The sequence below is a fragment of the Oryctolagus cuniculus genome, chromosome 6, assembly GCF_051225735.1.
Source record: "Oryctolagus cuniculus isolate XC-2025 breed Fujian yellow rabbit chromosome 6, ASM5122573v1, whole genome shotgun sequence".
Taxonomy (NCBI): Eukaryota; Metazoa; Chordata; class Mammalia; order Lagomorpha; family Leporidae; genus Oryctolagus; species Oryctolagus cuniculus.
In genome coordinates this window covers 32,900,923-33,477,638 of record NC_142872.1, presented here as the reverse complement: position 1 = coordinate 33,477,638, position 576,716 = coordinate 32,900,923, and the positions used below count along the sequence as shown (strand labels likewise).

The 576,716-nt window shown below is 40.6% G+C and overlaps 1 protein-coding gene and 1 non-coding gene across 7 annotated transcripts; both read right to left on the bottom strand.

The window, feature by feature from the left end:
- Positions 1–223,466: 223,466 nt before the first annotated feature.
- Positions 223,467–540,379, bottom strand: KCTD16 (potassium channel tetramerization domain containing 16). 6 transcript variants are annotated; one of them, XM_089336024.1, is made up of 4 exons: positions 539,740–540,379; positions 538,450–538,534; positions 536,981–538,126; positions 223,467–233,729 (listed from the first exon to the last, which is right to left on the bottom strand). In XM_089336024.1, exons 3-4 carry the CDS (start codon positions 537,810–537,812, stop codon positions 233,275–233,277), a joined length of 1,287 nt encoding a protein of 428 aa, XP_089192150.1. In that variant the 5' UTR covers positions 537,813–538,126; positions 538,450–538,534; positions 539,740–540,379; the 3' UTR covers positions 223,467–233,274. The 6 variants fall into 6 exon arrangements, with proteins under 6 accessions (XP_089192150.1, XP_089192151.1, XP_089192149.1 ...); XM_089336025.1 differs by lacking the exon at positions 539,740–540,379 and adding an exon at positions 538,926–539,726; XM_089336023.1 differs by lacking the exon at positions 538,450–538,534.
- On the bottom strand, positions 441,758–442,056 carry LOC149126094 (signal recognition particle RNA). Its single transcript, XR_016236672.1, has one exon.
- Positions 540,380–576,716: the final 36,337 nt, after the last annotated feature.

Here is a 576,716-nt window from a genome sequence, read left to right as displayed (position 1 = left end):
AAATACTATTATAAAATACATATGGCACAACAAAGGGACCATTAATATTCAAATCAGTCTTAAGAAGAATTGGAGACGACACTTCCTGATTCCAAATATATTACAAAGCTCCAATAATTTAAAAAGTATGACACTGGCATAAACCAAATACATTAAACTAAGTAGTAGAGTAGAGATTCAGCAAACATATCCACACGGGTACAGTCAACTGATCTCAAAGAGTGTCAGAAATATACAACAAGGAAAGGATACTCTTTTCAATAAATGGTGCAGGAAAAACTAAATAAGTTTACTTAAAATAATAAAATCGGCCTGTACACCATACATAAAAATCAAATCAAAAACGATTAAAGAATTAAAAGACTTGAAACAATAAAAGCCCCAGAAGAAAACATGGAAAAAGTTTCATCATATTGGTCCTAGGACTTTGTTTACTGTGACACTAAAGCACAAGCAGCAAAAGCAAAAACAAACCAATGTGACTCTATCAAATTATAAAGCTACTTCACAGTACAGCAACAGTAACAAAGTAAAAATACAACCTGTGGGATTTTCAAAAATATCTGCTAACCATACATTTGATAAAGGATTAATTCAAAAGTAAATAAGGAAGCCCTACAACTTAATAATCATGTAACAAAAACATTCATAACCAGATGGTTAAAAGTGGTCGAAGGACTTGAATATATATTTCTCTAAAGAAGTCTTATAAATGACCATCTGGGGAGTGAACCAGTGGGTGGAAAAATCGCTCGTCCCCTGTCTTTCCCTCTCTTTCTATAATCTGACTTTCAAGCAAGTAAATCAATCAATCTTTTTTTTTTTAAAGTGGTTTTCTTATAGGTGACATATTGTCATTTTTGTTTTTTAAGTTTTTATTTATTTACTTGAAAGGCAGCCATAAGGAAAGAGACAGAGCAAGACCTTCCATCCCAAATGCCCTTAAAATGCAGGGCAGTGCCATGCTGCATCTGCGTGTGGGTGGCAGGAACCCAAGTACTTGAGCCACCATCTGTTCCCTCACGGGAACAAGGCAGGAAGCTGGATGGGAAGTGGAGCAGCCAGAACTCAAATCAGCATTCCAGAGTAGTTAACCCCAGGCAGTGGATGCACCACAACACCCATACCACCTCTCTTTTCACTGGAGCTTTTATACCACTGACAGTCAAAATGATTCCTGGTAGGAAGGGTATTCAAAAAGTTCACGAAATATGTGTATTATGCATGGATCTTACAAATAATATATAAAAATAAATCTTTTAATTCCATTTTTCAGACTTTTGAAGTTCCCTCATATAGTTAGATTCATACGTGCTGCTTTCTACCTACTGCCCTTACTTTTTTTATTTTGCTGTCCATTTTTTTTGCCTTTATAACAATATCTATCAAGTATTTTATATGATTATGCTTTCTTTATCAGCATATTGGTTATAATTTAGTTTATATATTTATTATATTTTGGTTATATTCTTTTTAAACATTTCCAAAGTTTGCCAAAGTATTTCCAATATACACTTAGAATTATTTCAAGCCTATGTGCAAATAACACTTCACCACTTCATGGGTGGTCCAAGCACTTCATAACAACAAAATCACCCTACTGCTTCCCTTCCATCCTACATATCACTGCAGTTACTAATTTCACTTGTACAATACCACATACACAAGTGTAATCAAAGGATTGTTACTATTTTGAAACTTTACATGTTAGATCAATTAAGAGAAAGAAAAAATAAAGGATCTTATTTCCTAAGAATGAAGAGGAATGAGACAGCTCCTGGCTGTGGTGGCTCTTTAGGAATTGAACCACCAGATGGAAGATAACTCTCCCTCTCTCTCTCTCCCACTCACAGGCTGCCTCTCTCAAAAAGCTAAAAAAGTGTCCTTTCTCCTTCACTTTTAAAGAGTAATTTGTAGAATTCCAGGTGGGTAGTTTGTTCTCTCACAGTTTACATCTTTTGCTCTCACCCTTTTCTTCCTCTTCCAATATTCTTTTTTATTTTATCTTTGCTCTATTTTTTAAGGTACACAAATTTCATATATTTCTTACACACAGATTCAGGAACACAGTGATACTTTTCACCCTACCCTCACTCCCACACTTCTTCCTCTTCCCTCTCCAATTCCCATTGCTATTTTTTACAGAGTTCTATTTTCAGTTAACTTTATACTCACTCCCCTCTCTTACTGCTTGCATGGTTTCTACAGACAAGGTGAAAGTGATTCTTAGCTTTGCTGTTTTTTCCCCTCTGGTTTCTTTCAAGATTTTTCTTTACCTTTCTGCAACTTAAAAATCATACATGTAGGTATAGATTTTTTGCTTTTGTTTTTTTTTTTTTTCCATCTATTCTGCCTAGTTGCTGTTCTTTGAACTTTATGCATCTCCTGTTTGATGTCTGTGATAATTTGAGAAAATGTCATTATTGGTTTAATTATTTCTTCTACTCTTTTTCTCTCTTCTCTATCTGGTCTTCCCATTAAGTATTTATAGTTATTGTAACTGCCCACATTCCTTGGATATTCTTTTCATATGTTTCTATTACCCTTGGTTTTTAAATTTTTACCATTTTTACTGAGATAGTGTTAGAGTCCGAAAAAGCCCACCGCCCAAGGAACGACTCCAAGACACCTTTCTCTCATGCAACCAGCAAAGGGTTAAAGATTTATTGATTATCCAGCATGCTGGGGCTGTCTGATCATACATGAGCAGAGCAGCCCCAAATAACCAAAGGTTAGGGTTTATAAAGGACACAGTTGCTAAAATCAAGAGAGTACATAAAATCAAAAGAGAGTATATGGTTACTGGGGTCAACATAACCTAAAACCTAAGTGAAATTAATATTTATCATAATCTTGACAATACCAGTTACAATATTACAATTAGCAATTAGGACTTGACATTAATGTAAGACACAGACAAATCACATCTTTATTATTAGCCCAGGTAACCCAGGTGCAACCTTTCTACTTTTAAGCTTGAGCAATCATGCTAGGGGGTTTTTGTGCTCTGCCAAGGGTGATGTAGTGCACTGCTATTGTCCGACTATTTGAGATCATAGTTTCAGACCAGAGTCTCACGGTGGGGGGTGCTTTCCCAGCATGGAGTCTCAAGTGCTCCAAAATGGAGTCCCTACTGTCAAGGTGCTACTTCACTCTGTCTTATTTTTACAGCTGTACCAGGAAGGTTTAAACCTGTAAGCTTAAGCTTAACTTTTTACACCCGCACATATACAATTTTAACTCTTCAATAGCGTCAGTGTCAGAGCTTCCTTTTTAAGCTGTATCTAGTTACTTATAAACCCATCAAAAGCATTCTTCATTTCTGTTACAATATTTTTGACCTCTAGCATTTCTGCATGACTTTTTTTGAATTTCCTCCACATTGTATGTCTGTTCTTGCATGGTGTTTTTATTCAGCATATCATTGATAAGCCCTCAGCATATCAATCAAAGTTGTCATAAATTCCTGTTGATGATTTCAGTATCACTGTAATATCTGACTAGGATTCTGCTGCTGTCTGCCTTTTTAAACAGTATTTTTCCTTTTTAGCACATCTCATAGTTTTTTTTCTAGGCAGTTGAGCATATCACACTACATAAAGAGAACTGCCGGGCAGAACTTGCTTAGAAAAACAGAAAGCTCTGATGTATTTCAAAATGGTTTATTTACCCCTCCCTATACCAGAAGCACAAAGGAATTCTTCTATTATTTGCAGTGAGGACTTGTGAATCTCTAAGAAGTAAAACTTACAGATGCGTTCCTCTTCCCTTCTCTCTGGGTGACTGGGATGCCTTGGGGTTTTTAACCCTCAGTCTTGTCTACACTGAACCTCTGGCAACCCTTCAATTACAGTTCAAGTTTCCCTACCTTGGCATTGGTTCCCAAGAGTTTCTAGGTACCTGCTCTGGCAAAGTGCAATTCTCAGACCTCATCCATCAGTTATCTGAGTGCCTTGCCCTGGGACTTCACTTGCCTCATGGATCTGAGAAGTGTTGTTGATTTTTAAGTTTGTTTGACTTTCTAATGGTTACTGGAACACAGTGGTGACTTTTAAGCTTCTCACAGGCTGAGCCAGAAACCCAGAGTACTTGGTATATAATATTTAAAAATTAGAGGCCGGCGCCGCGGCTCACTAGGCTAATCCTCTGCCTTGCGGCGCCAGCACACCGGGTTCTAGTCCCGGTCGGGGAGCCGGATTCTATCCCGGTTGCCCCTCTTCCAGGCCAGCTCTCTGCTGTGGCCAGGGAGTGCAGTGGAGAATGGCCCAAGTACTTGGGCCCTGCACCCCATGGGAGACCAGAATAAGCACCTGGCTCCTGCCTACGGATTAGCGCGGTGCGCCGGCCACAGTGCACCGGCCGCGGCGGCCATTGGAGGGTGAACCAATGGCAAAGGAAGACCTTTCTCTCTGTCTCTCTCTGTCACTGTCCACTCTGCCTGTCAAAAAAAATTAGAATAATATCCTTCATGAAAACACAGATTAAGGTTAATCAAAGTTCATGAAATATGGCAAGATGAAATAGGTAACAACAAGCATAAAGATTGCTGTAAATAATTAACGGATGGGGCCGGCACTGTGGCGCAGTGAGTTAATGCCCTGGCCTGAAGGTCTGGTCCCATATGGGTGCCGGTTCGAGACCCAACTGCTCCACTTTTGATCTAGCACTCTGCTATGGCCTGGGAAAGCAGTAGAAGATGGCCCAGGTCCTTGGGTCCCTGCACCCATGTGCGAGGCTTGGAAGAAGCTCCTGGCTCCTGGCTTCGGATTGACGCAGCTCTGGCCGTTGCAGCCAATTGTGGAGTGAACCATCAGATGGGAGACCTCTCTCTCTCTCTCTGCCTCTCCTCTCTCTGTGTAACTCTTTCAAATAAAAATAAATAAATCCTTAAAAATAATAATAATTACTGGTATGGAAGGTTTCAATATTATTTAAATGGAAAACAAGACTATAAAACTGCATTTATAGATATTTTTAACTTTTAAAAGAAAAGATACTGTATATGGAAACATACGTATATTATGTGTGAAATATGGGATTACATACATGAAGATATTAACTCTAGCTTTCTTTAGAAGATGTAAGATGAACGCATTTTTTAAAAGATTTTATTTATTTACTTGAGACGTATAGTTCCAGAAAGAGAGACAGAGAGTGACAAACACAGAGAAAGGTCTTCCACCACTGGTTCACTCCCCAAATGGTCCCAACAGCCTGAGCTGGGCTGATCTGAAGCCAGGAGATTCTTTCAGGTCTCCCACATGGGTTCAGGGGCCGAAGCATTTGGTCCATCTTCCACTGCTTTCCCAGGCCATCAGCAGAGAGCTGAATCACAAGAGGATCAGCTGGGACACGAACTTGTGTCCAAATGGAATGACAGTGATGCAGGTGGAAGCTTAGCCTATTACACCATCACGCCAGCCGCTAGGTAAACACTTTTTGAATTTTTGTTCATTGTGGTTTTCTGTATTTTTTTCACTCGTTGCAATCAACATACATTGCTTTCAAATGCAGACTTGCATTGTTTGGAGAAGAGAGAACAACATTGCTGCATAAATTAATAGTCACAGTCTCACATGAATAAAATTATAATTCCCAAAAGTCTTGGAAATGGAGGAAGATTATTATTTTTTTTCCTATAGAGAAAAGTCATCTTGAAATTCTGTCTTGTTTCCTTATTTTCATCTTTATCTCCCACTCCCCTTTCTCTCTACAGATGCCCACCAGGGAGTCCTGAGAACTCTAGTTCCTAAAACCGTAGCCCTTAAAGTTTGTAGGTCTCATCCATCCACATCCATAATCTGTTACTTTGAAGAATCAGCTACCTCTTAAGTGCCTAAGTGTGCATCTTTAACTGTTTCATAAACTCTTTATGGATAGGAATTCATGCTTTGCACTATGTATACATTTGAAAATGTCTAAATAGCAAATAGGAGTAAGAACTAAAAGTGAGCACGGAGAGACTGATCCCAGATACTGTTCTATAGACATTTATTAACCCAGTTTACTCTCCTGATAATTCCAAGGTTGGTATGATTGTTCCCACTTTACAGCTGAGGAAACACAATCTTCAAGATATTAAATAACTTTACTGGAGTCACAAAGTAAGCTGTGGAAACTGTATCTGTCACATCATTCATTACAGAGCTTTATACATTAGCAGAAACTTAGCCAATAATGTTTAGTGCAATGTTTGATAGGCATGTTCTACTTCGGGGCTGATGGAGAGGGATTCTGTTTAAAATTTCCTGACTCTCTTCCCCTCTACATGGCCTATGCAAGTACTAGCTTCCGATAGTCCAAGTGCTATCCCAAGTATTCAGCCAATCTCTCCCATGAATAACAGAATCCTAGGTGTGTATGACATTTGGTTCTGGCAAAAGGACAAGTTGTTCAAGAAGGGTAAGCAGAACTAATTGAGGTGTACTCTGTTGATTTAGAATTTTCAGTATTACTCATTTTCTTCATCCTGACCCTACAAGTTTAATTCATCCAATTGTTCTCTGTTCTTGAACCAGTCATTGGACTTGTAAACATCCATGGCTAGACTCTTGTTGTTACCTGATTTTACAAACTCATGTCTATTTCCCTCGTCAACCTAAAAGGATTTTATGGAGCTTAAAAACCCACCTCAAAAACTACATTTTCTTTATAACTTTCCCAAGCATCCCGCCACTGCAGTCATCTCTGCTAAATTTGTGTAGCCTCTGTCACGATGCATTATCAGTATTTCTTTGGGTGTGCATATTTTCCACTGGACTGGTAGGTCTTGGTGGGTACTTTCTGTCAAACTTAACACTCCATGCCTTCCATACAGCAAGTCCTTAATATATGTCAAACTGAATGCAGGTAAAATGGTACAACGACTCTAGCAGAGCTCAGAGAGCCATGTGTCGGGTGAGTAATTTGCCTCTATGATGTGCTTCTTCCTACCAATGAACTGAAAGATGAAATTGTTCTGAGTGTAGAGACTCCAAGGGGGAACATTCTAGTTCTTAGTTTCTTTTCCATGTATAGTGACTCTCGGTCTGAACTGACAGGATACCACGAACCCCCTTGTTAAAATCTCTATATCAAAATTTGCCCCAATGCCAACATTATTCTTGAGAATTCTATTTTAAATGCATCACCCTCTTCCATTACGAGAGATAACGGAAAAACTGAAGCCAACCAAAATGACATTTAAAGCACACGCAGATGATTTAGAGGGGGAAAAAAATAAGCCATGAACTGAGCTGCCAGTGGGTATCCTAATAACTATCATTTTCCCAAGATATATTTATTAAATGTCTGTGAATTGCTAAGTGCTGTCAAAAGTGTTCTAGAAAGAAGCACGATGCGGTCCTCTCCCTCGTGGGACACACTATGCCAGTAGCAATGTTGCTCCTGTCATTAGCGTGTGGTGAGAAACGCTGTGAACCCTCTCTGAGAGGTTACAGGAAAGTCGCCCCACGCCTGGAAGAGTCCTCATCCTCATTACTGGAGATGCCAGGCAGGGAAGGAAGTGGGTCAGGGCGTCCCTCACTCTCCTCGAGACCACACTCGGAGCAGTCTGGCCCTTGTCATTCACTGACTGTTTAACCTCACTCATTCTGTTTTGAGCCGCATGTTCTAAGTAAGTGGTATGTTAACAGAGGAGAAAGCATTCTTAACTTCTTTATCATTAATCTCTATAAAAAATAATGCCTCCTCCCTCGGCCTGCATTTTGGTCCTGTCCTCTAATTGAATTTTCTGAGCAAAAATCCGATTAGCAGCTATTTTGGCTGCTTTGTGTCTTTGTTTTTACCCCTAGACAAAATGCAGTAAAGTGTCAGCAGATTCTGTTATGGTACAGGAAACTGATTATTTTCATTTAAAATTATTTATGCATTTATTTTAATTTTATTTTAAAGGCAGAGAGAGATAGACAGACAGACAAAGACAGTGAAACAAATATTTCTCATCTGTCCTTTTACTGCCCAAATGCCCACAACAGAAGGCTTGGCCAGGCCTAAGGCAGAAGTCCAGAACTCAGTGGGGGTCTCCCACATGGGTGAAAGGGACACAGTTACTTGAGCCATCATTTGTTGGCTTCCAGGACTTGCATTAGCAGGAGGCTGTGCCTGGAAGTGGAGCTGTGACTCGAAGGTGGGCACTCCTTTTTGTGGGATGTGGAAGTCCCAAGTGGCATTTTTTTTTTTTTGACTGGCAGAGTGGACAGTGAGAGAGAGAGAGAGAGACAGAGAGAAAGGTCTTCCTTTTCCATTGGTTCACCCCCCAATGGCCACTCCGAAGCCAGGAGCCAGGTGCTTCTTCCTTGTCTCCCATGCGGGTGCAGGGACCAAGCACTTGGGCCATCCTCCTCTGTGCTCCCGGGCCACAGCAGAGAGCAGGACTGGAAGAGGAGCAACTGGGACAGAATCCGGCGCCACGACCGGGACTAGAACCTGGTGTGCTGGTGCCGCAGGCAGAGGATTAGCCTAGTGAGCTGTGGCGCTGGCCCCAAGTGGCATTTTAACCGATGCACCAAACGCCCACCCCAGGAAACTGATTGTTGAAACCTTCATCTACTTCAGGACCTGGGTAACTTCTTTCATGGTGTTCACCTTTTTAAAACATTGTAGCCCCTACCCCAGCCTTCACCTGAAGAATTTATCTTAGAACTAAAGCATTCTATCCAGAGGCTTTTCCAAAACTAATGGCTAGTCAGAAGATAAAATGATTCCTTTTCAGGCAATCACAGCACCTTAGAATTTCAGGGCTGGAAGGCAAGTGAGAAAAGACTGAGTCTTTGATTTCAAAGATGAAGGAGGTCCAATTGGACAGAGTAAGTGACTTCCCTACCAACACACTGCTAGTGACTGTACTCAGGCTAGAATTCAAGCCTCCTAACTCTGAGCAGTGGTTACGTGGTTAATTAGGATTTGGGGCCAAAATGTAGAAAAAACTTCTATTGAGTTAATGAGAGGCAGAATCCCATTTGATTTTAATCTGCCAATGCAGATAAAATAATCACATACTATCAACAAAGAATAAACAATCTAGTTTCCAAAGAAATACTTGTTCTAAGTTCAGAATGTTAATATGCTATGTTTTGATTAAATGATTCATTACATTTGATTCAATTTATTACATATATAATATCAAATCAAAATAAACACTGAATGCTGTTAATCTGGACAAATCAGTGAACAATTCCAAATAGATCCACTTGAAAGGATTAAATGTAAGATATAACTAGAAATAGAAATTAAAACAGCAAACAAAAAATGGGAGCATAGCACAAGAATACTACCCTGGGAAAATGCAGACACAACAGAAGAAAGGAAGCCACTGAGAGATATGTTAAGATCTGTTTTGGACGGCTGGCGCCGCGGCTCACTAGGCTAATCCTCTGCCTGCAGCGCCGGCACCCCCGGTTCTAGTCCTGGTTGTTCCTCTTCCAGTCCAGCTCTCTGCTGTGTCCGGGGAAGGCAGTGGAGGATGGCCCAAGTACTTGGGTCCTGCATCTGCATGGGAGACCAGGAGGAGGCACCTGGCTCCTGGCTTTGGATCAGCGAAGTCCAGCCGTAGCAGCCACTGGGGGGTGAACCAATGGAAGGAAGACCTTTCTCTCTCTCTCTCTCTCTCTCTAACTCTGCCTGTAAAAAAAAAAAAAAAAGATCTGCTTTGGAGTGCATCTGTTGAACCATGCACCTTTAATTGTCCCAATCCACTAATGTGGGTTCTTGGGCATGTATGCTTATAGACCTTGACCGAGTTCCCTAGATAGATCAGAGTATACCAGATACCAGATCAGGTCCCCTGAACCAAGCTTACACACTGCTCCTGGAACTGAATTTGGAACTGAGACAAGAATAGTCAGCTTCACAGTGTGACCCTTAAAAGTAGCAAGAGATGGGAACATGTGTTCTTTTAATATGAACTTTAGTAGCAAGGATTGTAGAATAGGAAGCTGGAATATATGCAAAGATAATTTATGGTCACACTATCTACTATAGAAATAAACCATATCCTATGATAGAGTAGAATACAGTGAGGACAGCTCTAAGAATGACTCAAGGTTTACACTGACCCAGGGGATGAGGAGTCAGTCATGAAAACAACCAGCACAAAATCTACTGCAGGTCATGTGTATAGTCTGTGTAAAGGCCTTCATGGGGGAAAGCTTCATGCATTCAAGGGTCTGAAAAGGAGCAGACAGAGAGGTGGCGAGTAGGCTTTGAAACTAACTTTTTAGTGAAGGTGACCATGTCTCCTTCTTTGACCAGAGCAGCATGGGTCTGAGTCTGTGGCCCAAGCATAATTACTTCTAACATTCCTTTTATTTAAAAATATCCAGTGAACTCAGTGGTCATCCTATTCAAAGGTAAGAAATTTATATTTTCTCCCTCTTGCCAGGGCAAACAAGTGAACATTTTGAACTCAGAAAAATTCTATCAGATCTATTGTTTGGAAGATCACTGTGGTAAAGAGTATGGATTAGAAAGCAGAAAGGACAAACCATGAGCTGGTAATGGTTTCCTTCCTATTCTGACTTTCTTCTTGCCTTCATGGGCAGGAAATGATGACCAGATTTGTGAAGAGGTGTGTGACAGGTTCGGAGCACAAGACGCACTGTCAACAAATATGAAACAGGATGTGTCTGCGAGCCTCGCTTACCCAGACAAGTGTCTCAGTTCTCCTGTGGGCACATCCTCCAGATAATTACATAAGAACATTCACCTACAAATATGTAATGCTGTGCTTTAAAGATAATTCATCTGAAAAATAAAATGCAGGCACAATCCCAAAGCCAAGTCAGAGATGAAAGAAAAGATTAGATGAGAAGCCAGGAGATAACTTCACATACAGCTGTGAGTGCTGCCTAAGATCAAAGATAATTTTGAAATACCTGAAACAGGGGTGCCTTTAAACAGGAAGGTTGCCAGGCACTCATCAGTTCCGACAAATAAACATAGTTATGAGGCAGGAGAGAACACCAATTTTAAAAATATTGCTGGCTTTCGTTCACACCAGATGTTGTGAATTAAGACCAATGAAGTTGGCTACTTTTTTAAAATGAGAGACTCCTCTCCATGCTACCTACTCGTCTCAGGTAGTTATGAAGAGCGATGAGGGATTGCTTTGGCAGATAAGCGTGATGGAGAGCTCTGTGGAGCTATCTTTAAAGAAGTAAGAAGGTCAAATCAAGTTGGATGGCTATTTACACAGTAGAAAAAGCCTAATAGCATGGTGGCTAGTAAAGGCATCTCCAGATTCCATGGTGTTCCAAAGTGTGGTCTATTTTCCTAACTTTGATTTATAGGTACGGATTATTTATGATATTCATTCTCCCCCTAGCTCATTCTTTCCAATCTTATATTCTTTATATCCCAACTTCCAACAAAAGGGAAAAAATTATTGCTTCCTCAAAGATATTACCCTATTCATTTTATCAGGAGAAATTTTATTTTTAAAATGTAGCATAGTCCTAAGGGATGTGACCAAGAGAAATGGTAGAATTTCTGCAGTATAAGCACCATTAAAAGTGATACATATGTATTTATACATCTGTATTTATATACTCAACCAGGAAAAAAATAGTGATCTAGAATTGTGAGATTATACAAATATTGCTTGGTTCAATCAAATAAATGTGTACTGAGATATCATTTATGTGTCCTGAATTGGGCTTGGCTCCACAAACAACATGGGAGAAATAAAAAATGCTCTATACTTTTGAAAATATGGTACATTTGGGAAAGGATCTGCATAGAGCAAAAAGGGGTGGGTGGGAAATACAGTTGCAAGAGTCAAAGAAAAAGTCTAAAAAACACATAGAAATTAAAGCCGTGTTTGACTCAAGGAGATCCAAAGGTCAGAATCGGCTGGGTTGGATCCTCAGGTCCCTTTATAAACCCAACAAACCAGAATCTCTGGGGACGAAACAGTCACCTAAACAGTGCCTTGGATGTGGATGCTAGATACCACTGTTAACAGGGGTGACTAGACAAGACGTCCTTGTCTTCAAGCAAAGAATTTTTGAAGTGAGAAGCAGAGTGGTAGTAAGCAAAGTAGCCAAGTTGAATGAGGTAGCAAATCTGAGAGGGAAGATGGGCACCTTTTCAGCTGAGTCTCAGGAAGTGTGTCCATTCTACATTTAGACTGGGGTTTATTATGGGTGCAGGGTCTACTTCATCCTGCTTTTTCTTTTTCTCACTTTCTTCTTCTGGGGAAAGAGCTTTTTGGGTGAAATTCGAAAAATTCTTCACAAGGTTTTATCATCAAATATTATCTGACTAGGTAGATTTTCCCGGGATGTCTCCAGGGTAGAATGCTGGGAGTACCAGGTTACAGGGGCACGCAGCCCTGACAGGACTTTGATGTGTCAATGTATAAATGCTTGGCTGTTTCCAAGGCTTCCTTCTAAGGCTGCTATAGCCCTTTTAGCAGAATGAAGGGGTGGAGGGAGAGAGGGAGAGGGGGAGAGAGGGAGGGAGGGAGGGAGGGGGGGAGAGAGGGAGGGAGGAAGAGGTGTGTGTGTGTGGGTGTGTGTGTCTTTTCCTTTCAGCCCCTTTCACACGTATCGGCTAATGTCTACCTTCTCATCTAACACCATCAGGCCCCAGTCTTCTAGCCTCTCTCCCTTAGCTGCCCTTCCTTTCAACAGCAATAAAAGTCAGTCACTGGACTGAAGGAGTGGCACAGCTGTCCCTGACTTATTCTTCATGTGTCCTCACCACCATCACCACTTTCGACATCACTAATCTATTTTATTTTCTTTGTAATATTTTATTAGTTTTCTATCAAGGCTCTAACAAATTACCACAGATGAGTAGCTTAAGACAACGTAAGTAGATTATCTGACAATTTTGGAGGTCAGCAGTCCATGTCTTACTGGAATCAGATCAATGGCTTAGCAAGGCTGCATTTCTTTATGGTGACTAGGAGAAAGCCCTTTCTCTTCTTTACTGTTGATTCTTCGGGCTAACCAAAAACTTTAGCTCCTGTACCCTTTCCTCCACTGCAAAAACCCATAACTGTTTTGCATCTCTCTAAACCTTATCCAGTAGTCATACCTCTTTCCACAGCATGGAACTTTCAAATACGCAGATGGGGATCACCAAGTCAAAGCATGATAACCTCCTTGTTTTAAGGTTCTTAACCCTAGTGTTATCTGTAAGTCCTGTTTGTCATAAAAGGCAGCATATTCATATATTGTAGGCAGTAGGACATGCATATCTTTGAGGGTCACTAGACAACCCTTTAAATAAATTTTATCACATTGTGCATTGTATATGTGCTTGTACTTAAAATGTTTCTCTAGGTAAAAGGCAAGGACCTGAAATAGGAATTTAGAACTTACCTCTCCCACAGCACTTTCACTTGACCCTCAGGATGCTGGCCTCTTGACCTTGCATCAGCTCTCAAACCTACTGAACTGGCTATCCATTGTCAAAAAACCTGGACCTCAGTTCAACCAGTACCAATGAAATAATCCCATTTCCACCACATGGATGAAGCACCTAGTTTATTTGTAATATATTTTAGAAATGATGCAGTCTTGTTTTTTATTGACTTTTTTGTCTTGATAATTTTTCTTGTTATTCCTTGTAATTTTTTTACATATTCATAGAAAAATGGAGAGATTTCCCTTCCAAAGGTGCAAAATAAAGTGATTATAGAGAGGCATACAGATGATGAGAATGAATGAATCCCGAAGGGTGAAAGACAGTATAGATTGGTGAGGATGACATGTTTTGGAAAATGCATGCTTAGTGGAAAGAAATATAGATTCAGTGTTGCCATAGCTTGCTATCTGTCAAGAAAAAAAGACAACAAACTTGTACATGCAACGTAACAATGGCGAAAGTAGCATTCAACTAAAAATTATTTTGCTTCAAGTTCCAATAGAGTAGCTGCCTCACTGACACCAACTAAAAATCCTCTCTCTCTCTCTCTCTCTCTCTCTCTCTCACACACACACACACACACACATTTTTAGAAATATAATAAAAATGATTTTGTAACTCGGATTTGTGAAGTCAATGTTTTAGAAAATAGAAGATCATAGATGGAACTTGAACATCCTAAACACCACTTCCCAGCTGTGGGAGATTGACAATTTTTTAAAGATATTATTTGTTTGAGAAATAGAGTGATGAAGGGTTGGGATGAGAAAAAGAAATCTTCCATCTGCTAGTTCACTTCCCAAATGACCACAATGATGAGGCCAAAGCCAGGAGCCAGGAACTCCATCCAGGTCTCCCATTTAGGTGGCAGGGATCCAAGTATTTGATCCATATTCCACTGCTTTCCTAGCCACATTAGCAGGGAGCTGGATTTGGGTGCAGCGCAGCTAGGATTGGAACCAGTGCTCTGATATGGGAGGCAAGTGTCACAGGCAGGTGCTTAACCCGTTGCACCATAATGCAACCCTGGATTTTGCCAATTTTTGGCAAAAGAGGAGAGGCCGAGAAGGCAAAAGACATAAGACATCAGGCAGCTGTAAAAAGGTAGAAAAGTCAGTAGAGTGTTTTGACAATTCCACAGACTGTACCTATGCCAAAGCTTTTAGTACCAGTTGGGTCAGGATTCCCAGGACAGGGTGGGGGACGATGGAGGCTATGGTAGAGCCCCAAATCTAAATCTCAAGAGGTCTCAAGTAGTTGTCAGTCCTTGAGCTGTACCTTACTGTATGTCTAACACAAATCCCTTTTATAACACAAAAGTCTCTTCCTTGGTTGTGTCAGAACAACAGAGACTATCCTTTTGTCCTACCTGGTTTCAGGAGACAGAGAAAATGCTGACAAATAGGAAGAATGCTGGTGGTGAAAATGAGTGAGGCTAGCTGGGTGCCAAGCAACAGGGAGTGGTAAGGCCTGTTCAGCGTGACTGACATATTTAGAGAAAGCAATCATGATTACTGAACAATTTTTGTTTTTAGAAATAAGAACCCTATGTGTACGAAACAGCTCAGATTTTTTTATCATTTCAAAAGTAAGGTACTGAAAATCTGGAGTTCTGGATCCAGCCAGGGGGAGGACTCATAGTAAGCACTATCTGCTCTCCGTAGGGAACTCTGGGGACCTGCATCACGTGAAAACCAAATTCCATTGAACTTTAAAGAATCTTTCTCCTTGGTTGTATCCAGCGCATATGATTTACTCTACCTAACAGGCAGATGAAAAGAAAACAAATCTCTTGAGGAATATGGCATTATCCAGAAACCTAGTAATTTTCCCTAGAGTTAATCAAACATTACCAAATGTAACAACAAAAGTGATAAAGACCAAAAAGGCAATAAAAACAAGCCTACAAGTCATTCATATATGTGAGATATCAGGGACAGACTTTAATACAATTATATTTGTACGAAAAAATAGGTGATAAGACAGAGACTTCACAAGAGAACTGAACTCTATAAAATAAAATCAATATTACAAAACCAAAAAATACAGTAACTAATAATAGTGAACCAGAAAGCAGCTAAAGGAAAAAAATCAGATTGAAATAGAGATAAAAGATTTTTACAGAACTGAGAAGAGGGCATATGAAATATATGAATGATGTCCAACACACATGTAATTGGATCTGCAGGAGGGAAACCCAATGAGATAGAAGTAATGCCTGAAGTCAAATGGCTAGAATTTCCTAAAATTGATTTCCAAAATTAACTCACAGTCTCAGGAAGGTCAGAAAAGTATGAAGTAAGAAAACTACAAGGAAGTCATACCTAGAAACATCATAGATAAAGTATAAAAAACAAACAAAAATAAATTTTAAATGAACAGAGAAAATAGACATTAGCCACCAAGCAGTAACAACAAAAGTGAATATGGACAATTCAAGATGTCTTACATTTCATTTCTCAGATTATACAAAGAACAAACAATGCATTTATGCCACAGTGACCACAGGAGCACACTATAATCAAAGGATGGCAGAAGCATAACTCAGAATGGCTTCAAAGAGAAAGGAAAGAAACACCTCTACCATTCCAATCCACAGCTGGGATGAGTTTGGACACAGAAGGACTCCTCTCTCAGGAGGAGTAGGCAGGGGACACAGGTAAGCCGCAGATCCCCATCCCCCACTGCCACTGCTATGGAAACCTGCAATCTTCACCACTGGAAAACTGTGCAGTTTTCAGACCCAACGCCCAGGTTAGGGAACTGCCTGGAGTCCACATAGCCACAGTATTCAAAGGAATCAGTTAGTGTTGTACCTTGTCCCTACTCCCTCATGGTTCAAGCTGCTAGGGTACCACACCATCCTATCCCGGTCAAAGGCCAGCAGCCACCACATCTTTCGTTCCTGAGGCTCTGTTATTGAAATATGCTCATACGTAGTAGCATGCAATTTCCCACTTTTCTGCAGCTCCCTATCACTGGAACAAGCAGCCTAGGAGGTACTTCATCTCCTCCTCCCTCCTAGCTGCTACTCTATGTTGCCCCAGATCCATGGAGCTGATGCCCAGTGGAATATCTGTATTCTCTCTGTCCACAAATGAACCTAGTACACTGGCCTCAGGGAATTACAGCTTCATCCCTGGGGAATGGCCTGAATCACAATGGCCACACCCAGATGGTACCCTGCCCCCTCAGGACCAGTCTACCTGACAGAGAAACCTTGCTGAACCTGGTACAGCAGCTGTGCCCTCTCAGCACCAGAAGCAATCTGATTTCCCCACTCCTCAAAATCAGAACTTCAATGCAGGAGAGCACATCTTTAGTCCACTTGGAACCTGGTCACCAGTGAAACAATTTCAGCAAGGGGCTAGGCAGCTATTGTGCAATTCCCAGGCTCCCTGAGCAGTTGGGATTTTTAGCTGCTTCTGTCACTGAAAAAGTAAACATGTGGGAGAGTAGATATATTAATCTGCTCTATTATGGCAGTCATTTATATAACAACAGGTTTTAAAATTCAAATACATACCATAAAATTTATTTTTAATGAACAATAAAACTGGGGCCAGCTCTGTGGAACAGTGGTCTAAGCCACTGCCTGGGACACCGACATCCCATATGTGTGCTGGTTTGAGTCCTGGCTGCTCCACTTCCAACCCAGATCCCTACTAATATGATTGCGGAGGCAGTAGAAGATTGCCCAAGTGCTTAGGCCCCCACCACCCAGGTGGGAGACCTGCATGGAGTTCCTCATTTCTGGCTTCAGCTTGGCCCAGCCCTGGCCATTTGCAGCCATTTGTGGAGTAAAGAAGTAGATTGAAACCAAACTCCTATGATGTAAAAGAAGGACCCAGCCTGCTGTCTGTCTCTTAGCCCAAGATGTTCTTCTCCATCCTTTATCAAAAGGAATTCACTGACTTGAGAGAGTGATACAGCTGGCCTGATAAGGTTCTAATCACTGGACTCAAGAAGTCATTTGCTTCTCCAATAGATATTAACCTTGATGGCCAATACTGTCCTATAAGATTTGTTCAGGGGAATTCCTGGTCCATTCATGTAGAATGTAACTGTCACCTTCATGTAACCCCCAGACCAATTGGAGACCACCTGGCCATCGTAGATTCTCTAAAGAGCATGGCATCATTGACTAATCAAAGGAAGGACACGAGTATCACCAAACAACCAGGAACTTTGTCATGAGCTGATCACATACCTCTCAGCTCCCATTTCAATTTATAAGAACCCTTACCCCAACTGCTCAGGGAGCCTGGGAAATGCACAGTAGCTGCCCAGCCCCTTGCTCTGCACTTTGCAATAAATACCTGGTTTATTTCACAACTGGGTTGTCAATGATTGACTTTCTGTGCATTGGGTGAGTGGATCGAGTTTGGGGGTCCTACACCAACATCTCCAACTAGTTTAGGGAGTTGCTCAGCAATAGGACAGAAGAGCACTCTCGCTCTCTCTCACTCTGCCTTTCAAAAACAAATCTTTACATATAATGGAATAATGGTTTTCCTACTTTCTACTTGTTGAATTTTTTATTTACTGCAAGAATAAACCTGTGAATATTAAGCAATTTTAAGTATGATATCGCAAAAATTAAAATAAAAAAAGCAAGAAGGAGGTATGGAGGGAGAATGGAAAGTATTATGGGCTTAAAATTGCACACATGAATATATAAAATCTGTTCTATTTATATAAATAAAATAAAGAACAATAAAACTATGGGGTGAGTCTTAGCTTACTCCACTTCTGATAAAACTTCCTGTTATTGAATATCCCCAAAAGTAGCAAATAATGGCTGAAGTATTTGAGTCCCTTCTATACATGTGGAGAATCTGGATTGAGTTCTGGGCCCTGATTGCAGCTCTGGCCCAGCCCTGACTGTTCTGGGGACTGAACTAGCAGGTTTAAGATCTCCCTTCTATCTCTGTCTCTGATTCTGTTTCTCTGCACCTGAAATAAAATAAAAACCAAAAATAAATTTAAAATAAAGAATCAAATAGTTTGCTACTTAATCAAAGTATTGTCAACAAAAAGGTAATGGAACAGCATTCTTTACCAGCTAAAAGAAAATAAATGAACAACATCATCAAGTAAAAATGCTAAATTAGAATTTAATACCCAGTAAAATAACCTTTAAGAATTGGGGTTAAAAAAATTTCTAGTAAAACAACAACTGAGAGAGGCCATCATTCATAGGCCCACAAGGACACACAATGTCATTAGGATTTGATCTTGCTATAACTCATGGTCCTACCTTTCCTTCTCTGACTTCTGTCTCAGGTGGTTCATTACTAGTGACAGCCTCAGGCAGTTTCAAGCTGATATTTTCATAGTTCTGAGTTGAATCAATAAAAAGGGATTTCTTGTAGCAAGACAAACTAGAACTGGGTTCCACTTTACACAAATCATGTGATTATGCTGGCAGTGTCCTTATGCAACATTCAGCTCCGCGTCAAGTTGGCCTACCAAATCACATGGAAGAGACGTTTCTCCAAAAGCAAACACGAATTCTATTACTCAAAGCATGGCGCAAGGTGGAAAAAGTAAGGAGAGTAGATGACCACTCTCCTCACTTGTGACACAGTAGCAGGTTCTTCAAAGTCTCATTTTCTTGTGTACATCAGTAGTTCTAGAAAGGTTAATAGATTCATTAATACATCACAATACCATCAAGATTCAAATTAACAGAAGACATCTAAGCTTAGTTTTACCTACTTTGTACAAAATTTGCACATGGCCAACCACGGATCAGTAATGACCTGGTGTTTTGCTCAGACTTCCTCTTTCCTCCCATCCCACCTTCCCTTCCTTTATTTCTATTAACCATCTTCCTCTTTTCTAATTTTTTTGCTTATCATTTCTAGTTTTCTATCCTGATTTTATTTGGCCAAAATAGAGCTCTCTGAACACAAGATTTTCTTCCAAAAACATGTAAGGAAAATACAGTATTTTCCATTTCTATCAGTTGATATTTTAACTTGGATGTCCAGGCTTCTGGAATTTTTAGCGGTTAATGACAACTCCTGTGAGTTTTCATTATGTTAATTTTCTACTCAGGTAGTATATTCTTTCTCTACTAGAAACATGCTTCCTCAACTCATGAAGATTATCCTAGCAGCCACAAATCTCCTTCAAAGTTCAGATAAAACTTCCATTTCTTGGAGAAAAGTATTCTGAAAGCCCTTGATAATCAGGTTTTAAGGACAATTCTCATTTAACTCAGAAAGAAGTGCAATTCAATGAAATGATTTCCCTTCTCTAACTTTTAATTACCTCAGTGATAAAAGACTCAAAATAACCATTGTATTTTCGGTGCCTGCCAAAGTGACTAGGACACATTTTATGTTCTACATATGTCTGTTGCGACACACAGAAATGGAATGAAAAAATAATTCTAACCTAACTGTAGGAAGCAAAAATTATTTTTCTAGATCTTTGACATTTTTTAATCTCCCTTCAAGTCTCCCCTCCCATTAGAACTGCTTTATGAATTTTCTGGGAATATAAATTTCTAAAAGAGAGTAACTCAATAAGTTTTTTCTATCAGATCATTAAACTATTTAAAAAGTAATTATATGAACTCACAGTATTATTAGTTATGTTCACAGAATTGGCATTTCCATTATGAATCCATTTTTAATTACATTGGACACATTTCATCAATATTTTTCACTAAGAGGAGAATACATAATGCACTTGCAAAAACATATACAAGATTGAAAGGAAACTTTCCATACCTGTACAGTCATCCCAGCTATGAATGGAAATCTGATAAATACTCTGAGAAACATCATCAACTTAAGCGTGGTCTACACTAAGAAATAAAACAGAAAATTTAGTGATAGTCTTGATTTTTAAGAGTCAAAACAAATCAAGACTATATATAAACAAATGAGCAATGAGAGTAAGGCTGAAATTTCCAAGTTCAAGTCCTATTGCTATTAACTGCAAAAGGGCAAGAGAAAACTATAAAGCATGTTGCCTTGGCAGTAAAGAATGTTTCCATCAGTCAAACTTCTGGTTCCAGGTTTCAGAAGTACAATTCAAGTGGCTTAAGAAGAACAAAGGGGATTTGTTAGCTCTAGTACATGAAAATCAAGGGGTACATTTCCCTGGGTGTAGGAGCTATAACTAAACAAATCCTGATTTTGAATTGTACTGTAGTCCAGATGGTACCAAACTCAACTAGATAATAAATACACTTTAAAGACCTCATCAGGGGGCCAGCACTGTGGCTCAGTGAGTTACAGCCATGATCTGCAACACCAACATCCCCTGTGGACACCAGTGTATGTCCCAGCTGCTCTTCTTCTGATGTAGCTCCCCGCTAATGGCCTGAGAAAGCAGAAAAGGATAAGCCAAGTCCGTGGGCCCATTCACCTACGTGGGAGACCTGCAAGAAGCTCCTGGCTCCAGCTTGGGCCTTTGTGGCCATTTAGATAGTGGACCAACAGGTAGATAATCTCTGTCTCTCCTTCCCTCTCTGTAATTCTGCCTCTCAAATAAATGAATAAATAAATCTTTAAAAGTAAAAAAAAAGAAATCATAAGATTTTGGGGTTTTGTTATTGTTTGTTTTAATTGTAGGAGTATAAAGTTAACTGAAAATAGATCTTAGTCAAAAATAAGAGTGGGAATAAGAGAGAAAGGAAAAGAGGGTTGTAAGTGTAGGTAGGAAGGTGGGCACAGTGTATAGAATCACCACATTGCTAAGGCTGTAATTATAAAGTGTATGAAGTTTGTAATGTAAAGCTTTATGGTTCTGCACACTTTCTTAAAGACTTAATTCTAAGAATACAGTTTAAAAGCTTCCCATGGGATGCCAAACCCCCTTAAGCTGGGTGGTAAGAAGAGCATTTAAGTGTTGAAGTGATCATATGGATAGGATTAAGTGTCTGTTAATAATAATTGATAGAATTAAAAAAGAAGTGCATGCTCCAACATGGGAAGCAGCCCCTACAGCAGACTCATAGAATGACAATTGCTTTAAGTATCACCCTAACCTCAGAATCAGCCCTTAAGGCATTCTCATCTGGCTGAGAAGCCATCAAGAGCATTTCAGGCATGGAAAGCCAAGACACTAAGGCAAAAAATGTCCTACATCAAACACCTCAGTGAGTGAGACCCTAGTGGAAGATGTGGTAATCAAAGAAGGAGGTACTTTTCTCTGAAGGGAGGAGTGAACATCCAATTTGCTTATGGCTTTATCTAAATACTGATGGAGTTTGTAGACTCAAAAGGCTTCCATAGCTTAAGCAACTCATGCAAAGAGCCTTGGGTGATCACTAACATCATACATAAGAGTGTTAATTGTTAAATTAACAGCAAGAGTCACTGTGCACTAACTTCTGTGCACTAACTTCCCATGCAGGACCATCCTCAAAGAGTTGTATTATGAGAGTTAACAGTAAAACTTGTGCTCAAAGATTTATTTAATTTTAGTGTATTAACTGGGGGATATTCTTACGTGTCCTAAGTTTTAATATGCCTACATGTCCAACTCCATTGCTTGTCATCTTAGGTGCTTCCCTAATGATAAAACTTGTTCTCAAAAACTTACTTTCTTGGGCCAGCGCCGTGGCTCAACAGGCTAATCCTCCGCCTTGGGGTTTCAGCACACCAGGTTCTAGTCCTGGTCGGTTGAGCGCCAGATTCTGTCCCAGTTGCCCCTCTTCCACGCCAGCTCTCTGCTGTGGCCCGGGAAGGCAGTGGAGGATGGCCCAAGTGCTTGGGCCCTGCACCCCATGGGAGACCAGGGGAAGCACCTGGCTCCTGCCTTCAGATCAGCGTGGTGTGCCGGCCGCAGCGCGCCGGCCACGGCAGCCATTGGAGGGTGAACCAACGGCAAAGGAAGACCTTTCTCTCTGCCTCTCTCTCACTGTCCACTCTGCCTGTCAAAAAAAAAAAAAAAGACTTACTTTCTTTTAATGTATTAAATGAAGGATATTCTTATGTCTCATAAAAATAATTAATTAAGCAACCAGGAATATTGAGATGTCAAAGAAACCTTGAAGAAGTAACGATTCCAAAAAGTAGACATAGTTTTTCCTTTGTGCAGAGTAATAAAAAAATAGTAACACTCAAAAAAATATAAAATCAACCTTATATCTTAAATCTCACAAACAGGCTTGAAAATGAATTTTATCTGCACTTTTTGCTTGATGATCCCATCCCTGATAAACCATAGTCCATACTCAAAATGTCACCTTTTCCAATAATACTTTTATAACCATCTTCCAGGTGTTGGAATAAATTCAAAATAATACATTATATTTAGTTATAACATTTGTTTATTTTAAAGTCAACAATATTTACCTTTTAAAAAGTTTGATTATTGGCCAGTGCCACGGCTCACTAGGCTAATCCTCCACCTAGAGGCGCCGGCACACTGCGTTCTAGTCCCGCTCGGGGCGCCAGATTCTGTCCCGGTTGCCCCTCTTCCAGGCCAGCTCTCTGCTATGGCCAGGAAATGCAGTGGAGGATGGTCCAAGTCCACCCCATGGGAGACCAGGATAAGTACCTGGCTCCTGGCATCAGATCAGCACAGTGCGCCGGCGCAGTGCACCGGCCGCAGCGGCCATTGGATGGTGAACCAACGGCAAAGGAAGACCTTTCTCTCTGTCTCTCTCTCTCACTGTCCACTCTGCCTGTCAAAACAAAAAAGTTTGTTTATTTATTCATTTATGTGAGAGACAAAGAGAGAGAGAGAAAGAGCTCCCATCTACTGGCTTATTCCCCAACTACCCACATACTGTAGACCAGGAGCCAGGAACTCATTCCAGGCCTTATACATGGGTGGCAGGAACCCAAATCACTTAAGACATACTGCTTCCTCCCAGGGCCTGAAGTAGGAGGAAGCTGGCTAGAGAAAGGAGTTGGAGGGTGGTGTGAGACCCAGGTATTCCTGTGTACACAGCGGGTTCTCAACTTATGTCTTTACTGTTAGACAAAATGCTTACCAAAGCTTTACTTTTTCTTTATATTAGTATGTTTAGAGTATATCTGTTAATTCATATAATATTCCTCCTTTGTGAATGTGTGGAGATTATGAACCGGGATGTTAAAAAAAAAAAAAAAACTGAGGGTGTATGAGAGAACTTACGGTGTGGCTGAGACGTGAGTAGTCTCGTTGGGAGATGCCACAAACACGGGTGGCTTTGGCTATGGGGTAACAGACACTGCAGGAGAATCTGAGCTTACACTAAGGACTGCACAGATTCTTTTTGTGGTACTTGGGTCAGAGCAGACAAATATACCCACTGGGGCTAGTGCTCAGGCACTGATTGCCATCAAGGAGAAGAGCTCAGCTGAGCGGAATTACTTCCCTTCTGAAAAAAAAAAAAAAAAAAAAAAACACAGGGAGAGAAGATTTACCATGCCAAAACTGGGTGTGTCACCTTTGGCACACCCTTAACCCTGAAGAAATGAACACAGCTCTCTGGCCACACCTACCAAAAGTCTCTAAGATTCACCAAAAGCAGACAGTCCACTTAATCTAGAGTCATAGTATAACGAGAAAAGCCACCAGAGCGAGAAAAAAAAAAAAAAAAGAAGAAGAAGAAGAAACCAAAGAATATCTCCACAATGCCAAACAACAACACAGAAACCAAGGAAACGAGAACAAGGAAGACCTCATGATGCTCCCAAATGAACATGACACTCCAATACAAGATTATGAAGATGATGAGATAGAAGAAATGCAAGATACAGATTTCAAAAAATTTATGATAATAACATTTAGAAGTTAACAAAAACAAATGCATGAACTACAAAAATCCATACAGGGCAGGACAGGACAATCTCTCTCATGAAAATGAAATCTTAAGGAGGAATCAAAATGAAATGAGGAATTCAGTAGAACATGAAATTGAGATATTGAAGAGAAATCCAAATGAAATGAATAATTTAACAGAACAAATGAAAAACACATCCCGGTTAGAATGGTTTACATACAGAAATCAACTAATAACAGTTGCTGGCGAGGATGTGGGGAAAAGAGACACTAACCAATTGTTGGTGGGAATGAAAACTGGTAAAAGCACTATGGAAGTCAGTTTGGAGATTCCTCAGAAACCTACCATACAACCCAGCCATTCCACTCCTTGGAATTTACCCAAAGGAAATTAAATTGGCAAATAAAAGAGCTGTCTGCACCTCAGTGCTTATTGCAGCTCAAATCACAATTGCTAAGACATGGAATTAAACTAAATGCCCATCTACAGAAGACTGGATAAAGAAATTATGGATGTACTCTATAGAATACTATACAGCAGCAAAAAAAATGAAATATGGTCATTTGCAACAAAATGGAGGAATCTTGAAAACATCATTCTGAGTGAACTCAGCAAGTCTCAAAGGGACAAATATCATATGTTCTCCCTGATCGGTGACAATTAACCGAGCACCTAAAAGGAAACCTGTTGAAGTGAAATGGACACTATGAGAAACAATGACTTCATCAGCCCTTGTCCTGACTGTCAAGAAACAATTTACTACTTTATTCCTTCTATTTTTTTTTTTTGTTCTACTTAATACTATTGGTTGAGCTCTGTAATTAACACACAATTATTCTTAGGTGTTTAAATTTAACTGAAAAGTGGGAATAAGAGTGGGAATAAGAGAGGGAAGAGATGTACATTTTGGCACATGCTCAATCAGACTTACCCCTAAAGGTAGAGTTAGAAACGTGCCATGGGATTCCAATCCAATCCCATCAAAGTGGCATGTAGCAATGCCATCTCACTAGTCCAAGTGATCAGTTTCAGTTCATCATTCATCATAATGATAGGATTAAGAGTCAAAGGGATCACATAAACAAGACAAGTGCCTGCTAATACTAACTGATAGAATTAAAAAGGAGAGAACAATCCAACATGGGAAGTGGGATACACAGCAGTCTTATAGAATGGCAGATTTCCAAAACAGTGCTCTGGCCTCAGAATCAGCCCTTAAGGCATATAGATCTGGCAAAAAAAAAAAAAAAAAAAAAAAAAAAAAAAAAAAAAAAAAAAAAAAACACCAAACAACAAACCATGAGAGTATTTCAGGCATGAAAAGCCAAGACACTGTGGGGAAAAAAAAATAATAACCTAAATGAAAGATCTGTGTGAATGAGATCCCAGTGGAAAGAATGGGCCATCAAAGAAGGAGGTACCTTTCTCTGAAGGGAGGAGAGAACTACTTTGACTATGGCCTTGTCTAAATAAGATAGGAGTTGGCGAACTCAAGAGGCTTTCATAGCCTTGGCAGCTTATGATAAGAGCCTTGGGTGATTACTGACATCATAAATAAGAGTGTCAATTGTTAAATCAACAACAGGAGTCACTATGCACTTACTCTCCATGTAGGATCTCTGTCCTTAATGTGTTGTACTATGTGAATTAATGGTATAACTAGTACTCAAACAATACTTTATACTTTGTGTTTCTGTGTGTGTGTAAACTGTTGAAATCTTTACTTAGTATATACTAAATCGATCTTCTGTATATAAAGATAATTAAAAATGAATCGTAATGTGAATGGGAGAGGGAGTGGGAGATGGGATGGTTGTGGGTGTGAGTGAGATTATGGGGGGAAAATCCGCTATAATCCAAAAGTTTTATTTGGAAATTTACATTTATTAAATAAAAGTTAAAAAAGGAAAACAAAGAGATATATCTGTTAATTCATAAGATATTCCTCAATTGTTGTTTGCTTAATATTTCTTCATAATTAAAATTAAAACTACACATTTTGCATGGAATATCAACTAAATAACATTGTATCATTTCCAGTGCATTTTAACAGAATGATACACTAGTTCTGATTACTTGATTCTGGTGTTATCTACCAGGGCTCTTCACTATGACATTAACACAATTCCCTTTGTAATCAAAAAGTAATTTGTGGACAAACTTTCTTTCTCTTTCTTTTCTTCTTTTTTTTTTCTTTCAATAATAATTTCAGTATAAGCTGTAATTTATATAGAATTTATACAGTAATTCTTATTTTAATCAAAAGCTTCTAATTATTTGATATCATGATTTATTTTAATGCTCACTATATTCCACATTTGATCACTGGGAGCCCGGGAAACTAGCTACCATATCCTTTAAACATATCTCTTCCTTACTTTCTGATAAAAAGAGACATGTCTGATTTATCATATACTCTTCTAGTCCTAATCTTGGAATCAAACATTTCTCTAAGAAACTTTTTTGGTTCTTTTCAGTACAGAATATATGTAACTTATCTAGCAAATCCAACCACTATATTGTCAATGAAGTCCACAGGGTACAGAAATAAGACTCTTTGTCTCTTCCAACCATGCTGGTGTACCAGGAGAAACCTAACCAGGTGTTTGAACATCTAGAAGCTTCAGAGCATTAATGACACATGGCTTAACTAAATAAAGTGTCAAGAAGGCAGATTTGGGAGCCTAGACTTCCAACCCCATCTGATAATAACAGATGAAGCTCCACCCCTCAGCATCAAAGGAGCCTGCATAAGGCAGAAGACAGAAATTAGTATTGTAATAATATATGCCCAACATGTCTAGGATTTGATGGAAAAACACCCACTTTAATCAGAACTAATCAAATCTCAACTTCAAATAGGAGAAGTCATAAGCAAACATAAACACTGAGAGGAAAAAGATGCTGGAATTATGTAATAAGAATTCTCAAATAACCAATCAAAAAAAACTGTCAATGAATGATCATGAACATGCTTGAAAAGAAAAAGTCTCAGAAAAAGATACATAAAATATAAAACTGAAATGAAAACCTTAGACTTTACAAGTAAAATAAGCAATTTAAAACTACACAGATAAGTTGAACAGTGGAACGGAGAGGACAGAGAAACCTTTAGTAAACTGCAAAGCAGAACAATTCAAATCATGCCATCAAAACAAAAGAGAAATAGACTAAAAATACATTAAACAGCTTCAGAGAAATATAGGATTATAACAAAATATCTAAAATGTGTTACACTGGAGCTTTTAAAAAAGAAAAATGGTAGGGCTGAAATAATACTTAAAGAAATAATACCTGGCTATTTCGAAGATATGGCAAAAGACATATGGAAATAGGAAGGTGAGCCAATCCACAGTGGGTAATAAATAAAATATAATTAGATGACACATACACAAACAAGTTTAACAAAATGTTAGTAGGTATGTTAATGACCTATATGTAGAGGGGCTATGTTCGGTTATCATGTCCACAAGGTGCCTTTAGTTCCAAAATCAACAATTGGGGTCTAGGTCAGAGGACATCTTGGTTCAACCTACATAGACTTACTCGTAAGAAACTCCCTGGGGCTTTGTTACCAGGGGCTATTCAGGCTCTTAGAGTATCATGCTTATTACATATGTTTATTATTCAACTATCGTAGTAAACTCAGTTTTCAGATAATCAATGTCATAAAGCTGAAAAAACTTTGGCAGGTTACTTAAAATAATCCTTCTTATTCCGAGGCTCTGACATTGTTTGACTTATGAATGATCCTCTTTGTGGGGTTAATTAACAGACTGATACCCAATGTGATAGGCTTCCCATTAATTTAAAAATGGATGTCCAAGGAGATAAGGACAAGGGTGTACATAAGCTACTCTCTGGTAAAATGTTGAGAATGGAAGGAAACAGAACAACAGTTAGGACAGTAGCTACAATAGAAGGAGCGCTTATGTGAGCTATTAAAAGAAATTAGTCATCCCTTGTTTGCAAAACGTTTCAGTCTGTGCTCCTATACATTTTATTTAAAGATTTTATTTATTTGAGAGGTAGTTACAGACAATGAGAGGCAGAGACAGAGAGAACGGCCCTCCTTTCGTTGATTCACTCCCCAGAGGGCGGCAACGGCTGCAACTGCGCTGATCTGAAGCCAGGGCTTCCTCCCAGCCTCCCATGCGGGTGCAGGAGCCCAAGGACTTGGGCCATCTTCTACTGCTTTCCCAGGCCATAGCAGAAAGCTGGATCCGAAGAGGGGCAGACAGGACTAGAACCAGCGCCCACATGGGATGCTGGTGCACCAGGCTGAGGATTAACCTATTGCACCACAGCACCAGCCTCTCCTATGCCATTTTGTAGGTGGGTGGATTTCAGTCGAGAAAGAACTAAGATAATCACTAACAGCATTCACTATTCCTTTGAGAGCCATAAGAAAGATTAGCGTTTGTGCAATGAGGAGAGGTATAGTAAAGGGAGAGACCTGGGGCAGCCTCTCATCTCTGCACTGTCCTTGAGAAGAAATGCATGGGGTATTCTCAATAGTGAACTTAATGTCAGGCACACTGAAGATGTTAGTACAGGGGAAAATCACTTTCCACAAGGGAATTCTTTCATCTATCAATTCAGCAGAACTCCAAGAGAAAACTGTGAGAAAGAATATTATTGCCTAAGTTGAAGCTGTTCAATTTCCTTGCCAATTAAGCATATGCCTTTTTGTCATTAGACAAACTTTTTTTTTACCAGAAATACATAGAAACCTTTGATTTCATGCATTTCATATATACAAATTTAGAAACATAGTGCTTCTTCCCACCCTATCCTCCTACCCACACTCCCACCCTTCTCTCTCCTCCTTCTCCTATTCCCATTCTTATTGTTTTTAAAAAAGATCAATTTTCAGTTAACTTGTATACTCAAAAGATTAACCCTACACTATATAAACAGTTCAACAAACAGTATGAAGAAAAAAAAAACTGTTCAACAGTCAAAACATGGGCTGCTCAAAATCAAAAGTGTCAATTTCACTTCTATTGATTACCTTTTAGGTACTTTATTAGTTACCACAGATCAGGGAGAATGTATGGTATTTGTCTTTCGGAGACTGGCTTATTAAAGAAACCTCTAATAGATAGAAGGTACATTACTCTTTTATGGAAGGCTGTGTCTTTAAAATTCTCCCATTATAAAAATATAATATAGCTCTCTGTACATGCTAAGGGATTTCATCATGGACAGTGCTAAAAGCTTTACATTTAATATTTCAATCACTATAATAACATTTGATGAAATAATTAATATTGTTTTCCTCAATTTACAAATGAGGACACTAGCTATATAGGTCATAAATTGTAAGGCAGGATTAGAATCTGACTCCATTGTCCGTACTCTGTGAAAACCTTGACTTCATAGCTAGCCTTTTAAGGTTAGGGCCCTGGTCAAGATGGCTTTGAATACAATACAGAGTCACACCTTATTTCCCAAACATTTGCAAATCTTTAAAGGTTTACAACAAAGATATGACATTATTAAAATGATATTCTAGGAAGATTAATTCAAGTGCAGCATACAAAATAGACTGAATGGGGAAGAACAGATAATCAAACATTATTAAGTCTACCATGTACTCAATAGCTATCACGTACCAGACACACGTTATTTAATTTAATGAAATATGAGACCAGGAATAGTGCAAACTAAGTGGGAATCAAGATACATGGACAAACATAGAGAATATATAGTAAGTTTAATGAGCAGGGTTAGCAATTAATTAGCAATGGGAATTAGAATGTGACACACAGAATATTCTCAAATAAGCTTATGAAACCTCATTTCTGTTACCTAGAACAAGAAAAACTGTGATTGTAACAAGATGGAAAGGTACTGGGAAAATAGGACACCAAGCTGTGGAATAATCAGTTTTATATCCTGACAAGTGGCATCATGATAAGTAATTAGTTCTGTGGGTCAGCCTTGTCCAGACATATTATACATTTTTAATCTACTTCAAGCACAACATGTGGTTATAGCCTACACGTCATTGGTCAGTAAATAGCATTTATTGTATAATGCCCACAGTCCAAAACCTGCTGCTGCATATCTATTCTAATAGAATATCCAGAAACTAGCAAGTAGCATATCTCTATTGGGGAAAATGTATATATTTAATTATTTATATAGCACTATGAGAATATCTATATAAAACTTCAGAGATCACCTCAAATTCCCTCAAAGAGATTCTTTTTTCTTGGATCTGCACATGAATTTCACAACAGTACGGCTTTGAACAAAAATGTTCAAAATTCCAAAACTTCAGGAGTAACTTTGATGTAAAAGATTTTTGAAGCCCACTGAGCTGAACCTATTAAAAGATTCTATTTAGCACATTCATTTTAGCATTGACTCTAATTTACTAGAAATAATGGCATGATGCCAAGTCTCTGGAAATTAAAATAAATTCTCTACTGATTGTTTTTGTTGTCCAGCAGATCTCACATACCAATTATTCCCATGGTATTGCATCCTGTTACATCCTCAACTTTTTCCAAAGAGTGAAAGAACAGAAAGCCAGATACATTTTAAATGTGAAATTTAAATGTGAACTAAGGCTTGGAAAGAAGAGATCTCTTATATGAGCAATGAGGAGTCTGATCAGTTATGGGAGAAAGTGACTGTGATAAAAAATATCCTACATGAAGGATCTCGGAGGGTGAGACCCTGGTAGGAAGAAGTGGTCATCAAAGAAGGAGGTACTTTTCTCTGAAGGGAGGAGAGTACTTCCACTTTGCTTATGGTCTTGTCTATATACTGATGGAGTTTGTGGATTCAAACGTTTTCCATAGCTGAGGCAGCTCATGTCAAGAGCCTCAAGGTGATCACTGACATTATACATAGAAGTGTTAATTGTTAAATTAACAACAGGAGTCTCTGTGCACTAACTTCCCATGTGAGACATCTGTCCTCAGAGAGTTGTATTATAATTATGTCTGAATGTTCACAAAAGATGCATCATTCTTGGGTGCTTCTTTAAAGTTAAGTTTATAAAAAAATTAACTTCAAGATGCAATGATTTTTGAACAGCCTCTGACTCTGACTCGATTGTAGAGGAACAGTTTTTGTGGGTTTTTTTTTTTTTTTGCAAATTGTTGAGCTCTTAGTATAGAATTGGTCCTCTGTGTATAATATTAATTGAAAATGGATCTTAGTGGAGAATGGGACTGAGACTGGGAATGGGAGACGGAGACAGAGGAGGAGGAGGAGGGTGGGAGTGTGGGTGGGAGAGTGGGTATGGTGGCAAAAATCATTATATTTCTAAAGTTGTACTTATGAAATGCATGAAGTTTGTCTTCTTTAAATAAAAGGTTTTTGGGGGAAAAATAAAATAAAAAGAAAAAACAGTTCAAAAATATAATGCCCACCTTATATAAATAAAAAAACTTAAAAATATGTCATTTCTGAGTTTAAATAAGGTAATTAGTTGTAAATGTTTATTTATTATTTGAAAGGCAAAACGAGAGAGAGACAGACAGACAGACACGTTAAGGAGTGACAGAGTTCTTTATCCACTGGTTCACTCTCCAAATGACAGCAACAGCCTAGGATATGCCAGGTCAAAACCAAGAATTCTATTCTAGTCTCCCAGAAGGATAGCAAATCTTCCACTGCCTTCCCAGATGCCTAAGCAGGGAGCTGGATAATAAGATGATTAGAAGAGACTCAAACCAGCACTCTCCATGCTGGCATCTCAAGCAGCAGCTTAACCCACTGTAGCACAATACTGGCCTCAGTATCTAATTTCAAATATGCCTAATGTCAGAAAGAAAACACTTATATATGGAGTATAGATGTGTTAAATGAATGAGTTCTGACAGTTAATAAGAAATCTAAGTGTGTCCTGTGTTTCATCTATCATCCACTACGAGCATGTAGGAAAAGCTGCAGATGTACCAGGTACTGGATATAAAAATTTCAATAAGGTAAAAGTTCCTTCAAAATAAAGAGGCACATGATTTTATGAATAGGAAAGAAACTTCTTCAGTATGGTGTTGTAAAAAGAGGTATACAGATGGCGCTACAAGCACACACAGAATGGATACAAAATCACACTGGGGGAAATGTGGACGCTTCTCAGAAGAGATAATGCTTGGTCTGAGTTTTACAGACCATGGTAACCAAACAGTTGGGAACAGCCATGTAACCCATAGGGAGCTTCAAGAATTTGATGCCTATTGACATCCTGGAATAAAATTAATCCAACTATTTCAAGGCTTACTAAACTCCAAAACTTAAAATGAATTTCCTTTTGATTTTTTTCATAGATCCCCAAACTTCAAGAGATTTCCAATATGCTTCCAAGAAAAATCAACTGTTATACAGAGGAACTCTCCTCACTACTTGGTCTAAAGGAGACACACATCATACTCACTCTCTATTAGCTTTTTCCATTTTATCTCCTTTATAGAATTTTCACATTCTGTATATCACTTGTGTATAGCCCAAGTATGCAAACAACAGCGCAAGTACAAAGAACTAAGAATCTACTCTACCTTGTTCATCTCTACATCCCCAATGCCCTAAACTGTTGCCGCTATATGGCAGATGCTCATAGATACCTATCAGGCGAAGGAAAGATTGCCAGATTGCCTTCTGTGCCAACTAGAAGAAATGTTAGGAACATCTGGTATACTTCTTCCCTGACATTTTAACACCACATTAATAGACTGCATTTCTGGATTTTTGGTATAAATAGCGAGTCATAAAACAAAATCGAACCATCTATTCTGACACACTAAAATTTTATTGTAGTACTGGTATTTGACACAAGATAATCATTGTAACTGTGTTAAATAATTCTGTGGTAGAAATCTACAAAAATTAAGCAAGGATTATGAGTTTTAAATAATGAGGTTTGCACTACACATTTTAAATGCTTACTTACATTTTACAAAAAAATACCTCATACAAAATAAATACCAGAATAATCAATGTAGTTTATTAATTATCTACGGGTATTTGTTACAAGACAAAGTTCTTGAGCAGATCAAGTCTTTAGTAATAATGATTGTATGATTTAAATGATATATATGAAGTCAGGCTGCATCTTTTTAGAAGGGTCATGAGTAATATGCCTTCAACGTGTAAACCCACCTCAAGGTACAAGAATGAGTTTGAATTCCTTTGAAATAGTGTTTTAACAGTAGGAGATGGCCCAAGCACTTGGGCCCCTGCACCCGCATGGGAGACCAGAAAGGGACACCTGGGTCCTGGCTTCGGATTGGCACAGCTCTACCTGTTGCAGGTATTTGGGGAGTGAACCAATGAAGGAAGACCCTTCTCTTTGTCTCTCCCTCTTACTGTCTACAACTCTACCTCTCAAATAAATAAATAAAAGAGTTAAAAAAGTATAGAGTGCTTTGAATTGTCCAAAGGTAGTTCCATGATCCTATGTGTTATTCCAGTGGTAAAATAGTGGTCAAACTCATTAAAATTATGAAATTTTATCAAGACCCATAAGTCCAGGCTTTGTGTGGAGCCTTCATCCCTAGAGTTGTCATCACAACCTCATTTTGCTGAGAAGAATGAGGTTTAGAAAACTGTGTTTTGAAATATCACAGAGCTACCAGCATTGGGGTTTGTAACTATCTTTCCACAGAAGCAAAGCTTCTCATCATTACACTATTAGACCTAACATACCAACATATTTCTTTTCAAATAAGCAGTCAACTCATTTAGTTCTTAATGAGTTGCTTTATAATGCACATTAATTTTTGTTAATGCAAACAGCATTATCTTGTTTATCATAGGCTTAAACACAAAAAGAACCAATACTACATTCATTTTGTATTGAACTATAATCTTATTTTCACTGACAACATACAGTGAAAATAAAAATGATCAGACATAATAGAGTATGTTTGTATCTCACAGCAATTAAAGATCATAAGTTTTACTCATAACTCTTTTATGATTTTTTCTTTATTTTTTTTTAAGATTTATTTATTTGAAAGGCAGAGTTAGAGAGAGAGAGAGAAGGAGAGATAGATATAGAGATCTTCCACCTCTGGTTCACTCCCCAGATGGCTGCTACAGCTGGAGCTGATCGAGCCTAAAGCCAGGAGCTTCTTCTGGGACCCGGGGTGGATGCAGGGCCTAGAGGCCTTGGGCCATCCTCCACTGATTTCCCACGCAGATTAGCAGGGAGCTGGATTGGAAGTAGAGCAGCCAAGTCTTGAACTGGTGCCCTTATGGGATGCTGGCACCATAGGCAGCATCTTTATCAGGTATACCACAACACCAGCCCCTCTTTGTGATTTTTCTTAACAAATTATTAGTATTTTATATTTAATGAATAAGTTAATTTGAGGTAGTAAAATTTATCTTCTGCCAACTATTAAATATATCTTCTCAGATAAGGTTAAACATGTTGTTAATCTGCTTAATACATTTTCTCATTTGCCTTCCTCCCAGGTTTCAGTGATGCCTCACACAAATAATGACTGAAAAGTGATAGATCTTTTTTTTAACTTTTATTTAATGAATATAAATTTCCTAAGTACAGCTTATGGATTACAATGGCTTCCCCCCCATAACTTCCCTCCCACCCGCAACCCTCCCCTTTCCCTCTCCCTCTCCCTTTCCATTCACATCAAGACTCATTTTCAATTCTCTTTATATACAGAAGATCAGTTTAGCATATATTAAGTAAAGATTTCAACAGTTTGAACCCACATAGTAACACAAAGTGAAAAATACTGTTTGAGTATTAGTTATAGCATTAAATCACAATGCACAGCACATTAAGGACAGAGATCCTACATGAGGAGTAAGTGCACAGTGACTCCTGTTGTTGACTTAACAAATTGACACTCTCGTTTATGGCATCAGTAATAACCCTAGGCACTTGTCATGAGTTGCTAAGGCTATGGAAGCCCCCTGAGTTCACCGACTCTTATCTTATTTAGACAAGGTCATAGTCAAAGTGGAAGTTCTCCTCCATTCAGAGAAAGGTACCTCCTTCTTTGATGACCGATTCTTTCCACTGGGATCTCACTCGCAGAGATCTTTCATGTAGGGTTTTTTTTTTTTTTTTTTTTTTTTTTCCCCAGAGTGTCTTGGCTTTCCATGCCTGAAATACTCTCATGGGCTTTTCAGCCAGATCCGCATGCCTTAAGGGCTGATTCTGAGGCCAGAGTACTGTTTAGGACATCTGCCATTCTATGGGTCTGCTGTGTATTTCACTTCCCATGTTGGATCGTTCTCTCCCTTTTTTATTCTATCAGCTAGTATTTGTAGACACTAGTCTTGTTTATGTGGTCCCTTTGGTTCTTAGTCCTATCATTATGGTCAATTGTGAACAGAAATTGATCACTGGGACTAGTGAGATGGCATTGGTACATGCCACCTTGATGGGATTGAATTGGAATCCCCTGGTATGTTTCTAACTCTACTGTTTGAGGTAAGTCAGCTTGAGGATGTCCCGAATTGCACATCTCTTCCCTCTCTTATTCCCACTCTTATATTTAACAGCAATCACTTTTCAGTTAAGTTTCAGCACTTAAGAAGTATTGTGTATTGATTACAGTATTCAACCAAAAGTATTAAGTAGAACAAACAAAAAATACTAAGAGGGATAACATATTAAGTTGCTCATCAACAGTCAGGGTGAGGGCTGATCAAGTCACCATTTCTCCTAGTGTTCATTTCACTTTAACAGGTTTCCTTTTTGGTGCTCAGTTAGTTGTCACCTATCAGGGAGAACAAGTGGTATTTGTCCCTTTGGGATTGGCTTATTTCACTCAGCATAATGTTTTCCAAATTCCTAACAGGGATCACTTTTCAGTTAAAATTTAAACACCTAAGAATAATTGTGTGGTAATTACAGAGTTCAACCAATGGTACTAGAACAAAAAAAATACTATAATGGATAAAGTATTACATTGTACATCAAAGATATTTTCTGATATATGTTTTGAACTTCCTGTGATCTTTTGGTGTGAGGTTTCCTTCATTTACCTTCTTTCATATTGATGACTGTGTTTCTGTGTTTCTGTATGTAACACGTCTTTTAGCATCTTTTGCAGGGCTGGATGAGTGGTGACAAATTCTTTCAATTTCTGTTTGTTGTGAAAGGTCTTTATTTCACCTTCATTCACAAATGAGAGCTTAGCAGGATATAATATTCTAGGCTGGCAATTTTTCTCTCTTAGCACCTGTGCTATGTCTCGCCATTCCCTCCTAGCTTGTAGGGTTTCTGATGAGAAGTCAGCTGTGAGTCTGATTGGAGATCCTCTGAGAGTAATCTGACGTTTCTCTCTTGCACATTTTAAGATCTTTCCTTTATGTTTCACTGTGGTGAGTTCAATTACAACGTGTCGTGGTGAGGATCTCTTTTGGTCATGTTTACTAGGGGTTCTATGAGCTTCCTGTACTAGGATGTCTCTGTCCTTCTCCAAACCTGGGAAATTTTCTGCTAATATCTCACTAAAAAGGCCTTCTAATCCTTTCTCTCTCTCCATGCCTTCAGGAACTCCTAGAACCCGAATGTTGTTTTTTTTAATAGTATCCTGTAGATTCCTGACAATATTTTGTTAGATTTCTAATTTCCTCTTCTTTTCTTTGGTTTGATTGTATATTTTCCTGTGCTCTGTCTTCTAAGTCTAATATTCTCTCTTCTGCTTCACCCATTCTGTTTGTAAGGCTCTCTAATGTGTTTGTCATTTGATCTATTGAATTCTTCATTTCATTATGATTTCTCGTCACTATCGCAGTTTCATTTTCTACTAGTTGTTTCATTTCATTTTGATTCCTCCTTAATATTTCATTTTCACGAGAGAAATTTTCTATCTTGTCCATTAAGGATTTCTGTAGTTCGAGAATTTGTTTTTGAGAACTTCTTAATGTTCTTATCAATTTTTTGAGATCTTCTTCTTGCATTTCTTCTATCTCATCATCTTCATAATCTTGAATTGGGGTGTCTATTTCATTTGGGGGCGTCATAGTGTCTTCCTTGTTCTTATTACCTCGGCTTTTGCATTTGTTTGGCATATTGGAGGTATTCTTTGTTTTTTTCTCGTTGTACTGTGACTCTAGATTAAGTGGACTGTCTGCTTTTGATGGATCCTTAGAGGCTGTGATGGGTATGGACAGAGAGCTCTGTTTGGTTCTTCAGAGTTAAGTGTGTGCCAAAGGTGATTCACCCTGATTGTTCTCTTGCCTGCTCTTGCTCTCTCTCTCTCTCTCTCTCGTTTTTTTTTTGTTTGTTTGTTTCTTTTTTTTTGTTTGTTTTTGACTCAGTTGGGACATAATTCCACACAGCTGAGTGGAATTGAGAGTAGTTGATGTATGAAATCTGGCCCCTGTGGGTATTCGTTTGCTTACCAGAGTCAGGTTTTTCTGCTTGGCTAATGAGGGGCACCCGCTTTACATATGCAAAATGGCATGCCCTGCTTTACATAAAATGGCACCTAACCTTTGTCTTACTCGGCTTTGTAAGGTGAGTGGAGAGAGAGACTAAATGTCGGTGCCAGTTCCCCTTATTTATTCGATTTTTTTCTCTCCTCCAGCCAGCCTGGTGAACTTTCCCCAGTGGGGTTTTAGGCCTCGTTCTCTGCAGGCTCTTTTTGCCTTTCCCTGCCAATGTCTTGGGTTACTGAGAGGTTTTTGTCTCACCTCCCCTTCCAGCGCTGGCACACAGATTCTGCAGCTCCGGCAGCTCCAGCGGCTCTGGCGGCTCTGGCGGCTCAGCTTCCACGCAGTGGGCGACCTTGCTCTCCCTGTAGGGCCTCCAAGTCACAGCCACTAGATCCGGAAGAGTTTCCTCTGCAATTTTTTCCTGAGCCTTTTCCTGAGGCTACTGTAACTCCACTTTTATTAAACTATCTTTTCCCGGACTATCGGTGCGCACCCTCACTATTCCGCCATCTTGGCTTTGCCCCTGAAAAGTGATAGATCTACAATGCCTGGCTGATCTGACTTTGAGCTCAAACCTGCTTATTAAAGGAGCCATTTACAAGTAGTGAAAAGCTCAGCCCTATACGGACGTCAGTCCAAATGCTGACTCTGGCTCTTACCTCTCACAGAAAACTGTTTATTCTTCTACCAAGTTTCCTGTTCTACCAAAAGAAAAAAAATATTTACACCTACTTATCAAGGCATTTTTTAAGAAATCAGGCAGGCACAATGTTGCACATGAAATATGTGCTCAATAAATAATAACACATCCTGATGACATAGTAAAGAAGAGCCTCAGGGTGAATGATTATGGTAAAGTTTTCCTATCAACTCCAAACCTGGGATTAGCCCATCTGATCTACTATAGGGTAAGAGTAAGAAAGGTGAGGCCAGCGCCGTGGCTCAATAGACTAATCCTCCACCTTGCAGCGCCAGCACACCAGGTTCTAGTCCTGGTCGGTCGGGGCGCCGGATTCTGTCCCGGTTGCCCCTCTTCCAGGCCAGCTCTCTGCTGTGGCCCGGGAGTGCAGTGGAGGATGGCCCAGGTGCTTGGGCCCTGCACCCCATGGGAGACCAGGAGAAGCACCTGGCTCCTGCCTTCTGATCAGTGCGGTGCGCCGCCCGCAGCACGCCGGCCACGGCGGCCATTGGAAGGTGAACCAACGGCAAAAGGAAGACCTTTCTCTCTGTCTCTCTCTCTCACTGTCCACTATGCCTGTCAAAAAAAAAAAAAAAAAAAAAAGAAAGAAAGAAAAAGAAAAAAAGAAAAAGAAAAAGAAAGAAAAAGAAAAAAGAGTAAGAAAGGTGAATACTCAGTTTTGTTTGCTGGTTTTTTTCCTGGCAGATCCAGATCCCTTAGCTACATAGAACAATTGCCCCAATCTACAAGATTCAGTCATTTAGTCTCTCTTCTCCTGCCTCCTGTTGTCCAGGCACATATTTGTCTGGAGAATAAAATAAGAGAGCCATTCAGGAAAAATCTCTTTTGAACCACTTACTAGTTAATCTATTCATTATTTGAAATGATGATCTAAGAAATCTAAATACACCAATATTGATGAAGGACAGTCGAACAAGTTCAGTATCTGTGCACTGTGTCCAGCAAATACCTAACGATTAAGTAGAAGGTACTATGAGAAATGAGCTCCAAATGCCTGAACTCCCATGTTTCCCCATAGGTAAACCTTAATCGAGAACTACAAAGTACTGGTAAATTGTTTTCTTAGAGGAGAACTGAATTATTACACTATATATATATATATATATATATATAAAATATTCTTTCTGTTAATAAATAGAAACTATTTGGTTGCATGAAGTCCCTTTATTAAAACCTAACTTTGAAAAAATAGTAATGAGAGCTTATTTGAAGAAAAGAATAAAAGATTTCTCTAAAAGCATAGTCCATATGAGAACAATCTGGAAAGAAATCTTAAAATATGTAAATCAGCTTTAATTCATGTCCATTTCTTTTAACCACTATTCTTGTTTCAAACAAAAATTACCCAAAAGTTCTATCTCCACTGAAGCAGAGTACATTATCTGGTTTTGCAGCCTGTAATGCATTTAGCAAAGCCCATGCATGATAAAGAGGTTAATGACAGGGCCTTATTTACATATGGAAATATAAGGATATCTTTGGGTTCTCCCACATGCTTAGTTTCAAGGTCTCCACTTCTGTTCTCAGATTCAAAAATGCTGCATGGATGTTTCATCAAAACCCTAAAGTTCAAGAGACCAGAAAACCAGATAACCAAGCCATACTATAGTCAGGTATTTTATCAAGCAAAGCAACATCAGTTATTATATTAAGCAGTGACAACTCTTTTTCTCCAAAGTCAGATTAATCTTGTTAGTTGCTTACTCCTTAGTAGTTGCCTTTTAATGGGCCAAATAACTCATTTAAAACTTTATGTTTTATTCATTTCTGCATTTTTAGTCCAAGTAAAATCTCGCAAAAAAAGTGTTTCCACAAAATGCATACAATCATATCAAAACCTTCTTGAATTAATGTCAACTGCAGAGAATACCCAAAAAGTAGATCATCATCATTCCAAGTGCATTAATTCATATGTTTTTTTTTTTCAAAGCTTTAGCTGTTCCTGAAAGCCTTCTTTGGATCTCTCAAGCTGACCCCCCTTCTCTGTGTACTCGTACAAATATCATTTATAAGTTTAAATGTCTGAAGAATTATTACAAATGGGAGAACTGAAAGGGCCAACCCTATGCTAAAGTGATGCTTGTCGGCTAAAATGCTTCACTGTATTTTAAACCACATAGATCCTTCAGACAGAAATTTCACGAAAACCACTTTAACGCTATTTTCCAGTAAAACAATGAACTTTAGTAGGTTGACCTATTAAAATATTTGAATTGATCTTCTTTGTATTGCTATTATTCAACAATCTGCCTGAAATACAGATGTTTATGTTATGCTAGTTGAATGCATGAACAACTGTTAATCTTAAGAATTTTTAATGATTTAGGTACATAGTACATTAATTTATTTAAAATTAAAACACAAATACTTTAAATCACCAATTCAACACAAAGATATGGCAACTTAATATGTTTAGTACGGAATAAAAATGATAAAATACTATGGGCCAGTCACTTCACTATGTCTTCTTGCCTGTGCCCGGGCTTTGGCCACTGCCACTCTCTGCTTTGAAGGATGTTCCTCCTGCTTGTCCTCTCTGGCCTAACTCAAAGTCCACCTTCTCCACATTTGCTCTGCCTAGCCCAGCTTCTGTTGGGCTTTCTCATCTCAGAAATCTGCTCCCATGAGCACGAATTGTCGTTCTACCCCTATGGATCTTTTGAGTTCAAAACTTGCTAGCATAGGGTCTGCTTCACTCTTCTCCAACACAGGAACAGTTGTTTCAGTAATGACATCAGTAAAAGCAAACAAAAGGAGTGTAAGCAAGAAAAGACCAGAGGGAGGACAGACAAAGGTAATGTAACCTATGTTTTATTTTTAAACAGGTACCCTGCAGCTGTTTAATAAAACCATCTACTTACAGTGATAAATTATTTGCAAATTTTATAAACCCGGAATTGCTTCCCAAAGTTTCTAGCTGCTGATGGCAGCAATGTTTTATGAAGATTTAAACAAGGTGATTTGGCAAAGCAGCACCAACTCACACATGTACACCTTGAAGTGGCTGTTGTGGTGGCCACGAATGGGTGAGAAAAAAGGTAAAGACTCAAATATGCAATTTGTCACTTTGGGTATTTGTGCTGCCTGACTTGGCTTCAACACAAATATTTGATGGTCAAAGATATTTAACCTTCGTTACTGCTTGGGAGAGCATTTTCCTATATTATTCTGTGCTAAAGAAAAATACACGTTTATGCAGGTGGCTTGTGGCTGTAGTTTTCAACAGGCTTTTGCTGTTGCTTAATGTCATGCAGAAGCACTCTAGAGACAAAGCAGAAATGAGAAGTGAATAACGGAGTCTCTTCTCTCCCTCTCTCTTTCACACACACCATGCACACATGCATGCCAGCATGCACACATGCACAAACACAGGTCTTTTTTTCCAGAATGACAGCTTAATAAAAATTCAAATGCTTGACTTCAGCTGAATTGAAGTTGAACTGCAAGAACATGACATTTTTGTTTTAAAGTAATATGCAGTCACTCTGTCAGTTAAATTTAAGAATTATTATACTCAGAATTCAAATACAACAATGCTTATTAGCTTCCTGACCCAGGTCTGTCTGGCACTGTTCCTCCCATTTAAAAAAGTCTTGGGCTGTGACTCAGGCGAAGACATTGAGCTTCAGTTGCTTGATTCTGAACCCTGCAAGGACACACATTTACCTATTTACAAATCCTTATCAGAAAAACATTTCCAACATTTTAGATTTATTGGAATCCCTATAAGGCTAAGGGTTACTTTCATCAGAAACTGCCTGGCTCAGGCCCAGAAGAGGCAGCTTTTCATGTTTGGGCATCTGGTATGAAGACAGATAGATAATCCCCTAGAGGAAGCACCTGCCTGTTAATACAGTAAAGACTCCCAGGTAGCAGCTTTATAAGTTAAAACACAAATGCTGATTGTGAGGAAGATTGGTACAACTGACAGAGCTTTGCAGAAATCCAGCAGAAATCTCAAAGGTGTCCAGAATTCATAGATGTATGTTGCAAATTACTTACTGTCATTGATCCACTGTGTGTCATCGTTCATTTATCCACTTAATAAATATTTCACAGTACCTATTAATGCCACTCACTTTGTGAGTCACTCTACTAACAGAGTAGGTTATCAAAAAGACAATTTCTGCTCTTAAACTTAAGTTCTGGGGATAGGAAATCAAATCACTGTATACTATTACAAATACTAAGGATAAGACAAACAGGAAATGCTGCATCCTATGTGGTGGACAGACAGAATATAAAAAATAGACTCACCCAAGATATAGTTTATGATGCTCTGAAGGGTGTACATTTAAACATTAAACCTGGGAGTATGCATTGGATACAGTGACTAAGTTGTTCCTTGGCATGGCCACCTGCCATATTGGAGTACCTGGGTTCAAATCCTGACAGTGCTTCTGATTCCAGTTTCCTGCTAAGATGCATCGTGGAAGACAGTAGGTGATGGCTTAATTGATTTAGTTCCTGCCACCTATGTGGGAGACTCCAAAACAGTTCCAGACTCCCAGCTTCTACTTGGCTCAACCCCAGTAGTTGTAGGCATTTGGGGAGTAAACCAGCAGATGGAAGTTACCTGTCTCGGGTCTCCCTTTCCCTCTCCCCCTCACTCTCCCTCTCTCTCCCTCTCTCTTTACTCCTCACCCCTCTATTTCAAATAAAAATAAATTAACAAACAAACAAACAAAAAAACAGTAACTTCAAGAATAAGAAGTCACCATACATCCAGACATAAAAATCAGGATAGGAAGTAATTAGCATTGGGCTTGTCTGATACAAGAGCATATGCACAGATTTAAGAACACTATACATTGGCTGGTGCCGCGGCTCACTAGGCTAATCCTCCGCCTGTGGCGCCAGCACCCAGGGTTCTAGTCCCAGTCTGGGCACTGGATTCAGGCCCCGTTGCTCCTTTTCCAGTCCAGCTCTCTGCTGTGGCCCGGGAAGGCAGTGGAGGATGGCCCAGGTCCTTGGGCCTTGCACCCGCATGGGAGACCAGGAGGAAGTACCTGGCTCCTGGCTTCGGATCACCACAGAGCGCCGGCCAAAGCACTCCAGCCGCAGCAGCCATTGAGGAGTGAACCAACGAAAAAGGAAGACCTTTCTCTCTCTCTCTCTCTCTCTGTCTACTCTGCCTGTCAAGAAAAAAAAAAAAAAGATAATAAAAAAAGAACACTATGCAAGTCCTGGAGAGAGGAACATGGGATAGAATTACAGAGAAAGGACCCTTACAGATATGGTCCATACAGTCCATGTTAATAACCCTAGAATTATTTTTCCATAAGAGTTCTGACAAACAATTAGCTTTTAATTTACAATTTACTGGTGACTAATGACTGAACACTTGTTCAATGTACTTATTACTGAATCATATACATTCTTCTATATGTTTGACATTGATTATTTTTATTGCTTACTTTTGTCATTTTATTTATGTGCAATCTATTTTCATGTATTCTGGACAGGAGTCTCTTACTCAATATAATATTTTGAGTATTTCATATTTGATTCAATTCAGTAGCTTAAAAATTCATTTTCGTAATGTCTTCTGATGAATATTTTTATTTTGATGATAACCAATTTATCAATTTGTATTTTGTGATGAGTGAATTTTGTTCTATCTTAAACATTTTTAGATACTTTGATGTCACAAAGATATTCTCCACTGCTTGTTTCTAGGTTTTCAGCTTCCATCTATCATCCACCTTAGATTCATTTTTCTAATGAAATGAAACAGAGCTCAGGCATTTGTCTCTTCTTTCTACATTCCTGTGGTCCAGTTTCAATGGTGCTGTTTAAAAGCTGCCTAGCACCACTGCATTGGCTGGTGCACTGGTCAAAATTAATCACATGTTGTCACTCTTTCTGTTATTTTAATATGTTTGCCTAACTTAAGATAGTAGGTTTAAGTTCTACAACTTCTTTCCGCTTTTGTAACATTCTTTTAGCTATTAGCTATATATTTCATTTCTATATACATCTTCTAGTCAGTTAACTGGGTCAATTTCTAAATAAAAACTCAAAAGAATTTGCATTGTATTAAACTGATACCATACATCAATATAGGAATGATAAACATCTCAGCAACAGTGAATCTTTCAACATATCTCTTGAATTATTAAATCTGTTTTAATTTCTCTCAGTCATGTTTGCAGTCTCAAACATCTTTTATTGTTATTAGACTGATTGACTGTTCTCCTCTGGGCTCTCTTGTTCATTTTTCTTTCATTCTTTTTTTTTTCCTTTGTGCTTCCATTTGCAGTATCTTCAAACGTTCTAATCCATTGATTAGATGCCCACTCACTCTTCTGTCAAGATCATTAACCCAATTCTTCATTTGTCCCATCAAATATCTTACTTTTACCATTCCCATGTGGTTTTAGAATCCATTACTCTGCCAACATTCTCCATCTACTCACACATTTTGTGCACATTTTCTCTAATATATTTATTACAATTATTTTAAAGTCCTGTAATTCTCAGATCAATCATTTCTGTGTCTCTTAGCTTTCTTGTTTATGTTTTACATTTTCTAGTTTTGTTTGTGTGTGTGCGTGTGTGTTTCCTATGTTTTCTGTTAGTTGAATGTTGGGTATTATGTATAGTAGAACAATAAAAGTGAAGCCCAATTACATTCAGAAAAAGAGGCATGCTCCTTCTGTTGCCAGGTTGCTAATCTTTGATTGATACAGGTCTGGTTTTTATTGTAGTTTTATTAATTAAGTATAACACTGGACTTATTTGTTTAGAAAACAATAGGATTTCTCTTTTGTCAGGGCTTGGAATACATGTTCTGATGAACTTCCCAGAAATCTTCACATATCACACAGTGCATCTTCCAGTGTTGAGTACTTCTAAGCAGTTCTCAGTATTCTCTAGTCTTTCCTCCTTGTTTATGTACCTGGAAAAATCTAACCACACACTGATGCCTAGTGCTAGACCACTAGCAACCACTTCCCCTGCATATGATAGAACAGTGTCCTTAAAGGTCACCTTTTAATTTACCTCAAGTAAAGAAAGAGAGAGTTCAGCAAAGCACATTGAGAGATTCTAGGCAATTGCCCCAAGTTCTCCAGTGTTGATTTCTGCCCTTCAAGGGGAAATGAAAATGAGGAAAATCCATTTCATTTCTTAATATGCAGATGATTTTTTTTATCCAGTGCACAACAGCAAGTGCTTTGTGGCCAGTGAATACTCTGCATGACTTTGTTTATTCCAGTTGAGTGCCAAAGTAACTGGAATTAATGACTACAAAGTCAGCAGCTGTCAGATCTCATCTGTTTACACTACAGCACAATTAGAGGAGCACAAGCAGACAATGCATCCAGCAAGGGAGCACAGGTGAACCCACACCTCATAGTTCTCCCTAGTATAAAAGTCTCTTCCATATTTTAAAATAAACAACTATCAAATGTTCTCTAGGGTCTGAAGCTAAAAATAGCAATATGTAGTCTTTTCCATTATAAGCATTCTTCATTTTGATACGGAGATGGAGGTCAACAGGCTAATTGAAACATAAAATATGCTGATATGAACATCAAAGGAATCTGAAGATATAATAACTTTATTAACTCTTGATCTTTTGTATTTGAGAGGAACCTAATTTACAATTCTTCCTATGTCAATATTAGTAGATGCATGAAACGTACTTTGAATTCTCTTCAAAAAACTGTAACACAAGTATATCATCCTCATTTCTATTTGAAAAGTAGCCATTAAAATAGAAGGTACAAAAGATTCATGAGGGGTGATGCTTCAATGCAGAGTCTTAAGTGTCCATTCCAACAGATTTTTGATTCAGAAGATTCTAGGTGAGCCTCAGGATCTGAATATAAATGAAGAGGCAAAGTTCACTTGAAAACATGCCTTATTATAAAGTCCAGAATTTTAACATGAAACACCTTTACTCTTTGGTAAATGATTGTCATGGCTCTTAGGCAGCCCAACCAAAAGTCTCTCTAGACAGAAAAATACTAGCTAATAAATTTAGAGGGATGAAAAAAAAAATGTTTTCCTAATGCATAGACTATATGAGGACCCTCCCACTCTAATTAGACATCTCCATTAAAACTTAGACTTCTTCACAGCCAATTATACTACTGATCCTATGAATTCGTATTTTGTAGACATTAATTAGATCATTGCCTTTCCCACTAGAAGTATGACACTGTAAACATTGATCTTGCCATTAACATTGACCAAGCTACATAGCGCCTATCTCAACTCTTAGTACAAAGCAGGCACTTACTATCTATTCTTGGATTGTCTGACTTCTCACATACACAAACAGCAGCAATGTCAAGCACCATCACTGACCTTCCTTTAGGAACAGATCCTCCCCAGCTTGGCTCCATCCACATGGTCACTCACAGTGGTAAACTGTTAATTAATTCTAATAACCTCTCCTCCTAACCAGAGAAGATTGGTTGAAAAGGGGGCAATTCCAGTTCTTACACAAAAATTCTACAAATGAAGAATTAAGTTTCTCATCAAGTAATTGATGTATTAGGTAAAACACTCAAGAACTCTCAGCAACCACTGCTCAGATACAATAATTGGAAGACAGATAAAGTCAATCTCCAGAGATAAAAATTAAGTAGACATGCAAGGAAGTGCACAGGAATATGTTCCTGTTTACAGTGTAGGCTTTGGTCATTCCTAAAGCCCAACTATGTTCCTGCACTGGGCTTCCTGAAGCAGTTCTGTAGATCAGAAGTCTGATACTGTCCACTAGACTGAAATCAAACCACCCGTAGCTCTGCCTGACTCTCTGTGGGCTCCAGGAGAGAATTAAGGCCCTTATAGGCTATCTAATTCCTTTATTTGTGGCTATGTTCACCATTTCCCAAGTCAGCAAGTCATCCCTCTCTCTAACCTGAGAAAGGTTTCTGCCTTTAAGGACTCATGTAATTACTCTGGACCCATCTCAAGAACACTGGCTAATCTCCTGCTTTCAAGGTATTCACCAAAATTGTATCTATATAGTCCCTTTTGTCACAGAAGAGGATATATTCATATTCACAGGTTCTTGGGATAAGGACATTAATATCTGTAGGAGACCATTATTCTGCCTACAACCCTCAGTGTCACTGAAACAAATTCCCCTGTGTGCATAAACTAGGTCAAGCTGAATCTCTGTAACAAAAGTGACCCCTCAAAAACCTCTGTGGTATTTTCTGTCTAGATTAGTAGTAATCAAATTCCTAGATTAGAAACACAGCGCTTTCTTTAATGTCTTTTGTTCCCAGCAAACACATTTATTCACTGAGTCCTGCATAATTTACTTTTAAGATGGCTTCACTTAACCTGTTCATTTGTTTTCCCCATCTTTTTCTTTTTTCTTTTTTGTCAGTATCCTAGTTCACAGTTTAAATCATTTTTCACCTGCATTACAGGAACTTTTTACTTGGATTTTAAATCCATAATTTCTTTCCTTTCTCAGTTGCTCTTTTCACGAGTAATCATTTTTTCCTATTGATCACATTATCACATAACACTACTTATTTTCTAATTTAAAAAATAATGCCTTTGAAACATTGAAATTAAATCTCATTTAACCTATGGTATATCTAATTTTGTCTTTATTCTTATCCTTCTGACACTCTGAGTTACTAGAAGTACTTAATAAATATTCGTGGCATAAAATGCTTGCCTCGTCCATCATCCATTCATCTTTGTAGTACATCATGTATTATAAAATGTGAAAATAACTAAAAGTACAATCTAGGAAAATTAGTGGAAAAGTTACGATTTGAAAGCTATTTGAAAAATGAGAAAGAAACAGAGGACAGAGGCAGGGTATTCCAGATTGGAGAAAAGCCTGGTAACAGTCACATAAAATTACTTTTACAGAAACATATTCATTCCTTAATTGAAAATTTAAAAATATTTGCTATTCATTGTTCTTTGAAGAAACAGTAGTAAACAGTCCTTATCCTCATAGAGTTTATATTCTAGTGGAGAAAACAGACTATTAACAATAAAATATATTCATGGTATGTCGCTCCCCCTCTTCATGGAGGAACGACACTAAACCCTGCCTAGGCTTCATATCCAAGTCACGGCACCATTATGTCGCTCCCCGTCTTCGTGGAGGAACGACACAGGACCCTGCGCTATTCTTTTGTCTGCTCGGCCCTCCCCGGGTTTGCTGCTGGTTCTTCCCGGGTTGGCTACCGTCCCTTCCACCTCCGTGGAAGGGCGGTTCCCCCTGCCACTTTCCCCACTTCCGCGGGGGAGCGGCACACCGCCGGCTGGCTCTCTCGGGGGCTGCACAGGTGTTCCTTCAGATAGATGTTCCTGGTGCATGTTGTCTCTCTCCTCCTTTATAGTCCTCTTCACCAATCCCAACTCTGCTACCCACACGCCGAGTACACTGCTCTCCTCCAATCAGGAGCAGGTCCTGCAGTTTATTGGTTGAACTGGAGGCAGCTGTGTAGAAGCTGTTTCCTCCTCTCCCAGCGCCATATTGTGGGAGAGCAGATGCATAGAATAAGTCTTAATTCCAGTAACTTAGTCTAGTCCAAGTTGCTCCCCACAATGGTACACACACATTGGGATAGAAGTACTGTACTGAGAAATAAAACAGGGTAAGGGGTTAGAATATGGCTGAAAGCCCTTTCAGGTTGGGTTTTAGTGATAATCATGAAAGAAGTGACATTTACAACAAACCGAATGATGAGAAATGTTCCCTGTGTGAAAATCTCAGAGAGGAGAACATGAAGGCAGGAGAGAGCTGTGCAAGTGCTCATCATTTGGAAATAACTTTAGAATATTGGAGAAAGAGCAGAAAGTTCAGTGCAATCAGAACTGAAGAAGTAAAGACGAAGGCAGAGAAAAATGAAGTGAGAGAGAAAACAAAGTGCAATAATGCTGTTTGGCATTTAGTGGAGTCTGAATTCCATTCCAAGTGCAACAGACAGAGGATTTTAATCAAGAAGTTTACAATCCCATTTAAGATGTTTCTTTTGGCTATCATGGAGGGATTGGATAATAGGTGAGCCAGGAAACAGAGAGATCAAAAAAGAGGCCATATCAGGAGTTCAGGAAAATAGATTACAGTAGTCTGAATGAGGAAGATGGCAGGGGATGTAGTGAGATGTCAATGGATTTGGAATGTACATTGAAGATTACACAGACAGGACTTAAAGACAGAGTGTGAAGGCTGAAAAAAAGATGTCTAAAGATGGAGACCAGAGACACATGCTGATTCTTAAAACTTGAGACAGACGAAAAATTCAGCAAAGGAGACTGGTAAAATAGAGCCACTGAGTCTGCCAAGAGAAAATAAGTCTAAGTACCAGAAGTCAAGTAAAGACCAAGTTTCAACAAACAAGGATGAATCTATCATATCAAAGAAGGTTTCCAGGATAAGGAGAAGAAAACACAGTCAGAGGTAATGGTCAGCCTTAATAGCAGTCATGTTACTATGAAAAAAAAGCCCTACAGAAGTAGGGAGAAAGGTGAGTAGGAATAGGAAATCAGCAGATACTGTTTACACTTGCAAGGACTTGTGATGGGAATGAGAGTTGAACAATAAAGTAGTGGGTCAGAGTGGACCCAGAGTCAATTCCTTGCTTTAAGAAAACCGAGATGAGGCTGGCGCTGTGGCTCAATAGGCTAATCCTCCGCCTTACGACGGCGCCAGCACACCAGGTTCTAGTCCCAGTCGGGGTGCCGGATTCTGTCCCGGTTGCCCCTCTTTCAGGCCAGCTCTCTGCTGTGGCCAGGGAGTGCAGTGGAGGATGGCCCAAGTGCTTGGGCCCTGCACCCCATGGGAGACCAGGAGAAGCACCTGGCTCCTGGCTTTGGATCAGCGCCATGCGCTGGCTGCAGCGCGCCGGCCACGGCGGCCATTGGAGGGTGAACCAACGGCAAAGGAAGACCTTTCTCTCTGTCTCTCTCTCTCACTGTCCACTCTGCCTGTCAAAAAAAAAAGGAAAGATAAAAAGAAAACTGAGATGAAGATGTTTGTGTGCCTTTGGGATTTCTGATAAAAACAAGCTTTTCTTTAATATAGTGAGTGTGACTGTACTTCAAAGTCAGTGACATCCTAATAGGGAGCAAACTTTCTAATAAAAAAAATTAAGGCTAAAATAGGAATTCTGACGCTGCTATTGGTAAACAGGTGAGCTTGCATAAATTAATTAAACCATACTTTCCTTATCCATAAAATTGGAATGATAATGGTGGGCTTTCTTGAGAAGGCACTATGCTAATACACATAAAACAACTACAGCAGTGCCTTCTAGTACTAAGCATTTAATAACTGAGAGGAAATGTCACCATTACTATTCAGTGCTTGACTGTTCTTACCTTCCACAGTCAGTGGTACAGCCTATGAGGATATCAGCTTAGCAAAGGGAACAATTTCTCTCTAGACCTCATCTTCCCTCATGTGGCTCGTGTTCCAGGCCAGACCCTCATGCCCTTTTCCTCTTCAAAGCACTCCAGGGAATATAGCCAGCAGGGTAGAACAGCTGTGCTGCCAGGCCCCACACAGAAACCTACTGAGTTCATGTCATTTTAAACATAGTTTCCTAATGTATAAATTAGCCTGCAGATTTTCAAGCCTCCTACCACTAATTACTAGATTAGCTGGTTACCCTGCCGGGAAAGCAGCGCTGAAGACGACAAACAAGGCGTTCTTATGTGAATACTCAATTGCATAGTTCATACAACTGCAGGCCTCCAGTTAGACAACCTCCTGCTCCTTCTGGTTATAACTAATATGGCATTTACAGTTTTACCCAAGAATATTGGGCAACAAATTAGCCCAAACCTACCATTAATCATGATCCAGAGTCACTCCAAGAGAGCAGAGAACCAAACAAAAATTTCTTAACATTTGGTTCTCCTCTTGATCCATACAAGTTGAAAAGGTAATTTCCTAATTCAGGAAAAGGTATTTGAAATTTTGATAAGGAAGTTGTGACAAGCAATTTCTGATATGTAGTCACTTGAAGTGTGTACACAACCTCAAATCCCAGTATCTCCTAAACTCCAGGCTGAATAAATCGATTAGCCAGGACAATCTTCAGTGCAAGAGCAAGAGCCCAATTCAAACAAGGTCAGCAAATACGCCGCCACCCTTGAAGGGAAAAGCTGAGGACAAAAGGACTTTAGGCACAATTTCCTCCAAAGCCTCAAAGTGGCTGCTTTCTCTTTGTCTCCTGGTTCTATTTTCTTCACTGTGTATCATCTTTACTGCTGGCAGTACAAGTAGAGAAAAACCAGGTTCTCTCCTTCAGAACAGCTGGAAGGCATCTCTCAAAAAAAGTCACATGTCCAGCTCTGAACCCATCACCGTGGCCTGTGTTGTGAGGCTGCCAGGGTCAGATGCCTGCCACTGAAGAGTGAAGTGGAGTCACCTTCACCACCCCACCCCACCGCACCCCACACCACACAGAGGCTGCTCATGATACTGTTCCTCCAGGGACCATCAGGATTAGTCACAGAACGCAGTGTGAGTTGAGGCTAAGAAGAAAAACCCAACAGATGCTCACTACTGAAACTGTTCCAGGTTTCAGTTCCCCTTTTGTACAAACAATCATTTAGTTACAAATTTTTTACATCTTTTTTTTTTACAAATTTTCTTTCAACTTAATCTATTTCTTTGCAATTTTTTAATCTTTATTTATAAATTTAAATTTCTAAAGAAATAAACTAAAGATGTAAATAAGAATTACAGAGTCAGTTTTGTTACCCTAGTCAGTTTTGTACTGCTATAATAAAATATCACTGAGGATATAATTTATTAAAAATAAACATTTATTTCTCACTGGAGGCTTGGATTCCCAAGGCCTAAACATCAGTATGTGGTGAGGGCTTTCAACTGGAGAGAACAAATCCACAGGTCTTTTAAAAGCAGTAATAACTCAGCCATGAGGGTAGACCCCTCCTGATCTAAACTACTACTCTACCCTCCTATCAATACTATCACACAGAGACAATGAGACAAAGAACTCTGATCTGCTGGTTTACTCCTCAAATAACTGCAATGGCGAGGGCAAAGCCAGACTGAAGGCAAGAACTCAACCCAGGTCTCCCACATTCATAGAAGGAACTCAGTTACTGAGTTACCACTGTTGTCCCCCAGGACCTGCAATAATAGAAGGCAGGGGTCTGGTAATGAACCCAGGCACTCTGAGATGAGATCAGGGCATCTTAACCAGGAGGCTGAATGACCATCCAGGAAGGGGTGAAGTTCAGCACACGAACTGCGTGGCAAATATTCATAACACTAGTTCATTGATAAGAACATTTGAAAAATTAAGGACTAAATAAATGATTGTGCGTATTATCATTGTTTTCCTAAAATTATTGTCTATCTGCATTTCTACTAGCCGTAATGAATGTTTTACTATACCATTTCACCGCTATGATTACATTATGTGTTATCAATTAAACATGCTTTTTTGTGTTTGTTTGACAGGTAGAGTTATAGACAGGGAGAGGGAGAGACAGAGAGAAAGGTCTTCCTTCCGTTGATTCACTCCCCAAATGGCTGCTATGGCCGGAGCTATGCTGATGCGAAGGCAGAAGCCAGGAGCTTCTTCCTGGTCTCCCATGGGGTGCAGGGCCCAAGCACCTTGGCCATACTCCACTGCCCTCCCAGGCCACAGCAGAGAACTGGACTGGAAGAGGAGCAACTGGGACTAGAACCCTGCGCACATATGGGATGCCGGCGCCTCAAGCAGAGGATTAACCAAGTGAGACATGGAGTCGGCCCCTTAATCATGCTATCTTATTTAGCAAGTGGATTTTTCAAGGATAGAAAGGGAAGCAATTTCCCAAGCCATACATAATGCAGGCTAGGGTTAGTCATCCATTCACCCAACCCCAGAGTACCTTGAAAGGCCTCAGGTGAGTTGAAGGGATTTTGCTGGATTTAGGGAGGTCAAACATCAGGAACACCTTCTGTAAAATCCATGATGATACCCTTCCAAAGACTGCAAAATATATATATATATATATATATATATATATATATACATACAGTTTACTGGTACTCCTGGTCAGTCATTTGTTCAGTAGCATTTTACCTTAAAATTTAGCAAATTATTGCAAGATATACTTAGGTTATAACTTGTCTTGGTTTTTGTAAATGTCACCTTAGGAGCTTTATTAAATATCATTCTAACTCACATATTCTTCCTACCAGTCTATATTATATTAATAGAGTGGAAAGTATCATATATATTATTTTGTTTCCAAATGCTCAGTGAGTATTTCATCTAAGCAAACAGTAAAACTTCCTGAAGATCTTCTCTGAACCAGTTGGGATGGTATTGTTTGAAAGGAGCAGAAGGGGCCAGTTTTGTGCTATAGCAGATAAGACTGCCACCTGTGACTCCAGCATCCCATATGAGCACAGTTCATGTCCCGGCTGCTCCACTTCCAATCAAGCTCTATACTAATAGCCTGCAAAAAGCAGCGGACGAAGGCCTCTGGCTTTGGCTTGGCTCAGCCCTGGCTGTTTTGGCCATCTGGGGAGTGAAACAGAGAATGGAAGATCTTTCTGATTCTGTGTAACTCTTTCAAATAAATAAGTTAATTTAAAAAAGAAACGAGCAGAAAATATAACTCATAGTAGCATAACTAATTAAGGCAATGCACTGAATGTAACTGGGTACTATGGAGGTAAAATAACATTAAGGGTCAGTTGGAACGGGTCCTTGTATCATGTCTCCACAAATGAATCCATTCTTCTTTGCCCCATTTTCCATATCCTCACCTAACCAGCTTTTCTCGTGGTAGGAAAATAATACTTGCCCAAGTTTTAGGTCTCACATGCACACATTAACCAAACAGAAGAGAGGATCAAGAGCCCCAGTGACCTAGAGGGTAAAATCAAGGAAATTTTGTTATCAGAATGGCTCTACAGAAAAAATAAGCAATATTATTTTTGAGTATCCTTGGACTGAAAAGGAATATGTATTCATACCATGTAAAAGGCATAGGCTAAATGGTTTAAATCATTCACCACTCATCTGCAATGGTGCTCTGGAAGAACACCATCTAAATAGCCAAGAGATTAATATCTATAAAATCAGGACATGGTGATGGGATAAAGAGAGGGGATTATATAGTATTTATTTCACTACAAACAAAAAGCCCAGCTTTCCACTAAGAGCCTCAAGAAAATAAAAAGGTGCATCCAATTCACAACTACTTAGGATTACTAAGCTATCACTAAATGATATACATAATATATTATGGTTCACAAGTCAATTTTACAAGCACACTCTAGCTTATTTTATTTTTAAATGATATTCAATTTATATGCTATAAAATTCTTTTAGGCAACATATAGTTTTATGATATTTAGCAAACGCATGACTCAGAACATTGCCATCACTACAAACCATTTCCTTTAACTCCCCCCCCCTTTTTATATAAAACCTTCCTCCTACCCATAACTCATAGCAATCACTGATCTTTTCTCCACCACAGAGATCTGCCTTATCTAGAATGGTATATAAATGAAATCACAGAATACATAACCATTTGAGATCTTCTTCCCAGTTAAGCAAAATGCATTTAAGATTTATCTCCTACATTGTTGTTTGTATCAGATTTCCTTTTATTTCTGAGAAGTACTTGGTTGTAGGGTATTTGAAATGGTTTCAGCTTTTAGATGTCATTAATAATGATTCAATAAACATGTTTTGTGCATGCATTTTCATTTCTTTAGAAGTGGGATTGTTGGATCATATGTTAAGTGCAGACATAACTTTATAACAATCGCTGTTTTCTAAATTAGCCATTCTGCGTTGCATTTGTATCAGCAGTGCATGTTTCCAGTTTCTCTCCTTCCTAATTGCGACATAACTTTGTCAGTATTTTGTTGTTGTTGTTGTTGTTGCTATTGTTTTTCTCATTCTTGTCCTGAATATAATCCGCTTTAATAGGTAAGTAGGGGATAACTCATTGTGGTATTAATTTACATTTCCCTAATGACACTGAACATTTTTCATGTGCATACTTGCTATTCAAATTTTCTTTGGTGAAATGTCTAATCCCATTGTTGGCCTTTTACTAAATTTTTTTAGATCCAATCTTTTTGCTGAATTTTTAGAGGTTTTATTTAGTTTGGCTATAGGATTTGGGGGAACGTACAATTTAAAAAATAGTTAATCACTTGGAATAGTGAGATGGCATTGGTACATGCCACCTTGATGGGATTGAATTGGAATCCCCTGGTATGTTTCTAACTCTACCATTTGGGGCAAGTCAGCTTGAGCATGTCCCAAATTATACATCTCTTCCCTCTCTTATTCCCACTCTTATGTTTAACAGGGATCACATTTCAGTTAATTTTCAACACTTAAGAATAACTGTGTATTAATTACAGAATTAAACCAGTCATATTAAGTAGAACAGACAAAAAAACTACTAAGAGGGATAATGTATTAAGTTGTTCATTAACAGTCAGGGCTATGCTGATCAAGTCACCGTTTCCCATAGTGTCCATTTCACTTCAACAGGTTTCCTTTTTGGTGTTCAGTCAGTTGTCACCGATCAAGGAGAACATATGGTATTTGTCCCCTTGGGACTGGCTTATTTCACTCAGCATGATGTGTTCCAGATTCCCCCATTTTGTTGCAAATGACTGGATTTCATTGTTTCTTACTGCGGTATAGTATTCTAAAGAGTACATATCCCATAATTTCTTTATCCAGTCTACCGTTGATGGGCATTTAGGTTGGTTGCAGGTCTTAGCTATTGTAAATTGAGCTGCAATAAACATTAGGGTGCAGACCACTTTTTTGTTTGCCAATTTAAATTTTTTTGGGTAAATTCCAAGGAGTGGGATGGCTGGGTCGAACGGTAGGGTTATCTTCAGGTTTCTGAGGACTCTCCAGACTGACTTCCATAGTGGCTTGACCAGTTTGCATTCCCACCAACAGTGGGTTAGTGTCCCTTTTTCCCCACATCCTCGCCAGCATCTGTACCAATGCCATCTCACTAGTCCAAGTGATCAATTTCAGTTCACAATTGATCATAATGAAAGGACTAAGAGTCAAAGGGAGCACATAAACAAGTCTAGTACCTGCTAACACTAACCGATAGAATAAATAAAGGGGAGAGTGATCCAACATGGGAAGTGAGATACACAGCAGACCCATAGAATGGCAGATGTCCTAAATAGCACTCTGGCCTCAGAATCAGCCCTAAAGGCATTCGGATCTGGCTGAAAAGCCCATGAGAGTATTTCAGGCATGGAAAGCCAAGACACTCTGGCAAAAGATCTCTGTGAGTGAGATCCCAGTGGAAAGAACAGGTCATCAAAGAAGGAGGTACCTTTCTCTGAAGGGAGGAGAGAACCTCCACTTTGACTATGATCTTGTCTAAACAAGATAAGAATCGGATAACTCAGAGGGCTTCCATAGCCTTGGAAACTCATGACTGGTGCATAGGGAGATTACTGATGCCATAGACAGGAGTGTCAATTGGTAAAGTCAACAACAGGAGTCACTGTGCACTTACTCCTCATGTGGGATCTCTGTCCTTAATGTGCTGTGCATTGAGATTTAATGCTATAACGAGTACTCAAACAATATATTTCACTTTGTGTTTCTATGGGGGTGCAAACTGTTGAAATCTTTACTTAATGCATACTAAACTGATCTTCTGTAAAAAAAAAAAAAAAAAGAAATGATCAATTCCCAACTTGACTCTCACTGGGATTAAACATGACAATAGGTCTGATCTGATTTCATCATCATTTAAAAAAAACATCTATTATTTTTCACTTTATGTTTCTGTGTGGGAGCAAACTGTTGAAATCCTTACTTAATGTATACTAAGCTGATCTTCTGTATATTAAGATAATCGAAAATGAATCTTGATGTGAATGGAAGGGGAGAGGGAGTGGGAAAGGGGAGGGTTGTGGGTGGGAGGGACGGTATGGGGGGAAGCCATTGTAATCCATAAGTCGTACTTTGGAAATTTATATTCATTAAATAAAAGTTAAAAAAATAGTTAATCACAATCTATTCTCATCTCATTCTTTAAGCAATGACTTTTGCAGATAAGAGAACTGAACTCTGTTTAAATAAAACGTATTTTTGTATTTCATGATTCATGATGCTTATTACATCTAAGAACTCTTTGTTTAACCTAAGATCATAAAGACTTTCTGTTAAGGATTTGATATTTTTATGTTTACATTTAAACTTAGAATCCATTTTTATTTTATCTTTATTTAATATTAAAATTAGTATTATCAAAATTTCATCTTAACTTATTATCACAATTTAAATTTACCATTTTAAAATGTACAATCCAGTGGAATTTAGTACATTCACAATGTTCACAATGTTGAACAGCTACATCTATTTAGTTAAAAGTATTTTTTTCCATTAAGCAATTTCTTTCCATAGCTAGTTCCCTCCCAACCAATGGCAATCATCGATCTTCATTTAGTCTCTATTGATATATCTGTTCTAGATATTTCATGCAAATGGAATGATAAAATATCTAACCTTTTGATTCTGGCTTCTTTCATTTAAAATGAAGTGATGAAAGTTCTTTCATTTTGTAGCACTTTTTATGGGTGAACAATTCCATTCTTTCATGCCTAACAATTTTTTAAGCCATTCATCTACTGATATATATATATATATATATGTAAGGCTATTTTCACTTTTAATTATAGTAGATATCACTACTATAAACATGTATGCTCATATACTTATCAAAATACAACTTTTTAATTATTTACGGTACTTAGCTAGAAGTGGAACCACTCAGTGGCTAATTCTGTGCTTAATTTTTTGAAGAACTACCAAAATCTTCCATACATTAATAAACTGTTTTATATTACCACCAGTATTAAGTGTTCCAATGTCTCCATCATTGTCAGACTTGCTATTTTGTGTTTTGATAAGAGCTCTGATAAGGGGCCAATGCCATGGCTCACTTGGTTAATCCTCTGCCTGCAGCACTGGCATCCCATATGTGCGCCGGGTTCTAGTCCTGGCTGCTCCTCTTCCAGTCCAGCTCTCTGCTGTAGCCCAGGAGGGCAGCGGAGGATGGCCCAAGTGTTCGGGCGCCTGCACCCACATGGGAGACCAGGAAGAAGCACCTGGCTCCTGGCTTTGGATAGGCGTAGCTCTAGCCAGAGTGGCCATTTGGGGGCTGAACCAATGGAAGGAAGACCTTTCTCTCTGTCTCTCTCTCTCTCTCACTGTCTAACTCTATCTGTAAAAAAAAAAAAAAAAAAAAAAAAAAAAAACAGCTCTGATAAGAGGTGGAAGTGGTATGTCCCTGTGGTTTGGATGTGTGCTTCCCTAAGCACTAATGCTGTTAAACATGTTTTCATGTGCTTGTTCATTATCTGCTTCTCTTTATAGGGAAACTGTATATGGAGGCACTTTGCTAATTTTTGAGTTGTCATTTTAAATTGTATGTTGCCTTATATATTCTGGATAATAGAGCAAATATAGGATCAGATATATAATTTGCTAACATTTTTTTTCCTGTTCTGTAGGTTCTCCTCACTTTGATCATTTTTTCTTGCTCAAACTTTTATCTCTATATGGCCAAATTTATCTCTTTATTTTTGTTGATCATGCTTTTGATGTCGTATGTTAAAATCCACTGATAGATCCACGATCAGGAAGATTTGCCCCATCTTTTCTTCTACATGCTTCATGGCTTTAGCATTTGTATTAGGTCACAGCCATTTTCAGTTAGTTTTTATATAAGGTATCAGGCAGAGATCCAATCCCATTCTTTTGCATATGAATATGCAGTCATGACAGCACCTTTTGTTGAGAGAGTATTCTTTCCCCATCCAGTGATCTTGATTCCCTTCACAAAAATTACTTGACCTGGTTCCCTTAAAAAAATAGACATACAGGTTTATTTCTGGGCTGGTAACCCTATTCCTTTAGGCTACACATCTAACCTTGCACCATTATCATACCCTTTCACATACTATAGTACTAAGATTTAAAATCAAGAATTTCAAGTACAAATCTGTTTCTATTTTCAAAAACTGTCTTGGCTATTTATAATCCACTAATATTCTACAAGATTTTGAAAATCAACTAGCCCTTTCTTTACAGAAAGACTTAAAATTTTGAAAGATATTGTACGGATACTATAGATTGTCTTAGTGTTCAATGTTAGCAAAGAATTTTAACTCATGAACATTAAATGACATTGCATTTTTTTAGTTCTCTTTAAACTTTTTTCAGTACACTATTTGCTATGTTGATCCCAGTCAGACACATGGATGAAAAGCCTATCAACTTCATAAACAGATTTAAAGGTTATCTTTCGGGCCAGTGCCATGGCTCATCAGGCTAATCCTCCGCCTTGCGGCGCCGGCACACCGGGTTCTAGTCCCGGTCGGGGCACCGGATTCTGTCCTGGTTTCCCCTCTTCCAGGCCAGCTCTCTGCTGTGTCCCGGGAGTGCAGTGGAGGATGGTCCAAGTCCTTGGGCCCTGCACCCCATGGGAGACCAGGAGAAGCGCCTGGCTCCTGCCTTCGGATTAGCGCGGTGCGCCAGCCACAGCGCGCCAGCTGCGGCAGCCATTGGAGGGTGAACCAATGTCAAAGGAAGACCTTTCTCTCTGTCTCTCTCTCTCACTGTCCACTCTGCCTGTCAAAAAAAAAAGGTTGTCTTTCTCTACCTCTATCTTCAGGATGTCCCATAACTGTCAATATCTACAATAGTTACTTTCTTTAGTATCCTAACTAAAGAGTTGAGTTTTTATTTTTTTATTTTTATTTTTTTTGACAGGCAGGGTTAGACAGTGAGAGAGAGAGAAAGAAAGGTCTTCCTTCCGTTGGTTCACCCCCCCAAGACTGCTGTTAAGTCCAGCACACTGCGCCGATCCAAAGCCAGGAGCCTCGGTGGTTTTTTGTTTGTTTGTTTGTTTTGTTTGTTTGTTTGTTTGTTTTGCCACAGTGTCTTGGCTTTCCATGCCTGAAATACTCATGGACTTTTTAGCCAGATCTGAATGCCTTAAGGGCTGATTCTGAGGCCAGAGCACTGTTTAGGACATCTGCCATTCTATGAGTCTGCTGTGTATCCTGCTTCCCATGTTGGATCATTCTCTCCTTTTTAATTCTATCAGTTAGGATTAGTGGACACTAGTCTTATTTTTGTGATCCCTTTGATTCTTAATCCTATCATTATGATGAATGATGAACTGAAACTGGTCACTTGGACTAGTGAGATGGCATTGGTACATGCCACCTTGATGGGATTGAATTGGAATCCCCTGGCATGTTTCTAACTCTACCATTGGGGGTAAGTCTGATTGAGCATGTGCCGAACTGTGCATCTCCTCCCTCTCTTATTCCCACCAGTAATTTTCATGTATTTCTGTAGGCTGAGTGCTAACAAGCTTACAAATGACAATTTCCTTAAAGCTATCATCATAGGGAGCTCCTCTACTTTTTTGAATTTTCTATCAACAAATCCCATGAGGTTTTCCATGACAGTATCTGAGAAAGATCTTTTGGTGACCTTAGCAGAAGGAAGGAAAGTTATCTTGAAGCTCTGACTCTTCTCTGTAACAGACGATTGGTTTCCAAGATGAAGAATTCATCAGTAACCAACTCTAAATTCCATCCCTCTCTAGCATGCTACAGTCTTCCAGATTCACTTAAGGATGAAACAAAATACCTATCTAAAGGGCTTCAGAAAATGGTTGCTGATGTTATAGCAAAGGAAGACAACAGGAGCCAGAGAGAGAAATTAGCTGTACTCCTACAGTAAGGATGTAAACATTTTGAAAGTGGAATGTCAGGGACAAGGACTTAATAAGTGGTGGGTGCTTCACACAGCAGTTATGATACCACTTGGGATGCCTACACCCCACATCAGAGTGCCTGTGTTCAAGTCCTGGCTACACACCTGATTCCAACTTTCTACTAACAGACACTGTGGGAGCTGGCAGGGGATCCCTCAAGTAGTTGGATCCCTGTCACCTATATGGGAGACCTGGATTGAGTCGCTGGCTTATAGAATGTACTAGCAGATAGAAGGTTATGCTGTGTGTGTTTGTGTGTGTGTGTGTGTGCGCACCCACACGCACACACATGTGGGTCTCAATTACAATTTTTTAAAATTTATTTAAAAAGAAAGTATTATGGAATGCTACCCTCCCTCCCATACTCTTCAACCATACCAATCAGTATCACAGTGGCTTAAAAATCAAAGCTTCAATACACAGTTTTCATTTGGAGCACTGCAAAATAAAGACTCAAAGATGGGAAGGAACACAAAAATAAAGAAGTTGGAGAAAATTGAAGACTCTGGTATCTATATATACAACAAAAAAATGAAGCACAGTCTACACTGCATCCAGTCAAAATCCTTATTCTAAAGACTTACTTCTCTTTGTACGTATTATGAAGAAACAGAGGTCAAGATTTCGCACAAAATTAAAAACACAATACAAATTAAAAAGTAGTCTAAAGAGACAGAGGAAAACTCAGAACCAGACTCAAATATGACACTTTTATTAGAGTTACAGACAGAGCATTTAAAATAACTATGATAATGCATTAAAGTTTTTTTTTAAGATTTTATTTATTTATTTGAAATGCAGAGTTACAGACAGTGAGAAGGAGAGACAGAGAAAGGTCTTCCATCCACTGGTTAACTCCCCAAATGGCCACAATGGCCAGAGCTGCGCCGATCTGAAGCCAGGAGAAGCCAGGTGCTTCCTCCTTGTCTCCCATGTGGGTGCAGGGCCCCAAGCACTTGGGCCATCCTCCACTGCCTTCCTGGGTCACAGCAGAGAGCTGGAGTGGAAGAGGAGCAGGTGGGACAAGAACTGGAGCCCATATGGGATGCCAGCGCCGCCAGGTGGAGGATTAACCTACTGCGCCACAGAGCAGGCCCCAACATTAAAGGTTTTAATGTAAATATACAATAGGCAAAACCAACTGGGTATGTTAGCTGAGAGACACAAACTATATAAATAATCAAAAGAAATGCTAGAAATCAAGACAGCAACAGAAATGACAAACGACTTCAACAAATTTGTCAGCAACTCAGCACATCTTTACAAAGAATCCATGAACCTGAAGGTAGGTCAATACCAACTTAATAAACAGAACCTTTAAGAAATATGAGGCAACTGCAAAAGGTAAAGCATAACCATAATTGTAACAGCAAAAGAGGAAGAAAACAGAACCAAGAAAAGTGAATATTCAAAGCAGTAATACTTGAGAGCATTCCAAAAATTACTGGTAGACATAAATCATAGACTCTGAAAGCTGACAGATGCAAGCAGGCTCAACATCATTTCTTGAAACAAACACACTTAACAAATCTAGGAATGGTAAGAAAATACCTAAACCTAACACATTCAAACTCAGAAAGTTGAATTAAAGAGAAAATCTTGAAGAACCCCAGAGAAGAGAATACCTTACCTACATAGGAACAAATTCAACTGCAGAAGACTTCTCATCAGAAACCATGCAAGCCAAAGAGAGCAGAGATTACAAGTCACCAAAGAACTCACTGCCATGTATGTTATTCCACATGTGTTAACTTTCCTTTCCACCTGGCCTGACAACATTTACTTTTTAAAAGTTTTTTAAAGATTTTATTTATTTGACAAGTAGAGCTAGACAGAGAGAGGGAGAGACATAGAAAAAGATCTTGTATCTGCTGGTTTACTCCCTAAATGGCCACAGTGGCCAGAATTTGAGCAGAACCAAAGCCAGGAGCCAGGAACCTCCCCCAGGTCTCTCACATGGGTACAGGGCCTAAGACTTGGGCCATCCTCCACTCCTTTCCCAGGCCATAGCAGAGAGCTGGATCAAAAGAGGAGCAGCTGGGACTAGAACCAGCGCCCATATGGAATGTCAGTGCCACTTATGTGGCCTATGTGGGGCCTCCTATGGCACAGCATGAGCCCTATTTTTTTCTTTTGTATAACCAATTGATTTATGTGTTTTTCTAGAATTTTTAGTTGTAATCTATGGGAAAAACAGGGTAGTACATGCTTACTGTATTATTTAACCCAATACCAGATATTCTAATGTCTTTCCCATAATTCTCCTGTAGGGTAGGTATAGTTTTATTACATTTGTGTAAACTGAGATTTAGGTGAAGTGCCTCACCTTAGGTGTGTCAGCTTGTTAAAGGCCGGGCGAGGTATTCCATTAGGAGATAAAAACAATTCTTTACAATCTCCTTACAAATGCCTGTGTGTGTGTGTGTGTGTGTGTGCACATACACTAACATCAGAAGGTCAAATATTTCAAGTTACTTTAGCAAACTACCTCCTCTGGGAATAACAGACATAGGTAACAGAACTACTGTTAAATCAACCTAAAGAGTAAAGTATTTTGAGAATTATTTTAAAAATCTTTCCATTTTCCTGTTCTTGAGTCTTTACCATAAATTCCACTGACTTTCTTTGCTCCCTCTTTGACAGATAGCTAAAGAGAAACTCAAAAGACAAAATAGGAGATAATGACATTTTAAATTAACTGTCATCATTAATTTTAAAATATTTTTGATACATTTCAGATATTGTCAGCTCTGTATTATATAAAAGTACTTAACTCACAGGAATAGTTGTTTGTATTTGATAAGGTCAAAGAGTCCTGTGTATCTATTTTCATTATATTTTAATGGTTACAATAGTACATACATTTAATTAATATTTATTCTTCTTCGCTAGATTGTTACCTTAATGAGGGCAAACATTGTGCCTGTACTGGCTCACAATGATTTCAGCAATGCTTGGCATATTCTCAGCAGAAAATTTTAATAATTACATATTAAATCAAAGCTATCTATTTTAAACATGCTTAGCTATAATGAGAATCTCAGGCAGCCCAACAAGTGCGCACACTCACACACACACACACACACACACCCCCAAAGGAAAATTGTTTTATTTGTCTAGAAGCCTAAAGAACCTAGGGTTTAATATTTAAGAAAGTGAGTGGGTAAAGGAATTAATTAGTGGACTAACAAGTCATGTTCTTTATTTTCTTTTTTTTTTTTTTTTTTTTTTGACAGGCAGAGTGGACAGTGAGAGAGAGACAGAGAGAGAGAAAGGTCTTCCTTTGCCGTTGGTTCACCCTCCAATGGCCGCCGCTGCAGCCGGCGCACCGCGCTGATCCGATGGCAGGAGCCAGGAGCCAGGTGCTTTTCCTGGTCTCCCATGGGGTGCAGGGCCCAAGCACCTGGGCCATCCTCCACTGCACTCCCTGGCCATAGCAGAGAGCTGGCCTGGAAGAGGGGCAACCGGGACAGAATCTGGCGCCCCGACCGGGACTAGAACCCGGTGTGCCGGCGCCGCAAGGTGGAGGATTAGCCTATTGAGCCACGGCGCCAGCTTATGTTCTTTATTTTCATAAGTTAGGGTTGAAAGACACATGTACTTAAACTTCAGCTCTCTGCCATGACCTGGGAAAGCAGTAGATGACCAAGACCCTTGGGCTCCAGAACCCATGTGGGAGACCTGGAAGAAGCTGCTGGCTTTGGATCAGCACAGCTCTGACCCTTGTGGCCATTTGGGGAGTGAACCAACGATGGAATACCTGTCTTTCCCTCTCACTGTCTGTAACTCGACTTCTCAAATAAATATAATCTTTAAAAAAATACTCAGAGATCTCAGAATAACAAAGATCCTAAATAAACTAAATTATAGAAAGTTGCAAGTCATTCATAGGAAAGTAGAGGTAGACAGAAACTTAAAATATCTAAAATACATGTTCAAAGTGAAAATGCTGGCATCAGAAATGAAGGATTCATTTATAATGGGCTTAACAACAGATTACACAGAAGAAAACAAAACTGGAAAATTGGTCAGAAGAAAAATATCTAAATGGAAAAAGGGGTGGGAGGCGGGAGGGAGTAAAAATCATATATTTACATCATAGTATAATTTGGCTTAATGCACATGTAATCTGAGTCCAAGAAAAGGAAACTGACATGAAAATATTTGTAGAGATAATCATCAAGGACTTTCAAACTTGACAGAAGACATCACCGCACACCTGCGTGAAGCTCAGTGATTATGAAAGGGAATAGACACAAAGAGCTTCACTTGCACACATGCCACTGAAAAAGCAGTGGAAAGCACATGGAGTGTGCAAACTGGAAATACAGTGAGAGAAAGATCTTCAAAAAAAGTCAGCCAAGAAATTAATTCACATACATAAAGCTCACTAATTTCTGACAAAAGTACCCAGAACATACATTGGAGAAAGGATAGTTTTGTTAACAATTGGGACTGGCAAAATCGGACATTTATATGTAAATGAAAAAAAAAAAACTAATTCCTACCTCTCACCATCTACAAAAATTAACTTAAGGTGGATCAAGTTAGAGTTGGGAACATCCAGCTCACAGGCAGCATAATATCTGCAAAATCATTTATTAAGTATCTACAAATGTAACTGTAAATTCAATAAATCTGTAGCAGGCTAATTTTTAAGTTGGTAATTTTGTGCAGCCCATGGATCACATCGTAAATATCCAAATGGCCTCTGGCAAACAAAAGCTTCAGTACCCCTGACTCAATTTAAGACTGGAAAATATGAATTTGCTCTAAGAAAATGTAGGGACACTCTTCAAGACACTGACATAGGTCATGACTTCTTGAGTAAGATCTCTGAAGTGCAGAGAACAAAAGCAGAACTAGACAAATAGGATTATATCAAACTCAGAAGCTGCCAATACCTTCACTTTTAGTGAGACCCACATGAAAATTCTGGTCACTGAATTATAAATTTTAAATCTGCTCCATTTTTAAGACACTAAGTATAAGGTAATTTTTATAGCAGTCGGAGAATATTAACAGACTTATTTTACTAGTTAGAAAAAGAAATTGAAGATTCAAGTGCTCACTTTTTAGCATGAAAAGAAAAACATTTTTGAAGAGTTTCAAGTCCTTAAAATTCCTTTGTGAATTAGTTTCCCAGAAACTAATTATCTTAAATTATTAAAATTATTATCAATTTTAAATAAGTATTAAAAATTATCTTAAAATGTAAATTTTAGATATATCCCTAGTCATTTATCACTGATTTAGAAGTGGTGAGGTCTAAAATAATGAGGTTTCCTTGTACTACCAAAATAAGCCATCTTGAAGCATCAAATGCTTCTAAAAGCTTTCTATCAGAGCGTCTGCAAGAAGAGGGGCCAGTGAGAAGGTGGATAATGCCTCCAATGTTGCTGTGGCATAGCTCCTCTGTTCATCGAAGAAACTCCTACGTCAGAACCTAGTTTCTGCTTGTGCTCTGTTCCCAGAGGAAGAGCAGCATACTGCCAGGAGCGAGGCAAAGCTGCTATTCTTTTGATAATCTCTGCGTCTCACTTACAACCTTGCACTGTGCCAATACATCATGAATGCTGCTATTGTCTTCCTTTGAGTCCCCAGTGTTTCTGATTGCCACTCACTGGATATTATCACCAATTCTCCACCCGACCTCACTCCCCATTCCCTGCCTCTCAAGTTTTCCCTTCAGATGGCATTGGAGAATAGGAGACAAGTGAGCTCATACTGTAAGCACATCTTTGTTTTCTCATAGCTGTAAGCTATATCCTTTTTTATTAAATTCAAAATTGTACCTAGGGGAACAAATGTAGCATCACAGATGGATGAAGGGAATGGTAGTATCTTTACACATAATAGGAAACAAAACCATTACAAACAAGTCATCTTTATATAAATATTTTTTAAGAAAACCTAGAACCACCTCAAAATTATAACTGCAGGCCAGGCCCAAGAAAGTTACCAAATACGTACTTAAATTTTAAAATTCGAAAGGGTGAATAGGAGGACAAGGAGGGTTCATTCTTTAAGGAAGGTAATCAGGATTAAAAGGAACAATAATGGGGTACCCAAGACAAGATTCTCAGGTGTCCCAGGAGAAGTGCATTCCTCTCCTCTCCGGCTGAGGCAGGAAGGAGTTAGAGAGCTTGAGTGCAGGAAGAGCATCCTGAAGAGCTAATAAAAGCTGCCAGGAAAGAAAAACTATGGTGGGGTTCACATTCAAAGCTACAGAGATGCAGCCACCGAAGCTTTCTTGTATTTTGGGTTTTTTTGTTTGTTTGTTTTGTTTTGTTTTGCAGAAAGGACTCATTTACTCTATCTTCATGCTTGGGGTTCTCAATATGTTTTACATCCTTGATGAAGAAAAGACTGATATCCAGTTTCATAATAATGTTGTGAAATGTAAATGATTGCCAAAATACCTAAATATAACGCCTACACCACATTAAGTGCTCTATGTTTGGAAGCTTCAAGGGGTGTTTCTTTGAGGCATCTTGCAAATATCAGAACACTGAATCTAATGGATATTCTTAGGACCATAAAGAAATAATGAGGGGTAGATATTCTAGTATCTCACAGAAAGAGTATAACTGGGCAGAAAAGGAAAAAAAAATATTTGCAAATAAACCACTCCCCAATAATTAGCAACATACAAGCAAACAGCATTATTTCCTTACTTCTCTGTGATTCCGTCACGTGATAAGCTGTAGGTGAGGCAGCGAAAACACAAAAGTCTGAGACTGGAATTCACAAGGCTCCAGACTACAAGCAGAATGAACTCTGACAAATGGCTCGGCCTGAGACTGCTTCCTCCCCCGCTGCATAATGAATAAGAACTATAATAATTACTATAATAGTTCTGTAGTTTCTACAGAACTCCAGCTCCTCCTCCCAGAACTACTATCTGCACAGCCTTGCCTTTCTCAGGATGACAGCCCTGTTGACATCCTCCACTCCTCATCAGGCATCAACAAATCCTGAAACCTACCCAGGAGTTGACTTTTTGTCACCATCACCACCACGACCACCAGATCTAAGCTGTCTCTTGGATGTAGGAAAAATCTGCTAGCAGACTTTCCTTCTTCTGCCTTTGTCACCTACAGTCTAACCTCAGAGTGAGTCTTCAGAAAACCAAGGCCATTCTCAACTCACAATCTTATTTCAATCAAAATAAAGCTCCATCCACATTCTTAAAGTTGCCTGCAAATCTGTGTAAGCTTTCTTTCTGAAAACTCTCCAGCCTCATCTCCTTCTGGTCTGTCTCTCCTCACTTGGCTTCTACCGCATCGTTCATGTTGCTAATTCTGCAGTTACTAGGCACCTGTGGCCTCTATACCAGCCATCTCTTTGCCTGGAATGTTCTCCTACCTGCACACTTGCCATTCTGTCACTGCATTCTCAAGTCTTTATTTGCATTTCTCCTTCTCAAGGACACTTACATTCACCATGCCATCCGATTTGACATCCAGTCTCATGAGCCCTTGTTGATTTCCCATTTTATGACTTGACTTGTTTTCTTTTGAAATATGTATAACAAACCACTTTACTGTAGACTGTTTACACCTGTTTTTACCTGTTCCCCCTGCAAGAATAAAAGGGTTTTTGTTTTGTTTTGTTGTTTTACTAATGCAATATATGTGTTCAATGCATATGTATCATTATGTATTACTATTACTACTATAGATACTGCCATCACATAGCTGTCACACACAGTGGTCTCAGGTAATCTGCCCTATCTTCCTCAGTGACACCAGAGACAGGAAGTGCTGGCCTCTGCGTACCAGGAATTCTGTCCATGGAGGGTGGAGATTTACTCCTCCCTGCTATGTGAAAATCAAGCAGTTGTCTTTGATGCATACCCTTGGGGCTTTAGACACAGCACCAATCAAGGAGCCATGGAGACTCCAGCTAATGGAATCAAATCACATATCAGCATCAAAGCCATTTCTGGCAAGAGAAATAAACAAGGAGGAAAACATCAAACTTTTGACATCAGGGGAGAAATCTAATAAAGAGAAACCAGTGAAAACCTCAGGGCAAAATAAGAACCAGAACAGCTCCCACTTTCTCTGTAAGTCAAAAAACATTTTATAGCATTTCTTTCCACAGATCTTATCACGTGCATGTTTGATGGAATGAGACTTCTGTATGGTGATCCCTTTTGGGCAGATAAATTGGGGGCCCCAAATCTCACAGGAATGAGAATTACAAATGTTGTGTTTCTAATGCTCCTGTGATCAGTGGAGGGATCAGGAGCACAGGTTATTGGGATAGAATCCCTGAGATATTTGGGGAAATTACACTTTCCCCATTAGTCAAACAGGGACAGGGTTCTTTGTAGAATAAAAAGATTTAATAATCATGAAGCTCTTAGCACAGTGTTTACCACAGCAAAATTTCAATTCTGGTCTGTGTCATGTTTTTTTTTTTTTTTTTTTTTTTTTTTTTTTTTTTTTTTTTTGACAGGCAGAGTGGATAGTGAGAGAGAGAGACAAAAAGAAAGGTCTTCCTTTTAGGTACCTTTCTCTGAAGGGAGGAGAGAACTTCCACTTTGACTATGACCCTGTCGGAATAAGATTGAAGTCAGTGAACTCAAAAGGCTTCAGTAGCCTTGGCAACTCATGACTAGAGCCTAGGGAGATTACTGATGCCATAAACAAGAATGTCAAATTGTTAAGTAAACAACAGGAGTCACTGTGTACTTACTTCTCATGTGGGATCTGTCCTTAGTGTGTTGTCCAATGTGAAGTAATACTATAACTAGTACTGAAATAGTATTTTACACTTTGTGTTTCTGTGTGGGTGCAAACTGATGAAATCTTTACTTAATATATACTGAATTGATCTTCGGTATATAAAGATAATTGAAAATGAATCTTGATGTGAATGGAATGGGAGAGGGAGCGGGAGATGGGAGGGGTGTGAGTGGGAGGGAAATTATGGGGGGGGAGCCATTGTAATCCATTAACTATACTTTGAAAATTTATATTTACTAAATAAAAAATTAAAAAATAAAGAAAGGTCTTCCTTTTGCCGTTGGTTCACCCTCCAATGGCCACCACAGCTGGTGTGCTGCAGCTGGCACACTGCACTGATCCGATGGCAGGAACCAGGTGCTTCTCCTGGTTTCCCATGGGGTGCAGGGCCCAAGCACTTGGGCCATCCTCCACTGCACTCCCGGGCTAGAACAGAGAGCTGGCCTGGAAGAGGGGCAACCGGGAAAGAATCCGGCACACTGACCGGGACTAGAACCCGGTGTGCCGGCGCCACTAGGTGGAGGATTAGCCTAGTGAGCCTCGGCGCCGGCCTGGTGTCATGTTTTCTAAAGAGAAGGCTCACATTCTTAGGTCACATAGTGTCAACACACTGCATTCTGTGGTCCCAAGGAGCCTTCTGCAATAAAAGTATGGAGAACAGGCTGAGTAATCCGATACCGTGGTCATGAGCAAGCAAGGTGGTCATAATGAGCTTCCTCTCAAATTAAATAAGGAACAATTAAGTGCACTTCAGCAGAGTTTATACTGGAGATGATACACAAGAGTGTGCCTGGAACATGGGAAACACTTAGCAAATGCACTTTACTTTTACTGTGATGATAACAGAATATGCTTTGTGACTCTCTGCCCACCTGCTCCTAAATATAGATCTCTCACTGTTCCTCCTTTCACCTCTTGTAGCTGTGAGTAAGCTTCTACTCCTTTTGACTCATTCCCTGCTCCTCTCCCTTTGCTGGTAAAGGAATGATTTGCCATTCTTGTCCCCTCACCAGTGCAAACAAACAAACAAAAAGCTGGCAGAACCCCCAGCACTTATCCAAACCCCACTGTTAACTCAACTTTCACTTAAAGGCCTTGTGCTCTTAATTTTACATCTTCCTAAACTGGCCAAGCCTAAACGTCAAAAATCGTAGAATGACATGGGCCTCTTTTCCTGTAAGGAAATACTTAATTTTTTTGTCCATATGAAGATTCATTATTAGCATTCCCAGAAAACATCTGTCACACTTGCCTGTCAGTCACTCATTTTCATTTCTTTTGGTAATAGATTTTCTTGGCAAACCACCCTTTGCTTACTCCCAAGCTTGAGGTGTCAAGAAAGGCTATGTCAGTGCTTTAATACCCACATGTAAAAGCTTGAGAAAAGAGCCAGGCAGGTGGAAAGAAAGAGTTGGAAGACAGAGAGAACAAAAGAGCCTGTGATGATGTCATTTCCTGAGCCCCTAGGTGAAGCCAGACCTGAGGCTGACCTACGCCTTGTTTTATCGGTTATATCACTGTGCTTAATCCACCTTAAAGTGAATAGTCTGTCATTTGCAAATGCACTGCAATTCTCCAGGTATATACAATTCTTTTTTTCTATGTTTGCTGTAGCATTTAAGCTCTCATGGGATCCCAGGCTCATTTTAGATGGTAAAAGAAGCGGTAAATCCCTCCTTATAGACAGAAAGAACATAATACAAAAATTCAGTTGCTGCAAATATTTTCAGGTTGTTCAAGAATTCCTGGAAACCTAGATGTGGAACCTCAACTCCACAGGTATAAGGACTAAAGGAGATAGCTCAATGTATCTTGTGAGTAAGAAGTATTTCTTAATTATTTTGTTATTGGATGGGTTGAGGATATATAATCAATGTAACATTCACTATCATTATGCCAATGGTTCTTTCCATTAAATATGCTAGGTTCACATATCAAATAGATAAATTAATTCTGCTGCCACTGCCAAATGGGATGAATTTGTGACATGGCTAAATTTAGCTTTAATCCTCTAGGCCACTGTTTCACAAACTGTGTGCTACACAAATATAATTTTAGGACATCAGCAGGTGCATCTCAAAATCAAATAGTTTTGTACCATACATTACAAACAAAATTTTATGCTCATGTTAGTATATGAGAGGCTCTAAGAAGCCTGCCATGAAGGAACCTATTCACTTCTGTTTGTCTGCACTTAACCCAGTGTTTCCAAATTCACCAAAACATAGGGTAGCTTCCTTCCTGTAGCTCTTATTAACTAAAAGCATGGAAAAGAGTGTCTGGGAGCACCAGTTTGGGAAAATAATCCACATGAACACCCACATGAATACTCACTGTGACTGACAGCCCAGCAGGCTGATTTGTCTGCTGCTCTTTACCCATGAAGCTCTGGTACTTGTACTTCCAATCACCCATAAAGCTGTTTCCCAGCACCAGCGAAGGACACACACCTATCACACTGCTTACACTGGGCTCTCACTTTTAAGTGAGGAATCACTGACATGAGCTTCACTTACATGATTACTGTTTATCTTGTACACTATTCATTCACGTCCTATCTGAGTATCAGTCAGGAGTATGTCAGTATGCGACCAGGCACTGATGGGATTACACAGTCTCCTTGCCCTGAAGCCGTCTGCAGTCCAAATGATGAAGTACAGATGTCATTCTTTTATTCTCCTAATATGCATGAATGCATTGAATTAACAGAAATATACACTAAGAAAAAAAAATCCCTAAACCCACTCTACATTCAAAATGACTTTAATATTTAAATAAAAACTGGTGTTTATCCTGGTGGAATGATCCATTCAAGTATTTTTTTTTTATGAATGAGATTGTTTGCTTTATGTTTGTGTAAATATGTCTCGGATTTTTCCAAAGATTTTATGAGTATTTTCACAACATGTCATATAGATCCTAAGTGTTCTATTGAGCCTAATGAAGGGAATGTATCTCCTCACTGAATTACAAAAACAAAAAATAAATCCTTAAATTCCTCTGCTATCAACCAACAGGACCAGAAACAACCAAGCTTAAAAAAAATGGAGGAGGGTGAGGAGTATATTTGAAGTGCTCCTTAAAATTTAATAATGTTTTCCGACTGATCTATGGCACCAATTATGGAAAAAATGGGAAGCAGGGGAATTTGGCATTCAAAAACCTAGGTAAATCCCATATGTCACTTCAGACATTTCACTTCCTTCTTCTGTATTTCTGACTTTAGTTATAAAGTTGATAAAACTTAAAACTGTTTTAATAAAAATTGCAGTTCAGCAGTATTTTTCTATATAGACACTTGCTAGGACAGACTAAATCTTCAGTGGTCTCAAAATAATAATGTTATTAGAGCAGTAATAGAGTTATTCTGCATTCAATCTAATTCTACTGGTGCAGGATTCTACTTAAATTACCTACTTTATGAATTCTCTCTGAATGAAGCATTTCACTGGCGACAGAGGCTTCTTGATTTTTAATTGAAATTTAAATGCTTCATCCCCTAAGTTAAAAGATGATAGTAAAATCTGGTTGTAAAATAAAATAGTAATTGGTTTCAAGATAGACAGTCTTCTCATCAGCCAAATGTTTGCTACAGTGTCAGAAGATAAAAACTCATAATCAAACAGTTTAATTTTTATTGTAATGTAGTATACACCAGGTAATCATGCCTTAAATGTCTGAATAATATGAATCTAACTGGAATGAATACTGATGCACATCATACCTTCATAAGATAAGTTCTGAGAAATTTTGAAAATTTTCCTTTCTGTTTTCCAAATAGGAGAGACAATGTTTAAGATGTAGGGGGATTCAGGATTAACAGAGCTGTTACAAAATGTGAAAAACCTCTTTATAAGGAAAAAATGTCTACTTTTATTCTTAAAGATTCTCATTTCCCTCCTGTAATAAGTGTACAGTATAAAATTCTGACTTAAACACCTGTTCTGGTAGATACAGCTTTGCAATGCAGACAGGATCATAAAAGCTTTAACCTTCACCGAGGAAAGGACATGGAGCAAAGGGAGATATATTTGCTGAAGCCTTACTGTGCATCACAGTGGGCCGTAGGTTTTATCCCACTCTGTTTCAAGTTCACTTCTATATATACATTGCATACGGAGCTAGTAAGATAAATAACATGGCAATTTCTTTTTGGACCCCAGGATATAAGTCTTAGCAATAAAATATGCACTGAAAAATAGTAATAATATTTTATGATTCTTTCTTAAGTTCACAGCATTTCATAGAGAAATTTCAAATGATTTGCAAGATAGTGTGAGAAAGTAAACTAGCACATATGTTTGAAAAACAGAAAAGTCCAATGTGATACCACTTTACTTTAAGAACAGGAACATAACAGTAAAATTCTTAAAGACTCATTATAGTCCAAACGTCTCCAGAAAAAACGTAAATCACTACGTGCTAGGGAAAATTACATGTAAGGAAAGATCAGCATCTGTTTTCCAGGCCCTCTCCCCGCCAAAAGGATTAGACAGAAACTGGGGTGACTTCTTCACAAAGGCCACACTCCATTTTCCATCTCTACTTTTGAAACAGATCCAAAATCTGGTTATAGAGGAGGGTGTTCAGCCACTGACAAGATAAGTAAGTCCATCCTTTATTGCCTCACCACAGTTGTTGGTCCAGTGCCAACCAAACACCTTGCCCATGTGTTGATCAAGTTCAAGCTAGTGATGGGAAAAATTCTCCCTAAACTGATGGGAGCATGATGCATGGACAAAGTCGCTTCAACAATACACATCTGTATCAGGGTTAAAAAAAAAAAAAAAAAAAAAAAAACAAAGTGCAGAGACCATCAGAGAAAGGAGAGAGAGGACAAAGACTGTTGATAAAATCCTCCTTATCCTTGGTATCAATCCCCCTAAAAAGACCTAATTCTTCTTTGGTTTCAGTCACTTCCATCTAGTACTATCCAATATGATCTTCAGAACTAGTTGTTAATATTGGCTAACTAAAGTATATGTTTGAAGTAATAGATTTTTCATAAAAATCTGGTACTTGATTGCTTGTCAGTAGTAATTAAATTTACATGCAAAGCAGGCAAGTTGCTACTCTTCTTCCAGAGCTAATTCAAACAACTGCATCTGAAACACTCCTGTCCTTACGTATGTACTTTTGCTTTTCTGTTACATTTACAAGTGCATGTATTATTGCAGTCCTTCTTATAATCTAAATAGGCTGAGTTTTAAGGTGTTGTCCATACTCTGATCTATATTCCTGTCAGGCAATTAATAAAATAATTCACATTAATCCCATTTTTAGCAGCTAATCTGAGCATTCACTATGAGCAAGGCATTGTGCCATGCTATTTTATCCTCTTCTTGACTGTCTGAAGACCATTATAAGCCAGCTCTGACTAAAATATCATCTCATAAAAACACTGAGGCGCTGGCGCCGTGGCTCACTAGGCTAATCCTCCGCCTAGCAGCGCCGGCACACCGGGTTCTAGTCCCGGTCAGGGCGCCGGATTCTGTCCCGGTTGCCCCTCTTCCAGGCCAGCTCTCTGCTGTGGCCCGGGAGTGCAGTGGAGGATGGCCCAAGTACTTGGGCCCTGCACCCCATGGGAGACCAGGATAAGTACCTGGCTCCTGCCATCGGATCAGCGCAGTGCGCCTGCCACAGCGCGCCGGGCGTGGCGGCCATTGGAGGGTGAACCAACATCAAAGGAAGACCTTTCTCTCTGTCTCTGTCTCTCTCTCTCACTGTCCACTCTGCCTGTCAAAAAAAAAAAAAAAAAAAAACTGAGGCACAGAGAATGTAAGTGATGGATCCAAACTCACAAAGCTAGCAATAGTGAAGAAGCTTAGTTAAGCCAAGCAATCTGACTTCAGAGTTAAAGAAGGCATATTCAGACATAAAGCAGTGCTTTAGAGGACTGATGGTTTCTGAAGTAACGAAGTAGCACAAAACTGTATCAAGTGAAGTGGGAAGTGGGGTGTAAGAAGGAAGGCTATACTGCCATTCCCAGTAGAACTGTGAAAATCCTTTTTGTAGTTTAAAATCATTTTCATTTCAGAAACAGTTTCCTCCTTTTAATAATACCCCTATTGCCTAAAATAGTATCTAGAACACAGTAATCACTTAGTAAAATTAAATGAATGGGGCAATTATTGATGTCATACATAAGAGTTTTATTTGTTTCATAAACAACAGGAGTCACTGTGCACAAACTTCCCATGCAAGACCTCTGTCCTCAAAGAGTTGCACCATGCAACTTGATAGTAAAACTTGTCCTCAAGAATCATGTCCTTTTAGTACAGTAAAAGGAGGATATTACTATGTCTCATAAGTTATAGTTATGTTCAGGAGCTCACAAAAGAAGGAACATCCTTGGGTTTTTCTTTAAAGACAATTAAGTTTCTAAAAGGAAAGAAGGGGGAAGAAGGACGGGAAAAGAGGAAGAGGGAAAAAAGTAAAATTGCCTTTGAGCAGCAATAACACAGATCAGTCCTTGTATAGAGAGTTCAAGAACACGTCTCTTAGGTTTTTTCACTCCATTGGTTCTTTTTTTTTCTTTTTCTTTCTTTTTATTTCTCTTTCTTGGATAAAACAAGAGAGAGAGAGCAGGAAGGGGAGGAGAATGGGTGGGAGAGTGGTTTAGGTGGGAAGAATTACTATGTATATAATGTTGTATTTATGAAACACGTGCAAATTAAAAACAAATATAAAAAACCAAATGAGTGGAAGAGTCATTAAATGAAGGAATCCAGAGAAATTAGAGTGGGAGACAAAAGGCTTATTTCAAGAAAATTAAGCCCTTTTCGAAGAATGGAGAATACAATGGCATTCCACCCTGCCCTGACTCCCCACTCCAAGCACACAGCTGGGTTATTTTCCATCCTCTTTGGGATGCTGATGGGCTTCAAGCACATCAGATTCTCTCTCCATCCTTCCTTGCCCCAAGCACTTCTGTAGGCAGCAATAATTATATAGATTAGGTGCCTGTTTTAGAGACTGCTCTATGTATTTGGAGCTTCAAGCTTCCTCAAACTAGCCTGTTTCCTGAACATTTAATGAAGCCCCCAGGCAAGCGGAAAACAACACAGAAAGGAGGTCAGTCCAAGATCTGTCCTCTCCCCAACCCCGCACAACCTGCTTTTGCATGGTGTTTTAACTGCAATTGCTAATAGGTAAGTCAAGCTGAAGGCTTGGGATTCTCTCCTATTCTGCTTCTTAACTTGGTCAAGAGAGCCTGAGTGTTACCCTTGAGGATCTGTCCACAGCTAAAACTCTGGTTCTGCTTCACTTGCCATGGCTGCAACTGGGTATTGGCTGGGGGCAGAGCGGGTAGGACTTTAATCCATCATTAATTTCACAAGACCTGTCTTATCTTGAATTCCATCATGCAGTAGAATTCTGTGTAAGCTAAAGTAACCCTTGATTTCCCTGCCTTCTGTATATTAATCTGAGAGCCAGGTGATTTTAATCTTCTAGGTAAGAACTCATATTCTTGCCCTGTATATTCAATTTAGCATGCAGATATATTTCATTTTCCTGGAATAACCTTTAAAAACATTGAACCAACATTTTCAAAATGAAACGTTTCACATAAACATTCAAACTTCTAAGTTTCCTTAAAAACCCAGTCTTTTTCTGTTGAAGAAGTCTAACAATATTTGGTCCATATTCCCACAAAGAAATCATCATTAGGTGCTGAAAGGTGGCTGTTCCAGTCCACAAAAACTAGGCCTAGAGCCAACTTGCCATTTGTTATTACATTTACATGGTCATTTATTTTTAGAGTACAGCAACATATCAATGTCTCTATCGAAAGAAAACCAGGAGCCAGCGTTATTGCACAGCATGTTAAAGCTGCTGCCTGTGACACCAGTACCCTATATGAAAGCCACTGGGAGTTCTGGTGGTATATACTTCCAATCCAGAGCAGAGCAAGGTGCCCCAAGTACTTGATCACCTGACACCCACATGAGATATCTAAACGGAGTTCAGGGCTCCTGGGTTCATCCTGGCCAAATGCCTGGCTGTAGTGAGCATTCAGGAATGAACTAGTGGATGGAAGATTATGTAACTATGCATTTCAAATAATAAATATTTTTTAAAAAGAAAAGCAAGACTATAAAGGAGAGGGAGGGAGGAAGTCACCTCTTACGCCTTCCCATTTTTCCCTTATTTATTACCTTCTGTTCTTATAGATGTTTGAGTTCATATGCCTAAAATATAGATGGCAAAATGATGCCTTTTCATGGAGGAAATGTTGTAGTAGTTACAATAATATTAATAACACTAATATTTGATAGAACACTTACTCTGGACTAAATTCTTGTACGATATAAAATACACATAATTTTTACAATGAAGAAATAGATTACAGAAACATTATTTAATTTCTCAAGAACACTGAACTCATTTGTAGCTAAAAGAGAATCAAATTCAGGTTTCTCTGATAGCAAAGGCCATATTTTCAATCAGTATATTTGCTAACTCCATAATATATATAAAATGTTCAATTTATTTTTATTATTTAACATGTATTTATTTGAAATTAATAGTTACAAGGGCAGAGAGAGAGAGAGAGAGAGAGAGAGATCTTCCACCTGCTGTTCATTCCCCAAGTGGCCACAACACCCAAGGATGAGCCAGGTCAAGCCAGGAGCCAGGAGCCAGGAGCTTCATCTGAATCTCCCAGGTGCATGGCTTTCCCAGGCCATTAGCAGAGAGCTAGATCCTAAGTGGAGCAGCCGGGGCACAAACCAGTGCCCAGATGGGATGCCAGCTTCATAGGTGGCAGCTTTACCTGCTGCACCACAGTGGAGGCCCCCAAATGTTCAATTTAATGAACAAAATATTAGTGTTCTTCATAATCTTTGATTAATGATTCCTGGGACCCTTTCCAATAAACATTGAGAGTAACAGTTATTCAAAGTCCAACAGAGATGAAAAACATGCACATTCAACACATTTGTAGCATTGTCTTTTAGGATGATTGTTTACTGGTTTGATTATCTTCATTAGGATGTGTTTTATTGGAATATCAACAACTTCAGGCTGAATTCTAATGGACAGTTTCCAGTGGGCTCTCAATTCTGGAATATTATCTTTTTTTTTTTTTTTTTGACAGGCAGAGTGGACAGTGAGAGAGAGAGAGACAGAGCGAAAGGTCTTCCTTTTGCCGTTGGTTCACCCTCCAATGGCCGCCGCAGCCGGCACGCTGCAGCCGGCTCATCGCGCTGATCCAAAGCCAGGAGCCAGGTGCTTTTCCTGGTCTCCCATGTGGGTGCAGGGCCCAAGCACTTGGGCCATCCTCCACTGCACTCCCAGGCCACAGCAGAGAGCTGGCCTGGAAGAGGGGCAATCAGGACAGAATCCAGCACCCCGACCGGGACTAGAACCCGGTGTGCTGGCACCGCAAGGTGGAGGATTAGCCTATTGAGCCACGGCACCAGCCTGGAATATTATCTTATATGGAGTCAGCTTTCTTGGGTCAGACTCTAGTACGTGAGTGTTTGAATACTAAAAGCTTAGATGACAAGTGAGAAATTATGGAAATAGATACTTCTCTATCATTCAGGATCCTAGGAAGAAACAGATGGTACATACAAATTGGGTAACTTAAGAAGAACCATGCCTTTAGGCACGGTATTGGGAAAGCATGTGGTTCTGCATTATTAACATTATTAAATTTCAAAGGACGAGGTAAAAGATCAGTTACCAGAACCTAGAGATATAGAGGTATGTGCAAATGGTCATCTTGAAACACTACAGGCTGTGATTCATGAGAGCAGTCAGGCCAACATGACAGAACCAGGAAAATTTTTACCACCACCTTGTTCTTCAGATCCACAATCTGTTACTAATTCTTGGGAAAAGGACCCAACTGATATGATCTACACAAACCATCCTTTCTAATTCAGAGTAACATGGTAAAGAATGTAGTCTCTCAGATGTTCAACACACTTATTCTGGCTAACATGACTAGGGTGCCCAGCCCGACATGTTTATTTTCATGTGTAAGTCAGGGAAAATCATTAAACAATCTGCATTAAACTATGGAAAACTCCAATAATGCAAAAGGCTCTCAGAGAATTTTATTGTAGGAAGTAAGTATAGATTTCTAGTTTAACTCCTTGTCTGAAGCACAAATCAGTGCGCTAACAATACCCCAAGGAATGGTCTCATTCCTCCTTAGATTAAGCTTCTATAATAATGAAGAGCTTGCTTGGTCCCAAATCAGCCAAGATTCCTTCAGCTGTGAATAACAGAGGCCCAACTAAGACCATTGGCCTAAATGGGGATTCCAGGCATGGCACTGCATTCAAGCAAAGCCAAATGCAAGGACTCAACTAGTATCATCAGGGACTGTGATTTCTCTGTGTCGGGTTCACTCTCCAGCAGGCTGTTCTTGAATGCTGGCAACCTTGTTAGTAATTCCGGTCTTCAACACTACTCACTGTAGTTGCATAACTTCAGTAAAATCCAGGATTTGAATCTCCTTGCTAATAAACACTACATTTTCATTCCTAATCCACTAACAGTGTTGAAAAAGATAAAATAATTAACTAGTCATGCCTTATTAAAGTGCCCTACCTAGAGATGGTTGAGGGAAGAGGGAAGAGTTAATCCAACCTAGACCACCAAGATTTAGAGTCAGAAGCAGTATTAAAAAAAAATCAGAGTGCTATTGCTGCCAGCAAGAGGAGAAATGGGCACTGGCAGGGTAAACAGGTGGTGACCACACTCACATTATCAGACAATTCTTTCAAAATATGCTTCTTGTTCACGTGTATATTTCTGAGCTCTGTAGGGTAGTGTGGATTACCTACTCCTTCTTCCAAACAAATCCCTTCATATATTTGAAAGTATCACTCATTGCTATGTGTCATTCTAAGTCTTTACTGCTGTATTCACATTAGCTTTTATCTGCTCTTCATGGAACATATTTTCTACACTTCTCGCCAACTTGGACACTTTTCTGTAGTCTATGCAGTTTAGCAAAAACCTTCTCAAAGATCAGTGCTCAGAGAAAACAAATGGATAACTCACAGAAGAGCAACAAGTTAACTTATGATATACATTTTCTATTTTCTCAGCCCTGTTGCAAAAATGTTATATAGTTAAATACATTTAATTTCCACATTAATCTTTCAGAGTAGTTGCTATTGCTATTTTATAAGGTACAGAGATGCTAAGTACTCATCTGAGGTTACTCTGCTACTTAATGGAATACAAACAATTTTACCTCTCAAATTTGTTCTACAATCTACTACAAGAACTAAAAGCCATAGTGATATATACATATATATAGAGAGAGAGAGAGGAAAAAAATTTCATTAATGACAATAAGTAAAGAAATGGAAATTATTCTAATGTAAAACCACTATTAACTATCAAATTTTCATTTTTACCAATAATGACAGCCAAAATTGGTCCATGGAAAAATCCAAAGTCTTTTAGGCTGCTGGTGGAACTTGTATAACATTTCTGCAAAGTAATTAGTAATATGTAACAAGAGTTCAAGCAACATATATTTTTGGAAATATGTAACTTACAGATGTATTTAAATCTATAACCACAAGGAAGTGTAATAGTATGAACAGTAAAAATCTGTAACAACCTAAATGTTAAACAATTTGGTATTTGTTAAATAAGTTTTGAGACATCCACCAATAAAATGTGAAGCAATCATTAGACATTAATTGATGTGTAATGGTTATTAATGCACAAATATGTCTATTCTACTTGTATTTCATTGAATAGATTTTTAAAAGTAAATGAGAAACCAGAATGTAAGAGGAGAAGCTAACTATCTCTCAAGATTCTTCATATACTGTCGCTCCCCCTCTCGCGGAGGCATGACACCAGACTCTGCGCTGTTCTATTTGCCTGGCCCTTTCCCGGGTTAGCTGCCAGCTGGACCCTGCCCCTGGGTTTGCTGCCGGCCCCTCCCCCACCGCGGAGGAGCAGCACACCACCGGCCGGCTCTCTCGGGGGCTGCTCAGATGTTCCTCAGATGTTCCCCGGTGCATGTTGTCTCTCTCCTCCTTTATAGTCCTCTTCCACCAATCCCAACTCTGCTACCCACATGCTGAGCACACTGCTCTCCTCCAATCAGGAGCAGGATTAGCTCCTGCAGCTTATCAGTCAAATTGGCGAGGCAGTTGCGTAGAAGTTGTTTACTCCTCCCCAGCACCATATTGTGGGAGATCAGATGCATAGAATTAGTCCTAGTTCCAGTAATTTAGTCTAGTCTCAGTTGCTCCCAACAATATACCAAGCTCTTTTAACAATACAGCTTGCAGAAAGTAAGATTCTTCAACCACTTTGAGGATCCTATAAAATAGAGAATAGGTGTATCTGAACAAAATGGGAACTTATCTGTACCTCCACTGCATGTTAGCCAATGGCCATCATTTATCAGAATGTGTGTGGTGCTGACCAGCACGCATTCGCTGCCTCATTTCACCAGTTTTTCTTCTAAATTTATTTATTTTGAAAAATCAGAGTTACAGAGAGGAAAGGAGAGACACAGAGAGAGATCATCCACCCACTGGTTCACTGATGGCCAAAAAGGCCGCAAGGGCCAAGGCTGAGCCAGACCCAGAACAAGTGCTTCATACAAGTCACTGACATTGGCAGCAGGGATCCAATCTTGGGCCATCTTCCACAGCTTTGTCCAAGCTATTAGCAGGGACCTGGATCATAAGCAGAGCAGCTGGGACAAGATTCAGTGCCCAAATGGGATGCCAGGGGAGTAGGTGGCAGCTTTACCTGCTCTGCTACAATGAGGGCATCTATTTCACTAGTTTTGAGAGAAAAAAAATCCTCTGTTGGGTCCTTACATGCCCCCGAACACTGCTTCTAACTATTTCACTTCCAGTACTTTTAGAAAAAGATGCGTGGGGTCCTAAAGCAAATAATTTGTGTCTCCCCTCCAATGAGATTTCTTATTTTCTCCCTGATTTTAACTGAAAAAGTCTCAACCATTCATGTGGATACTTTAGCCTTCTGTGTTGTACTAGTCAAGCCACATACTATAGTGATAATACTTTCATATACAAATGTAATACCATTTTTACTGAAGATATAAAAATGAGAAACCTTTAAAAAAATCATCCACAATCCTACCATGAGGAGTAGCATTTTTAATAGTCTTTGTATTTCCAGAACCTTCTGATTGTACTCACTTTACTTCTACATAAAATCACACTACATATTCTATGCTGTGTCCCTTTTATGTTTATTAAAATAGCATACCTTTGCCTAGTTTTGCATATTCAAAAGCAGGAAATGTGCCATAGAGATATTTTATTTAAAAAAGCTAAGGGTTCTCAAGGAAAAAAAGAAGGCAAGACTTCTAGGGTGTGTTTGGTATGAGTTAATATTGCCATCTAAAGCAATCAAAGTTAAGCAATATAGAAGGAACAAGAAGGGATCTGACATTTATTATTAGCAAGACCTTTTACTAAGTACTTTATATTCATTGACTCATCTCAATCATAACCCCTTGAGGCAGGAATGCTTATTTCCAACTCCCTTCAAGAAAACAATTCAAGCACTGGAAGGTTATGTGACTTGACCAAGGTTATGTTACTATAAAATAAGAAATCAGGACAAATCTTTCTGTCTGACAACAATCCTGTTACTATGAAACAGAACAAGTATATAAACTTGGTTATGTCTTACTTCAAAATCTTCATGAGACTTAATTTTATCACTCTCTTGTAGAAATATCTTATATATCAACTTCATCTGTGGTGTGGGCAGGGGAACGTCAAAAATATTTAACACCTATTTTGTGGGCACTGGGTTAAGAATTCTACGTGTGAAATCAAGCAAATCATAAAAGGTCCCTTCTTGAAGGGAAGATACTACAGGGGAAGTTATGGACAGGCAAGTAAACACACAAGCAACTCACTCAACAAATAGATCCTCATATCCCAGTGCTACTTCAAACTGCGCTTTCCTCAAAGGGAGTCTCTGAGTTGGATAACTAAGTCCTGAATTTGTTCAATATCATTGTGGCCTCCAAGACTTTCACATCGAAAGATCTGTTCCTAGCTCAGCTCCTGATCCATAGAAGTTAATACCAGAAGACATCCCCAGTACAGCTCATACCATGGACGTTTCCTTTCCAAATCAATGACCACAGCACTCTACAATGAAGAGTAGGAAAACACAGAGTTTATATTGTGAAAGTGTATTGTACAGCATTCAAGACCACGAATTTTGAAATCAGACTGTGTGGTTTCAAAGCCTTCACCATTGGTTAGCCGTGAGCACCTGCTTAAGCTACTGAGCTGCTCTGAACCTGCATGTTTTCCATATGTAAAATGGAAATAAGAGAAACTATCTTAGAGGTTACTGTGAGCATTAAGTGAATTAAAATATGGAAAGAGCAATGAACAGTTCCATGTACATAACAATACGTTTTAAATGCTGTTGTCACAGCATCATCATATGATAGTTGTGGGGCACAGGACGATGGAGGCTCACCTGACCATAATGAACACTGCAGTGTCATTACCAGCGTACATCCTGGTATGCACCTGGGCCCTACCACTCATTACCTGTGTAACATGAAACATGTTACTTGACTCTAAATCTCGTGTTTCTCATCCTTAAAAATTTAAATTTTTAAGATTTAAATATTACTTTAGGAGACTGTTTTGAAAATGAAATAATATGAAAAAGGACTGCGGTTAGATTATAGTCACAGAATACTTTGGAAAGTCACTTTCCTGCCAACTGACCCATGAGACTCTGAGCTTGTCCTTTTAAGGAGACATCAGAGTCTCTGGACTGTAGTTCACCATTCAGCCTTGCTCAGGACAAAAATGTATCACCTTGCTCAGGACAAAAATGTATCATCTTGGATCACACAGATTACCTACTCTAATAAGTTCAATAGGGAAGTCAAGGCCGGGGAACAGTGAGTGTCCATGTGTGTGCACATGTGTGCAAGTATGTTTATGTGCATGTTAAGCAAAGGCATAATCATCATAATCTGAGAGTGTACTTTTCTGACTGTGGGTTCACCGTGGACTTTCCTTACATCAGGCTCTCCAGTATCACCATTTTCTGCAGCATATCAGAATTATTTTCACCCTGTGATACTCAGGGACTTCTCTGGAATGAAGAAAACTACCAAGTTCTGCCATGAGATTTGCTGTAGTGCATTTCTGGAATTTGTGCAACCCGGTGTTATTCTAACACAGATAACATATTAGTTGTCATAGGCCAACCTCTCTTGAATGCAGTCAGAAATGTTGCTTCTTTTGCTGTCCTGTTATGTCAGGAATACACTTTTCTTTAGAGTAGTATGTGGTCTGAGAATGCAACAAATTCCACAACCTATTTTTCCCTTTTGTTATTTCTATGTCCAGGATCTGAATCTCAGGTATGGATCCAACTGAAATACGAGAAACTTGTGGGCCTTGGAGGAACCTCCTCACATGGTATTTATTTCCATTTCATTATGCATCTGGATTTAAACAAGGTTTACTGTTGAAAGCTTACTAAGAGCAGTATACTAGACTATCAACTTTGAAGAAGATAGCTAAGTTCCCACCTTACCGATTGATTGCACATCCTAGTGGGGGATAGAGATAATGCATTAATACATGAATTTGAAAATGATTTCCAGAATGCCAAGTTACATGGAGCAAACAGAGTCGTTGACTGTGCAGTCAGGAAAGACCTCAGGGCAGAGGTAATTTGTTATCAAAAACCTGCACACAACAGAGACAACAAAATCAAGTCTAGAGAAAAGTGACCAACAGGTAACATGTGTCATGTCCTGGATGTAGTGGTAAGTTTGCATACTGAGGAATAAAAAGAAGAGTACCCTGACTGGAACATGGTCAGAACCAGGCCGAGATGAAGGACAGGGAGTCAGAGAAGTAGGCCAGTGATCTACTTTTTCTCATGTGGTAACTTTCCAGTGAAGTAGTTGGAGGTGGATAGTTCTGAAGATGCATACTTATCCTGCCACTCCTACTTAAATCATGCAATGCCATTTTCTACAACTTTGTGACATGTGCATAGATCAATTCAGATCGGAATCTGCACTCAAAATCTCATGTTATGATATTCAAAAGCAGAATAGTGTAAATCAACACTTCAATGGGATTCCTCTAAGCCTTAGGTTCATCATCTGCAAAATGGGGGTCATAATAACAGCATAGCAGTGTAAGCACATAATGTCCACAGCATCAAGCTGCAACATGGTGATAAACACATTAAAATCTGCATTTCTGAGATAGCACAGCATTAATCTTTATTTTGGTTTCTGCCCTTATACAGCAGCTGGGAAAACAGCCTTCCTAAAAACACAGTGCTGTGGTCACAGACATGAATAACTGCACAATTCATTTTTCAGGCATAAATTATGTTCTCTTTACCTTTTGATGCTTCATAATGATGCTAATAACTCAAAGGTCACCCATTTCCTGGCTGTTTACAAGTCAGCAGGGTTAATTTTTTCGACTGGTCAGAAAATGTCAAGCCCATCGGTAGCATTACTCACTTCATTAGCTAATGTAGTACAATTTAACGTTTAGGGGATCAAAGAAAAGACACATTTTGAGAATACCTTAGAATAAACAGAGAATATTGCACAAAAAGAGAAATTTTCAATTACCATCATCACTATAGCTGATTATATTTTCTCAGAAAATGATCCCCTATGTCTTTATGTCAAATGACTGTATCTATTATTTTCCAAATAGCCCAAAGCCATGCTTAAAAAATACTGTTAGCCCCATTATATAATCATTATAACAGAAAATATTTATTAAGCTCTTAATGTATGCAATTCTCTGAGATGAGTGTTTTAAATCAGCCACCACACTGAATTTTCAACTGTTGCTCTCCTATTTTAAAAAATGACAAAATGGGTACTTCAGCAAGTCTAGGTGGGGTGAGGTTATCATGTCTTTGAGGAATCAGTGATTGAGGCCTTTGAGTGGTGTATGGGTACTGGATTGTTTTCACTCTTGTGTACAGTGTGAAAGCAAGAGCAGTAAGGCTGCAAGGTGTAAAATGTTGTGAAAGCGAGGTGTTTGGCAATGCGGTTAAGATGCCACCGGGGACACTCACATCCCTTCATTTGAATCACGGCTGCACTCTGAATCCCAACTTCCTGCTGATGCTCACCCAGGGTGGCAGCAGGCAGTGCTCTAGGACTTGAGCACCTACCACCCACACGGGAGACCAGGGTGGATTTCTTGGCTCCTGGCTTTGGCCTCTCCCAGCCCTAGCTCTTCCATGCATTTGGAAAGCGAACCAGTAGATAGGAGATCTTTCTCCCTCCCCTCCCACTCCTTCAAATAAATAAAACTGGTAGTGAAAGAACTTGATATCACTGTGTTTTTGAGTGCAGCTCTAAACCAGCTTTGCCCCAAGTTTTCCTCTCTTCACACAAATGTCCTTTATCATAATGGTAACCATTCAGAAAATAAAAAAGACACTGCCCCAGGATCTCCCTACCAAAACCCCCAACATCTTTGGCTTCCGGTAGGAATGTGTTTCCTGCTACCTTACTCTTTCTACATCTTGTTCCATCCCCCTATTCTGTCCGTGACATGTGTTCCAATCTAGCATGCAGCAGGCACACAGTAAAACTATTTAAGGCATAATTAAATCCTACAGCAGAAAAAGTTAGCATGGATAGCTGCTTTGGATTCTCTAATTGAAACCTAGTTTTCGTAACTATTTTCATCCTTCCTTGAACATCACATCCAGGTGATATAAATTAATGGAAAGGTAAATGAAGGGACAGCATTTGCTGTGACTGAAGCAGAGACTGTCAGCTGACAATCTAGTCAACAGTGAACAAAGTAATAGAGCTTAGAATAAATAGGAAACAGACCTGCAGGTCAGGAAGCCTCCCATTCAGCATAAAACAAACTTTAGCTTCCTCAAAAAATAAAGATCATCTTTAGCTACTTTTACATAACATTTCCAGAATATCAAAACAGGGGAAAATTTTTCTGATAATTCCCATGAGAAAAGTAACTAAAAATAAAATATAATGGTTTAGAGAATAATACCATTTTCAAGATTCTTTAAATAGCTTAGGTGAGTATTCCAGCACCATTCGTCCCATTTTTCCACTAATTATTTTCTTTCTGCTGAGAAAATGTTCTGCTCTAACCTGTTGAAAAATAACTCTGTTGTGTTTTTAAATCAATGTTATTTTTAACCAGGTAAATCGAATATCCCAAAACTAACAATGAAAAAAAGACAAAGTTTAACTCCTGTTTTCACATTCCAGAGCTGTGGGGAGAGGTAGAATATTCAGTAAGTGCCTAGATGTGGTAAACCCCACGAGATGTGAAGGACAGCAGGTGGCATTGTGTGTACAAGGAGATACAGGATGAGAAACTCTGATCAATTTACAATTCTGTCAAGAGTTAGCACTTTGGAGAATAGACTAAAAACAAGGAGGTGGGAGGAGGAGGAGGGAGAGGAGGAGGACAAAAGCGAGCAAGGAAAGCAGGTTGGGTTGGAGGGAAGAAAGCAAATCTTGCTATGACGGTTTGCGCAAGATACTGGGAATCAGTAGACCTGAATTCTAGATGGCTCTGTTACCTACCAGGTGTGAAGCTAGGAACACAGACCTGTCCTCCAGGCCTCACCTTTCTCCTCTATAAAATGCAAGAGTAACAATGTCTATCTCAAACACATTTTAGTGACAGACAAAAAAAAAATGCTACTTAGCAAGAGAGTGTTTCACAGAGTAAAAAACCAAATCATTGCTCAACCAAACAGTTCTTGGGGCAGTTAAGACACACTGGAATTACTCTGGTTCTGGTGCAAATCTCACTGGTGAGCTGAACGTATTTCACTAGTGACTCCTGCTGAAGAACTCAAGGTTTCTTGCTGTAAAATGGGAACAGTGGCAGCACCAGTTTGTGCTATTTTGTGCTTGGCCCTCCCTGTCACTCTCCATGCATTCTTGCTCCTGCTCTCTGCCCTGGAGATCAGGTCTGTGGAGCTGACCAACATGCTGTCTTGCCATCTGGCGTCCAGCTGGCTTTGGCCAACGGGAAGCAGAGAACACAGGCAGCTGAAGAGTAATACATGCTTTTTCTTCTGGATCCCTTCCTGTCAGGTTTCAAAGGTTTGCCTGCAACTATGTTCTCAAGGCAGTGATCCAATAAAATGGTTGTATTCAACTACTTTTAGTTGGAACAACAAAATACCTAAAATCTGGTAGTTTGCCAAGAGGAGAGGCTGTGAAGTTCACAGTTTTCACGGTTTAGGAACACGGTGCCCACACCTGCTCAGTTCTGTGAGGCCCTTCTTCATTGCATCGCATGGTGGATGGCATCACAAGACAAGGGTGGGAGCCCATAGGGAAAGAACAGATCACACGGTGAGACAGGGAGCCAGAGAGCAGGGTGTGGTCAGGCTCACGCTTCCAACAACTCATTCAGGAGAACTAGCCAGCTTCTTAGGAGAGATGTTGATTCTTCCTAAGGGCAGCAACTTCAATGGCCTACTTCATTACACTAGACTCCACCACTTCGAAGTCACACTGGTCACCAAGCTTCCAAAACATGAACCTCTGGGGGACAAACCAATCCAAATGAGAGCAGTAGCCTTCTCTTACAAGCACAGCCATTGTCTCTGGATTCTCTAGCAACTCCATTCCCCTGATCTTTCAAGCCTAGAGATGACAGCAATCTAACAGCAGACATTAGGGTGATTCACCATCAGTGACCTCACAGCTAAGATCACAGCTTCGTAAATACTCCTTTAAATCTCTCAAAATACTCCATGAGTGCCTCATTAGTTTCTTGACATGACCATCAGAAAACAAGGTGTGACAAGCCCTTAATATGGAATTCTAAGGTTAGGATCCTCATACATTTGAGAAGGGCAAAGATATTCTCCTTGTAGGAAATAAAATGGGACACAGGTATTCTGTAAGATATATGGCATTAGAATTATTTGAATTATCACCGAGGACGGGCTGTTCAGAGGCAGGGAACATGCAGCCCATGGGTCATTTAAGGCCCAGGAAATCATTTTGGCTTGTCTCTAACAAGGCAATCACAGTAGGATCTCCCTGCTAATGCCTTGGGAGAGCAGCAGAAGACAGCGCAAACACCTATCCCCTGCCACCCACACTGGAGACCCAGGAGCAGTCTTGGCCTGCCCAGCTCCAGCTATTGCAACTACTCCACTTCTGATCAAGTTTCCTGCTAATCTGCCTGGAAAATGAAATGACAGCCCAAGTACATCATGCCCTGCCACCCATGTGGGAATAGGAATACCAGATGGTGTTCCTAGCTCCTAGCTTCAGCTTACCCTAGCCTTGATTACAATTTCATATTAGTTCTTTCTCATAAAATCAGAGCTCATTTGTCTGTGAGGGAACCCAGTGCCTAACTGTAAGTGGTGCTGAGTTCAGGTATCAATTAAATGCTCCAATCTACCTGAAAATTTACACAATGACACTGATGGAGAGGGATTAAAATCCGAGGAAGGGGGGCAGCGCTATGGCATAGCAGGTAAAGCTGCCAGCAGCAGGGCCGGCATCCCATATGAGCACCGGTTCAAGTTCTGGCTGCCTCACTTCTTATCCAGCTCTCTGCTATGCCCTGGGAAAGCAGCAGAAGATGGCCCAAGTCCTTGGGCCCCTGCCCACATGGGAGACCCAGAAGAAGCTCCTGGCTCTGGATCAGCCCAGCTCCAGCCATTGCAGCCAACTGGAAAGTGAAGCAGAGAATGGAGGACCACTTTCTCTCTCTCTGCCTCTCCTTCTCTGTGTAACTCTGCCTTTCAAATAAACAAATAAATATTAAAAAGAAAAACAAGAGAGCTGCATTTGGGCAGGACATAGATGAGGCTGTGAACTTTGCATTCCTAAATATCCCTAACAGAAGTAGGTATGCTGAAAACACACACACACACACACACACACCATAAATCCTAGCATAACCAACACATAAAATTTTGAAGCTTGACTTGATAGAAACTAATACATATCTAAAAGAGCTGCAGGACATTGCCAACCTATATCAGAAAGACAGAGTTGGGAAGACAGAGTTGGGGTAGCAGGCAAGGTAGTAGACCTAGAAACAGAATATTGATTACTAGAGGTTCTGACGGATGGCAGAGATGGGCTGTAAAGTATATGGGAACTCTTTGTATTACAACTTCAAAAATTGTGTGTTGTAAATTTAAAATATTTCTGAAAAAATGTTCAAAAAATAATGATGTGTAAATAAAAATGCATTCTCAAGAACTTTTAGAGATACCATATGAATCAAATTTGTTGATACAGGGTCATTCCCCTCACCAGAAGTGAAATCAATGACTGCTTGTTCAGCTAACTAATTTGAAGTCTTTAAATGAGATTGAAATATCAGAATTTTCCTGGTATAATTACAGAAGGAGTCAGATGACAGAAGAAGAGCAGAGTACTAGAAAAGACCCCATATGTGTGGCTTGTTAGCCATTCTTGAACCACCATAGCCCCAGGAGAACCAAAAAGACAGGACCATTACCAAAATTATTTTTCACAAAGAATGAAGTAGTGAGGAGGACATTTGCCTCTTTTGAAAATACAACATTGGGTATCCAACTAGGCTGGGTATCGCTGAAGGTGTCACAAAGGAAGTTTTTATCCTCATCACCTTGTCAGGTATAGAATTCTGTTCAATCTATAGGCAGAAGGTCAGAATGTACAGGATGGTAAAATAAAGAAGCTACAATTATGAACATAGACATCATAACCAGTTACAAAAGGTGGAAATGAAACTGCCAGATTTATTTATAAGTACATGTTCTCCTTCTGCCTCTTATTCAGAACAATGGTAGTTCATTATTCTAAGGATGCATTTCCAGTTAAATGATTCCCTGCCATATCTGTGTTCACTCTGTTTTATAAAACTGCTCCAGTCTGTACCTCATGAGCCTCATGGTGGCAATGGTCTCCTGTTGTTCTTCACCTACCCCTGCGGCTTTTTCTTAATACTTTCCATACTTTTATAAACTGTCTTATAAAACTCCTTTTTGTCCCTTTTGAATGTAGTATCTGTTTTCTTCTGGAATCTTCCCTGCTGTATTATCTCATTCAGTTGTTATAAAGATCAAATGATTAATCACTATAAAGTCCTTAGGACAGTATGTGACACACGCAATTTACTAAATAATTATTAATCCTTATTATTACATTGCCACTTGGTTATTACAATTATTATTACAGCTGAAGGAGTTATAGAGTTCAGTGAAGAGAGTTTACTAAAGAATGGAGGGTTAATGAAGTGCCTGACAAACAGAAACACTCAATACACAGCTTTTTATTACATCAAAATCGTATTGTCCAATAATGGGTCCACTGAGTGACCGAAATAAGGAGCCTCCCTCCCATAAAAACCTCCATTTTACTGATCAGTTTTTTTTTTTTTTTATAAATGTTTCCTCTCCTTCAACAGCAGCCCATCTAACACGCAAGTTTAAGATGAACTCTTCGTGCTTCAGCTCTGACACTGCATCCCAGTTTCCCTTGGACTTCACGGCATAGGCAAATTTGGTGGTGCCATAACCACATTTGCTTAGACATTGTGACTTAGAAAGACATGCAAACTGACAATTATACTTAAAATTCCCATGCATGTGTAAATGCCATACCATACAACCACAGTAGCAGCAATAAAAATCATATAAAATTTCTCTGACTTTTCCATTTGATCGCCAAAGGGCCATATCTTGGGTCAGTACAGAAAGAAAAAAACAATCTGCATGTTGAAGAGGGACTGCAACTACTGACAGTAAAGAAGAAAACTTGTAAAACGTTTCCAAGAAGTGTTCAAAGGACAGTTGTGACAAGGGTCAACAAAACAACACCCCCTCTACTATGCTAAGCTGAACGGCCATCATCAAAGGACGATCTCAATAGAAAACCATTCCCATGATCTGATTTAGTCCCTAATATTAAACAGAAAATTTAAGTAAGAGAGTAAGACTTCAATAGACTAAATGACACTTCACATAATTTTACAGAATTTTTTTTGTATTTTTCCCCACAAAACTCTTAGGAATCCTGACATTTGGGATCTATCAATTTTACATAAGATGACCCATCCATGCTTAAAACAGAACATTTCAGTAGTAAATGAGAACCTATAAATGTCTTCTCCTGGCTCTGCGACCTTTATTAGCAAATTTTCTCTATTACCACATAGCAATTAGACCCACATTTATTCTCTCAGATTTTTCAATCTGCAAAATAGATTGATGACTTTTTCAGCTAATATTTGGAATCAGTGTACAGGTTTCCATTTCCTGGCCTTCACATTCCTGGAGGACTCTGCCTCAGGACACTGCTCCCTTGGTCTCCCCACCCAAGTCAGAGAGGCTCAGAACAGTTATGTGTTCCTGGTTAAGTTGTGGTTTCCAGTTAGTTTGCTGGGAATGAACCCCAAAATCAGCTCAAACATCTCTGGAAAGCACATGCCCTGTTAGATAATCTATGATAAATCTCAGGTGTACAAAGAGTAACAAAGGATGGCTTTGTAGCTAGGAGGTAAACAGAATATAAACATGAGCTACAGCTTCCAAGGTTATAAATTAATAGGACTTTTAGCAATCAAGCCATTGATCTAGTGGCTGAAAGGCATAAAAGGTTAAAGTCTCAAGTGAATGTTCAAAAAGAATTTGGGTCAAAATTCTCAAGGCAGGTAAATCCTCAAATGTTGTAGTACACAGTTTTAAAACATTGGGTCCAAGTCCAATGAGAAATAAGGAGAAGAGAGAAATAAATAATTTATATAAAGAAAAGATGGTACCCAGTCAGGGCAGAACAAACACTCATCTTCTTAGCCACCGTATCTACCATGAATGTCTGGCATGGTGCTTGATGTAGGTGTTTAATGCAACTCATGTGAATGCATGTGTAGTCAGCAGAGAAAGATGTAGGCTAAGTGTTTTTTAAAGACAATGCTCACCTACATTATTAACCATCTCCCAACAGGCTGTTTTTTTTTAACTTTTATTTAATGAATAAAAAATTCCAAAGTACAGCTTATAGATTACAATGGCTTCCCCCCCATAACTTCCCTCCCACCCGCAACCCTCCCCTTTCCCTCTCCCTCCCCCCTTCCATTCACATCAAGATTCATTTTCAATTCTCTTTATATACAGAAGATTTGTTTAGCATATATTAAGTAAAGATTTCAACAGTTTGAACCCACATAGAAACACAAAGTGAAAAATACTGTTTGAGTAGTAGTTATAGCATTAAATCACAATTACAGCACATTAAGGACAGAGATCCTACATGAGGAGTAAGTGCACAGTGACTCCTGTTGTTGACTTAACAAATTGACACTCTTGTTTATGGTATCAGTAATCACCCTAGGCTCTTGTCATGAGTTGCCAAGGCTATGGAAGCCTTTTGAGTTCACCAACTCTGATCATATTTAGACAAGGTCATAGTCAAAGTGGAAGTTCTCTTCTCCCTTCAGAGAAAGGTACCTCCTTCTTTGATGACCTGTTCTTTCCACTGGGATCTCACTCGCGGAGATCTTTCATGTAGGGTTTTGTTTGTTTGTTTGTTTGTTTTGCCAGAGTGTCTTGGCTTTCCATGCCTGAAATACTCTCATGGGCTTTTCAGCCAGATCCACATGCCTTAGGGGCTGATTCTGAGGCCAGAGTGCTGTTTAGGACATCTGCCATTCTATGGGTCTGCTGTGTATCTCGCTTCCCATGTTGGATCGTTCTCTCCATTTTTTATTCTATCAGCTAGTATTTGCAGACACTAGTCTTGTTTATGTACTCCCTTTGGCTCTTAGTCCTATCATTATGATCAATTGTGAACAGAAATTGATCAGCGGGACTAGTGAGATGGCATTGGTACATGCCACCTCGATGGGATTGAATTCGAATCCCCTGGTATGTTTCTAACTCTACCGTTTGAGGTAAGTCAGCTTGAGCATGTCCCGAATTGCACATCTCTTCCCTCTCTTACTTCCACTCTTATATTTAACAGCAATCACTTTTCAGTTAAGTTTCAACACTTAAGAATAACTGTGTATTGATTACAGTATTCAACCAAAAATATTAAGTAGAACAAATAAACAAACAAAAAATACTAAGAGGGATAACGCATTAAGTTGTTCATCAACAGTCAGGGCAAGGGCTGATCAAGTCACCGTTTCTCCTAGTGTTCATTTCACTTTAACAGGTTTCCTTTTTGGTGCTCAGTTAGCCATCATCACATGCTTCCTCTTGAAAAGTACAGCTTGTCCAGAACTGTCACTATTCTGCTTATAACACAAACATAAACAAGACAGCTATGGAAGATCAATCACTATCTTTGATAAGCTACATTAACATCATTGTGCCCCACAGCATCCACTCCAGGAATTAACCCAGGTGGGTTGTCTGTTTCTGTAATTTATCAAGGTACTTCTAAAAAATTTTTTGTGAAAAATGGAATTGAAAGCTAAATTTATTACAAAACATTTTTGAAATCCATGCAGAGCTTTTTGATAACAGGGATTTCCATGAACTTTTTAAAGACCTGTGAAATGCATATATTCCAGAAAATTTTGCACCAAAATAATCCTATTTTTTATTTCCATATTCAATGAACTTTTGATGTAACCTAGTATTCTTAAACCTTTCAGAAAAAAACCTTGAGGAAATAAATATATATTATTGAGTGTTTCAACTGTAATATTTGGTACATTCAAACAATTTAACTTCTCTCATATTTTTCTTAATGACCCTTTCTGTCCTTTAACTTCACCAAATCCAGGCTTCTCAACTCATTTCTTTCATTTCTCTGTTCCTGTATTTGTATTAAAGCATTTCCTATCTCTTCTTCTTCTTTGATTTAAATATCATTCACATTTCCTTGATGTGACAATTTAATTACTCATCTTGGAAAGGCTGTATCTAATCTTAATCTCTCCCCCTTCCTCATAATTGGATAATTGCACATTTGGCAGCTTAATCAGTTAATTGTACATGTGCAAAAATGTTCTAATATTTTGAAGACACTGCTTTATTTTGTTGTTAGTAAAAGAGATTAATGTTTTGGTTTAGAGGATTTGTGAGTAGATTACTTTACAGCTTTCACATACTATTAATGACACTGGGGGCAAAACATGACTTCTATGTTTAATGAGGGAATTAGTTCTTATATAAAGACTTTGAAAACCTACAAACAACTGAATAGGACATATTTTTCAAAGTTCCATTTATTTATTTATGTGGAAAGCAGAGTGACAGAGGGGAAGCAGGAAGAAGAGATGAGTGGGATGGGGGAGACAGGGTGGGCAGGGAAGGAGAGGGAAAAGTAGGGAGACAAGTGGTGTAAGCACACCTCTCTTCATCCAAACCCCCCTGCTCCAGAGAATGAAATTTGATTACATCAAACTGATAGGCTTCTTCACCGCAAAACAGTCAGCAAAGTGAAGTGACAACCAGCAGAATGGGAGAAATGATTTGCAAACTATACAACTGATAAAGGATTAACAACCAGAAAATATAGAGATCAAGAAACTCAACAACAGAACAAACCATATGGATAAGAAATGGACAAAGGACCTAAAGAGACATTTTTCATAAGAAGAAATCCAAATGGCCAACAGCCCCATGAAAAAATGCTCAGGATCGCTAGCCATCAGAGAAATGCAGATCAAAAGCACAATGAGGTTCCACATCACCCCAGTTTGAATGGCTCTCATACAGAAGTTAACAAACAACGAATGCTGATGAGAACTTGGAGAAAGACGTACACTAATCCACTGTTGGTGGGAATGTATATTGGTAAAGCCACTATGGAAGACAGTATAGAGTTACATCAGAGATCTGAATATAGACCTACCATATGACCCAGCCATCCCATTCCTGGGAACCTACCCAAGGGAAATGAAATCAGCAAATAAAAGAGTTATCTACACCCCTATATTTATTGCAGCTCAATTCACTATAGCTAAGGCATGGAATCAACCTAAATGCTCATTAGTGGAAGACTGGATAAAGAAATTATTGGATATATACTCTATGGAATAATACACAGCATTATTAAAAAAATGAAATCTGGTTATTTGCAACAAAATGGATGAATCTGGAAAACATTATACGTATCAAAATAAGCCAGTCCCAAAGAGACAAATTTTATGTTCTCCTTGACATGTGATAACCAATAGAGCATCTAAAAGACAGCATATAGAAAGACACTTTGAGAAGCAATGATTATCAAAACCCCTTCATTGACCTTTGAGGAATAACTTCTTCTATATTTTTGTTTATCTTTTCCTTTATAATATTTCCTTATCTTTTTCTCTTCTGTACGATTCATTGAATGCTATACATAACATACTTAATTATGTATAAATCTAATTGAAATAAATTTTAATAAAGAATAAGAAAGAGAATAAGAGAGGGAAGAGGGAGAGGGGTAGGAATGAGGGTGAGACGGTGGATACAGTGGGAAGAATCACCAAGATCATAAATGTGTAATTGCGAAAGCAATCTGATCCTGGGTTTTCATTGTTGGGAGGGTCTTTATTACTGATTCGAGTTCTGTCTTGGTGATTGGTCTGTTAGGTTTTCTTTGACTTCAGGACTCAATTTAGGTACGTCATATGTGCCCAGGAATCTATTTCTTCTAAGTTTCCTGTTTTGTTCGTGTACAGCTCCTGTAATAATTTCTGATGATTCTTTTTATTTCTGTGGTGTCTGTTGTTAATTTCCTTTGTGTCTTCCAGGGTGGAGCAAGTATCCAAGGTAAGGCCGCCATGCAGCTTTGCAGCTCTCCTCTGGATATCTGTATGGGGGAGGGTGTTCACCTCTGTTGGTGTGGCCCACCCTTCTCACAGCTGCAGGACACACTAGTTCACACTTCGTAATGAACTGCTCCTTTGATTTGTGGAAACTTTCCTGTGAGCACAGCTCCATCTGTGGAGAGCTGCTATAGGTCTGTGGGCTGTGTGTGTGTGCACTGAGCCCCCGCGTCTGCTGGGGCCCAGTTCACTTATCAGTGCTGCTGGGCAGGCACAATAGGCAGGGCTTCCCCTTGCCATACTGCTTGCATGGTGGGGGAAGGTATTCTTCTGAATTGTTGTATTCCTCGCTGTTTGGGTGGAAGGTGAAGCAACTCCTACTATTGCTGGGCATGGGCATGAGAGGCAGGAGCAGCTGCCACCTGCTTTTTTTCCAAAAATAGGAAAAAGAAAATAAGGAGCAGAATGGCTTCTTCTGGCACCTGCTGGTCCCTTCAAGGCGTGGGGAGGGGTTGGGATGTGTACCACCTCCCTATTTGTTCATTTATTTTTCCCCCACATGGAACTTCAGAAGCAGTTCGCCAAGCAGTCCCTCCTACTGCTATCCACAGCTCCGCAGGCCCACAGATTCCCCTCTAACCTGGTCCACTGGGGCTGGCACTCAATCTCCTCTCCAGGTCAGAACCGCCACTATTTTGTTTTGTTTTTTCTTATCCATTCTTTTGGCACGAACTTGGACCATTTCTGCTGTTCTCACTGGGTTTCCCACTGCGAATTCTCGACAGCTTTATCTCAGGCATGCAGTTCCAACTCTTTAAAATATTAATTTTGCCCCATGTGATTTGGACTATCCTGTCTCTATTCCATCTTGGAAAACCAGGAGAGTATCTTTACTTACATAACTGAAGTCCCGGGTGTCGCTCCCCCTCTTCGTGGAGGAACGACACAGGACCCTGCGCTGTTCTTTCGTCTGCTTGGCCCTCCCCGGGTTTGCTGCTGGTTCTTCCCGGGTTGGCTACTGTCCCTTCCACCTCCGTGGAAGGGCAGTACCCCCTGGCCACATTCCCCACTTCCACAGGGGAGCGGCACACCACCGGCCGGCTCTCTTGGGGGCTGCACAGGTGTTCCCCTTAGATGTTCCCCTTAGATGTTCCTTGTGCATGCCGTCTCTCTCCTCCTTTATAGTCCTCCTCCGCCAATCCTAACTCGGCTGCCCACACGCCGAGTACACTGCTCTCCTCCAATCAGGAGCAAGTCCTACAGTCTATTGGCTGAACTGGAGGCAGCTGCGTAGAAGCTGTTTTCTCCTCTCCCAGCGCCGTATTGTGGGAGAGCAGATGCATAGAGTAAGTCTTAGTTCCAGTAACTTAGTCTAGTCCGGATTGCTCCCCACAGATCCCCCTTTCTTTTTATTTTTGGCGTTGATACGCGCCTGTCTTCAGTGCCCCGTGGCACACACTCTGCTCTGCTTGCTAGAGTTGCCACAGGTTCTTACAAGTCCTATCAATCAGGCAAACCGAATCCGGGTCCTCTCTTCGCCATGTTGTGAGGTGGTTTTTAGGCGCTGATGCGTGCCTGTCTTCGGTGACCTGCGGCTCATACTCTGGTCGAGCCGCCTGCTGGTGCTTACCGCCTTAATCAGGCAGACCGAATCCAAGCTCTCTCATTGCCATGTTGTGGGGTGAATTATTGGTGTTGATTCGTGCCTATCTTCGGTGACCTGCAGCTCATACTCTGGTCGAGCTGCCTACTGGTGCTTACCGCCTTACTAATTAGGCAGACCGAATCCAAGCCTTCTCATTGCAGTATTGTGGGGAGGCCTTATTGATGTTAATTCGTGCCTGTCTTCGGTGACCTGCGGCGCATAAGCTGCTAGCCCCCCGCAGGTGCTCATCGCCTCACTAATCAGGCAGACCGAATCCAAGCTCTCACATTGCTGTGTTGTGGGGAGGCCTTTCTATTTCTCTATTTCTCTATCTCCGGGCATTCCTATTTCTCCCATTTTACTTCTATCTTCCAGCATTCCTATTTCTCTCATTTTACTTCTAAACTTCTGTTTCTCTTATCCCTGCGGCTTCCTGGTGCCCGCCCCGAGGCTGCTTCTCGGCGGCTTTCCGGCTCTGAGCCGATTCAGCCCGCGCCTCTCTCATCTGCGTGGCTTCGCACTAGCCCAGCGTTCCCTATCTACTTGAGCCCCGCACGCTCTGTCTGCGCGCGGCAGCCTCCGTGAGTCACACAGCGTAGCTTACGTCTCCGCCACTAGCATTCAATCTAAGTTCCCCGGGCTAACCTGGCGAATTCAACCCAGCTCACGTCTCCGCCCCACAATTTGGCTTCCCGTCCTTTGCTCCCCGGGCTAATCAGACGGATCACAATCTGGCTTACGTTTCCGCTTCTGGTTTCAACTTTTCGCCCCCTATTCCCGGGCTAACTTGAGAATCCCAAAGTGGCTTTCGTCTCCGCCTTGGCCTGCCCCCCGCGGCTTCAATTTCCCTAACATTTTTCTCTACCCGGTATGTTTCCCCAAGCTTTCCTCCAACAATACTCCTCCCTCATTTCTCCTGGCCTCTCCCCACAGTCCGCATCCGAGTCTGTTTGTTCTAGCTTTCACTTTCGCTTTCGACCTTAGAGATTTCTCCCAGCTTCCCCCCGTAGTCCGTATCCGAGTCTATGCCTAGGCTTTCAATAGCTTCTTCCGGCACCTTTTTCGTCCGGCTTTTCCCTAGGCTGTTTGCTAGTCTCTCTCTCCGAAATTTTCCCATTTCTTCCCGTTTCTTCCCTCCTAGGTTTCCTATCCGTCCTAGGTTTCCTATCTGAGTCACGGCACCATTATGTCGCTCCCCCTCTTCGTGGAGGAACGACACAGGACCCTGCGCTGTTCTTTCGTCTGCTCGGCCCTCCCCGGGTTTGCTGCTGGTTCTTCCCGGGTTGGCTACTGTCCCTTCCACCTCCGTGGAAGGGCAGTTCCCCCTGGCCACATTCCCCACTTCCGCAGGGGAGCGGCACACCACCGGCCGGCTCTCTCAGGGGCTGCACAGGTGTTCCCCTTAGATGTTCCCCTTAGATGTTCCTTGTGCATGCCGTCTCTCTCCTCCTTTATAGTCCTCCTCCACCAATCCTAACTCGGCTGCCCACACGCCGAGTACGCTGCTCTCCTCCAATCAGGAGCAAGTCCTACAGTTTATTGGCTGAACTGGAGGCAGCTGCGTAGAAGCTGTTTTCTCCTCTCCCAGCGCCGTATTGTGGGAGAGCAGATGCATAGAGTAAGTCTTAATTCCAGTAACTTAGTCTAGTCCGGATTGCTCCCCACACCGGGGAGAACAAGGCTGGCCCAACAAATAAATTCAGAATAGCTTGGGAGAGCAATGAAACGTGACCAGCTCAGAGTGAGTGAGTCACTAACAAGTGAGAAGCTAGCATTGTAAACTCACAACTTTGCAGGGCAGGGGAGATTCTATATGCTTCCACAGGTAACCATAACAACAGCCCACTTTAAAGTAATACTGAATCATTACTAAAGAAAAAATCAGGGTGCACAGCATTGGTAATGATCATTGTAAGGATGCAAAGAAGTCAACATTCCTAAGGAACTGGAATTAACAACAGAGGCATGGAGAAAATGATATACATTGGATTCAATTACTCCAACCACACCTATTGAATCAAGCTCTATGCCAAGCATTGTGGATATAAAGTTAGATAAAATACACAGTTGCTTCTGAAGCAAGCCAAAGTCCAGCAAATGACTGAACAAATTACACAACTGTAATACAATTACCTTATAGTATAAGTTATTGTATGGTATCAAGTTCTTGTAGAATAGCTCAGGGGAATGACTGACTGATTCTGTCATTCATATGTTGGGAAGGTTTATCTTTGAGAAAAAAAGGTACAAGTCCATGACACTGAGAGACTGGAGTCATATTTTTATTTTTTTTATTTTTGTATTTATTTATGTATTTTTTTTGACAGGCAGAGTGGACAGTGAGAGAGAGAGAGAGACAGAGAGAAAGGTCTTCCTTTGCCATTGGTTCACCCTCCAATGGCCGCCAAGGCCGGCGCGCTGCGGCCAGCGCACCACACTGATCCGATGGCAGGAGCCAGGTGCTTCTCCTGGTCTCCCATGGGGTGCAGGGCCCAAGCACTTGGGCCATCCTCCACTGCACTCCCGGGCCACAGCAGAGAGCTGGCCTAGAAGAGGGGCAACTGGGACAGAATCCGGCACCCTGACCGGGACTAGAACCGGGTGTGCCGGCGCCGCAAGGCGGAGGATTAGCCTAGTGAGCCGCGGCACCGGCCTGAGACTGGAGTCATGACAAGCATCTGCAGGGCCCAGAGGTTGCTCTGTTCACTCAGGCAACCCTTCACGAGGGCCCCTTTCAGCCCCTAGGATACACCTAAGCCTAAGAATAGGCAAGAGAAAAGTCATCATCTTTCTCCCAAGCCAGGAAGATTTTAATGGACACTTTAGAACCTTAATAAAGAAAGGCTGGCATTTTGGTGCAGCACATTAAGCTGCCACCTGCCATGTACGAATTCCATAGGAGCCCCAGTTCAAGTATTGGTTGCTCTACTTCATATCCAGCTCACTGGCAGCATCTGGGAAAGCAGAACAAGATGGTCCAAGTTCTTGGGCCTTTGCCACTCAAGTCAGAGGCCTAGCTGGAGTTCCAGGCTTCTATTAGCCTGCTCCAGTCCTGGCTGTTGCAGCCATTTGGGAAGTAAAGCAGTGGATAGAAGACTGGTCTCTCCACACCCTTTCCCACATTGAAAATATCATGGAATTTAGCAGGTATATTAAAAGCTATTTCTTAAAATCTCTAAAACTAAAAATCTAACACACGTCTATTTGTGTGTCCTTACCATGTTATTCATTCCATGAAATGCTCTTTATCTCTAAAGATGGTAAAAAGAAAACTGACTCAGATACTGTTCTAAAGTTGTTCTATTTTGTTCTAAGATCTTTAAAATATATTCTTACAGATTGCTATTTTATTATCTTGCTCACCAACCACCTCCGATCCTGTAATAGTGTATTGTAATATACAATGACATGCAAAGAAAGAAGGCTCAAAACAACTTCCCCCACTCACACAAATACACCATGATGAAAAGAATGTGAACAGGCAAATGAATCTTAGCTACCTGTCTTGAAATTCAAAGCATATAAAATAATGAGAAATGATAGCTATGAAAAGGCAAATATATTAAACGTCTTACTCTAGTACCACGAATCTGACAATAATGGCCTCTGAATTGAGGCAGAAAGAAATCCAGCCAAGGAATCAAAGCTAAGACCCTTTGAACATCTCATTATTTATAAGCAAAGAACAAAGATCAAGGGAAATAAGTGCTCATTGAGCTGAACACTAATTGGTCTCAATCATTCAAGTTCTGCCTAGGGCTTAGAAGCCTCTTCACTAACTGCACTAAAGAAAAGGGGCTGGTGGCTCTTTTTCTCCAACTCTCTCCTCTCTGTTACCACACTGCTCCCAATTCAAACAAGGGAGGAATCACTGACAGGTCCTCAGTGGGCAGTGCTGTTTGAGTCTTTAGCTACACGACCAAGTGACTGGATGATCTGCACCATCAGTGTATGGACAGCATTAAAAGTGTGGGCAGGAGAGAGTGTTGGGTGGGAAGTATCACTGTGATCCTAAATCTGCATATAAGAAATACATGAAATTTCTTCACCTCATATAAATAGAAAAATAAAAAGTAACATTTGCTGAAAATAAAGTAGATCCGCAATGTAGCAAAAACAATTTAGTAGAAGACAGTGTTTTAATAAATGCTATGTAGATATTGAACATCCACAGGTCACACACACAGAAAAAATCAATCGGTAAAGAGGTGTGACACTTCACACCAAAAGTACAACATGTAAGGAAAAAAAACTACTGGACCTCATCAAAATTAAAACTTCTTGCTCTTTGAAGGACTCTGGCGACAAAATCCAAAGACAACTTACAGACTGGGAGAAAATACTTGCAGATCACATACATGATAACATTCTTTTACCTAAAATATATATTTAAAAAAACTCTCAAATCATCATTAAAGAAATAAAAGTTCCCTTGGGACAGCCATTGGACCTAACAGTTAAGACACTGGTTGGGACACCTGTGTCCCATGTCAGAGCACCTTGCCTAGATACCCAGCTTCAGCTTCTGACTCCATTCCTGTCAATGCAGCCTCTAGGAGGCAACAGTGATAGCGCAAATAGTTTCCTTCCTATCAAGCTGGATGCAGTTCCCAGTCTCTGGTTTCTTAAATGTGGGTACTTGAGTGGGGAACCAGGAGACCACCCTCTTTCCTTCCCATCTCTCCCACCAGACTCCATGCATGTGAAGCACACTAAGTAGTAAAAATGTGGGTCCAACATTGTGGCATACTACAATGCCAGCATCCCATAGGGCATTGGTTCATGTCCCAGTTGATCCACTTCCCATTCAGCTCCCTGCTGATGACCTAGAAAAGTCAGCAGAAGATGGCTCAGATGTTCAAGTCCCTGCCACCCACATGTGAGACCCACATGAACCTCCTGGTTTTGTCCAGGCCAACACAGACTGTTGCAGTCATCTGGGGAGTGAACCAGTGGATGGAATTTACTCTTTCTGGAATTGCAACGTTACAAAATGACAAAGTCCCGGAGATTTGCCATACAACAATATGAATGTACTTAACACTGCTGTACCCACACATTTTTAAAGGATTAAGATGATAAAATTTAACATCATGACTCAAAGAAGCCAACATGAGAAGGCTACATGCTCTGTCAGAGTACTCTGAAAGGTCTGTGGGAAATGGAATAAAAAGTAAATTTACTCTGCAGCAAAACTGTTTTAAAATATATCCATAGTTGTTGTATAACACGCATTATCCATGAACCTTCTGAGATTCCGTAATACAATTCCACCATATAACTTTCTGGAAAAGGCAGAATTATGGAGACAATACAAAGAACAATGGTTTACAGAGCTAATGAGAACAAAGGATGAATAGGTAGAGCATAGATAATTCTTAGTGAAACCTCTTTATGATGTTACAGAGGGCAAAGCAATGTCAAAAGTATGCCCAAATCCAGAGATTCTACAACACCCTGACTATACTCTTCATCAACATATCCATACCTCCCCTCCCATTCCTAATGCACAGCAGTCACTGATCTGTTCTTGATCTTCTTAATCCTGTTACTTTACAAATGTGATATAAATTAAATCAAGCAACATGCCTCCTTGGGAAAATGGAATGGATTTTTTCACTTAATTTAAATTTCTCAAAAAGTTTCTAAAGACAGAGTTGTTGTGTTTTATGTTCATCATATAGTTAATTAGGACACAAAATTGCCAAGCCAAACACATACACACACATATCACATATACACAGATGAGTATATACAAGCACTCATGTGTTACTTGTAATAGCTGAATAAGCTCTATGATCTTTACCAGTGTCAAATTCCTGGTTTGGATAACAAGATGTTAATATTGGGAGAGAGAGTAAAATACAGACATCCCTGTACATTTCTTTGAAATTATTATAGATTGCAAATTGTAGTTGCAAACTAAAATGTTATTTTTTTAAAAGTTAATTGTGCCGGCGCCGCGGCTCACTAGGCTAATCCTCCGCCTAGCGGCGCCGGCACACCGGGTTCTAGTCCCGGTCGGGGCGCCGGATTCTGTCCCGGTTGCCCCTCTTCCAGGCCAGCCCTCTGCTGTGGCCAGGGAGTGCAGTGGAGGATGGCCCAGGTGCTTGGGCCCTGCACCCCATGGGAGACCAGGAAAAGCACCTGGCTCCTGGCTCCTGCCATCGGATCAGCGCGGTGTGCCGGCCGCAGCGCGCTGGCCGCGGCGGCCATTGGAGGGTGAACCAACGGCAAGGGAAGACCTTTCTCTCTCTGTCTCTCTCACTGTCCACTCTGCCTGTCAAAAAATAAAAAAAAAAAATATATATAAAAGTTAATTGTAACTTTGAGGAAAATGAAGACCTGCTTCTACCCTGCTCTTCCTGCAGGTTACCACCATAAACCCAGAGACAGTGTGATAGACACCTGAACTGCAAGTCTGAAGGAAATGACTGGGACTGCGACTCTACAGGGCAGGGCATTTGGGTTCCCCGATCCAAAAGAAGAGCAGAGCTAGGGCTCCCTGAACACTTCCTGTGTGGACTACTTCTGCCCCATGAGAAAAAGCATGAGAATCTCTCTGATAACATCAAGCAAAATCAACCAAAATGGCAAGAACTGATCCATCAAGAGCCTCACCTAAAACAGGCATCCGGGCGAAAGCACTCTCCTTCTCTGCTGTTTGTCCCAACAGACACCCTAGTGGGCAAGTGGAGCTTCCAAGAGAGATGCGGAAGCTTCAGGCTAAAGAGCCACTTACAGCAATCCCAAAACTTTCCTCCCTCACCCAAATGAGGATAGTGGGCAGCAGTGACAAGGAAGATCCAGCTACAGCAAGTACTCTGGTCTGGAAAGCCTCTCAGGAAATAAAACTAAAACAAAAACAAAACATTTAACAATGACAAAAATAATTTGTCAGTTATAGAAACAATATTATTAGAAAAGGATATAGGCATGAAGCAATATTTTACTAGACAGGACATACAATGGCAAATAAACTCATGAAAGGATGGTCAGCATCATTAGCCATTGGGGAAAAAGGAAAATAAAAACAGAGTAAGACTTCACTAAACCTATCTCAGAATGGCTAAAAAAAAAAAGTAGTAACACCATCAAATGTGAGCCAAGATCCATAGAAATCAGGTCCTTCACATATTGCTGGTGGGAATGTAAAATGACAGAGCCACAGGGGAAGACTATTTTAGACACTATTATAAGACTAAGCATGCAACCACCACAGGTCTCAGCGAATGCATCCTTGGGTACTGATTCCAGAGAAATTCAAGATTATGTTCACATAAAAACACATACATGGGGGCTGTCACTGTGGCATAGCAGGTAAAGTTTCCGCTTACAATGCCTGCATCCCACATGGTCACAAGTTCACATCTCAGCTGCTCCACTTCCAATCCACTCCCTGAGAATGGCCTGGGAAAAGCAGGGAAGATAGCTCAAGTGTTGGGCCCCTACCACCTGAGAGATCTGAATGAACCTCCTGGCTTTGGCCTGGCCCAGACCTAGCCCTTGAGGCCACCTGACAAGTAAGCCCAAAGAAACAAGATTTCTCTCTCTGCCTTTCTACATATTCCCCCCAAAACCTTCTTCTTCTCCCTACTCCCCTCCCTATCTTTCAAATAAAATAAATATTTTTAAAAAATAAACATGGTCATAGTAACGTCATTCACAAAAGCCCCAAAATCGAGTCAACCCCAAAAATCATTCATTGGTTAGAATTATGATACAGCCACAACAGGGGATATACTACCTAGCAAAATGTACTACTTATCAAGGCAACAATTTGGGTGCATTTCCAGATAATTATGGAAAGTGACAAAAGAGAGTCAATCCCAAAGGTCATGCAATGTAGGACTAAATTTTGCAACTTGGGACACGTTAGTGAGTTATAAGGGTTTAGGGCCAGGCCAGGGTTAAGGAGGGGGATGGGTATGGTTATAAAAGGCTAACAAAGGGGATTCCTGTGTTGAAACTGTTCAATACCTTGATGAATACATTAACCTAAACACATGGTAACAGTATGTAGAGTTTATATACACACAAATATATATACACACTCACTCTTTTAATGTAAAAATGGAGAAATGTAAGTAAGATCAGTGGATTATATCACTGCCAATATCCTAGTTGTGTTACACTATCATTGCTCAAAACTTGCTGTCAAGGAAAATGAACCAAGTGTCCAAGAAATTTTTCTGAACTATTTCTTAAGGATGTATGTGAATCTGTAAGCCTTGCAGTAAAAAATTTCAACTACAAAAAAGTAAATCAAAGACTTACTAAAATATAACTGGAAATGAATTCAGATGGAAATTTTCAAATCTACTACCTCTGTATCAACGGCTCATAAGCTCTGGCCTGTCTGCTGGCTCGTTCTGCTCTAACGACCGCCACCATTTTCCATTTTTAACGACTGCCACCATTTTCCATTTTCCACGTCTCTGAAAACATGAGTACCTTCCTACCCTGTGCTGTTTTTTTGTTTTGTTTTGTTTTGTTTTTTTTTTGTTTTTTGTACAGGCAGAGTGGACAGTGAGAGAGAGAGAGAGACAGAGAGGAAGGTCTTCCTTTTGCCATTGGTTCACCCTCCAACAGCCGCCGCGCTGCAGCTGGCGCACCGCACTGATCCGATGGCAGAAGCCAGGTGCTTCTCCTGGTCTCCCATGGGGTGCAGGGCCCAAGCACTTGGGCCATCCTCCACCGCACTCCCTGGCCACAGCAGAGAGCTGGCCTGGAAGAGGAGCAACTGGGACAGAATCCGGCGCCCCGACCGGGACTAGAACCCCATGTGCAGGTGCCGCAAGGCGGAGGATTAGCCTAGTGAGCCGTGGCGCCAGCCCCTGTGCTGTTTCTTGACCTGGAGTCCTCTTCCCTCAGCCACCTGCACACCTTGCTCCCTTATTCCCTGCCTATCTGTGCTCAAAAGTCATCTTTTTAGAGAGAGGCTTTCCCTAACTCTGCTAAATCAGAGTACCAGTTGTCCCCAGCAACCTGCTCTGCTTCACTTCACCACGTCCACGTCAGGCAGACTACACACATGTACTGCTTTCTCTCGATGATGTGTGTTCCTGAAGCTAGAGATGGTGCCAGGCACAGAGCTGGCACTGCTAGATTCATATTTAATAAACTGTTGAGTAAATAACACTACTTTCTCCTTAACAGGACCTAACAGATGTGAGTGGTTCATCATCAGACTGCAGTTTGTACTCTGACACCTAACTCCTCACTCCTCCTGTATTCAATCTTTCTTTCACACCTTTGCAATGCAAGATCAGTTTTCCTTCCTCTTTTCCTTTATAAAACTACAAAAGGAAAGAAAACTGATGCCACCTGCCTTCTAACTCACTATTTAACATCCCTTCCCCTTTCTAATTTTGTATCAACTCAAAATAATTAAAGGGTACAGCTGTTATATTGGATAGCTTGCCTCTACTCCCGACACTTCTTGCTTCCTGCAAAGACTACCACTACTCCAGTCTCTGCTGCTTTCTACAGAAAATATCACTTTAACTTCTTCAGCCTTCTGCTCCAGGCGATTTTTATGGATGTTACTGAGTTATCAGATGCCAATTACGTGAAAGGTGAAGAAAATGTATTGATGTCTCTGGGTTAATATGTACATGTCCCCTGGGTAAGATTTTTCTTATCAAATTGCTTCTCTTGTGTCTTCAAAGGACAAATGAAATGAATTGAAGCAATTATTCAGAAGCTTCAAACTTTAAGAGCAACACCTGCTGATGATAATAAAGTAGGATTTTGTTCTGAACTATGTCACCATTAATTACATTTGCAAGTAAGTTCTTGACCCTCTACTTGGCCTTGGAGGAAGAGACACTGAGTGGGACTCCAGAGATGGGAAGGAAGACCAGAGTTAATTCACTTACTTAACAAATTAATTGAAATTGCTTTTGGATTTTATCCCTGAATATATCAATTGTAATTGGTAACACGGAAATTCAGTTCTGTGATAGTTAAACCTGAATGATTAGACTGATAAATTGTCTACCTTATCTTGATAATTTTAAACTCTATGTATACAATTAAAAGGAAAATTAAAGACATTTTTGAAGCAGTTCTCACCTGGGCTAATTAGTGATTCCAGTAAAAATGGTTTCGGGAATCTAGAATTGTTGCCTTCCTACATTTCCCATGATCACGAATGATGAGCATGTGAACCCCATCTCAGTCAAGTGGCATCCTGCAGCACGAAGCGGCTCTGTGCCAATGACTGTATGTGTTGCTTCCGTAAAAGGTGAACTCAAGTAGCTGCCAGCATGAAAATTATAGCTTAGAACCACTCACGTACCAGCAACTTGCTGACACGACCCGTGTGTCTGCATCAGGAGAAACCGCTGCAACTACAAAGTGCCCAACCAAAATCAGGCCAGGGTGGGTGAGCTCAGCCCCTAATAAACTTTACTCCTTCGTGCAAAGATGAGAGACAGGATGGATTCAGGACGAAAGTATTGAAAATACTTAAATTACTATTTACAGTTCCAGTACAAAAAGATAATAAAAGAAAATATAGGGGTTCCACTTAACTATGTTTACCTTAAAACCATGAGGAGGGACTACAGACAAGTAGTATCAGACTTCACCAAAAATTTCCATGAGAAACTATTAAACACTTGTTATTACTTTAGGAACTGCTGATAGAGCCAGCAACAATGCACCCAAGGTCTTTGTTGCATGCATCTCTTATTCAGTTGCTGAGAAAAAAAAATACACTAGTCAATATATATAAATAAGAAAATTTCAGATAATGATAAATAACAAAAGACAAAACAAGAGAGTGATGTAACTGAGAATCAAATGAGGCAGGCAACAGAAAAGAGAAGACACAGGAAAGGAAGAAGGAGACATCCAAGGGGGATGCCCCTAGGAGAATCCAGGAGATTCTTAATAAAGAGAACAGCACATGTGAACACCTAGAGTGTAAACACACTGGGTGCAGAGAAGATGGGAATTGCCAGGACGGTTTAGAGAGCACTGCCAAAGCAAGCACTACACCAGAATCAAACAGGCAAGGAAATCCTCATTCGGAACTGTTAGAGAAGGGGAGAGAGACTAAAAGGTAGTCCGAAGACAGGTCCATAAAACAAAGGCCAAGAGAATTTTTAAAATTTGCTGTGGGGAAGTTGGTGGGCCACTTATGCATGCTCAGAGCCTTACCCAGAGCAAAACTATGCTTCCTCATAGTTCCACGGCAGGAGACGGTTTTACAACCTGGAGAAGATGGCCTGGCCCTGCAAGGGAAGAGGCCAGGAGGGGCACTATCCTCCTCCGTTCATTGCAAAGGCGTGGCTCACAGGTCCTCAGCACAGGCAGTCCTGGGTTGTAAAAGTGCCAAGAAGCTTTGAAAACCACTTATACCTCAAAGGATCAAACAAAGAATTCACAATACGAAGAGTGGTTTTAAGGAAAATATTCTAAGAAATATTCTAAGAAAAGTAAAGGCCCAAGAGTCGGGAAGAAGACCTTACCATGTTAGGTCACTTTGAGGAGATTTTTACAAAATTATTATGGCCTTTTTCTTCTTTTATTTATATAAACAGATTTTGCATACAATTTCAAATCCATAATGATACTTCTCAACCTTCCTCCCCACTTCCTCATATGCATTTTTTGTACTCTATATATTAGATACAAATCAGAGAAAACATATGCTATCTCTGTATTGGGCACTGGTTTATTTCACTACGCATAGTGGTCTCCAGTTGCATCTATTTTGTTGCAACAGTCAGGATTTCGTTTTTTATGGCTCGGTAGTATTCCATCACATTTATGCACCATATTTTCTTTATTCGATTATCAGTCAACAGACATCTAGGTTGATTTCGTATCTTGGCTATTGTGTTAAGATACCGCTTTTTTTTTTTATCTATTCATCTGCTGCTGGATACTTAAGTTCATTCCATAACTTGACTATTATGAATAGTAGTTCAATAAACATGAAACTGCAGACATCTCTCCAATATGTTGATTTCAAATCTTTTGGTTAGATAACCAGAAATGGCATTGGGGGATCTTACAGTAATTTTATTTCCCAGAATGCCTGTATTAACTTATATTCCCAGGACTAAAAGAGTCCCTTTTATCCACATCCTCCTTACACTTGTGATCTTTTTTCTTCTTACTAATGTCGATTATGACAGAGGTGACATGAGATATCCTTGGTTTTAATTTGCATTTTGTTAATGTTTAGTGATGTTGAGCTTCTTTTCATCTATATACGGATCACTTGTATGTTTCTTATTAGAAAAGTCTATTAAAGCCCCTTGCTTTTTAAATTGGGTCAGTGACTTTCTTTCCATGGAGAGGTTTGAGTTCCTTATAAATTTTAGGTAATAACTTCTCATCAGATGTATAATTGCAAATATATTCTCAAAATCCATAGGTTTCCCTTTGATGTGTGGAAGATTTTTAGCTTGATGTAATCCCGTTTGTTTTTGCTTTTGTTGCCTATGCTTTTGACACAAGTCCAAAAATGTATGGCCTGGAATATTGTGGCATAGTTTTTTCCTTAATTTTTTTTCTAGTAGTTTTACAGTTTTAGGTCCTGTGACATGCAGTTCTTAATTCAAAGGCACGGCTCTTTGGGGGTTTTACTCCTAAATCCAAGTGTTTGCTCCTCTATTTTACTTTAATAAAGACAATATGCCTAGCACCAGAGAATCACTGAATTTTCAGTTCTTTCTTGCTTTCTAGTTTTGAACTCCTTGAATTTTCCTCCCATGCAAGTACTCGAGGAATACCTCAAGGTTTGACATACGTATAGAACATATATACAGTCTGGACTTTCTACCTTTTGTGGTTTTCCTTTCTCAATTCCCAGCCATACCTGCAACTGGGGATAAATCATTTAAATGTGAATTATAACTACACTCTTTCCCCTTTTAAAATAATTTTATTCCTTCAAGTTTCTGCTTGCTTGTGTCACTCTCCTATGCCCACAAGTAACTATATATCTTGTTTGACATTTATAATTGCTAATAGCAGAAACGTTAGTTTAATGCAATCTGAGCTACCATGAGTCAAAGCAAGAAGTCCCTAGGGAAACTTTTAAAATAAGTGCCTGAAATATAAAACTTAAGCAAAAATAAAAAAGCACGCACACCACAAATGAAGAGATCTTCACTTTAGTCAATCCTTTCTATTCACCTACAAGCTTATAGAGCAAACAAAAAATACATATATAAACCAAACCATGTGACAATAGGTAAATTAGAATCTGCAACATTCTATAGGACTGGTGATGTAAGTGCTGCAAAGAATCGATGAGATAAGGGAATGAGAACATAGAATTAAAACAGACTAAGGATACATAACCAGGTATTGTATCAATGTGTCATTGTATATTGTGTCAATGAATGACTTTTTTTTTTTTGCTAAAGATTTTGTTTATTTATTTGACAGGGAGTTACAAAGAGATTAAAAAAAAAAAAGGAGAGAGAGAGAAGCTGGATGGGGGCAGGGAGAGAAAATGAATCTTCCATCCCATGGTTTACTCTCCAAATGGCCGCAACACCCAGGAGCTTCATCCAGGTCTCCCACATGGATTCAGGGGCCCAAGGATTTGGGCCATATTCTGTTTCCTTTCCAGGTATAACACTAGGGAGCTGGGTTGGAAGCAGAACAGCCAGGACTCTAACCAGCCCCCATATGGGATGTTGGCACTGCAGGCGGTAGCTCCACCCATTATACCACAACTCCAGCCCCCCTATAGTTTGATTCTTTAAAGCAAGTAGGAAAGGGTATTTTGCAATAACCAAAGAAATTAAAACATGGGCTGAGAATCAGATAACATTAAAGAATTGGTATTTTTATATGAAACAATGGCAATCTTAGGCCGGCGCCGCAGCTCAATAGGCTAATCCTCCACTTTGCGGCGCCGGCACACCGGGTTCTAGTCCCGTTCGGGGCACCAGATTCTGTCCTGGTTGCCGCTCTTGCAGGCCAGCTCTCTGCTATGGCCCGCAAGTGCAGTGCAGGATGGCCCAAGTGCTTGGGCCCTGCACCCCATGGGAGACCAGGATAAGCACCTGGCTCCTGCCTTCAGATCAGCGCGGTGCGCCGGCCGCAGTGCGCCAGCCGGCCGCAGCGGCCATTGGAGGGTGAACCAATGGCAAAGGAAGACCTTTCTCTCTGTCTCTCTCTCTCTCACTGTCCACTCTGCCTGTCAAAAAAAAAAAAACAAAAAAAAACAAAAAAAACAAAAACAAACAAACAACAAAAAAAAACAATGGCAATCTTGTGATGTTAGCATTTCATCAGTTAGAGCTAAGTCTTGAAAATTTGCCAGTGGGGCCAGCACTGTGACACAGTGGGTTAACACCCTGGCCTGAAGAGCCAGCATCCCATTTGGACGCCGGTTCGAGACCCGGCTGCTCTGCTTCCTGTCCAGCTCTCTGCTATGGCCTGGGAAAGCAGTGGAAGATGGCCCAAGTCCTTGGGCCCCTGCACCCACGTGGGAGACCCGGAAGAAGCTCCTGGCTCCTGGCTTGGGATCAGTGCAGCTCCGGCCATTGCAGCCATCTGGGGAGTGAACCAACGGATGGAAGACATCTCTCTCTCTCTCTCTGCCTCTCCTCTCTCAGTTTAACTATGACTTTCAAATAAGTAAATATTTAAAAAAGAAAAGAAAAGAAAAATTTGCCAGTAAAATGTTACAACATCTGGAATATGTTTTAACATTCAACAGCAAAAATATGTGGGGAATGGAAATATAAAACAGTGTTGGCAAAGTACTGAAGCTCAATGAAAGGTAAATAATGTTAACATATTTTCAACTTTTAAATATTTTTAACATTTCACACTCAATATACTTCAAAATACTAACCGCATAAGCATGTACTGCTTATGCCAAATTGTGCTCTGTGCACCATCACTTCTGCCTTCGTGCCTATGGAAGACACTGTTCTATGAAAAAGGCACTCTTCCCAATTAACAAAGCCAACTTTCTCAGCCAAGGCTCCCTGGACAACCACCATCCACCAATGAATAACTGAAGCTAGTATGAATGGCGAAATATTTCTTCAACTGTCCTTTTGTTTCATTCACTTTATCTTTCTCTCTTTATGAGCCAGCACATTCTCCATTTTTCCTATGAGTTCTTTGCTATGTACTCCGCCAAGAATCTACTGAGAAAGCGGCTGTGGAGGACAGTTCTAGAATTATCCAATACTCACTTCCCATTTCTAGTTACACACAATGGTCATCTGGTTTTGAGCTGCTGGCAACAAAAATCTCCAGGCAGCTTGTATATCCCAGTGACAGTACAGTGGACAACCAGCCTGAGAAGTGATTTGAAACCACATATGTCTATTCATTAATGAGGAACAACAATTAATTGTGTTTCACCACTGATATTTCAAAGAAATTTGTTGTAACCCACCTATATGTAAGCCTAGACTAACTTTATTAATAGGGATGTAAAACCTACACTAAGTCGTTTTAAGTATGGAATGATCAAAAATAGGGAGTATTTGAAAACTGTTTATTATGGTGTATTTTAGTAATGGAAGTTGTGTAAGAGCTATTACTTTGGTGATACTATATGATAAAAACCCCATTTTGCATTTTACAAGAATTTCTTATAATTATTACATGAACAAGGAGCTTTCACAGTCTATTTACAAAAAAAAATGAAGCTCATAAAATAATTATCTTCTCATATCCAGACAGCTAGGAAACAAAACAAGGCAGAATTTGAAGCTAGGTGGATGGAACTCTGGAGCCCGAGCTCTTACCTCTGGACTGTAGGCTCCCTGAGCATAGACTCCAGTACACTTGGTTAAAATGCTGTATCTCTATTTTTATTCAGCACAAGCTGAGTACAATGGATAAATGCATTTTAATGTAGAAAGTTAAAAGACAGTCTTAGGAAATCGGTTGGGTGGGAGAATTCCACTAACTGTGAAAACTTGTCACTCTGCCCTATTCAAGTCATTCACAACTAGGTGGATGTTTATTATACTGTCACACTGCTATCTTTAGAAATCTTTTTTTTAAAGATTTATTTATATGAAAGCCAGAGTTACAAGAGAGGGAGAGAGAGAAGAAGAGAGGGAGAGATAGAGAGACAGAGGGAGGGAGGGAGAGATAGAAAGAGGTCCTTCATCTTCTGGTTCACTCCCCCAGATGACCGCAGTGGCCAGAGCTGCGCTGACCCAAAGCTGGGAGCCAGGAGGTTCCTCTGGGTCTCCCACGCAGGTGCAGGGGCCCCATGACTTGGGCCATCTTCTCCTGCTTTCCCAGAACTCAGCAGAGAGCTGCATTGGAAGTGAAGCAGTGGAGACTTGAACTGGCGCCCATATGGGATGCCAGCACTGCAGGTGGCACCTTTACCCACTACTCCTCAGCACTGGCCCCTCAAGCCTTGTTTAAGCAAGTTGTGTGAATGTGAAGGTGAAAAGAGTAATGGGAACACTAGGCAGAGATTCTACTTACCCACATCAGGCTGTTCACAAATACTTGTTAAGTATGACAAGTATGAGAGTGATAGTCCTGGTTATGATTTATGGAGCACCTGATGAAGAATTAATTACTAATATAAACATTTTTCCTGTATTACCGCATTTAAAGCTTAAGCAGCAATACGAGGCCAGAACTAGCATTATCCACATTTTATACAGAGAAACATGAGACTGATAAAGACTGAATGACTTTCCAAGGTAGCAGATGAGTTAAGTGGCCCAAACACTGAACCCAGACCATAAATTGTTAGCTGCTGCACACTGTGCCTTAGCACCTCTCTGTTTCTCTCTACCATCTATTTCAACAGCCAAGAACTTTGTTGAAAACAGAATGGCTTATGGTAGAGGTTAGAATCCTGGTGAAAACCACCAGACTTCTTGATTTATTCCTATTCAGAAAGTTTTCCCTTTCTTGAATTGATAAGGTCACTCCCTGGCATTTTCTTAGGCAAAATATGTGGCTTCTGTAATACTAAAAACCGTGGCTAAATTCTAGGAGCATATTAATGGACATGAACAAGTTTTAATAGCTACAGTTCCTAGAGAACTTCAAAAAGATTTGGGGCTCCTCTTACAACCAGATATCCAAGATCAAGGCAAAAATTCACACCAACATCACTTTTCCATTCAACTTGAGTTACCAACACCATTTTCTAGCTTTAGTTGTCCAATTCTGACCTTTGGAAACATTAGTGAAAACAAGAATAAAAGATTTATATAATAACAATGGATCAGAATGTCTTAGAGCACACTTATACTATAACAATGACCTCAGTCTAAAATGAGAGGAAGGGTCCTGTGATGAAAATCTCATAATGAACCCATTCTTAGCAACAGAGGGCAGCACAACAGGTAGCCAGCTTCCATTTAAACCAAGGGTGAGAAGGTAAATCCTCTTAAGGTTAGTTACATAAGGAAATGAAAAATTCAACCAGTTATGGAGTTGTTTTCTCTTTAAGTCTTCACAAGTGACAAACAATAAGGAAATATACACGTCGTCATGAAGCTTATATTTTCATCAGAGAGAAAGCTGAAAGTTCACAAATCAACAAGATGAATCAAACTGGCATTTTATAAAAGACATACCAGGGTGATATGGGGGTAGGAAAATGGGAGATTCCAGAAAGAACAGCAGTGCCAAGGCTGACCAGGATACACACGAAATAGGGCTTTATCATCAGCTAAGCCATAACATGCGTTTTCCTCTGCAATTATCATGGCAGCCTTACTCTACTCTTTCAATATCCACACAATTACCAAGTTAAGTTTGTAAACTCTGCTTCCCGCTCCAATGTTTTTCATGCTTTCACACGGATATCCGTCTGGTGTAAGTTAAAATCTTTAAGGAGGTTCTAATCTTTTAATAATCAGTAGAGGTATTCCCTGCACACATTTAATTCCATGACAGCTATGTTGGTTAAACTAATTTTGGACTCAGGCAAAGAGCCAACATCTCTGCGTATGCTGACAGATGGAAAAGAAATGGGTAATTCCCTATCCCACAGTCAGTCTCTTCAGTAATTCCTGACCATCAGACCCAGGGGACCACAGATGAAGAACTTCATGGTTTCGGTGCTATGATGATAGAACACACTGACCAGCACTATTAGTGAATTTTCTCCTTGTGTCAGTGTTTATTTTCTGCAGTGGTTTAATAACCACAAATAGGCCTGTTTTAGGTACCACAGGTAAGAAATAAAGCTATGGCTCCTGTCCTCAAGGCTATTCTTCTCTAAAGTACTCTTTTTAATACTTTATACTTTTCTACCTAGCATATATGTTAGATGTAACTAAATATCCTTGTGAATACTTTGTGTAATGTCCTACAATAAATATTATGTTCTTTCAGAATAATGGGCAGGTGTATCCTTCTTTTATAGTGACACATCATGAGTGCTAATCAAACTGGCTGGGATATATTAAGAAAAAAAAAACCACACTTCTCTGTGTTAGTCACAATCTACAATGGTGCTAGTCCGTTTGGATTTGGAATAAATTAAGACAAAAATTCATGAGACAGAATTTAAGGCAGTATTAATTTATTCAGCCAATGTTTGAGCAGCTACTGTGTGCTGGTGTTGTGCTGTGGATGCATTATTGATCAAAATCGGAAAAACTCTGTGCTTTTACCAAACAAACTACCTGATTGTGAAACCAGATCCTTGCCTAATAATCACACTAATAGTAAGGTACGACTCCGTTAAATGTCATTAAGTTGCCAGAGGAGGATTTTTAGATTTCAGGAGCCCTAAATAAAATGACTGCCAGTGAAAAAGTGAGGCCGGTCAGCGGCCAACAAGGTCTGGCTCTGAACTGTGGCATTACCAGCAGCCGTTTCCACTCTGTACCCTCGTGGGAGACCCAGAAGAAGCTCCTGGCTCCTGGCTTTAGATAGCTCGGTTCCAGCCATTGTGGCCATTCAGGAAGTGAACCCACACAAGGAAGACCTCTCTCTCTCTCTCTACCTCTGCCTCTCTGTAACTCTGCCTTTCAAATAAATAAACAAATCTTTAAAAAAAAAATAAAGCATTGTCAAAATACAGCTATCGAGAAGCAGAATCAAGATGGCAACTAAGTAAGAAGCTCTGTCAAGTACCTCCCCACCAGACACCGTTTTGAAAAGCTAAACACAGAAGTCACCCTCACAAGAGCCATGGAACCCAGTTGAGAGACCGAGTATCTTGTCTTATTAAAATCCTAAGAAAACTCAAATTGAAGAAAGTAAGAAGAAAAACATGTTCCACCTCAACCCTCCCCCAGCTCCAAAGAATGTGATGGGAAGAAATGCCTCCCACTTGGGAGAAGAAAAGCAAACTGAATCCCAGGGCCAGGCCCACCATGAAAAACTCCGTCAGTAGGATGGAATGGGGACACAGCGGGTGAAGTTGCTGCCTGTGATGCCCACATCCCACATCAGCGTTCCAGTTCGAGTCCTGGCTGCTCTGCGTCAGATCCTGCTAATGCACTTGGGAAGGCAGCAGAAGATGAACCAAGGACTTGGGAATCTGTCACCCACATGAGAGACCTGAATAGGGTTCCCTGCTCCTGTCTTCAGCGTGGCCCTGGCTACTGTGACTATTTTGGGAGTCAACAGCGTGGCCCTGGCTACTGTGACTATTTTGGGGGTCAACAAGCAAATGGGAGATCTTGATCTCAGTCTCTCCCCCATACTCTACCATTCTGCATTTCAAAGAAATAAAGACATCTTTGTTAGAACATGGAAAAAACTTCAATCACGTGAATGCACTGGCTCCTGCACCAAGGCCCTTATCCATGGAGTAAATACTGGGAGCTTCCACAGCTACACAGCCACCACCACAGTCGAAGGCAACACTCCATGCCTGTGGAGTTGCCATGACAGGGAACTTAAAGCCAGGCCTACTTCAGGGAGATCTGCTACCTGATTAGAGCCCAAGGGCCTCTACCACACAGCTGGTTCTTACAGACTAGACTTTTTTATTTGCCTTGCGTCAGACAACTTCATCCCAGTGGGTCAGACTCATCTTAGGATATGTCACTGTCTATCACAGGTAGTCCAAGAGAGCACCCCAGGACTTTGCAGGATCTGGGGGATTATGGGAGCTATGCGTGTCCAGCCTGGGGCAAATCTGGGCAGGCAGGTGTCTGCCTTTATCAATCTCTTCAAACCTTGAGCAGACATTAAGGGACCAAGGATTCTGTCTTGGAAATCAGAGCTGAGCTGATCCTAAAGGTTTCCATTCCTCCGCCAGTACATGTGCACTCTCGGTGTACTCGCCCAAATATCAGATAGAAATCTGTGCCCTCCTAAGAAATATCACTTTTGGCATTACCACCACGAGCCTCATGCAGGCCTTGTGTGCTCCCTCAGGATAAAACAGCCTGCTGACTGTAGACACAATTGTGAGCCACAGAGATACTTCCTGAATAGCTGAGGAACTGTTTCAACCATCCTGCCAGCACCCTGGGCAAAAAGCAAGGGCCCACAGGACTTTTTGGGAACTGATGGCCAGGCTTGTAATCATCACAGCCTCTGGACCAGTAACAGTGCCCAGTGGAGTTCTGTGATCCCAGTTGAGTAGTCTTATACCACATCCAGCATCACCAGTGACTGATGGGTGCCACATCAGGAACTAAGTCTCCCTCATCAGCAGCAGCCCACCTCAACAGCACAACCCACTGCTTAGAAATTCTAGAAAGACCACCACCAATGAAGCCAGATTATTAATCCTTCAGTGCACAAGTGATGTCATACTCCAAGAGTCAGGAAGATCCAGCAAACTAGGACTGCACACAAAGAGCAAAATAAGGTGCTAGAAACCAACCATAAATGAATTTAAATCTGCAAATGCTTGGATGAAGATTTCAAAATAGCTGATTTGAGGACAATCATTCAAGTTCAAGAGAGTAATTAAACAAAATTACTTGAAGGTAATTAAACAAAATCAAGCAGAAATTCTTCAACTGAAAAACACACTAAGCGAAGTAAAGCGTGATAGAAGGCATAAATAGCCTAACAGGTAAAAGAGAAGAAATAAGCAGTGAGCTCAAAAACACGCTATTTGGAAGAGAAAAAGTAAGAAGGGAAATGATAAAAAGTTTACAGGAGACATAGGACAATAAAAAAAAAAAGCAAATATTCTAGTTTGGGGATTCGAGAGGAACTTAAAGTCAAATAGATAGAAAGAATATTCAAAGAGATAACATCAGAAATATTCCTAAACCTAGACAAACAACTCCTCAGTTATAGGAAGGTCAGAAGTCACCAGGTTCAATCCCAATACCTTAAGATATATTACAACCAAGCTCCCCTAGGTTAAAGATCACGAGACAGTTCTCCAAGTTAGAAGAGCAAAGAAGCAAGCACATTTAGAGGTCCCAATTCACCTGGCTACAGATTTCTCAACAGAAACCTTGCTGGCTAGAAGAAAATGAGACTTTTACAGCATTAAAGGAGAAAAAAGACAGGGAAAATACAGCATCCAGTAAAGCAAATCTTTCAAGTATGAGGAAAAGAGAAAACATTCCCCAAAAATACAAGCAAAGACAACTTGTCAACACCAGGCCCTGGTTTAAGAGATGTTAACAGGAGTTCTTCAAACTCAAAGAGATTCTAAGAAGCCAGAAGAAAATCTTAAAAGGTAGAAAACTCACTATTATGAATAGTTATGCTGGGGCCGGCGCTGTGGCGCAGTGGGTTAACACCCTGGCCTGAAGCGCCAGCATCCCATATGGGCACCGGTTCTAGTCCTGGCGCTCTTCTTCCGATCCCGATCTCTGCTCTGGCCTGGGAAAGCAGTAGAAGATGGCGCAAGTGCTTGGGCCCCTGCACCCATGTGGGAGACCCAGAGGAAGCTCCTGGCTTCGGACTGGCACAGCTCTGGCTGTTGCAGCCAAATGGGGAGTGACCCATTGCATAGAAGACTTCTCTCTCTCTGCTTCTCCTTTCTCTGTGTAACTCTGACTTTCAAAAAAATACATAAATCTTTTAAAAAAAAAAGAATAGTTGTGCTAATAAATTCAGAATGCTTATTACTAATATTGTAAACATAATGTGTAAATGATGTCTATCTTTACTTTGAAAACTAAAAATTACAACTATTACTTTACAACGTTAAAGAACAAATACATAAAGATGGCCAACAGAACATCAAAAACTCAAAACGGGCAGTGGAACAGAGCACAACTGTATAGTCCTTTATGAAGATTTCTTCTCTTTGTTTTGTGTTTGTCTCTTTTACAATTTTTGTGAACAATGTTGTTATAAATTCAAAATACTTGCTATATACAATATAAGATTTTTGTAAGCCTTAAGGTAAACACAAAGAATATGTAGTGACTTACCAAAAATGTTAAGTGTGAAATCAAAGTATACCATTAGAGAAAATGACCAAACAAACGAGGATTGCAATTTAGAGACAAGGAGGGGCCGGCAGTGTGGCATGGTGGGTAGGGCCGCTGGCTGCGGTGCTAGCATCCCATGTAGGTGCCACTTCTGGTCCCGGCTGCTCCTCTTCTGGTCCAGCTCTCTACTGTGGCCTGGGTGGGCGGTGGGGGGTGGTCCGGGCCCTTGGGCCCCTGCAGCCGTGTGGGGGACCCAGAGGACACTCCTGGATCCTGGCTTTGGATTGTTTCAGCTCTGGCCGCTGCGGCCAGTTGGAGAGTGAACCGGCAGATAGAGGACCCCACCCCCCCCGCCTCTCCAATAAAAAATAAATAAATAAAAAAACAAAAAAATAGAGACAAGGAAACAAAGGAACTAAAATAGCAATGTAAAGCAAGTATCAAGATGGCAGTAACCAGAGCATACCTCTCAACAACCACCTTAAATATCAATAGGCTAAATTCTCCAGTTAAAATAGAGAGTGACCAAATAGATTAATAAACAGGACACAACTACGCAGTACGTACAAGAAATTCATTTCACCTCTAACGATACACATACAATGAGATATTCCATTCAAATGGGACCCAAAAGCAATCAGGAGTAGCTATCCTTCTATCAGATAAAATAGATTTTGAATCAAAAGTTATAAAGAGACCAGAAATGTCATTATATAATGATAAAAGGTTCAATGAGCAAGAGCAAATAATACTTTTAAATACAAATGCACAAATACATAAAGCAAATATTAATATACTTAAAGAGAGAGACAGATTAGAATACAATAATAGTAGGGGACTTTGGCTTCCCATTTTCAGAAAGGAACAGATCATACAGACAGGAAATAAACAAATGAACAGCAGAATTAAATCATACCCTAGGTTAACTGATCCTAACAGATGTCTAGAGAATTTTCCATCCAACAGCTACCAAATACACATTATTCTCAACAGCACAAGGAAAAACTTCCCAGGATAGGTCATGAGTCTAAAAAAATTAGAAAAATAGAAATCATATCAGTATATACTCTGAATATAATCAAATCAAATTCAACATAAAAACAAGAAAATCTTGTCAACTACACAAATACAGGGCAATTAGACAACTTAGTTCTGAACAAACAATGGAATGAGGAAGAAATTAAGGAAGAAATTTTAAATTTTCTTGGAATGAATGAAAATGGAAATACAGCATACCAAAACATATAGCATACAGCAATGGCAGTACTAAGAGGGAAATTTATAGCAATAAAAGCCTGCACCAAAAAAATAAGAAGAAAAAGAAGAAAAATAAAGATGTCAAATTTGTTACAACTTACTGTTGCTTCTCAAGGAGCAAGAAAAACAAGAATAGAGCCCAGCAACATGGCACACTGGATTTGCCACTTGCAATGATGGCATCTCGTTGTAGAGTGCTCATATGAGTCCCATCTAATCTCTTTCATCCAACTCCCTAATGTGCTTGGGAAAACAGTAAAAGATGGACCAAGTGCTTTTATTTTAAAGATTTATTTATTTATTTGAAAGTCAGAGTTACACAGAGAGAGGAGAGGAGAGGAGAAGTGAGGAGAGGAGAGGAGAGGGGAGGAAGGGAGGGAGGGAGGGAGGGGGAGAGAGAGAGAGAGAGAGGTGTCTTCCATCTGATGGTTCACTCTCCAGTTGGCCGCAAGGGCCAGAACTGCACCAATCAGAAGCCAGAAGCCAGGAGCTTCTTCCAGGTCTCCCACCTGGGCACAGAAGCCCAAGGACTTGGGCTATCTTGTACTGCTTTCCCATGCCATAGCAGAGATCTGGATCGGAAGAGGAGCAGCCAGGACTAGAACCAGCGCCCATATGGGATGCTGGCACTTCAGGCCAGGGCGTTAATCCACTGCGCCACAGCACCTGCCCAGACCAAATGCTTTTGATACCTGCCATTCTGGCTTAGGCGTGGCCTCAGCCAGGCTGTTGCAGCCATTTGGGGAATGAAGTAACAGATGAGATATCTCTCTCTGTCACTGTGCCTTTCAAATAAATAAAATAAATCATAAAAGAGCAAATCAAATCCAAAATTTGCACAGATAAAATTCAGAGCACAAAGATGTGACAGGGATTAAAAAGTAAAAAAAAAGATGATGCTTTCTAAATATTAATAAAATTGATAAATCCTTAGCAAGAATAACCTAGATAAAAGAGAGAAGTCTCAAACACATACAATTAGAGATGAAAATGTAGACATTACCACTGACTCCACAGATATGCAAAGCATAACTAGAGACTACTATTAACAGAATGTAGCAACAAATTTGCCATCATAGAGGAAAGGGACAAATTCTCGGATACATATACCTTATACCGATTAAATCATGAAAACAGAGTATCTAAGCACACCAATGAGCAATGCGATTGAAGCTATAGTCAAAATTCTCCCATGTACGAAAAGCCTGGGACAAGATGGCTTTGCTGCTAAATTCTACCATTTAAAGAAAAATTAATATCAGGCCTTACCAAATTATTCCAAAAAAAAAAGAAGAGGATTTAATTCTTTGAAATTAATTCTATGCAGCCAACACTACCTTGATACCAAAACCAGATAAGGTCACATGAAACAAAGCAATCTATAGGCCAACATGCTTGACGAACACAAATGCAAAAATACTCAACAAGACGGTAGCTAATTGAATGGAACAACACATTAAGAATATTACTCACTATAATCAATTGGAATTCATTCCAGAGACTCAAGAGTGTTTCAACATATGGAAATCAATAAATGTGATACACAACAGTGAAATGAAGGTGAAAAACATCTGTATCTTGATAGAGAAAAGGCTTGTGAAGACCCTGAATATCTGTTCATCATTAAATTAGCTATAGAAGGGACCAGCATTGTGGCATAGTAGGTAAAGCAATCACCTGTGATGCAGGCATCCCACATGGGCACAAGCTCAAGTCCCAGCTGCTCCACTTCTATCCAGCTCCCTGCTAATGTGCCTGTAAAAGCAGTGGAAGGTATCCGAAGTATTTAAGCCCTTGCACCCAAGTGGAAGACCCAAAAGAAGCTCCTGGCCCCTGGCTTTGGACAGGCCCAGGTCTGGCTATTGCAACCACTTGGAGAGTGAACCAGGAGATGCAAAATCCCTTGCTTGTTTTTGTTTCTCTCTCTCTCCTCCTCTGTAACTTTGCATTTCAAATAAATAAATCTTTTTAATAAATTATCTCTAGAAGAAACTTAATTCAACAAATAAAGATCACATGTAACAAGCCAATAGCCAACATGAAAGCATGGGAAAAAAAAAACCAGAATGCTTTCTTTCCAAAATCAAGCACAAGACAATGGTGCCCACTTTCAACATTTTTGTTCAGCAAAATACTTGAATTTTTAGCTAGAGCGATTAGGCAGGAGACAGACACAAAGAACACCCAAACTGGAAAGGACAAAGGCTGTCACTGGGTGCAGATGATGATCTTAGATACAGAAAACCCCAACACCACCACCAAAAAGCTACTAGAACTAATTTTTGAAAATGTAGCAGTTTCAGGATACAAAGTCAATGTGTAAAAATTAGAATCACTGTCATACATCAATATTTAATCACTTAACAAAGAAATCAAGAAAGAAATCCTAGAGATTCCAAGATTGTTGAATAGGGAAAATACATGTAATTTTGATTACAGGAAGATACCAAAAAACAGGAGGATCTGCATTCCTAGGAGACAACTGGAGCAACAGATTTAGTGAAAAGTCTACAAAAAGAACAAAAAAACAAAGATTTTATGAACACACAGCAACTCAAAGTACACTACCAGGGACTACCACCGCTTGAGGCTTGCATTCTCCCTGAGCTAAGTGAGAGGGGTCTGCAGCAGCCCAATTCCACTAATGATCTTCTCTACTGAATCTGAGTGCAGGCAGACATGCGGGACTCTGAACTGAAGGTACATTATCCCCTCACTATCCCCGCCAATGCGCCTGACAACCAGTGGAGAAAGCACCTTCTCTGCATAGCGAGACGAGTAGAAGCTGTCAAAGGGAGAGATCCAGGGTCCTCACAACTTTGAGTCTACCCTGGAGAGCTGGCAGGGGCACAGCACCAACTTGGCACACTGCTCCTCTCCTATCCTCCCACTCAAGCACCAGACTCAGCTTGTCAAAGTAGAGCACCAACAGCCCTCTACCAAAGGAGGTTTGTGTGGTACAGCATGGATTTCCTGTATTCTCTGACTGTGGGAACACTGTATGCTATGAATGTGGTAATCCTCTGATTTTATGGTAGTCCAAGAAATGAATAAGGGCATGGAGTGTGGCTGAGTCTATGGAAAATTATTCAGCCTTGACTCCAGAAGCTCACAATTCCTTGAGCCCTGGGAATAGACACTGCAGAGGGCTCCAGACTCACACAACAAATCACATGGGTTCTTTGTGTGGTTCAAGTGCCTGAATGAATGGGAGGTACAGACACAGGGAGCTCACCCTAGGAAGCTGATTCACATTCCAATTGGCACAGAGAAGGGCAGTGGGAGCAATTATTCCAAACAGGGCAGTATCCCCTCTCCCCTAATGACTATATAGGAGAGCCACTACATATAACCCAAGTGTCTCCCTGGATTATTGTACCACACACAAATGCTGATCAGAGCTCTCTTGCCCAATCCAAGACATACCTAAGGATATCTGGTGAAGATGCAGGCATTTCACTATGCCTATAGACACATTCCCAAGACAAAGACTTCAGAGGAGATATCAACAATTGTTTCTCCAGATACATAAAAATAAGCATAGAAATACAAAAAATAGGAACAAGGAAGACAGTATGACTCCTCAAAAGGAGCATGATACTACTTCAACAGTAGACTGAAGATGAGGAATTTGATGAAATGCCTGAAAAGGAATGCAGAATAATGACTGCAAGATTACTCTAAAACACAGAGAAGCAAATATATCAGTTACAGAAATCTGAATGATAAAGATGAGAAATTCTGCCAGGAATAGAAATTAAAGAAAAATCAAAGTAAAATATTAAAAATGAAATATTCAAAATGTCAAATAAAAATATAGTAGAAAGCAGAACAGATTTGGTGAACAGAGCAAAGAATATCTGAGCTAGAAAAGAAAGCTTTTCAAATATTTCAGTGAGGAAGAGGAGGAGGAGGAGCAACTAAGAAAACAGAAACAGCATTCAGAATTTATGGGATATCACCAATGACAAAATATTCATGTCTTGGGAGTCCCCAAAGGTATGGAAAAACAGAATTACTGAGAAAATATATTTAGTGATATAAGAGCTAAAGTTTCCCTAATTTGGACAAAGACACAGACACCCAAATACACGAAGCACACAGAACCTGAAATAAACATGATCAGAAAAGATCTTCACCATGACATATTGGAGTCAAGCTTTCAAAAATAAGACATAAACAAAAGATCTTAAAATATGCAAGAGAGAAATGCCATATTTCTCTAAATAGACAGCGAATTTCTCATCAAAAACCCCACAGGCTAGAAGAGCATGAAGAGATATAGTCCAAGTTCTTAAAAAAAAAAAAAAAAACTATTATCCCAGAATATTGTACCCAGGAAAGCTCCAATTTATAAATGAGGGTGAAATAAAGACCTAAAACAAACACAAATTTAAAAATTTGTCACCATCTGACCAAGCCTTATCAATGATATTTAAGGATGTGCTACCCACAGAAACAGAAAAAGATCGTCAGCATTATGAGAGAACGTGAAGGTAGGAAATCTCCTAGTAACAGTACAAGGAGATCCACAACAACAATATTTACAGAAAAAAGACAGAGACATTGCATACCAATATAAATGGACTAAAATCTCCAATTAAAAGATACACACTGGCTGAAGGGATTAAAATAGGACCCACATATTTGCTGCCCATAAAAAATGTGCCTCACTAACAAACATATGCACAGGCTCAAAGTAAAAGGATGGAAAAATATATCGCGTGCAAAAAAGGGAATCAACAATGAGAACTAGTTATATTAATGGCAGGCAAACCAGACTTTAGGATAAAAACTATTAAAAGAGATAAAGAAGGTTATTATGTAATGATTAAGGGATCAACCCAACAGGAACATGTGACTATAGTAAATATATATACACCCAATGTTAGAGCACTGAGCCATTTAAAACAAATAATAAGGGATCTAAAGGGAGACATAGGCTGCAATGCAATAGTAATAGCAAAAGTAATAGTGGTTAACACCAGTAGTTCTTCTGTACAGATCAAGACAGTAGAACCAAACTGTTCTCTTTTTTAAGATTTATTTTATTTAATTGAAAGGCACAGTGACAGAGACATAGGGAGAGACAGCAAGAAAAAGATACCATCTATCCATTGGTTTACGCCCCAAATGGCTCCAACAGCCTGGACTGGGCAAGGCCAAAGACAGGAGCTAGGAACTCTATCTGGCTCTTCCACATGGGTGGCAGGAACCTAAGCAGTTGGGCTATTATCTGCTGCTTTCTCAAGCACATTAGCAGAGAGCTGGATGGAGCAGCTGGGATCTGAATGGCACTTCTTTATGGGATGCTACCACCTCAAGCAGCCACTGCTACAACACAGTTCCCCAAACTTCATTACCATGCATTCTTCCCTAAAAAGCAAGAAACAATTTCATTTAAGAATGTTCTTACTGGGTCAGTGCTTTGGCTTAGTTGGTGAGGCCACCCCCTGCAGTGCTGGCATCCCATGTGAGCACCGGTTCAAGTTCCGGCTGCTCCTCTTCTGATCCAGCTCTCTGCTATGGCCTGAGAAAGCAGTGGAAGATGGCCAAGTCCTTGGGCCCCTGTGCCTATGTGGGAGACCCAGAAGTGGCCCCTGGCTCCTGGCTTCATATTGGTGCAGCTCCAGCCATTGCAGCCAGTTGGGTAGGGAACCTGCAGAAGGAAGACCTCTCTCTCTCTCTCTCTGCCTCTCCTTCTCTTTCTGTGTAACACTAAATTTCAAATATATTAATAAGTAAATCTTTTTTTTTTAAAGAAGCTAGTGATCTTGAATTTCTTACAGGTTCCCAGATGCTATCGCTGCTGCTGCTGCCAGGCAATAACCACACCTTGGTGACCCCTGGCCCAGGGCCCAGCCACCACTTCACACAAGCTCACAGGACAACGTGTTCTGAGCTGCACACACATGGCTTGTAAGAGTGCACATGTAAAACTAAGAATTTTGGAAGCCGTGGAGACATAATAATGAATTTGATAGCATCTCAATATTTAAAGCCTTTTCTGATGGTACTGGTGATGTCGCTAACAAATATTACTTTTTGATAATGTACATTAAAGGTGGCATTTCAAAGATCTTCACAATCCATATTATCCAAATGATGAGAGCATATTATAAAATCATACACTGGCAAAATATTCACTCAAACCACAAAACAGACCAATATTTTTACCATTGCAATGCACAAAAAAAAAGTCAGTGAAAAAAGTGCAGATTCAGTATCACAACTGATTTTGAAAAACTATCACTTGTCAATCCCTGGTCTATCATCATAGAAAAACATCCACAACTGTTACTGTTGTTAAAATATACCATCTTTTATAATTGTTCATCTGTTTAATACTTAATTTTTTCATACACTTCACCCCAAACATCACATTTCAATAAACAGAATGCAAATAAGAGAAATTTAATGTCTTCTATTAAGTCAAACATTAAAAAATTAAAAAGCAAACATTACAGAGATAATTAAAAATGCAAAAAACACTGTTCTGATTTTGTTTTATGTAATAGATTTAACATACTTAAATATGAACTACTTATAAAAATAGTAAAAATAAAGTTGGTTTATTGGTAAATAACGTGATTTTAAATGACATATTTTAAAAATGCTTTGTTTTAAATTCTAACATAGGAAATGTCTACAGACATAAATCTTAGAAACAAAAGACTTGGAGTTCTTCAATAACTGAGATGCTTAATCAAATACATTTAAGAATCATACATCTACAGAAAAGAACATGGGCTTACAAAGCCCAGAGCAAGGGCTCACAGGCTCATTTCAAGAACAAAGTGTGCTTATCGACATGGTGGCAACTTGTACTCTCCAAAGCAGCACACAAAGGTGACTGATTTATTACACGTATCAGTAACAATTTATGCTAACATTAGATCAATCCTGTCAATAATAACCTTCCTGTGATTAAAAAAAGGTAAGAATGCTTTCATGGACCAGCCAAATATGATTCAAAAACATTTTATCTCATCCCAAACACAAGCTCATCTGTATTGTTTTCATTATGCTTGCAGCGTCTTCTGGAGCCTTGGAAATTCTTCTGATAGCAAGACGAACTAGGAAAATGGTTTCCCAAAGTTTCACAATAATCTGAATGTAATGAGTGATAGTGCAGTGCATAGGCTACTACAAGATCCAAACTAAGACCAAAGTTGAGGTACTCTGACTACTCACTTCATGCTAACAGGAGAAAAGAATGTTAGCATCAAAAGCCAGATGAGCAGCCTTCTTATCCAAATCAAGAAACTCTTCTCAAAGCCTCTGATGTGTCCCGCCTATACTTGACAATTTCAAGTTGTTGGAAATAAGCTATCTTACGAGGCAGTTCATTTAATATATTACAAATTTTATTTTCAAGATGCCCATTTAACTATACAAAAAAAAAAAGTAATGATCTTGCATTTCTTACAGGTTCCCAGATGCTACTGCTGCTCCTGCCAGGCAGGAACTACCTCTTGAAAATCACTGGCCCAGGGTCTAGCCACCATTTCCTACAAGATTGCAGGGCCACATCTTCTGAGTCTCACACACTTGGACTGCAAGAGCACTTATATACATGATTTTGAGATTGTGTGGTAAACTATGAATAACAGTTGGTTAATAGGAGAGCAGTGGTGTGAATAATCCACCACTATGGATAATCCAAAAGCCATTTCAGCTTAGTTTTGGAAGGTGTTCAAGTCAGATTTTAATTTCACAGCAGCACTGGATTTACCTTCATAAGTAGGTTTTGCTCAGGCCAGTGTTAAAATTGAATGAGTGTTTCCCAAATAAACACATGCTTTATACACTGAGTAAGGCAAGCCAGTCAGCCTAGCGTCCTGGATTCAAGACAAACCCGGCACTCAACACAGACAAACCCCCTGAAGAACAACCAAGAGCTCAGTCCACGAGGGGAGATTTTTAAAATATAGTTCCTATGAATATTCCTGAGGTTTGGGGAAAATGGATCAGTTCTTTCTATACATTCTCATTCCATTTAAACTCCTAGAGCTTATGGCATTCCACCTGTTTCTCCGGTACCCTCTACTCAACTTCTCCAAAATTATTCCTGTGGATGAGAATGCAGGAGTTTGTATGTGTCTGTATGTGTCTGTGTGTACTTAGGATTTTGCTGTATGTAGGTCATAAAATAAAAATGTTACCCAAAAGCTCCAAAATCCTGTTGTAATGATGGCCAGAAACATCAAGTTTTGTGCTCAGAGACAGTTACAACATGTAAAAGTACTTTCCAAATGCTGGCTTGTGGATGGGCTGCATCAGCATGAACTGGGAATCTGGAAAATCCTAGCTGCTTCCCTACTACCCCACAGCTGAAGCTCTGGGTAAGCAAGTATCTTTATCTGTCCTCTTTGGCAAGCCTCATTCTCCCACTTCTGTTCAGTGTCTCAGCTGCAATACAGAAAAAATCAGTTATAGCTAGACCAATCTGTAGGTCTTTGAAAAAAAAAATTAACTTAATGCCCTTATAAATAAATCTTGTTCCCACAGAAACATAATATAATCCATAGAAAAGGATAAAGTAGTCATAAACCTGCCAGTTTTTGAATATTGTTCAGAAATCCGAAGTTTGTGCACATAAGCTTCCTTATTAGTGCTCACAAAAACCTTCACAGATCTTTCTCCTAACCTCACTCTACAGGTGGGAAAACTGTGGCTCAAAGCCACGTAGCTGCGGAGAAGCAGAGCTAGAACTGGAAACCCACTTGTCAGACATGAACCACTAAGCAATATTTTCTCCTGAACAGACGCATACTCATCACACAAACACTGGAGAAAAAGACCTCCTCTTATTTCACCTTTTATACCAAAGACCTCTTACATGCCACTTCAGATCTGGCTGGCCTCGTCCACCTCAGACCATTGATTCCAGCCTGAACTACCCTGGGTGAACTGGACCCAATTCCACAGTGGCCCAGCAGCACAATAGTATCACAGCTTGTGTGTGCTCTGTTCATGGCTCCCCTGTACACTCAGATCTTTTCTTTGGATGCTGAGATAGCAGATGCTACTGAGAACTATGAGGCAATCATGCCCCACAGGGGTGAATCTTGGACCTTGGGAAATCAAAAGCAACGGATAAACATCTCCTTTCTTCCATTGGATAAACTGCCCCTGAAAGAAACATCCATAAATTTCTCTGAAGATGCACCCCTCAAAGATGGAGCTACTAGTTCCAACTGATGCAAACTGTTCTTTCCTTGGTAACACTGACTCACTGATTCTCATTCCTTCCCAGCCTCACATCCCCTTTCCTTCTGTCAGGCTCGCTAGAATGGCATCCCCTTTATAAAATAAGTCAAAAGCCTTTTTCCAGAATCTCTGCATTATAGGAAACCCAGGCTAAGACAATTTGGAACTTCCCAGTTACAAGGTCCATGCCCAGGGGCGGACAGGACAAAAGAGGAAACAGAAAACAAGGAAACCAGATGAACTCTGATTGTATTCTGTCTCCAAAAGCATTTCTGGAAAAAACATTTCTGTGATCTCAGCATTCTACACAAATATTGCCACAATTCTGTAAGTAAGAAGGGTCACAATAGCAAACTGACAAGAAATGAATGCCTTGATTTTCTTCTCTTTAGGCAAGTTCTTATTCTGTGCCTGTTTCCAGGTCTGAATAGAACTCACTATCATAGGAATCCAGTCTACTGGAGCCCTGCCTTGTTAAAGACAGGAGTCTTCTGAAACCAACATCAAAAATTAAAATGACCCTTTCAGGCCTCATTCAGAGAGAGACTGAAAATCCATGGCTATCTCTCCAGAAATGAAACTGTCTGGGCAAGATGTGGCTTACTGCCAGACCTAGAAAAGAGCAGGTGTGCCTCAGGAGACAGGTTTGCAGCACATTTCCCAGGAGAACACAATTAACATGTATTTCCTTTCTCCACTATTCCAGGGAAACCTGTCCAACAGATTCAGAAACCAGAAAAGGTAAAGGAAAAACATAGCTATTTCAGAAAACCTTAGAAAGCATGTATCTATACATATGGTAGAGCTAAAACTTGTGCTTAAATAATCTTAGCTCCATATACACTTGCATTCACATTCATTTCAGATGTGAAGTTACTATATAATTGTGTTTTTATTGCTAGTTCTTTTACTTAATGCATTTTGATAGCATATGCCAATTAACTAGAATTTCCCATAACCATAAAAACCCAAGTTCTGAGCAACAGTTTAGATATGAACAGATTCTAATGTGGTCATGCCAGGGATAGAATAATAAAGTAATTGAGTGCACCAGGCATGTGTATGCATTTGTATGTGCATGTTCAAATTTAATATTCAATTTCTCAAAGAATGCATATGGTATTTAAAAATGGATGGTGGACAGGGCCAGCATTATGTTGGTCAATCCATCACCAACAATGCCAGCATCCCTTTTGGATGCCAGTTCAAGTCTCACTGATTTACTTCCAATCCAGCTACCTAGTAATATGCCTGGGAAAGCAGAACACGGCCCAAGTCGTTGGGCCCCTGTACCCATGTGAGAGACTTGGAAGAAGTTCCTGGCTCTTGGCTTCGCCCTGGCCCAGCCCTGGCTCAGCCCTGGCTATTGTGGCCATTTAGGGAGTGAACCAGCAGATGGAATACCTCTCTGTCTCTCTCTCCCTCACTTTGTACTCTGCCTTTCAAAAAATAAAACAAACCAACGAATTTTTTCAAGAAATGGATGATTGGCTAATATGATATTAAGATTCAGAAAACATATATCAAATTTGGATAACATGTCAAGTCCTAGGCTGAGATTACTTTGTAGTAATTAACATGCATGAAACATACTGCCAACATTAAATGAATTCAATGACTAAAATATAATCCAATATTCAATGAACTCAGACTTTCAAGAAACCAGTTATTAATATTGCTATTCTAATAATTTTTCATTGTAATTGAATATTTACTATTGTATCATTTCTTTGGATATGTAATCTCATTTAATTCTCATAATGACCTAGTAAAGTACATATTATAATTTTCATTTTACTGATAAATCAAACCCAGAATGATTACAGAACTGATCTAATATCACATAGCTACAAAAATTCAGAGAAATGACCCAGTTTTGAATCCAGATTTGAAGCCGCAGCTGACTTCTTGTTATATAAAATTATCATTGCCATAATCATCGGTAAACATGAAAGCAACTCCTACTTTATAGTAAATAAGGAAAAGAAATAATAAACACATAATAAAAAATTAAAAAGATAAACAAAGAGTAGCTGAGCCTTATGCATAAAATTAATTCAGCAACCATTAGTTGAACTTTTTGTTTCCTTTGATTCCAAGTTTAGAGCCCTTTCTACCACACCAACATGCTCCTGTGGCACACTGGACTCAGTATTCTGCCTTCCCTTCCAGTGCCTGCCACACCAAGTAACTCTACCTTCCACCCAGGATTCCTTGAGGTTTTACCATGGAAACCTATGGAGGTGTGAAGGCTTGGTAGACCAAGTGTCATGTTTGAATATGCTAATGTCATATTGGCTACAGTTGAGTACACTATGTATAAGTAAACACATAGCTCAAGATATTAACAAATTCCATTCCCTGAAATCATAGTATTTGACTTTTTTAAAAATATGTATGTATTTTTTATTCTACAGGTAGAGAGACAGAGACAGACAGAGCTCTCAACCACTGGCTTGCTTCCCTAATGCCTGCAACATTTGGGGCTGCGCCAGGCCAAGCCTGGAACTCAATCAAAGTCTCCCACATGGGTGGCAGAAGCCCAAGAAGTTGAACTATTACCTGCTGCCGCCAAGAGTCTGTGTTGGCAGGAAGCTACAGCAAGTATTGAACGCTAGTTCTCCAATAAAAGAAATAGGTTTACTAACTGTTAGGCCAAATGCCTGTCTCAGTATTCATACTTTGGACTAGGTAGAGTGGCTAGGCCTCTTTCTTTGTGGACACTGAGACCACAGAGTTGTATAACTAAGAAGCTACGGACACCATTCTTTTTCTCTTTGAGAGAGACCCACTGTCTGCACTGAGAAAATGATCCTGACTCCCCAGGAAGTGGCAGTTTAGCGAGGCAGGGCAAAGACTTCACAGCATCTGGAATCTGGTTCCCCTCTTTCCTGCAGCGCACTTGCCTGTCTACCGTCCTCATGGTATGATTTTTCAATACTTCTTACACTCCATGAGATAATAAATTGTCTTCTTGAAGTAAACAAAATGCAAACTTTCTTTCTCATGTATAACCAAAGCGACCTCATCTTAACACAAGATCCAGTGAGAAAACAGACCAAAAGGCCACTGAAAAAGTCCTAAGTCAATGGGGAAAGGATAAGATTATTATACTGGAATTCCTCTTCTTGACAGATCAGACCCTCGATTGCTAGCTGACTCAGCCAGCTTAGCCTTGTCCATCCGGTGGAGCCCACATGCTGCGTCCGTGTGAGTGCACACCATCTGGCAGCCAGAGGACAGCACTCGCTCCTCCAACGCCAAATCGCCCAGGCTGTATTTTCAGGACCACCACCATTTCAGGCTGAGGAAAGATGTCTATTTCTCCTCTGCACTGATAGGATTCAAACCAACTTCTGCTACCTCTGCGGGGAAACTTGCTGGGCAGGAACAAGGCAGCTCCTGAGGAAGACCAACCCTATCTTGGAAGGCCACATCTAAGCTTTCTCCACAGCCTCAAGCAACTAAGGGGCTTTGCTTTTCAATAAGGCAAAGTGGAGCTCAGAAGGATCAGTGAGATCCATGTCTACCCAGATAGCTTCATCCCAATCTCATGGACACACTCCATCAGGCCCTGACTTGGCACTGAGGAGGTGCCTAGGCTGCGACTGTCAACGTTATCTGACATTCTGCTCATCTCCTAATTATATCCACTGCATGGTCCACAGTGCTTCTGCCATCTAGGATCAGGGTGTCTTCAAGGGCTGCTATGGTGTTCCTCTACCTTCATGCTTCACCTTAAAAATCTTTTTTTATTTTATTTATTTGAACATCAGAGCTACACACAGAGAGAAAAGGAGAGGCAGAGAGAGAGAGAGAGAGAGGTCTTCCATCCACTGGTTCACTCCCCAGATGGCTGCAACGGCTGGAGCTGCGCCAATCTAAAACCAGGAGCCAGGAGCTTCTTCTCCATCTCCCATGCAGGTGCAAGGGCCCAAGAACTTGCACCATCTTCTACTGCTTTCCCAGGCCACAGCAGAGAGCTGGATAGGAAGTGGAGCAGCCAGGACTAGAACCGACACCCACATGAGATGCTGGCACTGCAGGCAGTGGCTTTACCCACTACACCACAGCACCAATCCCCATGCTTTACTTTAAATGGATGAGTTATTCTTCTGAGCTTGTCCTTTGCTCCCTTCAAAGCAGCAATGATGGTCAGCACGGCAACATCATTATAATTAGGATTTCTCTGCATTTACAAATTCTTGAGGAATCACATCAATCATTATGCGTCTCCCACCTTAGTCCTGTCACTACAAGTGCAAATCTCAGCTTCCTAAATACACTGTAATATATAGCCAGAGTTACTGCTATTCCATCTACCCTTAGTTACAGTATCCTCACTGTCAATTGATTTTTGGGTGATTCAAGTCCAAAATTCCATCCAGCTCACTTCTAGCACAAACATTCTCAAGCAGAGGCAGAAACTAAGACAGCAATCCAGGTGCCATATTAAGAGACTGCCCTTTGGTTTCCCTTTTTTTTTTAGGATCACATGATTCTGCCTTGCTGTTTCTCTCTTTAAATCTACTTAACTGTCTCCTACCACAAATCTCTTCCCTCTTCTTTCTTGGCAATTTTTTTAACTTTTATTTATAAATTTAAATTTCCAAAGTACAACTTTTGAATTCTAGTGGCTCCCCCCCCCCATAACCTCCTGCCCATCCGCAACCATCCCATCTCCCACTCCCTCTCCCATCCCATTCACATCAAAATTCATTTTCAATTACCTTTATACACAGAAGAGGATCAATTTAGTATATACTAAGTAAAGATTTCAACAGTTTGCACCCACACAGAAACACAAAGTACAAAGTACTACTTGAGTACTAGTTATGCCATTAATTCACATAGTATAACACATTAAGGACAGAGATCCTACATGGGGAGTAAGTGCACAGTGACTCCTGTTGCTAATTTAACAATTCACATAATTATTTATGACATCAGTAATCACCCAAAGCTCTTGTCACAAGCTGCCAAGGCTATGGAAGCCTCTTGAGTTCATCTTGGCAATTTTTCTATTCTTAAATACACACAACCAAGAATTACAAGATAAAACCAAGTAACAAGATTTTTTTTCAGGATCATTAATTACAAATTCCAGAGTGGGGTTGATACTGTGGCACAGCAGGTAAAGCCGTTGCCTGTAGCACTGGCATCCCATATGGGCACTGGTTCAAGACCCGGCTGCTCCACTGCTGATCCCACTTTCTGCCATGGCCTGGAAATACAGCAGAGGATGGCCCTAGTAAGACCTTGGGCCCCTACACCCACGTGGGAGACTTTGAAGAAGCTTCTGGCTTCAGATCGGCCAAGCTCCTGCTATTGCTGCCATTTTGGGAGTGAACCAGCAGCTAAAAGATCTACCTCTGCATCTGTCTCTGCCTGTCTCTAACTCTGCCTTTCAAATAAAGAAATAAATAAATCTTTTTTAAAAAATTCCATCGTGATGAAAGAATCTGATGTACATGGACTTGGTAAAGGGAACTCAGCCATAGCTATAGGAGCTGAGAGGCTAACATGATGTATGTCAGACACAGTGTCTTGGACTTCTTCCAATGCAGAGAAGGAACTTCATCATTTAGGGAAGATAATAAGAGGTTAGGGTCTGGCACTGTGGCATAGTGGGTAAAGCCACCACCTGCAGCGCCGGCATCCTATATGGGTGCCAACTTGACTCTCGGCTGCTCCACTTCCAATCTCAGCTCTCTGCTATGGCCTGGGAAAAGCAGTAGAAGAATGCCCAAGTCCTTGGGCCCCTGCATCCACTTGGAAGACCAGGAAGAAGCTCCTGGCTCCTGGGTTTGGATCAGCACAGCTCCAGCCATTGCAGCCATCTGGGGCAGTGAACAGGCGGATGGAAGACCCCCGCCCCTACCTTTCAAATCAAATAGGTCACCTTTTTAAAAAAAAAATAAGAGACTGAGCAGACACGTCAAACTTTTCTACTAGGTCTTCCATCTCCACAAATAGCTGACTGACAAGAATTAGACTAAGCATTAGGATCAAACATCCAAATATTTTCTGGCAAAACTGTCTCTCCTTTCACTAAGACATTGGAGACAGCATAACTCTGTGTGAGCATAAAATCTGTATTTTATTCAGTAATGTATTCATAGACTTATAAATTGACCTAGGTCATAGGTATCAATTAATGAACTAATAAATGTCTGAAGGAATAAACACCTGTTTTACAATCCAAGATCCATAGAATAGATTCTGGTCAGGTTTTGTTATCTATAAAATTGGGGATAATAACAATAGCCCCTACTTACTGAATCACTGTGATGGTTAAATGACTATTGACTGTTTCATATTGCTCATGGTTACAAGGACAGGGCAAGCACTCAATAGATGATACATATTACTAAGAGTCACAGTACAACAATGGTTACTGAAATGACAAAAAAAAAGGCCACAGATTTTGGCATAAATAAGACTTTACCTAAAGGAAGATGTGTGTGTGTGTGTGTTAGAGAGAGAGAGAGAGAGAGAGACCAAACTAGATAGTTTCAGGGCAACTGAGGTAATGACACCGATGAGTAAGTAGAGCAGAACCGAAGGCAGTCATCCCTGCAAAAGCAGATACTTCCAACTGGTCAGGAAACCCTAACTGAAACAGCAGCAGCAGCAGCAGCAGCAGCAATAAACATAGCCACATAAAATCTCTTCTGACAGTTCTGTCTCTTAGGAATCAGGGCTGTTTGCCTTGCCTTCCCCACCAAAATCATTGCATGTTCATGGAGGCATGCTTTAGGGAAAGCAAAATATACTACAGATGCCGTCTATACCGTAAGTAAGGGGCTTCAGTAGTCAGACATGAAATTGAGTCTAATTTTGAACTAATAACTGCTGGAATAAAAATTGTGTCTAACTCTCTGCTACTTTTTTTTTCCTCTTTTCTCTCAACCCCTTGCAAACAGCACAGATGGGGAGGAGAAAAAGCAGACGATTCAAATCGGTACATTACGTGGGCACAAACAAGTTGGGGAAAAACATCTTTGGATGGTGAGAAAAATTCCACTCCTTTCTTGGACAATTTCTAAAGTATTGGAAACCATAGCAACTAATATAAATGTAGCCAGTGCATTGTACATTCTCAGTCTGAAACAATGAAAAACAAACTTTAAAAAAAAAAAAAGTTAAAAATAAACATAACTTAGCCTACAGACCTCAACAAATTTCTTATTCTAAAATGTGTGAATAGTGGGCATTTTGAAAGTTTACGAGTCATTTATATTTAGTTCATCTAAATATATTACAAATACAGTATAAGTGTATACATATATGTACACAGTGATACACATATATGCTGTATTCATTTATGTATTACTGGACTAAATATGTTGTTAGAACACACCATTCTTGAGTAGTAAGTGAAAGGTATTTTTAAGGACATAAAAATTCACAATTAGTACCACCCAACAATACTATTTTAGGATAAGACATGGCACTGAGAATATACTAACAAACAAGTATGTTCTCTGGCCTCTTGGGCCATTAGGACTGTGCGGGGTGGTGGCGGGGGGTGGGGGGACAGATAATAGTTACATAACAAAACAGTGAATACATAATTACAAATTCCTCGAAAATAAGAGAAAAAACACATTGCAATATGACAAGGAATTTAATTTAGAAGCAAGGATAATAATAGAAAAATGAGATACTGCATACTGGCATTGTAGCATAATGAGTAAAATAGCCGCCTGCCATGCTGGCCTCCCTTATCAGCACTGGTTCAAGCCTGGATGCTCCACTTCCAATCCAGCTCCCTATCAATGAACGGGGAAGACAGTGGAGGATGGCCTAAGTGCTTGAGCCCTGCAACCACATGGGAGACCCAGAAGAGGTTCCTCTCTTTGGACCAGTCCAGCTCTGGCTGTGGCAGCCTTTGGGGAGAGAACCAGTGGGTAGAAGATATCTCTCTCTCTCTCTTTATCTCTCCCTCTCTCTCCCTCTGTGTTAACTCTTTCAAAAAATAAATCTTTAAAAAATAAAAAAAAGAAGAAGGAAAATAAGTTACTAACTTTGAGCACCACCAAAAACCACTATGTGCAGTGTTTTGTATGCAGTTGTAAAACACCTCATGGTATAGAAAAGGATATTTAATTAAAAGAGTAAGAAGAGAGACTGATACCTGGCTGGTCCTCATTAGAGAAAACTAGCAGAGGGATCAATTATTTCTATTAGAGGAAAGAAAAACATTATCCCAGGTCTATGTTGCAACATGGAAATGCTTGGAATGCTTGGACAATATCAGCAGAAACATTTGGTGGTGGAACAAGTTGTTAATGGAACCAGCTTCTCAGGGGAAGCCAGAGGTAGTGAAAGAAGGAAAAGCTACTTAATTTTTTTGCACTCAATCAGGATAGAAAATGATTTTTTTCCCTCAGGATCATAGAAAGCACTTCATGAAACATCATGCTGCTCCATTATATCAGGTGGACCCAAGTGCCAATTAATTAAAATGCCCTGGTATCTTGCTTTTCCTTTGTATCTTGGCTTCAGATCACAAAGCTTAGTATAAACTTTAATCAAAATTCTTCTCTTACCAGCAGGCATTATTAATTGCATTTTTCTGAACAGTAAATTAAACAAGTTCTTTGCCCTGGGTCACTCGATAGACTTGTTGGTTGTCTAGGAATAGAGCCCATATATTTGACAGTGACTTTTGTGTATTAACAAGGACTATGGTTCCTGCCCTACATTGAGAATTGAAAACTTAATGTTTGCTTTTGAAATAAAATAAAATAAAAACAGCAAGTAAACAATACACTTGAGAAATTATCTTCACATTCTGTTCAGTTTTTCACACCCTGAAACAGCCTGTTTCCTACCTTTAATACATTTGAGTTTGCTGTGCTCAGCATAATTGGACACAGCTGCCTGCATTTTCCGCCACAGTATAAGGAAAAATGGAGTTATTATTAGAGCTTGGTAGAGCAACCTGCCTTGCCAATGTAAATCTTAAGATTCAAGTGTTTATTGGCTGTGAATTTTCCATTGTAAGGAAACCTAGGAAGTCTCTTCACTAATAGCAATATGGAGAAGGCTGAAAAGCATCCAGTATCCAATCAGAAAATTAATTGGTTGACCTATCCATGAAGTCAAAGTCAACAAGAGAGACTTCAGGTCACACAAAAGGGGACTGTCCTCAAAATGAGTCACTACAGCCAGCAACCTCAAGGACGGGCAAGTGAGTTACAGGTCTTCCATGGAATAGCAGGCTTGCAGTCTTAGTTTGGGTGTCCCCAGAAGCACACTCTCATTCAGGAGTTCAAGTCCAAGTAGCTTATTTGGGAGATTCAGTGATCACTAGCAGGGAAGAGGACAGGCAGAATGGGAATGAAAAGTCCACCGAAGTGGGTGTAACATTAAGTCAGCCACCACAGGGAGCAAACTGAGCTGAACCTCAGGGAGAAACCCTGGTAGATTTCATTCAGATTGGCTCATAATTATCCTATCCAAAGGGCAAATGACCCGGGGTATTTATACACCTACTCCTGAGACTGCTGCCAGTCGGGTCAACTCCTTTCCATTTCTGGCCTGTCAAAAATAGTAGTGTCACCTCCAGTGTCTTTGGAAAAACTCAAGGAAAAGACATGCAGACACTGGCAATAGAAGTCAACAAGAACACACTAAAATATTAGAAAAATATCATCGAGTAGCAGGCATTGTAGCATAGTCAGTCAGGCTGCATCTGGGGATACTCTCATGCCATAACCAAGTACCTGCTGGACTGGGTTCTGGCATCCCTGCTTCTGATTCCATTTCCTGCTAATGTGCCTGTACGGCACAAAAAGATTCTGCAGCTGTGTCCCTGCATCCACACCAGAGATCTGCATGCAGTTGTGACTGCTCCCCTCCCCTCCCTTCCCTTCCTCTCCCCTCTCCTCTTATGCATGCAGTTGTGAGCACTCCCTTCTCTTCTCTATCTCTGTCTCAGCACATGTGTGTGTGGCTCAACACATCAAATAGATAAAATAAGCTTCAAAATTCTTCTAAGTCTGAGAACCTGGAACCTCTAAAAAATATGCAAATATATTGAAATGAACCTAAACCCCAACTCCACTAGATTGGTAATGACTTCCAGACTACCATGTTGATGTGAATTCTCAGACAGATGAAGAAAGATTTCTGGAGCTCATTAAGTATGTCTGCATTGTCAGGACAGGATGGAAGTCAACACATATGTCATGTGTTTGTCATTCTTGATCTAGAGTATGGGTCAGCACACTCTATTTGTAAAGTGCCAGACAGTAAATATATCAGTTATTGCAGGTCATGTATGAGCTCAATGGTTTATTGTTTACTTTTATAAGACAGCATTTTAGCATGCAGGCTATGCCAAAACAGGCTGATGAACAGATTTGTCCTATAGGTCATAGTTTTCCAAGCCTGATTATTAGATTAGTAATTCCCTGCCCTGAGGATATTTTCCTCTTGTTAAAAAGACATGTAAAATCAAGACTGTTACAAAATACTATATGCATTTTACATAGGATTCTTAATAATATTTAGAACATAAATATGAAGGTCTTCAAGACTATAGCTGGTTCTTCCATTCTGCCACTGGGGTTCATGGCACACAACCAGAAATCACACACCTGGCTAAAAAGCCTAGCTTTACAAAAGTAAAAACAGAAGCTATAAAAGACAAGGTATCTGTTCAAGATCTGATGTTTCAGATGTTTGAGTTTAGGTACTTCATCACCTAATATTTTTTGGTAAATGATAAGGTCCTCATTAACTCAGAACACATGATCTTACTTCAAATTTATCATATACAATAAGGAATTTTGAAACCTCTAAAAAAGATACAAATATATTGAAATGAGTAGAGTTCACATACAGAGACTTTCCCAGGAAAAGGAAAAAAAAATCAATTTTGTTTTATCCTAATTCATCAAATACAGACTGAGCTAGTAAACTGTGTCATAGAAAGCCTAGCACTCTAGGATAAGGGTCCTATAAAAATAAAAAAATGGAAATAAATGCAGTGTTTTTGGTTCAGGTCTCACTAATTGAGCAAAAATGTTATTTTTGAAGTGAGGACAGTGACAGAGCAACACAAAAGACACCAATGAGAAAGAAACAGAAAATAACATCTAAGTGCTGTGGAGAAGTGACTGAGCAGCAATGATTACTGGAGACCTTGGTATCTGATTGCAAAAACAGTAAAGGCTGCTTTTAATCTCAATGAAATTGTTTTTACTAAGCGAAATTTCTGAACACCTTCATTCCCAATGCATGATGAAGGCAGATTTAGTTTAGAATGGGGCAAAGTAGAATCAGAAGAATAAAGTTCAAGGTCATGCTTTTGCTTGTAATGCAGCCTGGGGCAGGTTACGAGGAGCAGTGCTGTCCTCCGCAGCATGAGGAAGATACTCAATCCCACCTCGAGTATCTTAAATCGTAACATACTTCCTGGCATATATTATCAGTTAAAATATATGTATATGAATATATATATATATAAGTTTTATAAGTTTATAAATTACTTAATTTATACATAGCTCTTAACAGACATGTCATCACAAAGAATAAGCATTTAAGAAATATCAACTGAACTTAGAAAAAATTGTGATATGTATAGCTATTATGGATCACTATGTTATATACAACCACTACTCATATTACTGCATTATTATCTATGTTTTTATATGCATATATTCATACTGCTGGTAGATATGGGTCAGGAAAGTTAAGCACTATGTACAACCAAAAGGTTTGTGTATATACAACTGCATGCAAAGCACACTACTGATCTTTACAGTCACAAATATGTAAAATGATAATTCTAATTCCATTTCATTAATCAATCTGAATTAATCTAAATTCCATTTCACAGGTAATTAATCTGAAACTTTTCCATATTACTATACAGATTCCATAAGAATTGGGGTCCTGTCTTGTATGCTGCTGCATTAACAGCATCTACCAGAATGTTCTTCATATGGATTTCAATAATTTTTCAGTCAATGAATAAATGAATGAGTGGATTAACCTTGAATTTTGGCTAAGAGAACACACACCCACTGCAGTCATATGCATTAACAGAAGTCCTTTATGTGCTTACAAACCCGTTAAGTTCTTAGTTATTCCTTGGACAAGGAGGTGAAAATTCATGTCCTCAGTCTATCACTTGGCATACAAAGGATAGACCAAAAAATGTATCCTGGCATATGAATAGATCCTAAGCTAACATTAGCCATTCTTAAATTTCTATAGGTCTGGCCAGTCACTGACAAACATAAGGATAGAAAAAGACTGAGACAACCAGGAAAACTGGCCAACGCAAACAGCCAAACAGCTTCACGGAAAACAAAACCTCAATACAACAGCAGCATGTCGAACCTGCTTGTGAAATAATCAAGGCGGAATTACATGGTTGCCAAGGCTTACTGGGCAAAAAGCCAAGAACAAATATGTAACATACTGAGCTCAGCAGAATTTCAGCAAGAAATTCCATATTCCTGTGGCTTTCCTGGAAGCAAGGAGCTGTCCAACAACCTAACATTTTACACATTTCAGTCAGCTGAAAACACAGCACTCAGGCGTGGGTTCTGTGATACACGACACATTTGATTAGTCCAACTCAACAGTGCTGGGATGTTATAAGCGTAGAACAAGTTGCCTTGGGACATGAGGATATTTATGATTAAATCTCATTATTCTGGTTATTTGGAGGGCATTCAGCAACAGCCATTTGCTATGCTTATTGATTCTTAATCAACAGCACAAAGTTGCATGGGGATGACTTGACTTTCCTCCACAATGTCTGGTACTCCAGCTGGGAAAAGAAAAAGCGGTATGAGTGACGTGAACACTTGATAAGGATTCTTGAGGATTCTTTATTTATATGTCCAATAGCAGAGATGAACCAACTTGAAAGCTAGCATCATTTGAAATTATTAACCAAGTTGCCTACACAGGGCCTTTGTAGATGACTCGAGTTTCCTCCAGCATGGCGTCTTCAAGTTACTGTCACCCTAGTCAGCCCAGGGCTCTATGAGCAAATTTTCCATATGAGAAAGTTGAAGCTGCATGGTCATTTATGACCCAGTCCTGAAAGCTACATTATGTCAATCTTACCATAATTCTCAGATTCAACAGGAAAGGATGTAAACCCACACTTTTCCCTGCAAGAACTGTCAGAAACTTGTGCTGACATTTGAAAATCACTACACTCATTATCTGATTTGTTAAAAATGGGATGAAATACCACAACAGAATACAGCACAGTGACTACATGGGTGCTCTACTCAAATGTCATGTCCACTTACCCTGGAATAATTTTTGTCAACATGGCTTTAAGATGTAATTTAAGATACTGGTTAAATTGCTAGTGCTTTACCTTTGAGTACCTGGGTTCAACACCTGGCTTTGGCTCTCAACTCCAGCTGCTGGGAGACATCAGCTGCAGCTCAAGTAACTGGGTTCAAGACCTGGATTGAGTTCCTCGCTCTCAGCTTTGGTCCCAGCCCAAGATAGTCCATTTCAGGCATTTGGAAAGTAACCCAGCAGATAAATAAAAATTCTTAAAAACTATATTTATAAAACTTAATTTAAAAGTCAAACTAGTTTTAGGCTGTAACTTATCATTTAGGAAAATTTAATTAATAGTAGTTTGGGGCTAAAATACAAAATTATGTGAATAAGCATTGAGAAGAGACTAAACAGAATTCAGAAGCAAAACTGTAATGAAATTTCTATTTTACAGAATGAGAGCAGGTTTTTTTATTATTTTAAAATAACTTATTTGTATTTACTTGAGAAGCAGAGAGATAGGGAGAGAGATAAAGAGACGGAGTTTTTTTTTTTTTTACCCACTTTTGCACTCTTCCAATACCTGCAAAAGCTGGAGCTGGGTTGAGATGAAGCTAGGGAGCAGAAGCTCAATTTAGGTCTCCCAGAGGGGTGGCCAAGACTGAAGTATCTGAGTAATAATCTACAACATAGATCTTAACTAGATAAATAAACTGAGACATTTTTAATTTAGAATTAACCAAAATTTGAAGATAAATATTATATATAACCTATTCCACAAATGAGGTTTAGATTTAATCACAATCCTTATTTTTCCAATTAATTATTCTAACCAATGAATGTCCCACTTGCAGGAAGTTTATCACTTTTCCTCTAAAAAATATTTAGTTATTTCTTTTCATAGATACTTATTAACTATTAATTATTCACAAAAACTAAATTCAAACCAACAACAGCCAACAATCAACATATTAGCCTAACAAGTTTTAGAGTGAGATACAGGAGGATCTTATGTAAGGCAAAAATCAAGAAAAAAATGAAAAAATGTGAAAATATGCATTTAAGATTTATATCTTTATTTACCTGGAGATATATTAGGTAGATACAAATGAATATACACAAAGGACATTTAGTATAAAAAATTTTAAAAGTTAAATAAAAGAAGACAAGCTATAGAAAAATAAAGTTAAAAAATAAAACTGTTTAAAAATGAAAAAACTCAGTAACCTGAAAAGAATGACAACACTGGAAATAACAGATGAAAGTACTGAAGAGTGGTTCTAAAATCAGTCACTGCGTTTAGCGGTTTTCTAAGTGATAGCTATCTAATATAGAGACTGACAATTACCAATCTCCATCACCTCCCTAATAGAGCATGAGAAGAAATGTAAAACTTCTTATTAACAAAGCTCAATTACATGAAAATCGTAAAAATCTATCAAAAAAGACTAAAGACATTAGTAAATTAAATCTTCTAAGTACATGAAAATAATAAAATTTTGTGTTGTGATGTGAGTCAACTGGATTTAAAGTTGAACTCACCATCTACACAGTTTCGTGAATTCGTACATCAGTGAGACTCCATTTCCTCAAATCTTAAATAGTAAAGCTGTTGACTTCACAAAATTGTGATGAGGACTGAAAGTGATAACATACTTCAGAATACTTACTGAATGTCCACTGATAGAATACAACTTTCTTTTAACTTTATTTACCATTTCAAAGAGATTTACTTGAAGAATACAAGAATACTGAATATTAAATGTGTACTAACACATTTTACTATGTTAGTAGGTCACACAATAAAAACTGTATTACCATCTAGGCATATTCCAAAATAGCATTATTAAGTTATTATGTGTTCTCTATAAGATGTCAAGTTTCGAAAACAGAGATATACAAGAGACATTTGGCAAACTTAAAATTTATTCAGGAAATAAAATATATATAGAAAATATTTATTAGTCAATGTTTCATTTGAAAATGAAGTCATTAAGTTAGCATTTCATTAATTCTCTTACAATAAATCATCTAAAAGAAAGAAAGAAAACACACACATTCCATTTTCAGCTAGACAGGCAAAGCCTCAAATTTGAAGATACGTCAAAGGACCACCACAAGGTACAGGGGAAAGCAGGAACTCATATAGGCAGGAATGGATGAAGCGCATGGTGTCAGAGACCCAACTGCTCAAAGCACACTTCTGCAGGGGAGGGGTGGAACACACTGATACAGAACCTGAATCGTTGGTCCAGGGGTGCGGAACCTGTTTTCTGCCAAGGGCCATTTGGATATTTACAACATCATTTGCAGGCCATACCAAAGTACTGACTTAAAAATTAGCCCACTATAGTACATTAAATTTCGAGTGTCACCCATGGTTGCCTTGGCAGGGCCAAACCAAACGATTTCACTACAGTCCATTAGCCAGGCATTCTCCACTTCTGGTTCAGTTCAAAGGGGCTGTGGCTGGGGAGTGGAGGTGTGCCCAGTAGAGGCTGCAATCGAACAACAGATGAACCACAACGTGTTCAGAAATCAATCTATCTCTTTGGAAGCAGAGAAGAACGATGATGCACTCCAAATCACACCTAACTCCACCCGCATGCCCTATTCCAGCAGACAGCCACATATTTAAGCACTGGGAGAAACAAAACCTTAAGAAAATTCCAGGTCATTGAAAATGTAAGTGCATCTGAATGGTCCCTCCCAAACGTGTAGCTGATCTACAAAGAATTCACTTGTTTTAAAATTGAGAATTAAGAAAGACACCCCAAAAAACAAAAACCACCCCAGATTCTCAGATTGTAGAGGAACTATCCATTGAATATTTGAAGAACAATCATTATACAGCAAAAGTTTTCTGTAACAGAAAAATTAAGTTTCTGAATAATTTAATGAACATAACCATGATACTAAAAATTTATAATTATACAAAATGTATTTACCCATCAACCCCACTTTTATATATCCTTAAAATATCTTTATATACCATGTAAAATTCAAATTTTTACATACTATGACAAGTTGATATTATTTCAGGAATACAAGTAAGCTTTAGAATATTTATAGACTAGTTACAGAAATATGCAATGTATTACATAAAAATTTGTGTTTATCTTCATAGATGCTCACAATTTGCTTAATACGATTAAAATTATTTAATAAAAAAATTCTTGAATAAAGTAGGAATAAATGGTTACTATTTGATATCAATATGTTTCTCTACATAGTGAAGAGGTACTTAAAGCACTTGCATTTCAAAGACAGCTTAAATAAGACAAAGGTGTCTCTATCCACCATTATTATTTAACATTGTTCTGGAGAAGTGAAAACACAAAAAGGAAAGCAATAAACAAAAAACAGAAATACAAAAAAAAATAGAAAAGAATAAAAAACACAAGTATTTATAGAGCATGTTATTACTATGAGATTATATTTTCAATTAGGCAAATTAACTGGAAAGCAAAGACAATATGAGAATTTAATGAGGAGCAAGTACACACCATTAATACAAAGAATCAACAGTCTTATACACAAACAAGTTAGAAGATATAATGGAGAAATAGATGTCATTGAAAATTGCAATATATATAGTATCTATTTTATATATCCTGGAATTTAAACAAAAAATGTGCAAGATCTGTATGGGGCAGATTTAAAGGGTCTTGGGCTAATGATGTGGCATTGCTGGTAAAGCCACTGCCTGAAACACCAACATCCCATAAGTGTACTGGTTTATATCCTGGCTAGTCCACTTCTAATACAGCTTCCTTCTAATTACTTTGCAAAGACAGTGGAGGATGACCCAAGTGTTTGGGTCCCTGCCACCACATGGGAGACCCAGGTGAAGCGCCTGGATTTGGCCTGACCTAATGCTGGCCATTGCAGCTATCTGTGTAGTGAACTAGTGGGTGGAAGAACTCTGTGTGACTATCCGTCTTTTCTGTAACTCTGACTTTCAAAATAAATAAATAAATCTTTAAAATTAAATAAAGGGTCTTGAGGGTGTATAAGAAAATTATAATAGATGGCACATCCTTATACAGGAAGACAGCATTATCTAGAGTTAATCCCCTCTAATTCTTTTCTAGTGTTCTGTAATTTTAGAAGTCAAGAATTCAATATAACAAATACAAAATACAGTGGAAAGTCTCAACAACAGACTTGGTGAGGCAGATGAAAGAATATCTGAGATAGAAGACAAATCTTTGGAAATATCTGAAACAAACAAAAAAATAGCATTAGAGATTTATGGGATAATATCAAATAACAAACATAGGTGACCTAGGAGTTCCTGAAGGTGTGGAAATGGATAATGAACTAGAAGGCCCATGCAGTGAAATAATTACAAAAGACTTTGCTCATTTGGAAAAAGATAGGGACACCCAGGTACAGGAAACACAGAGAATCCCTAATAGTCATGACTAGAAAAGATGTTCACCATGACACTTTACAGTCAAATTTTCAAAAGTTAAAACAAAGCGAAGACCCTAAAAGGTGAAAAAAAAATGCCAGATTACCCTTACAGGATCTCCAACTAGATCGACAGTTGATTTCTCATCAGAAAATCTACAGGCAAGGAGACAGAGAAGAGACATAGACCAAGTCCTCAAAGAAAATAATTGTCAACCCAGAACACTGTACTCAGTAAAACTCTCACTTATAAATAAAGGTGAAATAAAGACCTTCCAAAACAAATTGAAATAATTTGTCAGCACTCATTCAGCCTTACAAATGATTATTAAGGATGGGCTACAACCAGACACAGAGAATGGTAATCATCATTATGAAAGAATGTGAAGACAGAAAAATGTCCTAGTAAAAGTACAAAGGAAATCCCTAGTAAACAACAGGAATATGTATGTAAAAATGGTGAGACCAAGTCATTACTCATCAATAATAACCTTGGATGCAAATGGCCTAAATTATCCAATTAAAAGATACAGAATGACTGAATGGATTAAAAATCAAGACCCGTCTATTTTCTGCCTATAAGAAATTCATCATACCTCACCAACAAAGGTACATACACTGAAAGTTAAGGGACAGAAAAAGATAATAAATGTTAACAGAAAGCAAAAATGAGTAGGAGTAGCCATCCTAATATTAAAAAAATAGAATTTAACATAAAAACTATTAAGAGAGATAAACATGGGCATTATGTAATGACTAAGTGATAAACCTAACAGGAAGATATGACTATGGTAGATGTGTATGCACCCAATGCTAAGGCACCCAGTTATTTAACAAATGTTAACGGGTCTAAGGGAGACAGTGGCCCCAATACAATAATAGTGGAGAACTTCAACAGCCCACTTTCATCAATGGACACATCAACTCAACAAACAGAGAGGTAATCTACACTATGGACCAAATGGACTTAACTGACATCTACAGAACATTTCATCCTACAAGGAGGAAGAAGGGGAGTGGGAATGAGGGAATTCCCTCAATTCTTAGAACTGAATATTTGAAATACATGAAATTTGATCACTTTATATAATTTTTAAGTAAAAAATAAGTAAATATAGAATCTCATCAGAAAAAAAGGTGTATAGTAAGAGAGATGGAGAAACAGGGAGAGAGAGCGATTTTCCTTCTGCCAGTTCACTCCCCCAGATGTTTTCAACAACTAGTGCTGGGCCAAGTGAAATCCAGGAGCTGAGACTCATCTGAGTCTCCCAACTGGATGGCATGGTCACACTCTTGGGCCATCCTCTGCTGCTGTTCCCAGGCCATTAGCAGAGAGCTAGATGGGAAGTAGAGCAGCTGTGATACGAATTGGCATTCATATGGGATTGCAGATGGCAGCTTTATGCTCTATGCCACAATGTTTCTAAGAATATCCACCTACTAAAATTCACATATCAGACACGTGAGAGTAAGTGTTGATGTGAAATGGGTGAAATGGAATGAGGGTCAGGAAAGAGGAGAACCCTACAAATTCTGAAAATAAAAATGTACCCTAAATTCTCTGTACCAGAGGCTTTTTAAAAATGGGGAAAATAGTGCTCAGAAAATTTAATTGCACTAGATTATGTAATAAAATGTTGGCAAGTAAGTTACAAGCATTAAATAAAATATATGAATAATTTCAATTTTGTTTAAAATATATTATGAAATTCACAGAATTAAACAGTATGTTCACCATGCCACCTTTGGGTTTTGAATGGTTTTGATTTTTTTCTAAGTACTTACTTTTTTTTATTTTATACCAAGATCTTTGACACATCTACATGAAAAATAAGTATTTACTGCTAAAGAATAACATGTGAAAATCATGAAGGGACTAGAAAAGAATACATGACTTCAAATTTGAGCTCTCTTATTGGCTACATGATAAGGAATCAATACTGGTTCAAACACCAGTATTTGCATCTGAAAAACTGAATGCAATGTTGCATTCATCACTTCTCAATTATTCTAAAGATGACTCATAGCAACACATCTGGAATTACTTATAACCCATACAGTTAAGCACATACAGACCTACTAACAATTCATATGCAACATTTGGGGTTGTATGCACTTCAGAATTCAGAATTGCTCTGTTTTCGTGACTTCACATTTTAAGACTAATAAATATATTATGTATCACCTCTAAAAAGATCAATGGAACCAGGCTATAACCATATATTTCGTTGGTGAATTGTTAATATTCTGATTACATTGAGTAAGTAAATAATAGCCCTAGATCAGTTCAGGTTAAAGACTTTCTGACAAATTTGTTTAAATCAGTCTATATTTTGCCACCAGGTAAATTATAAATCATTTCATTTTCAGAAATTTTTTTAATACACCAAATTTGCAAAAAAGGATTTCAGGCTAATAATCTTACTAGTATATACATGTGAAATTAGAACAGATTAACTCAGACATCTCACATAACCTTTAAATAGAAACAAAGAAAAGGAAAAGTTTCAAGAAAAATGAGAACTGAATATATTTGGAATTAGAAGTTGGCAAATATATGAGCAAAAGTTCAAGCCTATAAAAAATGTGTCAGGTGACCAAAAGAGACCCACATGAAGGAGGAGGCATGAGAACTGGTTAGCAAAGGTTTTAGTCCTTACAGTTGGTGTGCTGGTCAAAACCAGGTTCCTTTGGCATGAAGAAGAACAAGGCAGTGATTTCCACAGTTCTAAGATTTGCAAGGCATAAAAGCCGAGGAAGTTGATTCTAGACTTGCTGCAATAAACACTGTTCCCAGGCTCTCCCAGCCACTGTGAATGGTGCATGGATCCACCCAAAAGTGTATCCCAGCTCCTCTGTTGAGAATGTCATCAAAAGTCAAAGCTGTCAAGCCCAACAGATGGTGTGGACTTATGTCACCAGCAGTTTCCAAATGTAAAAATATAGTCATTTAGATGTTTTCTGTGTACACCCATTTCCTCATTAATCTAAGTGCAGCTGCAAATGGGTAATTTTCACGTGAAATATAGTGACACTTTGGCCACCTCCATGCACATATTTTCAGACCACCTGCTACATTTTTCTCTGTTGAAGTACAGGGGTATGCAAAGAACACAGGACAAAGTCCCTCTTGTGCTCTTTTGTAATTACTTTTTGCAGATTATTTAGTGAACTCATTTTTTCATCTCACCAGTGATGGTTAAACCTCTTTACACAACAGTCTTGTACACATTTTTTTTTTACTAACAAAGGACAGCATGTACCACACAAGTAAATGTCTATTTTTTAAATTGATTTTAAATCAAATCTAGTTTGTAAGAAGTGCCCACAGCAAGAAACAAAAAAGCATACACACACACAAAAAAATAAAGCAAACTGAAAGAATGAGTTTACAAATTATCACGCCCAATTTACATGAGTATGCATTGTTCAATGCTTTTATTTTGTAATCACTATTAGACAGAATAATTCAAAGTTATTAATCTATCAATTACCTTCCACCTTGAGGCTAGCAAGAGTCTCAGAACCTATGCCAGTAATTCCGTCTTTCTCCAATCTATCTTAAAAGTTCTCACAAAATTAATCCTCCGAAAGCATATATCCTATTTCTCTAGCTTAAAACTATAAAGACTTTGTATTATCCACTGGAACGCATTCAAAAATGCCTATGTCTAGCAATTTTTCACCATCTGTTCCGACACAGCCTCTCCAATACCACCTTCCGTTATACTTCTAATTGAGGCCTGAGCACCCTGGGGATAAATGCTTCAGGATATCCCCATTCCCATGTATGCACAATAATACTACTCATGCGATTTTTCCACAAAAGGCCCTAAGATGCACTTCATTTTTTTCTCTCACTTTGTGGTTATTTACCTTGAGAATAAAACTAACACTGAGCAAGAGAACTGAAGTGATAAAATAGAAAGGTAGAGGGAAAGAGGGAAGAAGGGAATATCATTGTCTTCTTAGATCTGTATCTGCAAATCATATTCAATCTAATAAAAAAATACTAAGTCAAAGATTGTATTTTAAATAAATCACTGAAAGTATTACTAAGTAACTACTGAAATAGCAAAATGAATGGTAGCATAAGGAAATTAGGTTTGTTATTTTCAGATAAATATTATAAATCAAAGTACCACAATAATAGTTACCACATATTGTTTTCCAGCTCCCATCATTTGACAAAAATTTAGCAACTTGTATCCCAATGCCTCTGTAAAGTTTCATGTGTTCCTGTGTTTACTCATAAACACTTCAAAATGAACACAATCCAAACAAACCCATACTACCATATGCACAGGCATACACTGCTGACTCCTAATTTACTGTTACAGCTACTGAAACCAAGCCAGTCACTTCCCCCCTGAGAAATCTCTGAACTGTGTTTCAACATCTTCATTCAAAGAGTTACTAAGGCTCAAAGATTAAAATTTGTCATCAGACATTACTTACTTTTGGCCTTATAACCCTCCTGTTAATCAGAGTTGTGTATGTTCTTTTGTTCTAAATTTCTTTTTTTATTTATTTGAAACATAGAGAGGAAGGGAGGAAGGGGTGGGCAATGATTTTCCGCCTGCTGAATCACCCACAAAAGCCTACAACAGCCAGGGATGGTCCAGGCTGAAGCCAGAAGCTGAGAACTCAACCCAGACCCTACATGGGTGGCAGGGGCCCAACTTCCTAAGGTCATCACATTCTACACAGCAGAGTGCATGTGAGTAGGAAGCTGCAATCAGGAGTAGAATCAGGACTCAAACTCAGGCACTCAGATATTGGATGTAGCATCCCAGAGGTCTTAACCACCATGCCAAATTACAAATCCCTCTTTGTTTTTAGACCCGTAGTGAGTTACAGCTTAAATTGAGGCATTTTGTATAAAAATCTGGATTTTCAGTTTGTCTTGAAAAATCAGATTTAAGAACACTGGGTACCCATTCCCACAATGCAGTAATAGGCTGGAAATGAGTACAGATTCCCTCTGGAGTCAGGTTAAGAACGCTCCAGTCACCATGGGCCCCTTCTCTTCCTGCATCTCACACCCAGACTGTTTCCCAAGTTGAAAGCATTCGCTTGGCAGCAGAGGCATTTGAGTTTGAGAGCCCTGTTGGAACTTCTCATGCTTTTACTACTTTCTGTGTTCTTCTTGTCATGGTCCGTCCCTGTTTCCCCACTGTGCGTATCTTTCACATTCCTATCAAGCTGCACTTTCCTGGGCTGGGTGTTTAGCACTGAGGTTTCATTGCTGCTTGGGAAGCACGTATCCCATAGTGCCTAGTTTGAATACCTGTTACTCTATTTCCAATTCAGTTTCTTGCTCACATACGCCTTGGAAGGCAGCAGATAATAGGTAAAGTACTTGGGTCCTCACCACCATATAAAAAACCGAGGTTGATTTCCAGGTTCATGGCTTCAGCTTTGCTCTGCCCTGCTACTGTGGGCATTTAGGAGTCAATAAACAGATACAAGGTCTCTTTCCTTCTGTCTTTCAAATAAAATGAAAATGAATTTTATATTTAAAACATTCACCTTTCTGCAAAGTCTTTCTCAAATCTCTCAAACAATTATAATTTTATACTTTTTATATTCCCAGAATACTTCTACATGTATTTTGTTCCACCTGGAAAAAAAATCTTTACACACTCAAGGTGACAAAAATATACTGCTATGTTTTCTTATAGTAGTTTCTAAAGCTTGGACATTGGGTCTATGACCTACCTTAAATCTATTTTTTATTCGTACAACTTATTTTACCTTTTCCAATTAGGAGGTAAGGGTTTGGGTTTCTTAAGCAACATTATGAAATATAATTCACATCCCAACACATACCCATTTAAATGTACAAATTAATAGGTTATGATGCTTTTGTAACCACGATTACAATGAAAACACTAAAACATTTTCACTACCTCAAAAGATTACTGATGGAACAAAGACATAACAATTGGCATTCTCACTCACTGCCCAAAAGATACATAAACATTGGAATGTATTCCTTGCCCTTGAATCTCAGTGGAGTCTCATAAGCTATGGCCTTCATACCCCACCCCCCCAGGCACACCTGAAAGACCAGTTAGTTGCTGGAACATGTGGAAGACCAGTTACAGGAATTCCCCTCTGGCTGCCGCCGCCTACCCCATCCCTATCGCTAGCCCTCCTTAAATATAAAAAGGCCCAGTCTCTAGGGGCAGGGGCCTTCTGCCAGTGCTCCATCATGTGCACACCGGCAGTTGGTCACCCACCTCTGAGAGTTTATTTTCTCTGAATAAATTCAGTCTAGCTGTAAATTCATACACTGCCTCCTATTCTGCACCTCTTTTACTTTGCAGGAAATTCCACCCATTCATAAACTAATTCCTGTTATTTTATTTCACTTTATTCATTGTTATTACCTTAAAGTTTCAAATAAGTAAAATTCACATAGTAAGTGTACTTTTAATTTACTTCCTTTACAGAGTAATTTTTGTGATGCATCCATATCACTGATCAATAATTCATTTTTTGTTGCTGAGTAGATTCCACTGATCAAATATACTGCTATTTGTTTTCCAATTCTATGTTGATGAACATTTGAGCTGTTTTCAGTTTTGAGCTATTATGAATAGAACTGCTTTGAACATCATGTATAAACCTTCATGTAAATACATGTTTGAATTTTTCTAGGATAATGTCTCTGAGTGCAATCACTAGGTCTTAATTGAACTGATTTTTAGGTTTATAACAAACTACAGAACTGTTTTCTGAAATGTGCAGCTTTAGAATCCCCCGAGCAGCGTATGGTGGCACTGGATGCTCACATCCTCAGCAACAGCTGGTGTGGCTCGTATTTTAAACGCTGTCCGACTAGAGGTATGGACAACCCCTCTTAGGCTTTTATCTTGCATGTACTGTATTTACTTGTACTTACTGATGACCAAGGACAGCAATTTTATTTGCAACTACTGATTGGACACTAAGTTTCTTTTATAAAGTATCTATCAAAACATGTAACCATTTTTAAAACTGTATTTTCATATATTATGAATACAACTTTAACTGATTCATCAGTATCTGCTGAAAATTCTTGGCATATTTGTTGAACAATCAATGGATCAGTGTGTGTAGATATATTCTATCTACTGGTCTATTCTCATATCAGTATATTTTAGTTTCACTGTGGCAGCTTTATACTTTGCCTTGAAATCATGTAGTGGAAGCTATTTGGTTATTTCTCTAAATCACCTGGAGCACGATAGGCCCATATAATACCTAAAAACTGCTTATTATATTCTATAAAGATGCCTTTAGGTATTAAAACTGGTATTCCATTGAATCTGCAATTCAAAATGGGGGAGAGGACCTGTTAACAATACTGAGTCTTCAAGTCCATGAACAAATTCTCAAGCCCCCATTCTTTAATATCTCTTATCAATCTTGTTTTCAGTTTTCAGCTAGCAGAATTTATACATATTTGGTGATATCAACCTTTCAGTATGTCTGTTTTTATACTGTTTTTTACTTCATTTTGTGAAATTCTGCCTGTACTTGGATATGGAAAACTTTTGTGTGAAAATCTTGCCCACAGATTTCATATTCTCAGTAAAGATAGCTAGCCAATTTAACAATGTTCATGCCAGCGTGATTAATTCATGGGTTTTGGGAAATACATTCCTGGGACCAACACTGTGGTTTAGTGGGTAAAGCTGCCACCTGAGACACTGGTATCTGACATGGGTGCCGGTTCGAATCCCAATTGCTCCACTTCTGATCCGGCTCCCTGCTAATGCACCTGGGAAAGTAGCAGAAAATGGTCCAAGTGCTTGGGATCCTGCACCCACATGGGAGACCTGGAAACAGCTCCTGGCTTCTGGCTTCTGACTGGCCTACCTCCAGCCATTGTGGCCCTTTGGGTAGTGAACCAGCAGGTGGACTATGTATCTGTGTGTGTGTGTGTGTGTCTCCTTTCTCTGTAACTCTGCCTTTTGAATAAATAGAAAAATGAATCTCTGAAGAAGTATGTCCCTTTCTCATTTTCTCCACCATTCTGATCTGAATATCCGACTTCTTTGCCATGACTTCTCACAAGACTTTGAGAATCAAGAGATTCCCGGACTAAAAAAAATTGCCCCACTTTCCAGCAGATTCAGATGAAAACTGGTAGTAAAATCACTTACAACTACAAGAGGAGACAGTGGAAAAGAACCAAGCTTCCTCTGTAAGGAACTGCACTTGAGTTGCTACACAGAGTTATGCTGTATCAAGATCACTATTTGCTTATGCCTGTCAAGCTGAAGATGTACCCACTGTCAGGTCAGCTGGACGTGTTTAATTGGGGGTGTGACTATTGGGTTAGTTCAGTAATAAATTTGTGAAAGGTTGTGAATAAAAAGAAATAACTCATTTCATGTCTGTTTCCAAATCTATTGGTATTAACACATTCATAATACTATTATATTTTCTTTTTCATGTCTTAGGATATATTGTGAGTTTCCATCTTTCGCTCAGACACACACACACACACACAGTGTGCCCACCTGTGGGTTCACATTCTTCCCAAATGCTCTTAACGTCTGATCCTGGATCAGGCCAAAGCCAGGAGCCAGGAATTCAATCCAGGCTTCCACATAAGCGGCAGGAATTCAATCACCTAAGACATCACTGCTGCTTCCCAGAACGCTGGAATCGGCAGTCAGCACTGGACGTTGAACCCAGACACTCTCACGAGTGATGCTGGCCTCAACAGTAGGTTAAATGTCCACCCATGCCTGATTTCAATTTGTGCTCCTTTCATTCAAACTGGCACTCCAAACTTTCACTGTCATATCCTAACCGAACTCCTGTGTTCCTCTTGCTAAAGCCATAGACCTCAACACTTGAGATTTCCAGATCGTCAAATTACAAACCCCAGACTTCTCCTGAAATAATGTATTGTGCATTCCAATGCAGGTCAGATACCCCCTTCCCTCCCACCCCCACCTTCCTGAACCACCACTTACCTGACATGGACACATCAGGCCAAGCACTGAGAAAACCAGCTGAATTTTTGCTTCTGTTGACTGAATGCATATTAAACAACTGGCTCTTCATTTTTCAATCATCTGTTCTCTCTCCTACTAGGTATATCTAGCTCTTTATCATTTATTTGCTATAATAGGATTCTGAAAAATGCCTTGCTGTGTAATTCTGGCTTGCCATGTCCTTCTTGGATATGCCAAGGGAGCGCTGAGCCAGAGCTGAGGCTAGGTCTAGGAGAGAGGTGTTTTAGCCAGAAAAGATGATTGTGGACAGGTGGCTGGCAGTTACAGCTGCATCCAGCTGGAAGTATCTGAATGGACAGGGGGGTAGGCTTGGCTGTCATCACTACTGCTTGTTGGATCTCGGCTAAAGACCTAGATGCAATTTAATACCCTAATATGCCAGCCCAGGAGGTGAGCTATGGATGAAGATACTCGGATGGGAGCCAGGGATGAACACTGTCAAAGTGCTGAGAAAGAACAGACCAGGCAGTCAGATGGAAAGGAAAGTTAACAGCATTCCAGAGGCCAGTGAAGAAGGTATCATGGTGATCCATAGGAAACCAAGAAATGGGGAGAGCACACCTTGTGAAAAGCACACAGAATGTTAAACCAACAAACTGTGTTAAACTATTGGTTTCAACAGCCTCAATTTGATCAGAGTATTTCTTTAAATATAATTTTCTACAATAATTAAATGAAAGGGTAGAAGACACTACTTTCTAAGTTTGATGTCAAAGACAAAATATACTTTAGAGTCTTGGGGAAATAAACAATTTAATAGCAATAGATAGATTCTCCAGTACCATACTTTCAATAATGGATAGAACTACTAGAGACCAGCAAGCAAACAGAAGACTTCAACACCACCATTAGCTAGATAACTAAACAGTACTTCACCAAACAAGTGCAATGGACACATTCTTCCCAGGTGGACATGGAAACTTCTACAGCATAGACCACATTTTAGTCAATCAATAAGTACATCTCAATAAACTTAAAGTCTCACAATGTATGTTCTCAAAGGACAGTGGAAACTAAATATTAATAACACAAGAACACTTGGAAATTTAATAATTATGTGACAAATAAGCAACATACTCCTAAGCAAAAGTGGAACAGAAATTACAAAAGGAATTAGAAAATATTTCGCGTTCAGTGACTCTGAAAACATACCAAAACTGCAAGGATAGAGGAAAGGCAGTGCCACAGGAAAACCTACAGTGAAAAGGAAAGATTCCCAGGTAATAATCTGAACTCCCACTTCAAAAAACTAGAAGAAGAAGAGCTAAGGAAACTCAAAGAATGAATAAAGGAGAAACATTAGAACAGAAAAAAATGAAATCAAGATTAAAGTAACAGAAATGGTCATACTAAAAGTTTGTTATTTGAAGCTGACAAACTATTAGTTGCACTGATCAGGACAAAAAGAGAGGGAAGCGAGAGGGAAAGGGAAGGAAGGAGAGAGATAGGGAGGGTAAGTGGAGAGGAAGGAGAGACTACAAACTGTAAAAATTAAAAAGGATAAAGGGTGCAGGTCTTAGTATTTATACCAGTATGATGCTAATTTGATGACTTCATCTTTGTAATAGATTCCAAGTTAGGTAGTGGGATTCCAGCTCTTATCCATTTACGTTAGGATTGCTATGACTTTTCAAGATCTTCCTTGGTATCACACAGATTTTTAGGATTGTCTTTTCTGTTACTATAAAAACTATCATTGGAATTTTGATAGTAACTACCCTGAATCTGTGGATCATATTGAGTAATATGAGCATTTTACAAAATGGTGGCTATAATAAATAATCATGTTTCAAATTTTCCAAAACAGGATATTTTTAAACATTTTTACAAAAAAATTCAAATTTGAAATGATGAGTTAGCTTGATTTCACCATTGCACATTGTGAACATTTATCAAAACACCACATTATACTCCATAGATATATCCAATCATTATTTTCCAATTAATCATTTAAAAATAAACTAAGGAATGTTATTATCTTAGAAAAATTAAATATGAGTTCTAGGCTTCAATGCTGATACTTTTAGGGATGTTTTATTCAGTAAGTAATTTTGCCCTAATAAAACTTAATGGGTTAGGATATACTGCTACTGTATTTTTAGTCTTCCGCATGGCTTATAAATTCATGGCTTTTTTTTTTCCTATCAAAGAAGTGACAAATTAAAAAAAAAAAAAACATGCAGACATAAATTATCTTTAAACCCTCAAAAATCTAGAATGCAGAAGGATGTTTGAGCAAAAGAAAATTTTACAATATTCAAATCACCTCTGTGTCCAGGCAATTTTTGTTTCTATATATGCTGATGCTGTAATTTGTAGTCAGTAAGATACGCCTTTCACAATCATGAGTATATTTTCCTGAAATGGCGATCCTAGGGCATTGTTACATCAACATTTTCTGTAAACAGTTTTAAATATTTATATTTGCTCCAACCACAAAGAGAAGATAATTCAAAATGGGAATGCAGAATAAGGAAGGATATTTGCTCCAATCATGGTCTCTTTCACACAGAATATTCTTCATCACACAGAGCCTAATTGGTTGGCCTATGGAGTCATGCTTGGTCATAATTCTTGCCTATTTTGGCACAGCTCTCATCAGGCTGCAACATTTCTGTTTCTTTGTAACAGCTATATGAATCCAATGATAATTGATATTCCTTAACAGACACAACAGAGCATCACACAAATAAGAAATCATTTATTCATTAAATAAGAAAGGATATTATTCTACCTGTAATTCAAATGTAAGATACGTCTTTATAAAATCTGTGACCAATGTACCTTTAGACATTATCCCAAATGAACAGGTTCTGTATGAATAAAATTCTGGTTTAAAGTTTAGGTGAATTAGGTTTATTACTATATTATATATACTAATTATATATTATATATTACCATACTATTACTATAAAATTGAATTTGTTCAAGGCCACTCAACTCCATCCAACTAAAAATTATCCTGTTCTATTTAAGCACACCAAATAGTAGAAAATTTCAAAACACATTTCTGAACTGCTCACAGATAAAAGAAATCACATTAGAGATAATGAATATTTTGATCTTAATGAAAATAAAACCACAGCAACCTAAAATATGCAAAATACAGCTAAAATGGTGTTTAAATGCTTGAAGAGGATGGGTCTCAAGTCAATGATTTAGGCTTCCTTAATGAAAAACTAGATAAAAAGAAGAAACCTACACCTAAAGTGAACAGAATCAAAGTAGTAAGAGTTAAAAACTAGTGAAGTTGAAGCAGAAAAACCATGGAGAGTATTATCAAAACCAAAAGTTTCAACACAGTTGACAAAGTTTTAGCTGCACTGATTAGGAAAAATAAAGAACACACAAATTACCAATATCAAGGATGGAAGAGTAGATACAACTGCAGATATTAAATGTAAGAAGGGACTACAAAACCAGATTAAGAAAATATATTGGGGGAAATATGGAATGACAGGAACTCTCTTACGTTGGGGCAGTAACATAAAATGACATTGCTGCTTTGGAAAACAAATTCTCATAAAGATAACTAACAATTACTATATGACCCAGCAATCCCAAGAGAAATGAAAATACATGGTTAAATGAAATAAGCTGAAGAAGTCTACATACTATACAATTCTCTTTAAAATCTAGAAAAAGTTAGGCCGGCGCCGCGGCTCAATAGGCTAATCCTCCACCTAGCGGTGCCGGTTCTAGACCAGGTTCTAGTCCCGGTCGGGGCACCAGATTCTTTCCCGGTTGCCCCTCTTCCAGGCCAGCTCTCTGCCATGGCCAGGGAAGGCAGTGGAGGATGGCCCAAGTGCTTGGGCCCTGCACCCCATGGGAGACCAGGAGAAGCACTTGGCTCCTGCCTTCGGATCAGCGCGGTGCACCGGCCACAGCGCGCCAGCCATTGGCGGCCATTGGAGGGTGAACCAACGGCAAAAGGAAGACCTTTTTCTCTGTCTCTCTCTCTCACTATCCACTCTGCCTGTCAAAAAAAAAAAAAAAAAAATCTAGAAAAAGTTAAGCTGCAGTAACAGAGAATAGTAAGTTCTAATAGGTCCTGTGGGAGAGGAGGAACTGACTTTCAGGAGGAACAGGGGGATTTTAAGAAATAATAGTTCTGTATTTTCACAATGGTGGACTGGTATTAAGTGTATTTTATTAAATTATTAAAACCCATTTAATTATACACATACTGACAATTTGTTTTGTTTTGTAAACTATACCACAATAAACTTTATTTTGAAAACATTATACATTTAAATGGGAAGAAAAATATATCCTGAAAAAATGGTGTTAAAACTATTAAATACATTTAAATAGTGACAAAGCTGTTCCCTTAGTGTATGTTAGCAGAAATTTAATAAAGAAATCAGCAATTATCTGTCATATTAAAAAAGTTTTCACCAAATAGGAGTTGATCCAAATCATGTTATTAATTAAAACAAAAACTGATTCTGTATGAAGTTTAGGATAAGTTTCTGCATTTTGGTAAGTAAGGCTACTAAGATTTTGACAGGAATTCTATTACATCTGTACATCACCTTAGCTTCTGTAAGCATTTTTAAAATATTTATTCTTACAATCCTTTTATATAGGGTATCTTTCCAATTATTTGTGTCTTCTTTAATTTCCTTTGTTAATAATTTCCAGCATATTTTTTCCATTTTCAGTTAAGGTTATTTCTAAATTCTTTTTTTATTTTTGGTGCTGCTGCAAGTAGATTTTCCATATTTCCTTTTCAAATAATCCATTGTTTCAGTATAGAAATGCAATTGATTTCCTATGTTGATTTTACTTCCTGAACATTTACTCAGTTTATTAGTTCTAACAATTTTTTAACAAGTCTGTGGGATTTCCTAAATTTATGATTCTATCATCTGCAAAGAGAGATAATTCACCTTTCTTTCTGAGTTGGATGCATGCTTTTTGCATCATGGGGGTAAATTCCATCTGGCCATGCATGGTGTATGATCATTTCAGTGGGATGTAACATTTGGTTTGGTAGTATTTTACTGACAATTTCTGTATGTTCAACAGCTCACTAGCATGTAGGCATTCAGGTTTTATTGTGTTTTTTTTTTTTTTTAAGATTTATTTACTTATTTATTAGAAAGGAAGAGTTACAGAGAGGCACAGAGAGAGAGAGAGAGAGTTCTTCCACTCACTAGTTCACTCTCCAAATTGCCAGAGACAGGACCTTTCTCCAGGTCTATCACATGGGTGTAGGGACCCAAGCACTTGGGCTATCCTCTGCTGCTTTCCTAGGCCATAGCAGGGAGCTGGACTGGAAGCAAAGCAGCCAGGTCTCAAATTGGCACCCATATGGGATATGGGCACTGTAGGTGGTGGCTTTACCCACTAGGCCACAGCATCAGACCCCTAGATTTTCTTTTCAATTTGAAAGACAGGTCAAAATGTAAAGAGATTTTCCATCCACTCAATAGTTCATTCCGCACATGCCCACAACAGCCATGCTAGAAGAGGTTTTAGCCAGGATCTGGGGACTCAACATAGAAGTCACCCAAGGATGGCAGGAAATCAACTACTTGAGCTAGTATCTACTGCCCCCAGGGTACACATCAGCTGGAAGGTGGAACATTGACCAGAATCAAATCTCAACCTAGGCACTCCTATGTGGGTTGTGGATACCCTCTGTGACATCCTCATCACTGCACCGAATACCTACCCTTGAGGTTTTCCTACAATTTAACATATCTTTGCTATCAAGGTGATGGTGGCCTTGAAGTGACTTTTTAATTATGATCATTTCTATTTTTTGGAAGAGTTTAAGGATTGGTATTAATCTCTTTGAATATTTGACAGAATTCATCTGTGAAGCAATCTGGGTTGGACATTTCTTTATTGGGAGGTTCCTGATTATATATTCACTTTCCTTATTCATTATTGGTCTGTTTCACAGAAGACCACAAACAGCCAAAGCAATCTTAAGCAATGAAGACAAAGCCAGAGGCATCAGGCTTCTTGGTTTCAAAATACAGTCATTACTATAGTAAATAAAACATAATGGTGCCAGCATAAAACATATTCATGTTCTAATGGATCAGCAACAGAGAGCTCAGAAATAAATCAATACATTATCTCCTGTACATTCATCTTCGATAAAAGTACCAAGAACACATAAAGGTGAAAGGACAGTCTCTTATATCAACAGCATTCTTGAAACTGAGTATCTACTTTTATATGCAGAAAAATGAAACTGGAGGGGATGGCATTGTAGTGTAGCAGGTAAAGCCTCTGCCTGTGACCTCAGTATCCCAAATGGGCACCGAATCAACTCCTGTTGCTTCACTTCCAATACAGTTCCCTTTTAATGCTCCTAAGAAAGCAGTGCAAGACAGCTCAGATACTTGGGTCCCTGTATCCATGTGGAAGACCTGGAAGAAGCTCCAGGCTCCTGGAAGAGTCCAGGCTGCTGCGGCCAGTTGAGGGATGAACCAGCAGATGTAAAATCTTTCTCTTTGTCTGTCTCTCTCTAACTCTGCCTTTCAAATAAATAAAGCCAATCTTTAAAAAACAAAAAAGAATAATGAAACTGGGTCTCTGTAGCACACACACAACTCCAAATGGAAAAAGGCTTAAACCTAACACCTAAAATTATAAAACTACAAGAAAACATAGGGGGGGAGATTATGACGTTTAGATGGACAGTAATTTCTTTTGATATAATACCACAATTATAGGCAACAAAAGAAAATAAAATTAAATTGCATCTGATGATGAAATTTCTCTATAGCAAAGGAAACAATCAACAGAGTAAGTAAGCAACATATGGGATAGGAGAATGTATATGCAAACCATGCATCTGATATGGAGTTATTATCTAAAACACATACAGAACTCAAACAACTAAACAGCAAAAAAAGAAGGCTTAAAAATATAATGAATACACAGTTCTCAGAAGAAGCCATATATATGACAAGTATATGAAAAGGCTCCCACTATGACTTGTCATCAGGGAAATGCAAATCAAAACCACAGTAAGGTATCATTTTACATTTGTTGAGATGCCTATTACAAAAAAGACAAATAAAAAATGTTGATGAGGTTGTTGAGAAAAAGGAACCCTGTAAACTGTTGGTAGGGAATAAATTGGTATGGAAATCAAGGAAAATAGTATGCAAATTCCTAATAAACTAAAAATTCAGTAACCTTATGATCCAGCAATCCCACTTTTGGATATATACCTAAAGGAAATCAACTCAGCTTGTTGACGAAACATCTGCACTTGCATTTTCATAGCAGCATTACTCACATTAGCCAAAATATATAAAATACCTAAGCTATCCATTGAGAGATGAATGCATATACACACATGCTTACATATACACAAACATTTATACATAGCGTGAAATTATTCAGCCTTTAAAAAGTAGGCAATTAGAGGCTGGCATTGTAGCACAGCAGGTAAAGCTGCCACCTGCAATGCTGTGCCAGCAACCCCTATGGGTGCTGGTTTGTGTCCTGGCTGCTCCACTTATGATCCAGCTCCCTTCTAAACACTGGGAAAATCAGCTAAAGATGTCCCAAGCTCCTGGCCTCTGCTATCCATGTGGAAAACTGGAAGAAGCTCCTGGCTCCTGCTGTGGGACTGCCAAGTCCTGGCCATTGCAGCCACTTAGGGAGTGAAGCAACAGATTTAAGATCCCTCTCTGTTTCTGTCTCTCCTTCTCTAACTCTGCCTTTCAAACCAAATCAATACATCATATATACATATATATATATATATATATATATATATATATATATAAGAAAGCAATCTTACCATTTGCAACAATATGGGTGAACCTGGAGGACATAATGTTGTATTTAAAAAGCTAGGTAGATTTACATGTAGAAAAAAAAAAAACATATGGAAGCAGAAAGTAGAATAGTGATGGTTACCAGAATTGCAGTGTGAGGGAACTGAACAGATGCTGGTCAAAGGCACAAACTTTCACTGATGAAATGATTAAGTTCCAGGGAACTAATGTATAGCATGCTAATAACCATTGATAATAAGTGTATGCATAAAATTTGGGTAGGTCTTATGGGTTCTCACAACAGCAAACAAAGAAAGAACAAAATGAAAAAGAAAATGGTAACTGTGAGGTGGATATTTTAATTAGTTGGATTGTGGTAATTATTTCACAATAAATATGTTTATCAAAATATCAAGTTGAGGGGCTGGCACCACAGCATAGTAGGCTAAGTCTGTGCATTAGGTGCCAGCATCCCATATGGGTACCGGCTTGTGTCCTGACTGCTCCTCTTCTTATCCATCTCTCTATTGTGGCCTGGACAAACAGTAGAAGATGGCTCAAGTCCTTGGCTGTTGCACCCAAGAGGGAGACCAGGATGAAGCTCCTGGTTCTAGATCAGCCCACCTCTGGCCATCTGAGAAGTGAACCAGCAGATGCAGGACCATTATCTCTGTCTCTCCTTCTGTCTGTGGCTCTACCACTCAAATAAATAAATAAAACATTTTAAAAAAATCAATTTGAACATCTTAGGTATGTACCATTTTATTTGGCAATTTTACTTCAATAAAGTCAAAAGGGAGAAAAAGACTAATCTTTTAAAAACTTTTGATATTATGGATTATGATAGAGTTCTTATTTCAAAAGTACAAAGAATGTTATCATATTAAAACATTCATTGTAGTCCTCAAAAAGTTCTGCCAGTGAGGTGGTTGCTATACACAAACAGAACGGCCCCAGAAAGCAAAGGCAATGTGAAGTGAACAATATTTTGACATTGTATTGGTTGTGTAAATATTCAATATAATAGAAAACTACAGAACAATATGTAGGTGCTTATGCTATGATTGTTCATAAAAGCAGGTACTGATCAATCAGAATTTATTCCAAACTCATCATGAGTGTGGTAATTGCAAGCAGAGTAGATATAAGCACTTGGAATTGAGTCTACTCAGTTAGATAACACGTAGGTTTTAAAATACAAGAATTTGCGTTCAACCAGAAAAGCCTATCCTGTTCTACACACGTTAGGCTTCCAGAGACATCCAGGTGAGTTTTCAGGACTCCTTTCCTTCTTCCTCTAGGTGTTACCAGAAGCAGGCTGGGGCATCACTGGCTAGTCCATGCCCTTCCTCCTGAGTATTAAGCCACACTCAGAGCTCACCCTGAGAGAGGCAGAAGTATCCATAAAAATGAGGCTTTTCGGCCGGCGCCGCGGCTCACTAGGCTAATCCTCCGCCTAGCGGCGCCAGCACACCGGGTTCTAGTCCTGGTCGGGGCGCCGGATTCTGTCCCGGTTGCCCCTCTTCCAGGCTAGCTCTCTGCTGTGGCCAGGGAGTGCAGTGGAGGATGGCCCAGGTGCTTGGGCCCTGCACCCCATGGGAGACCAGGAAAAGCACCTGGCTCCTGGCTCCTGCCATCGGATCAGCGCGGTGTGCCGGCCGCAGCGCGCCAGCCATTGGCGGCCATTGGAGGGTGAACCAACGGCAAAAGGAAGACCTTTCTCTCTGTCTCTCTCTCTCACTGTCCACTCTGCCTGTCAAAGAAAAAAAAAATGAGGCTTTTCAAAAAAAAAAATCTGAAGTTGTGCATCTTATTTGCCCTAGGGATTCTGTAGAGTAAGTCCAGCTCACACGAAGTGACTGATAATAACTTGGGAAAAATCCTATCCTAATATACACTAGACACTGCACAAGACAAACAGTGAGGAATCTCAAGATCCTTCTGAAGAGTGACATTTTACACCAAATCCCCAATAACCTCCTACCTATGCACATTAAAACAGGTGGATTCTGATAGTGCCTTTTCCAGAGTCCTATAATTTTATTGTTTTCATGAAAAGCAGCTCTAATTATTTGCTAACATGCATCATTTTGGTGAAAGTATAGTAAACCTCCTGCCTTTGAAGACTTCCAATTATCTAATTTCTGTAGAAAATAACAAAGATTAGATACTCTGGGATCATGGAAAACTATAGGTTGCAAAGGTAAAGCAAATTAACCAGAATGTGACAATACCAGTATGAGGACTAATACAATGAGAAAAGGGAAAGTTGATAAACATACATCTGAGTAATCAAGTTATCTGGCTTTGAAGTAATTTTCATGCCCCCAATAATTAAAATGAAATTTACATAATTCTAAAAAGGCCTCCGTGTACCTGTGTGTTTTACTTCATTCTGTGGTATTATATTGCTGTCATCACCACAGAACATGTTGACTCAAGCATCCTATAAGGCCAACCTCTGAAATGCCTTTTAACTAGCAAGAATACAGCTGGGTATTTCAGACACAAAGACAACAGGACTCAAGATCTGTCCAACAGCTCACCATGGAGCACAGGCAACTGACAGGTAGGTTCTGGACTATTATGCCAAGCAGTGAGGGTCTTCACATCACCAGGAACTCTAAGGACACAGATAAGCCAGACAGGAGCGAAGGACAGAACGAACCTTTGCCAAGGAAGTCATATGTGAGATGAGTCCGTAGCCAAAGGAAGACAGGAGGAGGGAACCTGAACTGCATTAAGCAGAAGAAAAAGCAGATGAAGTTACTCACAGAGGCAACCATAAATAATGCACTTAGGAAGATGTCAGAATTCTGATTGCAAATGCAAAGGTCAAAGGATGGAGATTAAAAAACCTTGGTGGGAAATGGAGTCATTCACAGAGAAGGCAGGGTGAGAGAAGGAACAAGTTGGTGGAAAGTTTGCTGGTATAACAAACATGAATAACATTAATATTAATACATTATTATTACAATATTAATGTACTAATAGTTACATAATAATAATAATTATGAGGCTGAGTGGTTTAACAAACATGACAAGTATCAATAAATATCAATGTACAACAAAACTTAAATAAAAGAGCTGGCACTGTGCTGTAGCAGGTAAAGTCACCACTTGCCATCCTGGCATCCCATATGGATGCTGGTTTAGGTTCCAGCGGCTCCACTTCCGATCCAGCTCTCTGCTACGGCCTGGGAGAACAGCAGAAGATGGCCCAAGTGCTTGGGCCCCTGTACCCACGCGAAAGACCCCAAAGAAGCTCCTGGCTCCTGGATTCAGATAGGTTCAGCTCTGGCCATTGCAGGCATTTGGGGAGTGAACCAGAAGATTTAAGACCTCTGCCTCTGCTTCTCTGTAACTCTGCCTTTCAAATAAATAAAAAAACTTAAATAAAAACACTTTTCCCAAGGCAAAACTTAATATTCTACATATTCTATAGAGAAGCAACTTTGTACATTCTTAGAGCTTCAAGTTTAAACACCTGAAATATATTAAATTCATTTAAAAAGTCTAAGTATAGCATGAATTCACTTTCATAAATTCTCTCTTCTGCTTCTATTGGCAAACTGCTTTACAACCATGTTGACTTTTAGGAAAAAATTATTAGCTGTTCCTCATGGGGTTTGTTAATTAAATTACTTAATGGTGCTGCATACCAAAGGTCAAAAACAGGATTTGCTATGCACAACACACTCTGCTGTCTATTGCTTGAGTAGAACAAAATTATTAAGAAGCCCCTTCCTGTAACAGGGAGCTTCCAGTGAATTACAATCTATAAATGCAAAATAAATAGTAAATCAAGTCAACAGATCCATAATTTAAATTGATATTCTTATCCACATTTCCAAAAACAGATGCAAAAGTGTAGACAGAAAAAGTCATTTTGATCAAAACAAGGACACACTGAGAATGTGGGACAAAGTCCACAGCTGTTGTTATTGCTATTTTAGTTCACTGAATTATATACACACAATCCACACAACAAATAAGAGAGAGTTCACTGGACAACTGACTCTCAGTGACAGAAACCACCTCTACCTCTACGTCGAGAGCAGCTATATATCATATATAAAACTAACATCAGAAGCAGGTATTCAGGGCAGAGGTTAATATGACAATGGAGATGCCCACATCCCATATTGGAGTGCCTGGTTTAAGTCCCAGAGATTCTGCTTCTGATTCAGCTTCTTGCAAATGCACCCTGGGAGGCAGGAGATGATTACTCAAGTACTCGGGTCCCTGCTACTCATGCGGATCTACCAAAGGATCTCAGGGTTCCAGGCTTCAGTTTGACTCAGCCTTGGCAGTTTCATGCATTTGGGGAGTGAACCAGTTGATATTCTGCCTTTTGAGTAATTGAAAAATAAACCAATCTTGAAAAAAAAAGTCTCTGGTCAAATTTGCCATGCATTTCAAGCTAATCATTATCCCTCAAGAAATGTTTTTCTCCTTAGTTTTTGGAGGTAAATTGTTCTCAATTTGCTATTTTAACAAAAATGCTAAGCTGCACATGTTTTTCAGCTCATCTTAAATTTGTCTGAATAAAGTAATCCCTCTAAGATATTGAAAGCATTTTGCACTGTCAGATGCTGCTTCTAGCTGCAAGGAAATTTATCCTTTATGCTCCAAACAATTTGAAATGTTTACATCTATAGAAAAAGTAGGTACACATGGAGTCCAGCATCCAAAGGTGGTTGTTTCTATAGACTATTGGACTATATCAAACACAGCATTGATAAGTACTTAATGATTGGCTTTTTATGTAGACCCAACATTGCAATAGTCTTTATTATTCATACCAATCTGGCTTTAGTGCATCTTCCATAGATACTCCAGATTAAATTTTCTTCATTATCATTATAGAACTAGATGAGTAAGTGGCACATCTGCTCATGAAGTGGTTCAGATGAGATTCAGGTTGACTAGAAAAATAACTATAGGAAAGAAAAGTGTTCCCATGCTCATGAGCGCTGTGAAATTCAAAACCATATACTATCTCTGAAAATCTTTTGGTAGCCCCCTTCCACTGAATGGGAAGTTATTAACTAATTAGTTGGGACCATTTATCATGAGGAAAAATTCAACTCAGGAATCAAACCAGAACAAATGCACAGAAAACTGGCAAGTGGCAAGGACCTAATAAAGACCTCACATTGTTCCACCATTTTCCAGCCCACACTTCCCAAATAAAATCTGATGCTCTGTAAATATTTTACCAACAATCCCATATCAGATATTTCTCACACAAATCAAGGCTGTATAAATAAAATCAGATTTTTCTCATACAAAACAGGACTGTATTTATCTGTTGATTTTGAAGACATCAACATATTACAGTTGTGCTACTCACAAGTGGTATACAGTCTATTTTTTCTATTACTATTAGGCTTATGTATCAGCCATTTCAGAACTAGCACCAGACCTATACATTCCAGAGGGGTCTATGCTAGCCCTTTTCAAACTGACACTCTGGCTCCTGCCATCGGATCAGCGGCGGCCATTGGAGGGTGAATCAATGGCAAAAGGAAGACCTTTCTCTCTGTCTCTCTCTCTCACTGTCCACTCTGCCTGTCAAAAAAAAAAAAAAAAAACAAAAAAAAAAAACACTATGTATTTCCCAGGCATAGAGGTTAATATGGCTGAAGACATAGATATGAATGCTTCATTTATGCTAATACCAAATGTTAGGAAAATGGCTCAGTTTTATCTAGGGGACAATCTACACCCTGCCACCATCCTAGGCTCTAGCCCCCACCACCATTGCTGGAAGCCAGGTGGCCACAACTCCACCCCCATCCTAACGGGATTCGCTGCTCCTGCTTCCCTACCCGCCCTCCGGCAAAGTTTTAAAAGGGCCTGTTCTTGAGCACGTGGCGTTCTTGGCTCCTCTCCTCTGTTCTCCTCTCTTCTCTCCTCTCTCCTCTCCTCTCTTCTCCTCTCCTCTCCTCACTAGCTCATCTCCCCTCTGTCTCTCTTACACTCTCCTTTTCTCTTTTTCCCTCTTCACCCCTTCCCTCCGGTCTGCTGGATTTTCCCTAATAAACCCTTTCCCTTACTCCGGTGTTTAGTGTGTTTTGTGATGGCCTAACACCAAAATCATCATGGTAAGAACAATACCAGTAATAACAAATACTCAAAACTTTAATGAACAGCCACTTAAGAACCTTTACAAAACAGAAACTGATTCAGTGGGTCTGAGGTGGGGCCTGAGATTGTATTTCTGATGAGCTTTCAAAAATGCTGATACTGATGGCCCCTACAGGATAATACCATGAAAACATACCTATGACCTTAATAATTCCAGCCACTTATGGCTAATGGGTACTCAAAATATGGGTACTCAGCTGGAGATGCATTCTTAACCCAAAACACCTGCCATCTTGCAAAAACAAAAGGTCATTGATAACTGTACTAAGGGCCGGCAATATAGTACAGTGAGTTCAAATCCTGGCCTGCTATGCCTGCATCCCATATGGGCACCGGTTCTAGTCCTGGCTGCTCCACTTCTGACCCAGCTGTCTGCTAATGCACTTGGGAAAGCAGCCAAAGATGGCCCAAGTGCTTGGGCTCCTGCACCCGCGTGGAAGACCTGGAAGAAGTTCCTGGCTCTCGGCTTTGGATTAGCCCAGCTCCAGCTGTTGCAGCCATATATGGCACTAAAACATGGCCAACACTGTGGTGTGGTAGACTAAACTTCCTCCTGCAGTGCCAGCATCCCATATGGGCATTAGTTCGAATCCTGGCTGCTCTACTTCCCATCCTGCCCTGTACTTATGTGCCTGGTAAAGCAGCAGAAGATAGCTGAAGTGCTTGGACCCCTGCATCCAAATGGGTGACTCAGAATAAGCTCCCAATTCCTGGCTTCGGATCAGCCCAGCTCCATCCACTGCATTCATTTGGGAGCAAACCAACAAAGATCTCTGTCTCTCCCTCTCTCTGTAACCCTATCCCTCAAATAAATAAATCTTTAAAAAATACATAATAAAACACTAAGACATAAAATTCATGAGATTTAACATTTTTGTTAAATATAATGTACAATCTATATTCACACTGATATATCACACTTGATAAAACATTCCCTTGATATGTCAGCATGGAGACAGAATACCTCTATTCTTCCCACTGGCTAAACAGATAAATATATAAAAACGCTTTGAACTGCAAAGAAATAAAACTGTATTAAACTGTAAGGAAGAGTATTTTCTCAGGTAACTGACTAAAATAAGATTCTGGAATGTGTAATTTGTGGACCCTGACTCAATTTCTTTTCAATTCTCTTAACTCTGGTTCAGTGCTCAAGAAAAACAGTCCGGGTGTAAATGAAAAAAAAAAAAAAAAAAAAAAAAAGCAGAGATAAAATAGACAATCCCCTTCCTAAATCTCTATTTTGAGAGCAATAAAACTTTGTTCTAGAGATAACCAGTAAATTTTGCCCCATCTCTTTGTTCTCAACTGAGTCAGATTCCTAATGCTGAAAACTGGCATCTTCCTGCTACATTCCATAAAGTTTCCTGAATCAATCACTGGTACAAGGAATGGTATTAACAAAAATGGCTTGCACCAATTTGCTCCTGCCAGCAACAAAGTTAAGCTGATCTTCTCAAGGGCCAGTTTGTCATTGACGAGGAAAAGGAGGAAGGGTGGGGATAAAGTGGACTTTAACACAGCAGATGGGATACCATTGATATGAATCCCATAGACAGGAAACCAACATGTACACCCTACATGGAAATAAACTGTTTAAAGCTTCTCTCTAATTTTTTTTTTTTTTTTTGACAGGCAGGGTGGACAGTGGACAGTGAGAGACAGAGAGAAAGGTCTTCCTTTTGCCGTTGGTTCACCCTCCAATGGCCGCCGCGGCCAGCGCATTGCGCTGATCCGAAGCCAGGAGCCAGGAGCTTCTCCTGGTCTCCCATGGGGTGCAGGGCCCAAGCACTTGGGCCATCCTCCACTGCCTTCCCGGGCCACAGCAGAGAGTTGGCCTGGAAGAGGGGCAACTGGGACAGAATCCGGCGCCCCGACCGGGACTAGAACCCGGTGTGCCGGCACCGCAAGGTGGAGGATTAGCCTAGTGAGCTGCGGCGCCGGCCCTCTAATATTGTTAAAAACACTCATTTGAAAGTAAATCTACAAGCAAAATATGCAAACCACAAACATCTACAGTCACTTTGTCAGATGTATTTGTCAGCCTTTTGTTTACTGAATCAAAAAAGAGTAGTAAAGGAGATCATAACTTGCTTTATTTTTTAAAGATTTACTTATTTACTTGAAAAACAGCATTACAGAGTTACCTTCCATCTGCTGCTTCACTCCCCAGATAGCCACAACGGCCAGGGCTGAGCCATGCTGAAGACAGAAGCTAAGAGCGTCACAGCCATCTTCAGCTGCTTTTCCCAGGCCATTAGCAGGGATCTGGATGGGAAGTGGAACAGCCAGGAAATGAACTGGTACCCATATGGGATGCTGGCATCACCAGGGACAGCTTTATCCTCTATGCCACAACCCCAGCACCACATCTTCACATGCTTAGAATTATTCTTTTAAGATCACTTCATTCAACAAGTATTGCTTTAGATTCTACCATGTAACAAATACATTGAGTATGCAACTGTGAGAACAATGGGTACTGTCCTACTTGGAAAGAGCCTGAAGCCTTCAGAGTGACATGTAAGTAAACAAGCAATTTTTACACAGTGTAAAACGAATCCATTCCTGGGGAAAACAGCAAGGCATGATACCCTCCAATCTATATTTAAAAAGAATGCCATCTAACCTGGTTTTACAAAATTAGGTGAAGGATAGTGAGGAAGAGAATGGCACATGGCAGGGCAAGGATGTTTACGTTTGGAGAATGGCAAATACTTAAATAAGCTAGAACATAAAGCCATAAAAAGTGTTGCATAAATAAGCTATGAGTATGTTACAAAGTCTCTTGGAATTTAAACAATTTGGACATTATTGTCAAGGCAATTTAGAGGACAGTTGCTGGATAAAATGCAAGAATCCTAGACAACTTATTTGAATTTTTTCAAATAGATAATAAAGAACTTTTTAGTATAAACATGTCAATTAAATAATTAAAGGTGTTAAAATTATTAAATTTAACAATAAACATTGAAGACATGTTTGTCTTATATATTATCTAAAATGCAAATTTAGAAATTTGGATATTCTGTATTTTTGTTTGTTTAATCTGTCAACATTAATGAGAAGGAACTGAAGGAGTGAAATCCAGGAGTACCACAGTATAAACTGAGTTATGGAGAGGCACCACTGACTGACATAGAAAACCTGGTCATTCATTGGTTCACCTATGACATAATTTCTGAGCACTTTATAATCTACACACAGGTGTAGATAGGAAAGAGAGCTCACGATTTCAAGTGAAAGGGCAGTGTATTTTGAGCAGTGTCCTCTCTATTCTGGCAAACCCTGCCCATCAATATTTAAGAGGAGCTACAATGGATTGGTTGAGCATAGTGACTACAGAGGCAGTGAACTGATATTCAGTCTTTGCCTTCCTTACTCATCAGTCATGTGACATTGAGCAAGATATTTAACCTCCTGTGTCTCCACATTTTCATCTGGGTAGTCGAAACATAGTATTATTTTTTGAAGATTATGATGATCAAATGAGTTTATTTATGAAAATCACCTACAACAGGACCTGACACATAACAAATGTTATGAAAGCATCAACTCTTACTATAATTATTGATTCACTATTTCTTCAAGTAGCATTTAACTTAAATAAGCTTATATGAAAATAAAACTTTTTTTTTTATGACAGGCAGAGTGGACAGTGAGAGAGAGAGACAGAGAGAAAGGTCTTCCTTTTCCGTTGGTTCACCCCACAATGGCTGCCGCAGCCGGCGCGCTGCAGCCAGTGCACCACGCTGATCTGAAGCCAGGAGTCAGGTGCTTCCTCTTGGGCTCCCATGCGGGTACAGGGCCCAAGGACTTGGGCCATCCTCCACTGCACTCCCGGGCCACAGCAGAGAGCTGGACTGGAAGAGGAGCGACCGGGACAGAATCCAGAGCCCCGACTGGGACTAGAACCCCGGGGTGCTGGAGCCACAGGCGGAGGATTAGCCTAGTGAGCTGCTTTGCTGGCCAAAAATAAAACTTTTATATCACTACAAGAAGACAATGAATTTCACTTGTCATGAATATAAAGTAACTTGTAAATATGAGAAAACAACAAACAATCCTACTGAATTTATTCATTTACAAAATAACAATAAACATTGTTTTTAAAATATCTCTCCCATATGTTATAGAAGAAGATTATTTTGGGGCTCAGAAGGGAAAAGATTTATCCTAAGTCACAGAGAGAAAAAAAAAAACACACAGTGGAGATATTATGGATGTTCAGTAATTGCTAATACAGAGCTTTCTCCAATATATCCATTGCTACCCTGTAATGTGGATTTGGCATGCACTCCTTTGGAGCTGCATAGCCTTGGACACCCAGCTGTTCTACAGCTGCTATAGTCCAGTCTCCCTGCCTGGCTTCCCATCTCCAAATCTTTCTTTATTGTTATCTACCCCCACCCCTTACCACTTTTCCAAAGCTCCTTCTGCTTCTGCACATAATTGAAGAAGGGTGCAGTGTTTAAGGAGCAAAATTATCTAGCTGGAGTCTCAGTGGTGAGGGGAGGTAAATTCCCATAAAAAAGAAGTTTCAGAAGGAACTTTTAGATACACATACACACCTCATTGCATCTACACATCCTCACATCTCTGGTAGTGTCGCTCCCCCGCGGAAGTGGGGAAAGTGGCAGGGGGAGCCGCCCTTCCACGGAGGTGGAAGGGACGGTAGCCAACCCGGGAAAAACCAGCAGCAAACCCGGGGAGGGCCGAGCAGACAAAAGAACAGCGCAGGGTCCTGTGTCGTTCCTCCACGAAGAGGGGGAGCGACATAATGGTGCCGTGACTCAGAAGGAAACCTAGGCAGGGTTTAGTGTCGTTCCTCCACGAAGAGGGGGAGCGACAGGTAGGACCAAGTATCCAATTCCTCTCTTTTAGTGTAGAATACACTTTGTTTTCACTCCCATTGCCTAGTCTCTTTTGTACCCCCTCTTGTATATGGATTAATTTTTCCTACACCTGAGCCTCTCAAAGTAGGAAATAAAGTACATCAACATGCTTTAATGTAAATATGGACAGATTTCGCATTTAGCAAAATCAAAATATTTGCAACTGTCCCATCTGAAATAACCCTGAGTGGCATACTTGAGAATATTTTGAGAATTCAAAGAATTCTATCCTGAAATCTATGCCAAGAGCGAACATCTAAAACCCCTGACACCTGACACTTAAAGAGCCACAGCTCTGAAACAGCCAGGCTGATGGCCAAGGACAAACCTCTTATTTCTCTGTGGCAGGTCTTTTCACAGGCAGTGAAGATTTATGAGCTTGCAGAATATACAAGGCCCTAATAACACACGTGCACACGCCTAACACCATTTTGTTTCCTGTATTTGTTTGCTAGATTTTACAAGGTAAGACAGCCCTCGTAATACTTTTGATAAAGAAATGTGATTCATACCTGGATGGCTGAAGAGAGCATTCAAAACACAAAATCCATTTAGCACCGATTAGCCTCAGAACATTATTTACGTAATCTGTCACAATGGCAGATACTAGAGAGAACATTTTTCTCTTTCCTTTCCAACAGTTTATCAATCACCCTTGCTCCTGACAAGCCCTTAGGAGGAGAACATTTATCAGAATGTATTAGAAGACTCTAAAAATACAAGCTGGAACTGGTGTTTATAAAGTGCACGCAAGCTGATTGCAAAGACTTGAGAAAAGACTGTTCAGTCTCCAACTCACTTGAGGCGATAGGAGAAGTGAAGCTTGTAGAATCTCATCGGTAGTGCTCAGGAGGTGAAGGAAGAAATCTGCTGTGGGATTCTTAAAACTTGGAATGTGCAGAGATGAGGGCGTCATGAAATGCACTGATTAATGCTCGACTTCCACAAGCAATGTGAAATGTATCGATAATTTGGTGCTTTGCAAATCTGCAAATGTCACTGAATTCAGGTTACCCAGTGGAATCAAACAGGTAATAAAATCCTTATGTGAGGAATGGTAATACTTAGTACTTGCACAATATTGTGCTATTCATCTTGAAAACGGGATGTGAACAGCATCCCTTTGTTGGAGCAGCAATCAGGAAATTTCTCACTGAACTCACTTCCCTCCCAGCAAGTCACTGAACTTCCAAGCATCTATTCCACTTTTGGAAAAACAGCTTTTGGAACCAGGTGTGGCCTACAGGGGCCTGAAAATAAAGGTTCTCAATGTTGGTGGCAAATGAGAATTACGAAGGAAGCTATAAAACAGAATTACAAAACACCACTCCACGCTAACAAACTAAGAATCCTGGATGGGGTGCTGGCATTGTGATGCAGCCAGTAAACTGTGGCCTGCAAGGCCAGCATCCCATACTGGAGTGACAGTCGGAGTCCTGGCTGTTCCTCTTCCAATCCAGCTTCTGGCTAGTGAGTCTGACTATGTAGTAGAGAATGACCCCGATTACCCACATGGGAGATACAGATGCAGTACGAAGCTGCTGGCTTCAGCCTGGCCCAGTTCAGACTGTTGTAGCCATTTGTGGTGTGAACCAGAAGATGGAAGATCTCTCTTGTTCTTTCCCACTTTCCCCTCTTCTCTCATGCCCTATAAAAAGTATTGCTAATGTCTCCCTTCTGTCTGTGGTCCTTCATTTCACATTCATAGGCTATCATCACCAAATACATTGTGGCTTTATGATTGAGAAGAAACTTCTATTTGTTAGATACACTAAGAACTCAAAAATAGCAGTGTTCATTTTTTTAAAGAAGATTTATTTATTTATTTGAATGTCAAAGTTACAGAGAAGAGAGAGAGACAGAGTCTTCCATCTGCTGCTTCACTTCCCAATTAGCTGCAACTGATTGGCTGTGCCGATCTGAAGCCAGGAGCCAGGAACTTCCTCCTGGTCTCCCACATGGGTGCAGGGACCCAAAGACTTGGGCCATCTTCTACTGCTTTCCCAGGCCATAGCAGAGAGCTGGATCGGAAGTGGAGCAGCTGGGTCTCGAACCAGCGCCCATATGAGATGCCAGCACTTCAGGCCAGAGTGTTAACCCACTGCGCCACAGTGCCGGCCCCTTTCTTTCAAACAAATAAATATTTAAAAATTAAGACTAGTGGATGATGAGATCCAAACATCTTTATTTTGTTATTGAAATTAAACATTTCAAGTGATTCCAACGTCCAATCAGACTTGAAAAATGCTGGCTTAGAAAACAGTGATTCTCTCAACCCTTTATAGGACCAAATGGAAACTCCTTACACAGGAATTTTAAGGACTCAATGCATTCTGGTCTGGCTGAAAAACTCATCAAAGCAAGTCAGCCATGGAAAGCAACAACACTGCAGCAAAACGTGTCCCACATGAAGGACTTCTGTGGGTGAGACCCCAACACAAAGAAGTGATCATCAAAGAAGGATGTAGTTTACATGTAAGAGAGGAGAGAACTTCTTCCACTTTGCCCACAGCCTTGACTAGATACGGAAGGAGTTGTAGATTCACAAGGCTTCCACAGTCTAGGCAGTTCATGTCTAGAGCCTCAGGTGATCACTGGCATCATACAGAAGAGTGTTAATTGTGAAATTAACAACAGGAGTCACTGTGCACAAACTTCCCATGCAGGACCTCTCTCCTCAAAGAGTTGCATTGTGAGAGTTCACAGTAAAACTTGATTGTAAAGATTTACCTTGTTTTATTTTATTACATGGAGGACATTATGTATGTCTCATAAGCTATAGTAATGTCTAAGTGCTCGCAAAAGACATACCATTCTTAGGTTCTTCTCCAAAGTTAACTCTCTCAAAAAAAAAAATGAGACAGATAAATCAAACCTCACAACAGTTTATTTTTATTGAATTAAAAAGTATTTTCTTTCCTTACCATAAAAACAATCCTGTTGATGTTCTATTGCACAGGATAATAAGAGTTATTAATAATATATTATACTTTTCTAAATAGCTAGAATAAAGACTTCTGAATGTTCACACTACAAAGAAACCTTGAATATATGAAGCAATGGATGCTAATTACCCTAATATGATCATTAAAATGTATGCATGTATCAAAATATTACATTGTACTCCATAAATATGTACAATTACAGTTTGCCAATAAAAAAATAAAGTGATTCTAATGTGCTCCATGTTGGCAAGTTTTAAGAACTGCAATGTTCAGGTCTCACTAAATATCAATGAACACAGAGTTTCTAGGGATGAACCCAAACATTAATACTTTGCAAAACTCCCCACAGCTATATACAGCCAACTTAGCTGACCAATGGTCTAGATCACTGTATCTCTAACTTTACTGTGTATACAAATCTTGCAAAAATACATATACTTATTCAGTGGGGATCTTATTAAGTATGGTGCCTGGTTCTCTGCAGTCCCCACTAACATGTCAGGGCATACAACCATTGCTGCTGTGTGGACTGCATCTGAGGTAGCAAAGGAAGCCCTACAGGACCAAATGGAAACTCCTCACACTGGCATTTAAAGGGCTCCATATTCGCCAGAAACTTCATGTGTGGCATGGGAAGCCAAGACATGGTGGCAAAAAATAATCTAAATGAAAGATCCTGGTGAACAAGACCCCAGCAGAAGGAACAGGCCATCAAGAAGGGAGGCACCTTTCTCTGAAGGGAGGAAGGAACCTCCACTGTGATACGGCCTTGACTAAACAAGTTCAGAGTTGGTGAACTCAAGGGGCTTCCATAGCCTAGACAGCTCATAGCAAGAGTCTCGGGTGATTGCTGACATCATAAATAAGAGTGCCAATTGTCAAATCAACAACGGGAGTCACTGAGTACAGGCTCCCCATGTAGGATCTCTGTCCTTAATGTGTTTTACTATGAAACTTAAAAACAATACTACTAGTCGAACAATGCCCTATACCTTGTGCGGTTGTGTGAGTGCAGCCTGTTGAAATCCTTGCTTAGTGTATACTAAGTTGATCTTCTGTATATGAAGGTGATTAAAAATGAAACTTGATGAAGGGCGGGATGGGAGAGGGAGTGGGAGAGGGGAGGGCCACGGGAGGGAGGGAGGGAGGTTGGGGGGGGAGCCACAACAATACAAAAGTTGCACTTTGTAAATTCACATTTATTAAATAAAAAAAAAGAACTTATGGGGGGGAAAAGCCATTGTAATTCATAAACTGTATTTGGAAATTTACATTTATTAAATGAAAGTTAAAAAAAAATCGTTATTTATAATAGTAATTAAAATAATATTAATAAAAGTTTATTATTTTATTTGGAAAGAGAATAAAAAGGCTGATTGATTTTAAATTTGTGTTAAAAAAAGGAAAGAAACTTCATGTGTGCTACTTTGAGCAGTCTGTGGTCCCAAGACTCTTGAGTGGCATATCCTAACTCTCACAAAACCCAGAAGTCTTATTTCAGTACTTTTCTTCTCTTAGAAAATACAGGAAGTAGGGAAAGGCAGGATGAGTATAGCAAGGGTACCCACACATACCTCATGCCTAGATGCATCCATTGCCTACGGGGAAACAGAAAAACACCAAGTGCTACTAAAATGCAGTAACTTGGTCTTGAGGCTTGATCCCTGAAGAGTGTAGACCACAGGAATCATTCTGTGAAGCTCCCATTATAAATGGCCCAAGTATCAGACAGAAATCAGAAGGTTCTCTCAACTTATATGCTGCTATAATAATGGAAATGTGTTGGCAAAACCCTAAAAACATAAAACCATGACACAAAGTGGCCGAGAACACCCAGATATTCAAGACTTTTAAGAGAGATTTTTTTCTATTTGTTTCCCTCCTTTAAGTTTTCACAGTAACTATCTTTGTCCGGCTTCCCTATCATTTTTTTTTCTCATACTCCTAAGTCTAGTATATAATCTAATAGGCTGTCCATCCCGAGTCTCTTCTCTACTTTATTTCATCCTCCAAATTGCAATGCAGGTAATATTACTAAAATACAGCTTACATTATTATGCCAGAAGTAAAAATCACCAGTAGTTTCCAATGCCAAGAAAGTAACTACTTTGGGTGATTCTACTGAAAGAAGCCCTTAAAACCTAACAGTGATGTGTTGAGCTTCCAATACACAGAGTATCCACTAATGGATTAAAACTACATCAACCACTCAGAGTCTTGAAATCTGTAATACCCTGGTAGCAATAAGCACACTGGGCATCTAGATTCTGGCTTATGATATTCTTCATTAAAAGCAAAGAGGTATCCTTGCAGAAGTGGCCAACTATCAGTCTGGGTATGAAAAATACAAGATGATCCTAGAACAACTAATAGTGTATGAAACTAAAAAAAAAAAAAAAAAAAAAAAAAAAAACTATAAAAGAAAAACAAAGGGACGTGAGTGGCTAACTGAAAAAGCTCCAGCGGCCAAAGGTAGACAATTGAGCAACAAAATAAATAAGGAATGCAGTACTGGACTGTAACACACAGTGTAAGAATATATATATATATATGAATATATATATATTAATACCCACTCTGATATAAATGAATAGACAACTGATTGGCAGTTACAGGGGGTAAGAGGTACATCATCCTTACACAAGAATTTCAAATAATTTCTGTTTGCACCAGAAGATGAAACTTCTTTCTTTCCAGCTCTGAGCACAGGTTAGACTTAGTGACTTGCTTCCAAGAATACAGTATGGAAAGGAAGAAAAAGCAATGCTGCAGTGCAGAATCTGGTGAATGCTGCATTGCACAGATGATCACCCATAATCCCAGAGTAACCATGAGAAAACTATCAGAAAGGTCCAACATGAGAGAGCGTACACAGAATCCCCAGTATTCCTTAAAGCCATTAGGTCATAAATAACGAGAAAGGCTGAGATTCCACAAATCAGAGATTGAGGAAACAGGAAAACAAAATGCACATGGTGTCTTGGATGCAAAGCTAGAATAGAAAAATAGACATGAGTAGAGAAACTTTGAATAAAGGTATCTATAGATAGCAATATAATAATGTTGGTTTCCTTATTGTGATAACTTAAGATTTTAGCAGGGAAACCTAGGTAAGAAGTATTTGAGAACACTGTTACTACCTGCGCCACATTTCTCTAATTCTAAAACTATTTTAAGATAAAAATTTTATGAAACTACTAACAGCTGTGTAACAGTGCAACCTCTTAAGCTTAATTATCCCCCTCCTTGCCGTTGGACTGATCCTGAAGCAAATAAAAAATGTGAAAGAAAAGGAATAAGAAAGCTACCAATTTATATAGAGCCTGGCCCATAGAATATACTCAAATTTTTATTAATGGGAATAAAATTGAAGATTATGTAAAAGATTGTGGAAGGAAGATAGACTGAAAAAGACACATAACTACAAAATGATTTCTCCCAGGTGAGCTGTGCCTTCAGTTCTCTGTGAAATCCAGAAGCATTCATTCTAACTGGAGAGTTCACATTCATTACCTTCACACAGTCTCACAGGAGTATCTGGACAGAGAAAGAGTATTTCCATTTCATAGCTGAGGAGACTCAAAACAGGAAGGTTAAGTGTTTTGCTTAAGGTCTCCTTGCATCCTTGAACAAGAACCCACTACAGTGAGGGTGAATTTGTCCTAGGTCCTTATCTCACTGATGGGATGTAAATGACATAAAGTCTCCTATCTCTAACACCTAAGGATTTACTAATTAGCAAGTATAGAAGCAGCCAGATTGTGTTGATCATATGAAAATGTGCATGATCTGAGTTAAGCCAGCTAGACATCTGAAGGTCAGGAATTCGTAGTCAGATGTAAAAATGGGACCATGATTGTTCAACTACACAATGTCAATACTCAGATGTTTGTGTAAGCATTGAGCCAAAATTCTAAGCCTTCCCTGGATCACTTCAAGCTCAAGCAATAGTTATGCTATCTTCTTTCCTATCCAGGTTATCTCTGCCAGGCTGTCAGGCTCTCCCACCCCATAGGCACACATCCAAGAACCTCTTCTTTGCAAAAGTCATGGAGTTGGGGGAGGGAAGTAGGGCACTAAGTGAGTGGAGGAGACAGCCCCTGTTTAAAGATGAAAGCTAATTCTCTAATCATGCTGCTCAACACAACAGTTTCTCATATCCACATTACCCCTGTGTATCTCTGCAACGCAAACATCTGTCCAAGACTTAAAGAGATTTTGCCAAGAAAAAGAGCTCATCCAACTACAGTCATCAGCCTTTGACGCTCTTCAGGTTAACTTGCATCTAGTTCTACATGTTTAAAAACAGAATAACAAAACCACAGAAATCTCTTAAGAGCACCCATACTTTCTGTGGGAAACAGCCCTGAGTTCTACAATGAAGAATCAGTTGGGACCCGCACTGAGACTTAGCAGGTAAAGCCACCATCTGTAGTGCAGGCATCCCATATGGGCTCCGGATATATTCCCAGCTGCTCCACTTCTGATCCAGCTCTCTGGTATGGCCTGGGAAAGCAGCAGAAGATGGCCCAAGTCCTTGGACTCCTGTGGGTACACAGGGGAGACCCAAAAGAAGCTCCTGGCTCCTGATCGGTGCAGCTCGGGCCATTGCAGCCAATTGGGGGTGAACCAGTGGGTGGAAGACCTCTCTCTCTCTCTACCTCTCTCTCTCAAATGTTCTCCCCTTTATTGCTTTAATAGTTGTGTATAGTCTTTCATTATCACCACCACCAAAATCAACAACTTTTTATCATGTTTTTAATCTGTGGAACATACTGTATTAAACAGTCTACATACATTTTCTTCAGTCTTAAAAACAAACCACTCTATGGACTGGTGCTATCATTATTTACCCCATTTTAAAGAGGGAGAAATTGAGACTACTACCTGGAAATGTTAGGATGCTGATATAAACTCAATTCATTCAGAGCCTAACCTCTACCCAGTTGTTTAATGAGTTTTCATAGCTTAAGAGAAACTGTATTTTCAGTTCCCCACCTGGATTTAATTGACTTAGAATCCCTCCCAGAGCCTAATTTTAACAACAAAACATACCCTTCATGAGTGCAGAGTTTTGTCTTACTTTTGCTTTTTTTTTTTTCACTGCAGTACTTCAAGTGTTAGAAAAATGCCCGGCACAGAAATAACGCTCACTCTTTATGGAATCAACTGAAAACGCTCAGTGAAGATAGGGAAAAGCTTGCAGCTTGGAGTAAAGCAAAACTTGAGCGGACTGGCAACTCTTGAGAACCGAGATGAAAACCTTATCAGAACATTAGAGAGCAGAATATTGTAGGTTCTTAATAGGACTCCATGTCAGCAGAAGTCTTCTCACATTACTTGCTTCTTCTGCCTTCTTCCTAGGAAATCATCTATGTAGATTTCATCAGCACCTTGATAAAGTCGGACTTCCTCATTCATCAGTCAAAGCCTATCTATGAATATTGTAAATACACATTTGGACACTGGTTTCACAAAAACCTTTATCACAATTGTCAGTGCAGTCTGTCTGAATGCAGATAAGCCAGCGTGATGACTCTGATCTGCAAACAGCGAAGAGTCTCATTTTAAGCAAGAGGGGACAAGTGCATTCATGGAAAACAGAAGTATTGGTTTGCAGGAAAAAGATAGGCAACAAAACCGATTACTGTGGTCTGCTACATGCATCTACTATCAAGTGCCTCAGAGAGCAGGCTCCTGTTTTTCACTCTTGGAAAATGAAATAGCATGTGCCAGTTGGAGTTCTCAGTCAAAAATACAGAGACGGAGAGAGAAACTTTCCTAACCCACGCTTCTGACGAATTAACAAAAACAGCTTCAGTACAGATCACAAGACCAGTGTCCTCTAAGGAGGGAAAAGAAAGCTGAGATTTGCCTAATGAACTTTTGTTATTGCCATCAAAAACTATTTGTCTTCTCTTCCTTTCTGTGTTCCTTTTGGCACTAGCCCAGTAGACCTGGAAACCAATTTGCCCAAGCTTGGAGCTGGCACCGCAGTTGATCGGTGTAACCCGGGCTGCACATCACCAGGCAGTTTGTCTGCTCCTAACAGACTTGCCATCCTTTTTCTGGCAGCGTTCCTGCTTTTCCTTCCTAGGTCTGATGTTTCCCTACAGTACATAGTGGCAGTCTGAAAAGCAGATGTGTTAGAGAAGGCAATTTTTCTAAGCAAATTCTCACCACTGTTTGTTGATTAAATCCTAGAGTCTTCATTGCACAGGCTTTGCACAAAAAGAAGCGAGCAAGACTCATTCAAAACTGACCATCATCTGACAACTGGTAATGATGCACTTGCTTTCCATGGATGGGGCAGGGGGTATTATTTCACAGTAAAATCTGGTCTGCTAGGATACACAAGAGGGGGTGAAAGATTTTACTGTGGGTAAAAATATTACAGCTGGTCCAAATTACCCTTAAAAGTAATTTAATTGTGTTCAAAGCATCCTAGATGTGCTATGTACAAAAAACATACAGCAACTAAGACTAGTTCATCCAAATACCAGTTCTCTAGTGATTCTGTGTTGCTTTCTGAGTCCTTTGCTAAAGAAACAGATCCAGAGATGCCAATAAACAAATTCTCTGGAAGCTGTATAATGGAGAACATTTCCACAGATGTTTTTATTACCATCAACAAGCATTTCCAGTGACACATTTTGGAAAACATCAAGAAGCACTGTCTTGAGGCCGGCGTTACGGCATACTGGACTAGATGTCCACCTATACCAGGATCACATATAGGTACTGGTTCATTTCTCAACTGCTCCTCTTCCAATCCAATCCCTGCTAACAGACCTGGGCAAAGCAGCAGCAGATGGCCCAAGTTCTTGAGCCCCTATACCCATATGAGAGACTTGCAAGAGGCTCCTGATTTCTGGCTTCAGCCTATGCCAGCCCTGTCTGTTGCATCCAATAAGGGAGTGAACCAGCAGCTGGATGATCTGTCTCTCCTGTGTTTCCAAAAAATAACTGAATCTTAAATAAAACAAAGTAAAATAAAATAAAAGGCAGCAGCAACAGCAACGCTTGACCCATTTCACTGCCTAGTCTGGATAACTTCTGCTGCAATGCCCAAGAGTGAGCTGGGGTTACCTTAAGGAAGGAGAGTTTCTTCTACGGATGGGCATGGACTAGAGCAGGATGGATTTTCTCACATCTGAGCCAGTTGCAGGTTTGGCCTGCTTTTCTGTTGCCTCTTGGGGGCTCTATAACCTCTGCCAGGATAGCTCCACTTCTCTCTGCTTGACTCCTGCATTTCCTTCCTCAATTGGCTTCTTCCTCTCTTCTCTGCTCTGTTGCCCAATTATGGTTGGATTTATCTAATGCATATTCATCTCTAAGTGCTTCGCACATACACACAGAAATGAGCATACGACAGGTGTCCTGAAACTGCTGTTCTCTCAGATTCAGTTTCTAGGTGCCTCCCATACTGTGATTATCTCACTGCACTGAGTGTAATTTTAGTATTTAAAGATACATATTTTCAATAAAACACAGTCCCTAAATGCAAGCCAACTAACTAGTTCATCTGGTACTTTACCAAAGAAACAATCTTTTCCAAAGCTATAGAAAAAACATACTATGTTGAATTTAACAGAAGCAATATGTTGGTCTCCAAAGTGGCACCTTTGCAAGGCATTTTAAGGCTAAATTTGACTGCCCATCACACCAGCTGCCTTTAGAATAAGCCTCCAAATACAGAACTCCATCGTACATCCTTCACACATTCTAAAACCTGTGAACCCTGGCACTTCCATGAATCTTTTTGCCTTCCAGATTACATCTTTGCCTCACTGCACAGTTGTTTTTTTTTTTAAGATTTATTTATTTTACTTGAAAGTCGGAGTTACACACACACACACACACAGAGAGAGAGAGAGAGAGAGAGAGAGAGAGAGAGAGAAAGGAGGGAGGGAAGGAGGGGGGGAAGGAGGGAGAGAGGTCTTCTATCCACTGGTTCAATTGGCTGCAACAGCCAGGGCTGCACTGATCCAAAGCCAGAAGCCAGAAGCTTCTTCCGGGTCTCCCACGCAGGTGCAGGGGCCCAAGGACTTGGGCCATCTTCTACTGCTTTCCCAGGTCATAGCAGAGAGCTGGACGGGAAGAGGAGGAGCCAGGACTAGAACTGGCACCCAAATGGGATGCTGGCACTGCAGGCAGTGGCTGTACTCACTGTGCCATAGCGTTGGCTGCACAGTTTCTAAACTCCATATTCTGAAGAAGAATCTGATTTGTTTCATCTTATATTCCAGAGAAGACATCAGCATTTAGAGAAAAATGTCTTGGTCGCATCTCCATGGACCAGGTGTGCATTTCCCGGGGGCTGTGGCAGGTGAGGTATTAAATAGGGGGCCACTTTCTCTAAACACTGGTATCAAGGGTACATGTGATATCAACCATAGTGCTTTTCTTTATGATGACATAATAAAAACTTCTATAAAGTGGCAATGAGATTATCTTTAAAGGAAGGTCAATGTTTCATATAAAGGTTGGCCGGCGCCACGGCTCACTAGGCTAATCCTCCACCTGTGGCGCCAGCACCCCGGGTTCTAGTTCTGGTAGGGGTGCAGATTCTGTCCCGGTTGCTCCTCTTCCAGTCCAGCTCTCTGCTGTGGTCCAGGAAGGCAGTGGAGGATGGCCCAAGTGCTTGGGCCCTGCACCCGCATGGGAGACCAGGGGGAAGTGCCTGGCTCCTGGCTTCGGCTTGGCACAGTGTGCCGGCCATAGCAGCCATCTAGGGGGTGAACCAACGGAAGGAAGACCTTTCTCTCTGTCTCTCTAACTCAGCCTGTCAAAAAATAAAAATAAAAAAAAATAAAAAGGTAAGCAGCTCAATCATGCTAAAAGGACCTATGCCACCAGTCTATTTAAAAAGCTCAAAGAGTAAAATGGCTCTCATGTAAGTTACATATAAATTAATTTATGAAATAACTACTTAATTAGCCAGCCAATTCTAAATGCCATAGGACACATACAATATATTAGACATAGAAAATTCCCACAAGAGTTTTCTTCTCAGAATTCTCAGAACATGAACAAGGATGTACTATAGAGAGGCTCTTACACCAAGTACAACCTGATAACTACACAGAAAAATGGATCAGATGTTTTGGGACATTGGGACTATGGAGATATGAATTCTATATGGGAAGAATCTATGAAGTAGTAATTGAGCTAGATTGTGAAGTTAAGTAGAAATCATACTTGAAAGGTAGAGGCCAAGAAGAAACCCAGCTAAGGCAATAATGAGCACAATTAATACTGGAGCACTGGATAGGTGAAACAGAACTAAGTACAATGTCAAAACTAAGATGTTTATGCTTTACTCAGGAAGCAGGAAGGAGTCCAGAGAAGAGAACTAGTGGGATCAGACTGTGCTCCACTGCGATAAATCTGGAAGGAAAGACAAGGGCTTAAATGGCAGAATCTGATGGTGAACAAACAAATTAAGAACCTATTGCAGGGTCTGGTACTGCGGCATAGCGAGTAAAGCCGCCGCCTGCAGTGTCGGCATCCCATAGGGGCACCAGCTCCAGTCATGGCTGCTCCATTTCCTATTCAGATCTCTGCTGTGGCCTGGGAATGCAGCAGATGATGACCCAGGGCCTTAGGCCCCTGCACCCACGGGGGAGACGCAGAGGAAGCTCCAAGCTCCTGCCTTCAGATTGGTACTGCTTGGGCCATTGTGGCCATCAGGGGAGTGAAACAACAGATGGAAGACTTCTCTCTCTCTGTCCCCATCCCCCCCTCTCTCTCTGCCTCTCTGTAACTTTGCCTTTTCAATAATAAATAAATCCTTTTTACAAAAAAAAAAAAAAAAAAAAAAAAAACTATTGCAAATGTACTTCTAGGAAATTTACCCATTTTTGGCTATTTACCCTTATTAGCTATTACCAATTTAGCTATTCATTGTACAATAGAATACCATGTGACTATTTTTAAAAGTGAGAAATTTTGTAGCCTGTGCTGTGGTGTACTAGGCTAAGCCTCAGCCTGCAGTGTCAATATCCCATATGGGTGCTGGTTCAAGTACCAGCTACTCCTCTTCTGACCCAACTCTCTGCTTGTGGCCTGGGAAAGTAGCAGAATATGGCCCAAGTGTTTGGGCCCCTGCACCCTTGTGGGAGACCTGGAAGAAGCTCCTGGTCCCTGGATTCAGATAGGCTCAGCTTCAGCCCCTACAGCCATTTGGGGAGTGAACCAGCAGTTGGAAAGACCTTCCTTTCTGTCTCTCCATCCCTCTGTCTGTAATTCTACCTCTCAAATAAATAAAATATTTTTAAAACAGTGAGATTTTTATTTAAGAACAGATACCTTTAACAACCTCTCAAGAACAAAAGGAGTAAGTTGCAAAAAAAGTCAAGTGATTTTGTGGTTTCTATGTTTAAAAACAAAGAGGAATATCTTTTGTGTAGACTGGTGATAGTTTGAAGCCACAGGTTTAAACAGTTAAGGACAAAATTCCGAAATTACAAGGATGATAGTAGTATATACTGTAAAGAGTATCTGAGAAAATTTATATCAAGGGTTTACCACACCGCTAGCACATACTAGTTGTTCTGTAAAAAATTATATTGTGATTATGGTATGTATATTGATATATACCTATATATGTTTATATCTTTACTTAGGTATGTATAAACATAAATAGGCATAATAAAACCATGAAGTAATCACTGATCATAATTACAACTGGGCAATGAGATGAGTGGAATTAAATGTTTTATTTTCACCATGTGTACTTGTTTGATTTGAATTTGTTTCCCAAAAACTAATGTGTTGCCCATAAAATTGAAAAGAAATTCAACATTTCCTTTTAAGCAGCAGATATGATAAAAACAAAAAAAAAACTCTAAAGCTGATTGATTCAGGAGAAAGAACTTTCCCACTAGTTAGAAATTAAAGGCAAAGAAAACAAAGAAATCAAAAATATCATTGATGCTTGGAGACCTAATGGCTTACAGAAAAGCTCAGACTCCCAACAGCAAGACAGGTAGGAGAGTTTAAGAAGCAAAAGTGCATCAGGTTTTTTTTGTTTTTGTTTTTGTTTGTTTTTTTGTTTGTTTGTTTGTTTGTTTTTTTACAGGCAGAGTGGACAGTGAGAGAGAGAGACAGAGAGAAAGGTCTTCCTTTTCCGTTGGTTCACCCCTCAATGGCTGCTGTGGCCAGCACAGCACACCGCGCTGATCTGAAGCCAGGAGCCAGGAGCTTCTCCTGGTCTCCCATGCAGGTGCAGGGCCCAAGGCTTGGGCCATCCGCCACTGCACTCCCGGGCCACAGCAGAGAGCTAGACTGGAAGAGGAGCAGCCGGGACAGAATCCAGCACCCCAACCGGGACTAGAACCCAGTGTGCCGGCGCCGCAGGCGGAGGATTAGCCTATTGAGCAGCGACGGCGGCTCATCAGTTTTTACTTTACTAATCAATGGTAATAAAATGATCACATTGCAATTCATTCTCTTTAAATGAATTAAACCCTAACATGAGTAGAAGAGGAAAACTTTTAAGGCTAGCCTTTCATTAAGTAAATATTTTGTTTTCCTATAAATATTTAACCTAAAATCTGATTTTAGCTAAGTATTTTTATTTTTTCCTTAAATTGTTATGTGTTTGGAGCTTTTATTTCAACAAAACACATTGGTAGAAGTAGGATTGCTAAATCAAAGGATATGTGCATCTTCAGTGAGTGGTTAAGGCCAGACACGTTTCCAAAAGGCTGTGGAAATTTATACTCTCTGAAAGGTGGTGGGTGGGAGTAGTTCTCCAACTGGAAGAAAATTAGGTTGAAACCTGGCTTCACACATTTCTCACACTATAAGCAAAAGAGATCAAAACCTCGTATTTAGAATTCAAAAAAAAAAAAAAAAACACTGGAATCTACGGAAATACCAGAAAATGAAAGATAACATAACCTAAGGGTGATATTTGCCCTTTCATTTTTTTTAATTCATAACTTTCTTTTAATAATGCTTAACAGAAAAGGCCAATATTTGCCAAATAAATATTTATTGTTTTGAAAGGCAAAGTTACAGAGAGGCAGAGGCAGAGGACAGAGAAGGAGAGAGAGAGAAGGAGAGGGGGGAGGAAGGGAGGGAGAGAGAGAGAGAGAGAGAGAGAGAGAGAGAGACAGAGATGTCTTCCAAACACTGGTTCACTCCCCAGATGGCCACAACAGCCAGAGCTGTGCTGATCTAAAGCCAGGAGCTTCTTCTGGGTCTCCCACGTGGGTGCAGGGGTCCAAGGACGTGGGCCATCTTCCACTGCTTTCCCAAGCCATAGCAGAGAGTTGGATTGGTAGCAGAGTAGCCAGGACTAGAACCAGTGCCCATATGGGATGCCGGCACTGCAGGCGGTGGCTTTATCCACCACGCCACAACACTGGCCCCCAAAAAACTATTTTTTATAGAAATAAATAAATTAAAGTACATGCAACAACAGCACAAAAGGCAGAACTGGGGTGAGTGGATTTAAAATATTCTAAGATCTTTGTATATCCTGGATAACATCCCCAATATATATTGAAATGAATCCAATTTCTATGTTCTCCAAAGTCAACTCTGATTTATTAGTTTCCTAAGACTGCCATAAGAAAATACAACCAACTGGGGGGTCTTAAAACAAACAATCATTCTGCTAGAGTTCTGGAACTGAGAAGACGATTGTCAAGGTGTCAGTAGGGCCTTGACAGCCTCGCCGTAGGCTACAAGGAACAATCTTCTCCCGACTCCTCCACCTGCAGGTGGCTCCTGGTGATCCTTGATGCCCCCCTTGTCTGCAGCTCAATCACTCCAGTCTCTGCTACATGGACGTCTCTTCTGTTTGCTGTCTACTCTTTTAAAATTTTTTTTTAATTTTTTAACAGATTCAGTGTGATTTGTAGATACAGTTCTAACAACATAATGATATCCCTTCCTCTCTCTCTCTCCCTTCCCTCTCCCTCACACCTTCTTTTTTTTTTTTTTTTTTTGAGATAACATTTTAAAACTACACTACAGTAAAAAGGCTTGTTACTTGTTTGAGAAAGTTATGAAACAAAGTTTCACAAAACTATATTTGCAGCAATACCTATACACATATATTTATTTTTTGTTTACTTTTTTAAATTTTTACTCCCACAAATAAGGAAGAATACACAGTATTTTTCTTTAAAAGTCCAGCTTATTTCACTCAATATTGTGTACTCCAGTTGAATCCATTTTGCTGCAAAAGTGAGAATCTCATTTTTTTTATAGCTGAATAATGTTCTGTCGTATATATATACATTTTCCCTGTCCATTTACCTGATGGATGCCTTGGTTAGTTCTAAATTTCGGCTCCTGTGAGCAGTGCTGCTATGAATATGGTGCTGCAGGTATCTCTTTGATACATTGTCTTCCAAGTCTTTGGGGTATATACTCAGCAGGATTTTTAAAAATTTTAATGTCATACAGATCGTCTTATCCACATACATGATTCTGTTATCTGAGGATGACATCCAAGCCACAACTCCAGAAAAGCCTCTGTGCTCCTCAAGTCAGTTTGACATCAGACATCTGAATGTTTAAGATAATTCGGTCAACCAGATGTCTCCAGGTGCTGTTACTGGGTCTTGTGTACATTGCTGGTTCCCAAAACATCTAATTGATCAATAGAGCTTTTGTACTTCCATCCACAAGTTGTGGAAAAAGATAAACACATTTACTGCAGGCGTACACCTTCCAGATAGGTTAACGCCGGCGAGACCTCGGAGACACCAGACGCGTTTATCGGCTTTTCAGCTTCCACTTTATTTTTCAGCAGACTCGCGTTACATGTCGCGAACGCCTGCCCTGTTACTGGCATTCATTCACAACTCCGCCTTTTACCAGCGTTCATTCATAACTCCGCCTTTTACCAGCGTTCATTCATCACTCCACCTTTTACCAGCATTCATTCATCACTCCCGCCCACCGTCCACCTATTTATATATGATTCACGGAAAACATGTTACCAACTAAGTGTGGGAAACATGCAATAACAGGATGCTTAAAGTCAAAACAGGATCTTGCAATTAGCAATGGGCAGGGTGGAAAAAGCCCAGCACTAAACTTCTTGTGCTTGTACATGTCGGGAGGGGCGCAGCTGGCCAGGCTGTCCCGTTCCCCGACAATTTACTTTCTCTTTGGCATATAATTAAACAACTGATAACTAAAGTAATTCCAATTACCAATCTGCTCCAAGCCAGTTAACAAAAATAAGATCTGGTCAAAAAATAAATTCTTTCAGATCAAGACAGACTAAGGAATCTAGATGATAATTATGGTGCATAGTTTTCGGTATTGCTGTCACTGTAGTTTTACCTTCTGGAAGCCCGTATTTAGATTTTGAATAATCTTTTTATGAAGTGGTCTCTTCACCTATCAAGTGCAAGCAACAATTTTATTAACAGAACTCCACGGATAATCTAATACTGCCTGGAAGCTTTGCATGGGCAAGCTGATTTATTGAGAAAGATGTCAATGTTTCAAGATCAGCACATCATTCACGAACTATTCAGGATATATGTTGTACACAGCTAAGCCATTACTTCAACGTACCAGGTATACAGCCATCACAGGTATCTTGGAGTAAACCTCAACTCAACTGAGCAATGAGGCTCTGATTTTCATACTGCTGTGAATTACAATACAGCTGATCCATGGAGCTGCAGACTCTCTAGTGAAGCCAATTACAACCAGCAACTGGCTTTCCTTATGGTTCCAGCCCTTACCATGCTGTAGTTTAGAACACAGCTGATCCTTCCACTAGAGGAGATTACAGTTCAGCCGACCCATGTGCTGCAGTAAATTACAACAAAGGAGGAAGAATCAGACAATATGTGCGGAAATAAAAGCAAGCTTTAAAGATACAATGTGACCCAAGGAGCCAGCCTCGACCCGGTCGGCCCTGCTGCTGGGGGAAGAGGCCCCCGGCGGCGCCCTCGCTTCCAGGGACCTCGACATGACCGCCTAGCCCCTGCCCCTCAGACGACAGGACTGCGCCTTCCGTGGTCCGCGCCGCCATATCTGTGCCTTGGCTCTAGTCAGGAGCTCTTCCGGGGCCCTCCAGCCCCTCTCGCAGGCTCCCCCGGGCTGGGGTATGGGGACGGGCGGGGGTCTCCTCGCGTCCCACAGAGGCCTGCAGACCCAGCCAGCCCCTCCCAGGTTTCTTGCACTGCAGGTCCCAGGCGGGCCAGCACACACCAAGCCTCCGTCTCAACACTGACAGCGTGCCACGCCCAGACACCAGCACCTGCTGGGTGCTGCCCACGGCCACCACCACACTGTGCCTCACGTCTGCCGAGAGCCCCAGCCTGCACTGTCCCCACGGAGCCCCACTCCCTGCCCCCGCCGGCCCCTGGCAGAGGGATGAGGACACAGGTGTCCCCTCCGTATGGGCGAGGGCTATCAGGAGTGGGTGGATGGCCCCTCCCAGGCCCGGGGGGAAGTGGAGCCTGGACGGCTAAGGACAGCTGTCTGCCTGGGAGGCAGAGGGTCTCCAGCCTGGGGCAGCTGCATGGGGGTCTCAGTGGTTATCCCATTAAACCTGAAAAAAAAAAAAAACTGAAAAGACACCCAATGCTCAATCTCAAAGGAGTTTTCATCTCTCTCTTCTGGATGTGATGTGTAACAGAAACCCACGAGTGGAACTACTATACAAAAGGGTCCTTTCTAGGAGGCTCTGGCTCCTAATTCACCTGCATAGTGCATACTCTCACTCCACTGTTCCAACTGGGTACCTAGATTTCAGTTTTTACAGTTTGAAATAAAGATTTACCAATGTAATTTGTTGTCCCTTCAGAAATCTGCTCTAACTCTGAGACAGATCCTTCTCTTGTGCCAACCACAAGAACCATTGCATTAGAGATCAAAGCAATAGAGGGTAAACCGCTACCCCAGTGTTCTGACCTGAGTGTGTGTGGGGGGGAGGGCAGGAGGCTACTGCTAACATTAGACCTGACTTCATAGTGCACTACATCCAAAGATAGCAAAGTACACCTGTGGAAGCGGGAGAAACTGAAATAAATTTAATTAGCACCTGAAGAACTAGACCTCCTGATCTAACCATATCAGCAAAGCAAGGAGCAGTTACAAAGTGCAGTAAACCAATACTTTTCTTATTCAAGGCACAGTAGGGAAACTATGTCATTGGCAGCACGAATATATCCCAGAAGAGCAGAGAGTAGTCATCTCGTGAGGAATGATTTTGACATTGCGATGCACTGAGCAAATCATACCATTCAAACACTGACTCTTTTCTGCGAAGCACAGAAGTACTTCAAAGATCATAATATGGTTCATTCCAAGTGTGCATAGCTGCAAGTTAGTGAGCATGTCTCGTCCTCCAGGAATCACTATATTGGAGAACAGAAAATAATCCCTTTGATGTAAATAATGCCCATCTGAATTCATGAGCCAACTCTCGAGAGCAGCCTAAGAGAGCAGAATATTCTATCCCTCAATGTTTTCTTAATCAGGATTGACACAACCTCAACAACAAAAAAACCCTCAAGGGCAATGATAAATACAGATTGATGGAGTAGTCATGGGCAGACCTACACAGTCACTTACAAGAAAATATAGATGTGAACATCAAAGTAACAGTGTTGAGCTCTTGGCATGATCCAGTCACTGGTTCATTAATTGGGACAAATGTACTAATATGAGATGTTAACAGGGGAAGGGGAGTGACAGACATTTGTGAACTCTTTGTATTACTGTTTCAAAATGTTTTATAAATTTAAAACTATTCTGTAACACAACCACATGCTCAGGAAGTGTACATAGTGTCCCTAAAGTCACACAGTATGCTGGTTTTGTATTGCGTGTACTTGGCTCTCCTGGAATTTTATTTCTGAGAATTCCCTACCACTTACAGCTTATGCCTATAGCACCTCGTTCATACATTCCACAAGTGATAGTAGCTGTAATTTGGAGGACAAAGTAAATAAATAGTAATTTTATCTGGATATCCTTATTAGTTGGGAGAAATGCAAAGTGTCCCCATTGGCCTGGGGTCTAACAGCAATTCCAAGCTTACAACAGCATCCCCACAGACACTCCACTGAATAATGCCCCCACCAACAGCCAGCAACTCTTCACAGAATCCACACCAGTCCCTTCACTGTTCCACTCCAGAAATGGACACCCCCAGCTACCTTCAGGCTCCAACCCCACACTGGCACAGCTGTGTCAGAGACTTTCCTCTGATCATTTTTGGACCTTTCTTTCCCCATATTCATTTATAATTGGGTAAAGTATACTTCCTATGCCCTAGTCCCCATGGTGAGTCTACGTCCCTGTGTAACTGGTAACTGGGTTAGTAAATGGTGGAGTCAGGAATGCAGATGCAGAAACCTACGGTTGAGCTTCAGATCTACCTCCTGTATTAGGTAGCAAGCAGCTTTACAAAAGGCAGAATTATGACTAACTTGTTAGAATTCTTCCCTATTTCACTGAGAAAAACTAGCAGACACTTCAACACATTTCTGACATGGATGTATAGGTATGCACAAAGTGTCTTGATATTTCCTATAAACCCCAGGTTAAGAGCAATACATTGATAAATAATGATATAGAATATATCAGTGAGATGCCATTTGTGAACTCCATCTTATTGAACATTCTTGAAATGATATAAATGGAAATGCTATGCCCATAGAATAGCTAGCAGATAAGATTCTATTCCTATGAGCCAAGCATTTTTTTAACCCCACAGCGTTCATGAAAGTCTCATGCCTACTGTTAAAATAACTGCTGAATTCTAATGCATGGATCATAATGCTGGGTGTAGCAGAAGTCCTTGAGACTTCTGGAGCTTGATGGGTGTTGTAGGCAATGCACAGTATATTCATCATTTACAGCAGGGCTACATTCTCTGCTGTTCACAGTCATTCCTACAGTTGTCAAAGCTGGTTTTTCTGAAAACAAAAAAAAATTATCTAAATCTGAAACAAATGGAGCCTGGTGCTTCATGCAGGTCTACAATGTGGGTGCAGGGGCCCATAGTAGGGCTGCTAGGTCGCAAACCGGTGCCCATTAAGGGATGATGGCATCACAAGCAGTGGCTTTACCAGCTATACCACAACACTGCCCACAACACAGCATTCCTCATATCCATTACCCTCTCTCTTGCTGGGTCTGAATTCTAAGGAGCAACCCCGCCACGTTTTAGGAGCATGCTTTGACAAGCAATTGCATACTTAGGCAGAGAAGTTTTTTTTTTTTTTTGGTAATTTCTTTTATCCCTAAAATACTCAAAGGACAGAGCTAGTAAACTGCTTCTTCTTCTGGCAAGCATAGGTGTACTAGGGAAAAATACAAAAACAAGGAAACAAAAAAGCTAAGAAAAAGCATATGAGATAGATTTCAGTAAAACTCTCACATACCCAAAATATTCTGACTTAAAAAATTGTTGGGGGTTCGCATTGCTGCATAGCATGTGGAGCTGCTACATGCAATGCCAGCACCCCTTATGGGTGCCGGGTCTAATCCCGGCTTCTCCACTTTGGATCCAGCACCTCACTGGAGACCTAGGAAAAGCAGAGGAAGATGGCCGAAGTGTGTGGGCCCCTGCCACACAAGTGAGAGAACCAGATGAAGCCCCTGGCTCCTGGTTCTCTGCTGGTGCAGCCCTGGCCACTGAGGCTATCTGGGGAGTGAACCAACAGATGCAAGACCTCTCCTCTCCTCCGCCCCCCACTACTTTCTTTCAAATAAATATATCTTTTTTTAAAAAATTGCTGGACCTCCATTCATCTTACTAATGTTTGAGTCTAGTGTTGAGTATCTCCGGCCAGGTGTGCCCATAGCCAGAAAACTCCAAATGGAAAATTGAAGGAGGTAGAATTCAAATATCCACGACATAAAGCTAATCTGAGCGGATCTAGACAAGGACAAGTACAGTTTGATGTTCTAGGCTTTAAGAGAGAACAGCTCTACCACTTAGAGAGGTGTTGGACGTTCAGTAGACATTAGGTGACACACTTAGAGTTAAATATAGCTTCAGTACTTGCAAAATTTAAAAGGATGGAGGGGAACAAAACAGGTTCAATTCAACAAAATAGTTGTAAAAATGTTTCCTAGGGCAGGCATTTGGCACAGTGTTTAAGATGCTGCTGGCACCAGCGCCATGGCTCAATAGGCTAATCCTCCGCCTTGCGGTGCCGGCACACCGGGTTCTAGTCCCAGTCAGGGCGCCGGATTCTATCCCGGTTGCCCCTCTTCCAGGCCAGCTCTCTGCTGTGGCCCAGGAGTGCAGTGGAGGATGGCTCAAGTGCTTGGGCCCTGCACCCCATGGGAGACCAGGAGAAGCACCTGGCTCCTGCCATCGGATCAGCGTGGTGCGCCGGCCGCAGCGCGCCAGCCGCGGTGGCCATTGGAGGGTGAACCAACGGCAAAGGAAGACCTTTCTCTCTGTCTCTCTCTCTCACTGTCCACTCTGCCTGTCAAGTATAAAAAAAAAAAAAAAAAAAAAAAAAAAAAAAAAAAGATGCTGCTGGCAATGCTTGCATTCCATATTAGAAGCCCTAGTTTGAAGTAACACCTTGACAGTAGGGACTCCATTTTGGAGAATCTGAAACTCCATTCTGGGAAGGTATCCCACCCCCTCCACCGTGAGACTCTGGTCTGAAACTAGGATCTAAAACAATCAGACAATAGCGGTCCACTACATCTCACTTGGCAGAGCAGAGAAACCCCCTAGCATGATCACTCAAGCTTGGAAGTGGATAGGCTACACCTGGGTTAATGATAAAAATATAATTTGTCTATATCCTACATATGATTAAAACCAATATGTGGATAAATGTCAAGATTATAATTGAAATTGTTAAGACTGTAACTGGTATTGTCCAAGATTATAATTGATACTAGTTTCACATAGGTTTTAGGTCAGCTTGACCCCAGTAACCACGTATTCCCCTCCCGATTTTGCAGTTTTTTGCCTTTATAAACCCTTTACTTTGGACTTCAGGGTCGAGAGTTCTTTAGGGCATAAGCCCACTCTCCACCATGGGCAATAAAAGACCATCAAATTTTATCAAGTGTGGTACTCCTTTGTTTCCACTCACTCAGGTACAACAAGTTCAAGGCCCAGCTACATTCTCCATTCCAGGTTCTTAAAAATGCACACCCTGGGAGGAGGCAGACGACATCTCAAGTGCTTGAAACTCTGTCACCCACGTGGGAAACCAGGACTGAGTCCTCGGCTCCTGGTTTCTGCCCGCCCAGCCACAGCTGATGTGGCTGTTGGGAACTGAAGGACTAGATGAAAGGTATCTTTCTCTTTTCCTCCCTCCTTCCTTTTCTGCCATTCAAATAATTTTTTTGAAATACAAATAAAACATATTCCATAACACCCCCTTTGCAAGGATATAGTCCCCCAAAAGATGGGCTCCGCCAGTGTCTTCTCTACATTATAGGTGAGGACACTAAAACTGAAACTGAGAGAGCTTTAACAAGGGCACCAAAGCTTAGCAACACATACTTGACACAGATTCACCTTCTTTGTAAACTGTACACTCTTTCCATTCTTCCCTATGCATCTAGGATTGTTATTAACTTGCATACTCAAAGACTCAGGTATCTGAATAGCTTGAATAGCTACATTATTTGAAAAGTACAATTTGCAAACTATTTTCAATTTCAATTAATGTCTCATGCCCTGTTGATACTCCTGAAATTCCCAACTGTAGAGAAAAAAAGACATTCTTTAGCTTGAAGAAGTCCTAAACAAAGCTACTCTGACACAAGGCTGAATACATGAGGTCTACAATAATAAATATGTTGCAAGATTATCTGCACAAACTGTATTATGTTGTCACTGCTTTTTAAACCTCTCCTCCTTCACTGTCTGATACAGCCCTCTCTAGTTACCTATTCCTTGTAAATTAACTGCACCAGTGAAAATCATGAAAACGATTACACTAGATTATATGCTAATAACTATGCAAATATCCCCTCAGCCAAATAATAAAATTCTCAGGAAGATTTAGGATAGAACTGTTATAGAATAAATGTGAGGAAAATGAACATCATCTAACTGCGAAGTGGTGATGCACTATTTTCTATCACTTAAATACCTGATTTGGGATTTGTTACGGCGTAAGACAGAAAAAGCTACCAGTCATACATGAACAATGAAATAAAAACACAAAATAAACATTGAAGTGATCTCTAAAGTATATATATATATAAATATGAAAAGCTTTGCCATATTAAGCTTCTTACAAAACATACAGTTAATCTCATCATTCGTTGTTGTGGGTATCATGTCTTATCTTTGTTTCTCCACATAGTAAATAATTTATAAATGTCTGATCGCTAAATAAATAAGATTTAATTAAAGATATGGCAACACCTGGAAGACAAATTAAAGCCATTAAAACTACAATTGAACATGTAAATCTCAGGGAATACTTGAGCCTTTTGAGTTATAGAAACTCAGGATTCCATGGTAGGTAAAGAGATTAAAATTTTGGAATACAAAAGACCTACATCCAAATCTCAGTACCAACACTAACTCCGTAAAAGATTTCAGACAACAATAGTGTTTACTTCATCATTAATAAAATAATGATGATATAGTATCTATATTGTTTATTGCTGCATAGAAGATTATTACAGAACTGAGTAGCTTAGAATAATAACAATCAATCACAATTTCTCAAAGATTCTGTGGATCAAGAAATTAGGGAGCAGCTTGGCTATGTGGTTCTGTCGTGCAGATTCCCTTAAGGTTGTGGAGAGATGACGGTTTAGGCTACAGTCATTTCAGGCTTGACTGGGAAACTTCCAAAATGATTCGCTTACAAGCCATGAAGTTGGCACTGGCTGTCGGCCTCAGTCCTCTCCACCGTCACTTATTAAAAGGCAATTTCTCTGTCCTCATGACATAGCTGGTGACTTCTCCAGAGGGCAGCATCCAAAACACCAGGAGTGAAGCTGGAATGCTTCTATTACCCAGCCCCAGAATCTGCACACCAAGACTTCTGCCACACTCTGTTGCTTTATGCCAAGTCTGATAACCTGGCATAGATACCGGGATGAAAGAATAATGGATGCCATCAAAAACGTGAGCTACCACAGTACTTCAGAAGGCTGTCATCAAGAGTAAGTGAATTTATATATGGAAAGTTCCTGATGGTTAACACTCAGAAAACAGAATTACCATTATGATCAACATTCACTGAGAAGTATGTCAGCAAATCTCAACTAGGTTTGTCATGAAAAATGACAAGGGATTTTTAAAAGTTACCTAATATCGATTGCTCAAAAAATCATCAATTTTAAAATTAAGATAATGGCAAAGTTAAAGAATGAAATGTGTATGCCATCAGCCATAGACAGTGCAACATTATACCCTACTTTGATCAAGACAGGTTCAGTTATTGACTTTTTTCATTTGTTCTTTTTTTATTTTTTTAACTTTTATTTAATAAATATAAATTTTGAAAGTACAACTTTTGGATTATAGTGTTTTTCCCCCCATAACCACCCTCCCACCTGCAAACCATCCCATCTCCCACTCCCTCTCCCATCCCATTCTTCATTAAGATTCATTTTTAATTTTTAAGCTCATCAATAAAGGAGGGTAAACCGCAAAATGACTTAAACAGTTCATGGGAGATGTACAGGGTGACATATGATTATAGAACTAATTCTGCCTAATTCTCTTATTCTGGGCCAAAACTTCTCCAAGCTATTATTTGTGTGCTCAGCTGTAACAAAATCATGAAGTTGGTAGACCTTATCTTAGTAGACCCCTTTCAATATTTTTTCCACTCTGTCAGTTTTCAGCGATTCTCTTCAGTGTCCTGGCCTACAAACCTGGAACACTGGAAACCAGAGTATCATTTCACAAAGAACATTTCATCATCTTGGAAAAGGCTCAAAAAGCTAAGTGCCCAAAGTTTATTGAACATGTCATTCTCTGTACTCAATTTGGATACTCAAAAGTGCACTTACTCCTCATGTAGGATCTCTGTCCTTAATGTGCTGTACATTGTGATTTAATGCTATAACTAGTACTTAAACAGTATTTTTCACTCTGTGTTTCTGTGTGGGTACAAACTGTTGAAATATTTACTTAATATATGCTAAACTGATCTTCTGTATATAAAGAGAATTGAAAATGAATCGATGTGAATGGAAGGGGAGATGGGAGGGTTGCGGGTGGGAGGGAAGTTATGGGGGGGGGAAAGCCATGGTAATCCATAAGCTGTACTTTGGAAATTTATATTCATTAAATAAAAGTTAAAAAAAAAGTGCATGAACACAAGAGAAAGAAAGAAAACTTTCATCCACACTTCCATCCTGAGGTAAGGAATATTTAGACTCACTGCTCATTCAAACACACAGAGGTAGATTATACTCAGTGTGGTTTATTCATTTTAAATAATATGAGGCACACATCAAAGAAGGAGGTACCTTTCTCTGAAGGGAGGAGAGAACTTCCACTTTAACTATGACCTTGTCTAAGTAAGACTGGAGTTGGCAAACTCAAAAGGCTTCCATAGCCTTGGCAACTCATGACAAGAGCCTCGGGGGATTACTGATGCCATAAACAAGAGTGTCAATTTGTTAAGTCAACAACAGAAGTCACTGTGCACTTACTCCTCATGTAGGAGTATGCTACATATCCTTAATATGTTGTACAATGTGAAGTAATGCTATAACTAGTACTCAAACAGTATTTTACGCTTTGTGTTTCTGTGTGGGTGCAAACTGTTGAAATCTTTACTTAATATATACTAAATGGATCTTCTGTATATAAAGATAATTGAAAATGAAAAAATAAATAAATAAATAAAATGAGGCACATAATACACACTTGGTGTACAAGTTTCTTTCTAGTTATCAAACGCATAAAGGATATCCATCCAGGTCATTTGGCATAGATCCAGCCAATCTTTTTTTTAAGTGTAATTTTTTTTTTTTTGACAGGCAGAGTTAGACAGTGCGAGAGAGACAGAGAGACAGAGAGAAAGGTCTTCCTTTTTCCGTTGGTTCACCCCCCAGTGGCTGCTACGGCCTGCGCCTTGGGGCCGGCACACTGTGCAGATCTAAAGTCAGGAGCCAGTCACCTCCTCCTGGTCTCCCATGCAGGTGCAGGGCCCAAGGACCTGGGCCATCCTCCACTGCCTTCCCAGGCCACAGCAGAGAGCTGGACTGGAAGAGGAGCAACCGGGACAGAATCCGGCACCCCAGCTGGGACTAGAACCCGGGGTGCCGGCACCGCAGGTAGAGGATTAGTCTAGTGAGCCACGGCGCCAGCCTCCAGCCAATCTTCAAAGCTTTACACTATTCAACAGAATACATGTACTGCAATTTATTCCATTCCCTCATCTACTGATATTCAGGTTGTCTCTCATTATTTAGCTCTAGTAACAAAACACTGATGTAGATTTAGTGTCAATTATTGCTTTTGTTGCTATAGAATAGATTTTTCCCAAGTACAGTAGCTGTGTCAAAATAATGGATTGAAGGAAGGAAGGAGGAAAGTATGGTTATCTTAGAATTTTATCTATAAAATACGGGAAAATTATTCTCTTTATATTAATAAAATTTTTTTAAAAAACTATGTGGTCCTATGCCCCTATAAAGAGAAAAGGAAGGGGTTGCAGTTATCGAGTTAACAGGTTAAGCTGCCACCTACAACGCAGACATGCCATGCGAGTGCTGGTTCGAGTCCTGGCTGCTCTACTTCCAATCCTGCTCCCTGCTCTCTTTCACTATGCACAGATCCTATACTAAGGAACAATCACACAACCATCAAGCATTGTCCCACATCTTGTTTTTAAATTAAGAGCAGCTTTTAAAAATGTATTTACTGTATATAATAAAAGGCAGAGAGCTCTCCCACTCATTGATTCACTCCCCAAATGCTCTCAACAGACAGGGTTGGGACAAGCGAAATCCAAAAGACAGGAATTCAACCTGGATCTCTCCCATGGATTGCAGGAACCAAAGTACTTCAGTAATCACCTGCTGCTTCTCAGGATACACAATAGCAAGTAGCTGGATTGACAAAGGGAGCTAGGACTTGAACCCAGGCATTCTGATACGGAATGCAGTTATCCCAAGTCATGGCTTAACCACCATACCAAGCATCTGACCCTACCCATTCCCTCTCCCCATCCATATCTAAGAATTTTGTGGAGGTGGACATCTTGAGAAAGAAATTGTCTTAATTTCAATTTAGAAAAGCAACTATGGAGAACTACTGTAGCATTCCCGGAAATCAAGATTTAATCAAAAATAGGTGAAGCACACTATATCGCTTTGTGACTGTCACATCTATGAGGGCTTCTTCAAAAAGTTAATGGAAAATGCAAATCTTGAAAAAAAAACTATAGAGAATTTAAAAAATTTTTGTGCCAGAATAAATTTATTTCTCAGTTCCATCTTTCCAGAGACCTTTTGAAGTATACTTTTGCAACCAAAGATAAGCTAGTTAGCTTTGAAGATATAAATGGTACAAGTGGAAACAAATTTTTTTCTTGTTGCACTGAGTAATAATTTCTATAAAAATAGTTAATTTACCTTCCAACATACCCATGCTCAACACCACACCTGATTTAAAGCAAGTTCCACTGTAACCTAGAAGTTGGCATACTTAGCCCTTATCTAATGAAATGTTACTGTTTAAATCCCTGAAAGACCATATTGTAACGTAACCTTATTTTTCATCTATAAAATTGTTCCACTGCAGAGTCAACATCTAAAGATCCTAGAGGCCTTTCACTGAAAAAGGAATAGATTTGCAAGACATACAGACAGCCCAAGAACTTCATACATAAACAATCTCAAAAACAATATGCAACTAAGCTAAGAACACTTAGACAAGCTAAGGCAAGGGATTCCCATAAATTCAGCAAAACATCTTCCTTCTTCTATTAGATCTATTGGAGAGGAAGAGCATTCTCTGCAGCATCCCAGAAAACAGAGGCTATAAACAAAAGGATCAGGCAGATTGAAATTGGACTCTGTGGAAATTCATTTAGTGACACTTCGAGTTATTTTCAGTAAATTGGCAAATGTGTGAATTCAATCAATCCTTAACAAGAGACTTGATCAAATAAGGAAATACCAGTTTCTCCAATTTCATTTGGAGCTCATGAGAAAGCTATTCCTTATTGTAACACTAGCACTTGTTGAGCAGGATTCTCTCTGGGCTTAAGCTACTCCCTGAAGGGGGAATTGGAGGTGGAAGGGACCTGGGATGCCGCCAAGCAGTCAGCCAGGTAGCCCAGTTGATTCCAGAGTAGTGATGATCACAGTAACCAGATTGCCTGTGGTTCCTGTTGCTGCCCTAACAACTCAATCAGTACAAAGGAATGCCTCCAAAAAAGCTCATTTTTGGTTATGTATTGTGTACACAACTGATGGGAAGAATCTCTGGCGTTATACTGCATAGATGTAATTCCAATTCTACCCCTTATTAGGCAAGTAGAGCTGAATTCATCTCCTTGCTGAGAAAATGCTTTCATTTTCCCATCTACAAGAGGAGACCTTAAAGTTCTATCACATGGGGTGGTTGCTGGCATTAGGTAACATATTACACCACTGGCATAGTATATGGCTCTCTAAGTGTCAGCAGACGTAAGGGGCTTATTGAGGTGGTCCTTGTGCTGCTGTTGGTGATCTCCACCCTGGAGGCCATGGTAGCAGTATTGCTGGTGTCGGTAGGGATCATTAGTAGCAACATAATAGTTGAGTGCCTTGACATAGTGTTAGAAACAATGAAAATAAAAATTTAGTCAGTTAAATGTGAAACCAACATCCAACTCATGGAACTTTTTAAATGCACCAAGCACTCTAGCTAAGTTTCATAGTCTTTAAGATCTTCAAACACAACACAGTGGTACTCAATACCCATCTCAGGAGGTTATAAAGATTTGATGAAATTATTGCTGATGTACTATATGCTATGTTGTTTAAACATATACTCATTTAATCCCTGCTACCATCCAGCAAGGTATCATCTCCAATGTATTAAAAGGAAACTGAAGTTGAGAGAGTTTAAATAATATTCTCTGGTTCATATTAGTAGAGCATACAGAGGTAGGATTTAAACTGAGGACAGCCTGGCTTCAAATTCTGAACTCCTATCATCTGCTACTCAATCTTTATATACAGTGAATGCCTAGTATGCATGATACTTGAAAGATAAAAGATCTCTTCCATAGCACTGTATCAGTCACAGATAAACAGCTTATCAGTATAGCATGTAGGCACATGGACGATTTAGGAGACTTTCAAACACATTCAATACTGCGTGTCTCCTGCAGATTTTCTTGTTGCATGTCAGATTCATTCCCTACTACCTTTTGTGTCCTGCATGTCACTCATCATAACCTAGAGTTACTTCGTGTATTGTCTTTGGTCTACCTTCAAAACTAAAATATAAGACAATATAAAATATAAGACAAGCATGAGCTTGTCTCCTGATCTTGCATACACCCCCACCACCTAGCTCAAGGTATAATATACAATATAGGTTCACAAATCTTAGTGGAGTGAGTGTATAAATTTATAGAAATGGTATTTATAGACCAATGCCAACACAACAATTCAAAAAAAAAAAATGTTGAGCAAAGGCTATGACAGTTACTAAAAACATTTAGTACTTCTAAAAGGTTAGAAGAACAAAGTTGGATCCTCATCTAATTCACTAGATCTTTGCTCTTTTCATTGTATTCAGAACCGTATCATAGCACTTCAATAACCACCCTCAACAAATACAGTGAGATTTGCAATGTGCTTGTAAAGTATCAATTTAAGTAAAAACCATTCACTTTGGCCATGACTCTTGCAAACTATTGCATACTTTCATATCTCCAATGTGTTAGAACCTGCCATCTGTCTAGAACCACAAACCCAAAAGTTCCTCACACCCATTTTATAAGGCCAGTGAGCAAGACAGAATTACATAAGTAAACCTCACTCCAAACTTGAGCATGGTTCTTTCTTATTATTACACTAACTGTTCCTCAGTATTTAGCCTTCCAGGGAGCAAAGTATTCGTGTATCATCAATAGCCAGAGCTGTGTGTTTATAGAGAATATCTCATGTTGTAGGGCGCTCGCTCCCTATGGATCCATCTTGACTTCTAGCACTCAGCTTACTGTGTATTTCACACAACTTGATAGGGTGCAAGTAGCTGAGTATTTTCAGATGATCTGTCAATATCAACTGATGTTTTGTTGTCACAGATAAACAGCCTGTGCCATGAATCAATAGTGTGTCAGCAATGCTGTCACAACACCCCCTGATGTGTGTGCAGCGCATTGACAGCTGATCCATTACCCTGAGTGCCTGCAAATGTTAAAGAGCTTAGCTATTTGTGTGCTGCTGCTTGGCGCCGCTTTACAAAGTAGGGCATTTGTTTTAGTGGCAGCCAGCAAATCTGACCAAGGCTCATGCACAGCAGATAGCTCCATGCCATCCCAGTACACTGAACCAATTAGCTGAGATCCAGTTAGCCTGCGTGGCTTTGATTACACAGCTGTGCCCCAAACAATATGCTGATCTTTTCGTTTACATGGAACTTAAATGCAGTCCTGAATCAGCACTCTGTATCCTGACACAACCAGGGTCATGTGCATCTGGCCAGGGTGCTCCAACTCAGAATTCTGGGTCACACAGATTTTCTCTAAAGTGAAGCCAACGTGAAGGACTACTGATCCCAGGGTTATCAGCCTCACTAATACCAACAGAGAAGTCAATGCCAGATGGGTCTACCCAGGATCCAGGATTGGCATCCTGAAGAATCTCTACAGTCAACCCCACAGTGAAATAGTTCAGAACTTGAGATGTGAAATTAGACTAACCTTGCTTCTAGTCCATTAACTCACTACCTATGTGATCCTGAACAAACCATTTAGTGTCTTTCTCCTTTTTTCTTTTTTACAAGGATCATAAAGATAGAACCTGGTTCTTACAGGGACTAAATGAGATACTACATTGCAAATGTAGGGTAGAGCATGATACAGTAAGTATGTCCTCAAAATCTGAGAATAACTTGGAAAAATTAGCAACATAAAGATATGAGAAAGGAGAGCCTCTCTGAACAGTTTTCCCCATTAAAAGGACTGATAATGGTGTCCCCATGTACAAATGAACAGCCAATCACTCATATTCCTTGACTTTATTAGATAAATGCCATCTCCATTTTGTTTTGTACACATATTAGAATATTTAATGCACTTTAGAACATCAGTAATACCAAGAATAAAACCTCTTCAGAATCTTCTACATAAAGGTCTTAATAGAAATTGCTAGCTGGTTGACCCTTGATTTATGTGAATAACATTATATCCACTTAATTCACTTTTTGATTACCACCTTCACTCATACACATTCAACAAGAAATATAAACAATGAACTACCCCTGCACAGGTTTCTTTAACACCAAACTTTTATCAAAATTACATTCATATATATATTCCAAAATGGGCAAATCACCATACTACTTAGAACACTAGGAGATAAGCAGACTAGGTGACAATGAATTCAAGTAAGAGGAGCCATAGTTAAAAAAAAAACAAATTGCCCCAAAAGTCATGTCAACAACACTCCAAGGGAAGAAGACACCATGTTCCAAGGCTCCATGCCTTGAAGGACTCTTGCACATCACAAACAAAAAACAAATTTAAGAGAGCACAAGTACCTTGGCACTCAGAATCCAGCCCTGTATGACCCCAAATCTGAAACACCCACCCCTGAACACTTTCCAGACCAAAGAAACATTTCTCCACATTTCTTGCCCTATACTCTTTAGCAGGCAATTATTTCCAAAAGCTTTGTGTGTCTGTGATTGCTGCTTCAGATAAAGGGTAGTATTTGAACAGAAGTGCTCAGGTCAAAAAAAAAAAAAAAAATGAAGCAAATGATTTGCCAAATCCCTTCTCACAGAAAATATAAAAGCAACAGATTCTAGCTTAACTAAATATCCTTTCTTGAGAGTGCATCTGTTTTCTTGTATTTGTTTTCTAATTCATAGATCTGGAAATATTTGTGAATTAGTAGAGTATTTGCAACAGTCACTAAGGAGCATTCTACTAATTCTTCTCCTGTCAGTTAATGATCAAATGTCAGAAATGTAAATCCCCAGTCTTAATGTAAAATGACTTATTAAGAGGTTATTAAATGTTTATGATGTGCTTTAAATTAAAATTTTTTTAAAAACTATTTTTAAATGTTGAGATCCATTATTAATCATCTGAATTTCCACTTTTAATTTTCACATTTTTAATGATTCAGAAACAATACTTTTTGAAAACATGAAAATAACTTGATTTATTACGGTTAAGGCAACTTAAACGTTTGATAAAAATCTTGATGTCTGGATATTTTGAATACAATTAAACTTTCTAACCTTAAGATAATTACTGTTAATCAAATAAAACTATTCACTAAAATCTTAATAGCATTACTACTGGGCTGAAACATATCAACAAAAAATTGGGACAATTCGTATGTAAGCATTCATAAGTTAGGCATGTGTTCAATGATCACTTAAATTTTGGTAGTAAATGAACAAAACACCCAGGTGTGTGCAGTAATTAAACTGAGTAGTCTGATATTTTACAGCGTGCAAGTTACCGCCCATTCCGACAGAAGGACCACCGCCTCTCTCTCTTTCTCTCTCTCTCTTTCTCTCTCCCTCTTTCTCTTTCTCTGTCTCTTTCTTTCTCTTTCTCTCTCTCTCTCTCTCTCACACACAGACACACACACACACACTTCACCCTACCAACCACACATCTACAACTTGCCTCTTGGTTCCTTTAAACCAAGGCAAAAGACAGTTTTCCTGGTAAATACACATCCTAGGACTTAGGCACAAACCTCTACACTTCCCTGCCGCCTGGCTGCTGGAGCCCCGGCGTCGCGGCGGAGGCGCTGCCACCTGCAGACGGCGTGTACACCGCAGCTTTTCGACGCTGTGACAAGGCTGCCCATGATAAAGTGTGTTGTTTCTTTCAACTCACGGTTTCTGAAGTTTCGCTTCCAAGGTCCGCTGGCCCCCGCTGGCGAAGCCACAACAGCACATGGCAGGAAGAAAACCAGCAAGGAAAGACCAGACCCGGTTTTTAAAGCCAAACTTCTTGGGAGAACTCCCTTCCAAGGGCACGCCGCCAACAACAAGAAACCTAAGCTTTACCCTCCCAGCCCCACCGACACCGCCAGCCCACGCTCCGCGGAATTAAGCCTCAGCATGAGTTCGGGAACCAAATATTACTCAGACCCGTGCACCTGGAATCCGGCTTAACATCCTGCGTTGTGTCAAGTCCCTGCCCTTTCCTAGCTGCTTCTTGCCAAGCCTGGAGGGACTGTGTAGACATCACTACTGTGGTAACCTGGGCTGGCGCTGTGGCGTAGCATGTAAAATGGCCGCTGCAGTGCCACCATCCCACGTGGTCCCTGGTTCGACCCCAGCTGCTCCACTTCTGATCCAGCTCTCTGCTGTGGCCTGGGAAAGCCGCAGAAGATGGCCCAAGTCCCTGGGCACCTGCACCAGAGTGGGAGACCAAGAAGAAGCTTCTGGCTCCTGGCTTTGGATCGGCTCAGCTCTGGCCATTGCGGCCAATTGGGGAGTGAACCAGAGATGGAAGACCTCTCTCTCTCTCTCTCTCTCTCTCTCTCTCTCTCTCTCTCTCTTTCTGCCTCTCTTTGTAACTCCGACTTTCAAATTAATCTTAAAAAAAAATGTGGTAACTTGAGAAAGTGAAATCCTTGGAAGCCATTGGGGCCAGCACAGTGTGTTAAAACCGCTGCCTTCAGTGCCTATCCCATATGCGCTGGTTCGAGTCCCCGCTGCTCCACTTCTGATCCAGCTCTCTGCTGTGGCCTGGGAAAGCAGTAGAAGATGACCCAAGTCCTTGGACCCCTGCGCTGCATCAGAGACCCAGAAGAAGCTCCTGGCTCCTGGCTTCAGCTGGCCCAACTCTGACCATTGTGGCTATCTGGGGAGTGTACCATCAGATGGAAGACCTCTCTCTCTGCTTCTCCTTCTTCTCTGTGTAACTCTGATTTTCAAATAAATCTTAAAAACAAAACAAAAAAAAAGAACATACATAGGGTCCATCTAAGTAGGACCCTAAGTACAGGTCCTTCTCTACCCCCAATACAAATGCAGAATAGCTCCCATTCCTTCAGGAATCTGCCCTCTGGAAGGGGGCAGCTCATCTGATAAACACCACAGTGATAATATGTGCTAATACATTCATGCATTTTTTGCTCCCAAGTAATTTGCATTTTAACTAGCGCCTTCCAGGACTTGAGGGGAAGTGACACTCTAAGGGTGGGTTTGCACAAGATGGGCTTGTTGATGGAAGGAGGTATTAGTGGGAGAGGGTGCTCCTGGGCTCTGGGAATGCGTCAGATACCAAGTGCTACAAGGAACTGACACCACAAGCTACAGGTGCCACAGAGAACATCTCACATTTTAGGTCCCCCACCATTTACAGCTAACACTGAATTATTCATCCTCCCAGATGGGGACCATTTACTCTAATGGTTGAAAATCCCAGGAGAGTATTTGCAGCGCCTGCTAACCAAGAGAGAAGGCAACTCAGATCTGGGGGAAGCACTTAGCTCAGTGAATCTATTAGCAACTTCACCTGCCTGCCAAGGGCAGGAGAGACCCCTGCTTGGTTGATACAGCATTCAAGCAAGTCTCATTTCTGCCTCCAGGTCAGGGTTTCAGGTGTCTACCCTCTGGATTCAACCATAACACAGAAGTCAGGGGAGATTTTATTCCAAAGGAAGTGTGTGCACTTGCTTCAAAACTGCTATCTAAAATGGCTAGATATCATTCCTAAGCAGCTAATTCTTGCCAAAATAAAATTACATTTGTTTTAACATAAATATCAAAATAATAACAATTATTAGAAATTATACTTAACATTTATTAAAATGTCCCCGGGGGAAGGAATAAAAACTTTTTTAGAAATGTGCATTGAACAAATAAATCTTCACAATAAAACCCACCAATCAAATCAAAGCAGGATCTATAGAAAGGTGAGAAATGAAAGCTCTCAGGACACTCACGTTGAAAGACTGTCTATCTTTCTAGCTGTGTGACATTGGCAGGGGACTTAATCCCTTATTCGCATATGTTAATACGAAGATACCAATCTGATGATGACTATTTGAAAGTTTTGAAAGTATCTAGCGAATGGTAGATTCACACTCAGTGTTAATTTTTGTCCTCTCTCCTTTGGTTTGTAAGTAAGGAGAAAGGGTTAAATGACTTGCACACATTTCCCTCTGAGTCCTTTATGGCAGACCCAGAATCCCAGAAGGCAGAGTCCCTGGCCCTTAGTGCTAGTCCCTCTCTGTCTCCTGCCTAGCACTGACTCACCTGCTCTCCCTGCCAGGTCCTTTCACCTGGCCCCACAAGGAGCTTAGGTGGTGGTTGCCAAATTGCCCCTTTGGAATAATGAACTTAAAGTTCCCCCAAAAGAACCATCTTGGTTAGTTTTTTAAAACTAATTTTGGCATACCCTGAATGGGTGAGTATGCTTTGGTTCTGCAACACAAAACCAACCTACTTGAATAATGGGGAGCTTTGTGTGGCAAATCATTATGGAATTATTTGCCCACCCCCCAAGGAATCTTTGCTAAAGATAAAGAGAATTTGCCAGTTTTTATTACTTGTGTATCTGTTTGAGGGCAGGAGGTGAAACTGATCCCCCCCCCCACACACACACACACACACAAAGAGGAAAGAGGTAACTCTCCCATTTGTAGTGGCCACCTCAGCACTACTAACATTGAGGCTGGATAATCCTTTGTTGTGGGAGGCTGACTCATGCACTGAAGAGTTTTCACACGCATTCGTGGCCTCCAGCTGCAAGGCCCCAGGAGCCACCCCTGCTCCCCCAAGTCATGGCAACTACAGTTGTCTCCCGTCATTATAAATTTCCCTGAGCAGCAAGGCAGACTCCTGTTTAGAATCACTGGCTTCCGTGTTTTTAAAGGGGCTCTACACATTAATTTTTGAGAAATCTACCTGGGCATCCCAACTCAGTGGGAGAGGAGCATGACCTTGTGTCACCAGTTGTTTCCAGATCTCTTGTAGATTTCTGCTATAGGCTGGCAGAGACAGATCCTAGCATTCAGAGGGTGACTCCTGACTTTCGGGTTGGGTAAGCACATCACATCAGACCAGAACCATGAGGATTCCCAACAGAGCTTCCTTACAGGATGACCAGTGGATCGAAACTCATTTTGTATTCCTTTTTCCTTTTCAGAATTCTAAAACATGTAACCCAGAAGCAAAAGATGGAAGTCAGTAGGATGTGGACAGTGAGACTAAATGAAAGTGACTTTCTTTCATTTCTTGACTAGATGGGAAATATATTTTTAATAAAAAATGGAAAACAAAAAACTCATTTATGAAATACAACTAAACTAAAAGATCTAGTTTTAAAATATAGCTGCCCTGAAAAAGAATTAAACTTGAACAGAACTTAGCTCTGTGGAATAGATTTGCAGTGGACTTTTTCCTTCTAATTGAAACATTTGATCTTCTGGGATTTTCATCTTATTAAGTATGCATTATATGGATTAGGAGAAAAAGGACATTTTTTAAAAAACCAAGGATTAGGGGATGTATTTAATGAGGGTGTTCAAAAAGTTTATGAAAAATGCATATTATGAAAATACTATGCATGGGTTTCAAAGTTTTTTTGTACCACAATCAGTTTATATTTTAAGTCATCTTCCATTAGCTTTGTGAATCCCTGTTTTAATCAAAACAATAATAGCAATTGACATCTTTCCTATTTTCCAAGATTTCGATGTTGTGCTGTATGACTTGACTTCACTATTTTTCTTGATGCTACAGGTCAAGGATTTCTTTGAGCATTACTATACCTCCGGAAGCCTGGTCTTGCACTCCTCACCTGCTCCCCTGGAATGGTAACTACTACACTAGTTTCTGATACCTTACCTTAGATTTGTTTTTTTGTTTTTGTTGGTTTTTTTTAAAGACTTTTGTTTATTTATTTGAGAGGTAGAGTTACAGACAGTGAGAGAGAGAGAGAGAGAGAAAGGTCTTCCTTCTGCTGGTTCTCTCTCCAAATGGCTGCAATTGCCAGAGCTATGCTGATCCAAAGCCAGGAGCCAGGTGCTTCTTTCTGGTCTCCCACGTGGGTGCAGGGGCCCAAGCACTTGGGCCATCTTCTGCTTTCCCAGGCCACAGCAGAGAGCTGGACTGGAAGAGGAGCAGCTGGGTCTAGAACCAGTGCCCATATGGGATGCCAGTGCTGCAGGCAATAGGATTAACCTATTGTACCCAGGCGCCGGCCCGAGATTTGTTTTTTACACTGTGTAAATAGAATCGCCCAGTATATACTCTCATTTGTATCCTGGGGTACCACTGAAGGAACTTGGCTTGTTTCCAGCATACAACTTTTATTGACATTTTGTAGATAATGCTAAGAAGAGTTCCAAGGAAACTGTCCTACTTTATCTACCCACCATCACTGCATGGGATTTCCCATGGCTTTACATTCTTGAAAGCATTCAGTACAAGTTTTCCAGTAACTTTTCAAAGATTATTTTAAAAAAATTTACGTGAAAGGCAAAGTTACGGGGGAGAGAGAGAGAGGGATGGACAGGGCGAGGGGGAAGAGAAGCCGGGGCGGAGATCTTCTACCCACTGGTTCACTCCCCAAATGACTGCAAAGGCCCGGAACGTGCCAGGCTGAAGCCAGGAGCCAGGAGCTTCTTGTGGGTGGTAGGGACCAAGAATTTGGGCCATCTTCTACTGCTCTTACAGCGCATTAGCAGGGAGCTGATCTGAAGGGGAGCGGCTGAGACTCTAACCAGCACTAATGTGGGATGCCAGGATCAGAGGCGACAGCTTAACCCGCCACACCACAATGCTGGCACTTCAGTAATTTTTTTAAAGCTGATGTTCCTGTGATGAGTGTTTGGATTAGTGATTAAGATGCCCAAGTCCCATATCAGAGGACCTGGGTTCCAGTCCTGGCTCCAGCTCTAATCCTAGCTTTCTACTAGCGCAGACCTGAGGAGCAGTGGTGCTGGCTGCAGCGGTGGACTTGTGGCCACCCACTGGGAGATCCAGATTCAGTCTTGGACTGCTGCCTTCAGTCCCAGCCCAGCACCAGCTGTCGCAGCATTTGGGAATGAACTAGCAGACAAAAACTCTCTCTCTCTCTCTCTCTCTGCCTTTGAGTAAAAAATTTACTTTAAAATTTAAAAATGGGGCCAGCACTGTGTCATAGCAGGTAAAGCCTCCACCTGTAGTGCTGGCATCCCCTTATGGGTGCAGATTCCAGTCCCAGCTGTTTGCTTCTTATCCAACTCTCTGCTGTGGCCTGGGAAAAGCAGTAGAAGATGGCCCAAGTCCTCGGGACCTGGAAGAAGCTCCTGACTCTTGGCTTTAGATCAGCCCAGCTGCAGCCTTTGTGGCCATTTGGGGAGTGAATCACCAGATGGAAGATTCTCTCTCTCTCTCTTTCTCTCTCTTTCTTCCTCTCTCTGTGTAACTGTGCCTTTCAAATAAGATATAAGACTTTTTTAAAACTTAAAAATGGGCCCCGCGCCATGGCTCACTTGATTAATCTTCTACCTGTGGCGCTGGCATCCCATATGAGCACTGAGTTCTAGTCCCAGCTGCTCCTCTTCCAGTCCAGCTCTCTGCTGTGGCCCGGAAGGGCAGTGGAAGATGGCCCAAGTGCTTGGGTCCCTGCACCCACATGGGAGACCAGGAAGAAGCACCTGGCTCCTGGCTTTGGATTGGCGCAGCGTGCAGGCCATTTGGGGGGTGAACCAATGGAAGGAAGAAGGAAGACCTTTTTCTCTGTCTCTCTCTCTCACTGTCTATAACTCTACCTGCCAAATAAATTAAAAAAAAAACTTAAAAATGTAATATTGTTGATAGAAAAAAATCCTTCCTAAAATTTACTTGTATGAAAAAGTCACAAGGATGCTATAATCAGGAAAGTTACAGTACAACATTTACATTCCCAGGCCAATTAATTATTATATTAGACATGAGCAATTGCATATGTATATGTTAATGCATAGTTTGGCATTTCTCATATTCTTAGCTAATGTATATGCTTACAAATAGAAATTTTAAAAACAGGTATTTTATTGATATGACTAAAACTACACTGAGAAGCTAGAAGATGTGAGGTTATGGTAATATCAGATTGTCATTTTGCTCTATTTCCCATATTTTGAAAAGGTATTCTCAGAGCTCAGCACTTGCATCGAGACTTCCTCCATTTCTGCCGTGGACTTTGTCTTGTGTACCTGAGAAGCCCCTTTCTGTTTCTGTGCTGGTGTTATTTAGGAGTAAGAGGATGGGCTTTACCTTGTTTGCATGATGCAAACCAGAAAATATTCAATTTTCACAATTTAATGAGGCAACACCCCTTGGATGTTTTTTGTCTTTGGTTGACATTTATTATCAACAAGTGTATTACAAGTAATGGGAAACAAGTGCACATGATGTGTCTAGATTATTTTTTGAGCTTCAAATTTGCTGTATTTCGAGCATTTCCTCAAAGCATCATAGATATCAGTGCAAGGTAATCAACAGGTGCATAGAGCAGAGGTGTGGGAAATAATGTAACTGAGAGGAGGATGCTGCAGTCCTTTCCAAACTCCAAACTGAGGCTTAAGCTTTTAGGCAAGTGTAGATGAAGAGCCAGATTCACTGGTGCAGAGGACACTGTGGAGTTCATCCCCATCGTAAGCAATGGGCTGGCCTTCACGAAGGGCTCTGGAAGTAGCAGCTCCCTAAAGATCAACCTAATTTCCATGCTGTATGATTTTAGTCCAGAAGAAAAAACTGCCCCAGGTAGGCAGACCTGGTTTTAAATCTCTCTTTCCTTTCTTATACTGTTTCATGTTTGCTTAATGTTAGGTGACAGAGAGAATGACACATCCACCTAATTATTTAAAAAGAAACTTTCCCAGTTCATTATTTCAAGGAACCAAGGGACATTCTTTCCCAGGGTCAAACGGAGGAAGAATTTGCTGCCTGCTATGGCACTTTTGACCTCTGATCCCATAAGCTTACTCTTATCTCATCCTTTCCAACCCCTCCCATCTATCCATGTTAATTATATAAAGAAAATGAAGGGTGTACGTGCAGAAACAAAAGACGCAGCTCTGAGTAACCGAAGAAATAGGTCAGTAAGCCTGAGGACACGTGGGGATTAGCAGGGCCAGGGATTGAGTGTCCACTGCTTCTCCAGAGACTGAGGAGTTGGGCCAGAGCATCTGCTGAGAAAAACTCTGGAGCCACACAGTCTAAAAGAACCCAGCAGCATCCAGCTCTGCTCAGCCTTGTTCTTCATTTTATCTTAGGTAGTTCAGACCAGACCATCAGAAATAATCAACCTGTGGGAACCACCAAAGCCCTTCCCGCATTGCTCCAAGCAGGAGACTATCAGTCTCCTTAAAAATTAGCCGAGAATAGGGGAACATAGAAACATGTCCTTTCAAGGCCTCCTTTGTAGGGCAAAGGAGGAAACTGAAGCCCAGAGAAAATGCTCTGGGAGACAAGCATGCAGGGATCTATTAAACATGTTCACACTAAGAGCAGACCGAATAGAAAGAAGCAGAAATGCATAGATAAAAGAGAAGGGCCCAGGAGCATGGAGAGAAGGAAATCTTGCACCATAAGGAACATGGTGCCTTGTGGCTTTAGGTCCTGAAGACCTTCGATTTCTTTGATCCACCCCCACCGGGGAGCTGACATCTGAGCTCAGACCTGGTCATAGAGGAAGAGCAATTGCATTGCGATGTGCCGTTTATCTTCAAGTCACTTAGCATGTTTTGTTTCTTGTTACCCTTGAAGACAGGGCACGTGATGAAGCAGAAGAAAGAGAGAAATAAGTCGAGGACCAGATTGGTTCCCAAACTTCCTTTTTTGGTGCTTTCATGACATGGTTGCTAAGAATAAGCAATGGCTGCATGGTGTGCACCTGGAGCTCCCTGACAATATGAGGGCTTGATAAAACTGCCTTCCTGCGTTTGCTGCTAACATATTATTATTATTTTAAGGCCTTCAGGGGCAAGCTAGCTTATTTAAAGCTGACCTTGTTCTGCCTGGATAGAGCTTTTCCCAGCCCCTAATGGGATAAACACCTGTCCTGACCTGTTTCTGTGGCAGCTGCCACTGGGGCTGAGATTGACAGGGCCCCTGATGCTTTACAGGCAAGGGAAGGAATGCTCTTGGGGACTGAAATTGGAAGAGAGGCATTGTCTGAGAAGGTGGTATTGTTTTGCTTTGTTTTTCATTTTTTTTTCTGTCTCACTGCCCTCCTTCCAAACACTCTGATCCTTCTGATTAAGTCCTGTTCAGCTAAATTTGTCAGAAGGATGAATTTTTGAACAGTGGCAGTGTGCAGTTGCTGGCTCATTGTAATTGTACTGTTGAAGGAATGAGCAAATATTGCACCCTAAACTCCCCAAAGAGCCCAAGGGGAAGTCTTTTCCCTAATCCACCATCAATATGTTCCTGCTTGGGCTCCCCACATACCGTCCTTTCTACCCAGCCTCCCAGGTAAGCAGAGAAACAAGCTGCTGTGGTAGGCAGAAAAATGGAGACAAATTATTCACTGTCGTCCACAGCCATTTAAGTTTCCAGCCCTCTCTTCCTCTTGATGTTGATCCTTTATGTGTCTGTATCATTCTGAAACAGTAAAGGCAAAGCCTGTTCCTGTGACCTGAATCTAATGAGGTTTGGGCTCTACCTAAGTGATTTCTAGATCTTTAGGAGTCCTTACCTTCACAATATCCCAACACAAGATTTTTCTCCCTTTGTTTCTCAGAAGAGAGCCAAGTTTCCTACATAAGAATTCATAGGAGGAGATTTTCTCCTCAAAGCCTCTCCACCACTTGGGTCTGTTTAAGCTCATATCCCTCTGGGCAGCTGCATTTTAGCATGGCCCAGTTTCTTTTTCTCCATATAGACCACCTATAAAAAAACCAGCCCATGGAGCAAACCATAGCCTACTGCCTGTTCCTCAGTGGTCTTAGTGAGGCTGAGCCTAAAGGAGACTCCTATACACTAGATCCTTCCCTTTCTCCTGCCCAGCTTGTACCTTATATGCCAATTTACTTGGTCTGTGCAGAACTGATGTCATGACTTTGGAATAATTTTTCAGAACAATGTTATTACTGTTGGCAGTCAACTGTACAAAAGAGGTTTAGAAGAAAGTGTCCAATCGGATTCCATCTGTGAACTTCTACTCAACACTTTCAACACACCTCTTCCATTCTCAGGGTCTCAGCATTTCCCTGCTTCACAAGAAAGAGTTTAGGATAAATCAGCATAACATGAAGTGAATCTATGAAAACCAGATAGATCCTTGGTAAGAAAACTCAAAGATTCTGGGTTAAATAAAGTTTCAAATTCCTTTACTGCAACACTCCCAGGGCTTTAGATATGATAAAGAACATTTTAAAATTACACAGTGTAATGTGTGAAAAGGGGTATATTTCTTCAGCTGCACATCATTGAATTCCCTCATTTTTTTGTGTGTATCATGGGAGAAATGTTCCACCAAGCACTTTATGGCAGCAAAAGGCTAAATTATTTCCAAAACTCCTCCAAGTGGTAGGATTCTGTTTTCTCAGTATAATTTTCCTTTTTGATTAAAAAACATAATTAATGCTTAGCCATACAGGTAATGTGATAAAAGGCTAAACAGGAAAGAAGGACTATATTTGAATATTTAGACTGTTGAAACCAAACTCTTCTTAAAAATTAGCATGTGGGGATAATAGAAAACAATGGATAGGCATTACACAACATCTATTTAACGTGCCAGACACTGTGATAAATGCTTTATTTGGATTATCTAACATAATTCTCACAATAAACTTAGAAAGTATATAATACTTTTATTTCCTTTTTATAGAATTGGAAACTGGATTTTAACAAGGTTTGACTGGGGCAGGTGTTGTGGCACAGTGGGTTAGCCTAGGAAACCTACATCCCCTGCATCCCATACCAGGGTCCAAGGAACAAGTTCTGCCTTCGCTACCATCTAGCTCCCTGCTAATGTGCACCCTGGGAGGTAGCAGATGATGGCTCAAATACTTGGGTCCTCTCACCCACATAGGAGACCTGGATGTAGCTCCTGGCTTCAATATTTGTGGGCATTTGATGAAGTATGACAATGCAAAATGGCCCCATTAACATGAGGTGGATGCATGTTTTTTCTAAGTATGTTGAATAATCAATGTCTTAAGTCTCCTTCTTTTATACTCCAGTTCAGCAACTCCCACAACAAACCACATATCAATTAATTGCAATGTTAATTTTCTTTCTCCTAAAATTGCTGAGTTCGCATAAAATCTTGTTGAATTATCCATCTCACATATACTGGAAATAGAAAAGTATGTGTGTGTGTGTGTGTGTGTGTGTGTATATATATATATATGTGACAACTAAATGTTACCAAATTATTTATTATGATTGGTGCTAAATTACAATGTATATGAAATGAGTCATTTATGGAAACACATAAAAATAGTTACCTATATCTGCAATAATATTCACACAAGAATCTGAAATATAAGTTTCTGTTCTGCCTTTTAAAATATATCCACAGAATGACTTTTGTAGTTTTCACCACACAATTTTACAATACTGATACTGCACCTGTATCATTTACCATACCATAAGAACTAAACAGACTATGAAAGCAGTTAATAGCAAATTAATTTTTTCATATCCATCAGTGATACCAAAGAAAATAGTAGTTTGTTTCCATTGGCAGTGAGAATAGATGATAGTAATTAGCATTGTAGGTATTGCATACATTAATATGTATGTATATATTTGTATGGTACTCAGAGCTGTTGTTCAACCTATAGGCCATTGTCTTTTGAGTGCACCAATGATTGCCAAAATTGTGTGCAATTACAGTGGGACAATTAGCAGTACTATTTCTTTTAACATATTTCTTTCACAAAAACAAATGGGTGAGAAAGAAATACAGCAGGCTGAGATCTATTGTGTTACATACCAAGAGAAAAACAGGTAGTGAGTTATTCGAGTCACAGTAGTTTATGTATATTTGCTATTCACAGACTGCAGACTTTTTGCTGAATAACCGAGCTCTTGGGAATTGACAACATGTAGACATGCATTCATGTGAGTCCATAATTAATGATGTTGATACTGCAATAAGCACATTCATTTTAACACCATTCAGTAAACAGATTCCTTTAAAGTTTGAGTTAAATCTGCTATCACAAATACGCACAAAAGAACCTGTAAACAAGTTGACATTACACTTATGTACAAGCAAACTGCATTGGAAAAGAGAAGAGGTAATTTCAAATGGTGTCACTTGGTATACATCAATGTGCATCAAACTGACCCAAGTCATCAAGTGCTCGAATGAGGTCAAGGAAAAATAACATGTGCAAGGCCCTGATAAATCACCACTCAGTATTAGTACCAGCAAAATCCCGACTCTTCTATCTGCAGTGACATCACATTCAAAGCATCAGAGACAGGTGTAAAAAGGAACTGGATGGTCCCTGGTAAAATGTATTTGGGGATCTCCAGGTAACCTCAGCAATAAGGTCTTTAAACTTCAAAAATGTCAAGGGTGGTGTTGATATAATTTAAACAGGTCGATTTACTTTGGACAGATTATCATGTTTATTAGGTTTGACCCAGCGCTCTGCTGATTCTAAAGATGTGGGGTCGGGAACCAAGACCACCACTGAAGTGCCTTCAGCCAACACAGAGATTCTTGATTCCACTGACTAGACTCTACCTCCAGCAAACTAAGGAGTCAGCAATCTACACATCCCATAGGCAGTTTTCAGTGGCACTCTCTGCAGTGTGACTCCCCTAAGTTTATGCCTCAAAATGTTTTAAGAAGGATACATCTCTAGTAATTCCTGATGCATTTCCTTGGAGCAGAAGCAGGGTACTGAGGGGGCTTGGAACTCCATTCACCTACATACCCCCCCCTCATTATATACAAAAATATGTTAATCTGTTCTTCTCTAAACTAAGCATAGTGTTTTAAGAAAAATTCTCCTGATTCAACATCTCCTTTGGAATCAAATGATAAATAAATGATAGCAAATGACAAGGGAACTTGAAGTCAGGATAACTGAAATTCTCCCCTGTGCTTGAAGATTTTGAGAAAAAAGCATTCATTCCTCCCAATGTTCTTTGATCTCATTGGAACATTTAATTGCTAAACACATTGATTTTCTTTCTTATGCTTTTAGGACCACATCTGTAGGAGACCTGTGGAAGAAATGAAGGTCTGTACTCAGTGTACCATATCTATGGTTGGGTAGGTACACCTGACAGGTCCCTATGTGGGAGGAGTCTGTGCTTGATCTATCCGCTGAGCAGTGGGCTGGGAGCTAGGCTGTTTCTGAAGGTGTGGGCTGTGTGCCTACAAGCTGATCTCAGGGGGTGCCAGGGAAGCTCTGTTTGCATAGGCTGACTTTAAACATTTTTCACAGTCTCCAGTCATATGCAAAGCACATGGTTATGAATGAGACCATAAGTTATTGTATCCTCAAGAGTGCCCCAAATTCAGTCATCCATTTATGTCTTTAGGATGCCAAAACAGTCAACTGATTTTTTTTCTTTCATTTGACTATCCGTTGTTCCTTCTTGGAGCAACTATTTTGGTATTTGTACAAATAGGTTTAAAAGAGTATTTGCAGGAGACTAGGAAGTGTTTGGTTATAATTACAATGTGCCCTTGAGCATTAGTATCTATTTATAATATGCATATAATAAATTATTTACTACAACTTTAAATAATGAAACAGTTTTTGGCTCTATCTACAAAATCATATAGGGCTGCTAGGGCCCCATGAGTGACAAACAGAAATCAACAGAGAGATATTAATCAGTAAGTAAGTAAAGTGCCATTATGGCGATAACCACTGAGATTGTGCTATTGTACACCTACTTTTTCTTTTCTTCTTAAACATCATCACTAATGCGTCGGTTTTGTGTGGGTTTGTTTTTTGTTTTTTGCAGTTTTTCTTTTTTGGAATGACCAAGTTTTAAAAAACATAGTTTGAAATTCCAGCAAATGGCTGTGATAAGAAAGCCAGTTAGTTTGGCATTTCCTTAAATGCACTTTTGTTTGGTTTTATATCTGTAGATGTTAAATCTAGATATTTTGATTATATTATCTGTACCATAGATAAATACATACACTCATAGTGGTACAGAACTTTGGATATCAAACTATATTAGGCTATCTAGGAAATAAATATAAATTGTAATAATAACAAATTTCCCAAACTCAAAAATTCCAGTTTCAAACTATGAGTTTTGCTTATGTGAGCATATGTATGTATAGATATATATATATATATTTAAATAGATGTACACAAATATATACATATATACACATTGTATACACAAACACATATAGATGCACTGTCTTTCCCTCACACACACACGCACACACGCACACACACACAGTTTCAGTGCAGTTTCTTTTCTGCAGCTGCCTCTCAATTTTGCAACTCAAAATAGTAATGATGAAATGCTGGAGAGAGCTAATCATGTAGGGTTCCTAACATATCTTGAATTAAAAGCTGAAATTCTTTTTTAAAAAGCTGAACAAAAAGTCAAAAAGTGACAATAACAAATACCTACTTAGGCAAATATATCAACACACATACAAATACACCTACTGTATGCATCCACATTTGGTGATCTGTATACAGCACATCAAGCAGTCACAGGTGCCATCCTCCTGACATGCAAGCTAGCATAACTCTTTGGGTTTCACCCAAATGAAACAATCACCAGATGTTTGTTCCACAACATGACTGCCCCTTGATAGGGTTTGAGGCCTCAAGTACAGTCTGCAACAGGAAAAACTCTCTCCAAATCTATCAGCTCTACTTTTCTCTAATAGGGAAGTGCTGGACTAATGGTATTTGCAGATGAAAATATTGCCTACCCTTTGTTTAGAGTAGAAAAGACAAGCAATAGACAAACTCAAAAGGACAGAGAGAAGAGGATATATGATGAGGTGGTTAAACCATTATCCTTTGGGGTCCAACAAAACCAGATGTAAATTAGCTTTTGTCACTGTGAAGCTATAGGTCTTTCAGGTATTGTTTCTATATTGTGAATCTTATTGATGTCATCTGAAAAAATAGACAGTGAAATGCCTTACTTTACTGGGTTATTATAGATTAAGTGAGATAAGGCATACAAATCACTTAAGAGTTCCTGGCACATAATAATAAATCCTTAATACACATGATGTATAACAATCTTTAAACTACCATTCCAGAATGTGGCAGGAAATACATATAGAGATTATACTCTAGGATTTGTGTGATCTGACTTAAGTTATTTATCAAAAATTCAATTCCATAGTAGATCAAAATGCTCAGCACAGTGGCTTGTGCATGGTAGACACTCAACAAATATTTCATGAATGCGTGCATGAAAAAATAAATGAATTTTCAAATTATTTAAACGCTCCGGGTTCTGTCTCTCCCTTGTGTAAACTGGGAATATGATGATCCAACCTTTCTTCTATCCCTGTGATATTTGTTTGGTGAATTAAAAGAAAAACATATAATTATTTATGACAGAAATGTACTTTGTGTGTTAACAAGGTCAGTTCAAGCCAAATAATTAGACTGGGCAGCTAAGGCTTGCACTTAAACTTGCAGCATTTTTGAGAACAAGGGGATGTGATCCACCCCTGTTTGAGACTTGGAAAGGTATTTTCCAAGATCTAAGTGCCACCTTTAAGTAGTAGATATTCAACCCAAAGAGACAGAGTACATGATGCACAGTTAAAAGTGATGAAAGTGTGGGCCTGCTCTGAAAACCTTATCTCCATTACTGGTTTCACTTCTGAGATCACCTTGCTGTCTACTTTTAATTAACTTGACCAATATTTCTAACAAGGTCACATTAACGGAAAAGCCTTCTGAAGTGCTTCCCAACAAACATATTTAGTTGTTATAAGGTTATAATTTTACTTTAATGAAGTAAAATTTTTCTGAGGCAGGAAGATCAAAGAAGAAGATCGCCCCTTAGACTACAGGTCTGCAGCCTCACTACCAGAACCCAGAAAAAAAATATATTTCTGTCTAAATCTCAGCTTTTGCCATTCCATTGAGCTAATCTGATCTAACTTCAAATAAACAACATACATACTTAATGTGGTGCTAACTATTGTTTTATTTTATCCTATGTCTTGACAAGGAAGTCATTCTGTACATGGCACAGAAAACTTACACCAACTTTTAATTCAATTTCCCAACCTAAGCACCATCGACATTTGGGGCTGTTAATTCCATTGTGGGGAGCATTCCTGTGCATTGTAGGATCTTTAGCAGCACCTCTCAAGTTGTAACAATGGAAAATTCTACCAGACACTGCCAAAAGATTCCTGGAGCATCAAACCAGCCTGGCTGAGAGACACTGTGTGAAATGCACACAACCCCTATACAAATCCAAGAAGAGTTTGCTGAAGTTGTTTCTGTCTCTCACATAATGGGATAAAACACTGACCACTGACTTGAAATGAGACAAACTGCTGATAATCAATGTGAATTTTACATCTATTTTATCTGTCCAAAAATGTGTTCTCTTTTTTTTTTTTTTGTGGGTTGGAGGAGAAAAGATGCCACTCCTGATTATATGAAAATGAGGGTTTTTCCTCACCAAAACTCTAATATTTGAATTTCATACCAGAAGACTAGCTTCTTCCACCCTCCCCAAGGATTGATACCCACGAGAAAGATACACTACTGGGCTAAACTGTGAAACTTGCAACCAAAGGTTTTTTCCATGCACCTGGATGGAATTCACATGTGTGTTAGCCATTACTGACTCAACACTAACCTAAAAACTACACTTAGCAGTACACACACACACACAGAGTCATCACAGAGAAACTCCCCACCGGTTTATTGTACTCAATTCTGCTCTCATTTGAGATTGGATGGAACCTACAACAGTAGGCAGAGAATTTAAGTTATCTCGATTTTATTGTGCAAATGCAAGTAAATTACTTAAAGGTCAGTTCTAAGAATAAACTGACAAGATGAAGGAGGTCTGTGGTGAGGAGTCTGACTAAATCGTGTAGTTGGCACCTAGGGGCTTTTATGAAGCGGAGCAGCAGCAAAGTTACTTTCATCCTTCTCTAGAACAAAGCCCTTGATAGCTGTTGGGCCAGGAAACATTTTTCATTATTTTTTTAAAATGTAACTTCCTTAAATAAAGCAAGGGTGGCTATCTAAGAACTTAAAAATCTTTATACAATTAACAACACAAGTTGTTTACAAACAAAGAGAACATTTTTAAAGGTTAGGAAGCTGGAGCAGAAAAGGAATCCCACTTGGGAAGAAAGGAGAGAAAGAAAGAAACAGAATCAAGCTGAATATTTCTACTGTTTTAATCTTGGCAAAATGATCTTAATTAGCAAACCGTGTTCATCAATTTCATTAACTAATCCTCATTTTCTTTTAGCAGTAACCTTTATCTATTCACTGATGACCATGACAAACACACATGCAATCCATGAATTCTCTGTTTCTTAGGACAGTTGAAAATTTGGTATTTATCTAATTATTTTGCTTTATGCCAAATGGATCATGGAAATCCTTGAGAATTATTCTGTCTAAATAGCCATAGTATGGTTATCTCCTGGACTCAGAGTGAATGGAGAATTATGGAACATCATTTCCCTTTCTGCCATTAAATATGGAATTATGACCATTTCAAGTTCACTCATTTGCTTCCTTTGCATTTATTCTTATACATGTTTTTTTTTCAAGATTTTAGTTAATGCTCTAATTCAAGATCTTTAATTATCTTATGCCTCCACAATCCTGTTTGAGTCGTATGAGAAAAACCTAGCAGTTCAGAGATTCGATATCTTATTGGTAAACATAGGTAAAGTTATGAATCTTTACATATTCATTTTAATGGCATTTGTTGGTGCAGTTAATGGAAGTACTTTTGGCATCAAATACTTCATTAAATTTATGGATCACTCTCTACTTCCTCTGATTCAAACTAAGAGCCTGAAAATGAGTAACTCTCCTTGGGAGAGGTTATTGTTTTCTCTCCTTGTGGGTATCATTAGGATGCATCTCATCCAGACTTATGCTCCCATCTACCCAGTGATAAAATTTTAATATTTCAGGTTCTCAGTTTGGCATTTTAAAATATACACACAATTTGGGGAGACAGATATGATTGACCAGCAGACAAAATGGCAAAGGGATCATGGAAACCTGATCTTGCCTCTACCAAGGATGATGTCCTTCTTCCTGTCTTTTTCCTTAAGATCATGAAAAATGACTGCTTTGACTTACAATGGGAAGAAGTGAGAGGAAGAAGCACTAGGAAGTGAGAGAAATGATAACCTGTGCATACTCCCTACACAACAGATTCTTTAAGTAGGATCCATAGGCCAGCCTCACCAAAATCATCATGGAGGCTAGCTCCACATGAATATCCTTTGGCCCTGCTCAGATGTAGTCAGGGTGAGAGACTCTCCGTTTTCACAAGTGCTGCAACTGATCTTGTGTATACTAAGTGTAGGGAAACACTGCTAAGAACTTTTCAATGGAGGCTACTGGGAAAAAGAATGCCCATTCCAATGTGTATAGCAAGACAAAAAAAGAAAGACATTTCAAACAAATAAGCTCCATGGTTGTGTCACAAGGCTATGATTATTAAAGTTTAAGACTCTTTCCTTTTAGCTGGAGTAGAAAACAATAACTATTTCATCTAAACCTAGAATGATGAAGGCAAAATAAATCAAACCCATTCCAGTAGGTTTCATTTTGTCTAATTTCTCTGCAGATATTAATCATTGTACAGTGTTGTAAAAATGACGTCTAACCTCATTGAATTCAGAATACAGAATACTCACTCTGATTCTTTCTCTGGTGTATTATTTTGATATTACAAATAAAAGGAAATAAAATGGAAGAGAGTTATCAAAATTGCAAGATGCCAAAATACCAAGACATTAAAGAGAGAAATGGCCCATGCTAAACCTATAACCCGGCATGCAAATTGGCAAAAACATACACCTGTTACGGAGTTCTCATGAGAAAAAACAAATGCCTTCATTTTTCCTTTGGATATTGTTATGTCAAGTGGATGTGACAAAGAACTCTTCCTAAAATTTCCAAGAAAGAAACATTCCAAGAAAGTTCCAGTAAAGATGATCTACAAGATCAAAGGTGGTCAAGCCCACAGCAAAGTACCTAAGGGTAGAACATACCAGCATTCGAATGCTCTAAATTAATCCACTATTGTACAAAGAAAGCTGTAAAGTTAAAAGTTGTAGCAAAAGCAAATGTATGAGAAACAAAATTTGGTTTCCATTGTGGGAACTGGTGCCAAGTAATTTTGCAAAATGACATATATGCCCTGTCTTTTTCTCAGTGAAGCCTATTTTTCTTGGCATAGACTAAGGATATTCCAAGAGGAACATAAAACCAAAGAAAGCAGAAATAATTCAGAAGTGTAAGTAATAGTATCGAAAAGGACCAGAAGAAGCAACATACCTGGGCCTATGGTTTAAAGGGCCTCTGCATCAGCATGGTCAATGTAGAAGTGCTAAGTTCCGTTAGTAAATGTGTCCCCCAAATGATTCAGATGAGATAGCTGCAACAATTGGGAAGGAAGGGCAGAGGGAACCCCTATGATTGTGCACCCATCATTCCCCCTTTTATTTAAATACACCAGGCCTGCATTTCCAGTAAGAAAACTGTGCCTATAATTTCAAAGGCTAATGTCACTGTGCATTTTGGAAACCACTTCATTTTGTTGTTCTTATTACCATATCTCAGTACAAATTCTTCTTAGCAGAGAAGGAAGAAAACACTATCGCAATGATCTAGCTGTTTTGTTTTCCTGACTTCTTCTTCTCTTGCTGAACATAGATCACATTTTTGATACTGGTAGGAGGGCTTTATAAATATGTCCCTGACTTTAGGAGACCCACCTACTCTTAGGGAACGACTTCCCAGAGCTCATTAGATCTTAGCATTAAAGGATTTCCTATGAGTGAACCCAGGTTAGGGATCTACACATATGATTCCCTCTTTGTTGAAATGAAGAAACTACTAACATTGAACAATTTATGGCACTTCTTATAACCAATGTTCAAGAAGTAGCCAAATATATTGTTCTGTCAAGAATTGAACTTAAAGTTTTCAAAATTATTTTAGATTCAGGGAAACAGGCCTGATTCAGTCTCCACCAGGGCTACTCTAGCATTCAGTCTCCTAACTCGCTTACCCAGCACTTTCATTTCCAGTGCTGCAGGCTACAGGGACTTTGCCTGGCAACTCCACTCAAAGTAATAATGAAGATTCCATGTACCTGGTTCTTCCTCAGAGCCTTTCCCTGGAAAGGGCAATATCCACCTCCATGCCAGCACCCACACGAATGAACATGAGCTTGATATCTTTGCTATTTGCACTTCATGCCATGGGTGGGTACCAGCCAGAGCTGGCCAAGAATAAAAATGTTGTTGTGTGTTTTTAAAACAAAGTCTAACTACCAGTTTTGTTCACTGTGGAGAGCAGGGTGGAGGGTGGGGTGTTTAAGAGTTCCTGCACAGAAAAATTCAAGACAGTTTGGGGGCTGGAGTAAAAGTGCCATGAACACTTTTGTAGCAGGGTGACTGCCACTCTGATTCTTTGCAGGGTGTCTACTTTGATAACATTGTAGTCAGATCTGAAATTTAAGGATGTTGGGACTCTGGGCATTTTAGTTATACCCTGAACTCTCGGAAAGCACTTCCAATGACTCTGCAATAATCATTTAACTAAAACGAGTTTCAGAATATTTTTACCAAATTCAACTTATTGATCTATTAACTCGTGATTATTTGCAGGATCATCTAGTATTAAGATGACTGTATTGTCATGTACTATCAATAAACCTTGAAAAGAATGAAGACATACGACAAACCAAGCTATCTTGTGGTTAAGATCAAATATCTGCTAACATATTAACAGATAAAAACAACACTTCAATTCATAAATTACAATCATCTCAACAACTGAACTCCCAAAATTAACTTTCTTTTCCATTTAAGTAAAACTATGCACCTCATTCAAACCATTAAGGCAGGAAAATATTGGCTAATTCTATCACCCAAGGGGAAGGGAAGAATCTAAAAATCAGAAATAATGTTATTAGTATATGTTATTAGTATATGCATATACTAATAACAGAAATAAGGATAGAACCTCTTGTGTAATAAATATGCCATAAGTTAAAGATTTCAAAAAGAAGAAATTCATCATTATTCTCCCCTCCCACAGACATCATCTACTTGCCTTTATTACTTGTGATATACACACACATGCACACACACACAATTTAAAAAATCAGAAGCACTTGGCACACAATGAGTAATTAAAAAAGCATTTTTGTTACAATGAAATGAATGAGAAATGTTGAAAATAAAAATTTACCTTAAAACCTGCATTTAACACAAGTCTACAAAAGAGCTATTGTTAATGTTAATAGAACATGAAACCACATGGTTGGATGACTATTAACAGGTTTGTGGGTTTTATTGTTTGTTTTGGCCATGTCTACACAGGTCAAAGAGGTAATCAAGAAAGTTGGTTTAGAACAAAGCTTTCACTTGGGAGCCCCAGTTACCTATATGGATTGTTATCGATTTCATAGAAATAACACAGCTAAATCTTAATAAGGACACAGCCAAACTTCAAAATCCTAATGGCAACGAAAACTAGCTAAAAGCAAGCAATAATGTAGTACTACAGGGCACAATTTTAATGAGAAATATTAGAAGGTATGTCAAATACACTTTCCTCTGAAATGAAACAAAACATTGGCCCTTATTGAAGTACTATGTGTTCTTCATAGTTCCCCAGCTACACAGCAACATGAAGAACTTAAATGTGGATGATGTATAAAGGCCACACCATTAAAATGCGGGCAGTGAGAACTCAGACACATCGAGATAGGGACGATCCTCAGCTCACAGTAGAGAAAGCTGTGTGGTGTCATTCAGTAGTAATTCCTGTGGGTGCAAATTTCTTTTTTAGTATAAAGAATGTTGGACTGGCTCTTCCCACCCTCTCCCAATGCAAAGGAAAAGAAAAGTGATAAAAGGGAGACCCAAAGTATTAAATTCCAAACCAGGAAGACAATCTGTTGCTAATGAGGACTGTTTGATATTAGGAAGGGTTGCCAAGAGAGGGAACTCTTCCCAGGAGGGCTTTAAGAAAGAGGCAGAGGCTCCTATATCTGATGTGGTCTAAGAGGGTGCCGCCGGAGCAGGGGCATAGCCCGCGGGATGTCCAGGCCCTGGGGCCTTATGCATTGTGTGTCTATATACATACTTAGTTGTGCTCCTGTTGCACAAATACTCATGCATACAGTCAATATAAACTGGCACATAGAGATCTGAGAGAAAAGTCATATAAATCTGCCATTCCCACCACCCACCCCCATGACCCCACAAACAAAGGAAAAAGCAAAATTGAAAAAAAATATCTAAACATATGCCATTGGGCTCGATCTCCTTCTATCACATCCTCATTCAAAGGAAGGAGGTAGACTGAAGAGAGAAAAAAACCCAGTTTGGGATCCATGACTCCCAAGGCATCTCAGCTACTCTTCGGTAGCTGGCTCTCAGTGTGTATAAGATACTCAGCTCATGGGACCAAGTTAAACAAACTGCAACAGCAAAAGAGATTTTCTTGTATTTCCACACCAGGAAAGAAATCTACCCTGTGGATTTACATGTTAAGGTGAACTAGGTAAAGTAGGCAGTAGGACATCAATAAACTACCATGTTCTAACAAATATGTTTCATCAGTTGTTATTTTTTCTGTAAAACATGAATTTCTTTTAGGAGGTTTCCAAAGTGGTGACACGGATTTTTTTCCTTCTCTCGCCCCCAGCCCTCCCCTATAGATGATACTTCCGCAATAGTTCAGATTGCCAGGGGTGTTTTCTCTCCGGGAACCGATCTGGAATTTTGATCTTTAGGAAATCCTGGATGCATTTCTCCAGCTCTTCCTCAATTGACAGCTTTTCCTTAACAGCTTTTTTTTTGCTGCTCACGTTCGACTCCCTGGAGCCCGAAGTCAGAGTCCGTAGCAGATCACTTTTCCGCCGCATCTCTGACTGCTGGATCAGCTGGACGGGCCCCTTCTTCATGGGACGGTCCAGAGTCTGGATGTTGGTCTGACGAGTCACGGGCCCACAGATGACCGTCTCCTGGGGGGAGCTGGCTTCAGACTGGCTGTCGCAGCTGGAGGTGGAGAGGTCATTGCAAGAGGTGCCACTCTCCCCTTCTTTGTCACCCTTGCCGTTCTTACAGCAGCAGTCACAGTGCGAGGATGACCACCTGGACGGCTCACCTGCAAGGGAAGCACAAGACCCGAGGAATTAATGACAGCTCAGGTTGGAATACAGCACAGCACTTGAAGACACATGCATGGATATCACGAAATAATGTACCAAGGAGAAATGGGGAGGCACACAGGGTGGGCTGCAACAGTCCCATCTAGAGGCCAAGTCCATGGAGGGCAGGAGATTTGTAATTACATGCTGTGTAATACAGTAGATACAATGTGATTCATAAGCTCATGTGTGCTAGAGTAAGGTAGCCCCGGACAGGAGTATCCAACTGTACCGCATATAACATAGTCACTTTCACAAAAGATCTTACATTGTTCAAAGCTTCAGTTTCCTCATCCATTGGAGGAGGTTAATGATGTTCCCTCCTTCCATTACTGGAGTTCTAGGGAGAATAGGGATCCATCAAGTAAAATTCTGAAGGTACTTTATGGCACACAGGAAGCACTTAAAACACAGCAGCCATTTTTGCTGTGACTGAGGGTAAGCCCTAAACCAAAGTTCTGTGTTTCAGCAGTCAGACGCAACAGGGGCAGGCTCTCAGAGTGGAAGGGGAGCAAGCAGCGAAGGAGGGCTCCCTTTGGGCCAGCCCCCGTCTAAGCTCTGGGCACCCATTCTCTCCCAGTCCTCACAATAACTCTACAAATTCAGTGGTTCCACTTCAGTAACGAGGCAGGAAAATTAAGATCTAAGAATTTAAGAAACTTACACGGCCTGCACAATCTGTGACAGAGCTGAGATTTAAATACATGACTTCAAATGCCATAAACAAGGCAGTCAACCATTTGTCTTCAATTTGCCTGTTTACAAAATTCCAGCTTCTCCTTCAAGACCATGTTCAAGTTTTCACTTCCCTCTGAAATTATTGATCACTCCTCCAGAGAAACACCTGCCTTACCCTCCCCCTATGAATTGGGGTGTTCTGTCTCTAATTGCACACATCACATTTTGTTTAACAAGTTGATTTTTTTTATTTGACAGACAGAGTTAGACAGTGAAAGAGAGAGACAGAGAAAAAGGTCTTCCTTCCATTGGTTCACCCCCTAAATGGCCACTATGGCTGGAGCTACGCCGATCCGACTATGCCAATCCAAAGCCAGGAGCCAGGTGCTTCCTCCTGGTCTCCCATGTGGGTGCAGGGTGCAGGGCCCAAGCACTTGGGCCATCCTTCACTGCCTTCCTGGGCCACAGCAGAGAGCTGGACTGGAAGAGGAGCAACTGGGACTAGAACCCAGAGCTCATATGGGATGCTGGCACTGTAGGCAGAGGATTAACCAAGTAAGCCATGGTGCTGGCCCCATCACACATCACATTTTGTTACAATTCTTTTATCACTTTATGTATCTCCACTACTAGACCATGAGCTTACTACCATGGACACAGTGAAGTGTCCATTATTGTCATCCCAGTAAATAGCCCAGGGAATGGTATCCAAGATCCAATAACTTCTAAGTACCTTAATCCAGCCACACCTGAATCTAGACTTTTCACTGGCCTTTCAGTTATGTGATCCACTAAATTCTCTTTTACTTTTAAGACTTCTTTAATACCCTCTTCCACTGAGTCTAGACAGATAATACTGCACTTGGCATTTTGGAGACAGAGGTCTACAGCTGGTAGCTCCACAAAGTAGAAAAATCCATAATCACAGTAAAAAGCAATTTCCTAAACATAAGTCATTGTCCCAAGTCTCTCTCTCTCTCTCTCTCTCTCTCTCTCTGAACAGTCACAATCCTCCTGGAATCCTGACTGGAACCCTGTTTAGTGATCATATCTTATATGATTGGTATTTCACATAGATTGATGTACCTAAGTCATAAAAAAGGAAACATTTTCTTTATTAAGTTAAGGACAAGGATCATGTAGTCTCTCTAAATGTTTTCAAGGGACCCCAGCTTTGAGTTGCACTGCATCTTATTCTCAAAGAATTGATCACATTATAACAGGATCCTATTTACTGTCATTTCTATTATGGTCAAAGTAGAGAAAACTTAGAATAAAATCTATTAGGAAAATTACATGCTATCTTGTATAATGCCTGTTTTAAATAACTAAATTACACATTTTTCTAGAGGAGTTAAAAAAATGTTGTAAATCACAACTCCAGACGTATCTCTAACTTAGAGCCATTCTTTCAAGCCACTTTATAAAATGTAACCGAGTAATCATTGCGGTTATATAGCCATTAAATTAAATGCAACAATCCAATTAGCCAAAAAGAATCACAGGAGCAGTAATGTCCTCGTTATCCCAGGCTATTACAAATAAACATCTTCCATGAACAGGAACCATTCAACACATGCCAGGTGGCGACCAAGAGTATCAGCAATAAAAACTGACTTCTGTCTGCAGCATAGATTTTGAGAAACTCATTTTTCACCTTTAGTAGGTAAAATCTGCATCTGCCTGAGAAATGCAGCCATCCCTGTATCAACAGGATTCAATTAAGAAACTGTTCCAAAGAATTGGCCTAAAGAAATGTAATCAAATCAGAGCTGCTGTGGTTTGTTCCTTTGTGGGAAAGTTCAAAAACTGAATTTAGACTTAAAAAAAAAAAAAAGACGGGGAGGAGGAGAAAGACACAGTAGAAGAAATTCTATGTGCTAGGATATACCTGCCTATTACCTTACAGAAAGACAATAAAGTATTTTGGACATAAATCTTGCCAAACCAGTTTCATTCCATTCTATGGACTTAGAATGAAACCCAAGCTATTTTAACAACACAACAACAACAACAACAACAACAACAACAAAACAGCAAAGCTGAGGGATCCTTGTAGATTCACAGGGAACACTGCAGGCAGCCCTCCATTGCAGCCAAGCCAGGAAGCGGGCACAGACACAGCTGTTTCCTCCCTGAACTGCTGGGGTGTGATCATGTATTTAAATGTCAGCTGGGATTCTCCAGCTTCCAGGCAAATAGAAATATTACTTTCCACTTATTCCAGCCACTATCAGTATTAAAGGGAAATTGAACAACTTAATTTTACTGTAGCCTGTCATAGCACCACATGTTTCAATACTTTATGAGAACATTTGAATGTTTTACCATTTTGGCAAGATAATTCATAAGATGGCTTTGGAAGTCTCTGTATTATACTGAAATCAAAGAAAGGGTTGAGATTAATACAGTCCAGCTCGAGTGTTGTATGGATAGTCCTTGTGAAAAATGAAAAGGAATCCGACGTGAGAAGATAATGACCCAATCTCCTCATTGGAAGCATCGTCTGCCTGACTACCTTCTTCCCAAGAACCTAAGCACACCAAAAACATTTGAAGTCAGAACCCTGAAGGGACGCATTATAAACAAGCTCAGGGTTCCTTAGCCCTTGCAGTCGCACTGGGATGTGCACACAAGTCCTGAGAAGTATGGAATGATCTATGAAAGGTCAGTCCCATCACTCAACGTAATCTAGAATCTCCCAATTATAGCAAGTAACAATCTCACAAACACCTTGGAACTTCAAATTGCAATGTACTTTCACTTCCAATTTGCTGAGGTTTCTATATGGGCTGGAATAATTCTATCCACATGGGGCAAAAATAGGTTACAATTGATTAGGCAGACAAAAGGAGAAAACCATTTCATCCCTAGAAAAGCCTGATATATTGTTATTAAAAATGCAGAAAATCTATTACCCTTTCAGAGGGTTATTAACTAGGTGCTGCTCAAAGAACTTCATCGTTTTACCTTCTTTTTAACAAGCCATTGCTGAATTTTGGGGGTTTTACATCATTATTGGTGCCTGGACTATAAGAGGTTTGATAAATGTTTGCTGAATCAATGGTTGAGCCAAACACATAGGTTGAATCATATCAAGCTGATTATAGAGCAGAGTAGGTCCCAGGGTCCACAGTCAGATTTCATTATTTTCCAGGACCATGCACCAATTAGTTCACTGATATAATTCTTGGTTTCTTCATCTGAAAAATAAGGGCATGAATAGTTTCTTCTTCACAGTTGTTTTAAGAACATCAAATGAAACTATTAATGCAAAGGATGTTTCCTAGTTTGTGGCACACAAAAGTATTCCATTCATACATATTTATTCTATAAGCCAGATATTATTCTGCATAAACAAAACAAATTTGGATCTTGCTAGAAACTGCTATTAAGTTCCCACTAATATGCTTGGTTCAGGCCAGAGCATCAGGACAGAAAGGACACTGATGCTATAGCTGGGTCCATCAGGAAGGTGTGTTTCAAGTGTTTAGCAACATGTGATTTGGAGTGGGAACAGAGAGCAGCCACACCACAATACTGGCACAAAGTGTGTGAACCAGGGACAGTTTTGGAAGGGCGAAGTCTTCACAGCACAGTGCTTAAAATTTCACAAGTGGAAGAGCCTTATCAGGTACAAATTTCCTTGAAGACACAGCCAATAAATCTACTATTTGTAGTTTGAATTACATGGGGAGAGACAGGATACTCAAATGCTGCAAGCCCTTGAAGTCAAAAATCTTTGTGTAATTTACAACTGGGACAGTTGAGGACCATGCAAACAACCTGTGTGACTGGACTAGACCCCCTCCCCCAACAGCCCTCTCCTTGCTGATAAAGGAATAATAAAAGAGGAAAGTCTACAGAATCTCTCTTCCCTATGAAAAATTCAAACCAAGCTGAGTGAAACATGACTTAGCAAACTCACAAAGTGCTTATACATTTTTAAAAGAGGCAGCTCTGCAATCTACCCACACTTCCAATTCCCCACCTGCTAATGGCTGTGAGCACAATGCACATCATTTACAGCAGCAGTTGGAAAAACTGCTTTCGCTTGTCTTCTCTGTCAATGATGTAGGAGCCTGCCAGTCTGGGCGCTAGGTGGCCAGCTTTAATTTATCGAGGCTGCTGAAAGACTTTCTTGGTATCCCAGCTGAAAAGTCAATAATGGCCAAATGGATGTTTTCATAATTCTGCTAACCTTGGAAAAGATATTGCAGAGTGAGGACTGGGAATAGGAAGGCTGTGTGAGCTGCTGAGAAAAACACATCTTCAACTTGACAATCATCTTTTGCTTGTGATTGACCTCTTTTTACTTATGGGCATTTGGTCTTTCTTGGATGTATCCAGCTGGGGTTCCCATTAAGAGGTGGAGAGTAGGGACAGGAGCACACAGCCCATCCACTGCATCAGTAAGAGCCAGCCGGGAGAGCAGTTACCCTACCAGAGACCTTAAAAGCAAGAATTTAATATACAGATTTGTTTAAACAGATATCGGAGCACTGACAATGAAAGCAGGTGGCACTAGACAGACAAAGATGGTGCCTACAGGGGGCAGTTTGCACAGTCAAGTCGGAGGAGACAAAAGAAGATGCAGTTATAAGAAACAAAAGCTTAGAAGCGGTACCCTGTACAGGTGAGGCTGAGGCATCCCATCAAGGCAGGCTGGCTTCCTGCTGGTGCTGGTTTCCCTAAAGGAGGGTGGCTGCAGGGATTACAGAGAAGGGAAAGAAAAAGGCAAGGGGGAAACAGGATCCAATTACTTTGGGGGGGAGGTGGCAAATAAAAATGAGGTTAATGCTGATCGGAACAAAGAGCCAGCAAGGAGCCTTCTTTACCTTCAGATCTTACAGTCCTCCTCAGAACCTAATGGGGAACTACCTTGGAAAAGGAAATGTGGTCAGTCACTGTGGTTAACCTGAATCCTAGCCCTGGTACCACAGGAGTATAGAAGGGTGAGTTTACCTAGCGGCGCCGGCACACCGGGTTCTAGTCCCGGTCGGGGCGCCGGATTCTGTCCCGCTTGCCCCTCTTCCAGGCCAGCCCTCTGCTGTGGCCAGGGAGTGCAGTGGAGGATGGCCCAGGTGCTTGGGCCCTGCACCCCATGGGAGACCAGGAAAAGCACCTGGCTCCTGGCTCCTGCCATCAGATCAGTGTGCCGGCCGTGGCGGCCATTGGAGGGTGAACCAACGGCAAAAGGAAGACCTTTCTCTCTGTCTCTCTCTCTCACTGTCCACTCTGCCTGTCAAAAAAAAAAAAAAAAAAAAAAAAAGAAGAAGAAGGGTGAGTTTAAAGCTGGAGTGACACAGGCAGAAGCCTGTGACCCAAGCTGGGTGAAGCAGAGTCCCCATTGGGACTGTTCTGGAACATACGGGTCTTGTGCAGAACACCTGCAGAACCAATATATTGGCCCCATGGAGGATGCAAAAGAAACTGATAACATATGCTGTAATGCAGGAGCTATGAAATGAAAATAAAATCATCACTACAGTACAGTTCCTGTCCTGCTGCTCTGTTTTATAAGTTGGGGTGTTGTACTTTCTCTCCCCTCTGTCAGCAAAACATTTCTTACACTTTGCACCCACTTAGCTCTTTCTCATCCTCCAGGACTCGGCTTGGACACCACCTTCTCCAAGTGGCCTTCCTGAACTGTTCCCTCCCCCAGTTTAAGCTCATCCCACCCTCATGCCCATGGTTTTCACAGCACCATAACATGTAATTATGAGTGTGTTTCTCAGGTTATTTGTTAAATGTCTGTCTTCCACACTAGACTTTAAAGACTGGGTATGCTTCCTTTTTAGTTCTACCTTACATTTGAGGACACACATGGGTGCAGGAGCCAGGCAAGTGATGCTAACTGCTCAGTAAGTATCTGCATGGTCGATGAACCGGAGAGGAAATATGATGTGTATTGTGCATATGTATGTGTGCATTTTTTCACACCAAAAAACAAATTGAGGATTGAAAATTCTGACATGCACAAATCATTAGAATGAAACATTTCTAGGCATTTCACCAGAAAGTTAATATAGATGTAACAAAAGCATGCTCACTGACAGATAATGGCAAAATCCATAGGCTTCTCCAGAATTTTAAAAGTACCACTAGTACACATGTGTATGTGTGTGTGTGTATTTATGTGTATGTGTGTATAAATCTATCATCACCCGCAATGATTTACAACTTAAATAAAAAGTCATTACATAATTTGGTACTGCTCCATTTATCCTCCCAACTCAGGTTTCTTTTTAATTTTATTTAAGTTATACAAATTTCATGTATTCCATATATATATAGATTTAGGAACAATGTGATAATTCCCACCTTACCTTCCCTCCTGCCCATATTCTGGTAAATATCAGAACAAAGCAAGGATTTTATAAAGCAAGAGATTCTGAATTTTGACTCCCTGGTCTACAGAATACCCTTTCAAGCACCCCTTGATAACACATTTATATATTTTCCAAGTCCTTTTTGTTCTTTTTTCTTGCTTGCTTTCTTCCTCATTTTATTTCCTATTCTTAGCCACAGATTATTTCAGATAAAGTCATACTCCTGCCTCAAAGGTCCTTTTATACCTACTTGGTTCCCAGGCTCCATCCCTCTGTCTTATCCTACCTGGCCCTCTTCACCCTTCTTCTCGTCTTCCTACCACTTGTGCAGAAACTGTAACAAGTTCTCCAAAGCCTACAAGTCCTCTCATTCAATGGCTAGGTGTCTTCTGTCTTTGAGAATGAAATGCCTCTGCGACAACCAGAGAGTGTTCTGTCCCCTTCTTCCAGGAAGAAAATTCTGCTTTTCCTGTAAAGAACTGCTTCTTCCATGTTCCATGTTGTACTGAAGAGGCTGTCAACTGTGGTTCCATGCCTGGCCACAAGGGAAGGACACAAAGTCCATATCTGAACAGAGCAGTCCCTACTTCCTGACTCTAGTGAGTGACACACACAGAGGCATGTGACCCAAGCTGGGTGAATCCAAGTCCCTGTGGGGACTGTTCTGGAATGCAGGGGTCTTGCACACTCTGTAGTAAGGGAGATCACTAAGCTACGAATACAATCATTGCTCAAACTACTTGGAGAAGACAATGATGCAGAGGGAAACCAAACAAGACAGGCAGAGGTGAGAAATACCAGAGAGACAGACTTAACAGTATCTCAAGTTGGCCCTGTCCCTAGGTTTATAATTTCATAAGCCTAGAAATTCTTTTCTGATTAATATAGTGAGAGTTAATTTTGTATGACTTATAAGAGTCCTACATCGAATTCACCTAAAAACATGTAACTGCTGTTTGATTTACCCTTCTCATCCACTGAGGACTTAAGCAATTCGAACACTAATGTTGGTCAGCGCTTTAGGGGGTGAGTACCATTATTATTGCTAGGGACTGTTTTTAAGGAAAAAAGAGATTTATTTATTTATTTGAAAGCAGAGCTACATAGAAGCAGAGGCAGAGAGAAAGAGAGAGAGAGAGCTTCCATCCACTGGTTCACTCCCCAGATGGCTGCAATGGCCAAAGCTGAACTGATATGAGGCTAGGAGCCAGGAGCCTTCTCCAGGTCTCCCACGCAGACTTGGACCATTTTCCTTGCCTTCTCAGCCCACAGCAGAGAGCTGGATCAGAAGAAGAGCAGCTTGGTCTCAAATCTGGTACCCAAAGGGGATGCTGGCACTACAGGCATTAGCTTTAACCATGATGCCACAGAACTGGCCTTGCTAGGGGACTTCCTGGCTGACTCATTTCTTCAAGAGAATGTTAGCCTCTGCTACACTAGTTCCAACAAATTTGATTAACACTCTGAAGATACATGGGAAGCCTCTCTTGCCATCTGTTGTGCATAGTGATTCCAGTTGTGAGTAAGGTAATAGCTACCCTCCCAAACCAGAAACTCAGCATCATAACAATAGATATGATTCACTGAGGAACATCTATGTGCTGCCTAGTCAGTGTAGCAGGTGACACGACTTCACCCCCACAACAATCCTGTTAGGTGGTTGCTGTTCCATCTTTTTCATGGAGAAACTGTAACTGAGAGTGGATAACGACCTGCACCTAAGTTAGATGTTGAAAAATGACCAGAATTCAATTCCATATCTTTAAAAATGAAGCGTCTGCTCCTTTTAGTAGATGCATTGTCCAATCATGAAAATTTCCTGCAACAATTATTTAAAAGCATTAACTGGCTGAAAGGGATAAAGAGTTAACTTTTTTATTTTTTAAAGATTTATTTATTTATTTGAAAGAGTTAGAGAGAGAGAAGAGGCAGAGAAAGAGAGAGAGAGGTCTTCCATCCGCTGGGTCACTCCCCAACTGGCCACAGTGGCGGGAGCTGAGCCGATCTGAAGCCAGAAGCCAGGAGCTTCTTCCTGGTCTCCCACGTGGGTGCAGGGGCCCAAGGACTTGGGCCATCCTCTACTGCTTTCCCAGGCCATAGCAGAGAGCTGGATCAGAAGTGGAGCAGCTGGGACTGGAACCGGCACTCATATGGGATGCTGGCACTGCAGGTGGCAGTTTTACCCAGCTATACCACAGTGCCGGCCCCAAGAGTTAACTTTAAGACATTGCCATACCAGCAATCCCAGCCCTTCAGTGGCTTCTGAAAGTAATAAACACATTGAATAACCTTAATATCTGGGCTTCCGTAGTTTTCATGTGTACAAATGATACATTTTGGTTGTCTCCCAGGAGCCCACTGGGAATGACCGAGGATGACTACATGAATGATGCAGTGTCACTGGCACTCTCCTGAGGGAGGAGCTAGTTCACATCCCTCCACCGTTATTCAGTTAGAGCAGGGCCACTCTGGCAGCAATGAGCATGTTTGAAGAATGCACTTAATTAGCTCATGAAAAAAAGCTCTTTGCCAGTTAATTAAGATATAGTATTTCCTAATATTGCTTAATGAATATTCAACAACTAACCAATAAATGATAGCTCTTCAAATGGGAAAAAACACTACAATCTACAGTACACTGGCAAATGTAAACCTACACTCCAGTGACCCTCCCGGCTAAAAAAAAAAAAATCAAATTAACCCAGAGCAATCACTCAAGAGCTAGAGACCTGTGAATTTTATGAGAAATGCAGATGAAATAAAAGAACTGTCATAAAACATTTATGAGTTGTAGACTACTCTGAGAGGTAGGGAGGTGGAATTGACCACAACTTTGAATGCAGAGAAGCACATCCATGCAAAGGCCAGTCCAGATGCAACTTCGCTGTTGGCAGGCCCAGAAGGCACAGGGCAGTTATTTGGAAACAGCATTGTAAAGTGAGAGGCCACCAAGAGACCTCAGAAAGCACAGAGCACTCTCACCTTACAAAGAGGGGGCCCCAGCCTGGAGAGAGAAACGGGAGTAACAGGTCAGAGCTGAGTTCCTGGTAGGGGGCCCTGTTTAAGACTATGCTAGGGACACATCTAGGAAAGTGTAGAACCATCTAGGCAGAAGGTCAGCAGATCAAAGTCGACTCAACAGGATTTCACACCTGAACAATGTGTCATCCAGAAAAAGGAAGGGGGAAGAAAGCTCTTGAGAAGAGTTCATTGTTGAGTATGGTGCAGACTAACACAGGACACAGCCATTGAGGGAAAGATTGCTGCAATGTGAACACATATCTAATGTTAGAGAGAGAGAGGAAGGGAAGGAGATGAGAGAGAAGTTACATGACACTGACATGGACCTACATTTATTGAACACCTACCCTAAGCCAGACACTGGACTGGGCAGTTCACCAGGGCATCACCTCACTGAATTGTCACAATCAGCAAAGACAGATAGGATTGCAATGCTTAATTCCTACTTGTTGGGGTGAATAGAGAGCTACAGATATCAAAGTTCCCCAGGTACCAGGATGTTGAAATTTCATCATAGTGATTAAATAAAGATTGCTTTAAACTGCAGATACCATGAGCAGAAAAATAAATGACATCTTGATGTGAATTAGTTTCAGGTTTGTGCCCAGTAGAGGCGGGAGCCTGGGGGTTCACATTTGAGAGCAATGCCTGGCAAATGCTAGTCATTCAAAAACAATTTGCAGATTAAACAACTATGCGCACCTTCCTCAAGTCACATGTAACACTAAGCACTTAACCAATAAAATATCTTATTTTAACAAAACTCAAGACTGTGGGTCTCAAGCCCAGCATATTTGGACTGGATAATTCCTTGCAGTGGACTGCCCTGTGCTTTGTAGGAGATGTGATGGCATCACTGGCCTCCACCCAGTAGTTGCCAGGAGAACCTGCCCTCTTGAGTCAAGGCAACTAAATATGTCTACATGAACATGTTTCTGGATGGGGGCCATGGCCAGACCATCTCCATTTGAGAGCCACTGCCCTAAGAAAAAAGTTCCTATTTCACTGAAGAGGAAATGGAATTTAATAAAATTTTATTAATTTGCCCAATGGGCCACAAAGCTAGCAAAAGGCAAAACTATGATTCAATGTCTGGTAGAGCAGACTACAATAATAAGGCCTGTTCCATCACTATAGTATGATGTTCCAGTGAAATGCTGCCTTTTTGACAGGAGCAGTCAGGCAAAGCCCCAACCATCCCATTTACAATGAGATCCAAAAGCAGCCCAGTGAAGGGAAATGGAGAGAATGGAGGGAATGGAGTTGCCCTTTCACTTTTTATGGAATGGTTTTCACCAGGCTGTCTTCAGAGGATAAGGGAATGGAAAGAAAAACAATTAAGCAGCTCTGCCTAAACATGCATCTCCATTCATTAGGTCACTAATTTAGTACTATTATTTTAATTAGGATTTCCAAATGAGATAAAGGTGAAGCCAATCAAGGGTATTTCCCCATACAGCCACTGACAATATTAATAGTATGTAGTCATAGCGCACAACATCAAATTCAAGGTTTACTATGTACCAGGTGTTGCTCTAGGCACCTTGCAAACAGGAACCAAGCACATATCTACTGGTGACTTGCTGGTTCCTCACTTGAGACTCTCGAAATATCGCTACTTCCCTGGCAGGAGGGCAAACACTGAATTTGCACACAGCATGATCACAATGCCAGTGATGTGCCAATGATCACAATGCAAATGACAATGTGCACTACTGATGCTCAAATCCATTAACACGGAAGTCTTCTTCCTCTTGACTCTGGAGCAAAATTTGCTGTACTTGATCTGCAGTGACTAGAGTCCAGAGGATTTCCTCAAAGAGTAGATAAATCATGTTCTATGATGACAGTTCATTGTTACCCCTTATCTATGACGTGCCTGTTGTTGTTAACACACATTAATTACACTCATATGTGTAAACTCTTGGCATTGCCAGATTCCTTCTGATGGGGAGAAGTATTCTTCCAACATGGACCCCACTATTACCTCCCTGGCTAATTCATGTGAAATAGTCTTACAAGTGGTTTAACAGATATTTCCAATGAGCAATGAAAGCAGAGGGCTATCACCAACATAATTTTTACTATTAACTTCCAGACCAGAAGGGATGGGGAAGAAATAGCACAATCCCTTTGGTAACTAAGAGGAAGTTACATTGAGAGATATTTCACTTCTACATTCTTTGGTCTACATTTATTAAATAAATTATTCTCTCTGCATTAATGATTACACCGCTGTTAATACACTCAGATAGTAACATTTGAAAAACAGATAATTTGAAAAAAAAAAGAATCAAAAGAGAAGGATTCTAGAATGAGAACAGTTTTTACTTCTCTGTTCATCTTTCTCCTCATATCATGATGACTCTAGGAGCAATGAGAATTCCTGAAAGAGGGGATGAAGTTCAGTTTTAGTTTAAAACTCTAAAGCTATGTAAGAATTTCTTCAGATTAGTGAGCTGACAAATATTAAGCCATTCAATTTAGAAAGTGTAACGTTTTTTACAAAAAAAAAAGAAAGAAAGTGTAATGTTGACACTATGGTCCAACATGGAGGGTCTTCAGACTCATGGAAAGAAAGGAGTCGGAACAGCAAGGAGGGGAGGGGTGTGAAAACCTGGAGATGATGAAACACAAATACAAATACAAATATAAATACTAGCGGCCAAGTAAGCATTAAGATAGCAAATCCTGGACAGTAGAGGAAGCAAGAGAGGAGGCACCCATGGAGGGAAGACAGGAAAACTGAGGTAGTGTAAGAAATTGTGAGGTAGGTCAGGTCGCAGCAACAGAATCAATTCCTAAGAGTTTGAAAAAAATGGTAGAAATCAGAAAGTCATTTTAGAAAAACAAAATATGTAATTTTAAAAAATTATAGTATTAGGACACCTAGAATAACTTAAGGAAGTTCTGGGAGTCTTCCTGGAGGAGTGGCATCTAGCTTTACACAAGACTGAAGAGAGACCAGCACTGCTGCACAGTGGGTCAAGCCTCTACTTGAGACTCTGGAGTGCCAGTTCAAGTCTTGGCTGCCCTGCTTCCAATATAGCTTCCTGTTAATGTGCATAGGAAACTTGGGGAAGATGCCCCAAGTACTTAGACACCTACCTCCCATATGGGAGGCTTGCAGAGTGTTCTAGGCTCCCAGCTTTGGTCTAGCCCAGCTCCACTAATGCAACCATTGTGGGAGTGTACCAGTAGATGGAAGATATCTCTTTCTCTCTCTCTCTCTCTCTCTGTGTGTGTGTGTGTGTGTAACTCTGCCTTTCAAAAACAGTAAATTTTTTAAAAATTGTAGAATAAGTAGATGCTAATTAGGTTTAAGAAAACCCTTAAGTAGGAGATGGGATGGTTTGTGGGTGGGAGGGTGGTTATGGAGGGAAAACTGCTATAATCCAAAGGTTGTACTTTCGATATTCATATTTATTAAATAAAATTTTTCTTAAAAAACCCTTAAATATTTTGAGATGTCAAAAATAGTGTGCATAATGGCCAGGTGTGAAAGCAAACATACTGGTACACTGGTAGCTGGAAACTGAGGGTCGGGGGTGGCAAAGGTGAGAGATAAGCAGAACCAGATCCCAAGAGATCTTATAACCACATTCAAGAGGACATGGGAAGCACTGGAGAGTGACCAGATGATCCGTGTGTTTAGAAAGGTTGGAGAATGGGCTGCTATTCGTATGAGAAAGGACAGAGGAGTCAGGAGGTTGTTAAAATAACGTAGATGAGAGGAAATGAAATCCTCGGGCACTGATATAGAAAATGGCAAGAGCACGATTGAGAGCTATTCAGGAGGGAGAGGTGACTGATGTGGGACAGAGAAAAAGAGTTTGAAGAGTGCTCTCAGGTTGCTGGCTGAGGCAGCTGGCACATGGTGCTTTTGTTCTCTAAGATAGGCCACCTGGTCAGAAGGAGACTGGGGGTAGGATGCTGAAGGCAGTGAATTCAGTTTGGAAATCCTTGGAAGCCTGTAGAAAACACAAGGTGAAAAATGCTGGGCTATAGCAAATGCTATTTTAATTCCCCTTTTTGGGTGCAGGCACTGGGCTAATGGTTAAGGTACCACTTAGGACACTTCCAACCCATACTGGAGTAGCTGGGTTTGACCCCAGCTCTGACTCCAGATTCTGGCTTCCTGCTAACGCCAGAGATTCTCAAGTAATTGGGTTCCAGTCACCCACATGGGAGATTGGAATTGAGTTCCTGATTCCAGCTTTGGTCTTTGGCAATTTAGGGCATTAGGGGACTGAAGCAGTGGATGGGAGCTCTTTCTGTCTCTCAAATTTTAAAAAAAATCCTTTTGTTCATTTTGTCCTAGAATTCCATAAATTCCTTTGTTTTAATAATTCTGTGTGATTGCACACTCTTTGCACACTTGTAAAGCAATGTGTAGTGCCAAACAGAACACTGACCTCAGAAAAGTACAGAATATTTAAAATATTTTATAAGAAATTCAGTTTTACTCTTGCAGTAGTCTTGTCTTTCATTTGACTATAAATTCCTCAACAATAAGTTCCCACCAGAAAAAGCATTGTTGGCAGAAAAGTATATTACTTTCACCTTGACAAAGATTTAAGAAGTCATGAGAGCAGGAGATGAGAAACTATGGCACTTGCTATTTATATAATGTGGTACATTATAGAACAATTTCCATTCATTATAACTCATTTGATTTTCACATACGTTCATTCAACAACTAATACTTGATTGCTCTCTACCAGAAACTCTCTAAGTGATGAATATACATCTGGTCACTGGCAGTTTTTATTCTAATAAAAAAAGATAAAAAGCAACCAAGTAAAAGATAATAAAAGTTCATATAATGCTGAGGTCTATGAAGAAAATTCTACAGGATAATATGGTGAAAGGAGTTGGAGTGAGAGAGTTACAGCTATTAGAGAGAATGGTCCAATAACATCTCCAGGGGAGCTGACATTGGAGCTTGATCCAAATGTCCAAATGAAGCCAACTTACGAAGATTATGTAGAAGTCATTATAGGTGAAATGAACAGCAGGTGCAAAGCTATTGAGGTAGGAATAAAATGGCACGTTTGAGGAAAGAAAGAAGACCTGAGTGTTCAAAGAATAATAATAGTAGAAGACAGATGTTGGGAAAGCAGAGAGGAGTCAAATTGCAGAAGACCTCAATGGACAGAGTCAGGAGAAGAAAGTTTGAATCAGGGAATAAGAATGGTTTTTACCAGGGAATTACACGATTTAATTTGTTTTATTTCAAACACTCTTTGGCAGCTCTTTAAAAAGCATATTATAGGTAGCTAACAATGGAAGCAGTGAGGCCAGTTAGGAGGCCAGTATGGACATCAAGACAAGAGTTGATGGTGAGTTCTGGGAATAAAGTTGGAGAGCAAGTACTCTATGAAACAGATTTACTTGCTCTAAACTTATGGAAGAGGAGAATGAGGCTCATGAATTAGCCATCCCAGTATATTAATTACTGAAATCCTCAACAAAGCTGTTTCTGAAAGAAGATGCTCCACAGCCTCCAGTTCCTCTGTATGGAGAGCACTTACTTGGTTTGTCGTTCTGCTGATCTGCACCTGCTGGGGTTGGTTGATTGACTTCACAAACTAGAGCCTGGAGTTTAATTCTACAATCAGGAATGATTATATTGTTTGTAAACAATGACAGACTATGATAAATATGCATTCTGGTTAATTACTGCCTTCCCATGTGCTGTCTTTACTTTCTCATTTCCATCATCCTGTCACATCTTAATACCTGATTGTGAGTTCTCTACAACATGCTGAAAGAAAATAGCTCCAAACACATTGAAATGCAAGAAGACAGCCTTCTACCCTGATGGGTTCTTAGAAACAGGAGGCAAACCTTAAATTCAAACACTGTTGAAGGTGAACAGGCTTTCAGTAAGTTTGGCTTTATATCATTCCTTTGGCTTGGATATTAGGTTTCTATTCAAGGAACAGAGTTTCTAATAGATTTCCATTATGGCCCAGATGCTGAAACTGAATTAGTAAAAAAAAAAATAGTAAATGGAGTTCTGTTAGATTCTAGGACATTTAGCTTTTCTTTTCTTTTCTTTTATTCTATTTTTAACAGTAGAAGCAAATAGTAGTTAGTAAATATTCTATAAAAATGGAGTTACTTTATCTAAAGAACAGTAGCCCCTGAAGCAGAATTTCTGGAACAGGGAAAGAAGTCTCCATATGGCTTTCTAAAAACAAAAAATTCACTCATGGCACAGCACAGGTGTTGTATAAATCAAGTGGCAGTATGCAAGAAAGGCATTTTTGCAGGTGGTAGAAGGCTTGGGATTTGAGGTCAGTCAAATCGCAGTATAAGTCTCACTTCCACTACATATCTCATGAGTGACCCGAGCAAGCCAATAAGCCTCAGTTTGACAGCATGGTAATAGTAGTATTTGCCACTATCATGATCTGCCTACTATCTGCCTACTAGGCTGTTTGAAAAGTAAACACCAAGTACCTGTTTGGTGCTTGGTCTCTGATGACCACTCAAATACATTTATCTGTCACTGTTACCAGTTCTCATGTTTACTACCAGCCTGCCAGTTTCTTATGGATGGTTCTGGTACATTAAAAGAATGAATTTATGTGCATAATATGACCTCTCTCCACCCTACCAACGGGCTTGAGCTTGTTTTACTCCATGCCTACGATGAAATGAAACTCCTTCTGACCAGTCCAGGAGTGGAGGGCCAGGATTTCTGGAATACTAATGGAAAGACAATTTTGAAGTGTCTATCTTCTAATGTGCTCCTTAGAGTTATTACAAGGGGGTTTTTGTTGTTGATACTATTTGCTTGCTTGTTTTTATACCCATGAGAGAAACAAAGAACTATATTTTGTAATTAAAAAAAAAACCTGTTGTCAAAATGAATTTTTTGATCCACCCAACTGCAATCTATCAGTCAAAAATGTACTTGTTAGTTAAATGAAGTGACTGGATCATGCATTACAGAAATTAATAAACCTAAAACCATGGAAATTTCCACAAATGAATGAAAAACAGGATTAAGTTTCATACTTATATTATAATATGTCCCTAAGGAGTCTAGACTGAACTAAATCCAGTTTGTGTGTGTGTGTTGCACATGTGTGTATATGTTGCACATGTGTGTGCACATGCCATAACGGAAGAAGGAGAGGAAAAACATGTTAGAAAAAGAGAGAAGTATATAGCTGGGAAGTTGAGAAACTGGTTGTTCTATCACTCATAGTTGATTTATTTAAAAATCACATGTGTTTTAAAATTAGTTTTAGTGTTATAGGTCAGAGTAGTGCATTCTTTTCATGCAATCCCTAGTCAAAACTCTATCAAAGTTATACTTCGATATGTGGGTGGCAGGGAAGTAAATATATAAAGACTTTTGGGGCCAGCGCTTGGCATAGCAGGTAAAGCAACAGCCTGTTCGAGTCCTGGCTGCCCCACTTCCGATCTAGCTCTCTGCTATGGTCTGGGAAAGCAGCAAAAGATGGCCCAAGTCCTTGAGTCCCTACATCCACGCAGGAGACCTGGAAGAAGCTCCTGGCTCCTGGCTTTGGAACTCCTCAGCTCCAGCTGTTGCAGCCATCTAGAGAGTGGACCAATAGTTGGAAGACCTCTCTCTCTCTCTCTCTTTTTCGTCTCTCTCTGTCTCTGCTTCTCTTTAACTCTGCTTTCAAATAAATAAATAAATCTTAAGAAAAGACTTTTAAAACTATAAATTGTAAGTGCCTTTTTAGATATGCCTAGAGAAAAGATTTAAGTTTCAAAAGGACTTATGTATGTCATACATTTGTAGCTACAATAAAAAATTATGCATGTTTGGTACATTTTTTAAATGGCATACTATGAGACATGGTAACGACTGGTTGTCTATCTGTGAATCATGTTTGCAGCTTAGCATTGCAAATGCTTGAAAAGGGGTTTACTTTTAAGGTACTTACTTTTGCTAGAGAATCAGATATGGTCTCAGGGCACCCAGATAACTGTGCCTAGTACAGTGGCTGCATTCAAACATTCTCACACTGACCCACTCCCAACTTTTGGAAGTCTCTTTCTTAAAAATGACAAATGTTAAAACCTCCATATCTCAATGCTTAAATGCTCTATGTAAACATTTTCAGTCCTATCTATAAGCCGTCCTTCACTGCCCTATTAACCTTCGAGGCTGCCACAATCCCTGGCCCTCCTATTCAATGATCACGCTCAACCTATATTCCAATCTCATTTCTCTCCATCCCAATACTGGTTCAACTAATCTGGCCCTCAGGTCACTGCATAACCAGAGAGAATGCAGTAACTGAGCCTTACCCTATAGCCTCAGACCCAAATCTTGTTAGAGTCTTCATTAAACTTCTTTCTCTTTCAACTCCACAAGTACAGAAATAGATTCTTGCTAAAGAAAAGAAAGAAGTCCTGCAATCTGGAAGGGAGGGGGCCATGTGGAAGCATGAGAAATTTTGCATGAGAAAATTTGCATGAGATTCTGCAACTCCCCTCTCTGCTGCTTGCCCTGGGGCCAGGAACATGCACACTCCTCAACATTCCTCCACTGGAAAAAGGAAGAAAGGCCTGCTCTGACCCACCAGAGGAAGCTGTTGTTAGGGTCACACTGTCAGCAGGGAACCTGTGACCTCCTGGAGCACCTGGCACAACAAAGCTTCTACAAACCATTTCAATACCTAGGATCTGATAGGTTCTAGAATGTGAACTCCAAGAAACCAAGAAGTCTTGCTCTTGTCTCTGGTCTACTGCCATATCCTCAGTGCTCAGAATAATGCATGTGCACGTAAGACACCAACCTACAGATAGCTGCTGAGTGAGTCAAGGTATTGCACTGCTTTTTGCCCTAGTCTATTCCACGAAAGCTTAGGTAGAACAGCTTTTAACAGGTCAAAATTCCTCCAAAGAAATAAACAGATATTAAATAATAGTTGTCTATTTAATGGTTAAAAATGGTAATAAAAATATTAACTTTAGGGCTGGCATTGTGGTGCATTAGGTTAAGCCACAACTTGTGAATCAGGCATCCCCACATGGCACTTGTTTGAGTCCTGTTTCACTTCTGCTGCAGGTCCCTGCTAATGCACCTGGGAAAGCAGCAGAAGATGGCCCAAGTACTTTGGCTCCTGCCACCCACGTGGGAGACCCAGATGAAGCCCCTGACTCCTGTCTTCAACTCGGCCAGAGTTGTGGCCATTTGGGAAATTAACCAGTATATGGAAGAGCTCCTCTCCCTCCTCTCTCTCTCTCTCTCCTGCTTTACAAATAAAATAATCTCTTTAAAAATTAGTCACTTTATTCTAGTGTCCTTAGGAAAAGTAAACAAATATTTGTATGCAGTTTCTCAGTAAGATGAATATCAGATTATTACAACAAACAAGTGTCCAATACTTTCAAAGTTTGTGGGGCCAGCGCTGTGGCAAAGTGGGTTAAAGCCGTTGCCTGCAGTGCTGGTGTCCCATGTGGGCACCTGTTCAAGTCCCTGCTGTTTCACTTCCTATCCAGCTCTCTGCTATGGCCTGAGAAAGCAGTAGAAGATGGCTCAAGTCCTTGGGCCCCTGTTCCCACGTGGGAGACCCAGAAGAAGCTCCTGGCTCCTGGCTTCAGATCGGCTCAGTTCTGGCTGTTGCGGTCATTTGGGGAGTGAACCAGCAGATGGAATAGCACCCCCGCCCCGGATTTACCTCTCTCTGTAACTCTGCTTTTCAATTAAATAAAATAAATCTCTAAGAAAAAAAGTCTAAAGTTTGCATGGGAAATATGTTCAAGATTTTGTCTACTGGGCATGTAGTGGTGCTTCCTGAACAAAGGGTGGTATTGATCACCAAATACACTTCCAATGAGGAACTGGAGTTCAGATTGTTGATCATATGCACCTTGGAGTAATGATCAGAAAAACCAACACCCAATCCTTAGCTTGCTTGTAGATACCTGGTGTGAAGAATTTCCAGGACAGATAGGACCCGAGGGCCCCATCATCTCAGAGAGCTGTAAAGAAAAACCAATGAATCTCAAGCAGAGGGCTGACACTGCCATGGTGGTCTCATAAGATCATCTCAGAATCTGGTCTACAGTTGGGGGATTTTAACAAATGCTAACACGATCATTCCGTGGCTGATCCCAACATTTCTGTAGTTTTGAAAATTCAGACCTAATTCATTGCTCATTTACTCATAATGACGAGTGTGTCTACCTCAAGACCATGAATTTCAGGCTTGATCATTCCTTAAAAGGAATTAAAATGTGGCCTGGCTGAGAAAAAAAAATGCATGTCTCTGATTTTAGTAAATAAATTCCTGGAAAAGGAATATTCTGTGTACCTCTAGGATAGGGAAGAAAGGATTATAAGGGAGTTTCCTTCTCAAAATTGACTACTCATGAGGGAGTTTTAGATATGGAATCTCAAATCTCTCTATAGAAAACATGATGGCTTTTTTTGAAAAATTCTGTTGTTCTTTAAGAGCCTAACAACAAACTTTAGCAGAGTATCTATGAGAAAATATCTTTGATATCTGATACTGACACAATTGCAGAAATGTGACCCCTTCATAATTTGGGCACCTCCGTAAAAAAATTGGCTATAAGAAGAACTAGCATTTTGTGAATATTATCTGACACAGAATACAATGTCAGCAATAACAAGCAGATATTTTTCTAGAAAACATCAAGCTGATTTTATAAGAAAAACAAGAAATATAAAGTTGATAACAGCTGCATCTGGTTCTAGAAACAGTTTGATTTTATGGAAGAGATGGCGGGTCTTGCATAAGCTTATTGAAACAAAAGAGCTAAAGATTGGTTGGATGAGTAACTTCCTGAATTCTGATTTATTGCAGAAAAAATATGCGTAGCATAAGGATTTTAGATAACTAAAGTTAATATAACCATATACATGCTTGCAGTCCATTTATTCATGGTTGATTTTCCCATCAGGGCTAGAACGCCTCTTAGAACAAGTCTTATCAAAAGAAATCTGAGTGGTCAACATTCCTTCATCTCATCTCCATATGCTAAATTTACAGATCTGACCAGGCTGTGTTACATGGACATCCTGGCCACCAGCTCACTGTTTAGTGAAAGGGGGCATCTCTGACACATTAGAGAAATTAACTCTTGGAAAGGGCTAGTATATCTTTCAAAAATTTATTAAGGTACTAATTTTTTTTTTTACTTGAAAGGCAGAGAGAGACAGAAAGAACTTTCATCTTCATAAATGCCCAAAACAGCTGCAGCTGGACCAGGCCAAAGTCAGGAACCATAATTCATCTCAGGTTTTCTATACAGCTAACAGGGACCCAAGTATGCATGAGCCATCACTGCTGCCTCCCATTGTTCACATTAATGGGAAAGTGCAATTCAAAGTAGAGCTAAGACTCAAACCCAGGGACTCCTAGATGGGATGCAGGCATCAAGCAGCATCTCAATCGCTGTACCAAATATCCACCCTGAGTTATCTCCTTTATATCTCACTCACAGATTAAGGGTAAACTAAAACCAGTATAGTAGGGCACTACTACAGGATATGACAGAATGTTGACAGAGGCAGTCTTCCTCCATGCGACAAAACACTTCTTTCCATGGTCAATGAAGAATACTATCCTGGTGAAAACAATAACACTAGCAGCAATTATATAATGCTAAACTAAAGCTCCTTAATAGAGTTTTACATAGTTGCAATGATATGTTATCCTTTACCCTGTGAAGTAAATGACTGTTTCTTCCATTTACCAAATTAATAAATTGAGAGTCATATACAGAAATCTGTTCTAAGTTTCTACAAATAATGTGGACTCAAACTGGGAGTTTAAGATACTAAATCCCATCACCATTTCTCTTAAGGTATTTTGTCTTCAGATGCTACTAAAAAGACGCATGTACACCATAAAGAATCTTGGAGTGGTAAGAAGATGCTGACAGCTTATGGTGAAATAATTTCTTTCCAACATCAAGGCGACAGGTAGAGTAGAGTAATTGGAAACAGTTCACGTCCCTTTGGCTGGGGAGGAAGATAGACTGGTTGAATGACTTACGAAAGGGCCTCTGAGGTCTGCAAGAGCACGGGGAGCCTGGGTATCACCTCAAAGGAGGAGTACAATGAACACCGGGAGAGAAGTGTGCAAAGACGCAGAGACAAATTACTTCTCAGTCTGCCCAGGATCAGTTTTTATTATAGATCATTGTCCCCAAAATACACAAAGAGGCATCTGGCGTAGCTATCAAAGAGCTGCTTGGCATGTCTATAGCACCTATCAGAATGCATTCTTTCAGCAAGGGCTCTGCTCCCCGTTCCAGCTTCCTGCTAATGCACACTCTGCAACCCAGCAGAGGATGACTCAATATTGGGTTCCTGTTACCTATATGAGAGACTGGGATTGAGTTCTAGGTTCCTGGCTATTGCCTGGCCCTACTGTAGCTATTGTAGGTATTTAGGGGTAAACCAGCAAACAGAAATAGATCTCTCTCTCTCTCTCCCTCCCTCTCTCTCTCTCTTTTCATTTGCCTCTATCCCCATCTCTATCACTCTGCCTTTCAAATAAAAGGTGTTTTTTTGTTGTTGTTGTTGTTTTTGTTTGTTTTTTTTTACAAAAAGTGTTGAAGATGGGTCTATCTCAGAGAAGAATACCAGGACCAGACTCCTCACTTGCACATTTTAGGCTCATCCTCCACTCCCTTCCAGGCACCCTTCTGCTGTGGTCTGGTTGTGGCAGTACCAGGTGGAATGATTTCTACCAGCAAGCTTCTGCACCTCAGGCAGGGTGAGTGAAAAGGTGCTGATGCGAGCCTTATTATCACACAAATAACGGACTATGAAGCACACAAAACTTCAGAGAAAAGCAGCCTGATGCTCCACTGATGCGCGCACATGGGAAAGGGAGTTATTCCCTGTAATAGTGGTGTGCTGTTTCTTTCTCCCTCATTTCTCACTCATTATTATGCTCTACCATCAACATCTTGAAAGACTCTCTTTTATTTTTATCCAGATTTGGCAGTTGAATTGGCAAATGACCAAGGTCAGTGGACCATTTTTTAACTGCTCCACGTGGATATTTCAAAATAACACCTATTTTCTAAACTGGGATAATCTACTTTCCTCTAGCAATGCTTCTTCTCTCCTCTCCCCCTCTGTCCACTTCACTCTCCTTTTCTTGCATGATGAGACATATTTTATGTGACTCACATTCCCCTTTTCCCTTCCTGTGCCAGGAACAAAGCTTACTATGTGTGACTGGATAAAGTGCCACCTTTGTATCTTTAGTTCATTTAGGTTTCATTCTGCTTCTGGACTCACCCATCTTATTTTTTAAGGTCAGTTAAATATTACACAGTATGTTCAAATCCAGGTTATCCCAACAGTCTGCCCCATGTTCAACTCCAGGATTGTGCTGGACCCAGCGCTCAGCAATACCAAAGTACCTTTTACAGGGAGAAATGAATACCATTTCTAATGTGGAGGACAGAGTGCCTCTTTCCATGCATCTGACCAATGGGAAAATATTAAGAATTAACTAAAAGCTTAAATGGAAGATAAGAGAGAAGTGCCTGTTTGAACATGCCAAGAGAAATTAGTATGCTGAAACGAATGTAGTTTCACTCATAAGTATAACATCTTTCCCTCTCCCTTCCCTCCTGAATATTCACTTTGCTGAGGAAGATGTCTGAGGTCCTTCTGACAGTTAATGAGTTAGGATGTTCAAGAGAAGCTTCTCAGAATACCTGCTTCTGAGCCGGGCATTGAAGTGATGAAACCTTAGCTCCAAACTGCCTCGGGAAATGCAATACATTCATGTTCCAAGTACAAAGCCCCTCCAACTCACTTTGAAAGTTTGCTTAGAGTCTGAATAAATCAGACTGAAAGACTTAATTATGAAAGTCTCAGTGCTGGTCATGAGGATAATAAAGTGCCCACATTTCTGTTTCAGTAGAAGTGTTAATATTTCAGCAGCTTCTAACTGCCTGTGTTCTATTTCACAATTCGTGATTAAAGTTGGATTTTAATAGAGCTTCCCAAAAAAGTGAGACTTGTGCTCCAGTCCCTTGTTATAGCATCACCATGTCCTTTCTAACATGTAAGTAACGTCTCCTTAGACACTGTAAGTGGAAGGGTCTCAGCACAGGGCAAGCTGACTTCTGTGCAGGGCAACCCGGCATACAACCCAGTGCACACCACACAAGACAACTGTGCTCTCATGTATCCTTTTGTGCCACCTATGCCATAGGTATAGGTACGAGAGTAAAAGTGGTATTCATAAACTAGGCATTCTACTTCTTAAAAGCCCACTCTCTCCTTTAATTGGGAATTATAGCTTGATACTTCTACAGAATTGAGGAGTGAAAGGAAGCAGGTTAAGTCGCTCTGAGAGACTCTTCAGCCTGTGCAATACTGGTGAAAAAAGTATGTTAAAGGTAATAGGTTCTGAAAATCTCTCAACAGAACATTTTTAACAGCTTTATTAAATTGTAATTTGTATGCAAAACAGCTCATGTTTAATGTATACAATTTGATGAATTTGGACATATGCATACACTTGAGATGCTGTCATCAAAACAAAGATAATAATCATATATCTGTCACTTCCAAGAACTTCTTTGTGTTCCTTTGTGGTGGTGGTTGCTAGTGTTATATGTTTGTGTGACAAAGAGAGGTGCAGAGAGAGAAAGAGGGAGAGATACAGATAGAGAAGCACATATAACAGAAGATCTACCCTATGAAATACATTAAATCTGTCCTCTTTATATAATAAAAATAAAAACAAAAAATAATTAAGAATAAAATAAAATGTCAAAAAGGATCCACCTTATTACACTTAAAAACTTAATGTTTTTAATTTTTAAGTAACTCCACACTGTTTTCCACGGCGGTAGCACTTTACATTCCTACCAACAGTGGGTAGGTTCCAATTTCTCTACATCCTTAACAACATTTAATATCTTTTGTTCTTTATATGACAGCCATCTTAACAGTGAGGCTATACTTCATTGTTATTTTAATTTGCATTTTCCTAGTGATTCATGATGTTGAACACCTTTTCATATACTTAGTGGTCATTTGTAGCTCTTCTTCAGTATTTGCTCATTTTTAAATTGGGTTATTAATTTTACTGCCAATAAATAATAGACATTGGCCGGCGCTGTGGCTCACTAGGCTAATCCTCCGCCTAGCGGCGCCGGCACACCAGGTTCTAGTCCCGGTCGGGGCGCCGGATTCTGTCCCGGTTGCCCCTCTTCCAGGCCAGCTCTCTGCTGTGGCCAGGGAGTGCAGTGGAGGATGGCCCAGGCATGGGAGACCAGGAAAAGCACCTGGCTCCTGGCTCCTGCCATTGGATCAGCGCGGTGCGCCGGCCGCAGCGCACTGGCCGCGGCGGCCATTGGAGGGTGAACCAACGGCAAAGGAAGACCTTTCTCTCTGTCTCTCTCTCTCACTGTCCACTCTGCCTGTCAAAAAATAAAAAAATAATAAAAAATAAAAATAAAAGAAATAGACATTACTCACATATTTTTGATATTTATTCCTTACCAGATAAATGGTTCATAAATATACTTTCCATCCTGTAAGTCACCTTTCCTTTCCATTGTCCTTTTCCTTTACTGTGTAGAAATTTTGGGGTTTGATGCCAACCCTCTTGCATATTTTTGCTTTTGTTGCCTATCCACCTGGTGTCATATCCAAGAAATCATTGCTCAAACTGATACCAAGAACTTTACCCGTATATTTCCTTAGATGTTTTCAAAATTTCAGGTCTTACATTTAATTCTTTCATTTATGTTCAGTGTCTTCTTGTCTGTATTGTAAGGTAAGTGTTTAATATCATTAATTCACATGTGGACATCCAGTTTTCCCAATAGCATCCATAGAAGAGGCTACCTTTTTTTACCTTCGTATATTCTTGGAAATTGTAGAAGGTTTATTGACCTTACATGCATGGCTTGCATTTCTGAGTACTCTCTTCTCTTCCACTGGGCACTATGTTTGACTTTATGCTAGTGCCATGCCATTTTAGTTGCTACAACTCCACAAGGTTTTAAAATTAGAAGTATAAAAGCCCCAGATTTGTTCTTTCATAAGATCACTTTGCCTATTATGGGCCACTTGTTTGTCCATATGAATTGTAGGATTCGGTTTCTATTTCTACAAAACCACAATTGGAATTTTATTGGGGATAACACTGTATAGATAGTTTTAGGTAGTATGGACATTTTAACAATTCTAAGTTTTTCTGCCCATGAATACTAGAAGTTTTTCTATTTATGGAAGTCTCCCTTAATTTCTTTCATCAATGTTTTGTAGTTTTCAGTGTGTCTTTTACCTTCAGTTAAGTTTGCTTGTATGTCTTAAAAAAGGCAACATCTGCCATCTTAGAGAAAAGTATACTAACTACACTTAACTTCTTTAAATGTACATGTAAAATGTAAAGGTTGATAGATTCTTAAAATCCTTCAACACTGTATTTTTAAAAATGTATGTATTTATATATTATAAAATCAGAAAAGAACGCTGGAAAACAAGCCTGTAATTCTATAACAAAGAGGTAACTATAATTACTATTGCTAAAGCAATCCCCAAATGGCTGCAATGGCTTGGGGTCTCCCACATGGGTGCAGGGGCCCAAGCACTTGGGCCATCTTCTACTTCTTTCTCAGGCACATTAGCTAGGACCTGGATTGGAAGCCATGATCAAACCTGTGCCCATATGGGATGCCAGCTCTGCAGACAGCGGCTTAACCCACTGTACCATGGTGCTGACCCCAATTTTTATTGCTATTTTTGTGTGAATCTTCCCAGGCTTTGTATCACCATTTTTCCATCACTGTAAAGATGAATCTGTGACATGATTTTTAGCAGCTTCCTGGTGGTTCACCGGTTGTACTGAAAGTTTATCTTATTTCAAACCAAGATGAGTTGCTCGGTGTCTGTGGGGCCTAATGCGATACAATAAAAGCCATTAGGAAGAAGTGGTTTCTCATTTTTCCTAAGGGTGGAGGCATTAAGAAAAGGAGATCTGATTAAGAGAATATGGAGACAAATCAAAATCTTAAATCCAGGACTTAGCCTTTGGAATCATGATTTAATCTAAACCAGGAAGGCTTCTTAGAGCTGTCATTTAAAAAAATATGCTTGCTCTTGTCTCTGATGCTGTTTTAATGCAACTGCTGATAAGAATCCACTCCTCACAATACCAGAGCCCAGCCAAGCATATTTTAAAGTGGCAGATCTAATTTCTAACTTCATCCTCAGTGCTGTGAATATAAATCATCACCAAGACAAGTAAACACCTAATAAAGGTCCTGGTCAGCAACTCATCTTTCTCAATAACCTTCCCAAAGACCAAAACATAGCCTCCAGGAATCTAAGATAACAAGACAGAGCTGAAGACTCACTTCCAAGCAGGCACTACTTCATATACTCACACACTTAGGGCTCAATATCGGGTCCAGTGCAGAGGAAAAAGAATCCAAATATGCAATGAATTGGCCATTCCCCTTGTTTCATGCTAAAGTCAGACAAGTATACTAATATTTAGGTGTGCTACCTAAAGGCTATCAGGTTACAGGTTACAGGGTGATTATAAAGTGAATAATCTTTTGGGAGGGCAGAGAGAATAGTAAACATGAGGAGATCAAAGTATAAAGCTGCATGCTGTGTGGAAAATAAAATAAATGACCAAGACAATCAAACAACAACTTCTAAGGAACACGTGGATCAAACTATATACTTTCTATTGGAGACTTGTTACAATGTATTATCTAAAATATTGAGTTTTCCAAGATGAGGCATGTAAAGAAAGATACAAGTATGATGTATGCCTAAGAAAGTAGACCGTAGAAACTGACTTTGAAGGACCAGATGGTAGACTTAATTGCTACTGCAAATATGTTCCTGGAATTAAAAGAAATTACATTAAAACAAGTAAAGGAAGGTGTAACAATATATCAACAGGTAAAAAATTGAAATGAAAAGTTATGTTATTAAAAAAATGGAAATTCTGAAGCTCAAAAGTATAGTAATTAAAAAGAAAATTCTACTACAGGGGATCAACAGTAGATGTGAACTGGCAGAGGACAATAACCCATGGACAAAGTAAAGATCACGAAGTCTGAAGATCAGAGCCCAGAGAAACGTAAAACATCATCAGACACATCAAAACATGTGTGATGTGAGTGCCACTACAAGAAAGAAGGGAGAAACGTACAGAAAAAAATATTCAAACAGATAATACTAAATTTTATTAAAAACATTAATCTCTACATGCAAGACTCTCAATAAACTACAAGAAAGATAAAATCAAGGAGATTCACATCAAGACAGATTATACTAAAAATGTTGAAAAATGAATAGAAAATTTTTAAAAAGCAGCAAAAGAAAAAGAGTATTCATCATGTGAATTAATAATTCCTCCAGTAAGGTTATCATCTGACTTTTCCTAAGAAATAATAGAAGCCAGAAACTAGTGGAATTACATAGACAAAATGCTATAAACAAAAACAATAATAACAACAACAAAACCCAAAACCTGTCACAAAGAATCCTATATCCTCCAAAGCTATCTATTAAAAATTAGAGCAAAATAGAGATACTGTCAGGAAAAAAAAAAGAGAATTTGTTGCTATAGACTAGACTAGCCTTCCCAGAAAATCTAAAGGAGGCTTTTGTGCTGAGAACAAGTGACAACAGATGGTAATTTGATTCCACTTAAATAAAAACAAAATGCTGTAAAAGGTAATTATACAGGTAATTACAAAAGACAATATAATTACATATCTTGTTTCCTTTGTTTTCTTGACTGATTTAAAAAGCAATTGCATAAAACAATATGAATGTAATTGCAATGTTAAACCTATAACATACAGAAATGTAATATCTTTGGCAATAACAACACAATGGAGACTGGTTGGAATGAAGTGATAATAGAGTGAAGAAATGAACCAGATGCTAACTCAAATCAAAGGAAAGTAATGAAGAGAATCAGAGAGGTCAGCCAGGAGGTTAATATAATAAACTCTGTGAATATACACTTGCTTTCTTCTCTCAGCTTCTTTAAAAGATAAAATACTAAAAAAAGTAAAAATGAAAACACATTTTTTGGATTTGTAACATATATAGACATATGTGTAATGGTAATTGAATGAAAAAAAAAGGTAGGGAAAGAATAGAATGACATAAAAACAAAGTTCACACATGCATCTCAAAAGAAGTATAAATTTGAGGGCTGGTGTTGCAACACAGACAGCTAACACACTGTTTGTGATGTTAAATCCCGTACTGGAGAGCTGATTCCAGTCCCAGGTTCCAATCCAGCTGCAGCTAATGCATCTGGGAATTGTAAATTCTTTTTGTAATTTTTAAATCAGTAACTGTATCTCAATAAAGAGTTAAAAGTAAATTACAATTAAATGACAGAATTAGCAAGTCACCATTTCACAAATCATAGTAGATTAACAGGTATACACATTAAACATTAATGCTACTAATCACAAAAGGAGATATAGATGAATCTCTCCCTAATAATCTAGCCGAGGAATCTATTCTAAGTAAGATCCAATATCTGGACCCAGGGGCAGAAAATACAGAGGAAACTAGAGCATACTAGATTCTGCCATGTCTTCACATTTAGCCAGATTCAAATTGTGAGAAATTCCGAAGTTCAAACAGCCTGCTTTTCAACACATAACCTGTAAGATAAAGAAAGTGATAGGAAAGGTAAAGTGTGTTTAGAGAAGCCATTAAGACTCAATTACAGGGGCCAGCGCTGTGGCATAGCGGGTAAAGCTGCGCCTGCAGTGTCAGCATCCCATATGGGCGCCAGTTCAAGCCCCAAATCTCCACTTCCGATCCAGCTTTCTGCTATGGCCTGGGAAAGCATTAGAAGATGACCCAAGTCTGAGGGCCCCAGCATCCTCGTGGGAGACCCGGAGGAGGCTCCTCACTCCGGATCTGAGCAGCTCTGGCGATTACAGACATTTAGGGAGTGAACCAGCAGATGTATGACTTACCTCTGTGTGCCTCTGCCTCTCTTTAACTCTGCCTTTCAAATAAATAAATAAACCTTTAAAAAAAAAGACTCCATTACTTGGGATGCTTCCATTACACACTAGAGTATCTGAATTAGAGTACCATTTCCTTTTCTGTTTCCAGCTTCCCCTTAAAGCTCCAGGAAATGACGGGCCAAGTATTTGGTCCCCTTCCTCCCATGTGGGAGACCTAGACTGAGCTCCTGGCTCCTCGCTCTTGGCTCCTGGCGAGTTCAGGCATTTTTTGGAATAAACCATTGGATGGCAGGCCTTTTTCTGTCTCTTTTTCTATAGCTCCCTGCCTTTAAAATAAACAACTTTTTTTAAAAAAAGAAAGGAATGGCGGGATAACTATAAAAATGTAAAGGCAATGTTTAATATAACATTTAGAGTGGTGGTTAATTACAGAGTAGACAAAGTGGATGTGTTTGCAATAGGGTGCATGGAAGGATTTTCCAATGTGGCATGTTTTCTTCATTTCTTTTTCTTAAAATATTCATTTACTTATTTGAAAGATAGCTAGATCTTCCATCTACTAGTTCACTCCTCAAATGCATGCAATAACAGGGGCCAAGCCAGATTGCAGCCAGGAGCTTAGAACCCAGTCCACGTTTCCTATGTGGACGGGAGGGACCCAAGCACTTGAGCCATCACCTGCTGCCTCGCAGGGTGCACGTTAGCAGGAGGCTGTAATTGGGAGTGAAGCTGGAACTCAAACTTGGGCTCTCTGGTAGGGGATGAAGGCTTCCCCAAGAGGTGTCTTCACCACCATGTCAAACACTGCCCTAAGGCAGGTTCTAGTTTTTGACCTGCTAGTGATTAGGCTGGGAGAATGTGTGCTTTAGAATAATTCATTAATCCATATGTTTTGTTTTCTGTAGTTCTCTCCATCTGTTTCTTTTTTCTAGTAAGATAATTTCTTTAAAAAAATTATTTAGATAAATAACTGTCCTGGAAGTAGTATAGAGAAAAGATTTCAACAAGATGGGATTAAAATTAGAGAGAACAGAGAGCATGTGGAAAACACATGGGAATATATAATACCTATAAAACTTCCCAAGAGGCAAATTAATCAGGTGTGGTGACTAGTTGGACTGGTGCATAAGAAAGAGCTGGAAGAAGATGACTTACAGGTTTTGGGACAAGACTGGCATGAGCTAAAGAACACATGAAAAGGAACATTCTTGCCCTTCTGTCTGTGACAGCAATGGTTAGCAATTTGCCCTGCCCAGCACCCATTTTATTTTGATCTAATAAGAAAATAATTTTTTTAAGCAAATGACATTCTAGTCCATGGCTTCCAATTGCTGTTTCCACTTGTGCTATGTGATGCAGCCTTGGCCAGTCAAAGTATTATATAGCATGACACAGCCACTATGGCAGGGATCAGCACGCGACTCTCTAGAGCTGTTGGATCTGAGGAGATGTCATCATTGCTTATCCTCCTAAGCCAAGAGGTATAAAGCTTTGGATTTATTACGATTGTAACTACTGTCAAATGGAGATTTGCCTAGGAGTGATGCTAACATAGTGGAAAACAGAGCAAAAACATACACACACAGACTCCAAAGAGAGTCGATCGCACTGATGTAGTTTCTGAACCCAGACAAACCTGGAACAAAGTAAGCCTGCAATATTCGACTGAATGTGAGACTCCATATTAATTACTCCTTTTGGTTTGTTTGTTGTTAAGAATATGTTGACTGGCTGGTGCTGTGGCATAGTAGGTAAAGCTTTCGCCTGCAGTGTCAGCAACCCATATGGGTGCCATTTTGAGACCCGACTGCTCCACTTCTGATCCAGCCCTCTGCCATGGCCTGGGAAAGCAGTGGAGGATGGACCAAATCCTTGGGCCCCTGCACCTGTGTGGAAGACCTGGAGGAAGCTCCTGGCTCGTGGCTTCAGATTGTCACAGCTCTGGCTGTTGCGGCCAACGGGGGAGTAAACCAGCAGATGGAATACCTCTCTCCCTCTGCCTCTCCTTCTCTCTCTCTGTAACTCTGACTTTGAAGTAAATAAATAAATCTTTAAAACAAAAAGAACATGTTGAGTAGGACTTCTGCAAATGGAACATGGAAGTGTCTTGGTTAATACATGGATCAAAAATGGCATACTGGTTACCAACTACTCAGTTATAAAACCTACTCGGTTACATGACTGTTCTAGCTCAGCACTGGCCACTAGAGGTATAATGGAGCCACATAAAAAATTCCAGAATTTTTAGTAGCCACATTTAGTGAAACAAGCCAGTCCTAGTAAGACAGACATCATATGTTTTCTCTGACTTGTGGTAACTTATATACACAGTACAAAAAATGGAATGTATATGAGTGAAATTGGCATTTTGAGATTGAATTGTAGTTTACAGGCCATATCTGGACTCTTTCAAAATGATAGTTTTTCTGCTTACTACTTGTTGAATTTTTTATTTAGTGGAGGGTTAGGTTTGTGATTATAAGATAGAATGAAAGCATGTCATTGTAAAAATAAAAAAAAAATAAGAAAAGGAGGAGGGAGGGTGGGAGATGGCGGGGGGACTAAGGTGGGAAGTTTCATCATGCTCTTCAGTCTGCGGATATGAATGACGGGAAATATGTTCACCCTATGTAAGTAAAACTTTAAAAGTTCTCACAAAGCACTAGGAAATGAGCAAAACTAATTAAATTATTTTAATTAAAATTTAAAATTTTAATTTGTATGTTATTTAACCTAATACATAAAATCATTTCAACACGTAGTCAATAGTTTTAAAATTATTATTAGAGTCTGTTACACTCTTTTTTTTGTACTGATTCTTTGAAATGTACTGTGAATTTTAAACCTAGCACATTTGTATTTGGACTAGCCTTGTTTGAGGCTCTCACTAGTCACAGGCAATAGGTGGTTGTGTGGTGGGCAAAAAAACTCTTCCCTCTTCCCTACGTTTTTCCAGAAAAATCTACGTTGCCCTGATTCCCATTCATAACATCTTAGAATTGTCAGATACCTTAAAATCACAAGGTCTACACTCTCATTTCACAGATGAATAAAGTAATAACAGCCCAGACCAATGAAAGCATGTTAGTTTTGGAGCCAGAATTCATGAACAGCAATAAGAAAAATAAGGACCAAATATTGAACATATATTATTTACACATGTCAGTATAGATAATTTTAAACAGGCAGTTTTGTTATTTTTGGTATTTGTTTTCATGTTTGGCTATCTAGTATTAACTCTTTCCTATCTGCAAAAATTAGTTATATTGAAAGATAACCTCCGGTTATTTATTTTTAATTTTTTTGAAGATTTACTTATTTATTTAAGAGGTAGAGTAACAGAGAGAGGGAGACAGACAGAAAGGTCTTCCATTTGTTGGTTCACTCCCCAAATGGCCACAAAGGCTAGAACCAAGATGACTGATCCCAGGAGCTAGGAGTTTCTTTCAGGAATCCCATGTGGATACGGGGGCCTGATACATGGGGCCACCTTCTGCTGCTTTCCTAGGCCATAGTAGAGAGCTGCATCAGAAGAGGAGCACTGGGCCATGAACCAGTGCCCATATGGGATGCCAGCACTTCAGGCGTAGGCATAGCCTACTATGCCATAGGGTCAGCCCCTTCAGTGATCTTATTGTACATCTGATACTGCTCTAAGAACTCTACGTATATCAACTCATTTAAGCCTTAAAATAACTCCAAGGTAAGTTCCAAACTCATCTCCATTTTAAGCATAGAACACAAATATATTAGGGATAGGATTTGTACCCAGAATACCTGGATCCTGAATCTACACTATAAACTACTCCAAATGTGATCTTGGAGGCAGCATCCTGGATCCCTTGTAGAGACCACATGTGAGTCTTTCTCCCTGTCCTCTGGCCATCAGGGCATGGATATGTAACCCAACTGGTCCCACTCAGAAATTCAAAGATTGGGGAAGTGGTACAGCTGAAAAGGATACATGAAAATCTATTCATAACAGGCCAGGTTCAGCAACCGTTTTTCCCTACCCAGATTGTGCCTGTAGCCTCCCTCTTGAGGACCTGAATCCTGGCATGTGTTCAAAAACTGAATCTACAGCCTCCTGTTGATCTGTGATGTACTGTCACCCTTACAATAAATGCCCTTCGGCTCAAACTCCCAGAGTTGATTTTTATCATCTTCAACCAAGAATGTTGATCAATACCAACGACAGTGATTATTATAACCATTTCACACAGGAAGAAACTAAATATTTTAAAAGTGAAGTATTTTATTCAGTTAGTCAAGAAATAGTTGGTAGAACTGACAGTTGACAAAGTCCTCTATACTTGGACCAGATCCTCATCTCCTGACCCCAGAGTCAATGAAAATTACCTTTATGAATGAATGCAAAGGGTTACAAAAGGGTGCATAGTCTTTTATGTAGTCCTTGAAACTTAAATCCTCAAGTAAGGGTGTTCATCACTACAGTAGGGCTGCACAAGGGATATTTAGGAAATCAGAAAGTCATAATAGGTAGTTGGCTGTCAACTCCATTTGATGTAACATGAGGTCTTCCAGCCCCACAGTATAAACATTCATTAAGTTCCATAAGACTTTAGCTTAAGTTCAATAGAAAAGAAGAAAACAGTTGCGACTTAGACACCAGACACCTTGTAGTCACATCTGCACAAGAGGTCACCTAGTTAAACTCAAGTGGTTTCATGAGGAGCTAGACAGAGAAATTCTATCAATGTGCTCCTACAAGGACGGCAAGAGTAAAGTACTAGAGAATGCTGGAGAGATGGACTCAAGGCCAGCACAATGCTCATGTCCTAGGAGTAGGACAGAGGAGACAACGTAAGCCACAGAATTCTTAGAGAATGAAGTCAGACATCCACACTAGAGAATACTCAGCATGCACAAAATATGCAAAACTAACAACTTCCAAAAATTAAATCATCTCCAACCATGCTGGCAAAAATGTGAGAAGGAATTTCTCATATACCATTAAGAAACATAAAAACTTCTTTGATAATATTTATCAAAATTTTAAATATATGGATCCTTTCCCCTGGCAATCCTATTTCTGGTGACATAGAAGGATATATGTACAAGGATATTTATTGTAGAATTTTTTCATATCTCATGATTGCAATAAAGTAAATGTCTTAGAAATAGACTGGTAATTACGGTATATTCACATATTGAAATATGAAACAGATTTTAAAAGAATGAGACAGCTGTATATGCAAGGAAATGAAGTAATACTCATAATAAATTGGTGTTAGGTAAAAAGCAAAAGGCAGAATAAGATAGTAGGCAGATTAGAGCAATAAACATAATACACTGACCTGGAATGACACTGCTATAAGGTCTCTCTCTGTATTAACTCATTTAAATCTCACAGCAAACTTCTGAGGTTGATATTAATGTTGTCTTTGATTTACAGATAAAGAAGGCAAAGTTCAATAGAGAGGAAAGGGTAGGGAACTGATGATCAGTTATTACTTTATACCTTTCTATATTATTTGCCTTCAGTGAGCTGTCATTTTTAATGAACTTAAAATAATGCCACAAAAAGATTTTCTTAAAAGCACTGAAACAGGGGCCGGTGTTGTAGTGTAGTGGGTTAAGCAGCTACCTGCAGTGGCCAGCATCCCATGTGGGTGCCAGTTCAAGTCCTGGCTGCTCCACTTCTGATCCAGCTCCCTGAGAATGTGTCTGGCAAAGCTGCAGAAGATGGCCCAAGTGCTTGGGCCCCTGCACCTATGTAGGAGAACCAGAAGTAGCTCCTGGCTCCTGGCATCGGCTGGCCCAGCCCCAGCCACTGGGACCATTTGGGGAGTGAAACAGTGGATTGAAGAACTTGCTCTCTGTCTCTCCCTAACTCTGCCTTTCAAATAAATGAAATAAATCTTTAAAGAAAAGAGCACTAAAACATTTACTACTAGCCCATAGATATTTCACGTCTAACTCTGGTTGCATGCTCCTCTAACCCCCACAGTACATCTCTCAGTTCCCTTCCTCTCCAGCCTCCCTCTTCCAATTTGAAATGATGTAAAACTCTGTTCCTGTTGCCTCTCCAAAGCACTCAGTCCACCACCTAAAGCCCCTCACTGTTAGGAAATATGTTACTATTCAGATCAAAGTCCCCATCACTCAATTGTATCCCACAACGCTGTAACTATTTGTGCTATATTTCAAATGCAGAGCAAGTGTTCTCGGTGATCTACTGAATAATAGTAATCACTATGGTCCAACTCTGCTGTGACCTGTACTTTAGAAACTGATTACACCAATATTCTGATCATTTCAACTAGAATGAAAGAGTAGGCCTTGGATAATTATTTTAAATATTATCAGGTCTGTCCAGTTGCAATCAATACCTTTGTATCATATCCCAAAGGGTGCATTTTATAACATTACATAAGAACTGATTGAAAACATGGGTGTAAGTAAATGAGATTAAGTACTGGGCCAATGGCGCCTAAGCTTCCCTACCCCTGGCCTTTTAAGAGGATTACCAAAATCCACATCAGCAAAGGCATTCCAGGAGTTACACACTCCTCCCTCATTGAAGACCCGTACACTGATTAATATGATGTCTATGAATACTGTTACGCCCTTCTGTGAAACACAATTCATTTAGCTATTAATTCCTCTATCAACTGTGAGCACATGACTACCTCCAGTATCAAGTAAGGGGAAATAACTTGCTAGCTGGAAGTAAAATGGAAAGTATAAAATAAATGACACATATCATCCAGAAAGGTAAAGATTCTACTAGGTCCGCTCACCCCTTAAGGTTAATTATGTCCAAACAATAAACATTTAATAACCCCGGAGATAAATCTGTCACAGGTGAGTAATCTCCCAGCTCAATAAACTGGCTCAAGGATAGTTTTGTTTCACTGAAGAAGGCAATTAGCTCTCAGTGTGCTGGAAAGTGGGAAACAATTTCACAGATTAGCAGAGCCAAGGGCCCTATCTGCTAGTGAATTCGGTGTGCAGCAAGCAGCACTCCCCCAGGTCTTTCTGGGCCCGCATAATCAGCAGATGATAACACAACACACAGGAGAGCCTGCCTCCACTTACAGGCTCATGACATAGAATGCAATATCTGAAAGACCTGACAGCAATGACTGAAACAACTAAATGTTAGGTTTTTTAATAAGGATTTTCATAAGCAAAAGGATGCAACACAGTATTTCCCTCTCCCTCTCCACAAGGCATGTAAGAAGGAACAGGAGAGTATATGAGGCAGAAATAGGAGCTGATTGCAGGCTACGTGAGAAACTGGGAAAGGTGGGTGCTCCATCATAAGCTGTAAATTTTTAATTTACTTGAAAGGCAGAGAGACAGAGATCTTCTACTGATTCACTTCTCTAATACCTACACCATCGAGGGCTAGACCAGGCTAAAGCCAGGAGACAGGAACTCCCTCAGGGTATCTCATGTTGGGGACAGGGATCCAAATATTTGAGCTATCTATCACCTGCTGCTCCTAGGGTGTACAATAGGAAATGGGCAGTGAAAGTGCAGCTGGAATTTGAACTCAGGCGCTCTAATGTGGGATGGCAGGATCCCAAGAAGCAGCTTAGTCACAACAGCAAATGCCCATCCCTATTTATCTTTAAATATCAAGCAAGTGATAATGACAGAATATAAAAAGAGTGTTGTAGAAATGTCAATTGCTCTGCAAACATGTTTTATTTGGCTGATACTGCTTAAAATAATTTTTTTAGAATTTTAAGCGAAATTTTAAAAATTAACAGAAGTTACATAAATATTTTGAATTCCAACTTTTCTTGAAAAACAAGCCAAAAATATCTTCTCTGTGGACCAGCATGTATTCCTGGAGCAGCTGTCTTAAGAGGAATTTTAAAAGGCCCAGTCTGCACTACTCCCTATGGCTTTCCAACATCAGGAATGAGCTTCAGGTGCAACTTATCACTACACTTGTGTTACACTCATTTTCAGGGCAAGTCTGGTCTTTCCAAGGTATCTGAGCCTGTGAGAACAGATTTCAAAGTCAGACAGACTTGAATGCAACCCCTGTTTTTTATCACTTAATATTGTTTGTCCTTGAACAAATCATTTAATCTTTCTAAAAATCTGTTTTGTTATGAATAAAATGAGAATAATTACGGCTGTCTGTCTCCCACTTCAACTGCAAAGATTAAATATATACATGTGTGTATGGATTTGTAAATATGTATGTATTGAGAGTTGGCACAAAAGAACATAAAATGTGGCAGGGAGGGGCCAGCGCCATGGCTCACTTGGTTAATCCTCCACCTGCAGTGCCAGCATCCCATATGGGCGCTGGTTCTAGTCCCGGTTGCTCCTCTTCCAGTCCAGCTCTCGCCTGTTGCCCGGGAAGGCAGGGGAGGATGGCCCAACTGCTTGGGCACCTGCACCCGCGTGGGAAACCAGGAAAAGCATCTAGCTCCTGGCTTCAGATTGGCGCAGCATGCCGGTCGCAGTGGCCATTTGGGGGGTGAACCAACGGAAGGAAGACATTTCTCTCTGTCTTTCTCACTGTCTAACTCTGCCTAATTAAAAAAAAAATGTGGCAGGGAAAAAAAAAGTCTGGGATAATTCAAGAAAATTTGAGCATGATCTAAAAGAAATAATAAAATTAGATTTACAGAGGAGAGAAAATTGTCTTGGTGAACCAAAAATTTTATCAATATTTTCGCTTTTCCCAAAATATCCAGGAGCCTTATATTCATGCAATCAGATTTTGTTTTATATGACTCTGTCAATGTAAGACATTCTCTCTGGCCCAGATGTACCACTGACATATGACTCATTTATACATGGAGGTTTTTACCCATGGTATCATTTCAGGAGGTCCTGATAACGTAAATGTACTGTAAAAAGGATTGTTAAAACATTAAATAATAACCAGTTCTACTAGCTACTAACTAAGTGATTTTGAATAATACACTTCTCTGAATCTGGTTCTTCATCTATAAACTGGGTATGATAAATAGCTTCTAAAGCTTACTTAGCACTCTGTCTGTAAATCTCTAATCAGTGTTCCTAGTACATAAAGGGAACTGAACACCTGGTAATTCTGATTGCCATCTTTCCAGAATTAGTTTGGAAAGCACCCTACTTGAATTTAAAAAAAAAAGACACTGGCTTTATTTTTAAGTGAAAATCAGGATAATTTCAAACACTGGTGAAATGGTATTAAAATGACTAAATGCACCTATTATCAAATAGCATCAATTTCAAAATGCAATCGAATAACAGAAAAAGAAAAAAGTACCACATCATCTAGTTCATTTTTACTGAATTGCAGAATGCACACAAATCCTTTCTCTGTACTGGAAAATGAGCAGCTTACAATGATCAACATATTGAAAAAAACATCCTATAGGAAATTTAGTTGTGATTCCTAAGACATATGGTTTGCTGTTAACATTTTCCATACTTTATCTATTATGGTGTGCAATGCTCTGAAAAATGTCTCTAAGCCCAGGGAATTTCCCCATGATTCATTACAGCAGGAATAATTCAACTTATTGAGCACATGTACTACTTCTACATGGTGTTATGTCAGAATATAAACAAGTAAGACATGATCTCTGCCTTCCTCTACCATCTTCTAGTTCAATGTTTCTGAAAGTGTAACCTGGAACAAGCAGCATCAGAAATGCCAGAAGGCTTTAAGAGTGCAGATTCCGGTGCCTGTACTGTGTCCTGGTGGGTAAAAGCTGCTGACTGCAATGCCAACATCCCATATGGGTGCCTGCTCAAGTCCCAGCTGCTCCTCTTCTGATCCAGCTCCCTGCTGATGCACCTGGGAGGGCAGCAGAAGATGACTCAAGTGCTTGGGCCCCCACACCTATATGGGAGACCCAGAGGAAGCTCCTGGCTCCTGGCTTTGGACTGGTCCAGGTACAGCAGTCATGGCTACTTAGGGAGTGAACCAATGGATAGAAGATCTCTCCCTCTCTGTCTGGCTCTGTAACTCTGACTTTCAAATAAATAAATAAATCTTTAATTAAAAAATGCATATTCCTTGGCCCCTCTCATATACAATCTGCATTTAAACACACTAGCTGATTTGTATGCACCCTACTTCTGGCTGAATGCATTCATTAACTGAAACCAAGTCAAATTGCTATATTTGATTCCATTAGTAAGAAGTGCCTGAGTGAATTATTTAACCATATGTGTGCTATAATATTAAAAGCATTACAATTGACATGAACCTTAAGAAGCCAGTCAATCTATCCAACCACTTAACTGTATAGAGGACTCTGGAAACAATTCATTAAAAATGTGTAAAAACTTATCATTAATTCAGTTTTCCATGAACTTATGTGTATTTGTGAAGAAGTAGAGCAAGCAGCTTCACCTGCCTAAAGTGATTGTTTTACTCAATCAAAATAAGTGAAACAACCCATCAATTGCTTAATAAAGAAAGAAATTTCCTGATTTTCTTTGTACTGAATAAACTAAACAGATGTATAGGTAGGCTGCTCGTTACATTTGACATACCATTTATGTATTTAAATACATGAAGACATTATCTAATATTTTAATTTATAGTTAGAAAGGCCTTAATACCAATAAAGTAACATCACATTTAATATCAAGGGTACTTAATTTGGAATTCATGATACTGGAGAAGTTCCTTGGGATACAAGTTTGATCTTCAAAGAAGACCATGAGACCCATAAAATTTTGTTTAAAATATGGGATATTTATGTTCTTTGGGATAAGAGTGTAAGACTCTATTTTAAGAAGTGTTTTCAAAAAGTTTGTATAAAATGTGTATTATGTGGATTTCAAAACTTTCTGCCATTTGTGACAAAATGGATGCAACTGGATAACATTATACTTAGTGAAATAAGCCAGTCCCCAAAAGGCAAATACTATATGATCTCCCTGATTGGTGGTAACTAACAGAGTACCTAAAAGGTGATCTACGGAAGTGAAATTGACACTTTAAAAGTGATGACTTTGAATAGCCCTTGTCTCAACTGTTGAGGAACAGTTTTCTTTTCTTTCATACTATTTGTTGAACTTTGTACTTAGTGTAGGGTCAATTATATGTATACAGTTAATTGAAAATAGATCTTAGTTAAAATTAAGAATGGGAATGGGAGAGGAAGGAGGAAGAATAGTGGGAGTATAGGTGGGAGGGAGGGCAGCATGAGAAGAATCATTATGTTCTTAAAGTTGTATTTATGAAATGCATGAAGTTTGTATTTGTTAAATAAAAGGTTTCTGGGGGAAAATAAATATAACCCCCCAAAAAAGTTCTGTACCAAGATAAACTTATTTTTAGTTCCATTTTTTCATGAAATTCTTTGAAGTAGCAACCTTGGTCAAGGAGGTCTACATATCAAAAACAGCCACAAATCTCCAAAACTGGAAGACTGAGAAAACTCATTCCTGTTGGCAGGGAAGACTGGTTGGAGAGAGGAGAGGCTGGACCAGTTTTCTAGTACTTCTCCAGGGCAGAAAATGCTTCACCTCTCAGCTACCACAAAAGCACTAACAGCCCCTGATGGTTAAACAGGTGACATCAACACTGCTAGAAGCCTTCCCAAGTGAATCCAGATACATGCTCCTCACTGTAATTGATCGGAAGTGGCACAGGGACGTAACAATTTGCTCTGGGGTGCAGAGACCTCATCCTCCCTCACATCACACTGCCTGAACTTGGGTCCACCCCTCTGCTTACCATTCTGTATTGATTGTTTTCTGACATTTTGGTTTGAGAATTCTCAGTACAAAGTTCTCATATCTTTATTTTTAAAAATAGTGAATTACGTCTCTGGAATACAAAACAAAAATAATTTAATAACTGGAAGATATACATATTTGTAAAGTTAGTAAAATGAGGTCCTAGTGTTGCTGATTTGTTTTGATAAGGAAAAACAATTGACCTAAGGGCCCAGTGTTGTGGCACAATGAGGTAAGCAACTTCCTGTGACACACCAGCACCCCACAGGAACACCAGTTCAAGTCCCAGCTGTTCAACTGCTGAGCCTGCTCCCTGCTAATGCAACTGGGAAAGCAGCACAAGATCTTGGGCCCATGCCTCTCATTTGGGAGACCCAGATGGAGTCTGTCCCAGCTCAGCCCCAGCTGTTGGGACCACCATGGAGTGAACCAGTGGGTGGAAGACCTCTCCGTTTTCAGTGTGTCTCTTCTGCTCTCTTAGCAATTCTACCTATTAAATAAATTAATTAAACAAAAGAGAAAAACAGAGAGGGAGGGAGGGAGGGAGGGAGGAGGGGAAAGAGGGAGGGAGAGAGAGAGAGAAACAAATGACTACACAAGGAACTTGCATGAAGTTACCTGACACACTGTGCTGACTGAGCATGTGCATTTCATATTGTATCTCCTTTTATCTTCCCTTACTATCATTTTAGTTATTTGATAAGTTTGTATTTTTGTTATCCTAAAAAAGGCAGATCCATCTGCTCGCTCTCAGAATATTTCCTTCTTCTTCTTTTTCCATTTCTATCTTTTCTATTTTTTTTTTTTTTTAGTTTTCACTTTGATCTCTGGATATTAAGGGCATTTTTTAACGTATCTTAGATCCCTGACAGGATGTATTTTCCTGTATATCCCTGTCTACAATGTTCATCTTTGTGTTCCTTATTTTTGTACACTTTAGTTGTTGCTCAGAGATAGTTCGCCTGATTTCACTTTCCACTCCAACTTTTCTGGCAATAGTTTCTTTCCTGGGGGAATAAAGTCTTTCTGACTCAAAGCGTTTAGTTCTCCTGATAACCATTAGCATAGTGAAGTATGATGTACAACTTCCTCTTGCCAATCACAGCCTACATCCATGATGCCAAGTCACTGGTTCAAGAGAAGTGTTGTGATCCAAGCTTGGCCAGAATTCTTTCTAACATTGCTCAAGTTGAACTGTCACAGAAAATTCTGCATCTAGGGTCACTCAAATGGCATTAGTATTTGGCCTGAGGTCATGTTCCCTGTTACTCAGGAAAGAACTTTGTGTAGCTGGAGACAATGAACACCACTTGCAGAAGGGAAAATGCTACCATTTGGAACCCGTCTTATCTGTTCTGTAAGCTGCACCAATATCCTTCCAACAAATCCTCTTGTTTTCTCTGCTTAGATTTTTGACATACTCAACCAAAAAGCCCTGACAAACTCATAATGCCTCACCCCAAATCAGTGCTCAATGAAGATTTACAGAAAAGGTTTTCTTCCCAATGTAAGCCATTTATCTCATTTCTACTTCCTTTGATTTTATCTTTCATCATGCTCAACCCCCAACTTTTTTGCAATGGTCTCCTAAGGGAGTAGCTCTTTTCTACCACCTGCTGTAGGTGAGTCCAGGCAAGGTGTCAGTAGTGCGTAGTAAACAGCAGAATACACAATCCTGAATGGACATTTCAGAAAAAAAAGAAAGGTTATTCTTGTCAACTGGCATTGGATATCAAACAAAGTTGAGGAGGGGAGGAAATACACTGTGTTCAGTTTGAGAACAGTCAAAATAATGATTTAGGAAATATTATCTTCCATTCTCACTGGTCACTTCTAAAAGACTTTAACTCTTGCTAACTCAAGTTAGCAATCACTGAACTCATGTCACTGGTACATTTCTTCCAACCCCACAAATGCCTGGGAGATTACTTCCCTTTTGAAAATACCACCCTTTGGCTTCAGACTATGAGACTGATTATTTCCCATGCTGTATTCCAACAACGGAGAAAGAGGGCTTGAAAATAATATGCCCTATTATTCACAGAGTACATAAAGAATGGCTTGACTTGAAGTTTAGAGATAAGGAAATTCTTGTAAACTGACAATTTGATTTAAGTCACTCACTCAGACAAACATGGTTCCTGGAACACTCTGCCAAAACCACACAAGAATTAAAGGTTTGATGATGGATGAGGGAGCAACAACCAATTTTTGTTTTAATAAATGCATTCTAAATGGGTGATCTACCTATATTTATCAACAGAAAATGCCCCAGACTAAACCAAATCACCAACTTATGGTATGAAAACAACGACAACTGCTTTGTAATTGGCTCTTAACTGACTACTGGCACCAGAAAAGACAAACTGGATAGCTAGCCTAAACATTTTTTTTTAAGATTTATTTATTTGAAAGTCAGAGTTACAGAGACAGAGAGGGAAAAACAAAGAGTGAGAGATCTTCCATCTGCTGGTTCACTCCATAAATGGCCACAACAGCCAGGGCGGGGCTAGGCCAAAATCAGGAGCCAGGAGTTTCCTCCAGGTCTCCCACATGGGTGCAGGGGCCCAACCACTTGGTTCATCCTCTGCTGCTTTCCCAGGCACATTATCGGGGAGCTGATAAAAAATGGAGCATCCAGGACATGTACCAGCACCCATAATGGATTCCGGCATTGTAGGCAGTGGCTTAACCCACTACATCACAATGTCAGTGCCAAGAAATGTTTTCAAGATGCTTAATAACAGAGATGTGATAGAAAAGGATAGTTCAGCACCATTTTATCACTTTTAAATGGTAGTGAGTCATAATTAGACTCTAATTCTGGAAGTGGTACAGGAGTACAAGACTTTAGGGGACAGCACCAAGTTGTCATCCTTTCACGGGGTATAAGTAAGATAGAGGAACCCATTTCTGTAAGTAGAGTAAGCATAGCCTTCTGCTACCAAAAGTCAGGGGATGGGAAGGAAAAGTCAATATTCTTTGCGTTATTACTCTGTGCCAGGTAAGGTGCTAAGTTATTTCATTCACTATAACCCATTACTAGGATAGTTATTTCAGTCACTACAACCCATTACTGGGATAGTTATTTAATTGATAAATAAATTACATGAGCATGAAATGGGTAACCTGAACAAATTCACAACTTAGGAAATGGAGAAACATTTCCATTTAGTGAATATTTCAAATTTGAAGTCAGATATATCTAATTTTAAAGTCGACATCATTTCCACTTGACCTGTGTCTTACCTGTGGGAGACTTGATAGCATCTTCTCAGTCACCAAGAAGAACCCACCCTGTACCCTGTGCTAATTAAATAATTTCTCCCTGGATAACACCAGGAATCAGTATTGATTAAAACTCCCTACATAAGAGGAACTTTCACATGCAGACAAATTTATAAATCAGTGATATAAGATGTATCTTCTTTAATTTTTTCCCTAATAACTGGCTCTGATCAGATTTGTCGCTCCCCGTCTTCGTGGAGGAACGACACAGGACCCTGCGCTGTTCTTTCGTCTGCTCGGCCCTCCCCGGGTTTGCTGCTGGTTCTTCCCGGGTTGGCTACCGACCCTTCCACCTCCGTGGAAGGGCGGTTCCCCCTGCCACTTTCCCCACTTCCGCGGGGGAGCGGCACACCGCTGGCCGGCTCTCTCAGGGGTTGCACAGGTGTTCCCTCAGATGTTCCCCTTAGATGTTCCTGGTGCATGTTGTCTCTCTCCTCCTTTATAGTCCTCTTCCACCAATCCCAACTCGGCTGTCCACACGCCGAGTACGCTGCTCTCCTCCAATCAGGAGCAGGATCAGCTCTTGGAGGTCATCACTCAAGTTGGCAAGAGGCAGCTGCGTAGAAGCTGTTTCCTCCTCTCCCAGCGCCATATTGTGGGAGAGCAGATGCATAGAATAAGTCTTAATTCCAGTAACTTAGTCTAGTCCGAGTTGCTCCCCACAAGATTCAAGACGGCATTAGATTTTTGATGAGTCAGAAAATGTAGAGAGAGATTATTTGGGAATTTGAGTTCCTCCTTAAAAATGCAGAATGATGGGGGTTTTGGAGAGCAATGGAACTGCACACGGCCCAGGGTCTCCAAGAAGGGAGGCAACTGGAAGGTAGGAGAAGTGCCAAGACATTTTATGAATTCTACTGAGACTAGACCTTTATAATAATAACTGAATAATCCCAAGTAGGAGATCAAGACACTCAGACCCTTTTATTGAAATCAGCAACTTCCCCTGAGTTGGGGGTTCATTTCCAACTTCTATTTCCTGCATGTTCTTCTCCAAACTGGCTGGGTAAAATTATCTGTAATCCCATCTTCTATAACTTATAGCTCTTCTTCTATCAAACATATTTAGACAAACTTTCCCACCACACAACTTGCTAACCTCATTATAAACTAGGCCAAAGTGTTCCAGGAAAGGGAACACAGAATGTAGAAGACCTTAAGTGCAAAGGAGCTTGGCATAGACAGTGTATTTACAGATTGTTTCTCAAGGGAGATAGTGGTTGTAGCTGAGATTGGGGGTGGTGAGCAAGTCAGTGCCAATTGCATCTTCAGGTCTCAGGCCTTTGGATTTGCTTCTATGGAAGCTGGAAAGTCATTGCAATGTTTTATATATTTGCTGATTTAATGTGATTCAAAATAACATGGATCAACTCACTCATCCTCATATGCTGGTGAGAGATTCCCTTTTAGTAGCTGTTTCAGTTTCCTGGGATTGTGGACCATTGTGTAAAGTAATCCCAGCTGGCCACAAACACTACTGGACATTAACCTCATTATACTTAATTGGCCAATGAGATCCTTCTCAGAGCAACATAGTAAAGTATAAGAACAGGGATTAGGATTTTAAAATGATAGCTCTGAACTTAACTTGTGTTCTCCTACTGCTTTCATAGAAGTGTGCTGTTGTGGAGAGTTCTGGACTTCCAAGTCAATCTATCTGTGTTGGAGTCCCAGCTCCGTCTCATACAACCTGATGCAGCATTTCATGCTTCAATGTGAAGCATGATTCCCAAGGAATGGCTATTTATTCCTTTCTTTATCGTCCCTCCGCATCCATTGTTCACTTTGTGTGCAGAATGCATTCAGAATCTATCTACTTTTCTCATCCCCACTGGGGATGCTCTGGACCGGGATTTCTCGATCTCAGCATAGATATTTTGTACTAGATAATTCCTTGTTTTGAGAGGCTGTGCCTTGTAGAACACATAATAGGATCTCAGGTCTCCACCAATTACATTCCAGTAGTAACTCCTGGTTGTGACAACCAGAAATATCTAGACATTGTCAAATGTCCCCCTTGTGAGGGCAGTAGAAGGGGCTTGGGAAATGTCCTGGTAGAGACCATTTATCTAGACATTTATCTATGACTTCCATGCCCTCTAACCAATCTGATTGTTTCTCCATTCATTCCCTATAGTTCATTCTGCACATGGTAGCCTCCGGTAATTCAAACGCATAAATCGAACTATGTCATTCTCTTGCTTGAAAGCTGGTTTCCTATGTTCTTATAATAGAATCCTAACTCTACTACAGCCTCCATGCTCATACATGATCAGGTATCTCTGCTCCTTTCTAATGTTATTGTCTACTAGTCTCCTCTGCCATCACTTCACTCTACCAACACAAGCCTTCTTCTGCTCTTCAAATACACTGCATTGGTCCTGCCACCAGATATCTGTATGTGTGGTTCTCTCTGCTTAGAAAGCTCGTCTCTTTGATTTCTCATAGCTGGATGCCTCTTGTCATTCCGGGGACTTAGGTGTCACAATCTTAGGTGAACAATTCATTATTTGCTTGTTTATTATCTGACTCTTCCGTGAAAATATAAGCTTCCATGAAAATATAAGAAAAGGGTTCTTGTCAATCTGTACCCTGTAGGTGTTCACTGAACACTTGAGTGAACTATTGGATAAGGTTACTTTCACCGTCTAACATTCTGTATGGAAATACATGTTCATTTTTGTAACCTACTATTTTCACTTAGCATTAGACTATGTGTAGTTTCTCATATTATTAGATATTCTTAAAAAGCATTTTCACATTAAATGGCAACATATTCTTCTGTAGGATACCATAATCTACCTAACAAACCCTCTTGTTGAGTATTAATATTATTATTTTTTTTTTTTGACAGGCAGAGTGCATAGTGAGAGAGAGAGACAAAGAGAAAGGTCTTCCTTTTGCCGTTGGTTCACCCTCCAATGGCCGCCACGGCTGGCGCACTGAGGCCTGCGCACCGCGCTGATCCGAAGCCAGGAGCCAGGTACTTCTCCTGGTCTCCCATGGGGTGCAGGGCCCAAGCACCCAGGCCATCCTCCACTGCACTCCCGGGCCACAGCAGAGAGCTGGCCTGGAAGAGGGGCAAGCGGGACAGAATCCGGCGCCCCGACCGGGACTAGAACCCAGGGTGCCGGCGCCGCAAGGCGGAGGATTAGCCTAGTGAGCCACGGCGGTGCTGGCCAACAATATTATTTCTTTATTCTTCCATTAAATAATCTCCTTTATCACTTACTCAGTAGACAAAGAAGGTGGGAGAATTTGAGTTTTGATAATTTTCAATAGTATCACACATTTCCTCAACCAGACATTCAAATCAAACACATAGGGCTGTATTATTTGCAGGCAGAGTTGAGAGGGATTGTGCCAAGCAAAAAGAATAAATAGCACTTGCTGAAGTTTTTCAGTACAGCATGTTGTATTTTTCACAGAAATAGGGGAGCATAAATACTTCCACTTGTGGATTTGTTTGAAATTTTAAAAATGTGGATGTTCTAACTTTCAAGCTGCCTAAGTAGGTGGGAAGATGAGTACATGGCACATCATTCCAATTTCCAAATCAACACAAAAATCAAACAGAAATATTTAAAAGGAAATCAACATCTCAGAAAGCCTGGTCCTGGCTTCTCTTTCACAAATATTAGACCACAGCTTTGATGATTATCAGCTCAGAAAAGTTAATGGCAGTCTCAGGTTTTACATACTAAGCAGACCAGAGTTTAGCCAGACAATTTATTTTCAGTTTCACATTCTCTACTTCGTTACTCAGAAATCAGAGATTCTAGATGACATTTAAGAGTCAGAGAATGTGACAAGGCGATGAGAGACACTGATTGAAATTCTACCAGGAGACCTGCTCCAAGTTTTTGATTCAACTTCCACTGCACCTGTACACAACTATTTTCCCACCCAGGGCCTTTATGGCAAACCTTACATTCTAGCCCCCCCTTTGTGTTTCAACACAAGCAAGGCAAGAGGACCCAGATCCTGCTTCAGTACTGTTCACTTATTTTGGAAGGCATCAGGTCCCCCTCATCAGACTGTTTCCCAGATACTTCCTGGGATCGCTGTGTTTGATTCAGGGGTGCTTGTGCAGTAGTCTACTCTTCCTCTCATCCTCATCATTGTTCCTACAATCTCTGTGTCTATACCCATGTCCATGCTAGGAATGATAGCTCTGGGTGTGCCCAAAGTTGCTAGAGGAATTACAGTATACATGTAACAGTGAAGACAATGGCTCTCTCTCTGTTTCTCCATGACACTCTCTCCCTTAAGCCTTTGAAAAACAAATTTCTTTAGCTCTGGCTGATCCTCTTACTCTCCTGGCATCTAAACCAGTTCCAGGAGCCTGGTAGAATACTGATGACTTGTCACTGTGTCTTGCTTCAAGCTCCAGACACAAGCAAAAAACCAACCAAACAAAACCACTTCCTACTCCTTTATCCAACACATGGAAGCCCCCTTTTTAGTTAACCATGGAAACAGATGAAAGACTTGCTGTCCAAACCAACGGATTCCCACAACCCACTGAACTAAGCCTGGGTTCAGGAGAACACCCTCTTGATATAGATTATAAATTTCTGCAGGCCAAAGTTGGGCTTGAGAGACTCACTTGATTTCACTGTGAGTTTTTTGGGGGCATGATTTTGAGAACCCTTCTCAGGAACTATCTACACTAAACTACTTAGAGTTAAGGACAAAAAAAAATTCTTCATGAATATTCTAAATAAAATTTTCCAATTAAAGAGAAGTAGCCAAGACAGGTCTAGACTTTCCCTGTGGCCTTCCACATTACAGATGAGAAAAGAAACCAGAATACAAAGAGGAGCTTAAAACCCCTGAGGGAGAGAAGGAACAGAGAGAGATGCTTGAGATGTGAGACCAGAAGAGAGGCCAAAGCAGATTACACTGAGCTGTTTGCCTCTGCCTAAACTCCCTCCACAGGTTTTCAGATGACTTACATCAAGCATAAAATTCACATTCAGAGGGCAATCTGCACTGATGCCACAGTGAATGCTTACTGTGAGGGTTATCTGCAAGCGTGCACAGGGCATTTGTGCCCTAGTCACTGTCCTTTGATAGGGTTCCCAAGAACATCACCGGAGAGGATGTATTAAGGCTGATATCAGCAGAGTGCTTTTTCTTTGGTTTCTCCAGCCTTTAAGCAAATGCTTGGACTACATATATTCTCCTGCATACGTGGTGTGTGTGTGTGTATGTGTGTGTGTGTGTGTGTGTGTGTTGGGTGTATACATATATTGCTTCAGGCCCTTAAAATGAACCTTCCCAAAATGAAAATTAATATCAGTTCCCTTTCCTAAGAACACCCAAATATGGATTAAGTTTTCAATTCCTGCAATAAAACTCCAGGTGTCCTATTTTAACCATAATCTCTAGAAGAGGAAAACACACACACACACACACACACACACTCCCCCGAAGTCACTCCCAAGCCATCTCTGATTCCTCCTTTTCCCTAACATCACAGGTCCAAGAAGCCACCTAGTCTTGTCAAAGCCCCTTCCTAAACATCATGACAGTCTGCTTCTACCCCCATCACTATTGACTTAGTTCAAATGACATCTCTCATAGAATTACCTCAGCAGCCTGTTAACCCATCCTCTACCATGCAGCCAAATATTTGTCTGAAGAATAGATGTGATGATGCCATAGTCCTGTTGAAACTACCCACTCACACACACAAGCACACACGCACACACACGCACGCACACACACGTTCCTCAGCACCAACAGGACTGAAGGAGTCCTCCTTAGACTAGCGCACCAGATCCTGACTTGGCTTTTTTCATGCACCAAAGCCATGAGCCAGACCTTTGATTACCATGTGTTGCTCTCTCCAGCCAGACCAGGTACTGTGATTCCCAGAACAGCAAGGTTCTTCACACCACCAAGTCTGTGCATACCTACGATCTGGTAATTGGAGTGACCTGCTCACCAACTTCATCTTATTCAGTGCAGTTGGTTTGTTGGGACTCTGCTTCCACATGATCCTGTTCTTTTCCCCAACTGCTTTTCTACTGTCTGACCCCTGGATGAGTTCATACTCTGAGTGGCACTAAGCAGGTTACATTACTCACAAATGCATGGCAAGACAGTCAAGTTCTGAAGACAAAGACTTTTGTGTTCCCAATTGCTTCTACCCATGCTAGGTCATGGCCTCTAAGATCCTGTTGGTCAGCTCAGCTGCCCTAACAAATTGCCACGACCAGGTGGTTTGAACACAAGACATCTATTTCTTCTTTTTTTATTTTTGACAGAATGGACAGTGAGAGAGAGAGACAGAGAGAAAGGTCTTCCTTTGCCGTTGGTTCACCTTCCAATGGCCGCTGCGGCCGGTGCGCTGCAGCTGGTGCACCGTGCTGATCCGAAGCCAGGAGCCAGGTGCTTCTCCTGGTGTCCCATGCGGGTGCAGGACCCAAGGACTTGGGCCATCCTCCACTGCACTCCTGGGCCACAGCAGAGAGCTGGCCTGGAAGAGGGGCAACTGGGAAAGAATCCAGTGCCCCGACTGGGACTAGAACCCGGAGTGCCGGCGCCGCAAGGCGGAGGATTAGCCTATTCAGCCGCAGCGCCGGCCCAGACATTTATTTCTCATTGCTCCAGAGGTTGGGAAGTCCAAGACCAGGCTATCAGCAAGGTAGGCTTCATTTTGAGGCCTCCTCCCTGGGCCTGCGGTCACCATCTCACTGGGTACTCACACGACTTCTTTGTGTGTGCTTAGGGAGAGAATGAGAGCAGCTCTTGCAAGGATACTAAGCCTACCATAAAGCCTCCAACCTTATGACCTTATCTAACTTCTGTTACCTCCAAATTGAGTACCATCACCGAATCCCATCACACTAGGGATGAGGGCATCAACACGTGAACTCCCAGGGAACACATTCAATCCCTAATAGAAGTATAACCAGTGCTCTGTGAAGTATGATGATTAAGTTAACAATAGTTTCTCCATGGGTGTGTTTGTTTCTTCTAAACAATTCAGTTAAATTTTCTACCCACCCACTATACTAGTGGTCTCAATCAGGAACAATTTTGGTCCCCATGGGAATTTTGGGCAATGTCTTCTGACATTTTTGGTTATTACAGCTAGGGTGGGGGGATTCATCAGCATCTGGTGGGTACAGCCCAAAGGTGCTGCTAATGATTTTATTACACATGAGACAGTCTGTCACGACAAAATACTACTCAGCCAAAAACAGTTTTGAGGTTGATAAACCCTGAGCTGGAACATAAGCAATATGAATCAAGAGTTCTATTTTGCACTATACAGTATTACCAGCATCTAGAATACTGCTTCGTACATAATGGGTATTCAAAATGTTATCAAGTACATAAATGAGTGAGGGAATTTTACAAAAAAATCATTTGCCTTTGGCCTCAGGAATTCTTCCCAGGTTGCTTCTCACTGATGCTTCTTACTGATCACTTATCCTGGTTACTGTGACAAACATCTGTATTTGCACTCTATAGTCTTTTCCTCTGTCTTTCTGCATTTGTCTCTCTGCTTCTCAAATAAGTAAATACTCTCAAAAATTAAATAAAGATAAACTTCAGGCAGGTCCTTACCACACTAGCTTTTCAAGTGCTCAGCAGTCACGTATAATCAGTAGCTACTATATTAAATACAATATGCACATTGATATTTCTACAAAAAGTTCTATTGAAGGGTGTTGTTCTAAAGGGACCAGGCAGGTTATTCCTTCCTCATCACCATGGAAGTTAAATGCATCCTTTCCTCTGCTTTCAGGATATTTCTCTGCTACAAGCAGCAGCAGCAGCTAAAACATGCATGTTCAATAACTGTGTGGAAAAATTTCCCATACAAATCAATTATTCATAAGAAGGATGTATGATAGACTTTGACAAGGGCACACTTTGCTTGCCAAAAGAATATGTTACTGTTTAATAGGGGAAAAGTCACTCAGTCATTTTGTGCCACAATTTCTTACTTATTTGTATTGGCTTTTCCATAAGAGAAAGAGTAGGTAAACAGGGCTAAGATGTCATTTTAAAACTCAGCAACCAAATTCAGGAAAAGATGCATATAACAAAGCACCCTGTGAATGTTTTAGAGGTTAGATGAAAGGATCTAGGCATATCAAGGAGACAAATCACAACAGGTCATAGGGATTTCCTCAAAAAGACGTTTGGAAATTGAATGAGGCACACATGTCAACTGGGCACAATGGAAAAAATAGTTCTAATCAAGATCCCAAGAGCAATATTTTAAGTAGCCAAGTTTCTTGACCTGATTACACTTTAGGAAGATTCCTGCAACTACAGTTAGGAGAATGGCTATTGGTAACAAGACAAGAGGCAGAGAGATGATTATTTGGACGAGTACAGACAGTGAGGTAAAGCGGCATGCGCGTGGGATTTGGAGTCAAAGGATCTACGATCCAAACATGATAGTGACATTAATGGGTTGTAGGGGGTAGAGGGTGATTTAACCTCATGGTGTTTCTTCTCTCTATAGGACTACTGATTCTATGGGGTTGTTCAGCCACTGAGAAATAACACATTTACATCTTCTCCAATGTGCTCTGGCACAAAGAAAGTCTGACAGCAATTAGCAGATAGTCTTATTACTAATATATTTAATATTACAATCTCCATTTCCCTGCTTGTTAAACAGATCCAATAGCTGGATTCCAACATTTATTCCAGGATTAGTAAAGGCAGTAACAAAAATGAAAGTACTTTAGTCCGTACAGTTATGCCAATTGATTGTCAACAAGATGGCTGAGACTATGAAATACTAGGAAAATAGTCTACTCAACAAACGATAATAAAAATAGATATTCACATGCAAAAGATGTTGACTTCCTACCTCACACAATATATTTATATATATTTAAAAAAGCAACTCAAATGGATCAATGACCAAAATAAAACACTTAAAAGAAAATATTGAGGTAGGCCGGCGCCACGGCTCAATAGGCTAATCCTCTACCTAGCGGTGCTGGCACACTGGGTTCTAGTCCCCGTCGGGGCGCTGGATTCTTTCCCGGTTGCCCCTCTTCCAGGCCAGCTCTCTGCTGTGGCCCAGGAAGGCAGTGGAGGATGGCCCAAGTGCTTGGGCCCTGCACCCCATGGGAGACCAGAAGAAGCACCTGGCTCCTGCCATCGGATCAGCGCAGTGCGCCGGCTGCAGCGCGCCAGCAGTGGCGGCCATTGGAGGGTGAACCAACGGCAAAAGGAAGACCTTTCTCTCTGTCTCTCTCTCACTGTCCACTCTGTCTGTCAAAAAAAAAAATATTGAGGTAAAACAATATGACCTTGAGATTGACAATAGGTAGCATATCAAAAACATAAGTAATAAAAGAAAATAATAAGTTGTACTTCATCAAAATTTTATATGAAAGATATTATCAAAAAATTTAAAAAATAAACTACAAAGTAAGGGAAAATATTCCAAAACCTATCTTTTATCTACAATTCAGAATAAATAAATAACTTACAAGTCAATCACAAAAGGACAAACAATCCCATTTAATATTGAGCAATGGACTTCAATCAGTTTTGTGCAAGGAAAATAAACAAATGGCAACAAACATATGAAAATATGCCCATCTTCATTATTTGTTAGGCAAACTCAAATTGAAATCATAACGAGGTACCACTTTATACCCACTAGTATGACTATAATAACATTTTTAAAAGCAAAATACCATATGTTGTCAAGGATTTAGAGAAATTAGAGTGCTTTTACATTGGCAGTGGGAATTCCAAGTGGTTCACCCACTCTGGAAAGCAATTTGATGGTTCCTAAGAAAGTTAAACATAGAATCACCGTATGACTCTGCAATTTTATCCTCAGACCCAAAGAATTGAAAGTATGTGCTCACACAGCTACAAGTTCTCTTCCATGCACACTCATAACATCGCTACTCACCGTAGCAAAAAGGTGGAAATCAGCCAAATATCCATCCAGGGATCCAAATATCCATCACTCCCCAAATGCCCACAACAGCAGGTAATGGGCCAGATCCAAGCCAATCCAGGACCAAAGCTCAGTCCAGGCCTTTCATGTGGACAGTAGGGACACAAGTACTCTAGCCATTGCCTGCTCCCTCCCTGGGTATGCATTAGTAGGAAATTGTGTTCAAAGAGTAACCATGGGGCCTGTGGCCTAAAGCCCTGGCCTGAAGTGCTGGCATCCCATATGGGTGCTGTTCTAGTCCTGGCTGCTCCTCTTCCAGTCCAGCTCTCTTATATGGCCTGGGAAAGCAGTAGAAGATGGCCCAAGACCTTGGGCCCCTGCACTGACATGGGAGCTCCTGGCTCCTGGCTTTGGATTGGCATGGCTCTGGCCATTGAGGCCATCTGTGGGAGTGATCCAGAGGATGGAAGACCTCTTTCTCTGTCTGTACCTTCCTCTGTAACTCTTTCAAATCAATAAAATAAATCTTAAAAAAAAAAAAAGAGGGGCCAGTGCTGTGGCACAGTGGGTTAACGCCCTGGCCTGAAGTGCCAGCATCCCATACGGGTGCCTGTTCTAGTCCTGGCTGCTCCACTTCCAATCCAGCTCTCTGCTATGGCCTGGGAAAGCAGTGGAGGATGGCCCAAGTCCTGGCCAGAAGAAGCTCCTGGCTCCTGGCTCTGGATCGGTGCAGCTCAGGCCGTTGTGGCCAATTGGGGAGTGAGCCAACAGATGGAAGACCTCTCTGCCTCTCCTCTCTCTCTGTGTAACTCTGACTTTCAAATAAATAAATAAATCTTAAAAAAAAAAAAAAAGCAAAGTAAGAGTAGCCAAGACTCAAACCAAATACTCTGATATGGAATGCAGGTGTCCCAAGTGATGACTTAACTGTTGTGCAAGCCCCTTTTCACTACCAAAATTTTAATAGCTAGCAGCAGAAGAGTTCACTAGATTAAAATGTACTTCAAACATAATTTCCATGTTTGACTCTCCTAGTAACTATTGGATATAGGAACATCTAGGATACATGGCCTCATTTTGCCACGGAGGGCCTTTCCCAAAATTAGTCAAGTGTTTGTCCACAGAATATGGTCCTGCTTGTAATGTGTTGAGGCTTTTCATGTGCCTATTTTCTATGAATATGTTTTATGTTGCAAATGACAGAAATGCAACCTCAATGGTCTTAATTAATAAGAGAATCTGTTGGCTCAGGGAATGAATGAATCTAAAAGAATGTCTATCTTAGGAGTAACACCAACTATGCTACCAGATCTTAGTCTTTCCCCATTCCTTGGCTCTGATACTGCACTATACTGACTTCTTCCTCATATTCCACTGATGACCATATGGTTGCCAATAGTTTCAGACCAATCAATATTTATTTAAGATCACTATCACAGGGTATGTGCCTCAGTATATCAGCAGTGAGTCTCAATGTAACTATTTCACATGTCTATCCATGAACCAATATTGTGACCACAGAAATACGGTTTTCTTGGGCCATGCTCAAGACACACGCCTACTCTTGTGACTGGGTAAGAGTGACTTCAATCAAAACCTACTGACAGTGACTTCAAACAAAACCTATTGCTGGTGTGGTGGTGGTGTAGTGGGTAAAGCCGCTGCCTGCAGTGGTGGCATCACATATGGGTGACAATTTGAGTCCTGGCTGCTCCACTTCTGATCCATCTTCCTGCTAATACACCTGAGAAAGCAGCAGAAGATGGCCTACATGCTTGAACACCTGCATCCACATGGGAGACCCTGAAGAAGTTCTTGGTTCCTGGTTTCAGCCTGGACCAGCTCTGGCCATTGTAGTCACTTGTGGAATAAACCAGTGGATGGAAGATCTCTCTATCTATCTCCCATCTGATACCCCTCCCCATAATTCTGCCTTTCAAACAAATAAATAAATCTTAAAAAAAAATACTGACAAAGATTTAGTTAGCAGAAACAAAAAAAAATCGACTATACTAAGATAAATACAACTTTGCCCAATTTAAACTGGTTGAGTCTTTTACTCTAGGAGTCATGCAAAATCAAGGTATTCCTATATCTATTCATTCATGTATGCAAAAATAATATATGAAGTACCTACTTTAATGCAAGCCCTGGGCATTCAATGATTAAGAAGATCCTTCCTGAGCTAATCCTATAAAACGCATTGGACAACTTTCTACTTTTACACTCTCACAGGTTCCAGCTTTCTCACTGCAAAAGTAGCATGAAATAGTTTATAGGGACACACGGACCATGTACTTCTGGTATACTTTGCAGGCTAGAAATGTCACCAGTTTCCATGACAACCTGGTTGAGTCCTGAGAGTATATATCATTTTTCATACTATCAATCAGAACCTAGATTTATTTTACAATACTATAAAATGTCAACCCCATAGAGAGAAAAATATGGATGAAATAACTATAGAAACATTGAAGAAATTATAGTTTATAATGTTTCCACAGAGGACTTGAAAGTTTGGAAGCAGAGAGAAGTTTTTCTAAATATTGATTTCTATAACTTATAACTGGACAAATTCTTTTAAAACTCAACAAAAGTCTTAAAGGTCAAATATTTCTCAAGAACATTCACCCACAAAAGACACTTACACTGAATTTTAAGGATGTAATGGACTTAGAAGGCCATCTAAGCAAATCCAATCCCTCAGTTCACAGAGGACTCTGAAGTACAAAGAGAGAAAGTAGACTGTCCAAGGTTCCATACACTGCCTGACAAGCCTCAAACCAGAACCCAGATCTTACCTTCCTAGACAAACACTCATTCTACAACATCAGGTAAACCACTGATGACCTGTCCCCTCAGAACAGAGTACTTACACATTTCCTAAGTTAGAAATCGAAGACTCATTCCAAAACATGTGTTATAATTTGAACTCACAAGCGTTCTCTACCTTGACCATGTCCTAGACATGTGTGCCATGACTAATATATTTATTATAAATATCACAATTCCCAAGAACTAACTGAGCCTTTATATTTTAGTTCTTTCTAGATTCCTGACTTCCTGTCCCATCAAAGTGGCTTTCTGGATTAGACAGGGGAGACTGATAATGCTGCTGACAGTAAACTTTGATAATGCATTCCTGAAAAACCTATAAATGTTCCCCAGTGAATCAATAAAAGGTATACTAGGCTAGTTCATAAATGAATGAATTACATGTAGTATCCAATTTATGGAATTTAAAAACTTGTATTAGCTCATAATGGTTTGCTAGGGCAGCCATCAAAAAGAATCATGGGGCGTGTGGCTTAAAAAACAGAAATGTGTTTTCTCACAGTTCCAGAGGCTAGCATCAGCAGCAAGGGGTCAGCAGAGTCGCTTCTGAGTTGCAGATGGCGATCGTTCCCCTTCGTTTTCACACAGTGTCTCCTCTGTGAATGTCTATATCCTAGTCCCCTCTTATGATAAGGTCACTGGCCATAGTGAATGAGGGTCCACCCTAACAACCTCCCTTTAACTTAATTACTTTTTTAAATGTAGTATCTCTAAACTTAGCGATAAACTGAGGTTGTTGGGATTATTAGAACTCAATATGTTGATCTGGGTGGTCACAACATTCAAGCACTCAGTTCACAACAAAGCTAGATTTATGTCTTAAAAACAAAGTTTCATGTTGCCAGAAAATTAGAAATTAGCATAAAACAATTTTTTTGTGTTCAAGGCAGTGGGAGAAAAAATATCTGAAATTTCATTTTCCCAGCCATGCATTGCCTAGTGCCCAACCCCTAGCACCATAACAACATGTGCTGAGAACGTTGGGAACCTGACATATCAGATCAAGCAGAATAAAGACCAAATGTCACAGAACAAATGAACAAGACCAGAATGAATAGCAGAGAAAGTTCAACTTTGGAACACACATAAGGTTGTAATTGGGAATTGGCAAGGTTTGCAAATCCACTGTATTATCCAGTGTTATTTTCTATATTCCTTCGGGGGAAAATGAAGTTTCTCTGCAAACAACCCTCTAGAATTATCCCAGTTAAATATACGGTTACGTGTGGGACAGTACCACAAACGTCAAGTGAAACAGCAAGGCAGCACTAATCTTCTCAATGTCTTCCACAGAAATAGATTTAATATGCTAGTGTCTGGAAGAATACGTAATTTAACAGCTGCATAAACCAAACAATTTATCCTATTCTGCATCTGGCATTCAAGAAGACACTAATCAAAGGCTCCTTCTTCAGGAACCAGAAATCGAAGCTACCTATCAAGGGCTCCTCAGCACATTGCCAGAGCCCTGTGCACAGGGAAGCTCAGCCACGTTGCTCCCATCCAGCCGTCTTGACTGTAGAGCTCACTGAAACGTGTCACCCAGCACATAGAGGCTTCAGCACATGGCAGCACCTCCTCCAGGATCGCTCCTCCCCTGCTCACCCTCATCTAAGCAGTAATGCCCTCTAGTCTTGTCTGAACTGTGGGTTACCACGTAGTTCTCCCTGTTGGTGACCTATATACAAGCTCCCCACTGTGGCACTGAACACTGTATTGAAGTTGTCTGTTTTAATTGTTGACTCCTCTTTCAGAATTTAAGAAACCTTGAGAACAGAGGTAGTTTCTCCCTGTTGTATTCCTACACCCTAACATCATGTCTGGTTCTCAAATGATGTTTGTTGAATAGAGGATGGATGAAACAGTTGCCCCAGGGCTGGCACTGTGGCTTAATAGGGTAAGCCTCCATCTGTGGCACCGGCATCCCATATGGGCACTGGTTTGAGTGCTGGCTGCTCCTCTTCCAATCCAGCTCTCTGCTATGACCTGGGAGAACAGTAGAAAATGGCCCAAATGCTTGAACCCCTGCAATGATTTGGGAGACTCAGAAGAAGCTCCTAGGTTCTGGCTTTGGAACAGCCCAGCTTCAGATGTTGTGGCCGTTTAGGGAGTGAACCAGCAGATGGAAGACTTTCCTTCCATCTCTCCCTCTCCCTCTCTCAAGAACTATAACCCAAGAAGTATGCCAAAGACCAAGTAAAATGGAAGCAGTTTATTGATGTGGATATCATAGAGTCCCTAATCTATAATATACTTTTTTTTTTTTTTGACAGGCAGAGTGGACAGTGAGAGAGAGAGACAGAGAGAAAGGTCTTCCTTTGCCGTTGGTTCACCCTCCAATGGCCGCCGCGGCCGGCGCGCTGCGGCCGGCGCACCGCACTGATCCGATGGCAGGAGCCAGGAGCCAGGTGCTTTTCCTGGTCTCCCATGGGGTGCAGGGCCCAAGCACCTGGGCCATCCTCCACTGCACTCCCGGGCCACAGCAGAGGGCTGGCCTGGAAGAGGGGCAACCGGGACAGAATCCGGCGCCCCGACCGGGACTAGAACCCGGTGTGCCGGCGCCGCTAGGCGGAGGATTAGCCTAGTGAGCCGTGGCGCCGGCCTATAATATACTTTTGAAGCAAGTGTTTTACCTCCATAAAGAAAAATTGATTCAATAGTGTGCAACCAATGAAAAATTTAAAGCCGGATGTGAATCTACCCTTAAGTCTGGCTTGCATTATTCTCATTTCATAAACAGCAAAGTTACAGCCTGAAGAGCTCTAGGAATTAGCATAATTTAATAATGGTAGAGGAGTGGGTGTTGTGGCACAGTGATGCCACTGTCTGTGATGTCTACTTATCTTTTTTATTTATTTTGACAGGCAGAGTTAAACAGTGAGAGAGAGAGACAGAGAGAGAAAGGTCTTCCTTCCATTGGTTTACCCCCCAAATGGCCGCCATGGCCGGTGCTGCGCCAATCCGAAGCCAGGAGCCAGGTGCTTCCTCCCGGTCTCCCATACAGGTGCAGGGCCCAAGCACTTGGGCCATCCTCCACTGCCTTCCCAGGCCACAGCAGAGAGCTGGACTGGAAGAGGAGCAACCGGGACAGAATCTGGTGCCCCAACCAGGACTAGAACCCCGGGGTGCTGGCACCTCAGGCGGAGGATTAGCCTAGTGAGCTGTGGCGCTGGCCTGTCTACTTATCAGAGTGCTCATTACACTCTGAACTATTCCACTTCCGATTCAGCTTCCTGCTAATGTGCCTGGGAGGTTGCAGATCCAGGTACCCACATGGGAGACCCAGATGAAATTGCTGGCTCCTGAATTCAGTTTGTCCCAGCCCTAGTTATCGCAGGTATTAGAGAAATAAACCAGAGGGGCCGGTGGTGTGGCGTAGCGGGTAAAGCCACCACCTGCAGGGCTGGCATTACATATGGGCACTGGTTCTAGTCCCAGCCGTTCCAATTCTGATCCAGTTCTCTGCTATGGCCTTGGAAAACAGTGGAAGATGGCCTAAGACCTGGAAGAAGCTCTAGCCATTGAGGCTAACTGGAGAGTGAACCAGCAGACGGAAGACACCCCCCCCCCTTTTCTCCCTGTGTAACTCTGACTTTCAAATAAATAAATAAATCTTTAAAAAAAAAAAAAACGAAGTAAACCAGAGTATGGAAGATCTCTCCCTCTTCCTCTCCATCTCTCTTTCCTCCCCCTGCCCCTCTCCCTCTCTTACTCCCTCTCCCTTCCCCCTGCCCCTCTCCCTTTTCCCGTCACTCTGATTTTCAAATAAATAATCTTTCAAAAAAATAATGATAGAGAAGAAGCACAACACAAGGATTTTAAGTCCATTCAACCATTCAGTAGTATTGATGCAGCATTTACAAGTGCCAAGTGATAAAGGATGAATAAGAGGAGTACATGGGGCCAGCACTGTGGTGTAGTGGGTAAAGCTGCCACCTACTATGCTGGCGTCCCATATGGGTGCCGATTTGTGTCCTGGTTGCTCCACTTCCCATTCAGCTCCCTGCTAATGTGGTTGGGAAAGCAGCAGAAGATGGCCCAAGTTCTTGGGCCCCTGCACCCACATGGGAGACCTGAAAGAAGCTCCTAGCTCCTGGTTTTGGTCTCGCCCAGCTCCGGCCATTGTGGCCATTTGGGAAATGAACTGGTAGATAGATAGAAGTCTCTCTCTCTCTCTCTTTCTCCTCCTCCTCTTCCTCCTCCTCTTCCTCCTACTCCTCTTCCTTCTCCTTCTCCTCCTCCTCCCCTTCCTCCTCCTCCTCCTCACTGTGCCTTTCAATTAAATAAATAAATCTCTTTTTAAAAAAGAGGATTACATATCCAGTTCTCAAACAGTATATACTCTTGTGAGGGAAGACAGGCAGTAAGACAGGTGAAAGAGGAATGGCAAAAAATGACACAAAGAGTCTGATACTTTAAAGCAGTCAGGGAAAGCCTCTCTGGCTTTTGACTGAAATTCAAAAACATGAGCCACGTGAACTCTTGGGGAGCAATAAAGACCATAAATGTCAAGGTTGGAGTACTGGAATAAAAGAAGGAAATGGCAGGAATGTAAGGAGCAGAAGAGAATCGTGTAGGATGCAAAGCCACAGAGATCACAGCTCTTTAGGCCCAGTAGGTGAGGGGAAGAACATGGATGTATTCTGCATGCTGTAGGAAGCTCAGAGAGGCAGGGATGTACACGTTGGAGCCATTTTTCTCCAAAGCAGTTATTATTGTTGAACTGATATGTGAACCAGAGCAAAAAAAAATTAGGAATTAATGCAGTAAATGAGCCAAGGATTCATTTCTAATGTATTTTCCAGAAACAATAAGGTTTTATACTTATACATAAACACACTTATGTGGAAATTCATCTTGAGAGCACTCTCACTGCAACACAGGTACTTAAACCATAACTGAAGAGTAAGGCCTCACAAATTCCATTAAGTTATAGCATACACAATGGTGTTCTGTTGAGAATTCTCTCAGCCAGGGTGAGCAGAGGCAGTGGCTATTTCCAAAGATTACTCAAATATTATATATTCTGCTCATGGCTTTGTGCTTTATCCCATCTAGACAATGTGTAGAGAGCAATGGCAGGAAAAGTTATCTGGGCTCTTAGTATTTCCCCCTTAAAAATACTCAAACACCCAAACCTCTAATTGATATTAAACATCAATAAAATGAGCCTAAGTGTACATTTCTAAATGCACCTATTTTCTGTCCTATCTATTCAAATAGTTTCAACCTAAAACTTTCTTGATGTAATAGGACAAACAATATTGACAAACAGGGTGAAAAGTTAAGATCCTGGTAACTTCACATTAGTGACTTTTCCAACAACCGCCCTTACCCTGACTCTGCCTCTCCCATCAAAGCATTAATTTCACCACGTGATACCTACTGCAGGATCCTTCACCAGCTTTGCCAAAAGTCTTCTTCCATCTAACCCAAGGCCAAGGGAACCAAGTTCTGCTTTTAAAGATCAGTAGAAAAACCTATCCTTCTGCCCTGCATAGAAGTAGATGAAGCATAAGAAAATTTTCAACCATCAAATCATGGGATCAAGCCTGAGAATGACCAATGAGTTTCCCAGCATATAGTTTAATAGAGAGGCTGTTTTCAGGTAAAGTAAATATCCCAACAGAAGCTTATATGAATCAGCACACTATTGACTTTGTTGGAAACTTCCATGTATGAATCTTCTGTTGTTTTCAATTTTTTTTAAAGATTTATTTATTTGAAAGTCAGAATTACACAGAGAGAGAAAGAGAAGCAAAGATAGGTCTTCCATCTGCTGGTTCACCCTCCAGTTGGCCACAACAGTGGGAGCTGCACAGACCCAAAGCCAGGAGCCAGGAGCTTCTTCTGGGTCTCCCACGCAGGTGCAGGGGCCCAAGAACTTGGGCAATCTTCTACTGCTTTCCCAAAGAAGAGAGCTGGACTGGAAGTGGAGCAGCCAGAACTCGAACTGGTGTCCATATGGCATGCCGGCACTGCAGGCGGTGACTTCACCCACTACACTACTGCCCTGTTTTCAATTTATCATAGCTTTAATTCCCTATCCTCCATCAAATCACACTTCTTCCTTCCACTGAATGAATGCTGTTGGCTATGCTTCGTGCAAAAGGTGCCTACTTGATTACCTGCAAAAAGTGATGTATGTGTTATTACAAAACAAGATGAACCATAACTAGTGCAACTAGACCACAGGGTACTAAGGAGGAAAGAATTCTTGTGTTTTGACAACTAGACAAGAAATCTACTATTTATAAATGCAGATCTTGAGAACATACCACTGGTAAAATATTCAAAAGAAACTATGCCATGCAGTTATTTTTTAAAAAGTCTTTCCTCAGTTCAAATCATTAATAATTAACTAAACTTCAAGAGATTTTGTTAACTTCTTGGCAAATTGAAACAAACTAACGTCCTCCAGTGACAATGATTTTGAGACCAAGTAAAGAACTAACTCTTCTGATAGGAAAACATTAATCACTGCCTCTCAGTCACAGCTCAGAACTAGAACAGTGTTCCTGGAAACTAAAACCCTGTGTACTTGATGTGGCTTTCCTTTACTAGGTTAAAATCATTTAGAGAATTCACAGGGGGCTTCCTAGTGGCCAGGCATTAGACCAGGAACAGTCAAATCATACATAATGAAAACAGTTTGCCTTATTTACAAGATATTTACAAATCATTATAAATGACAAGCCTCAGTACTTCATTAGAATAAAATAATGAATCAATAACTTTCCTACTATTCTACAAATCTGCCCTATAAATTGGGTCAAGTTCACCATTTTTTTCTTATTCACTCCACTGAAAACTCAAAATTAACGAATATTTCCAGTAGGGCTTAGTACCACCAATGGTTTCCAAATAGCTGCTTTGGAGAGATAAGACTCACAGCTGGACCAGCAAGCTCTGTTGTCTTCAGTCTTTCCAGCCATTCTACTAGAGATCCCTACTGCTCCTTCCTGCCATCCCAATCAATTGCATGAAAAACAAGAGCTATTTGCCAACAAAAGTCCAACCAAACCACTATCATCAGGGAAGCTGCTTCCTGCAGATGTGATGCTCACTAAAATGCGTGGCCCTAGAGCTACAAGTTCAGAGCTACCTAGTGAGCTGTGAAAGGCAGAGAATCTGAGTCCCTCATCTGAGCAGGATGAGGGGTCTTATGTGCTACACAGAAGCAAAACAGACAGGGGTCTAAAGAAGAGTCTCCAATAAAAGGCAGGCTCACTTTATAGAAATAGTTACTGGCAGGTTTCCGTCTCCACTGAGGACAGAACGAGAAGAAAGAGATGTGCGCTGTGACAGCAGGGAATCCGTCATCCTGGAAAGCAATTTTCTAAACATCGCAGGGTCCTGGCAAAGTCTTTTCAGCTTACAACATTCCATTGGCTTGAGTTCACCCTATCTACAGCAATATGCGGTCTGTAGGCAAACAGCTTAAATGTTTTCCTGACTTTACGATAATTTTCATACTACATTTTATTGAGGAAGTACCAAAACCATGTGAGCTTTATTTAACATGAACTTTTAATTTCCAGAGGCAGCTATAGTAATATGGTTTAAAGCATAGCATTTGGAGTTAAAAGTCCTAGATTTGCATCCTAGCTGTGGTACTCAGTATCTTCAAATTACTTTATCTCAGCTTCCTTTGGGGGAAAATATAAACATGTGAAGTACTTAACAGAATACCTGTTACCCTAAAGCACCCAATGAACTTTAGAAAAGTAGTATTATCATTACCACTTTTCATTTTTGAGCACCATGGATGTCACAGGAAAGATATGGGGACCCAGAAATACCACATGTTCTCCTCAATCTGGGGCGGCTCAATCTGGGACCAGCATTGTGGCACAGTGGGTGGAGCCTCTGCCCGTGATGTGACATCTAATATCGGCACTAGTTGAAATCCAAGTTGTTCCACTTCCAATCCAGCTCCCTGCTAACATTCCTGAAAAGCAGGAGAAGACGGCTCAAGTGCTCAGAATGCTTCCACCCATCTGGGAGACGAATGTGGTTGTCCTGGTTCCTGGCTCCAGCCTGGCCCTGCCATGCCTGCTGTGACCATTTCAGGAGTGAATCAGAAGATGAAAGATTCTCTCTCTCTCTCTCTCACTCTCTCTCTCTCTTACTGTAACTATGATTTCAGATAAATAAATAAAATTTTTAAAAAAGAATACCTCAATCTGAAAACAGAATGCTGATCACTAGTTGCTGGGAAGGGTGGGAGTGATACAGGGAGTTTGGATAATAAAGGGAGGAGGTGAAGCTGAGAGTGATTCATTGTGACAAACATATTAGATGCATATGTGATGTTATTAGGGTAAGCTGGGTGGGCTTTATAGATTGTGACAAATCATCCTAATATGATAGTAACAATCCTGGAAGCTGAGTATGATATAATATGTAAGGGAGCTCTGTGCTACTTCACAATTCTTGTTTTGCAAATTTAAAACTATTCTCAAATAAAAAGTTTTTTTTTTTTTTTCAAAACACACACACAGCATTTCTACCTGACACAGAATGAAAGCCAGAGCTTGCATTTTCTGGCAGTAGCCTGTATTCTGGCCAGCTTTGCACTGGCTGAAGTGGAAAGTAGTTCAGCCATGCCCAGCTGTGTAGATGGGATCCAGGCACCAGGAAGTACTCCTCCATTTGTCTATGGTATAAATTTCCCCATCAACATAAGGACTACCAAGCAGACTGTCACCTCCACCACAGTGAGACCATAGGACACTCCCAACACGCCATGATGACAAGACCCTCTGCTGGCTTCTCAACAAAGAAGAAGGTCCATTGGTGTTACCTCCTCCATTTTCCTTTTCTGTTTTGTACTTTCCAAAGCATGTTGACATTTGCCAATTCAGATGTATGATGGTCTTAGAATCTCTGTGACACAGATAGGAAAAGAGGCATCACACACAAATTATGCCTGAGGGATATTACACATCACAGGAATATTTACCAAACAGGTCCTACACTCTACCTTTTTCCCAGTGAATGAGGGAAGAACAGCCAAAAAGTCAAGAATCCAGAGTGTAGAGAAACACAGATGATAGCTCTCAACATGATAATACATTAATTAGTACTTACTGGATGTTTAAACTAATGGGGGAAAAGGCGTGACTTCTCCCTTATTGTTTTTTATTTCAGTTCACAGAGAATAATACTTTTTAAACATTTTCTCCCAATGAGATAAGAGGCTGCTATACAGAAAGTTTACTTTTTAAAGAAAATGTATTTATTTCAGTTATTGGAAAAGGATTGGGGTGGTGGGGGAAGGCAGACAGAGATCTTTCATTTTCTAGTTCATTTTCTAAATGTCTACAATAGCCAGGACTAGGCTAGGTCAAAGCCAGGAACCCAAAGCTCGCTCTGGGTCGCCCACATGGGAGGGAGGGATGCAGGTATCTGAGCTATCACCTGCTGCCTCCCAGGATGCACGTTAGCAGAAAGCTGGAAGCAAAAGCAGAGCTGAGGCCTGAACTCAGATGCTCCACTATGGGATGTGGACATCCCAAGAGACATCTTAAACACTTCCCTAAATACCCATAACTATAATGTTTCTAAACCTTTTATTTTCAGTCTTCTTACTTTCCTTCCTCAGAATGAGATGTTCCATTAAATGAATTGGACAGAGACTGAGACATTCTCAGGGCATGCTTTTCCATAGTGCACCCAAGTGCTGTGTGTTGAAGATGGGGTTCTACTCTTTGTCCTCCCAAAGGCACATACCATGCATTAAGATCTTAGGGGGTACCAAAATCCTACTTCCTGGTTCTAGCACCAACCACTCAGACTATTTCTAGTTCCTCACACATGGACATGGTACAGTAAGTAGACACCAAGCTTGTTTGGCCAACTTAGAATGGGGGTGCAGTTTTAGGATGCCTCCTTTAGCCTCACTTTCAGAAATACAACTTAGGCTTTGGTGATAATTACCAGGGATTCCTGAACTGCAGAAGAATGCAGAAAGGGGAACTGAGCATTGTCTCTGTGTGGGAGAAAGACAAAATAACACTTAATCCTCAAAAAATCAGTGGATACATTCTCTTTATTGGGTTATTATTTTCCTAGGGAACCTGTAACAAATAACTACAAACGGGTGGCCTAAAACAATAGAAACTTATTCTTTCATGGTATGGAAGTCATGAATCCAAAATCAAGGTGTCTGCAGGATAGTCCCTTGTGGAGTCCTCAGACGGACAGTGTCTTCCTTGCCATTCTCTTAGCTTTGTAGTTGCTGTCATCTTTGGCTTTCCATGGACTGTGTCCAATCTATTCCTCTCCGTCACTTCTGCTGCTCCACCCAGATTCCCATGTCTTATTAGAGCACTGTCTTTGGATTAGGGTCATCCAGAATCATTTCATTTTAACTTGGTCACATCTACAAAACCCTAATTCCAAATAAGCTTATATTTACAGACTCTAGGCATTAGGACTTCAACGTCTTTTTGTCAGGCACAATTTAACCCATACCAGACAGCAAAAAGGACTATGCAGATATGTTTAAGTTAAGGATCTTGAGACAAGGAGAGCATGCTGATTTATCCAGGTATACCCAGTATAATCATAAGAGTATCCATAAAAGAAACAGGTAAGTAAATCAGAGATCAGAAACCAGGAGGGCACAGGTTGCAGGCATGCATTCAGGAGGCAAAGAAAGCGGGCATCCCCAAATACTGGAAGAGGAAGGACAAGGCTCTTTTCTGTCTTTCCAGAAAGAATCAGCTCTATTGACCTTAATTTTACCCCCTTAAGACTTGAAGCCAAATCAGTTTAACACTAAAAATTATATTTTTCTTTGTCACTAAGCCACCTTCTTCTTTTACCCTTCTGTAGTCAAATAGATGAAATCACTGTACACCACAGAGTCTGCTCTTCAAATGGTACAAAAGGGTCATACTGGCTATTTTTCTTCACACAAGAGAGACAGGCATTGTTTACCTGGCCACCCAGGGCAGGTGGTGTAAAGAGGCCAAGTAAACATCTTCCTTCCATAGATGCTATTGTGAGATAACCAATAAGCCTCTTCTGAAACTCATTAACAATTACAAGTGCAAGTTTTAGACTGGCAGAGAAAAACAACCTTGGGCACCACAGATGCCAGAGGATCCTGGCTTGTGCATCCAATTGACCTGGTCTTCCAAAATCTAAACATGAAATAGTCAGTCCCTCTTCTCCCTTTCTTCAGGCTATTTCTGAGCTCCTGAAAGATTCTCAAGCATAGATGGCAAGCTCCAGAGCGGCATCATGTCTGTTGTATCACTGTGCTCTCAGAGGCTAACACAGTCCCAAGATAAAAGTGCTTTAGAAATATCTGCTCAACGAACAAAACAAGAGTCTAAGATACACTCAGTTCCATACCTCGTTTCTATTACACATGAGCTGTGCCAGCCTGATTAATTCACTTCACCTCATATAACTTGTTTCCACATTTGTGAAAAAAAAATTAAAATCTGTGCATAGCCAGCCCAGCAGTTAAGATGCTGTTTTGGGCATCTGCATTCCATATCAGAATGCCTGGGTGTGAATCCTGACTCTAGAATTGCTCCCAATTCTACCTTCATGCTACCCTGCACCCTGGGAGGCAGCAATTGTGAGTGCCCTCTTTCTCTCTCTCTTTCTCATATAAAATACATCAATAAATAAAAATTTAAAATAATTCTGAGCACCAATGACTTTGTCTAAGGAAGTATCCAGGCTTATGCATAGCAAGATGTACTGCACACAAGTTATTTTTTTTTTCATTTTTATTTGATTAAATAATAGCCATATATATTTATAGAATACAGTGTGATGCTTTGATACATTTATACAATGTAGTATGATCAAATCAGGCTAATGACCATGTCCATCATTGCTTTGTGCTGAGAACACAGAAGGGAGTGGGAAGATAGATTCAAAATCCTGAAAGGAAAAAACTGCTAACCAGCAACACTATACAGAAGTTATTTTTTATTAAGTGCCCATGAGTGAATAGGTGGATGAACAGACAGATGGATAGTAAAGGCAAATTGGACACATTTTTGTTGCCCCAAAGAGATGGTAATATTGCAAACATGCATCCATCTGTCTGCAAAGTACCCAGGAAGCTGTGCCTGCCTGCCTTCACTCCTTGACATGGTTGGTGGACTTAATACAGCTAGAGGTTTCCCATAGCCATCAGCTAGGTCACAGTCCAGGAAAACAAAAAATTATTGGTATGATTTTTGCTTCCTTTTTACACACAGTACTGTGTCTGTGCCTCTGTGTGTTCTATATGTATTTCATTCCAACATATGAAGAAACACAATCATATACTTTGGGGAATTAAAAAGACCATGTAGGTTTCCAATATCCATCTTTTATCTCTGGGAGTGTTCTCATTTCTTTTATTTTTATCAATATTTCTATTAAGAATTTCATATGATCAGGGCTATCATTCCACCCTGGGATATTAAAACTGATACACCACATAAGAATTTAGCTGACCCTCATCCTTGGCAGGAAGGTAGGTGACAAAGAGGTAAGCACACCAAACAGAACTATCATTGTTTCTTGGAGCGTTAGCTCCTTTATCTTACAAGGGTAAAATGCACACTTGATCCTTACTTTGGCCTACAGGATTCTGGATGGCCTTTGCAAACTCTTCTAATCTTTGGCCAACTCTTCTCCCCATCATCCATTCTTCCCCTGTTCACTGGCCTTTTCTTTTTACCTAAACATTTTCTTCACAGTCCAAGACTCTTGCATTTCTTGTGGTTCTATCTGGAAACGCTCTTTCCTCAGATCTCACAATACTAGCTTCTGCTCCTCTACCAAGTCTCGGCTAAAACACATTGTGCTTAGGAAGGTCTTTCTGATTACTGAATCTAAAGTTGCCATACAATTGCTATCATATGCTCTACTTCTCTTTACTTTATATAGCATTCATTAATACCCAATATGTTGTGGCATTTATTTGCTGTATTCTTTTTTTCCTTAGAGTATAAGATCCATGTAGAGGACTCTCACTTGCCTAGTTCATCCTTGAATGGCCAACTCTAAAATATTTCCTGGCATATAAATGACATTAAAGGAAAAATTTCTAAGATTCCTTCTATGTGGAAGTTTCTACATTAGGTTATCATCTACTACTGCTTGTATTTCTTAGCTCCCTCCTCTGCTGTCACAGAAAGAGTCAATCTTACATATATTTTCAAGTTAACATTTATTTTTTAAAGATTTTATTTATTTATTTAAGAGGTAGAGTTACAGACAGTGAGAGGGAGAGACAGAAAGAAAATTCTTCCTTCCATTTGTTCACTCCCCAAATGGCTACAACGGCTGGTGCCGCGCCGATCCGAAGCCAGGAGCCAGGGGCTTCTTCCTGGTCTCTCATGTAGGTGCAGGGGCCCAAGCACTTGGGCCATTATCTACTGTGTTCCCAGGCTACAGCAGAGAGCTGGATTGGAAGAGGAGCAGCTAGGGCTAGAACCGGTGCCCATGTGGGATGATCCTCCCAGGTGGAGGATTAGCCTGCTGCACCACAGCGCCGGCCCATCATGTTAATATTTAGAAAGTACAGAGCAGCAATACTTCTTTGGCTCAAGAAAGTAAGACGACAAGAATATCATAATAATTTTTGCCATATTCGTGAGAAACTCACCTCTGTGTATGACATTCTATTTTTCATAGAATTTACCAACCAGACTAATGAAGACTATAATGTATTTTGTAAACTTAACTGGTTGTCAGAGAAATATATTTTAATATTTCAATAATATTTCTAGAATGATGAAAACATTCAAATATTTTCATTAACTATTCAAATGGCATATTTCATAAAATGAACTCTTAACAGGTAAGGCAACCAAAAAAAGAAAAAAAAAAGAAAAACACAGAAAAGTGACAACCATGCTGCTCATCAAAAACTAATTCTATTTAGAAATGGGCAGAAAACAGAAAAAAAGAAAACTTCACAAGGAGGTACCTTTCTCTGAAGGGAGGAGAGAACTTCCACTTTGACCATGGCCTTGTCTAAATATGATCAGAGTCAGTGAACTCAGGGGGCTTCCATAGCCTTGGCAGCTCATGACAAGAGCCTAGAGTGATTACTGATGCCATAAACAAGAGTGTCAATTTGTTAAGTCAACAACAGGAGTCACTGTGCACTTACTCCTCATGTAGGATCTCTGTCCTTAATGTGCTGTACATTGTGATTTAATGCTATAACTAGGACTCAAACAGTATTTTTCACTTTGTGTTTCTATGTGGGTGCAAACTGTTGAAATCTTTACTTAATATATGCTAAACTGATCTTCTGTAAATAAAGAGAATTGAAAATGAATCTTGATGTGAATGGAAGGGGAGAGGGAGCGGGAAATGGGAGGGTTGCGGGTGGGAGGGAAGTTATGGGGAGGGGGAAGCCATTGTAATCCATAAGCTGTACTTTGGAAATTTATATTCATTAAATAAAAGTTAAAAAAAAAACTTTACAACAAACCAGAGAAGTCTATTATAGAAAAAAAAAAAAAAAGGGTGGGAAGTGTTCTGTCTTTGCACTAATACAAGATTAAAAAAAAAAAAATCCATGAGAAAAAAAATCCCACTTAATAGTCAACTGCTTATAACTTAGGAATGGAGAAGATAATAATGACCTAGATAGGGGCCAGTGTTGTGGCGTAGCAGTAAAGTCACCACCTGCAGTGCCAGCATCCCACATGGGCACTGGGTCACATTCTGGCTGCTCCACTTCCATCCAGCTCTCTGCTGTGGCCTGGGAAAGCAGCAGAAGATGGCCCAAGTCCTTGGGCCTCTGCACCCACGTGGGAGACCAGGAAGAAGCTTCTTGCTCCTGGCTTCAGATCCGCGCAGTTCCAGTCACTGCGGCCAACAGGGGAGTGAACCAACCGCGGAAGACTTCTCTTTCTCTCTTTCTGCCTGTCGTTCTCTCTGTGTAACTCTGACTTTCAAATAAATAGATAATGACCTAGATAACTTGGGAGCAAAACATATTTTCATGTGAATTATATCTCAGCACAGATAAAATAATATATCCAGGTCACGCATGTTCCTAAGGTTCAATATACACAACTACTATACCATTTTAATATTTGGATTCCCCTTAGCACCAAGAATCATGCTTTGCACATAGTAGGAGTTTAGTTAACATCCACTTCAAGAGAATACAAGTGAGTACTCTTCTTCCCTCGATTAGCAAACGTGTTGCAATTTTGCTCTGATGCTTAGAGATTTGCCTTCTAGATTTTAAATTACAGGAACAAATTGAGAATCTGATGTTTTACTCCTGTGGCAAAGGTGCTAAAAGTTACAGAATACAGATTGTAAATGCAAGGGATTACTGAACTGGCAAAAAGCATGATTATTTATGTTGGAGAGCTTTCCTTAATGTTTTAAGTGGTTGGATTTCTAAAAATGCTTTAGTTACTTTTATTTATTTAGTTTTGAAAGGCAGAGAGATGAAAAGAGACTGAAAAAGATAGAGACAAAGACAAAGAGAGAGACCTTCCATATGCTGGTCATTCCTCTAATGCACACAATTGTCAGGGCTGCACAAGGCTGACTCCAGGAGCCTGGAATGTAATCCAGGTCTCTCACATGGTAGCAGTGATGCAAGTGTTTGAGCCATCACCTGCTGCCTCCCAGGGCATGTACTTGCAGGAAGCTGGAATCAGAAATGGAGCTGGGACCCAAACCCTGGCACTACGTGAGGGTGTTCCAGGCAGCACCTTAACCACTGTGCCAAATGCCCATCCCTTAAATCTTTGAGAAATAAGAGATTTCAGAAAAAAATACAAATACAGATTTTCTTGTTTTAATTGTGTATCAGAATCTCCCTCTAGATGAATTTATATAAATATATGTGGGTATTATATATTCAAAACTATATCAGGAGCTTATTTGTATAACTACTCTAAATCTTTTCATAGATGAAAGCATTTCACATATAGCCATGCTTCAAGACTTGTGACTACATTTTTAAACCAACATGGAGATATAAGATAACTAGTGTTTCTAGAGCCATGCTGGAGGCACTTAATGGGAAAATATAAATGAAGTAAAGAAAATTCTAACTTACCCTTAACAGTTTGTCTTGTATCATAACTATGTAAGTTAACATGAACTTAAAATCATGCTGGCCCAAAATAATCAGATTGGACAAAAACAAAAGAAAATTCAGGGAAAGCACAATTTAATAAAAATGTTAAAATATACACTCGTATATTAATACCGGGTTCAGGCATTTCTTTCTTTAACTCCCTAATATACTATCACTATTCCACTAATAAATATGAAAATCATATTTATACCATTCCACTGACAAATATGAAAATCAGTGGACATATTATCAAATATTTTTTAAAATTAGAGATGAACAAAATATGATTGAAAAGTCAAAAGCTGTGCAAAATATTGTTGAGAGGTTCGTTGTGAAGTTCCTGGCAAGGCATAAATTCACCATGTAGTCTATCAGACTTGGGGATTAAAACTACAAAATAATCACTCCCTTGGTTTCATGGTTCAGCTATTTTGATTACTTGTTCCTCAAACTTGTTCACATACCTGGTAAGGCAATCCATTGCTGGAGTGAAGACCAGGATTTGAGACTTCATGTGACATTTTCTAGCCAGCACCATCATTTTATTTATTTATATATTTATATTTATTTATATTTTCAAGGGGGATTTGAGACATGTTCTCTCTACAAAAATGGCAGGCAGACAAATTTTTTTTTTCATGCAACATTAGCCTGTGTCTCCATCATTTCCAAAGTAATACAGGTCAAATATTTCTATAAGTGAGTCCAACAATGCTAAAAATTACATGATTAATAAACAAAGCACTTACTGGGAGAAGTTCTAAGTCAGTTTACGTGTCAGAGACTGGGAAGCAGCCTGATTTTTCTCTGATACAGCACAGTGTTCGTCAGTATTAATCAGACTATCCTGAGTCTGTTTAAAGGCGTTAGAGCAACGCTTGGGTTTTCTGATCTCCAATTTTTTTTAAAGATTTACTTTATTTATTTGAAAGACAGCTATGGAGAGAGGTAGAGACAGAGAGAGAGAAAGGTCTTCCATCTCTGGTTCATTCCCCAGATGGCCGCAAAGGCTGGAGCTGCGCTGATCCAAAGCCAAGAGCCAGGAGCTTCTTCCAGGTCTCCCACGCAAACGCAGGGGCCCAAGCACTTGGGCCATCTTCTGCTGCTTTCCCAGGCCATAGCAGAGAGCTGGATCAGAAGAGGAGCAGCTGGGGCTAGAACCAGCGCCCATATGGGATGTCGGTGCTTCAGGCCAGGGCTTTAACCCATTGTGCCACAGCGCCAGCCCTGGGTTTTCTGATTTCTAATATTGTATTTGAGGTTTGATGAGAAAACCTTATGTGGACTTGACAATTATTGAAAATGGATTTTTGAGTCAATTCTAAACAATCTTTGAAGCTATTACATTTATCTCTGAATCAAAGTCTAACCTTCAATTATCATCTGGGTAAGAGAAAGTCATCTATGTGTTCATTGAATCCACGGGTTGTTGTGGTCCCACATCACCCCTGGTGAAGGGCCAAGTCTAGTACCTAAGTTTCACTTAACTAAAGACAGATGTCATTGGATATGAGTCATGAGTTTTGACCAAGGACTTAAACTGATAATTATCAGACACTAAAATGAAATACTGGGCCAAAATTGTGTTTTTAATATGGGTTGCCATGATCAGCTATCACTCTTGGATACCTCACTTGTATCAAAGAGATAAAGAGGTCAAGGGCTGGAGAGAAAGGAGAGGAATTGGGTAGAGCTGCTTACCTGTGGGTATATTCTTTTTTTTTTTTTTTTAAACAGGCAGAGTGGACAGTGAGAGAGAGAGACAGAGAGAAAGGTCTTCCTTTGCCGTTGGTTCACCCTCCAGTGGCCGCCGCGGCCAGCACACTGCGGCCGGCGCATCGCGCTGATCCGAAGGCAGGAGCCAGGTGCTTCTCCTGGTCTCCCATGCGGGTGCAGGGCCCAAGCACTTGGGCCATCCTCCACTGCCTTCCGGGCCACAGCAGAGAGCTGGCCTGGAAGAGGGGCAACCAGGACAGAATCCGGCGCCCCGACCGGGACTAGAACCCGGTGTGCCGGTGCTGCAAGGCAGAGGATTAGCCTAGTGAGCCGCGGCGCCGGCCCCTGTGTGTATATTCTTAAAGGTCATGAGGGACAGAAATGCTTCAAGGAGACCACCTGGAGAGCTGGATGAATTCCTGGTGTTCCAGAGGCAAACTAGACTGGGGTCAGACCTCCCAATTCCTCCTTTTCCTCACCACCTTGACCCTCCACCCTACCAGAAATCTGCAAGAGGGTTGACAGACTTTTTTTTTTTTCCCAAAGAACTGGATAGCCAACATTACAGGATTCACAATCTGTATAATCTTGCAGACTGTAATGTAAAAGCTGCTATGGACTATATGCAAACAAACGAGTTTTGGCTGTATCCCAGTGAAACTTTATTCACAAAAACAGGCAGCAGGCCAGACTTGACCCATGGGCCAGAGTTTGCCAGCACCTGGTCTGGAAGCTGAGTGATGACACACAGCTCAGGCAGCAGAGCCCAAGGAGTTGCTGCTGCATAACTGTCAGTGTACTGAACCACAGCTATTGGATAAAGACGCTTGAGAACTTGCCACGGTCCAGATTGGGGCCATGTTTGGAATAGAGAGGCAGTCTGGAACTGCCTGAATTCTGCCCAGAAGACTACCTTGAAGGACAGCAGAACTGCAACAACAGGAAGATGACTGTAGAGGGGAGTGCCAGAATGTAAAGTAAGCAGAAATGCTAGTGCTGAACAGGGAGGGTTTGAGCAGGGAGGAATAAAAAGGTTAGTCTAAACAGGTCTTCAAAGAAGGAGGTACCTTTCTCTGAAGGGAGGAGAGAACCTCCACTTTGACTATGACCTTGTCTAAACAAGATAAGAATCGGAGAACTCAGAGGGCTTCCACAGCCTTGGAAACTCATGACTGGAGCATAGGGAGATTACTGATGCCATAGACAGGAGTGTCAATTGGTAAAGTCAACAACAGGAGTCACTGTGCACTTACTCCTCATGTAGGATCTCTGTCCTTAATGTGCTGTGCCTTGAGATTTAATGCTATAATGAGTACTCAAACAATATATTTCACTTTGTGTTTCTATGGGGGTGCAAACTGTTGAAATCTTTACTTAATGTATACTAAACTGATCCTCTGTAAAAAAAAAAAAAAAAAAAAAAAAAAGAAATTATCAACTCCCAACTTGACTCTCACTGGGATTAAACATGACAATAGGTCTGATCTGATTTCATCATCATTTAAAAAAATCATCTATTATTTTTCACTTTATGTTTCTGTGTGGGAGCAAACTGTTGAAATCCTAACTTAATGTATACTAAGCTGATCTTCTGTATATTAAGATAATCGAAAATGAATCTTGATGTGAATGGAAGGGGAGAGGGAATGGGAAAGGGGAGGGTTGTGGGTGGGAGGGACGGTATGGGGGGGAAGCCATTGTAATCCATAAATCGTACTTTGGAAATTTATATTCATTAAATAAAAGTTAAAAAAAAAAGGTTAGTCTAGGCACCTACAAGCAGCCAGCATTAGGACCAAGAGTTACGGATGTAGCAACTTTGTAGAGACTTGTTTGCCCTGAAAACCTCTGTAAGACTTTGACTGCAGGAGGACATCCAGACGTGGTCTCCAAGAGCTCTCCACACAAGCAGGGAAGGCACTCTTTCAGTGGATCAATTCTAAAGGGAGCTTGGAAACACAAGTACACTACCATTTTGGTTACACTACATAAATTATTTTGTTCAACATATCAGACACCATCACTTCCCCATGTTTATACATGAAAAAAGGAACAGACAACTGGAACAACTATCTGGATTTTCAGTCCAATTAACGAACACTCCCATGATTGTACCAATTCTCTAATTTCTACTTCCATTTCTAGTTTAGGTTTCAGGGGTTCTCAAATTTTAGAGTGCAGCAGAATCAGCCAGAGGGCTTCGTACAACTTCAGATTGCTAGGGACACCCCACCCCCCACCCTGGAGTCTCTCATCCTGTAAGACTAGGGTGGAAGCTGATAACTGCATTGCCACCAAATTCTCAGGTGACATTGATTCATCTGATCCAGGACCACACTTGAAAAACCACTGGTGTAAGCCAAACCTTGTTTCCAACTGTGACTTGTCAAATCATCGAGAATAGGATGGGACTGTCTAATATTAGCTGGGCCCATAGCAATACTTTAGTTGTTGACATGGGTCATTAGATACATCCAGTGGGGTTTGCACAGAGCAACCATGGCTATAAAATGTTTCATTTGTATTGCCAATGCCGTTCATCTCTTGGGCACATTTTCTCAAGAAATACGGACTTTCTGGCCTTGTCTTTCCTCTGCTCCACTATGATGTGAAGGTGGTTACCTGCCAATCTCAGCACTTTCCCATGATATTACCAATCTATCCAGTGGAAAAAAGGGTACTGAAGGGAGCTTACTGACATCCTGCCTGATGCTGTCATGATCCATGAGTGGCAGAAATAGACACCCAGTGAGTAGGCAGATTTCCATCTGGCAAGATGGCTGTAATGAGCACCAATGTGAAATGACAGATAGTAATAGAAACTAGAAAGTCTATGGGAAAATTAGCTTCCCTCCGTTCACATCTGCACCACAGGGGGAGCTGCCAGTCACAGTCTCCAGAGAGAGAAGCTTATCTGGGTTCCCAACCACGTTCTCCCAAGCTATGTTCTCCTAAGTTTAAAAAAATGGGGAAAAAAACCCGGCATGGAAAAAAATATAGAATCAGTCTGTTAGAGAGCTTTAAACAAATGTGGAGCTGCGAAACAAGCTGTCACAAATTGGCACAGAGAATGCAGAAAATCAATGTGAAATGAAAGCTGCCTCTTTCAAGAAAATAAAGCAGGCATTTAACTCTTCCCATTCTTGCCACAGCCTGCAAGCCAGAACGCAGGTTGCCAGTGAAGGGGCCAATGCTTTAAATATACAGCCTACTCTCTTCTATAGCATGGGTAAGTGGGTAAGAACAGACATGCAGGTGGTAGCCAATAATCAATTTCGCATTCCCAAATACATATGCATGTGTGTGTGCATACATATGAACTAAGAACAGTTTTTATAAACATTTTATTTATTTGAAAGGCAGAATAAAGGAGGGAGTGGAGAGATAAAGAGATCCAGTGGGGGGCTGGCACTGTGGTCTAGTGGGTAAAGCCTCCATCTGCAGTGCTGGCAAACCAACTGGATGCCAGTTTGAGTCCTGGCTGGTCCACTTCCAATCCAGCTCTGTATTATGGGGTGGGATAGCAGTAGAAGCTGGCCCAAGTCTTTGGACCCCTGCACGTATGTGGGAGACTCAAAAGAAGCTCCAGGCTCCTGGCTTTGGATTGGTGCAGCTCCTACCATTGTGACCATTTGGGGAATGAACCAGTAGATGGAAGACCTCTCCCTCTCTCTCTCTCTACCTCTCAAATAAATACATCTTTTTAATTAAGTTTATTAAAAAAAATCCAAATTGACTCCCAAGTTTATTAAAAAAAAAAAAAAAGATCCAAATTGACTCCCAAATTGGCCACAAATGGCCAGGCTGGGCCAGGCTAAAGCCAGGAGCCTGGAACTCCATCTGGGTCTCTGGCATGGGTGGCAGGTGTCCAACTTCTTGAGCCTTCTTCCGCTGCCTTCCCAGATTCATTAGCAGATAACTGGATCAAAAATGGAACAACTGGAACTCAAACCAGTGTTCTAATTTGGAATACTGATGTTGCAGGCAGCAGCCTAGCCTACTGAGCCACACTGGCCCCTAAGAACAGGTCTTTTAGTCTCCTGAAGGGTACATTTTTCGTAAGCTGAGTAGGAATGACACAAGACTAGATAAAACATCTCACAACAGGTTTTTTTTTTTTTTTTTTTTTTGGACAGGCAGAGTTAGACAGTGAGAGAGAGCGAGAGAGACAGAGAGAAAGGTCTTCCTTCCGTTGATTCACCCCCCAAATGGCCGCCACGGTCGGCGCGCTGCCCCGATCTGAAGCCAGGAGCCAGGTGCTTCCTACTGGTCTCCCATGCATCCTCAACTGCTTTCCCGGGCCACAGCAGAGAGCTGGACTGGAAGAGGAGCAACTGGGACTAGAAACCCGGCGCCCATATGGGATGCTGGCACTGCAGGCGGAGGATTAACCAAGTGAGCCATGGCACCAGCAACAACAGTTTTAATACCATGCATATATGGAAACACAAATGCACTGTCACTTTAAAAATCAAATTAAAGAATATAACAATTCAAACTTTCCATACGTTTAACTTTTAAACTCTGTCTCTACTTTGAGAGCTATCTAAGTGATTAAGAATAAAGAAAGTAACTAACACAATTATAAAAGCCATGAAAACTACCTCCTGAAAACACTAAGCCATAGCTATATTTCACTAACTAATGTCACAAGAATATTGCTTTGAATCAAGATCTAAAACAGGTGTGGCAAAGATGAGCTGTAATTCCACCAACAGAATTTAAAAGTGCCAAGTGCTTTAACAAAGTGCTACAGATGATGCAAATCACAATATCATTCATTATAGTACCAATGGATTGGTAAAAATGAAAATTCATTTGAACAATTAATTAGTATGCTTATATGTGAGCACAGTACCAATCAAGACAATTTCCTCTGCAGTAACAAACAACCCCAAAATATTTGTGGTTCAGCACACGACAAAAGATAGCCTCTTTCCTTGTACTACATCTAAGTGGGTCAGCAGGAAGATTCTTAATCATAGTCACTCAGGCTGCATATGTATTTCCAAGTGCATTGAGACAGAATACAGGCAACACAGCAAATCACAAGTTTGTTCCTATTCTCTTTAGAAGTGACACAAGTATGGGGCTAGCACTGTGGCGTAGCAGGTAAAGCTGCTGCCCGTAGTCCCAGCATCTCATATGGGTGCTAGTTTGAGACTGGGCTGCTCCGCTTCCAATCCAGCTCTCTGCTATGGCCTGGGAAAGCAGCAGCAGATGTCCCAAGCCTTTTGCCTCCTGCACCCGCGGGGGAGACCCAGAAAAATCTCCTGGCTTCTGGCTTCGAATTGGTACAGCTTCAACCATTGCTGCCAATTAGGGAGTGAACCAGCAGATGGAAGCTCTCTCTCTCTCTCTCTCTCTCTCTCTCTTTCTCTGCCTCTCCTTTCTCTGTGTAATTCTGATTTTCAAATAAATAAATCTTTTTTAAAAAAAAAGTGACCCAAGTCACTTCAAGGTTTCATTCACCAAGCACTGAAAAGATCGTGCCTACCCTGAAAAGGAGCTGAACAAAGAAACCTTACTGTGCTCCAGAACAAGAAGAGCTAGCAGTGTATGACGAACAGTACCAAGGACAACCATAATCAGCCTCATGTCTTGCCTGAGCTACTGCAATAAACTCTTCCCCATTTACCTGGTTTCACATATGTCTGTCTGTAATCGATTAACATGGTCTCCAGAGAAGGTGAAATTTTTCCTTATTAAAATAGATCCAGTACTGCCAGCAGTCTCATGCTGCCCTACCTTTCCGTGTTTAATTCCTAATGAGATAGAACATCTCAACAGTGCCTTACAAGGCTTCCTAAGACCTAACTCCTACCTACCACTATGATCTTATTCATGCCCAGTATTTGACTTGCTCCAAGCACCTGCACTGCTCACCTCATTCATAGCTATACTGGTCTTTCTTCCAGTTCCTGAACTTAGGAAGCCTTTGCGTGTGTTGTTCCTGCGGCATCGTTCTCTCCTTCCAACCTGGACCATTCCTGCACGTTCCTTCAGCAACAGGCTTTCGCTCTCCTGCTTATCTCTCTCACACACCTTCTCCATCCTTTCTACCCACCAACATGATTTTAATTAGAAATTTATAGTCACATGATCATTTGTGTTTATTTAGTTTCTGTGCTCCCGAAAATTCACCAAGGAAAGCAACAATATTTTTTCCACCATAAATTCATAGCACTTAGCATACAAATACAGTAAGTACTCACTACTACATAATTAAGGAAATTCAACACAATTCTATCCTTAAAGTCTGACAAAGATTAACAAATCACTTAAAATTTTAATGGCAGAAAGAGTCTAATCTGGGATTTAAAATGAAAATTAAAATGTTAGAATTAAACATAACTGTCTCTGTCTACACTTCGTTTATAAAGAATATTGAAATCCATTACAGCAAATGCCCCTTCAAACCCAGAGTAGGTAGGTCAGGTTATTCAGCTCCCATTTTACATGGAGAAAATGGAAGCGAGGAGAATCCTACAGACTTTCCCAGTATTGGGCTGCACTAGAGGGCAATTCCAGAAACTTCTGAGTGCCCGAGGACATCTGCTTCTCATTTCACACGCCAGCCTGTCTCTTGATTCAAGAAGGTCAGCCCTAGAAATATCCATGTGGGGACAGTGTTAATGAAAGGAAAATCATTAATACAACACCTGGGCCAGACTCTGGCGAGTTACACAGAGGATGACCTTCAGTCTCACTGTTCACTCTAGAATGTCTGCCCAAAGAAATTGATCGGCCGAAAGAACTGCATCAAGGGTTCAGCTTTATAAATATATCTCTTCCTGGTATCTCTAAGGACCTTGAAATCTGCACCATGAGTTCATGGGAAATTATGTTTCTAAAAAGCCTTTATGAAATTCCTGTGGTGTTTGGTAGGAATAAGCGATTAATCTATGTCTGCACTTATTGAAGAAATACAATTTGATTACCTACTGCATGTGAAAGTTTATGCATGATGCAATATGCCAGGTAGCGGGGAACAGATTCAGGAGACTTCTGAATAAACCCAGAGTACAGGACGAGCCTGGATGAAGTCCTCAGGGGAGGGACAGGAGGAGGAAATGCCCAGCAGCAGGAAGTAGCTTTAGTCATAAAGGCACCAACTGCCTCGGAACAAAAAGAACAGAAAACAGAGGGTAACCAGAAAAGGAGCTGAGACACTCAGAAGACAGAAATGATTGTGACCCATCAACTCCACTTGGGTTGAAAGGAACACTCTTAGTAGCCAGTTTGAATGTGTCTCCAAAACAGTCTATCTTTAATTACTGAATGTTCAGCCATTGTGAAAATGAGCTCTATCCTCTATCAGGCGGGGAAGCTTTTTTCTGCCAAGGGCCATTTGGGTATTTATAGCATCATTTGTGGGCCATGTAAAATCATCAACTTAAAAATTAGCTTTCTACAGACCTATTGAATTTCAACTCCCACCTGTGATTGTCTTGGTAGGGACACACCAAATGATTTTGCTGGCCGTATTATGGTCAGCTGGTAGAGCTAAACCTTCATCTTTCTCCTCCCCTTGGCTTCCAACCCCAATCTTTCCTTCTTTCTTTTGAACACATCTCTATTTCTAGTTCCCACCACAAGGTGCCCCCAGTGCACACATCTCCTTGTTCTCCAAAAGGAGATTTAAAATTTAGTGTTAAGTATGACTGAACTAGAAATAAGGAAATCTACCTGGCTGGGCAGATAGCCATGACAATTTATTGCACACAGAAAAAAGTACTAAACACTTAGATTGGCTCTAATTCCATTCACATCCACATAAAAGAACTGCATAAAATATTAAATGTGTGTAGCCACTTGCTTCAGAGATAAATGATAAGACTCATTAGTCTTGACAAAACAATTTTTTAAAATATGAGAATGGGCAATGAATATCTCCAAGAGGCACCACAGAGACAGTGAACAGTAAGAAATAATCTATATGCTAGAATCCAATTTTAATTATATCAATGCTCCAGCAATAACCAAAGCCTTTAGAAGAAAGAGAAACTAACTTCCTTTTTTCCTCAACAAGAAGAGGGTCAAATTACTTCTGAACCTAAAACTTCCATGGCAAACAGAAAAGGCACCTTGATACAATCAAGAGAAGTTTATCAGCATGCTTGCACATCACACTCTATCCATAGTTGTTAAGATTGTTTTTGATATTCCTTACATGATGATTTCTAACTTTGCTAATAATTTTTTTCTCATGACTTGCACACAGAACAGAGAGGTCTATCTACATGGGACACAGTTCCACAGCTGCAGTAGGCAATCCCAGGGAAAATCAGATAGGAGGAAGGAGTTTGATTTCCTATGACACTCCCAGAAGTTCTGCATGACCATTCTTTACAGAATAGCCCCATCATACATTACTCCCTATCATACACCCCCATCCATACACATACATAATTGCACACATGCGAGAGTACTTTGAATGATGGGAAAATTGAATTTCATGTATGAGTTTTTTAGTATGAAAAAATGTTGTCATTAAAGTTTGTCCATAATATACAAAGAATGCAAATCATGAACAGAAGTGTGTATGTATTTCAAATAAAATTTGCATGAAAGTAAATTTATAATTTACATTCCATTTTCCACAAACTTTTTGACAAACCTTCATACCTGCACATGTACATTTTAATCTATTTTATCTACTGAAACGAAAGATCATGAAAAAATTATTTGATTTATTCAGATATTATTTTCTGTCTTGAATAGTTGCTGCAAACACTGTTTGTGTTCAAGAATTAGTCATTTAATGAATAGTTTCTCGATGTTGCTGTTTCTTAGCATAGAAATGATGAAGAGTAACAGGGATACATAATACTTCCTGATGACAACTTTAGTCGGCCTCAATTCAAGAAAGCTGAAAGTATAAACTGAGAACTTCCTATCATTTGCTTAGATGGCTAACACTGCTGTGTAATTTACATTTCTAGGGATAAAACACAAGTTTTATTCAGTACAGAATTGTAGATATCCCATGGTTGTAACTCTCAAGAGGACCTAAGTTCAAGATAAAAACCTCTTGAATGGATGTTATACCAAGACAATATTTAAAGCAAATCAAAGAAGAAATAGTTGAGGATTAGTAACAACATAAAAGCAATAGTATAAAACAAGCTCATTTACTTTAAAATATCAATCAAAAATTGCTTTATTTTCCCTGATGAATAATAAATCTGTTCTATATACTATTTGACCTTGAAAAGCAAAAAAAATTAATGGAAAACTTAGAAATGCTAGTTTGCTGCTTGCTAGCATGGTGTCCTTAGGGCAAATTACTAAGCATCTCTGATAGCAGAACTTCAAATTAGTTAAAAAGGGAGGAATGCAACTCAAATGTTGAATTTATAGGGCTTGGAAATGAAGTATTCAATAGAACAAAAAATGTAGTGGAAAGCCTTAACAACAAAATCAGTGGAGCAGAAAAAAAAATACTCAACTTAGAAGACAAAGTACAGGAAATTATACAGTCAGAAATCAATCCAAGCATCTACAACCAACTAATATTTGACCAAGGAGCTAAAATCAACCCCTAGAGCAAAGACAGTGCCTTCAACAAATGGTGCTGGGAAAACTGGATGTCCACATGCAGAAGTATGAAGTAAGACCCCTGCCTTATACCTTATACAAAAATCAATTCAAAATGGATTAAAGACCTAAATCTACAACTGGATACTATCAAATTATTAGAGAATCTTGCGGAAACCCTGGAAGACATCAGCACATGCAAAGAGTTCTTAGAAAAGACCCCAGAGGCACAGGCAATCAAAGCCAAAATTAACAAATAAAATACATCAAATTGGAAGCTTTTGTACTGCAAAATAAATACTCAGGAAAGTGAAGAGGCAACCTACAGAATGGGAGAAATTATTTGCAAACTATGCAACTGATAAAGGATTAATAACCAGAAGAGATCAAGAAACTTCACCACAACAAAACAACCAACCCAGTTAAGAAATGGGCAAAGGACCTAAACAGACATTTTTCAAAAGAGGAAATCCAAATAGACAATGGACACATGAAAAAATGTTCAGGATCACTAGCCATCAGGGAAATGCAAATCAAAACCACAATGAGGTTTCACCTCACTCCAGTAAGAATGGCTTTCATGCAGAAATCAACAAACAACAAATGCTGGTGATGATGTGGGTGAAAAAGTACCCTAATCCATTGTTGGCCAGAATGTAAACTGGTAAAATCACTATGGAAATCAATTTGGAGAAGATACCTCAGAAATCTGAATATAGACCTACCATATGACCCAGCCATCCCACTCTTGGGAATTTACCAAAAGGAAATTAAAGCAGCAAATAAAAGACTTATCTGCTCCATATGTTTATTGCAGCTCAATTCACAATAGCTAAAACATGGAGTCAACCTAAATGTCCCTCAACTGAAGACTGGATTAAGAAACTATGGGATATGTACACAATGGAATATTACACAGGGGTAAAAAATGAAATCTAGTCATTTGTAACAAAAATGGATGAATCTGGAAATCATACTTAGCGAAATAAGCCAGTCCCATAATACAAATACCACATGATCTCCCTGATCTGTGATAACTAATAGAACACCTAAAACAAAATATGTAGAAGTAAAATGGATATTTTGAGAAACAATGACTTGAACAACCCTTGTCTCAACTGTTGAGGAACAGTTTCTTTTTAAATTATCTTCATAGTATTGGTTAAACTCTTTACTTAACATAGAGCTAATCATGTAAGTATAAAGTCAATTGAAATTGATCTCAGTAAAAAATAAGAGTGAGAATAAGAGGGAATAGGAAGTTTGTAACTGTAAAGCTGAGTAGTTCTGCATATATTCCTATGGACATATTTCTAAGGGTACAGTTTAAAATCTTGCCAGGTGACCCCTGGGTGGTAAAAATGCCATCTTAAGTGTTAAACTGATCATATGATCATATTAAGTGTTAAAGTGATCATATAGGTAGGATTAAGTGTTAGAGGGATCATGTACACAAGATCAAGTATCTGGCAATAATAATAGATAAAATTAACAAGCAGGGAGTGTTTCAATATGGGAAGCAGTCCACATAGCAGACTCATAGAATGACAATCACTCTAAATAGCACTCTGACCTCAGAATCAGCCCTTAAGGCATTCTGGTCTGGTAGAAAAGCCCATGAGAGCATTTCGGGCATGGAAAATCAAGACACTGTGGCAAAAAATATCCTAAATGAAGGATCTCTGTAAGTGAGACTCCAGTGGAAGTCAAAAAAAGGATGTTCTTTTCTCTGAAGAGAGGAGAGAATTTCCACTTTGCTTATAGCCTTGTCTAAATACTAATAGTGATTATGGATTCAAAAGGCTTCCATAACATAGGCAACTCATGTCAAGAGCCTCAGGTGGTCACTGACGTCATATATAACAGTGTTAATTATTAAATTAAAAGGAGTCATTGCACTTACTTGCCATGCAGGACTTCTGTCCTCAATAAGTTGTATTTGGAGAATTAACTGTAAAACTTATTCTCAAAAGTGTGTGTATACAAATTTTTGACATATTTACTTAGTATAGAGTTTGTCTATAAGTTAATTGAAAATGAATCCTAATTGGGAATGGGAGAGGGAAAAGGAGATTGGGTGGGAGAGGATAATATGCTGGGAAGATCATTATATTCCTAAAGTTGCACTTAGGAAACTTGAACTCCTTAATTAAAAGGTTTCATTGGAAAAAAAGAAATAAAAAATTTTAAGTTTAAAAAATAAAAAAGTATTTATTAACCTGCAGCAAAAAAGAAAACTAACCTACAAGGTTGTTCATGCTAAGGGCAGATTGTCATACTCCTAAACACTTGATCCCTCAACTCTCACTAGAGACCTCTGTATTAGCCCAAGCTATGCATAATTCCAGTGCCTATCAAATGACTTATTTCCTTTCCAAAAGGCAATTGACTACCAGACTCTTCCTTTACTCTTTGAATAAATAAGAAGCACTATTGCTCCTTAAAACAGAAGAGTATTACCCTGGGATATTTGGTCTAGTGTGAAGGGAAGGAGTTCAGACTTGGCTTTGAAAAACCAAAGCTTGAACCTTGACTTCACTGTTAGATACATGAACTTGAACCAATTATCTCCTCTCAATGAACTTGCTCCTTTATTTTTAAAAGAAGATTTATACATTTGAAAGTCAGAGTTACAGAGAGAGGAAGAGTGAGAGCGAGAGCGAGAGTGAGAGAGAGGGGTCTTTCAACAGCTAGTCACTCCCCAACAAACAGGGTTGGACCAGGTTGAAGCCAGCAGTTAAGAGTTTCTTCCAGGTCTTTTATATGGGTGCTGGGGCCCAATGACTTGGGCAATCCTCTGCTGCTTTCCCAGGCACACAAGCAGGTAGATGAATGGGAAGAGGAGTAGCTGGGATTAGAACCAGTGACCTCATGGGATGCCAGAATCATAGGTGGTGGCTTTACATGCTACACCACAGCATTGGCCCCCAGCTCCTTCATTTTTAAAATGGAGATAAGAAAAATGCCATTCTCATAGAGTTGTTAAGAAAGCAATAGAAACACTACACATGAATATGCTCTTTTAGTTGGGTGAGCCTGCACTTGCTCAAGAAGTGGTAACAAGAAGCTTGCCAAGTACTCTCATGTCCATTAACTCATTCAAATGGACATGTTTTCTTGATTGGCTTCATTCTTTGAGAAAGACCTGAGAATTATTACCCAAACAAAGCCTTCAAAACCTTTTGGAATCTACCAGCTTTCATTTCTTCCTTGCTTCATCTGCATGTATTAATTGAGCATCTCTTCTAGCCAGTGCATTAAAGCTAAGAAATCTAGGAAATATAAAAAGATGAAGTTATATTTCCTATCAATGTAAGCCTACATATTTATTGTTTTAGGAAGTATATATTGAGGATTTAGGATGGATTACACAGTCATGTGGGCAAATACAGAGTCTAAAAGAAGTCTGAGAGAGAGAGAGAGAGAGAGAGAGAGAGAGAGAGAAGGGAAAGAAACAGAACCACAGAAGCACAGCACAATACACAGTGCAATGCACAAACAATGATCACCTAAGAACAATAAGAAATACACCAATCACAAAAGATCAATCACCAGTCTTGTTAGAATAGCTAGAAATCTCCAGAAATACATTTTTAAGAAAGCCCTCTTGCCACTCACTTTCCAGCAGTATTAGGAAGTCCCTGGAATGGGTTACTGTACAGCTGGGGTGCTTTAGGGATGGAACTGCCATTCAGATGTGTGAAGCACCCACCCTAGATACACACTCAATTCACCTCAGAGGGCCTTTTCCCATCAGCTGAGAGGGGAAAGTCAATAGTTATTCAGCACTGTAGAAGAGAAGAGATTAAAGATTATTTGTCTTGTTCTTAACAGAGTTTTCCTGCCAGTGCAGTAGATGTATCCATTTTATCATGTTCTGTCTATAAATATTTCTAGAGATACTGACTAAAGTGGCAGCAAGATGACATGAAAACCTTATAAGAACAGTATTTTAAATGCCAAACATTGATCACTGGATTACTCAGCCTCACTTTCCACCACCAGTTTGAGTATTTTTAATGAAGAGATAGTATGTGACACTTTCGAAATGCAGCCTTCATGTCTTTTAAGACTAGATGTTAATATTACATCATATTAGAACCACACAGAAAGTGGTGGATATCAACTAGGGGGAGGATAACTCTTCTATTGGGGAAACTCACATTTTCCTCCCAAACACCAAGATACTCTTACTTGATTTGAGTGACAGCAACATTTCTGTGCAACACGAGCACTGCTCAGGAAACAGCTGATCTGTCCAGGGGTGGACATATATAATCTTTTACGATTGAGATTGAGGTCAAGAGTCAATTAGGTCTCTCTTGGTGGCTGGACAAGTAATACGTAAACTCGGGAATTTATGGTGGCCATATTTTCCTTTGTGATCATGGAAAGCAGAAAAGATTGTTCTGTGGTGATAGAGTGACATGAAGCAGATGTCTGGAGGTATGCGTGCAAATAGAGATTTACTATGGGAGAAGATGCTATCCCGTCCATTCCAACAAAGAGTAACATTCCAAGAACAGTGACCTGTACCTAGAAGAAGCAGAAATGCATATAAAGAAAGCAAAACACAAATCACCATGATTTGACAGCATTTATATTACTGAAAGCTATTTAAAATGAAATATGGGAAAATAACAAGTACATATGTCATGTTTCTGATTATATCTCTATTATCAATGATTTGTGAATATTATATAATAACTTTGTTTTCAGGGAAGTTATCAGCACCTACAAGTGAAGGAAAGCATTTTTGTAAATGTGTGTGCCTTATATTTATTGAGAGGTTATAGCCTCAATCAGCATTTCCATTTAGTGACAGCCATAATCAAGGCAAACAGCTTTAAGATCACAGATTATTATCTCACAATGAACTGTGAGTTCACTGATTATTTATTCCCAGCTGTTAACATTATTCCTTTTAGCCAAAACACAAACAATAATGTCTGGCTTATCTGAACGTTAGACTTTCAAAAATAAGCCTAAATGAGAACAAGCTCCTAAACAGCTAAAATAGGTATCATTTGTGAAAGAAATCATTCTAAACTATACTGACTTATATGTTACTTATTTTTTACACTTCCTAATTTACCCATTCTCAAACTAAAGAATAGCCAAGGGACCATAATTAGAAAATAAAAGTTGGAGGCCGGCGCCGCGGCTCACTAGGCTAATCCTCCACCTAGCAGCACCGGCACACCGGGTTCTAGTCCCGGTCAGGGTGCCGGATTCTGTCCCGGTTGCCCCTCTTCTAGGCCAGCTCTCTGCTGTGGCCAGGGAGTGCTGTGGAGGATGGCCCAAGTGCTTGACCCTGCACCCCATGGGAGACCAGGAGAAGCACCTCGCTCCTGCCTTTGGATCAGCACGGTGCGCCGGCCGCAGCACGCCAGCCATGGAGGCCATTGGAGGGTGAACCAACAGCAATAGGAAGACCTTTCTCTTTGTCTCTCTCTCTCACTATCCACTCTGCCTGTCAAAAAAAAAAAAAAAAAAGTTGGAAGCCGGGAGAAAGACCCTAAAAATTGGCCACAATTACAACAAAAGTCCATTAGCTTGGAGGTATTTAGTCTCTAAATAAATAATGTTGCAAACTCTAATAATGCCTACAGAATTACTGGGTATTTATAAAATTCATCCTGATCTATCAGAAAAAGGTTAAATTAGGTTCAATATACCTCACTTTAAAATGGTAGCAAAATAGCTAATATATTTTGTGAGATTTATGTTCCAAATGGAATTTTATTTTAAAACTACTTGGAATAGGGGTCAGCATTTGACCTAGAACTTAAGATGCTGGTTAAGAATTCCACATGCCATAATGGACTGCTTCATCCAAGTCCAAGTTCTGGCTCCTACTTGACACTTCCCACAATGCATACATTGCGGAGGCAGTAGATGAAGGCTCAAGTAGTTGGAGCCCTAACAGAGACCTGGATTCTGATCCTGGGTACCAGGTTCATCCCAGCCCAGTACTAGCTGTTGCAAGCATTTGGGGAGTAAACCAGCAAATTGGAGTTCTCTGGCTGTCTTCTACTCTCTCAAACACAGAAATAGATTTTTAAACCATTTGGAAAGTAGATTTACTTTGAAAACTTCATTGGGAGATATTGTATGCTTCAGCAGTAATGGAGTGGGTGCTGCCATTTCTAACATGTTTTGATGGAGAAAATAAGGAAAGCATTTCAAAAGTGCGGTCTGAGGAATCTTCCCTCTCCCTTCCTTAGCCTCCAGTTCACCCCTTACCAGCTTTTCAGACCAGTAAGGGTGCCAAAAGGCTACCAGGAGTGTGTCTCTCTACCACAAGGAAGTGATAGGCAAATCATTTGGTGTAGGTCTGAATACATTCACAACTGAGTAGTGCCACGTGATCTACATGAGAAGGGAGGGAAACATACAAACCCTGCATCATAAAGTCTCCCCTTTCAAAGGCTTCTACTCATCCTGAAAACTAAGTTCATTGGTTTTTTTTTAATTTGTTATTTATCCCACTTATTCCACTGCACAAAAATTAATATTTCACTGAGGGAAAGCATCCTTTTATAACTGTCAACTCATAGCTGCCACATTTACTATTTTGGTTTTCCTGATCAAAGAGATGTCTACAATTCACCATTTTTAACGAGGATATTGTTACACAGTTAACACAGCACTGTTTTTGAACCAAGTATTTCATACGTGTAAGAATTGCTTCTAAACCTGAGTCTCTGACGTTCATAAAGGCAGGTGACATAACTGGAAACAAAGGATGAGAGAGAGAGAGAGAGAGAGAGAGAGGGAGAGAGGGAGAGAGGGAGAGAGGGAGAGGGTGGGAGGGAGAAAGAGGGAGAGAGAGAGAAAGGGAGGGAGGGAGAAAGAGTGAGGGAGAGAGGGAGAGAGGGAGAGAGGGAGGGAGGGGAGAGGCTGGTCACAATAATGCATATTACCACTTTCAGCGGAGGGCTCTCATTTAGCTCTATAAGGAAAAACTACCAGAGACCATTTGCTTTGCAAATATAGATCCTAGAGCCTCTTGCGTTATTGTAAAGCCAAAACGAAAAAAAAAAAAAAAGTGAAAAGTAAAAACCTCCTGAAAAAAATATTGCAGTTTTAAGAAAGCAATGTTTTCAGCGCTATAATCATTCTAATTACTTCAGAATGTTTCTTTTTTCCCCCTTCACCCTCTGGGGCCTTTTTGCCTTCAAATCAGCTACAGAAACAAAGCAATTTAGCACAGTAAAAAGCTTATTAACACATGATGCAGTTCAGTGGCATGAGAAAATGCTGGAGAGAAAACAAGAAATCCATCCCCTGTAAAAAGTAGGTCTAAATATTTCAAATCAAAGATGCTGAGCTTCAGAGTGAATAACTCAGTGAGATGTGAGAAAAAGGTCAAAATGGCATCTCCAACTGCAGAGAAATTTCAGCTTCCTGTCATGAAAGACGGCAGTCCTGCAAGTACAGTGTACAGCAAAGGTGGGCAATTTTCTAAATCCTCATTTCTCAGTGAAGAGAGCCCATAGGTTCCCTTCAACTGTGAGGCACCCAGGGAAAGTGAAAGGACCCCACTTCTCTGTGGGAAGTGAACCTCTGCTGCTCTGCAGAGGTGACAGGAAGGAAGCGTGAGGGCAGAAAGAAGTGTCAAGTGCAACTGCTACTTTCTCAGAGCACAGGAAGCAAAGTGGATGGAAGCTCCTGCCAGAAGACTGAGTGCTTTGACCAGAAAGGAGAGTGTACGGAACAGTATGCATGACACACATGAGATGGGCCAAGAATGCAGTGGTGAATTTACCACCACAGCCTTCTCTTCTTAACCTGAGAAAATGAGACCAGGAATAACTCAATGCACCTCCAAAACAAGCATAAACAGATTACAAAGTGAAACAAATGAACAGGAAGGGCCTTAGCAGGACTAAGAGTTGCTTTGTAAACTGTGTCTCCTCAACCAAAAACAGTCATTCATTCACTGCCTGGCTATTGGGTGTCTACTCTATATGGGTCTGGTGCTAGCTGTTGAATATGCGGACATGAATAAAGCACATTTCCAGTGTTCCTGCACTTGGAGTCAAACATGGTAGAAAGGCTATGTCTATTCAATGTTCACTCAATGTACGCATGTAAACTCAATAAGAGATGCCTAAGTATGATGCCAGAGAGAAGAGAATAGGATCCAGTGAGGTTTCCTAGAGGTGCTGGTGTCTGAGCTGAGTCGAAAGGTAAATTCCATATCACACTGAATGGCATTCTAAGAAGAGGAACCCATTCTTAAAATTGCATGTATGCATGAAACTGGAATATTGCCAAGGCATAGAGTTTGGTTGTGAGGAGAATGAGAAAAATTAAATATACAGACTACTTTTATGTTAGAAATACTTATATTGTTGTTTTTTAAAGATTTATTTATTTATCAGAGTTACACAGAGAGAGAAGGAGAGGCAGAAAGAGAGAGAGAGAATGAGAGAATCTTCCACCTGCTGGTTCACTCCCCAAGTGGTTGCAACAACTGGAGCTGTGCCGATCTGAAGCCAGGAGCTTCTTCTGGGTCTCCCACATGGGTGCAGGGGCCCAAGCACTTGGGTTAGCTTCTACTGCTTTCCCAGGTCGTAGCAGAGAGCTGGATAGGACGTGGAGCAGCCGGGACTCAAACCGGCACTGCAGGCAGTGGCTTTACCCGCTACACCACAGTGCTGGCCCTGTTGGTTTATTTTTTAATTTGTATTTTGCTTGAGTCAATACAACTTCATCAGAATATTTCTCAAGGTAGTGATAAGTATTTAAAAATCACAACAGCTGATTCACCAGAGCTAAAATTCTCCATATAGGACACCAAGGGGGAAAATGCATGCATGATCTTACTTGGTGCGTTTGAGTGACAATATTAGTGGAACTCTAATTTACCAGAAAGTGAATAGTCCCATACTCTTATTTTGTTTGATGGCCATACAAATAAATCTACCTGAAAATGTTGACAGCATCATCTCTGAAAATAAAAAAAAAAACCAATTATAGTAGGATGGCAGCATACCCAATATCCTTGTGAGAATCTACCTGATCTGTCATGATGATATCCTTAAAGATAGCCCCCAAAAGGTATTTGCCAAAGCCTCTCTCAGGAATGCATTCTGTTCTCTCACAGCACCTATGTCACATAGCTTACTTAAAATACAACAAATACCAAAATTCATCTAATAACAATTCCAAATCCATCTCAAGTAAGTCCCTTTCCTTTCAGGCCATGAAATAGCTATTAACCAATGTACTGATCCGCATCCAAAGTCAAACCCAATGGCTAAACACAACCTGGATTACAAAGAAGACTCTCTCCTGTCTTCCTTGTCACCAGCAGCAATATCCAAGGTCTCCAACCACCAAGCATCTATAAAAATGGGGAAACCTAATGGGCAGGAAACAGGAAAGATGGAGGTACAGATAAACAGCATATACCTGTCTCGGACATTTCATGATAAACAAAATCTCTTCCTTTAAAGATTTAATTTTTTCAAAGGCAGAGTTACAGAGAGAGGGAGAGAAAGAAAAAAAGGTCTTCTGTCCAATGGTTCATTCCCCAAATGGCCACAAAGGCTGGATCTGGGCCAGGCCAAATCCAGGAGCCAGGAGTTTCATCCAGGACTCCCATGTGGGTGCAGAGGCCCAAGGACTGGGGCCATCCTCTTCTGCTTTCCCAGGCACATTAGAAGAGAGCTGGACTGGAGGTGGAGCAGCTGGGAATTGAACCGGCACCCATAAGGGATACTGGAGATGCAGGTGGCACCATGACCCATTATGGTACAGTGCAAGCCCCAAGAAAATCTACTTTTCAATACCATATATACCAAAGGCAGGAAGTTCATCTGGCAATACCCAAAGGTCAGTGTTCTAGTAAGCATTCCTCTTTTTCCATGGATGGTAAATAAATACTCACTCTGAAGCTAAGTCATGTAAGAGAAAGTCAACAATTAATATAGCAAAATCCCATTTCATGGATGCTTGCATTTTCTCCTATGTTGAGTATTAGTGTAAGATCAATGCATTGTAAAAAATCATTTAAGACAAAACAATCATCTGTTTACATGCAGTGAAGTGCAATGAATCAGCTAAATAACACATCAGTCCAGTTCAGTTTGTGCCTGGTACATTAGCTGTTTACTTGAATAATTTAGAAATACAAGTCCACTCTGTTGACTTGACCATAAGTAAACCTCATGAACTTAATCTACCATGAATCACAAATGTAAAATTATTTTAATGTGCTAAGAACATCTATTTATACAAGTAAACAATCAAGGCAGAGGACACATGTCAATGAAGTTAGATGCCCCACTCCCCAAAACCCTGTTGACTTTAACATGTATGTACACATCTGAAACTAAAATTATTTATTACATAAATAAAACTACTCTAGGAGTTACTAGACTCAAGTTTCAGTAGAAAATATGCATATAAGTATTTCAGGAAGAAATAAAAATATAGGATTGATTTTAATCCTATATGCCACTTCAAAATGACATGACAAAGAGCTGGAATTGGTGTATTTTTACATGGCAATGTATACTGGTTTATTCACATACACATTAGCCTTCTTTCACTCCAATTTATTCATATACACATCAATCTTATTGCTAGAAATTCTTTAGCTCTAGGTGTTCCATTTCTTTTCAGTACAGACTTCTCCTTCAGCTCTGAAGATTCCTTCCAGCAGCAGGTGTTGCAGCCCCGTGGTCAAGTTGCCCACATCTCACATTGGAGCCCCTGGATTCCATACCTGGCTCTGGCTCCTCACTCTAGTCTCTGCTAATACAGATGCCGGGAGGCAGCAGTGATGGCTTAAGTGCTTGGGTCATGCTGCCCACGTGTGAGACCAGACCAGGAGTTCCCAGCTCCTGGCTCTAGCCTCAGTCATTGTGGGCATCTGGGGAGTGAACCAGCAAATGGGAACTCTATTGTTCTGTTTCTTTGGATCTCTCAAATAAATGAAAATACACATACCTACCCACCCCTCAGCCTTTTTCCTAATAGTGCTCCTTCACCTATGGGGGGAAAAAAATAAGAGCAGGAAGAGGGCAGGCAACACCTTTGCAATCCATAAAAATACCTTTAAAACTCCATGGCAACCTGGATCAATGCTAAGGGTTTAAGCTTGTTTTTTTCTCCAAGATTAATGACACTCTCAAATATGTTTCAAGTTATGATATGAGCACACAAATGCACACACACCCAGTAAATTTCTCTCTCTCTCTCTTTCTCCCTCTCTCTCTCTCTTACACACACACACACACACACACACACACACACACTTCCCCTTGGCGAGAACGGATGGAAGCAACAGGAAAACAAAGTATAAAATGAAAACAAAAAAGGGGAGGCTGGCGCTATGGTGTAGCGGGTAAAGTTGCTGCCTGTAGTGCGGGCATCCCATATGCGCACCAGTTCAAGTCCTGGCTGCTCCTGTTCCAATCCAACTCTCTGTTATGGCCTGGGAAAGCAGTACAAGATGGCCCAAGTGCTTGGGCCCCTTCACCCGCATGAGAAACCCGGAGGACACTACTGGCTCCTGGCTTCGGGTTGGCACAGTTCTGGCTGTTGCAGCCATCTAGGGAGTGAACCAGCAGGTGGAAGACCTCTCCTCTCTCTCTCTCTCTCTCTCTCTCTCTCTGCTTCTGCCTTTCAAATAAATAAATCTTTTAAAATAATAAATAAAATGGAAAAAATAAAAACATGAGGAAGACCATTACCTAATTAACTGTACAAATTCCTGGCGTTGTGAAAAGAGGTTAAGCAGGTATGGACGTATAGGTTTTCTTACTGTTCCCTTTCCCATGTGCCAATGACGTCCTGAGTCAGGGAACTTAGGACATGTAATGACACCTTCAGCGCTCCCCCCGATCCTACAGGAGATTTGTCTGTGTGTGTATTTCTTGGCATGTGGAAACATTGACTGACATTCACATAATCCTCTCAGAGACTTAAATATGCTGAAGGCTTCATCTCTCCTCACTCCAACCTGAAGAAACTCAAATATGTATTGTAGGTTGGGTGAGCTTAGAGAAGGGTAAGTCCAGGGTGATCTGCTTAACATATTCTTCCTCCAGAGATGTATTTTCTCTAACTGCACAATGTAATGAAATTAGTAAATACCACAGACAGCACCTAATTCCTGTCATCTGTTGAAAATCAGAAGATCTGACTACACCATCCAATGTAGATACCTTACAGCAATGAACTGGAGCTGACTTTTCAGTTGCTAAGATATATGTTCATCAGTTTGCCAGAGTCCTGTGACATTCCCTATAGTCTGGCATCTGACCACTTCATTCAATCATATTATATCCAACATCTCCATAAATGTTTGGTGATGTTATGGTTAAGATGATCATGCTCATGGAGTCCCAGGATACAGTAAAAAGGTTAATTTCAGTATATTTGGGTATATTTTGTTATATACATATATATGTTATATACATTTTGTATATATGTTATATACATTTTATTATATATATAGGTATATTTTGTTGAACAGAAAAGGGTTACATGAGGGATAGTTTGGAAAGTTAATCTTAAGCCTGTTGGACATGATGGTATAGGAAGTAAGTTTAATAAAGTAGAGAAACCACCCGAGAAATTTCATCACTACATTCAATGTTGTTCCAAATCTGAATATACTTGTATCTGCACTTAAGATGGCAAAAAAAAAATGTTATTCTGCTGGATTTATTTTAGAAGCTTGAATTGTTAATAGAATGATCAATTATGGATGGCTCAAGGAACAAGGCACCATGGTCATATCAGAGCACTAATCATTCCTTGTAGCTTTGTTAGGGACGAGTCAGTAAAATGATTCCCAGTTTAAAATGTTCAACACTGGGGCAGGCGCTGTGACGCAGCAGGTTAACACCCTGGCCTGAAGTGCTGGAATCCCATATGGGCGCCAGTTTGAGACCCGGCTGCTCTGCTTCCGATCCAGCTCTCTGCTGTGGCCTGGGAAAGCAGTAGAGGATGACCCAAGTCCTTGGGCCCCTGCACCCGCGTGGGAGACCCAGAGGAAGCTCCTGACTCCTGGCTTTGGATCAGCGCAGCTCCAGCTGTTGCAGCCAATTGGGGAGTGAACCATCGGATGGAAGGTCTCTCTCTCTCTCTCTCTCTCTCTGCCTCTGCCTCTCCTCTCTCTGTGTAACTCTGACTTTTGAATAAATAAATAAATCTTTAAAAAAATGTTCAACATATCCTTGTCTTTAACATACAACTTACCTCATAAAACAGATTCTACTAGAAAACCAAACACGCCAAGAATAATGTAGAATTGATGATTGGAGTACAGAGGATGGAATGCTATACTGTTGAATATTGCATTGTACTTGGAAAAATATCCATGCTATCTGGCTCTTCTGCCCAGAATTTCCAACTGCTTTGTGAAGCAGGACCTTTACCTCTGCTTACCTGAGCTTTCCCCTGTATTGGTCAGGACCATCTCCTCCTTCCTTGCACACATTTATCTCAATGTACATTCTGCATGCCAGATGCCCACATGGACCCCAGAGGCTCACTTCTCTCCTAGAGAGATGCCATGGTGTGGTTGTGTTGGAAACCTAACCCCCGGTGCAACAGTTTTCAGAGGAAGGGACTTTGAGAGGTTGTTAAGTCATGAGCATTCTCCCTTCAGGAACAGACTACTACCGTTACTATGGGAGCAGGTTAGTTATCATGGGAGGGGTTCTGGACAAAAGGAAATGACAGGTTTGCTTTCCCAACCCTCACCCCCGCCCACCACCTTCTCTCCCAGAATCTCTTGCTCTTCTTCCTTCTGCATAGGATTAAACAGTAACAAGGCTGCTACAAAACACCTTAACAGTGGATTTTCCAGTTCAGAACTGTGAGAAATAACTGCTTTCTTTATAGATCATCCAGCTTATGGTGTGTGAAACACTTGGTGCACACAACAGGGGTCAACAGTGTGGTGCAGTGGGTTAAGCTGCTGCCTCTAGTACCATCATCCCATACAGGTTCCAGCTCAAGTCTCAGCTACTCCACTTCCGATCCAGCTCTCTGGCAGTGCCATGGTGGCCACATGGGGAGTGCATCAACAGATGGAAGATCTCTGTCTCTCTCTCCCTGTGCCTCTCTGTAACTCTACCTTTCAAGTAAATAAGTAAATCTTTCAAATGGGTATACTATAAACTAAGAGGTCCTATTAAATCATGTTCTGAACAAAGTCCATATTTCACTATAAAATAATAGACCAACTACTAAGATTATAATAACATTTTATCCATAATACACATGTAGTCAGCATATTTCTTTTTTAACAGAAAACTTACATTTAATAAATATAAATTTTCAAAGTACAACTTTTGGATTATAGCGGTTCTTCCCCCCATACCCACTCTGGCACCCCAACTCCCATCCCACCTCCTACACCCTCTCCCATCCCATTCTTCATCAAGATTCATTTTTAATTATTTTTATATACAGAAGATCAACTCTATACTGAATAATGATTTCAACAGTTTGCACCCACACAGACATTCAAAGTGTAAAGTACTGACTGAAAATTAGTTTTACTGTTAATTCTTATAATACAACACATCAAGGACAGAGGTCCTACATGGGGAACAAGTGTACAGTGACTCCTGTTGTTGATTTAACAATTGACACTCTTATTTATGACGTCAGTAATCACCCAAGACTCTTGTCATGAGCTGCCATGGCTATGGGAGCCTCTTGAGTTCACAAACTCCGACATTATTTAGACAAGTCCATAATCAAAGTGGAAGTTCTCTCCTCCCTTCAGAGAAAGGTACCTCCTTCTTTGATGGTCCATTCTTTCCGCTGGGATCTCATTCACAGCGATCTTGCATTTAGGTCATTTTTTGCCACAGTGTCTTGGCTTTCCATGCCTGACATACTCTCATGGGCTTTTTAGCCAGATCCAAATGCCTTAAGGGCTGATTCTGAGGCAGAGTGCTATTCAGGGCATGTCATTCTATGAGTCTGCTATGTATCCCACTTCCCATGTTGGATCGTTCCCTCATTTTTAATCTATCAATTATTATTAGAAGACACTGGTCTTCTTTATGTGATCCCTTTGACAATCATATTTTTATGATCAATTATGAACTTAAATTGATGACTTTAACTAGTAAGGTGGCATTGGTACCTGCCAACTTAATGGGATTTGGATTCCCATGGTAAATTTTTAGCTTTACCCTTAAGGATAAGTCTGAGGGAGCGTGTGCCGAATTGTACATCTCCACCCTCTCTTATTCCCACTCTTATTTTTAACAGGGATCAATTTTAAGTTGAGTTTAAGCACCTAAGAATAATTCAATATTAATTAATGAGTTCAACCAAAGGTATTAAGTAGAAAAAGAAAATACTAAAAAGAATAAAATAGTAAGCTGTTCCTCAACAGTCAGGGCAAGTGCTGATCAAGTCATTGTTTCTCATAGTGTCAGTTTCACTTCTACAGGTTTCCTTTTAGGTGCTCAGTTAGTTGTCACAGATCAGGGAGAACATATGATATTTGTCCCTTTGGGACTGGCTTATTTCACTCAGCATGATGTTTTACAGATTCCTCCAGCATATTTCTTTTTTATAAAGGCTATGCCTTCCATACGTACAATATAAAATGAATGCCCTTGGAAACAAGCATCCATAATGAGTCAGCAATCAACTAGCAGGAAGATAAATCATAAATGAAAGGGAAAGTATTGGGACTCAGATGTTCTAGAGAAGGGAAAATAATGTATGATATGAGAAAAAAATAGATTGAGTCAGAATGAGGAACGTTTAGCTAAGGAAAAAGGTTGAATGTGGCATTCCTAGAACTTGGGGCCTAGAAAGCACGTCTTGAAGTTGCCCCTCTCCATTTTCATATGACAGCACTAAGGCAAAGGTCTATGCTACACAAAGCCTCATGAATACCACTGCTAATGTAAAAGTCTCCTTTTTCTCACACAAAAACTAGGGCAGTTTTGCTCCATGAATCTTTCTGGAACTCAAATGCCTCATATCTGTTACTTCCAACATCACCCGGGGCATTGTCCTCTTCTTCAAGGTCAACATGGCATTGTTAGACCTGTGACTCAGGTCACGAGAGAGAAGAAAGACAAGAGGTCTATGCCATGCATTTTCCTTTTAAAAAGTGACTTTTGAAAAGATTTTTTTTTATTTATTTGAAAGGCAGACTTACTGAGAGGCAGAGGCAGAGGGAGAGAGCAGTCTTCTATCCACTGGTTCACTCCCCAAATGGCCGCAATGGCCTGAGCTGGGCCAATCCAAATCCAGGAACCTGGAGCTTCTTCCAGATCTCCCATGTGGGTGCAGAGGCCCAAGGTGTCGGGCCATTTTCCACTGCTATCCCAGGCTCATTAGCAGGGAGCTGGATTGGAAGTGGAGCAGCTAGGGATGCCCATATGGGATGCCACTGCACAGGGTGACTACCTGCTACAACACAGCACCAGCACCCAAAAAGTGACTTTTTAAAAACATGTGCTTCTAACACATGGGTGAGACCTAGAACATATTTCCTCACCTATCTGCAAGAAAATGTATGACTGTACACTCCAGCTGTTCTACTGATATTGTTATAATAGAAGGTCAAGGAAACATACTTTGGTAGGGACTGTTGGAAAATCAGTGTAGATATCAAGAATATAAAACTTGGAAGAGATCATGTGTTACTCCAACCATTTTGATGGCCAAGGTCTATGTCAATACTTGTCTCTATCTCTCTTCTCGAAGAACTGACAGAGAAGACCCAGAACTGGGAAGAAACGAGAACTTGGCAAATGGACAAAGAGATTCTGAATGAAGGTCTTCCCCACACAGGTCAGGAGTGGTACACCTAGGTGTGGCCAATTCTCTTGCCATAGACATACCACTGGAATTTGCCACACAACCTAAGAGTGGATAAGTACATGCATTATTGCTAGAGAGTAACACAGAAGACAACTTAGAGGGAAGAACACAGCAGTTCCACAGTGTTTTTTTTTTGGGGGGGGGGGTAGGAGCTAAGAAAATGGACTCAAAAGAAACCTGTGGAAAGGCCCAGTGGAAAGCAGAGAACAGAAGAGAGGTATTAATGAGGGTAATAAGCACCTCAATCACACTAGCTGAGGAGAACGCTATTGAAAAGGGGGACAATAACTACTTTTGTTTCATAGCTGTATATGAAAGGCCACAGGACTGGCCCCAGGCCATTACCACCTCCACTAGACAGAAATGAAAAACTAACAATTCTAGGGTGAGACCTCATTCTAGCAGAGAAGTCAGATTTCTAAAGAACTCCAGGTTCTTCTCCCATCCCCTTCCCATTTAGTCTGCATCGTAACACTTAGCAGATGATGCTGTATCATCTTGTGAAATGTTCTTCCACTTCAGTCTCAACCTTGCCGTCCAACCTCACTCTCACCTTCCCCTGACAATGCAGGTTTCAGTGTCTTCAGAGACAGAGGCTCTGCCATCATTTCTAGTACTTCCCAGAGAATTGAACAGAACGTGTCAGACACCATTTATTGCCATCACTTAAAAGCAACAGTACGATGTAAGGTTCTAATTTAGGTGGTATCCAATTTGAACTATTTTTTAAGTTCTATTTGTTTATTTGAAAGGCAGAGTTACAGAAAAAGAGAGGACGAGAAGAGAGAGAGAGCTTCCAAACATTGGTTCACTCTCCAAATGGCTACAATGGCTGAGTCTGGGCCCAGCCGAAGCCAGGAGCCAAGAGCTTCTTCCAGATCTCTTCAGTGGGTGAGGGGGACCAAGGATTTTGGCTGCTTTACCAGGTACATTCACAGGGAGCTGGATCAGAAATGGAGCAGCCAGGGCATGAACCGGTAAGAAGTGCAGCAGCCAGGTCTCTCATCAGAGCCCATATAAGATGCCAGGATCACAGGAGGCAGCTTTACCTGGTACACCACAATCCCAGGACCCATTTTTTTTTTGTGACAGGCAGAGTTATACAGTGAGAGAGACAGACAGAGAGAAAGGTCTTCCTTCCGTTGGTTCACCCCGCAAATGGCCACTACAGCCGGCACTGTGCCAATCCAAAGCCAGGTGCCAGGTGCTTCCTCCTGGTCTCCCATGTGGGTGCAGGGCCCAAGCACTCAGGCCATCCTCCACTGCACTCCCGGGCCACAGCAGAGAGCTGGACTGGAAGAGGAGCACCTGGGACAGAATCCGGCACCCTAACCGGGACTAGAACCTGGGATGCTGGCGCTGCAGGCGGAGGATTAGCCAAGTGAGCCGCGGCACCAGTCTCAGGACCCAATTTAAAGTATTTCTTACGGGAAATGTATCATTTCATTTTTGATATGTTTGTCATGTAGTAGGCTGAATAATGGGCACAAAGATGTCGATATTCTAATACCCAAAACCTGTGAATATGTGTTGTCTTATGAGGCACAAGCAACTTTGCAGATGTGATTAAGTAAGGATCTTAAGAGGCGAGAATTTCCTGGATTACCCATACAGGCCTTAAGTGCAAGCACAAAGGGCTATGTAATAGAGAAGAAAGTCAATAAGGCAAAGCTTCTGGATGCCTTTAGAAGCTGAAAGCAACAAGAAATGGATTCTTCCCTGGAGCCTCTCCAAGGAGGCAACTTTGATTTCAGCTCCTTAAGATTCCTTTCGAGGGACCAGAACTGTGATGCAGCAATGTACGCCACCATCTGCAGTGCTGCCATCCCACATGGGTGCTGGTTCAGATCCTGGCTGCTCTGCTCCCAACCCAACTCCCTGCTAATGTGCCTGGGAAAGCAGCAGAGGATGGTCCAAGTGCTTGGGCCCCTGCACTTATATCAGACACCTGGAAGAAATGCCTGGCTCCTGGCTTTGGCCTGGCATAGTCCTGTCCATAGCAGCCATTTGGGAGTAATCCAGCAGATGGAAGATTCTCTCTCTCTCTCTCTCTCTCTCTCTCTCTCTCTCTCTCTCTCTCTTTGTGTGTGTGTGTCTTCTCTGTAACTCTATGACACTTCAAAAAAAGTTTCCTTTCAGACTTCTGATTTACAGAACTGTAAGAGAATAAATTTGTGCTCTTTGAAAGTTCCAAGTTTTTGGTTGATTTGTTATAGCAGCAATAGGAAGCTGATACACATGTGTGTATCTTTCCAATTAGCAATGCAATCACATGAGTAAACTGCACTTATCTTACCAATTATCAAATATAAATCAAACAGCAAGAACTGATTTGCCACTTTTAAATATCTGAGTCAACAATTCCTTGTCTGGGAATTTTTCCAAAGGATATTATAGCATAAGATTTCAGCCATCCATTAGAAAGTATGACAGGGTGGATCTTGTGGTGCAGTAGATCAAGCCACTGATTATGACACCGGCATTCCATATGTGAGTACCAATTCAAGTCCTGCATGTTCCACTTCCAATTCGGCTTCCTGCTAACCTACCTAGGAAGGCAGTGGGAGATGACCCAAGTACTTGAGCCCCTGACATCCAAGTAGGAAACAAGGATGGAGTTTCTAGCTCCTGGCTTTTGACTGTACCAGCCCCAGCCATTGTGGCCATTTGAGAAGTGGCCAACAAATGGAAGCTCTTGGGGCTGGTGTTGTAGCATAAGCTGCTGCAGTAGTGTCGACATCCTATACATGCACTGGTTCAAGGCCCAGCTGCTTCACTACGTGGGACAAAACAAAGGTCTTATTTGCTCATAAAGAGCTAACTTATCCCATGACTCTCTATGAATGCTGCACCTGCCAGCTATACCTTGGGCTTAGCACCCTTCAAATCAGGTTCTTTGGTATTTACCAATCAAAAGTACCACCAGTAGAGCTGAGGAGAAGCTCAAGAGCCTGGATTAACACCATTTGATACATGAGCCTCCATTTTCTCCTTAGCTCCTTTCTGCCTCCTGTTTTTTGTATTTGGTTAATGACATCACCAAGTCCTAGCTGCCTAAGCCAGAATGTTGGGGCTGCTTTTAACTCTTCTTTATCCCTCCAACCCATCATTCACCATTATCCGATTTTATGCTCCTGACCTCTCTTATTCCCTGTTCTCTATCCCCATTATTAATTAATTTGTAATGGATTATCTGATAATTTCTCCCATAGACTATTAAGATACCCTTCTAAGTGGATCCACTGATTCTATACTGATTTGGCCAAGCATCCCTCCTTCAAGGGAAATATAAAAAATAGAGCTGTGGCTCTTCTTCTCATTCTACATGGGCTTCTTTCTGGCCAAGAGCTTGCCAAACATCCTGGCACAGTATTTCATGATTTGGTGTTTCTGATCTTTCTATCTTCTTTTGCTTACTTCTCCCTAGCCATACCTCTTGCATTCCACTGTTAGAATAATCACAGAATTTCTCCCTTCACCAGCATTTTAATATGCAATTTCGCTGCCTTGCATGGCCACAATGGCTCAGTAATTCTTCATCCTTCAACATGTGACCAAATGGATACTTCCTCTGTAAAAACTCAGATGAATTAGGCTTTTCCTTCCCTAAATTCTCACAAGACATGGTAACATATCCTGCATATAGCTCTGAACTACAGCATTTATCATTCCACTATAATTAATTGCTTACGGAATCTGCAGCCCACCTCTATCCTAATGATAATCCCCTAAAAAAAGCATAGCTATGAATTTTTGTCTCCCTTACATACAATGACTGGCACAAAGAGGCAATCAATAAATCAATGATAAATGAATTAACACATACATGAATGCATAGCTAACTTTTATTGGATGCTCACACGGTAATTGGCATAGTATGCATCTTTCAACTGAAACCCTACAAAAATACTATAAGTATAAGGTAGGTACTACTATTATTGCCATTTCCCAGGTAATAAAACTAAATCACAGGTGGGTTAAATAAATTTTCCAAATTCACCCATTCAGAAAACATATACATTGGAGTATTCTAACTCCAGGATTGTGACCTCTAAAAAAAAAAAAAAAAACAGCATTGAATGAATCAATGAATGAATGTGCAACTTTCTGACCCTCCCTTTTATCTGTGTTCAACATGTAAGAATCTGTCCTTGACCTTCACCCATCACTGAGACAGATATGTCCAGTTCACTGTTCTTTATTCCTTCTTGATAATGGGGTGAGAAACTCAGAAAAGGTGTTCCTAAACAGAGCACAGTGTAAGAGTGACAGCTAGTAGGAGGGAAGGTGGGGAAAGCTGTGTTACTAGGTGGAGTGCTCCTTATTCATGAACGTGGGACTCTTGCATAGCAGCTGTCCCATAGACAGCACAATGTGAGAAAAGAAGGGTTTTTGATCAAGTATTTCTTATATTTAAATTAAGAGCCATTTCTTTTGGGGACACACATGGAATCAGCAGCTTCCAGTTGTGCTTAGTATCTAGGAACATGGAACATTCAGAAAGCCTCCCTGGTAAGAGTGTGGAGAAGAAGATGGCACACACTCATCTTACAAGAAAGACATGAAAATCCTGAGATTTGTCATCTAGGTGAAGTCTCACGGTGATTCAGCACCTGACTCTCGAATCCCAAAATGTCTAGAACTACATCCCTCTTAGTCACAGTAAAAATGAGCCAATGGGACTAAATTACACTATTCTGTAACACTCAAAAGACTATTTCAGGATGATGTTTGATAAAAGTGCATTCTCAGAAACATCTCAATGACATAAACCACTGTAAAATATATTGGGTAAACAGAATCTGTGAAGAGAATTAATAGATATGAGGTTACCCCCATCTTAACCAAGGAAGAGTGAGGCAGGAATTCTTGGTTGCAGATGGTAAAATCCACCTTAACTTAGCCCTTAGATCCTACAGGATAAGTTAGGAGTTCATGGCACCAAACAAATGGGAGAAAAGGACAGGAGTAGCCAGAACAAGAGACCCAACACCAGTTGAATTCTAAATCTGTTTGGCAAATAATGATATCCATGATGAAACAGAATGGTCTCATTTTTATGCAAAGGATTAAGATAGATGTTTGAAGAATGGAATCGTCCATCACTTCTAAGAAGCATGTGTATTTTGTTGAAAAGATACTTGTATCTGAAATATACTGGAGGGGCTACCAGTGAGTAAGGGAGCTATTACAGCTCATTAGCCAACTCAACTGAAATCTTTATTGTTTTATCAATGCAATTTATATTCCCATAAACAAGAGTCTGTGTAAGACCTATTCTCCAAACAGGTGCCTCAGGATTAGTAGCAGACTTTTTACTTTATAACTGCTCCTGTAAGGTATAAAATTTCAAGCCTCTTGTATATGGGAAAGGCAACTCTGGGGGAAATGCAGGACCAGGATGATTATTTCCAGCATGAATGACATATCTCTGAATCACATACTAGATTAGATTACCTGGATATACCAAAAATCACATAAAAACCTCTTTAAACAAAGACTTGTTGGGCAGATACTTGGAACTATAACTCAGGGGGTTAGAGGAGAGCAGCCGCCCATCCCTGAGCACATTCTCTGTGAGCAGCTTTTCAACATTCTCTGTGAGCAGCTTTTCAACTATCTAAAATTTTAAAATGTACAGCTTGTCAAAGTGGTTTTTAAGGTCGGGCTGATGAAATACAAGAAGAGCAGCATAAAAGCAACAGCATGAGACTGACAGGAAAGGAAGTGAAGGATTTAAACTTGTATGCTCCTTATTAAGTCTCAGCGCAGGACCTGGGGTCCCAATTCATCCCTGTACTGCGATTCCACTCCTGAACCCTCTCCGATGGTATCAGTAGCAGGGCAAGTCCATTTGACTGGGAGTCAGGAGACTGGCTGGAGCTCAAGCCTTGCAATTAGTTACTGTGCGACTTTGGAGAAAGCAGTTCACTTGCTCATGTTCCAGTTTTCTTGTTTGTAAAATGGTGAAGATGATCAGATCCCAAAACACCAACATTCTGTGAAGACTAGTCTTTAAGTGGCACCAAAGTAAATCCTGCAGTCTGGAAATAAGAAACAGATGATTTTTTCTATGCACTGCCTGCTTGTTGGTAAAGCAATTTGGAAAAACCATTTTCACTCTTTTAGGCTAAAAGGAATTACATTCATCTATTCTTCAGTCTGGGTAGAACTGTGGAAAAACTTGAAGGCAGCCACACTCACCATGAATGATCTCAAATTTCCATATTGGGGGCTTTACTCCCACTCCCTGACTGCCTCAACACTGTTTTCTTGCAGTCCTCATTTTGCTCCCAGGAGAATGGGATCTTACTCTCTTTGCTCTTCTGATGTTTTCTCTGGAATTAATCAGATGAACTGAGAAGTCACACTAAAGCAGAGATTCCCAGCTTTCCCATGAACCCCTTTGTACTGAGGCTCCACATCTGTGCCCCCTATATGTTTCCCTATAATCCATACTAACAATTAAAGTTACCTGTTCGTCTATGAATCACCTAAAATCATCTCACATACCATCCTCCACTACACCCCACGGTATACATTTTACACCTGGAAACACCGTATTAGAGGATGAAAGACAAATTCTTGCCAGGATATTAGATTTAGATGGAATGAACATCTCTAACATCTTTTAAGATACTTGCTATTTTCTTATAACAATATGTATTTCAGAGATGCCAGGGGAATGACGATAAAGAAAAAAGCACATTTTACAGGACAGTGGTTTTGAAACAAAAGAAAGGAGAGCTCCCTGAATTGTCATTCAGGAAGCAGGATGCTTTTTCCATGCCCTGAAATAATCATAAAATAACAGCTGTGGTTGTAATCACAAGAATGACAGCCACATATTAAGCATTGAGGATGTGTCGGGGTTTGGAAAGCCATCCTACCTCCCCCGATTTGCATTCCTGCCTGCATCACTGGCTGTCAGCTCATACGGAGGACCTGGAAGGCACTTTTCATGTGTGCCCTTATTTCATCTCTGAAAACAAATCGAGAGAGGGGGGAAGAGTGAGGATAGCCAAGCCAAACACCACGCATCACGTCGCTCAGGCTTCAGCTCAAAAGCCCATTTCATGCTTCAGAGCCTGGACTGCAGCAGGGTGCTCAGGTTGCCAGGAAGGGTGGGAGCCAGGAGGGTGGGAGCCAGGCCCCAGATGAGCTCCTCTCACAGGCTGATTGAAATGAAGCCAGCCTGCGGGGAGAGAAGGCCACTTTCTACAGGTGCAGAACTGCCATCCTGTCCTGTTTCTCCCACAGAGAAAACCAGCAGAGAGGGAATAAGCTAAGTTACGGTCCATGGAATTCACTGAATCCACCAGGATGATGAAGTAGCCCTCCCTTGCAACTGGCCAAAGCTTATCTGGAAAAACATCATTGCTTCAGGCCTCTTACAGACACGCCTGGATTCAAGTCCTAGTTCTATCAGTTACTATATCTGTTATCGTGAACCATTTACATAATCTCTGAGCCTTAATTTCCTTAAGGAATTAAATTCCTTGAAGGGATTGAAACCATGCCTAGGAAATAGGAAGCTTCCTATCCTGGCTGTGACTAATTACCAGAAACAGTGAATGAAAGCAACACCCACTTATTGTCCCATGGCTTTCATGGGTCAGAAGTCTAGGCACAGTGTATCACAGCTGGGGTCTACATGCCAAGTCTTCTTGGTGGAAGCCAACATGCTGGCTAGACAGAGACCCTGTCTGAAACTGGGAAAGTATGTACTTTCCTGCTCCTGCAGGTGGTTGGCAGAATCCCACTTCTTGTGACCAAGGTCCCTGCTTTCCTGCTAGCTATCATCCATGGCCACCCTCTGCTGCCAGGAACAACCCACAGTCCTTCACCCATGCTCCTCTTTACCCTCCAATCAGCAATGCCATACTCAGCCCTCCTCATCCCTCCAATCTTTCTGCCTCTTACCCTCTGCCATCTCTACTACCTTGGAGGGCTACTGTAATTAAGTTGGGTCCTCCTGGATAACACAGAACCATTTCCCTATTTTTAGGCTAACTGATTGATATGTTTAATTCTGCCTACAAATTCCCTTTTGTCATATAAGAGCATAATATCAGGGAAACAGATCATGGGCAACCAAACATTTCTGGCCATCACACAGTAGTCACTTTCTGTTAATTAACATTTGTAGGCCAGATCTACAAAAGAGCACAATTTATTTACTGTAACTACCTAGAATGCATAGGAATTCAAACATAGAATGATAATCACTCCCTTACTTTAATCTTTTTTTATTTTTTGACAGGCAGAATGGACAGTGAGAGAGAGAAAGAGACAGAGAGAAAGGTCTTCCTTTATCGTTGGTTCACCCTCCAATGGCCACCTTGGGTAGCGCGTGGGGGCCAGTGCACCATGCGGATCCGAAGCCAGGAGCCAGGTGCTTCTCCTGGTGTCCCATGCGGGTGCAGGGCCCAAGCACTTGGGCCATCCTCCACTGCACTTCCGGGCCACAGCAGAGAGCTGGCCTGGAAGAGGAGCACCTGGGACAGAATCTGTCGCCCCGACTGGAACTAGAACCCGGGGTGCCAGCACTGCAGGCACTTTAATCTTTATAATAGCTCCTGAGGAGAGGAGGTAGCATTACTATTTATGGACTGTAGAGTACAATATTTTAGGATTTTTAAAAGATTCCAAGACGTGGTGGAAAAAATATACATTATTGCCATCAACAGGACTTTTGGCAAGGAATGGGGGCCTGTGAGTTGTGGCCCCCTTGGACCACATAGTGTTATTCTGGATCTCACAGTGAGAAGCAACATGACAGCCACTGCAAAGAGCTAGATCTGGTACTTGCAAATCTCCTGATTGAAAGGGAATCTTGTAAAATACAAACAACAAAGAGGGAAAATTCATATTTAATCTTAAGGATGCAAAAGAGTCTCACATAACCCATATTAAGGAAAGAGAAGGCCTCAGAAACCCATGCAGTTACTCCAGTGTGGACATCATCTTTGCATACTTGCTTCATTCTTTACTCGCGGAAGATCAACCTTTTTGTATAGCTCCACACCCATCCTCCCCCTAAATTCAGAGTTACCTGTCTGAACCTTGAGAGACCAACCTGACCAGTATTCTAGTTCCATTCTAAATTCAAGGAAGAGAACTTAGGTTGGTTGTGCATCTCTGATCTAATCAACTATAACCAGCCATGCAAGGCCACAAAGATGGACATGACTGCCAAAGCCAGCCATGTATGAATGCTGAAGGCAGGAGATTCCTCCTCGGAAGGCAGAGGCCAGGAGCTGGACTGACATTCCCAACAAGTTTTCTCAGCATTCTTCTCAACACAGAGCTGAAAGGACCTACTCTCTCTGTAAGTTTTATAAGAAATTTCACTTCCTACAAGTGAGGATATGGCTGGATCTGACTGCCACCACCCATCTGGCTGATATTAGGCCAGAACCAGGCTGAGTCACCTTAGAGGTGACTGGCCTCAGTCACAGGCAGCACACATTTGCTTACTCTTGGCTTGCACTTAGCTCAATTGCTTGTGACTGAAGCTACAGGAATGACTTCCTTCTAAATACACAGTGTGGACCCCAAAGATTATACTAAAATGTCCTCCTAAGGCTCCTTAGGAGAGAGTCGCAGGCAGAGCAGCATCTTGAAGCTCCATAGATGGCCACACATCGCGAGTTAGCTAATGACTGAGCTGAGTCTTTCTCCAAGCAGTGGAACTCAAAATTCCTTCGGCTTCCAATTCAGCATCCTAGAAAATGGATGGGAACGTAGGAGAACTTCTTACAACCACAAGTTCTGTTTACAGCAAAGACAATATTTTTTTTAAATCATAGCGCCTGATGTGGGAGAGTAGACTCCTAAAAAATACCTAGTATTAAAATTGGTGACCTGGCCATTTAATGTTCTTACACCCCCTCCTTGGGCTCTGCAGCTCCAGAGGACTCTGAAGGTGGCTTTTCTGAGCATCAGTTACTTGCAGCAGGCATTGTTGACAGGGTATTTTGCATAGTAGGTGTTATCTTTATTTCATTCTTGGGCCAACTTTTAGATTATGAACAACAACAATAACTAACCTCTACTGAGAATTTACTGGTATCAAGTACTCTCCTAACCTGTGTAAAAAGATACAGGTGTGTACATTATCCATCTGAGTAACTAAAACATAAATGCATAATGAAACAATAAGACATACAAACGTACACCTTTTCCCATGCTCATTCCATCATTTTTACCCCCAAGGGCAAACTTTCCTCTTAGTGTCTTTGGTAACTCTCCAACAATAATGTTTTTCATAAAAGTCATTGTTTAGTAACTCCCTATTTTTACACCAATGGCAGTGTAATATTCACATTATTCTGTTCTACTTAACAGCACATTTGAGAATTATTTTAGTTTAGAACATACACATATATTTAGGTCTTTACAACAAATGGAAAATAAATAAGTAATAAGTTACCTAATGCACCTTAACCTGTTCCACAAACTCCAATCCTTCAGTGGGTAGTCCATTGATTCTAACTTAGTGCAGATAACAGAAATCAGTTGTATCCTGATAAACCCCACCATCATGTCTAATTGCTATTCTTATCCCAATGCCTTTTACATTAACTGTAACACAAAGATTTTTCAAGAAAATAACAGGCTAAAGCAACCCCAAGTATCTAATAAAGAGTATTGATCTCTATTGGTTTTGTTCCTGAAGAACCATGCAATTATGTTACCTGAATTTCAGATGGGAACAAGAAACAAGCAGGGGAGAAATGTGAAGCCTACATGGGCTTAATTAGTTTACAACGGTCTCTTTGTAAACACTAACTTGAGAACAAATAAAAAACTCCCTATTGATCTAATTAGAAGTGATGATTAAATAAATGAATATTAAATACACTGAACATTTGTATAACATGACAGTTTAGAAGACCTGCTTGTATAAATAAATTTTTCTGTACTCCCACCCCTCCAGTACCAAATACATTAATAGCTGTGGAAAATCAGAACATCTCCAAGGGAAAAATTCTAAATTTTCTTCTAGAAACATCACACAACAAGAAAGTTTGAGTACAAAATGAGTTGTCTTAACAATTATTAAAAATAGCAAATGGAAATGCTTGAAGACTGTTGTGCTTGTGCTAACAACAACTCCTCATTAGAAAAGGGAACCTACACACACACAGAAATGAGGGTTTTCTCTGTGCTGAATTAACTCGCACCTTATTTTGAAGGAAATCTCTACTGACAACTACTAAAAGAGCCATAAGTAGGATATATTCTATGGAAATTAAGCTACTACTCAGATTTTAAAGTAAAAACAGGAAGAGAAATAGCATGGAATCTGTCTTGATATGACTATATAGCTTATCAAATGAAAGATTCGTCTGTTTATCACCAGTTGTTTTACTTAAGACAATTCCTATCCTGAAACAATTATAAAGCAATTTCTTGCCAGTTTTCACTTTATTGGTTACTACTTTTACTCAAAGAATAGCAATTACTACATAATTACAGTACATGGTTATCTGAGCAGTCTTAACCGTGTCTACCAACAATAAATTATACACTCAGTGTAGTTTTAATTATGAATTCTACAGAGCTTAAATGTGTAATGACAGTGCAGTTACATATTAATAAGTCCCTCTTTATTTTGCGAGCTAGTACAGGAAAATGGCATTGGATCATGTCCATGTGGTAACCTGTGAAGTCATGCTTCTGTTCTGAGCTTTCTGGTAGCCAAAGGACAACACCACGAGTTCAGCACTGTCCTCCAGTTTCCAATCTTACTCAAGTATACTCACCAGGGCAGAGACAAAAATCAAAAATGCAAAGTGAACATTTTTGTCTATGCCTACTTCTTAACACGCATCCTTTTTGGTGGAAAACCAGCAGCCATGGCTTGCATCCAAGACTTGCAGGTGCAGAAGCTTGACAGGGCCCCCACAGGCTCACCTTCACATACTTGCTCATTGCTTGTAAAATACCTGGATTCAGACACACGGAAGGGCCTGAACTCAGTTTTATGTTCCCAGGATATTATTTTGGTTCCAGAAGTTAATACAGAGAACCAAACTTCTGAAGAAAGGATTTAAGAATGCAAACCTCCAACAAACTTTAAAACAAGTATTTTAACTTTTTAAAAAATCTGAATGGCATAAAATAAGTATGTCACTAGAAAATCTAATAAAGTCCATCAAACTGAGTTAACCTGGACTACTATCTATGAGAGCAATAGATAGCGTTCTCATTTGAGTACAAAGGGTTAAAGGGAATGAATGTATGATAAGAAAGAACTTAAAAGAAGCAAGAAACAAAGGGCAAGAAAGTGGCCCTCCTGGAAGTTACAGGTGATCTCTGAGAGTTGTCACAATGGGGATATACATCCTGATATGCACAAGTGAGGGGAGAGTAAAATCAGAATAACACCATGCCCTCCTACCCTTGAGCACACACAATTTCCAAAGGCAATCATCCTCTAAAATCTAACTCCTTTCCAGTTGGACCCTAATGTTCCTGCAGCACAGATTATTCTGACTTATTAAATGATTATCTCCTAGTGGAGAATCTATGACAAAAGAGCAGCAAGAGGCAAGGCAAGAGTGCATATGTGCCCAGCAAGAGAGCCAAGGCCACTAGTGCTGAGGCCACCCAGCACTCGGGTCTTTTCTTTGAAAACTCACAATGAGGTCCAGCTTCAAGTGAGGAAACAATAAAGTTTTTTAAAATTATTTATTTATTTGAAAAGCATAGCAACATAGAAAAGGAGGAGGAGAAGGGGAGAGAGAGAGAATAGAGATTGATTTCTTCCACTGGTTCACTTTCCAAATGGCCTCAACAGCCAGGGCTGGGCCAGGACAACACCAGGAGCCAGGACCAGGTTTCCCATATGAGTGACAGGAGCTCACAGTATTGGGTCATTTTCCACTGCCTCCCTAGGCACATTAGTAGGAAGTTGGCTCAGAAGCAGAGCAGTTGGAACTTGAACCAGCACTCTGACATGGGATGTCAGCATTGCAAGTGGCAGTTTAACCTGCTGTGCCATAACAAGGTCCCCATACACTTCTTTTTTTTTTTTTTTTTTTTTTTTTTTACAAACAAATAAGTGAGTGAATAAAAGACTCTACACAGGATTTCATTCAAGGAGCAAGGTAACCAAATGAAATATTTAAAGAAGAAAACAGATTGCTAAAAAGTTATGGTTACTTTGTTTCTACTTACTGCTTGCTGAATTCTTTATTTAGTAGAGGATTAAGCTTGTGATTGTAAACTGAAAGCATGTCATCACAAAAATTAAAATAAAGGAAGGAGAAAGGAGGGTAAGAGGATGGGAAGGAAGTAGGGTGGGAGGTAGCACAATGTTTGTTTTTTTTATTTAGATTTTTTTTTAATTTATTTATTTGAGAAGCAGAGTTACAGACAGTGAGAGAGAAAGACAGAGAGAAAGGTCTTCCTTCCATTGGTTCACTCTCCAAATGACCACAATGGCCGGAGCTGTGTTGATCCATAGCCAGGGGCCAGGAGTTTCTTCCCGGTCTCCCACGTGGGTGCAGGGGCCCAAGCACTTGGGCCATCTTCTACTGCTTTCCCAGGCCAAAGCAGAGAGCTGTACTGGAAGAGGAGCAACCGGGAATAAAACCGGCAACCATATTGGATGCCGGTACTGTGGGGAGCAAACCGGACTAGACTGTTACTGGAATTAAGACTTATTCTATGCATCTGCTCTCCCACAATATGGCGCTGGGAGAGAAGTAAACAGCTTCCGCACAGCTGCCTCCAGTTCAACCAATTAACTGTAGGACTTGCTCCTGATTGGAGAGCAGCGTACTCGGCGTGTGGGCAGCCGAGTTGGGATTGGCAGAGAAGGACTATAAAGGAGGAGAGAGACGGCATGCACGAGGAACATCTATGGGGAACATCTAAGGGAACCCGTGCAGCCCCCGAGAAGGCCGGCCGGCGGTGTGCCGCTCCCCTGCGGAAGTGGGGAATGCGGCCAGGGGGAACTGCCCTTCCACGGAGGTGGAAGGGATAGTAGCCAACCCGGGAAGAACCAGCAGCAAACCCGGGGAGGGCCGAGCAGACGAAAGAACAGCGCAGGGTCCTGTGTCGTTCCTCCACGAAGAGGGGGAGCGACATAATGGTGCCGTGACTCGGATAGGAAACCTGACTCGGATAGGAAACCTAGCTCGGATAGGAAACTTAGGACGGATAGGAAACTTAGGAGGGAAGAAGTGACTCAGATAGGAAACCTAGCTTGGATAGGAAACCTAGGACGGATAGCAAACTTAGGAGGGAAGAAACGGGAAGAGCTGGGAAAATGTCGGAGAGAGAGACTAGCAAACAGCCTAGGAAAATTTCGGAGAGAGACTAGCAAACAGCCTAGGGAAAAGCCGGACGAAAAAGGTGCCGGAAGAAGCTATCAAAAGCCTAGGCATAGATTCGGATACGGACTACGGGGGGAAGCTGGGAGAAATCTCTAAGGTCGAAAGCGAAAGTGAAAGCTAGAACAAACAGACTCGGACGCGGACTGTGGGGAGAGGCCAGGAGAAATGAGGGAGGAATATCGTTGGAGGAAAGTTTGGGGAAACATACCGGGTAGAGAAAAATGTTAGGGAAATTGAAGCCGTGGGGGGCAGGCCAAGGCGGACACGAAAGCCACTTTGGGGTTCTCAAGTTAGCCCGGGAATAGGGGGCGAAAAGTTGAAACCAGAAGCTGAGACGTAAGCCAGATTGGGATCCGTCTGATTAGCCCGGGGAGCAAAGGACGGGAAGCCAAATCGTGGGGCGGAGACGTACGCTGGGTTGAATTCGCCAGGCTAGCCCGGGGAACTTGGATTGAATGCTAGTGGTGGAGACGCAAGCTACGCTGTGTTACTCGCGGAAGCCGCCGCGTGCAGAGAGAGCACGGGGCGTGAATAGATAGGGAACGCTGGCGTAGGCCGTGGTTCAGACGCGAAAGGGTTAAGCGTGGAGACCGCGGAGCGCGCGAAGCCGAGCTGCGCAAAGCCGGGAAGCTGCGCAGATGAGAGAGGCGCGCGGGCTGAAGCGGCGCAGAGCCGGGAACCCGCCGGCGGGGCGAGGTGCCGGGAAGCTGCGGGGATAAGAGAAACAGAAGTTTTAGAAGTAAAGTGAGAGAAATAGGAATGCTGGAAGATAGAAGTAAAATGGGAGAAATAGGAATGCCCGGAGATAGAGAAATAGAGAGAAATAAGGCCTCCCCTCAACATGCCAATTAGAAGGCTTGGATTCGGTCTGCCTGATTTAAGGCGGTAAGCGCCAGCAAAGCTCGACCAGAGTATGAGCTGCAGGTCACCGAAGATAGGCACGAACCAACACTAATAAGTCTCCCCCACAATAAGGCAATGAGAAGGCTTGGATTCGGTTTGCCTGATAGGTTTTGTAAACACCTGCAGGCAGTTCTAGCAGAGCAGAGTATGCGCTGCAGGGCACCGAACACAGGCACGCATCAGCGCCTAAAAACCTCCTCACAACATGGCGAAGAGAGGACCCGGATTCGGTTTGCCTGATAGGACTTGTAAGAGCCTGTGGCAACTCTAGCAAGTAGAGCAGAGTGTGTGCCACGGGACACCGAAGACAGGCGCGTATCAACGCCAAAAATAAAAAGAAAGGGGGATCTGTGGGGAGCAAACCGGACTAGACTGTTACTGGAATTAAGACTTATTCTATGCATCTGCTCTCCCACAATATGGCGCTGGGAGAGAAGTAAACAGCTTCCGCACAGCTGCCTCCAGTTCAACCAATTAACTGTAGGACTTGCTCCTGATTGGAGAGCAGCGTACTCGGCATGTGGGCAGCCGAGTTGGGATTGGCAGAGAAGGACTATAAAGGAGGAGAGAGACGGCATGCACGAGGAACATCTATGGGGAACATCTAAGGGAACCCGTGCAGCCCCCGAGAAGGCCGGCCGGCGGTGTGCCGCTCCCCTGCGGAAGTGGGGAATGCGGCCAGGGGGAACTGCCCTTCCACGGAGGTGGAAGGGATAGTAGCCAACCCGGGAAGAACCAGCAGCAAACCCGGGGAGGGCCGAGCAGACGAAAGAACAGCGCAGGGTCCTGTGTCGTTCCTCCACGAAGAGGGGGAGCGACACGGTACCACAGGCAGAGGATTAACCTAGTACACCACGGCGCCGGCCAAGGCACGATGTTCTTAAAACTGTACATATGAAATACATAAAGTCTGTTAGCTTCATATTTATAAGTTTTAAAAATAGGGATCAACTCTGATGTTCTTTTTCTGCTTTTCCCAGGTAAGGACATTTAAACAAATAACTGATATTTTAAAAAAAGTCACCATTACTATGTAGTCATGTAGTATTACTATGTAGTATTACTACATATAATGGTGACTTTTTTTGTGACCTTCAGGAACTCTATGTTGTGTATTATTCTTACTTAACTGATAAGGGAGCGGAGGTTGGAACTGTTGCCGAGTGGAAGGGCTTGGGTTTTAACTCAAGTCTGTCAGACTAATAGTTATGCTCTTTTAACTAGGACACCCACATGTAGAAACACCTGAACTAATTTTTAATGCGTACTTACTAGGGACCAAATGCTTTATGTCATCATTTTATATAATCCTACTGAATAATTAATAACAAGCCTATTAGCATTCCCAACATACAGATGGGAAAACTGAACCTCAAGGAAGTGAACTCTTTTTGTCTTTTGCCCAAGACTGTGTAGTCAGTCCCACAGCAGTGATTCAAGCTCAAAGCTAATAGCAAAGCAGCCTTTAATCATCACCCTACACAATTCTTCCACCAGAGATCAAGAGGGAACACATGATTCCCTGCCCAAAAGAAGCTCACAGTCTAGTGCAGGAGCTCCGGCTTTCCCACAGGGATTCATTACTGACTTATACAAGTATCCAAAGAGAAAAGGAACACATTTTCCCCTCCTTGTCTGCACCACCTCTTCTCTTTTTCCCATGACTATTTTTCTAGAGGAGTCTCTGAGCACACACACCTAGCACAGGATACTGACTTAGCCTTCTGGGCCCTGAAATCCTTGAGGTCTGAAACAAGAATTCCCATTTCTTCAACTACAGGTTCAAGTACAAGTCCTGGCTAGAAGCAGGTGTCCAATTTCTTTTGGGAGATCAACAACTGAACAAGTGAATGAATGAACAGATGTGGGATTCTAGACTATACGACTTGTGAAACTGGATCTCAATGTTTCACCAAATCTTTCTCTCCTTTTTTTGGATTCAGAAAAAATGTTAAGTAAGTTTCCCTAAAGCAACTGCTAGATAAATATAACAGACACACACATCACAGATTTTTAAATTTTTATACATTTTTCAGCTATATAGGCCACAGATTGTGATAACACACCCTAATTTGGCAAGTATTTTATATCCATAATAAGATTTCTAAATGCTATCTGTTTTGGGTATATAAAGATATACTGAGTAAAATATTTAACATATTTGTGTCACTTGTCACATCATCTTTCCTCTATACCCCCAAAAGGATCATACAGCCTGAGGGGGTAGCCTGCAACAAAGGGATTCTGCATATTTTTATATTTTTCTTTTTATTTTTTTGACAGGCAGAGTGGATAGTGAGGGAGAGACAGAGAGAAAGGTCTTCCATTACCTTGGTTCACCCTCCAATGGCCGCTGCGGCCGGCACACCTCGCTGATCCAAAGCCAGGAGCCAGGTGCTTCTCCTGGTCTCCCATGTAGGTGCAGGGCCCAAGGACTTGGGCCATCCTCCACTGCACTCCCAGGCCACAGCAGAGAGCTGGCCTGGAAGAGGGGCAAGTGGGACAGAATCCGGCGCCCCAACCGGGACTAGAACCCGGTGTGCTGGCACCACAGGCGGAGGATTAACCTACTGAGCTGCGGCACCTGCCTATTTTTATATTTTTCATGCATGGATCTAAAAAAATTAGTTTATGTCTCAGCAGTGAATGATTTCACAAACTCAGAATGTACATAATATATACAAATAATGACTTTATAAATTATCTTTCAAACCAACATCAAGACACACTTGAGAGTGATAAGGGTTGTCACTGGACATTAGGTATGGCATGTGCCAAGCATCTCAGGACAAATGGCCAGCCTATCCATCAGGACATCTGCATAGAGAAATAATATATTTTCAGTGAAGGTAAGAGACATGATCCAATCAGCATGGTGGGAAAATCCTTCTTTGAATGGGACATGGTCCAGACAAGGATTTCTAATTTCCCACCTTTGAAGCTACTGAGATTCTGAAAATGAAAGATCTTCTCTTCCAGGCAATGTATACATACACAAGATTCCTTAAAAAAAAATTAAAGGATTTTGTAAGTTCTTTGAAGCCATCCCTATACTCCTGGTCCCTAAATACAACCATCCAGATGAAGAATCCTGATTCTAGGATAGGATTTTTCAACCTCAAACCTATTGCCATTTTGGGCCAAACAATGCTTTTTTATCAGGGGTTGTTCTGTGCAGTGTAGAATTTTAGTAGCATCCCTGTTGGAGTGGCATTCAGTAGCATCCCTAACCCACTGGATACTAGTATCACCCCAAAATCAGTTGTGACAATCCAAAATGTGTCCAGAAATTGGCAAATGTCCCAGGGGAATAGAATTGCCTTCCCCCATCCCACGCTGAGGTCCCAGTTCAAGAGGCAGAACCATGAACATCTCACATAAGGGATAAAAAGTAGATGTAACTTAATAATGTTCAACTCATAGCAAGATGAAGCTTAATTAAAAGCAAATGTGGTACAGTATGAAAATTTTAACAGTCCCCTTTCAATCTGTGTATGCTCTTAAATTTATGCCCAGTATGACTATTCTCTTCATAAAAGAAGGTTAACGATGAACTACTTAGGAGAATCTGGCTCCCTTGAAGAGTTGCTTCCACATCATGCAACCATCTGACAGGTGCTGAGCAGAAATGATTCTGCATAAAACATTCCTAAAGTGTTTGTAATGAAGAGAACCTGTAAGCTAAACTGTGAGAAACATTTGGGAGGATGTTCCAGTTATAATCAGCCTTACAGAAACAAGAGATATTAGGCACCTGGAGAAGTGTGGCTTCCAATTCAGTAAGTATTTACGGGACGTGACTGCATTAATCAGCCTATTCTCACTTGGAAAATGAGGGAGTGGTCACTGTGACATTCCTGAGACTGGTTTCCTTTGTGTATGAAGGGTAGGGAACTAGACAACAAATCCCAAATGTGGGTCTGCAGATTAGTACCTGGAAAACTGCATAAGATGCCTGCTATGGTCTGAATATCAGTGCCACCCCCCCACAACCTCTCCCGCACACACAAATTCTTACATTGAAATCCTAACCATCAAGGTGATGGAATTGGAAAGTGGAGGTGGAAACCTCCTGCATGAGATGAGGACATTGTAAAAGAGGCTTGAAGGAGCTCTTGTGTCCCTTCTACCACCTGAGGTTACAGCAAGAAGACAATCGTCTATGAACTAGGAAGTGGGCTTCACAAGACATTGGGACTGGCGTCAATGCTGTGGTGCAGTGGGTTAAAGCCCTGGCCTGACACGCCAGTGTCCCATATGGGCGCCGGTTCTAGTCCTGGCTGCTCCTCTTCTGATCCAGCTCTCTGCTATGGCCTGGGATAGCAGTGGAAGATGGCCCATGTCCTTGGGACCCTGCACTCACATGGGAGACCTGGAAGAAGCTCCTGGCTCCTGGCTTCAGATCGGCGCAGCTCCAGCCATTTTGGCCATCTGGGGAGTGAACCAGCAGATGGAAGCCCTCTCTCTCTGTCTCTACCTCTCTCTGTCACTCTGTCTTTCAAATAAAATGAAACAAATGTTTAAAAAAAAAAGACACTGGGACTGCTGGCACCTTGCTCTTAGATGTTCTGTCCCCAGAACTGTGAGGATTCCCTTCTGTTCTTTAGAAGCCCAGTTCATGGCATTTTGTTATAGCACTCGGAATGGACTAAGAGTGCTCCTGGAGACTTTGTTACTAAGGATAACAGAGAAGGATGGGGACTTAGGTCCCATGGCTATGAAAGGCCTCAAATGTTAATTCTTTGCATTATCACCAACTGAAACTGTATATATACACACACACACACACACACACACACACACACATACATATGTAGTCATCCTCTTCTGAACACATGTTAAAATAATGTTCTATATCCAAGCATATTCAAAATAATTTTTGGTTATCTTGTTCCATTTCTTCAATTTCATTTTGCCAGGAGATTCAAAAATGGAAGTAGGGCATTGTGGCACAGTGGGTTAAGCTGCCCCTTGCTGTGCCCACATATCATATCCAAGTGATTGGAATGTGAAAGTCCTGCCTCTACTTCTAATCATCTTCCTGCTGTTGTGCATGAGAGATAACAGATGATGCCCTACCTATTGGGGTCCCTGTTAACCATTTTGGAGACCTAGAGTTCCTGGCTTCTGACTTCAGACTGGCCCAGCCTCAGCAATTGTGGGGAGGATTTAGGGCATGAACTAGCAGATAGAAGATAGCTCTCTCTCTCTCTCTATCTCTCTCTCCTTTTTGTATTCTTTTTTTTTTTATTTGACAGCTAGAGTTATAGACGGTGAGAGAGACAGAAAAGTCTTCCTTCTGTTGGTTCACTCCCCAAATGGCCACTGCGGCCGCGCTGCACTGATCCGAAGCCAGGAGCCAGGTGCTTCTTCCCAGTCTCCCATGCACGTGCAGGAGCCCAAACACTTGGGCCTTCCAGAGCCACATCAGAGAGCTGGACTGGAAGAGGAGCAACCGGGACTAGAACCCGGCTCCCATATGGGATGCCAGCGTCGCAGGTGGAGGATTAGCCAAGTGAGCCACAGTGCTGGCCCTCTCTCTCTCCTTTTCAAATACACGAATAAATAAATATTTTTAAAATGTTTGCAGCTTCAACATCTTGCTGCCTCAAAGCCTCTGCTTATTATGGAAATCAATGACTGTGTCCATCTCTCATGGATCCCATCACTGCTGTATTTGAACAAGCATTCCAGGTGACTCTGAACAGCTGTCCTGGAGCACACTTTAACAAGAAAGCTTTAGCTAAAGAGAGAAGGAAAAAAGTGTCTTTCCCCAGATTATTAGACAAAAGAGAATACAGAGCACTGTGGGTGACTCGAACAGTTAAGGTAAAACCTTTTCCTTCACATTCTTCTTAACCTAGCAAACTCCCGCTTGTGCTTCAAGGCTCAGCTCAAACGCTACCTTCTCTGTGAAGTTCTTGGGACAGCCCTGTGCTCCTTAAGTCACTGCAACATCCACTGGGCTGTGAACTCTCAGAAAGATGCAGGGTATCTTGGCTGTATCTGATTTCTCTCTCTGCCTGGCACCAGACACATTCGATAACTTTAAAGGCTATTTTATACTCTGCTTCCCTATCATAATCTGTCCCAGAAGATGCCAAATTTCAAGAGTGGACCACACATTCTACTCCTGCATCTCCTAAGATTCTATTCTGGGGCAACATAGAGATGAGAGGTGTGGGGAGCAACCCGGACTAGACTAAGTTACTGGAATTAAGACTTATTCTATGCATCTGCTCTCCCACAATATGGCGCTGAGAAGGGAGAAACAGCTTCTACACAGCTGCCTCCAGTTCAGCCAATAGACTGTAGGACCTGCTCCTGATTGGAGGAGAGCAGCGTACTCGGCGTGTGGGTAGCAGAGTTGGGATTGGTGGAAGAGGACTATAAAGGAGGAGAGAGACAACATGCACCAGGAACATCGAAGGGGAACATCTATCTGAAGGAACACCTGTGCAGCCCCCAGAAGAGCCGGCCGGTGGTGTGCCGCTCCCCCGCGGAAGTGGGGAAAAGTGGCAGGGGGAACCGCCCTTCCACGGAGGTGGAAGGGATAGTAGCCAACCCGGGAAGAACCAGCAGCAAACCCGGGGAGGGCCGAGCAGACAAAAGAACAACGCAGGGTCCTGTGTCATTCCTCCACGAAGAGGGGGAGCGACAAGAGGGAATGCTCTGGAACCCTGAGAATATGGATCCTTCCCACAGCCCTGCCTTGGCTACCATTGTCTGCCTTTCCTCATAAGCAACAGGGAGCACAGGTGGAATGCTAGGGAGGAGCCATACCCTTTCTTTTTAACCCATTAGCTGATGGGGTGCAGCAGAGAACATCCTGCAAATTCGTAGGTGGCTGGCAGCCATGTAATACACCTCTTTTTCCCTCTTATAAGGACATAGCTGGAGTTAGCACTTCCAATTTGACAAATTAATGCAAATTTCTGTTGTAATTTTATGTCACAAAATTGGCTGTATCAGTTTTACTGGTATTGATTAACTTATATAGGCTATTTATAATGTTAATTCTACTATTTTTGAGGATTTTTATATGCGCTAAGGATGGTACTTAGTAATTGGTATGCTTATTCTCATTTGATTCTCCCAGAAACTCTGTGTCTCGAGGTGGTTTTGAGAATTTCTGTATTTTTAAGGTCTATTTTTTTAAGGTTTAGTATTTGAGTAACTTGCCCAGAGACATATATAGGAGACCTAGAAATTAAACACAGCCCATCTGATCTAGATTTCTTAATAACAACTCCGTATGAAACTGTGATGTTCAACCTTCAATTCAAAGTATTAGCAGTCATTTTTTGAGCTAGAAGAGTTGTCAAAGATTCACATGTACATTCAATTGGCAAAAACAAAACAAAATAAACAAACAAAAACAAAACCTTGAACCCTAAGCTCATGATTGGGGTCAGAGTTTGATCATTTCACCTACACAGCAGAAACCCACACAGATAGAGCATGTAATAATTTATGTGAAAGCTATTTCACTTATTCCACTTCTTCCACACTCCAATTGAGCAGCTCTTTCCCTTGACTTTGTGCAAAACCTTTGTAGCTTGTGAGTCTAACCTCACAAGACAAATATCCCAATTCTAATCAAAGAGCAGGATAGGTGGTTGCAGTACCCCCATAAGAACAATTTATTTGCAAATCCAATGGGTCTTTTCCTTCTACTCTAGGAGCCCAGCAGAGGGCTATTAAAAGTGCAGTAAATTTATAGATGTTACCACTTCTACGAAATGAAAAATCCACTAGAAGCTTAAATCAAATGCCAACTGCTTTCACCTACACTCTTTGATCTAGGTTCTTTATTATGCAAGGAATATTATTATATGCTCTATTATTAAAAGTAAGGGGAAAGAAAGAAGTAAGAAAGGGAGATAAAAGAATAGAAAGAGAAGGAAATGCAGGAAAAAACTTTAAAAAAAATGCATAGGGAAGAGGGGAGATGAGGAGGGATGAAGTTTATTGTCTTCCTATTGCTTTCAGCACTTAGTATAGTGGAGAGATTGCTCTCTTTTTCCCAGACATTCTACCTCCAGGCAAAAAGAGGAATAAATAAAGTAAATTTACATCTCATTTCTACCTGCACTGACTTGACAAAGATTAGGTTAAAAGAATCATCATTTGTAGAGAGCATCCTAAGAACTCCAGGGATACATTAGGAACTAAAGGCCTTCCTCCAAAGAGGAGTGAATCAAACACTAAAATTTAAGAGGAAAATCTGAAACCAACCATCAGAAGCATTCTGAATGACAGTCTTTTGATCTGTTGTCAAGCAGTTGGCTTCAGCTGAGCACTTCCTTGCTGCTGTGATACTAACTACAAAGATTCTCTTCAAGGGTTAAAAATCTTCCATTAGGGGCTCCTGTTGTGGTATAATAGGTAAAGCTGCTGTCTGCCACACCAGCATCCCATGTGGGAAGTGTTTGGAGTCCCGGCTGCTCCACTTCAAATTCAGCTCCTTGATGATGGACTGGGAAAGCAGTGGAAGATGGCATAAGTGTCTTGGCCCCTGCCACCCATGTGGGAGACCTGGAGGAAGCTCCTGGCTTCCACCTGGCCCAGCCCTGGCTGTTGCGGCCATCTAGGGAATGAATCAACAGAGGAATGATCTCTCTCTCTCTCTCTCTCTCTCTTTATCGCTCGCTCTCTCTAACTTTAACTCTGACTTTCAAATACATCAACAGATCTTTAAAAAGATCTTCCATTAGTCCCCAGTTACATGAGACTTGATTATAGCCAACTCTTCTACCACCCCATCTGGTTACACAACCTTCCCCAGTGGATATGAGAGATGCTGTCTGGCCCAGGACGGGCCCGGTAGCTCATTCCTCACAGCATCTTTTCAACTTTACTGTACCTCCAACTTCTCTGGATTCAAATCTCTGCTTATGAGCAGTCCTTGACAGTCACCAAGCTCTGTGATCTCCTATAGGCACTGTAGAACTCTACAGCATCAATCATCCCTCTGAACAGAACCAATGCATTGCTTCACGTGTTTTAACTCAAAATTGCATGATGCCTTTTAAATAGCAAAATTTAATCTATATTGCTAAATGAATTTTTGAATAACTGATTACTGAAGTGAATTAATTTGCTTACTTTACAAAAATGCTAATGAGATATTTTATTCTTGGAGATTTTTGCTTTATTTTTGCTATTTCAAGAAAGATGCAACATTGTAGGGGTGTACATATGTGATTTTCTTCTGGGAACAACAAGTTCAAGAGCTACTGGGATGTAGGTCCTCAAATACAGTCTCCTTACTCTTTATCTTCTGCCACAGTGTAAAATTGAGATGCATCTCATGGAAGAAAGGGAAACCTTCTGTTCTTATTCAAATATACAACAGAGATCAAAGACTTTTTAGCATGAGTATTATTCTGTATTTATATATGTAGAGGGGTAGATGTAACTCAGAGATACAGTATGGTCCTTAAAATTTCCTGAGTTGCATATATAGAGAGTTTTATCAAATTCCTCCTTTGAGATGTAAGGTATTAAGAGGTGAAACATGAAGTGTATAAAAGACAACCAAGCACACTTACTGCATTGAGTGAGCCTTTCACAGATTCTTAGCCATGTTAAATTATATGGCAGTCGTAAGTATGTGACATGGTTCCTGCCTTACAGTTTCTGTAATGTTCTTAAGTGAAGGACAATCATACACGAAACAAGAGAGCAATACACTCAGTAGAGGTTAGAACTTAATTGTGTTCTACAAGCTCCCCAAAGGGAGGTCAATACGGGCTAAAATTTCTCCTTTCAACAGCTTAGAAGCTACAGAGATATTTCTCCCAGAGGGGCTGACCTTACTAGGCTTAAGCTGATTTAGAAGAACAGATAGGATTTTTATAGCAAGAATCGAGCAGAAAGAGCATTCTCGGCAAAGAAGAGGGAGAGACCAAGAGGAAAAAGGAAGTCAAAAAGCAGCTCGGTGTATCCCCAATGCATGCCTGAGACTCACCTGAACAAATGAAAGGAAAAGAAAGGGAGAAGCAGGTTAAGGACTGGTGACGAAGAAACAATTGTCAGAAATTATCTGCAAAATAATGAAGTAGAAAAGCAAAAGAAATCACAGTAAAACAAGATGCCAGGGCTCCACTTTCTGTCTCTTCCCAGTGGGTGACTTTTCTCTAGAAGCGTCTTATCTTCTAAGATAAAGATTTAGCTGAGATTCGGAGATCTGATAGTCTTCAAACTTAAATGGCCATTGTCTGAATATTACATCTACAATCCTATGAAAGGAAAAGGAAAAAATACTTGAAGATTGATTTTACTTTTGATACTATTTATATTTTTGTGTTAAGCTACAAAATTAAGGCCATATGGAGATCAGTGAGCCAGAGACATAAAACTCTGAAACCACGTTTAGTATTGCCACCTGAAAATGCCTCTCTACGGATTGGCTCCAGAGCAGGCCACAGACATGGCAGCAATAATTTCATTCCCCAATTCTAGAACTTTCTAGATGTGTAACTTTGAACAACTAATTTTCTCTCTTTAAGACTCAGTTCTCCCCATCTGTAAAATTAGTTTAAAAAAAATCACCCACCTCCTAGGGATAGTGTGGGACAAAATAAGATACGTAAAGTACTTCATAAACAGGCTTGTAAGGCTGAGCCCTCAATAAATATTAGCTATTATTAGCTACAATATTTTCAAATCACTGTTAGCTATCATTAAATGTAAGATCTTCAAATACACAGTGCCCCTAAAAGAAAATATGAAAGTTATACCTTAAAGTAGCAGAGTTTATAAACTTCAAGTTTAATTTTCTATTGCCCAATAAAAAACATGCATGCTTCATATCCAGAAAATTAGGACCTCAGTGAGTATATTCAGAATTTTTCAATCAGTATATCTAGAGTCAAGAAATTATTTGTCGTAGTTTTCAGAGGTGATTACATGTGGCAGGTAACCTTGCAGAGTTTAAGGACATAAGGATCCTATGCTGAGCACAGGATGGGTAGGATATAACAGTAAACTCCAGAGGTACCATGGAGTCCTTGAAAATGTACGCTAATCTTGGATGTTTGAAAACATTTTCAGGAGTCTTAGCTATAATCAAATTCTCAAAGGAGCCCATGACAAAAGCTAAAGATATCTACTGAATGACATCAATAAGGGAATGATCAAATCAACATGGTACACAAATAAGTTTAGTAGCAGTTATTATGACTTGGTGGATATATATATTTACTGACACTGAAGAGTCCAAGGCACAGAAATGATAAAAGCTCCAGAAATTATTTAAGTTTCAGAATAGTATTTATGTTACTGTTTTATAAGATTTATTTTACTTCTGTGAAAGGGTCTCCCAAGTGGATGGGTAGGGCCCAAGCATTTGAACCGTGCTCTGCTGCCTTTCCAGGTAAATTAGCAGGCAGCTGGATTAGAAGCAGAGCAACTGGGACTCAAACAGGTGCTCTGATATGAGATGCTGGCAACACAGGCAGCAGCTTAACTCCAGTCCTGAGTAGTTATGTTGTAAGCCCTTTATTTCTCTCCTGAGCTATGTTCAAATAAAACAGGTCACAGAAATATGCACCTACTTATAGAAATTCATTACTTGCATATATATGTATATCTCTCCATGCCATTAAATGTTAGTTTCTAAAACCCAGGGAAGCTATCTATTGGCAAAAGAGCACCACCAACAAATATTGAAGCTAGAGGACCCTCTCTGATGACTTAACATGGACCAAATACAAGAAGATACATATTTTATTACAGAGTTTGTACAATACGTGAAGCACCGGTATAAACACTCTATTTGTATCATCTGAGTTGAAGCACTGGTATAAATGCTTTATTTGCATCATCTGACTTTTCACAATAATTCCATGAAAGTAAATTTAGCACAGTGAGCCCAATTTAACATGTGAAGACACTGAGTCTTACAGATTAAAAATTATGTTGATTCCTGTAGCTGATCTGAAGCAGTGGTGGCAAGCTGATCAATCTCTACACACCTACGGAGCTTCATTTTTTTTTTTTTTTTTTTTGACAGGCAGAGTGGACAGTGCGAGAGAGAGAGAGAGAGAGAGAGAGAGGTCTTCCTTTGCTGTTGGTTCACCCTCCAATGGCTGCCGCGGCCCATCGTGCTGATCCGATGGCAGGAGCCAGGTGCTCCTCCTGGTCTCCCATGGGGTGCAGGGCCCAAGTACTTGGGCCATCCTCCACTGCACTCCCAGGCCACAGCAGAGAGCTGGCCTGGAAGAGGGGCAACCGGGACAGAATCCGGCAACCCGACAGGGACTAGAACCCGGGGTGCCAGCGCCGCAAGGTGGAGGATTAGTCTAGTGAGCCGCGGCGCCGGCAGCTTCATTCTTAACCCCTGCACTGCTCTCCTTCCCGCTCTTCTGGCTCCACCTCCTTGACTAGAGAACTAGTAGTGTAAATGTACCTGAACATTATTGTTTGCGATCATCTTTGATTACTCGAGAGTGTTCCTGCAACAGGGGAACCATGAGCAGTAACAAGGGCAGATCAGTATGAATAGCTCATCCAAAGTGCTCAAAACCAACTATGCTCTACTTCCCCTGGAATGCACCATGATTTGAATATGGACCTTTGAGGACAAGACTATTCCAAGGGATTTTACTGGTTTGGTAGAAGCAGGTGGTAAACATTAGCTTCTGCTCTACATCTAATAAAGATTTTGTCAGGCCTGTTCCTATTTAGGTTACCAAGGTTTGCACAGATTAAAACGTGTGTTATCATCTTGGAAGCTAAATGGAACGAACAAAGTCTAATTAAATGTGATTTACTGGCTGATTCAGTATTTATAAGCAGACAGCTCTCTGGCTTCAGAAGAGAATGTTGGTATTAGCAAAGCAGAGGATATTCAGAGAGGTGAAAAATAAATGACTGTAAGATGAGGCTCAAAACCCGTTAGTGCCAAGTCAGATGATTTATTTCCATAAATCATTCCAATGTTCAGATTTCACATATTAAAATAATTCAAAACTAATTTTGCACTACCTTTTGATCTGAAATTGTCCTGAGTGCTGCCACTGAAGCAGATGAAAAATTAAATGTCTCCATTTCTTTGGAAACAGGCTACAACCAGATTACTCTATCATAAATTTTAACACCCATGATTCAGTACTCTGTAGGGACTGTGCTCAATTTGCTAGGTCTGGCTACCACGGAAACCAAAGAGCAATTAGCTATAGGACAGAAAACTGAGAATGAAAGCTTTGAGGACAGAAAGGACACTCAAAAGAAATCTCCGTGTAACTCAAATTAAAGGAGAGAAAACTAGAGAAGGACTGTGCACGTCACAGGTGCTTGGGGTGGGATGGCTACCAGCTACCACCACTGATGCCCTTTCAGTCACTGAGCTATTTTCCTCTGCCTGTTCCTCTCTCAGTACCCAGGGGAACCTCAAAGCTTCCTCTCATCTGCAGCCCTGTCACATGCTCACTCCGATCACCTCCTTCCATCCTCGTTGGCAGTCTCCAAGCCTAGATGGAATCAACAGATCTAGTTTATTTACTTGTCACTGACATCGTTATATTTCTAAGAAGTTGACATGATCCCATTACACCCCTGCTTTCTTTTACTTGCTCTGTGTGTGTATTTTTCAAATTTATTAAATCACAAGTAAAATTATAGATGAGTATTTATGTTGTAGAACATGGTGTTTTGAGGAACACACACACATTATGGAATGACTAAATGGAGCTATTTAAAACATACATTATCTCATTTATCAAGAACACTTAAACACAGCTTTAGCAATTTTCATATACACAATATAAGATCATAGTTATTAATTTTAACATCTCTTGAATTTATTCTTCCTGTCTAAATGAACTCTATCTTTTCTTCAACATCTCCTTAATCCCCCTGCTCTCCGCCTGTAGGAACCATAGTTCACCATTTTACTCTCTATAAGTTCAACTTTCCTCCCTCCCACATGTTAAGTGAGATCTGGTGTTATATCTCTTTTGATGTCTGGCTTATTACACATGACATAATGCCCTCCAGGTTTATCCATGTTGTGGCAATAACAAGAATTTCCAGCTTTTAAAAATGCAATATGGCTTTCTATTGTGTAGACATATCACATCTTCAACCACTCATTTGTTTTTTTTAAAGCTTTTATTTAATGAATGCATTTTTATAGGTACAACTTTAGGAATATAGTGGTTCTTTCCCCATACCCACCCTCCCACCCTGACTCTCGTCCCACCTCCTACTCCCTCTCCCATCCCCTTCTTCATTATAGTTCATTTTCAGTTTAATTTTATGTACAGAGGACCAACTCTATGTTAAGTACAGATTTCAACAGTTTGCACCCCCACACACACACAACATATAGAGTACAGCTTGAGAATAAGATCTGCAGTTAATTCTCATAGTACACCTCATTACAGATGGAGGTCCTACATGGGGAGTAAGTGCAAAGTGACTCCTGTTGTTTCTTTAATGATTAATACCCTTATTTATGATGTCAATGATTACCGAGGTTCTTGCCATGGGCTGCCAAGGCTATGGAAGCTTTTTGTGATCATAGACTCTGTCAGTATTTGGACACGGCCATAAGCAAAGTGGAAGTTCTCTCCTCCCTTCAGAGAAAAGTACGTCTTCTTTCCACTGAAGTCTCACGGGGATCCTCCATGTAGGACATTTTTTTGCCACAGAATCTTGGTTTTCCATGCCTGAAATGCCCTCACAGGCCTTTCAGCCAGACCAGGAAGCCTTAAGGCTTGATTCTGAGGTCAGAGTGTAATTTACAGCAAAGTCATTCTAGGAGTCTGCTGTGTGGACTGCTTCCCATATTGGACATTCCCTCCTTTTTAATTCTATTATTATTACCACAACCATTCCTTTGTTAATGGGCACACAGGTTGGTTCCATATCACGGCCAGTGTGAATGGTGCTGAATGAACACAGAAGTACAAATATCTATTTTACTAACTGATTTCCTTTGAATAGATATCCAATGGTAGGATTGCTGGATGACATGGTAGTGCTATTCCTAATATTTTGATGAACCTCCATATAATTCTGCATAATGGCTCAACGAATTTACATTTCACCATCCATGTGCAAGTGTTTCCTCCCCTCCACCAAGCAACCCCACCAACATGTTATCTTTCATCTCTTTGATGATAGCCATTCTAACAGGTATGAGGAGACATCTTATTTTACCCTGGTTTCATTTGCATCCCCCTGATGACTTACACTGTTGTAAGCTCCTGCTCTTTCCCATCTTCAGGTCAACCTTCAAGTTCCTCTATGCCTGGAATGCTCTTTTCTCAACCCTTCCTTCTGCATCTGGTAAAGACCCATTGTTGAAGGACCAAGCATAATGCCATCTCCTTGGAAAAGCTTTTGGGGAATAATTAAATGGTCCCTTCTTTTGTCAGAATGGCAAATTAATCATACAGGGATCACATCTGTTACATTATATTATGCTGTCTTTCAGCCTGTCCACATAGTACCTCTGGTCACCAGAGAATTACTGCTCTGGAGACACAGACCCATGTCTGACAGCACAATCAAGATATATTTATACTATTAATACAAAGAGAGATGAGGACAGAGACAGAGAAAAAAGGACAGGGTCAAAAATCTTCTCTGTAAGGTGAACATAATACATGTTCCTAATCATAACCATTCTTACCTTCTCACCAAACACGTATATTCTATTCAACATGGCAATTAAAAAATTTTACTTCCGTGGTGGTTAGACATAAATATTTTAATTTTTTAAAACTCTTATTTAATAAATATAAATTTCAAAAGTACAACTTTTGGATTATAGTGGTTTTCCCCCCATAACCACCCTCCCACCTGCCCATACAGACAAAGTATAAAGTACTGTTTGAATACTAGTTTTACCGTTAATTCGCATAATACAACACGTTAAGGACAGAGGTCCTACATGGGGATTAAGTGCACAGTGTTTCCCATTGTTGATTTAACAACTGGCACTCTTATTTATGATGTCAGAAATCACCCCAGGCTCTTATCATGAGCTGCCAAGGCTATGGAAGCCTCTTGAGTTCACAAACTCTGAGGTTATTTAGACAAGGCCATAATCAAAGTGGAAGTTCTCTCCTCCCTTCAGAGAAAGGTACCTCCTTCTTTGATGGTACATTCTTTCCACTGGGATCTCACAGAGATCTTTCACAGACCTAAATTTTACTTTGTAATTTAGTTGTCTTTCATCTTACAAAGTAACATATCTGAATGTAGGGATAGTTGAGTTCAACATGGAAAACTTACACAAACTCCACAGCACTGAGAATTCTCTAAGGAGAAAACAAAATACCTGAGTCTTTTTTTTTTTAACTTTTATTTAATGAATATAAATTTCCAAAGTACAGCAAAATACCTGAGTCTTAAAGACAAGCAGCCAAGTGTTATGGAGAGGACCAATAATAATCTCTATCTGGAGAAGTATCACAAAAGTGAAAAAAAGGAAACACCCGGGTTTATTTTAAAATAAAACTGTAATAATCTCATTAAAATATCAGTTGCCTAAAACTACAACTAATGTTTTTTTCTGGATAGGCATGCTCAGAATTCTAATGGCCAAACGAGAAATGAGTGTTTACAATGGTAAAGCCTGAGTTACTGGGGATTTACTGCCATGGAGATAAGTATATGTTGAAGAATTTGGGGAAGTCACTAACTTTGTATACCTCAGACCTCTCTTCGGTAAAAAGTTATATGCCAGGGTGCTTTATTGTTTAAGACTGAAATTACTTTATAACATACATCTCTGCCCTATTCATTCAAAATGTCAGACCAGACTTTTCAAAAACAAGATGACATTTATTTTTCTTTTTTAAATTCTTTAATATAAATAGATTTCATGTATTTCATATTTAGAATATATACACATATATATTCTAATATATATTTCTAATATATATTATGTATTTCTAATATATAAATATATTTCATATTTAGAAATATATATACAAATTTAGAATTGTATCTAAGAAGATAACATAACCTTACATTCCTCTCTCCTTCCCTTGGTCCCCCTTCCTTCTTCTCCTTTAATTTTTACAATAACATACTTTCAATTTACTTCATAATCATAGGTTTGATGTATGAGTAACCATAATTTTGAACCAGTAGAAAGTAGAAAGACCACTTTTTGAAGCTACCACTGTGGCATAGCAGGTGAAGCCACCACCCGCAATGCTGGCATCTCATATGCGTGCTGGCTTGTGTCCTGCTTGCTCCATTTCTGATCCAACTCCCGGCTAATGTGCCTAGGAAAGCAGCGGAGGATGGTCCAAGCATTTGGGATGCTACAAACCATGTGGGAAATCCTGATGGAGTTCCAAGCTACTAGCCTTGGCCTTGCCCAAGCCTGGTCATTGTAGCCATTTGGGGAGTGAACTAGTGGATGGAAGGCATCTCTGTCTCTGTCTCTGTCTGTCTGTCTCTCTCTCTCTCTCTCTGTACGTGTGTATGTGTGTGTGTGTGTGTCTGTCTGTCTGTAACTCTGCCTTTCAAATAAATAAATGTTTAAAAAAAATCCTCTGTTCAGAGTTCTGGATTCCTTGTTCTGGCAAGCAATACATTTTGATACCTAAAAACAGACATTTTGATGGTAGGGTAAGGGGAAGTGGTAATACACCCGAAAAGGAAACCTCTACAAAGGACTTTGTTGAGAACAAAATTTTAAAACTAAAATATTTTTAGGCCTATGACACACATGAGTGAATTATTGTGAATATGAAACAAAAGGTCTATGTAAGGCCTGTGTCTCAAACTAGAGAATCCAAACTGTTACAAAGCATTCAAGTTCCAATTTCCTGAAACAATCTTCCTAATCAATTGTGTTGGATTTGATCTTTTGCTGCCTGTTTGGAGCATGTGTTGAGTTCCATCAATGGGATAAAGCTGGACTATCCTAGAGGGAGGGAATGGAAGTTGCATGGCTTTGAGGATTAGAATAGTGAAGGTGCTCATCATGGAGTAGACACTGGGGGTTTCAGGGTCATCGTCAGAGAGACAAGGATGCCAACTGAATGTAATACAGTGTAATAGAGAAACTGTTGCTCAGGTGAGCAACTACATCCATTGGGAGCCCTTAGTTCAACTGATAGGACTCTAGTGCAAGGTAGTGGTTGATGGCTGGTGAAGGACTTGTTCTCAACACAGCAGGAATCACAGTGGAAATTATAGTGACCAATCAGCACAGGCTGAAGACCAGGCCCTTGCCATCTTTTGGACAACAGCCTGAGGGTAGTTACATAACACAAACGGATGAAGAGCTCTATACAACTGCCGAAGACTGAATCTTTTCTCCAATTCTGGTGAATGAGGGTTTAACTTGCATTTAGTTTAATTTTAAAAAGAAGTATCCATGACTTTTTTACACTGTATAGCAATTAATATGTTTTTCACAGAAGATAATAGCTACAATTTGTCAACCACTTAAATATTTCACATACATTATTTTATTTAATATTGAGCAATCCTATCTAGTAAATGCCATTACCACCTTCTCCTTTAAAAAAAAAGATTTATTTATTTATTTGAAAGGCAGAGAAAGAGACAGAGAGAGAGGTCTTCCATCTGCTGGTTCACTCCCTAAATGGCTGCAAAGGTAAGAGCTGGGCTAATCTGAAACCAGGAGCCAGGAGCTTCATCCAGGTGTCTTACACAGTTGCAGGAGGCCAAGGACTTGGACCGTTGTCTACTGGCCATAGAAGACCAGAATCGGAAGTGGAGCAGCTGGGACTTGAACCAGCGTCTATATGGGATGCCATCAATGCAAGCAGTGGATTTACCCACTATGCCACAGCGCTGGTCCTGCCATCTCCCCTTCTTAACAAATGAGAAAATGAGGGACAGAAAGGCCAGCTTTGTCCAAGGTCACACAGTCAAGTAGTAAAGCTAAGTTGTAAATTTATGTAATGAAATTACAGAAGTTAAACATGTAAACACTACACCATATCACCTCTCAGACTTAAACAATATCCCTTCCTCCTTGGAATATCTTGAGTTTCAAAGTTTATGGAAGAACTGGGAGAGATGTATAAGAACCTTCATTAGTTTTATTCTTTAGGTCAATAAACAAGAACACAGTCTGAGCTCCTGTAGCCCAGACTGACATGATCATTCCCTAAAGAGCTGTAGACATGAGATGGTAGCTCAACTGAGACAAACCTCAGTAGAACCTTCTGGGTCACTCCTATGCCTGCTGCTTACTCCCAGGTAGAAACAGTCCTCCCGAAAGAGAGAGTTTCTCATTACAAAGTAGAACTCTCCACCCCTGCAGTGCACCTGCTGAGGGACATGGGTTACTTGGCACACTGAATGCACTCCTCACAAATCTCAGGCTGTACCTTGATGTTTGCTGTTTGCACTGCCTGCATTCCTCTTCTTTGAACTTGCAAGCCTGGCTCTTTTTCTTCCAGAAGCTGCCCTAATCCTCCCATTCGAAGTCAGCTCCTCCACCACACACATCACATCATTTGTTTATTTCCTCCACAGTACCCACCATAATTTGAATATATTTTAGTTTTGGTTTAACTTATTTCAGATCAGTCTCTACCACTAGAACTGTGTTAGTCAATACAATAGCCCTTAGTCCCATGCAGCTACTTAAACTTCAGTGTATTAGAATCAAGTAATTCTAGCAGTTTAACTCCTCAACTGCACTAAGTCATAGGTACTGAACAGTTACATGGGGTTAGTAGCTGCTATCCTGGTCAACAAAGCATTTCCCAATGTAATCACATTAGAACCGTCCCATCATCACAGACACTTGTGCTGGACAGCGCTGATCTAGAACGCATGCTCCAGAAGAACATGACCCTCTCCTATCATGTTCACTGCTATATTCCCATTGTCTAACACAGTGCCTACGCTGGATGGGTGAACAGTAAATATTTCACGAATGGATGAGAGAAAGGATAAACCCAAGTCCTATCTCCACTCTGGGTAAGAACAAAACATAAATAATGGGCTTGAGGAAAATGGACTCACAGGTTGAAATCACCCAGGAATTCTTAACATCTAATATGCATGCCGTCTATAAAATTAATGTATGAATGTGTGTAATATTGCATTTTCTGCTGATTAAACTTCTTAACATAGTTAACTCTGTGGTCAGCCCCATATTTCAGATATTCCCAGGAGATCTCTTAAAGGAAGGTAAAGGCAATAATGTACTTTTATATTTCCATGAACTGATTTACATAAGAGACTACATGAAAGCATTTCACTGGTTCCATTATTATACAAATGTGGCAAAGAATGAAAAAGTAGAATATATATTTCCTAAAGAATTAGGCATACTCAACTTGTCCCTTTAATAAATATATGAGCACCTGCTAGAAGAAACTAGGAATACCCTGATCCACAAATTCCAAATTCTGTGTCCTGTGGTATCTCAGAAATAGGAGCTCAGAGTTTCTGAGGTCTCCTTTCACGATACACTGAATGAACAAGCTGGTAGCAGGTGACTTTATCTAGGTTGTTCTGCTCTTTGAAATCAAAGATCAACAGCATCAACATTCTTTTTTAATTAAAATACATGATTAAAATAAAAATCACGTGTATTGATGGGGTATCATGTGTCTTCGGATATATGCATACATAGTGTAATGTCTAATCAGGGCAAATAAATCTATCTTCTCAAGACATTTTGCCTTTCTTTATGGTAAAATCATTCAAAAGCCTACTTTTTTTTTTTTTTTGGACAGGCAGAGTTAGACAGTGAGAGAGTTATAGACAGTAAGAGAGAGACAGAGAGAAAGGTCTTCCTTCCATTGGTTCACTCTCCTAATGGCCACCACAGCCGGCACTGCACCAATCCAAAGCTAGGAGCCAGGTACTTCCTCCAGGTCTCCCAGAGGGTGCAGGGACCCAAGCACTTGAGCCATCCTCCACTGCTTTCCCGGGCCACAACAGAGAGCTGGACTGGAAGAGGAGGAACCAGGACTAGAAACTGGGGTGCCAGTGCCGCAGGCGGAGGATTAGCCAAGTGAGCCACGGCGCAGGCCTCTAGTCATCTTTTGATGGAGAAATATGTAGCAGCCACTCGACTGAGTAACAGAATCCCAAAGGATCATACACTTAACCATGACTTAGTACCAGTTAACCAATCTTTTCTTAGCCTTTCCTTCCTCTTCTCTCCCCAGCCTCTGCTAACCATCATTATATTTTTAATTTCTACAAAATCATCTTTTTCTTAAACTCCCCTTATGAGTGAGATTATCTGGTACTTGCTTTTCTGTGCTTGCCTTATTTTACCTAACACAATGACTTCCAGTTTCATCCATGTTGTTGCTGATGACAAGGTTTCATTCTTTTTACAGCTCAGTAATAGTCCACCGAGCATGGGTATGACATTTTCTTTACCCATTGATCAGTGGATGGACACTTGGGTTCTTCCATTTCTGGGGTACTGTGGACAGTGCTGAAAAACACATCGAGAGCAGACGCCTCTTCAACAGGATGATTTGATTGCTCCTGGATATGTACCCAGCAGTAGGGTTGCCAGCTCATATTTTTGCTCTTGGAAGAACTTCCATACTGTTTTCCACATTGATTGCCCCAATTTACATTCCCACCTTTTCCCCAAGCCTTGCCAGTATTCATATTTTTTATCTTTTACAGTCACTCTAACTGGAGTGAGGTGACACCTCATTGTGACTTTTTGATTTGTAGACTACTGAAAGTGGTTTTCGTTTGTGGTGACATTAATCCACTCTGAGCAACACAGAGCCATGCTTAACTGCAGTTGCTCAGATCTCTCCCAGAAAAACAGAAGTTCTTTTACTAAGGTCAGCCAGGATGGGGAGCACCTTCTTAGAGTCCACTGCCCAGTCTCCAGGGCAACCTCCTTTGGGGGACACTGTTTCTCCCCAAGTGAGCCTGTGGAATGGTATCTTGTTATCCCTCCATCCCCCATTCAGAAGGGAGGAAGGCAGAAGGGTACTGCCTGATCATCACGTAGTCATCCACAGGAGCCTCTTAGTCATGTAGCTGGAGAAACTCGGTGCCGCACTGCACAGGTCGCTGCAACACAGCACCATAGGCTGAGAACCTCCCACAGCAGGATCCATCTCTCGCAGCCCTGGAAGCTGGGAAGTCCACCACAAAGTGCTGGCTGATGCAGTCCTCGGTGACAGCTCCGCTCCTGGCTGGAAGACAACTCCCTTCCCTCTGATGGAGGAGAGAGGGTTATCAGGCCTTTTCTTTCTCTGCTTTTAACTCATACATTGTTTATTTTTAAAAATTTTTAATTTACTACTTTTGGATCAAAGCTGACCATAAACTGAAACTTTTCTTTTTTTTGACAGGCAGAGTGGACAGTGAGAGAGAGAGACAGAGAGAAAGGTCTTCCTTTGCCATTGGTTCACCCTACAATGGCCGGTGCGCTGTGGCCGGAACACCGCGCTGATCCGAAGGCAGGAGCCAGGTGCTTCTCCTGGTCTCCCATGGGTTGCAGGGCCCAAGCACTTGGGCCATCCTTCACTGTACTCCCGGGCCACAGCAGAGAGCTGGCCTGGAAGAGGGGCAACCGGGACAGAATCCGGCACCCCGACCGGGACTAGAACCCGGTGTGCTGGTGCTGCAGGTGGAGGATTAGCCTATTGAGCTGCAGCACCAGCCTAAACTGAAACCTTTCAAAGTGAAACTGTGGATTAGAGGGTGCCACCACATGCAGAGGTGTGTGTGTGTGTGTGTGTGTGTGTGTGTGTGTGTGTGTGTTAGAGACAGAAAGACTGAGGATGCATACGTACACACACATACATATACACGTATTTGTAAATGCACATCCTATTTCCTTCCCGCTTTTTCGTAACAGCACTATTCACATCCTATAGGCTCTGCCCTCAGGAATTCAACTCAACTGAATTACTCCCAGGTGTCCCAGGGCCCCATCTCCTTAAACCACCACACTGGGAGTTAAGGCATCAACATATGAGTTTGGGTGGATACAAACATCTAGTCTATAGCAGGTGGATGCATACAGGTAATGAGCTTCAGGACCAAAGCTGTCTCATCCAGCTCCCAGGGTTTGTGACATGCTTATCCATTCCACCTCTGCTTATCAGATCCTGATGTGCAAGCATAACCAACGGGTCCTACCTGTTCCCTGCTCCAAAAATTGTGGTCACTGGGTAAGAATTAACTGCAGCCTCATTTCTCCTTCATTTCCACCCTGGTATTGCTTTCTTGCCCACAGGGTGCTTCTGTTCGGTGTTCTGGTGAAGGGCAGCAGCAGAAAGCACGCTGTTCTTAACTACTGAGTGGGTGGTAGATAAGTGTTAAGCAAGGACTCCAGGAGATGTGTGTTGCAGCCTGACAGTCTCTCCAGAAACACGTTTCCATTACACAGCCCTCCCTTGCTATCCGTGGGGGATTGAATCCAGGGCCACCCACAGGTACCAAAGTTGGAATGTGTTCAAATCCCTTAGATAAAACAGCACAGCATTTGTTTACAACCTATACACACCTTTCTGTATATATTACGTCATCTCGGGATTACTTACAATGACAAGAAAAAAGTGTGTATATATTATAGTACACATGCAATTTAAAAAATTTTTGATCTGTGGTTGGTTGAATTCATGAATGCAGAACTCATGGATACTGAGAGTTGACTGTGTTTATCTTTCTGTACATCTTATCGTATCCCTGGCACTTTTCATAGAATTTGACATCAGACATTCATATGAAAAACACAAGGAATCTTTAAAAAGTTCATGGTATATGAGTGTTAAGAAAAAACTATTTCAAATGTTTTTGCTACAAAATTAACTTATATTTATATTTCATTTTTCCAAACTGAAGTACCCTTATATCTCTAGGAGGAAGGAAGAGATAGAGGGAGGGGAGGTGGGAGGCAGAGAAGGAAGGGAAGCGAGCAACAGTGCTTCCCGTCTCTGGGGACATACTCCGTTCTTTAAGAACACTGGACCACATCTAAGCAAACCATGTATTTACTGGGTGCTTTTCCAGTACTGTAGCAGACATTAAAGTGAAATAAAAACAGAGAGGCCGGCGCCATGGTTCACTAGGCTAATCCTCCGCCTTGCGGCGCCAGCACACCGGGTTCTAGTCCCAGTCGGGGCGCCGGATTCTGTCCAGGTTGCCCCGCTTCCAGGCCAGCTCTCTGCTGTGGCCAGGGAGTGCAGCGGAGGATGGCCCAAGTACTTGGGCCTTGCACCCCATGGGAGACCAGGATAAGTGCCTGGCTCCTGCCATCGGATCAGCGCGGTGCGCCGGCCTCAGCGCGCCGGCCGCGGCGGCCATTGGAGGGCGAACCAACGGCAAAGGAAGACCTTTCTCTCTGTCTCTCTCTCTCTGTCCACTCTGTCAAAAAAAAAAGAAAAGAAAAGAAAAGAAAAGAAAAGAAAAGAAAAGAAAAGAAAAGAAAAGAAAAGAAAAGAAAAGAAAAGAAAAGAAAAGAAATAAAAACAGAGAAATGGAATTTCTCAGCAGCCGAGGACTGGGTACATTATAGATGTCTCATAAACGTTGAGAGCTTGTGAACATGAGCGAGAGTGAGAATAATAGAACAGCAAAAAGAGAAAGGGAAAGCCAATGAAGAAAGAAGCACAATGCACTCAGGAAAGATGGGGAAAAGGAGAAGGTAGCAATTGAACAAATATTGCACAAAAAGATAGTATAAGGCTAGCATTTGAGGCTGCTGAAAGTAATGATTTTTGAATCAGGCAGTACTGGGTTCTAATCTGATCTCAGTGCTTTCTAGCTGTGTAACTTCTTTAGGTCTCAATTTCTTCCCTGGTAAAATGAGAATACGGGTGGCATTTGCTTCTGGAGTTATTGAGAGATTAAATGAGGTAGTGCACCTAAAGACCACGACAGGCAGAGCTCCTTTTAACAAAGTAAGTGCTAGCTCAAAGTAGCTGATGCTTCTGAGCAAACGACGTGCTAATCTAGCCGTTCTGAAGATGTGTCAAAGCATTTCTGTCGAACAATTCTGACCTCAAACCCCAGCAAAAGATCCCTCTTCAGGGATCAGAGAGCACTTTCTTTTTAACCATCTGCAAATGGTTCAGCACTTGCTAAGTGCCTCTTTACTCTGGTTCCAAAGACCCTCATAAAAGAGAGGGGAATCAGAACTATCTCAATGCATCTCAGAAGGCAATCCTTTGAGATTCCGCCATCATAGATCACGTTTGCCTCTTTAAAAGAATACTTCTTTTTTTCTTCCCTTTTTATTTTTTTCTTTGCAACACAGAGTGACACATGGAGAGAAAGGGAGATACACTCACACACACACACACACACACAGAGAGAGAGAGAGAGAGAGAGAGAGATGTCTTCCATTCACAGACTTACTTGACCAAATGGCCACAACAGCCATGTCTGGGCTAGGTTGCAGCCAGGAGCCAGGAACTCCATCCAGGTCTCCCACATGGCCGGCAGGGGCACAAGTACTTCAGCCATCCTCTGCTGTCTTCCCTGGCCCATTAGCAGGAAACTGGATCAGAAGTGGAGCAGCCAGAATGACTCGAACCAGCACCCTGATGTGGGATGCCGGCATCACAATAGAAGCTTAGCCCACTGCTCCACAATACAGGCCTGCAACTTGGCCTTCTCAGCTCATTTTCCAAGGTTCCCCTACCACCACCCACATCCCATGAAGCAGGTCTTCATTCCATGTTCTCCACATGCCTGCATCCTGCAAGTGAAGGCCTCCTAACTCTAAATCTGTCCTATGGGATCAAGCTCACTTGTTAGCTGAACCCATGAAGTTATTTATTGTTTCCTCAGACAGTAACAAAAATCACACTAACTCCAAAGTAGCTGTTTTTCAATGCTAATTATTTTAACTTATTGAATGTCTATTAAGTCCCATGTCTACTACATAGGTATTTCAACTTACATAATTCTCTAAGCAATCCTATTAGGCTTGGATGAGGCTCAGAAAGGTCAAGCAACATGCTTAAGGAACCACAGCAAGTTCATGATGCAAACAGAATTTGAACCCAAGTCAATTCATCTCCAAAGTTCAAACTCAATCCACCATGCCATGCTATTATTGAATATTCATATTTACTTTTTATCCCCTGACTTAATGTTCCAGGATGACTGGTTTCTTTCTAGAACTTTTTTCCCCTGGGTATAATAACTGAGCCTATCAATTTTTATCAATATTGATTGAAACACCAAGAAAAACCATAAGCAGCAGGACTGGGACCTAAAAACATTGGGAAGACTGTCTAAGCTTACCACCTTCTCTCTATCCATCAAAAACCCACCTTATTTTTCTTTGATACTCATAGTCTTAATATGATAATAACCTTGTTTATAAAGTTCTTGCTTTTTGCTAGGCATACTTCTCAGCATTTTATAATTATTAATTCTTTCAATATTCACAAAAATTTTATAAAATAGATAATATTATTGTTCCCATTTCACCCAAAGCCACGTGGCAACTGCTAGAACCAAAATGCAATTCCAGGCAGCCAGGCTGTAGAGTCCTTGTTCTTACTAGTCTACCTTGACTTCATACACAAAGATGAGGGGAGGGCTGCTTACTCTAAAAAGCTGGCATTGAGGAGTGACATTACCTCCTGCTAAGAGCTGAGGGGAAAACTTTTCAAGAAACAAATGATTGTTCCCACAAATGTCTAGTGTAAGAAACCCACAGACACCAAGTAATATAAAGGATGCAAACAGTGTACCTAAGAGAAAATGCAAATAATAAATACATGTTCCCTCTAATTATGGAATTTAAAATTAAGACAACTTTGTTATAACATTATACATCTGAGAGATTAGAAGAACAAATTTACAAAATAACCTGAAAATCATATCACACTATTGGGACAATTCTGGTAAGATTTGCATGTTCACACTTCTGGTGACATAAAAAGTTTGTACTGCCTAGTTTAGGAAGCAACATAAAAATAATAATTATTAGGAGCTATAACATGTTTCCTATCTTTTTCTTCAATAATGCCACCCTAGAACAGTTATCCTGGAGGAATCATTCTGTAGAAAATAATGTAAAGAAAATGTCCATCACAGCTGTAGCTAAACCCATAAATATCTGACAATGTTCCAACTTTTGACCATTAGTAGACTGAATGTGATCCATCAGTCCAATGCAATAGCATGTAATACTTACTAAGACAATGAAGGAACGTTGGGACATGTTTACATGTGTTATATGAATAAAGTAAAATATGCAATTACACATACAATTATTACTATTGTTCATCACTCTCAAGACTCACACCCATCCACACAGCCTTCTCTCCTCTCTGGAAACTCATTTTGCATTTCTCAGCTCTCATTGGCTTCCCATGTAGTTCTGTGAGCCTGAGAGGGACATCTATGTGGGGGAGGGGATGCAGGTGGGCAGGATGTGTGTATCAGAGTAAGCAGGGCAGGCTCTGAAGGGAAGGAGGAAGCTTATGTGTGAACGCGGATTCACCACATTCAGACAAGCACTTTCTCTCGTGGAAGTCTGATGGTACAGTCTCTTTTTCATCTAGAAGAATCATAGAAACTGGCGTACCAAGTTTCCACCAGTGAAATCTGGCAAATTCCTTAATTGGAAAAAGGTAAGGAACATCCAGAATCTTAAAAAACCAAGCCCTGGATACAACCAAACCACAGCAGTGATGGCCTCAGACCATTCATCAGGCTTGAGACCACAGGCCAAAAGGTTTCTGCAGTACTTTTAGGCTGCTAGAAGCAAGAGACCACATTCGAGAGAACTCACAGGGGCAGCTGGCTTACTAATTCACAGCGTGTGAATGCAGATGCCTTCTTGGCTTCCAAGGTACCTCAATCTTGCAGAACAAGTTCCAGTCCAGGACTAGCAGACTTTGTACAAAACTATGGACTGGAGTGAGGGCTTGCACATAACTTCATGCTTTGCATACTGCCCAAACAGCTGTTTGAGGCACCAGAGAGCGATGTCAACAGCTGTGCCTTGTGTTTGCTCCCATGTGCCCCACTTCCTCCAGCATTGGCAACAGGGAAGAAGAATCAAAACTGCTCAGAAGTGGTGGGCGCTGTGTCTCAGTGGATTAAAGTCCCTGCCTGCAGTGTTGGCATTCTATATGGGCTCCAGTTCGAGTCCCAGCTACTCTACTTTTAATACAGCTCTCTGCTATGGCCTGGGAAAGCAGCATTAAGATGGCTCAAGCCCTTGGGCTCTGGCACCATGTGGGAGACCTGGAAGAAGCTCCTGGCTTTGGATCAGCTTAGCTCTGGCTATTGCAGTTATCTGGGGAGTGAACCAGCAGATGGAAGACTTTCTCTCTCTCTCTTTTTAAAAAGGCTCAGAAGTAGATTCTATGGCAAACCTGCCTTTGCAAGGGCCAGCACACAAGACATCCTATCTACCTGGATTCCGTCATTTCGTGGAGGCTATGCAGTCTCACTGGAAAGTTCTTTCAGTAGACAGATAACACTGGATATGTGGCATCACCTCTCTGTACTTCTCTTACTCGATGAAAAAAAATGGTACAAATGCTACCCAACAAGGAGCCTGTAGCATTCACCATTTTTTTTGTTTGTTTGATGATAGATTTTTAGGTTCTTAAAATTGACAGCTCCCATTTCCTCAGCTACATCTCCATCTTCTTGGCAAGGCCCTTCATGATCTTGCTCCTGCTTGCCTCTTGATATCCTTTTCTCAGCATGCCTTTACCCTCTACTCTGTCCTGCACTTGCCATGGCCTGCTCATCTCTCACTACCTTGCACAAATCCAACAGCCTAAAATAGCCTTTCCTAGCATTTCTGTTTATTCATTGTCCTGTTTTCTAAGGAGCCCCTCTTCATTCCTCATGACTCAACTCAATTGTCACCTCTTCCAAAGAACATTCCTTGGACTTGGTCTCTGCTCCACACCTCTGCCTTCAAACCAAAGTCAGTTTTATTAGCACCCTTTGCCATGCTACATCACTTGGGGCAGGGCGAGGGAGGGGGTCTTATCATAGCCTGAACTCCTTTAGGGCAAAGGTTGTCTTACTCATTTCTCTCCCTGCTTCACCTTCCTCAAAGCAGCCTTACAATGATTGTTGAACAAAAAAAGGTCATTTTGACACATGAAGTACTGCGTGCCCCTCTCAACCCCACCTGTACCCTGCCTTTACCCATTCCTGCTATAAATTATTTACTTGCTTTGGATTTGGCCCAAAAATGAAGTCTTATTTCACTGTCTTTTTTTTAAGATTTATTTATTTATTTGAAAAGCCGAGTTACAGAGTGGCAGAGGCAGAGAGAAAGGTCTTCCATCCACTGGATCACTCCCCAAATGGTTGCAATGGTCAGAACTGTGTCTATCAGAAGCCAGTAGCCTTTTCCGGGTCTCCCATGTGGGTACAGGGCCCAAGGACTTGGGACATTCTCCACTGCTTTCCCAGGCCACAGCAGAGAGCTGGATTGGCAGTGGAGCAACTAGGACTTGAACCGGCACCCATATGGAATGCTGCACTGGTAGGTGGCAGACTTACCTGCTATGCCACAGTGCCAGCCCCCGCTGTCTTTTTCTTAACATCACTTTCCTCAGTATGTTGTACACAGCAAGTACTTAACAATGACCAGTAATAGTAATCTGCCTTCTACTTAATGCAATGTGTTATGAGAATGAAACATGGGGTGAATACTCTGAGAAGTGCTGATGGCTACAGTTGACACTGCATACAGCACAAGGAGGAATATTAAGAAAGACTCTAGGAATTCAATTTAGCCACCAACTTCATTGCATTATATTCCTCTTATTACCATATGAAATTAGGTAAGTCAGTTGACCTTTCTAAATCTCAGATTTTCTATAAAAAAAAAAAGAAAGAAAATATTAACTGCCACAGCACTGCCAAGAAGATTAAATAAAATTATGGAATTCAAGTGTTTAACATAGTGCTAGGGACAGAATACACACTCAGCAAATAAAATCTATTGTTCTTATTGCTAATGCTGTCACGAGAGCAACTTTTGCCGTAATGATACTGTAAAAATGTTTTCACTGGTCTAGACTTTTATACATTTAGATCAATATAATCACTCACATGTGCATTCAATCATTAAATCTATGAGACAGGTTTTCTTAAAAAAGGATCATCACAGCTTTTGCAGAAAGGGAAGCAGAAGTCAGGGGATTTATCAAGGTCACCACTTTGGGCCTTGAAACCAAGTCATCTTGGTTTCTGCTCCACCAGAACATCGTCCTGTACGTGATCCAAGAGTCGGCACTTTGAATGGATCAGAAGAAGCTGCAGAGTGAACCTATCTCTTCAGCTCTGAATGAGATTTATAAATTCAGCCCCAAGTTGATGAAACCCTTTATAATCGTGCTTGAAAGAACAGGCAGTCTCTTGTACAACTGATTCCCTTTAAGATCTAAAACATCTAAGGGATTTCTTCTGTGTCAGTGATTCCCTAAGGTAAATAAATTCTGGTTTCCCTTAAGTCAACTGATGAAGAAGTATACAGCTTGGAGTCCATTAAGTCAAGTGTGAACTGTTAGGGAAGGAAAATCCAAAATATCTACACCCCCTAAATTGTGGGGTGGGTCTAGACACAATGGAGTTTAGAATAAGGTGAACTTACGGGAATAATAGCATTGATGGTCCCAAATCTTCACCTATGATCATTCTAGATTCAGCAAGGCACCCTGCTTTGGCCCCTGGGACATTAGCAAACATAAGGTAAAAGTCAATTAAGCCCTAAAGCTTGCTTCCACTCTTATTGCCATTGCTATGAACACCCCCATATTACACTGCTTGAGACTGAGATACATGAGGCACAGCTGAATTGTTCACAACTAAGGCAGGCTAAACAGTCTCAGATCAGCCAACACCTTGCTGACTCCCCAAGCACACAGACTCAATAGAGATAGCACAGGCAAGATCAGTAGAGCTACCAGGTGTACCTACAGCTGACCATAGACTAATGAACAGAGTGGGTGAGTCAACCCAGAACAACCACACAGCCATCCTGTACTCTTAAACTAAAAAGAGACCTATTATTTCAACTCATGGAGATTTGGGTTCATTTCTTACAAAACATTGGTATGGCTATTCATAACTGATACACTGGGACCAAATAACAAAAACAAAAGAACAGCCATATAAATGTAGCAAATAAGTATATTATGTTTCAATAGTCTTTGAGAACTCTTAAGAGGAAGATACTTCTGCACAATTTCCCAGTGATTCTAATGTTTCAGAATAGATTACTAAAGTGTTCTTATATTAATGACTTCATGCAATACATAATGCAATTTTTAAATTTTTGTTGTTTAGGAAGAAACAGGCAAATAGCATTATAACATGCTTTCCTGATGGGCTCCACAGTTGCATCATCAAATGGAGACCTGGTGTTTTTGAAGGAATGCCAAGTGTTAGTATTTAGGGTCCTCTAACCCTCATTGGACAAAATAGTTTTTCTGAAGATTACTCCTCTAATTTCTTGTTAAGTTCTTTCAAGTTCTGGGATACAGGCAGAGGACAGAAGTAGAGGGTTTGTGAGTGAATGTGTAGGTTTTAACTTAACATTCCTATTTTCAACATATTATATCCACATTGCCCTATGTTCAGCTTGTTGTTCATGAATCCAAAACTCCATGTTTCAATTATCTGGTATAAAAATCCTCCTGATGCTGCCAGGTAAGTTACTTGGGTGCACATAGCAGGTGATTTCCTGCATAGCCTAATTGCTCCTTATGCGGGCTTTCAGAATATGCCTCTGTTTCTAGTCCCAGGCCCTTCCGAAACACCTAGCAACCTGCTCACCCTGTGGGCTGGTCACAGGCTCAGCTTCAATGTGTTGCCTTTCACCTCCACCCAGCTTAGGCATTCTCATACCTCAGTTAGTCCTTGTATGTGTACTTTCTAGTTTTTAAAATATTGTTGATATTTTTCATCTGGTGTCATTTTTCTGGCTCATTCTCCTTGTCCTTGTAGTTTTATGACATCTTATTCCTCTTCTGTCATATTTGGGGTGTTAAACAGAGAAGTAGGAGAGGGGGAAGAAATTCTGTGCATGGGGCTGGCACTGTGGCTCAGCTGGCATCCTATATGGGCACCGGTTCTAGTCCTGGCTGCTCCTCTTTCGATCCATCTCTCTGCTATGGCCTGGGAAAGCAGTAGAAGACGGCCCGAGTCCTTGGGCCCCTGCACCCACGTGGGAGACCCAGAAGAAGCTCTTGGTTCCTGGCTTTGGATCGGAGCAGCTCCAGTCGTTGTGGCCATCTGGGGAGTAAACCATCTGATGGAAGACCTCTCTCTCTCTCTCTCTCTGCTTCACCTCTGTGTAACTCTGACTTTCAAATAAATAAATAAATCTTTAAAAAAGAAAGAAAAAGAAATTCTGTGCATCTAATCTCCTTTCTTTCACTTAAAGGTCCAAGTTTTTTAATATTCATGAGCTTCCTCTAAGAATTCCTGCCATCATCTTATAATTTTAGTGGTCAGAGAGACACAATAGATGTCTATAGCACAGGAATTGTTCTTTTTAAAAACTGTTTAACTTACTTTATTCATTTCAAAGGCAGGGAAACAGGGAGACAGAGAGAAAAAGAGAAAAAAGAGAGAGAGAGAGAGGGAGCAAGCGAGCGAGCGAGAGAGCTCTCTGAACTTCTGGTTCACTCCCCAGACACCTGCAAAAGCTGGGGCTGGACCAGGCTAAAGACAAGAACTTGGAACTCAATATGAGTCCCATCATGTGTGACAGGGACCCAAATACATGAGCTATCACCTGCCTCCCAGGATTCTCTTTAACAGGAAGGCAGAATTGGAATCAGAATCCAGGTACTCCTTGCTTTCCTGCTTGCTTCTTGAGCAGAACTTACTGGTCAAGTAAATCCCAGTTTGGAAATAAGATTTGCACTTAACTGTACCACAGCACTTTTGGGATAATTACATCCAATGCTTTCTTCTTCTTTTTCCTGCACATTCTAGGACATTCCTAGGGCTCCTTAAGAATAGAGAATACTCCAAGGACATTGTTAGGATTTTCTCAGATTCTTAATGATATGATTCCAATATTGATGAGTGACAGTAACACCCTACCTTCAATTAAGAGACCTCAAAGTCTTCAAGTCTGTAGAGAAATGTAAAGGCTCCCCATCCCTTACCTGTAACTCTACTTCTCATCTAGATTAACACATTGTTGACAGCTAACAGCTTTCATTCCTACTGCTCCTGAGTAATTATATACTCCCTGCTTCTCAACCTAAGCTATCTCCTGTGTGAATTAGATGAGGACTTCCTATTTTTACATATTTAAGTAGCAATCACCATGCTGTGCAAAGCTGATAAAACTAAGACCAATGCATTCAAATTCATGAACTCAGTATACTCCTGTGTGTTACTAAAACAACTAGTTCACTGGTGGTGCTGCACTCTGAGATCTGATTGTTGTCAAAGTTTGAGGAACACTTTTGAGCTTAACGTAAAGGTAGGCTCATGTGTGTTCTATAGTCAGTGCTCCAAGCTACTGACACTTTGTCATGAACACTGTGAGGCTCAGTAAACTCCAGGTGTCCAATGAGTGAGTACTGTCCATGAAGCCCAAAGTAGGATCCTGTAGATGTGACTTCATACTGTTACCCATATTTCCCTTTCTTTCTAGAATGACTTTGTTACTTTGCCTAGGGAAAAAATAAACTGTGGATATATTAAAGTTCAATTTCAGTTCCATCTCTAGCCTAAGTCAAGTCCTCTCTAATTCTGCCACTTTGTGTCTCTACAACACTTCACTGACTCATTTTAATGCTGTTTATTGCTAAGTTACCTGTTTCTGTGACTGCCTACCTCAGACCATGAGCCAAGGTCTGACTTGGCAAAGGAAGGAAGAGTTAGAGAGGTTAAAAAATATGAGCTTTGGGATCACACCAGACTGTGAGTGGAATTCAGGTCTGCCAGTTATCAGCTTACCTTCAATGTGAGCATCAACTACCTTATTCAGAAAACAGGGCAAGTAAGAGAACCTATATCACAAAGGGCAATGGGGAGTGTGTTATAATATCTCCAACTGTCAGAACATTGCCTGATACATCAAACATCAGTAAATATTATCTCATCTTTCTTCTTGTTCTTAATAGCAGGGGCTGTATCATTCATCTACTGCAGTAGAATGCCTGGTACATAGAAAACACTCACTAGTTTTAAAGGAATCGATGAAGGGATAGATGGTTAACCATACTGCAGTCAGATTTTCTCCATATAATCCCAGTAAATAAATCCTTTGGTGACTTTAAGTGATTTAATTTCCATACAGATAGTCTATATTATTCCAATAATCAGGATAACTTACAAATAGTTTATTTTGCACTCCAGAAGCTCAGCCTACTTCTGTGGACTTGCTGGATGTGAATTGAGGCAATGATGGGTTTTCTGGTCATTTCTGAAGCTACAGAGTATAATATGCAAGAGATGTCAAAACCACTTGAAAACATTTCAATCTCATATCACTCCAGATCTCTGAATTTTAAATACCTAGTGTCTAAAAGAGAATAACTAAAAATCGCACCTATCAATGGTCTTTCTAGGGTTCTATTGAACATATGATATATGGGAAAGTATTTTGCAAACTTGCAAGACCTATATAAATACTCACAACTGTGTTTGTTTGATTGATTGTTTATTTGTAGAAGCTTATTTCTTGGCACCACCTGAAAAATTTCTATCCAACTTCACTAATAGCCACATTCCTTCAAATATATTTAACAGATTGATTCAAGGCCACCAACAAAATCTGTTGCTGTTTTGGTGCAAAACAGAGCTTAGTGATTTCCTATAGTAAAGCCCAAGAGGACCAATAAAATGCTTTCATTGCTTGTGGTGTCAGTTTTAGATGCTGCACAGGCTCTCAACAAGAACAATCTCTTACAGGGATGCTGCTCCTGGCTTCTGACTTCCACCTAGCCCAATCCTGGACATTGTTCAGGCATTTGGGGAGTTAACCAACAGATGAAAGTTGACAAGTAGAAATAATTTCTTTTCTTCTATACAGCATTTCACTTTTATTGCTCAGTAAAAACACACCTCAGACAATGGTAATGCCTAAGTACTTTTGTTAAATGCTTTTATCTGTGAAAAAAATAGAACAATCTCTTAGAATTCTGCTGTGGATTTACTTTTTATGGTCCTGGGATCTAGTGGGTAAATACAGCTCCTTCCATTAACACTAACCTGAAGAGACAAACCTCTCAGGAGAATCATCTCATCTTCATGCTTTTTCAACCTGGAGTTCTTAAATACCATCAGTCTGCAGAGACAAAGCATCCTAGAGATTATGGTAGCACTGAGGTACTCTTTGAGTGAACCACACTAATAAAAATTAAAGTTCAAAGTCACTGGGTAATCTAAGGCATTCATTATACTTGTACTGAGCCAGTCATGGCTGATCAGCCAAATACACATCAGACCAGTGAAGCCTGTTGGAATAAAGTAAATGCCTCTGAGATTCACTTTGTTTCCCTCCAGGGAAGTGAATATTGTGAGATGCAGCCAATATTTCAAATAAATGTGACTTGGAAAGTAATGGAGGTCTTTAAAAAAAAAAAAAACTGATCTGAGTATCTAGGCTGGAATACAAAAGGGCAGCATATTTATAGTTCATTCACAAAAAAAATAAGATATAGATTAAAAATCACCATGGCACCAATCTGAAAGAATGATTGGCATCAATGAGTTGTGTCATAATAAATCAGATGCTGGCTTAAAAAAAAAAAAAAAAAGCTATGGCAAAGTCTGTTTCAACCACAAGACTCAAGCAGATGAGAACCCTTGTAACAATGGAGCAGGATAAAATAATTCCAAAAGCAGGCTGGTGAAAGCAGGCTGAAATAGGTCTCCAGCTGTCAGGAGTAAGAGACTAGCTGGCAGTAGCAGGACACACGTTGGGAGCCTGATGATGGAAGGTCACAAGAGGCAGGCAGGGGAGTGAAGGGACACTCCATTAGGTCCTTAGGAGCCTTAATCACTTCTCACATGGATGATGTGACCCACATGAAACAGACAGCCTGAAATCAGTGTTTCAGCATTTGACCTGGCAGGGATACACACTTCCTGTTTGGGTCAAAGGGTAGATTATTTACCTCTTCCTTCCTGACATCTCCTGCACACTCAGATCACCAGGCAGAACATCTGCTGACCCTAGTGGAAGGACTCCGCTGAAAAGAGCAAAGGTAGATTGATTCTTGAAATATCCCTCCTCCTGTCCCAGGGCCTCTGAACAAGATTAACGAGGAGAGTCCGTGTAATTGCCTCATGAATTCATAACCACATACGCACCTTTCCATGAATTATCAGATCTGTCAGAGTGGCGTATTAACGTGTGACTTTAATATTGCCTCCGACATAACTCTGATGGTGTTAACACGGGCTAAAATGTAAGCGGAACTTTTCATTCTTCATTTCTCCCTTCTGAAAATATTTATTGAGCACACTGCTAGGTTGCAGCAGGGATCGGGACATAAAATGCACAGTTTTACAATAAATTTTTCTCACTTTCTAGGTAGGGAGAGAGAAAAAGCAAACCAATTTTTCTATACAGTGTGATGCTGTTGATGAAACTTTTTTGTAGTTAGTCTACTGACATTAAATAAACCAATGACCTCAGACCCTAAAAATCCTACTCTTTGGGATGCAGCTTATGCATGCATGCAGAAGTTCACCAGGGAGTCTTCATTATACTGTTTGAAAAAACAGAAAGTAGCTAATGATCAAAATGCTCATAATTAGAAGCCTGGCTAATTATCAATTATGATGCATCCATACAATGAAAATACTATTTCTTTTTTCTGCAATTTGATTTCATTTTTTAAAAATTTTTAAATTTTAATCTTTAGTTTTTAACAAATTCACTGTGCTTTGTAGAAATAATTCTAAGAACATAATTTTCTCTTCCTCCTTCCCTCCCTCTCTCTCAGTCCACCCTCCTTTCTTCTTTTTTTAGTTTTTGAGATAACATACTTGAAATTTATATTACAGTAAAAATGATTAACACGTCACCAAATAAAAAACTTAACAAGTAAAAAGCAAACAGACCCTAGTTTAGTGTGAATATAGATAATATCTATAAATAGTAATTGAATGGGAAAATGACCATTTCATCCATATGCAATATATTTTAAACTAATCACAGATCATTAAAACTATAATAATACTCTCTCTGTCTCTGTCTCTCTCTCTCTCTCACTGTCCATTCTGCCTGTCAAAAAAAAAAAAAAAAAACTACAGTAATACAACATTCTCAGCCATTGGTTTTGTAATGTTGAGGGAAATAAGCCAGACCCAGAAAGACAAATACCCCACGTACTGTACTTCCTTATATGTGGGAGCTAAAATTTAAAAAAAAAAAAAAAAAAAAAGAGGAAGAGGAGGAGGAGGAAGTGCAGGATGAGGAGAAAAGAAATGTCTGTGTGTACCAGTACTGCTTTAAATATAGTTTTGTAAAACTTTGTTTTAGAACACTATCTCTGAAAATAAAGCAGATCTATATGTTTAATGGAAAGATATCCAACATGTAGTTAATAAAAAACAAGATGAAAAAGATTCCCCCAAATATGATCTTTTCTGTGTCCTTTTATTTAACTACATGTGCATGAGCAATATGAAAAATTTCTGTTTTGTGGAAACATAAGAAATCATTAACAATGATTATCTATGGGAAGAGTGCCTGAGACTTGTATATAAAACATCAAATAACATTAATTATTAAAAAATACCATGTAGAAAGTATACACAGTTCTATAGTGGCTGCCATGGAAACACTACAAAGGGTTCATGAATTCTAATGGGAAAGAGAAAGGAAAGATCATGAATGCTATCCAAAAAACCTAACAGTTAAAGGAGGGAAGAAAAACACAAAAGTATTCTACAAAGATACATCCTCAGAGAGCCACATTCATTAGATGTATGTCACTCATAGCAAGAAGAAGGGCTCAATCCAAAATAAATAACTTCCAAATTCCATAACTCACAAGAATAGAAAGATGCTCTTAGCTGCAGATCACCAAAGTTATGCAGCTTTAGAAAAAAAAAGTGATTGATTTGAAAGGCAAAGTTACAGGAAGAGAGAGAGAGAGAGAGAGAGAGAAAGAGAGAGAGAAATGCTCTTCTATCTGCTGCTTCACTCCCAAAATGGCCACAATGAATGAACTTAGGTGGGGGCAAGCAGAAGCCAGGAGCTTCTTTCTGTTCCCCTTTTAGGTGCAGGGACCAAAGCACTTGGGCAATCCTCCCCTGCTGCATTCCCAGGCACATTAGCAGGGAGCTGGATCAGAAGTGGAGCAGCCAGGACTCAAACTGGTGCCAAAAGGGGGTGCCAGAGCTGCAGACAGCATCTTACCTCCCTATACCAGGCCTGTTAAGCAGTTTTCAAAAACACTCTGTACTTCTGTCTGAGAAAACACTGCACGCAGGTACCCAGGCAAAATCTGCACCACTGCTGAAACTGTCACTCCAGCTTTCTGCTCTAAATACTTATAATTCTCTCACTCTAATGGATGTTCAATTTCCCTCAAAATTTTTTCCTCAAAATTTTTCCAGTACTCTTAAGTGAAGGTGAATCTAAAACACACCCTAAATGTTTCAAAGGTGTCAAAGGTTGACCATAACAGCATACTTTCATGACAGAAAAGCTTTTAATTATAATCACAATGTATCTATTTTATAGACTGTTATAATTAAAGTTAAAGATTTTTCAAAATATTTTGATAAGCCTTGCTTTTTGAAATTCTTACTTGGAATAATTTATTCTCACAAATACAAAGAATTTCCTTGGAGGTATCTGAAAAGAATGCATTTTTTTCCTTTTGTTGAATGAAACCAAACTGATTTGCAAACCAGGGGAAAATCTGACTCCTAAGGTCACCTCCTCACCCCAACCCCAATAAGTCTCCTTGCAGTCGTCTTCAATCAGGAAGAGAACAGTGGGAGGAATCGAGGAAATGAGGAAGCACAATTAGGGATAAGGTTCGGTTTCATCTGTGACACGAGTGTTTCCATTCCAACCTCAGTGATTTCAGTCACTCATACAGAGTTTGATAAGCTGGATGGAAAAGTATTTCCTTTACACAAACTATTATTCTTCATTGAAGGGGCTATAAATGTTTTAAAAACTTATACTATAGATATATGTGTTTGTTCCTCTATCAGATAATTATTTTCTGTTTTTCTTCTGCTAGTCTTTGACATCCATCATTTCTGACCACACTGATGTTCTGTATTTACTGCTATTCTCTCCAAGTCAATTTGCTCCATGTATTTTATTGCCATAGACTTAGTCATCCATCTTAGGTTTTCTTGAGAGAAACCATCCCATAGTAACTGATGGAGAAAACAGTCACAGGTTTGTACAATTTTGATGTCTCCCTTTAAAAACTGCAAAACATTTTATACAAGGTAATTGCTTTCACAGATTACCTCAGTTCTAGGGCAGAACAAGACATTTTACTATATCATTAAAACAGTTTTAATTGAATTTTCTTTGATGACAAATTATTAATCCATTCCTGATAGTTGTTTATAAAAATGAAGGGAAATGCACACAAATGTGTGTATATTTTGTAGTACCTCTACATTAAATCTTTTTTAAAAAAAAAAAGATTTATTAATTTGAAAGTCAGAGTTATACAGAGAGAGAGAGAGAGAGAGAGAGAGAGGTCTTCTATCTGATGGTTCACTCCCCAGATGGCCGCAACTGCACCAATCCAAAGCCAGGAGCCAGGAGCTTCTTCCGAGTCTCCCACATGGGTGCAGGGGCCCAAGGACTTAGGCTATCTTCCACTGCTTTCCCTGGCCGTAGCAGAGAGCTGGATCAGAAGTGGAGCAGCCGGGACTTGAACCAGTGCCCATATGTGTGGGAAGCAGGGCCCGGCTCCCACAACATGGCGCTGAGAGGGAGTAAACAAGTTCTACACAGCTGCTTCGGCTGCTTCATCAATTTGACTAATGAGTTGCAGGAGCTGACCCAACCTCTGATTGGAAGAAAGTGGCGTGCTCAGCACGCAGGCAGCGGAGCACGGATTGGTGGAAGAGGACTATAAAAGGGGACTCAACTGCACTTTCTGGGACAACTACTGTCTCCTTGCAGAGGAGCAACAATATGGGATGCCAGTGCTTCAGGCTAGGGTGTTAACCCACTGTGCTACAGCGCGGGCCCCTAAATCTTTTCTTAATTAAACATGCCTGCTCAATGCCTACTGTGTGCCTAGCATTGTTCCAGACACTGGAAAGTTGATAACGAAAAAGGCACAGTCACTAAATTCATGGTCTTCACAGCCAAGGAGAGCAGAGAAACAGACTGGGTAAGAGGGAGTCACAGCTCTGTGGCGTGAGGGGGTTGATGGGGGAAGTTTAGGGAATTGCACTGCCAGTAAATGCTTCCTCAAGGCTATCATGCCCACACTGAAACTTGAAGAAAAGGTAATAAACAGCTAGCATGACAGAGAATGAAGAAAAAAATCACAATGAGGGTTTGAGTCCGAGAAGAATTTGCTCAAAGGCCCAGGAGCTGGTAGAACTGAAACACGAAGGAAGGGTTGGTAGGGAAGGATGCTCACGTCCCGATTTCATCAGTCTAAGCTGTATGCCTGTGTTGAAATATTGCTCTGTGCCCCCAAAAGATACAGAAGTATTCTATATTGCTCAAAATGATTGCAAAGTTCCAGAAATCAGGAAGCACACGGCATGTCAGGCAGTGCAGGTTGAGCACAGAGCAGAGGACGGAGAGGGGAGGAGCTGAAGGGAGAGGAGATGGGACAAGAGATGCTGTTACTTAGAAAGCACGGCCTGTGCATTCTGTTCAGGGCTTAGACTTACCTGATGGCAATGAGGAGGAACTTTAGAACTCTGCACCTCATTTTGACACGATCAGATGTTCTACTAAACAAAGGGAGGCTCCCCAGAGCCACAGAAGCCAGAGGAGTCCACCCAGGGAAATTCTGCCAAAACATGACTGCTTACACTACCACAGAGCAGTGGGTGGAAGCGCTGCAGGTGCTGTCTGTGTGTGTGCGTGTGCGTCATAAAAGCCACCATTTTTCATCCAGATAATCGGAGAGAAGATACTTGCTCTAGGAAACTCTGTAGTTACAGTTAGTGGATAGCACACAAGGACAGTTTCTTTAAAAAACAGGAAAGCCTTTGGCTGAGTTCTTGAAAAGTCTGTTTAAGTGGTCACTGCTGGTAAACGAAGTCGTCAGATTACTTCGTCGCTGGAAATGAAACGTGCACACTGACTCAGACTGCTCAGAAAATGCTGGCTGCCGTCGGGGGTGCTATTTAGTTGCCCTGCATCAAGTGCAGGAGATGGGAAGGGCTGGGTGAGACGGAGAATGCTGTGTATCCCATGATCAATTTTCTACAACCATTCCCAAATTCCAGCTGATGCACAGAGACTGACTATGGAAGTGAGTGAAAAACGCAAATAACAAAGAACTTACTTGTTACTAACACTGAGAAACAAATTAGAGCATTAGCCTAGACTGCAGCACCGTGGTATACATAAAATAAGCATCAGTTAAAGCTTAATGCGCAATGTGAAAACTAAATATACAACAAGTCTCATTGTTCTAAACTCTATATGTGGTGCATTGAGGAGAAAATAAAGAATAGTAACAAAGAATCCAGCAAAGTGCAGACCTGCGCAGGCACTGTGGACAGCAGTCATCTGGGAGACAGGGAAAGTCAGATAAAAAGCTTTCAGGTTAATGTTTTAGAAAAGGATTAGGCAGTCACACAAAACCTAAAGCAGAAATTAAATGACTGTGGATCAGAAACTAGAGAAGTAATCAAGATGAGAGAAACCAGCAAGTCAAGAGGAAGGCCCTGAAAAAAAAGGATAAAAGGTCTCTTAGTCTCACCAGTGATTCTAGGGGATGATAATCAACTTTATGGTCAGACTTTGTTTGCCCTGTTGAGACACAGCTTAGGCTGGTGGCTTTCAAAGTGCAGTCTGATGGGCTGGCACTGTGGTGTAGCAGGTAAAGCTGCCACCTGTAACACCGCCATCCCATATGGCCACCGGTTCGAATCCCGCCTGCTGCACTTCCGATCCAACTCCTTGCTAATGGCCTGAGAAAAGCAGCAGAAGATGACTCAGATATTTGGGCCCCTGCCACCAATGTAGGAGACCAGCATCAAGTTCTTAGCTCCAGGCTTTGGCCTGGCCCAGCCTCGGCAGTTGAGGCTACTTGAGGACTGAACCAGTGAATAGAAGATCTTGGGCTCCTTCTTTCTCTTTCACATACACACACATATACATATACATATACATACACATATAAATATACATATACACACACACACAAAGTGGAGTCCCACAAAAGTCTTCCAAGTACTCCAAAAATGCAGAACCTTCCTTCAGTTCATGAGCAAATGGCACACTATCCCAAATATATGCAGTGTTACGTAAGACTAAGGTTTATATGCTAATAATATACTATGGAAGATAATGAGGGGTTAATAAAATATGACATTAACAGGCAAATGGTCACCCAGTCTTGGCATTCAAGCAGCTTTGGTCTGCAAATCACATTGCAACCTGCAAAGCTCTTGTTGCACATGTGCACCTCCAGAGAACTGCAACTGCCACAACTTCAAAGCCAGAATTTTAAAGTGAAACACTATGATGTCATTGTGCCAAAATACTCACTGAGCACTTCCTAAGAACCAGCTATGGTGCCAAGTGCTGGTGACACTCCAGTAAACAACAGTATTGCTGTCTCTGCCTTTAGCAAGCTTACTATGTATTAGGAAAATACATCAGTATTGTCTAAACTGGCCTTGATTATAACAGATGTTATTCTTGATGTTAGGTACAATAAATTTCTATGTTAATCTTTATTACCAATTTATATCATTGAGTACTGATGCAGTCAAGTGCTACAAATTTTAATGAATAGAGATTAGGCCTTCATTTTTTAGATAGTAGATTTTAATTCATGATCAAATAAAAGTCATCCATACTCCTTATTTTAAAACCTATATTATACACATACCTCATCCACCCCATCTCACCCGACCCCCAGTATGCTTAATAATGTGAAATGTGTTATTTATATGAAGTTCTTCTACTCTTTTTACACTGGTAGTAGCAAAGAGTAAAATAGAGAGCCATGGCTAACTACTCCTCATATGGGCCTAATATGAGTCAGCAGTGTAGACAAGAATTTACCAAGTTCTAGTCCTAGACACATTATGCTTGGTTGTCCTGAATCATCAATGGGAGGTGGAACAATGACTCCTAAATGCATGAGACCCTCGGAATCCCTTGGGCCATTTTGGAAACATCCAAATTCAGGCACCTTACCATGTATCTACAAAATCAGAATCTCTTGGCAGAGAGGCCTGTAGATGCTCATATTTAAAAAGCTGCCCAAATATTTGTCAAATATTAACTTCTGAGAACCCCTGGGAGAACAGCTCACCATGGGTAGAGAAAATGCATGAATAAATGGAATTTCCAACCATTCATGACAATGTTTCCATCTTTGGCCTGTCATCTTCCCTCAAGGCTGCTGACGCAAAGACTGTCCTGATACTAAACTCAGTTCTCTGGTCATGCTAAAATAGGATGTGGAGCCCTCTGTTCAGAGAACTAGTAAGACACCTCCTCTTTTTTAAGGTAATACATGGACAAGTTAGTTTCTGAGTCACCCTCCAACGAATGGGCTGCACAGAATTAATTAACAAAGACCTCAGTACCTCTGAGGAACACATGCACTTTAATCATGCAATCAGCCAATATTATCACATCTCTTCTGCATCAGTACTGTGCTAAGCAATGGATTTAAAATGGTAAGCAAAATCAGACATGATCACTGTTCTCATGTGGGAAAGAAAGCCCTGATTAAATATTTATATGAATAAATGTATAATTGTACACTAATGGAAGTCCTAGCTATAAAAGGAGTGCTGTACTAGGAGTTCAATTATTGGGGCTACATTTTAGAAGCTTTTCCAGGCTGTCAGATCAGAGAAGTCTTTCCTCATTGAATTATCCTTAAAGTGAAACCGGAAGGATGAATAGGAAGAAACTAGATACAGGAAGGGCGGTGAAGAATAATCCAGACAGGGAATGCAGAGAGTGAACGCTCAGGAGTAGGATAGAGAAATGTGGTTTTGGGATCCCAAAAGGAAATGATACAGACATGAAAAGCTGAGCCAAAACTTTGTAGAGCTATCAGATGAGTCGTTTCAGTTCCATTGTTTAGACACAGTTTCTAAAAATATGGACCTATTCTTCTGTGTATGAAGTAACTGAAAATGGATCTTAGTGGAAAATGGGACTGGGAATGGGAGATGGAGGAGGTAGAGGGTGGGAGATGGTAAAGGGGTGGGAGTGTGGGTATGGTGGGAAGAATGACTGTATTCCTAAAGTTGTACTATGGAATGAATGAAGTTTGTATTCCTTAAATAAAAGGTTTCTTTTGGAAAATTAAAAGAAATTAAAAAATAAAATAAAATAAAAATATGGACCTATGATATATGGACTATAAACCAGCTTATTCACAAAGTCTTCATGCCTGTGACCACCACCACCACCATCATCACCAGCCACCATTAGGCACTTGATACGAGCTAGACACCTGCTAAGTCTGCATCATTTAATCCTCACTACAACCATGAGGGAAGGCTTTGTGACTCACGGTTCCTGTATAAGGCACAGTCTACAGCTGAGCAGCAGAGCTAAGATATTAACAGAGATGCTCTAATTCCCAAGTCCATACTTTCAGTGACTATGCTACACTATGCTGACAGTATTCAGAGCAAGGTCTTGGTAAGTACGGTGTCTGTGAAGATGCCTCACAGATCTCCAATCACAAGGCGCAGAGCTGACCAAGGCGCAGAGCTGACCAAGGCTCAGCTGCTGCACTGTGACTCTATATCTGTATGTGTGTACGACAAGGCCACACTTCCCATGGACAGCTCCCAGCCCAGGACACGCAAGTCAGCTAATTCCCAGGAGACCTATGATTCCACTCATACTCGATTTCAGCTCAAGAACTTCTTTAAGGACTTGCAAAAACCTTGGACACTTCTTCCCCCTTTCCTTCTGCTCTCCTTCCCGTGATCAGATGTGCACAATGGTCTAAGTGTTCTCCATACCTTTCCTGTCTCCCTGTCAGTTTACTTTCATGATGAATTTCCCTAACGAAATTTTCACAGGCTTTATCTGGTGTGGGCATCAGTTTCTTGGAAGACACAGGCTAACATGGTATTCCGTAGAATAGGCACGTGAAGGTTCTTCGAAAAGTTCATGGAAAATATGTATTATCAAACAAAAATGCATGAATTTCAAAAATGTTTCACATCAAAACAAACATCTTTTAATTCCATTCTTTCATGAAATTTTTGGAGTAGCCTCATAAAACCAAAATTGGATGCAAGAAAAGAAAAAAGGCTCAAAGCTTTTTAGCAACCCAGTTAGTCTACTGCCTCAGTTGATTAAAAAATAGTATTGAGGGTATGGAATGAGACATTTCTTTTCCATCATTTTCATACTATTAATCTCAGTCTCTCTGGGACAGATTGTTTGCCATCCTATTATAATAATCTCTTCTTTTTCTCTAAAATTGATACCAATGAAATGATGTCTGAATTTCACTTTAAAATAACACTGAGTGATCTCAGGCATAAAAAGCCAAGACACTGTGGCAAAAAATGACCTAAATGAAAGATCTCTGTGAGTGAGATCTCGGTGGAAAGAAGGGGCCATCAAAGAAGGAGGTACCTTTCTCTGAAGGGAGGACAGAACTTCCACTTTGATTATGGCCTTGTCTAAATAACCTCAGAGTTTGTGAACTCAAGAGGCTTCCATAGCTTTGGCAGCTCATGACAAGAGCCTCGGGTGATTTCTGACATCATAAGTAAGAGTGTCAATTGTTAAATCAACAACAGGAGTCACTATGCACTTGCTCCCCATGTAGGACCTCTGTCTTTAATATGTTGTACTATGAGAATTAATGGTAAAATTAATCTTCAAACAGTACTTTATACTTTGTATGTCTGTATGGGTGCAAACTGTTGAAATCTTTACTCAGTATATAATTGATCTTCTGTATATAAAGATAATTAAAAATTAATCTTAATGAATAGGATGGGATAGGAGAGGAAGTAGGAAATGAGATGGTTTGCGGTGGGAAGGTGGGTATATGGGGAAGAACCTCTATAATCCAAAAGTTGTACTTTTGAAATTCATATTTATTAAAGTTTCTATTTAAAAAAAAAAAAACAGAAAAAATAACACTGAGTGGCAGAGGGAAGGGGAGTCAGGCAAGGAGGCTGGCACTGCGGCACAAGAGGTTGTGTCCCACATCAGAGCATGAGTTGGAGGCTGGCTGCTCTGCTTCTGATCTACCTCCCAGCTAATGTGTGTAGAAAAGCAACTGAGGATGGCCCAAGTGCTTGGGCCCCTGCCACCCATGAGTGAGGTCCAAATGGAATTTTAGCTCCTAGCTTAGGTCTGACGTAGCCATGGCCGTTGCAGCCATCTGGGGAACGAACCAGAGAATGGACAATCTCTGTCTGTATTTCTCCCTCTCCCTCTCTGTCACTGTGCTTTTCAAATAAATGAAGTAAATCTTTAAACCAATTTTAAAAATAACACTTAGGGAGGGAGGAGTTGATGGGATATGAATGAGGCAGGACTACCCATTGCAGCAATGTTTGCTGGAGTTTGGTAACAGGTCCCTAAGAGTCTATTACACTATTCCATTTGCTTTTGTTTAGGTAAATTTATAAAAAAGTCTTCATAATGAAGGGTAAGGGGTGAAAGTGCTCTGGTTTGGATGATATATGGTATGATCATCCTGCCTGTAACTCTTGAACAGCTACTGGTCACAGTGGATACTCGAGAGATTGTAAATCCATTTCCACCCATGGAAGTCCATAAGTTTGGAAGACTTTCCATTTTTAATGTCTTTTTGTTACAACTAAAAGTTATAGAAGTCCACCTACAAGGACGGACGGAAGGAAGTAAGGAAGGAAGGAAAGAATATTTTGACTTCGTAGTGCTTCAGACAGTAGGTAACTTTTAAGCATGGCTGGATTCAGGATCCTAAATTTTGTCATTGGGAGTTTGTCTCACACCCCATCTCAGCCCTGCTGTTTTTTCTGGGATAGTGCACTTTCCTTTCATAGCAGTAAAATGAGTGTTATTCATGCTAAAAAGATATTACCCTTGTTGTCGTCATATATTTCTCCATGTTTTCTAGAAAGTCCTAGGATTACTCCCAGTGGGCCAGTTTATATCACACGCATCCTAAAGCTGATCTCAATTTCCAGGACAGACTATGCGCATTGGCCAATCCTGGCTTGTCTGTCCTACCACAGACATTGAAGGTGGTTCCCACATAGAACTATCACAGCTTAACTATCTTGTCAGAGAGGAAGCAAACAGATATACGTGTGTGTGTGTGTGTGTGTGTGTGTGTGTAAGTCTACTCAAAAGTCGGGTCATTAAAAATTTCTGCTTATAGAATTATTCCTATCCCTTGAGATACATTATAAATGAACCAACTGCACAAAATTTATATTGCTTCTATTCTTTTCCCTTCTTTATCAGCAAATAATTTGTCCTGATTTACCTGCATTTTTGAAAAATAAAATCAAATTGGATTTTTACCTCACTAATTAGGCACAATATGCAGCTCTTGCAATAGCAAGGACAGAAGGAAGAACAGAAGAAAGGGAAGATATTTCAATACATGTATTATTCTTTTTTCCTCTGAGAAGACACGCTTGAAACTGAATTTTAAACATTTCAGCTCTGGTGAAACAAATTAATAATGGCTCAGACACAGAGGTGTTGCATATTATTCATGATCTTGAAATTATTAATGTAACACATATTGCTGTCCCAGTAATTAACACATCTTATCTAATAGAATAAGGCCGTCAAATCAAACTAAGAAGTAATTAAGTTACATAACTACACAGCTGAGGCAGAAAGATGCATGTCAAGTGGATTAAGAAATTGCAGCTCACCTAGGTAGTTCTGAAGAGCCAAGCAGGAGGTTTGTTATTCACGGCTGAGTTTATCAGTGATAAGTCACTCCACTGCACCGGGCTTCAATTTCTATGTACTGTGTGGAGATTAGGGTTATTACCAAACTCCAATCTGCATAAGAATCACCTGAGGGCTGGCGCCAAGGCTCAATAGACTAATCCTCCACCTGCAGTGTCGGCACCCCGGGTTCTAGTCCCGTTCGGGGTGCCAGATTCTGTCCCGGTTGCTCCTCTTCCAGGCCAGCTCTCTGCTGTGGCCCAGGAAGGCAGTGGAGGATGGCCCAAGTGCTTGGGCCCTGCACCCCATGGGAGACCAGGAGAAACACCTGGCTCCTGGCTTCGGATCAGCGTGGTGTGCCGGCCACAGCACACCGGCCGCGGCCGCCATTGGAGGGTGACCCAACGGTAAAGGAAGACCTTTCTCTCTGTCTCTCTCTCTCTATCACTGTCCACTCTGCCTGTCAAAAAAAAAAAAAAAAATCACCTGAGGAGCTTCGGAAATCTATCCTCCCAGGTCTCCCATGGAGATGCTGTGGCTTCATTCTAAGCCCAGCCTGGCTTACTAGAAGTCAGGTGACCAAATGGCCCAATCACAAGCGTCAGCTCCACGGGATGGGCTGCTCCCACGTCCTTCCCTCTGCAAAGCTGTAGAAGACCTGTTTTCCCAGTACAGGCTGCTGTTCTCTCTCTGCATGGGGAAGCAGTCTGTCAGGTTCCCCCACCCTACAATAAACCTTTCCCCTTACTCCGGTGTGTGCTGTGCTTTGTGGTGGCCTTTCCTTTCTTTTTTTTTTTTTTTAACATTTATTTAATGAATATAAATTTCCTAAGTACAGCTTATGGATTACAATGGCTTCCCCCCACACAACTTCCCTCCTACCCGCAACCCTCCCCTTTCCCGCTCCCTCTCCCCTTCCATTCACATCAAGATTCATTTTCAATTCTCTTTATATACAGAAGATCAGTTTAGTATACATTAAGTAAAGATTTCAACAGTTTGAACCCACATAGAAACACAAAGTGAAAAATCCTGTTTGAGTACTAGTTATAGCATTAAATCACAATGTACAGCACATTAAGGACAGAGATCCTACATGAGGAGTAAGTGCACAGTGACTCCTGTTGTTGACTTAACAAATTGACACTCTTGTTTATGGCATCAGTAATCACCCTAGGCTCTTGTCATGTAGTTGCCAAGGCTACGGAAGCCTTTTGAGTTCACCGACTCTGATCATATTTAGACAAGGTTGTAGTCAAAGTGGAAGTTCTCTTCTCCCTTCAGAGAAAGGTACCTCCTTCTTTGATGACCTGTTCTTTCCACTGGGATCTCACTCGCGGAGATCTTTCATTCAGGTTTTGTTTTTTTGTTTTGCTTTTGTTGTTGTTGTTGTTGTTGTTGTTGTTTTGCCAGAGTGTTTTGGCTTTCCATGCCTGAAATACTCTCATGGGCTTTTCAGCCGGTTCCTAATGCCTTAAGGGCTGATTCTGAGGCCAGAGTGCTGTTTAGGACATCTGCCACTCTATGGGTCTGCTGTGTATCTCGCTTCCCATGTTGGATCGTTCTCTCCCTTTTTTATTCTGTCAGCTAGTATTTGCAGACACTAGTCTTGTTTATGTGCTCCAAACGTGCCCGATCTCATCTGATCTTGGAAGCTAAGCAGGGTCGGGCCTGGTTAGTACTTGGATGGGAGACCTTTCCTTTCAAAGACACCTCTTAGAGAAGCACACAGTGTCAAATTTTAAAGATTACAATTGTGAGAAATGAAAGCTACTGCTATCCTGAGATTCCCCAAAGATCTTAGAAAGGCTTTTGAGATTGCTGCGAGATTTTACTTATCAGTTTCTGAGATGTAATCAATAGTCAACCCATTCCTACCCTCATGGCTAATAACCATCATTCCTGGCACAGAACAACACTGTCAATATCAAGCAAAGAGGAGGAGGGGTTTGGGGACAACTTAAATATTTAATTCTGGGGTCGGCACTGTGGTGTAGCAGATAAACCCACCATCTGCAGTGCCAGCATCCTATATGGGTGCCAATTCGAGTTCTGGCTGCTCCACTTCCGATCCAGCTCTCTGCTATGAACTGGGAAAGCAGTTGAGGATGGCCCAAGTCTTTGGACCCCTGCACCCACGTGGGAGACCTGGAAGAAGCTCCTGGCTCCTGGTTCCTGGCTTTGGATCGGCCCAGTTCCAGCCATTGCAGCTAATTGGGAAGTGAACCAGAAGATGCAAGACCTCCCTCCCTCCCTCCTTCTCTCTCTCTCTCTCCCCCCGCCTCTCTGTGTAACTCTGACTTTCAAATAGATTAAAAAAAATCTTTAATAAAAAATCTATAACTTCTTGGAAATACAAGTGAAGCATAAATATCAAGTTTAGTATCTATATATTGCTATATAAAATTATTAACATAGAAGAGTATATTATTCACATATTAAAATTCTCTCCCAGGGGCCAGTGTTGTGGCACAGCAGGTTAAGCTGCCACCTATAATGCCAGCTCCCCAGTTGAGAACCAGTTGAACTCCTGGCTGCTCCACTTCTGATCTAGTTCCCTGCTAATGCTCCTGGGCAAGCAGCAAAAGATTGCTCAAGTGCCCGGGCTCCTGCACCCATGTGGGAGACCCAGATGGAGTTCCAGGTTCCTGGCTTCAGTCAGGACCAGCCCTGGTCATTGCAGCCATTGGGGGGGGGGGGTGAAACAGCACATGGAAGATCTCTCTGTCTCCCTCTCCCTCCCTCCCTCCCTCTCTCTCTCTCTCTGTAACTCAGTCTTTAAAATAAATATTTTTTAAATAAAAATAAAATAAAATTTTCTTCTTTTGGCTGGCGCCGTGGCTTAATAGGCTAATCCTCCACCTAGTGGCGCCGGCACACCAGGTTCTAGTCCCGGTTGGGGCGCCGGATTCTTTCCCAGTTGCCCCTCTTCCAGGCCAGCTCTCTGCTGTGGCCCGGGAAGACAGTGGAGGATGGCCCACGTGCTTGGGCCCTGCACCCCATGGGAGACCAGGATAAGTACCTGGTTCCTGCCATCGGATCAGCGCGGTGTGCTGGCCGCAGCGCGCCAGCCGTGGCGGCCATTGGAGGGTGAACCAACGGCAAAAGGAAGACCTTTCTCTCTGTCTCTCTCTCTCACTGTCCACTCTGCCTGTAAAAAAAAAAAAAAAAAAAAGATATGAATGTTAGAAGTGCCTAGGAAAATTCTGGCTGCACATGACAGTGCAGCAGGAGTAGGTGGTTGTTCCTAGCCCTGCAAGTTCTTTGTCTCATGGACGATGAATGGAAAGAAACAATGAAGAGCATACCTGAGAGACTAGGAGGCCCTCTCAATGAGCACCAAGAGCCCAATCTGCGTTCAGATTGGAGTTTGTGTGGCATGGGTATGGGTACCTCGTTTCTTCTCCCCTCCTCCCTCTTCTGGGAAATTGTGGGTGGGAGATTTCTGGATGTGGAGTTCCCGAAAATCCTCCCAGGACCTTATCAGCACAGCATTATCAGACCTACTACCCCCTTGGTGCAGGGCAGGGGCATTTCCTGAGCTGCCCCCAGGAAGGGGGCTGAACCCATCTAAGAAGCTTACTACACAAAGCAGTGACTTTAGATCTAACTGCTGCTTTGCTTTCAGGGCTTGTTTCCTTGTTGCATTTTGCAAAAATTAATTTCTTTAAAAATTCCCAATTCACAATTTTTTCTCATTTTCCTTGAAAATTCCCATTTTCTTCAGCCCCCTCTTACAAACATAGGCTAATAACTATCTAGCTGCCTGAACAAAAGGAGAAAAAAAAATTTTTTTTGACAGGCAGAGTGGATAGTGAGAGAGAGAGAGAGAGACAGAGAGAAAGGTCTTCCCTTTGCCGTTGGTTCACCCTCCAATGGCCGCCACGGCTGGCGCGCTGCGGCCAGCGCACCGCGCTGATCCGATGGCAGGAACCAGGTACTTATCCTGGTCTCCCTGCGGGCGCAGGGCCCAAGCACGTGGGCCATCCTCCACTGCCTTCCCGGGCCACAGCAGAGAGCTGGCCTGGAAGAGGGGCAACCGGGACAGAATCCGGCGCCCCAACCGGGACTAGAACCTGGTGTGCCGGCGCCGCAAGGCGGAGGATTAGCCTAGTGAGCCATGGCGCCGGCAACATTCGTATCTTGACCGAAAAAGCACCAGAGCTGTCCAGGGCAGAGTTTCCATCGTTACTACTATTAGACTTGTTTGTGATCAAGTATTGTTTGGGTGAGCATATTACAAGGTTTCTGGAAATCTTTTCATCATGCATGACATAATATTCTCAAGACACTGGGGATGAAATTAAAGAAGACTTTGAATGAGTGGATAAAAGAAGGACCCAAAACATGTATGATTTGTAAGACTCCACAAAATGCAGGTTAGGCAACCTCTAATACAACTTACTGAATGTACCTTATTAGCAAGATAGTCATCAAAGTAAGGCTAACTGAGCTAAGGCTTCATATGTCAGAATACATTTAACACCCTAGGGCACCCAGGTGGACCTGGAATAAAAACTCCATTGTGGGACCAGCGCTGTGACACAGCAGGTTAATGCCCTGGTGAAGCGCCAGCATCCCACATGGGCACCAGTTTGAGACCCGTCTGCTCCACTTCTGTGTGGAGGTACCCATACCCATGCTCTCTGCTGTGGCCTGTGAAAGCAGTAAAGATGGCCCAAGTCCTTGGACAGCTGCACTCATGTGGGAGACTCAGAAGAAGCTCCTGGCTCCTGGCTCCTGGCTTTGGGGTGTAGCTCCAGCCATTGTGGCCAATTGGGGTGTGAACCAGTGGATGAAAGACATCTCTCTCTCTCTGCCTCTCCTTTCTCTGTGTAACTCTTACTATCAAATAAATAAATAAAACTTTTAAAAAAATCTCCATTGTAACTTTCAACATCTAGGTATGCTTAAAAGGACAGTGGGGCCAGGGGGTCTGGCAACAGAGAGCAGATCACATCACTAGTGGTGTGACCCCGCCCAAGTGTTATTTCTGCCCAAGTTCATCTTATTAGAAGATAAAATGGCACTACTGCAAGTCAGATTCCAGTAGAATGTTGCAGAACATCTTGAATATTAACCACACAAAACAAGCATACAATGAATTTTGGTTACCATTACTATTTTTATTATTTCATTCATTCCAATAAATATCTGCTAAGCACTTACTATGTATCAAGAACTATGCTGTATCATAGTACCTCCTATACTTAGTAAATAGTGTATTATCTTCATTATGTTAGCTATTCCCTCACATAACAGTACTATCTGCTTAAAGTTTTCTTTCAACTGTCTCACTTCTAAATCTGAATTCCTACTTTGACCTCCTTCTGAACATCAAATCTATGGGATGACAGGTTTCAGATGTTTTATTTTCTTAATAAACAAATAATAATTAAAATGAATAAATGCTCAACTGTGAACTGCCTCAAATCATAGGTGTTTGGCACAGCTCATGTTACAGAGCATTCCAGTAGGGGAAATAAGACAAACTCTGTCCTCTAAAACTTCTTTCTCTGCAGGTAATCCTGAAGCCACCCAGGTCAGGCCTCAGCCTCTCTATGAAGGATTCAGGGTCCTGTGGCCTGCAGAGCAGTGAGATGCTGCGTCTGAGAGAAAGGTGAGCTCAGGGAAAGAGTTCCAATGCGATCAGGACTCAAATCTGATGGGAGAGCTCAGGCTTCTGTTTCATGAATCCGAAAGTGGCAAAGTAATGCAATTACCCTATTGTAGCAAAGTACACTTTCCCTGGTACCCCAAGAATCACATTATGACCACATACTATCATTATGCCTAAGGAAATGGACTATACATCTCCTCAGCATCACCTGGCTGCCACACAGATGTTCTCTCACGGCATTATTCCGCACTGTCAGTGGCAACATACAATGAACAACACACCATCCACATCAACACCGTTAGATCAAAGTCTGTGGTTAGAGATTCATAAAATCCTCCTCTTTGTGTCCCTAGCTGCAAAAGAGAAAGGAACAAAGGCTTGAGCAGGCCACTCAGGGCTGTGCCTTTGATCCCTCTTTCAAGGCTACAAAGAGATTTGCAAAGATGGCCAGGGCAAGAAGCCTCCTCTTTCCCACCTTCCCCGCCAGGGACTGAAAGGCAACTGCGGGAATGCATCACAGCAAGAGAGCATCCACCAGGCTTATAACACCTGCAGCCTCAGCACGGTGGGGGGCTGAACGGAAGGCATGTTTCCCCCAGATTATTTGTTCAGCCATTCAGCAAATATTTGTTGGGCATTATTGTTTGCCAAGCATTGCCAAAGACTCTGGGGAAACTCAGACGAACAGAACTCCCTCTCCACTCTCATGGATTTCCTAGTGCAGTGAGAGCAACACACAGGTAAGAGTCACTGGCAGTCTGTTGATGGGTCCTCAACATAAAAGCCATGTACAGTGTGAGGGGAGGGAGTTCTGTGGCAGTGAAGTCACAGTGAAGGAATGGCCCAGCGCTGCTCTAGAGAACAGCACCCCAGGAGGGATCAAAGGGAAGAGGACACTAGTCAGGATCGTAAGGATTTTCTCAGTAGGACATGGAAGGAAAATGTGAGGGTGTGCATTCCAAGAAGAAGCAATGAGGGCAGGAGAACTGACTCCAGAAACAACAAGTATGACCTGTTGTCTATTTGGCTAAATAGTGGGGCAGGGACAGTCTTCGTAGGGCCTTACAGATTGTCTTAATAATTTTGGGCTCTCTACAGGTGACCAACAATCCTCATGCTTTACTCTGCCTCCATTGTGGATACCCAGGATCCACTTCACAGGGGTCTAGGACCCAGAAATCTGTACTTTAACAAGTAGTCAAAGTGGTTCCTGATAGCAGGTGGTCCACAGACCACACTGAGAAACACCATGATTGCTCAAAACCAGCAAAGATAACATCACTTTCCCTCACAAGCAATTCTTAGGCTAGATGGCCCCTAGAAAGCAGTTTTTGCTTAACTGTTTCATTTTCCTAGTATTGCATGAGCAACTTCAAAATTCTGGGGAGTTCACTGCACCACTGGGTGCTGATGTTTTGAGGACTCAGTTGTCAAAACTGAGACCACAGAAGTGAATGAAGCTACATACACAGACGGCAAAAACTGGCGGAATAGAGGAAGCAGGTGAATAGGCATTGGCAAGCACACATCCTTGCACAGATGGAATGTGGAAAGAAAAAATCAGACTTCCTTTGGGGAGTAATTTTCCGGGTGCCTCTCAGTAGTTTTGGTAATTCCACTGTACCCAGAAGGCAGAAGTCCTCTTAACAGATCCTGACTCAACCAATTCACCTACAGGTCTATCTCCTTGTGGAAGAAGTCCATGTTGACCCCTACAGTAGGTCCAAGAGCTGGTGAGCCCCAAGCACTTTCGCTCTCACCCACTGTGCTCTGACCTTATCAGTTGTATATTTTTTACTTACCAAGAATCAGTGAGTTTCATTACCAAATGGTTAAAACCATTTTGTCTCTGTTGCTATAATGACCTACATTCTTTTAAAAATACAGAAACTAATAAAATATAAGAAAAAGCAAGACTTGTTTCTACGAAAATTATATTAGTTTGGAAAAAAATCTAAGAAGGATTTTTTTTTTAATTGGATAAGTCTCTGAACAATTTCCTTACCCACCCCCATAAAGTTAGTACAATTGAAAATCGTATTATAGGGCTGCCACAATGGCGTAGTGGGTAAAGCTGCTGCTTGCAGTGCCCACATCCCATACAGGCACTGCTTTCAGTCCTGGCTACTCCACTTCCAATCCAGCTCTCTGCTGTGTCTGGGAAAGCAGTAAAAGATAGCCCAAGTCCTTGGGCCCCTGCACCCACGTGGGAGACCTGGAAGAATCTCCTGGCTCCCAGCTTCAGATCAGCTCAACTCCAGCATTTGCGGCCATCTGGCAAATGAATCAGTGGATGGAAGACCTCTCTTCTCTCTCTGCCTCTGCCTCTCTGTAACTTTGCCTTTCAAATAAATAAATACAGCTTTAAAAAAAATCATTACAGGTGTATTTCAGTACTACATTAATAGTTAAGACATTAATGTGGGGTAGGCATCTTAGAGTTGGATGCCAGTTAAGATACACACATCCCATATTGGAGCACCTGTGTACTATTCCTAGCTCAGGTTCCTGACTCCAGCTTTCTGCTAATGCGGATCCTGAGGGGTGGTGGCAGTGATGGCTCAAGTGACTGCACTCCTGAGACCCATGTGGAAGAACTAGGTTAAGTTCCAGCTTCAGTCCAACCCAGGCCCTTGTGGGTATTTGGGGAGTGAACCAGCAAACAAGAGCTAAATACGTAAAAATGTTTGAAAAAGAAATTTTTGGCTGTACGGTTTAATTTAAGATAAAATCATATGCTACACATAGTTCACCTTTCACTTTCTGAATACTGCTCCAAGTGATCAGTCTTGATCTAGTAAGAAAGAATCATTGAGGCATAGAGCATTCATTTTAATACAGTAATTAAGGTACAACCTCTCTGTTTACTACCTGTAGGGAATCGTGCAGGCCACACAACCAGGAATCACTCAGTCCTCTCACGTACTAAACTGACAAATAAAGTAGCTGTCTCACAGAACTATTGTGAGAAATGAATGTGCTAATGCACTGGCAATGACACTTAATAAATATATTATTCTGGTTTTTATTATCATCATCATTATATTTAGGATAAAACTGCATGGAACTTCAATTTCTACTTTATATACTTCTCCATTATCTGAACTTTCATAACAAGTAGTATATCTTATACTTGGCAGAAATAAAGATAATTATATTTGGAAACAAGTGAAAAAAAAAAGAAAAGCCTCTTTAGCATTAATAAAAATGTTCAGAGTGCACTAGAAAATAATTTCTAAAGGAGAAACAGTAGGGAACCATAATGGATTTGGTGTTTACACACAGTTGGGCTTGTTCACAGTGGCATTTCTTGGAAAAAAAGACTCAGGAGAGGATATTTAGATGAGACTCGATGCTCCAAAGTCCACTGGATGATGTTAGAGGCAGTGTGCTGGCCTTCAGGAAATATGCGTCTTCCCATCACAGCACTCAAAGAACAGAGACGCTTATGCCATTAAAATACCTGTGGATGGGAGTGGGCACTTAACTCACAGTTCCAGACTGGAGAACCTGGGTTGAGTTCTTGGCTCCAGTTCATGATTTCCACTTTCTGCCCATACAGAACCTGGGAGGCAATGGTAATAACGAGTAATTGGTTCTTGACACCCATGTGGGAGACCTGGATTGCATCCTTGACTCCTGCCTCTGACCCTGTGCTAGCCTAGCCAATTGCAGGCCTTTGGAGAGCAAACAAAATTTTAAAAAATTTTTAAAAACCCTAAAAATTTAAAAAAAATTTTAATTCAATACCAGTGAAATCAGAATCCCAGGAAAACAACTCAAATGCATAACAATTACTCTAATAAATTACCATAGTTGGCTCTTTCCATTAGCCATAAAGACCACTGTGGTCTTCACACACAGCTGTCCTGGAACTGTGCAGTTCCTCCCAGATCCCCATGGAGGCATTACCAGAGCAGAGGTCTGGGCAGGAAGGGCAGACTAAGGGGTGAGCACAAACCTAGAGTTGTGAGTTGTTTTTGTTTTTGTTTTTCCCTTAGCCCACTGCTGGAAAATGACAAGAGAAACAACTGTACCCATGTCTACTACAGAGGCCATTTTTTCCCAATACTTCTGATCTGAAGTTGGTTGAATCCATGATTATGGAAGCTGCCAGTGTGGAGGGACCATTGCACGGCACAGTGAAGAACACAGCAGAGCTCCTGCACACACAGTCCTGACATCCCTTTTTCCCTTCAGTCCTTCCTGCCTCCTCCTCCTGTCTGCAACCCCACCCCTAAAACAAACAAACAAAAAATAAGTGCTTAATGTGACACTTGTGGATGATACACAAAGACCTGGATGAATCTGTGATCTGTTAATAAAGTTATTAACAGAATTTACTAACATTTCTGTTGCTGGGCTGCCTGACCAAGCTCTGGTGAGCCAGAGCAGACTGCACAATGCTATAGTTCTTTACCAGGCATGTGGACTCCAGCAACAGAAGATGATACAGCCTAAAAACTCACAGTGTGAGAGATTTTCTCCCAAACTTTATTACTCTCAACACAGTTACTCATCTCAGTTACCTTGCTTGCACATTGCTCAACGTTCCAAAAAACTCATGTCTCACAATCAGAAAACAACAAGAACAAAGTACTTCTACTGCCACCCAAATACCTGAGGTCTGCCTATACCATTCATACTAATCTCCTCCATTGGTTAATAAATCTACTAACTGCCAAAATCTCCTTTGTTCCAGGTGAAATGAAAAAGAAACAAATTATTCAGACAATTTCACGTGATTCTTGCAAATGAGAGTTTAGCTAATACTGCCCAGTAGTTGACCAAAGCAAAGCCACTATTCACCAACATATAGACTTCAATTAAATGATTCCTTTAAAACTCAGTTTCTGGCCTGGATGCAAACATAATAATGGCATCCATCTCAATGGGTTACTGTATTTTAAAGAATGACAAAATAAGATAAAACATACCAAATATTAGTTTCAGAGCCTTTTGCTGTAAACATAATTGACAATACCTGGTTCCTGGGAGTTCAATAAATATTACTATTGTCACTGCTCCTCTTGATACTGACACCACCAGTACCATCAAAACTACAACTGAGAGTGAAGTACTTTAGGAGGTTCTGACTTCTAGATTGACGACTCATATGGATCAATTTTATTGGGTAAATCTTACCAATTTTGTCAGGTAAATTTTCATAATCCTAAGCAAGGCAGGCATCACTCCCTGGTTTCCAAATACAATTTAACTATGGCATGGGTGCTGTTATGTTGATATGAAACCATACATAAATCTGAATCAGCTCTTTCTGCTATCATAATTTTTCAAAAAGTAGAGCTGGCCCTTAAAATCCTAATCTACTCTCTGATGACAAAAGCTTACCATAGAGTTAGTATTTTCACATCTGATCACAGATGACAGTCTACAGCAGTTTTGTGAAACGGAGCCCAGAGACCATCACAGTAAAACCACTCATCTGTTGTTCAAGATGCTGCTAATAGGCAATGCTTGCCAGAGATGTCTACTGGCAAACATTGAAATTTTTATGTCCAGCAGCAGATCGGTGCAATATGAATCTGATCCAATAATGCTCGTGTGCATTTTATTTTAAAATACTTGGTATTTCTACCTTTTTCTTTGTACTGATCTCTCATCACATCAGAGAAACATAAGACAAAAACCTCAAAATATCCCTGCTCACTTTTAGCATGAATTCAAAAATCACATTTTGCCAACTCTTCTCCATATCCTGAAAATAGGTTATGATACTGTTGTTGACCCAGCCCTGGCAATTTCTGCCATTTGGGGAGCAAACTAGAGAATGGTAGATCTCTCTCTGTGTCTCTCCCTCTTTCCCTGGAACTCTGACTTTTCAAATAAATAAATAAATCTTTAAAATAAAATAAAACATTAAGTTCTTTCTCCCAACTTTTGAGTAATGTTTCTTAACAAGATTAGAGATTATTTTATTTTCTTCTGTAATATCTAAATATTTATTGATTTAAAAATACAGTCAACTGTGTTTTTTGTGTACAGTTTTAAAGCTGTGATTCTGTGAAATATCTTTCTCCTATTTTTGGTAGGTATCCTGCTAACTCTATATTATCATATATATTTATTTTGTAGTTGTATCTATCTCTATTTTGGAAAACAACCTTCTCCTTATTAGATAACCTATTATAAACTCTTCCCTTTTGACTAAATAAAATTCAACCTATAATTTTAATAGCTTCAGAGTATTTCCAGTGGCAGATACTTCAATGTTAATATTTCCCATATTCTTGGATAATTAGGGTACCAATTTTAAGTAATACTGAGATTACATCTATCTATACCTATAGAAAAAGTTCATGGGAAATACACATTATGAAAAAGCTATCCATGGATTTCAAAACACTTTTGTACCAAAACATCTCTTAATTCCATTTATTTCAAGCTTTTCTAAGTATCCTTGTGTATCTACCTATCCTTACATGTATTATATCTTCATCATACTTTCTAGAAGTAGAATCTCTGGAGCAAAAGTTAAGCAACTTTTAAAGAACAATAAACATTTTGCTGAGGACTTATTGTGTGTCAAGTGTTTACTAGGTAATAACTCCATAATCTTTTTTTTTTTTTTTACAGGCAGAGTGGACAGTGAGAGAGACAGACAGACAGAAAGGTCTTCCTATTTGCCGTTGGTTCACCCTCCAATGGCCGCCGCAGCCGGCGCTGATCCGGAGCCAGGAGCCAGGTGCTTCTCCTGGTCCCCCATGAGGTACAGGGCCCAAGCACTTGGGCCATCCTCCACTGCCTTCCCGGGCCACAGCAGAGAGCTGGCCTGGAAGAGGGGCAACCTGGACAGAATCCGGTGCCCCGACTGGGACTAGAACCCGGTGTGCCGGCACCGCTAGGTGGAGGATTAGCCTATTGAGCTGCGGCGCCGGCCACCATAATCTTTATAACAGTGAGGGAGTTAGATACTATTATTGTCTCTATTTTAGTGAAACTCAGTCTCAGAAAGACTGCCATCTCAAGTGCTTCAGGCAAATCTTAGAAGACCAAATTGGTCTAGCCTACCTATAACATAACTGTTGGATAGCAAAGGAGATGGAATTCTCATGACTGGCTTTAGTGGTAAAGATCAACTTCCAAAGGATGGGCAGTGGAAAATATCCTATATGACTCTTTTAAAAGACTAAGGGGCAGGCATTTGGGAAAGGGGTTATGCCGCTGCCTGTGATGCCTGCATCCCATATTAGTGTGCCTGAGTTTCAGTCTCAGCTCCTCCCCAATTCCAGTTTCCTGTCCGTTCAGAACCTGGTAGGCAGCAGGTAATGGCTTGAGTAACTGGGTCACTGCCATCCACATGGGAGACCTGGAATGAGTTCCTAGCTCCCAGCACTGGCCTGGCCTAAGCGAGCTGTTGTGAGCATCTGGGAAGAGAACCATCAGAGATGGAGCACACAATCTCGCATTCCCTCTGGCGCGTTCCCTCCTACCCCCCCCCCCCCACTCTCCATTTCTCTTTGACTCTCTGCCCCTCAAATAAATAAATAAGACTTAAATAAACAAGGCCTTCTTGTAAGGAAGAGCATACCTTGACACTGCTAATGTACTTCATCACTCCCCAGAATTGCCTAATGGAATGAGCTTGAGGTCAAAACAGAAGCAAAGGTGGAAAGACGGGAATGCAGCCCAGAGGTCTGTCAGTGCATTGCAGTTTGGGCGATTCTCATTTCTCAACAACCATTTGAGCATTTACTCCTCAGATTCACATAAGTGAGAAGGGGAACAAATACAACCAACTCAATGAGTCAGGCCCTAAGTTTACAGAACTCCTCTGTATATTGGAGAAGCAAGTCATAAACCAGAATTTAGTACCTAGGGTTACTCTTTAGGACACCAAGAGTTTAAAAAAAACAACTTTGTTTCTGCTTTAAACAAAGCATTATAGGCAGTAAGAAAAGATTTCATAAAAGACCAAAAAAGATTTTACATATTATGTTTTAAATATACACAATGACACCATGCAGAACCAAAAATAAATTGAATTGCACTGCATACAAATGTTCCTGCCCTCCTCTCTCCTCCTACCATTCTTCTGTTTCCATGTTCTTCAGTAAGTTCCAAGGAGATAAATTCCCCTAAATAATGGTGTCTCTTTAAATCTCAACAGCTATATCCTAAAATTGTGTAACGCTGTTAGGATTTTATTGGGAGTCTCTTGAACTGAGGGCCAATGTGTGAGTTATTTAATCTACAGCTTTAAGCACTGGCTAAGCAGATGCATAGATTCCAGGTTATGCATTTGAGATCTATTATGCGATCTGTATTCAGACCTCTAGGGAACTGAGTACAAATATTTTGGTCCAATATAGTAACAGAAGTTTGTCTGGTCTCAGGACTCTCTTACCAGGACTGCAAATTGCCCTGGCCCATCTCTCAACCCTACAAGACTTGGGAGAGTCAGATATTAGCGACCAATGAAGACTTCACTCAAAATATGCCAAAAATGTGTGAATTCACAATGTACCCCCTGGGTTTTACAAGCAATTAGCTTGACCTTGAACCACTATTATCTTTCCTCCCTGAAAAAACCATGGATGAGATATGGCTGCTCTGGGTCTTTTGTCCAGAGGATGTTACTCTGGGTAGATATCTACCCTCTTGGAGTTGTAGGGTATATTGATCAAGAGTTTCAAGCGTGGATATTCTAAGACTGTACAAAATACTTTGGGCAATTTGGCAGAGAGCTGTCCATTAAACACAGCAATAAACGGGCTAGTATTGATTCCTTCTAACATTTCACCTCTTCTCATTACTAACTGGTTTGTTTCAGAGAGAAGGCAGTGTGAGGTGCTGTAAGAAATGTGGCAATTCTCTCTATCAGAAAACTTAGTTGTGGCTTAGATAGCACCTTTCTCAGGTCCTCTAGTAATGACTCTGTCATTTGTTCTAGAACCTATCTAGCCCATTTGGGGCCTCATTCCATTGTAATCATAGCCTCTACTCTAACATCAATGGCTCTACTCCCAACCTGTGTGCATTGATGGTCCTCCACTCCACTTCATGTTGTATGACTATTCAGAATTTCTCTATAGACAAACCCCTCTACCAGCAAAAGTTGAGTGGCCTTTCCCCCGGTCTTGACTGGGATCAGATTTAAACCACATTCATTAAACAGTCTTCACAAGGATCCAGAGACACCCCCCACCCCTCATTTCCTCTCCTCTATGAAATCTTCTCATTACCTGGTTAATGCCACTCTTAGGATCACTGGTTGCTATTCTCACGCTGTCTATTATACTACAGTGTCTGTTTAAGTGTTTACAGCAGGTTACAATGGAACAAACGAAGGCCTTCAGCAAACAGGTGGTCAACCAAGTGCTGCTACAGGGATATACTCAGCTCCCACTCAAGAGACAGTGGCTTGAGACATCGACCCATACCAGCGAAGAGTACTCATCACCCCATCTGCAGGAAGTAGCTCTAAAGAGAGATCACTGTCCCTCTACCCCTCCTGGACTTTTGGGACTAATGTAATCTCATACAACTCCTGCATTATAAAAAACAAAAAGGGAGAATGTTAGTAAAATGGTGCAGTCTTATGTATGGCGCAATCTATACCCTGACACCCTAGAGCCCATCCTAGGCTCTAGCCCCCGCCACCATTGCTGGAAGCCAGGGAGCCACATGGCCCTGTCAGTCCCACCCCCATCCTAATGGGATTCGCTGCTCCTACTTCCCTGCCTGGCCCTTGGAGAAATTTTAAAAAGACCTGTTCCTGAACACACGCCTCTCTCTTTCTCTCCTGATCTCTGTCTCTCTCTGTGTGTCTCCCTCTCTCTTGCATTCTCCTTCTCCCTCTATTCCTTTGCTCCTTCCCTCCAGTCTGTCCGGTTTCCCCCAATAAACTCTTTCCCTTTAAAAACAAATGTGGCAATTCATAGTAGCAGACAAGGTGAGCATACAATCAGATGAGCCTGTGGTGGATCCCAACCCCACCACCATCTGTATGACTCTGCCACTGTAGAGACTGGCTCTCAGTCTTCTGTGAAGAAGGGACTGAGAAATCTACCTCAAAGGCCTAGCGGGAAGATTCAAAGAGACCTATATGCAAACAGTTCTACTCTGAGTAGATGCTCAACGTGCTTCCCTATTAAAAAGCAAACACGGGGGAAGGAGAAGCGTCATGCTCGGACTTTTTTGTTTCAGTCTGTTTTTTCTGTATCAAAAACTTCTTCCTCGTACTCTGCTCAATTTGAGGATGGATGTAGATTTATCTACCTTTGTGTCTGAATAAGTTTGCCTGTTGAATATAGCAGCTCAAGGCATAAAGGGAGATACACACACACACACACACACCAAGCGAGACAGAGACAGACACACACACACACACACACAGAGAGAGAGAGAGAGAGAGAGAGAGAGAGAGAGAGAGAGAGAGAGGGCTCCAGAATCTCCATATCTATACCAAGTACAACTTGAGTTTCCTATTGAGGTGATGTCAGCCTGGACGATCTGGATGCTCTAACAACCAAGCTGCCCAGTCATTAAATTCAACACCTGCCCACCAGCCCTGGGTAGGCTAAATTTTGCCAGGCTCAAATTAGAATCTGCCCACTGAGCCAACAAAAATAAATCCAAGGGGCAGCAAATTTCCTCAGAATGAATGCTTACCTGACAGGTTGGCGGCAGCCATTCTCAGCGCTATGTGTGAAGCTGTAACGAGGAAGCATTCTGAGTGTGGGACCAGAAGGCAAGCTTACATTTTAAATGCACTGACAGGGTTGCACCGTAACTACAAGAAGAAAAGGGTCAGTGTCCCAGGCATGCACAGCACAGGCAGTTAAAATTTGGGAAAGCCTAACCTTTTCTTCCAGCTATTAAAAGAGTGCCCTGGTTCCCCATCTAAGCCCCTTCAAACTAGCAGGTGCACAACATGAACTTGTGAGAAAGGGAGTTGCCTGTGGAAGAACCTGAGGCAGGCAGACCATCTGTCAGCATGATGAATGTGCTGGGTAACACTCGGCTGTTCTTTCCTTCACATGGCAAATGTGTCCAACACATCACCTTTGTCCAGCTACTGCATGGCTGGCCAACATCAGCAATGTACCTCGATCCTTAATGACTCTCTAGGGCTCTTAATCTCCCTGTGCCCCTAATAGGCAATCTCCTAGGCTAAGAATTACAGGCAGCTGCAGCTGCAGCAACAGCAGTCATGACAGGAGGCTGTTCCATGAGCTCAGTTCAATGTACATCACTTCTTAAAATGGAAAAACTATTTAATCCAAATCAATTCATCATGTATATATTAAGTGTCCAGAGGCAGCATTCTAGACTGGCAGTGAGAATCATGGACTTTGAAGTCAGAGAGATATGGGTTCAAATTCTGCCTCCTCCATTGGCAAATTGTAATCTTGGGAAGTCAATCAACCTCTAAGTTTTACTTGAATAATCTAAAAAATGAACTATTAAACAAAACAATGAATGGAAACAGTATTATGAAATTTGGCACATGGTAAGTGTTCCATAAATAATTATTAATCTAAAAGTACTGGGTGTTGCAAGGATATGACAAAAGAAAATTAAGAGGAGGATGCATAAGTAAACACTTCAATGACAATAATGCACCTGTGAGAAAGGCCAGTGCTCTATCAGTGTTACAAAGAATGCATGAGGGTAACTCAAGGAGAAAGGATTCTTTCCAATTTGGGAGACCAGGCAAGTTTCTAAGCAGTTCATTTCTGATCTAGGACTTCAAAGACAGAACTTAAAGAGATGGTGAGAAGAAAGGGGACCTTGGACAAGCAAAGGCATGGGAAGTAGTGACTCAGCAACAGCACACACACCATTGAGGCTGGTGTGCGATTGTGGATAAGGGCAGAGGGTGAGCTGGTACCAGGTTAGAAACCTTTGAGTGAGGAACTAGAGCTTTATTCTTTAAGTCATAGAGAGCCATTAGTCATTTCACAATAAAGGAATTACCTGTCCAGATGAGATCAGAGGGTAGAGAATTTTCTGTGGTTCTGGTATGTGTGAAGAATAACTATGGAAGGGGCCAGCATTGTGGTGTAGCAGGTAAAGCCGCTGCCTGCAGTGCTGGCATCCCATATGGGCACCAGTTCAAGAACCGGCTGCTCTACTTCCAATCCAGCTCTGTGGTATGACCTGGGAAAGCTGTAGAAGATAGCCCAAGCTCTTGAGCCCCTGCAGCCACATGGGAGACCTCGAAGAAACTCCTGGCTCCTTGGGGCAAGTGCCATAGCGCAGTAGGTTAATCCTCTGCCTGCGGCGCTGGCATTCTATATGGGTGCCAGTTCGAGTCCTGGCTGCTCCTCTTCCAATCCAGCTCTCTGTAATGGACTGGGATAGCAGTAGAGGATGGCCCAAGTCTTTGGGCCCTTGCACCTGAGTGGAAGTCTGGGAAGAAGCTCTTGGCTCCTGGCTTAGGATCAGCACAGCTCCAGCCATTACGACCATTTGGGAGTGAACCAACAGATGGAAGGCCTTTTTCTCTGCCTCTTCCCCTCACTGTCTGTAACTCTCTCTCTCAAATAAATAAATCAAATGTTTAAAAAAAAAAAAAAAGAAAGAAAGAAAGAAAAAGAAACTCCTGGCTCCTGGCTTTGGATGGGCCCAGCTCTGGCCATTGCAGCCATGTGGGGAGTGAATCATTGGGTTGAAGACCTCTCTCTCTCTCTCTCTCTCTCTCTCTCTCCCTCTCCCTCTCCCTCTCCCTCTCTCTGCCTCTCTCTCTCTCTCTCTCTTCTCTCTCTGCCTCTCTGTAACTCTACCTTTCAAGTAAATAAAAAAATCTTAAAATAAAAAAAGAATAACTATGGAATTGAATAGGTTCACTCTCAACACAGCAAGGAAGTCCTCAAGAGGAAGAAACTCTTACCTCCATAACTAGCAGCCAACATGTCCATTCCTGTTTCCAGGCATTTTGCAACGACTGAAATCCTGAGGGCACTGGAGGTAGCAGATGAGATTCATTAACGTTAACAGTCAGCACTGCACTACTAGAAAATCCCAAATAGACCTCACAGTTCAAGTCAAGCAGAGAATTGAAAAAGGAATGTGAGCAAACCAGGCTGAGGGGAAGGTCACTCAGCCCTTACACCCTACATCCATGGAGGAGCTGGTTAAAGGCCATTGCAGGGCAATGCCAGTCCTAGTGGCAATCACTGGCATCAAGTGGGATGTAAACTTACTCCACCCTGAGCACAGCTGCACTAGAGGTAGGCAAAGGTGGGAGAAGCAGAGCAAGAAAGACAAGACCCGCTGTGATTGGGTTGCTGGGTGAGAGCAATAGAGGCGGTCCTGGTAGGTTCTGCCATCCCTTGGCCAGGGTTACAAAAGCACAAGTCTCTGCAGCTCTGTCCTTCCCTGAAATTTCTGCCCTAACCAAACACAAAGTAGAACATTTAGAATGATCCAAGTGTGAGGTTAAGCTGCTGTATTCTCTGCTCCAGCCCTAGGAAAACATAAGACTGGGATTGAGTTGTAAACACCTAGCAAGGGGGAGCTCAGCTACATAAGTATCTGTTTAATGATCACCTACTGCAGAGAGAGGTAATGATCATGATTATAGTGATAATAGCATATTGTCACTCTAACTGCGGTATCTGCTCAGCTCACGATAATCAATCTAAGAGCTACAGTGACCGTCAGTATTAGATTCTATAGCTGCCATCAGAAAAGATTGGATGGCTTAAGTACCAGAGTTTATTTTCTCACATGCTAGAAGCTGGAAACCCACGATAAACATATTGGTGGCTTTGGTTTCTTCTCGGTTCTCTCCCCAGCTCATGGAGGGCTCCCTCTTGCTGTGTCTTCACACAGTTTTACTTAGTTGTAGATGAATGTCTGATTTCTCTGTGTCCAAATTTCCTCTTCTTATAAAGATGTCAGTTTGGTTAAATTAAGCCCCGCCCTAATGGCCTTATTTTAACCTAACCACGTTTTCAAAGGCCCTGCCTTCAAATACAGTCACATTCTGAGGCCCCAAGTGGTAATGCTTCAACACAGGGATTTTAGAGGGACACTATTAAGCCCATAACACCATCTTTGCTGGTTATAACTTTCTGCCACTATTAAACCAGGTATCTCTCACTTTACCGCAAGACACAGTATATTGGATTGACTTAAAACTTTGGTCAAAGCAAGGCAACAGGGGCTGGTGGTGTGCACAGCAAGTTAAGCCACCACTTGGGATAGCTGTGCTCTGTTTCTCAGAGCTGGCTTGACACTGAGCTGCTTCTCTTCTGATCCAGGTCTCTGCTAATGTGCCTGGGAGACATCAGAGAATAGCCCATGCTCCTGGGTTCCTGCCACCCATGTTGAAAACCCAGATGGGTGTTTGGCTCCTGGCTTCAGTCTGGCCCAGCCCCTGCTGTGGCAGCCATTTGGGGAGTGAACCAGCAGACAGACTATCTTTTTCCCTCTCTTTCTTCCTGTTACTGCCTCTGTCACTCTGCCTTTCAAGTAAATGCTAAAAAAATTTAAAAAGTGAGACCCAAGACAGTCTCTGTCCTCAGAATTTGGAACTGGGGCTAGGAGATGGTCCAACAGTTTGATTTCTTGCTGTAAGGAGCACTAAATGTGGAGTTGCCCGTATGCCAGGTAAACCAGGCAGGGCAGGCAGTCAAGAGATAGGAAATAAGCTTATGTCCTAGGAAAGCATAGCACAGACAAGACTTTTAAATTCCGGTGGCTTTCAATTTTCTGTTTCTAGACTTCAGAAGTGTCTTTATGGTTGCAGGCATTTTGCCTACCAGTTAAGACACCCATGTCACATATCAAAGTGCCCAGGCTTAAGTCCTCACCTCTGGTTCCTGACTCCAGCTTCCTGCTAATGCAGACTCCAGCCACCCATGTGGGAGACCTGGACAGAATTTCTAGCTCACAGTTTTGGCTTGGCCCAGCTCCAGCTGTCATAGGCATTTGGGGAGTTAACTGGAATTTGGTAGTGTGCTCCTCTCAATCTCTCATCTCTCTCTCTTTCTCTCTCTCCCTCCCTCCCTCTCTCTCAAAACAAATAATTTATAAACAATTTTAAGTGCATTTTGCCCTAGTGTTCTGTGAGATCCACCTGCCATGGTTAATGGAGGCAACTCAAAGGTGATACTGATGGGGAAAATAATGCTGCTCATGTGCATCAAGAATGCCACAGGTACTGCTCAGTAGTCCTTCCTTCCCTCGGGGACACGCAGTGCAGCCACTTGCCTTTCTACTTGATCATCCCCAGCACCAAAACATCTCAACCCCTCAGTAGATCCTTCCAGCGTTTTACCACCCACCTGTGCAAGAAATGACCATTCCTAACACCCAGTGACATCTCCACTGCCTTCATTTATGCTTACTGATTCCAGTTAATATCGTCACTCATAGAGAAGAAACTTCTTCATGTCCTCAACATGAAAATAGATCCTATTCCTGAAGAGTGCATAAGCCAAATCCTTCTCTTCTCTTCCCCAGGCTGATCAATTCAAATTTTCTTAGCTTCTGCTCTAAGAAACAAGGTTCCACTATTTAAGCACTGGGCTCTTCTGAATTTTTCATATTCCTTTCAAGGGTCATGGATCACACCTGGATTCCCCCTGTAATGAAGGTCAGACTGAAGCTGACTGCACGGGAAGATGACTCGCTGCTGCTGTGTAACTGCTGCTACATTTCAGGATTATGTTGCCCTTTTCCTTTGCCCAAAGCAATACTCCCCACACTAGCTATTCACACTCAATTTATATTTAACTATAACACCCTTGTCTTTTCTTGTTCTTAGTCAATTTTTATCCTCACAAGATTTGCATTGTTCATTTTTTCTTTACTATAAGGTATTTCATTCAGATCTTTCATGCCCTCTTTTTGTTTAAATACATTTGTAGAATCACCAACTTGAGACCCAAAAAAGGCAGGAGTTTACATCACATATGTTGAGAGTGATAAACTGGCTGCTACGCAGCAAACAGAACCATAGATAAATTCTTTGTGAGATGATAATGCTGAAGTGTGTTCAAGGGTGTAACAACCCAAGGCCAGGTTGACACGCACTCTGATTGCCACAGACTTTATCTCCACCTTCCATCTGATACTCATTTCCCAGGCCTCTGATAGTACTTGTGTTTAAACTCCCAAGTCCAACCAGGTTATCCAAAACACAAGGTAGGAGCCAGAGAGAAAAAAGGGCTTCCCTAGCACCACAGGGCCTCTTACTGGACAACCTGAGCCTCTCATTTCCCAGAGCACCCAGTCTTCCCATCATCATGTTTACTTGGAGAAAAGGAATGGATAGCAGAGTTTTATATATTTCACATAATATTTCTGAGTCAACCAAAACAGGTGCAGCTCCATCTCAGATAGGAAGCATCAGAAGTTCAATCATGTTTAAAACTTTGTGGTCTCTGCCCACTCCCAGTGCTCTTAGCACACTGAGGCCAAGAGTTCTGTTTCCAACTCTGAACAGCCCCTCCCTACCTGCGGGTCCTGGAAGTTCTTATAAGTCCAACAGCTAATTTTTAAACAATAATCATTCATTTAATAGAGACTTCATGGCCCTATAAAATTATTCATCTTTGCTATCACTCTAGAAAAAGAATCACTCCTCTGGCTTATGTAACGAACATAAAGTTGAAACCAAGAAAGCTTGTATCTAAAGTATTATAATTCCGGAGCTGGTGGCTGTGGCATAGCAGGTAAAGCCGCCACTCGCAGTGCCAGCATCCCATATGGGTGCTGGTTTGAAATCTGGCTGCTCCTCTTCCAATCCAGCTCTCTGCTGTGGCCTGGGAAAGCAGTAGAAGATGGCCCAAGCCCTTGGGCCCCTGCACCCATGTGGGAAACCCAGAAGAAGCTCCTGGCTTCAGATCGGCTCAGCTCTGACAGTTGCGGCCATCTGGGGAATGAACCAGCAGATGGAAGACCTTTCTCTCTCTCTCTCTCTCTCTCTCTCTCCTCTGTCTCTGTCTCTGTCTCTGTCTCTAACTCTATCTTTTAAATAAATAAATAAATACATCTTTAAAAAATACATTATTACAATTCCAATGACATTTTGCGGCAAAAATGGGTGAACTAGAGAGAACCAGACACCCTACTGTGTAGAGAAGTTTTGCTTGCATTCTGAGGTCTCCTCTCCTCAGCCGTATCTGTCAAGATTGCTAACAATCAGCAAACCACATGTCTTCTGAAAGGAGACACTAATGCCGTAGCAATGCGAATAACATAACGCAATATGAAACGAAACTGGGGAGAAGAAAGGCCGGATGAATGATCAATAGAGGTAATTCGATTTCCCCTCTATATTACACAAATGATTTGCATATTCCACAGCATCCTGCTGCTCATTCTATATGTTGTAATTCTTTCCCACTGGCTATGGTCAACCCAAGGGGATCTAAATTAAAAGAGACATAACAATGCAAAAAGGAAGAGCTGAGTAGGATTTTTATTCATTCTGTCGGTATCAAATTATGAAAAGCATTCTATCCTCCACATAAAACTAGGGCATAATCTCTCTGTTATTTGAAACCACATTTTACACACCAGAGCAATTGCTTTTACAAAGTCTGTGAATCTCAGCATCAAGAAAAACAGGCTATTTTACAGATAATTTACTTATCCTTTCTTTGATACTGTATGTGATATGCAATAATAAGTACTCAGGAACCTGGGAGTCATTTGAGCTAATTCTAACCAGAAAGAGAAACCAGTAGGTGACAATTTATGAATTTGTTAGCAGATCCAGAAATAGCAGGGGTAAGTAAAGCTGCTCTTCATCCAGGAGAGAACCCAACACCATGGGTGAGAGTCCCCTTTCACAAGGAATCCTCCTTTGTTTCTGTCTTCCTAATTCATGCCTTTCAGAAATATGTATTACACACTTACTGTCACAGAATATGTTCTTGTTCTTATTTTGAGCTCATTTCTCTTTCTTGTTATCAAGATTCATTTATGTATTTGAAAGGCAAAGTGAAAGAGAGAGCACAGAAGGAGGAGAGAGAGGGAGAGATCTTCAGTACACTGGTTAACTCCCCAAATGCCCACAAAGACAAGGGCAGGGCCAGGCCAAGCCCAGAGCCAGGAATTCCATTCTGGTTTCCCAGATGGGTAGCAGGGGCCCAAGTACATGGGTCATCATTCACGGCCTTCCCAGGTAAATTAGCAGAAAGCTGGACTGGAAGAGGAGTAGCTGAGACTCAAACCAGGCAGTTGCCTACAGGATACAGGCCTCCCAGGAGCAGCTTAACCCACTGTGCCACAATGCCGACCCCTATCTTTCTTTTACTCTTTTTCATCTTTCTCATTTTTCCTTCTCCCTGAAGCTTTGCCCAGAGTTCCTCAAATCCATAAAGTGTGACAACGAGCTATTAGGGCTGTGTCTCTATCATGTTTTTAAAATGGGAGCATAATAAAACTTACTTCATAATGTTTGCTTAAAAATTAAATAGGAAAATGTTCACAGAGTACTTAGAAGAGGGACAGCCACAGAGAATAAGTATTCAATAAATGAAACCTGTCATTGTTATTAGGAACAATAAAATTAAAAAATGAAATAATAGTTTTTGAAATTTCTTGTTTCCATCTTCATAGATTCTAAAAGCATTTAAAAACTTCAAAATTCACTTTATTAAAGATGCAAAAAAGATAGGGGTTTTGATGGGCAAACTGTTCAGCATTTGGTTGCTAAGGGAAGAATCATGATACATTTTTGCTCATGGGCTCATTTACACAGTAATGATTTCCAGGCTGTTAGTAACAACAGAGGCTTACCAAAACTATTTTATTCATTGTGCCTGTGAGTTTTCCTTTAATTTTTATTTATTTGAGAAGCAGAAAGAAGAGATATCTCCCATCTGTTGGTTCACCCCCCAAATGCCTTCAACAAGGGCTGTGCCTGAGCAAAGCCAGAGCCAGGAATCCCATCTGAGCCCCCAACAAGGGTGGCAGGGATCCAGTTACTTGAGCCATTGCTGCTGCCACACAGGGTTTGCATTAGCAGGAAGCTGAAATAGGAAGTAGAGCCAGATATAGAACCTAGACACTCTGATAGGGTATGTGGCCAGATGCCTACACCTGACTCCAGCTGGAGTGCTGGCTACTCCAGTTCCAAACCAGTGCAGGCTAGTGTGCTCAGGAAGGTGGTGGAGGATGGCCCAAGTGCTTGGCTCCTGCCACACATATGGGATACTCAGCTGGAGTTCCAGGCTCCTGGCTTAGGTCTGGCCCAGCCCTGCTCATTGTGGTCACTTGGGGAGTGAACCAGCAGATGGAAGATTCTCTCTCCATCTCTCTAACCTCTGCGACTCTGCCTTTTAAATAAATAAATAAGTCCTTTTTTAAAAAATGATTTATGTATTTATTTGAAAGTCAGAGTTACACAGAAAGAGGAGAAGGGGAGAGAGAGAGAGAGAGAGAGAGGTCTTCCATCTGCTGGCTCACTCCCCAGATGGCCGCAATGGCCAGAGCTGCACCGATCTGAAGCCAGGAGCTAGGAGCTTCTTCCGGGTGTCCCATCTGGAGTTGGGCCATCTTCTACTGCTTTCCCACGCCATAGCAGAGAGCTGGATTGGAAGCGGAGAGGCCAGGTCTCGAACTGGTGCCCATATGGGATGCCGGTGCTTCAGGCCATTAACCCGCTACGCCACAGCACCAGCCCCAATACATCTTTTTTATTTTTTTTTTTAATCACCATCTCTTTTCTTACCTACTTATGGTCATGCAGCCTATAGTTCTGACTTCTAGTCATACTCTCTTTCAGTTCAATCTCTATGGAATTCCTAATCCAATTACCTCTCCCTCTAAAATCCTTCCCACTGCCTTCAGGAAAACATGCCACTTTCCATAACATGCAGTCCAAAGTCTTTGACAATCTTACTGATTCTGTCTTCCTTGTTCATACCCTCTCATCTTCCTCATCATGTTGTTCAGTCAAATTCCCCACCATTTCCCAAACATGGCATGTCCTTGCTGTGTACCACAGGGTACTCCATGTGGGGCTTGCTTATATTCTCATATCCTAGGAAATGTCTTAAAGTATACGATGAAGTGTCTATTAGTGTGAAATCCTTTGGGAGCCTTGATGGAACAAGGGCATAAGCCTCACCCATTCTTGCTCATTGTCCAAAAGAGATAAACATTGGAATGCATTCCTTGCCCTTGAATCTCAATTAGGTCTCTCACCCTACTGCCTTCATACCCCAGCCCACAGGGCCTCCTGAAAGACCAGTTGCTTGGAACATATGAAAGACCAGTTCCAGGAATTCCCCTCTGCCTGTTGTCCCCTACTCCCACCCCCACTCCCATCCCAATCCCATCTAAATTATGAAAAGGCCTGGTCCCTGGGGGTCAGGGCCTTCTGCAACGTGTTCTGTCAATGTGCACGCGGGTAGTTGGTGAATCACTTCTACGAATTTATTTTCTCTGAATAAATTCGGTCTGGCTGCAAATTTGTACACTGTCTCCTCTCTATTCTGCACCTCTTTTTCTAGCATTTCGGTGCCCCATGTGAGGAGGCACCAATCTGCAACTCTTTCCTAACAAGCCTTCTGTATCTCCTAGTCGGACCATTATTAATAATGCGCTTATTTGGCTATACCATTCACCAGAATTCAAGTCTTCAATAGTGGGATATAAATTCATCCCATATTCCTTATTATCACCCTGATCTCCATGATGGGTTGAATAGTCAATAAACATCCATTTCAAGTCATATACTAAATGTGGGAAGTCAATTATAACTTGTATTACAGACATACAATAAATTACATAGCAAAATGCCCTGTAGGTTACAATGTTTCCACTACATTATCTCAGTGAAACAGTACAAAGCAACCTATGCCCTATTAAAGAGTACTAATGGCAAGTTCTATTCAAAATTAGTAGCAGTTTTCACAGCAGGTTGCAAGAATTTGGAAGAAGAAATACAGAAAGAAAACCTGAAGGTGACAGGTAAGCAGAGATGTCTTATTATGCCAGATACAAAATATCTGTATTTATTTTGGCTAAAATGGAACACATGAGACTTCCTTTCCCAGTTTCCTAAGTGTATCTCTATCTTTATTGATTCAGTGCTCTTCCATTTGAGGGGTGGAAAACTGTTCTGGTAATAACACAAGCAGGTGCTCAGGTTATATCTGACGGTACCAGAATGTGTCCATTAATATCAACAGGTCACTAGACTCAGCTGCTTCAGAAGTAAGGCAGTTAGTTATATTGATCATGAAGCAATCTGTATTGATCTCTAAGATAACCAGCTGTAAATGATTGCTGATGACTTTGTCTACAGTATTATCCCTTCATTTCTCCATGTATAATAAAACATAATTTTGTACTGGCAATGTCAGCATTATAGTTTTCTGATTTTTCTTGCAAGATGGAGAATGCATGTCATTGTATTTCTACATTTTTAAAAATGTAATTCCAGTTTTGTACAATGCTTAGTTGTAAATACCTCCCTTTCCCATTTATTTTGTTCTCCTCTAGCCTAACCTTTTTCCTATTATTATAACCACCAACATATGCATATTATCCAAAGTGACAAACCCAGGGATCCAGCTACAAAAAATCTATTAGTGAGGGCAAACAAAATGGGACACTTTTTGTTTTTCACTAGAGGATTTTAGTTCTGATAACCCTTAGATTTGTGAATGTGTAGATCCTAGACAATAATTGTGTTGAAGAGAGGACATTCATATTTGAGTACAGGTTTTCCAATCTTACTCTCTACAAAGAGGTTGACATACCCTAGTAGCATGGTAAGGAGCCCATATAGCATAATGGTTATTACCAGATGTATGATTCTATCAAGTTGCACAACCATCTAACTCTTTCACCCTGAGCAATAAAATGGAAGTAGCAGTAATGCCAGTGTCAGTAGCTTCTCTGAGGATAATATGATAAAATCCGTGGGAAATGCTTAGCCACTCTTGCTATTACTTGCCTATATTCAAAATCAAAGAAGACATTTTCATTCCAATATGTAGATGAAGCTTGCCAGTTAGCTGAGAAAGTACTTTGATGTAAGTGCAGGCCTAGACAGGTAAAACTCACCAACTCTCCCCTGCTTCATGGTCTCTCGTCCAGACATCTCTTGTGGCTTCTGGCTCCTGTGCCCTGGTGCCCTTGACCTCTAGACTCATGGTGGAATGGACCCAGGCCTTCTGGGCAGTCGTCTTGATAAATCACAGCCAGAAAGGGTAATCACCTTCTCACTTTGGGGACACAAGTAAAACTATTCATCCTGTCTTCACATGCCCATTGCTTTCCAGTGAACCAGTGCCTAGTTCTAAAGGACAGAGCCTTGGCCTTTGAAGGAAGCCATTGAAGAAAACAGATTTACTTAGGCACAAACCTCTCTATTTAAGACTTAGTTGTCCTAAACCAGTGAAAAATCAAGGTGAAGAAGTCTTCACATTCAAAACAAAACATGTTATATACTATGCCTGACATAAAGGTACCTGGACTTTTTGCCCAGCCTCCAGTTTTATTGGTTGCAATAACTCTCAAGAGGCACAATCAGAAATATTGTTCCCAATCTACAGAGTACTAGCTGACTCACTTTTGCCAATTAAGAGTCTGCCTGAGCACTTTCTTCCACACAATTAAAAAAAAAAAAAAAGTAATAAAACTAATGGTGGATGCAGCTAATTCTCCTTTGAAACCTACAGGGCAGCTAGCACAGGAACACAGGTGGCAAAAGAAAAACAGCAGCCAACCCAAGTGCCCAAGGATATTTGCAACATTCAAATGCAGCGTGAAAACTGAAAAATAAAGAGTACTTCAGGTCTGCACGGTCATCCTCACCCATGGCCTGGAAGAAACGAAAACCTCTGTGAGAAAGACAGAAAACACAGAGTGTACTTAGGATCTGAGAACTCTCCCTTTCACGACATTGTGTAAAATATTTGTATGTAGGTCATAGGGAGTTATTCTAATAGAGCAGAGCTGTCAGCAAAGCAAGGGAGAACCTAATGTGAACAACAAAGTGGCCCTGCTTCTATTATTGGTTCTCTGTGGAGTAGGGACTGAAAGAGGTTGAAGATGATTTTTGCCTAAGTATTAATGGTCTATTGTCTAGGAACTCCAGGCAACATCAAATAGCTCAGTGACAGGTAAAAAGGAAAATACATCCCTCCATTTCATAACATCTATTTGATTCATTTTTTTCCTCCCAAAGACATTTTGCCTTAGCCTGCTCCATTCCTGAGACTTTACTGGGCTGATGAGGATATTGACTAAATAGGAAAATGGAAAGCAGCCCAGAGAGGCTAAATTGATCTCCACAACAAAGAGCTGCTGCGTCTGAAAGCAGAGGAACAAGGGCCAGGACTTAGCTTGGGCTACACACAGGAGGAGATCCATATGCATCGGGGAGCATGTGTGACAATGAGAGGACTTCAGAGTAAATGAGTGGCGCAGTGGTATGAGATGTTTTTCTGTGGCATATAAAACTAACGCCATCTTCCTTCCTTGAGATGTTCACTAATGTTCCTCTTGTTTGTTTGGATGCTGGCCTGGTGTTACAGGTACGCCTTCAACACGGTAAGGCAGCAGGAAACCACCTCCCCCCCCCACAAGAATCATGTCTCAGAAGGCATCTTGAGACAGGGTGCACTTGCAGGCATTCATCCAGTCACTTAGCAATGTTATCTCATCATCAGAACAGTTGGGTTCTTTCTGGGTCAAGTAGAAAGTGTCTTTCCAGAGGGCTGGCACTGTGGCAGAGTGGGTAAAGTCACCTGCAGTGCTTACATCCAATACAGGTGCCGGTTCGAGTCCTGGCTGCTCCACTTTCAATCCAGCTCTCTGCTATGGCCTATGAAAGCCGTGGAAGATGGTCTGAGTCCTTAGTCCCTTGCACCAGCGTGGGAGACCCAGAAGAAGCTCCAGGCTCCTGGCTTCAGATCGGCACCATTCCAGCCATTGTGGACATTTGGTGAGTGAGTGAACCAGCAGATGGAAGATTCTCTCTCTCTCTCTCTCTCTCTCTCTCTCAGCCTCCATGTAAACTCTGCCTTTCAAATAAATAAATAAATCTTTTAAAAAATAAAGTGTCTTTCTAAAACCCATGTGGATGTTTCAATTTGGATGTCTGAATGTTTAATGGTTGAGAGCAAGGGGTGGAGACTGGATCTATTGATGGTATCTGAAAGGTGGGGCTGGTGTGCAGTCTTTGGGTCACCAGCAGCCCATCCCCAGAGGGTGGTTCTTACAAGAGGCTAGACTATTCAAGCTCAAATTCTGCCAGCTGTTCTCTTTCTCTGTTTCCTGGCTCATCAAGTAGTCATTCTTCTGCATCCACCATGATCAGCCCCCACCAGACCCCAGGCTATGGGGCTGCCTGATCCTGGGCTGTAACCTGGAAATGATATAAATATGCTCTTCCCTAAGACACTCCTCTCAGGTACGTAAGTTAAATAAAAGAAAAGCAGACTAATGTAGGTACCTATGTCCAGGGTTGTACATCCAGTAGCCATCAAAATCCTTTCACCTCCTTCCTTGCTGGCAGAGCCAATTTCCCATGATAAAAGCTGAAAACAGCTGCTGTAGACATTCAGTTCTCAGGATTGTCTTGAGAATTTCAACATGGTGTGTGATCCGAGAGAAAAAGCTGGAGAAAATACTTTATTCCATACTAGCGGGCAACTCCCTGAAGTAAGATTCCTCTTCATCATGTGTGCTACATATCTCCAGGTAATGTCTGAACACTTACAGCCAACTTGAAGCCAAGATAAGAGCCACCTCTGGTCTGGTACGGTGGTCAGAGGAAGTATGGAAGCGTCAGGGTCTTAGTCTCACTAAACCAATTTTGTATCTGCTCTCTCTACAGACTTCTTAAAGATAATAAACCCGACAGCTGAAGCCTTTTTTGATAGTTTTGTTTACCTGCAGCCAAATACATTTCTAGTGAGACAACATTTAAATCTAAAAGGGGCTCACCTATGGTGCTAAAGTTCTACTCTTTTTTTTTAAATTTATTTATTTTACTTGAAAGAGTTACATAGAGAGAAGAGGCAGAGGCAGAGGCAGGAAGGGAGGGAGGGAGAGAGAGGGAGAGAGAGAGGGAGCGGGGGGGGGGGGGTGTCTTCCATCTGCTCACTCCCCAACTGGCCACAATGGCCAGAGCTGCACTGATCTGAAGCCAGGAGCCAGGAACTTCTTCCTGGTCTCCCACACGGGTGCAGGGGTCCAAGGACTTGGGCCATCTTCTAATGCTTTCCCAGGCCATAGCAGAGAGCTGGACAGGAAATAGAGCAGCCAGGTCTCGAACCGGTGCCCACAGGGGATGCTGGCACTGCAGGTGACAACTTTACCCACTACGCCACAGTGCCAGCCCCTAAAGTTCTACTCTTATAATGTAACAAAAAAAATTACTGAATTTTTAAGAGGCAAATAGGTCACTTAAAATTGATAAAAGAGGGAACTACAAAGACAAAGGAAGTACTGTTCTGGTACTCCTAGCAGCATCTCCCAGCCCGACTGCTATCACCTCATTTCCATTCTTACTGGATTTAAAGCATTTTTAATGTTTGGGCCATCTAAAACCATGTAACTGACAGAAATCACATCCCAAAGTTCAGCATATGATTGAACGCATTTCAACTATGTTTGACATTCCAATCAGCCCTTTTTCTCTGAATCTTGAATACATGAATATGAAATTGATCACCTACACATATAGATTTTGTTCTAGGCTAAGCATAAAAGAGACAATTCACTTAGGATTCTTGCATAGGTGTCAAAGAGAAACTGGGTCAGAAGGGTAATCTTCAAAAACTGGGAAATATTCCTCTAGCCTGTTTTCTAGACTTTAACTCCCCAAAATATTAGCTTCTAAAGGATACTCCTTTCCCATTTCCAGATAGTTTCATTTTGTTTTTCTATGAAGCAAGCCAAATGCTCCAGAGGAGGATGAATTCTCCATCTGGTTAGTGACAGTAGTTTATAAGTGAGATGCTTAAAACACAATAAAATTCTCCAGAGAGACAGTGAAGTTTCAAGAGAATTTATACAGCATAGACATAGATTTAAGGTTTGCTTATTTATCATTATATCTATAGAACACCCTTACTTTATAATCCACTGGCCCTTGGAGAACCAGAAAATGAAACAATCAAAGGTAGAAGAAAGTTTTGATCGCCTCGTACTCTGTTAGAATGCAAACTGTCAATGGCTTACCTGTGATGAGAAGCCATTGCTGACATAACCTCTGTACTCTAGTAGTTGGCATAAATGTGCTTGTTCATTCATTCATTCATTTACTCAATTAACAAATCCTTACTGAGCACCTGAGTGGATACCATTGGTGATTCCTTTCTCCACTTCTGAATTCTTTCTACATTGGTGTAATTCTACCCCAATTCTTTGGAGAAGTTTCCCTGGGCTCTGAACTTGCTTTCATGGGAGAGCAGACATCCTACAGCACCTATGAATTTATGTTCTCATATTAGTTTTATATTGCTGCTGTAACAAATCACCACAAACTTGGTGGCTTGAAACTATGCAAATTTATTATCCTGCAGGTCAGAGGTCAGAGGCAGCCCTCACTGAGTGTGGCCAGGTTGTATTCCCTTCTGAAGCTTATGGGGCATGGTCCACTCCCTCAATTTTCCTGCTTCAAAGGCTTCCCACATCCCATGGCTAAAACTCCTTTGTTCTGTTTTCAGATTCATCTGTATCACTTGGCTCTGGCCCATCATATATCTCTGATCTTGGGAAGGAAAATTTCTCCCACTTCAAGAGTGACCAGAAAGGGTCTGTCTGGATGGTCCAGGATAATCTTCTATCTGAAAACCTATAGTCTTTATTATAGCTGCAAAGTTTCCTTTGCTGTGAAAGTAATATAGTGACAGGTTCCAGGGATTAAGGCATGGACATCTTTGGAAGCCAGTATTATATCCTCCGCAGTCTCCCATGGTAGCTGTTTAGTCCATGGGTAATAAGTACAGAAGCATGGAAACTCACCTTTCCTGTCTCAGTTCAGGACTCCTTGGAGACTTACAACTCACCACCCAAAACCTCCCCAAGGATCAGCTTGCCTCTACTGGAGGTGGCCTGAAGAAACCCTACCAAACACCAGAGGTTTGCATGCATCAGGCACTAAAACAACCCAACAGTGGCTGGTTAGGAGATTAACTACTTCTAGTGCTAGTAATATTAATAACAAATCACTTACCATTTATTGAGCTCTTATCACACATTTTTCACTTTGCTTCGAACCTTACTTGACCAATCTAAGTTAATTTGTGGTCGATACTAGTATTAGTCTTCATTTCTATGAATATCCCATCAAGTCAAAAACCATGCCTATCCCCAGCAATTTACATAGCATCTTTCCTGTATTAAATGCTCAATAAATAGTAGCTACAGATAAATAAATGCACACTACAGATAAAGCAACTAGGGTCAGGAGACAGGAAGCTAGCATACAGACATAGTAAACACTGAAGGAGTCACTGGGATGCAGTTCTTCCAACATCAACGCCCATGCTTTAACCATGCTATTGCCACATAAATCTACTTGTTCAATTCAAAGGAGACATTGAGATGAAGGCTCTACATGGGAAGAATGAGGAAAGGCTTCCTTCTTTCTCCCCAAATACTTATCCTGAGGTTGAAGTCTTTATAAAAGGATTCTTCATCAGCTAACAGAGCTTAATATTCAGATGAGGAACAAGCACACTCAAGAGTAACTTTATGAACTGTTGCTGCAAATACAAAATATGAATCAAATAAATAACAATGTAATGCGCAGCTAAAGATATCCCCAAAAGAATATAAAGAAAGCTCATGCGAAAACATGCACATCCCAGAGAGTTAGGTATCCAGGAATGTGAGTGCCACTGAATACCTTGAGGTGTCTTGGGGAAGATGTACCTTAGGCATTCTGTTACAAACCAAGCTGCTCTGATTATAGAGTTATCAGCACTTCTGTGATAGGTATCAACTGAAAGTAAGTCAATAGCTCTTTAAAAATCCATTATAATCTGTTTTTGGCTATTCTGTCATTATTTTCATTTTAGTGTCAGCAAAAGCAAAATAAGGTATGATTTATTGGCACTCATTCAAACACCACCACAGTTTTGATTTAAAGAGATGCAGGGTTTATAATCTAGTTCAATCACTAGATAATCTTCTAAAACCGTTTTAACATTATATGCAAAATGTAATTGGCTTCTTGTTTAATTACATAAAGAACTGACTAATGAAATGAAAATGATATTTTCTTTTATTAAAACAAGCTTCTGTGGTTAGTTCATCATTGAAAGTGGCATGGCCCTAAGGGAAACCGGAACTCCAGATGTGATTTACTAAGTAGGTTACCAACTCTGCAGCTTACCATGAATGCTTTAGAAAGCTCTATAGATAGATCAGGTTTCAGTCATAATTATAAGACACCTCAAAATAAAATTTCAGCAGTGAATGGGGTCAGAGACATTAATGACCCATAAGAAATAAAGCTTTAGTGCATCTTTATAAGAGCAAATTTTTATAAATATTTAAATTTCTAGAAAACCTGCAATAGAAAATTATATAAATAATGAACATGAGCACTAAACATTGGGCAAATGTTAAATAGCAGACATCTGTATGGTTCCTTAAACATTCACAAAAGGAACAAATTAGGAAGACAGCTGATTGCAGAGGTTTCAGGATTTCCATACCATAGTGAGAATGTTTTAAAGCTTGGAAGAATGGGGAATTAGGACAAGACTATAAAACTGGACAAGCTGGAAAAGAGCCACAAACCATTCAACAGAGAACATCCCAGAGAGAAGAGAGTGCAATGGAAGGGAAAAGGAACATGTTGATCAGTCAGACACAAAAGAGTAGGATGCGGATACTGTGAGAGCTGTAGGAAGTGAGGCACTGTACAGAGAAACGATCAAGCTTCTGATGAGTGAACCAACAATGTGCAGAGCACTAGGCCTTCAGTTCACCAAGACCTCATACAAAAAAGCAAAGGAATTTTATGCCTTGAGTATCCCTGTGTGGGTCAGTCTGAGTCTTTCTCCACTGCTGCACATTGGCCCTTCCTGGGCAGCACAGCTCTTTCCTAAAACGTGTGCAGTCCAGCAACGCAGCTGGCTGCACAGAAGGCAAATGTGGACAAAGATCTCTGGTAGTCCTGAGAGGTTGGAAACTGAAAACTCTATATTTTTTCCTATTTCTTTCTTCCTAACTTTCAATTCCTTCTCCTGTCTCAATCTTTCCACTGATAAATTAACTTTCAATATGTCAACTCTTCTCTTTATACTGTTAACTTTCAAATTCCCGCCTCCACATTCAATCTCCAAATCTATACCTAAACTCTCAAGATTTTGATGTAAGCTCAAACACAGTATAATAAAAATCAAATTCTTCCCTTTTCCCACCCAAAATATCACTTTTAGGGCTCATCTCTTACTATTTCTTCCACTTCACATAAACGTTGTCAAGGCCATACCTTCATCTTAAATTCCAATGGCCACCCTCTTTGACCTAGCTTCCTCTTCACATATCTGGGAAATGATAAATTTCTAAATGGAATCTGCCATCACCCCATCCTATACACAAAAGGGAGATTCATTTTTCTAAAAGAACCTTTAATCAAACCATGCCCTGCTCAATAAGATCCTGGGTTAATCTGGCCCCTAACCCTAAAGTCATTACCACAGCAAGGATATCCTCACCATGTGCCAAGACACCATTCCACTGAATTGGGATGCAGGGATATAACCAACATCTTGGGCCTTGCCTTTGAATTTTCTGTTTTTTTCTTTTTTTAACACTTTCACTCATATCTTTATTCTTAAACAAGGCCATTTATAAGATCTCATCTCTCTTTATTTCCCAGAAACCTTTTATTTAAGGAATACAAACCATACATTTCATAATTACAACTTTAGGAACATGGTGATTCTTCCCACTATAGCTGCCCTTCCACGAACTCTCCCACCCCTCTTCCTCCTCCCTCTTCTATTCTCATTCTTATTTTTTACTAATATCTGTTTTAAGTTAACTTTATACACATATGATTAACTCTGGTAAGTAAAGAGTTCAACAAATAGTACGGAGGGAAAAAAAGAAAAAAAAAAAACCTGTTCCTTGAGAGTCCAGAGAAGGGCTGTTCCAAATCATCGCTTCTCAAAGTGTCAATTTCACTTCTACAGATTACCTTTTAGGTGCTCTATTAGTCACCACAGGTCAGGGAGAACATATGGTATTTGTCCTTTTGGGACTGGCTTATTTCACTAAGTATAATGTTTTCCAGTTTCATACATTTTGTTGCAAACAACCGATTTCAGTTTCTTTTTCGGTTCTGTAGTATTCCATGGTGAACATATCCCATAATTTCTTCATATAGTCTTCAGTTGATTGGCATTTGGGTTGATTCCATATCTTAGCTATTGTGAATTGAGCTCTTGCTCTTAAATTGACAACAAAAGTACTCTCAGTCACTTTTGTGGCAAATATTCCTTCAGTAATCTGGTGAGGAGTCCAAGAGACCATTAAGCCTTTCTCATAACTAGGTTTTTAAATGCATAAAATAAAGTGCCACTGGGGCTCTGGTTATATCCACTTTGCTGCAAATGACAGAATTGCACTCTTTTTACATTATTTTTATGTGCATTCCTAAACACACACACACACATTCCACATTTTCTTTATCCCATCATTTCCTAATAAACACCTTGGTTGATTCAATATATTGACTATTTTCAACAGTGCTACAGTAGACATTATGGAGCAGGTATCTCTTTGATACAATGATTTCATGTCTTTTGAATATATACCCAGTAGTGGGATTGTTTCCATACTGTTTTCCACAGTGGCTGCACTAATTTAATTCTCACCAATAGTGCATAAAAGTTCTCCTTTCTCCATCATCAGCATTTGTGACTTTATCTTTTTGATAATAGTCATTGAGCGGGCATTGTGGTGTGGCAAGTTAGCCACCACTTGGGATACCTGCATCCCATATTGGAGTACCTGCGTCAAGTCCTGCATTTCCATGCATCTGATGTGGTTCCCTCCTATTGCACCTGGGAAGCAGTGGATGATGGCCCAAAAGCCTGGGTTCCTTCCACTCACCTGGAAAACGCAGACTGAGTTCCTGGCTCCTGCTTTGGCCTCGCCCCAGCTGCTGCAGGCATTTGGGGAGTGAGCCAGCAGATGGAAGATCTCTTTCTTTCTCTCCTTCTCTTGGTCTCCCTCTTTTCCTTCCTCCACCCATCCTTTATCTCTCTATGTCACTAGGCCTCTGAAGTAAGTTTTTAAAACTAAGAAATAAATAAAAGGCAAATATTCACAAGTATTTAAAAAAAAAAAAAAACCATGACTATCTGAACAGATAGATAACTGCTTGTCATCAGTTAGGAATTCAAGAGAAGCTACGTGGAATGATTCCAACACATCAATGAGAATTCCTAGGGACGTTAGGTAAAACTACTGAAGTTGCAAGCAACCCTTCTTGACAGGCATTAAGAGATAAGTAAAATGAGGACTTCTTAGAAGCAAATGTCTTGGCAATGTCACAATGCCAAAACAGAAATTCTGACATTTGTCTCTAAAGGCACATCATAGATGGAAACACAGGATAGATCTTACTGATACAGAAGAGCAAGGGGTCTTTGAAAAGTAAGGCATTACAGAGGCTGCCTTGGGCTGGACGTTTGCTATTCTATAACTGGGAGGCATTCAGGCACACTGGCTCAATCATAAACATGCTTCGGAAAAATTAAAGAACACTTACGATTGCAACAGAACGATTCTAATATAAAAATAATCATTTCAATGAATTTATTTTATCTCAGTTCAGTCCATTCAGAAAATTTTTCTGAAGTATTTATGGTAGAGGTTTTTATTGTTTGATTTTTTTTAAAGATTTGTTTATTTTACTTGAAAGTCAGAGTTATACAGAGAGGAGAGGCAGAGAGAGAGAGATCTTGTATCCTATGGTTCACTCCCCAATTGGCCAAAATGGCCAGAACTGCGCCGATCTCAAGTCAGGAGCTAGGAACCTCCTCCGGGTCTCCCACATAGGTGCAGGGGCCCAAGGACTTGGGCCATCTTCTACTGCTTTCCCAGGCCATAGCAGAGAGCTGGACAGGAAGTGGAGCAGCCAGGTCTCGAACTGGCACCCACATGGGATGCTGGTGCCTCAGGCCAGGGCATTAACCCACTGTGCCACAGCACCAGCCCCTATTGTTTGATTTTAAACAACAAATGGTAATTATTATTCTTGGATTTTCATTGTATTTTTGATAGTTCTCTTAATTTTATAGTATAAAACCCATTTCCAGAAACAAAGGTTAATTTGCACTATTTTACTAATTAGAGGTTGGAATCAGTAGTAATGAGAAATTAAAATACAGCCACAATCTAGTGGCCAATTAAGATTAAGGAAGGGTTGCCTCTATCTTATCTGGCCATCACTGCAGTAGATAAGGCATGTCTATATACATATTATTTCCCTTAAGTCACACATAAGAGGGTGAAGTGCAGAGGCTATGGGGATTTTCCCTTTTCTCAGATCCTTGACTCAGGATCCTAAGATAGAGGAGAAAGGCACAGGCATGGAATCAGCAGAGGGATGTGTGTGGACTGCCCTCTCAACAGGTAGCTCTCTCCCAACAGAGGTATTTCCCAGATACACACGGGGACGGCAATGTGAGACTGATGGTAAGAGATCTCTACAGACAGATAAAGCATCCAGTGGGCACATCACTGTTTTTAACCTTAATTCCCTGTATCTTTACAAGACAATGGAGCTGATCCCTGCGATTTGCTTTCCTGTGTTGTCAAGACCTGAACTATCCCAGGATGAAATGTAGCAGGCTACAGCATCTAGGCACATTCTGCTTCTCATAGGAAGCTGGAGGAAGGGATAAGCAATAAAAACCTTTTTTTATCTTGCACACAGTGTCCTGATTTGCAACCACTGCTCATTTTTTAAGCTACCAGTACTGGTGCCATGAAAAAAAAGGAAAAAAGTGCACTAATGAAATGCCTTTTCAAGGACTGCACTTTCAAGCCTCCCTCATAACCTCGAGGACTCTGAGAAACCGTATACGACTTACTACAGAAACACAGGGGAGACTCACTCATTGATTTATTGACTGCCAAAATACATTTCTATTTTCCTCACCTGGATTCAAGGACAGGTACCAAATATGCTCAAATCTGACGTTCGTGACATATCCACAAAAAGCCCTGTCCACCTAGTGGTGACACAATCTGAGAAGGACGCAATGGGTGAGGGCTCTGCTGCAATTCAGTGTCACCATAGCCTGCATTTGCACAAGCCCCCTAGAGAATCAAGCAGTGCCTTCACATCCTCTCAAGAGAAGCTCACAGAGCCTGGTGCATCCCATGCAGTTAACGACATCTGCAAAGGTAGAAACAAGTTCTCTTGACCTTAAGCAACTTGCCCAAATTCTTACAACTAGAAATTGGTATACTCAGAATTTAAAACATACTTTTGTCTCTCCAAACCCAGTGTGCTTTCTCTAGAGCAGTTTTTAATTTATTTTTTTAGAAAAGTCCGATTCAAGACTCTTGTAAAAGAGTGACAGGGATGGATTCTAAAAATGTAACTTCTGAAGCCTCACCCAAGACCTGCTTTATCTGAATTTGTAGACAACTTATCTGCATCTTTAATAAGCCCCTGGGGTGAGTTTATACACATTAAAGTTTAATAATTACTGCTCTAGGTCTTTATACATTGCTTCATGGTTTGTAAATCACTGTACATACTTTTGCTTTCATCATATGAAAGACTATAACCTTATTAAAGTATAACCTTCAGAGTTGATCTAGCAATTAAAAGAATCTGAACTCAGACTTTCTGGACCTCAATCCTGGCTCTGTCACTTACCAGTTGCTAACCTTGGGAAGGTCACTCCATCTCCCTGCTACCTTAGTTTTCTCATTTGTAACAGAGAGTTATTGTGAGGTGTAGTGGCTGTAAAAATCCATCTACAGACTTCCAACTACAGGGAACTGAGCCCTTGGCCAAGGGCCCTGGCAGCGGTCCTCTGAACTCCACATCAGCATTTGTACCACATTTGCAACCATGCCCTACCTTGCACGGGCTTCTCCCTGCCAATGATGGAACACAGGAAGGGTATTAAGGTAGGCTCATTTCTGGAAACTGTGAGACTTCTTTAATGGCCAAGTTTGAATGAGAGACTTGTAACCATCTTTACTAACCAGTTCTCAGACTGATGGCAGCTTACATTGACTGCACCCAACCGTCTTGCCCTCTTTCTCTCACTTGAGATAAAACCTGACAGATGACCTGATAAACTTCCCAGCCTCTCTTTACTCCTTCCTCTTTCCTCTTGCCCCAGGGTGTTTTCCCCAAAAAAACCTTCCATATGTCTTGGCATATGCTTCTTGCTATAAGATATAGCAGTATATATTATTTGCTAAGTGATTTATTTTCCATCTAAAACTTTAAAGCCCTTGAAAACAGATACACACTTTTGTGTATTAAGTACAAATTCTCAAAAATGACAGCACAAGTCACAATGATACCCTGTGAGAGACTCTAGAGGCCCATCCAAACCTGAAACTCATTAAGCTAGAAAAAAATAAATAAAGATTATTTTTAAGGTAAGGAGATATCTTCACTCACAACCTTGTGATGAATATGAGGTTTGACTATCATCTCAAATAAAGCAGCCAGAGATATAAATACGAGATCTATTTAAAAACAAAAGAAGCCAAAAATAACTCCAAACTCCCAGGTTTCAGATCAAATTAGTCCTGCCTTGAAGTTGGCAGTGATTCAAAACAAAAGCATTGCTGCCAAAAACATCAAGTCAATGACACCAATAATTCAAGTCCTCTATGAGGAAAAAATTTAGTATGAGAGCCACAGTCACCCATTTTACAAAGACATGAGCTGGTGGATGAAACCATAGCATATGATTCTGGCATTCTGAATCTGAACAAATGGACCAAAACTTACAATGCTTTGGTGCAGGTGTACTGTCGTGTCTGCTCATCAGCACACCAACCACAACGTGCCATCATTTAAGATCATAGCTGAATATTTTTGAAATACACATCAAAGTAGAAGTAATTTCAAAATTAAAATAGAAACCCTTCTTTCATGATTCATTATTCTTACATTTGTGGAGCAAATGTACATCACATGACTGTTTTGGGAAACACTCAGGGAAAGATCCACAGCACATAAGCGCTGTGCCCAGAAAAACAAAATCACTGAGTTCCAAGGTGGATACTGGAGTGTGAAAGTCATGTTCAGGCTCTTGGACTCTACACAAGACAGGACGTGGAAAGAAGGACTGTGACGGAAAGGAATGGCAAGGAGAAGAGGGGAGGGAGGCAGAGGGAATGGAATGAGACATTAAGGAAGTACAAGCTTCATTCTGAGATGCTGAGATGTAGTCACACTGAGATAGTTACACCAACTACTCTATGTGGCATATTTTGAGTAAAATGTTAACACTCTTGTTTCATTGCTATCTTTATTTTTCTTCTTGTGACAAAGATGTCGAGGACTGACTTCAGGTTCTCGGATTTCTCAGGTGCTAAACAGCACTCTAGGATCTGCAGCAGCACAGTCCCTTCCATCTCTGTTCTGTTATTTTTGGATTCCAGGGAGTATTTTGTGATGCGCTGCTGCGGCTCCAATCCTTGCCAAGACCTTCTTCATACCACCCTGCAAGCAAACTCTACTCTAATGCACAGACTCAGTCTTCTGCAAAGCAATTTTGTCTCTGAGCTTCTCACCTCCCTGCCTCTGTTGGCAGCTGAGTTACGTGAGCTGCTTCTGTCATGGTGCATTTCAGACGATCGCCTAGGGATTCTGGCTGCGACACTCAGCTCTGAATCCTGAGCAAACCAGTGTGTGGTGAGAGTTATGGCAGAGGAGACAGAAGCATCCATGATGAAGAATGCCCACCCTTATCTCCCTCTGAATTACTGTCTTCAATACATGCTCTGCTTTTAATCCCTAATACCTGACATAACTTTTAACTTAAAAAGCCATCTTTTCAACTTGCAACCTGTTCCTTGTATTTTTTATAATAATAAAATAGAGCAGGTAGTAATTAGTAGAGAAAAGAATCATGCTCTCTCTTTTGTATATGCCATTCAATATTACTAGAGAACAGCATTTACTGTGCATGTCAGAGTTAAAATCACTGACTGTAAAGACTCAGCGTATTCACTGCCTCCCCTGGATTCAAGAGAACAGTTAGAGTTTTAGAAAACCAGCCTTTGAGCTTTCATTTTCACATAAAAAGCCTTCTGAGCCACAGTGTGCAGGAGAAAAGGCTTCTTTTCATAGTTTCCCATCTTTGTTTCAACATCACCTACATCCAAGAGGGGATAGATCTTGTTTTGCCTTTCTAAAATCAATGCCTTTCTCTTCTGCTCAAAGGACCTTGGGTTTCCTGAAACAGTCTCTCATTCATCTATGTGCAGGTGTATAGCCCATTTTCTGGTCCCAGGTCTGGCCAATGGGAATACAACCCAATTCAGACCAATCGATGTGCACAAATCACCAAATAAGAAAACCCTAAATATTTTCCCTGCTCTCTCTTCACCACTCAACACAATATTTCCTACTTCAGATACATATGAGATGACCCTCCCCCAGTCCTACAAGATTGCCCACCTTGCCTCTTTTCAAATGTCGATCCCAAGTAGTACGCTACCACCTACACTTCCGATGGAATGGTTATAAACCATGACACCCTCCTTGATCAATTAATCAAGAAGACATAAAAATCCTAAGTGTATCTGTACCTAATAACAGTTACTCAAAATAAATGAAGCAAAAATATGGATGTAATAAGTAAAGATAGACAAATCTACATTTATATTTGTAGACTTCAACACTCATTGCTCAATAATCAAAAGATTAGGGGGCCAGCGCTGTGGCGCAGCAGGTTAAAGCCCTGGCCTGAAGCACCAGAAACCCATATGGGCACTGGTTCTAGTCCCAGCTGCTCCTCTTCCAATCCAGCTCTCTGCTATGGCCTGGGAAAGCAGCAGAAGATGGCCCAAGTCCTTGGGCCCTTGCACCCACATGGGAGACCTTGAAGAGGCTCCTGGCTTCGGACTGGCCCAGCTCCAGCCATTGCAGACATCTGAGGAGTGAACCAGCGAATGGAAGACCTCTCTCCCTGCCTCTACATCTCCTTGTAACTTTTTCAAATAAATAAAATAAATCTTTAAAAAAAAAAAAAAAGATTAGGTAGAGTGAAAACCACCAAGGATACTGAAGTCCTGGACAATACTATCCATCAACTTAATCTAATTAATATTTACAAAGCCCTCCACTCAATCATGACATAATACATGTTTTTTTTTTTTTTTTTTCCAAGCACACATGGAGGATTCAATGACACAGATCATATACTGATCAGCACAGGAGTTCTGACCTGCTCTGTTTCTGACCTGGGCCAGTTCACCCCTTCTTAGGCAACCTGGTGGTCCTCCGCTCCTGGGAGGTCACCATATTGATGCTGAACTTAGTGCGGACACCCGATCAGCATAGCACACGACAGCCCAGAACTCCTGGACTCAAGCGATCCTCCAGCCTCAGCCTCCCAAGTAGCTGGGACTACAGGCATGCACCACTGCTCCTGGTGACACAGACCATACACTAAGAAAAAGAAACAATTTGTAAAATAGTTTAACTGAAATAATGCAAGGTATTATTCTCAGATCACAACAGAACTAAACTGAATCAATAACAAGAGATATCTCACAAATCCCCAAATATTTGATAGTTAAACACACTTCTATATAATCTAGGAGCCACAGAAAATCTAAAAATAAATTCTAAACTGAATGAAAATGGTCATAGGACACATCAAAATTTATGGGATGCATCTAAAGCAGTGCTTTGAAGAAAATATATAACATTTAATTCTTATATTAGAAATGAAGACCATTCCTCTATACAAAGAGCACATAGAATTTAAAACAAGCAGGAAGAAGCAAATATTAAAAATAAAATGGAAAACATTTTAAAAATCAATGAAATTAAAAGCAGCTTCCTTGAAAAGATCAGCAAAATTGATAAACCTTTACCCAAACTGACAAAGAAAAAAGAAGCATATTACAAACTGCTAACATCACACTATATCACTTCAGACTCCTGAGGCATTAAAAGAATTATAGGAAAATGCAAAGAATAAGTTTATGTCCATAAATAGCCATAAATACAACAAATCAGACAAAACGTACTAGTTGAAAGATACATTATCAAAACAGATAACTTGATTAGTCCTGTATCTATTTTAAAACTTGATAATTTACAAACTTCCAACAAAGAAAATTATAAGACCATATAGTTTAACCAGTAAATTCTATCTATCAGTTAATAAAATGATGATCCCAATTCTTCAAAATTTCTTCCACAAATAACAAAGGACAGGATACTGCTCAGCTCATGTCATGATGCCAGCATCACCCTCACATCAAAACCTGATAAATACAGAAATGAAAACTACAGACCAATATCCCCCATGAATATAAATACAAAGCCTTAACAAAACATTAGAAAGCTAAATCCAGCAATAATTAAAAAGAAGAAAAGACTGAGACAAAGTGAAGCTTATCCTAAAAACACTAGGTTGGTCACTTAGAAAATGAATCAATATCATGTACCATTCTAACTGAACGAACACAATCTTATCAATAGGTTCAGTAAAGACAGGAAAAAAAATAACACCCACTCATGATTTTGAAAAATCTTAACAAACTGGAAACAGTAGGGGTCTTCCTTAACCTGCATATTTGTTTTCAAGAAAATCTTGGGATTGGCACTGTGGTACAGCTAGTCAAGCCACCATCTGCAATGCTGGCATCCTATATGGGGACTGGTTCTTGTCCCAGCTGCTCCACTTACGATCCATCTCCCTGCTAATGCGCCTGCAAAAGCAACAGAGGATGGCCCAAGTCTTTGGACTGCTGCACCCATGTGTGAGGACCAGAAGAAACTCCTGGCTTCAGCCTATCCCAGGCTCAGCCATTGTGGCCATTTGGGGAATGAAACAACGGATAAAAGATATCTCTCCTTCTTTCTCTCCCTCTCTCTCTGTCACTGTAACTCTGTTTCAAATAAATAAATAAATTTTTTAAAAAAGAAAAAAATCTCAAAACTCAACAGTAATGAAATAACCCTATTAACACCTAGATAACATATTTTAACAGATATCCCCCCAAAAAAGATAGAAAATAAGTACATGAAAAGATGTTCAATATCATTAGTCAGTAAAAGTAAACCAGAATCACCATGTTATCATTACACATCACCTATTTTTTATTTTTAATTGTATTTAAGTTTATACAAATTTCATGTATTTCATATATATATTTAGGAACACAATGATACTTCCCTCCCTCATACCCACACCCCAACCCTTCTTCCTCTTCCCTCTCCCATTCCCACTTTAAATTTTTACAAAGATCTACTTTCAGTTTACTTAATGATCATAAGATTAACCCTGCACTAAGTAAAAGAGTTCAACAAATAGTATAAGGGGGGAAAAAAAAAAAAAAAACACTGTTCCTAAACAGAAGGGACAAGGACTGTAAACAATCATCAAATCTCAGAATGTCCATTTCACTCCAATACATTACATTTCAGATACTCTATTAGTTACCACAGATCAGGGAAAACACATGATATGTCTTTTGGGGACTGGCTTATTTCACTTCCAGTTGCATCTGTTTTGTTGCAAAACACGGGATTTCATTTTTTTATCACCTATTAATGTGGTTAAAATCTAAAGACTAAGAACTGCAAGTGTTGGCAAAGCTATACTAAACTGGATCTCTTATTCTAGTAGGACTACAGAATGGTGTAATCAATCTAATAGACAGTTTTGCAATTTCATATAACATTGAACAAATACATATTTATTACATGACACGATTCTATGTCTAATCACTTACCCTGGAGAAATACAATTTTTAGTTCACACAAAAACACATACATAATTATTTATAACATTCATAATCACCAAATGTTAGAATCCAAATATCCTTCAGTAAGTGAAGAGACAAACTCTGGGACATACATATGATAGAATGTCCTTCTCAGGTAAAAAGAATCAACAATAGTGATCAGTCTTATATACACTATGTAAGTCAGAGTAGCCAGATATTAAAGGTTACATACTGTAAGTTTCCATTTGTATGAAATCCTGGAAATGGCACTACTATTTCCATTGTTGCTAGGGTTAGGGATGGAAGTAGGATTCCGAAGAGCAGCAGTATTGTTTGGAGTGATGGAACTGCTATGGATTCTGATGGTGTTAGTGAATTTCTCAAAATTCACAGAATTGTATAGCAAGTAAAAATATAAAGGTAGTTCTAGTATCTAAATATCAGTTAACAAACATATGGTTAATAAGGCTGACCCTGATGCTATCTTGTTAAGTGATCTAGGATAGGATATATCCATCCGGTCTTTGAGATTCAACTTAGATGATATTTTTATGACAGTGTAAGTTCTTATCCAACTTTAGCAGCCAGTGATTGAAATCATAACATGCAAATGACAATGATTTTCTAAGCCTAGAACAGGAGGTTACTCAGCTGTTTATGATGGTTTTTCTTCAGCAAGGATAGTGCTCCCAATGGAGCCTAATCATCATCACCGTCACTATCACTATCATCATCATCACCATCATCATCATCAACACTGAGCTATCTACATTGCCTAAATGCACCAGGTAATTCCAAACTTTCAGATTCTGAGACATACTAAGCAACACAAAGAACCGTACAATTATAAATTATAACTTATTATTTTCTGCTCTACAACAAATGTTGGGAAAAACATAGTGAGTTTCTAACCTTCAATGAAAAATATGGAATCTATGGATATACAGCAACACTGAGTGGTTAATGTCAACAGCACACTCAGAACACTGCTTCAGAGCCTGTCATTATCCTATAGATAAACACAGCATAAGACTGTATTTATGATACAGTTGCTTGCAATGGTGTTGTTTTTAATCAAACACATTGTTGAACAGAGTTTCAACAGAGAGTAAGACTTCTTCCAGGAAATTGGAATTTAGGGTCAGAATTTAGGGGTGTGTGGCTCATCACGTTAAGCGACCCCTTGCAATGCATCCTATATCTGAATACCAGTTCTAATCCTGATTGCTCCACTTCCGATTCAGCTCCCTGCTAATGTGTCTGGATAAGCAGTGTAAAATGGCCCAAGTATTTGTGTTCCTGTCACCCATGTAAAAGACCCAGGTGCAGTTCCTGGCTCTTGGCTTCATCCTGACTCAGCTTCAGCCATTGGAAGGTCTTTCTCTGAGTCTGTCTGTCCTCTGTGTGTGTGTGTGTCATTGTGACATTCAAATAAATAAAATAAATCATTTTAAAAAATGAATCAGATGATGGATTTCTTTATCTGTTTCTGGGTCTTTCAAACAAATAAAAACTAATAAATTAAAATGTTTTATAACAAAGAAAAATGGAATGCTTCCAAGTGTTCTTCAGAATTAGAAAGCTGGGAGAAACCGTCATAATGATTCTATTTCTAAGAATTTACTGTAGGAACTTAGAACATGATACCCCAAAGTAAAGTGCCCTGCTATGCTGAAAACTTCTAGAAGAGCCTCAGAAGCAAGTGTCCTAACTTCTTCTTGTCTTTCTGCTCTCTTTTCTCCCCAGAGCAGTCACAGACCTTCTCTCCACAAAAACTAGAACGCCTCTTACCTAAAGCAAGCGATCTAACTTAGCAGGATCCCTCTTTCCCTTCTCCCTGAAAGCCCTCGTTCCAGAGGGCTCTTGCACTGTAACTGGGAGGAAGCACTGCGACATGGAGGCCAAGCAGAATCTGGATAGATTACCCTTACTGCATGACCACCTCAGTCTACACCATTATGCATGACCACCTCAGTCTACACCACAAGATTACATCCTTTTGATCCAATCACATTTCTACACAGCTGTCCATTCTTCATGGAACCTAAACACAAAACAGTGTTTCCTGAATCTTTGGGTCTGTACTGTGGAAGCCTCTCTGGTCATGTAAACCTTTGATTACATAACTTTCTTGTATGCTTCTCTTTTTATCTGCCTTTTGTTGTAAGAGCATCAGCCATGACCCTTAAGATAGGTGAGGAATGTATCACAGCATTCTTCCCTTACATTGTCCTAACATGACCCTCATGTACAAATACTTCAGGCAGTCCTTTTTGTAACAATGAGACTATGAGTAATCTTAATTAGCATTGAGATTGACTGAACTACAGTAATGATCACCTGCTATAATATTAAAGGTAAAAAAATCAAAGCTATTAAAAAATCAAAACCATTAGTTTTATTGAGAAATATTATTGAGACAAAAATCATAGCATAGAATCTTACTCTTTTTAAAAGCACACACAATAGTTACATATTGTACACAGGTACATATTATATATTTACTGTGTGTAAGAGCATTCTACAATTGTCTTGAAAGGCACATACAAAAGTCATAAGGGGTTGATTCAGGAGGGAAGAGAAAGGTATTAGGTTTAAGGAAAAAGAAGCTTTAAGGTAAAATGTGTTTATGTAATATTACTTTTCCAAAAGATTTACTTATTTGAAAGTCAGAGATGTGGGGAAAGATAGAGTTAAGTGGGAGAGAGTGGGAGAGGGAGAGAGAGGGAGAGAGATTGATTGATTAATCTTCCATCTGCTGGTTCCCTACCCAAACAGACAAAACAGCCAAGGCTAGATCAGGTTGAAGCCAGGAACCTGAAACTCCATCTGAGTATACTATGTGGGTGTAGGGATCCAAACACTTCAGCCATGTTCCACTGCTTTCTCAGGCACATTAGCAGGGAGCTGGATCAGAAGTAGAGCAGCCAGGACCCAAACTGTGGGTGATGGAACAAGGACATAAGCCTCAGCCATTCTCCCTTATTGCCCAAAGGAGATAAACTTTGGAATGTATTCCTTGCCCTTGAAACTCAATTGGGTCTCACACCCTATTGCCTTCATACCCCACCCTGCATTATTTTCCAGGTTCCCAAAGCCCCTCGCCCAATTCCTGGAGTTCCCCTCCCTGTTGCCCCCTACCCCTGCCCCCAGCCCTAGCCCTCCTTAAAAAGGCCGGCACCTGGGCACCTGGGGGTTAGGGCCTTCTGCCATATGCTCCACCTTGTACACATAGGCAGTTGGTCACCCACCTCTGTGGATTTATTTTCTCTGAATAAATTTGGTCTGGCTGTAAATTTGTGCACTGCCTCCTCTCTATTCTGCAACTGTTTTCCTAACATTTTGGTGCCCTTGTGAGGAGGCACCAATCTGCAACTCTTTTCCTAACAGTGGGTCCTGTGATATCAGCATTGCAGATGACAACCTAACTGCAGAGCCACAATGCTGGCCCCTACAATTACTTGTTAAAGGTTCCAGTGAAGGGCACCAAACTAACACACTTCATCAGGTAACTTTCCCAGGGCCACACAGAGAAATCCCAGACACATATCACCTGAGAAACAGCGTCCAAAGCCTGCTTGCTCAGCCTTGCCAAGACTTTCCACATGGTACAGCAGAAGCTGAACCCCTATTCAAATGTCCCTAAAAGCATAGGCAAGATGCTACAGGACCCAGCCACCCACCCTTAGCCCAAGATTTCCTTGCCCTTCCCTTAGTATGGCTAAAGGAACTGACTGAACTGAAGGAATGGTACAGCTGGTGATAGAACAAGGCCATAAGCCTTGTCATTTTAGTTCCTTGCCTGAAGGTAAGTCAAATTTCCCAATGAATGCCTTTACCCCAGTTCAATTCCACATCCAGCACTCTTTCCTCACCCCACCCTCTGCCTTCTCTTCCAGGTTTCAAAGCTATAAGAAGTAATACCTCCACCTATTGTTGCCTGCCCACCCTAAGTTATACACGACAGCCTGCTGGAAGACTGGACCCTCTGCCATTGTTCGATTTGTGTGCACACCGGCAGCTGGCTACCTCTGCGAATTTATTTTTCTTCTTGAATAATTTCATTTAGGCTGTGAGTTCGTACCCTGTCTGCCCTCTGTTCTGTTCCCCTTTTCCTTACATCTGGCCTAGTCATTCCAACCACAGGACACTGAGGAGTCATTTTCTTCTCCAATAGATAAAAACATTGTTGGGCAATACTGTCCAGGGGGGTTTATTTAGGGAAACTCCAGGTCTGGGGCAGAAAATAACACACCTGCATGTGACTCCCCAGACCTACTGAAGGCCTCTCGGCCACCAGAAAAATCCCCTAAACAGTATAGCATCTCCGACCGCTTGAAGGAAGGTCCTGTGCACCACCGACTAACCAGGAACCTGACGTGAAAGTGCATCTCGCAGCCCCAGCTTCTATCTGTAAGAGCCTTCACCCCTAACTCCTTGGGGAGCCTGGGAATTAAGCAATACCTACTTTGTTCCTCCGCCTTGATGTCAGGGACTGGAGTTCCGAGTGCCCAGTGAGCAGACCCAATTTTGAGGGTCTATAGCAACTCCTCCTAGTTGTTGTTGGGGGGTGGGGGAGGGGTAGGTTGCTTTATTCCACAACACAGACTGCTTTAAGAATATTAACCTGCAAGCCACATTTTAGGACTTAAGAGTCCATTCTACAAGTTTTTAAGAAATCCCACAGTCCTGGAAAGATCTCTAATGTTAAAATTTCACATCTTGGTTCTTCACTTCATTGTTGAAGTTCACTCCCATGCCCACCCTCCTCAGAACCCACGTCTTTTACCACCCAGTGCTCCCAAATCGGAATGATGCACATTTATTTTTAAACTTAGAGTGAATTAAAACTAATTTTGTTTTGAGAATCTCATGACACTCTTTAGAATGATTAGAAAGACCCTGTAGTGTCACAAAAGCAGAAATGGGAACGTATGAGCTTGTGTCGTTGCTATGGGGATCCACCTCCTCTAACAATTCAGGTCTAGAGACTACAGAAGCAAAGGGAGAAATCTCTAAAGGACTGTAAAAAGGGCAAACGGTGTTGCAAGGTAAACAAGACCTATAGGGCTGGAGCCTTGCCTTCCTCTGTCTGTCCTGGCTGCATGACACACAGGGAAGGAAGAGACTCTGCCCTGGTTACCAGCTGGCCATGGGGCTGCTTTGCTCACATTCATTCTGCAGAATTCTGTGCAGAAGGAGGAGCAGCCAGAAGGTGGGATTCTTTTCTTTCTTTGGTAGGTGTCCAGATGTGGCCATTGCCCCGTGAGTGACTGGGATTCTGGGGGCCTCCAGCTACCGCTTCCTCTCTGCCTTTCAGAGCATCAGCCCCTCCCTGGAGGTGTATCATGCTTCCCCATTTTAATTTTAGCAACTACACTTCAGCAATTTGCATTTAAATGTGTTGTCAGAGAACTTCCAGAAATCTTTAATAGGAAGACCGATTTGCATTTTAATATGCTGTTAAAGAATTTCAAAATATCTTTTTTTTTTTTTAGTGTGTGAATACGTATTACCAGAGGAATGGCCGCTATTAAAGAAATTATAATTATCTAGGTATAATTTAAACAGAGCTGGCTTTCAGACACACTGAGGCTTTGTTGGTCTTCCTTAAAAGTTCTTTGTAGAAACAGAAATTCCACAAGAAAAAGGAAATCCTTTTGACGGAAGAAGCCTTCAGGGGAGAATGGATAACTTCAGTATAGAAACCCAAGAAGACAAGCTCTCACGAGTACACAGGGCTGGGGTGAGTCCATGTAAGAAAGGAAGATGATCTCAAGAAGGAAGTAAAGAGCTAGAATCGTCTTTGACCTCCCTCTCCACTGCCCTGTTGCACTCAAAGCATAACTGTAATACATGCATCTTCCCTCCCCCTCTTTTCATAGTTTATCAAAAACCAACTGCCAATATTATGAATTTCCTGCGACTAGTCTTGTGAATAATAATGTTTTCATAAGAATTTTGGGAGCCTACTGAACGAGGCTGACTGGCAGGGCAGACCTTCCACCCAGGCTAAGGTTGACTGGCAGTGAGTGCCCTATCAGGAAACCTCCAGCAGAGTGGCCCTGGATTTCCCAGAAGCAATCTGCCTCTCTATCAACTGTGTGGACTCATTTGGTTTTCTAATCTCCTCCTGCAGCTAACCTCTTCCCTTTAAAAATCCTTTTTGGTATCTTATTCGGCGAGAGGAGCACATTTTGGATCCAGAGGTATGTCTTTCCCTAGACTCCCAGCTTCTTGAAATAAACCCTTTCCTCTTACCCACTCCCTTCTCTAGTGAACTGGCTGTGGAGGGCCTGAGGACTTGCCCAGTAACAAAGGTACACATACCTGACATTTGCAGGACAAGGCACTTTCTTCCCTACTCTGATTCCTGCAAGCTGCTGCAGCAACATGTGCACTGGGCTGCGGTGCACAGAGCTGCCTGCCACAGAGCTGCGGTGGGCAGGGGTTGCTAGCACTGTGCTAAGAGCTGACATTTAAAATTAACCAGAATTTACTATCTAGGCTTCCCTGGGAAGATAAACTGCAGAGTGCATGAAATCAGACAGAAGACACCAGTACAGCTGTTGAGGTGGTATGGTAGTCAGTTTTTTGTTACTATGACTAAAATACCTGAGAGAGGCTACTTATGATAGAATTTAGATTTATTTCAGCTCATGGATTAGGAGGTCCACTGGCCAAGATTGGGCAGTCCCACCGTTCGGGATCCCTCCAAGGAAGGAGGACATTGAAACTAGCAGAATGCCAGAATCCAAGTGGAGGAATGATTTCATGGCGAGGCAGGGAGCAGAGAGACAGGGAGTGCTCATTCAGATAGTCTCTCCTTATAAAGCCACCAGGACTCTATCATGGGGCCTGCACCCCAGCCATCTAAGCCAACCCAATCATTTCTCAAATGCCCCACCTTCAAACACTGTGATTATACAAGCCTTCACCTTCAATTCATTCTCCATTAAGCCCTAACACACGGGCCTCTAGGGGACACCCAAACTCATATCCAAACTATTGAAAGTGGGGCTATGAATTCCCAGTGCTTACCATTCCACCATGTTTCCAGAATTCTATCCATCTATGTTTGTTTTGTTTTTTTTTTTTTTTTTTTGACAGGCAGAGTGGACAGTGAGAGAGAGAGAGAGAGAGAAAGGTCTTCCCCTTGCCGCTGGTTCACCTTCCAATGGCCGCCGCGGCTGGCGCACCGCGCTGATCCAATGGCAGGAGCCAGGTACTTATCCTGGCCTCCCACGCGGGTGCAGGGCCCAAGCACTTGGGCCATCCTCCACTGCACTCCCTGGCCACAGCAGAGAGCTGGCCTGGAAGAAGGGCAACCAGGACAGAATCCGGCGCCCCAACCGGGACTAGAACTCAGTGTGCCGGCGCTGCAAGGCGGAGGATTAGCCTAGTGAGCCGCGGCGCCTGCTATGTGGTTTTAAAGAATTAGTATCTCCTTTAATTCTTTTAAAGAATTATTTATTTATTTATTCAAAAGGCAGAGCGACAGAGAGAGAGACAGATCTTCCATCTGCTGGTTCATTGCCCAAATAGCCACAACAGTTAGAGCTGGGCAGGGCCAAAGCCAGGAGCCCAGAACTCCTCCAGGTTTCCCACTCGGGTGGCAGGGCCCCAAATACTTGGGCCACCCTCTATTCCAAGGCACATTACTGTGAGGAGTCAGATGGATTATAGGTTGATCCTGGCGGAAACTGAGGGTGCAAAATGCTTGCTTCCCCAAAAGTTACCTTTAGCAAAATCAAAAGTGCCTGTCCCACTCCTTAGGGATTTCCAGTTTTACTAAGAGAATAGCAGGGAAGTGGGGATTCCACCCTGCTGAGCTCCCAATTTACTGTAAAACAAATTAGGTATCCCACCCTTCTGATGGCTTTTTTGTTTCATCTGGAGCAAGCCAAACAGGGTAAAAAGATTATAAATCAGGCCTTTTGATGGGGTTGTTCCCCCCTTGTAGTGATTGACAGTTCTTCCCTAAGACAGCTTAAAACCCCACTACTACCAGTTACTTTGGGTTTTGCCTCCCTTTGGAGTTCCCCTCCTGGTCATTCCACCAGGAGGGCTCTGACTTATATAAATCTTGCTTTAAAATACGTCTTGCTTTCTCTCTGCTGTGTCCACTCGGGAATTCTTCCATGTGAGAAAGGAACCGAGGTAAAACTTTTCTCTGCCGCTGTTTCACCCTAACATTATCATGGAGCTGGATCAGAAGCAGAAGCAGAGCAGCTGAGATCTGAACCAGAGCTCCAACATGGGATGCCAGTGTTGCTGGCTGTGGTCTAACCTACTGTGCCACAATGCAGATACAATATCTCATTTCACTGAGAGAAATAATCTTTAGCAGCATTCAGATGAGTTTATTTTGCAAATGATACTTTGAATTAAAATAAACTTCCAACAGGTAAAACGTAAAACTTAAAGGAAAGAACAGCACCTAATTTGACACATTTCCTCTTTCCTTTGCTTCTTCCATTGATTATGCATCCCCCCTCTTTGGAGTCATATATGGAGAATCATGGGCCTACGAGGAAGAAAGTATGACCCGTTAAATACAAACTGCAGAGACAGAAAGCAGAAGGAATAATGGATAAACAGGTAGACTGATAGCTTTTTGAGTCAGAACTCCAAGGAGCACTCATTCATTCATTTATTCAACTAATAGTTGATGCATGCCTTCTACATGCAAGAAGAGTTTTGCTACAAGTGTGCCACGACAAAACTGAAGAAAATTGAGAACAGCTAGCAATGTGAAGTTTTTCCCATGTGCCAGTCTTTCTTTAAATATCTTTCATTTATTAAGTTAATCCTCAAAGTAAACCTTCTTCAGTTGAAACAATTATTATCCATAGTTAATAGTCAAGGAAGCTGAGACACAGAAAACATAGAAAGTATTCACTGTCACTCAGCTCACATGTGGTGGAGCTTAGATTCAAATCAGGGCCGGCGCCGCGGCTCACTAGGCTAATCCTCCGCCTTGTGGCGCCGGCACACCGGGTCGGGGCGCTGGATTCTGTCCCGGTTGCCCCTCTTCCAGGCCAGCTCTCTGCTGTGGCCCGGGAGTGCAGTGGAGGATGGCCCAAGTGCTTGGGCCCTGCACCCCATGGGAGACCAGGAGAAGCACCTGGCTCCTGCCATCGGATCAGCGCGGTGCGCCAGCCGCGGCGGCCATTGGAGGGTAAACCAGCGGCAAAGGAAGACCTTTCTTTCTCTCTCTCTCTCTCTCTCTCACTGTCCACTCTGCCTGTCAAAAAAAAAAAAAAAAGATTCAAATCAGGCTATCTGACCCTGAACCCCTAATTTCACCACGAAGCCTATCTTACCCACCTATAATGAGGATCCATCATGATTCTCAAATATTTAGAATTACTCCTTGAGAAAGGTGATGGAGTTTTGTGATTCATCCATATTTTCTTGAACATTTCAACTTGTGACCAGAGAGAGAATTTAAGAAAGAGCTGGTGTTGTGGCAAAGCAGGGTAAGCCATTGCCTGTGAGGCTGGCATCCCATTTGCACACCAGTTCAAGTCCCAGCTGCCCTACTTCTGAACCTACTTCCTGCTAATGCACCTGGGAAAGCAGCACAAAATGGTTCAGGTCCTTGGGCTCCTGGACCCACTTGGGAGACCCAGATAAAGCTCCTGGCTCCTGACTTCAGGCTGGCCCAGCACAGGCTCTGGTAGCTATTTGGGTAGTGAACCAGCAGATGAAAGATTTCTCTCTGTCTCTCCTTCTTTCTCTGTAACTCTGCATTTCAAATAAGATAAATAAATCATTCTTATAAAGAATTTAAGATTAATGCATGCAAGATACATATATTAAGAAACACCAATGCTTTTGTGAAAATTCATACTTCAGGACCAAATGTGAAAGGACAGAATCTGTAAGTCAGCAAATGGTCAAAGAAACTTCTGATTCAATGAATTTTTCCCAGGGACAACAAGTACAATGCCCAACTGCTTGCTGTTAAGGAGAAACAACAAATGGAAACCTATGTGCTTAGCTGGTTTCATGTACCTTGTGCATGTCCCCTGTTAACTGTGACACTAAAGCTGAAATTTTACACACCAGATGGGAAATTTCAACAAACTCATGTGTGTATTGCAGATTTTTCTCCAACACGGAAAAACCGTATCAAGGTTGCGGAAGGATGGCCATTTTGATATGCTTCAATTTAGAAAAACAATTTAAGCCCATCAGATTCTGTTTTGAGAGGTGATTGTGCAGTTTTCGATGAATCATTACCCATGTGAATTATTTATAAAGCTGCAGGAAACCACAAACTCTGGTGAACAAATCTTTCTGATTCCCTCATCTCCTGGCAGGCTGTTTCGTGCCATCCTCTGCTCCCTGTGGCAGAAATTCTGGGCTGTCTTTGGCTACAACTGCCCATTCATCTCAAAAGGAAGCAAAGTGACAAACAAGACAGGATGGGGATCAGATATCCAGCCACGCTGTCCCTCTGAGCCTTTTAGTGTCCCCAGATACCACAGCAGCGAAGGGAAGTTAGGCAGTGATGGAAGATGTGTGTGTCTCGGTGCCTACATACACTTACACATCCACAGATTTTTAATTTTTAAACAGAGCCTAAAGGTGTCAATAACATGTATCCCCCATCACAAACTCTCTCAGCCCCTTAGAGGCAACCCACTAGGAAAATCAGTTCCACAATTCCAGCTACATAACTGGATTCCATCTTTTTTTAAAGTAATATTATTATTGTGGCCACAGAAAAGAACCAGATTCTGTAACTGGGCTGCTCAAACTTTCCTTTTTCATATATAAAGCCCTTTTAAGGTCATACAAATCCTACTGCTGTGTAGGAAAAAAAAAACTGAAGCATCAGTATCAAATATGGCTAGCTTTGACTTGTAGGCCTATCCCTATGTAAACTTGGCACATTAGTATCTCTGAGCTGTTTCTTCAAAGAGACAATACAGATAGCAATCACTGTAGATTAATGTTGCTGTGAAAAATTCAATTTGGTGTATTATATCACAGTGCTTGGGTGGGTGCTTGGCACAAAGTTTAAGTTCCCACTTGGGATACCTGCATCCCTTACCAGAGTGCCTGGGTTTCAATTTTGGTTCTGCTTCTGACTTCACTTCCATTAACGCACATCCTGGGAGGCACCAGGTGATGACTGAAGTACTTGGCCCCTGCACCCATGTGGGAGACTCAGTTGAGTTCCTGGCTCCTGACTTTGGCCTGGTCCATACCTAACTGTTGCAAGCAGTAGAGGAGTGAACCGAATCTGTCTCTATCTCTATCTGCCTATCAAAGAAAATGAAAATAAATAAAATGTTCAAAAATCACAATTGCCAAACACATCTCAGCTATTTAATAAATGGTCATTATTTTGATGATGGTTCATTGATTTAACAATATTCAAGAGTCATTTCAGAACCAGACATACACAACCAGCTTCAAGGATCCCAGGCTTCCTGGAGACCATGGATTTAAACTGAGGGAAGCTGGAGGTTATGGACTGGAGTTTGTTTCCGGATCATGAGTTGTTTCCTTAGCTTCTCTGTTGTTTGTGAAACAGTGCTATAACAAGATCCTATCTCACATTACTCCAATCTCTCTCACAATTTAATATTAAAGTCTGAGTGGAAAAATTCTTAGGGAGAGCAGGGAAAATGAAAGTGTCTGTGGAAAGCAGGTTACTGTATTGGTGTGGAGTGATTGCTATGGTTGCTGTTTGTTGTTTGCCTTTTTTTTTAACCATCCTACTTGATTGTGATTAAACTAATAATGTTTCACCACATTGATGTCCTTCTGCTTTGGAAAAAAATATAAAGACAATTCTGACACCTGTATTCTAAGTAGATAATTGTGTCTCTGCACCTGTTGACTTGACAACAATAGAGCTGAAATTGTTTCTTGGCATTGATAATTAAAACACACCTCAATCTGTTATGTTTTCATTCCTCTATAGTAGGGAGGAAAGACTGTTAACAGCTGGGAGTGCATGTCTCCAGTAAGCTAAAAACAAAAAAAGCAGGAGTATAAATGCACCATTTCCAAAAGTAAGCTTCATTCAACATTATTGTACTCCTCTCTGTGTAACTGATTGCAACTACATTGAATTTTATTTAGTAACGTTTGGAGCTGGCATCATAGTATAACACATAAAGCAGCCACCTATGACACTAGCATCCCATTAGGGCACCAGTTCATGTCCTGGCTGCTCCACTTCAGATCCAGCTCCCTGCTAATGGCCTGGGAAAAGCAGCAGCAGATGATCCAGGTGCAGGGGACCATGCCACCCACGTGGGAGATTCAGAGAAAGCTCCTGGCTCCTGGCTTCTGCCTGGCCCAGCCCTTGCTGTGGCGGCCATCTGGGGAGGAACCTACGGATAGATCTCTTTCTCTCGCTCTCACTCTCTTGCTCTCTGTCTTTCCATCTTTCTCTGTAACTCTTTCAGAAAAATAAATAAATCTTAAAAAAAAAAGGTGTGCCTTAAATCACTTGTTAAACTACAGGGCCAAATATCACATGTATATATACTTTGATTAAATTAAACTTTAAGTACATTAGGGAATATTTGATATTTAAAGCCATTCCATTGTTAATTATTTCAATAAACAAAATCACAGCTATAAATCTAAATTTACATTTTCAGATTCAAATTTTGGGCAGAGCCAAGATGGTGGAAGAGTGAGGGCGTGCACCGATAGTCCGGGAAAAGATAGTTTAATAAAAGTGGAGTTACTGTAGCCTCAGGAAAAGGCTCAGGAAAAAATTGCAGAGGAAACTCTTCCAGATCTAGTGGATGTGACACAGAGAACCTACGGGGAGAGCAAGGTCGCCCACTGCGTGGAAGCCAAGCCACAGAAGCCAAGCTGCAGAGTCTGTGCACCAGTGCTGGAAGGGGAGGTGAAACAAAAACCTCGGTAACCTGAGACATTGGCGGGGAAAGGCAGAAACAGCCCACAGGGAACAAGGCCTGAAGCCCCACTGGGGAAAGTTCACCAGGCTGACTGGAGGAGAGAAAAAAATGAATAAATAAGGGGAACCGGCACGGACATTAGCCTCTCTCTCCACTCACCTTACAAAGCCAAGCAAGACAAAGAGCAGGCGCCATTTTCGGTATGTAAAGTGGGGCCCACAATTAGCTAAGCAGAAAAACCTGACTCTAGTGAGGAGAAATAACAGGAGGTTAAGACCTAGTGAAAGTGTGGAGCTAACGAACTGAGACTGTGAAAATCTGAGGGGGCAGGGCGAGAGAACTCCCGAGTACACAAACTCGGTAACCGTGGCAACCCGGTGAGAGACTGCGGAGAAATCTGAGACCACAATGAGGGTTGCATAAACTCTTTGGGTGGTCCCAGGGGTAAGCAGACAAATACCCACAGGGGCCAGATTTCATACATCAACTACCCTCAATTCCACTCAGCTGTGTGGAATTACTTCCCAACTGAGTCAAAAAAAAAAAAAAAAAAAGAGAGAGAGAGAGAGAGAGAGAGAGAGCTAACACAAGTGAGAGAACAATCTGGGTGAGTCACCTTTGGCACACCCTTAACCCTGAAGAACCAAAAGAGCTCTCTGGCCACACCCATCACAGCCTCTAAGGATCCATCAAAAGCAGACAGTCCACTTAATCTAGAGTCATAGCATAACGAGAAAAAACACCACAGTGAAGAAACCAAAGAATATCTCCAATATGCCAAAAAACAAATGCAAAAACTGAGGTAACAAGAACAAAGAAGACACTATGACACCCCCAAATGAAAAAGACATGCCAATTCAAGATTATAAAGATGATGAGATAGAAGAAATGCAAGAAGCAGATCTCAAAAAATTGATAAGAACATTAAGAAGTTCTAAAAACAAATTCTTGAACTACAGAAATCCTTAATGGACAGATAGAAAATCTCTCTCGCAAAAATGAAATATTAAGGAGGAATCAAAATGAAATGAAACAACTAGTGGAACATGAAACTGTGATAGTGACGAGAAATCATAATGAAATGAAGAATTCAATAGATCAAATGACAAACACATTAGAGAGCCTTAAAAACAGAATGGGTGAAGCAGAAGAGAGAATATTGGACTTAGAAAAGAGAGCACAGGAAAATATACAGTCAAACCAAAGAAAAGAAGAGGAAATTAGAAATCTAAAATAATATTGTCGGGAATCTACAGGATACTATTAAAAAACCCAACATCCGGGTTCTAGGAGTTCCTGAAGGCATGGAGAAAGACAAAGGATTAGAAGGCCTTTTTAGCGAGATACTAGCAGAAAATTTTCCAGGTTTGGAGAAGGACAGAGACATCCTAGTACAGGAAGCACATAGAACCCCTAATAAACATGACCAAAAGATCCTCACCATGACACCTTGTAATTAAACTCACCACAGTGAAACATAAAGAAAAGGTCCTAAAATGTGCAAGAGGAACCATCAGATTACTCTGAGGATCTCCAATTAGACTCACAGCAGACTTCTCATCAGAAACCCTACAAACTAGAAGGGAATGGTGAGATATAGCCCAGGTACTAAGAGAAAAACTGCCAGCCCAGAATATTATATCCTGCCAAGCTCTCATTTGTGAATGAAGGTGAAATAAAGACCTTTCACATCAAACAGAAATTGAAAGAATTTGTCGCCACTCGTCCAGCCCTGCAAAAGATGCTTAAAGATGTGTTACACACAGAAACAAAGAAACACGGTCATCAATATGAAAGAAGGTAAACGAAGGAAACCTCGCAGCAAAAGATCACAGGAAGTTCAAAACATATATTAGAAGATATCTTTGGCAAATGGCAGGGCAAAGTTACTACTTATCAATAGTCACATTGAACCTTAATGGCCTGAACTGTCCAGTTAAAAGATACCGATTGGCTGATTGGGTTAAGGAACAAAACCCATCTATTTGCTGCTTACAAGAAACACATCTTTCCAACAAAGATCCATACAGACTGAAAGTGAAAGGCTGAAAAAATATATACCATGCCAACAGAAATGAAAAAAGAGCGGGCATAGCCATCTTAATATCGGACAACATAAACTTTACCACAAAAAATGTTAGGAGAGACAAAGAGGGGCACTATATAATGATTAAGGGATCAATTCAACAGGAAGATATAACGATTATCAATGTATATGCACCTAATTACAGGGCACCAGTTTATTTAAAAGATTTGTTAAGGGACTTAAAGGGAGACTTAGACCCCAATACAATAGTACTGGGGGACTTCAATACTCCACTCTCAGAAATAGATCATCCGAACAGAAGATCAACAAGGAGACGTAGATTTAAACGACACTATAGCCCAAATGGATCTAACAGATATCTACAGAACTTTTCATCCTACACAGAAAACATTTACATTCTTCTGAGCAGTACATGGAACCTTCTCTAGGATTGACCACATACTAGGCCATAAAGCAAGGCTCAGCAAATTCAAAAGAATTAGAATCATACCATGCAGCTTCTCAGACCATAAAGGAATGAAGTTGGAAATTAGCAACTCAGGAATCCCTAGAACATATGCAAACACATGGAGATTGAACAATATGCTCCTGAATGAACAATGGGTCATAGAAGAAATTAAAAGAGAAATCAAAAACTTTCTGGAAGTAAATGAGGATAACAGCACAACAAACTAAAATTTATGGGATACAGCAAAAGCAGTGCTAAGAGGAAAGTTTATATCAATAGGTGCCTACATCAAGAAATTGGAAAGGCACCAAATAGATGAGCTTTCAATTCATCTCAAGGATCTAGAAAATCTGTGGCAAACCAGACCCAAATCTACTAGGAGGAGAGAAATAATTAAAATCAGAGAAGAAATTAACAGGATTGAATCAAAAAAAACACTACAAAAAATCAGCCAAACGAGGAGCTCATTTTTTGAAAAAATAAACAAAATTGACACCTCATTGGCCCAACTAACTAAAAAAAGAAGAGAAAAGACCCAAATCAATAAAATCAGAGATGAAAAAGGAAACATAACAACGACACCAAAGAAATAAAAAGAATCATTAGAAATTACTACAAGGACTTGTATGCCAGTAAACAGGGAAATCTATCAGAAATGGATAGATTCCTGGACACATGCAATCTACCTAAATTGAACCAGAAAGACGTAGAAAACCTAAACAGACCCATAACTGAGACAGAAATTGAAACAGTAATAAAGGCCCTCCCAACAAAGAAAAGCCCAGGACCAGACAGATTCACTGCTGAATTCTACCAGACATTTAAAGAAGAACTAACTCCAATTCTTCTCATACTATTCAGAACAATAGAAAAAGAGGGAATCCTCCAAAATTCTTTCCATGAAGCCAGCATCACCTTAATTCCTAAGCCAGAGAAAGACGCAGCACTGAAAGAAAATTATAGACCAATATCCCTGATGAACATAGATGCAAAAATCATCAATAAAATTCTGGCCAACAGAATGCAACAACACATCAGAAAGATCATCCACCCAGACCAAGTGGGATTTATCCCTGGTATGCAGGGATGGTTTAATGTGCGCAAGACAATCAATGTGATGCACCACATTAACAGACTGCAGAAGAAAAACCATATGATTATCTCAACAGATGCCGAGAAAGCATTTGATAAAATACAACACCCTTTCATGATGAAAACTCTAAGCAAACTGGGTTTGGAAGGAACATTCCTCAATACAATCAAAGCAATCTATGAAAAACCCACAGCCAACATCCTGTTGAATGGGGAAAAGTTGGAAGCATTTCCACTGAGATCTAGTACCAGACAGGGATGCCCACTCTCACCACTGCTATTCAATATAGTTCTGGAAGTTTTAGCCAGAGCTATTAGGCAAGAAAAAGAAATTAAAGGGAAACAAATTGTGAGGGAAGAACTCAGACTATCCCTCTTTGCAGATGACATGATTCTATTTAGGGGACCCAAAGAACTCTACTAAGAGACTATTGGAACTCATAGAAGAGTTTGGCAAAGTAGCAGGATATAAAATCAATGCACAAAAATCAACAGCCTTTATATACACAGTCAATGCCATGGCTGAGAAAGAACTTCTAAGATCAATCCCATTCACAATAGCTACAAAAAAAATCAAATACCTTGGAATAAACTTAACGAAGGATGTTAAAGATCTCTACGATGAAAATTATAAAACCTTAAAGAAAGAAATAGAAGAGGATACCAAAAAATGGAAAAAATATTCCATGCTCATGGATTGGAAGAATCAATGTAATCAAAATGTCCATTCTCCCAAAAGCAATTTATACATTCAATGCAATACCAATCAAGATACCAAAGACATTCTTCGCAGATCTAGAAAAAAATGATGCTGAAATTCATACGGAAACACAGGAAACCTCGAATAGATAAAGCAATCTGTACAACAAAAACAAAGCCGGAGGCATCACAATACCAGATTTTAGGACATACTACAGGGCAGTTGTTATCAAAACAGCATGGTACTGGTACAGAAACAGATGGATAGACCAATGGAACAGAATTGAAACACCAGAAATCAACCCAAACATCTACAGCCAACTTATATTTGATCAAGGATCCAAAACCAATCCCTGGAGTAAGGACAGTCTATTCAATAAATGGTGCTGGGGATATTGGATTTGCACATGCAAAACCATGAAGCAAGACCCCTACCTTTCACCTTACACAAATATTCACTCAACATGGATTAAAGACTTAAATCTACGACCTGACACCATCAAATTATTAGAGAGCATTGGAGAAACTCTGAAAGATATAGATACTGGCAAAGACTTCTTGGAAAATACCCAAGAAGCACAGGCAGTCAAAGCCAACATTAACATTTAGGATTGCATCAAATTGAGAAGTTTCTGTACTGCAAAAGAAACAGTCAAGACAGTGAAGAGGCAACCGACAGAATGGGAAAAAATATTTGCAAACTATGCAACAGATAAAGAGTTGATAACCAGAATCTAAAATGAGATCAAGAAACTCCACAACATCAAAACAAACAACCCACTGAAGAGATGGGCCAAGGAACTCAATAGACATTTTTCAAAAGAGGAAATCCAAATGGCCAACAGACACATGAAAAAATGTTCAAGATCACTAGCAATCAGGGAAATGCAAATCAAAACCACAATGAGGTTTCACCTCACCCCGGTTAGAATGGCTCACATTCAGAAATCTACCAACAATAGATGCTGGAGAGGATGTGGGAAAAAAGGGACACTAACCCACTGTTGGTGGGAATGCAAACTGGTTAAGCCATTATGGAAGTCAGTCTGGAGATTCCTCAGAAACCTGAATATAACCCTACCATACAACCCAGCCATCCCACTCCTTGGAATTTACCCAAAGGAAATTAAATTGTCAAACAAAAAAGCTGTCTGCACATTAATTTTTTTTTTTTTGACAGGTAGAGTGGACAGTGAAAGAGAGAGACAAAGGTCTTCCTTTGCCGTTGGTTAACCCTCCAATGTCCAACGCGGCCAGCGTGCTGTGGCCAGCGCACCGCGCTGATCTGAAGGTAGGAGCCAGGTGCTTACCCTGGTCTCCCATGGGGTGCAGGGCCCAAGCACTTGGGCCATCCTCCACTGCACTCCAGGGCCACAGCAGAGAGCTGGCCTGGAAGAGGGGCAACCAGGACAGAATCCGGCGCCCCAACCGGAACTAGAACCCGGTGTGCCGGCGCCGCAAGGTGGAGGATTAGCCTATTGAGCCTCGGCACCAGCCCAATGTTTATTGCAGTCAATTCACAATAGCTAAGACCTGGAACCAACCCAAATGCCCATCAACAGTAGACTGGATAAAGAAATTATGGGACATGTACTCCATAGAATACTATACAGCAGTCAAAAACAGTGAAACCTGGTCATTTCAAGAAGATGGAGGAATCTGGAAAACATCATGCTGAGTGAATTAAGCCAGTCCCATACAGACAAATATCATACATTCTCCTTGATTGGCGACAACTAACTGAACACCAAAGGGTAAACTTGTTGAAGTGAAATGAACACTATGAGAAACTTGATCAGCCCTTGCCCTGACTGTTGATGTACAATGTAATACTTTATCCATTTTAATATTTTTTTTTGTTCTAGTACTATTGGTTGAACTCTGTAATTAACACACAATTATTCTTAGGTGTTTAAATTTTAACTTAAAAGTGATCCCTGTTAGGAATTTGGAAAACATTATGCTCAGTGAAATAAGCCAGTCCCAAAGGGACAAATATCATATGGTCTCCCTGATCAGTGACAACTGACCGAGCATAAAAAGGAAACCTGTTAAAGTGAAATGAACTCTATGAGAAATGGTGACTTGATCAGCCTTTGCCCTGACTGTTGATGAACAACTTAATACGTTATCCCTTTTAGTATTTTTGTTTGTTTGTTCTACTTAATACTTTTGGTTGAATACTGTAATCAATACACAGTTATTCTTAAGTGTTGAAACTTAACTGAAAAGTGATCGCTGTTAAATATAAGAGTGGGGATAAGAGAGGGAAGAGATGCACAATTCGGGACATGCTCAAGCTGATTTGCTCCAAACGGTAGAGTTAGAAACATACCAGGGGATTCCAATTCAATCCCATCAAGGTGGCATGTACCAATGCCATCTCACTAGTCCCAGTGATCAATTTCTGTTCACAACTGATCATAATGATAGGACTAAGAGCCAAAGGGATCACATAAACAAGACTAGTGTTTGCAAATACTAACCGATAGAATAAAAAAGGGAGAGAACGATCCAACATGGGAAGCGAGATACACAGCAGACCCATAGAATGGCAGATGTCCTAAACAACACTCTGGCCTCAGAATCAGCCCTTAAGGCATGCAGATCTGGCTGAAAAGCTCATGAGAGTATTTCAGGTATGGAAAGCCAAGACACTCTGGAAAAAAAAAAAAAAAAAAAACAAAAAAAAAAAAAAAAAAACAATGACCTAAATGAAAGATCTCCATGAGTGAGATCCCAGTGGAAAGAACAGGCCATCAAAGAAGGAGGCACCTTTCTCTGAAGGGAGGAGAGAACTTCCACTTTGACTACGACCTTGACTACGACCTTGTCTAAATATGATCAGAGTCGGTGAACTCAGGGGGCTTCCATAGCCTTGGCAACTACATGACAAGAGCCTAGGGTGATTACTGATGCCATAAACAAGAGTGTCAATTTGTTAAGTCAACAACAGGAGTCACTGTGCACTTACTCCTCATGTAGGATCTCTGTCCTTAATGTGCTGTACATTGTGATTTAATGCTATAACTAGTACTCAAACAGTATTTTTCACTTTGTGTTTCTATGTGGGTGCAAACTGTTGAAATCTTTACTTAATATATGCTAAACTGATCTTCTGTAAATAAAGAGAATTGAAAATGAATCTTGATGTGAATGGAAGGGGAGAGGGAGTGGGAAAGGGGAGGGTTGCGGGTGGGAGGGAAGTTATGGGGGGGAAGCTATTGTAATCCATAAGCTGTACTTTGGAAATTTATATTCATTAAATAAAAGTTAAAAAAAAGAGATTCAAATTTATCATATTTTAAAAAGCACAAAATGAAAATGAGGAAATTCATATGTTAAGTGTGTTTATTCTTTCTTTTTTTTAAATGTGTTTATTTTTGAGTTTTGTTCCACGTGAAGTGATGCCTGCAAGATAACAAAGTTTCAGTAGATTATGGGATTCACAACCTTAAGAGGCTAGGAAAAGCAACCAAAGCCTCTTGCTCCACCCTGTGAGGAGACAGTGAGAAGGCAGCTGGGCACAGACAAGGAAGGGAGTCTTCATCAAGAACTTGACCACACCACACCCCAATCTTGGATTTCCCTTCCTCCAGAACTATGGGAAAAAATGTCTGTTGGTATCTCAGTATGACAACATGAGCTAATTAACACAGATGAGAGCCATAGGTCAGAATATTTGCCCAAACTGTAGTCATTTGTGTATCAACTTCATGTTTTTTGACAAAATCTGTATGTGATCATTATCATATATACTACATTGTATAATTTGTATTTCAAAAGATTCATCAAAAACTAAATGTTATATTCCAATCCTACCTAGAAAATGACCATAATTATCCATGAAGACAGAAAAAGAAAATAACTATAATCAACATAATAATATTAAATGCCAGCCAGATGCTGTCTCCTATTTGAAGTTCCTGATGCTGAAGTCTGTTCATTTAAGAAGGAAGATTAGCAGGGGTGCAAGAATTTAACAATAATCTGATATCAAACTGATTTTCTTTGTAATTATTAGAAAGATTGAAGAAGAAATTAAATAGCAATTAGGAAAGTGTGAATCTATATAATTTAATCCTAATGCCCCTGTCACCTACAAACATCTCTCCTCTTAGGTGTCCCATGCATTGGAATCATTGCTCTAAATAGCTTGGATAAATGATTTATCCTGTCCTCCAAAAGCTCTTCAGAATTGCAGAGTTCAGATTCTGGGGAAATTTGTTAGAATGATCACCCAGGAGGACCATATAGCCCTCTTCAAGGCGGCCAGGGCTGGGGGAAAGAAATCCAATTTTACATGACTTTTCAGTCCTAGTATAATCACTAGTAGCACTTCCTTTCATAATCAAGTGTGGCCTGATGTGGGACAAGCCATTACATGCTCACTAGATTGAGCAGCCACCCGGCCCTCATTTTTGAGCACCTATTCTGAACCTAGCTCTGTGACAAAGACCGTAAATAGGTAAGTATGACAGTGCGCAGCACCCCAGGAGCTTCTAAACGATGGCAGGGTCAGGGGAACCAGGTAATGACAGAACTAAGTGACAAGGGTCACAGAGAGGGCTGGGCAACGTGCCCCTGGGATCTGAGAAAGATGAATCCATGGAGCAGCGCAGGTTCCGGAGCAAGAAGAGCGGCTAATCGGTGATGTAAGGACCCAGGAATCAGCAACACCCACGAACTGCCTGTTTTGGCAGGGAGTTGTTTCTCTGAGAATTTTTTCAAAAACATTTTTGTTAATATAAAGAGAACAGATTTCTAAGAGAACCATACTTCTCTCTCTCCCCTCTCCCTCACTCAATCCCCCTCCTTTCTTTTTTTCTTTCATTTTTGCAGAAACACTTGCAATCCACTCTGTCACCAGGTTTAATTCACCACTAACCATAATACTGAACCAGTAAAAGGGAGGAAGACCTAAAACAGTGTTTCACTTCCTGTGTGCGAGCATTCAGGGAGCTAGCATGCTGCAGGCTAACCTGAGAGGCACACAGCTCCACACTCCTGTTTCCTCGGGGTCTCTGAGGCACAGGAAAACCTGCCCTGCCTGAGGAATCATTTAAGACACAGAGGTAGATAACAACGTCTGTAGAGCAAGGTTATTCTCCACAATCTACTAGTTTCCAAACACACGTCAGAGCATGGTGCTTCCTTGCCTAAAACCCTTCCAGGCCGAACACCGTGTTCACAATGAAATCTACACCTCTTCCCACAGCCCACAAGTTCTTCCCTTCCCTTGCTGCCTCAGCGGTCACCGTTCCGGGCCTGGCCCACTGAGCTCTGGCCATCTTCATATGCGCAGCTTTGTTCCCACTTGAGCTCTGCTCTTCACCTTTGCCGTTCCCTCTACCTGTAGCACTCTTCCCCCAGACTTCAGAAGCCTGGCACTGCCCAGTTAGAGTTCTTGGTTCAAACGTCACTTGCTTAGAGTGTCTCTCCCTGACCCAGCCACTCCTACACAGCCCATCCGGCTCACCATGGCTCACCATGTCACCTTCATAGCACTTGTTTTGTGGTCTTTCTCATGAGGAGGGGCGGGACAAGACTGAAGCACCCTCTGCGTGTAGCACAGTGAGGGGCGACATAAGCCCTGCTCAGGAAATATTTGTTACTAAATTAACAAAAGTTTGGAGGACAAGTACTTACTTGATCAAAATGAGTTCTTTGCAATCTTGGGCAGTTATGTTGTGCCCTCTCTGGCTTTGGGGACAGATAAGAAGGGAGGGGAGAAATGCCACTTGGTTTCTAGCTGTGTGGGTACTTGCTGATGCCAGCAAAAGGCCAACTGGTAGAAGCCTCATTGTAAAGATGAAGAGGAAAACTCTCTGTCCCTCCAGGGGTCCTTGCCAAGAGCAGCAATGAGCCTGGGTCTGCAGTGAGACTGCGAGGTATTTTTACACTTTGATATCCATTTCCAGGCTACTTCTCGGTGACCTTGAGTAAGCCATTTAGGGAAATTTCTGTGTTACTTAAATGAACCATCTCTATGGAGAGAAGTGATGAGGCTTGTTAATTTACATTTGTAAAAACACTTTGAAATCTCTGGATTAAAGAAGTGCTGCAGAGAGGTACAAAGGGCGAGGTAATATATTGGGTCCAATTCTACACTCTTACAGAAGCAGAGGGCCTGAGTAGACTGCAGGATACTTCAGGGGTGCCTTGGGCACGTTATTTTTCAAATTAATCTTCTAAGAAAACCCCTTACTTTTAGTGCCATGAGTGTTTTAATCACATGGATTAGTCTAGCAGTTATTTTTCTTCAACATTTTCCTTCGAATGCCTCTGCTTTGTTTAAAAGGCACCTTTCGGGCACTTGCCTCTGAGGTTTTCCCTCTACAAGTCTTTGTCAGTTTGTTCGCTGATAGCTTACACCTGTGACACTCGGTTCCTAAGCACGACAGCCTCTGTTCTCAACCAACTGGGACATGAGTGCACCATTTCATCAGTCCTCGACAGGTATTTACTAGTTGAAGGAGAAATTTGGATAAGCTCAGGAAGGAGAAAAGAGGGAACGTGTCAAAGAAATCTGCTAGTATATGCATTAATATTATCCATTTCAAAAACAATGATTTTAATAGTTATTGACCAAATAATACTGAGTGCCTGGCATCGTGGTGCAGCAGGTAAGGCTGTTGCCTGCAGTACCGGCATCCATCAAGAGTGCTGGTTTATCCCAGAAATGCTACTTCCAATGCAGCTCCCTGCTAATGTACCTGGAAAAGCAGCAGAAGTTTGCCCAAGTGCTTGGGCTCCTGCCACCAGGGGCAGAACACTGGGCCTGAACCCCCAGGCCTGATGAAACTGGGTGCAGGTAGATAATGTAAAGGCTAGTGGAATGCTGATTGCTCCAGAAAAGCCCCGCACCGGAGGCCTTTCCAAACTCCTGAGGTGGTGCATGGTAAGAACCTTTCTGCACCACCCCCACCACCTCATCTGGGCCCATGTGGCGCCCTGCACCTCCCCCAACAAGCAGCCTACGAAGGGACTCTGCCTGCTGCTCAGAAAAATGAGCCTGGTTTGAAACCTCCTGTCCTCTGGCCCGGCAGGCTCAAACCCCTGCTGTTGCTTTGCCTCCCCCTTTCTGTCCTGCTTAGAATTAAGTTTTCTCTACTTTAACCAGCTGCCTCCTCTTCTAGTTTGAACCCTAAAATCCTAAAACCTGGGAGACCCAGATAAAGCTCCTGGCTCCTGGCTTTAGCTAAGCTCAGTTGATGGCAGTAAAGCAGCTGATGGAAGATTCTCTCTCTCTCTCTCCTTCTCTCTCTCTCTCTCACACACACACACACATTCTCTTTTTCTCTCTCTCTCTCCTCCCTTCCCTCACTCCCTCTTTATAACTCTGTCATTCAAATAAATAAATCTTATTTTAAAAAAATAATAATACTGATGGAACAGAAATTCTTTCAGAATAATTTCTTTCAGCAAGATAAACACAAACTCAAAAAGATATGAATTATAAAACTGTCAGGCAAAAATAAAGCTAAAAAAATGGAATGGAACACACTTGCCAGCTTTTTCAACATGCCATACCAATTACACACCATGATTACAACCGAAGACCATATAATTTCCTTTATGTTTTTCCTGACCTCATAATTTTGTTTTCTTTGGGAAGGCAGCAATAAACATTTTTATTACTTGCTCTCAGAAAGAGCAGAAAAGATTAATCTGCCTTACTTTACCTCACTCTTTCTTAAAGGGGACTGAGATCCCGTCCATGGACAGAGGAGAAACTTGTCCTGAGGAGCTGCTCCTCCAGAAAGCTAGAGACACTATCTATTGTTCTGTCTCATTCATCCTCTAAGGACTGCCCTGGCTTGCTTTACCCCAAAATCTCTTCTTCCCCGTCTCACCTCTCAAAGGCCATGTCGAGTTGGCTTCTTTCCAGGCTGCGTGCCGCCTGCTCTCCATCAGTATGCACCAGCTCATTATTGAGCACGCCCAGGACCATATCCATGACCTGCCAGACTTGAAGACTGCACGTGAGGCCATGGGAGAACTGCCCAGAAACATCCTGGGTGCTCGCTTCTCGTGTTTTTCACACATGGATTGCACGAGTGCAGTGGGGCCATTCTATACTCAGGCCATCTTTCTGGGAGTCCTGGCTCAGATTTCTCCTTTTTGAGCCCAGTTTTCTTAGCTTTTGAACTAGTTATTGTAAGAGACGCCTCTCACTTCGTGCTGGCTGGCAACATGGAATGTGGGGTTTTTAGAAACTGAAATGTGAACTCCTGTCTGATCTCTGACTTATCACCTTTATGATGTCGTACTGAACATTATGACGGAATGGCAAACAGTTGAACCACTAAATTCCTGGAAGAAGGGTGTTTTGAACAGATGGATACTAAGGTACCAGAAAGAAAATCTGGGGTTTCAGAATAAGTGTCTAGCTGATGACTGTGGGGCTCTCCTCTAGCTTTGACAGGTCACCTATTTGTACCCGATGTCACGACTCAAAAGAAAGGAGCTGAGAGTATCATCACAATCATCCACAGTCAACGTGAAATACTGACAAGTGCAATAATATTACACTGTGAGAAAACACCTTTCTCTGGAAAGAATGAATTCTTAAAAGGATGACTCCAAACAAATGGGAACATTCATTTTTAGCCAGTCATCTGGAGGGAACATAAATAGACAGATTTGGGGTGCATAAAATGAGCTATCTAACAAGGTCTGCAAATGGACACATCTTTGAATCCAGCTATGAGTTCTTAACTGTGTCCAGATTTCTACATTTAAACATGGGATCAAAATCGTGCAGGGGAGGTGAGTCTATAAAAAAGGAAGTAGGACATACATTGGTTTAGAAGGATCTCAGTTTGACAGTGATAAGGATAAGGAAGTATCTGTGTTCACGTTTGACCTCCTGATGTAACGGCTGTCCTTGAATATGCTTGGTATTTTCACCCATGGTTCATCAGTTTTGAGGAAAATATGAAATGGCTTATGAGCAAGGCTTTGAGACAGACTGAGTCTGCTCTCATCACTGATGTAGTCATCTCTCTGTAGAGCTGCCACCAGTTCCTCATCTATGAGATAGCATAACAACATTGAATTCATACAGTTGTGCAAAGGAAATGAGATGCTAAAAATCATGATAATAGACAGCCTGGAACACAGGAAATATTCAAGAAAAATGAGCAATTTCCCTATTTTCCTCCCATTGAATTAAAGTGTATGTGTAAGTAAATGTGGCACACATGGGCTTTAGCAAATGCAATCTCTTTCCCTTAGAAACTTGTGCATTTTTTGCTTTAAGGTCATTTTAATTTCATGGCAGATCTATATGATCATGTATTATCTCTTCCGTTATTTAATGTTTTAATCACACTATACATTGGTTACACATTTAACCATACCAAAGATTATTTCCCCAGCTGAATAAAACAAAGCCTGTTGGCATTTTTTTATACATTTACCTTTTGGGTACATGTGAAGTATTTGTTAGGAAACTGGCGCAGTTTTAGCCAGGCAGCCACATGGCCCATTCTCTGTTGTCAGGCTCCACCCCCATCCTAATGGCATTCGCTGCTCCTGCTTCCTTGCCAGCCCTCCGGCAAAGTTTTAAAAGGGCCTGTTCCTGAACACGTGCTCTCTTGGCCCTTCTCTCCTGCGCTCTCTCGGTTCCTCTCTCTTGGCTCCTCTCCTCCTCTCCTCTCTTCTCCCTCCTCTCTCTCTCTCTCTCTCTCTCTCTTATAGTCTCCTTTTTTCTTTCCCTTCGCCTCCCCTTCACTCCAGTCTGTTGGGTGTTCCCCAATAAGCCCTTTCCCTTATTCTGGTGTTCGGTGTGTTTTGTGACGGCTAACATTAATATATAACAGTATTCAATTTTGTACTACCGTAATGACAAACTTGAATAACATGATAAATACCCATGATTGAATTATAATACTATCCATTAATTTCTAAGGTTTTTTTTTTGAAGGAACTACACTGTATAGGCATTTAACAAAGACCCAGAATATGTAGGACACTGTCTTCATGCAGAAGTTCTTCACATTGTATTTGGCACTATAGTCTTGACACCACTCATTTGAGCACTCCTAAGGCCTACCATGTTAGCCTATTGCACATAAAAATATTCTAGGTATGGTTGATGTATCAAAGAGTAGCCTTGAATACGTTCAATGTTAGTGAAATTGGAACATAGAGGAATATCTCTTTGAACTAGGAAGGACATAAAAATGGCCACTGGAAAGTGTGGTTAAAGTTTATCTCAACAGATTCTGGCAATCTAGCTCTCACTGAGCTACAGTGAGAGAGAGCTACAGAAAGGTCTAGGAAACTGAGGCTCCTCTACTGTGGTGAGGGTGAGAATGCTTGAGAATGAGAAGAGTTTCTTGAATTCAATTTTTCAGTATGTGTAATGCATCACACTTTGTACACTATCAGGATGATTAACCTATACATCACTGCACTCTAAGAACTCACAACGTAATAAGGATAAAGATACACATGTAAGTAACACAAATACTATAAAGTAGAATGCTAAGTCAGACAAAGAATCTTCAGGATTATGATCTACATATTACCTTGCAAAAGGCAAAAGTGTTGTCGTGTTGTTCACCTTGAATATTCTGATTTCTCTGTACTCCCCACTTAAACTGCTAACAGCTTGGGGAATGTAAGGTAGCACTGACCATCTTTTTAAGACCTGTGCAGATGATGTTGATCATAATTACTATCTCACCCTCTGTTTCACCTAATCTGTTATCCCACTGATTCTTCATATGAGTCACATACAAGAATGGGATTAAAGCCTTAAAGTCTTTAGTAAACAATGATTTTCCTTTAGCAACATGTGAATGTCCCCAAAGTGTCTATTTTGGTCACTAGACCCTGGAGGACTTCTTGTTGCTTTTGTAGAGTTGTTAAGAAGGCATACCTGCAGGGCTAGCCCCAGGGAAAGTCAGGCAGACTGCCACTATTAAAAGACTTCCTTGGGGAGTTTATGAAGGTCTCCCTGCTTATCTTTCCTAATATTCTCTTTACCATTGTAGCACATGAAATAATGAGACTTGTATAGTTAAAAACCTGCTGATGGAGAATTCTATTTGCTGAACTCCGAACAGATTCATTCTAAACAGATATTGTTCTGGAACACCAAACTTTGCAAATCTTTAATAGGAAAAAATTAGGTTCCCAAAGGTTGTTTTATTTTTTTTGGCTGAAACCACACTGTTGATACTAATTAAAGGGTTTCTGGGGCTTGAGGCTGTGGCATAGTGGATTAAGCTGCTGCCTACAGAGCCAGCATCTCATATAGGCACATAGGCACTGGTTTAATCTCAGCTGCTCCATATCCAATTCAGCTCCCTGCTAAGGTGCTAGGGAAAGCAGAAGATGGCCCAAGTTCTTGTGCCCCTATATCCACATCAGAGACCCAGAAGAAGTTCCTGGCTCCAGATTTCAGACTGGCCCATCTCTGGCTATTGTGGCCATATGGGGAGTGAACCAGCAGATGAAAGGCCTCTCTCTTGCTCTCTCTCTACACCTATGCCTCTCTGTAACTAAGCCTTTCAAATAAATAAATAAATAAATCTATAAAAAAAAAACTATACATGGATTCCAGAAAGTTTTTTGTGTGAAAATATGCTCTTAGTGACTTGTTATACCAGCATCTAAGCATGGCTAGTTTGAGGCTCTTGGAAAGATTAAACATTGGTTTCCAGAGAGCCCTGTCAGAGTAATGGCATTCTGTAAAAAGTCAAGCAAGAACAAACCTCAAATTGATAGGGAGGCTTGGGTGGAAGGATGATGAAATCACTGGTGCCTTACGGGATGCGTATGGGAATAACGCCCCAAAGAACTCTGCAGTTTATAAACGGATACCTCATTTGAAGAAGAGACAAGATGATGCAGGAGATGAAGCCACATGGGAGACCTAGAAGTTCCTGGCTCCTGGCTTCATCCTGTCCCAGAGTTGGCTTCATCCTGTCCCAGAGTTGGCTGTTGTGGCCATTTGGGGAGTGAACCAGCAGAGGGAAGATCTCTATCTCTCCCTTTCTCTCTCTGTAACTCTGCCTTTCAAACAAATAAATAAATCTTTACAAAAAGAAGAAGAGTTTTGTTGGTTTCACACTTCAAATAACAGGAGAGGAATGTAGCAAGCTATGTTTATTTTTCCTATAAAGAACCATCATTGCACCTTTTAGGTTTGGTTTGGTCCAGATGTTGCTGTACCTATTCCCATAGGCAATGCCCAGATAGTGAGGAATACATAGAGCTTAAAATAAGAAAGGAAGCACCTAGAACGAAAGATCATGGATTCAAACACAGATAACAGCAATACAATAACAATAATCCACTTTATCTAAAGGAAGCTTGAAAACTTTTCATCAATAATTTGTGGAGAAGAAAAATGGTGGCTGGTATTTACAGTATTATTAATATATTCCTTGATGATGGAGTATACACCAGGAATCTACTGTTGGATGACCTCACCAAAGCTATTTAATTTCTTCAAATCTCCATTTTATCATCTGTCAGAGTCAGATATTCTATAAGGTTTTTATTTTCTCCCAAATCCTATTATTATTTTAGAGTCTCTTCCTCACTAAATGTCAATTTACCTAGCATTTACATGCTTCTAAATTGCCTGAACAAAATGAAGTGACTTTAGATGTAAACTCAGGCAGTGCTGTGGCATAGTGGATAAAGCCACTACCTGCAGTGCCGGCATCCTGTATGGGCAACAGTTCAAGTCCCAGCTGCTCCACTTCTGATCCAGCTCCCTGCTATGATCGGGAAAGCAGCAGAAAATGGCACAAGTCCTTGGGCCCCTGCACCCACGTGGGAGACCTGGAGGAGGCTCCTGGCTCCTGGCTTCTGATCAGGGCAGCTCTGGCTGTTGTGGTCAACTGAGGAGTGAACCAACAGATGGAAGACCTCTCTTTCTCTCTCGCTGCCTTTCAAATAAATAAATAAATCTTAAAAAAAGAAGCAACTCATTGAAATTTTTCCAAAATCAATGGCAAGTTGGCCTCTTCATTAAATGTGAGAAATCAGTTGGGGGGAAATGGACTAAGGACTGGAACAGACATCTCTGCAAGGAGACATTCAAATGACGAATAGCTACACAAAAAAATGCTCAGCAGCACTAATCACCAGGAAAATGCAAATCAAAACCACATCCAGATATCGCCTCATGTCTGACACACTGGAAAAAAATTAACCAGCATTGGTGACAATATGAAAAAAACTGAAACCCTTGTACCTGGTTCACAGGAATATAAAATGGTACAGCCACTATGGAAAATTATATGGAGGCCCCCTAAAAAAATTAAAAGTAGAACCACCATATCAACCAGCCATCCTACTTCTGGGTATTTTTCTTTTTTCTTTTCTTTTTTTTTTTTTTTTTTTTTTTTGACAGGCAGAGTGGACAGTGTGAGAGAGAGAGAGAGAGACAGAGAGAAAGGTCTTCCTTTGCCATTGGTTCACCCTCCAATGGCCGCTGCAGCCAGTGCACCGCACTGATCCAAAGCCAGGAGCCAGGTGCTTCTCCTGGTCTCCCATGGGGTGCAGGGCCCAAGCACTTGGGCCATCCTCCACTGCACTCCCAGGCCACAGCAGAGAGCTGGCCTGGAAGAGAGGCAACCGGGACAGAATCCGGCGCCCCGACCGGGACTAGAACCCAGTGTGACGGCACCACAGGCGGAGGATTAGCCTATTGAGCCGTGGCGCCAGGCCTGGGTATTTATCTTAAAAAGCTAGAAATCAATTAAGTTTGAGGGTCTTAAAGAGATGCCTGCATTCCTGTTCATGGCAGCAGTATTTGTAATAGCTAGGATGTGGAAACCACCTGAATTTCCATATATAGATGAATAGACACAGAAAATGTAGTATATACATATATACAGTACAGCTTTTAAAAAAAGAAGAAAATTCTAAACACAGAACAACATGGGTAAACCTTGTGGACACTGAAGCTAAGTGCAGTAAGTCATCACAAAAGGAAAAATGCTACATGCTTCCACTTACATGATCTATCTAAGTCAGTCCAAGTCAAAGAATTAAAGAGTAGAATGCTAGTTAGCAGAGCAGGAAAAAAGGAATTACTAATCTATGGCTATTACAGCACCAAGTCTGACTCAAGCAAGAAGATTAAATCCTAGAGATTTTTCTCTACAACACAGTATACCAGGGGCCGGCGCTGTGGCACAGTGGATTAACACCCTGGCCTGAAGCGCTGACATCCCATATGGAAACTGATTTGAGTCCCAGCTGCTCCACCTCCCATCCAGCTCTCTGCTATGGCCTGGGATAGCAGTGGAAGATGGCCCAAGTCCTTTTATCCCTGCACCTGTGTGGGAGACCAGAAGAAGCTCCTGGCTTTGGATTGGCACAGCTCCAGCTATTGGGACAAATTGGGGAGTGAACCAGCGGATGGAAGACCTCTCTGTCTCCTTTCTCTCTCTCTCTTTCTCACTCTCTCTCTCTCTCTTTCTCTCTCTCTCTCTGCCTAGCTGTAGCTCTTTCAAATAAACAATTTGTTTATTCATTTACCTATTGATGGGCTGCTTCTGATCCAGCTCTCTGCTATGGCCTAGGAAAGCAGTAGAAGATGGCCCAAGTCCTTGGGCCCCTGCACCCACATGGGAGACCCAGAAGAAACTCCTGGCTCCTGGCTCCTGGCTCCTGGCTTCTGGCTTTGGATGGCAGCTCCGGCCATTGCAGCCATCTAGGGAGTGAACCATCAGACAGAAGACCTCTCTCTCTCTCTGCCTCTCCTCTCTCTGTGTAACTCTGACTTTCAAATAAATAAATAAATCTTTTAAAAAATAAAAATAAACCTCTATCCCACAAATAAAGTAAAAAATATATTTAAAAAATACAGTATACCAGTACCCCTGTACCTGCTGGGGATCTGTTCCAGGACCCCCACAGGATGCCTGACACCACAAGTCATACTAAGCCGTGTATACTATGTATTTTCCTATACTTTATCTATGGTAAAGTTTAATTTATGAATCAGGTATAGTAAAAGATTAATGATAATAATAAATAAAAAATATATAACAGTATATTATAATAATAAAGTTGTGTAAATGTTGTCTCTCAAAATACATTTTTTTTCTGGAATTTTCCATTTGGTATTTTAAGACAGAGACTGAAACTGAAGAAGGTAAAATCACAGGTAATGGGGGACTACTAGACCTCTCTTCAACAGTTATAAACTTTTTTAAAAAGCATTTATTTAATGAATGCAAATTTCATAGGTACAACTTTAGGAAAACAGTGGTTCTTAGCCTCATACCCACCCTCTCACCCCTACTCCCCTCCCACCTCCTACTCCCTCTCCCATCCCATTCTTCATTAAAATTCATTTTTATTTTTTTTAAAATAAGATTCATTTTTAATTAACAGTAATAAACTTGAAAACTTGTTGAGAGTATATCTCATGTAAAATATTCTAATTAAAATTTTTTAAATATTTCATTATTTATTTGAAAGGCAGAGTTACAGAGAGATGGAGTGAGATATTTCATCTGCTGGTTCACTCCCCAAATGGTTGCAACCACTGGGGCTGGGCCAGGCTGAAGCCAGGAGCTTCATCCAGGTCACCCACATGGGTGCAGGGGTCTAAGGACTTGGCCCCTCCTCTGCTGCTTTTCCAGGTGTATTAGCAGGTAGCTGGATCATAAGTGGAGCAGCTGGGACTTGAACCAACATGCATATGGGATGCTAGCATTGAAGGCTGCAGCTTAACCCACTGCAACACAGTACCAGCCCTGCTAATTATAGTTTTAAAAGAGATCAAGAGAATTAATGTAGTACAACCCATTTCAAGAGAACGAGAAGGCCCTCTGGACGGGCTGTTGGCTGATTCTTCCATGTGAGGAAACTGCTGCCCAGACAGTGCAGGGAATCTCAGGATGGGCAGTTACTAGCCAGACTGGCTTTCCCCAGAGCTCTACTCAGGCCTTGGATACACAGGTCAGCAGACTACAGGTTGTTACCCAGAAATACCTATAGTCAGCTGCCTACATTCACCCTAAGCCCCATGTGGGAATCTACATCACGATGATTTAGTAAAAACACAGGGATAACAAGGGACAACATTTTTTATCTCTAAAAAAATTCTAAAACTTTCATATGAGAAACCTATGTTTTCTAATTCTAGGCCAAAAAAAAATACACTTCTAGATTTCATTACCCTTTAATTTGGTCTGGGTGTTTGCATTTTTTTGTCATCTCCTACAGGAATTTAATTGTTCAGATATTTTTCTTTTTAAAAAAATTTTTTATTTATATTAAAGACAGAGTTACAGAGAGAGAGGAAGAGAGACAGAGACCAAGAGTGAGAGAAAGATCTTTCATATGCTGATTCACACTTCAAATGGCCATAATGGCCATGGCTGAGTCAGGCCAAAGCCAGGGACCAGGAGCTTCTTCTGGGTCTTCCACATGGGTGCATGGGCCTAAGAACTTGGGCTATCTTCTGCTGCTTTCCTAGGCACATTAGCAGCAAGCTGGATCAGAAGTGGAGCAGTCAGGGCTCAAACTGTTGCCCATATGGGATGCTGGCATCCCAGGTTGAAGCTGAACCTGATATACCACAGTGCCAGCCACAGGGATCAGGTACTCTCAAACAGCCACAATCTCAACATATAATATAAGACACACTTTAATAGGGGGGAAAAGCCTGTTAGAGTCTTTTTTCCGTTAAACAGGTTTAACATCTTTGGAAAATTACAGAGAGATGCTCACATGACCCTTAACGATTCTGCTATTTACTAGGGCCACAGGTCTGCAACAAGTTCATTTGTGGATCAAAAAAAAAGGGGGGGGGGAATGGCTTCCAAGTAGTGAAATTATACAAAGCCAGTTCTTATTTTTAAAGAATGAACAAATCTGATAAATAGGCAAGTAAACTCTGGTAAGTGAACTTGTATAAAGTGTGTGTTTTGTGCTAGTTGCAATTCTGAAGTTCATGAATATGCAAAAACACATGAACTTCATAGTTCCTGATAAGAATATGGGGAAATTACACTACTTTATATTTTTAAACATGTTTAAAAATTTTCATACTAATGATACATTAATGATACATCGATTCCAATATTGTATGACTACAAGAAAAGTAGTATGCAGGATATTTATCTGTAATATATAATTAACATATTATATAACTATGTAACACAGATAGTTATATGCCTACCTATAAGTGGTAGGGCCGGGACACAGATATGGTGATTTGGGCTAAAGATAACATTGAAAGAAGGCTCATTCTGGGACAAACATAAAGTAATCTGGTGATCTCTTCCCAAGTGGATACAACTAAATTATAGCACTCTTAACTCCACCTACTTTATTAAGTGAATTAGAAATAGCTCCAAGCAGGTCTTACCCTAAATATTAAGCCACAGAAGTCCAAATGAGTTTCTGATTCTAATTATTTATTTTTAAATTTTTAATTAGTTTATTTTATTTCAGAAGTAGGGAGAAAGGGAGAAAAAGAGAGTCAGAGAGGTCCTAATCTGCTGGTTCATTCTTTAGATGTCCACAACAGTGAGGACTGGGCCAGGCCAAAGACGTGACTGAGCCAGCAACAAAATCTGGGTCTGCCACAAGGGTGGCAGTGACCGAAGGACTTACGGCAGCACTGGCTGCTTCCCAGGGTACGCAGCAGGGAGCTGGAGCCAGGAAGGAAACCAGGAAAGCCCAAGGAGAACCTCGATTTCCAGGCCAAACACCAGACCCCAGCCCCTCATTTCAGAGACATCAACTAAGAATGAAGAAGGAAAAGACAGAAGGAGACAGGAGAAGAGACAAGAGAGATGAGAAGAAAGAACCATGCTCCAATCGACAGTTAGAGACGGAAGAGACTTCCCTGACACCAGCATCTGCACACTCATTTCCAGCCAAATGTCCCAGGAAGGCTTTCTGACAGGAGCTTTGTTATGTCCCCAGAATCTGAAGAACAGTGGAATGAGTCTTTGTGATCTACTTGAGTCCTGCTGAGAAAACAATGTACCTGTGAGACTACAGATGCCACCTGTCACTCCAGCCTGTGCTAATGACAGGCAAACGTGTTTGGCTATTTGAGTTTTTCTAGGGGAATGACATTCCAGGTTTTGATTCATCCACTCTGTCCGCATGAAAAGCACCAAGGCTACCTGACAAACGGCTGTACCTAAATGAAATAGACACACTGAAAATTAATAATGACATGGAAATACTTGAGTTTTTCTGTAAAGAAAAAAGGGGAAAAAATCAAAACTGACCCATTTGCCATTTCTATCCATAATGCTATGTAGTGAATACTGTTAATGTATCATTATTTAGGCCCACCCAAATAAACAGATACTTGGAATTTTCCACTGGTCAAAGTCTAGAAAGCTTCAGTATGCAGGATGAATATTCTCATGATCTAACATACAGCATGCTGACTGAAGTTAATAATACCCTATTATATACTAGAAATTTGATAAGAGTAGATCTTAAATCTTCTCATACAACACACACACACACACACACAATAACTACTGAAGTGATGGATATATTAATGAGCTTGCTGTGGTAACCGTTTTACAATGGATACGTAGATCAAAACATGTTGTACACTTTAAATACATACAATTTCTGTTTGCCAATTATACTTCAATTAACATGGGCAAAAATAAAGATAAGTGGCTTATCCCTTTTACATTTTAAAATGAAATGATCCTATTTGTCTAAAAAAAAAGACTTCTTTGTTTAAAATATTCAGCTTACAAAAATTAATGTAACCCAACTTTTCAGGAATAGATTTGCCAGATGTACTATATTTCTATGTTATAAATTATAAGCTGACTTTAGTGTGACTGTATATGCAAATTGCTTCTGCACATGTCTCTTTACATAGCAATTCTTAAACTCACTTCAGCCAGCAGTTAACTATGTAAGTAAATGGGGAATTTTTGAAGAAAATCTGATCTTTGCAGATGGACAAGAGGTTTAAAACCTCACTTTTTATGACTGTGTTACTCAAAATTTATCAACAGGCTCATGTTAGTAATAGAACAGCATTGGAGGGACTGTCTGCTGTTGTGGCTACTTGTCAGTAGAACAGTCACTTCTGTTCAAATGATAGTAATGAAAGCTACCATTTATTCAGTAGTGCTCTTAGTTAAGGGGAAACATACAACATCTCATACTACATTAAGTCTATGCTATTGACAATATTCTGACAATTGTGGAAACTGAAGCAGAGATTATATTATTTTCCCAAGGTCATGCAGCAGTGAACAGTGGGGCAGGGGTAGTTTACTTCCAGAATTATTTTTAAAAAGATTTATTTATTTATTTACTTGAAAGGCAGAGTTACAGAGAGCGGGAGATACAGAGAGAAAGAGATCTTCAATCTGCTGATTCACTCCCAAAAGCCAGAAGCCTGAAACTCCACCCAGGTCTGCCGCATGGGTTCAGGCTCCAGTGATTTGGGGCATCTTCTGCTGCTTTCCCCAGGACCAGCAGCAGGGAGCTGGATCTGAAGTGGAGCAGCTGGGGGTCCAGCTGGAGCCCATATGGGATGCTGGTGTTGCAGGTTGCAGCATAACTCACGGTGCCACAACAGCGGGCCTCCAGTATTACTTTTTAAAAAACACATCATCTGTCACTATCTACCTCTACCTATTGACGTGAATGAAGATTCCTCAACTTTTCACTTCTTCAGTCTTTTAACTGAACCTTTCAGATTTATATCTTATAGTTCAATACTTCTCCACACAAATGCTGGTCTTATCAAATTGGGACTGGCCACTCCCCCATATGTCCTAACCTTTGCTTCACAATGTTACCAATACCATTTCCCACAGTGTAAAAACGTGATCATGTATTCAAAGCACAGTGTAAATAAACACTATTTTAAAATATAAATATAGATAGATAGATGATTTTATAAAGGTAAATATTTTCTGATCAATAATTATGTGACAAGAACTATTGATTTACATAAATATACCATGAATGCAATTGTGTATAATAACATCTGCAAGAATACTTAATACAAAATAACCTAAGGAAACCATGTGTTAGAGGGGTTAAGTATGGTGCCAGCTATCTACAGGGCAGGCATCCCATATGGGCTCCAGTTCGTGTCTCTGCTGCTCCACCTCCAAGCCAGCTTCCTGCTAATGTACCTAGGAAAGCACTGGAAGATGGCCCAAGTGCACCCACGTGGAAGACCCAGAAGAATCTCCTGGCTCCTGGCTTGGGACCTGCCCAGCTCTGACCATTACGGCCATTTGGGGAATGAATCAGCAGATGGAAGATCCCTCTCTTTCTCCCTGCCTCTGCCGCTCTGTAACTCTGCCTTTCAAATACATAAATAGATCTTTTTTAAAAAAGGGGGGTGGGGAGGAGACAGAGAGAAAGAGAGAGATAAAAACAGAGGTTAAGTATGTTGTCCAAAACAACCCATCTAGTTAAGTGATAATTACAACCGAAACTCAAGTTTGCTTGACTCTAAGGAGCAAGATTTCATCCATACAATCTAGGTTGTGTCTATTTCCAAGTTTAATTTGCATTATAGTTAATGCAGAGTCACTTTGAATTTTCCTATTAAGCTGTATATTACTTGCATGATGGTTAGACTTTGCACCTGTGTAACACAGTTCTGGACACAGTAATAGCGAAAGTAAAGTAAGTTAACACAGCGAATTTCAAAGTACAATGTCAGTCATTTGACTTTTGGGCTACCCTGGATGGAGCCTACCTCCCTCTCCACACTGCCTCCAAGCACCACCTCTGTTAAAATGTGCATTATCTTTGCAGATGAGTAGGTTAACACAGAAACAGACAATTGCAAGAAGAGTTAGTGTATTGCAGGTCTTCTTGTGTACAGCTCTGCCAGAAATAACCCAAGGTGGAAATGGCCTGCAACTCCTCACCTTGTACTGATATGGTGGGAAGCACTATGGTTTGTGGAATATGTTGAAATTAACCACCAGCGCAGGCTTCTCAGGGATTATAAAGCTTCCACACTCTGTAAAATTCAGTAAAAAATGAGAAAAAGAGACTGTCTCCTATGAGATTTCTTGTATTCCCCGTTAGAATGCCGACAGCCAGTGTCTGAGAACTACCTATACAAATTAATGGAAGTTATTTAAACATATCAGAGCCAGCAGACATTAATAAATCTGGTTTTGGTTCTAAAACTGGACAAAGACTTGAATCAGCAAAATGTGAAACCACTTCTAATTTTATCTGACCCATTTGCTTACCTGCTGCTGCTTCTGAGAGCATCAGTGCCTGTGGTGTCATAGAGACTATGATATATGGAACAAACACCGGACTCAAAGCCAGCACACAAGGGTTCAAGGTCAGGTCAAATTCTGTCCCTTAAAAGCAGAGTAATTTTGAGAAAATTACATACTTCCTGCAAGCCTCATTTTCATTTCTAAAAACAGTCATAGCCTGACCTTTTTGTCAATATAAAAAAAAAATACTTGACAATTTGCAAGGTCTACAACATAAAATGTGTTAATTAATCATTTTGAGGCAAAATCATAGCTAACAAATTTGATTTAAAAATTTTTTTATAATAAGGAAGAATAGGATTTTTCTTTCTCTGCTTGCTCCATTCCTTTCTACCGTAATTACTTATTTATAAATATTTACTGAATGCCTAATCGGGGCCAGACACTGCCGGGAATACAGTGGCAAACTACGCTTCTCTTGTGGAAAGGGGAGGCAGAGGAGATAATCAATGAATGTGTAAATAAACAAATGAATCATTTTGGAGGATGAGAAGGGCTATGAAGAAAAATGATGACGATTATAAAAGAGCTTTCTGAGATGATAACACAGGGGCTGTGATTTGAATAATCTCAAGGAGCCGCTGATACAGAAAGGGGGGGAAAAGAAAAATACAATGAGCACAGAATTCCAAAAAGAATAGCATCTGCAAGTCCCCAAGACCAAAGTGGTCCTGGCAGGTTCAAGAAACCAAAATGAGGCCCTGATGGTAGCAACCTAAGAAGTGAAGAGGAGGAGGGTGTTAAAGCAAGTTGGGCAGGGAACAGGTACCAGAAGAGTGTCGGAGGCTGTGATAAAGAACTAGAATTTGATTCTAGTGGGTGTGGGAAGCCATTGGATATTTTCAAGGAGAGGGACGATCTGATTGCATGGTCAGGGGCTTCACTAAGGCCAGGTAGAGAGGCAAAAGTTTTGTTAACACTGAGGCTCTGATGTTTTGTTATGAGAGGCTGGAAACTTAGCTTTACAAAAGTCCTTTCCCAGGAGATAGCAACAGGCATCCTATTCTCAACATGTCCAATCTTTCTCCTCTCACAGACCTTCTTTTACGGATGCTTTTTAAATGTTTCGCATTTTCAGAACAAAACCCTAAAAAGAATACTTGTCCAATTCATCAGCAAACCACGGGGGCCCTTTTCTTCCAGTCTTCATTACCAAGCCCATGTTGACTGGAATGGCATCCCAACTGGTACTAACTGGTCTCCTTGCTATCTCCTTGCTTCCAGCCTTGCTAATTTTTAAACAATTTTCAACACAAACCAAAGGAGCCTGTTAAAATACTAGATGGTGCTACTTCTCTGCCAAAAACCTGCCACCATTCCCCTGTCTCAACATCAGCATCAAAGTCCTCAGGATGTCCTGTAAGACTTGATGTTGTCTAGCCCACCAACCTCTCTGCCACATTGCTTGCTGGCTTGCTCTGCCTGCACTGGACTTCTTGCTGTTCCTTGTACGCTGATGCCTATTGCCACTAATTCTTCTGTGCAAAATGCATTCTCTAGATAGCCATAGGTGTTTTCTCTTGCCTCTTTTAAGACTTAGCTAAATTCTATCTTCTTACTGAGATCATCCTCAGTTACACTCTCTATAATGGCACCACTATCCCAACCCTCCCTTTCTCATGTGTGCTTCCTCACAGCACTTACCACCCTCTATCATACTGTGTACTGTATTCATTTATCTTGCCCATTGTTGAGTTCCTCAAACTTGAGTGTGAGCTCCACGAAGGCAAGATCATCCGCCTGTTTCACTCACTGCTGTATTCCCTGGGCCACACAACAGGGACGCAATAAATGTTTGTGACATGAATGAAGACTCTGAGATTCAGAAGCCACAAGAGTCAGAAGAGTCACTAAGATCATTGTCACGAAGCCATGGAAATGGCCCAGGCCCTGTTCATCAATTGTGGCTTCTGGAGTAGGAGAAGTGGACATAAAGGAATGTGAAAAAATTATACAGAGAGTGAGAGGAAGTCAAGAGAGAAAACACACTCTTGGGTATCCATTTTTTTTTTTTTAAACTTTTATTTAATGCATATAAATTTCCAAAGTACGACTTATGGATTACAATGGCTTTCCCCCCATACCGTCCCTCCCACCCACAACCCTCCCCTTTCCCACTCCCTCTCCCCTTCCATTCACATCAAGATTCATTTTCGATTATCTTAATATACAGAAGATCAGCTTAGTATACATTAAGTATGGATTTCAACAGTTTGCTCCCACACAGAAACATAAAGTGAAAAATAATAGATGATTTTTTTAAATGATGATGAAATCAGAGCAGACCTATTGTCATGTTTAATCCCAGTGAGAGTCAAGTTGGGAATTGATAATTTCTTTTTTTTTTTTTTTTTTTTTTTTTTTTTACAGAGGATCAGTTTAGTATGCATTAAGTAAGGATTTCAACAGTTTGCACCCCCATAGAAACACAAAGTGAAATATATTGTTTGAGTACTTGTTATAGCATTAAATCTCAATGTACAGCACATTAAGGACAGAGATCCTACATGAGGAGTAAGTGCACAGTGACTCCTGTTGTTGACTTTACCAATTGACACTCCTGTCTATGGCATCAGTAATCTCCCTATGCTCCAGTCATGAGTTTCCAAGGCTATGGAAGCCCTCTGAGTTCTCCAACTCTTATCTTGTTTAGACAAGGTCATAGTCAAAGTGGAGGTTCTCTCCTCCCTTCAGAGAAAGGTACCTCCTTCTTTGATGGCCTGTTCTTTCCACTGGGATCTCACTCGCAGAGATCTTTTGCCAGAGTGTCTTGGCTTTCCATGCCTGAAATACTCTCATGAGCTTTTCAGCCAGCTCCGAATGCCTTTAGGGCTGATTCTGAGGCCAGAGTGCTATTTAGGACATCTGCCATTCTATGAGTCTGCTGAGTATCTCACTTCCCATGTTGGATCACTCTCCCCTTTATTTACTCCATCAGTTAGCGTTAGCAGGTACTAGACTTGTCTATGAGCTCCCTTTGACTCCCAGTCCCTTCACCATGACCAACTGTGAACTGAAACTGATCACCTGGAACAGTGAGATGGCATTGGTACATGCCACCTCGATGGGATTGAATTGGAATCCCCTGGTATGCTTCCAACTCCACCACTTGGGGCAAGTCAGCCTGAGCATGTCCCAAATTATACATCTCTTCCCTCTCCCATTCCCACCACCATGTTCAACAGGGATCACATTTCAGTTAATTTTCAACACTTAAGAATAACTGTGCATCAATTACAGATCTAAACCAGTCATATTAAGTAGAACAGATAAAAAAACTACTAAGAGGGATAATGTATTTAGTTGTTCATTAACAGTCAGGGCTATGCTGATCAAGCCACCATTTCCCATAGTGTCCACCTCACTCCAACAGGTTTCCCTCTTGGTGTTCAGTCAGTCGTCACCGATCAGGGAGAACATATGGTATTTGTCCCTTTGGGACTGGCTTAATTCACTCAGCATGATGTGTTCCAGATTCCTCCATTTTGTTGCAAATGACTGGATTTCGTTGTTTCTTACTGCAGTATAGTATTCTAAAGAGTACATATCCCATAATTTCTTTATCCAGTCTATCGTTGATGGGCATTTAGGTTGGTTCCAGGTCTTAGCTATTGTGAATTGAGCTGCAATAAACATTAGGGTGCAGACCTCTTTTTTGTTTGCCAATTTAAATTCCTTTGGGTAAATTCCAAGGAGTGCGATGGCTGGGTCGAATGGTAGGGTTATCTTCAGGTTTCTGAGGAATCTCCAGACTGACTTCCATAGTGGCTTGACCAGTTTGCATTCCCACCAACAGTGGGTTAGTGTCCCTTTTTCCCCACATCCTCGCCAGCATCTGTTGTTGGTAGATTTCTGAATGTGAGCCATTCTAACCGGGGTGAGGTGAAACCTCATTGTGGTTTTGATTTGCATTTCCCTGATTGCCAATGACCTTGAACATTTTTTCATGTGCCTGTTGGCCATTTGGATTTCCTCTTTTGAAAAATGTCTATTGAGGTCCTTGGCCCATCTCTTAAGTGGGTTGTTGGTTTTGTTTTTGTGGAGTTTCTTGATCTCTTTGTAGATTCTGGTTATTAACCCTTTGTCTGTTGCATAGTTTGCAAATATTTTTTCCCATTCTGTCGGTTGTCTTTTCACTCTCCTGACTGTTTCTTTTGCAGTACAGAAACTTCTCAATTTGATGCAATCCCAATAGTTGATTTTGGCTTTGACTGCCTGTGCCTCCCGGGTCTTTTCCAGAAATTCTTTGCCTGTGCCAATATCTTGAAGGGTTTCTCCAATGTTCTCTAGTAACTTGATGGTGTCAGGTCGTAGATTTAGGTCTTTAATCCATGTGGAGTGGATTTTTGTGTAAGGTGTAAGGTCACACTCTTGGGTATCCATTAATGACAACACTGACTTGGTAAGAAAATATAGACATAGTCTGCAACATCATCTAGGCTTTATGTGTGCTAACAAGGAGTAAGGTTGGATTGTTTTTATTGGCTTGTTTACTTTCCTGTTAAGGCACCATAGAAAAATCACCCTGTCAGTGGGCATTCAGTTTAGAAGTTACAAGACTACTTGGGATCCCTATTTACCATTTTGGAATAACTAGATCTGAGACACAGTTCTGTTCTCAATACCAACTTCCAGTAAATGCATTCTCTGGGAGGCAGCAGGTGATGGCACAAGTGCCTGGGTCCCTGCTACCCATCAGGAGACTTGGATTGAGTCTCCAGCTCCTAGTTTCAGCCAGGCCCAGTCCCAGCCTTCATAGGCATTTGGGAAGTAAAAAACAGGATGGGAGCTCTCCCTGTCTCTCTGCCTTTCACATAAATGAAACAAACAGGTAATTTAAAAAATACCCTCTAAGCAGGGTAATAATAATGATTCACATGATAATGACAAACAGAACGTAGTGAAAACTACCCCATTTACTACTGATACCTAAGTATCTCTCAACCAGCTTAAAACAGCCATTTTTACCATAGTCATTGCTCTCTGGGTTGAAAGTTTAGATGGCACAGTGGGAATAGTTCACCTGTGCTGTATCACGCCACCAGCTTTAATTTCTGGGAACAAAATCATTTAACAACCTCTTAACTCACACTATGGAGAGCTTGTTTTCTGGGACTTCAACTGAAATTGCCGATTGAGCCTCCACGTGGCTTCTCTGGGTGTCTGGGCTTCCTCAAGCTGATCAGAGTTCATGAGAGTCAGAGGCCCAAGAGGAAGTGTTCTATCAAACAAGCTAGAGGATTCAGGGCCTTTCACGACCCAATCTCGAAACTCACAGATCATCATTTCCATCACACCCTGCGGTCAGAGGAGTCACGGTCACAAAGAAGCCTTAAGTCTTCCTTTGGATATCAGGGTCACAAAGCAGAAGAGCATGGCTTAAGGGGCACAGCTGCAATTGTATTTGAGAAATATAATTTCACAGAAAGTATGATAAGCACTTTACATAGTAGCCTAATTTAATTCTCACAAGATCCCTGGAAGATAAAATTATCTCACGTTTAGACTGAAAGGAGGATGCTCTGGTTTCTCTTCAGATCATCTAAAATTTTTCACCTTTACAGTGAGAGAAGAATGAATTTCAGAAAATCTAAGTGATTTCATCAAGATCACATTGTTGACATGAAGCACTGCTGAGAGCCAAACCAAGGTATAACTGACTGCGGAGTACGCGGTCTTCCTAACAAATCTGGTCCATGAAAAGAGCAGGAAATACTAAATAGGCTCAATAGAGAACACGATGTAGGAGTCGGGAGAATGAGACACAAATCAAAAGGCTTGAAATGGAGAAACAGGTAGAAAATGGAAAAGAAAAAGAAAAACAATAAAGGCTATGGCATTATGGTACCAGGTCAGTGATCAGTTACCTGCTAGTGATTTGATTTGTTTTATTTGAGGGAACAGACAATTGTAGGATAGACAATATCTGACAATCAATTTTTAGGTTAACACAAAATAAGTTTTTTAAACTTTAACTAAAAACTCACAAACCACCAAATTTTTATATTGTTCACTTTATTAGATTTTCAATATTTTGAAAGCAGGAATTTGTTAGGGTATTCTCAATATTTTGTTCCTTCAATGAAACCTGAGTGGATGTAGCTCAAAGCCAGATTTGGCTTGTTTTTATCCTAATGGGTTTTGCAAAACAGCCATCATTTATTCATTGAGCAAATGGACATTTTCTGATGGTTGTTAAGTGCTACCTGGAATTAAATTCAGTATCTTTTTGATAATGTATCCCGGGAAGAAGTTCAGAAGTCCTTCTGTGCACTGAAACGTTCAGATCAAATGACTCTTCTCTGTGCACATGATGACTGAAAATGGAAGGCTGCACTAGCTGACGTGAAGCCTGAGGAAGAGCAGCGTCTGCCTGTAGCTCACCTCATCTCTGTGATACAGATCACCACTTCTTATACTGCCTCCCTTTCCACTGCAAGTGCTCCTGTGCCCTTTAGAATGGAGACCTGACCACGTTCCACACAGCCCAGCAGGGGCTGGGCCCTGCTTCTCTCTCTGTCCCATCTCAGGACCCAGTTCGTCTTTGCTCCCTGCCTTCCTGCCGTTCGGGACTCTTCAGGTCTTGGAACCTATCGTTCTTCTGTCACTTCCATCGGGACTTTTGCAGATGTTATTCTTTTGCTCAGCATAATCCTACTCCCTCTGTGTGTTGTACTGACATCCACACCGTACACTCCACAGCAAGATGTTTTCCTTGCTTCACAATGCCTCCCTTGACTTCCCAAGGAGACTAAACTCTCCATACCTCCACCCTAACTGCATACTCTTGTACTACCATTCAGACTTGCCACTTCACACTTACTACTTTTATTGATTGATTTCATCTTCCTGCTAAACTGTAAGCTTCTTGAGGGACAAAGACTGTCCATTTTCTTTTCAATTTGCAGCACCTGGCACAGGGACAAGTCTACTGACGATACACAGTAATTATTTGTGAATAAATAAATGGATAAATAAATATTAAAATACATGAGCCAAAAACAAATTACAAGGCAGGTTTCATGAAGTCTCAATCAACTTGTAACAGGATATCCACCCAGATCTAGATCCAAAACTTTTCTCAGATCCAGAACTTTCTAATTTTATCATACCAAAAGTTCACAATCTGATGACAAGCCAAAATAATACTAATACTACAACAATTCAAATGTGATTTTCAGCTTTTAAGAAGGTTTCACAGTCACCACTATATTTTATTTTATCCTCAAAACCACAATAGAAGATTTGTTACTGACTTCATCCTTACTGATGAAGAATTCGAAACTCAGTGTGACACAAAATTAAGGGTAAAGGGCTGGCTTCGTGGTGCAGTGGGTTAATCCATTGCCTGCGGCACCAGCATCACATATGGGCACTGGTTCTAGTCCCGGCAGTCCCTCTTCCAGTCCAGCTCTCTGCTATGGCTTGGGAAAGCAGTGGAAGACAGCCCAAGTCCTTGGGCCCCTGCACCCATGTGGGAAACCAGGAAGAAGTGCCTGGCTCCTGGCTTCAGATTGGCACAGCTCCGGCCGTTGCAGCCATTTGGGAGTGAACCAATGGATGGAAGACCTTTCTCTCTGTCTCTCCCTCTCACTGTCTGTAACTCTAACTCTCAAATAAAATAAAATCTTTTAAAAAAAAATTAAGGGTAAAATGCTTCCCATACCACAACTTCTGGAAGATCTGGCCAGGGAAAGTCAGGACCTGGAATTGAGGCTACTTTTGATGGCACATTGGAAAAGTAAAGGTACTTCTCCAACTGCAAGCAAAAATACACTATTTATTAAAGGCGTTATTTTGTTAAAATTGAGATATATTGCATCACATATCAAACTGATCAGAGAGTATATCCAGTATGGGAGTGTAAAAAATGAAAAGAGAATAGCGGATTAGGAAATGACACACTGTGCTAGGTCAGGGATAAACAGTAAGGGAAGAAATGTAGGAACTGCACTCTCAGGAGAATTGGGGGGAAACCTGCACTGGAGGTCCTACAAGAGGAAGAGGAATGCCATGGACCTGTGTGGAGGGCGCAGATGCTCGGTAAGACACAAACACAGCCACAGCAGCCAAGAGCCAGAGCAGGCAGCAGTTTGGAGATGGAGGTGAGGCCAGACTGCAGCAACCTGTGGTGACACAGCTGGAGGGAGAGCATGGCCTGAGTCTGGACTGGAGACCTGGGGAATGGCGGTAGCTAGTGGTTGCCTGTGGATCTAGTGGAAGTAGAGGGGGCACCTTTATCTCACTCCAACTTCCCCACAACAGCACCTGCTGCTCAGCTGAGAAAGGGCAGTCATCATTTTCAGGCTGAGCAGCAGCTACGGAAGCCTTATGCATGCACACAGCAACTGGCTGAGACTGGATGTCTTCTGGCGACAGTGGAAGGCAGGGAGCCTCGAAAATAACTCTTGTGTATCTATGTGATCTAGCAGGGGGAACAATCCATAGTCCCCACTGACTGAGCCTGGCTGGGAGGTGGCTGGGCAATCACATGGGATGGTGAGGCAGCTACAGCCTCCCAGGATCAAGACATCTAGGTGGAACTGTCTTGGGGAACATCTGTCTCTCTGCTGACTGGACGGGCTCGTGGGCCAGAGAAAAGCCACTGGACTGTGGGAGCCTTGTGTGCCGAGACTGTAGGGATTCAATGGTTACATGAGAAGATGCAGGGTGTAGCTGAGTATTGAGATCTACCACACCAAACTTGGGTGTTACCCTGGATAATCCTTCCACCCTGGAGCACTGAACAGAGTTCCCTGGCCACACCTACCACAAACCTCTTGGTATTACTGAAAGTGCAGACATTCCATTAAGCCACAGAGGTATAGCTCAAATATAACAGCTACCAGAGGAAAAATACAAAAATCAACTCCACAAATGCCTAAAAACAAATGCAGATGTTCAAGAATCAAGAATAAGGAAGACACCATGACACTCCCCCAAAGGAACACAACAATATTTCAATATTAGAATGTGAACATGAAGGGATTGAGGAGATGCTACAAACAGAATTCATAAAATTAATGATAGGATTATTCAAAAGCCATCAAAAACAAATCCATGAACTAAAGAAAATCATACATGACATAAATGAAAAATTTTCCTATATTTTTGTCTGTTCTACTTAATATGACTGGTTTAATTCTGTAATTATCACACAGTTATTCTTAAGTGTTGAAAATTAACTGAAAGGTGATCCCTGTTAAACATAAAAGTGGGAATAAGAGAGGGAAGAGATGTATAATTTGGGGCATGCTCGGGCTGACTTGCCCCAATTGGTAGAGTTGGAAACATACCAGGGTATTCCAGTTCAATCCCATCAAGGTGGCATGTGCCAATGCCATCTCACTATTCCAAGTGATCAATTTCAGTTCACAATTGATCATAATGAAAGGACTAAGAGTCAAAGGGAGCACATAAACAAGTCTAGTATCTGCTAACACTAACTGATAGAATAAATAAAGGGGAGAGTGATCCAACATGGGAAGTGAGATACTCAGCAGACTCATAGAATGGCGGATGTCCTAAATAGCACTCTGGCCTCAGAATCAGCCCTAAAGGCACTCGGATCTGGCTGAAAAGCCCATGAGAGTATTTCAGGCATGGAAAGCCAAGACACTCTGGCAAAAAGATCTCTGTGAGTGAGATCCCAGTGGAAAGAACAGGTCTTCAAAGAGGGAGGTGCCTTTCTCTGAAGGGAGGAGAGAACCTCCACTTTGACTATGACCTTGTCTAAACAAGATTAGAGTCGGAGAACTCAAGGGGCTTCCATAGCCTTGGAAACTCATGACTGGTGCATAGGGAGATTACTGATGCCATAAACAGGAGTGTCAATTTGTAAAGTCAACAACAGGAGTCACTGTGCACTTACTCCTCATGTAGGATCTCTGTCCTTAATGTGCTGTACACTGAGGCTTAATGCTATAACGAGTACTCAAACAGTATATTTCACTTTGTGTTTCTATGGGGGTGCAAACGATTGAAATCTTTACTTAATGTACACTAAACTGATCTTCTGTAAAAAAAAAAAAAAAAGAAATTATCAAAAAAAAAACTGATTAAAGAAAAATCAAAATAAAATATTAGAAATGAAGAATTTAATATAGCAAATAAAAAGTGTGGTAGAAAGCCTTAACAGCAAACTTGGCAAGGAAGGCAGAATATCCAAACTACAAGACAAATCTCTGGAAATCTTACAGTCAAAAAACAAAAAGCAGTGTTGGAGATTTATGGGCTAATGGGATACTATCAATTGACCCAACATACAGGTCTTAGGAGTTCCTGAAGGTGTGGAAAGACAGAATGGACTAGAAGGCCTATTTAGTGAAATAATTACAGAAAAGTTTCCCCAATTTGAAGAAAGAAGGGGACATCCAAGTCGAGGAAGCACATAGAACTCCTAACAGATATGAGCAGAAAAGATCTTCACCATGACACACTATAGTCAAACTTTCCACAGTAAAACAAAAAGAAAAGATTCTAAAATATGCATGAGGAAAAACACCAGATTACTTTCAGAGGATCTTCAATGAGACTCACAGCTTACTTGTCATCAGAAACCCTACAGGCTAGAAAGGAATTGCGAGATATAGTCCAAGTCTTAAAAGAAAAAAGCTTATAACCCAGAGTACTCTACCCTGCAAAGATCTCATTTATGAATGAAGGTGAAATAAATACCTTCCATAAAAAAGAAAAATTAAAAGAATTTGTCACTCATCCATGCCTTACAAAAGATGCTTAAGGATGTGCTACACACAGAAACACAGAAAGATAGCCATCATTATGCAAGAATGTGAAGTCAGAAAATGCCTTAAAGTACAAAAGAAATCCAAAATTAACAATAAGAATACTTATGGAAAAATGGCAGGGCCACGTTGTTACTTATCAAAAGTCACCTTGAATTTAAATAGCCTCAACTGTCCAGTTAAAAAATACAGACTAGATGAATGGATTAAAAAACAACACCCATCCATTTGCTATCTACAAGAAACAATCTCACCAACAATGATATATGCAGACTGAAAGTGTAAGGATGGAAAAAGATATGCCATACTAATGAAAGCAAAAAAGGGCAGATGTTGCCATCCTAATATCAGACAAAATAGACTTTAACATAAATTCTCTTAAAAGAGATGAAGAAGGGTACTATGCAATGGTTAAGAGATCAATTCAACAGGAAGATGTGACTATAATAAATATATATGTACCCAATAATGCTAATGGACCTAAAGGGAGACATAGAATCCAATAAAACAGTAACAGGAGTCTTCAATACCACACTTACAGCAACGGACAGATCAACCAGACGGAAAATCACCAAGAAAACAACAGAATTGATTGACAGTATAGATCAAATGGATCTACCTTCTCTAAGAAGGACCATATGCTATGTCATAAAACAAGTCTCAGGAAATTCAAAAAAATAGAAATTATACCATGCATCTTTTCTTACCACAGTGGAATAAAGCTGGAAATCTATAACTCAAGAATCTCTAGGTCATATGTAAACACATGGATATAAACAACATGGTCCTGAATGACCAGTGAGTCATAGGAGAAATAAAAACATTTCTGGGAACATATGAAGATGACAATTTATCATATCAAAACTTAGGGGATACAGCTAAAGCAGTGGTAAGAAGGAAATTTACAGCAAATGGTGGCTGCATGAAGAAATTAGAAAGGTACCAAATGAATGAGTTATCAATGCATCTCAATGACCTAGAGAAACAACAACAAACCAAATCCCAAATTAGTTGAGGAAATAATTAAAATTAGAAAAAAAAACTGAAACCAAAAATTAATACAAAAGATCAGTGAAATAAAAAATTCTTTTTATTTTTTTGAAAAAATAAACACAATTGATACACTATTGGCTTAACTAACCAAAAAAAAAAAAAGAGGGAGAAGAGCCAAATCAATAAAATCATAGATGAGAAAGGAAATTTAACAGATACTGCAGAACTAAAAAGAATCATGAGAAATTATTACAAAGAGTTGTATGCCAATAAAAAAGGAAACCTAGAAGAAATGGAGAGATTCCTAGACACATAGAATCTTCCAAATTAGAGTCATGAAGACATAGAAAACCTAAACAGAAAAATAACCAAGACAGAAAATGAATCAATAATAAAGACCCCGCACCCACCCAACATAGAAAAGCACAGATCTGGACAATTTCACTGCTGAATTCTACCAGACATTTAAAGAACTAATTCCAATTTTTCTTAAGCTATTCAAAACAATTGAAATGGAGGTAATCCTCCCAAATTCCTTCTATGAAGCCTTCTTCACCTTAATTCCTAAGCTAGAAAAAGATTCAACAGAAAAAGCTAACTATAGACAAATATCCCTGATTAACATAGATAAAAAAGCCCCAACAAAATATTAGCTAATCAAATCCAAAAACACAGAAAGATCATTCACCCAGTCCAAGTGGGATTTATCCCTGGTATGCAGGGATGGTTCAACATTTGCAAATCAATGTGATACATCACATTAACAAACTGAAGAACAAATCTGTATGGTTGTCTCAATAGATGCAGAGAAAGCATTTGATAAAATACAACATCCTTGCATTATGAAAACCTTCAGCCAACTGGTTATAGAAGGAACATTCCTCAATACAATCAAGGCAATTTATGACAAACTGACAGCCAACATCCTATTGAATGGGGAAAAACTGGAAGTATTCCACCTAAGATCCAGAACCAGACAAGGATGGCTACTATCACTATTACTATTCAATATAGTCCTGGAAGTCTTAGCCAGAGCCCTTAGGCAAGAAAAAGAAATCAAAGGGATATAAATTGGAAAGGAAGAAATCAAACTATTTCTATTTGCAGATGACATGATTCTATATATATATATAGATGATCCAAAAGACTCCACTGATAGACTATTGGAACTCATAAAGGAATTTGGTAGTGCAGGATATAAAATAAACAAAGAAAAATCAGTAGCCTTTTTATACATAGACAATGCCCTGGCTGAGAAAGAACTTTTAAGATCAGTCCCATTCACCATAGCTCCAAAAAGAATTAAATACGTTGTAATAAATTTAACCAAGGATATCAAATATTTCTACAATGAAAACTATAAAACACTAAAGAAAGAATTAGAAAAAAACATTAAAAAATGGAAAAATCTTCTATGCTAATGGATTGGCAGAATCAACATCATTAAAATGTCCATTCTCACGAAAGCAATTACAGATTCAATGCAATCTCAATCAAAATACCAATGACATTCTTTGCAGATCTAGAAAAAAATGATGCTAAAATTCAAATGGAAACACAAGAGATGCCAGATAAGTATAGCAATTTTATATATAAAAAACAAAGCCAGAGGCATCCCAATACCTGATTTCAAGATATACAACAAGGCAGTTACAATCAAAGCAGCCTGATACTGGCACAAAAACAGACTTGCAGAAGCATGGAACAGAATACAAACTCAAGAAATCAATCCATGTATCTATAACCAACTTACCTTTGCAAAAGGGGCTAAAATTAATCCCTGGAGTGAGGACAGTCTCTTTAACAAATGGTGCTGGAGAAACTGGATCTCCATGTGCAGAAGTATCAAACTAGACCCTACCTTACACCTTACACAAAAATTTCACACAAAATGGATCAAATTACAATCATTACCATCAAATTATTAGAGAACACTGGGGAAACTCTGCAAGACATTGGCATAGGCAAAGAATTCTTGGAAAAGACCCCAGAAGCACAGTTAATCAAAGTCAAAATTTGGTATTATATCAAGCTGAGAAGCTTCTGTACTGCAAATGAAACACTCAGCCAAGTGCAGAAGCAACCAACAGAATGGGAAAAATATTTGCAAACTAGCAACACCCAGAATTTATAAAGAGCTCAAGAAATTCAATAACAATAAAACAAACAATCCAGTTAAGAAATGGGCAATGGACTTCAACAGAAATTTTTCAAGAGAGGAAATTTAAATGGCCAACAGACACTTGAGAAAATTCTCAGGATCAACAGCCATCAGGGAAATGCAAATCAAAAACCATCTCACTCCAATTAGAATAGCTCTCATACATAAATCAACAAATCACAAATGCTGGCGAGGATGTGGGGGAAAAAATGAAATCTACTGATCCTCAATGGAAGAGGCAAGGGCTGTAACAATCATCAAATCTTAAAATGTCTTTTTCACTCCAATACATCACATTTTAGGTACTCCATTAGTTACTGCAGATCAGGGAAAACATATGATATCTGTCTGTTTGGGACTGGCTTATTTCACTAAGTATAATGGTTTCAAGTTTGGTCCATCTTGCTGAAAGATAGGATTTCATTTCTGTTTTTTACAGATGAATAGTACTCCATAGTGTGTATATGCCATAATGTCTTTATCCAGTCAACAGTTGATGGACATCTGGGTTATTCCAGGCCTTAACTATTTTGAATTATACTACAGTGAACATAGGGGTATAGATAACTCTTTCATAGACTGCTTTCTTCTTGTGTGGGTAAATTCCCAAGAGTGAGATGGCTGGATCACATGGTAGGTCTATATTCAGATTTCTGAGGTTTTTCCATACTGTCTTCCACAATTGCTATACCAGTTTACATTCCCTTCAACAGGAGACCAGGGTTGTAGGGTTAACTATAAGATCATTAAGTGAACTGAAAACAGATCTTTGTAAAAATTAGGAGCCAGAATTTGAGATATAGGAGGAGGAAGGGTTGGAGTGTGGGTGGGAGAGGGGGTGTGAGGGGAAGTGTCACTATGTCCCTAAAAACTATATATATGAAATACATGAAACTTATATACCTTAAATAAAATTTTTCAAAAAAGAATCAAAAGCAAGAAAAAGAGAAATTCAAGACCTAAGGCCATCAAGGAAATTGAGCACGAATTTCCCTGTGCTTTGGGCTAGGAAATCTGAAAGAGCTGCATGCTATAATAGCCCTGTTTTCACAAGGATAGAATCCTTGGGTGGAATCCAGAACTACTAGCAGTCTTAGCCACCTGCTAGATCGAAGAGAAAATTCCCTTTGAAAGAGGAAGGTTTCTTAGACCTCACCTCACTCTGACGGTTTTCCAGATAAACGTTGAAAGTTCAATAAAAAAAAATCAACAGGCTGAAGAAGGATAACAGTGGAATAAAAAATAGATAATATAGACAAAACCACATAGTATCTATCCAAAGAGTAAAATCAGATTCAGATTATTTTTAATATATTTAAAAAACATATGACATGCTCAAAATTTCTGATATGGAACTGGAAATTGCTAAAAAATAAAGCTGCAAAATATAATCATTAAAATTAAGAACCTATAGGATGATTTTAATATTACAGTAAACTCAAATGAAGAGAGAAGTAGTGAACCAGAACACAGGACAGAGGAATGCATACAAAATAATGCATAAAGAGATAGAAGGGCTGGCGCCACGGCTCACTTGGCTAATCCTCTGCCTGTGGCACCAGCACCCCGGGTTCTAGTCCTGGTTGGAGTGCCAGTTCTGTCCCGGTTGTTCTTCTTCCAGTCCAGCTCTCTGCTGTGGCCTGGAAAGGCAGTGGAGAATGGCCCAAGTGCTTGGGCCCTGCACCCGCATGGGAGACCAGGAGGAAGCACCTGGCTCCTGGCTTTGGATCGGCACAGCGTGCCGGCTGCAGCCCACCAGCTGTGGCGGCCATTTCAGGGGTGAACCAATGGAAAAGGGAAGACCTTTCTCTCTCTCTCTCTCTCTCTCTCTCCCTCTCTAACTCTGCCTGCCAAAAAAAAAAAAAAAAAAAAAAAAAAAAAAAGAGAGAGACTGAAGGATTTTATTTAAAAATAGAAAACAAAGCAATCTTTTTGTTTTTTTGTTATTTCTAGTTTTTATTTTTTTTTAACTTTTAATTAATAAATATAAATTTCCAAAGTACAGCTTTTGGATTACAGTGGCTTCCCCCCACCCATAACCTCCCTCCCACCCGCAACCCTCCCATCTCCCACTCCCTCTCCCATCCCATTCACATCAAGATTCATTTTCAGTTATCTAAAACAAAGCAATCTAATTGCATTACTAATGTACAAAACAAACTCACTGAAGAGGATGAAACAAAAAGATGCTAACCTCAGCAATTTGGAATAAATGGAATATGTTAGACTAAAAACAAAATAAATTGTAGACTAGTACTGATTTAAATTGGTAAAATTGTGTCCCAATGGATACACACTAACAGTTCTGATTTTGTGATACAAACATACTAAAATTGAAAGAATAATTAAGTGGACGGCAGAGAACAGGAGCATTTTCTTACTGCTGGGGAGAGAATTTACAATAAGCAAGAAGAGGCAGCTAGGGTAATGGATTAGAAATGGAAATATCATTATCAACATTTATGTTCATAGATATAAACCATTACACTATTTGTATAATATTCACGTATGTACTGTAAAATAGTTGTAAATATGTATCTATTCATGCATTAGAACATGTATGTTCTTGTTAAAGCAGCTGAGAAAGTTCTAAAAGCAATGAGCACACACAGTATTCAGATAATGATTTCTAATATCCTTACCCAACCAAAGATGCCAGGGAGCCTTGGAGAAATGACTGATCCTAGAACTTATGTGGAAGTAAGTCAAGACATATCTGGAGGACCTAGTGGGACCAGAAAACATGAAGTGCCTCCCCACACTTCAGGTAATACACAATAAAAGAAACCCTGTAAAGTAGGTGAAATGTAAAGGAGGGGCTGCTGCTGTGGCACAGCGGGTTAATGCCCTGCCTGAAGCGCTGGCATCCCATATGGTCACTGGTTTGAGACCCGGCTGCTGCACTTCCAATCCAGCTCTCTGCTATGGCCTGCAAAAGCAGTAAAAGATGGCCCAAGTCCCTGGGCCCCTGCAGCTAAGCAGGAGACCTGGAAGAGGCTCCTGGCTCCTGGCTTTGGATCAGTGCAGTTCTGGCCATGGTGGCCAATTAGGGAGTGAACCACTGGATGGAAGACCTCACTCTCTACCTCTCCTCTCTCTGTGTAACTCTGATTTTCAAGTAAATAAACAAATCTTTAAAAAAAATTTAAAAAAATAAAGAATTGTCAAAGGAATACAGGAACCATCAAAAATAGCTTTGAATATCCAAAGCTAGAACAATTTAAGGCAAAAAAACACACTAGTACTGCATTATAATTTATAAAGGACGAAACGAATGTCCACAGCAGAAATAAATGATTGAATAAAGAAACTAAATGGGGGAGAAGAGACAAATCTCCCAAGCAGACCACACTCTGCCCGAAAGGAGGAGCTAAATCCTGACTCCTTAAGTGGTGCTAGGCATAGTGAGTTCTTCTCAGAGTACAGTAAGAAAAGGGGAAATGGAGGCCGGCACTGTGGCTCACTTGGTTAATCCTCTGTCTGCGGCGCCAGCATCCCATATGGGCACTGGTTCTAGTTCTGGTTGCTCCTCTTCCAGTCCAGCTCTCTGCTGTGGCCCAGGAAGGCAGTGGAGGACGGCCCAAGTGCTTAGGCCCCTGCACCGCATGGGAGACCAGGAGGAAGCACCTGGCTCCTAGCTTCGGATCAGCGCAGGTCCTAGTGCAGCTCCGGCCATTGTGCCATCTGGGGAGTGAACCAATGGAAGGAAGACCTTTCTCTCTGTCTCTCTTCCTCACTGTCTAACTCTATCTGTCAAATAAAAAAATAAAAATAAAAATAAATGAAAATAAAAAAGGGGAAATAAGAGTACTGTATAATTGTATACTGAAGAAACCTGAAAACTACTACCTTAACAAATGATGGTCACTCTCAAAACTGCTAAGACAACAATCATGTTGATAACTAAGATTAACATGATGCCAGTTTATTAACTTGAATGTTGGCACACAATCCCTAGATAAATGAGTTTTGGGTGTTAGAAACCCAACTAATACGTCTTATTTTAATATATCTTCATACTTACAATCATAAGCTTACACAATATAGAACACATTACAAAAACAGCCTTCCCTTTCCCAAATTTACCTAAATCTTTAGGTTGCTGGCTTCACTCTGAATTTATGAATTTCAACTCAACAAGAAACTTTAGGGGCTGGCAGTGTGACGTGGTGAGTTGAGCACCTGTCTGCAGTGCCCAAATGGGCTCCAGTTTGAGTCCCAGTTGCTCTGCTTCCAAATCAGCTCCCTGCTAGGATGCCTGGGAAGGCAAAAGAGGATGGTCCAGGTGCTTGAGCCCTTGCATGGCAGACCTGGATGAAGCTCCTAGCTCCTGGCTCCAGCATGGCCCAGCATGGCAGCTGTGGCTATCTGGGGAGTGAATCAGCAGATGTGTGTGTGTGTGTATTTGTGTGTGTGTCTGCCTCTCCCCATCTATCTGTAACTCTGTGTTACAAATAAAAAAATAAATCTGAAAAACAAAAAAACAGAAAGTGGGTAACATATGATACACTTGTACCTGCTCCTCTAAAGAACAGAAAGTGTAAGCCTTCAATTCTCAACCACAACATAATTGCCACCTCCTATCAGAGATGTTGTACTAGCTAAATGAAGCATGGCACTGAAATGAGATTCTCTTCATGTTTCATGGAACACAGGGATTTGTGTTTTATTTGAGGGAGGGGTTAAAGATTGAATGTAGTGTTTCAATCATACCTGAAAAAACATGAGTTAATATCTCATAGTTATTTAATCCACTCATTCTGAAATGGTAATGCAAATGTTCAAATATGTATGTTTCATAGGCAAAACATGGCACCTGAAATTACTGTATTGTGCTCTCTTCTGCCACTGACTTATAATTCATTTCAGATCAGGTAACCAGAAAATCATTGTATTCAATAGTGGAGAGATAGTAATAAAACCTTTATACTTAAACTCCTTTTATTTTTATTCACACACAAGACTCTCTGAATAAAATTAAAATATCCACCAAAGTCAGTGACTAAGGAATTCGCATAAAAATATTGTGCCTTGGGGCGGGCGCTGTGGTGCAGCAGGTTAACACCCTGGCCTGAGGCGCCAGTATCCCATATGGGTGCTCCTCTTCCCATCCAGCTCTCTGTTAGGGCCTGACAAAGCAGCAGAAGATGGCCCAAGTCCTTGAGCCCCTGCACCTGTGTGGGAAATCCAGAAGAAGCTCTTGGCTCCTGGCTTCAGATCAGTGCAGCTCCGGCTGTTGCAGCCAATTGGGGAGTAAACCAGCAGATGGACGACCTCTCTTTCTCTCTCTCTCTCTCTCTGCCTCTCATTTTTTCTGTGTAACTCTAACTTTCAAATAAAATAAATAAATATTTTTTTAAAAAATATTGTGCCTTTAATTGATCTGACTGCAATTTCCAATATACGGTATTTTTACAACTCTTAAGCTCTTGTTAGAAGAGATTGCACTGTAACATCGAGGTATTCCTCAATATGATGAAGGCTCTCAGTATACACGTTCCACCCTGACCCTAATTAAACCCATCGGTCTTATTTTCAACCTGTCCTTCAACACTCCTGAAAAATGCTTTCAGAGCATGTGTAAGATCAGGAAAGAACTACATTTTGTAGGTGTACTTTTTACTCATTTAGTGCCCTTGGTTCTAGTACGACCATTCCTAGACTATCAAAGCCAAAAGCTAAATTCAGAGAACTCTTCAGAGTGACTTTAGAGTGACTTTCAGAGTTGAGACGAGGACCTCAGGCCCTCTGCATGACTGGATAAAGGAATTCTTTCCTGTTCCACCCCACAGTAGCCTCACCATGTAGAGCATAAGACACAGGAAGGAGAAGCTGCCATCTCTGAACCTTTGTTCTCTTTATCAATGTTTCTCTTTTTAATCTCCTCAGTAGCCTAAACAACCTAGGAGCGCTGAGTGACATTCTCAAGTCATGTGTTGTCAGCAAATACCAGCTGAAATGGAGCACTGGAGAGAGCACACCTCCTCCCTGATCTCCTACCCACGAAAGCAGAATCGCAAGCTAATCGTATGAAAATATCAGAAAAGCTCAAATTAAAATGCCCTGAAAAGTCTCAAGATCCTGAAAGCCAAGAAAAGACTGGGAGGTGTTGCAGGTGGACAGAGACTATGGAGACATGATGACTAAATACACTGTGGAAAAACAGATTCGATCCTTTAACAGGACAAGGAGAGTATTAAAAAAATTTTTGATATAAGTCCTGAACCTAAGCTAACAGCCTAATACTGAGGCAAACGTCTTAGTGTTGACAAATATTCTCCAAATATGTAAAATGCCAACATTAGAAGAGTGTGTATGAAGCCTATACAAAGATGGGAGTATTTTTAAATTTTTTTATTGAACTTACATTGCCTCAAGTTTGTAAAAAAATTTTAACTGTTAAAAATAAAAAGCAAAAAAAAAAATCACACATTGTGATGAAGGAAGGAAGATTCTAATTAAAAGAAATACTCGGGAGGTTCCAAATATGCCAACACATCAGTAGATCTGAGATACTCCTTTGAAAGTTGTCTGATGCAAATAGAGTAAGAAAGTTGCATAATATGGGAGCTAATAACTGCTTTATACCCAGTTTGAAATCTGACTTTATTGCCTGTTAACTATGTGTCTAATGTCACATTACTTAATCTCTGTGAGTTTAAGTTTTCTCATCTGTAGAAATAATATGTTAGCAGTATCAATTTCACAGGGTTGTTATGGGCACTAAATGGAACAATCTATGTAAAGATTTTAGACAAATACACCTTGACCTTAGACCTTGGCATAAAGAAGACATTTAATAAATCAAAGCAACTATTATTATCCCAGAAACAAGTACTATTCCTTGTACTCATTTCCAAAGTTTATGCCCTCTCTTTCAAGTATACAGAATAATAATTCTAAATTGCATTGTCATATCTAGATATTATCCATTCTTCAAGTACCAATGGAATCTCACTGCCTACAAAAACCTATGATAAGCCCTTTATCACCCAATTTTTCATATGGCTTATGTATTGCATTGTTAATCATTCATGGATATTTTATATGTGGTATTCATTTTTCATCAATTAGACCATAAAATGATGATAGAGTCTTATTTCTTCTCACATTTTCCTTAATGCTCAGCATATAATGGGCATTTAAAAATCATGATGTTTTTGAATATGATTTTTAAAAATTTGAGAGGTAGAGATTTATATAGAGAAATAGATGGGGGACAGCGCAGGGTGAGATTTGGTGTTAGCTCCTATCTGCTAATTGTCTCCCCAGAAACCCATGGCTTGGGCTGAGTTGAGGTCAAACTAACAGCCAGGAAATCAATTCAGTTCTCCTCTGCAGGTGGCTGGAACTCAATTATTTGAATCATCACTGCTGCCCCACAAGGTCTGCATTAGCAGGAAGCTGGTGTCAGGAGCTAGAGGCAGGTATCAACCCCAGGCACTCTGATATATAATGTAAGCATCTCAACCAACATCTTAACTACTAGATCAAATGCCTGCCCTGATAAAAATATTTTTAAGTGCTTCTAAGCGAATCTAGTGACAACATGGATTTAGTAATTGAGAATTTAGAAGCCTGTCAAAGCAAGACTTAAAGTGGCAAATAGATAATTACCAGCCCTTTATAGAAGAAATAAAAATCTTTCAAAATTTCTTCACTCCAAATGCAAACTAAATTAGATTCTTTGTCATTGTCTCTCGGGCCCATGTCGTGTGTTTTTGTCTTATAAAGAAGATAATTTAAAATAAGTCTTTCAGGGACTTTCATAGACACATTTCTTAGGCTGAAATCCATTCTCTCAGGAAATGAAAAACTCCTAATAACATCCAAATTCTAACAAAAATATGTGGTTATGCACAACACCAGGAAGAGCACATTACTTACCAATTCCCATATGATGGCTTCGTAAGTGCTTTTAAGTGTATAGTTTCAACTGATTCTCATAAAAACTCTGAGATGCTATCTGGAAAGTATTAGTATCCCCCTATTCCAGATAAAAACAACTTTGGCCCAGACTTGGGAAAAATTCTCTAACTAGTAAGTTGCAATTTAAAACTCATTCAACAAGCTTTACTGAGTGTCTCCAGGGGCCTTTCTTGTATGCTCTTTCAGCCCCACGCTTTCTCCTATCAGAGCATTAAAATGATTGTGAAGGGTTGTAATCATCTACCTACTTATTTGTTTCCTCTCCCAGACTAATGGCAAGCAAGTGTCTATCTAATTGTATTCCTAGTGCCCAGCACCAAGTACACACTCAGTAAGGACGTACTGAACAGACTAATGGGACCACCTCAGCAAATGAAGCTAAAGGATACAACAAAAGAGCTCAGATGACTTGGTTTTGGATAAATGCAAATTGTATCATCCCTTTACCTACCCTTACCATCTTATATCCCAGTTCTTTCCAACAAAGACCACAGTTGTGGACGATATTCACCTACTACAGTATTGGAAAGGAGCAAAACCTACGCACTGAGATGAATCCCTAAGAGCAAGTGAGCAAGGAGGAGCATGATATGCTGCCTGATTATCCCCAAACTCTCCAGCTACAGCACTTTCTCTGAACAAGATTCAGTCCTGCCTTTGTCCCATTCCCTAGGCAAGCCTCATTTCCTAAAAAAAAAAAAAAAAAAAACCAGTAACAAAAACTAAAGAGGGGACCAGATTGACTTAAATTGACTTAAAGCTACCAAACTAAAGGAAACTAATGTTCTTCAATGAAAATAGGAAAAGATCTTTAACTTTCTGGGTGATGAAATACTGCAACAGCATCCTACGAGACACTGAGAAGTCAGACGCCGGCAACCATCAAGAAGACAATACAAAGCTATCGGCATCACTTCCCTTTGTGAATCTTTTCTAGCTGTAGGAGACTTACTTTTCTTCTTATCCTCTGTGTCAAGTCAACATTTTGATGTTTTCTTCACCTATTTCATTGCAACAGTGTCTCCTTCTTTCAACCCGTAGCCATCTGGCTGTATAAGACCTGCCTTCAGAATCAGAACCAGGAGATGTTTGCAGATACTGTAGCTTTTGAGAAAGTTGGCAGAGGGTTTGCTCTTCACAGTGATGGCATTAATTTCCCCATGTGGGAAAAACGCCAATCACTAGTAACAGTGCTGATGCAAAACACCCAGAGCGGTTCCTGTAGGCTGTGCAGTGTCTGAGGAAAAGCACCAAGCAGCAATTTGCAGACACAGTTTGACTTAACTCTTCCACACACTCCGTTATGACCTCAGATACGTCACTCAGCTTCTCTGGGGCTCTCTTTTCTCTTACCATTTTAAAAGAGAGAGTAAGTCTTCTAGATCCTGTGTGCTCACTTCTGCTGAGACTGTCAACAAATCCTAAAGTGGGAAGGGCATGATTAGAAATGCTAAACAGCCACAAACCTATTCTAGATTAATTCAAAGTATAGACTGGGTTTATTATTACTATTATCCCTGTTCCAAAACCCTGGAGATTAAATCTAACAGGTTTAGAAGAGAGAATCTAGGTCAACAGAGAGGAAAAATAACTATTAATTAAAATCAAAGACTGCCTACAGAAAGATGAGGAATAAGAGAAACCATGAATAATCCCTGGAAAAATCAAAGTTACAAGGAAAAAATGCTCTAAAAAAATAACCAGCAGATAGGTTCATGGTTTGGACCATCTGCATCTGATAAGCGTAAGCTTAAATCCTGGCACCATCTGTTCTACTGGAATTTAATATTGTAACAATATGCCAAATCACAATTAGGATAGCAAGGACAGCAGCCTCATGGCTTGTGATCTAAATAGCAGCCATTCTTTAATGGGATGAGAAACCAGAGCCAAATCAACTTGGTAGGAAATTATTTTAGTGCTTGATGCTCACCCTGATTAGAACCAAATAGAGGCAAATAATTGGAGAAGTCATAAGCACCAGACTTTTTGAGTAGTAGAAACATTCTGATAGAGGGCCAGAATGCCCAAGAACTGAGGACTTTCAGAACAATGAAGGGAGAGACTCAAAAGAGATTTTAAAATAATTCTTTCCATCTTGAGCTCATCGCTGGTATCTGACCTACCAACATATGTTAGTCAGAGGACATTTTGTCTTTGGAAAATAGGCAAACAGTAAAACATGGTCTAGTGCTGGGACAGTCTTTGCCCATATGACAAATCCTTACACTTTCAGACTTTCAAAATGACTTGGTCCAAAGCATTTACTGTCCAAGAAAGGAAAACGAGGCCCACAAGGTTCAACAGCTTTCTCGGATCACTGTGCAGTTAGCAGCAGATTAAATCTCTTCCCTCCCAGACTGTGCTTATCCCATGGAGCCTCCCCAGGGCTAAATTCATTTGCAGATATCTTCCCATTCTTGCCAAATTAGTTCATGTACTTTTCCAGCCACTCATTCTAATGTCTGCTCTAACTTACCCTGCCTACCTAACTATCCTCAAAGCAATGTCTCTAGGATGGTACTTTTTGGAATATTTAGTCTACGTAACAAAATTTGAGTAGTGCATAGTTTAAAATGGTACTTCCTGGAAAAAAGTGGAATTTAAAAATAAACTTACTTTGGTGCAAAACATTTCAGCAACTGGCATTGTGGCATAGCACGTAAAGCTGCTGCCTGCAATGCTGGCATCCCATATGGGTACCAGTTTGAGACCTGGCTCCTCCACTGCCAGTTCAGCTCCCTGCTAATGGCCTGGAAAAGTAGTGGAAGATGGCCCTGTGCTTGGGCCCTTGCACCCATGTAGGAGATCCAGAGGAAGCACTTAACTCCTCACTTTGGTCTGACCCAACATAGTCTGTTGTGGCCCTTTGGGGAGTGAATCCTCAGATGGAAGATCTGTCTCTTCCCCTCTCTCTATAACTCTGGATTTCAAATAAATAAATAAATTTTTTAAAATTTGAAATTCATATACAAATTTTAATACACATTTTCCATTAATGTTTGAGGGCCCCTAATATATCTCTACATTAACAGGAAAGAATTATGTCCATGATTTTTAGGTTAGTATAATTAATAGCATGATCTCTACTATCATTTGTTGTAGACATAGGAAATTAGCCAACAATTCCATTAAATTCTGTGAAACTACCCCTTCAAGATTCCATGCCTACAAGCTCCCCACCCCACACTTTATGTGCCAGACCCACATTCACCAAATCCTGCTCACCTTTGAAGGCCCGGCCCCACTGCTACTTTATCTTCAGAATATTTCCTGCTTTCACTCAATACACAGTATTGACGTCTCCAAGTGCACTTAAATTTTGCTCCAAAAAATAGCAACTGATTTTCTGATAATTATTTGTGTATGTGTTTTTGTCTTCATGAGACTGTCAGCACCTCATGGTTTGAGACAGAGTTTTATCTTATCTTTAGCATCTAACAGTCCCTGGCCCAGGCAGGGGGACCTTAGATAGCTGCCTTGTTGCCGAAACAATGTCAGTGCTATGGAATCAGTGCCAAATACTATGCCATTTGTCTAGTTCTAGACTCTATACATCAGCAAGGACCCTTTGGTATAATAATTAAATATTGAGTGAATAACCCCAAAGTGTACAATATGGTGAGATTTGGGAGAACAGAGAAGAAATGAGGACATTCATATTTTCAAGTTATTTAAACACCATGGTGCACTTTGTCCCTTTAAAATAAGAATTAGGTATTAAAATGCTTACAAAAGGAATGAGGTTTATTCCCTGAGGCATGAATTTTCAAAAGAAAATCTCAAAAGACTTGTCTGAAGTTCGATAATCAGAAGGGAACGTTATAATTTTCTATCAAAGACTGTTAAGAAACTCTCACTTCTATAATAGTGAACACAATAATAAAAGCTAACTACACTGAGGGCTTAGCATGAGCTAGGCACTTTGTTAGACACCTTGTCAGTCACTGCATAAGGAGGACACAATTGTCATCCTCATTTCATAGATGAAGAAACTGAAGCATCCAGCATTTAAGTAACTTGTATACATAAGGCCAAATAAGGGATTCATGGCAGAGTAGGGATTTAACTCAAAGAAAGACCAGACCTGCTCAAGCTGCATGAAAATTGTAGAAACGAAGGTCCCAATAGTCCCACTGAAGCTCCCTGTGTTAAGCGGGAGATATCTGCTGTGTCTTAGCCTCTCTCTGCAATGCACAGGAGAGCTTCCCCTTCAGGAGAGGCACATAGAGCTTCTAAAGACAGGGGAAGCAGGGGACTCTAATGCACACCAATCTGGAGGAAGGGAAATCACTGAACAAGTAGACCATGTTTCATGCACAAAAACAAGATTATCACCCATATAAAATAATGTCTCCTGAAAGCAGGAGCTGTGAACATTTCATTCCATCAGCTGGGTGTGCCTGTGTATTTTCATGAGGTAGGAATTCAGCTCAACTTTAGTGAGCTAGTGTTTACGTGAGCATTTCCTGGGAATCATTTATTTATTCCTTACTAGCCACCTTTTGACTCTCATCTAAAAGAGACAGACTCAGGGATGCATTTCTGTGTTCCTCGGGAGAGAAAGAAAAAAAGGGTGGCGTCCTTTAAAAGGAAAGACTAGATTCTGGGCCATCTCAGAAACTCATTTTAGACCACAATAACACTTTTACACAGAAAATGAAGGATTGTGATGTACATGAGATATGTGTGTTTCAAAAAATTCTGAAACGCATGCATAGTTTTTCATAACACTGCTAATTTTCCATGAACTTCTTAAAATGCCTCCTCATAGCACAGATATTTACATTTTTTACATCAAAATAAACTTATCTTTTAATCCCATTTCCATGAATGTTGCAGCCTCCACAAATTGTGTGTGTGTGTGCGTGTGTGTGTGTGTCGGTGTGTACACAACTACTTTGTACAGTTATTCATAACTGGTTGTGTGAGCATATCTGTTCCCATTTTTGGCAAGACAACCTGAGACTCAATCTGTACAGTGGCTTGTCCAGACTCACAGTGCTAGTCAATAACACAATCAGAATATGAAACTCTACCTTTTCATTCCAAATCCAGGACCTTCCACTAAATTGCCCCCGTGTTCACTTGTCTTCAGGGTTGAGCGAAATTCCTTACAAATTCTTCATTCATGGGCTAGCATTGTGGTGTGATGGGTTAAATCTCTACTTGCAACACTGTCATCTCATACTGAGGTGCCTATTCAAATGCTACCTACTCCACTTCCAACCCAGCTTCCTGATAATGTGGCTGGGACGGGAACAGACGATGGCCCACACATATGGCCCAGATACTTTGGTCCCAGTCACCAATGTGGGAGACCAGGATAGAATTCCTGGCTCCTGGCTTTGGTCTGGCTATGCTTTGTTATAGCCATTTGGGGACTGAACTAGAGGATGGAAGATCTCTCTCTCTCTCTCTCTTTCTCTGCCTTTCAAGTAAAGAAACAACTAAATAAATCTTGACAAGTCACCTCATTGGCTGAATACCACTGATGCTTTCTCGCATGGCAAACATGATGTGATCTGACCAAGCCAGACTGAATTAAAAAGTGTTATAATGCTTTTTATACTACACTTATCACAAGAAATTTAAACTCTGAACTTTCTCCTGTGGAGTAAGGCTGGGGAACACCAGCTTCAGAATGGATGGCTCATGTGTCTTCCAAACAATGAGATTTGAACAATTCATCTTGACTTCTGAATCTTAGAACATCCAAAGGCAACATCAAAAGCAAAACTGACTCATAATTTCCTCCCCATTACTGAGGCTTGGCTGCTAATATAGCACCTGTTTGGTATTGATGGCTGTGAATGCACACACTTCTGTACAAAAGCAAAACACAATCACTGAAGATTATATCCTTTACAAAGGACCACCACCTCCTACTGTTATCTTCTTTCCTAAGCAGAAAATATGTTAAATCTTGGAGACTTTTGTCTCATAAATAGCATGATTTCTTAAGTGTAAAGAAGATACCACAGAAATTGAACGGCAAGAATTAGGCTTTTCTGGTTCCTTCCCATTCCTCCTCCCCTTTACCAGTATTGACTACCAGGGCAGGAGTGGATTTACTGAACCCAGATAAAACCAGTAAGCACAATTCAAACACCTGGACAATTCTGCCTAATCTTCCTAGGCAAGCTGGATTCTTTTATATTCATTATCTGTTCTGTTTATAGATGCTCTAAAGGATGTAAAACAAGAAAACCCCACTGTGACAATGGATTCCATTTAAAGTGCATATAATGTAATAGCAAAGTCCTTAACAGATGGGACTCTGACAGACAGAACCTGAGGCCATTATCACAAAACTCTTTGTCTTGTACAATAAAATACAATAAAAGGGGCAGGGTGAGGAAAAGGAAAAAGGATGGTGAGATGGACTGATGGGAAAATCTCAGACATGCCTTTCTTTCTATTCCTCTTTCCCCTGACCTAGGAAGGAAGAAGGTTCTGGTAGGTAAGTCTCCCTGCTGGTTGCAAAACATTGAGGGAAAGAGTCGACCTTGATGGCATCAAGCACTAACAAGGGAGATTTTAACACCATAAGGCAATGCACTAAAAATGATAGAATCAAAGCGGGCGCCACGGCTCAATAGGCTAATCCTCTGCCTGCGGCGCCGGCACCCCAGGTTCTAGTCCCGGTCAGGGTGTCAGATTCTGTCCCAGTAGCTCCTCTTCCTGTCTAGCTCTCTGCTGTAGCCCAGGAAGGAGGTGGAGGATGGCCCAAGTCCTTGGGCCCTGCACCCACATGGGAGACCAGGAGAGACACCTGGCTCCTGGCTTCAGATCAGCACCGTGCGCCAGCCACAGCACGCCGGCCACAACGGCCATTCGGGGGTGAACCAAAGGAAAAGGAAGACCTTTCTTTGTGTCTCTCTCACTGTCCACTCTGCCTGTCAAAAAAAAAAAAATGATAGAATCAGAATTTTTTTACAGAATGGCATGAAAATCACAGGATCATAGCCTTCATGCCTTTAAGAACAAGAAGTTACCTCATGGTTGACATCATTTTCCTTTACTTAACAGTTGCTATGCCTTTCATCAGGAGCCCCAAGGCACACTCAAGCTGGATATACAGCAGAAACCTGCAAAGCTCTTATCAAAATGCAGAAAACACAATTCGACGATGATCAAGGGGTAATTTCTCTGCCCAAAACAAAAATTCTGTTTCCCAAACTTGCATTTAAAATAAATAATCCCCAAATCTCCATGTCTACTAATGAATCTGTAGTTTTTTGTGAGTAACTTGGGGCTTTTATTTTTATTTTTTGTATTTTCTCATATGAAAGGAAGAATGACAAAGAAAGAGATGGACACATCTTCCATCTGCCTGCTCTTCCTCCAAATGCCTGCAACAGCTAGGGTGGGGCCAAACCAAAGCCAAGAGCCGGAACTCCATCCAGGTTGCCCACCAGAATGTCAAGGACTCAGTACTGGAACCATTATCTGCTGCTTCCCAGGGGCATTAGCAGGAAGCTGGATTCGAAGGAGAGACAGAGGTGGAGCTCCAAGGCACTCCTTATGGGATGCCACACTGCCTGCCCGGAGACTTTTTAAAGGGGCACCCTCTTATACTATACTTTCCAATCAGCAGCCTTTTTAAACATGAAGTCATTGAATAATTGAAATATAGCAAGTGTGCCTTAAGATTTCAACTTTTAAATGTTAGTAGTTTTTGTTTTTTGTTTTTTGGGTTTTTTTGACAGGCAGATTTAGATAGAGACAGAGAGAAAGGTCTTCCTTCCATTGGTTCACCCCCCAAATGGCTTCTACGGCCGGTGCACTGCACTGATCCGAAGCCAGGAGCCAGGTGCTTCCTCCTGGTCTCCCATGCAGGTACAGAGCCCAAGGATTTGGGCCATCCTCCACTGCCTTCCCGGGCCACAGCAGAGAGCTGGACTGGAAGAACAGCAACCGAGACAGAACCGGCACCCCAACCGGGACTAGAACCCCGAGTGCCGCAGGAGGAGGATTAGCCTAGTGAGCCATGGCGCCGGCCTAATGTTAACTTTAATGTGAATTTTAATTTAAAATGTAAAACAATACAATATTTAGAAATGTGTTGAAATGATAATAGCTTTGACATATTTGCTTAAAATATTTTACTCAATTTTACTGTTTTTTAAACTTATTCACATGGTTATTATAAATGATCGAATTACATACATGGTTCACCTTCTGTTTCTATTGAACCATAATACTCTAAAGACCACAGAATCCACTTGAAGAAGAGAACTAAAATCAGACATTACAGAAGAAGATACCTGAGGTTTCATTAAAAGGTATTTATTTGCCAGAAAGAAAAACACTGGCGGCTTGGCCAACTAGCAGTATGGATAAAAATACCGAGCTTCAAAGTCCAGACTTTGGAAATCTATAGATCCACCCTGAATCCCAGCTCTGGCTTTTACAAGCTGTGTAACATTCAGCAATTGGCTTAGCCACCCTGAGCCCATTACTTTGTATGTTCAGGAGATGTATCCAAAATGCTTAGAAAGTAAGTGATCAAAACATATTAGCAACTACTATTGTTATAATTCGTAGATTTGTTATTTGAAAATTATGAGAATATCTGAAACTCCAAAACAAATTTAAGAAGCATTGTGAACTTATTGGACCATACGTGTGGATTTTTAAAGGAAGAACAGCTTATGCTTTGGCAAATCTTATCAAGTAGCAAGAACACTCAAGCTTTGAGAATATCTCCCTCTTCTTTCTTTTTAAAAATTTATTTTTATTTATTTGAAAGGCAGAGCGATACAGAGAAAGAGGTCATCTATCTGTTGGTTTGCTCCCCAAATGACCACAACTGTTGGGGCTGGACCAGGTGGTAGCCAGAAGCCAGAAACTCCATAGAAATCTCTTCCATAGGTGGCAGGGCCTCAAGTACTTTGGCAACCTTCTGTTACTTTCCCAGGCACATTAGCAGGTGGCTGGATTGGAATCAGAGAAGCCAGGACCCATACCAGTACTGTGATACAGTATGCCAGGATGGCAGACGGTGTCTGTGGCACGATGCCAGTCCCCTTCCCTCTTCTTACTGTAGAGTTAATTACATGATTCAATATATTTGTCCTTTTTTAACATGAGGCTTTCATTTCATTTCACGAACATTTCATTTCAAATTTTTAATACCAGAATGGAACAATGGGGAGGGACTTTATCAACTTCATACCCAGCCTAAGCAAACCTGTCGCTCCCCCTCTTCGTGGAGGAACGACACTAAACCCTGCCTAGGCTTCATATCCGAGTCACGGCACCATTATGTCGCTCCCCGTCTTCGTGGAGGAACGACACAGGACCCTGCGCTGTTCTTTCGTCTGCTCGGCCCTCCCCGGGTTTGCTGCTGGTTCTTCCCGGGTTGGCTACTATCCCTTCCACCTCCGTGGAAGGGCAGTTCCCCCTGCCACATTCCCCACTTCCGCAGGGGAGCGGCACACCGCCGGCCGGCTCTCTCGGGGGCTGCACAGGTGTTCCTTCAGATGTTCCCCTTAGATGTTCCTGGTGCATGCCGTCTCTCTCCTCCTTTATAGTCCTCCTCCGCCAATCCTAACTCGGCTGCCCACACGCCGAGTACGCTGCTCTCCAATCAGGAGCAAGTCCTACAGTTTATTGGCTGAACTGGAGGCAGCTGTGTAGAAGCCTCTTTCTTCTCTCCCAGCGCCATATTGTGGGAGAGCAGATGCATAGAATAAGTCTTAATTCCAGTAACAGTATAGTCCGAATTGCTCCCCACAAAACCCTATAGGTGGTATTCACGGATAGCGATTTAAACTAATACCGCCGTGGCTCTTCTAACCCACAGAGTTAAGAATATATGCCATGACTCTGTCACTAGATTAAAACCTAGTTGGAAACGTAAGACACAGATAAGCAATGATAATATCACTATGAAATAATAATTTTAAATAACAAAGCATCTGTATATTAACTTGCCAATCAATCTATTTCTTCCAGTAGAATTTGGTTGTTGAAGAAGAGGAACTTGGTTCACCCTGAATCCCAAGTACTTAAAACATACCAAGTAAAGAGAAGGTACTCAAAAAATATTTGTCACCTAAATTAACAAAGAGGAAAACTCAGCAGGCATATAGTTAAAGAAAATAAATTTATGAGGATGGGCCCAGAAAAGTGTACCTCAAATCATACAATTGGATCTCACAGAGAGTTAGATAAGCATCAAGCAACAGTGATGCAAATTTGGCTAACACTAAATTAGTGATGAAAAAAGAAGGCAGGCATTGATAAGAATGTTCTGTGGTTGCTAGGTGCCTACAAATGTCTCCACCATCTGGGATGAAGTACAGTACCTTAACATGTCATATACCATTTCCCTTCACCATCTGCTGGGTTCTTTGTCACTCTCTGCCCTTACAGTTCAACACAGGGATTCAGAGAACAAGCCAAACTTAACATGAGCTCAATGCTTGGCACTGATAATCCTTCTTCCTACAATGCTTTTTCTTGTTTTGTCTGCCTGACAAACTCCTTTTTATTCTATGCAACATTGCTTAAGGATTGCCACAACAGATGCTGCAGCATTCCACATCAGAGTGCCATTCAAGTCCCAGCTACTATGCTTTTGATCCAGCTTCCTGCTAATACAGCCTAGGAAGCAATAGATGATAGATCAAGTGTGTGGACCCCTATCTCCCACGTGGAGACACACATGGAGCACTGTGCTCCCAGCCGCAGCATGATCCAGCCTGGCTGTGATGGTCATTTGAGAACTGAATGTGCAGGTGGAATATCTCTCTCTCTCTCTCTCTCTCTCTCTTCCTCTTTCTTTCTCTCTCTCTCTTAAGTAGATAAAAATAAATAAAAATTATTGTTTAAAAAAGGAATTGTCTTGGGCCGGCACTGCAGCTCACTAGGCTAATCCTCTGCCTGCGGCGCCGGCCCCCTGGGTTCTAGTCCCGGTCGGGGCACCAGATTCTATCCCTGTTGCCCCTCTTCCAGGCCAGCCCTCTGCTATGGCCAGGGAAGGCAGTGGAGGATGGCCCAAGTGCTTGGGCTCTGTACCTGCATGGGAGACCAGGAGGAAGCACCTGGCTCCTGGCTTTGGATCGGTGCAGTGCACCAACCATAGCAGCCATTTCGGGGGTGAACCAATTCTTTCTCTCTGTCTCTCTCTCTCTCTGTCTAACTCTGCCTATTCAAAAAAAAAAAAAAAAGAATTGTCACGTCAGGAAAGACATCCCTGAATATTCTATAATGATTAAATACTTTCTCAAGACTAAACTTTCAAATATTATTTCTAGAGTTTCCTGAATTTTTTCTTCTGTTTTCTTTCCAATACCAGTTTTATTTCCATATTATAAAGTATTCTATATATTCATATATAATATCTCCCTGAATTCATGCATAAATGTCTAGCTATATAAATCAAACCAAAATTTGTACCTTACAAAACTGGAATTCCAATATCAGAAAAGAAAAAAGTAATAGCATGCCTAATAATACCTTCTTTTTAATATGATATCTTTAAAATATAGGTCCCACATTTTATTTATTTTCAAACTGAGGTTTTTTTCTCCTTCATAATTGAAAACTCCCTGAACTGACTTAAATCTAACAATATCCACTTAAGTTTCCATTTTTATCTCAGTTGTATTAAATTTATGAGATACATACATATCACAAATATCAGCATTTTTGTTTTCTATTCTCTACTCATTTTTTCAACTTTTATTTAGTAAATATTTTATTTAGTAAATTTCTGAAGTACAACTTTTGGATTATAGCAGCTTCCCCCCCATAACCTCCCTCCCACCCACAACCATCCCATCTCCCACTCCCTCCCCCATCCCATTCTTCATCAAGATTCATTTTCAATTATCTTTATATACAGAAGATAAACTTAGTATATTCTAAGTAAAGATTTCAACAGACTGCACAAACACAGACACACAAAGTATAAAGTACTGTTTGAGTAGTAGTTTTACTGTTAATTCACATAGTACAACACATTTAGGACAGAGATCCTACATGGGGAGTAGGTACACAGTGACTCCCGTTGTTGATTTAACAATTGACACTCTTATTTATGACGTCAGTAATCACATGAGACTCTTGTCATGAGCTGCCAAGGCTATGGAAGCCTCTTGAGTTCACCAACTCCGATCTTATTTAGACAAGTCCATAGTCAAAGTGGAAGTTCTCTTCTCCCTTCAGAGAAAGGTACCTCCTTCTTTGATGGCCTGTTCTTTCCACTGGGATCTCACTCACAGAGATCTTTCATTTAGGTCATTTTTTTACCACAGTGTCTTGGCTTTCCATGCCTGGGAAACTCTGATGGGCTTTTTAGCCAGATCCGAATGCCTTAAGGGCTGATTCTGAGGCAGAGTGCTGTTTAGGGCATTTGCCAGTCTATGAGTTTGTTGTGTATCCTGCTTCCCATGTTGGATCGTTCTCTCCTTTTTAATTCTATCAGTTAGTATTAGCAGATACTAGTCTTGTTTATGTGATCCCTTTGACACTTAATCCTATCCTTATGATCAATTATGAACTGAAACTGATCACTTTGACTAGTACGATGGCATTGGTACATGCCACCTTGATGGGATTGAATTGGAACCCCCTGGCACGTTTCTAGCTCTACCATTAAGGGTAAGTTCGAGTGAGCATGTGCCAAACTATACATCTCCTCCCTCTCTTATTCCCACTCTTATATTTAACAGGGATCACTTTTCAGTTAAATTTAAACACCTAAGAATAATTGTGTGTTAATTACAGAGTTCAACCAATGGTATTAAAGTAGAACAAAAAAATACTGAAAGGAATAAAATAGTAAGTTGTTCCTCAACAGTCAGGCCAAGGGCTGATCAAGTCATTTTTATGAAATGATAAGGGCATGATACATTAAAATAGTCAAATAATTAAATACATCTATACTGATAAAAACTATGATGAAGCTGAAAGCGAACTCTCAATTGCAGTTCCACACATTTCATCCTTATCGCCCTAGAACATGAAAGAATATAGTGCACTACTGTTCAGTAGTTGCCTAATAAGTCTACATTGGCAAATGACAGATTTGTTAGGCAAATGACACGAAACATGGAAAATCCCTCAGCTCCTTTTAATCAACAATGGCACACTGAGCAAAGTGGGCAAGATGAGTCCCACAGCCACATGCAAGTCCCAGTAGTACTGCTTCCTAGTTTGAAAAACTTGCACTGATTTACCAACACTTAGTCTCACATTTTCTCTCTAAAATTAAGATAAGAGTCATTATGAAGGTAAAATAATTCTTGGGACTTTCAATAGCCCCATGGATGATCTCTGAGTGCTTCTAATCCCCCTCTTGCAGAAATTATATCCTCCTTTAGTCATTCATGTTCATGGTCACATCTTGGATAGCATTACTATTAATCAATTAATTCTCCATTTGTCCAAGTTTGAACAGATATCATCTCCTCCCACGTTTTTGGCTCATTTTCTTCAGTCTCAGATTCCAAAAGCCCTTTTCCCCATAGAGAACTTCAATGTCCCTCAACTCCTTCATGGCCTCCCTGAATTTATCACCAGATCAAATTCATTGCTCAATCACTGTGACACATCTCTTGCATACACACCTGACTCTTAAACATTAGTAGTGGAAAACCTTATGATTAGGACCAAATATAGGCTCACTCCCACCTGCACCCAAGCAGCTGCAAATGGCTGGAGAAAACAGGAGAGCACTCTGGGTCAGCTCATTTTACCTGATGGTCAGTTGCTTCAAATGAGTCCTCTGTGCTGCCAGTCAATAATGCATTTCCCTAGTTCATTCACTCTCCCACAGACCTGTCTTTTATCTTCATATACATATTTTCTGTACATGTGTGTATGTATATGTATATAATTACCATATGTATTATACCTGCTACATTCAATTCTATATTCATTCATCCCACTACTGTGGATCAACAAACAAGTTTCATAACAAAGAGTAAACTATGAGCTCAACCTCATTCCTTCTTACATATTCAAGGATGTCATTCCAGTTATCTCTTCCCTCTCCTGCACTGTTTTTCTCTGACCACTGGATCCTTCCTATGGATATAAAAACATATTGTTTTTTCTATCACCTTAGAAAAACTCTCTTTTGCACGTTCTCACTTTCTTTACCACCACCTCATGTCTATATTTCACTTTCTAACAAAAATTCTTTAAAATTATGCCTACACTCATTTTTCTCATTTACTCTACTCTCCATTTATATTTATATATATATAAATATATTTATATATATATATATAAAAAAAATCATAGTAAGGCATTTGCCTTCACCAGCTCACAAAAATTGTTTTCAAAGTCCTCAGTGACCTTTCTTTTTTTAAAGATTTATTTTATTTATTTGAAAGACAGAGAGAGAAAGAGAGAGAGAGGTCTTCCATCCGCTGGCCCACTCCCCAAAATGGCCGCAATGGCCACAGCTGAGTTCCTCTGAAGCCAGGAACCATGAGTCTCCTCTGGGTCCCCAACGTGGGTGCAGGGACAGAAGCACTTGAGCCATCCTCTCTACTGCTTTCGCAAGGCATAGCAGAGAGCTGGATTGGAAGTGAGCAGCTGGGACTTGAACCAGTGCAGGCTGGGGCTTTAACCCCCTATGCCACAGCGCCAGCCCCTCAGTGAACTTGATATTGGTATATCCAATGGGCATTACTCTGAATCCTCAAAGAACTTACTCTTTCAGCAGGATAGGACTCACTCTCTCCTACTTAAAGCATGCTGTTTTCATTTGGCTTCTAAGAAACCATATTTTTCTGGTTCTCTTCCTATTTCACTGGCTCCTACTTTTAAGTTTCATTTGCAGGTTCTTTCCCAACTCCAAATGTTAACACATGAGGGTTCAGGCTTCAGTCGCTGAACCTGCCATCTTTTCTCCAGCATTCCTCCAAACACTGACTACTTTTTTGGATTTAAATACTTTCTTCATACAGTTGATTCTCAAATTGATATCTTAACTCTGAACATCACCCTTCTATCATAAACTCATACATCCAACTTCCTACTTGAAACATCTCCATGAATGTCTAAGAAGCACCTCCAACTTAAAACATCTAGAATTTGAGCTCTGACTCTACCACTCCTCTATAACTCTTTCAAATAAATAAATAAATCTTAAAAAAACAAAGTACTTATAAAGGACTATAAGTTCTCTTCCTTCTATTACATGCTCCAGCTACACAACCACCCTATGCTGTTTCTCCATTAGACTTACCTTGGGGACTTGTAATATACCTTTCCCTCTGCCTATCAGATGCCACAGAGTTGGAAACTTGACCCTCTGTATGCCTTTACTTAAATTTAATCACTTCAACGAAAACCTCCCTGGTTCCCATGGAAAATGACAACCCACACCCCAAACCCATACTGACTCATTCTCCACAGTGATTATCTCCACATCCATATGACATAACCTATATCCCACTTATTTATTTTGTAATTATACATTTCCCACTTCACACACATCCTAGAATATAAGCTCCTTGAAGACAGAAAATTATGTTTGTCTTACACCATGCTGAATCCTCAGTGCCTACAGCATTTCTTGGCATATATTAATTATTCAATAAAATTTGTTGAATTAATGAATAATGCAGAAAACTCTTGTCACAAAGCCTAGCAAAGAAAAATAAAACTACCCTCATAAATGTAGCTATTATTACTTAATCAGACAGGTGCAGATTTTTTTTTTCAAATTTAGAATCTTCCAGATTCAGGCTCATAGTGGACAATCTAAGAAACAATATTACTCATTTTATTTAATAAGCTATTATAGTTCTATGTTACAGTGATTGTTCTAAATGCTTTAAAAATACCAGCTCATCGGTAGAACAATCTGTATGCTACCGACTATCCAATGCTACTTCGCAATTGAAAGCCATTATACTCTTTGGAGTCAAACTGACTTGACCAGAGCATGCATGCTGACTTCATCGCTTGCTAGCTTAAACTTGAGTAAGGGTCTTTGAGGTCTCAGCTTTCTCCTACGTAAAATGGAGAAAATAAGCACTAATTCATCATGTTTCTAAGGATTCTAAAGAGAGAACATTCTAACACCTACAAAACACTTATCACAGTGCCTGCTGGGTGATTTGCTCTCAATCACTGACATCTACATCTATGTTTTAGGAGTTAAAAGGCGATAAATAAAAACCATAACAAATGAGGAAAAACAAGAGTCTATACTTCCTTGTCTCTAGATTCTATGCTGTTTATCAAGATGCAGAAGGAAAACGTGTTGAGAGGATCAACTGGTTTGAAACAATCAAATTGTTCTTCTTAGTTTTTGATTGCAACTTTCCTACTGTAATGATTAAACTTCTAAAGTAATGGAATACTGTTCTTAACATAAAATATACCACAATTACATTTCTAAATAACTCTCCCAAATGCAAAAAAGAGCAGGATACTAAAAGAGAAACTTGTTTTCAAGATACTTTGTGATTCATGATAACAGTTTCAAGTTAGCCACAGGTTCAAGCTTAAAAATGTCCTCTTCTCTGGGGGCCAATAATGCCTTTTGAGCCACCTGGATTAATTTTGGTTAAAAATACTTGACCCAACTCTGTCTTGCTACTGACTCTAGAATTGTAAACTGCTAACTTGCCTTTCTATTTTTAAAGACATATATATATATACACATATATATATTATTTACTTTTGCTTAGTTATTTGATAGAGTGGAGGAAGACAAGGATACATTGGCCCTATTGCATTTCAAATGTTGACATCTCTTTTGTGTTATGAAGCCTTATGTCTTTTTGTGTCTGTGGTACCTAGGCAATCAAATTCTTAAAAATAATGCTGCGTAGGTGTTTCTGGGAGAAGAGACTGCATCCCACAAGTTCTGTGTGGGTAACTGAGGACAGATTTGCAGATTTCAGCCCAATCTGGTTTAGTTTTTTTTTAAAGTTGTATTATGGGAAAACCATATTTATAAGACTTGAAATTTGAAAGGGAAAGAGAAAGAAAAATCATCCATGTTGAGCACTCCCTACCATCCGCACACCCTGCTGGAGTTTTTATGTGGGCTTCTCATTTAAACTGGTGAGGTGGTTCCTTCAAATAGCTGCCTTGGCAGTTTGAAGAAGACAGCATGGCCATCTGGTATTTCTGTGCTATGGCAAGACAGTTAAGAATGCCAGCACTAGGGTCAGGGAACTGAGGTCTGAGTTCTTTTTACACCAGCTGCTAGCCCACGTGAGAGTTACGGGGTCTGCAGGTAGACAGGGTTACTTCTAACTGCAGCCTTGGTCTCCATCACTCCATCCTTACCCCATCCTCATAGCGACCAATGAACTTTTCTCACATCTACAGCCAGATGGGTGATACTAGGTATTTTTCTGTACAGAATCCTGGACAAGTTAATCCCCTCTGAGTCTCAGTTTTTAGTTGTACAGGTTTTGTGAGAGTTAAATGGAAAACACTTTACATGAAACATGATATGCAGTTCAATGAAGGATACCTATGATTACTGTCAACATTTCAGAATTTAAATATATCCTGAAACCCTCAAATATCTATATTTTTATTTCTATATGAAGCCAAAAAGGACTGTAGTAGCGAGTCAAAATAGCAATTATTTGATTACACTACATCTGGTTGTTTTAAAGGAAAAATCATTTTCCCATAAAAAGAAGCAAATTACCAAGGCAAATCACAGACTATAAAAAAAATGGAAAATACAGCTATGATAAAAAGAAATTTCTCATGCTGTTTTTATACAAAAGAACATGATTGGTATAAGGATTATTCCCAAACAACTCCAAAATATATTATTTTTTGTTTATAATTAATTATTCATGTAAGGGCGGAAAGTACAATTTTAACCACAGACTTTTATGACAGTTACATAAGTTATTTGGAAGGAAAGATACTTTATTTAATAAGAATAACATACCCCTCTTGGGCTTTATTCACAATATACAACACAATTCCAAACTACAAGTGTATAAAATCAGTTGTGGAAGCTATTTTTCACATCCCCTTTTCAATACAAATAATTCCCATCGCTTGTGTTATTACAAAAAATGTAAAATGGATAATTAAGGTATATTTCTCTGAAATACACCAAAAATAGTAGTAAAACTGCTTTAAGTTTGGTCTTTAGTTTTTCTAAAATTGCCTTCATTTACATTTTTGCCAAGAAGTAAATGTAAGTCAAGTTAAAAAAAACAACCACACAGCTAAGAACCTGACCACAAATATGCCAAAAGCCAATTTTTTAGAAGATGGAAAGTTACCATTTGTTAAGAATGTTGGGGACAAGTTTTTTCTAATAGCTACAGAGAGCCCTAGCTTCTCTGAAATTACGCTCAAGGACTACCAAGAGAAAAGCCAAAGAGATTGGAGAAGGAAGAATATCTTACCCTTCCTAATTTTCACTTCAATCAAAACAGTGCCACTTTAAAGATTTTTTTTATTTTGACTTTTATAAAGATTTCATCTAAATTCTGGCTACTCAAAGACAGGAAACTGAGTTATGAAATCGTACATCACCCCCACTCCCTCGAAGACACTCTGATTTTACAAATCGGGTTGGTACATGCGTAGCATAAAAGATAAACTTGAATCATCCATTCAGCATTATAGTTTGTTAGGCTTATGTAAGGGATTTGTTTTTATTCATCTGGTCAGCATCTGTATATCATAAGTGTATGATTATTACACAAACAGAACAAACCAAAATATACCCAATATATCTTTGCGTGCTACTCAATATTGCATCACAATAGCGTTGATGCTAGAGTCCTATTAAATAAAACCTGTTTGCCTATTTGGACCATTGATAGGTGAATACTTTGGCAATTCTCACTCTTCTCGGTTGTACCTATCCATTCTTAAGACATTCTCTAGATGCTCACTCAAGCGAGGATAAAAATCTGCCTGCATAATAGTCATCTAATCAAGCAACACAGTCACTTGACATAGATCATATTATTTGCTATTCACTCTATGGACCTTTGAGGCAATTACACAGGTCCGCTACTGCTAACCCACAGTTAAAGTACCTGAGATTTGGAGAGCTGAAACAGTTTATGAAAGTACCTTTCCCAGTCCCATCCATATCTTATCCTCTGTCTCAAGGTGTGTTGCCCTTTTCCTTTTTCTCTCATTTGTTTCTACTTTACTAGCCAGATTTACACACACACACACACACACACACACGGAGATCATGGAAAATGCACATTATCTTTTTTTTTTTCTTAAGGGGTTGGAGAGAGAACACTCCCGTCTACTTGCTCCTATGTGGATGGCAGGGATCCAACCACTTGAGTCATATCTTTGACACCTCCCAAGGTACACATCAGCAGGCAAATGGAGTCAGGAGTGGTACCAGGATTCAAATGCAGACACTTGGGTATGGGATGCAGGCACCCCAACTGGCAGGTTACCTGTAGGCCAAATGCCCACCTCTTCACATTATCTTTAAATTCTGTTTTCCACAAAGTTTTTGAAACCCCCGTGTGTGTGTGTGTGTGTGGCCATCATCATAAGTTGTCATAAGTTGCCTTCACAATGACAGAAAAATCTCATATTTTAATTCTACATGAGAAGTTCAGGAAAACAGAAAAAGAATCTAACTAATCTACTGTGCCCCAGGTACTGTACTAGCTACTGAGGATACAATAGAACAGAGAGAGAGAGAGAGAGAGAGAGAAGACAAAGAAAGAATAAGCAAGTAATTACATAGGTGAAGAGAGCTAGGGCAGAAATGAACAAGGCACTGTCTAGGAAGTGGCTGGGATGGTAAAAGAAGGGCTTTGAATGGGAAATCCATCATAGCTAGACACTGAAGGATGAGAAGGATTCAGAAAAGTGAGATGTGGAAAGAAGGGTGTTGTGGGCAGAGGAAACCCAAGCACAGCGTCCAGAGCTGTCGAAGAAGCCATTCAGGTGTGGGAGCAGGGTAGAGATGGAGGACTACCTTCAGAAGGGGCAGGAGAGGCAAGAACATGGAGGGACCTGCAGGAATGTGCACTATGTGATCTTTTCCTTTCTCTTAGGTCATGAAGTGCATGTGAGAACAGTGGAGACAGGAACCAGAGGGCAGCTTGACATTTTGGGGTGAGCAGCGTCATCTAAGAGTCCGTGCTCTCTTAGCTTCTCCTGCTGGATCCAAAGAACTACAGGAGAGGGCCGGCGCCGCGGCTCACTAGGCTAATCCTCCGCCTTGTGGCGCCAGCACACCTGGTTCTAGTCCCGGTCGGGGCGCCGGATTCTGTCCCGGTTGCCCCTCTTCCAGGCCAGCTCTCTGCTGTGGCCAGGGAGTGCAGTGGAGGATGGCCCAAGTGCTTGGGCCCTGCACCCCATGTGAGACCAGGATAAGCACCTGGTTCCTGCCATCGGATCAGCGCGGTGCGCCAGCCACAGCGCACTGGCTGCGGCGCCATTAGAGGGTGAACCAAGGGCAAAAGGAAGACCTTTCTCTCTGTCTCTCTCTCTCTCACTGTCCACTCTGCCTGTTAAAAAAAAAAAAAAAAAAAAAAAACCTGCAGAAGAGCCTAGAGAAAAACCTGCCAAGTGATGCGACTGAAGCTGCAAAGATGGCTCAATTCACTCAGTCCTCTCAAGTGTGCCGTGAGGGAAGCTGCTTTGTCCCCCTTTCCAGAGCAGTGCCCTGAGCTGTAAGGAAACAGGGGTTTTTTGTTTGTTTTCTTTCTGTTTTTGTTTTTGTAATGAAATGAAGACATGTGCCCAAACATGCCCTGGTAGGAAGTAGTGGAGCTGAGCTTTTCATCCAGAGAGGTCTGATGCCGTTAGTATATTCAGCCATTTTTTTTATTGTCACTCACACAAAGTGCACCGATGCTTTAAAGTCAACAGTAAGGAAAATGTCAATCATTTTACACTTCACATTTTCTCTGGTTAAGTGTAGCGTCGCCGCTACCTGGTTACCGCTTCCTCGTTGTGTTTCAATGCCCTTTTTCCAGCCTCCCTCTAACAAGTTCTAGTGTTTCAGGCACAGTAGCTCAACACCAGTTTATGACAATGGACTCTATGCTATATAATGAACTGGAAGACAGGAGCTTTTCAGCTCCACACCTAAAGATAAAGAAACTGAACAGCTAGTTGCCTGGTTGAGTCAGTTTAAACTTTATTATCTCTGATGAAACACTGACTGCACCCACGAAAATGTACAAGAATTGCATGCTCATAAAATTTTTTAGGAATGAAATAAAAATGCAGTGTTATAAGAGTATTTGTTCACTCAATAAATGCTTGTTAAACACTTTCTGCTTGTTCAGCACTGTATTTGGGGCTAGAAATGAATCATGGATAAAACTGACAAGGTAAATCAGTAATTTCTAAATTTAAAATAATAATAATAATGACATGTACCATTCTGAGTATCTTTATAAAAGGAAACTACAGCACAATTGTCAAATTCCTTTAAAATCAATTAACAGTCATCTAGGCATCATTTGGACTTATATACTCTTATAATAAAAAGGTCTGAATGGAAGACAGAGATGAATAGTTTAAAAAAGAATAATATTGATTTTTGATATAGCTAAAGTAATTTACACAGCTATAATTAGGAAAAATCTAATTCAAAGAGAGATGGCACAATTATTAATGATCTTAAAGTAGTTCTAAGCCATCCTAGGATATAACTTTTACAACTTCATTAACCAGCTAGTATCTTAAAGTCAAAAAATACATTCAAAATTTAAGTGGTTTCTTCCCTATAAGTATTATTGTTAAACTGAGCTTAAACGCCTCACACCTCAAGTTCAGTTTAGGAACTCCCTCTCTACTCTGAACTCACACTTCTACCTCATACTGGATTAAAATGTACCACTTACTAATCTCTCCCTAAATTTTAAGTCCATGAAAAGACTGACCAAATGATTCTGTTCACAGGTGAATCCCTGAATGCAATCTCAGGTACATTGTAAGTGTTCATTAAATATTTCCCAAAGTGTACGCATCAATCATTACAGAAGTATCTAGGAACCTAACACACACAAAAGCACACAGCAGAGCAAGTTCACAGGGTGCCTGACATTTTCTCATGTAGCCAGAAGATAGGGAGAAAACTATCAACACAAAACTCCCATCAACATAATCTGCCTATTGTGATAAAAGGATGTCAAAATGTGTTAGAAAAGATATCCTAATCCACTGTTGGTGGGAATGTAACCTGGAAAAACCACTGTGGAAGTCAGTTTGGAGATATCTCAGAAATCTGAATATAATCCTACCATATGATCCAGCCATCCCACTCCTGGCAATTTACCCAAGGGAAGTGCAATCAACAAATAAAAGAGTTACCTGCTTCCCTGTTTATTTCAGCTCATTTCACTATAGCTAAGACATGGAATCAACCTGAATTCTTGTCAACGGAAGACTGGATAAAGCAATTATGGGATATCTATTCTATGGAATACTACACAGTGGTATAAAAAAATGAAATCTGGTCATTTGCAACAAAATGGATGAATCTGGAAAACACCATACTTAGTGAAATAAGCCAGTCCCAAAGTGACAAATACCATATGTTCTCCCTGACCTGTGAGAACTAATAAAGCACCTAAAAGGAAATCTGTAGAAATGAAATTGACACTTCAAGAAACAATGACTTTAACAGTTTTTTTTTCTTAATGGAGAATGGGACTGGGAATGGGAGAGGGAGGAGGAGGTAGGGTGGGAGTAGGGGTGGGAGGGCAGGTATGGTGAGAAGAATCACTATATTCCTAAAGCTGTTCTTATGAAATTTGTACTCATTAAATAAAAGTTCTCTTGGGGAGGGGGAAGATGCATTATAAAACGTGAGTATACTTGATATTCATTTTGTTTTCTGGTCTGTGTGGAAGGGTGAAGATGAAGCAAAGTTTCAAGTGTCTGAAGTTTCAAACCAGTCTAATCTGTGCAGAATGTTAATCACTTCCCTGGCAGATTGTGGAGATGTACTTGACAATCATTAACATGAAGAGTTTGTGAATGAGAATACTGATCCTTTGCATACAGATAAGAGAATCTCTACCCATCATAAATGGGAAGTCCTCTAAAGAGGCACTTTATATCAGACAGGTCCTCATAAGTGTGAATCAGCAAGATATTTTCAAATATATTTGAGTGTCCAAAGTAGGCCTAATAGTGTTGACACATTATATTATCAGTCATTCCCTCGCCATGCCACAAGGAATAGCCACATATAAAAGCTAAGTAAAACTGCTCATTTTAAAGGCATAATTCAAACAAATAACAATAACTTTCTAACCATTTGTTTAGAGGAGGGGAAAGCATATTTCACCTACTTCAGAAATTAATGGAAACTAAATTCTAATTTTCATTTGCTTTATGGTGTAAATTTGCAAGTATATACTCATAGAAAAATGTCTTTAACTATCGTAACTGAATGCTTAAGCTCAAAAGAAAATTAGCAATGATGCCTGACCAGTGCTTTGATGTGTTTTGTGTTGTAGGTCAGCACTTGTTCTATTTGGAGTATTCTCAGAACTCCGCAACACCTCCTCAAGTTCAAGAATATTCCCTTGGCTGGCACGGTGGTGTAGCAAGTAAAGCTACTGCCTACAACAGTGGCATTCCCTATGGATGCAGGGTTGTGTCCCAGCTGCTCCACTTCCTATCCAGTTCCCTGCTAATATGCCTGGGAAAGAAGCAGAGGATAGCCTGTGTACTTGGGCCCCTGCAACCATGTGGGAGAACCTAGTGAAGCTCTTGGCTTCAGCCTGGCCCAGCCCTGCTCATTATGGCCATTTGGGAAATAAATCAGCAGATCGATCATTTCTGTTTCTCTCTCTCTTTCTCTCTCTCTTTCTTCTTCTCTCTCCTTCTCTCACCTTCTCTCTATCTTACCCCTCAGTCTCTGTAACTCTGCCTTTTAAATAAATAAATAAATCTCCAAAAGGTAAAAATAATATTCCCTTGGTCTTAATTCAATGCCTCTGCCACATTCTAACACACACATGCCCCCATTTCTTTATCCTAATCACTAGGCTTGCTTCTTGTTTTTTAAGATTCATTTATTTGAAAGGCAGAGTTACAGAGAGAAGAGAGGGACAGAGAGAGATCTTCCATCCACTGGTTCTTCTGGGTCTCCATGTGGGTGCAGGGATCCAAGAATTTGGGCCATCTTCTGCCGCTTTCCCAAGAGCATTAGCAGGGAGCTGGATTGGGAGTGGAATGGCCAGGACTCCAGTCATTGCCCAAATGGAATGCCGGTGCTGCAGACAGCAGCTTACCCCACTACACCACAGCACCAGCTCTGATCACTAGGATTTATCTGCTGCTCCAGGAACCATTTTACAAACAACAGCAACAATGACAACAAAATCCAAAAAGTTACCCTTACCAAAGCTTAGCTCTCCTTTTTTCCTATTTGGTTGTCTAGCAGTGTTAATTAGGTCAGTTCACATTGTCTAAAACACAATATTAAATAGCTGGGAAGTCACTTAAGTTTGCCATCGAATTACATACAGTGTGTTGTGTTCTATTTTCATCAATATAACCAGCTCCTAATCACATTATATCAGATTTACTCAAAATGCAATGTTGCTATAACATGGCCTGGGGAAATTAATATAACTTTTGGCTTCAGAATGAGATTGATGAATAAAAGCTGAAAAGTGTGAATTTTTTCCCATTGGGGCAGCTTTTAAACAGGTCACACATTAACAGCACCACCCCCTACTAGCAATCTTACTTCCTTTTTTGTTCCTTATTTGTTTTTAAGGCCACGATGCACAGCTACTCACAGTGTGAGGCAAAAAGTCTTGTTTTCATTTCTGGAGCTATTTAAATGATTGTATTGTCAGTGATGCACCCTAAAACCATTCTGTCACCAGGAAAAATACTCTCTTGGCTGATACTCATAAAAGGTAATCATAATTCAGCAGTGACTGAATGTATATTTAATTGTATTCTTAATTGTTCCCCCTAAAATGCATTTATTTACATGAGAGGCAAAGCCAGATTTTCCATCCTCTGGTCCACTCCCAAATGCCCACAATAGCCAGGGCAGGGTCAAATCAAGGCCAGAAGCCCAAAATTCCATCCCAATCTAGTATGTGGGTGGCAGGAACCAAATATTTGGGCCATCTTCTGCTGCTTTCCCAGGTACATTAACAAGAAGCTGAATCAGAACTGGGGTAGCAGGGACTAGAACTGGCCCTCCAGTAGGGGATATGTGGTCTCAAGCACCATCTGAGCTTGATGTGCCATAATCCCAGCACATACTATCTTAGGTTCTGAAAATCCACAGGTTGAAAGCCAGGTGTGGGAAAAAACAATCTAATGACTTCCATTATGGAGCAGCCAGGTGGGTGCAGAGTTACCAGAACTGGAAGCCTTTTGAGGGGGTTACTTTTGTTTATTCAGATGTAATAATACTAGACAAACTTTCCTTTTTAAGGCCACTTTGAGATGTGCTTGTTTTGTGTGTCTCAGCACACAGAACAACAGACTGGGCAAAGTAGTCAACAGGACTGTTAGAAGCAGGTAAATTACTGAAAGGCAGCATGTATGTCTCATCCACGCCAGGACTGTCAGAGTTCTTCTTAGGTATTAACACTTGTTTAGCACTGGCTGGGTGCTAGGTATTGCTGTAAGCAAATGCCATACATACCAACTCTTATGACTGTCACAACAGCCCTATGATGGGGGGGGGGGATGGACTACTGCTATCATCTCCATTTTGCACAGGAAGACACTGAAACATGAAAGGAAGCAAAGTTGAGCTCCAAGCTCAAGCCTAGGTTTACAGGGCAAACAGCCTGCTTTTATCTGGGCTCCAAAACCCAGGCTCCTAACTATGATGTCACTTTGACTCTGGCATCGAGGGAGGATGGCTAACACTTTTGGGAAGAGAAGAAGAAGAAAGTGGAATACCGGAGCAAAAAGAAAATTAAGAAGGCAAGTCTCACAGCACATTTTGCATGCAAGTAGAGCTCTTCTCCTTTGGGGGCTATTTTATCAATTTTGCAGCATTTTTCTGAATCCTGAGTCCCTCCTGGGTTTCTCCTTTAAGCCTAGCCCACCCAGCTTCAATTTGCTCCTGCTTGGATAAATCAGCTAAAAGCAGACCCCAGGAGACTTTGCTGCTGGTAAGAGCTTCTTCCACTTCCCTAAAGCTAGAATCTTTGTGCAGGTGCTAAGAGTAGAGCACTTTTCAATGAGAATTCAATTTTTATGTTAAATGCTTAACACTCATTGAAAATTAGGAAATACTATTATTATTATTTAAAACATTAATCACAATATCATTGCTCTAGTTCCTCTACTAAGAGAATGTAACAGTATATTCAAGACAGTGGCATCTATGACCATAACAGAATATTGCAGGAGGCATTTATACTGTTTTTTAAAAACTAAATTATGAAGTACCTACATTTACGCCAGGTACTATACCAGGTATGATGAGCAGAACGGGTGTAGTTTCTATCTTCATAAAGCTTACAGTTAAAGAGACAGGTAAATATGCAAGTGGAACATGTGACTATCTGCACTGTGATACAGGAAAATAATGTCCCATGAAATTCACAGATGAAGAATCCAGTGCAGCTTCAGCACAGTCAAATGAATCCAAAAATATTCAAGTGTAAAATTAGAATAGCCAGAAGGTGAACTTTCAAACCCAAATAATTCCTGCTGTCCATCAACAAGACTCAGCACATATCTTTAAGAGGCTCACTGCACTCCGGATGGTAGCCCAGTCCAACAATGAGAATATCAGTGGATACTAGATAGTTCTTGGACAGCTAAAAGGAAAATTAGGGAGCCCTCGCACTGATTGGTCAAAAGAATCATCATGTATAATACAGGGAATAGTCCCAAAGTGCTATGTAGCCATAGGACAACAATGAAAAATCTAACAATAAAAACATGTCCTTCCTTTGCCTCATAAAATACAGCATGTCAATATACCAATACAAACTAAATATACACTTTCCATTCTGTATGATGATTTCTTGCCAGAAATACTGAAACTGAATCTCATCAAGACTCTAGATCTACCACATTTACAGAAAAACAGTGTTAACAGAAAATATCTTAATGACATCACAGACATGATCGAGATGGCCAGTAACACTCAGAATGCAGGATATTTGATGTGACGAGCAACATAGTTTTTTTTGAAACAAATAAGCTGTGAAAAAAAATAGTGAGAAAGGGAAAGAAACAATAGGAGTCTGGAATTAGAAGAAATACATACATTTTATACTTTGTTGCATTTAAGTTACATGTGATATTTCTATAAGTCATAAAAGGGAGAATAAAGAAATACAGCAACTAAACACAGTGGATGCTCATTTGAATCTTGAGTCAAATAAGCCAATTTTAAGAAAACACTGTAGGAAAATCAGGGAAGTTCAAATACTGACTAGATAACTGTTGACACTGAAGAATTATATTACTTTTGTATGTGATATGGTATTATGTTTTTAAATCACATTGTAAAAGTTAAAATTCAGTATTTGTGTGTTAATGAAATGATTGACAATCCAGGTCAAACAGGAGGGAAAGTAAGTAAGACTAGATAAAACAAAACTGGTCTTGTGTTGGTAACCGTACTTATTGGAGCTGGGCGTTGGTTCTATAGACGTTCATTATACTATCATCTCTACACTTGGATAATTTGAAACTGTTCTGTAATAAAAAAAATTTTTAACTGGTGTGCCAAGAAATGAAATATTTGAGAAAAGCCATAACAGACACCAAAGAAAAGAACAACAGTGTGTTATGATGCAGGAACTGAGCATTCATTTTCAACTTCAGGAAAATTTTTTTAATTATACCTCGGACTAACAGTCTGTCTATGCATAGTTACTGCTTTCTGAGTTTTGTGCTTGTAAGTGGTTTTGTGTTTTTGGCTTTGAGGCATAGCCTGTTATTTCTGTTTCTCATGTCTTTGGTAAGATCCAAACCTCCCTAGGCTGTCAGGAACATTTGGTGTTATCTTTCCAGTCTGACATATGCATTTCAATGTATCAGGACATGTGGGGGTGATCTCAGAGTCACCTCCCCACTTTCTGCATGCACGCCAGTCCTACTGATGCTTCTGCTGCTAGATCCATCCAGTGAGGACAAACACTCGGGAAGAAACGATTTTTATCACCTCCCCTAAGAGACTGGACTCAAGGAAGAGACCTTGGTTGACATGGAAGCAAAAGCAGTATAAAATAAAATTAAAATTAATAAGATATTTGACTAACATGTTTGCATTGCTGTTTTATTGAGCCTAATTCTCAGTGCACAGCACCTTAAAGAAATAAAAAACAATGCATCATTGCTCCTGCACTGTCACCACATAATATCTTCCTCGGTGTAGGTCTAAAGTGACTCCACAATGAAGCTTCATACCTAAATTGTGGTTTCCAAAAATTACCAATTAAGAAACCTTCCAACCTCAAGGTAAAAGCCTGCCTGACTTACAACTAGGAGAAGCACTCTCTTGAACCAGTACCCCTGGGAAAAGTAACACCAGGCCTTGAAAGCATTCTAAGTGTAATGACAGAGCAGAATTTTTCCTGACAAGATTGCATTATGGCTTGGAGGAAAAGAACTGGAGACCAGTAATGACTCCAATAGAATGAAAAGAGCACTTACTCATGAGAGGACAGCAAAAAGCGAAAGAAAATGGAGATGAGTTGGTGACAAACCAAGCCGCAAAAAGCGTACTCTTTGAGCCATGCTGTCCCTGTGTCAATATTGTAGCTCAATGGGTGTGAGACATTTGAGTTATGAATGGTGTCTTTCAAGTAACCAGGAGAAAAAGTGCTGGAATCATCTTGGGATAGATGCATTTCCACATGTTTTCCTCTAAAAGCTTCAAATGAAGCTTTGGGATTCAAGTTGCCGTAAATTATTCACATCAGCCATAATCATATACAAGTATCTGGTTCCAATACAAGGTCACACAGCTCAATTCTAAGTGGGAAATAATTTTCCAATCTACTTTTCTCCAATACTCTTACTAATCAGTAGCCCTAAAGGCATGTATAAACTATCTATATAATTTAGAGAATTTTGCAGAAGAATCTTAAAATACAGAGCCATTTGTTTTTAAAAATGATGACTTTGTGTTTTTTCTTCTGTAATTCCCATAATTCACAGTGCATATTTTTGGACAAGTGTCCTGTGAATTAAACTCCCTACATATGGGTCATAGTAATACAATTATTTTTTAGAGACAAATGCCTTCAGATCTTCATGCTTTCAGGCTATCAGCTAAAGTAGCTCACTCATGAGGAGGCGTAAGGCAAAGTGCACAATTTTCTTCAACCAAGAACAATCTTCCCATCCTCTGAGGCAATGGAAGATGGTTCTAGAAAGAAAGAGTTCACTTGTTTCCATGCAACTATTCTTGTGTTTCTAAGCAGTTGAACAGCTATTGAATATCTGGCTTCAAATCAGGACTTCTCTTTTCCAAACTACTGAGCTCCCATTTTATTTAGAGGGGAATCAAAGATGGTGTTGTCTGAATTTAATGATATATTACCTTCAGTACAGTCACTGAAATGAGAAAATGTACATTCTCATGGTTTTAAATTAAAACACAGGACACATATCTAAAATACTCTGTAAGGCAACCCAAGGGTAAATGTTTCTTTTCTATGCCACCATATCACTCATATTAAGTTTTCTGGTTGTAGTTAAGTGATTTACAATCCATGGCATCTGACATATCATATTTTGGTATGTGAGTGGTATAGACAAACACATTTCTTACCTCCCTCTTAAACACGTCAGAACCTATTGGCTTTTCAATTGTTTACGGTTCTGTAATAACATATTTCACTTACCATTGCCTCATGTTGACCATCAAACCTAGGTCCACACAAAAATTTAAATGAAGTAAGATTCTAGCACATTAATAATCAATAGTTAGATTTTGATCTCCCATGTTCCCTTTGGAAAACTTAGAACATAGGCAAATGGAAAGAAAACATCTCTCCCTATGACTGTCAACCACCATATGTAATGCATTAATTTTTTGCTGATCTTTTTTTTTTTTTTACTGAATATAGATTTATACCAAGTGGCTTTGCATTATTTCCTGGGTTATTAGAAGAATATGCCCGCTTGGAGTTAATCCTTTCCATCTAAGGAGTATATGTGTATATACTTCTCTCTCCTAAACCCAGGAGGAAGTTGAGTTCCTGTGAGAAAATCGTCTTTGTATATAGGCAACTCCCTGCTTTAGAGCACCTCCCATGGTTTTGGCCCATTAACCCGAGTACAACAGCTTGATGAATTAATGCTTATATAGGCACAGTTGGCAGCTTCTAATTAAATAATTATGGCTAAGCAGCTGCACGGAAGCTGTTATGCACCCTAGAAAGCCAGCTGTCAGTTTTATTGGTCCTAAGACAGAGGAAGAGTTAACACTTAGCTCTGGATATAGGGTTCGAAGGGAAGTTTATCATCTGCAAGATACATGCTATTGGTATGAAGTTCCTGTGCATTATGTGCTAGCCTGTCCCTGGAGACGTGGAGAGCAAACTGCTTATTGGCAGCTTCTCAGCGATCCAAAAGAGGAGGAAGCAATTACAGGATGAGGAGAGCAGAGCCTTTCCAGAGCAATCTAAAGAGGACACAGTGTTAGACAGATGAGCCTTTGATGAACACACAAATGCCACTGAGCTAGCGGCAAACATGTTTCCAACTGCAGGTCTCATGTAAGTGAGCAAGTGATGCGAAATCAACTGTGGTCCTTTCGGGGGTTTGACTGGTATGTTCTTTGTTTGGCAGCAACGTCTTAGGATGCTTTGCTTTCAAAAAGTAGAAACTAGGCAACACAGTAAATATCCCACACCATTTTAACTCCGTTGGAGATGCATTTTCCCAAAAAGTTTGGGGATGATATCTGTTCCCCAGAATCACAGATAACATCAGATTCCTCAACAGAAGGCTAAAAGCCCAGAGTCTTATCTCCACACTAGTGGAAAATTGGCCAGAGGGAAGAAAGCAGTACCTGCTGATTAAGCTCAGGCATAAAGAAAGATACAGCTTATAGATTCAGGCCATAGATAGGGTTATTGGGCCACACAATGTCTGTTATCATGCATCACTATCCTCCTGCACCAATAGCTGACTTCATCTTTTCCCCACAGGCTGTCCTGTCTATCCAACCCGTGTGTCTTCACTGCTAAACACGCAATGTGTGGTAGCCCAGTATAGCACAGTTCTACTTCCCGGGACCTCTTCACCAAGGTCCCTGGCATAATCTCCAAAAGAAAAAAAAAAAAAACAAAAAACTACAGCTAGAGGCAGAAGCACAGTCTAAGAAATTCAATCCCATACTTGTATTTATAGAAATTTTCATTTTTGCCCCAAATTCAGATTTTGCTTTAACCAAAAGAATAGAGAAAATGTTAACACTGGAAATATGTGTTCCTCACGGAATTCACCTCACCCAACTCCCAGACCTGCTGGAAATCAGCAGTTAAATCAAGCACTAAACAGCACAGGCTGATTTACTGTTCTCCCTTCAGACATCAATGCTTTAGAGTTTGCAGCTCAAAATAATGCCATTTCATAAAACAAGGCAACTGGCACCATAAGTCTTTATTTAAGCAAAGAAACTGACCTCTATGAACCCCTTACTTAAAAGGCATTCATAAGATAATTGTTTCTTTCTTCCCCACTCTGGTTTCCTTTTACGTCAGTAATTATTTCACCTCAGCTGTCTGAAGGTGTTTGCATGGGATTGACAGTTCTCAAGGATCTACTTCCTTTTGGGTCTCAAATGAAGCTCAGCTTAATTAAATCTGCAGTGCAACTCCAGTCTCAGTACAAAATACTAAAGAATCAAATAGCAGATTTGTAAAGCCCAGAAAAGCCAATTTCAGACCTGGGGGGAGGAAAGGGGCCTTTCTGCAGTCTATACTGCCATCTAGCCAAGACTACACCACTCAGTACAACATCCATTTGTGCTCTGAAAGCCCCTGATGCAGGCAAGTCTTGGAAACAAGCTTAATGGAACCCAAAGTTCATCTAGAAGAAGAGTAAGCAGTGTCTACTGTTGTGTCTACCAAACTCTCGTGGACCAACAGCCAAGTTACAATCGTCAACTTTCTCCTCATAATTTAGAAAAGGGCAATAAAACAAAGCCTACTTGTTTGTTTTCCCTCCACACCAATCTTATCTGCATCCTGTGATTTTGGAGGTCTTTGAATATTCTGTGAGCATTGGAAAAATGGATAAAACATGCCTTAGGTAAGCCATGACAGCTGAATTGTAGCCTCTAATATTCTAGCTCTTACTCAAGAAATAGAACAATCCCCCAGAGTGTTGCTTCGATACTGACAGAGCGTGCAGGCCGTAAACATTTGTGAAGAGACTGATACACATGAAAGAGAAACGGAACCCTGAGCACTTACGGTAGAAGACGTATTCAGTGTAGCTTGACCAGATCTTGTCATCTGTATATTGGTTGACAAAAGATGCTGTCACCGATGAGTTACAGGCCACCATGTGGAATCCACACTCGGACAACATATCAAAAGCCCTTTCCAGATGCTTGAATTTGAGATAAAATCTGGAGGTGTATCTTTCCGGGGCTCGGTCAGGGTCTCTGCTTTCGTTCAAAGTTTCTCCGAAGACTTCCTTTGCCAAGGAAATCCTTCCACAAACCAAAATCCGGGGAACTCTGCGAAACTTGGCATCGGCTTGCCCCTCTCTGCCCAAGGTGCAGGATCCCCTGTAACCCACCGTAATGAAACCCCACTTGCGGTCAGCAGGGAGCAGTGTGGAAGGGGGACAGATTCTCGTGTCGCTCCCTTGGGAGGCATCCTCAAAATCACTGTGGCAGAACTCGTCCGGGCTTTGCTTGATTTCGTCGGGGGTCAGCAGTTTGACCAAGTCTGGGAGCTGGAAGTACTCAGCCTCCCGTTTCAGTCTTCCTCTTTCTGGAAAGTGATCAGGCAGGACCACCTGCCTGTCCCTGAGATAGTCCAGGATATAACGGAACAAGAATCCATCTCTGTCAATGAAAAATCTTCCCTTGGAGTCCTTGGCTAGATCATTAGCGGTGTCTCTCTTTGGGGAAAACATTTTCCACAGGAGGGAATGAGGGATGCTTACCAGTGTGGAATGGCGAGTGAAATAAACTTGACCCCCAACATTCAGCTCTACGACCTCAGGGAAGGAGTTGGGAACTGAGGCCCCTTGCTCCCGGGGATAGTAACGACTACAGTTTCCACTAAGAGCCATTGTCCCTTTCTTCTTCTTCTATTTTGATTTAAAGGTACAGCCCACTGGAGTCACAGCCTTATCCTCTGCCTCAACTTGTAAGGGAGGGAAAAGGATGCTAACTTCTTAAAAGCAATCTCCTCTTCACCCAGATATTTTTCCCAATAAGGCAAAATTTCGAAGCGTCCACAGGTGAATGGATGCTGAAAACGTTGCTTAAGCCCTGGAGGGTGGTAGCTATTACTTCATGGAATGCAATCAACTCATCTGCATCGGATCTTCCATCACGCTCAGTAGGCAAAGCTGGCCAACTCTCCAGTTACTCTGAAGTCCTTCTGAAGGAAGAGAGAATAAATTATTTCCCCAAAGCCAGAATGAGTCAGAAAGAGACTTCTGGGGGGGAGGGGTAGGAGAGGGATGAATAGAAGGAGGGAGAGATATTTTACATAAGCAGTCCTGGAACTGATTTCATCTGTTCTTCAACTAAATTGTAGCTTGTCTCATGCTATTTTGTGTCTGTATGTTTGATCCAGCCCTTAGTCTTAAAAAAACAATTCTATTTGTAATTATGCATTCAAAAGGAATATGCAACTGTCAACTTCTAACAAGGGATCATTTGGTCAACTGGACAGGAAAATCATTAAGTCTTGGCACTTACCTTAGTGAGTGCTGGAGCCCCAGTTCTAGTGAAGAGATAACCATTTGCAAAGCAATCAGAATCCACAGCGACACTGAGTCTGGATCTTGTCAAATCCCAAACAGGTGAAGGACAGAGGTATCAATGAAAAGTGCCAGAGAGACGTGTGCTTAGAAAATAATTATATATATATATATTATATAAGTATTTATATAGATCTATATGTATGAATGTATGTACGTGTTCTCTCTCAAGTTAAAACAAGTCACAAAAAAAGTTAAACCACGATGAGAGCAGGGTAAGTTGAAGAAGTAAAGCAGAGGAAAATATTCGACCGAAGCTTCTCCAAGAGAAAAAAAAAATCCCAAACCTTTAGAAAAGATCCTTAAAACAGAAGAGAGTTGCAGGAGGCCCCGGGACTTAGAAGCTTTTCAAAAAGCCCAGGGGCAGAAGGACAGAGAGCTGTGCCCCGCTGGGGTCCCAGGCAGCCACCCCACCTGGCCGCAGGGGCAAGCGGACTCCCATGGTCCCGGCCAGGCGGGAGCCGGTGGAGCCTGAGGCGGCCGCAGCGTAGCGATGCCGGCGGGGGCTCGGGGCTTCGGCTTCTCCGCCGGCGGAGCTGGGTGGTTCCACAGTTCCCAGTGCAGTTCGGATGCTGTTGTTTCAGCAGTGCAGGCAAGAAACCATCCAGGGAAATGACTATTACATCATCTTAAAGGAATACGGCTTGGAGAAAGCGGAGGCAGCTCCGAGTCACGTCCTCGGCGGTGACAGGTTGCCAGGACCGCACGGGGACGCGGCGCTTGGCGCGGGGCACGCGACTGCCGGGCGCTGGTCCCGGGCTTGGGGCGGGGACGCCGCGCCGCGCAGCCACTTCGCTCCGGAGTCTGGAGTTTCCAAGGCCCTCTTCCAGTCGCTCCCTCCACCACCACCCCCCAGCAGAGCCCACCACCGCCGTGCTCCGAGGAGCACGAGTGTTGTTTTTTTTTTTTTAATCAACAAACGGTTTTCACATGCCCTGAGTTCCTGCTGAAACGTAAGCGTCCCTTCTAAAGCTTTTTTTTTTAAAGGGGTCACATAAATGACCCTGATGCTGAAGCAGGTTGTTTAAAATCCCTGGATTAGACCCTTTTTCTAGTAAATGCCCTTCTTTTTCCTCTCCTCTTCATCCCTTGGCCACCACTACAGTAAACAAATACATATATAAATCACTCCCTAGAAATTAACGCTACTTCTCAGAATGAATCCATGATGCTTGGGCGCCCACAGGACGCCCCCGGTTCACACCAGTAACTCATTAGCTCGGCTTACCTGTGAGCAGTCGATGCCTTCAACCCTTCTCAGGGGCTGTTTCCCTACTGAGCGCCTCACCGAGCAGGCCCGCCTCGCCCCAAGTCCTCCCAAGAGGACTCAGTGGAAGACACGCCTGCTAAGAGACATTTTACTCCTGTCCCAGAGGCCTCCCTTAAGTGCATCATTAGAGTTTCAGGAAGGCATTTCCAGGGCAACCCAATCCACCAACAAAGTGCTTGCAGGCCAGCCTGCCAGGCAGTAATGGCCCAGGCAAGGGCTTACAGTAAGTCAGCTACTTCCCTTCTCCAGCGCCAGTGTCTTGGGGCTCCCATTCCTGACAAGAATAGAGGACTTCATCAATGAATAATATATGGAAGGCACACTCCATCCCAAACAAGTGCTATTTTTAGAAAAACGAAGACCCACAGTGGAAGGGAGCGGACAATTAGGCGCGTTATGGAGAGCACGTGTGTGCAGCCTACTCTCGCCCCAAGAACTAGCTTGCAGATGCGCTCAGTGGTAGGCTACATTTCCAGTCTGACAGCCTTTTCTTTAAAGAAGCATTGCGTTGCTGAACACATTCGGAGGATTAGCTAACATCCCAACACCTGATTCTATTTGACTTTGTTTCTTTAACTAAGGCATTAACCTGTTCTGGCCTCAATCATTAGGATTTTAATGCTGGGCCAATCAAGGAAATGTTTATATGATGCACTTACATCGCCACCTAGTGCTCTAAACTATCAGTGCAGCTCTACAGCTGGCAATTTAATAAGCACCCAAGTTTAATTCCTCCTTTATTTTTATGTTTCTGTTGTGATTTGAATTTACTTGACATGCAGTGTTCAGCATGACAACAAAATAAACATTTCACTGCCACCAGGTCAAGGAAAACAAAAATCTGAATCAGTGCCTATTAAGTGCTGCTTTCAGCTTAAAGTAAACAAATATTTCATTTTATTTTTAACAAAGTAGACCGTACACTAAGACAATAACTTTGGAGCTCAGGTGTTATGATATTCTGTGAACAGTCTGGAAGGAGGTGGAGAAAAGGAGTAAGAAAAAACCGTGGTCTTTCAGGCTAAAAAGGACTTGAGAAATGGAAATCAAGTACCTCATCTTAGAGATATGGAAACTAAGGGCCAGAGAGAGACACACAGCTGTAGAGTATCAAGCAAGGCTTTGGACCATGGCTTGTTCAGTATGCTTGTGTCCTGTGTTTGACTTTTTTGTACAAGTATTTTTGACTAGGGATGGAAAGGTGGCATATAAAAAATACTACTTGATTTTCTTTAAAGATTGATTATTTATTCGAAAGACAGAATTACAGAGATAGGGAGAGACAAAGATATTCCACGCACTGGTTGACTCCTCAAATGGCAGCAAAAGCCAGGGTTGTGCCAATGTAAACCCAGGAACTCCACCCGGGTCTCCCACATGGGTTACTGGGGCCCAAGCACTTGGGCTATCTTCTGCTGCCTTCCCAGGTGCATTACTAGGGCACTGGAGCAGCAGTGGAGCAGCCAAGACTGAAACTGACACTCATGTGGGTGGCCCAAGTCACAGGTGGCATACTAACCTGAGCCCTAACACTGGCCCCAAGAAAATAATAATTTCAAGACTACTACTCATTAAAAAACAGTAAAGCAGCAACTCATTTAAAAGAGCTTCCAAAACTCATTTAAATTAATTGCAAGGTAAAAAGATTTTGCAACTTTAAAGAAGAATATTCTGAATTCAGAAAATGCAGAGTTCTGTTCTTTGGTCTGGGTTTTATAGATTAAGCTATTTTTGAGACAAGAAATTCTAAACTTTATCTGGAAAATGAGCTGCTTGGAGAATTTGGTGAAACCTGGGAAATAAACTCACAAGCAAAGAAGTTTGCACTCAGTGTCAGACACAGAAGTTACCATTCTATGTCAGGGCGGAGCCTATTAGGAAGGGAGGAGTGAAAAAGGGATGATGGGGAGGCAGGTGGCGATTGACATTTCCAGACCTATGCAGACTTTGATTACAGAACTTCCTTTTGAGATGAGGCTACACCTACACTCACAGAATCACATTCTGAGGATTGCAAAACAAAAAACTTTCACCAGACAAGCTCAGTCATGTGCTAAATTTTTCATAAATACCGTAAGTAGCCTACAGTTTTACAGTTATCTTACATTCTATTATTTTGTGCTAAAAGTGTGCATTTACTATGGTACACAGTTGAAAATAAACAAGTGTGTAGCCACCTTGCTTTAGCCATATCTACTTTTTACTTTACAGGGGAATCTCAAGAAGTTAAGGTGGTGTGGGGGGCCGGCGCCATGGCTCACTAGGCTAATCCTTCGCCTTGCAGCACCGGCACACCGGGTTCTAGTCCCGGTCAGGGCACCGGATTCTGCCCGGTTGCCCCTCTTCCAGGCCAGCTCTCTGCTGTGGCCCGGGAGTGCAATGGAGGATGGCCCAAGTCTTTGGGCCCTGCACCCGCATGGGAGACCGGGAGGAAGCACTAGCTCCTGGCTTCAGATCAGCGCAGTGCGCCATTGGAGGGTGAACCAATGGCAAAAGAAAGACCTTTCTCTCTGTCTCTCTCTCCCACTGTCCACTCTGCCTGTCAAAAAAAAAAAAAAGGTGGTGTGGGCTTCTCTCGCTGAGTGAGAGGTCAGGGGTGTGGCTGAAGACTGCCCGGAAGCCCACTGGGTTGGGGTCCCCAGGTTTACATCTTCTGGTAGATAGTACTCATGCTACTTCCTTTGCCCTCAAGAAGACAAATGAATGAGAGGAGGGACTAAAAAGATAAAAGGTTTGGAGGAAATAAAACAGCACACACCAGAGAGAGAAATTTGAATAGTGCTAAAGTAAGCGAGTGTGTCTCAGGCAGGCTGTCAGTAAGCCCGGCTCTTCGGTGCCTTAACAAGAGGCAAGAAGCCAAGTCTGGGCTGTAAGTGTATTCCTGTCCCTCGTGTCAGCAGATAACGCTGCTGGTGTTATTACTCTCTCCTGGCAGCTCTCCACCGAAACACTGTGGGATGGCACATTCGGCCCAAAGGCTCAACAGACAGCAACAGATTTCTCTTAAGGGAAGAGCTAGGAAGAAATGTACCATCCTGTTTTTTTATGATAGGGAAGCATCTAGAACAAGGCATACATTAAGTAGGCAGTGAAAGTGATAAAAGGGGTCTGCATCTCTGCCTCCTGTTCGTCACTTTCACACACACCCCCTCCCGTAGCTAAATGTTGAAGGTTATGATTTCCAAGAGGACAATTTCAGTTTTGGAATAATGTGATCACTTCCCACATCCTCACTCCATACACACTCCTAAACTTTCCCTCCCCTCAGGCAGAGCTAGCTTTTATGCTGTCTTTGCTATCAGGAAGGGAGCTGATCTCTTACCAAAGTGCTGTGTGCTCAATGCTACATGCCCTAGTGACTCTTGAGTTATCCCCATCGACCTAATAGCTACAGTTTATGAGGGTCCTACTGTCAGGTTCTCCCCAGTTATTACCTGTCTTCTAGCTCTGCCTGACTGTGATTTTGAACAGGCGACTGACTCAGTGTCTCTGGGCCAGGGTAAAACAGTAATAATTAGAAGACCTGCATCCACAGAGTAAATGTTAGGATACATTTTGTGGCTCTTCCTGACTGCTTCATAAATGCCTTCAGTAGTCATGATAGTTAGAAAAGTTGTTGTATTCATTTTTGTTTTTAAAAGATTTTATTTATTTATTTATTTAATAGGTAGAGTTACAAACAGAGAGAGGGAGAGAGAGAAGTCTTCCATCCACTGGTTCACTCCCCAGATAGCTACAATGGCCAGAGCTGTGCTGATCTAAAGCCAGGGGCCAAGAGCTTCTTCCAGATCTCCGAAGCAGGTGCAGGGGCCCAAGGACCTGGACCATCTTCCACTGCTTTCCCAGGCCATAAGCAGAAAGCTGGATCAGAAGAGGAGTAGCCAGGACTTGAATGGGTACCCATATAGGATGCCAGTGTCACAGGCAGAACCTTTAATGGTTATGACACAGCACCAGCACTCTGAGTATTTTTTTAAACCTCTGACCTCAAAACACTCATATGCAAACTCATAAACTCAAAATCATACCAATGAAAAAATGCTTTCAAACTAACAGATGCGTCATCACTACCTTTTATTGCAGAAATACGTATGAGGCTATATTCTGTCTTTGGTCCAACATAGTTCACATGTGATTTGGACAAACCATTTAACCTCAGGAACCTCTGCCTCCACATCTATAAAATGATTCTGTCTCTCCTTAAAGAGATACTGTGACTGATGACAAAATAAAGATAAAATACAGCTTCCAGATCATCAAAGACACACTAGGAAGCAATTTGCTATGTCAGAAATAGAGGGAGAAGTCAGCAAACAGTGACATTTTCTGTTAACATAAAGCTTTATAGGAAAGAATGGGAATTAGACTTGTATAATCATAAAGTTGGAAAGAGAGATGCTTTTGAGGTCATCCACTGTAGTCTTAGGTGCAGCTAAAAGTCTGAAGTCACAGCAAACATTTAGTCTAGCCTTGGTGTTTCTTTTTTTTTTTTTTTTCAATCTCTCTCTCAAAATACTCTTGAACTGCACTTTTATAAAATACAACTGAAAGCAAAAAGCTGTCCAAATAACCATGATACCTCTAAATATGTCTACAGGATAGAGTTCTCCCAGGTGAACTATCATTTTGGGATCTGAACTTTAAAAATGAAAGATCCTGGGGCCGGTGCTGTGGCAGAATGGGTAAAGCTGCCACCTGCAGTGCTGGCATCCCATATGGACGCCAGTTTGAGTCCCGACTGCTCCTCTCCCAATCCAGCTCTCTGCTATGGCCTGGGAAAGCAGTGGAAGATGGTTCAAGTTCTTGGGCCCCTGCACCCACATGGGAGACTAGGAAGAAGCACCTGGCTCCTGGCTTTGGATCGGTGCAGCTCCGGCTGTTGCGGCCAATTGGGGAGTGAACCAGTGAATGGAAGATCTCTCTCTCTCTCTCTCTCTCTCTCTCTCTGCCTCTCCTCTCTGTGTGTAACTCTGACTTTCAAATAAATAAATCTTTAAGAAAATAGGAAGTTGTGTGTGTGTGTGGTGTGTGTGTGTATGTTAGGTTGGAGGATTTACATCTCCATAGTGGAAATAGATGAGAAGTCACCTGTATGTTTTCCTTCGAAACAAGGAAGTTTCTTTAGAACAAATGGTCAAAGCTAGGAGTGTACAATTTAGCCATGACACTAAGTAAAGCTAACTTCCACATATGTGGAAGCCCAACCAATATACTTTTAGGTTTTGTTTTTTAAAATCAACTGGCAAATGAAGAAATAAACATAGAGTGCAGCCATCTATCAAACCACTGTTTCTAGTAAATGCACATGTACTATTTTAAGGACAGTTATGAAAAAAACAAAAGGGGTCTACCCTCACCTCCCCCATATTCCTATCCCTGCCCCCTGTTTAACCGTGTTACATTTTTCACTGTACACTTTTTTACATATTTTATATTGACATAGTCCTCACGAATTTGCTACATATTATGCAGTAGAGCTCTTGGTAAAAACAACAGGCCAGTAATGATCAACTTTTTGTCTCAGACTTAAAACACCCATTTTTAAGAGAAATTTTTGTTGTCATTCCAAAACACACAGCAGATAGAAGCAACAGATGCAATCAGAGTAAGCCTAAGTGTTAGGTTTAAAAACACGTGTTTATTTTAAAATTATCAGAATTTGCAACAATGTCTCAATTGTGCTTAGGGAATACTTTAATGTTTCCTAAATAGTTTTAGATAGGCATAAATGGAATTTTTTGAACCCCTTGAAGCACCTTGTAGGGAATTAAGTTTTAAAATCTTAACAGTGAGGAGGAATAGGAGTGATTTCTAAATAAGCCAGATTAGAGTTTGAAAGAGCAACCCACCAGCTTTAGGATCACTGGCAAATCACTTTACCTCTCTTTGGATATTCTCCTCATGTATATATTAGGAATAAAGAGATCCACTCTATAGGACTAATGTAAGGATTAGAGATAATGTTCTGAAATTGCCTGATGCATAATAAGCATTCAATAAGTAATGGACAATATTGCTATTTTTATGCTTGGCTCTATCACATGCTCGGCCCTTCTTCCTCCAGGTTCTGCCTGCAGGTCTGTGTGCATGAGTGGATGGACAGGTACCACATTCTCATTCATGTTGGTGATGTAACTGATCTCTTTTATGAAGTCCTGCTTCTCCTTGCTATGAGGCAGATAAGAGAAAGAAAGGGACAATTGGAACACTAAGCATAGTTGTCCTTGGAACTTGATAATTAGTTCATTTAAAATGTATTCCTATCTTAGAGAATAACTACACATTTCAAAGCATGATTAATGGAGAAAAGGTAACGAACATGCTGGCTCATTCAAGCCATCTCACATCAATTTACTGAGATTCAGCAGTTACTTCGGTGTAGCAATTGTTTGTAGAAGACATTTCTCACAACCAAACCCAAACATGTCATACTCATAGTTTAAAATGAATCTTACTAGTGGCATCTGCCACTGGGGAACATCATCTGTTTACTATGTAATGGGAACTTGCAATGAGCAAGACTGAATTATTTTCTTAGAGGACTTGAGAAGTCAAAGCAGAAAATTCCAAGTATACTCTCAATACCACATTTTTTCCAGGTCTTTTGAGTTATCTCCAAGAAATCCATAGAACAGGGGTTATTTTTCATTCCTCCTGATAGTCCCCATTAGGTCTGGCATCTGAGAGATGCTCAATTAAGGCTTGTTGAATTTAATTGCTGGATCAAGAGTTATATCCTTCTAATGGCCCAAGAAAATGATGTTTTAAACAGGTTGCACTGTCACATCAGAATGAGCTGCTGTTTGGCGATATGAGGGAGTTGATTCCAGTTTCTCAGAACACTGAGTTCCCATGCTATCAAGGACCTTTTCTCATTTAGTGAGGTCCCAGATAAATAAACTGACTGCAAAAACTAGCTGCTCTTAACCTAACACTACAAAGAGGTCATTCAAGTACTTGCTGAGGTGTCAGACTGCAAAGAAGGAAAGAGAACATAAAAAGGGACACTTCTGAAAGAGTTAGAGATCATGGAGTTTCCAGTTTCAGGATTTCACACACACCCATTTCTTAAAATATCCATCTTTGTACCTGTAGTCCAAAAACTAAGAGAATTAATAAAAGTGATGCTAATATCAGGCAATTCCACACACATTTTCTCGTTTAATTCCTACAGCAATGTGAACTGTTGGCATTGTGGGACCTCCAAGAGGCAGCAGATCATACCAAATCCCTTTTTAAAAAAACAGATTTTTATTTCTTTATTTGAGAGTTAGAGTTATAGACAGTGAGAGGGAGAGACAGAGAGAACAGTCTTCCATCAGCTGGTTCACTCCCCAAATGGCTGCAATGGCCGGAGCTGCGCTGATCCAAAGCCAGGAGCCAAGTGCTTCTTTCTGGTCTCCCATGTGAGTGCAGGGGCCCAAGCACTTGAGCTGTCTTCCACTGCTTTTCCAGGCCATAGCAGAGAGCTGGATTGAAACAGGAGCAGCCAAATCTCAAACCGGCACCTGCATAGGATGCTGGCGCCACAGGTGGAGGATTAACCTACTGCGCCACAGTGCCAACTCTACCAAATCCCTTTTAAACTACACCAAAATTACTGGGGCATATAGTTCATTTTATTCAATATCCTCAAAGTGTACCCAATCTTTGAGTTTGGCATCAACCAGAGTAACAAACACTCTTAGTGTTGATCACCACTGTATCTCCAATCCTTGTTGAATGTCAAGCATAAAGAAAGCACTCCATAAATATTTGCTGATGTATTGTTATAATGAACAAGGGGCTACCTGACTGACAATAAATGAACTACTATTTGGGACAACAGTACCCAGAAACTTCAAATGGACACAGCAAGAGTGGGATTTCAACTGGAATATGCGATTTTCTGCCTTCAGGAAATGTTGGTGCCAAATGGGAGCATAATCCAAGGGTTCCAAATACTAAAAAATGTTTGTGAATACAACATTAGAGAACAGCTCCTCAGAAGCCCAAAAGGATGAATAATATTGATGTATATGTTTAAATTTCAGAGTTAAAAGCCTGTAAAAACAACAAGTTGCTCCTGGGTTCAGAATCTCCAAGAAAATAAAATCTTAGATTTTTTTGTTAAGTGTTTAGATGCTGAAAAAATATTATTTATTTAAAATACTTCGGCAAGGTACTAAGTAATTTAATTCAGTTATTTCATGCATCAGTCTGTCTGTGTCCTTTCTAAAAATGTGTGTGAGGTCAGAAGGTTTGGGGATGATCCATTCATGTACACAGATACACACACTGGACACTAGATTTAAGGGGCCAAAGCATACAATTAAAATATGAGGTAGGAAACATCACCTTTTTACTATGTAATGCAAATTTGCAAAGCTTCTGCCAAGAGAAGTGCATGTTACCTTCATAGACAATTATCTGAGCCTCAAGTACATCTCACAATTACCCTAGGGTCTCTCAAAATGACAGGCTTCTGCGCAATGTGCAGCTCCAATGGCTGCCAGAGACATCAGACAATCCTTTGAAATTAGACCACTGTTGCATATCTCCCTGATAAATCTAGTTGCCATCCATCAGGAAACATAAAATGCCTATGAACAAAAGGAGTGACACACAGAAAAGATGTATGTATCTGAGAGAAATTAGATTCAGTGTGATATCCCCTAAACAAACTTCATTTTTCCATATACCTAAAATGAGATCTTGAATGCAGTTACATCCATCTGTGCTGTTGAGGTGGACAAAGAGGCTACAAACCTAGAGAGGACATTTAATAAAATTATAAAATTATAACTTAGGACAGGAAGTTAAATAAATGGACTATGGATGGAGAAGCGATGAGTTTCTTTTTTGCACTGAAAAGAGTAATCAAATGCATTCCTTTTATTACCATTTTATCCAAGAACATTTATAGCAGTAAGTGTAAATAAAAAATAACTGTCCGATTGAAGTGACCAGTGGAGTCTATATTGAGAATATCACTGCTTCACAATAATAAAAAGTCACCTCCCTCCAAAAAAAAAAATAATAAGCTGCAAACACATTGGCTAATCAATATCAACACAATTTCCTTCTCTAAAAGTCCACTTAGTAACTCCAACTAAGGTTGTTGGAGCTCCCCCTCCCGCCGCGCAAAAAAAAAAAAAAAAAAAAAAAAAAAAAAAAAAAAAACCTGTAGGAGACCAAAATAGAAGAATTCTCTTCTTCTTCTTTTGCATCTCTCTCTCTCTCTCTTTTTTTTTTTTTTTTGACAGGCAGATTTAGACAGTGAGAGAGAGAGAGAGAGACAGAGAGAAAGGTCTTCCTTCCGTTGGTTCACCCCCCAAAATGGCCGCTACGGCCGGCACACTGCGCTGATCCAAAGCTAGGAACCAGATGCTTCCTCCTGGTCTCCCATGCGGGTGCAGGGCCCAAGCACTTGGGCCATCCTCCACTGCACTCCCGGGCCACAGCAGAGTGCTGGACTGGAAGAGGAGTAACCAGGACTAGAACCCAGAGTACTGGCGCCACAGCTGGAGGATTAGCCAAGTGAGTCACGGCGCCGGCCTGCATATCTCTTACTATCAATTTACTCCAACAATTGTGTTTGTACAAGGAACTATGTTAGGCAGTGTAGCGAGGTAATAATGAATCAGACATGGTCTTACCCTCAACAGGCTTATAATGAAGTAGAGAAAACAAAGGGAAGCACTCACTTCCTCTGTGTCAAGATGGAGACAACTGACACACGTAAGTGATGACTGCTGTGAAGGGAACAGGGGAAAGTTCTATGAGACAGACATAGGCCTAACCAAGGACAAAGCCATTTTTTGAAACTCTAAGGAACATCAGGCCTAGCAAAAAGTGCCCATTAATCAATTATTGACGGATTGAAGGAAATGCCACCTTGCATCACTATACACTTACTGGGTATGAAGTCTGAGAGGTACTCATCTAGAATTCATTTAGAGCCACTCCAGAGCTGACTCATTAGAGTGCTGGTACCTCACAAATATTTTATATGTGCATATAAATGTAAGTCCATTGCAGCACTAGACCACACAGCTCATTTATATTTGATTCCAAGCCAACGAATACTCAGAGTCATTGGCGTGGTCCTTCCCAGTTCATTGCTGTACTTCGCCAAGACTCTGCTTCTTTCATTACTGTTCTGGGCCCATGAACAGTGGTTCAAGATGGCTGACAAAATGTGTGCACCCCATAGCACTCGGGATCCCACGAATGGTCTAGGAAGATGCTGGGTTGTAGCAAACAATCTTTATTGCCACAGCTCTGAGTGCTTTCATGGAGATGCTCCAGTAAACCCAGATCAGCAGACATTTGTTGTCTGGTAGAAATCCTTTGACATTTTGAGGGCAATGTAAGCCTCCCTGTAGTCTGAAAAGCTATGAGGAATAAACAGAACAAATCTATAGCCAGAGTCATATCAGAACAGCAGGAGTCTTGAAGAGAAAGAACAAATAGCCAAAGTATGCCAGCGCCAGCACCTACTCAAAGGTATCATGCTGTAGTAATCACATAGGGCCTCCTATGTTGTCGACGTTATTACTTGCAGAAATAGATCCCCACACAGGATCTGCCTAGAGTTTAAGGTTGCAAGTTGGATGTGGAGGAAGATCCCAAACATTATTTCTGTTTCAGGTATTTAAGAGAACTCTGTAATTAGGGATATCTTAAGGGTTTGCCGAAGCTGGTTTTCTGGTTCTTTAAGGCAACTCAGTAATAAGGAGGAGATCTAATAAAAGCACAAGAGTAACAGTTGACAGGTACAAATTAATGTGAGCAATTTTGGGTTACTTATTATTCTGCAGGTACTGATTTATTTACCCAATATTCATGTTTGGGATGGAAAGGAAAAGAAACCTACCAAAAAATACTGAAACATAATTTAAGTGAGAGAAATGATTACTTCCTACGCAGCAAAGCAGTGGATTGTTGAGGATAAAAAAGTGGGCCTGAATCCCAACTCCATCATGTTTCTTTAGCAAATTAATTCATTTTAATTTATATGAAAGGCAAAGAGACAAGAGAAAGAGAGAAATCTTCCATCCATTAGTCCACTCCCCAAATTCCCACATCTGGGGCTGGGGCAGGCCAAAACTGGGAGCCCAGAATTCTGTCCAAGTCTCCCACATGGACATCAGGGACCTAACTACTGGAGCCATTGCCCATTGCCTTTAAGAGTGAGCATTGGCCAGCGCCGCGGCTCACTTGGTTAATCCTCTGTCTGCGGCGCTGGCACCCCAGGTTCTAGTCCCGGTCAGGGCGCCGGATTGTCCCAGTTGCTCCTCTTCCAGTCCAGCTCTCTGCTGTGGCCCAGGAAGGCAGTGGAAGATGGTTCAAGTGCTTGGGCCCTGCACCCGCAAGGAGACCAGGAGGAAGCATCTGGCTCCTGGCTTCGGATCAGCGCAGCGCGCCGGCAGTAGCAGCCATTTTGGGGGGTGAACCAATGGAAGGAAGACCTTTCTCTGTGTCTCTCTCTCTCACTGTCTGTAGTTCTACCTGTCAAAAAAAAGAGCTAGCATTAACAGGAAGCTGAATCCGAAGTGGAGCATGCACAGTGTAATATGGGATGCAGTCATTGCAAGCAGCATTTTAACCACTGCACTTAACTGCCTGCCTCCCAGACCAATCATTTATTAGCTAGGAAAGTTACATCACCTCTCCAAGGCATGTTTTTCTGTGAAAACTAAGTAAGATAATGCATGGTTAATTCATCAGCTAGCCCTAAGTACTCAACAAATATAGCTTTTGCTGTAACTTATACATTGACAGTGCTTGCTATCTTTGAACTATCCCCCAAAACTATTTGAGTTTATTAGCTCCATGAGAGCACAATGTAAAGTCGCATAATGAAACTGGCTAGTCCTTCTCTGATTTCACAGGAAATGGAGCAGTTACGTGAATCCCTTTGAGAGGTCAGAGCTTTCTATGGAGAGATGTTTGGGACAGGTCAGAGGACAACATATGGCGTTGCTGTAATATCTCTTCTCTGAATAACACATTTTCTAGATGCTAAATTGTCAGTGCCACCCTCTCTGCCCTCATAATCCCAAACCTTGTTCTCCATTTGTTAGCTGTCACTTGTCTCAGCATGGTCCCTTGTACACAAGGGTGTTAAGGCTGAAATTTGCACATTTCTTCTTTCTCCCCTACGCACTTCCATTTGCTGACCTAATTCATTCTCAATGGACCATCACCACCACGCAAATGACTCTAAAATTTAAATGTTCATTCTTGATCTCTTCCCAATTTCCATATATTTGCTGGACATTTCCAGTGGACCTACCAGAAACTCATGCTCAGCCCCAAAGCCATATATCTCTTTGTCACTCCCATCAATTTTATTCCACAAAGTTCTCTTCTAAACCAATGGCATCATGGTCTCTCCTATCCATATGAAAACCTATTACTTGATTCCTTCATTTCTACTGGCTCCCAATACCCAATAATCAAGTCTGTCCACTTTATCTCTTCAGTCATTTTTCAGATATCTCTTCTCTTCTACTTATATTTTTCTACTCTTGTTTTTTGCTTTTTATATGAATTTTTTGGTTCATCAAATAGTAACTAAGGGTTTACTATGACCTAGGTGAAGCACAAAGCTGTAAGCTCTGCCTCTTCATTCTAGGCCAGAGACACAGATCTTAAACAGTAAGAAAAAAAATGAGCAAACTAATTCAAATAGTGATATTAACTATGAATAAAATAGAAGTAGATGGTATGAAAAGAAATGTCTTGTGTGGGGAGCAACTCGGACTAGACTGTTACTGGAATTAAGACTTATTCTATGCATCTGCTCTCCCACAATATGGCGCTGAGAAGGGAGTAACAACTTCTACGCAGCTGCCTCTCGCCAACTTGAGTGATGACCTGCAGGAGCTGATCCTGCTCCTGATTGCAGGAGAGCAGCGTACTCGGCGTGTGGGTAGCAGAGTTGGGATTGGTGGAAGAGGACTATAAAGGAGGAGAGAGACAACATGCACCAGGAACATCTATCTGAAGGAACACCTGTGCAGCCCCCGAGAGAGCTGGCCGGCGGTGTGCCGCTCCCCCGCGGAAGTGGGGAAAGTGGCAGGGGGAACCGCCCTTCCACGGAGGTGGAAGGGTCGGTAGCCAACCCGAGAAAAACCAGCAGCAAACCCGGGGAGGGCCGAGCAGACCAAAGAACAGCGCAGGGTCCTGTGTCTTTCCTCCGTGAAGAGGGGGAGCGACATAATGGTGCCGTGACTCGGATATGAAGCCTAGGCAGGGTTCAGTGTCGCTCCTCCACGAAGACGGGGAGCGACAGTCTTGGATGTTGGCAGAGGCAAAGATGGAGGATGTGAACTACAAGTTGGACCCTCTGTGAAGTGAGCTGAAGCAAGGAGCCAGCTATGTGAAACTGTGGGAACAGTGTGTCCAGACAGAGAGAATGGCAGCAGCAAAGGCTGAAACAGTGGAGCTGAATGTAGGCTTGGCTTGTTCAAGGAATCAGGAAGGCTTTCAAGGTAGAGGCCAGTGAGCAAGAATGAGAGTATAGGTCTTTGAAACCGACAAGGGCCAAACCATAGGCCAAACATGTAGTAAGAGTGTAAATTTCATTCTAAGTAAAATAGGAAGTCATTGGTGAATTTGAAGTTACAAATGGAAGATCTTCAATGTGATGAATACAGTTAATAATAGAGTGTTTCACACTTCAAAATTGCTATGAGAGGGAGGCACCAAGATAGTGGAATAGGGAGGGGGCTTACTGTTCTAGCATAGGGGAAGATAGCTAAGAAACCACGGAGAGAATGTAATTTCAGGGAAGAGTAACAGAGAAAATGACAGAGGAAACTCCAGGCAAATTAGAGGGACACTGTGGATCTACGTGGAAGGTGTGGATATATATTCACAATTCAGGATCCCAGCAGCTGAGAGCCTCAGCACCAGCTCTGAAGAGTGAGGTGAGACCAGACTGCAGCAGACCAAGCCACTGGTGACAAATGCAGGAGGAGCCTGGTGTGAATCTGGCTTGGAGCCCTGTGGGGACTTAACTGCCTACCTAGAGGAAAAAAGGGGAGAGAGGTTTGCTTCTCTCCCTGATGAGCCAGCACGATTTCCTGTAGCTAGCTGAGAGCAGGCGGGTAGCATTTTGGACATACTGTTCTGCCAGTTTGTGTCTGCATGCCCAGCAATCAGCTGAGAGGAGACATCTGAGTCTGGCTGGGAGAACTGACAGGGGGCTGAGTGTTCATGACTGTGGGAGCTTTGTGTGCTGGGACTGTGAAAACACTGTGGCTGCATGGGAGAGTTTAGCTGGGGTGTGGCTGGGTCTTTGGACAGTCACTGTGGGTGGCTCCACATGCTCAGGGTTCCCTGATTCCCTGCTGAGGGTCATTGCTGTGGGATCAGTGCTTATGCAGAGTACTGCATAGATCCTTTGTGTGGTTCTTGTGGTAGCATGAATGAATATTGTACCAACTGGGACTAGTGCCCAGGCATTGGTCTCCTTAGAGGAGGGGAGGTGAGCATGAGACTACTCCAATAGACGTGAAAAAAAAAAATCTCCCCTCTGATAAAAAAAAAAAAAAGGTTTACCACACCCAGTTTGGGAGCCAGCTTGGATACTCCCCTCTCCCTGGAGCACTGAACAGAGCTCTCTGGCCACACACAGCACATGCCTTAGGGTATTCACTGAAACAGCAGACACTTCACTGATCCACAGAGGCATAGTCCAAAGAAAAAGCCATCACAAGGGGGAAAAAAAAGTAAACCAACACTATCTCCACAATTGCCTAAAAATAAATGCAGCAATTCAAGAAACAAGAGTAAGGAAGACAACATGACATCCCCAAAGGAACACAACAACACTTCAGTACTAGAATGTGAAAATGAAGAGATTGAAGAAATGCCAGAAATGGAATTTAAAACATTGATCATAGGATTACTTAGAAGTAATCAGAAGCAAATTCATGAACTAAAGAAATCTGTATATGACATGAAAGAAAATTTTTCTCATGAAATTGAGATTTTAAAGAGAAATCAAAATAAAATATTGGAAATGAAGATTTCAATAAAACAAATTAAAAATTGGTGGAAAGCCTTAACAACAGAATCAGTGAGGCTGAAGAAAGAGTATTTGAGTTAGAAGACAAATATCTGGGAATTTTACTGTCTATTCAAAATAAATAAATAAATAAAAAGAAGAAGAAATTAAAAACTAAAAACAGGGTTGGAAATCTAAGGGATACTATGAAATGACCCAACACATGGGTCTTAGGAGTTCCTGAAGGTGTGGAAACAGAGAATGGATTAGAAGGCCTTTTTTTGTGAAATAATTACAGAAAACTTCCCTAATTTAGAGAAAGAAAGGGATGTCCAAGTACAGGAAGCACATAAAACTCCCAATAGATGTCCAGAAAAGATCCTTATCATGACACATTGTAGTCAAACTCTCCATAGTAAAACATAAAGAAAAGATTCTAAAATGTGCATGAGAGAAACTCCAGTTTACTTTCAGAGGATCTGCAATTAGACTCACAGCTGGCTTCTCATCAGAAACCGAACAGGGTAGGCGAGGATGACGAGATACATACCAAGTCTTAAAAGAAAAAACTGTCAACCAGAATACTATACCCTGCAAAGCTCTCATTCATTAATGAAGATGAAATAAAGACATTCAATAATAAACAGAAATTGAAAGAATTTGCCGCCACTCATCCAGCCTTGCAAGAGATGCTTAAGGATGTTCTACACAGAAAAATACAGAAACATGGTCATCACTATGAAAGAAGGCAAAGACAGAAAATCTCCCAGTAAAAGTACAAAGGAAATCCAAAGTAAAAAATAGTAATATCTATGGAAGAATGGCAGAGTAAAGTCGTTACTTATCAATAGTCACCTTGAATGTAAATGGCCTCAGCTCTCCAGTTAAAAGACACAGACTGGCTGAATGGAAAAAAATCTATTCACTGCATACAAGAAACACATCTCATCAACAAAGATACACATAGAATGAAAGTGAAAGGATAGAAAAAGATATTCCTTCCTTACAGAAACAAAACAAAAGTTTGTGTAGCCATCCTAATATCAGACAAAATATACTTTAACACAAAAATTGTTAAAAGAGATAAAGAAGGACACTATGCAATGATTAAGGGATCAATTCAATAGGAATATGTGACTATTATAAATGCATACATACCTAATTACAGGCACCTGGATATTTCAAAGAAATGTTAGGGGGCCAGCACTATGGTGTAGTGGGTAAAGCCACTGCCTTCAGTGCCAGCATACCATATGGGTGCCAGTTCCAGTTCTGTCTGATCTGCTTCTGATCCAGCTCTCTGCTATAGCCTGGAAGGCAGTGGAAGATGGCCCAAGTCCTTGGGCTCCTGTACCCACATGGAAGACCAGGAAGAAGCTCCTGGCTCCTGGCTTTGTATTGTCCAGTCTAGCCATTTCAGCCATTTTGGGAGTGAACCAGTAGGTGGAAGCCCCCCCTATATATATATATATATATATATATATATATATATATATGCCTTAGCCTCTCTGTAACCCTGCTTTTCAAATACATAGATCCCCATACAATAGTAATGGGGGACTTCAACACCCCACTTTCAGCAATGGACAAATCAACCAGACAGAAAATCAGCAAAGAAACAATAGTAATTGACACTGTAGACCAAATGGACCTAACGGATATCTACAGATCTTTTCATCCTACAGTTGCAGAATACATATTCTTCTCACCAGTGCATGGAACTTTCTCTTGATAGACCATAAGCCAGGCAATAAAACAAGTCTCAGCAAATTAAAAAAAATTGAAATTGTACCATGCATCTTCTCTGACCACAGTGGAATGAAGCTGGAAACCAACAACTCAAGAATCTCTAGAACATATGCAAACACATGGAGATCGAACAACATGCTCCTGAATGAACAGCGGGTCATAGAAGAGATCAAAATAGAAATCAAAAAACTGTTGAGGAACAGTTTTTTTTTTCCATACTATTTGTTGAACTCTTTACTTAGTATAGAGTTAATCTGTGTGTAAAGTTAATTGAAAATAGATCTTAGTAAATGTAAGAATGGGAATAGGAGAGGGAGGAGGAAGAAGGGTAGGAGTGGAAGGGAGGGTGTGTACCATGGGAACAATGACTATCACTATTTTTTTTAAAGGAAAGGGTTTATTGGGGGAAACCCGAGGGACCAATGGGAAGGGGCAAAGAAGGAAAAGAGGGAGATGGAGAGCATAAGAGAGAGAGAGAGACGGAGAGAAAACAGAGAAAGAGAGAGAGGGAAGGAGAGATCAGGAGACAGAGAGAGACAAAGAGCCATGTGTTCAGGAACAGGTCCTTTTAAAACTTTGCCAGTGGGTGAGCAGGAAAGTAGGAGCAGCGAATCCCATTAGGATGGGGTGGAGCTGACACTGGTGGTTGGGCCATGTAGCCACCTGGCTTCCAGGAATGGCGCCGGGTGCTAGAGCCTAGGATGGTGTCGGCACCATGCCCTTTTACTAACATCGCCCCATTTTGTTTTTTATAAATCAGGAGTTGTATGGGATTACATTAGCCCCAAAAGTCCAGGAGGGGTAGAGGGACAATGTTCTTTCTTTAGAGCTACTTCCTGCCGACATGGGGTGACGAGGTACTCTGCTGGCATGGGGTGATGTCTCAAGCCACAATCTCCAGGGTGGGAGCCTAGTGTATCCCTGTAGCAGCATTTGGTTGATGGCTTGGTTGTTGAAGGCCTTGGTTAGTTTCATTATCACCTCCTGTAAACACTTAAACAGACACGCAGTATATAAATGCCAATGAGCCTAAGAGTGGCATTAACCAAGTAATGAGAGAATTCACAGAAGAGAGGAAATGAGGAGGGTCTCTGGACCCTTGTGAAGACTGTTTGATGGATGTGGTTTAAAGCTGATCCCAACCAAGACCGGGAGAGAAGCCACTCATCTTTTGCAGGTAGAAGGGTTTGTCTGTAGAGGAATTCTGAACAATCATACAACATTAATTGGGGGAGAGAACCATCAATACACACAGGTCAGGAATAGAGCCATTGATGTAAGAGTAGAGGCTATGATTACAAAGGAATGAGGCCCAAGTGGGATAGACAGGGTCTAGAACAAAAGACACAGTCATTACTAAAGGACCTAAGAAAGGTGCTGTCTAAGCCACAATAAGTTCTCCAATTGAAAGGCAAAAAGAAACTGACAGAAGGAGCCTGATAATAACCTGGTGGGCTTTAAGGCCTTGTCAGTTATGAGGCCCAGACCTATCTCTTCACATGGGATATGAACCTCATTGGGGAAGGCACTCTGTTGACTTCCATTACCTAGCTGGCCTGGGAGGAGAGCTGGCCAGGTAAAGGCAGGTGGCAACTTCTGCCTGCAATGTTACTGACCCTACTTGGCCATACCCTCAGCAGCAGTGGTCACTTTGGAAGCTGGGCTGAGTGAATGACTTTTCAGCTTAAAGCCAGCAAGATCCGTGGCTCTGACCTGGGTGTCCTTTGACGCCAGGGCGGTTCCAGTTCTGCCATAGCTCTTCATAAGCTGACTTCTGCTGAAGCCCTGGCTTTCCACATTGAAAGCACTGCAGTGGACTGGCCTGTTGGGTCTCTTTGAGGGCAGATCACTGTACAGGGCAGCCTTTAACAGATCTCCCACCTGGCCTGCCACCTATCTATACATTGCTTCTGGTGCCTAGATTTCTTTTCCTCCTGGTTTTTGTTAAAGCAGACAAGAGGATGCAAGTCAAGGGGGTGCTCAAGTCCCATCTCTAATCTTCGGTAGCACTATGTTCTTAATGTTGTATTTATGAAATGCATGAAGGTTGTATACCTTAAACAAAAGGTTTCTGGTAAGAAAGAAATATTTGTTACAACAAATAAAAGGGAAACAATTTTATCATTTAAAAAGTGCTATGAGTAAATTTCAAAAGTTCTCACTCTCTTTAACATGATATGTTAACCAGCTTGTTGTAATTATTCCACATTATATTTATATATTATAGCACGACTTTGTATCCCACAAATATATACAATTAAAATTGTCAATGTAATAGAAAAAAAAATTTAAGGGGAAAGAAGTGATGCATACTAGTTTGCTTTTAAAAAAAAAGTTGAATTTGACTGCTATGGGGATAACGGATTGTTATGAGGGCAGGATTGGTAGTAGGGGGATCAGAGAGGAGAATTTGCAGTGATCCAGGCAATATATGAAGGTGGGTACATCTAAGATTGAGGGAGAACAGATGAGGAAAAGCTGGTGAGGATATTAGAGACAATCTGGAGGTAGAGGTGGCTGAATTATTATATGCAACTGCTAATGTTCTCCCTCCTTTCAGGCTTTTTCATCCAGGCTCATTTAATACAAAGCTGACACTAACATCTTTATAAACATGCATCCTTTTCCTAGATAACTTTCTAGGCTTCCCACTGCTTACAGACTAAAGTCCAAAGTACTTGATATAGATTCAAAGCCTTGTGCTATATGGCAGCCTCATCTACTTTAGAAATACATGAAAATGGGCTTATAAGAGAAGGAATAACAGTTATAAGGTAGTTAATTAGCAATAAATTAGTTTAGAAGCAGTAATATTCACAGAAAGTGGTGCCAGCTTTGGATACGTGAAGGAACAGCATTCACAGCTCTTTAACTGTTCATAAAATCCTAAAGGTTCTGTCATAAATGAGAGAGCCACAAAGCACCAACCATACTTTGATTTCCAAGGAAAGCAACAGGAAAGCTGTAGAAACGAAGAAATCAAGTAATGCCTTAGAACACAACTATATAAATTACCTTATGATACAAATAAATATATAAATTAATTTTGTTTTAACCCTTGATTTCATCCATTCCTAGTACGTAATCTCCAAATACAATGTGATGAAAATAATACAGAAAATTTAATGACAAAGTCAACTAGAGAAAGAGACAACTTAATAGAAAAAATACACATCACACTGAACTTAAGATTTCCCTTCCATTCTGTCTCAAGTAAACATTTCTTGGAAACTGAAAATTCATGGGAGGATCATCAAACCAGACATGAGAAGTTTCCTGTGTTAACTTCCACATAGACAGAAGGGGGCAGTGTTATCACAGTCTCTTATATCAACTTGAGGCCTTGAAGAAAAGAAAACGAAAGTTGCCTTGAGTAACTAATTGTCAATTTGCTTAGGAGCCTGAGTGAGCCCCTGTTTCAACTACTAGCTTCCTCTCCTTACGAAGTCTGAAACCCCTACAGTTAGCAGCCAAATCCCTCCATGGTCTACCACCCTGCCAAGACTTCTGAGGACTGATCAATCTTTACCATGGCGTCAAGAAACTAATCTCACTGTTATTTATTAATTATCTTTCCTATTACAGAATAGATGGTGAAAGAAATTCACCTGTGCTGACCATATTAAAAATACTCTATATTTAATGTGCTATCACCAGACAGTCCCTTCTACTGTTATAAAAACATATGTGTGCAGTCATATACCAACCACTTACAAGCCTCCATTGACAGAGTTTTAGATACTGAAAAAGACAAACAGTTCCAGTCCTCGAGACAATTGGGCAAAGTCTACATAGGTCTATGTATGGAGAATCTAGTAAGCATCCTCAGTGCCTGTCAAAAAAAAAAAAAAAAATAGAAAGTTTGACAAGGTATGTATGTAGTCTGTCAGCAGTGTAGGAATTGGGAAAAAGAACAGTGAATGATTAAATGTGGCTGTATCAAAAGTCACCTGTAAAGGAACACTTCAGTAGGCACTGAAGAGTTTGAACATCATTCTATAAACAACAAGTAGTCATTGTTTTTTACTACAGCCACTTCTGCAAGGCAATGCGGAGTCTGCCCATACTCTCCCCATCACTTCTCTCATTTCTGAGAAGGGTCTTGCATCAGTGATTTCCATTCAACAGCCATAGTAAGAGATATGGCTTTGACACTGAAGTTTAAATCATTTCAGTTTTTACAGGTTTTAAAAAACATTTTCTTGGAGCAGGTGTTGTGTCACAATGGGTTAAGCCACCACTTGGGATGCCTGCATCCCATATTAAAGGGCCAGGTTGAGTCTTGGCTCCTCCACTTTCAATCCAACCTCCTTCTAATGTGCTGAAAGATAGTATGTGATGGATCAAATAGTTGCATCCCTGACACTCACATGGGACACCAGAATGGTTTCAGTTTGGCCAGCCCCAGCTATTGATATTTGAGAATTGAACCAGGGGACCAGGAGATAGAAGATTAGAAGATTCTTTGTTTCTTTGTCTCTCTTTCTTTGCCACTCTGCCTTTCAAAAAATAAAAATTAAAAAAAAAACATCTTTCAAAGATTTTCCCTCTCTACTTTAACCATGAAATAAAGGGAAATAAAGGGGGAAATTTGCTTTATCACTATTTGTCAAAATGAAGAGATGCATACAATTAATGTATAACCTGGGGTGACAATCAGTGAGCTTCACTCACAGTAGGGAGTAATGATGTTTTATATATGTTGTGCTGTGTGTGTTGTATGTGTGTGCATTCATTCATTCAATGAATATTTGCTGAGTGTGTTCCATGTGGCAGGCGTTGCTGTCAGACATTAGGGATAAAACAACAAACACAAAACAGCCAACTCCTGCCTATCTGGAGTTTACATACTAAGTAATAAATGAGTAAACATATAAAATGTCAAAGATGATAAAGAAAGTAGAGGGGAGTGAAATAAGGGCAGGAGGATATTAATTACTACATTGCAGGGGAGGCAAACAGCAAGGGAGAAAAAGAGACGTGAAAGAGGGAGGGAGAAAGTGTGATTTTAGTAGTTTAAGCTAAAAAGGCTGTTTTCTATTCAGGTGAGTTATAGAACACAGAGAAATTTGCATTCAGCAATCAATAGTGATAGAAATACGTGTAATAGATAGCAAGTATTGAGTCAATATGCAGAGACTGTAGTGCTAAAAGTTTCGTTTCTTTTTCACAATAAGCCAACAAACCTTTTCTGTGAAATAAAATGCAAAGGAAACCAAGCCATCAAACGAAAGGGACAGAGATAGAGATGAGAGAGAGAAACCAAAGGCCCAGATAAGCACCTTGCCTAAGTGGGTCTATGCATACGTTTAGTGCATGAATTTCAATGCAGACAACCTGGCTCCAATGCCTGCACTCTTAATCCAGACACTGGATTGGGGTACAGAGATAAATATGTCATGGACTCTGCCTTGGAATTGTTCATAGTCTAGTAAGAGAGACAGACTTGTAAACAAATAATTCCAGTGCAGTGATAGGAGCTATAATAGAGTCAGGGAGACAGAGAGGAAAGAGTGACTAAGTGCCTGACTGTGGGTGGGTGAGGGGATCTTCAAGCTGCAGACATATTCATTTGTGTTTATGTAATTCATTGCTCTCTCCGGGCCTGGTTACCCACAACCAATCTGCAGTTCTTCCAAAGCCTCTTTCCGGTGGATTTCCCCAGTCTGTCTTCACAGGTTGCGGTTTATCAGCCTGACTCTGCACGCAAGAATTAGTTCTGATACAGGGACCATATAAAAATCTTTAGAACCACTGTGGAGAAGGCAGAAAAATAACAAGATCAAAATTTATCTTAACTCTGCTCTTAAAAGGATAAAGACTATAATATCTGTGGATTAAAATGAGATGACTATACCAGGTTGGGAGATGATAGAGGAGACATTAGTACTCACTTGATAAAACTCAAGGCCTTGTGTATTGTGACATAATGTGGCTAAGTCACTTGGAAAGCAGGACTGTATTTCCTAGCACAATTGCATTATATATTGAATTTCTAACCTCAGTCCACATAAAGACTTTACAAAGTTCATGAATTCCCTAAAATTGTATGCAGAACTCTATGAAGATGTTGTGCATTTTCTAGTGATTTGAAAGGGTTTATCCAATTTAATACTATCAGTGCTGGCACTGTGGTACAGTAGGTTAATCTGCCACCTGTGGTGTGGGCACCCCATATGGCTGCCAGTTCTAGTCTCAGCTGCTCCTCTCTGATCTAGCTCTCTGCTGTGGCCTGAGAAAAGAGTGGAAGACAGTCCACGTGCTTGGGCCCCTACACCTGCGAGGGAGACCTAGAAGAAGCTCCTGGCTCCTGGCTTCAGATTGGACCAGCTCCAACTGTTGTGGCCATTTGGGGAGTGAACCAGCAGATGCAAGACCTTTCTCTCTGTCTCTCCCTCTCACTGTCTGTAACTCTACCTCTCAAATAAGTAAATAAATAAAAACAAAAAAAACTATCAAGAGCTATGTCTTAAATAATTTCTGAACCGTTGTTTCAGATTTAAGCATTTTGTAGAGTCTGTTATAGTTCAGAAGATGCAGAAAGTCTAACTGAATTCTCCATGCTACTGTTATTCCTCATCTTTATCAAAGTGTTAGCAAACTAATGGTGTCACTTGGGTCCCCACAGATACAAACGTGACACAACTTCAGTGCTTGCCTTTGATTCTGGTGTACTTTGTTGGACTTTTATCTTGGGTTTTGAACTTCTATGCATAATTGGCTCTTCAAAGAAGCTGTCCAGTATCAGTTCTCAACCTGTGTGTGTGTGTGTGTAGTGCGTGGGTGTGTGTGTGTGTGTGTGTGTGTAGTGCAGGAGTAATGCATGCTTTATCGGGAAGGAAAGTATCACATCACCCACAAGGTATTTTCAAGTTGTACACATCATCCCACTGGACACTTCACCTCGTCTCCTATCCTAAGCCTTGATATTCATAACTCAGTTATTTATCTGTGGGTATTTCCTCTTCATGTATCATTGGACAACTTCGATTTTACTAAATTAGTTAAATTGTTCTCTAGTCTTTGTAGAGATTCAGAGAGCAGAGGAGACTCGTCTACTACTTTACTGCTGCTTCCCAGTAACAAATTTGCCAAAGGTTGAAAGATCCTACCTCCTTCCTGTCAGCTTGGCCTCTCTTTAGTTAACTACCCTTTAAAAGTTGAAGAAAAGCTTAGGGTTAGAAAGGCTACCTGCAGCTGTATAACTAACTCCCCCTGAAAAGGAACTGTTAAAACTAACTCAGATTTTCTTTGTGCCTTCTATTTATAGGCCTGAGAAAAGAAAAGTCTAAGGTGAGGATTTGGTCCCAGTAAGTCTGAGTTACAGGAAATTATTTATTAGTTTTTCAGAAATACAACCAAAGAATAACTTGCAGAGAAGGATCACATCAAAAGAAAAACCCAGAAGAAGTCTAAGATTTGGAAAAATTTACTCTCAACCAAAACATTAGCCTAGCTTTTTCTGTGTCAAAGAAGCCTTGTTAAGACAAGATCAAAAACAATTTAACCCCTCCCCGCCAAAAAAAAAAAAAAAAAAAAAAAAAAAAAAAAACTATAATGACTATAGCACATCAGGGCCTCTTGCGTACCCTCACGAAAAACAACTCTGAGTGATTTCTCAGTCTACCGGTATGCACAAGCTAGACTCAGAGGTAAGAGTGCTGCCTACTAAACCAACCACATCCACTTCCGTTGAGCCTGCAGGAGAGGTTACTGAAGCAATGACTTGTACAAATATCACTTCATGAAATCACAGTATGAAGTAGAACAGCTGCTGGCAAAAGTATTCTAAACAGGGCTGCTTGCTGGCTCAGGAAACACTCCCCTCAAACATACAATGCAACTTAGAAACATCTGGATCTTGTAGAATAGCTCTCACAGGTAGAACAAAAAAAATTTACTGATTTAACTAAAAACATGGCTCTGAGGCACATAAAGCAATCCAGAAATCAACTATCAAAGAAGAAACTTAATAAACAAGTAAGCAATTAGAACAACCACCTCCTCTTATCCTTGGGACATTAATGATTCAGTCAGGATATTTCCTTTTCACATCTCTCTCTTTGTGTGCTATATCAATAACATCTCAGTCTGAAGAAAAGGGAAACCACAACAGACATTGTGTTATAGCTATAAGAATAAGCGATCTCTCCTCCTCTTCCTTTCTACCCACTCCCTCTCTCTCTCCCTTCCCCACTTATCAGTCCTTTAAGACTTTGAGTTTTCTTGAAAAACATTAACATCACAATTGCTGTTAGAGAATTAGGATAAATTTGTTATTTCCCAATCTGTGCTTGTTACATAAAAGAGGGAAATTCTAACAATGAGAAGAAAGTGAAGACCAAAGTACAACCTGAAATTATGCATTTAGTATGCATTTTAACTATTAGGACCTCAAAGAGCCAAAACAGGGCATTATGTCATTGATAGGTAGAAAATTGTTGTAAGTGGTTTGGAATATCCATGGCTAATAGTCTGGAAAAAGTAAGTCTAAGAAATAAATGAGATGTGTCACATCTCTCAAATACACAAGACTGTGTTCTATGAACTATTCTTTTATTTCTATGTGTATACAAAATTAAAGGCCTGGAAAGTCCTAAGGAGTCCTTTGACTATTTTATGAGTTTTTTTTTTTTTTAAATCACATATATCTTCCCCAAAGACATTGGGAACTCTGCAAGGGAAGAAATCAGTTCTATTTTTCATGCTCACTGAAGCCCATTCTGAAAATCTCTTACAGTGCTCAGCATGGAATAGGTGTTCAATAAAGAGTCGTTGAAGGAGTAGAGGAACTAATAGTCCTCATTCCAGTTTTTTTCCTTCATTTTTTCAGCTGAGGAAATTGAGGCCAAGAAGAGAAAAATGGCTTATATCACACATGTAGTGGCAAAAATGCTTTTGAGCTTAGGTGTCTCCTCTCCCAACCACTCTCTGACATGTCACATGACTCTGGACTTCCTTCAGCTCTTGAGTGACAATTGCCAATCTGTGTGAGTTTTGTTATTACTGCATTAAAGTATGGTGTGTCTGAAAACAAAATATCAGAATCTCTTGACTTGATCGTTTTTGATGAGGTATTAAAACTTTTTTTAATTTTTTTATTTTATTTTTTTGACAGGCAGAGTGGACAGTGAGAGAGAGAGACAGAGAGAAAGGTCTTCCTTTTGCCGTTGGGTCACCCTCCAATGGCCGCCACGGCCGGCGCGCTGCGGCCGGCGCACAGCGCTGATCCGAAGCCAGGAGCCAGGTGCTTCTCCTGGTCTCCCATGCAGGTGCAGGGCCCAAGGACTTGGGCCATCCTCCACTGCACTCCCGGGCCACAGCAGAGAGCTGGCCTGGAAGAGGGGCAACCGGGACAGAATCCGGAGCCCCAACCAGGACTAGAACCTGGAGTGCCAGCGCCACAGGCGGAGGATTAGCCTAGTGAGCCGCGGCACTGGCCGATGAGGTATTAAAACTTTAACACACACCTGTTATAGTGTTTTTGATACTTGTGTCAAAGAGAAAATATGGACACAACAGAGAGCTTTGTTCTTGATTAAGCAAAGTGTGTAAAAACTCATTTTAGGGGGAGGTGTTTAGCACAGAGATCACCAGTCCCAAAAAGACAAGTACCATATGTTCTCCCTGATCTGTGATAACTAGTAGAGTACCTAAAATGTAATCTATGAGTGAAATGTTGACACTTCGAGACGTGATGATTCTGAACAGCCCTTGTCTCGACTGCCGAGGGACAGTGTCCTTCTCCTTCTTCTTAATACTATTTGATGAACTCTTTACTTAGTGTAGGGTTAATCTTATCAGCATAAAGTCAACTTCAAATAGGTTTTTTTAAAAATAAGAATGGGAATAAGAGAGGGAGGAGGAAAAAGGGTGGGAGCGAGGATAGGAGGGAGGGTATAGTGGGAAGAATCACTATGCTCCTAAATTTGTATATATGAAATGTATGAAGTTTGTATGCCTTAAATAAAATTTTAAAATAAAAAATAAATACAAAAACAAGCTTTCAAAAAATATGAAGCTTGAGACCCACAGCCCATATTAGAGTGGGTTGACTACCAATACCTCTGACTTCTGATCCATATCTTGTTAATGCGCAACAGGGCATGGGTCAAGTACTTGAGTCCCTGCCACCCACGTGCCATGCGGGAGACCCAGATGGAATTCCAGGTTCTAGCCTTCAACTTGGCTCAGTCTTGTTGTAGTCTTCAGGGAATGAACAAGGAGATAGAAGATTTCTCTCTCTCTCTCTCTTCCTTTCAAGTAACATGAAAAATAAAAATAAATCAAAATATTTTAAATTCCCTTTGCTTTCCTTTAAGAGGTAGAAGAGTTTTGAGAGAAACCTTGCAGCAGTTAAAGACCATATGACTAGAATATTACTAAAGTGCTTGTAAATAAAATAGTCAATGCCTCTGATGATGAATAGGTTTGACCGTTCACATGGATAATGTTTTATTTAAACTCTCAGTCACATTTTCTTAGGCTCTGAACAGGGACCATGGGCCATTCTTTTTTATCCTTTTTGTTTTAAATAAAGGCATACTACAAACATAGTATAATATATTTCATTGCTATACTTTCCCCTGTGTAACCATAGACTTTAGATTTGGTGGAACCCTAATGATTCGCCAAATGAACATCCGTTGGTGACACAACTGATGGATTCTTCTGTTTCTTTCGCGGCTTCAGTTTCTACACAACAAGCAACCTGCCTATGATGGAGTGAAATAGAGACTCTGGAACTCACCTGCTTGAAGTAGGATCTTCATTGCGACACTTACAAACTGAGGCCATTTTGCCCTCCATGGATACCCAGTCACTTTTCAGCTTTTTCATTAGCAAAATAGGGGTGATAATAGCTCTTGCCCCACGGAGTTCTTATGAGGATTAATTGAGCCAGTACATGTAAAATTGTTTGGAATAAAATAAACACTAAGTAAGTGTTAGCTGTTGTTACTTTTTATTACTCAGGCCATTATAAGAAAAACATTTAATGTAATAACTCCACTTGCATATTTATTCCAAAAATATGAACATACCCCTTCTCCTCCTCAAAAAGAAACCCAATAAAAGGTGAATGAGTATCTAGTAATAACAGTGGGCACCATCCTTCCCCCGACTGCAAGTTTCTGTGGTTCAAGTGGTTTTGAGAGCATGCTTGCTGCAGGTGTGGGTATATGACTCATCCGGGTAAATAGACTTGTGCATCTGGTACTCTTGCCACCATGGTTACTACAGAAATGAGGATCGGGCTTAGGGAGAGGAAGAGGGAGAGGGGTTGGGGGAGGGGGAGGGGGAAGGATGGTGTTTGCTGGACCAGTTTGGAGACAAGACATTATTGGAGCCACTGGATACACACGTCTATAGCTGGCTGTACCCTGGACTTTACGTTCACATAGGCAATGGATTTCTTCTTCTTTTTTAAATTTATTTATTTGACAGATAGAGTTAGTGAGAGAGTGAGAGACAGAGAGACAGAGAGAAAGGTCTTCCTTCCATTGGTTCACTTCCCAAATGGCCGCTATGGCCGGAGCTACACCGATCCGAAGCCAGGAGCCAGGTGCTTCCTCCTGGTCTCCCATGCACATGCAGGTGCCCAAGCACTTGGGCCATCCTCCACTGCCTTCCCAGGCCACAACAGAGAGCTGGACTGGAAGAGGAGCAGCCGGGACTAGAACCCGGCACCCCATATGGGATGCTGGGGCTGCAGGCAGAGGATTAGCCAAGTGAGCCACGGCGCCAGCCCCAATGGATTTCTATAGTGTTCTGTGATCTGCTTTAAAAACTTATACTGAAATCACATGCAGCAAGATATCATAAGAAAGATGTAGCTGATATTTTAAAAGATTGAGTGGGTGTCAGAGAAGCAAAATAATGTGGCTTAACGTACTGACTTAGCTCTTACTCCTAGATACCAACCCTGACTTTACTGCTTAGCAGCCACGTGCCTCTGGACAAGTCATTTACCATTCTTTGCCTCTATGTCCTCCCCTGCAGACTGAGGATAGTAAAAAGTAGGCAGCTTTAGGGATGCTTTAAGGATTAAATAAGTTAATATATATTAGGCATTTAGAGCAGTGCCTAGTACATGACAGGTGCAAATTTTAATTACTATTTTATTATTATTCAACTCTGAAATAAATGATGATACAGTATACCAAAAAATGAGAGGCTGGTGCTGTGGCACAGTGAGCTAAGCCTCCACCTGTGGTGCCAGCATCCCAAATGGGTGCTGGTTCGTATACCGGCTGTTCTACTTCCTATCAGGCTCTCTGCTATGGCCTGGGAAAGCAATGGAGGAGGCCGCAAGTGCTTGAGCCCCTGCACCCGTGTGGAAAACCTGGAAGAAGCTCCTGGCTCCTGGCTTCAGATCAGCCCAGCTCTAGCCGTTGCGGCAATTTGGGGAGTGAACCAGCGGATGGAAGATTTCCCTCTCTCTGCCTCTGCCTCTCTATAACTCTGCCTTTCAAATACAATCAGAGTAGAAAATGTTTTTAAAAAAGATTAATGGAGCCAGCGCCGCGGCTCATTAGGCTAATCCTTGGCCTCGTGGCGCCGGCACACCGGGTTCTAGTCCTGGTCGGGGCTCCGGATTCTGTCCAGGTTGCCCCTCTTCCAGGCCAGCTCTCTGCTGTGGCCAGGGCGTGCAGTGGAGGATGGCCCAAGTACTTGGGCCCTGTACCCCATGGAAGACCAGGATAAGTACCTGGCTCCTGCCATCGGATCAGCGCGGTGCGCCAGCAGCAGCGCGCCAGCCGCGGCAGCCATTGGAGGGTGAACCAACGGCAAAGGAAGACCTTTCTCTCTGTCTCTCTCACTGTCCACTCTGCCTGTCAAAAAAAAAAAAAAAAAAAAGATTAATGGAAATGGGTCTCAGAATATTGCTGAGATTTTTCTATACACAAAAGAAAGAACTGATGAATTAAAAACATCTTATTTTGCAAAGGACTTGAATAGACACTTCTCCAGCGAGACTATATTTCTCTTAACAACCAGATAAGTACGCACTCAATGGCACTAACAGTTAAGGAAAGGAAAAGGAGAAACATAACAAAATAGCACCTCACAAATGATCAGATGATTACTAATAATATCATTAAATAAATGTTGGTCAGGGTGTGGAGAAATTGGAATCTTCGTGCAGTTATTGGTAGGCACATAAAATGGTGCAGCTGCAATGGAAAACAACATGGCGCTTTTTCAAAAGAATTAAAAAATGCTTTAGACTGAGAATATATTTAATCAAACTCTTTTAACAAAAACTCAGTAAAAGTAAACAATCAGAACTTTTTAAACAAATCATAACTTTAAACAATCAGAACTTTAGGAGAGACAGAGAAATAAAGATTACTTCAATAGGATACAAAATTAATATCTCTTTGGTCTGTCACTAAAATGGGAAATAAAAACCTGAAATACATTACCACATGGAATCATTCAATAACATGAAAGAATTTTTTTTTAAGATTTATTTATTTTATTTGAAAGAGTTACACAGAGAGGAGAGGCAGAGAGAGAGAGAGAAAGGGAGAGAAAAGAGAGGTCTTCCATGGGATGGTTCACTCCCCAAATGGCCGCAATGGCCGAAGCTGCACCAATCCGAAGCCAGGAGCCAGGAGCCTCTTCCGGGTCTCCCACGTGGGTGCAGGGGCCCAAGGACTTGGGCCATAGCAGAGAGCCGGACAGGAAGTGGAGCAGCTGGGTCTTGAACCAGCGCCCATATGGGATGCCGGCGATTCAGGCCAAGGCATTAACCCACTGCGCCACAGCACCAGCCCCAACATGAAAGAATTTTAACAGAGTCAGAACTAGGAAAGAGAAGAACTATCTAGGAAGCTGAAAGAGTCACCAATTGAACAAAAACTATTAAAAGGAGATACTGTCATTTTAAAACAGATTTTAAAGATTATTTTAAAATATTTATTAACATACATGTATTACAAAAACCTCACTGTTTTATTTATTTACTTTTACTTTAAATTTATTTTTAAGGAATACAAATGTCATAAGTACCACTTTAGGAATAGAGTTATTCTTCCCACCATATCTACCCTCCCATCCACACTCCCACCCCTCCTCCTCCCTCTCCCCTTGCCAGTCCCATTCTCCATTAAGATTCATTTTCAATTAACTTTATATACAGAAGACCAACTCTATACTAAGTAAAAAATCAACAATTTGCACACCATACACACACACACATACAACTGTTTGAGAACTAGTTTTACAGTTAACTCTCATAATACAACTCATTGAGGACAGAAAAGTCTCACTGTTTTAACAGAGGATCAGGTTTTACCTTATAGCTTTTGTATCTAGAAAATTTTCCATAACCTTTCGTGACTTTCTCACGCCTCCTGCAACTTACACCTTTTTAAAAATCGCTTTCCTTCTTAACATTTCTTACCAAGAACACAGTTTTATACTTGTGACCCTTTTTATCTGCTGATTTCTTGATTTATATTGAAATAACACTTTAAAAATCTCTAAATTGGGGCTGGTGCTATGGCACAGTAGGTTAATCCTCCACCTGCAGCGCCTGCATCCCATATGGGCTCTGGTTCTAGTCCCGACTACTCCTCTTCCAATCCAGCTCTCTGCTATGGCCTGGGAAAGCAGTAAAAGATGACACAAATACTTGGTCCTCTGCACCCACATGGGAGACCAAGAAGAAGATACTGGCTCCTAGCTTCAGATGGGAGCAGCTTCGGTTGTTGTGGCCACTTGGGGAGTGAACCAACGGAGGGAAGACCTTTCTCTGTCTCTCCCTCTCACTTTCTGTAATTCTTCCTTTCAAATAAATAAATAAAATCTTTAAAAAATATATCTAAATTAAGACAAAATTTTTTTTAATTTTTTAATTTATTTTTCTCCCCAAAAGAAACCTTTTATTTAAGGAATACAGACTCCATGCATTTCATAAGTACAACCATACCTGCACTCCCACCCACTCTCCCACCCCTCCTCATCCTCCCTCTCCCATTCCTAGTTCCATTCTCCACTAAGATTTTTGGATTAATAACTATACTAAATAAAGAGTTAAAAAATTTGCACGGAAAATAAAATAAAATACAGAACAAAATAAAAAAATTGTTTCTCAATAGTCAAGACAAGGGCTGTTCAAAGTAATTGCATTCATACACTTTTTAATTACAACTTTAGGAACACGGTGATTCTTCCCACCATGCCCACCCTCCCACCCATACTCCCAACACCACTTCCTCCTTCCTCTCTTATTTCCACTCTTATTTTATACTGAGATCTATTTTCAATTGACTTTATACACATATGTTTAACTCTAGTCAACATTTTTAAAATAAAATAACACATCTAAATTTAACCTTAGTTACTGTTAAGTGGTCTTGAATTATTTTTTATATATGGACTGTTTATGAAAACATTTCTGTTAGACATGTTTATCTCATTTACCTTTACCCAATTTACATTTAGCAATTACCACTAGGTGAGTTAAGATGCTGATTTTATACCATACCTTTATCTGAATTAAGGTCCATGAAAATTTTATGGAATTCAACTCTTTTTATAAAACTCTAGCTGGAAATCAATGACATAAACCAGAGATTGTAAAATCTACCTTAGGACTGATTACCCATCATTATTTTTTTGTTATCACTAAACAAGTTTGGCAAGATACAAGGCAATTTTTAAGGCAGCGATCTTTCTAGTGAACATATACTGAAAAGGTGTCACTTAGACTGAACAGAGCCCATGTTCATTGGAAGGGACACAGAGACCCTGGAGACAAGGGAATAAAGGAGACAGGCAGGCAGGACAAGGAAAATAACTTACCTCCCAGGATTATGGATGCCAGAAAGTGGCCATGAAACAGGAACAGAAACCAGTATATCCAGGAAAGGTTAATAAGCCTTTCTTTAACCAGACCAGAGTTTTGTATCCCAATGTTTCAAGTAGGAGACAGAAACAAGAATAACAGTATGACAAATGGCACACTGACAGAAAACAAAATATATCAAGGAATGGCTTTTCTTTAACCAAACCATAGTCTCCCATCCTAACTCTGTCATGCTCAAATAGAACGAAGACTGTATTGGTGTCTCATCAGACCTCCAATACTCAGAAGGTGCCACCAAAAAACAGGAGTCGACTTACCAGAGGACCTAAGGCCAATTGGTCAGTGAAGAGGTCGAGCTGAGCCTCCCAGATTGGTGAGTCAGGAAATGGGGCCCTGGAACATCATCAAGGGGTGCCTCCCCTATGGCCAGAGCACCAACCTGGAAGGATCGGAGAGAGGTCTTCCCAGGGGTGGTCTCCGAATCTCATTGGGACCCCCAAAATGTTGTGCCTGAATGACTGCAAACAAAGGAGCACCACATATTGATAAGATATGATGGTCCTTTATTGCTAGCAGTAGAGAGCGGGCTTATGCCCCAAAGAACTCTCAACCCTGAAACTCAAAGCAATAGTGTTTATAAAGGCTAAAACGGCAAGGAGGGGAGGGGTAATATATGGTTGCTAGGATTGGGGGGTGGGGAATATATAGTTTCTGGATTGCAAGGAATATATGGTTACTAAAGTCAAGCTGAGCTAAGGCCTAGGTGGAACAAATATCAGTTATAATCTTGAATAGACAAATTACAATCCTAACATTAATCCAGGCGCAGACTATCTGTTTTAAGGGTGAGCAATCATGCTATGGAGTTTCTATGTTCCTCCAAGTGAGATGCAGTGTTATGTTATTGTCTGGGTTTTAAACCATAGCTTGTTTCAGCCCAGAGTCTCATGGTGGGGGGTGTTTTGTTTTCAAGATGGAGTCTCGGGTGCTCTAAAATGGAGTCCCTACTGTCAAGGTGTCACTTCCATACAGCCTTGGGAAGAAAGGGAAATCTGAAATGTTTTTGAGGATCAAAATGGAATTAAGCATCAAGTGCTACAAGAGTGACGTGATGAGATCATGAGACAGATGACACAGTATAATTAATGTAAAGCAGTGGAATTTATAGATACATGTTGTAGTCTTCATTCACCTATACATTTATTTATAATAAATATTTTCTGGGCACCTCTCATTTGCATCCCATCATTAGATAATACTGTGCTTCCCTCTCACGGCTCATTTCTGGCAAGGTAGGAGAGAGCAGTACTGTATGACTTTTACTTCTGAGTAGATGTGTGACGTCAGACAAGCCCCACAAGTTTCCTGGGACTTGTTTTCCTCATGTGCAAAATGAGGTGCTTGTGGCAGGGAAAACAAAATGGTACTTTTACTTCTTACATTCTGAAAAAAAAAAATCATATGCAAATATGGAACAAGGACACAAGAAGCCACTAGGGGGCAAAAGGAGCACGCCATAAACATTCTAATGATGTAACAAACAGAAAGGAGTCATCTTTTCCTGTAGCATGAAAAAAAAAAAAAAAAGAACAAGCAAACAGCAAATGCTGGCTGCCATCGCAGATGGGGAAAAAGCGCTAGTGAATAGTTACCTAAACATGCTTCATTCTCTGAGTAAAGGTTTGGTTTAGAGATCATGCTTTTAGGAGGGGTAGTAGTGTGCCAGAAGCAGAACACTCTACGTCATTAGTAACTGAATTGCAACTCTAAATGTGAATAACTGTAAGACAGTGTCTACAGAGCTGCAAAGCACCAATTAAAAAACATTTAAAGATGAAGCAGCCCTTTACTCACATGTCTAACTAATGCATAGAAGTCTTTCACTTTTTGGGGGGTATAGATGGGGCTTGGGTCCTAACCTACCCTTTTACTTTTCTTTTTAATTCTCTTTCTTTTTACTATATAAAATCATGCTTTGATACATTTATACTGGTCCACAGTGAAATGGTTACTACAGGGAAGCAGCTTATTCAACATTTTCATCTTCTCACTTAGCTACTTTGTGTGTGTGTGTATGTGTGTGTGTGATAAGAGCAGCTAAAATCTGTTAGAAAATTTTCATCTCTCTTTCCCTCTGTGTGTGTGTGTCTCCCCCTCTATATATAATTTTGCCTTTCAGAGAAATACATAAATCTTTTTTAAAAAAAGAGAAAATTTTCAGTATACAACATGATTAACTGTAGCCCTCATGCTGTATTTTAGATTTCTAGATTTATTCATTACAAGTAGTTGCTATTTTGTATCCTTTGATCTACTTATCCGAAACCATCCCATCTCTTGTCTGCTGATCACCACTACAGCCTGTTTCTTTATATTCCGATTTTTTTTATTCTTTTTTAAGATTTATTTTATTTATTTGAAAGAGTTACAGAGGGAAGTAGAGACAGAGAGAGGTCTTTCATACGCTGGTTCACTACCCAGATGGCCACAATGGTTGGAGCTACACCCCAAAGCCAGGAGCCAGGAGCCAGGAGCTTCTTCCAGGTCTCCCATGTGGGTGCAGGTGCCCAAGGACTTGGGCCATCTTCTAATGCTTTCCCAGGCCATAGCAGAGAGCTGGACTGGAAGAGGAGCCAGGATTAGAACTGGCGCCCATATGGGATGCCGGCACTTCAGGCCAGGGCTTTAACCTGCTGCACCACAGTGCCAGCCCCAAAATATTCCAATTATTTTAAGATTCCACATGCAAAAGAAATAATGCAACATTTTTCTTTCTGTGTCTGACTTATTTCATTTAACATAATGTTTTCCACTCCATTCATGTGGTCACAAATGACAAACTTTCCTTCTTCTTTAAGGCTGAATTATACTCCATAGTGTGTATGTGTATTTTGAGTATTCCATGTGTGAATTCTTGGAACCAGGTTACAGTTTTTTTTTTCTTTCAGTTTTGGAATATCTGTTTGTATATAACAAGATATCTTGGGGATGGAACTCAAGTCTAAATACAAAACTCATTTTTATTTCACAGATACCATAACTTTTACATACCCTGAGCATAATTTCTTACAATAGTTTAAATAATTCTGTGCATGAAACAAGACTTCATGATGTGAAATTTTCCATTTTATATTGTTGGTGCTCAAATGTTTTAGATTTTGGAGGATTTCAGGTTTCAGATTATGGATGCTCAATCTATTAAAAAAATTCCTTTATTCAGTGAGCCATTGATAAACAGTTAAGCTGTTTCCATATTTTGGCTATTGTGAATAATGCTGCAAGGAACATGAGAGTTTAGATATCTCTACCAAGTGTCTGTATATATCCTTTGGATATATGTCTAAAATAGAGTTGCCTGAGTAGGACATGCCTCTCTGATGACAAAACGTTACAAGGATGTTTTCTTCCCATAGGGAAATGGTCGTTTCAAGTAAAACATTTTTGGCAGTCTTCTCATCAGAAATTGAAGTCAAATTCCCTTTTCCTTAAATATAGGCTAGCTTTATTTTTTAAACTATTTATTTATTTGAAACACCAAACGACACAGAAAGATGGAGATCTTCCAGTCCACTGGTTCCCTCCCCAGACGGCCATATCAGCCAGTTCTGGGTCAGGCAGAAGCCAGGAGACAGGAACTCTATCCTGCTCTCTCCACGTGAGTTGCAGTGGTCCCAGTACTTGGGACACCAGCAGGAAGTTGGATTGGAAGTAGAGTAGCCAGGACTGGAACAGACACTGCAATATGGGATGCTGGCAGATTAACCCATTGTGCCAGAATGCAAGCCCTTTGGGCCAGCTTTAGAGACCTGTTTCCAGCCAACAGAATGCATCAGAAGCCCCCAGTGGAAGCTATAGGAACACAGAGGAGCTCTTGCCAACAAACTCTATCCAAATGCAGATTTGTAAGGAACTAGCATAGCACTGTTGCTGTTTTAAGCCACAAAGTTTTCAGGTTTTTGGCTTCGTTGTTTTGTTTTTGTCTTTTTGTGATTTGGGGGTGGGGAGAGGGTTACAAAGTAACTGATACATGCAACAGGGGATAACTGTCCTCTCGAATACAGCAGAGTGGTTTATGGACATAAACTGCCAAGGGATTAAATTAATGGGCATCCATTCACCTCTATCCTGAATGAAAATATTCTCAAATTAACCTCTCCCTCAGCATCTACTCCCATGTGAACTCACGCTCAGGTCATTACCCATGGCAGGAAGGACATCTACTGGCAGACCACTGTCGGCATTTTCCCATGCAGCAGGCCTGCGAATGACAGCTTTGTCCTGCTCTGTGCTCTTCAGCGCCCAGATGGAATGGTGAGTCTGGCCTGGACGCGAACTCAGTAGTGACCTTGGCCAGTGACGCCCTGAGGA

Excerpts from the sequence above, each read along its gene's own strand:
- KCTD16 (XM_089336024.1), bottom strand. The coding sequence starts at position 537,812 with ATGGCTCTTAGTGGAAACTGTAGTCGTTACTATCCCCGGGAGCAAGGG. Across the intron at positions 233,730-536,980 it reads CACTGAATACGTCTTCTACC|GTGAGCCGTCCAGGTGGTCA; the intron begins GTAAGTGCTCAG and ends CTTCCCTTGCAG.